Source organism: Vulpes vulpes, chromosome 9 (assembly GCF_048418805.1).
Source record: "Vulpes vulpes isolate BD-2025 chromosome 9, VulVul3, whole genome shotgun sequence".
NCBI classification, from domain to species: domain Eukaryota; kingdom Metazoa; phylum Chordata; class Mammalia; order Carnivora; family Canidae; genus Vulpes; species Vulpes vulpes.
Window position 1 is genome coordinate 17,077,138 of NC_132788.1, and position 526,650 is coordinate 17,603,787.

Here is a 526,650-nt window from a genome sequence, read left to right on the forward strand (position 1 = left end):
CACAGTAGCTTGATGAGGCAGCTGCTCTGATGATCCTTTTTATAGATGAGGAAACCAAGGCTGAACCAATTGCCCAAAGTCATAGAGTTGGCCAAGTGACAATGACAGGTGTTTAAAACCAGGTTATCTAAATTGCCTTGGAGTAGAAAAGAAAGTAGCAAAAGAGGAGGGAGCTAGCATTTGTAGGATTCTCACTCATTTGCCATCTCAATAACCCTTGCCACCTTCCCAAAGGAGGGTGATGAGGCTTGGTTGGCTTGGCCACAGGAGATCCTGGGATGGTCCAACAAGTCATTCTGGCTGCAAAGCCCATGCTCCAGCGGTGGCAGTGCCCAGAGGTCAGCTTGCAGACAGGAGGGGTACCCACTGATATCAGATGGCAGTGCAGGGAGGTGATTGTGGGTGATAGAGTGGCCTCAGGACTTTTGTCCCTTGGCTGGGAGAACCCTTTGCTCTCCACAGAAGCCGCAGGGTATCCCAGGTGAGCACAGCCCCCAGGAGTGCATGGCTTTTCTTGGGAATCCTTGCAGGTCCCACACACGATGAGAGGGGATCCAGGGAGTGGGGAGGACTGCCCTAGCCTGACCTCACTTCGGGCCTGGCTGCCCAGTGTCCGCCCCCTGCTGTTGTGGCCGAGACAGCCCCCAGACACCGGCAGGGCAGGTGGCAATTATCCTGAGGCACTGATTACACTGCAAGGCCGGCCAAAGCCCCAAATAGCCCAGCAGCTCAGCCTGGCACAGGGAGTGGGGGTGGAGAAGGGTCCTGCTGGAGAAGATGGGGCAGGACCATAGGGGTGCATGGTATGGATGTGTTTGGAAGGCCTGTGGGGTCAGGGAGGGCACCATGTCAGGCTTTCTATCTTTTGGGCAGTCAAGGACCCTGAAAGAAAGGGAGGAGGTCTCCACTATAGCAGGCCGACTTAGAGAAGGGTGTCAGTGGTTGGGGTAGACGCCACTACTCCAGGCTTCTTGAGGGTAAATCTGCGCACTGAGGAGGTGGTGACCAGCATGGAGCAGCATGTAGGAAGGGTCTCATTGCTCCATAGGAGGAACCAGTGGTGCCACTGAGGCCAGGCCAGTGTGCCTCCAGTCCTAGCCTGTCGTACCTCTGGCCTGATCGGGAACGAATTCCCAGAGAAGACACGCAGTGCAGGGCAGAGAGGCTAAGGGAAGGTGTGGAGGGTGCTGGGCACAAACTCTCCCTGCCCCAGAGGCCAGGCCAAGGTATGGGTGCTGCTCAGGCATTAGCCCCTCTTCACCTTGGGCATCCCTTGCCTTGGATGGCATCGTCACTTCCTGGACCCCAGGGGCCCTCCCTCCCAACCAGACACAAAGACAAGCAGCTGTGGACTTTGGAGACTGGAATCCTGTATAGCTGGGGCCCCGAGCCTTTGGTATGGGGTGCCTTGTGAAAGTCGTCAGGGCAAGGAGTGCTGGCTTCTCACCCCCTCATTTCTGACTGCTCTCCTCACCGCCTGAGGTGTTGGAGGGCTTGAGACCCGTGGAACCAGTGCCTCCACAGCATGGGCTGGTGGAGGTAGTGAGAACCCAGTTTCTCAAGCAAGTTATGGGAAGTGGGCTGGACCTGGAGGTACTTGGGAGGAGTGTGCGGCAGGTTCCATTGGGGGCCTCTCTGGTCCACCACCCCAACCTGGATCTGGTATCCTTAGAGGGTTGCTTCTTGGAGGACCAGCATGAATGCCTAGAATGGCCGAATGGGAGGAGGCACTGGACAGGAAACACAATAATATACCCCCCAGCATGCACCCCATTTTCCTTCTTATATAAGGACAGACTCTCCTGTGTGGATCCCCCCCACTTCACTAAGAGAGTCTGCAACCATCGTGGCTTCCCCTCCAGCCAGCCAAGAATGGGGGTGAACAGCTGGCCCCTCCCCCATGTCCAGAAGCTACGCCTGAGGGGAAACCAGGGCACAGTCGGTCCTAGGATTTGCCAACTTGGGGACAAGGCGGGGCAGAAACCTGGTTTGCCTGAGGTCTGTGATGGAGGGAGTCACGGGACTCCACGGTGTCCAGTGTCTGTGCCCCTCTCCTCCCCACTGTGGGACCTGGTGCCCCTCTGGCAGCACCTGCTCAAAAGCCACCTGTGAGCTCTCTGGACCCAGGTCAGAGAAGGAGGCTGCCAGTGGCTCCAAACCACCTCTCCCAGCAACTCTGCTAATCCAAATAAGATAGGGAAAAGGCAGTGGGAGGAAATGATAGTTTCATGGTTATTTTCAGAAAGGAAACAAAAAAAAAATGCAAACAGGAGCACACCCTGCATTTTGGTGCAAAATCTAGGAGTCTCAGGGAAAAGAACCGACCATGCTTCCTTCTCCTGCTCCCTTCACCAGAGGCTGGGGAGGGGCTGCCTGGGCCCCTGGGGGCCTGGGGCTGCTTTTCCTCCCTGGGAGAGGGGCTCAGGGCTCAGGGAGTAGACCGCAGAGACCCTTCCCACAAAGGCAGCCTGGGAGACTGTGAAGCCGTGAGGCTTGTAAGGCACAGTGGCTTGTGTAGGATTGGTGGGCCGGGAGGGTGTGTTCTAGGAGCGCAGCACAGAAAGAGAACGAGAGGGGGAGGGCAAGTAAGGGAGCCTGGGCTGTGGGAGAACAGAGTGGGGTGCTGCGGGCACGCACGGAGATGGGGGTCATGTGAGCAGGCCGTACACAGTGAGATGGCCCAGGCCCCCATCCCCCTACCCCCACCCCCGAGTGCTGCAAGACCAGCCAGGGAGAGGACAGAGCCCATCCTCCTGTCCCAGGGTGGGGGAAACTGGGCTGTGCTCCATAGCCTGTAGGTTTCCTGGATAATGTGGGGAGATCGCAGAGGGAAGCAGTGACCTGAACCTCTGGGAGATTTGTCTGGGGAGGCCTGTTGTCAGGTGTTTGGAGACTCTCCTAGGACAGCCCTCGGAGGCCGGAGGGTGAGAGGATGTGGATGGGAGAGAGGTAGGAGTCAAGGACCGCTGGCACATGAGGAAGAGGGGCATGGTGAACCAAGAATCCCACATGGTGGCAGAGGAGGTGTTCTGGGGCAAGGGCGAGAGAGAGCAGAGGGCAAGCAGACCTAAGGGACCTGGCAAGGCAGCTGGGCTGGTGTCCTGCCTGAGGCAGGCACAGTGCTATTACCACCACCTTATGGAAGTGTCAGCCGGGGCCCAGAGAGGCTAGTTGCTGTGTCCAAGTTTCCATGACTAGCCAGAGAAGGAGCTGGGGTGGAGAGATGGGCAGGAAGCAAACTCAGGCCATCTGTTGGGTGGTCTCGTTGGTGATGGGGGGGGGGGGGTGTCTATAGTGCTGAGGACATAGGAGTGCCCATGAGGCACTGTTCCAGGGAAGACAAAGTCAGGCCAAATACCAGGAAAATCCTGGTCCCAAGAGGCCTGTGGAGCCTTGGAGCCTACCCACATGGAAGGGATGGAGCCTTCCCTCCCAGCTTGCTAAACCAGACCAAGCCCTGGGACCTTGGGAGGGTTGGGGAGGAGATGGAGGTAATGACTCAACCCATCCGACACAGGCTTGACCTAGGGGTGGTTGGGTAACCCAGCAGACGCTCCAGTGTGGGGAGGGATGGAAGAAATGGGTGATGCTCAAGATAAGGGAGAAAAGGCGGGCCGGTAGGGAGGGGCCAATGGTTCTGGGCAGCCTGTTTGGGAGGAGGATGGGGGAGAAGCACACTTGGTCTTTGGGGTTGGGAAGAAGAAATGAGGTTCCAGGACCTCTGGGGTAGCCTCTCCTGAGATTAGGCCCCCTTAGGAGAGGCAGAGGCTCTTTGGGGCTAATATCCCCAAACAGAGGATTCTGAGTGGTAGGAATTCACAGGCAGAGCTCTGAGCCCTCCACAGTTCTGCTACTCCCTCCTGTTCAGGAGCCAGCCACCCTCTGGCACCTTCCAGTCCATGGCCTGGGGCTGATCCATGTATCACAGGCCACTGCCGAGACCCCAAACCAGAGGATCTCACTAAATGTCATCTTAAATACCTTTGGCTTGGCTCAGAGAATGAGAGGCCCCAGGAAGTCAATGGGGATGGAAAGAGGCCAGCAGCAAGTAGGATCAGGTTCGGGCCTACGAGGACAAAAGCAGAGGCTTTTTCCTTTTCCTGCCCCTGCCGGGCCCTGGCTCAGTCCTCCAGCTCTAAGGTGGAGGGGTGGGTCCTGTATGCACAGGGTGATGGTCCTGGCACCTCTGCACATCCAAGCTTGAAGTGCCATATGGACCCACCACTAGCACCACTCACTTTTCTGATGGGGACTTGAAGACACAGAGGGGGGGGCTATGGCTTTGCAAACATCATGCAGCTTTGTCCTCATATCAAAGTCAAGATCAGGAGCCAGGTGTCCTAACTCTCTGGGTGCGGTACAGGAGTGACATAAAGGAGTCCCAGAGGTATACAGCGGTTTGATGATATATATCCTCATTGGATTTGGATTTCAGTACACTTAGACCCAGGAGATAGTTTATAACAATGAAACAAGGACCATTCCCGGATTTGCCACCTCTGAACCATCTGAACTCTGTGTGGTTTTCTCATCTGACCTAGTAGGAAGAGTCACTGAGTTCAGACGCCGCTCCTAGCTCTGCCTAGAATGTCTGCCTGGAATATTCACTGTAGAAAGAGAAAAGTGTTCCCCAACAGTCTTCTTCAGGCTTCTGGGATGGGATAGCAGTCCTTCATAATTTTACATTGCAGTCGACCTCTCAGCAGCCATGTGGAGTAGGGGTTAATAACCCCCTACCGATGGAAGATGGGAGAACAGATGCTTGACCAAGTTATGAGGTTGACTTGGTCTATCTCTTATCTTTTGATCTGACATGGTTCAACACAGAGAGAAGAATAATAATACTAAGGCCAAAGCTACAGTTTGAGTCTTTTGGTTGAGAGGCCTGAGCTCTTTAACCGGTAGGAACAGAGAAGTAGGTGATGAGGAGGCCAAGGGGAGGAAGGCAGAGGTTTGTCTATGCTTGGAATTGTGGAAGCAGAACTCTTAAGTGCCCAAAGAGAAGAGAATGGAGGACAGTGTTCCCTTCCAGCTCACTATTTCAGGCTGTGGACTGAGGAGTGGGCTGGGAAGTCAGCCAGAGGGATGCTCTGTGTGGACCAAGGAGAACCAGAAGATGGATCCCCCAACATAACCCTTCCCCCAGCTCTGAAAAAGTCTGGCCTGTAGCAAGAAGAAGCAACCAGAATGTAACACAGAGAAGTGTCATCTGGGTTGGACAACCTCCACCAAGCCAGCTGGGCATGCTCCAGGGATGCCAAGCTGGTATGTTGTTTCCTGGGGCCTGTGGGCCACTGAGACTTTCTTTTTCCTCCTTGAGGAAAGGGACAAGAGAGTGAGCAGCCCCCCAGGGTGCCAGGTGAACATTCTGGGGTAGATCCATTCTACCTGGAGTCTAATAGGATAATTTACAAAGAGACACTTAGCCCAACACTTGTCAGGTAGTGAGTTCTCAGTGCCTTGGTTTCATTATTATGAGAGACGTGGAAGAGGACCTTCTGAGATCCTCCAAGAAGTTCCCTTTCTTGCCTCCCCCACCTCCCACCAGACTCTGATTTAGGTAGGTGTCTTTCTATCAGGGACCACCATTACATGACACCAGGCCCAGTGTATTGAAATCATCTGTTTAGGTGTCTGCCTCTTCTCCAACAGAATGAAAGACCCTTGAGGGCAGGGAGAGTGTCCTGTCATGTTCATCTTCGTGCTGCCTGCCACTCCCCCCAACCCCACAGACAGGCACTATACCTGGCTTCATACATTTTCATAAAATTAATGGATGAACAAATGAAATGTGAAGGAGTTCTGGATGATGCCAAGTTGCCAAGGAAAGACAGACTGAGAGGGGCATTTGGAAAGACATGACATGGAAGACCAAAGAAAGGGCAGAGGGAAGCAATTTCTCTTGTCCAGATGAAATAAATGGTTTAGACAAGTCTATAGAGATAATGCCAGAGCACCAAGATTTGCAACAATCCTGGGACACAGAGATCATGGCTCATGGTATACTGGATCAAGTGATTTTAGGAATGTCCCATCTTGCACATTAAGGGCTCAGGGTAGGGGTGAGAATATGACCATATTGGAGGAACTTGGCCATTCGTCAGCTCTTTGCCAAGGCAGGAAACATGGCCCACCCAGCTAAGATGAAGGAGGAAGCTGGCTTTGTAAGAACGATTTCTGTGAGAGGAGGCCAAGGGAGATTCCCATTTTGAGACTGGGCAGCAGGAAGAGTCATCCATCTTATTAGACACTTGGTACCAAGGCAAATGTCAGCAGGAAAAGAAAGGATTCTCAGGCTGTGGTTCTCGAAGGAGGGAGTTCTTTTTCTCCTTGGGCAAGCAAACTGGGGTTTAGGAATCAGCAGGGGCCTCTGAAAGGACATGAAATAAAGTTTAAGAAGACTGCAGTTGGGGGGATTAAAAAGCCAAGCGGAGGAAGGGTGATCATTGAGGGCAGAGAGGAGGAGGCCTGGTAGCCCAGCATAGGTCCTACCCTCTCCCCTTCTTCCTGTGGTTGACCCCCTTCCTCACTTCTCAGCAGCCACTCTGGCTTCATTGGCTCCTTAAATAGTTCAAGAACACCACCACCAGGGCCTTAGACTTGCTACCCCTTTTTGCCCAGATGTCCACAGGACTGCCTCCAGCACTTCTTGCATCTGTACAAAGGCCCCTCCCCACTGAGGCCGGCTCCAGCTGCCCCCTATCTAATTGTTATTCCTACTTCAGCATTTTTCATTCCAATTGTTCTGCTGTATTTTTCTCTGACACAAATCACAATCCAACATACATGTTTTTTTACCTGCTTCTGGCCCGAAGAAGGGAAGCTTTGTGAATGGAAGGATGCTTTGTTCACTGCTATATCCCCCAACAAATAGTACTGAATAAATGAAGCAATCAACATTTTCCATGGGGCCCTCCACTGAGCATCTGGGTCTGAAGTCCTGGCTCTTCCCTTATTGGATGTGATCTTGGAAAAGTCATGGAAGCTCTGGAGGCATTTATTTATTTATTTATTTCCTGAAAAAAATGGGTATTGGACTCTTAATGTCCCTTATGACTCCACAAATGTGGGGGAACCCACCCAAGGGGATGGGATGAGATAAGTGCCCTGCTCTACATGATTCTCTCCTACAACATCACTGCCACGAAAGCCCTGGGTGGTGCTTCTGCTCCCGAACTAGGGTTGGGCAGGGGCAGTCCCTCAGCCCTGAGGCTGGAAGCTGAGAACTGGCCAGAAGGCTGAGGTCAAGGATGGATGACTAAGAACAAGCCTCAGATCCAGAGAGAGGGACAGACTGGGAGGAACTGGGGCTGCTGCGTTTTATTTAAATCCCTGATAAGGATCAGGAAGCAGGCAACAGCCCAATGACACATTAATTAACTTTGCAGATGATACTGCATCAGGAAGGTGTTCCATCCACCCATCTAAGTGAGAGAGACAAGAGGACCTGGGATGGGGTCAAGAGTCAGCCAGGAAATGACAACAATGACCAGCAGCTGCGGCTGGGAATGGACAGGACTTGTGTCCTCTGGGTGGACTGGAGGGAGGAGGTGGGGTTTTGAAAGGATCCATTTTCAGAATACAGATGTCCCATAGAGGGCTGGAGCTGGGAGCGAGTGCTGAGGACCGGAGACTGCCTTGGCTCTATTTGAATGGGTGTGCAGATCCCTGGTGGAGACAGAGCCTTCTTACTTGCATCTGTTTCTGAAGGATGGGGAAAGGGGACAGGACACAGGACAAGGGAAATAAGCAATATGTATGGAGCACCCATCATGAGCCAGGCACCGTATACACTGCATCATTTGAACCCTACAATGCCATGTTAAGACCAGAGGGAACCCAGGTGTGGAGAGGCTAAGAAACCTGCCAGTGGTCACACCATAAGTGGCAGAGTGGAGATTCAGATGGAGATGGAGATGGTGATTCCAAAGCTGGCTCAGGGCCCCATGGGAAAAGCCAAGTTGCTGCTGGGTTATCAAACTGCCCCCAATTTTCAGGACAGAAGCTTGAGGGAGGAATAAGTGCTCCAAAGGAGACTTTCTTTAGTGCCCTGGGGTCACACAGGCACTAGAACTTTTCTGCCTTTCTGCTCACATAGCTTGACCTTCCTAAGTGGGGAGGTTCTAGAAGGGGACAAGGTGGAATGGAAGACCATCAGGCACCTAGACAACCCAGAGGAGCAAAACACTAAGGAGTAGAAAGTGCTAGAGCTCTTGTAGCCCATGCTTGAGAAGAAGCCAAGGTTCCAGGGGGTCCAGTTCTGTTCTGGTCACTAATCTCTAGCCCTTTGATGGAGACAGGGACCTGATGCATGGGGGAGGGGTGTGTGTGTGGGAAGCCACCCCCTGGAAAGAGCCACCGCAGAGAATACAGATCCTCAGACAAAGGTGACTTCCCTTCTGGAAGGTTGGGGTGTCCCCAGCCTTAGTGGTGTCAGCCATCTCTTTCCCCCCAGGAAGCCAAGAGGTGGAAGCATTCCTAAGACCATAACTAGGAACTCAGTGGGGAACTCAAACAGGAATTCAAGTCAGCTATTAGCTGGGAGAAAAGAGCAGTCTGTTTCTGGGTGGGTTATGATACCACTGAGAAGGCCCGAGGTGAAGGGCTGCAGACCCTGGGCAGACCTCACCAGGAAAGCCAGCCTGAAGGACTTGTGATCATGCTCCTCGCAAAATGATCAGGGCCCAGAGAACAATGGTGGGTAGTGATTGGATGGGACAGGTGGTGGAGTTGCAGAGGCCCCCAGGAACAGACGGAAGAGGAGATTATACGCTAAGGGTGGGTTGCCTGAGGTCCAGGAGAGGCATTCTGAGGACCAGAGAGTGACTTCTTTGTCCCTTGTCCAGGGACCTTGAGAGGAGGGTATCAATAAACCAGGGAGGCCCCATGTCTTTGTCCTCAGAGAATGCGTTAGGGCCTTCCTGGGGATGAGGTCAAGAAGCGGCCTAGACAAGACTAAAGAAATCAGATGGTGGTCAAACTCCCACCCAACCTAGACATTAGAGCCTTTCTGTTGAGTAGCCAGCACCATCTAGAATCTTGGATTCTCTCATTCTTCTCGTTTGCAGCTCTGGGCCATGTTTGTGTCAGCTCCTTAGTAAGATTGCTCAGAAACCTTTCTTCTAGCCATCTGCGCATTTTGTCGGGACGGAGGAAATACTGTTTTCACACCCAGGTCAGTGGGCCAGAGGAGCGCTGTGCCCCTGGTGGCCAGCAGAGGTAGGGACTGTCCCAGTTCCCCATGCCCGAGGAAGCAGCCGTAATGAGGATGGGGGATGAGGATCCTAGGCAAGTGAGTCAGGGTCTGGTCCCTTCCTGCCTGGGCATAGAGATAGGTCAGTGACTTTAGGGCAAGTTGGGAAAGCCTCATCACACTGCCCCCAACCCTGGCCTACCTCTGTTCTTGCAGAGACTGAAAATGATCAGCTGTTGAAAATATGAGAGATGGGGTAGAAAGGAACCTTCAGGCAGAAAGAGTGGTGAAGTTTCAAGAGTTGGGATGCTGGGAGAAGCTGACAAGGCCAGACATGTCCCTGGCCACTGTGGATGACTGATGGGGGTATGACTGCTCCCAGCTTTGTCTCGGGGACTAGTGTGTCCGAAGGGCTCCAAGAGTCACTTGATCTCTCCTCTTCCTCTGGGGGCCTCATTCCTCTCCATGCAGAGAGTGGTTTTCCAAAAAGAACCACTTGGGATAGAATTAGGATCACGACCTATATTGAAAACCCCATGGTACCTTTTAGAAAGTCATTTTCCCCTAGTCATTAAGATTTTGTTGGTATGACTTCTAGTCTTTGGGACACTCACGGAGACCTTCTACTTTCCCTAGGCTTATTTATCCATGGCACCAGGGGAGCTGATCAAGGGCAAGAAAAGGCAGTTCACACCCCCTCACCCATGGCAGGCATATTCTGGATTAGTAAAAGGAGATCAGTAGCGACTGGCCATAAGCCATTACCTTGCTATCATCAGAATCCACCTTAATATTCCTTTTTATATCCTTGAGAAGAATACATAGATACACACACATCACTACTGCCACCACCATTTAAAAACATATGCCACTCCTTGCCTCTGCTTCTCATGAAGTATCTCATTTGTATCCAGCCCTAGTTCACAGAGTACAATTTTGCAAAGACTCATCACCTTCCGCAAGCTACTCCCATGGTGTGTGTGTGTGTGTGTGTGTGTGTGAGAGAGAGAGAGAGAGAGAGAGAGAGAGAGAGAGAGGGAGAGAGAGAGAGAAATCCTTTCAGTTACTCCTAAACACCAGAGAAGTTGCTTTGTATGTAGCTGTGCCTCTACTTCTTCCATACTTCTATGCCTGATTTTGCTCCCAGCAAAGCTTCCATTTATTCCTTCTCATGATAGCTCCACCAACCCTTTCCTCTACCCATCTCCCTACTTCATCCCTAAGTTTGAGGGTTGAGTTTCTTCTCCCCATATTTACAAAACCCAGGCAGGTTGGGTTGCTGGTGTGATGCTATCTGGGACAACCTTATCTAGCTACAAAGCATGAATCAGAGATTACACCATACAAGGGCTGGTGCCAGCCAGGCGGGCTGCCATATTGTCACCCAGTGGTTGAACCAGGTTGAGTTGAGTAATATGCACCAATGGGAAGTGAGTTTATTAATCATGAAGCATAGTACACTGTTGACGAAAGTGTAACTCTGAAGGCCTGATCTGATTGGGGAAGGTGCAGGTGGGGCTGGATGCTAACTATGAAGACACCCAGTGACACTATCCTTCTCTGATAATATGCACTTGAAAAACACATAGAAATCTGGAAGCAAATACCTAGTTTAGCAAAGAGGTGGATTATATACTCAATCATTAGGACTTTTCAGTCATCTTGGATTCGCTTTGTTAAAAAAGGACACTTCCTTGTGGCTATAGTTGCAGTCTGGAATTTCGAAAGTTTCATGAGGTGAGAGAAGGGAATTCAAGATGGCAGCCACTGACCTAGAATTGCGTGGGTGAGAAAATGTAAGATTCCATACCGCATTCTCTTTATTGGTCTTGAACTTCAAAAACATTCTTTTCTAAGGCCACAACCCACCACCTCCACCCAGGTCTGCCCTCAACTTTTTGGTAACTATAGCCAGCCAGAAATACCACCCACATTTTTCAAGGTGATGGGCCTGATTGGGGCAGCAAGAGTAGTTTCTGAGCAGGGACGCTATACTACGTTTCTGTCACTGGATGGTTGCTTCAGGTGTCAAGACACTGTCCCCTGAGTTGCAGTATGGTGCTACATTTACACAGTGCAGTATCAGACATGGAGCTCCTGCCCCTAAGCTTCACTGAGGCAGATGGTACGCAAAATACATGACAGAGAAGCCCAACTGAGTGTTTTAAAGGGCAATCAGGAAGAAAGGGAGAGAAAGGATAGATCTGCCCAAAGACCATTCTAGAACAAGCCTCATGAGGATAAAGGATTGTAAAGACTCACGGGAAATAAGGTGAGGGGAGCAGGGTGTAGATGGGGGACACTCGAAGAAAGTGGTGGATACATATCTCTCTAAGAGAACCAGGAGAAAGCTCTAGGGTTGGCATAGGAACTCAGTTAAGAAAGGGTAAGATTCTGGGGAAGAAAGCTCGTAGAGTAGGGGAAGCATCACATCTATGGGAGATAGAAGTCATAAAATGTGAGCAGTTAATGCTATATAAAATATTCCTTGTAAGTTCTCCAAATCCCAAATGTTCTTTCTCCTCTCAGGAGCATGGGGTCCCTGGGGAGTTCATAAGAGCTGTAATTTCAGCCAAGACCCTCTTTCCCAGGCAGCTACAAATAGTGAGGCCTGGACAGTCCCATCCAAGTAGGACTGAAGTTGCAGAATTTTAAAATCTGATTTTTTCCCAATTATCTGACCACAATAGAGCCTCCAATCTTTCTGGTTATCTTGCCAACCTTGAAGAACCCTCTCTCAAGTCTCCACCTGTTTTTCAGGCTTCAAAAGCTTTAGCAAGAGCACTACTCAGTGTTACTGTACAGACTTTACAGGGTCCTGCTCTGGAGCGCCCTGTTACCTCCAGAGGCATAGTTTATCAACTAGAAGACCCCCACTTCTCTACCCTCAAAACCCATTAGAAACCAGGGAGAAGGGTTCTAGAAGGTTTTGGTCAGTAGTCCTGATTCCCATGAGTTTATTTCATCTGTTAGCCTCATCTCTCTGGCAGTTTGAGAGTCTCAGCAGTATGGAGGAAGAATCCTATTCTGTTAGAACCACCGTAAACACTCGACACTGGATTTGAAACACCAGAACCCGCGCAAAATTCTGACCAACTTCTAATAAGGCCAAATTCCATGTTTCACCTTGAGTTTTCAGAGCAAGAACAGCAAAACCTGGCATAAGAACCTATCAAACCAACAAGCAGCCAAAAACAAAACAAGACAAAAAACAGGCCAAACCAAAACTTTATACTATGAAAACAAGAAATAAAATAAGGAGATTTATAGGCCGGCTGATTGTCAGCAAACACAATATATTTACTGTATTAGCATTTGCTCACAGTGCAAATGGTACAACATTACACCATTTCAATATTTCGGTTTTTAAAAATGCTGTTTTCATTAACTATATTATATTGGCATAACAATGTGACAAAGGAGCAAATGAAATGTTGGTGAAGAATTTCACCTTTTCACAATATCAAGCATATTTTTTTAACCTTAGTATAAGGTACTATAAATCCAAGAAATAAAAACATCCACAAAATATATTACATCTGGTTTGTCTTTTTCTAAGTACTCAACTTTATACAAAAGTCTTTCAAAAAATATCATTCCCCATAGGTTTTCCTGTTTAAAACCTGATTTTTTTCTCTCAGTTCACATAAGTTAGAGTGCATTTTCTTTTGTTGTTTTTTTTTTTAAACATGCAGACATATAAAAAATCTGGATAGCACAACCTTTTGGCAACAAAGTTATTTTTCTCTTAGTTTAAGCTTAAATGTCTGAGAACAGTTTTATTAAAACAAAGGAAAACTCAGATTATCATGCAGTGACATGCATAAACCAGAAGGAGCAAGGAAAAAATATTAAAGGATATTTGATTCCTCCTTCCAGCTTTGAAGTGACCAAAATTTTTGTTTTTAATAATCATCACATTATAAAAAGTATTCAGCAAAATACTGTCTCTGCAAAGAAAGATTTTACCCTTCAGCTGAAAAAATATGGGCCCTCCTGGCAAACTTCACCCTCTTCTCTCTCCTACAAAAAGTCCAAGTACCTGGAAATTCACAATCCCCCTGCTCTTTGATTTTTTTCCCTTTCACTAGACTCCTTTTAGTATTATTTATCCACCACCAAAGGAAACAAAAAACAAAAAACAAACCCAAAAAACAAAAAAACAAAACAAAACAAAAACCCCCGATGCTTTTTTTCTTAAAAAAAAAAAAAAAAAAAAAAGTGGGAAACGCATAAAGTGACTTTAAAAACAGACATTCTGTAAACTCCAGACCTTTGTTCCTTCTCTCTGGGCAGCTTAGTGACCACAGGAGAAATAACGCTAATAGGGAACAGTACATTCAGTCAAGACTGTGCTGGAAGCTGTGTCAGAGCAACCTTCCCTACTACTCCACTTCAAAAGAGTCACCCCTGTGTGGGGGAAGCGCTAGGGAGGAGGGGGTGCCTGAGAAGAGGTGAGGTAGGGCGGGGAGAAGGTGAGACTGGCTAAGGGGGAAAAGATATGCCTCATTCAGAAACATGGATTAATGCAAAAATACCCATATCTTTAAGGAAAATTTGGACAGAGATGTGTGTATATGCAGGTATACCTACATACATACATATGTGTATATATACATACACATACCTATGTAGATATAATCTCATCAGTTAAATTTTTCATAAAAAATAAATCATTTAAAGCTTATATACCTACAAATTCTCTTTATCCCGGTGCACTGCACTGGATAGCCAAGTACCTTAGAAATTTTATTTTACTAGGAGTACATATTGTGTGTGTGTGTTATATATACATATGCATGTATGCGTGTATATACACATACGTGCATACACACACACACACACACACACACACACACCACATAGATTTTAATTCTACCTGTTGTGTTGGCCATGACAAAGGCTGAAAAATGAGCCTGTTTTCCCATCAATGGCGGGGAAGGAGAAATGGGTATGTGCGAGCAAAAACAGAAAGATGGTGAAATGAGGTGGCTGGTTGAGGCCTGCCTTTCTGGAAGAAGAAGATTTTGAAAGAGATGGGAAAAGGCTTAGAGCGAAGGGAGAGGAGGGGGGAGAAAGGGCCGAGGGTGAACTCAGGAACAGAGATTTTGAAAAGTGGGGCTGAGGAAATAGGTCTGTTGCAAGGCAGGTTTAGTGATGGCTGCTCCTTCTCCCCGCAGATCAAACTGCCCTGAGGCCTAAGAGGGAAGCGCTCGGAAAAGGAGGGGTGCTGAGGGGCCGAACCCTACACGGCGGTAGCAGCCCCGCGGCGGCGGCATCCGAGGCATTTCTGTAAGAAACACTATTTCCGAGCAGATGGAAGACCGTCTCATCCGGCCACGTGCAGGCCCCCAACCTGGGACATTCCCCCAGCGGCCTGGGGACCCGATGTGGGGAAGAGTTTGGGGTGGACACAGCCCAGTTCAGCTCAAGAGTCTCACACACCCACACACACGCGTGCGCGCGCGCGCACCCACACCCACACCCACACACACCCACACACATAACACTCACGCGAGCACGCACACTCGCGCGCATCCCCGCACGCAGGCGCGCGTGCGTGCGGCGGGCAGCAAGCTCTGCGCTTTGGTGCGCTCCTTACCCCCTCCCCCTCTCGGGTCTTCGAGGGGGAACCGAGGGAGACGTGGGGGGAGCCGTGAGGTGCTTGGGTCGGGCGAGGCTTGGGCGGGCCCCGCCTTCAGTCCCCCGCAGGTCCTTGGCGCGGCCCAGCGGCCCCTGGATCAAGACGATCCGAACTGAACAAAGCGGGCTAGACGCCACCTTTCCGCCCCCACGCCTTGGTTAAGGGGGGGCAGCGAAGGGAGGGCGCCTCCTGCCCTGGCCCCCGACCGTTGGCCGGTGTGAAAGGGTGGAAACGGGGGACATCGAAGGGGAACAAGGGACCTTACGTCCATGGAGAGGCCAGGGCGCGGCCCCTGCGCCTCCGTAGCTAGCTTTCCCGCTGCTTTCAGGCGAGCAGCTGGGAGACACTGGAGGGGAAAAGTGGGGATCTGGGGGCCCGAGCCTCAGGCGCAGGTGGTGACCACAGGGGCCAGGGATACGGGGGGCGCCGAGGACGCAGAGGGCGCACCCCCCTTCTCCGCCTTCTTCTCCTTTTGCTTGAGGTGGATCTTGGCGTGGCGCTTGCGCTCGTCGCTGCGCGCAAACTTGCGCCCGCAGAACTCGCAGGCAAAGGGCTTCTCGCCCGTGTGCGTGCGGATGTGAGTGGTAAGGTGGTCGCTGCGACTGAAGCTCCGCATGCAGATCCGGCACTGGAAGGGCTTGTGGCCCGTGTGGATGCGCAGGTGCCGGGTCAGCTCGTCCGAGCGACTGAAACGGCGGTCGCAGCCCTCCGCCGGGCACGCGTGGGGCCGCTCGTGGAGCGGGGTCTTGCTGGGCCGGTTGGGATACTTGCGGGGCCGGATGGGCTTGAGCGTGAGCGGCGGCTGGGGCAGGCTGCCAAAGCCCGGGTGGATCTGCTTGTCTTTGAACGCCTTGATGGTCTCCAGAGGGGTAATAGGGGGCGGGTTGACCCGGATGGGGTCCATGCCCTGGAAGGGCTTGTGCTCCGGAATGGAGCCCATGTCGTTGGGGTGGTGATAGAGGTTGTAGTCAGGAATCATGGGGAAGAGATTGCTGTCCAAGGCCGGCTTGGCCGATTGGTAATCCTGGGGGGAATAGGCGAGCCCGGGGTTGCCCTGGGGGTCGTGGAAAGACACAGGCTCCGAGTAGAGATCACTGCAGTTAGAATAGGGGGGCAGCGCCGGGTACATGGCCTCCACGTCGCCCTGCGGCGGCTGCACCATGCTGGCGGTGGAGGTCTGCGTGCTGAGTGCCCCTGAGGCCGGGGGCACCCCCAAGATGCCGGCGCTCATGAGGCTAATGATGTTGTCCTGACACCAGTTGGAAGGGGAGTCGAAGGCGAACTTTCCCAAGTAGGTCACGGTCTTGTTGCCGGGGGCTGGCTGGAAGGAGCCCGAATAAGAGAGTTCCGGGTTGGGCTTCTCGTTGGTCAGACCGATGTCCATCACATTCTCTGCGGAGAGCGGGGAAGAGAGGGGAGGGGTGAGTGAAGCCGAGCCGGCTCCCGGGCCGGGGCGCCCAGGTCCTTGCCCAGGTGCGGAGGGTGCGGCCGGGTGGAGTGAGCAGCGCACCGGGTAGGAGGAAAGCTGCGCCCCGGCGCAAAGCGGGCGGTGCCGCGCTCCCGGGCGCAACCTGGATACAGCAAAATACTACGGATCGGGGTGTGGAGTGGCTGCTGCACACACACCGCACACGCCGCGCACACACTCACGTATCACACGCACACACACGCGCGCGCGCGAGAAGCATTGTTGTTGTTTCCGAGGTGGGGCGGGCAGGTAGCAGCAGCTACAGGTAGTTTCAGACCCGGAGCGCGCCGGGCTCTCGCTCTCCAGCGCACACAACTCGGCCTCTTCCCCTAGCCCTGTCCGCGCCGGGACGCCGCGCCTTTCCTGCCCCGACGAAGCCCCCCGTGCGCACCGCGCCCGGGTCGCTGACCCGGAGCGCTCCGACGCTTTGTCCTCTGCGCGTGGAGGGGTTCTGACCGCCAAGGGAGCTCTCCCGCCGCCTTCTCGGGCCCCAGCCTTCTCCAGGCCTGAAGGAGCTTTCGGCTCTTGCTGGAGGGGGAAAGCCCAGCCTCAGCTAGCGAGGGTGGAGGGCGGCGGAAAACCGGCCCGTGTCTCCATGGCGGGAGTGGCTCCTCTCCTCCAGCTCCACGGCTGGGGGATCGCCCCCCGAGGCGGCCCCCGCGCCGGTGGACCCCCTCCCTCTCCCCGCCGTCCCCACACCCCCACGGCTTTGCTGAACGCCCCGGAAAGGCAGCGTCGCAGTACCTCTCCCACCGCGGGGACTCCACGCCGCACATGGCTCCATCCCGGGTGGGAGGCTGAGGGAGTAAGGGGGGGAGAGCGCGGGTGAAAGGGACGCTGGGCTCCTCCCGGGAAAGGGGGCGACAGCACCACGCCTTGCGCGCAGCCTGGCGATCGCGCCCCCTAAGTGGAGAACCCCAGAGCCGCTCGCTCGTACCTACCTCCCTCTGGTCGGCGGCTGCCCCCACCCGGGAGAACCGAAGCCTCTACCGTGGCGTCGCCAACCGAGCCTTCCCGATCGGGGAGGGCGGGAGGAGTGGGTGGGAAAAGCAACTCGCCCCCCGGAAAATTTCCAGCGCGCCCCCCATCTCTCCATCCATCCATCCATCTCTCCATCCATCCATCTCTCCATCCATCCATCCAGCCAGCCATCTATCCATCCATCGCTAGCTCGTTCCCTCCTCCTCTTCCTCTCTCTCCCTTTCCTTCCTCGCAGGCTCGCCGCCTCCCCGCCGCCCTTACCTGTAGCCATCTGATTGTAATGGGCTACCGAGTCGCTGCTGCCGGAGAAGAGGTTGAGCGCGCTGGGGATCTCCTCGGGGTACAGATTGTCAGGCAGTTGGTTTAGCAAACTGCTCATGGTCACCGGCAGCTTCTCGGCGAGTTTGCCGGTCATAGCACTCCCGAGCTGCCGCCGCCGCCACCGCCGCCACCGCCGCCGCTCGCTCCTAACGCAGCTTCCAGGCAAGCGGCATCCGAGAGGCGATCCGTGGTGCAGGGGAAAAGCATGCGAGAGGGAAAGTTCGGGGGGAGGGGGAGGGAAGAGGGGAAGGGGTGGGCCAGGGGAGGGGATCTTCTCTTTTTTGGGGTGGGTGGGAGAGAGGGCAAAGGGGGGGTAATCCTCTTGGGTGCCTCAGCTGGTGCCGTAAGAGGCTGGGGGGGGGGCGTGTGCGGGGGGGTGGTGGGGGGCCTGGGCTGGGGGAACCTCGGTCCGAGGGGGTTGGACGCGGCCTCAGTATTGATCTCACAAACAGATGCGCGCCGGCGGCCCCCCCGCCCCCCGATCCGCCACCGCCACCGCCGCCACTGCCGCCGCCGCCGCCTCTGCCGCTGCCGCTGCCGCTGCTACCACCACCACCAGCCCCGCCGCTTCCTAGCAAGCTCACTGCTGCCCAAAAGCTCCCAGCCAGGGAACTCCACCAGCCTATTTATCTGAGCCCCGGGAAAGCTCCGTGACGTAGCTGCCCATATATGGACAGACAAAGCCCAGCCGAAGGGGCGCGACGTCACAATGGAAGCTCCTCACAATGGAACATTAGAAAGCAGGAAGCGGGCCGCAGCCAACATGCGGCGCCCGCAAAGCTCGCAGATCTTAAAAAAATGAGAGAAAGAGAGAAATGAAAGAGACGAAAGAAGGAAAATTCGAGAGGAGAGAGGAAAGAGGGAAGCAACTGAACGCAACGCGTAAAGCGCGCAGCGCGGAGTTGAAAAAGCAATAACCTCCTGTGTGTTTATTTTTGGTCCGCACAACCAGAGCGCGCTTGTGTGGCCGGGGGCAGGGGGCCGGAGTCCTCTGCGAGTGGCCGCCAGCACCCCAAGCAGGGAGAAAGGGAATTGGAAACCCTCGGCGAGGTCCCTTTGCAACCTGGGAACTTCTGGGGAACCCGGAAGGCGTGCGCTCCGACCCCGCTCCCGCCGCTGCCCTCGCGTCTAAGACCCTGCCTGAGCCTGGGGAGAAAGGGAGCGCGTCCCTTCGAGGAGGAGCCCTGCGTGTCAGGGACCGCGGGTCCAGGATCCCCACCCCTCCCTCTGACTCTCCGCCCACACCCCCGCTGCTCCCCCGGCCGCTGACCCGGCGCTGACTCCCTGCTGAGCGCAGTGGCCCGGAGCCTCGTAGCTGCAGCGCGGCTGCGCGGGAGGCGAGCACCCCGCACTTTTGGGGGTCGAGGATGTGCGGTCTGGGTGGTAAGGAAGTAGGAATAAAGTTGAGGGGATAGGGGACGCGTGCACCAAAGCCCTGAGAATTCCCTAACGGTTCCAAAGCACCCCCTTTGGCCACGGGATGGCAGGAGGGCCCAGCAGGCCCAGGCGCAGTCGCTGTCTGTGGCTGCCTGCGAAGGGCCCGCCACGGAGTTGCAGCAGGAGTGTGCCGAACCCACAGTCTCCGAGCCACCTCCTCTAGTCCCTCCCCTCCCCCTCGCTTCCACAGGGCTGTCCCCATCGCTGCCTGCCGGCGCCCTGCAGTCAGGGGCCTCCCGGTTGCCGACCGGGACGCTGTCACCTCCCGGAGCCTCAGCAGATCCCGGGGGCGGCTGCTGCGTTCCCCGAGGCCTGCTCCGGGAGCGCGCGTGGCCGGGCCGCGGGAGAGCGGGAGCAGAGAAAGGGAGCGTGGGGGAGCGACCCCGAATCACACCGGCACCGGCACCGGCTTGGCGTGGGAGGATTCCCTCCTCGGTGGCCGCGTGGGCGCGGTGAATCCCGCGTCCCCCCCTTCCCCACGCTGGGGAGTCGGGGTTGGGGGAACGTGCATTTCTCAGGGGGAGTGGGAGTGTTGACAAGGAGGAAGAGAGGATCCCCGGGCCTCACTCCGTGGGAGGGCCACGCGGGCCGGGGACGTGTGGGAGGAACTCCCGAGCTGCACATCGTGGTGGGGGTGGATGACAACCTCGCTCCCCTCCCCTCCGCGCGGCGGAGAACTGGGGGTGGGAGGGTCCGGCCTCCCCCGGATCTTCTCTGGTTCTTGGTAAAGGAGGGATTCCCGCCGCCCGCGAGCCCCCTCACCCCACCCCTGCTGCCGCTCCCGCCAGGCTCCCCACACCTATCCAGGGGAGGCGCTGCGCCCCCGGGCTCTCCTCCGCCCGCGCGGCGCGGGGAGGGAGCGCTCTGCAGCGGTCCCCGGCTCCGGCCGGAATCAGGGCATGCAGCGCCTCCCGCCCCCGGCTCCCTCCCTAGGGGGGCGAGCGGCCGGCCCGGGGGCGTGGGCGGCAGTGTGAGCCCGGCTGGGCGCGGGAGGGGCCCCGGCGGCTGCAGGGAGGGTCGCGGGGCGGCGGGCCAAGCCGGGAAGAGCCATACAAGGAGCGGATCCGGTGACGCGCCGGCCGCGCCCCTTCTCCTCGATTTGGCTGCTGATTCCGGTCCCCGGATTTGCATATTTTGGCATCCAGTGGAAAAGGAAAGAAGAACGGAACCCGCAGCCTTTAAAGGAACCGCACAGACTCTAGCGTCACCTAGGGAGGCGGTCTGGGGGGCGTGAAAAATTAGCCAGCGGCTCTGGCCTCTGGCCGCGGAGCGCGGCAGCCTGGGAGCAGCGGCGAGCGGCGGTGGCTAGCGAGGCCCGCCCGCACCTGGCCCCTCCGCGGCGCTTCCTGCCGCGCGGGCACCCGGAGGCCGCGGGGGTCTCGGCGGGTTCCCGCCCGGGGCCAGGGGACGCCGCCGGGGCGGCGCGGCCTTGCGCGAGCGGCAGGCCACGGTAGTGACTGCAGTGGCCTTGTTTCCCCGCGCGAGGCACAGCTCAGCCTTCGGGGGTAGGGGGAAGGAAGCGGGAGACCTCCGGGCGGCCCAGCTCCAGTCCGGAGGACCCTGCCGTGATGCACCCCCTCCCCATCGGCCCAGACCTCTCCCCAGAAGGGGAGAGTGAGGAGCTGGAAACCCCAGTCCTGTTATATAGGGGCCCGCGTTAGGAAAGGCAGAGGCAGTGGGAGGATTTGGGATCCTTGAAGGCTTCCAGGACCCCAGAGACTGTGGAGGAGTGTAGCCCCTCCCGAGAGGGGCCCCCAAACACTTTTAGGCTAGCTGCACTTGTTGCATCGAAGAGAGGAGCAAGTAGCAGACCTCCGAGGCCTGCTCCACCGCCTGCTTACTTGTTGGTGAGACTGGATAAGAGGCTTTGGGGGCAAATTGCCTGCCACCTGCTTCCTCCTAGTTCTTGACAAAGAATGGGAGCCTTCAGTTCAATTAAATAAGCATTCATTAAAACTTCAGTGTGACCTGGGGCAAATTTCTGAATTTCTTTCTTAGCCTCAGTTTCCTTATTTGTAAATTGGGATAATAATAGTACTTATGCCTTAGGAAGCTTTAAATGAGATAATCCTCATAGAGTACTTATGCCAGCCCCCTTGAAGGTACCCTGTAAAGGGCAGTTAATACTGGTCAACTATACTCTCCCCTACTCTACCAGGTATCTTAAGGGCGCGGATAAGTGATGCAGGGAGTACTGAGGGCCAGATATCCCCTATCCATGTGATCATATATACAAGAAGCATTGGGGTTTATTTTTTAGGGGAGAAAGAATGTCCTGTTCGTGCGCCAGGTACCTGCTGGGCACTGCCAAGGTTAAAGAAATGTCCTCACTCTGCAGGAGCACCAGCCCTCAGCGCTGGGGGTGACATAAGACAGGGTACAGAGAAGTTACTCGGTTGCACTTCAAGACTCTGGCACATCCTTCTAGACTTTTTGGAGGGTGGCTCTGGCTCCTGGGGTGAGGTGGGGGGACTCATGCCTTTCTGTCCCTCCTCTGCCAGGGAAGGAGTCCTGCCGTGGAAAGGCTGCCTCTGTAAGCAGGGGTCGTTCTTGCCTGACTCCTCTTCAGGTAGGAGCCCCCACAGGTGTCCCCTGTTAGCCTGGATGATGGTGGCAGATGGAGGCCAGGGTTCTGTGGCAGGTGGGGACAAGCCTGGGTATGAAGTGGGTGTGGGGTGTTTGGAGTGGCTGCTTATAGACTAATAGCTTTCTCCCTTCTGGTCGCCAAGCCTTGCATCCAGCAGAGAAAAAAATTTTTCCTCCTTTCCTTCCCCCTTCTCTCCTCTCTCTCTCCTGAGCAGGGGCCGAGGGCAATTGTCTCAGGTTTATTGGCGGGCTCAGGTGAGAATGCCAAGGGCCTAATTACCTGAACTCCAAGCCCCGGACTTGTTGGGGAGCGAGTAGGCACTGGTTCAGGGCGTCCTGGGCCTGGAGATGGTGAAAGGCAGGCCCGGCCCCTCTGCACTAGGGCCAAGGCCTCCCAGCCCCTGGTTGCTCTCTCCCACCAAGCCCAGCTCCATTGCCAGCTGCGTTTGTGGGGACAGCTGCTACGTATGGGGGCAATAGGTACGTTTGTCTTGATGGAAGGCTGAAAGAAGGTGTCCATGTGGCCCTAGGAATTTAGCCCCAAGAGAAGCCAGGTGGTTGCTCTGTCTTGCTCCTTAGTTCTGCAGTCACCTCTAAACTTTAGCTCCCCTTCTGCTAAACATATCCAGTCTTTCTCTGCAATCTTACAAGAGCCCCCTCCCCCCAATTAATTCAATCTGGGGTGTTAGCAATTATAGCACTGTTCTTCTCAGAGGCAATCTGCATTTTCAAAGAAAATGCTTAGAGAGTGTAGGAAATCACCCAAAGGAATGAAGCCCTGTGCTTAGCATGATCCCTGGAAAAGGTAGGTGCTCATTAATACTGGTGGAATGAGGAGACTGTGGGTAGCAGGCCCAGGGACAAGCAGCCGGAGGGCTGGCCTGCAGAGAGTGGGCTCCTCACATCATTCCAGGCACCAATGTGGGTACAGGGCCCACCCTAGCAGTATTGCTCTGGATTGACACTTGTCTCAATGCAGTTGCTTTCCATCTTGGGGTGCCCCACAGGATGTGCACAGGGGACAGACAGGTCACTGAGGGAATCTCCCTGGCCATCTCTCCCTGGTATTCTAGAGGTCATTGCTATTTGTTCAATGACAACAGCCAGCTGAGGCCAGGTGGGTTTGGCCTAGAAGCTTTTGGAGGGGAAATAGTGTTGGTACCCATGAAGACTTTTGAAGGGGGTGCTCCTCCCGAAGCCACAGAAGACGCGGCCATGGGAGCTCTGTGGCCATACTTCATTGCTTCATTGTCCTCATTCTTCACAACAATCCAGTGAAAAAGTTTTTAGGGCTGCCCCCTTAACATTTTGCTTTTTCAAAAAATGGAAAGTGTCCGAATTGTTCATTGGAGGATACCCAGCCAGGAGGCAGCTGAGCTGCCATTTGAACTCAAGGCCTTGTGACTCCAAGCTACTGCTCTTCGTCCCCACCTTTGTCTCCTCATGGCTGCCAGAGAAAGAAATAAGCGGCAGAGCTGGGTAATAGGACAGATAGGTATAGCACTTGTGGAGAAGGTGGTGGGTAGAAGATACGTTCATTGGAATGTTGCCTCCCAGCAGCTACTTGGACCCAGTGTGTGGTGCGGGAGGAGCCCCTGCCCAGGGGACAGTTGGAGGCTACCCACTCAGGGGGGGTGGGGGTGGGTGGGCAGCGTTTTAGCAGGGCTCTCAGTAGGTGGAATGGTCACTGTGCCTCTGAGCTCAGGTCCCATGACCATGTCACATCAGCCATGTACTTTTATTTTATTTTATTTTATTTTTATTTTATTTTTAAAAAAAGATTTTATTTATTTATTCATGAGAGACACAGAGAGAAAGGCAGAGACATAGGCAGAGCGAGAAGCAGACTCCCCACAAGGAGCCCGATGTGGGATTTGATCCTGGATCCTGGGATCACGCCCTGAATGAAGACAGATGCTCAACCGCTGAGCCACCCAAGGGTCCCCCTTCTTCCATTTTAAACACCTGCTTGTGCCCCAATTCAAAGTAACTCTTTATAATCATGTTGAATCGGGATCGTTTCTGATCACACTTCCAGCAATTTGGGGACAGGTCTGGTGACCAAAAGGGAGAAAGTCTTGTTAAAAAGTGACATTGGCTGGGGAAGAGCCCCCAAGTGGTCCTGGAGCCCCCTCCTTAGACACAAGTCCAAGGCTGTGAGTAACTGCCATAGGGACAGAGAAGCTGAGAGTTTAGGGCCCGGCCAGGCTGGGGCGGGGAAGGAAGGCAGGTCTCAGGTTAGAAGGTGAGACTTGGAAAGAGGTTGCTGGTTGGGTAAGTGGAGAGTAGAATCAGGAGTTCTGGGTTCTACCATGAATTATCTATAGGGCTTTGAACCAGGCTCTCTTGTTCCTGGGCTTCTGGTAGGAACCAGACCAGACAATCCACCTCTAAGTTCTTCCCAGGCCTGTTAATCCACTGTTTCAGGATTCTACTGTAGAAAGGGTTAGGAGGAGACACATTAGTGTTCCCAATAGAGGTGGGTGTTCTGTAAAGCTTGGTCTGGGATCCTCGTGGAGAAGGAGGCATGGGTCAGGGGATGAGGCCTTACAATAGGAACTTTGCTGTGCTAGCTTAGGCGTTCATGGAAGGTAAGTAGAGTCATGTGCTCAGAAGGCCCGTCATTGCCCCTGGGGGCCACTGTGGGACAGCCCCCTTCTCAACTGGGAGGGATAGTATATCTGCAGAAAGGACTCTTGGGGGATGGGGCTTTTTGAAAAGAGGAAATTTGTCATCTGAAATGAACCAGAAAATGTGTGTGAGGGGACAGTGGGGGAGGCACTCAGCAGGAACAAAAAGAGTGAGAGAGTGAGAAATGGAGAGAGAGATTGGAACTGGTTTTCCCTTGCTGCTCTCTGCACAGCCAGCCTCTTGCAGGGGTACAGGCTTCACCCATGGGATCTGAGGGGCTGGCAGATTCCTCTTCTCCCAGCCGTGTAAGAGACACCTGTGAGAAACCAGAGAGCTGTGGTTGAGATCCTTGTCCCTTACCAGTTCCTTGGCTCAGGACCCTCGTCAGCCTCAAACAAGGGGGCCCTTTGCCTCATTCATCAAGGTGAGGAGTTGGAGACAGACTTTTGTGTTCTTTTTGGCTGTTCTGTGTGGTCAAAAATCTGGGATCTGGGGAAAAGCAGTTAATGACTCTTTGGGGCCTAAGACATGTCAGGATCCTCTTTCCCCAAGATGGCTTAGGTAGGGCTTCCTGACCTTTGTCATGCCTTAGCTCTCCTAGAAAATGAAACTCTTTTTACAGCTCCTGAGGTAAAGGACGGACGCTGCCCCAGGACCTGTCCCATCACCCTGAGGGCTGGGGGAACTAGCTGGCTGGAACCCACTGGAAGTCTGCCCATCAGTTTTACTGCTGGCATGAGCCTCCCTGATAGGTCTTGGGGCACAATGTACAAAGGATAAGGGGCATGATATCTCTCTCTCAGTTACTGCAGAATTATTTGAGCTGTTCAGAATTGTTTACCCTAAGATCACCCAGAAAGTTACTGGAAGACAAGAGAATGGTGTCCAAGCTCCTGGAGGGGAGGCACTGAGTCTTACTCCTCTTTGTCTCCCAAGCACTAGCCCTGGGCCGGTCCCATTGGGTGCTCTCCTTGTTGGCTCGATTCAAGGGCCCACCTTGGTGATTCTGACCCGTGGTCTATTTGAGGAACAGCCTGACCCACTTGGATTTTTCTACCTGGTCCCTTCATTTCTACCTCCCAGCCATCCCACTGCAGGATGGGGGTACCCCTTGTCTACCAAAATTCAATTTTGTCAGGGGTACTTCTAGGTCTGGGACTTAGCCTCTCTTGCTTCAATATGGCAAACATCTAGGAAGCCCTTCCTGTGTACTCTGTGGAGGGAAGTGAACTTGAGACTGGGCTCCTGCTCTCTGTCAGGGAGCAGCCAGCTTACGGGGAATGTGGAATGAGGCTGTGTTAGGAGCAACCCTGCACAAGACATGCTATAGGTTTCGAGGGGGCACAGTTCAGAGGTGGAAGGACTGCCATAGGCTTGCAGGAGACACCTGTCCAGGAAGACGGGAAGACCCCATTGGGAGGGAGGGCTTGATTAAGGCCCTGAGGAGGGCTGAGACCCATGGGGGGGGGGGCACAGACAGGAGGGGAGGGAGAGGGGAAGGGGATTCTGTGCCAAGAGCTATGATTTTCCCCCCTTATATTTAAAATTTTTGTTTATTTGAGAGAGAGAGAGAGAGAGAGCACTAGCAGGATGAGGGACAGAGGAGAGGGAGAAGCAGACTCCCCACTGAGCAGGAAGCCTGAAGTGGGATTTGATCCCAGGACCTCGAGATCATGACCTGAGCTGAAGGTAGACCCCTAACTGACTGAGCCACCCAGGTTCATTTTCATGTCAACTTTCTTTTTTTCATCTTTGGAATGGAACCCATTAGCATTGTCTTTCTGGGACTTCTCTCTCAGAATGCCCACTAGGCCTGATCATGGTTTGTTGTGTAGATGAATGAGGAACCCTAGAGGGGAGAGGAGGGAACCAGTACTGAGCCTGGACATGCTGGATCCCATCAGACATGTGACACTGACTAGGATGTAAGCTCCAGAAAGGCAAAGGCTTGGGTCTGTGACACTATATCCCTAGCAAGAACCTGGTTTATGGAGGTGCTCCATACCTATTCATTGGAGAATGATGTGCCAGGATTCTTTTGGGCCATTCCTGATGTTATTAGCAGAAACAGAAAATGGGACTAACTCCAGGCATGAAATCCAGGAGAAAGAAGGAGCTTGAGGAGTCCAAGGCAACATGGATCCCAGGTTGGGGGCGGGGTAGGATTAATCATACATAAACTCAAGTGGTAATAGCCCCGTTAATTGAGTCGTAATGATCCTTGGCATTTTTCATCTTCAAAGTCAGGAACAAACTGTAATTAATACTCCAGCCACCCGGGGGCAGGGTGGGGGGTGGCGTGGAGAATCTTGAACTGCTGCTGCTACTCAGTCCAGGAAACTGAGGCACTGGTGGTGAAATGGGTTAGCAGAGTGGATACAAAGCCCATAATAAGGGCCCAGAATCTTCAGGGTGCCTTGAGCATATCGCAGGGTGGCCCTTCCCAAATGCAGGCAGCCGGGGAGCTGAGATCACAAATGAGGAGGGGGCATTGGAGACACCGGGGACAGAGAAAGGAGGCTCGGCCACTGGCCTGGCTAAGGGTGGCAGTATGGGGGAGTCAGGAGTGCTGGTGGCCTGGCCCACGAGAGTGGGCCTGGGCCCAGGATGAGCCCAGAGGCGGCGCTGGAGTGGCGGGCAGAGCAGGAAGGGGACCCGGGAGTCTTCGGTGCCCAATGGCAGGCAGGCTCAGGGCGTACTCAGCGTGAGTCACCAGCAGCTTCGAAATGCCTCCCAGTTTCCTCATCGCAGTCTGGCCGCCCCGAGCCCGGAGGGAGTTTTTCATTAAGGTGATTACCCTGCTGTCATTAAAGGCCGGTAAATATCACCCAGGGACGGAGTTGCAGGCCGTCTCTGAACTGCAGCCCGGGTTCACAGCCCCCCTCCCTCCCCAGCCGGGAGCCGCACCACTGGCCCTCTGCGGCCACCAGTTCGAATCCTCCTCCATATCCAGGGGCCAGGGGCCCGCGGCCTGCGAGTCCCCAAATGCCAAACGGCCATCCTGTTGGCCCAGCACCTTGCACCCACTGTGTTGTGGCATTTTCTCTTGGATTGTGATGTCTTTGAGGGACATCAGGTCAGTTCATCCTTTGGTTCAGCCCCCACTTACTCAGGAAAGCCTCTCCTATGATAGCCCCCTCCCAGGGGACCAGGGGATAAGCAGACACCACTTCTAGGTTGCCATCATCCCTCTTACCTTTTTACATTTATTTGTGGAATCCTTGGATACATGTCACCTCCCACCTTTCACATGTTTCAGAAGGGGCAGGAACCACTACTGATTTTGTATTGTTTACCTTTTGTGTCCTCCTCCCAGCCCACGTTCTTGCCACCTGTCCCCAGGGTCTGGTGTCTAGCAGGCCTCTTCTGAATTAACAAGTCCCCATGAGGCAACAGAACTGTTTGATGGCTACGCCTCTGCCCAATTGTTGTCAACATAGGACAGTGATCTCTTGTGCACCTACTGTGTCAGGTACTGGGATTGGGGCAGGGATGAAAACTTGGAAGTCCTTGCTGTGGGGAGACGCAATGCCTCGTGAGTGTTCAGGGTGGGGATGGGCAATCCGTAAATCTATAGGAAGTGGTGATGTGAAGAAAAATAAAGAGAAGGGGAGAGTGTTGGAGAGTGCATGTTGAGATCCTGTTTTATGTAGTAATTCTTCCCCTTCTTTGCATTTTGGAGCCAGTGCCACTGACATTAAAGTACGGAATCAGAATATGTGGGTCTGTGCTGTAGTCCAGCTCATTTATTGTCTGCTCTTTGAAAAGTTCTGTTTAGGCTCGATCTTAGTTTAAAGCAAATTACATCAGGGGTGCCTGGCTGGCTCAGTCGGAGGAGCACGTGACTCTTGATCTCAGGGTCGTGAATTTGAGCCCCATGCTGGGTGTAGAGATGACTTAAATAAATAAATAAAGTTAAAAAAATTACATCAAAGTCCACTAAGGAAGATGACGTCTCTGAAGGCAAAGTCACCTGTGACTGGTGTCAGCCCCTCTCCCCTGGGTCAGCTTTGCTGCCTGCCACCAGGTGGCCTGAGATAAAATTCTGATGGCTCAGGAGGACGCAGGTGGTTCAGAAACCTCAAGGGGGAGGGATGGCAGCGGGCCAAGGGTGACTGTGGCTGTGGTACCCTGGCCCTGAATCTCAGAGCTCCACTCCCCTCTCGCAGAGCCATCTCTCAGATTGGCGAGAGAGCTTCTTCTAGACCCCAAACGAAAGAAAAAGTCGCCGCAATGGAAACTCGAACTAACCCTCCCTTCTTGCCCCACTTCCCTCCCGCGGTCACACTTCCGGCAGTCACCACAAGGTATTTTAGGTTCGAAAACAAAGCGTCAGATCTATTTGAGCAACTTTTTTTCCATTGGAGTAGAAGCCCAGGGGCCTGTGGCCACCCTGGGCTCGGCCACTTCCCCAGGGAACTGACGCGTTTCCCCTTCTCTGCTGGGGACCAATTTAGCAGTTCAGGCTGGCCACTTTTAGCTTCTCCTTTCCTTGGCCTGGCGGCCAGCTAAGGGCCCAGAGGCAGGGCCACTGGGAGGATGGGTGTGTGTCTGGGTCCTTCTTTCTGGACTCCAGGGGAAGGCCTGTTCCCCTCCTCTGCCAGAACCTCCCTTTTACTCCCATCTGACCTCCCTAAGTATGCGTGGGCACATGTGCATGCATGTACACACACACACACACACACACACACAGACAATGCTGATAGCTACTGCCCCAAATCTATTTGCTGCATCAGGAGACTGCAAAGTGAGATCAGGGCTAGGCCCTGTCTGGTTCTCACTCTATTCCAAGGGATGTTGTGTGTGTCTGTGTCACCGATGGGTTCGTGTGTGTGTAGGTTGTGAGCAAAGTGGGCATGCATATATGGAGATTGCATGTGCATGCAAATCCTATGTTCACAACTGCCCAGGCTGAACAATGCATGTACACACAGCTTGTATGGATGTCTAGAAAGAGCTTGGCAGAGTTGAAACCCTGGAGTGTCTAGCGGGTGCGTACACCATGTGATTTTGTGTGGGCTGGTGTATTTACAGTATGTGTGTGCAGGATGCGTATAGTAGAGGTGTGTGTAAGTGTGCGCACGCACGTTTGTATATGTGTGGATGGGCTGGCCTGGTTCTAAGGGTGTAGGGGGAGGAAGACAGGAGAGCTCTGGACAATGGTGACCCGTATCCTCATGGGCAAATGCACACAAGGTCCATCTATGGACTGGGGTTTGAGGGTAGGTTAGTGACCTACAGGTGTGAGCATGTACCAGGGGGACAATGGCTAGGGACTGGCCGGTTTGTCTTCATGTGTGCCTTTCTGCTTTACTTCAGGACCCTCACAGGTCTATTGGGCCTCTCCATAGGCCGCCTCATCTTCCCCTGGCTGCAGTGCCCCCTCTACCCCCCTCTTCTCCTACTTGTTAGCCTATCTTCCTGCCACCAGTGCTGAGAGCCTTAGGTCTCCCAGTCACATGGCTCCTGAGGGACACCTTCCGGAGGGCAGGGACCTGTTAGGTTTCTTTTGTAGTTTCTTCCATTCTTTGCATACAACAGAGACTCCATCAATGCTGGCTTCAGCCACAGTGTGTCCGTAAAGGATGCGCTTTTTTTTTTTTTTTTTAAATTTTTATTTATTTATGATAGTCACACACAGAGAAAGAGAGAGAGGCAGAGACACAGGCAGAGGGAGAAGCAGGCTCCATGCACCGGGAGCCTGACGTGGGATTCGATCCCAGGTCTCCAGGATCGCGCCCTGGGCCAAAGACAGGCGCCAAACCGCTGCGCCACCCAGGGATCCCAGGATGCGCTTTTTTATGGTGACTTTAAATTGCATGCTTAGCTTCCTTATGGACTTCAGGGCAAATTTCTCTCTCTCTCTCTCTGTGTGTGTGTGTGTGTGTGTGTGTGAGAGAGAGAGAGAGAGAGAGAGAGAGTGTGTGCAAGCATGTGAATATGTTCATGTGTATGCATGAAGATAAGTATCGTGAGTATATATGTGAGTGTGAGTGTGTGAGCTTGTGTGGGGGAGTGAAGGTGAGTAGTGTGAGTGAAGGTGTGGGAGCACGTGAGAGGGTGAATGTGTAGGGGTATGGGTGTGGGTAGATGCTGTCTGGACTCCTGGATGCTTACCCTTGGGTCCAGGCCCTGGAGGAAGCCCACTCAGCCTGCCTTTCTGACAAGCTCAACCCCTTTCCAGGTGACTTCTGGCAGTGGGCTGAACTCCAGCTCAAGAGGAATCAAGGGGATGCTTTCAGGTCCTGCTCTCATTTGGGGCATGTCGAAAGGCTCTGCACTTCTACCCCCCCATCCCTGGGTGCAGACCCAGATGCTCCTCCACTAGGCTCCCTGAATGGCTTTCCTTTAGCCTGGATCTGGGGAGGATGAGCTCTGTTGCTGGTTGTTGCTTCAGGGAACAGGTTCTCCTGAAACCCCAAGGTCTGCTGTTCCCCACATCTGCAAAACTCTTGGTTTGGCTCTCCTGGTAGGGTTTTCTGCAGCCAAATGCACTTGGCTCCTTTTGATTCTCAATCCCAAGGTTTTACCCTGTTCTGGGGGCTTTTCCTCCCCTATTCCCATCCCTACCCAGTCAAATGGACAGTGGTAGAGGCTTTCTCTACCATTCCCCAAAATAAGCACATAAAGTTGGAGAATATTCAAGTAGAGGGGTCCTCGGAGAACACCCATCTAGAGCTATTTTATAGAGGCTCAGAGAGGGCAGCTGACTCGTCGAGGCTCACACAGCAGTGAATGGCACTAGACTCAGTCCTCCCCTCCCGGCCAAGCAGTCCTCCTACTTACGTCAGACCAGATGGCCATCCCTTTTTTCCCTCTATTTCCTTCTTTTTCTGCCTCTTTCTCTTCCTTTCCTTTTTTGTTGAACTATTTCCTTTTTTCCCTTTGAAATGTTCTCTCTGTGCTAAGCAGGACGGCTGGCATTTGGTGGCACCAAAGTGGCACTCGGAGCCAAGACCTCTGTCCTGGCACAGTTCTCCTTAGTCTTTTCCAAAGGCTTTTCTCTTTCCTGGTTCCTCTTCCCCCAGGATGCTCAGGGGGACCCTGTCTTCCCCTCTCCCTGAGCCAGCCTATTCAGCTCCTGTTTCTCCTTCCAAGTACTGAGGAGGCAGATGGGAACCCGCAAGGAACTGGCTCCTCTCTGTAACCTTATTTTCCTGGTCTCGAAAATGGAGCGAGGGTCTCTGAGGGGGAAACATGGGCATCTGTGTATGTGTGTGTGCATGCGGGCATGTGGTGTGTGTGTGTGTGTGTGTGTGTGTGTGTGTGCATGCCTCATGTGTTCCCCGGCAGCTGGGGGGGGGGGGAGGCGGGGGAGAATGGGAAAGTTAATTAGCACCAGGATGAAAGGTGCTGTGGGATAATTACAGGTAATATCAAGATGGTTGGGAGGGTGGGGCAAAAGGCCCCTAGACCTCTGGTGGGGGTGGAGGGGATGGGGGGCAGCCCCTAGCCCCACTCCTGCAAAGTACATCAGACACCTGGAGAGGCGGGGTGGGAAGGGTGGGAAGGAGCATTCTGAGTGAAGGGTCTTTGTCTTTACAGGGAAATGCTTGTTAGTTGCTAAGGAACTGGGCTCTCTTCCCTGATCCAAGCCTCCCAATGTTTTGCTGAGCTTGGGAGGGGGATGCCGGGCTGGGGCTTGAGGATCCCTTGGCTGCCAGACCTTTTCCTGGGGCCTCTGAGACTCTGATGGGGTTTTTGGGGAGGACTCTCATCTGGGGAGGGTGGTTCTTTTCTACTACCCGTAGCCACACTGTTTGCTCCAGCCCAGGGCCCAGGTGGGGAGCAAAGCAGGTGAGGTGGAGGCAGGGAAGGAGAGGAAAACATGCATTTACTGAACAGCCTGCATGCCAAGCACTGCGCCTGGGTGCCTTGCTTGCTCTCTCATCTAACTGGAGCAAGAGATCTTCAGGGAAGGCATTTATTTCCACGCTTTTCTTGTTATACTGTTTTTTGGGTTTTTTTTTTTTTTTTTTTGCATTTGAAACACAGGTCCAGTACATTTGAGGAAGTTGCCTGAGGTCACAGGACTATCTATGGTAGAGATTCTATGTGAATTTGGCTCTGCTCAGTAAGAAAAGTTGTGCTTTTTAAAACTACACCACTTAATGCACCCACCAGGCTCGCTATCTAGCCCCTGGCTGTTCAGCTGGAACCTGAACCCACTACCACCACCCCCACCATCATCATCGTCACCGTCATCAGGAAGTCTTCCCATATGGCTTTCTTTTCCTTCTCCTCCACTTCTCTTCCTTCCCTGAGAACAGCTGTCACACAGGTGAGGTTCCTGGGGAAAGGGGTGATTCCACACATTGAGGGTGGTAAAGCGTTGGGCAAGCGGGGTAGGGGGATGGGCCAGGCTGTTGCCGCGTGTGTCCAGGTGTTGGCCCTTCCCACAAATCACACTTGATCTAGAATAGCTGAAGCTAGGGGAAGGGCAGATGCTGGGTGAGACTCCCCTTAAATTCTTCTGGAACTTCCAGCCTTCCTTCTCAGCCCACCTGGCTTCTGAATAAATAGAAGTTCTGGCCTTTATTTTATGTAGCCCACAGGGAGGAAAATAAGAGTACTGTTTTCTCTCTGCATAGGGAGAGTGACAGGCCCAGGTTCACAGCAGACACCATCATTACTAGTTCTGGAGCAGGGAGTAGGTCCCTTAACTTCTTGGGAATGACAGTTTCCTCATCTATACATACAGTGAGAATAGCAACACCGACATTATCAGGTTGTTGGGAGGGTGGAATGAGAGGATCTGCGTGGAGGCCGGGAAGCTGGGCAGGAGTGGGTTACATGAGATACCACTTGTTAGGCGTCTGGCACGGCGCCTGGTGTGCAGAAAGTGCTCAACAAATACTATCTGATAACGATGATGATGATGATAGTGTCAGCTCTCCGATCCCTGCAAAGGGCTTGCTACATGTTTCCTATCTGCTTTGTTAGAGATTTCTCAGCGATCTACATGCTCATTTTGTTTCTCCCTGGAGGAGACAGTCCAAAGAAAAGGGGCAAGAGGCCTAAAGTCCTGTGCGGGCAGAGAGCAGAGTACAGGGTGGGTTTCCCCAGGAGTCCCTGGCCCTTTTGGTTCCCTTTCCTGGTGCTGGACCTCCTTCTCTGTGGCTTTCAGGACCGTCTGGCAGGGCTGGCTTCAGCCTCAAGCCTGGGCCAGCTTTGTTCTTTTTTCACATTTTGGGGCCAGAAGGGTGGGGGTCTCTCCCGCAGCTGAACTCAAAGCCCAAAACACCAGGAGAAAAGAAAGGGGGGGGGGAGGAAGGAAAGCAAGCCGATAATTTCCTCGAAGGATAAACATCCGATTTTTTTTCCTCACCCAAAATAAACATGCTAGCCACAAGGAATTAAAAACAGAAGAGGGGAGGATGTGTCTCGATTTGGGGCTGCTCTAGTAAGCTGACCTGCTATTTATCCCGGCCTTGGGCACCAACCGGAGCTGCCAATTACACTCTAGGCCTGGTGGAGTGGGGGCTGCAGGGAGAAGAGCCTGGGAGTGTGAGGTTCGCACACACCCAGAATGCCCCTTCCAAGGCTGCCTTCCATGACACTGCAAATGGACACTTCCTTTTGGTTCTTCTTTTAGCCCTGCTGACAAGCTTGCCTGCTAGGATACGAGAGGGTGAGGGAGTTCCTACTGCCTGGGCTGGCACCAAAGGCCCTTCTGCAGAACCAGAATTTAGTGCCCATCACTTAGGTGGGGAGCTCAGTCTATCAATGTTGGGGGGGAAGTGTTGTCCAATTCCCTTCCCAGACTCAGGCTCCCACCTCATGGCCTTCTTCAGATGGCTGGCACTCAAATCTTCCAACCAGTTAAGATATGTTCAGCTGGGCTGAGTGGTTGGCCAGGGCACCTCTGCCTTCCAGCTAGTGCAGGGCATGGCTCTGAGAAGGTAATAACCCTGTGCCCAGCTGCAGCCTGCCTCTTTCATCTGGGGATCTCAAGGCACTCTGTACACGTGAGTCACTGACATTGCTGTATTCTGGCCAAGTAGAGGGGGGTTATTAACTCTTGGAGGGAAACTGAGCTGGGGGGGGGCGTGGTGAAGTGTTGGGGGGTGCTAAGAGGACTGGAGCTGGGCATAGGGGAGTCAAGGAATCAGAGTTCAGCCTGTGAGTGAGACTATGGCAAAAGAGGTACCCCCAAGGGGGCCTTGGGTAGAAGAGCCAAGCAAACTTCAGAGGGCATCCAGGGGAGTGAGGCACCGAAAATCCTTGCCTCGAAGACACCAAGGAGTTTCTTCATAGTTTTGTAAAAGCGTAAATCAGATTGCACCCCTACTTCCCCTCCAATCTAGTTATTATCCAGTGGTTTCCCATTGCTTTCAAGGTACAACCCAAAACTTCAGCATGGCTGCAAGACCAGGCATGTTCTGGTCTTTGCCCATCTGTCCAGGTGGCCATACTATTGGCCTGGAAGATGCCATGCAAGCCCTTCTGGAAGATGCTGGAGCTAAGAGGTGATGTTCCCTCTCTTTGGCATGGTCTCCCACCTCCATCCCCATTCACAGTTAACTCCTTCCACATTTTTCAGTCCTGAGTTAGACACCACTTCCTCTGAGAGGCCTTGCCTGGGCCTTTACTGTGCACCCTGGCACGCAGAGCAGGTCCCCTTACACCCTCATAGCACGTACCACATTTGTTGCAATTTGCTTGTGGCCATCTGATGAACCTTTCCCTCCCAGCCTGGACTGTAAACTCCTGAAGCAAGCCCTAGGTTTTGTCTTGCACTGTTCACATATGGATCCCTAGCACCTAGCAGGTCAGGCACATGCGTACGAGGTGCCAACAACATCTGTTGGATGTCAGAGTTGGAAAGGACTGTGGTGATAAACCAACTACTCCAACTCTCCATCTTACCTTGGTTTCACAATCGAGGAAGCAGAACTTTAGGGAGGACATGTGATTTGCTCAAGGCCACACAGTGCCTCAGTGACAGTTGAGGCCTAGGAACCCCCACTTCCTGCCTCTCCATCTACCCCAGCACCCTGCCCCCGCCAACTCGCATTTATAGGAAAACCCCAGGGCTGGACATTGATTAATCTCTTCTCAGTTTTTGAAAGACGACAGGTTAGGAAAGAACACAACCAACCAGTCTGCCCTGGATGACTTTTTTTTTTTTTTTTAATTTGGAAGAGAAGGGGTTCCGTACCCAGAGAGTGTTCTACACTCAGACCAACTGGCGGGGCACAGTGGACACACACATCTGCAGCGCGAAGCCTGACGTCTGGCAGGCAGTTGTCTCTATTTGGGTTTGTCCCTGGGCTCCGAGCTTCCTGTTCCGGGCGTCTGGTAATTTGGCGAGTCCTGGTAATTTTGGGTCATGAATTGGGTGCTTGCTTCTGGTTCGCTCAGGTGGAAGCGGTTCAGGAATTTGTCCATTTTCCAAGAGGCTGGAAGGACAAACAGACCAGAGGAAGGCAGTGAGAGACAACCATGGACAGGGAGCTGGCAGGGTCTGAGAGGAAGGCCACCTCTGGGGAAGTGGAGGCAGCAGGTGAGGATGTTGGCCCTAGGGCCCAGGGTGTCAGAGCGCCTGGGGGTGCCTTCTGGGTCCTAGCTGGATGTTAGCAGAGTGCCTGGGAAGCAGTGGGAACTGAGTCTGGACTAGGTCAAGCACTGCCTTTGGTTGCCATAACCCTGCCTCCTCACTCACATGTAGAAAGGAAGTGCCCGGTCGGGTGGGCTGCGCACTTCCTCTACCCACCCTTCTTTTTCCGCAGGCTCTCCTGACCCCATGATTGAGGCCTACATGCTTCTTTCCTTCACCCCAGCTGCTGGCGCTGAGACTGGCCCAAGCATCCGTGTCCTTCTTCCATTCTCTTCCCAGAAGCCCAGCTGTGGCAGAGGTGGAGGGGAAGGGCTCTCCTCACTCCTGAGCACCTGCATCCCGCGGGAGCAGAGCATGCGTGAGAAGTCCCCAGCTGGTGCCCAGGTGCTCCGCAAGGGGAGAAAGCACAGGGGTGCAGGGGGAGGTGCCTCTCCTGGGGCGAGTGTGGACAGGCCCAGCAGCAGGGCAAGGAGGGCATAGCCCCGGGCACTGGGGAGAAGCTGCGGGAAGTGGTCAAAAGCGTATTCCCACGGTCCTGTTTCCCAAACCCTGGGCCTCAGGCACCCTCTGGGCACGATTGCCAACTACAATACAGGATGTCCAGCTTAACCTGAATCTGAGATAAACAACAAATAATTCATAAGCACGTCCCACATGTTGCATGAAGCATACTTAAAAACTCATTCCTTGTTTATCTGAAATTCACGTTTAACTGGGCATCCTGTTTTCTTTTTCTTTTTGGCTAAATCTACGAACCTTCTTTGGGTGGAGGGAGCTCAGGGAAGACCCTGCCTGGAGCAGAGCGAGACAGTGACTGATATGCCCTGGTCCTCCTGGTGGGGGGGGGGGGGAGGGGGGGGGAGAAGAGTAATCTCGAATATGCACAGAGAAAGCAGGGCAAGGGTGGCAGCTGAGCATTCCTCTCGGAGCTGCCATTTATCTGCCTGTGGTCCTCTGTCTGCACCCGCTACCCTTTTTAACAAGGAAGACAGCAAGTCCCTTGAAGTGCTGTTTTTCCACTTAACATCCTTCCTCCCCTACCCTGGGGCTATTTGTACTTCAAAAGTGTTTTCAAGGAAAACAAAAAAAATTTTTTTAATCCAAAGAAACAAGACAATAATAATGATAATGCAAATAATAATAATAGTAATAACACATCTATATCGTGCTTCCTATGCGCCAGGAACTCCATGCATATTCATACACTTAATCCTCACAAGGGGGGACTATTTTTATCTCCAGTGCACAGATGGGAGGATGGGGCACAAGATGGGGTTCCGGTGAAGATGCTTCTTAGGGGCAGGGATGCAGGGAAGGGCCTCTTCAGGTCCCCACAGGTCCCATCTGGTGACTGCATGCTCAGATTAGGGAGAGAGTCCCTGGGTCCTGGGAGACCCTCTCCTGGGGTAAGGCTGCTGCTAGGTGACGACAGGTGGGTGTTTCAGTGCTGTGGGGTCTTCCACTGGGAAGGGAGGCAGTGAGGACCTGGCCTGGCATGGTCTTCAAACCCAGAGAGCCTGGCTGGTTGGAAAAGAACTGGTGGTACCGTGATCCTGGGAAAGTGTGTGCATGTGTGTATTCGTGTGTGTGTGTGTGTGCAATTGCAAGCCAGGAAAAGTGCTCATGGGTGAACTGGTGTGTGACTGGCATGTGGACAAGGGGGCCTTCCCCACCGAGTAGGGCAGGAAGAAACCTTGGTGGGCAGGAAGGAATTGAAACTCTCATCACGAGATCAGGGTGAGCGGTGGAAAGAAATCCCCTGTACCCTGAGGGAGACCTGGCTTCCCTCCCTTGGACCTTGCCCTTCTCTAGCTCAGAGGACTTCTCCTGATTGAGCTTGGATTGCCCTAAGGGCCTCACAGCTCCTTCCTGGTCACAGTTCCGACAAGGCTGTGGTTCTTGGGCAGTTCCTCAAACCAGCCCATGTCCCTCAGGAGAGCGAGGACAGCTTGCTAGCCTCCTACTGCCTCCTCCCCTGGCTGGGCCCTGACTCCTTACACCCCCATTTCCTGCCACAAAGGGCAAGAGGAACTGACCCTGTGCAAGTTCTAGAAGGAAGAGGGGTGAGTCAGGCCCTTAGGGGTGTGTGTGGGGAGAGATGGGGAGCTCAGAGGCTGTGGCTTCGTGGTCACCATGTGGAGGAAAGTCCCATCCTGTATGGCACTGCTCCATCTTGGAGCTGCAGAGGCTGCTACCCTGCAGGAAGAGGGTGGTGCTGCTGTCTTGGCGCAGGCCACTCCCCTCGTACCCTCGGGCCCACCCAGGATGGGCTCTTCCTAGGCTCAGGGCAGGCGTAGTGAGTGAGGGAGAAAGGAGGAGGATGTCTGCTGCTGGAACACTGGGGCCTGGTCTCCTCAGGGTGGGGCTGCTGTGTAGGATGTGCCAGATGTTCTCTGCACAACCCTGGGGGCACCATTCTCATCCCGGGAAGCCTTATGCCTTGGCTGTGCCCAGGGGCCAGTCTCTCCCCTACTGGTTGGTGCTGATAGGGGAGACGTTGGCGATGAAGGAAGCTGGATGTGAGAGATGTTCCAGAAATGGGCCAAGAGGAGAGCTGGGTGAGCTTACCTAAAGCCATCAGGGGTTTCTGAGCCACCACTGGGTGCCCAATCTCTCCTAGACAGTGACTTCAACAATTGGGAGAGGGCTCCAAGATTTCAGCTACTCATCCTCCCAGCTTGAGTCTCAGGAGCTGCGATGGCTAGAAAGTTCTGGAATCGCCCTGGGGCAGGTCTGATAGTCATTCTCTGCCCCCAGCTTCCCCAGGCTGTGGGGTTGGCTTAGCACTGTTTGGGAGTGGTTCATCACATGGGATTGGACAGCCCTCTTGGGCCTATCAGGGTTAAATAGGCATCCCAGGGCTGAGAAATATTCTTCTGGCCTGGTTCCTCCCCCTTAGAGGACTTGTGGGAATGGGGTGGACAGCTCTTCTGCTAGAATGAGCAACCTCTGGGCTGAGGGCAATCTGACAGCCCAACTGATAGCTGCTTCCCGGTGTCTGCTGGGCATATAGCGGGTTTGCTTGCGTTGAGGTCCTACTCCTTCCCTCAACAGGTTTATAATACAAAACAACGAACACTGGACTAGTAACAAGCTAGGCCTTGGCCAGGAGCACAACTTTGCAGCTCCTGGCAGATGGGGTCCCATTCTTAGCATCACACCTGGTCTCTTTAGCAGGCTCACTCTTAAGACTTCCCAGGGGCACAGGGCAGTGTTCCCTGTGTGTCCTCACTCTAGCCAAGGGACATCTCCCACCTGACTTGCCATTTGGTCCTCAGGGGGCCCTCAAGTGTCTCCCTCTCAGCCCAGAAAGTAGGGGTTGGGAAGCCCCCACTGGGATGGAGGCCTCTACTCAGGTGGGCTGCAGAACAAGTGGGCAGGGTCCTGAGACTTGGGGTCTCCCTCCCCTGAGCTGTTTTGTGAGCTGAGCTGCTTGGGCCTCTATTGTGAGGAGCAGCTGCCCTGTCCTGCAAGGCAGGCGAGTCGTGTCTAACCAAGGCGGCCACCTCTTCCCTGTCTCCCCGCCACCTCACCCACCCCTTTCCCTAGGGACACCATTGCTTCTTGTCAGGGGATAGTGGCCCTGAAGAAAGAACAAAAATTGAACACGAGCCTAATAACCGCCCCATCGAGCGCCCGGCTCAGGTCTGTAATTTGTCTGGTTCTTCGCGGGGCTGGCTGCGTGATAGAAGCACTGATGCCTTTCTGCTGAGATTAATGATGTCCTGGCGGTGGTAGGCGGGAGGCCTGGGCCTCTTATTTTTTGTGCCATTAAATGACATCCGGAGACTTCCACTCAGGAGCTGAAAAGCCCTCGTTCCATCACATCCAATTACTCCTGGAGAATATTTGCTGAGTGGCTGATCCTGCTGGCTTGAGAGGCTTGGGGTAGAGGGGACCACTTTGACTTTGGTAGAAGTGAGGATAGGGATGCTGGGGGAGGGGGAGGGGGGGAGGGTCCGGAGGTGGGCAGGGGTTACCCGGCTCTTCTGGAGCACTTGGAGGGCTGGAGAGTAGAAGTGCAATTCCTATTTACCCAGTAAATGGATCACCCATGCCTCCCTCTCCGGGGGCGGGGGGGGGGGGGGGTCAGGTGGGGAAGGGGGTGGGAGAGAAGGCTCCGAGCTGTCAATTTCAGCTTCCGGTGATCAATTCCAGGATTTGCTGGTGGTAGCCGGCTGGAGTTCTGGCTGAAATTTGGGGATAGTCTGTGGTTTCCCGATGATCTGTTCAATACTGCCTTGGACGGGTGATGTTTAGCTTGACCGGGGCGTGCCTCCTGAAGAGGGCTGCCTGCGGCCCGTGGAGGGTGCAGGCAGTTCCCAGCCAGGGTGCCTGTCTGAGAGTTGCCCAGGATGGCCCCATCTGGGTTGCTGCCAGGCCCCCAGTCCTACCCGCTCTGCCAGGTGGGTGGGGCCCTTGGGAGGCAGAAGAGGGCTGCCTGACACAAGCCCACACAGTGACTCAGGGGCTGGGCCCCGGGGGGTTCTGGGGCCTGGCCAGGTGAACCACCATGGGAGGTCATGGCAGGGGGGAGGGGCTGTTTTGCAGTGGGCTGTGTGTGTTTGTGTGTGTCTCTGTGTGTGTTTGGGGCTGGTCTGCAGGCGGGGGCCCCCTTCCTTCCATCTTTGCCCACACCATGTACTTTTTCCTCGCTGCCACCAGGCCTGGCAAGATTTTCTCCCAGCCTCTGTCCCTCCCCATCAATGCCTCCTATGTTGACACTGCTTGGAGTTCTGCTGCCTTCCTGCCCTTGGCCTGTGCTTTCAAACATTTCCCCTGCAAAGCCCATTGTCTCAGTCACCCATGGTGCTACCTCAGGCCTTTAAAGGCCACAGGCAAGACTTAAACCCTGCTGTGTGGCAAGTCTCAGCCCAGGAGTTGCTCAATTCAGGTGTGGGTGGTGCTGGGGAGTGGGTTATGGCACCTGGTCCAGAACCCAGGAAACCTCCTCTACCCCTCCCGTCCCGTTTTGCAAGGAACAGTCTCTCTGCAGGTCTCCGAGGCTGCCCCAGCAAGGCGGTGACGGAGGCTGGTGTGGCCCGTTAGCTCCCCTGGCACTGTGGCACCATCCTGGGCTCGCTGCCTCGGAGAGGCACATCATCTTGTGGGGCACGGAGGGGATTTCCCCAGATCCCTTGTGAGAGGAGCTTGAGGCCGTGAGGCTGGCTCGTGACACCTCCGGGCCAGGTGGCTGAGATGTGGCATGACACAGACCACAGTTCCCCGGGAGTTCTAGTCTCCACACAGTGCTATAGCCTTCTCCGGGAGAGGGGCCCGGGAGCCCACAGCCTCAGGTGGCTGCTGCTGCTAGCCAAGGGCACCCAGGGCTTTAGGATGGACTTGCTCACTCTTTATCCCCACACTAGAGCTCAGATGTCTGGTGGTCTGGGTGAGGGGAGAGGGAATGTGGGTAAGTGGGCAGTAGGAGCAAAAAGTCTTGCCCCAGAAGTCAGAGATCTTTGCTATTAACTGTGGATCCCTAAGACATCAGGGTTCTGGGCTTCAGTCTCCTCATTCACCCAGTGGGAGCAGTGGCTGTGGTCCTAGCACCCCACAGGGTCTGGCAGCTGAGTGAAGGGACAGCCAGGGAGAGGCAGGGCAGGCTGGTGGAGAGGCTAGGCACAAGGGGTCCTTCCTGCCTGCTTGTCGTTGGGACAGGGAGCATGTGGAGGCCAAAATTGTCAGTTGTGGTCATGGTGCTCACAGGGGTGGCAGTCTTTTCAGGTGTTAAAGGAAGTTGATGATGAATTGAATATGGGGGTGTGAGAATGTACAGCTGTGTGTGTGTGTGTGTGTGTGTGTGTGTGGCTTGTACATGTGCATACGTGGGTGTGTCCCCTACACAAACATCCTCATTGACTGCAAGTTCACAGTGGGCAGAGCACAGGGCCAGGTGGTTAAGAGGAAATATCCGGCAGAGGTGAGCTTTTCCCTCAAGGAATTTAGAGCCTCATGGTGGAAGTGGGACCCGTGCAAGTGAAAAATGATTGAGTAATACAAAAAAGATGAAAGTGGGTGAGCAAGGAGGCACAACACAGTGTCACTGAGCACGTGGAAGGAACACCAGTAGTGGAGGGCAGGGTCAAGTTGAGATAAGACCGCCCTGTGGAGGGGCAGCCCTGGTGGCACAGTGGTTTAGTGCTGCCTACAGCTCAGGGTGTGATCCTGGAGACCTGGGATCCGGTCCCACGTTGGGCTACGTGCATGGAGCCTGCTTCTCCCTCTGCCTGTATCTGCCTCTCTGTGTGTGTCTCTCATGAATAAATAAATAAAATATTAAAAAAAAAAAAAGACCGCCCTGTGGAAAAGCATCATGGGGGGGAGGGCAGGGCTGGTGTTCTGCAGGTAGACAGGGCCATCCGGCTCGGGGAATGGGAGAAATGGGGGAATGGGAGAAATGGGGGAATGGGAGAAATGGGGGAACAGGAGAAATGGGGGAATGGGCGAAATGGGGGAACGGGAGATATGGTCTGCCCGGATCAGTGGGCCGAGGGGGAGCGTGGTGGGCTCCACCATGGACTTAGACAGCAGGAGTCGGTGGGTGTCTGGCAGCACGTGGTATAGATTGGGGCCCAGGATGGGGTGTGAACCAGCACTGTGTGTGCGGGCACTTGTTGCACACGTCCCTTCAACTCATTCAGCTGGTTCCCCTACAAAGTAGTAGGAGCCTAGGTGCCGAATCCAAGGTGGCTGTGCGGAAGAAGATGCAGGGGTGAACCGTCGCGAGCCACAGATGAGCCCCGAGGCCAGATTTTGGGCTTTGGACGTAGAAGGTGCAGGGGGGTGGGTATGAGAGCTGGGAGAGGTTGGAGGCAGAGGTGCAAGTCCAATGTGTTGCAGGCCCAAGTTTGGGAGGGTGAGGTGTTGCCTTTGGGACAAATGTCAGTGGAACTGGGCCAGCTCTGGTCAGAGGGCTCTCTTAGCTTCACTGTTGTTCACTGTTTGGGATGTGGTCATGCTCCAACTATCTGAGTCTCTCCCTCCACTGGTTCCGTGAGCTCTAATTATCCACAGAGCTACACCAGGGGAGATCATACATCCATGGGAGCGGGCACCTGGTCCACATGGCTCACTTCTCTGCCCACAGCACCTACAATGCTGCCTTACACACGCTCGACAGCTCGACATCATCCCAACGAATGCAGAGGGCATTTGTGAATCATGCCCAGCATGCTGTGGGGAGACCAGCAGGGAGAGGAGGGAGCTGTGTAAAGGCAGGAGGGGTGGGAAGGCAGGGCTTCATAAACTTGAAGCAAGGTGTCTCCAAATCCCCTTCTAGGGCCCTCGCTATGGTCCTGGCAGATCAGCGTCTGAGGGAGGGCTTCCACCCAGAAGTGTGTGGAGTTGGCTGGGCTAGGCAAGTCTGATCACTTGCTTGCTGCACTTGTCTCACAGGACTTGGGGGTAGGTGGGGGGACTTGGGAAGCCGGGAGCAAGTTTGTTAAGTGTCAATCAATGGTAGACCAGCTAGTCCAATCCCTTATCTTGATGATGTAGAAATTGAGGCCTAGAGATGTGAAGTGGCTTGTCCAAGGCCACACAATGGATATATCAAGGTATCCCATCTGCTGACCCCATATCTGTTGTCTTGAGGTCACAGAATAGCGAAAAACCTTGGAGAGGGTTTCAGTCCCTGGCACTGAGCAATGTTCCCCAGCCCCCATGGTCATACAAGTTCAACTAGAATAATGTCACACTTGCTTCTCATCCTAAACTGTCATTCATACCTAAGTCCTAGGGAGGAAAGGACCCAATAGGATGGGCTCAAGTCAACTGTCCTTCAGGGGTGCCTTTCTACCTGGCTCTTGCATACTGGCTTTCCCCTTCAATCTTTAAATCTGTCCCTGCCTTCCTTGTCCAGGAAACACAAGTGGCTGGTTCTACCATATGTAGCCTAGGACTCCCCTGTCTTTCCAAGGATACCTTCCCATGGGGAGAAAACTAGACCAAAGTAAGGCCCAGGGCCTGTGTTCCTTGGCTCCAGGTCTTGGGCTCCTGAGGGCTGGCCCAGCCTGGGGCTCCCTGCATCCACAAGCACGGTGCAGGTGCTTCAGAGAGCGCCAGACCTTTGGAGTTCTAACGAAGTGCAAGGGCGGCTTCTGTTACTGCCATGGCCCCCCAGGTTCATCCAGGCACACATCTCATGCTTCTGGCGGCCTCCTGTGCTGTTGCTCCCCTGAGTCCAGCCCACCACTCCAGCTTAGTCAGTTCTAAAGGGTGGCTTTTGTGTGTCGCCTCTCCCATGGGCTATGTCTAATGACACTTCACGGTACCTGCCCAGATCATGCCTCTGCTGGGCTTTCATGAAACTGCGCAAGCTTCCCCCTTTCTCCTTTCACGGCCTCAGTGCCTCTCACGAGGGGTGCCCCTTCTCACTTTTAAAAAATTATCTTTGCATCTGTGGTTTCTCCAGCCCAGGGCTTCCTCTCTCTTTCACTGAAGAATTCAAATGTCCTGCTTCTCTGAGGCCCAGCCCAGGCCGCGCCTTTTCCATGTAGCCTCAGGGCCATCCAGACTTGTAGATCATCTAGGTCCAACCCCTCATTTTCTAGACGGGGAAACTGAAGCTCAGAGAGGATAGCTGATTTGCCCACACATCACATCACTAGCTGGAGACTGGCAGTACAGATCTCCTCACCCTGCAGTAAAATACCTTTGCACCCTTCCTGGCTAAGGAGGGTGTGTCTTCTTGGAGGGAAGGGGATCCTAGGAAGGTAGAGACAATCCCTAAATCTACTTAATCTCCAGTTGTCTTTAAAGCCAGAAACATGCAATTAAGTGCTTAATTATAAGCTGCTTTGCATTGTTATTTAAGTGTTTTCAAAGTAGACTGTAAGCCCCCTGAGGGCAGGGAACATTCCCTGTGCAGTGGAATCAGTGTCCTATCCTAAGCACTGGAAGGTGTCATATGGTGGAATTGGAACCCTGGCCGGCCAGAGAGCTCACCTGGGAGGATAATTTTTCCACCTCCATTTCTGGCAGCAAGCAAAATGGCACAGAAGTCAAGAGACTGCCCAGATGCAAGCCCAGGTCCTAAGTTTTCACATAGATCAGAGGGGGTATGTGTGTGTGTGTGCGCACACATGCATGTGTGTACGTGTGTGTGTTGAGGGGTGTGCATAACAAACTGTGGTTTGGGCAGAGACTGGGGGGACAATAAATGGGTGTCAGTCTAGGTAGGTTTTGAGCCTCTTTGCTGCTGCCAGTGTCATGGGAGGGGCACACAAGCCACCGTGTTTTCTGGAGGACCAGCTAGGATCAAACCCGAGGACCAGGACCGCAGCCATGGCAGGGCCAAGTGTCTGCGACATGCCCCTCCCTTCTTCCTTTGCTCCTTTCATGCTCTTCCTGGCTTCACAACCTACTGTCTCTCCTTCCCCTGCCACCCCACCCTTCAGAAAACACTTGATTCTGCAGGGGTGGGGGTGGGGGGGCTCTTTCAGGGGACAGCCTGAGCATTACCTCCCCTCCCCCAGGGTGTGGGCTTTGTGACCTTGATGTCTAACGTGGGTCTCAGAGGCACTGCCTTACTCTGTGGGGGAACATGGTGGGCTGAGGTGCTAGTTCTCAGCTCCCAGAAAGTGCAGTGCCTGGATCGGTGGAAGAGAGGAGCCGGATCCAGGGAACAGGAGAAATTCATCTTGGCTTGGGCAAGATACATTTTTCTTGTCTTTCTTTGTTTCCAGATTTGCAAGTGTGTCTCTGGGAAAGCAGTTTAAGCAGATTTACAGATTGGCAAGGTGCTGAGGGCACCTGGGGAGGGTTCACCAGTGGAAAGGTTGCACCAACTCTGCTTTCAGGGCAGCCCAGAGCCTTCTGTGATTGGTGGCTCCTGCTTAGCACACCTGAAGGCCTCCTTCGTTCAACCTCTGGGGCCTTGGGCAACAGCCTTGTAACAATACCTTCCCTGGCTTCCCAGTAGGTAGAAGTTGGTTAGGGTCACTGGGTGAGAGCAAATGGCTGATGACACTCACCCACCCACTCACCCTCCTGCCAGCCTGGGGGATGTGCTGTTTGTACTCTCGAGATGGCATCTGCACGTTCCACGTTATCTTCCCTTCCCCCCAAATGGGGAGATGATAGAGTGCAGAGAGCATATTTTATTTCCCATTTTCCTGGAGAGAAATCCAAGGCTCAGAGGAGGGGCATGGCTCACACAGGGTCAGGTGAGTTGCCTGAGGCATTGCAGTGGCCAGATGTCCACAGGTCTTCCCGCTCCCCAGCTCTGGTGGCTACAGGGAGTGGATCCTCTCCAGGATACAGAAGGGCTGCTCAGAGAAGCTAGTGGAAGGCGCATGGCTAGGGAAGTTTTTGCTGCGCCATTGAGGTAGTACTGGGCAGACAGAGCAATTAACGACCAATGAAGACAGACTGGCAGGGTGGCATTCCAGGGCCTTCTTGCCCAGATCAGACTCAATTATAGGGTACAATTACCTGCAGAAGTGCTGCGGGGTAGCTGCCTGCACATGCCATTCAAGGCTGAGTTGGGGAAATGCTTCTTTCACTGGCTCCAGTTATTTCCTTTGGGACCGGGCCTTATAGACCTACCCACCCAACTAAAGCCACCATCTTGGTCTGTGGGACTTACGTCTTGGGGGAGATTCCATCCAATGCCAACACCTTCTTTAGAACACTCATTCCAGTCTACTGCCCAGAAAGGCCACCCTTTGACTCTGGCCTCCAAGGCTCATGGGTAGGGGTCAAGGTCCCAACTTCCCCATTCATGCACAAGCATCCACTTCCACCCCAGAATTCACACTGGCTTTGGCAGACGGGAAGGCCTTACCTCGAGTTTTGTTCTCTTTGGAGTGGAGAGAGATGTTCTTTCCTTCCTGAAGATAGATGAAGAACTGGTAGCGGTGGAAGCCAGTTTTTGCTGGAGGGGAGGGAGGCTGGTAGGCTAGGGGCAGAAGAAGGACAGAGGGTAGGCCCCCAGTGCACAGTACCCAGGGGCTCCTGGCTGCCCTGGGCCAGAGGAAAAGAGAGTTCTCTGTGCCTTTCTTGGTCCCCCTCAACTCTCCTGGGGTCCCAGCTGGGAGCTTACCCATTGCTAACCTTTAGGATTTCTCTTTGGCAGGATCTCAGCCTCGGTAGCTTCTTTTAGGAAGCACTTTATCTTGGGCAGTGCAGGGAGAACGAGGTGTGGGCTGGTTGAGGATTTTGGGTGCTGGTGGGACTCCCGGGCCTTTCTTGGCCAGTGGGTGTTGGTGTTATCCCTTTGCTGCTTTAGTGTATCCTGATGGATTTCCTGCCTCAAGAGAAACCCATCTTCCTCTGTGCGAGTGTTTGGCAGTGGATTTTTATTTATTTTTTCAGCATTTCCTTATGAACTCAATTCCCAAAGAAGCCAATTTCTTGGCTGGATCCGGAGGATCTGGAAGTGGTTACGGGGGTGGGTGGGACTCGGTTCAAAGGTTTGATCATGGAAGTGTAGGATCTGGGTGCTTGGGGCACTGGAGCCCACTCAGGCTCTTCCGGAGGAGAAGGCCTATCAACCCTCCCTTTTGCCCTCAGTGCAGGAGATAGGTCTTTTTCTAGGGTAGAGGAGAGGTGGGCTGGGGGCACCTCTCCTTCTTTCCCAAATCTATGCAGGGGTTTTGTGGGCCAGACTTTTGTGGTTGGTTCCAGTTGGGCCTCCTTCCAATCTGTGTGCCTCTGCCTCCTCCCCTTCACTCTTCTCATCTCCCCTTTTAAAGAGCCAGGAATCTTCCTGGGGGTGGGTGGGGATGGAGTGTTCACAGTAAGGATGCTGGTGGGAGGAAGTGTCGGTGCTTTATGGCCACCTCCCTCTCCCGGTCATTAGACAAGAACCACTCGCTATTTGGAGCCTTTGGAAGTGTTCCTCATGGTGCACTTCCGGCCACAGGGGCCTCCAGCATGTTCACGGCCAGGGGAATTCCTGCCTAGTCATCTCTCCCTGAGTTTCTGATTGCAGACTGATACAGGCGCACGTGTGTGCTCCGAGTCAGAACAGCACAAGGGGTGCCAGGAGCTATGTGAATTTGTATGACTTGGGGTCTATACTGGTGCAGGTGCAGGTGTTGCTAGAACTGGTGTGATGGTGTGTGGAGAAACAGAAGTGGCTGGGTCAGCTTTTGGCAAGGCTGGTGAATGCGTGGATTGCCAAGTGCACTTGAGGGTGGGCACACTCCACGCTGCCAAAGAGCTGGTGTCCGTGATTCTGTGTGCATGAGGCTGCAGTTGGAACTCACTGCTTCTATGCAGCTGGGAATTTGTCCTCAGGGGAGTGGAGACTGTACCCCTCTCACCAGGGCTTTCCTGAAGAATCATCCTCCCCGGAAGTAGAGATGAGGAGTCATGAGGAGGAAGGAAAGGGATACACACATGTTGAGCCACTTCTAGATGCCAGGCCCTGGCTACGTACCTTCCTCTGTGACATCTCCTTAATCCTCGCCACAACCTGGTAAGATGAGTGTTATCCCCATTTTCTGGATGAGGACGTGAGGCTCTGAGAGGTGAAATCAGGCCCATAGAAGTGGTGAAGCTGGGATTTGAACCCAGGCCTATCTGATGTCTGACCTCACATTGTGTTGTGAGACTATGGGGCTCATCTGTCTTTTTTGCTGGGTCCTTTTCAGAGGCCAGGTCCGCACCTGAGCATCCCCTTTAAGTTGAGTAGAGGGCATGGTCTTGCAGGGGGAGTCCGAGGGCGAATGGAACTGGGGATGCATAGGGATGGGAAGGGCGGGCATCCGAGAAAAGGGAGGTCTCTGGAGCCTCATGCCAGCGCATTGTGGCACTGGGTGCAGGGGAACGCAGGGAGGCAGGCTAGGGAAGGGAGTGACCCTGCCAATCCCTCCAGGAGAACAGTTACGGGGCTCTCCCCGCAGACCCCTGCATTGAACGCTGGCCCCACCCCTTACTCCTTGTGAGCCGTGGGTCAGGTGGGTTTGTTCCTGGGTTTCGTTCTCTTTAAAATGGAGATATTGGGATGCCTGGGTGGCTCAGTGGTTGAGGGTCTGCCTTTGGCTCAGGGTGTGATCCTGGGGTCCTGGGATTGAGTCCCATGTCGGGTTCCCGCAGGGAGCATGCTTCTCCCTCTGCCTATGTCTCTGCCTCTTTGTCTCTGTATCTCTCGTGAATAAATAAATCTTTAAAAAATAAAATAAAATAAAATATAAAATAAAATATAAAAAATAAAATAAAATAAAATAAAATAAAATAAAATAAAATAAAATGGAGATGCTGGTGGAAGCAGCCTCCAAAGACCAATGTGACCATTAAATTAGCAGTTAGTATGAGTAAACTCCTAGGTTGTGTGCATTTTTGCACCGCCAAGTCTCAACATTAAGTTGCATTATTATGGTTCTTGTGGTCATCACCGCTGCCCTGGCTGGGGCAAGGGATGTGGGAGGATAGTACTCACGTGACAACTCCTGGCCCTGGAGCTTCCCTTTCTTTATATCAATGCCCTGAAATGAGAGACAGGCATAGGTGTTGGTTCCCCCTGGGGCAGCAGAAGGCCACACCACCACCACATTTCAGTCCAAGTGGGTTTTGCTAACTTCTTTCTCTCCCCAAGGGAGTAAGATAGGAGAGTAGGAACATGTATGGCTGCTCCTGGGACATGTTGCCAGAACAGACTATGGGGTTTGAAATGGTGCCTCAGGGGGTCCAGGGAGAGAGGATAGACACGGGCATTGCTGAGGGTGGCCTGGGAGGAAGAGATGGATGCCATGACCACTGGAGAGAGCGAGAGGACATTTCTGGAAGGGCTGCTCCATTCCTATCACCTGTGCCCCTAGACTGGGCATGAAATACAGGTCTCTGCCCATGGGGTCCGGTCAGATCTAAGGCAGGGGTTGACAATCCTCCCAGCCTTGCTAAGCCAACCCAGCCTCTCAGACTCTCTTTGGGGCCTTCAGAACATTAGGCTGATGGCTGCCTGAGTCCAGAAGGGCAGAGGCCACTGATTCTGAGGCAGCTTCTTCCCCAGCCTTGACTGGACTCAGCCCATAACCCCTGGGCAGATTGTTTGGCCTCAGTTTCCCTCTTCTTCCTTCCCTTCCCCTCTCCCCTCTGCTCCGCGTCTGTGGGATAATGAGGCGATCCCGGGGGCGGGTGCTAATTATTGTTTGTGCAGGACTGGGAGATGCTTAGATGAAAGGGACTGGAGCCGGGCCCCTGGGTCCGTGCCACAGCTCGGGGGCCCCTAGGTGTGGGGTTTTATGGCCTTAATGATGGTGATTAGCATGGCTTTTCATTGGTTCTGCCAACACCTAACAGTGCTCTGGCCACCTTTCCACTAAGCCCTCCTGGTGTAGCCTCTGCTACTTCCCCTCTCAGAGGTGCTCAGGATGAGGGTTTGGGAGTGGGGAGCTGTGAGATTTCCTCCTATTTCTCTGCAGAGACTCTCAGGGTCAGCTGGGGGACCCAACTCCTAGTTGGGTTTACCTGCTACACAGTCAAAGCCGCGCCCCCCACCCCCTTCTTGAAGCCTCCTGATGTCTTCCCCTTTGTGTTGTAGCTTGTCTACCAACTGTTCTTACTTTGGGCCTCCTTGGCTAGAACATCTCCTCCCCCAGGCTTGTCTCTGTCTAGGCTAGGAGACAGTTGGTTGGGACAATGGGTGGGAGACTGCAGAATGGGGCCCTCCACCCTGGGCCGCTTTCCCACTTGGTTTTCCTCACCCTGAGCAGGTGAGATCTCTGTCCTCCGGCACCCTTCCAGCAAGCCGCAACAACTCCCCCCCTTCCAGTCTTGTCTGCTTAGGAGCATCCAGGCCGACTTTAAATTTGGTCCCTGGAACAGCAGGGCTCATGCCAGCTCTGCCTTGGCCCACTTTCAGCAGTGTCAGGCCCTGTCTTACCCAGGGCTGGCATGGGGCCCAGTTGTGGCCAGCGGTTGAGAAGCCAGTGGGTACCAGGGCAGGGGAAAGGGGTTGGGGAATGGAGGCCTCTCTCCTTGATACCCATCTGGCTCAGGAGAGGATGTGAGGGCCCAGGCCCTAGCAGCCACTCTCCCAAAATAGCTGTCTGGCTCTCTGGCGGCTCTAGCATGATTGAGAGATGGGGGCTAAGCCCAGGGCGGCCCAGCCCAGCCTGCTCTGCGCTCCCAGCCACCCCCTCACTCCTCTCCAAGTCAGCCCAGCCAGCGGTTTGTTTAAACAAAACAATAGCAACCTAAGCTGGCTGTTTCTTTTTAATTCCCCACAGGCTTGGGTCCCACCCAGAGTGATAAACAGGCCTCTCTCCTCTGAGTGAGGGCAGGGAGGGCTGAGGGTGGGGGCTGGGGCCCGTAAGGTCAGGGAGTTTGTGCAGAGCAATGTGGAAAGTCTGATCTGTAGCCTTGATCAGTGTGGAAAGGCTGTCCTTCCCCTCTTTCACTCTGGGGAGTCTTTTCTCATCAACTGGGGCCAGCTTGGCAAAGACGTACTCACACCCGCACACTTGTGGATTCATTGAGTAAAGCCAGCGGCCCTTCCTGCCCACCTTCTCTGAGGGAGCTGCCCTTGAGCTCAGCTGAGGCAGCTGTTGGGGTAGCTGAGAGCAGAGGGCATTGATGGCTTTAGAGTTCTTAGGGTCTCTCTGGAGCTTGCCCTATGGACAGGTGCTGGTCCTTGGAAGGATGAGCAGGGAAGGAAGGCTCTAAGGAAGGATCAGGCTGTAGAGACTGCACCCCGCCCGCCCCCACCCCCAACCCTTTGCAGAGCCTGTGGTCTGTGTGGCTGGTATTTACTCAAGCTGGGTTGAGGATTGGCTAAGTTTCCTTTGGCCATGAACCTCACTGGTCTCTCCTGCAGGGGGTTGGTGTGTGCTAAGCTTTCTACCATACAATTAATATGTGGTAGGGGTCTTAGGAAGCCATAGTCAAAGGGTGAGAATGTTGACTCTCCAAGGAGCTCAAACTGCTTGTCCAGAGCCACAGAGCTGTGAGTGGGAGAATCCCAGAACATTCCAGGAAGAAAGAGCCTTAGACCCTTTGACTTTTGAGACCCACTAGCTCAAGATTTCATGTCTTTTACCCATAGTGCCATCCTATGCTTTTTCTACAATGTCATGACAGTCCCGTCACTCCTCCAGGCAGCATGGTTTTTAGGAAGACTATTATTAAAACACAGATATTACTTGGGAGGCCTGGGGCCGCAGTGGAAGTGGTTACATGGTTCCCTACCCCCCACTCCCCAGCCCCCATATGAAATCATGAGCTCTCCTCAAGTGTCTCCATGGACTGGAGTACCTCATTTAACCTGAGATGACCTTAGAAAGCTGGAAATCTCTGGGAAAGGATGAAATTCTGGAACCTTTCTGGCAAGGTGGGGGTACGGTGGGGCAAATCTTTGATTCTGAGCACTTCCTAGAAAGGGCCCTGAGGGTGGGCACTGAACCCAGCATTTGGGGGACAGATCCCACACCTATCAAGTCTGAGACAGTTTTGGAAAGAGAGTGTGCAGCAGGGAAGGGGCTGCTGAAAGTTCCCCTACACCTTGGCCTCTTCACCTGGCGCCCACCTTCCTGGCCTTCCCCCCTCCCCTAGGTATCCTGCTCTTCTTTCAGATGGGCCCAGCCTAGACAAAACCGCCTTTCCCGTACTATAGCTAAGACAGATTGACATTTTCAAAATGAGCTTGTTGAAATGCTAAGGTTAAAAAAAGGAAATAATTATAGAAATTATAAACAGTGTAGAAATTGGCAGGTTTCTGATCCCTAAGAACGCTGGAAAGCCCAGAATGGCTTTTTCAGGGTATCAGTGCAGGAACACCCGAGGTGTTAGGGCAGCGTGCTTGGGAGGATGTCCGCAGCCCTTCTAAGGTGTCAGAGACTAGATGACCTCTTTTCCTTATCAGCATCCTCTGTCAAGGGGAGGGCAGGAGGAAGGGGTTGGAAGATTGTTCAGTAGGACCCTGAAACGCTTAGGATATGAGTGGTCTCCTCTTTGAAAAAAAAATAGTCTCATCTTTCTCATAGAAGTTGGCCCTCAGTGTGTGTGGGCACGCATGTGTGTATGGGTGCGTGTGCATGGAGGCTCTGTGCATGACTGTCTGTCATTGGAAGAGGCACATGTTATTCTAGTTGCAAAGAAGAAGCTTGACTCTGTGGACACTCTGGAGGAATTTCTGGGTTTATAGACGTGAGATTTCCTTTCCAACTCTCTCATGCCTCAGAACCCATGGCTTCTCTGTCATGTTAGTTTGGAAATGGCATGTGAGATGCTTCAGAGAAAAACTCGACTGAGAGTCACAGCGACCCTGTTCTTGGACCAGGGCAGATACAGACTATCTTCCCAGACTTGCTCTGACCAAGTGGTCTCTGGTCAAGTAGAGAGCAAGGTGCTAGAAGCTGGGGTCTGCTCCCCCTACTGTTATCTGACATTCGTAATGAGCTTCCAGCATGTCTTCTCTAGGGCTCTAACCGATGGATCCATCTCACAGCAGCCCTTGCTTGGGAAGGGTAGAGATCAGTCTCCCATTTCACTGGAAGCAACCCAGAGAAGCTATAGCCTCTCAAGGGCAGGGACAGCATCCTTCCCATCTTTGTAGCCCTTGAGATGCTTTGCATAGAGCAGGGGCAGGGGACGTTGCCAGTGCTCTGGCTCATTCCCTGGCCCTTGCTATCTTGTTGCTCTCCAACTCTACTTCCAATCTGCTTCCCCTGGTCCCAGAGTCACCTCTGGCCTCCAGAGCCTGCTTCACCACATGCACAGTAGAGCAGACATGTTGGGGTATTAACATCCTCTGGCAACAGTTCCTAACCAATGGCTGATGGGAAATGATGCACAAATACTCCAGCTTCTTGCCTCTTAGGGGGAATGATGGAGTAGCATATTTCATACTGCCTCCGGGTACCCACTGTGGAACTTGTCGGCTCCTAGCCTCCTGTCTTACCCAGTCATTTACTGGTGCTTCCTCACGTCCCTTTGAAAGTACACTACTTGCTTTAGACTCCTTGTCTCGGGCTCTGCTTTGGGGGAACCCAAGCTTAAATAGACATTTGTGGAAGGAGTAGAGAGATGAATGAAGCCTTTGTCTGCGGTGTCATAGGTAGCTGGCCTCAGTGCCAAGACTAGAAGCCTCTACTCCTGACTCCCGGTCCCTGTGTCTTTTGATGGGACCACACTGCTACTGTCTGGACCTGGATCCTTCTGCCCTCCCAGGCAGGGTCCCAGAGATCCCCGACACATTAAGCCTTTACAGTACCACAAAGAGGAGAGCCAATTAGATGAAAGACATCTCCATTCTTCGTTTCTTGTCCATGGGGACAGCCAGAGAGCTACATTTCCTGAGGCTCCAGAGTCCTGGGACACCCCTTCCCCAGCCCAGAGAAGCCTCAGGTGAAGGCTTCTTGAAGCACGGGGGCCAGATTCGGGTTGTGCAGCCTGATGAGTAGGGAAAGGCTCAGCGCTGGGCCCAGCAGGGAAGCCAGCACAGTGTCCTCATTCCCCTTCAATTACCTACAGGCAACTGTCCGCCCACCTGGGCCTTCGTGGAGGCCCCAGGTACTCGGGCTCGCTGACCCCCGGAGCAGAGGGTCAGCAGCACATTTCCTAGAGTCTGCGGGAGATGATTTAATCTCTTCCCCCACTTCTTCCCATCTAGATGGGAGGATTCAATCACTTCTCCTGCCTGGCTGCAAACCTCGGGCAGAGTGGGAAGTTTCACTTTTTGATCTCGGGGTGTGTGTGTGTGTGTGTGTGTGTGTGTGTGTGTGTGTGTGTGTGTAGACAGGGCAGGGTTGGGGCGGGCTGTCAGAAGAGTCCTTAACTTGAAAGGTGAGGTGCAGAAAGATGTGGGGATGAGGAAGAGCGAATGGAGACATAAAGGAAACAGATCTTGGTGGGGAAGGGGGGGGGCGGGAAGGGGAAAAAAAAAAAGGGAAACGGAAACAGAGTTCCAGGCTCTCTGACGCTGGCACCAAATGAAAAAGCTCCTTGCTGTTTTGCACAGCTGCCTGCAAGCTGCCAAGTGGCAAAGGATCCAGGAAAAGGCACAAGATTGGAAAGTGCTACCCAGCAATCTGTGTATTCTGCAATTAAGAAGGGGTAAGTGAGTGGAAGGCACTGACAGCTCCCGGGCTCCGAGGTCTCCAGGGGCTGCGGCTGCCAGGCCACCTCACACCAGCTTGGAGAGGACCCAGCTCTGGAGACTGGTGCCTGCTTCAAGGGAGAGGCTGTGATCAATTAATCCTGTGGCCTGCTTTTTTTTTGCCCTGAGGCCAGGGAAAGAAGGGCCGGCCACCGAGGTAGGTGAAATGGAGTCTGTGGGAAGCGGTGAGGAGGAGTCATGCACCTGAGCCCTCCTGGGAGCTGAGTGCTTCTAGACCCCGGGGTGTAGGATGGCCAATTATTTTGTGCACCAGTCTCCCTCAAGAAGTATTAACATCGAGGGGCTGATAGGCCTCTTCCTGGCACCTTCATGGGCAGTGGGGCTGGGTGGTGACAGTCTTTAGAACGTGCCAGTGGGTGGCCTGAAGATCTGGTATCTTGGCACTGACTGGCAATGGACCCCTGGGTTTTGACTCCTAGTCTGTCTTCGGATCTGGAGTCAGTTACCTCCCTGGGACTCCAGATGCCAAAATGGGGAGAGGAGGGCTATAGCTGAGGGAGGGGGGTGGAGATTATCTGCCTCTTATAACTAAGTAATTACCCAGATAAGAGAGAGGAGCTTCACTCAGGGCTTCACCATTCTTCACGACACTGGGTTAAGGGGCAAGATTTCCCAAGGCCAAGGTCAAGATTGTCTGTGGCTTATAAAGTACAGGCTGTCCAGGCCCTTTGTTCCGGGCAGTGTGGAAGTACATGTGGTTTCCAAATAAGTCACGCTGTCTTGCACCTGTGTGTATGTGATAACATCTAGTGTAGAGCTGGCCCTTAGGGATGATGGCTGGGGAGATGGGTAGATAAATGAGTCAATGAATGAGAAGCGCTGGGATGGAGGCAGAAATATGAATGAGGCACACTTTATGTTGTTGAGGAACTCATGGTCTAGGGTGGTAGACAGATCAACGAAGAAAAAACAAACTATTATCAGCCTACATAATTGAAGTCTACAAGTAAGGGCTGGAGGAGTTCAGAGAATAGAAGCTGTAGCTGCCTGGGGGAAGTGATCAGGAAAAGCTATTGAAAGGAGGTAGGGGGCACCTGGGTGGCTCAGTGGTTGAAGCACCTGCCTTTGGCTCAGGCCATGATCCTGGGGTCCCTGGATGGAGTCCCGCATCGGGCTCCCTGCAAGGAGCCTGCTTCTCCCTCTGCCTATGTCTCTGCCTCTCTCTGAGTCTCTCATGAATAAATAAATAAAATCTAAAAAAAAAAAAAAAAAAAGAAAGAAAGAAAGGAGGCTATCCTATCTGGGCCTAAAGGATATGTAGGAGTTTTTCAGTTTTTTAGGAGACCAGATAGGGAAGGGGCATCTGAATTAATTAATTGATTAATTAATTAATTAAGGGGAACTGCATTAATAATGGATAATTATGCAAACAAGATGTGAGGAGAGCAGGTGGGTCTGGAAGAAAGCTCAAGACAAAGGTGGAAATGTAACCTAGGGCTAGTTTTGAATGGCAGGCAATGCTTCTGAGAATCAAAACTTTGGGTCAACCTAAACTTTGGATCCATAGACCCAAGGCAAGACTTTTTCCATGTGCTCAGCCGCTGTGTGCCCAGGAGAGTTATGGGGGGGGGGGGGGCGGGCAGTGGAGCTGCCTCTGGTCAAGAAAGTACCTGGACAGGGCCAGGCCTTGGGGCACTGCCTATACAGCAGGTCAGAGCTGCATGGAGCTGTACTCCATCGCCATGGCTTCATTCAGTGTGGGTGACTCTGGGGCCCCCATACTCAAACACCTCCCTGTACAAATGATAACTTTGTTTCAGATCATGAAAGTACTATACCTCATTGCAGAAAAGCTTGAAAACACACACACACAAAACAACTAGAAAGAAAAAGAATCCCCTGATCATTCTTTGTAGAGATAACTGCTCTGAGAACACCATGGCTCCCTTCCCTGCATTTGTCCCAAAGCTTCTTGACCCACAGGTGCCAGCTTTGAGCCTCCAGTCCTCTCTGGGGCCTGCATTAGCTGGACTCCCCTCTGACCTCCTGCTCCGATAATCCGCCTGAGCCGCTTTCAGTGTCTGAAGCTCACAGACTGGTTTGGACCTCAGGAGGTGGAGCCGCTACTCTTTGACCCTTGCCTGTCACAGGTCACCTATTCCCCGGATGCAGCTCCAGGGCAGGGTTAGAGAGTGGGAGTGGGAAGGAAAACAGGATCAAGAACACAACGTATAGTTTTCCTGAATCTGCTCCACTTAGAAATAGACAAGATCTATTAAGATAGCTCGAGAGCAAGTATCCTGAGTTGATAGCTAAGTATAATTATTATGCGTCGATGTTAGTTGAGACTAGAGACTGCCATTTCTAGATGCCTAGAACCAAAGCCGAGGCTTTCAGAATCAAAAGCGGGTCTCTGGAATGCCTCAATTATCTGGAATCATGTAGAGAACTGGCTATTCTTCGTAAGCACACGTCCCTGATCACTTGAATCTTAGACTTCCAGTGCCCGAACTCCTTTGATCTTAACTACTTTGGTTAGTGATCTTATTAAACACTAGTTCTTATCTTCTTACACACACACACACACACACACACACACACACAATGGAACTACCTTACGTAATTTTAAATACCGCTGCGGTTGTCACAGTGAATAACCAATTCTGCACCCTGCTACAGCACCAGACTGTGATGCTGAAAAACAAATAAAAGGAATGGGCCATTTGGCCTTGTGCCTGCTCAAACCTCCTTAGGAGCCAATAATCTAATATTTGTGTGGTCGTGGTCACCACACGAAGAAAGGGAAACACCTCTTGCCGGGTGCCTCCAATGCCCAGGCATTCCGCCAGCGTCTTCATACAAGTTCGCTCCCTCTGGTCCCCGCCTTCCGGGACCTTTCCTGCTCAGGGGCAGTGACCCTCACAAGAGGCACCCCTGGGAGGCCAGAGGTCGCCTGCCCTGCTGAAGGAGTCATGCTTCGTGGTCTCCTTCTCGGCTGCCACAGAACTAGGGAAGGGGTGCCATCCAGTTAGAGGCAGCCCTGCTGCATGAGCGACTGAGCTGTTTGCGTGCCCATCCGAAAGGGCAAACTGGGCTTCAGTCCAATGTCATTACCAATCAGCTACATGACTGTGAGCAAGACACTTACTTTCTCGGTGTCTCTGCTGCTCTACCTACGGAGCGGCAATGACGATGATGCCTGCCCCCCTGCTTTCCCCATGGGGCTGTCATCAAGATGAAATTAGGAAGAGAAATATTCTCCAGCCCCCCAGTGCCATCCTAGTGTAAGGGTCATCGTGGTTCCCCTTCCCCGGGCCACCCACTGGGGGAAGGGTGGGGAGGAGACGGGGAACCCATCCTGCCAGCCCCCTCGTGCTGCGGCAGACCCGAGAAGTCTCCTGGCAGGGTCAACCTCATGAGGCTAATGGCTGTGCCGTGGGCTTGGAGGTTACTCGGCTGTGAACGTGGGCCCGTCCTGCTGGGTCTGCACTCACCCGGGGTGCGCAGAGCGTGTGGCACATGATGTTTATTAATATGCCTTGATGAGGGGCATTAATATCTCTTAATGACACCATCTGAGCCCGGCCTCCTTCTTTCTCTCGCTCCTCGCTCCTCGTTCCTGTCTCCCCCCCACCTCCCAAGAGATACACAGTCACAGAGCAAGTGAAGGACAGGAGAACGAGCTGTCAAGCTGTCGGGGAGGAAGGGCTCCGATCGGGGTCCAGCCACAGGGACAGACAGAAGATCCTGGGTGCGGGAGGCAGGAGGATGCCTGGGCTCTGCTGTTGGGTGGAAACTGGGCCAGAAACTGCTTGGCCATGGGAGCAAGGGAAACAAAACTGTGGCGAGACCTTTCCAAAACTGGTGGGGAGGAAGGGGAGTGGCAGAGGCTGAGCCAGGAGCCCGGGAGCCTCAGGAGCTGGGGAGGGGCTGGGTTCCTTCATGGGAGCGGGAAGGGGGAAAACAGTGAGTCACACACACTCACACATCTTCACACACTCATGTCCATTTGTGCACACCCATCACTCACATACATGCATGCTCAACATGCTCACATATACATGTCCACACACGACCTCCACATTCACATACTTAGGCACACATGCCACACATACCCCCTCACATCCACATATATACATGTCCACAGCCACACACACATGCTCATATACAAACACAACGTGCTTACATGCACACATAGGTAGCTGTCATGCATACTTATGCATGCACCCATACACATGCACATACGCATACACATGTCTACACAGTCACAGGCACATGCTCACACACATGCACACTCACATGTTTACACACATCTTGATACACAGCTCTCTGCACTTGTGCGCTTAAGCACACACATTCACATATACATATGTTCACACATACAATGTGCTTACATGCACACTCACATGCATCTCACATATGCACACTCACACACAGACACAATATGCTCATACAATATGTACTCACACATACATACGCATGCTTATATATAGTCACATATTTACACATGATACACTCATCAATGCAAACTCACAGTCCTACAGATGCACACACATGCACACACACGTACTCACATTATACATAGTTGTACACAGTCACACATACATACTCACAAGGCACACATACACACATGCATACACGCTCTCACAAACACATGCTCACTACACTATCTCTCCCAGGCCGTTTTGCACTGGTGGGCATGTCAGGCGCTGAGTGTGATAGGAAGGCCAGGATGATGGGGCATTTGGAAGGGGCTGGTGTTGAGGCTAAAGCTTGGACTGTGGGATGAGGACCAGGGGGTGTGGGAATCTGCAGGCCCCTGGCAGGAGCCCAGGACAAAGAGATGACTGATTAGGACTGTTGTTTGTGAGTAAGAACTGAGCTGCTCTGCTCCCCTGTGAGGGCCTATGGGGTGGGGATGGAGGAGGGGAGGGGATCCCTGGTGGGAGAGGTGGCCCATGGAGTGGGGGCACCGGCCTTGCCCTCCTGCCACTAGAGTGTGGAGCTGCGGGTTGACACGCTCCCCTGTCCATGCAGCACAGAGGCAGAACAAATGGGAAACGGGTGTAGCAGGGAATAAAGGGCTTGGGAAACTGCAACCTTCAGAGGGAGGGAGCTGCAGGGCTACCTCTGCAGGCCTGGCGCTTATCTATGGCTCCCATCTCTCATCTCTAGCATCCAGTCTTTCTGGCTGGGTGGCTGCAACCCCAGGAAGGGAGACCACGGGGCACTGGGGAGGGCCAGTAAGCTGAGAGGTGCAAACCCAACCTGGGCCAGACCTTTGCTTCCCAGCTCCCGCTGGACAGAGGGGGCCCAGAAGCCCCCTAGCACCCACCTGGCCTGGGAAGGATACCCCAGGGCTTGTGGATGATGGGTGGCACTGGTGTCTGGACTGCTCCAGGCTGTGAGAGCTTCTTGCCCACCCTCCCCCCACCCCAGGTTCTGGGGAGTGGGGATCACCTTCACCAACTGCTGGGAGGCTTTTTTACAGCACCTGCTCCTGATTCTACTAGTCCCTCTGTCTCCCCTCTTTTTGTCACCCCTGACCTGTCCTGTCCTGTTCTCCACAGTCAACCAGGAAATGGTCAGCTGCCTCTGGGCCACACGGCCCTCCCCACCTTCCACCTAAGAGATGCTGGTAGTTCTAGCGAAGTGGGCCACAAGACTGGGGGGCTGGGGGCATGAGTGTGGTCGGGGGGAGGCCTCCAGGGGGAAGGCGGGTGGCAGTGGTGGGAGTCAGGCTCCTGAGCTCTGTTCTCTGTTTTCTCTTCCTCCTCTGCCCTGCTTTAGGCTTCCATACTCAGCTCTAGTGGGAAGATGAAGCATAATCTGTACTTTGGGCCTTCTCTCTCCTTCCTTACCAGAGGGCCCAGGCCTGGGGCTACCTCGTGAGGAAGAAGGAAGGAGTAAAGGAAGGATGGAAGGAAGGAAGGTGGGTGGGAAGGAAGAGAGGGATAGACAGATAGGACTTCCTGGAAGAAAGATTGAGGATCAGGATTTTGTGATGAAAGAAGAAACGAAAAGATGCTGGTGAGACCTGGCGGTTCTGTGAAACCCTGTAGTCATTAGCAGATGTGACAATAAGTAGAAGCGGTTAAAGCTCATTCAGATCACATCTTGCTCTTTTCACAGAAGCTGACAGTGAACTTGGCCCTGGTCCCCTAGCCCCTTGCTATTCGGAGCAGCAGCAGCAGCACCTGGGAGCTTGTCAGAAATGCAGACTCTCGGGCTCCTCCCCAGACCTGTGAATCAGAATCTCCCTTTTAATAAGAACTGGTGGTGATTCGGTGATTCGTCTACACACGAAAGTCTGAGAAGCCCTGGCCCAGAGTCCTGCCCTGAGACCTGCCTGCTCACCACTTTCCCTGGGCCCTCTAGCCTGGGCAGGGGACTCCCGGGTGGGAGCAGCAATGAGGAGGGAACCATCCAAGGTCTTATCCCTGGCCGGTCTCTTTCAGGCTTCAGAGCCCTGGGAATCCCCCTTCCTGGGGAGGACTGACTGGTCCTGAAGTGGCCCCAGCTGTCAAGTCAGGTTATTTGGACTGGTCAGGCTCCTGGGCAGTCAGAGGAGAAGGGTGGGCTGGAGGGGCAGGGGCTCGGCCAGGACTGGGAGACTCCAGGCCCATCTCCTCCCCTGCACACTTGCCTGGAGCCACAGAAGCAGCCCCAGATCAGTGACTCCCGGTGTCACTTGCTGTTCTGAGCTTTTGGGTTTTGGGGATTGGGCAGGGCAGGCTCTCCCACTGGTGGGACACCTGCGTGGCCACACCTGGGTACAGTCTGATGGGTACTATGGGGGGGTGCTGGATCCGCCCACTGGTGTTCCCTCCTGCCTGACCATACTCCTCACTCCTGGCCCTATTTTGGAGAGTTCATTCATTCATTTATTTGTTTATTCCCCAGGGGCCTGTGGGGAGGAAGAAGCGAGAGAGCACTGCTCTTCCTTGTAGCCTGTAGACCAGAGAGGGGCATGCGTGGGGCTGCCCAGGCTTGTGGGTCAGGGTCTGCTCTAGGGTGGGCTGTGGTCCTAGCAGGAGGCCTGCTGCTAGGCTTTCATCCCCAGAGATGCCCAAGTAAAGCTGTCATCCCTGGAAAGCTCCCAGTCTATCCTCCACGGCCTGTGGTGGGCCTTTGCGCCCCTGCCCACCTGGGTCAGGCCAGGCTCACTTGTCTCAGCCAAGAGAACAGTGACTGTGGCCCACCGGGGGCCTGCCAGGCCCAGGGTCTGCTCTCATTCTGTTGTGTCACCTTTGACGGTGCCCGGCAGGCAAATGCCAATCTGGGGAGCTTGGCAATTACCATGCAAAAACAACCGAGACTGAGCTCGGTAAACACCCTGACCTCACAGTTGGTCTGTCTCTGGAAAGCGTGGGGACTGACATGACTCCAGGGAGTGGAAGGGAGTCCGTGGCCCTCTCTGGCGAGGTCCCACGGAACCTGGGCCACCGTGTCACCCCCCCCCCCCAGGGGTGCTCATCTGCAGCTGGCCCCTCCGGAAGAGGGGTGGCCTGCTGAGCTTGGGGCCGATGCCGTGCTTGGCTTCCCGCCCTGTGGGGATCATCACCAGTCTCCAGGTGTGTCGAAATGAATTTTTGCACAACTCTGAGGAGGGCCCAGCAGTTCCAGGTGACAGTGCCCAGGGCCGTGAGGAGATGGGAGGAAAGGGGACGGGGTGACAGCAGAGAAGAACCTCAAAGAGGGTCAAGGGGCTTCCGCAGATGCTGACTCCCTAAGCTGCTGGATCTAGGGCTCAGGGTGCCTCCTTCCAATCCCCCACCCATGTGGCTGGACCTCAGAGGCCTTCCACTCGAGGAGTCTGGGATTCCGGGCTGCCAGGCCAGTCCCCAGGCTGGGCCACAGGGTGCCGAGACCAACTTCTCCCCAGAACTTTTTTGTTGTGAGCAGTCAATTGCCCTGGCATCCGAGGCTGCTGCGCACAAGGAAGGGGTCGTTAATGAACGCAAATGACAGCTGATTAATCTGCCTCTTCTCTGTGGGGTCTGGCCACGCTCCATTCCGCCTCCGTGGCCTGCGCCAGCAGGGTGGGCTCCAACCTATTACCACTGCGCTTCCAGCCATAATGGGGAAGAGGGCAAGCCCCATCCCTCCCCTGCGCCAGTCCCCAGCCCGGGGTCCTGCCATGCATGAAGGGCTGGCCCTGCAGGAGCAGGAGAGGCCTCGGCCCTGCCGGACTCTCTCACTAGGTGCTCCCCTCTAGGAAGGGGGCAGACTGCAAGGAAAGATGCGAGCAGGTGCTCAGTGGGATTTGTGGAGAGGGGTTACACTTAGGAGGTAAGTGGGGGCACTGTCTAGACAATGGCAGATGGTTCGTTTTTCAGTTCCTCGCTGTGTCCTTAAGAAAGCAGCAGGTTCCTCAGATCTTTTGCACTGTGGGAAAAGGCAGAGGGAGAAGGATGGGGCTACAGAGAATCCTTCCTCCTCAGCCAGGTCACCTGCCCCGGCTCCTGGCTGATGTCAACGCAGCGCACATTTACTGAGCTCCTGCGAGGTGCCAAGTGCAGTGCAGGTGTGAGGGTGATTTAGAGTCTGGCAGGAATGCAGAGTGAAGGGGTAATTACAGATGGGATGCATGCGAAGAAGAGGACTTACAGAGGGCAGGGAGGGCTTCCTGGAAGAAGCAGATAGATTCTCCACCTGATAGTGGTGCTTGACAGGGAGAGGGGAGGGAGAACTATGTGCTGGGATGGAAAGGCCCCTATTTCCTGCACCCAGGCCTGGGATCTCTTAGGGCCTCCCCAGGTTAAGGGGATTGGTTGCTAGACCCTTCCTTTGAGGGATGGAGGAGCAGGAGAGGGAGTGAGTCAGGCCTGGAATGGAGGCTACTGACCTTCTCCCAGCAGGACCCCTTGGCTGAGAAGCAGAAGTAGAGTTCCCTTTGGGGGAGAAACCCCTCAGTTTTCACTGCAACAAAGAAGGGGCCCCAAGCTCTCTCCTGCCACGGCCTCTAATGATGGGGTTGGGGTGTAATGAATATCTGTGTACTCATAAAACAGGCTAATGACCGTCCTCATTTCATGGACCCCTTTCATCCTCACTCATTCCCAAACCAGAAGGGACCATCCTGAGGACCGAGGCCCAGAGCCTGGTGGCAGCCACAGACCCCAGCTGTTTGGGGTGGGGGCCAGCTGTCCTAAAGCTGAGGCCCCTCGGAGGCTGCCTTCTCCTCTTCCATCCTTTATCTGTTTGAAACAGCTTCAGGAATTTAGGTCGATGGCTGACCAACCATAGGAAGTGGGCAGGGGTTGGGGAGGGAGGAAGCATGAATGCCCTGATTCTTAAGAACAGTGTCGACACCTGTAGCACATGGCTGCAGAGAAAGAGCATTTAGCACCCGTTGCCTGCACCACACCCCCTTCTGCCCAGGTACTGATAGGAGTTCTCAGAATCACCCAACACCTGAGAAGAGCTAGACCCGAGGAGGGAGGGGCTGGGCCTGCTGAATCACCAGCAACACCTGTGTTTTGCTTGGGAGGTCTCCCGCTCAGGGACTAGCCAAGCCTGACCCTGTTTGGCTTCCTGGAGCTTGGTGAGATCACAGCCCCGGGTGTTGTGGCTGCAGGCCAGTGTGACCTGCTATGCAGGGAGTATTTTTAAAGAGATACTTGCTCCTGTGTTCCCAGGATCAGCTCCACGAGAGACTCAAGTTGTTCTGAGTCCCCCACCTCTCCCAAATTTGCTTGTAGAAATGGGTCAGGGGAACATGAAATCCACAAGCCAATCCCCTTGCCGTGGACAAGCCCCCGGGGCGGGGTGGGGCGGTCCTCAGGGGCTCCTGGTGACTGGCAGCATTGGAGGGAGGTGGGATGCGCAAGTCCCCTAGGACAGAGACAGCCCAATTTGCTTTCCCCAGAGCTGGGGGACTGTCTCACCATGGTCTTCTGAGCCTGCACAGAAGCCACAAGGCCACCATGACAGGGTCTGCCCGTGGCAAGACACTCATGGATGAGTCAGCCTGCAGCCTCAGTGTTCCCATCTGGGCGCTGGCCCAGCCCTGCCTCCAGGCCATCTGCAGATAATTGGGGTCAGTGGAGGGCAGAGGATCCCAAGAATGTAGATTCCTGTGCCCCTCGCCAGGATCCCATTTGCATGTTCCCTTCTATTGGAGACAATTGCCCCTTTACAGCCTAGGGCAGAAAGAGCACTGCCCCCAGGTCGCACTTAGCCTCTCAGCTAGGGGCACCGCGGTAGAGAGGGGGCACACGGAGCCACAATCTCAAGTCCTTGCTCTCGGTCTGGGAGAGTAGGGAGCTAACAGCTAAGGCGAGTCACCGGGAGCTGGTGGTAGAGTAACCACCACCATCCTGGACTTGTGTCAGGCGCTCTCCTCTCTCGAGGCGTTTCAGGCATTTCTTTTTTTTTTTTTTTTTTAATTTATCCACAAGACACACACACACACACACACACAGAGGCAGAGAGAGAGAGAAGTAGGCTCCATGCAGGGAGCCCGAAGTGGGACTCGATCCCGAGGTCTCCAGGATCAAGCCCTGGGCCAAAGGCAGGCGCTGAACCGCTGAGCCACCCAGAACAACTGGGCTGCCCAGTTTCAGGCATTTCTGAGCCACTGCACTGTCTCATCTCCCTTTCCAAGGAGGCGGAAGGGACAGTGGGGATCACCCCGGATTTGCAGGGGGGAGGGGAACGCAAGCCCTTGAGAGGTTAGGTGGCCTGCCTGAGCTTACAGTCCCTACAGGCAGACCTGGGAACGCGGTTCAGGTGTCCTGGCCCCTGCTCTAACCCTCCTGACTCACAGTCCACTGTTTTTTTGCCGACACCTCCCAACAAGGGGGGCTGTGTTAAGGACATGGGCTGTGAAGAGAAGAGATGACTTCTTTCCCTTTTGCTGGAATTTCTCAGGTGACCCCGGTTTCTCAGTCTCAGACGCCCTCCTCAGATTCTTTCTCTTTCCAGCCCAGTTCATACCTCGCCTTCCTCAACTGCATTTACCCCAGTGCTTCCTCTGTCACACTGGGCTTGGCTCTGTCAGGTACATTCCCCCAGCCTAGAGGTGCACCTGCTGGCTCTCCTGCCTCTCCTCTGGGCTGGGGCTCTGCCAGCGGATCTTGTCCTGTCCACCCTCTCCTGCTCTGGTGGCAGCGGGGAAGCACGGGCCCTAAGTCCCTGGGGCCACAGGGGCAGGATTGACACACAAGTGCCTGCCTTGTCCATGGGTTCCAGGCCCGTCAGATCACCGGCTGATCCCCAATGGCCCTGCTAAGCAGGAAACTGGGTCTGGGGGATCGCAGCCACTTGTCCTGGTCATTAGGTGGCAGAATGGGAATTAAACCGAGGTATTTCTGAGTTCGGACACGGACCCGGGCCCTGGCTTATGCAACACTTAGACTCTTAGCTTGAATGACTCGGACACTTGTGCACACGCGTGCGCGCACACACACACACGCACACACACATGCATAGACTGCGTAGGGAGGTGTGTGGAAGGAAGATAAATTAGCCTGATTTCAAAGCTCTTTGCCTGGCTCACTATTGTCTCTCAAATGTCCGCTTAGAGGAGGGTGTGAGAAAGTGACAAAATGGATCATCGATGGAACTGAATCAAGTTGTCGTCTCCGGGTTTGAAAATGCGCTCGACTTGTGGCAGGAGAAGCATTTTTATCTCACTAGGTTCCCCTTCCTTCTTTCTTTCCTTCTTTCTTTTTTCCAAGAAACATTTCTGCTGCAGTGAACTGTTAAAGGGCCTCGGGGTGTGCCCTCCCAGCACTAGGGGCAGGGGCATCTGTCTCTCTGCCAGGCCAGGTGCTCAGGTGCAGAAGGCACCCTAGGGGGTGGAGAGAGTCCTGGGCACAAGGACTGATTGGTTTGGGGACAGGTTGGGCTCTTTAGGTCTGTCTGGAGAAACGGTCAGATGCCATATCTGTGCCCCTGGCTGTGGGGTCTGTGACTCTGTTCTCTGGTCCTTCTGGAGTAGGATCAGAGGAGTGTGTCTGCCCCCCGGGCTAGGACAGTTGCTCAGATCTCAGCCATAGGGGCAGCCACAGGATTACCCTTCCCTTCTTGCCCCTCCTCCCTATGCCAGCCTCTTCCTCCTCTTTTCTCTCTCCTCTCCATCATCTTTCTCTTGAGTCCTCTCTTCTGCCCTCTTCTCCTCCCTCCTCCTCTCCCTTCTCCTCTCCTTCTTTCCAAGGGGACCTCAGCCCTCCACCAGGAAACAGATTTCTTCAGACCATCTGGTTCCACAGTCTGCCTCCTCCTCCTCAGCACTGTCCATCCATTACAATTACAAATGTTCTAGATCTGCCCTGTCCTATGGAGTAGCTCTAGCCACGTGTGGCTCTTGGACACTTCCAATGTAGCTAGTACCGTGCAGAAGTTGTCTTTATAAGCGTTTTATTGACTTTTAATTAATTATAATTTAAATAAGCACATGTGGCTGGTGGCTAGTGACCTGGACATCAGAGCTGTCAGTGATACCAAGTGCTTGACTCTCCAGAGGTCCCTGGGGGCACCGTCCACCCTTGTCCAGGCCCAGCCCCACCCCTAAGTGCCTCTGTGTGGACCCTGCTTCCCTCTCATGTTCAATTTCCTGACCTGTGAGAGACCCTGGAGGCCTGGGTCCTGGGCTTGGAGGTGGGTCAACACGGGTACTGGATCTGTGAGCCTCAGTGGCCTCTTCTGTAAAACGATGAGGATAATTTCTTGAGGAAGGTGCCCAAGGCTCAAGGTTCCCTTCCAGCTCTAAGTTCCATTCTGCTTTTGGGCAGGAGCCTCCTGTCGCCAGATCTGGGTGAATCAGTGTGAGTAGCAGGGCAGGTGGTGTGTATGTGTCTGGTGTATGTGCAGGCATGCATGTGTGCATGCTGTGAGGGGCGGCAGTGAGACCCTGGGGAGCCTGCTTCTCAGGCTGACCCAGCCTGTCTAAAGGCCTGGGACTAGGAAAAGAGCTAAAGGTTCTATTATTAGGGGAAGTTTGCAGCCTGACTCCACTCCTGGCAGGCGTTTGCCCGAGCTGTTCCAGTGATGCCCCAGACTTCCTCTTCTGCCATAAAAGTCTCCCGGAAAGTCTTCCCACAGAGGCCCCAAGGGCTTTCTCAGGGAATGTGTGAGTGTGTGTGCACACAGGCACTGAGGAGCAGAAGCCCCAGGCCGCATGCACGCTCGCCCACAGTGCTGTTGGCCCTGGCCATGGAGGGGATGTCTGTCCTGGCTTGGGTGGAGGGAGGAGGAGGGGCTTCGCCTGGACCGGGCCCTGGCTTATGCAACACTTAGGCTCTCAGTCAGCTTGAACTACTTGGACACTTGTGCACACGCGTGCGCACGCGCACACACACACACACATGCATAGACTGCATAGGGAGGTGTGTGGAAGGAAGATAAATTACCCTTTGCTGCTTTGCCCTCCCTCCAAGCTTCTGCTGCAGGAGTTCTTACCACATCTGGAGAGAAGGGGGGTGGGAATCCCTCAAGACAGGGCTGTTCTCAGGCTCCCTGGGTGTGAGGGAGGCTCTAGGCCTATGGCTGAGGTTGGAGGGACCACTGAGAGGAGCCCTCTGAGGGCAGAGGAGAGAAGCCCTCCAGCCAGTATGTGATGGGACGTGGCCACAGTGTAAAGAGAAGACGATGCCTTCTCTTTTGCTCCAGAAGGTACCCAAGTGATGGGGATCCTGGGTCACAGAACCCGCCTGGTGGAGAGTTGCATCAGAGTGAAACTTCGTGCTGGATGCCTTGGGGGAGAGGGCACTGAGGGCTTGTGATTCAATTTCCAACCTTTAGGTGCCTGGGGTCAAGTCCTTGGCCTCCACCAGCTCACCCCTCTCTGACCACTCGTCTGCACTAGATGGCACACGGATGGAGGTGGTCGCTGGGGGTGAGTGAAGAAACGGGGGGTTGAATCAGAGGTCATCAGGCTTTAATCAGCCCTGAGTCAGAGAGGTGGGTGGAAACAACTTCAGGTAGTCTTGGGGTTCCCCAGGAGCAGGAGCTTCCTGGGAAAAAGAGCCCTCCCTGCTGGGGCAGCTGTGAGGCTCTGACTGCAGACCAGGCTTTTCTCTGACATTGCTGTACACTCTAGAACAGAGAGGCCACTACAAGTGAATGATTTAGAAGCAGACCTGCCTGGAGCCAGGGAACTGACCGGATGACCCACTGAGTCCCTTCCAACTCTGTAATTCCACACAGAGAACTCACCACATCAGTGCCTCTTGGCTCTGTGGTCCTACACTGGCCCCTGGAGAGTTGGGGGGATGCCATCGTGGGGACTGGGGAGATGTCAGTCTGTGGTCAGGGAATTGAGAAAGGTATAGTGCAAGAGGGATGGGCACAGAGTCCTGCTAGAATTTCTGAATTTGCTGCAGGGTTTTTACTGCTTGGAAATGGGAAAGAGAGTGAGGATGGTTGGAAAGATCTGCAAGTTGCTTTTTGGTTAATGCATGGTTTTGGCAAGAAAGCTGTGAGGTGTGTTCCTCCTTTATCATAGATGGCAGCCCAGATTTCCCACAATACGATGAGGTCTGGCTGGTTGGCACCACCACCACCCCTATATCTCTGTGGGCCTCTGTGTGGGTCTTCTTGCTTTAGGTCTGTGGACAAGAGGGCCCCTCTATGTAACGTCAGCCCTTTGGTGCATAGCTACCTTCCTCGTGCTCATGACCTCCACCTGTCCTGCTGGAGCTGGAAGCCATGCCCACCACAGCCACTGCTTTTATCCATCTCGTCCCTCCCTGGAGCGGGAATCACCATCCAGGGCATGGCCACCGAACATAGAATATGGATCAACTCTCAAACATAGAATATGGATCAACTCTCTGAGACGGTCCCCATTTGCCCCTGTCTGAACATTGCCATTTCCTTTCCTTTGAGCAGATACCCCATACAGGTGGGTAGCTGCAGTAGCTGTGGAAGCACAGATGAGCCATGGGTGAGTTCTAAAGGGGATCCTTCTAAAGGGAAATCCTTCAGTGAGGTCCCCCACTCTGCATTTTACTAAGTGATTGATTCAGGCTCCTTAGAGGCAGTGTGGGTCTGGAACCTAGTCCTCCAGATTCCCAGTGTGAGACGATTTATAACAAATTAATTCTTTCATTTTCCCAGGGGCCTGGATGTGTATGGGGCTAGAATTTGGAAAATTTTATCTGGGCAAAATATTCTCTTCTAAAATCTACTAGATGATTCTGGGCACATGGCTGGTGTTTAAAAAATGCTTGTTGATTGACCTGTGTCTCTGGGTGACTCCTCCCTCCCCTTCTGTAGGAAGGAGGGGCATTCCTTGTAGGGGCTTGGTTTACCCTTCACTGCTGTCACCCTTTAGATTTCCACTCCCCTTGGGCAGCCAGAAAAGAGGGTGCCGGATGGCCCAGCCTCCCCTCCCTGCCATCCCTTGCCGGGGTGCGCCTTGAGCTCTCTTAGCTTCCCTCAGTGCTAAGACCTGAGTAAAGGAGTCAGGGGCAGCCACCCTGACTAACTGTTAGAGAAATAAACAAGACGGTATTGTGCCAAGGGGGGAGAAGTTACATCAAAAATATCTCAGAAAGGAAGAAAGCCAAACTTTTATATGAGATGCATGGATAGAGGGAGAGAGGCGAAAAAAAAGAGCCTGGGTAATTAAGTTAATAGGTTTCTTAAAGAATGCCCTTGTGAGTGATGTTCAACACATTCAAGTGTTGACAAGAAGGTATTGAACCTGACACCCACGCAGCGGGCAGAAGCATGCTCTCAACTCCGACACACCTTCTTTGTCTGAAACTTGTAGTAAAACTCAGTGCTGGGTTGTGAAATCTGTCCCAGGGAATCTGTGCTGTAGGGGCTCCAGGGTCAAGCTGCTTGCTTATCTTCATAGGCTTCAGGTGGGCCAGGGTGATCACCCTGAACTAAGATCCCAAGATTAGGGGGGCAAAGGCTGGGGTTCCCAAGTCAGAAGCCTAGGGATGCTATTATGCCACGTGAGGCCTAGAGATCTCTGAGGACCCAGAGACAACTGCAACTCCTGTGGGGTCGTCAGCCTGAAGCCCTCCCCTCCCTCTGAGCCCCAGCTGCCTTGGGGAACTTGGGTCTGAGACCCAGGAACATCTGTGCAATCCTAGGGCTTCCCTATCATGATGAACTAATGGAAGGATCCAGGTGAATATGGATTTCCTCTTTCTCTGAAATCTGTTTAGGGAGAGAGGCCCTAAATCATTGGCGGGCTGGTGGAAAGCAGGCTTGCCTTGGAAGAGAAGTGGTGTGTGTGTGTGTGTGTGCGCATATGTGTGTGTATAGTTGTGCTTAAAGAAAACTTGGAGTTTCTCTTGTTTGAAACCACAGGAGCACAAATCACCATTCTTAAAACAAAGGAATGCCTCCTTTGACAGAGAGCTCACCTCAAAGGCCCTGGATAAGCATGGGGTTTCTGGCCTCTTTGCCTACCCTGGCTCTGCTGTCACCCATCCCTCCCATCATCAGCCATTTACTCGTTCCTCTTTTCTTTCTGTTACGTTAGGTTCAGACTTCTTGAGTGATCAGAATTTTCAGGCTGGGATCTGAAACTCGGGAACTCCATCACAGTTATGGTGGCCAGATTTGTAAAGTGGAAAAAGGGTGACGTGGATTTCCTTGTGAGAGAAATGTTCTCTTTTCGGTATTTAGTAAAACACTCTGAAAATTGAGTAACCCATGTCTATGGCTGTCTGGTCACCCTGAGGCAGTGCATCTTAGGGGAACAATTAAAAAGAACCCAGAATCAACACCTATGGCTCAGAAGTTTCCAGCCTGGCAGAAAGACCAGCACTGCCCCTCACCTAAAGTCATATACATTGTCTGAGGATGTGGTGGGAAGAGTGGGTGAATTGGAATCTCCCCTTACTTAAAAATGGCTGTCAAGGAAGGTAATCGCCTCTTGTAACTGGGAAAGCTGGGTTAGCTCTGTGCTCTTGTTCTTGGCACCAGCTCTTGTTCTGGGGCTCATTTCTGCCTGGAGAAGCCAGTTGCCACTCAGGGCAATCCCATTGTTCAGGAGATGTAGAATTCTGGAGTTTGCACACAGCCCTAAGACATTTCTGTTTCCAGAAGAAGGGAGCAACTTATCAGGTTTCTGCCTAAATCCCAGAGCCGGGACCCAGTATTATGAAGGGAAGGCTCTGGGTTGTATAGGGGATACCTGTTAATTTACACTGAAACTTCTCATTCTTCCAGCATTCCCCATCCCCATTCTCCATCATTGAGACATATCACTGCTATGTCTCTCCTTTCCCGGTTGCCCAAATTGAGTTTCCTAAGAGCAAACTGAAGAGGGTGAATCAGATTCCTTGTTGCCTGTTTGACACAGGCATGTGGTCAGGGAGTAGCCTGGCGGCCCACGTCAGCGCACTCTTACTGAGTGACTCCATGCACAGAGCCAGGCTAGGGGCCACAGGGGCCCACGGACACCCGGAGCTGCCTGCACCATCACTGTAGTCCCAGAGAAAGACACGTCCTGCCCAGGAGGCAGGAGGGAGCTGTGAGCCTCCCGGAAACATGCAGGTTTCCAGAGAAGTCGCTTCCTCTAGCCATTTCCCACTTCCTTCCACCTCCTGGCGTTGATACTAGGGGCACCCCAAAGACTTCAATGAAGAGTCAATGATTCAAGGACATTGGGATGGACTTTTAGCTGGGACATCTTTTTGCATCAAACTCTTTTGAAAATAATGTTTTCTTCCTTTGGAGACACCTGGCTAGAGCAAAGCAGACTTCTTAGTTTGAATGAAGTAATGATATGAGATCAGTGACAATGTTGGTGTGTTTAATGTGGACAAATGGTGCTACGAGAACTCAAGAGCCGGACAATTCCTGCAGCTGCCCAGAAGCTGAGGTTAAACTCCAAGGCAGAGCCCACCAGAGTGGCCACCTCGCTGTAGTCCCTCCCAGGCTGCCATTCCTTGCAGGGAAGGGCAGAGGGTAGAAGCCAGTGTCCTGGGCTACGGGCTCTGCTGTGCTGGCAGGTGGCCTGGCTTCAACATTGGCTTTTGGACCAGACTTCCCCGCCCCAGCGTGGGAGGTGTGAGGGGCTGGATCTGGGAGGCAGGAAGTGAGCACAGATGGGCTGCCCAGACAGCTGTGTGGGGAACAGAGCACATCTGTCCAGGGTGAGTCTGGTGGGGCCCTGCCCCACAACCTCTATGCCATATTTACCTATTCACAGATAGGGTGTAAGCTGGGTTTGGGTCCCAAGTGGAGAGAATGATGGGAAAGGAAAATTGGGAGAAAGAGGCTGAGCTATCTAACGGTGGCTGATGGGGTATGTTCACATACAAAACAGAATGTCTCTGAACTCTGGGGAAGAAGAGGGACAAAGGACAAAGTGAAAAATGAAAGCAAATGGATCAATTTGCATCTGCTCAGGATGGGCTTCTTTCTGGCTTTGCAGTGGCTCCTGAGTGCCCAGGGTCTGGTGCTTTCCTCCTCTGTAGAGCTGCCCCCAGCCCTTGCCTCCCCACTCCAGATGGTCTTCCCTCCTTGGGGCTCCCCAAGTGTCTTGCATTATATCGACTAAAGTCCCTGAAGTAGTTGCTCTTTTTTCTCACCTACCAGGCTGTGGGTGTATAAGAGCAGAGACCCTATCTCTTTCATCATGGAATCCTCATGGAGTAGACCCTGTAGAAGTTTGTTAAATGGGTGAATGGTTTTGTAGCCTAAACTGCACTTGATCTTAGCCAAAAGGCCGAGAAGCGATCGTTGTAGCCTAAACTGACACGAGGTTTCCTATTTAATCCCTTAATTTTCTCTAATTGGCTTCAAATATTGCTGGGAAAGCTTATCCCAAGTAGACACCCAGAGAGATCCTTGGGAGATAGAAGCTGGATCAGACTTCTCGTCAGGAATTTGCCTGTAGGCCTCAGGGTGGTTTACCCTTTTAGCGCTTTTTTAGGGAGCTGAGCAGAGAGGAAGGGCTCCTTGTTCTAGAAACTGTACAGACTGACTTAGCATCATGGCCGTTTGCATGTCCTCCCTGGAGTAGCTGCTTCTCCCACTGTGCAAAGCTGTGAGCTGCCTGGTTTCGAGCCAGAGAGGCAGGAGTCATGGGTCACGTGGACTCTGCAGTAGTTTCTCCATATCCACTCCCTCCATCACCTCTTTCTGTCTGGTTTTTACAGGGTAATGAAGGAGATGGGTATTTGAGTCCCAGCTCTGCAGTGTGGCCGTGGGTGAGTCATTTCTCCTCTCTGGGCCTCAGTGTTCTCATCTGTACAATGGGAAGGCTGGACTAGATGATCTCTGGGATCTCTTCCGGCTCTTACTTGTCACAAATCTGGTAGGGTGATGAGGAGGGAACATGGCCCTTGGTGTTATCACTGTTCCCCAAGAGCCAGGGCTGGGGACCATCCCCTAACTTTGGCAGAAGGAAGAGAGGCCCCAACGTCCCTGTTGCACTCACTGGCTCCTGTGTTCACCCCTTTGCTGCCATGGTGGATCAATCAGTTGAGTCCTTTTTGAAGTCAGAAGGTCTGTATGAATGATCTTAAATGTTTCTCAGCCTTCGACTCCTGCTTTCTGTTACTAGTGAGTGGGACAGAAGTGCCCATGGCGAGGAAGGCAGGGCTTGGGCCCCAAAGAGGACATGCATATCCTACCAGTAGTCTCATCCTCCGCCTCTTCCTCGTCACTACCACCTATCACTGATACTGTTAAACATCTATTGTTCTTCACTCAGCCATGTGCCGTGGATGAGCAGAGCCGCAAGGAAATCGGGCTGCCCCAGCCTGCACTGGTCTCAGGCGTCGCTCCGGTTAAGGCAGGTTCCTCCCACCCTCACCTAGAGACTAAATGTGACCCTCAGCCCAGGAAAGGGGGCCGGCTGCTTGGTGTTTCTCTTTGTGAGAGTGCCCCCCTTCCCGGAGGAGACGCATTCTAATCCCGAGCTGCGTCTGCTGCTGTACACGTGTGTCCTATTCATCTCTGTAGCCCCGACAGTGCCTTGAATGGGGCCGCAACAAAAGGTGCCCCCTAAATGCTTGCTGATCATCATTAGTATAATGATGCCCTATAATACATTCAGTAGGGGAAGCGGGCCTTAGTGCTCAGAGGGCCTCCGAGCTGCCAGGAGCTGAGACACGCTTCACTCCTCGTCTGGGGCATTTTCTCTGCTACCGCCGGGAGTCCTAGGGTTGCAAGACTAGTGTGGGATTGTTTTGGAGGCAGGGTGGCCGAGGCTCGCCCGGGAGGTGAACAGCTGGCGCCTCCTTCTGGCCCTGCAGGGCTGGAGCAGGCCCGGGGAGGGCTCGTGAGGGAACCTTCGCCCCTGGGCTCCCCGAAACGGGACCCTCCCGGGCCCAGACCCTTCAGCCCACGGGGAGCCCAGCTCAGGAGAGCCAATGGAGGGCGAGGGAGCCTGTTATGTAACCGATTTAACTCCTTGTCAAAACTGGTGACTAATTCAGACTGTCTCGGCCAGATTGGCTCGGCAGCTTTGCTGTTAGCCGCATGAGGCCTGGGCCAGTTTGTGGCTGGTTCTCACACCCTCTGCTGGATGGATCTCCACTCCCCGGCTGGCCTTGGCCTCGCCAACCTCGACCACGGCCCCATCACCACTGCCCTCGGTTTAGACCTTCTCCATGTTTAGCCACTCTCCCCGCCTTTGTGTCCCTTCCTGCTCTGTGGAAACAGGCTAGGAAGGCTGTCCCCAAGAATCATTTCCATGGGGACTCACTGCTTTCCTTTACTTTGTACCAGGGGAGAGAGAAGGGAGTTGGGGCCTGCTGCCCTTGGACAAGTTGGCCAGGCTGGGAGTTGTGGCTTTCATAGGTTGGGACCATCATGCGTTAAGAACTCCAGGGCCTCTCTGAGCCACTTCCCAAGGGGAGAGGGCTCCAGGGCACATCTGGCCTTACCCAGTCCCCTGGCCCTGTGGGTCATAGGCAGCTGGGGGATGCTGGGAAAGGCCTGTGCTCACGACCTGGGCTCTCCTTTTCCTTTCTCAAAGGAGGTGCTTGGTAAACTCAGCCCATCCCTGCCACAGAAGGCTGTCACGAGGGCACCTAGGTGGAGGGCCTCTGCACTGATTGGGAGGGAGCTGTGGGGACACAGAGAGGTGTCCTGATAAGGTCCAGAGCATTCAGAATAAAGAGCGCCAGAGATTATTTCATTTACTTCTCAACCCAACAATCCTCTGTGGTTGGGATTATTCCCATTTTATAGGTGAGGAGACTGAGGCCCAAAGGGACAAGGATGTTGGCCAAAGCTGGTAAGTGGCTGAGTTGGGCTTTGAACTCACACCCCGGTGACTCGGAAGCCCAAGCTGGTTCTGACACACTGACTTGCTATGGTGTTCCTGGGACTCGTTCCCGAGACCTTGAAATGCTTACACATCTTAGCAACTTCATGGCAACTGCCCAAGCAGACCCAGAAAATAATACTACCTTGTACTCCTGCTGCTTCCTTCCACCAAGCAGTACACAGACATGATCTCATTCACTCTCTCAGAGTCCCATGTGGGCTCAGGAGGGGGTGGGGATTATTGACTCCACTTCCTGGGAAGGAAGGGGAGGCACAGAGAGGGATGTTGGCCTGTCCTAGATCACACAGCCAGCTGGCGGGACAGCTTGGGATGGGAAACCAGGCACTCTTGCCCTGTAGGGCACTTATTTGGCTTGATAGATGTGGGCTAGAATCACCCCCGAAATACAGCAGATTAGGGTGCTCTACTGATGGGTGACTCAGTGGCTGAAACAGCTCCAAGATAGCTGGGCTTGTGTTGAGAGAGGAAATCTGAGATGCATGTGAATCTGATCTGTGCGAGGGAGGGAGGTGGCTGGAACCGACGGCCACTACAGTTGCTCTCCTTGTGGCCAGGCTCCTGCAGTCCTGCATGGTCTCTCTGCACCTCAGCACCCCTTCCCGGATGCCCTGGGACTTGGGCGCGGCCATGGCATAATGGAAAGTAGACTGGCTTCGAGGTCATCGGGCCAGGGGAGAGTATTCACGAGGGGCCCCCTAAATTTAGTCATTTCACCGCTCAGCTTTCCCATTTTTCACACAAAAGGTGGGGATACTAACTATACGAAATAGACATCGTGTGTGAAATATTTCATCATAAATTACAAAGCCTGCCCTGAGAGGAACGACTGGTGTTCCCTTTAGCTCCATTTCACTTCTAGTAAGCACCTTTAAAAAAATGATTTTGAAGTGGTGGCTCACCCACACGGTCCTGGTCAAATGTCTCACTTAACCACTGTGGCCTTTATTCACTTGGTATCTCTAGCTCCCTGTGTCTGGGACTGAATCGAAAGTCGCCTGAGTGGCCCTGTGGGCTCTGGTGTGGGGTCAGCAAACTCTGCAAAGGCTCACGGAGTAGGGATTTGAAGGCACCACGGGGTTTTGGTCAAATGATCTTTGCATTCCAACTCTTTAAAAATATAAGAGCCACCCTTGGCTCACAGGTCCTGCAGAAACAGGCCAATTTGGCCTGGAGAAGAAATTTGCTGCCCCTAGTCTAGTATAAAGGTAGGTGGAGGGGAGTTTGGAAATAGAAAAGCCTAGAACCCTTTTAGCTGTGTGCCTTCGGACCACTCATTCAGCCTCCTCAGACTTCGTTTATCGCCTGCCTGTGGCTATACTGACACTAGGGCGCTGTCTACACAGTGCCTACCGTGTGGCGGGCACCCGCTAGATGGAAGCTGACAGCATCCTTATTGTTCGGTGAGAGAGGGAAGGAACACACAACCCGAGCTGGCCTGCCCTGTCCTTGGTGTGGTCGGGGGCCAGGACTCTCCTGGTGCCTGGAATATTTTACAGGGCAGTAGAGGCCTTGCTCAGAAGAAGTGGCCCTGGGTTCCTTCCAGGGGCAGGAGCGGATCCGGGAGCCTGCCAGGCTTGGGCAAGGGACTCCACAAAGACCGAGCTAGGGCCAGGGAGACCCAGGACTTCATTGAGAGAACTCTGGGGACGACTACCTGGTCCTCTTGAGTCCAGGCTTCTTGTCAAGTAAAACACTAGGGGACAGCAGCTCTGAAACAAGTGTGGGGCAGAGCAAGGTCTTTCCATTAATGGTAAGAGCCACCATGGGCTGAGTGCCTTCTGCGTTACAGGCGCGCTGCTGGCAGCTGCATGTCCACCCTCCCAGCCTGGACCCTGCAGAAGGCTGTGGCTCTTGGCTGCAAGGACAGGAGTGGGGTGAGAACAGACTGGAGCCAGTGCTCCTGTTTCCTCTGATGTGATGTCCTAATTCTGTCTATGCATTCAGGCTTGGATTGGATACCAGGCCATGGGTGTTTGAGATCTTGGCTCTTTGTGAGAACTACAGGGAAAAGGGACAGGCTTCTCAGCTGTTGGAAGAACCCCACTGTCACCCAGCTATGGAACCCGGAGCACATGGGAGCCTGTGCCATCCCATGGCTGGTTCTGAAAGCCTCACCTGGGACAGGCCTCCCGGGCCGTCACTCAGCAGTATGACACGGAGTACAAGGTCTTGTCTTCCTATCCCCAATAGTCTGTGCTCCTTCTGCCTGTGATGCACATTCCTCTATCTAGAAAAAGCCCATTTATCACTTCTTTACCTGGTAAACCTCTACTGAGTCCTTTATTTTATTATTTTACATTTTTTTTTTCAGGGGAGAGGGGCAGAGAGAGAATCTTTAGCAGGCTTAAGCCCAGCGCCCAACACAGAGCCCAGTGGGGGGCTCCATCTCACGACCCCGAGATCACGATCTGAGCTGAAATCAAGAATCAGATGCTTAACAGACTGAGCCGCCCAGGTGCCCCTCTACTGAGTCCTTTAAAACAGCTCAAATGTCACCTTCTCTAGGAAGCCTTCCAAGACTACCTAGGCACAGGTAGTACCTCCTTTTTCTACCTTTAGGCATTTTGTTTGTGTTTCTGTTGTGCTATTTTGAGGGGCAAACATTAGTTGAACACTTCTTACAGCCTATGCCTTCCACTAGGTGCTTTATTGCAATATCTCATTTAATATTCACAAACTCATGAGGGGGCTGGTCTTATCCCCATCTTGCAAACAAGGAAACTGAGGCTCAGAGCAGCTCAATAACCTGCCCCAGGTCACCTAGCTGTTAAGTGGTAAAGTTGGGATGTGGATCCAGGCACTTGGACTCCAGTGCCCTCCCTCCTAACCACTAAATTATATTGTCTCCCTTACGTTACTTATAATTACCCCCAAACTGTAATGATAGGCTTCCGGGTCTGTAAATGCCTCCTGTGCCAAGACCTCATCTTTGTTGCCCTAGAATATAACACAGTGCAATGCACATTGTAGGTGCTCAGGGGGATGCTCCTGGAAGGAATGTTGAATAAAGAGTCTGTGGCAGGGCCTGGACTACATGCCCTGTAGGTTTGCAACCTTGGTGGCATTCTGGGAGTCCTGGCTGATTGAGGACTTGCGTGTGCACGAGTTTCCGTGTGTTTGAGTCCCCTCCCGCACCACACAGCTCTGTTTACAGCCCACTGGCTTCCCAGAGGAGGAGAGCCTTCAGGTGAGTGGGGATGTATGCATGAGGATGCCTGTCTCCTCTGTCTCCTCCTAGCCCTCTGCACCCACGGGAGGCAGGACCCAGCCTGGCCCCAAAGCCTGGAGGCTCCCAGCAAGCCCAAGTGGGTCTGTGAGGTCATGCTTCCTGCCACACCTCGCAGGTGGCCCTGTCCCCGGGAGCCGCAGGACCTCACGGGCAGGGGTGGCTGGGTGGTGCGTGGGGGAACCCCTTTAGCATTCGCAGTCCCCTCTGGGGGCCAGCTGTGCCCTGTGAAGCCAACTGGAAAGCTCTTTTCTCGCCCGGAAGAGGTCCAAAGCCGATGTGGCTGCTGACACACGGGGAGGCGGGGGTGTGGGGAGAGGCGGGGAGAGCCAGAAGACCCCCCTGCAAGCCGTGTTCATACAAAATGCATTTCCCAACGTATCCCTCTGGCCTGTCGGAGCCCCTTCTGCTCACTGCTCTGTTTATACATGATAGACAACTAATTAACATCCAAACCTCTTGAAAGGTCTTTTCAGAGGTAATGTTCTGACAGATTATGTCAGCAAGGAGCACTGATTTGTCTAAGCATGGATCACATTGTTTCAGATTGAATGAGGTGAATATTAAACTGCTTTAAATGTACTCTTCATAAAGTACTAATTACACACTCCCAAGGGAGAACAGCCAAGGAATACTAAACAGTAGAGAAGTCAACAGAAGGTTCTTTTTATAGTATGTTGCTGGGCTCTGTGTTTTTCTGTCTCCTTTCTCGCTCTCTCTCTTGCTCTCTCTCTCTCTCTCTCTTTTTTTACAGTAAAATCACAGCACGCTAAAGAATACACATTTATAGCACAATGCTTCTCATCTAATTATATGGCAATCATTAGTTTTAAGCTGGATGCATTATATTTTCTTTGATATATTATGCCTGAGGCATAACTCTGCATTTATTGCTGCTACTGGCAGATTCTAGTTCCCCCAACCCCCTTCCCAAATCCCAACTCCACTCTAGTCCCCACCCTTTAACAAATTATTTAACTCCTACTGTTAGTTCGCTTATTGTCTCAAAAAAATAGCAAATTAAATAGGCAAAAATGGAGGAAACAACACACCCTTCATTACATTAATTTAAAGGAGAAAAAAAAAAAAAAAGAAAGGAAATCGCATGTGTTCTTGGGAGCTGTGCAATTTTTTATTAGGCAGGTGATGCCCTGAATATACAACTTCTGCTCCCCACCCCAGTGAAATTCCTTTGTAACAAATTCTACTGGATCACACTGAATTCCCACTTGGCTGAGCCTCATTGTCCCTCAGGGAAAGAGATATTTATATGTATATAAATATACATCTATAAAAGCAACACAGGGGTGGAAAACCATGTGGCAGGGATCATTCCAGCAAAAATGCAGGGTGGCCCTTCAAAATGCCTATCTCCAGATGAAGCCAGAATTCTCCTCCATCGGCTTTTCTGGGTATTTCTGACATCAGCCCTTGTCCATGGTTGAGAAAAAGCAAGATCAATTTTGAGATGCCCTAGATTGTCAGATTCTCAGTCCTAAAGGAAGGAAAAGGCTCGGTTCCATGGGGACACTTGGCCTGATATTGACCCAACTGGTGTCTTCTCGGTGGGGCCTCTAGTTATCGGGTCTTTAAAGAGAAAAGGGACTGCAGGGTCCCAGAGAGGTAGAGTTACTTCCGTGTAAGTAGCAAAGTGGGGGCCACCTCTCTACTTTCTTCCTTTTCTTCCCCACACCAAATCAAGGAATGGTGGGATCTTGGGGTTGAAAGGATAGACATTTCCTATCCTCTTTGTTTTATAACTGAGGGGGCTTTGTAATTTATCTAATATCACTGAGCTGCCTGCATTTGAGGCTGGACCCTATAGTCCTGACTCCCAAGTCAGCATTACCTCCCCTGCTGCCTACCCCCTCCTGCCCAACCCTTCACACAGATTAACTCCAGGCAACACTTCCCTCCCAAGAATGACAAAGGGCAGAGAGTCAAGTGACTGAGTGCTAAGGGCTGAATGCATCCCTCTCAAATTTGCATGCTGAAATCCTACCCCCAGTGTAATGTTATTTGGAGGTTTGGGAGTTGATTAGGTCATAACGGTAGAGCCCTCACAATAGGATCAGTGTCCTTTTAAGAAGTGACATTCGAGCTTGTTTACTCTCTACTGTCTTGGTCCTGTGGACACAAGAAGAAAGTGGCTGTCACCAGACACTGGACCTGCCAACACCTTGACCTTGGACTTCCAACCTCCAGGACTTTGAGGAATAAATGTTTAGGGATTTTGTTTTGTTTTTAAGCCAGTAAGTCTATGCACTTGGTATAGCAGCTGGGACAGCCCGAGACACAGAGTTATCTTCTCCGAGACCTCCTAGAAGTCTGGAGAGTCATCCAGTTCCCTACCTTCAGGTACTGCTTGAATCCCCTTCCCAATGTCCCCACCCCACCAAGGCTTATTCATTCTTGGCTCTGGCTCCTCCAGGGGTGAATGGGTAGGTGACCCCCTCTGGATCATCATCGTGCCTCTCTCGTGGTTAGAAGCAAGTGTTCAAGAGCAGTGCCCGCTGGAACAGGATTCAAATCCCATGCTGCTGCGCCCCAGCTATGGGACCGTGGGCAAGCCACTTAGCATTTCTTTGCTTCTGTTTCCTCCTCATCTGTAAAATGGGAATGAGTGCCCACCTTACGGGGTTTTGCGAGGAGGAGATGAGGCCGTGTCCAGCCTCCTAGGGCAACTAAGGTTAACCTCCTAATAAGTATAACCTCCTGAGTTACTTTTATTATTGCTAGGAAGTTCATCTATTTCCCCCTGGGGCCCCATGAGACAAGATTAATTTTTCTCCTACATGACTGCTATCAGCTATTTCATTCATTCATCGAGCTGTGTTCACTACGTGTCCGTCCCCTTCCCACCCCCCCCCCCGCCCCCCCACCAGGTACACGGTGGTTGCCAGGAGAGGAGAGACACTCAGGGAGAGACCTGCTCCCTGGTCTCACAGAGTTCACATTCCAGAAGAACTAACAATTTGTTTTCTCAGTGTTCCCCTTTCCAGGGGAAATGCTCATCAGTGTCTCTGTGCGTTCCCTGCTTGACTTTTTTTTTTCCGGCCTATTTTCCTTATGTGAAATCATTCAAAGAAATATACCAGGAATGAATTAAACATGGCAGCGAAGCTGAGCTTCAGTCCAGGGCACACGTGTGTCCAGCCCCCAGACACACCCTGTGCTTGTTGCATGAGATGGGGATTCCACTGGGTGCAGGGGACCCAGGTATGAATTTTTTTTAAAGCTCCCCATTCTTTTTTTTTTTTTTTAAGATTTTATTTATTTATTCATGAGAGACAGAGAGAGAGAGAGAGAGAGAGAGAGAGAGGCAGAGACACAGGCAGAGGGAGAAGCAGGCTCTATGCAGGGAGCCTGACGTGGGACTCGATCCCGGGACCCCAGGATCCCACCCTGGGCCAGAGGCAGGCGCTAAACCGCTGTGCCACCGGGCTGCCCAAGCTCTTCATTCTTGAATCCAATTTATGTGTGTGCACACTTGCACATCTCTGCATGTGTATGCGTGTGCACGTGTACCCCACCCTCCAAAATAGCTACACACCCACGGCCCCTCCACCTGGGCAAATTGAGAAGGCTGCCTTTGTATCTATCTGTCCGCTTCTCTGGGACACACTTTTTCCTCTCGAGCCGACCCCACCTTCTACAGTGGTCTCTCTTCAAGTCCAGGTGACTCCCTGCTGAGATATGCTAGGGTGCTAGCTGATGATCTGCGAATCTTCCAGAATGCACTAAGTTAGTTGCCAGGCCTACTGTCCCTCCATATGTCCACCCCTCCCATCACTGATGCTGAAGTTAGCACAATAGAGCATGACTTCGACGTTGTCACTCTCCTGCAGAGACCTCTTCCGCAAGATCCCCCATCATCTTAGGATCCTGTACAAGCTCCCTAGGGTGTGTGCATATAAGTATGTAAATATCTCACCAATGCCCCATGCCAGGCACCGTTCTAAGTGCCTCCTCAATGTTAGCCCCACCCAGGGTGGGCTCTCTCCATGGCCCGAGGCAATTATGGGCTTTGCACTTCTTTTCTGGACCCCAAGGACAACACTGCATTACATCCATGCCTGACACAGAGTGGGTTTGGTGAACTGTGCAGCCAGGCCCCTCAACATGTAAGACCCAAAGGAGTAAACATATAATGGTGGAATTATGACTGGTGAGGGTCTATTTTTGAGAAAGAGCTCTTGCCTCACACTAATACATATAATAGGCAACTAGCTCCTTGGCCTAACTGAAACACACCCCCTTCCTTCTAAAGCCTCTGTCTCCTTCCCCAGAGTGCCTTCCCCAGAGTATAGGCCCTGTCTTGTTGCAATGAGGCCACCTGTGATGAGGACATACTCTTCAGGGGCATGCAGACCTGGTCATACACCTCCGAGTGACCGACAGGTAGTAGTACACCCAGTGTGTGCCACGTTCGTAGTAGACACTTGGCAATAGGTGACATCGAGTAGGGATATGACCTCTGCCCTCACAGAGCTTGCAGACTCATGGCGATTTGCTGAACTCCCGAGCACTGGCCTTCTCATTTACAAAAGAGGCCTTGGAATACCCATTCCACAGAGTTGCTACAGAGATTGAACGAATGCATTTAGGGTGGTTAGCGTGGAGGGAACGCTCTATAAAGTAAACAGGCATTCTTCTGCACCTCAAGAGTGCAAGACGAAACTGACCCTTTAGAGATAGGAACACCTGTGCACATGTCTGTGGGGATGTGACCTGGTGCCTGTGACATATACCCGCTCCTGGCCTTGGTCACCAAGAACAGAGGAAGTGTTGCTATCGATGGTGGGCAGACTGCCCTGATGGTTACACGTGCTCCTGGCTCTAGGGTGGCAGTGCCTGGGGGAATTTGGAATCCAATACCAGGTACTCTGTTTTTCTTTAACACTCGATTTATGGCCAGGGTGTCACTTTTCTCCTTAGCACAGAGACTTGCCCTTCTCCTTTCTATGCCTTTCTCTCTCCTTGCTCACAAATGCCCAATATTCTGGCTGGATCTCAACAGGGGCTCCAGAGGAGATGCAACTGGGTCTGAATGATTGCCAATGCAGCCTAATAGCTGTGTGGCCTTAGGCAAGTTCTTTAATCTCTTCATGCCTCAGTTTCCTTATTTGCAAAATGAGGATGATAATACCATCCTCCTGACCTCACTGTGGGGATGAAGTGTAGGAAAAGTGTCCCACACAGTGCAAGGCATGCAGTCAGCCCTCAGCACATGTGAGTTTCCAGTTCCCCTGCAAGTCACACTGAGATTTTGTGGGTTTAATGGATTCTCTCCCCTCAGGAGTTCTTGCATTTTAAAAGAGGACACTGGGGATGCTTGATAAAGCACAATAAATTGACTGGGGCGAAGACTTCTGGGGAAGCAGTGGGGTTGAGGAAAGAGATATTTTGGGGGCAGGAAATGGCCTTCCTTTACTTCTGAAATCACACCACTAAGACTAGCAGTTCTCAGCCTAAAAGCTGTGACACGCTGGTGTGGTACCAGCAGTTGTGAGATGTATCACAAACAAATATGTTACTAATAATAAAGTGCTGCAGTTTTCGAATAATCCCCCCAGCTTGTTTTGTAAAGTAGAGGGAATTCAAGGTTATCCCCATAACACCATCATACCCATTCACATTGCTATGTGATTTCTTGAATAGGATAGAAAAGAGTGCCTCCTGGAATCGACGGCCTGAGTGTGCCTGGCCGTGGGTGTCCACAGTGGCGTGTGGCCTGGTGGTTGTCACAGCAGCCAGCCACTGACCGGGAGAAGAACATAAATGTGGAAGGCTTTGAGAAATTTGGAAACACCAGGCACACTGCATAGTGGAAGGAAAGAGTGAACCACTGCCTTCTACGCTGATAGGGTTGCCTCTCACGATAGAATATTGCACAAGCAGCCAGATACAAAGAAGTGCTCGCTCTGTGGTTCCATTTACGTGAAGTTCAACAACTGGCTTAATTGATGGGGGCAGCAGTCAGAATAATGTTGGCTTAGGACTGGGGAGAAGCTCGTAGGAACCTTTGGGGGTACTGGAAATATTCCATATCTTGGTAGTGGTTACATGGTGTTGTGGAGCGAATGTCTGTGTCCCTCAGAATGCATATGTTGAGGTGTCTGGGTGGCTCAGTCGGCTAAGTGTCTGCCTTCAGCTCAGGTTATGATCCCTGCTCCGTGGAGAGTCTGCTTCTCCCTCTGCCCCCGCCTCTGCTCATGCTCTCTCTCTCTCTCTCAAAAAAAAATAAGTAAAATTTTCTAAAAAATGTGTATATTGAAACCCTACTCTCCAATGTATGAGGAGGTGGGGCCTTGGGAGGTAATTAGGATTAGATGAGGTCATGAGGATGTGACCCCTGTGAGTGGGATTAGTGCCCTTAGAGAAGGCACGAGAGAGCTTGCTTCCCTCCCAACTTGCTCTCTTCCTTGTGAGTACAGTTCGAGATGTTGGTTGTTCACAACCCGGAGGGCCCGTACCAGAACCTGGCCACGCTGTACCTGTATATCAGACTTCCAGCCTCCAGGACAGTGAGAAATAAGTGTCTGTTGTTTACAAGCCACCCATCTCTGGTATTTTGTTAGAGCAGCCCAGGTGGACTAAGACAATGGGTTTTTAAAAAAACCCACTGAAGTTTTATACCTAAGATCTGTGTATTTGATATATGTATTTATAACTTAATAAAAAATTTTTTGAGAAGCACTTTGGAATCTAAGGCGCACACCTGTCAGGGTTTTCCTAGCAGCGCCTGCTGGAAGTCTCCCAAATGTTCCAGGTCTCTGGGTACAGACGGTTAGTGTAGGAGCCCCGGGAGTGTGGGGGTCACATCAGGTCAGTTCCAGTCGGCAATGACTGGCCACAGGCTCTCCTCGGTGGCTCTGTGCCCTTCAGAGCTAGCACCTGGCTGATGACTTTTTGGGGCTGACATCTCAGCTTCATTAGCGCCCAGTGCATGCAGAGGCAGGACCCTTCCCAGATAATCTCGTTCTCCTGGCAAGACAGCTCGGTGCAGAGTGAGAGCGTGCATGCCGCTGCTGAGTGCTGTCAGGTGCTCCCGGCCTGGGCTTTGGTGTGAGCCCCTCAGAGCAACCTCAGTGGAAGGGGCTGGGCACTCCACCCCGATCTGTGGCCCCATGATGCTGAGGTGACTCTCCTGGCCACCCATGTGGAGCTCATTTTGTTTGCTTTGTGTGTTACTTTTCACCCACCCCTTCGGTTGCCAAGGAAACAGTGACGCAGCCTCGGGTGGGGCCTCAGGCTCAGTCAATGCAGAGTCTTTTAAGGCAATGGTGGTTCAGTGCATCGCTGGTGCTGGAGGGCTGGGAGACTGGCAAAGGGGGGCAGGGGACAGGGCCGCATGGGGAGAGGGAGATGAGTGACTTGAATGGAAGAGGTGGTGGCGTTGCTGCTAGCCCATTGGATGAAGGTAGTCAAGAGGCAACTTTTCACTCAGAGCCTGTAGGAGACCCACCCTTGGCCGTGTCACCAGCAGATACAAGGCAGATGGTCCTGGAGGCCAAAGGGGAACAGCCTTTCCCCGTGCTGGGTGTGTGTGTGGCCTGGGACAGTTGGTCTCTGAGGCTCCAGCAGGTCCAGGACTTGCAGACCAGTAAAGTCAGGAGCAAGCAGAATGGGTTTCTGGGAACTGATAATGCTTGGATGTGGATAGCTGGCTGGGGACTATGACTCATTGTGGACCCCTCTCATTGTGAGAAATGGCTTCTGTTCCTCCAGAGAGGACTTTCCTCACTCTCCATCCCTACATAACTATCACCAATGACACTCTGACCCTTGGGACTTTGCAGCCAGTGAGTTCTGTCTTCTGCTGCCTCAGCCTGCAGGGCCTCAGGCCCAACAGCCTCCATTCCTGGCCAGGCTCTCTGTCATGCGTTAAGCCCATCCTGGCCTCTCCCAGGCTCAGGTTCCTCATAGGACCAAGTGGCCCAGTTCCAAGGCCAAGAAGGCGGGCTGATGGGCAGGGCGGGCTACCCATGGTCTCATCTGGGGGGCCTCTCTCTTCTCAAGGCCCTGCCTACAGGCGGGCCTGCCACTCTGGACTGAGCGTCTGGTGAGGCTCTGCTGAGTTCTGTTCCTGCCCCCAGGGCTGCCCTGCGGCCTGGTGAGTACGGCCCCTCCCCTCTGTGCCTCAGTTCTCCTTCCTGTGCGGGTGGCTCTGGCTCTCCTGCTGCAGATACCTCCCATGTCTCCTTGGAAGCTGGGGCGTCAACCGCCTGAAACTGAGCCGGTCATTTCCCTGCTTCGTAACTCCCCCACCTAGCTCCCTTTTCTCTGCCAGCTTCCCCGCCACCCAGTCTCAAAGCCTCCAAGTTATTTCTGGTTCATCTTTCTCCTTTATCACCTTTATCTAGTCACTTATCAAATGCTGTCAGTTTTTCCTTCAAAATGTCTCTAGCATATGTCCCTTCCTTCTTTAAAAATAAGTTTCATTGTTTTTTGGTATAAAAGAGAAATATGCTTGGTGTAGAAAATTTAGAAAATACGGATAACCAAGAAGAAGAACACTAGAATTACCCATAACTCCTCCAGCCAAGGCAGCCGATCATTATTTTGATACGGACACAGCGGGTCTCTTGCCCACTCCCACATATCTACAACCCTTCTCTCTCTCTCTCCCCGGGACTCCCACTCCCACCATCCCTCGGTGTCTCTGACTCCCCTCTCCTCCACCCAGCCTCCTTGGGTGAGACTAACCTTCTCAGATGCTGCCTCTGAAACACGTCAAATCCAGGGCAGCCTCTAGTCCACAGGAAACACAGTCCCTCTGGGTAGAAGCCCACAGCTTGGCAAGCATATGGTGGACGCCTTTGTGTGATTAGAAGGAAGGCTCCCCTTTCGTCAGGGTGGAGGAAGCTCCCAGACTGGGCAAGTGGCTGGTGGGCAGAGTGCAGGCCGCGTGGCAGCCCCTGCCTGTCCCTTCTGCTGGAGCAGTCAGTGACTGCAGGAGGTGGCCCTGGGCAAAGCTGCCCTTGGCTGTGTGTGGCCAGCCTTCCTGGCCTGCTGAACCGCAGCCCCTCCCTTCCCCAGCACTTCTCTCCAGAGCAGCCACACGAATCTATTCCCTGCTTCTAGAACACTGTATGTTCCGCCCCTCCTCGGGTCTTTGCCGAAGCTACACCCTCTCTACAACCGCTACAACCCTCCTCCCCTTCCCTGCACTCATGCTCCTGCTCATCCTTGCAGCCCGGCCCAGGGGTCACCCCTGTTGTGCTCACAGGGTCCCGGGAGGTCCCCTGTGTGTGTGAGGGGGTGGGGTCTTTTGAGGGTGGGATGTGACCTGGGTTGTCAGATCTTCACCCAGATTATTAAAGGCAATTCTCCAAGTTTTCAATGTCAGTACTTAATGTAATGTGTTAAGATGCCTTGCCTGGGTGGGGCAAAGTCATCCAGCTCTGCCACTGGCCGTCTCTCTTCTGAGATTACTGTCTCTGCCCCACCTCGCCTTGATCAGCCTTGCTCCTCATGTAGGAGTATGAGATACCTGTTGGCACTTCGGGCTTCTAAGGTTTCGTTGGAAGCGCACTTATTCATCCAATCAACAGGCATTTAGCAAGTGCCTATGCAGGCTTTGTAGTAAAGAGCTCAGGCTTGGGTTCTCTTGCTCTTTTGAGTAAGTCACTTAAATTCTCTAGGCCTCATTGTCCACCTGTAAAATGGGGACTTCGGTAATTCTCAACCCACTCAATTGTGACAAGGCATTGAAATCACATGTAAAAGGCCTTTAGTAAACTGTGAAGCTCCATGAAATGCCGTTATTATCCTATCTCCTGCCGTTCAGGGTGTGCTGGACTTCAACCTCTCTAAGTGGTATGAGCGGGGCTCTCTATAGGAGTGAGTACTGATCGGCCATTCGATAAATCCTTGTGGGTGAGTTAGTGAAACGTATCACATCTACCTCTTTTGGTAGAGGATTTGGATAGATGACGACAAAACCATATACGGAACAGTAATATTACAATACTGGGAACGATATCGGAGCCCCTGCTCCCTGCCTGCTGCTGGGATAAGAGGTTTCATGATGCTCATCTCCTGATCTCTATCAGGAAGGTACTATATCACCCCCATTACACAGAAGAGAAAACTGAGGCCCTAGTGAAATTGATAATGTCTCCTGAGTCATACAGCTGGCGAGAGGTACGGGCAGAAGAGGAAACGTGGACATAAAACTGGCACAGTGAGTCAGCCCATGGCTTTGGAGGGTTGGCAATTATGACATACGAGGTCATCTAGAAGAGCTCCAGGTGGACTGTAAGCACACAACAGCTCACACCTATTATTATTGGGTTCTAGGCCCGTTGTGTACGTTATTTTATTTGATTCAGTCCTTACAAACAATCCTGTGAAGTATCATCCTATCCATTTTGCAAATGGGGAAACTGGCATCCGGAAAGGTTTGGAGTCTCTACCCAGACCAGACAGCTGGAGACTGAGAAGCTGGCCTGGGACCCAGAGCCCCCTGCCCCCTTTACCCTGAGGTCAGTTGTTTGGGGCTCCCAAATTCTTTCCTGAGCAAACAGGAAATGCTGTGCTTCCTCTAACACTGCTGGTGGTGTTCTGCGAGCCTGCTGGCTGGAGGGTCCTTATGGAGGCCTTCAAAGTGGCCTCCACCAGAGCCCACCTGTCTCTCGGAAATACCTGTACAGTCGGGATGCTGAGGCCTGGGATCCAGAGCTAATGTGGGCCCTCCCTTTAAACTTCAGGGAACAAAGACTTACAGAACCTATGTTGGCCTTCCCCACCCCCTACCCAATTTTTTTCCCAAAGAAAAATGAAAGAATCTGATAATTACTTCTATCTACCACCCAACTGTACTAATTACCAACCTATTTCTTCACAGTGTGACAGACACCAGCTCTGGAAAACACATAGAGATAAATTAGCACTAATTGGTTTTCCTCTGGCTGTTTGAATTAGTATTTAAAGCTCCAATTACAAAGCAGAATAATTGCTATTAATGTCCTATCGCAGTACAAAAGGCAGTTCTCTCGAGAACCAGCCCAGGTGTATTATTACTTTGATTACAGCATATTTAACCTGGCTCGTTAAGAGGGAGACACGGGGGACAGTTTCAAGATGGCGGACGGACCGCTTCCTGCAGGGTGGAAAGCTTGAAGACAGAGCTGTGACTCGAGGGAAGAAAAAGGCGGGAACAGAAGAAGGGACAGGATGGACGCAGGAACAGCTGGGCCCCAAAGTCTGTAGGGTTTCTTGGCAGGGCTCTTGGGAGCGCTGCTTCCTAGTCTGTCTCCCTGGGGACCTTCCTGGGTGCAGCCTACCCTACTCCATCCAGAACCAGCTCTGCCTCACGTTCCCCCAAGGCCAGCAAAGCCCTCTGCAGGCTTTCCTGGCTCCTGTGTGGATGCCTGGGGAGCGAGGCTGCCAACAGAAGGACCTACGGGATGTTCCGGATGTGGGCCTCAGGCTTTTACTAGTGAGTGAGTTGGGGCTCTGCCCTCCACATTCACATCTCTCCACGCCAAGTCCCAGCCGGGGGTTTTAGGACACAAGGTGGGGTGTGCTTATGGCTCGCACTGTGGGGCGCCCTGCGTCATACCCTCTGTCCCCCTCCTAGCACTGTTTTCATTCTTGTTCCTCCAGTGGGACCTTTCTTATTGAGGCCAGAGAACCGTGGGTGAGCCAGAGAGACGGTGAGCATGGTGGAGACCTCAACAGGCTTCTGTACAGAGGTCACACCGAGTCCTGGCTCTCCAGCTCACTGGCTAGATGGCAAGTCCTCCTGACTCCCAAGAGCTTCAATCTCTTCAGTTGTACAATGGGCACAACATCCTTGCTCTTTCTGGCTTCACAGAGCGAGGAGGATCAGAGGATGTGATCATGCTTTTGTAACCCAGAGTGCAGGACCTTAAAAAGGGGTTCTTTGGTTTGCTGTGGACCAGCGATGGCTTGTGGAAGGCGGCCCTCAGGGCAGCTTCCTGCTGCTCCCTTCTTTGCTCTCTTCCTTTTCAGTAGCTTCCTTCCTCTTGGCTGCTTCTCCACCTCACTCCTTCTCTCCTCTCAGCCCCCTAGATCCCATCTACATTCCCATTCACACTTGGGTGTTAAGAACTCAATGAGTTACCCTTTCCTAGAGCAGCTGCGTTTCAAAAGGGAGGGCTATGTTTAACCCAAAGAAATGAGTCACTAATGGTGAACTTTCAGGCAAACTGAGATGATATTTTGTGGGGGAGAATGAGGATGTCACAGTGCTCCTCAGAGCCCCATAGGCAGCTGTCTACTCACTGACACACAGGTTTGGTGTGGCCCTGTGCCAGGCTCAATGCGACGGGAAGCATTTTGCCAGAGAGGCAAGAGGCAAGAGAAAAATCACTGAGGGGGGACCGAGGCCCCGGAAACCCAGCCGAGGCTGCTGATCCTGAACGCTGAGGTCACAACATGAGGAGCGTGTGTGTGTGTGGGTTCCTATTCTGGACATGCTAGCAGTGAGCTTCTCTGGCCTGTCTGTCCCCAGGAGGACGGCCGCCTGTGGTTCCTGGGCAGAGCTCGAATTGGGCGTCCCCGAGGCTGTCCTAAGGAATGCAGCCTCCCCAGGCTGGCCACCACGTTTCACTTTTGTTGTCCTGTCTCGTCCCCCCAGACCTCTTTCTCTTTTGCCCTATGGGAAATAAGCCCAGCTGACTTCCCCCAGTAAGGACACCTTGACGTGTCTAACCCCTTCTTGGCCCTCTGCTTTCTGTGGTGCGAGTCTCTCCCAGGAGCCCATCTCCCTCTGTCCTGGCAGCCTCTGCGCCCCCACCCCCGGCCCCAGCCTTGGGGACAGATGCTGCAGGGTAAGGGGCAAAGTGGGTCCTTGGAACCAGGAACCAGGTTCTGCCCAGCACTGCCATAAGCTAGCTGTGTGATGGGTTTTCCCACCTGTACCATGAGAAGGGGCTCCCAGGTCTCTTCCGGGGAAATGTTCTAGGGTTTCATGGCTCCCCTCTCCTTCCTTCTCCATCTCACGCGATCTCTGATATCCAAGCAGCCGGCGCCTCTCGGTCCCTTTCAAGGACCCTGGGGGCGCCAAGAGCTTTGGCCACGGGGTGGGACACGAGAAGGCAGTCAGGGCCCATCTGCCAGGGAGAAGGCTCTGGGTGGTCTCTGCGGGGTGGGCCCAGCTGTTACAGCCCAGGAAAGGAGCGTCACTGCCAACGAATCCCTCCTTTACAACCACACTGGGAGGGACGTGCAAGGGCCCGTGGGTGGGTGTTCACGTATGGGGGGGGGATTTCTTTTTAAGAGACAAGGTGGGTGGAATGGGGGAAGCCAGCTGGCTGTGGGCTCTATTTCTACTGACAAGGCTTTACCCTGTAGGTGTGAGGAATTCCAATTAAATATGCAGCCTATTTGTCTGTGTGTGGGAGACGGTTTGCTGGGAAGGAGGGGAACGGAGGCAGCGTCTCTGCGGCATACCAGCAAACCAGAAATTAGCTCCGTTCATCACAGGCACACGGGGCTTCCCTCAGCCCTCCTGTGCACTCACAGGAGTCGCGAGGAGACAGACAGAGGAAGTGAGAGAGAGGTTGGGGAGGCGGGTTCTCCAGACTTGAAGGGCTTCCGGAATCTCTGAGTGGGCAGGAAGGATTGCCCGACTCCTTGGCTCTTGGGGGGTTTCCCGTTCTGGAGGCGCTGGCAGGGAGCTTCTCTGGCCCATCTGGCCCTCCCGGGCCGGCCGGGGTCGTCTGGGCTCACCTCTGAGACAGCAGGGTTCCGTGTGCACACGCGGGGGCATCTCCACCTGGGGAGGTAGGTGGGTCTGTGTGCAGGGCTGCCCAGGGGCAGGCACCCCGACCTCTGCGGGGGCCCCCGGGGCCACTCAGACCCTCTCCTTCTTCACCTTCCTGCCAGATCAGCACTTGGAAAGCCTCAGTGTGGGGCAGCAGTCTCTCTGAAGGACAGGATACGGCCATGCTGATGCTGGGGCTCCTGTGGTGGGTGGAGGAGTGACGGCAAGGCGATTTGGGGATCCGTGGGCTTCCAGAAGCCACTGCAGGCCTTTGGCCATCCCTTCATCCCTTTTTTTACTCATAGATGGGGTTTGGTAGAAAAACATGAAGGTTCCCCAAGGTATAAGGAAGAATCCATTTTGGAGCTGGCTGATGCAGTCTTTCAGCAGCACATTGTGTGGTTTGGGGGGCTCTCTATGGGCACCCAGCCCGGGAGACCCCGTGAACAGCAGCCAGGCTCCTGCAGGGTGCACTGGCCTTCCTGGTGGGCCAGCTGCCTCATCCTTAGCCTTCAGACCACTGGGCTTTCATCAAGGTGGCCCCTCCACCCTCTCCTACCGTGGTCTACCCCCGCTTTCCCCCCTCGGGCCAGTCCTCCCTGTGTTTTCACTGGTCTCTTCTTGGTGCTCTTTCCCTTCCTATCTGCAAACTCTAACTCCTTCCTGACCCTGGTTCCCCCATCTGCCTCCCGACTGCTTAAAACACAATCACTTGTTGATGTAAGAAGCTTAGTAACAGTTATGAACAGGAGCCCGAGAAGGGCTTGCAGGGCATTTTTCTGATCCAGACACCCAAGGTGGCTGAGTAGCTCTAGCCAGCGAACTCCTCCCATCACCGGGACTGCAGGGCCGGGAGGTGACTGGCCCATGGCCTCTGGCCTGCAGCCAGGCCTATCCGAAGGGTGGGACGCAGGCAAGGGTTGGGTGGTAGGGGGAAGCCTGGATGGCTGTGATGGGTCCCAGGGAGGGCATGCTTGGGTGGAGAGACAAGGAAGGAGGCTGGGGGAGCAGGCCAGGGGCGGCACCAGCTGAGGTCTGGAGGGAGGGGGCTGCATGGAAGGCGATCTTGCAGACAAGCAGCATGGGCCAGAAAACACACAAGAAAGGCTGGGAGAGAGGTTCACTAGGGCAGGCGCGCCCCCTTCTTCATGCTCACTCATTTTCTTCATTCCTCTGGCTTCCCCTCTGGCCACCTGTCCTTCCTTTCCCACCCTCCCTACTTCCCCCAGCTATATTAGCTCACTTCCAGAATGGAGGGAGGATGTGGCCACTCTGGAAGAGCTTCCTGGCAGGTTTGAGGAGACAAGGCCTGTTGCCCTAGCCCTGAAGAAGCTCTTTCAGAATTCCACATGTGACATCAGAACAACAAGGGTTGTAGAGGAAGCAACGTGGTCTTCCTCACTAGCTGCAGCATCCCCTTTGCCCTCTCTCCTGCGTCCCTCCCTCTACAGAGACTGGAACAGACACAGAGTGGCTCAGCAGAAAGGGCTAGAGGTAGCAGGAGGGAGGCAGGGAGGTGAGAGGGTCAGGGGAAGAGGGAAAGGGGAGAGACTGGGGGGCAGAGAGAGGGATTATCTGTGTTGGGAATGTTGCGGTGGTAAAGTCAGGCATATGTAAGTGTTCATTTATTTGTTTGTTTTATACAATATCTCCTTAAAATAGGTATAGGGCAAGGAGAGTGAAGACCAGGGTGTGTGGCAAACCTGGTCCAGAGGGCAACTTGAGTGATCATGGGATAAAGCAAATCTTTTGATGCTGGATGGAACCCTGGAAGCACTTAAGGTGAGCACCTTGCCAGAGTCATGCAGCCCACTGGTGGCAGTGCTGGGACAGAGGAGTGCAGTATGGCTTTGGCAGTAGCCAGCACCTTCACCGGACCCTTTACTCAGGCCTGCGAGCCTTTTCTCTGGGACCGCAGATGATGTTTTCAGAAAACATTTGTGTCTGCTCCCTGATAGGTCCAAAAGGCCATCTGGGATTGGTGGAGAGATAGCACCAGGCCATATTCGGGGACAGGCAGGTGTGGCCAGAGGCTCGGCTGAGGCTGGCTGTCCTTCGTGGATGCCAGCAACACTGTGCAGACCAGGAAGGGCAGTGCCATAGTGCCGTCTTGTCACCCCACTTCCCTTTTTGAGCACCTGTGATGTGTGATGCCCAGGTGTGTGGATGCCCTCCAGGAACTCAGAGACCAGAGAAAACGCCTCTTGGGAAGAAGTTCTTCATATTTATCGTCTCCCTGAATAATGGGTTAGGCTGGCCCTTTGGTCAGAAGTTTGGCCTTTGGTCTAGAACCAATCACTAAAGTGTTTCCCTGAGCCCAGCCCCATGAGGGATCTGAGAGAGGTCCAGGGCATGGCCCTGTCCTCAGGGGAACTCTGGCTGCAGAGCCACCCGCAGCAGCTGGGGAACCATAGGTGCTGAGGACAGCTGTGGTCATGCCTTGCGGGTTCTGGGAGGAGGGAGCCCTAAGAGACAGGTGTGGGGTTCCTTCTGGGTTGGGGAAGATGAGACAATGGCATCTGTGAGAGCTGTCTGAGCCAGGGCCCAGCTGGGCTTGGCCTGGAATGTAAGAGAGCTGGGAGGAGGATCAGGGCATAGCCCCAGGACCCACAGGGGACAGGCAGGGCCCTGAAGGAGATAGGCAGGCTTCAGCAGAGACTATGTCCAGCAGGGTCTCCAGGTAACAGCCAGAAGAGGGCTGGGAAGCTCACTCTCTGGCTCCCAGCCTGCCTCTCCCTGCTCTGTGGTTGTCAGACTCCTCTCCTCACTCACCCTGTGTGGCACTCCTGTCACCCCCAGAGCTGGGGGCGGTGACTGGGGCGCCGGGAAATGTTGTGAATGGCAGAGCTGCTCCACGTCCCAGCCTTCCTCCTAAGGGGGGAGAGCATCCAACCATGAGGCATTTTCCCGGCGCTAAGGATAACCTCGTAGGAGGCAGAGGGAATCCAATTAGGTGGGCAAGACTGGGAAGGCTGAGGGCATATGTGGGAGGTTTCTTTTCACTTTCTGGCTTCCCCAGGCCCTAGAAGAGAAATTATAGCCAGTTTCCTCATTCCAACCCCCAGTTCCCCTTCCTGGGGCCACTATCACACCCTGATTCCTCTTGTCATTCATCCCCTTCTCACTCAAGGGTGACAGAGTCCCACCAAGGTGGACCTTTTAGACAGGGCTTACTCAGGGCAGTGGCCACCACTATTTCCTTCCTCTTGCTCATTGCCTCCTGCCTCTGGAATGGGGCGGGGGGAGGGGGTACAACCTCTTGCATCCCTGGAGCTGGATCCCCTTCTGCACCTGGGCTCTTCTGAGCTCCATAGTGATTGTCCTCCTTCCCCAACTCTGCTCTAGTTCAGCACTGATAAAGTGACCAGTGACCTCACTCCCTTGACCCACCAACCCCAATGGCCTGGGGGCAGCCAAATCCATGAGCCTGGGTCCTCCTGCCTCGAAGATGCCTCTCTCAGTCTTTTTTTAGAGGTAGTTATGGGGGCACATAAAAGTGTGTGTGTAGGAGGGTGGATGTGGCATGGATGTGGGCAGATCCCTTGGCCTCCTCTGGCCTTTTCCCAGTGTCCCACACATAGTAGGAGTGGCTCTACCCAAGGGACTTCTCCCTGCCTCCTGTTATCCCCATTTCCCTCGCCTGTGATTCTGGGAGGGTAAAGGGGCCACTCTTTCTATGAGATGAAGAGGCCTTCCCAGCAAGCCTCCTAGGAGAAGGTTCTGGAAGTTCTGTCCTGTCGGGTGCTAGGCACGGAGACAAATTCTGAGCCTTTTCTCTCTCTCTGCTGGGTGCCATCTGAAGGGTGCCTTTTTGGGTAAAGCACAGTCCTCAGCCCGTTGTTAGTACCCTCCCTCAGTTGGGGCCTGCCAAGGGGCTCTGAGTCTTGTCATCTTGTCAGAAGCTGTCCTCGGAGGTGTGAGGAACTCCAATTAAGCATTCAGCCAGTCTGCCTGTGTGGGGGGCCTGGGCTGTGGGGGAGGCAGCCTTGTGCTGGCACGGTGACTAATCTTTGCAATACCAATTATGAGCCTCTGAGGAGGTGGTGGGAAGGTGGGAGAGGGAGGTGGGGGAGGCGGGGGAGGCAGGGGAGGTGGAGGCCGGGGATTCCTCATCCCGTCAACTGCCTGGCTCTCCGTGCAGGCCATGTGGGCCAGAGGAGAGTCAGAGATCCTGAGAGAGAGGAAACCCTCGAGGACCCAGACTACCCCCAAGAGAACCCTGCATCCCTGTAGGGTCCCAGGTGCCTTGTATTTGGGCTCATCTAACATGTTCAGAGGACCCTGGCTATCCCAGGCTTTCTCCCTATACCTCTGAGGTCACTGGGATAGGCCTCAAGGTACAGAGAGAGAATCTGAGGCATAGAGAAGTGACTGGTCAGAGGTCAGCCAGCTAGAGGTGACCAAGTTAGATGCATAGATGGCTCTGACTCAGGACCAATAAGGTTTTTATGGTGTTGCATATGAGCTCTTACATCATCTAGGGCACAGGCCACAAGTACCCCCATCCCCCATTATAGAGGGGCACTGAAAAGCCCAGGGGGCAAGGGCTGGGGCTGGCCCCCCGGCCCTCCGACCACCTCTTCACAGAATAAGTCTTCCTTCAGGAAGCTGAGCAGCGTCTCCACTGGGCATGTTCATTCCCCTGGCAGATGCCTATCCATTACCTACTGCAGGCCTGGCATGGTGCTTAGAATGGAGACTGGGAAAGGCCAGTCTCCAAGATGAGAGAGTCTGCCGGAAATCAGTAGCGAAAAGAAGAGGCACTGAGGATCCCAGGAAAAAAAACCCTATAGTCTGCCTCGCAGGAGGCCTGGGTGGGACAGAGATGGATTTTCACCTGAGTCTAGGGTGTGAGCTCAGCGTGGGGGAGAGTGGAACAGGATCTGCCAGTGGGCAGCGGAGAGGCAGGGCAGTAACAGGGCCGAGAACAGAGGCTCTTCTCCTTGGGCCTCTGCAGCACAGTCAGCCCAGCTGCTCCAGAGGCATGGCAGGTCTGTCCCCTTGACCCAGGGGACACTTTTCAGGGCCCAGCCAAGAGAAGTGTGGGAACAGCACTTAAATAGGAATGAAGGCTTTTCCCAATCCCTCAGACTTCCAGGAAAATGTTAGGTTTCAGGCCTTAATCTATAAATGTAGTTCTTTGTATTTGGAGCTTATGAAGTATCAGCATACAGAAGATGACTAGCTATTTCTATTGTTCAAGGAGCACAAATGCGAGGAAATGGGGCTTCAACTCCAACCTGGGGGGTTTGGACTGGCCTCGCAAACCCTCCTGAGAGCGAGGATGGCACAGTGGTCTGGTGGGTGTAGTTAAAAGTGGGGTTGCTTCCCAGGCATCTTGTAGTAGGTGACAGATGAGAGATTCCTTTCTCACCAAGGCCTGGTCACCTTCCCTGGTGACAGAGGTCTTTGTTCCCCAGACCCTTTCTACAGTTTTTTGAGGCTCAGAGTAGCTAATGCCTTGAAATCTGTTTCTCCAGAGCAACCAGTTCCTCTTCCTCCCTGGAGGATGATACAGGGCAGGGAGGAATTGAGAAGCCAGAGGCCCGCAGACAGGGGTTATGGGGGTGACAACATCTCGTTGATGCTTTGAGGTTCCCCTGTTCTCCTGGGCCACTCTCAAGAAGATGCCCTTCAGATCCTGACAATTACCTGGGGTGGGAATTATGAGGCCCGGAGGCAGATACAAGGTCAGCAGCCCTTCATCCACTGGACAAATGTGGACAAGGCACCAAAGTGATGGTTAGATGGACTCCTTGGATCCCAAGTGAGCCTAATGATCAGCCTCAGATTCTCCTTTCCAGAAAAGGACCAGAGGGCCTCTCTGGTTCCTGGCTAAGGGGAAACAAAACGGACACATGATGAGTGCCTACATGCATCTGCCCCGTGCCTGGAACTGTACAGCCCTGTGGCGTAGACGGCATCTTCCATCTACAGCTGTGCAAATGGCCTCAAAGAGGCTCCGTACTTGCCTAAGCTAACTATTAGCAGCCAGCCCTGCTGGGGGGCAAGTCTAGAACTCTTGTCTTTGGAGTGGAACAAGGCCCTGATTGGGGATGACAGATGACCCTTTGCCTCCTGTTGGGCTGATCCTGGGTGCCCTGTACTGAGCAGAGGTCTCCGAGCTGACACAACAGGTCCCCTTTGGGACTGTGAAGGCATCCCCTCTTCGGTGCCCTGCCCACCACGTTGGTTGCATTTGGCAGTGAGAGCCTTGTGGAGGAGTAGGGAGTCCGGGGGAAGGGGGAGGGGAAGGGGCTGCTGGAAACTCCCCGAGGCAGAGGGAACCGGGCTGGGAGTGGGGAGGAGGGACACGGGGGTGGGTTCCAGGCTTTTCCCCACACTTCCTCAGGGATCGCTTTACATAACCAGGGCTGCTTAGTCACCGCTTTTTACTTTTTTTTTGGAAACAATTTTCTCAGCATCACAGCTCCCGTCTCCATCCCTTACTAGTCACCGGTGCTAGGGAAGTCCCTTTTCTTCCGTTCCCTAGGCAACCCAGCACATTTGCCTTTCAAATGATCCAAGGCCTGGGCGGGGGTAGGAGTTCCCTCCCCCTGTACCCGGCCTCCCACACAGCCACTCCCCACCTCAGTTGGCGATGTCATGTGGCCCAGTCACCAGGAGAAATCTGGAAGACCAAGCGCCCGGCCTGGCATCAGCCCCTATTCTAGACCCTCACATTTTTAGGCCTGAAGTTTGGCTCAGACTCAGAGCTCCCAGCTCCTGTCTGGAGGCACCCATGTTGGACTTCAGACATGGCAGGCTCTCCTCACTCCTCTCTTGGTGGGGGAAATGGCAGAGCTGGGCCTGTGTTCAGCAAGGCCCAGGAAACCTGGAACGGGAGCCACCCACCCTGCCACCCCAGCTTGTGAACAGGGCCTGCGGGCCTTGGTCCCCTCCTCGCTCCCAATATCTTCCCATGGGGCTAGGATTTGGAGGTCTTCTCAGTCCCTGTCTGGCTCCCTTTGCTATGGCCTGTGTCAGCCTTGACGGGATGGAGATGCCCAATTGCTTGGGAAACAGGCTTGATGTAGGGTTGGGGGTGAGTGCAGGAGTTCTCACGGTGGATGCCAGAGTCATTGAGTAGCGGGCCCAGAAATCCAGACCTGGCATGCCGTCCCACACTCCCCACTTCAGAGGCCCTGATGGCTGTCCTGATATGACTGACACAAGGTGCCTGACCAGGGGGTTCAATACAACAAATTAAAGGTGACTGGATGAGCTATAAAAATGGCATGGCACAAAATCACAGCGCATGCAGGAACCCTCCACTCATTCATTCAAAACAAATCTGCACAGAATCTACTACATGAATTGCACAAGTCCTCGAAAACCCACTGGATCCAGACCCCTGCCTTCAGGGCTCGAAAGTGCCCAAACCATCCATCAGAGTTTTACAGCACTTCACTTTTTGCACAGGGTCCATATATAGAAAATTTCATAGGGGCACACGGGGTTCTCCTTAGGAGAAGAGTCTCTTAGAATGCCTTCTGCTGGCAGAGGTTCTTAACCTAAGATCCGTGAGCAGGCTTCAAGGGGTTTATGAGTGGCCAGAAATTGCCCGATTGTATACATCCGTGTGTGCCTGTGCAACAGACCCATCTCCTTCCTCAGATTGGGGTCAGTGACCTTCATGGGTTAAGGACCCTTCCAGATATTAAAGGCTGGCCCAGCTTTGGAAGTAGCAGGTCTTCAGATACTCCTGGGAGAAAGCCCACATGTGCAACACGCCTCAGGGGGTGGCTTTGAGTGCCCATAACCTAGTGATCAACTTCCCAGAGTCACAGGGAAGACCCTCTGGGCCCCCAGCTCTCCTGCTTAGACCCCAGGCTTCATCTCAGCCAGAGGATATGGGACGGGAGTGACAGGCAGACCGGGCCTCTCCACTGAGCTAGGCTCACCGAGGCTTGGGTCCAGAGGCACAGGCTGGGGCTCCTCAGGGTTCTGTCTCCCCTATTCCAACCTCATTTTGACTTCCTTTCTATATTTAGGTCTTTTCTCAGTCCTTTCTTGAGCATAAGGAATGATGCCTAGCCATTCTCTCAGTGCTTTCAATGCTCTTTCCCTCTGAGGAGAGGTGTGGACGCCATCCAAACAGGAAGGGTGAGAGTCTGCAAAAGCCTGCCTCCTGGGATTTTGGCATGGCCCACTCCCTCTGCCCCACCTTGGCTTCTTCAGTATCCTGTGGTGCTGGGGCTGCTCTGGAGAGACTCACAAGGGGCCAGGCTCTCCAAGAGTAGCTGACTTGGTGCTCCCAGGGGGCTCTCGGCTGCTTTTTTGAGGTTGCTGGTCAGGTGCTCAGGCTCTGGTGGAATCAGGGTCCCGGATTCAACCAGCATTTAACTAGGGTCATTGTGCTCCATGAGATCTCAGAGACGAGATCATGACCATGGCAGGAAAGAGCAGAACTCACTTAACACGCCTGGTGATCAGGTGCTTCTTGCACACCGAGAGTGGAGACTGCACAGGCCCCAGAGCCAGGCCAGAGGGTGAGGCCCAGAGTCACTGTCACTGCCAATGAACTTGGGAAGGCTATGTAACCTCTCCGGGCCCAGGAGGCCAAGGGCATCTCTGTGATAGCCGGTGGTGGAGATTACAGAGATAGATCATGTCCAGTGCCCGCCTGGACCCCGGCATACAGCAGGCACTCCATCTCTGTTAGTTTTCTTCTGTCCCCATCGTCAGCACCCACACTGCCAAAACTGAGTGCCTAGTGCTATGAAAGGGAAGACGGGTGCCAGAAAGGGCTGAAGGAACAGATGAAGGAAGGCTCAGGGGAAGAGGTGGGACCAAGGAGAATAGCAACAAGAATAAACATAAACAACACATTTGGAGGGGAGGATGGGCTCAGGACTCCAAGGCAGGAAAGAGGACCAGGCTAGGCAGGAAGAGACGGACTGCGGCTATCTTGCAGTTCTTAAGACTTGTCACTGATACTTTGTTTTTAAGGAAACTGAGGCATTGGGGTGACCAGGATGAGCCTCCTGGCCTTGAATTCTGGCCCTTTTGCCAGCCACTGGACGTGACCCTACAGCCAACCTCCTATCCTGGGAGATGTGCCAGGCTTGGGTGCTGCCAGCCGGGTGCCTGATTTAGCGCACGCCTTGTTAAGAGAAGCTAATTAACAAACCTGCATTTAAATAAGCAGCCGCCCGGGTGTTTGTAACCACCGCCTTATTGAATTGTGACAAGTTATTAGCCCTTGCATGTTAAATGAAACAGAAGCATCCAGGAAAAACCCCTAAATCCAGTCTGCATAAAGCAGATTCCTGCTGAGAAAGTGACAGCAAAAACGGATTCAGGATTCACTCGCAGCTTTGGGGAGAACTCCAGGCCTCCCTTCCTTGAAGGTTACATAATCCTCCGTCAACAGTGATGACACCAGGAGAAAGGCAAGAGCAGGAAGGGAGGGCCATCCGAGATGCTCTGAGCTCCATCTGGGTCTCTGCCACCTTTTGGAGGTGCCGGAGACACAGTGGGAACCAGGGGGTTGAGGGGGGCCACACAGCACCAACCCACGGCCACAACCACGCGCTGCGGGCTGTGAGCTCCAGCTGCCTGCTTCCTCGGGGCCCCAGTGTGCCTAGACACTATGTCACCCCGTTCGGCTCTGCTTTTGGACAACAGAACAGCCTAGCACAGACCCATGGGGGTCCGACCTCTCCATGGCATTGACTTTACTCAGGGAATGTCTCTCTGAGCGCCTACCAACAAGGACACCAGGCCTTATGCGGTGGAGTTGGAAGCGGTCACTCCCTCAAGTTATATTCCCTGACCATCTGGGGCACCTGCGGGAACCTGGCCCAGACATCGCCTCAGTGCCTCCTACCCAGAAACCCAGAGCAGAGCTATGGCCGTATCGAGATCCTCCAATGTGGATCCTGAGCAATCTTCAATGTGGAGGAGACCACATCTCCGGGATGGGGTAAGATGATAAAGGCAAGGACACGGGTTGCCTTGAAGAATGTCAAGGTAAGTCTGGTTTGGGACAAGCCTGGTGTGATGCCCCACCACTGGCGCTGCTCCTATTATCAGGGAGAGGCGCTGGAAAGGGAAGCCTAGCTAGGGAGGCAGGGCTGGTCTGGGTTGCTGGGACTCTGATGGGGTCACGCCACTGATTAGTGGTGTGACCTGGAAAGCTACAAAACCTCTCTGAGACTGCTTCTTGATTTAAAATGGGAACAACTGGGACGTCTGGGTGGCTCAGCAGTTGAGTGTCTGCCTTTGGCCCAGGGCGTGATCCTGGGGTCTTGGGATCGAGTCCCATGTCGGGTTCCCTGCATGGAGCCTGCTTCTACCCCTCATGAATAAATAAATAAAATCTTAAAAAAAAAAAAAAAAAGAAATGCTAAGAGAAACCAAATTAAAAAAAAAAAAAAAAGGAAACAATTGGAGTGCCTGGGTGGTTCAGTCAGTTGAGCATCTGACTCTTGGTTTCAGCTCAGGTCGTGGTCTCAGGGTCATGGGATCAAGTTCCGAGTTGGGCTCCATGCTAAGCATGGAGTCTGCTTGGGTTTCTCCCTTTCCCTCTGCCCCAGGCTTGTTCTCTCTCTCTCTCATAAATAAGTAAATCTTAAAAAAAAAAATATATATATATATATATATATACACACACACACATGAACAATAGCTATCACACAGAGTCCTCTGAGGAGTCAATGAGAGAATGTCTACAAATGGTGTCTGGCATCCAGTAAGCCCTTAATGAACGCTAATTAAGGAGGCAGTGACAAGACCGGCCGGCAAATGGAGTGCAGTTCCCTGGAATCACTGCCGCTCAAAGTTGAGCCTGGAGCTGAGTTTAAATTTTGGCTCTGCTCCTTACTAGCTACATGACCCTGGATAAGGTCCTGAATCCCCTGCACCTGGTCTCCTTCTCTATCAGAGAGCATTTGTGTTATCTCACAGCACCATGGTGAGAATAGAATGATTTAATGCAAGTGTGGGAAGTGCCCAGCACAGAGCAGAGATGGACAACATGCTGGCTTTCCTTTCCCCTCTCCCCGTTACCCACTTCATCCACCCTCCTTTTGTCTCTCAGCAAAAGAATTGCTAAGCTGTCCATCATGAACAGTTCTGGGCTAGTGACACCAGGGGAAGAGTACTCCAATACATCATGGCATTCTGGAGTGTGTTTTCTTTAGAATTAGGATGGGACCAATGGAAAGAAGTTGGACATACTTCCGGACTTTGAAAACCCATCTCTTGGTGGCTTTTAAAAAGTTGCCATGGCAGTTTGAGGGTGCACAGAAGAAACAATCTCTTTCTGTTCAGTTCCTCCAACAGTCTGCTTTCAACCAACTGATCAAAGGATATTTATCCTTTGATAAAGCACACACTTCCTACAAAGCTCTATGTCTGTGGGCAAGGGAGCTCATAGGCAAAGCAGATGATCAGTGCCTGGGAATCACACCAAGGGAAGAGGGCTGGCCCCCTCGAATTCAGGGGCGGGTTCCTCCAGGATGCCTATCTTGGAATGAGGGTAGGGTGTGCACAGGTGGGCAGAGGGGCAGTATTCTAGAAGAATGAAACACAGTGAGTGAAGTTAAAGAGTTGCTGTCTGTTTTGAGACATGTCAGTTAAGCTAGGGTGAAGAGTTTGTACAGGGGACATGGTCAGAAAGGCAAGAATTACACAGGGTCTTAAAATCTCAAACTGATCTTGCCTGGCAGACATTCTCCAGGTCTGGGAATTGACCAAAGTGGAAGAAGGGGGGACACCAGCCTTTTGTCAGGTCAGTTTTATTTCCATAGTACTCCTTTCCTCTCCTTGTGGTCAAAGGTTGTTCTTTGTACAGATTCCCAGTTGGCTGATGATGGCAAAGAGAAAAGAGGCATTAACTAGTAATGGTAACCTTCACTCTTCTCTACCACTGCCCTTCAATGAACAAACATGCAGGATAAGAAGGATTAAACGTGGTTTCTACTCTCAAGTATTTGAGTCTAGTTGGGGAGTCAGAGAAATAAACTACTACTAGCACTACTACTACCAGTACTGTTGCTAGTACCTGCACTTCTGTGCTCAGTTCCCTACTGAAGGAGTGTATGAGCCACGGTGGTGGTTTCCTAGGGGAGAGGTGGCTTAATGCTGCCTAAAGGAGGGGAGGCCAGAGAAAACCTTGTGAAGGGTGAGAGGTCTAAGCTTAGTCTTAAAAGATGATGGAGGCAGACAAGCAGGGTAGGGAAGAGCTTAACTAACCACATGCCAAGAAGGAGCCCAGGAAGTTACTGTTGGGGTGGGAATGGGGGGCCATGTGGGGGGCTGGTGAGGAGGCCATGGAGACATGAGGCCAGTGAGGAGGCCCAGCCGGTCAGGGAGGGCCCTATGTGCCACATCAAGGTGTGCAGCTTTAACCCTATGTGAGAAGCAGTCAGGGGGTTAAGTATGGGAGCAATCTGTTGAGGGCAGCCACTCTCAGGGAGATTCTCCAGGGATGGGCTGGAGGACAGGCTGAGGAACACAGAGACTAGAAGCAGGTGACCAGTTGGGGAGTGACTGCCTTGCTCCAGACTGGAGCTGGGGGAGGGCCTGCAAAAGACAGTGTGGGCTTCAGACTCAGGAGGCACAAGGCAGTGACTGGATGGGAGAATGGGAGAAGCAGGGAGAAGGGAGGTTCCAGGGTGAGCCACAGGTTTTCTGCCTGGGGTGGTGGTGATGCTGTGGAGGAGGAGGGGTCAGAGTCAGGGCTGTGGAGTAGAGGGGGAGGAGATAACCCATTTCACTTTCAGTGCGTTGAGAATGGGCTTGCAGAGCAACTGGAGAGACAGATGGGCAATGGGCACCCAGGTCTGGAGCTCAGGAAGAGGCAAGATGGGGCGTGCTGCGAGATGTGGGAATGCATGAGCCCATCCTGGGTAAGTCTGATGGGAAAAGGATACCAGGAGAACCTGGGAGCAAAAGGCACGGAAATCAGGTAGAGGGAAGCTGGGGGGAAAAACATGGTCGCCTGGGAGAAGCACGTTTCAAAATAGGAGCTGTTGCCTACTGGTCACAGAGATACCACTGGACGAGGATGACAAGTCTCCATCAAATGTGGTAGGGAGCGGGCCAAAGAAGGAATGGTGTCAGTGTGGGAGAGATGGACCGGAAGTGAAGAGGGAGACACTGCTCCTGCCACCTGCTCTGGGAAGCAGCCTGGCTGGGAAAGACAGCTAAGGGAGGGGTGGTGGCTGTGGCTAGACAGGGTGGAGAGTTGAGGTAGGGGCGTGGGGGTGGGGAGTGTGCCCTGAGGCTGGCAGGGTCTGGTGGCGGTACCAACAGTGGCTGGCACTTCCCAGCTCTGTTCAAAGTCTCACACACACACTTGTGGCAAGTGCTCAGGGTCCCTACATCATCCCACCCCGTCCTGGGCCTCAGTGTCCTCACCTAGGAGAGGAAGGGGGCTGCCCCACCGCACGGGGATGTCTTCTTTCCACTCTAAAGTTAGATTGTCCTGATGCTTACTCACATGCTACTGATAGGAATTTCTAAATTCTGGAGGGCATTTTAGGAATACCTACCAAAAAGCCTTCGAATGTGTGACACCTTGGACCTCTGGGAACTTATCCTAAGAAAGTCACTACAGAGGTGAATGAAGAGCGTGTATTCAGAACTTTGTTCATTGTAGCATTGGTAATAATATAAAAAAAATAGATACAACCTAATGTCCAATAGTAAGGGATTGGCTGAGTAAATTATAGTACATCCATATGGTAAACTACTTCTGCACTAAAAATCATGGTTTAGAAGAATATGTGTTGACATGGGAAAATGTTAATGATATATTGCTAAGTAAAAAAGCAGGCTACATTACAGAATGTACAGTATGATACATTCATTTTTAAAATTTTTGATTAGGACACAGACCAAATCTTTAATTAATGTCATTTTTTTTCCTTCTCTTGGCAAGCAAGTAGAGTATTATCTGGAATAATGTAACTAAAAACTAAACAGACAGAGCTATACACTAAGTGTGTTCATGTAAATTTTTAAGTCATTAGAAAAATCGAAAGTAGGCCGTCATTGAGTCAAGGAAGTAGAGAAATTCTGAGATTTAGAAGTGGGATTTGCCCTAGAGAACGTGAGGCCCGTCCTCCTCACTTTTTCTGATGAAGAAATCCCAGCTTGGCAGGAAGTCTAGCAGAGTTACAGGCCGAGGACCATGCTGGGGAGCCAGGCCTGGAACCGGGACCTCCAGTTTGTGCCAGTAGGCTGCACCCCCCCACCCACCCCAGCAGAGAGCACCTGCTGATACTTATAAGGTGACTGCATTTCCGAGTGCTGTGAGGTGGGTCATTGGGCTCCTCCTCTCCTTTCAAGCCCAGGAGGCCTGTGTAGCTTAAGGCTGCTCCAGGGCTGCCAGACTGTTCCTGGGCTGACTGCCTCACTTCATTTTTGCTAAGTTGAACTTTGGGGAGATGGCTGCAAGTGTCCTGTTGTGCATGCTCATGCACTATTGCTGCAGCCCTCCTCTGAATGCAGGAGAGAGGGTGCTGGGCCTGGCCCCTTCTGTGGCCCTATGGCCATCTGACCACTATGGCCATGTTATCCTCTCTTGCCTGGAGGACTGTAATGGTCTTCTGACAGGTATCCCTGCTATCCGAAGCAGCCAGGGCGGTCCTCTTAAAACCCAAGGAAAACATGCCCCTCTTCTGCTCACATGCCCTGACAGGGCCTCCTCATACACACACACAGCCAGCCTGAGCCTTCACCAGGCTCTGCTTCATCTGTCCCCTCATCTCCTGGACCTCCTCTTGCACAAGGCCTCACTTGTCCCCTACACCCCCTGCAGCCACATGGGCCTCCCAGCAATTCCTGAGACATGGCAGCACCTGCCCTGCATCCTTTGCACTGGCTGGTTCCTCTCCGGGGGTGGGGTGGGGGTCTCTCCCCCCAGATCCCTGCTGGCCTTGCTCCCTGACCTCTCCCAAGTCTTCACTTCAATCTCATGCTCTCAATGAGCCCCTCCCTGAGCACTCTGGCTCTAGAGTCCCTCTGCATTTCCCCCAAGTAGCTAATAAGCCTTCTAACAGCTCCAGGTTCCCTATTTGTTATGCTTATTGTTGTGTGTTTGTCTCCCTCTTCTAGGAAGTAAGCTCCTTGAGGGGAGGGAAGTTTGTTTTGTGCACTGAGGCATCCAAAGTACCTAGAATAGAGGGGTGGGGGGCACAGGGCAGCCACTCAAAACATAGTTGTTGAATGAAAGGAAAACACAAGGAAAAGTTCCGAGCTTGGAAAGCACACAGGGGAAACCTGAGACAGTGCTCCAGGGAGAGGCTCCTCGGTGTGTAGGAGCAAGAACGATGGTTTAAGTCTAACTGGAAGTCTACCTGCCTCTCACCCCCATCTCTAACCCTGAGCCCCCAGCCGCAGTCTTCCTTACACTGAAGCCCCCTTGCGTTAACCTCCGACCCAGCTTTCAGCTGTGCAGGCTGTTTGATGCTTCATTCAAGTGTTCACTCATTCTCTCATTCATTTATTCACCTGCGCAGGAGGACAGAGCAGATGCACTTCTCCTAGGGAGGTCACAGTGCAGGCGGGGAGCAGACCCCACAGGTCGGACTGGCCTAGGAAGCACCAGGAAGCACCTCCTCTGGGGCAGTATGCTAGGGAGCCTCACAGGAGGAGGGGGTGCATATGAGGGTGCCTTGAAGTATGAATGGGGTAAGAGAGGGAAGAGGAAGGAAGACATCCTGGCAGGCGTACATGGCAAAGGCTTAGCGGTGGGAAAAACACCAGGAGTATTTTGGGGCTGCTGCAGCTTGGCTGGAATGATGGGCTCGTGTGGGGTGGAGAGGGGCCTAGAAAAGCTGGGCTACGGCCTGACCTTGAAGGGTCTGGAGGCTTCCTTTTCTAGTTCTGAATTTGTACATTTTACAGGCTTCTGGAGAATCGGAGAGTTGGCTCCTTTCTCAGCAAACAGACGGGGTTTAATTGCTGTTACTGTCAGTGTAGTTGCAAATATCATATAAAAAGGGCTTTTTGGCTAATTGTTTTTAGAATAAAAATTCAAGAACTATGTATAGATATTATGCATCCAGGGTACTTTAAAGATCAAACTGTTTATATTACCCTTAAATACAGTCTTTAGCATGAGGCACTGGGATCTGTGAGTGGCTGGGACAAGCAAAGTCCCCCAGGGCTTAAGATGTTGGAACAATATGACAGCAGTAACTTTTTTACTGGGGGGACCTGTGGGGGAGGCTGCAGCCAGCGCCCTTTGATTGGCCAGTGTCCCAGGAGAATAAATAGCTAAACTGAGTAACTTCACAGGCACCATTAATCTAAATGCTGCCTTCATGCAGACCGCCCCCCCCAAGAGAAAACTGAATTCCATGGGCTTTCTGGGGTGGGCTGGGGGTGGAAGAGGAAGGAGGGGAGGCTGTACAGGTGATCCTCAGCATTTCCCTTCTTGTCCTCTTGCCTCAACCAAATGGTACTGGGAGGATTTCTGAGCCACACAAATAAAGCAAATTCATATCTAGTCATTGCCATCCTGTCTTCATGCTCAAGCCTTTTTCAAATTTTAACTTGGGAGCTTTTAGAAAGGCAAATTTATCTGTGACACCATCCAAATTCTATTTTATTGGAATCCTATTCTCAAAGGATGCAACTGACTCCTCAGAAAGCTGTGGGCTCATCCTTTTGATATTTTCCCAAACTGCGTGTGTGTGTGTGTGTGTGTGCATGCTCATGCACGCACACGCATGCACATTTGTTTTAGGGTTCTCTACTTATGTACAAACACATAATGCATATTCACAAGGCAGTCACAGAAGTATATATATATATATATATATATATATATATATATTCATCACATATATGTGTAATACAGCACAGACTCCTGTAAGCCAATATTTAAGTTATCATATTTAATTTATTCAACAAACATTTAATTAGCACTTCCTATTCATTAAACACTGTCCTGGGTCTTGGCAGTAAAGCAAGGAACAAGTCAGATAAAGCTCCTGCCTTAGGGGGGCTAACACTGAAATCCACTGGAGTCCTAGCACAAGGTTTCCAACAAATGTGCAGAAATCTTTATTGACAGCCATCAAGTGAGCTAGTAGGATATGTCGACAGATCAGTGTTTCCTTAATACAGGAGAGACAGCCCATTTGGGTGAAAGAGTGGCGAGTTTGGGGTTCCCTGCATAGGCCTCCTCTCAGTGCTCAGGGCAGAGTCCTTCTGGGTGCTTTTAAGATGGAAATGAAAGAGCTGGGGGGCAGGGATGGGTGGGACCACATATCCTAGTCAGGCTTCCAGGAGATTTTCAACACCTCCCTTCTCCATGAAGCCTTCCCTGTCCACCCCAATCACAAACAATGTCTCCCCCTGTGTTTATCCTACTGCCTGGGCAACTTCTGCGGGCACTTAACCTTATGTTGGGAGCTATTATTTTTGTTTTAGGCTTAGTTTGCTCTGATAACCAACACTCAGGGAATTTCTGCTCGGTGCCTGGCCCTGCATTCTGGGGGACACAGATAAGGGGCATTGGCTTCTGCTCCTAAGGAACTCGCAGCCCAGTAGGGGGGAAGGCAAGCAAACCTGTACTGACTAGTGCCAGAGGTACCACAGAGGTGTGCATGGGTGGTGTGGGGGGTAAGGCAGCGGGCGCAAGGGGTGTGGGGTCCGGTGGTTCTCAGGGCTCTGCAGCAGAATGATGCTTAAATGCTCCCAAAAGAAACCAGACTCCTGGGAATAGTGACCTTGCCTGATTCTCTTTATATTCCCCATAGTTGTGATAATCATATTTTCTTTCTCTACAATTTAATTTTTAGAATAGCATTTTAAATGTAAAATTCTGGTTATAAAACAATACAGATTATAAGAAATTTGGAAAAATAGCTAAGGCCCCCAAAGAATATAATCCTAATCCTGCAACTCAGACCTAACTACTAGGATTGTTTCGGTGCATATACTCCCCAGTTTCTTTTCCCCATGCCTATTTTCCCATGCAACAAAAATGGGTCACACTCTATATAATTATTTTTAATTTGCTTTTTCTTTTCTCATAACAATTTGGCACAAGTATTTTATTGCTGGCCTCACCTATTCATCTTCCGTCATTTTAATGGCTGCATAATATTCTGCAGGCCATAATTTATTTGCTAATCGTCTCTTATTGGGCAGATAGGCTGTTTCTGGTTTTTCATTATTATAAGCAACACTGTGATGAATAGCATCGTAGATGAACTGCTGCTCATGTTCACTATGATTCCCTTACTATAAATTTCTAGGAGTTTGTTGGGTCAAAGGCTATATGCATTTTAAAGGCATTTGAAGTTTGATACATACCACCAAATAACCCTGCATCAGTGTTTTCCACAATTTACATGCCCATCAGCATTATATGAGGGGACACTGGATGCTGTTATTATTACTTTTTAAAGACACAAACCCCAAACATTGCCAATTTCATGGTAATAGTTGGTGTGGGGGATGGAGAGGTAGCAATGATGTCTTGTGTTCATTTGGACTTTTGTACCACTGGACCTTTTCATTTTTCATGTGTTTATACTATGTTTCTTTTTAAAGGACTCCCTATTACTGTCTTTTGCTCATTTTTCTATTTATTAAAAAATAAAGTAACAACTAACATTTATTGAGTGCCTTCTGTATATTAGACATTGCCCTAAGCACTTTATATACTGCTTTATTTCCTTTACTCCTCCCAATAACCTTATATATGGAGGGTAGTAACTCTTTGTCCTATATTTCACATTTCTTTAAATGTGTTGATTGACTTTTGATTTTGTCTATGGTGGTTTTGACCTGCAGAAGTTTGAAGGTTTTAAAGGTCAAATCGATCAATCATTTCACTTCTGCCTTTGCAAATACAGGTTATAAAGGATCTTTTCCTATCTTTAGATTAGAGGAATATTAAGCTATATTTTCTTTTGGGTCTTTTATGGTCTAATTTTTAACATTTAAATATTTAATCCAGTTAGAATTTATTTTGTTCATGGTATGAGAAAGAGCGCCAACATTATTTTTCCCCCCAAATGATTAGCCAATCATCCCCAAACCATTTATGAAATAATCAACCCTTTCTCTTTGATTTTGAGATGACTCCTTTATCAGATGCTGTTTTAATTTGTTTCCTATCCTTTTCTTCAATCTCAGTGATGTCTGTGTATTCACTCACCAGTATGTTTTAATAATTGTTTTAATAATTATAGTTTTAATAATTATAGTTTTATAGCCTGTATTAATATCTTAAAGTAACCTTAAGTTCCAATAAAAGTCATTTTGTCAAGTTCTAGTAAAAATCCCTTGCTTATCAACGAAGAGCACATATAAAAATTAATTTGGAAAATATTGATTTGTGAACTTATCTTTCCACATATTAGAGTCTTTCATATTCTCCATGGAAGTTTTTTTATTGAAATTCTTTACATTTATTGGGTAGTTTATTTGTCAATATTTTAGACTGTTTATTCATATAAAATATAAATGGATTTATCATGTTTTCTGAACCCCAAATCAACACATATGTTGAAAATATTTCAGCCAGGGGAATTTTAAAAAAGAAAACCATATCTGGGGGCATCACAATGCCAGATTTCAGGTTGTACTACAAAGCTGTGGTCATCAAGACAGTGTGGTACTGGCACAAAAACAGACACATAGATCAATGGAACAGAATAGAGAACCCAGAAGTGGACCCTGAAATGTATGGTCATCTAATATTCGATAAAGGAGGAAAGACTATCCATTGGAAGAAAGACAGTCTCTTCAATAAATGGTGCTGGGAAAATTGGATATCCACATGCAGAAGAATGAAACTGGACCACTCTCTTTCACCATACACAAAGATAAACTCAAAATGGATGAGAGATCTAAATGTGAGACAAGAGTCCATCAAAATCCTAGAGGAGAACACAGGCAACACCCTTTTTGAACTCGGCCACATTAACTTCTTGCAAGATATATCCACAAAGGCAAAAGAAACAAAAGCAAAAATGAACTATTGGGACTTCATCAAGATAAGAAGCTTTTGCACAGCAAAGGATACAGTCAACAAAACTAAAAGACAACCTACAGAATGGGAGAAGATATTTGCAAATGACATATCAGATAAAGGGCTAGTTTCCAAAATCTATAAAGAACTTATTAAACTCAACACCAAAGAAACAAACAATCCAATCATGAAATGGGCAAAAGACATGAAGAGAAATCTCACAGAGGAAGACATAGACATGGCCAACATGCACATGAGAAAATGCTCTGCATCACTTGCCATCAGGGAAATACAAATCAAAACCACAATGAGATACCACCTCACACCAGTGAGAATGGGGAAAATTAACAAGGCAGGAAACCACAAATGTTGGAGAGGATGCGGAGAAAAGGGAACCCTCTTACACTGTTGGTGGGAATGTGAACTGGTGCAGCCACTCTGGAAAACTGTGTGGAGGTTCCTCAAAGAGTTAAAAATAGACCTGCCCTACGACCCAGCAATTGCACTGTTGGGGATTTACCCCAAAGATTCAGATGCAATGAAACGTCGGGACACCTGCACCCCGATGTTTCTATCAGCAATGGCCACAATAGCCAAACTGTGGAAGGAGCCTCGGTGTCCATCGAAAGATGAATGGATAAAGAAGATGTGGTTTATGTATACAATGGAATATTACTCAGCAATTAGAAACGACAAATACCCACCATTTGCTTCAACGTGGATGGAACTGGAGGGTATTATGCTGAGTGAAATAAGTCAATCGGAGAAGGACAAACAGTGTATGTTCTCATTCATTTGGGGAATATAAATAATAGTGAAAGGGAATATAAAGGAAGGGAAAAGAAATGTTGGGAAATATCAGGAAGGGAGACAGAACATAAAGACTCCTAACTCTGGGAAACGAACTAGGGGTGGTGGAAGGGGAGGAGGGCGGGTGTTGGAGGGGAATGGGTGACGGGCACTGAGGTGGACACTTGACGGGATGAGCACTGGGTGTTTTTCTGTATGTTGGTAAATTGAACACCAATAAAAATTAATTAAAAAAAAAAAGAAAATATTTCTGTGGTCCTTCCAAGTATCAAAGGCACTTTAAGAGGTAGAGTTTGTATGCTGAAATGTGGACTTTCTGAGCATTTCTATGGTTAAGAGGACAGGGTAGCGATATTTAAAATTGGAAGGATATTGGCTAAATTCCAAAGGTGGGATTGGTCTCCAGAGACAACGTGCCTGGGGTAGTTTAGTGCGTGCACCATGGTGGACACTCCATCTTTATGGATCGCTTCACACTGGCATATTGTCAGATACTTTGAGTTGAGTGCTGGCAAACCCAAAGTAAAGATTAAAAGCAGTGACTCAAGTTGGCTCTTTAACCTATAGATTCACCCGATTCCCCTGGCACTTTTCACATGGTATATGTGTGTGTGTGTGTGTGTGTGTGTGTGTGTGTGTGTGTGTATAACTCATTTCCCTACTGAGTTTGAGTTCCTTGAGGGCAGGAATTTAATTCTACCCTTTTAGAGCCCCCACAATGCCCAGCAGAGCGCTGAATCAGAAGGGGTGCTCGGTAAATTGTATTTGAGTTGAAAGCCATTGTCTCTTGCTATCATAACTAGGCTATATGGTCAATAATAAGCAGCTGTGGAGGCTTCCTCTGGGCAGCACGCTGCATTGGCTCTGTGGAGAGGCTCTTTTTACGCCAAGCATAAAAGCCCTATTCTTTCCTTATATGCTGCCTAAGAAGAAATACTTGCCACATACCAAGGAATCGTTCTATAGAGAACGTCGGCAGATGGTTAGAACTGAAAGGGGATGAGGGGACCATGCAGGCCAGCTCTTCATTTCCCCTGGGAGAGCATCCAGAAGGATGAACGATCCCACTCCAAGTCAGTGAACGGCTCAACAGGAGTTCAGTGTGATTTGGAAGGGCATGTGGTGGGCTTTAAGCAGAGTTTGGAAATGCAGTGGACATGGATTTGGGCGGGAAGAGAGGTGTGGACATTTTAGGTAAGGGAATGGCAGAAGGAGAGGTTTGTAGGTGGGAGTAAGTCACCAGTGGGGAGCAGAAGTGGCGGCCAGTGGTAGGTGCTCAATTGATGGAGGGTGTCTGTTTGCTGGAAGAGGCTGCTGGCAGACTGTCGCAGAGTTCATGTGGTCAGAGGAGTGGGAAAAAAGAGCCTTGCTGTTATCTGTGGGTGGGACGATGCAGTGTATTGTGACAGCCTGGCCAGGAGATGCATGAAAGGGGAGGTGGCCAGGGTGAGTACCCAGGCTGGGATGGTGGCCGGGAAGGGCTAATGGCAACGAGGATGGCTCTGTTCCGGATAGAGGGCCAGATGTGTACCAGAGCAGGAGGAGGGGAGCAGAGTCTTCCCACGGGGCTGGGAAACTAGGGCAAGTGCCCTGGGACAACTAGGAAACAAGACAGCGTGGAATCCAGTGCTAAATTGTGCGGCACAGACTAAGTGCTAAGTAGGAGGCCAGACGAGGGGAGGGGTCTTGGAGTCTTAAGGAGGGTGGAGTTTTGAGCAAAACTTTTAAAAAGAGCTTCTCTCCAGAAGTGGGCTCTGGGTGTATTAATCAGGTTTTTTCACTTTCTGTATTTAATGATGCTCTGGTATCCCAAGGGTTTGCTAATCCTGGAGAGACTGTCCTTCTCGGGGCTAGCTAATTCCTAGAAAACAAACAACTCACCATGCAGATCAACCAATGCAAAGCCCACAATGCCAACCACATCCTACATCTAACACACCAAGCCAATATTCCCCTGTCCTAAGCACCCGGGGGCCAGGTACCAGGTGACTAGAGACCCCGTCATAGCCCAGAGCCCATCGAGATGATTCAAACTCTCAGTCCTAAAACTGCTCAAACTTGCCTCCCCTGCCTCGCCCATGCCAAATCCTTCCAGTAGAAATCACAGATAAAAGACTTTGGGCCACGCTTGCCTCTTGCTCCTTCTGCATCTTGACTGGACGTTTGCCCACACGGCCCTCTGGCGTGGCATGTATGGTGTGTCCCGTCCACTTTTGAGGAATGAGGAATGAGGATTATAAGGAATAAAACTCCTTCCAATGGCATTGATTATTGCATCATCTCCCATGGGAGGGGGAGCAGCCATCATATTTTCGGGCAGCTGGTATAGGAGAAACTTCTTGGGAGACAGACGTAGGTTCAGATCCTCCTCCTTTACCTCGACTCTTCCCCACTGCTCCTCCTCCCCCGTGTCTGACTTTGCTTCACTGCCCAGTGGCCTTCTGCTCTGGTTTGCTCTGAGTGGTCCAGCCAAGACTCCGGCATTGTTTATGGCCTCTTCGGGTTTGGGGCCTAAACCCATCCATGACCTCTCCCCTAGTAAGCAGCCTTTCCAGCCTTGTCTTCAGTTGTGGCCCAGTGCTCTCCCTGCCATTAAGGAATTGTAAGCATCTCTAAAGCCAGTGGGGAGAGAGTTTGGGAGACAGGGGTAGGTGGACTGGGAAGAACTTTCCCAGTACCTGTATAATCCCAGTCCTTGGCTGGCGCCAGGTGAAGCTCATGACAGGCCACATTTTGATTTGGAGATGGGGAGGAGGTGGAGGAGGTAAGACCCGAACAGCCCAGGGAAGAGGTCCCTTTCTCTGGGGACCCAGTCAGTTACCCAGCAGGTGCCCCGGGCCCCCAGGGCATGGGCCTATCAGTGGCCTCTCTCGTTCAGCAAGCTTGGGGCAGTGAAAGGAAAGAGCCAGAGGACTAATTTCTGGTCCACGCCCTGCACCATGAGCTCAGATGACCTTGGGACTCAAGTTTCTTCGTCTGTAAAATGGAGGATTAGGACCTTATACATCCGAGGGCCCTTCCAACTCTAGAGATCTAGAATCTACGAGGGAGGGACTAGTCTGTCAGCCACGATGCTAAGGCCGTCCCAGCTCCAGGCACGTTTTGGGACCCTTTACGCCTCATGGCAAAGGAGAATAAAGGTGCCCCAGCGCTGTGCCCTCCCAGGCCAGGCTGGTCCCATCTTTTCTCCTGGGGCAAACAGCACCTCAGGCTGTAGGGATTCATAGCAGGGCCTCATAGGACTAGTCCTCAGGGCCCCTGGGATGGCAGTTCAGGTTTATTTCCCAGAATTGGAGCCAGACTGGGAGGGTTGACTGTCCTGCCCAAGGCGGGGCTGCAGAGGGCAGCAGACTTACTTCTTGGAGCCAAGATGCAAGACTCCCAGAGTCTGTGGGAGAGCGCCAGCTCATTGTTTACCCTTCACAATGTGGGAGCAGCCCAGAATTTGGCTGACTTTGCCTCAAGAGATGAATATATGCCCCCCTTTCTTGGCCATCTCCTCCTGCCCACCCCAGCCCCACCTGGCTGTCAGAGCCCTGGCCACCTACCTTCCCTGCCCTCTCCCTGCCCACTCCCTTTGAGCTGCAGTCTACCTGATTCCATACTTCCTGGTGGTGGCCCTTAGTTTTTAAGTCTTTCTCCTGCCCCCAAATGGTGATAACCCCTTGGGGGCAGGCTCTTCGTCCTCCCCCATGACCTAGCACAGCAACTACGAGTGGAGACCTGTAAGATGGAATAATGCTGGGGAAAGACACCTTGGTTTGGAAAATCTATGTGAGGTCACAGCTGTGCTTGAGAGAAAACCCCCCCCCACACACACACTGCCTTCCTCACAGGGGGAGGGCTATGGGACACTCCACCCACGTATCCATCGTCTCATCTGAGCCTCACCTAAGCCCTGTGTTTCTGCCTTTTACAGATTGGGGCTCACGGAGGCAGGTGACTGGTTCAGAATCACAGAGCAGCCATAGGGACCCAGGTCCTCCTGATGTCAATATTTTTGCTTCTACCCTCATGCCACACAGCCTCCTGGAGCAGAGGTCCCTGCTAACTGGTGGCCAGGTCCTCAGGGAAGGCACCTGTTTCCGACATGCAGGAGATGCAGAGACTAGAAACAGCATTGGGAGAAAGCATTAGGGGTGGAGGCTGGGTTCTTGACCTCTGCTACCTGGAGGCCAGTTCCCAAGCAGATCAAAGTTTCTTTGGGGGATGTGTGTATTTCTTAGGGAAAAGGCAGCAGCATGAGCTCACTCCCTGCCAAATGGTTTTACAAAAGCACATGCAGACATGCATCTACACACATGCATGCACATGTACACACACACGCACACACATCCACACCCAGAGCCATCGCAGCACGGCTCCCCAGCACCGTGGCCCTCCCCCAACCAAACCCAGCTCTCCTCCTACCCTATATGTGCAATCTTGTGAAAACTCCACCACTCTTAAGGTTAATAAGGCTCATTTGCTTAAGATAGCACCTGTTTCTATGGTGACTCCTGCCACCCAGAATCTGTTCATCAACTGAGACAAGAAAACAGTGACTTCCACCCTCTTTGAAAGGAAAAAGCTAATTCTTAGCCAAGGGCTTGACAGGGCAGAAGCCCAAGAAGCTCTGGGGTCTGTCCTTTCACCCTATTTAAGTCCTTCCCTGCAGCCTCCCCCCCCCCCCCCACAGCAATCCCCAATTCTTCCAGAGTGTTCTGGACTGTGGTTTCCTCCTCCTCATTTTTCTGGGAAGCAACACAGCCCACTGCTTGGGGGGAGTAAGTGGCGGGGGGTGGGGGGTAGATGGTGGTAGGGGTGATGGTAGTGGTGGCGCGGGGGTGGGGGGTGGGAGCAGTGGTGGGTTGCCCTCTCCTGCCCCTCGGTCTCTGATCTCCCCAAGCTGACTCCACCACGTCTTTCTGGGCTGAGGCTGGCAGGAGAGCACGAGGAACTCCAGGACCTCCCCCTGCCCCATCCCCATCCTATTGATCACTACTCAAGGCCTATTGCTCACCATGCCATGACTGGATCCCTAGAGCCGCCCCCAGCAGGCCTCCTGCCACAGACTTGTCTTCCTCCAGTTGATGTGGCAGGCTGCACCTACCTTCCTCCCAAACCAGAGCTGTGCAGGCCTCACCCTGCTCGCTGGCCCACTCTGGTCCTCTAAGGTCTGCAAGCTGAGGTTTGCAGCACTGTCTTGACACTGGTTCCAGCTGGGGGTTGAAAATTACTAGGGAAGTATGTTCCAAGGCAGGCGTTGCTAATAATAAAGCTGCAGCAAATGATTTACCTTTAACAATAAATTGGAGCACCTTCCATGACCTCCCCTCAATGCCACTCTCTCTGGCACACTGAAGCACTGTTGACTGGGAGGGCAAGCACCCAGGGAGCTACAAGGAACTTGGAGCTTGCTTTACATGTTCAGAGACCCAGGGGGTGTGTGTTGTGCACACGAGCAACGTTTGGCAGAAAAGTTGAAGTCTGCTGATTAGAGGATCAAGGATGGAACTAGACTCTTCAGAGCTGGATGTGATGACCCAAATCTACCTAACCTGCTCATTTGTAGGCAAGATAACAGAAATCCACGGAGGGGCAGACCTGGAGCAGTGTCATCCAGGTAGCAAGTGGCCCAGCACACGGGGCTCCCTATCCCAAGCTTCTTTCAAAGAGTCACACTACTTCCTGCTAAATAGAACCAACTTCTCATGGCCTCCAAGGCCCCTCCACAGCTCTGGCCTCGCTGCCTCTCTGCACTCGCCTCCTAACATGGTGCTCTGCAGGCTGGTGTCAGGCTCTGTTATAAAATCCCAGCAGCTCAGAGCTGGAAGAAGCAGCCTAGAGCCAATTTGCCCAACCTTTTGCCCAATCCCTGGCCTATGGCTTCTTGAACATCTCCAAAGACGACTTACTCATCCCCCTCCTCAAGAGACAGCTTCAAAAGGCCCTATGGTTATAAGCAGCCCCGATGTCTCCCAAAGTTGAGCCTCCTCTCCCAGGGTCTCCCCTGACTTCCAGCCTCATTTCAGTCTCCTACTTGAAATCTCCAGTGGAGATCTAAAGAGCATTTTGGAATTAAGTGTCTGAGACAGAACTTCAGATCCTACTCGCCGCCCCCCCCAACCTTGCCCTCTAAACTGCTCACCTTCTAGTGTTTCCCATCTCAGTAAATGGCATTGCTGTTTGCTCAGACTCCAAATCTAGGTGCCATCCTTGGACCATCCTTCACCCACCATGTCTAATCCACTGACAAGTCCAATAGGCTCATAACCTCAGATAGACCCCAGAGCTATCCTCTCCATGCCCACTGCTGTCAACTTGGTGCAAACCACTCTCATCCCTCCCAAAGGAGTGAAATGGCCTCTTATGGCACCCTGCTGCCACCTGACACAGCAGTCAGACCTATCTTTTAAAGACACAAAGCAGGAATGCCTGGCTGGCTCAGTTGGAGGAGTATGCAACTCTTGATCTCGGGGTTATGGGTTTGAATCCCATGTTGGGTGTAGAGATTACTTAAATAAGTAAGAATTAAAAAGAAAAAAAAGCTGTTTTCATCCTCTTTTTAAAGCCCACCAGTAGTCATGTGCCAAACTCCCTGCCCATGCCTGGGCAATAATTCTCAATCCCATTGTTTTTCCTTCAATTTTCTTTTCTTTTCTTTCTTTCTTTCTTTCTTTTTTCTCTCTTTCTTTCTTTCTTTCTTTCTTTCTTTCTTCCTTTTGTTTTAAATTGTGTTTGGAAAACTCAACATGAGATTTACCCTCTTTTTTATTTTTATTTTTATTTATTTATTTTTTTATAATCTGAATTTTATTTTTTTAATTTTTTATGACAGTCACACACAGAGAGAGAGAAAGGCAGAGACACAGGCAGAGGGAGAAGCAGGCTCCATGCACCGGGAGCCCAACGTGGGATTCGATCCTGGGTCTCCAGGATCGCGCCCCGGGCCAAAGGCAGGCGCCAAACCGCTGGGCCACCCAGGGATCCCTATTTTTATTTTTTAGATTTACCCTCTTAACAAATTTTTCAGTGTACAGTATTAATCTCTAGAACTTACTCATTTTGTGTAACTGAAACTTTATACTCCTTGACTAGCGACTCACATTCCCCACCCCCCCCATGCACATCTGTATCACCTGGGAAATGACAGAAATGGTGCCTAGGCTCTGCTTCCAGGGGTTCTGATTTAGCTGGTCTAGAGCACAGCCTCCCCGGTGATTCTAGCCAGGGACTGGTCAAGGTTAAGACTGGCGGTCCTTCATAGCCTCCCTCCCTGCTCATCTCCTGTACACGTCTCTGATCGTTCTGCTCCTGCTGCACTGGCCTTCTTTCTGTTTGGAACCCACCTAGCCTGTTCCTGTCCAGGACCTTTGCTCTTGCTACTGCCTCTGTCTATGTGCCCTTTTCTCACTGTGCACCTGCCGAATTTCTACTCTGCTAGAAGGTCACCTCCTCTGTGGAGCCCACCCCCTCTCCTCCCAGGTTTCTGGCACTTAACTCCTCCCTGACACTCCCACTCTGTACTGTGTGCAGTCATTGATTTACTCCTCTGCTCCTTTCACCAGGCAGGTTGCTCTCCCCCGGAAGGGATTTGACTTTATAAGCTTTTGATCTGCAGCACCTGAATGAAAACTATTGCCTAACTCGTGCTGAACACATGCTGATGGATGAATGAGTGAATGAATGAATGAGTGAACAGAGGTGGTCTAACTGCTGCAGAAAAAGGGAAATTATAATCTTCAATCATCTAAAAGCCTTTACTTCCATCGATGTGATCTAAGATTATATTCACTTTCTTAATTCCTGCATTATGGTTTGACATTCTATTATTAGCTTAAGATTAGCTTAAAAATTAACTAACACTCCTTTGATCTCTTTTCCTCATGAACTCCTGCTATGCCTGATCTTCCACATTTTGTACTTGTGTAGTTGATTTAGAACCTAAATATAGAACTTTAGATTAACCCCTATTGAACTTAAATCTTTCAACACAGGCCCATCCTTCCAATTTGCTAAAATTAACTGTCTTGTGTCAGTCATCATACCAGCAATTAGTTGAAACTTTGTGTGATCTACAAATCTGGGGAGCATGCTCTCTATAAAGATATCAAACAAGGTGGGGCCCATGTAAGTGTTCCGTGGTGTGTCACCAGGGACCACCCTGGCGATTGACATTAATTAGTCAACACTCTTCAGGTACTCTTAATAAGCCACAAACCCACCTAACACTATAGTCATTGAAGCCCTATTTCTCTTCCTTGCCAACAGGGTTACCAAGATTGACTTGGTCTAATACCTTGGTCACTCAAACTGTACAGTGGACCTCCTCCTGGTCCACTAGATCAGTGCTTTTTATCAACAAAGAACTCTGAGTGAGGAGGTGTGACTTGTTTTTAGTGAACCTATGCTGACTCCCAATGTTCACTGTTTTCTATGTTGCCTCACACCATCTGTTTATCAAATTCTTATTGAATTTTGATGTGGATTGATAGCACACCAGCCTAAATTCAGGAATTTACATTTTCCTATCCTGTTTCTGGAAATGACTTTGTGATCTTAAATCTAAGTTCTTTCTGGACTTTGAAGGTCTTTACTCATGAGATATCAACTCATGCAGGACAAATGTTTGCAGATTGCAGCAAGGCTTCCTAGGGAGAGAGGACAGAGCAAGCATGGTCCCTAGAGGCTGGAGACACCGAGAAGGTGTGAGATTCCACAATCAGGTCAGCAGGAACACCATGCGGTGAGGGGTGGGGTGGGGGTGGGTAAGGCAGGCAGGGGCCAGAGCCTCAGAGGCCTTGAATAACACACCGACCAGATAAGACTCTCCTGAGATACTGAAGAGTTCACTAAACACTTCAACTAGGGAAGTAACATGATCATATTTTGATTTTAGAAAAATAGATACTTTTGGAGGGGTTGGTGTTGTAGGAGGGGGATCAGTTAGTAGACTTTTGCAATAATAATCTAGGGAGGAGTGATAAGGGCTTTAATTAACTCAGCCATCTTAGCTTTTATGTTTATGTTTATAATTTTTCTTTATTCCTACCCCAATTCAAATGTCTGAGCATTTAGTTATCCTGCTGCATTCCCAGAATGCAGCCTCTGGTATCCTCTGACTTTTCCAGGCCTGCTCATAATTCAAAGCCCAGCTCAACTTCTGTCTCCACTGTGAAATTATCATATCCATCCTCCTCCTACCCAACCACTATCCATCCACCCATCCATCCAGTCTTCCTTCCTTCATTCTCTTATTCATTCCTTCATGCCTCCATTAATTGATTGAACCAACATTTACTAAGGGTCTGCTATGTTCAGGGCACCATGCTAAGTGCTGGGGATATAATAAGATACAATTCTATTCTCTAGGAACTCATGGTCTAGTCAGGAAAAGAGACCCATAAATAATAACAAAGCAAAGAAGGACAAAGCTGAAGGGAACACGAGCTGAGCTTTGAAGGAGTGGCTGCCTCACTGCAAGGGGGAAAGTCTGCACTTTCATAGCCACCTGAGTCTCAAGAGCCCAGTTAAAGTTGACACTATACCCCTCGAGTACTCCTATTTCCTATATGTTAGCCTTGTCCTTCCAACTAAGTAACTGAAAAAAAATCACATTTTAAATTCTTCCAACACTTATTTATCAAAAACCTATGTGTCTCTCTGTCAATCAACTATTAATATTATTTAACAGCCACAGTGCTGAGTACAGTGCAGGTTAAGTAGCTGGTTCCAACACTTCACTGTTAAATCCTATGCCTGCATTGCCATTTACCCTTAAGTTCTTTTTAAACTGGTAACCATGCAGATAGCTCATTCTTGCCCTACCTCTTGGGAGCGACGTCCACCTCTGACTTTCTGAGCTTCCTGCGGAGGACTTAGGGTGCTAGTATGTGTAAGCAGGAGAGAGCCAGCCCATAAACAGCACCTACTAAGTGGCCGATGCTGTGTTGCCAGTGTGCTACATATTTTATCTCACTGAGTCTTCACAGTGTACCTGCAAGGTTGACATGAGTGTCCTCTTTTACAGATGAGGGGACAGACTCAGGCATGTAAATAATTTGCTTCATGGTAAGTGAGAAGATCTACCTCCTAGGCGTGTGCTGCACTCCAAGGCCAGGGCTGTGCTCAGGCTGAGATAGGTGTGGCCAAGGGTAGAGGGCCAGGAACCTCAAACTGTACCACTCACACCGGGGCCCTTAGCAGCCACACCTGGCACTCATGTAAGCTGTCGCATGGGCCAGGCCTGATAGTGGGTGTAGCGCCTACCTCAACTCTGGAGAGGCAATCTGGTATCATGATCACATGTCTAGGCTCTGGATTCAAATCCCAATCAGCCACTTGGTATCTGTGAGGCCTTCTTTTTCTTGTCTTTGTTACCTTCCTCTTAGGACTTCTGTGAAGACTTAATGAGATATTTATGTAAAGCACAATGCCCAAAACCACATGCTAAGTGAGCAAGTGTTGTTTCTTATTTTCTTTTCTTTTCTCCTCTTCTCTTTTCTTTTTTCTTTCTATTCTTCTTTCTTTATGTTTTTTTGTTGAGTGAGAGAAAGCGTGAGCTGCAGGGGTGCAGGTGGAGGGTGGGGGCAGAGGGAGAAGGTGAGCGAGAATCTTAAGCAGGCTCCATACCCAGCACAAAGCCCGACACAGGGCTCAATCTCACGACCCTAAGATCATGACCTGAGCAGAAACCCAGAGCTGGAGGCTTAAACTGCCTGAGCCACCCAGGCACCCCCCTTCCTTATTTAATTATTACTGCTATTGTTAATATGTTACATGAATGTGAGCCATAAGAAGAGTGTTTCTAGCCAGGAGAGGACATACGCAAGTGGCAACACCTAACAAGTCACCTGCTCCTTCTGGCCTTCCATGCCTGGGGGGGGAGGGGAGCGGATTCCCTGGGTCACCCATGAATAGGTACTTCCAGTGATGAGAAACTCCCTCCTCTGTGGAGTATACGCTTAGTTCTTAGGCAGTTCAAATTCTTAGAAAATTCTTTCCTCTAATGCAGCCAAAATTTACTTCTATGTAAATGTCACCCATTGGTTCTAACTCTGCCCAGCGGAGCCCAGCAGGATTACCCTTGTTTTCCAATTAGATTTCTTCAAAAAAATTTTTAAAGATTTTATTATTTATTTATTCATGAGAGACACAGATAGAGAAAAAGAGAGAGGCAGAGACACAGGCAGAGGGAGAAGCAGGCTCCACGCAGAGAGCCCAATGCGGGACTCGATCCCAGGTCTCTAGGATCATACCCTGGATTGTAGGTGGCACTAAACCGCTGAGCCACTGGGGCTGCCCAATTTCTTCAAATCTTTAATAAAATCGTCAAGGAATGTTTAAAGGCCGTCTTATGTCTCCCTTTCCTCCCAGCAGGCTAACCATCCCTACCTCTCTCAGTCCCTGTCCACCTGATGTCGCTTCTGCACAGCCTCGCCCTTCTGGTGGCTCTCCTCATGCTGCTCACTGGCTTTCTTAAAATACCGCAGCCAGAGCAGAAGACACTCTTCGAGGTGTGGTATGAACAGTGCGCACTAATAGAACCTTCCCGAAATCGAGGAGGGGTCCCTCGAATATGCCGCTACCCGTCCCTCTTTGTCTCTTCCTAAGGGCTTGCGCTCAGGACCAAGGCCCGTGGACAGTGGCAAGTGCAGGGTCCTCACGCCGGGCCAGGGTGTCTGTCTCAGTGCGACCCATGTTACAGCGTGGCTGTGAAGGGGAGTCATCCTGTGTCCCCATCAGAGCCCGGTTCAGAATTGGGTGGGCAAGACGATGCTGTTCCTTTGGGGGGGGGGCATCCACGGGTGTGTGTAAGGGAAGTGTATGTGTGAGTGCATGCGTGCGTGAGTGTGTGTGTGACAGGGTTGAGGGGAGGCGGGGGGGGGGGAGAAAGAGAGAGAGAGAGAGAGAGAATTTTCTTTCTGATCCAGGAATTCTCCTGGATGGCAGAAATGGTTTCCATAACGACTTTCTGATATAAACATATTTGATAAAAATAAGTTAACAGTGGAGCTGTGGTGGAGCACAGACTCTCGGAGTGCTGAGAGAGAGGGAGAGAGAGAGGGAGAGAGAGAGAGCGCGCACGAGCTCTTCGAAGAACAGCACTTTCCTTTTTTTCCCCACCCTCCCGGTCAGCCTCCCTATACATAGTTTCCATAAACCAAGTAAAAGGCTTTGTTGACCATATTCCCATAGAGACTGGGCCCTTTCCTGCTTGTACACATTATATTCATTCTCTCTCTCTCTCTCTCTCTCTCTCTCTCTCTCCTTAGTTACCTGAAGCACTACAGCATGTATGGGATAATATGATAAATTCATTTCCAATTCACTGCATTATCCCTTGAATATTTTAATGACTCATTGAATGGAGTAAAAAAAGCTATTTCAAATGAACAATTATGCTGCATTAGTCTGAGGGCTGATTATATTTAAACACTGCTCACATGGATAACAGGACACAGCGACCTCAGCATACGAGAGCTAATTTGGCTCTTATCTCCAAATAATTTTACACCGCAAATTACCATGAAAACCTAAAGGGCTTTAAAAACATTCATCAAAAGATAATATTCCACTTTGTAGCAACATTTTATTTAAATTATTTTGAATGGGAACGAAGGCATCTCTGGGGTAGGACAATGACAGCAAGGTGGGGACTGTGAATGATAAGGAAATGGCGAGCGGGTGCTGGCTTGTGTTAAAAATACAGATGGAAAGTGTCTGGGAAGATGTGCAGTCCTGGATGGGGGTGGGGGGGAAGCACACTGCAGGCCTGATGGGCGCTGGCAGCCCTGGCTGCGGTCTGCTTCAAGCGTGCACAGGGCAATTCCCAAAGGCTCAATGAGGGGGACCCCCCCGACCACCCCACCCCAACTACTACTACCTCCAGGAAAGCAGGTTCTGGTCAGGTCAGGTCCTCCAGGCTAGGCCTCAACCCACCTGGACTTGAAAGGCAAAAGGATGAGCTCTTTTTACTGCAAGGTTTGTGTCATTGTCTAGGATTCTTACTTTGCAAAGCATGAGTCCAAGAGCTAATTGAAGTTGCTCAATTCTAAGTGGCTGCTCCAAGTTGGGGGTTGTATGGGAGAGAATCACATTTACCAAGTCCCTACTATTCTGTTCAATGTCAGGCACCTTAATGTCCTTGAATGCTGGGAAAGAGATATTCTTTTTTTTTTTTTTTTTGGAAAGAGATATTCTTATCATGCCCATTTTCATGATGAAGAAACAGAGGCTCAGGAATTCCCATCTGGAAGAGCCAGAGCCTGGAGCCATCCCCGGTTCACCTGACCCGAAAGTACAGGCCTGGTCCCTGCCCTTTCAGGGTGTCTTTGTACAAGTCTGCTTTATAACCAGAGCCCCCCTGCATTGTCCCCATCACCAGATGTTCTTTATGGTTTGTAGATATTTAGGGAGCATAAGCCAGGCCTTGCTGGTGTTCACTACTTAAATTAATGGACCCTCACAGTACAGGGCAAAGCATGCAAGGACAAGTGGACAAATAGCAGAAAAACTAAAAATACAGGTCTAGGGGATCCCTGGGTGGCGCAGCGGTTTAGCGCCTGCCTTTGACTCAGGGCGTGATCCTGGATACCCGGGATCGAATCCCACGTCGGGCTCCCGGTGCATGGAGCCTGCTTCTCCCTCTGCCTATGTCTCTGCCTCTCTCTCTATCATAAATAAATAAAAATTAAAAAAAAATACAGGTCTAAATAAAGAAATTAATTAATCCCATTTCCTTGGTTTGATCTCTTCTTCTGAACTTAAGGTCCTGATAAAGACTGTTAATTCTTCCGTTTATTATCATTAGCATGCTACTGAGCATAGATGTTGGAATTGGAATATATATATATATGTTGCATAATATATGCAATATCAGGATATATATAATATTCCAGTACTGCACACACACACATATACACACACACAGTGTATTTAAATTTCTACAGGATCTGCTGCTCAATTGGTTAGGAACACGATAAATTTGCCAGTTTTCTAAAGAGCCTCTCTCTAGAAAGGTTTTCCCTCTTTGCATATGTAATTTCCTTTTCCTGTCACAACCCTGAAGTGGAAGGATTTGTGTCAGTTTTACAGACAAGAAGCCACAGTCTCAGAGAGGTCAAGTAACTTTCCTGAGATCGCTCAGCAGTGGGACCACCTACTCAAGTAGAAGTGTCCTGACGTGTGCTAATTGCGTAATTGAAAAGTAAAGAGCTAAAATCCTTGCCCGTTTATTTGGTTTCCCATTTATTTACCTAACACACTTAGGGGTCCTTTAAAAAAAACAGCCTCTCGTTATGGAAAAATTCAATCCTTATAGAAAAGTCAGCAGAATAATGGACTCTTAGAGGTCCTTTTAATTCCACCCAGAATCGGTTGCGCTTACAGCTGCCAAAGGTTGAGGGCACTGAATGAAAGGGAAACATGAACTTGCCGTTTCGCTTTTCTTTCTTAAAACAAAAAAGATATTCAGGGCAAATTTTAGAATCATTGACGGTTTCTAGGAAGATTTTCTTTTTTGGAAGAAAAAAGGTACTCTTGTCTCCTTAATTGTTCTCAGTGTTCTTTGTCACCAGTCATGATATTCTTTGTGGAAGGTATTAATATACCATCTTCCTGTGTTCAATATTCCCATTAACAATAAAAAGTCTAATGAAAATATCTGCATGAAAAGCTCTGAGCACTAATTTCAGAGACAAATAGAGGATGAACCAATAAGCTTTTCTTCTGAAATGAATGATGCAGATTAATTGATAGCTTAATTAGGCTTTAGCACAAAGATTATTAGTTAGATTGAATCAGAACTGAAAAACATCTTCAAGAAAAAGCTGGGGACATGGCCCTGAGAGGAGAGAGATGTTAGGTGTCAACGCTCTGTTCAAAATCTCTTTTGTTCAGTGAGAGAGTTCTCAAAGAGGGGGTGGAGGACAGCATGCTTTCTAGCAGCCCCTGCCTGTGGTGGTCTGGCCAGCCTTGGGGACCCACACCTGGTGCTGCCTCTGAGCTGATGGGAACCCATCGCTGTGGGAAGTTCTATCCTGCAAGAGCCCCTGGTGCCCCTGTAACCTCCTCCCTGTGCTGTAGCCTCCTTCCTCTGCTTCACTAGAGCAGAAGCCCATGGAAGGCAAAGACTTGCCCTGCTATGCACGCATCTGTAACCGCAGGGCCAGGGTCACGCCTGACTTCGTAACAAAAAAGATAATGTTACGGCAAAATAATGTTATACAAGCTTCCTATGTGCTCTGGGTACTGTCCTAAGCACTTTACTTAAAAGAGCTCATTTGAACTTGATGACAACGGTGTGAGGCAGGGACTACAGATAGGCCCACTTTTCAAGTGAGCATATCGGGACGTGGGGTGTTTCTTGCCCCTCAAGATCACATAGCGATACTGGTGGATTTAGATTTGAACCCAGTAGGTTGGCTCCAGAGTTCTTGTGTTTATGTTTGCAAACAATGATCAATCCATATAGGTTGAATTCAGTGAACAAAAGTAGCATGAATGCCCGGTTCCTACTGAGGGACTTCTCTCCTGTTTTTGTACAAGTGGCCCAGAGATCTAGAGCTTTATCCCACTCTACAGTAGACTCTTGTCAGCCTCTCTTTGGGGTCAGGGGGATGCAGATGTTCCCTGTATTCCTAAGAACTGATTGCTGTTTCAACCTGAGCAGATGGCCCCCAGATTGTCCTTACTGAGGGGCTCCCACGGCCGCAGCCCCACCCACCACCCAATTAGGCCTGGGTCCCTAACATCAAGACCAGTCTGGCTTCCACCTGGTCATTGTGAATCACAGGGAATCCTTACTCTACATTTGCTGTACCTTACTGCTGAGGCCATTTACTGCTGAGGGTAATGATACTATGTAGGGTTTACTTTTAACCTAACGTATTAAGTGTTAAAATTACTGGAGGGTTCAAAATGCCTACCAGGTGTATTTGACTTCCCAAGGTAGCATTCCCTGAGCAGGTTCCCTGGAAGCATCTATCCATAGGAGGGAATCAGAAAGAGAGCCCTGGAATGGCAGGGGAACCACAGAGATTTTTTTCCATCTTACAGAGAGGGCACAGTGGGATGCCTCTTGCCACCCTGGAGTTGCTGGGAGAAATGTGGTGTGAACCAGACCACGTGGCATGGCAGGAAGGGTGTGTGGTTTGGAGCTGGGGGGCTGGAAATGAAGCCCCAACCTCTAGGACCCACTAGATGAGAGATTGCATCACCCAATCTCTCCAGACTTGCTTTCCCACCTACAAAATGGGGATAATGTCTAGTTCACTAAGCGATTGCAGGGATCCAAAGGAAGTGTCAGAAGTGACTGTCACTTGAAAACTGCTCCACAGATGCGTGATGACAGTAGCAACCAAGGTATTCTGACTCTGAGCTCCATGGTCTTCCTTCAATTGGCTCACCTCCCTTCTCTCGGAAGTGGTGCCTGGGAATCTGCATTTTAACACGTTTACCAGCAGATTGGAACGTGCTCTACTGTCTGAGACCCGCTCAGCCACGGCTAACGCCAACACAAAGGAAGTGCTTCTGGTTTGATGAAAGCCTCCCCTTTTTTGGCCTGAGACCTAAACGAGCCTGGTTTTTATACTGGTCATGCAGCTGGAGGGATCTGGGGGCTGGAGGGCAGGCTGAGTGGATATAGCTGAGGAGAGCTGCTGCTTCCTGCTGGACCCTGGATCAGAGAAAGTGGGTGAAAATGTGTCTGAAACCCAAGCTTCCTCCGGTCTGAGCGGGAAGGCTGAGGGCCACAGCCGGGCAGGTGGCCCTGGTAAGCTCTGCGGCTTAGCAGTCTTGCCGGACAGCTGCCACCTGCCACCTGCTCTGTCCAGCTGGGCTGCTGAGAACCCATGACTGTGTCACCATGCGTCTGTAACAGAACTGTCCTGAGTGCATCCTGGGGTGAGGGGAGTGCGGCGGGGCGGGAGGGGAGAGGGGGCTTCAGGCTTGGAAGAGAGGCAGCCTCATTGCCCCCAAGGTGCCCTCGATGCTGAAATTACTCCATCCACCACAGGTCCTGAAATCTGCCTCAGAACTGCCCAGTAGAACCCTCTTCTGGACAGCCTGGTGTGTGAGGCTGTGCACTATCCCTGCACTATCCCTGCACTATTCACTACACAGGTGCACTACACAGGGAGCGATACTCCTTTCTTGAGAGCTTCTCCCCCTTGTAACTGCCAGGGAATGCCAAGCACAGGAAACGGCAAGGCTCTAGACTGGGGCAGGAGCCAGTATCTTTCCTTTTCATGCCCTCGGCAACTCTCCCTTCCCTAATGGCATGAAAATCCCCCAGCTCTGCCCCTCTGCATGTTGCTGGTATTTTCAAGGCTCTTTACCAGGCTGAGGGCTGCTTGGTCAGGAGAGTGTGTTGAAGCAACACTCTTGCTCTCCCTCAGGCACTGTCCAAGAAGCCACTGCTGGAAGTCTCCCTGGAAGAGTCCCCTTCCAAGCTCAGCACTGCCTCTGAGGATGGGGTGTCTACCTGAGCATCCTGTGAAGGGCCTGTGGTCACAGGGCAAGGGCTGGATGACAGGATAGCTTCCTCTCCAAAACCTCCACTCTAGGAGCTGTGAGAGCCCCTGCCTTGCTCAGGAGAATCAATGGCTAGTTCACACTATATCTTTTCCTCTGGCCCATAGTAGTAGAAGGAAAAACACAAACCCCTTACATTTGCAGCACTATGTTTTCCAAAGTCCTCTCAGGATGCTCTCTCATCCTTGGATTATCATGATAACTACATAGAGGAGGTGACACGGTTCCTATCTTATAGATAAACATGAAACGCCCAGAGGGACTCCAAGGGACTTAATGGTGATCATTGATTTGGGAACCAGCCAAACCTAGATCCAGATTTAATCTTTCTAGTTCTGGATTCCCACTGTCTCACGGCTTGAGGCCTTTGCACACTATGAGAAGGCCATCCGTGAGCTCTCTAGGCACAGATGCGTGGATGGCTGAAGCTAGCAAGCATGGATTTTCCCAAAGTGTGCTGCCAGGCACTCGTGAACAAAAGATTAAAGAGTCACATGAGGTTGGAAAATAAATGCGTATTATATAGTGCACATTAGAATATTAAAAGCTCTAAAACACACCTCGTTGAGGAATGGGATTGATACGGTGCAACCTGAAGTCTCCAAAACTTGTTTGGGAATAGAACCTTTTTCCTTCCCCTACATAATGCCTGTTAACACGGCACACCAGATTTCTGTTCCTCAGACCTGCTCCAGAAGGAATGAGCCAGGCTCCTTCACAGTTATGCAATGGTAAAGGAACACAGATGAGGGGAGGCCACTCGTTTCTGTACAAAGCAAAGGAAATTTCCATGCCTCCCAATGCCCCTTGGCCCATCAGGAAGAGGAGCTCCTGCAGGACTCCTTCTGGCCAGGTCTGTGACCTGGACTGCAGAGAATCACCCTCATGCTTCCAAATCTAAGCCTCTAATTATGGAATGCTGGAGCCAATTGTTAAATTTCCAGAAAATTTGTGAGTTAATTGTTAAAATATCAGGAACTCGAAACTGGCCATGGTGGAAGTATTTACACTACAGAAATCAGCAAACATGACAAATTGGGGATCTCCCCATCTGGTTAATCCTGAGAGCCCGTTTACCTGTGCACAACTGATCTGGATGTTTTTCGAAATTGTTAGAAAACTTGGAAAGGGCTGTGACACCTGGCGGGGGGTTGGGGGGTGCGCCGCAACCTGACATAGAAGTCCTTGCTCTTCAGAATCCCCAGCCCTCCTGCCTGGGAGCCGAGAACTGCACGGAACGGTAATCTCCCAGCTATAACCCCAAATGAATCAGAAAGTGCCTTCTGGCCTTTTTACCTTGATATCAGTTACCAGCCAGTGTCTCCAGAATTGAGCTTTGGGAGAAGATCTGCTTGGGGCATCTGGATCCACCATCACCAGGATGTAGGTTGCGCCCTGTAACACATTCACCAAAAAGAAATGTAGCATTGGAGTTCGAATTCTGACAGGAAAACTGCAAGGTGCTGGGTCTCCTTTTTTCTCTATTGCAGCTGAGAGTGGCTGACCAACCTTTATGGCTTTCTACCCAAGTCCATCTTTGTTCTGGTGACATTCCTCTTGTGTCATGTGTTTACTCTCAGAGAAATGAAGTTTATTAAGTAGACAGCTGAAAAGCTTGGCTTTCCCTTTATGAAGAAGAATAAATTAGGGGCACCTGGGTGACTTAGTTGTTGAGCACCTGCCTTCGGCTCAGGTCATTATCCCGGGGTCCTAAGATCAAGTCCTGCAACAGGCTCCTCACAGGGGGCCTGTTTCTCCCTCTATGTCTCTGCCTATATCTCTGTATCTCTTATGAATAAATAAATAAAATCTTAAAAAAAGAATAAATCAAACAAGTATATTTACTAAGCATCATGCTAGGTGCTCTGATGGAAACAAAGAAATTTAAAACAGGGCTTCTGCTCACAAGAAGTTCACACTACAGTTGGAGCAACTTATCTGTCAGTTTGGTAGACACAGGAGAACTTAGTCTGTGTCAGGAACTCTACCAGTTGCAAGGCATACCAGGATTCATTCATCCCTTCTGCAAGCATTTACTGAACACCTACTATGTGCCAGAAATCGTTCTATAGGCTAGGCATCCAACAGAGAACAAGACAGTGTGAGCCTTACTTTCAGGAAGTTTTTTATTCAAGGGAGGAGACAGAGTTAAAAAAAACTCAACAGGGATCCCTGGGTGGCGCAGCGGTTTGGCGCCTGCCTTTGGCCCAGGGCGCGATCCTGGAGACCCGGGATCGAATCCCATGTCGGGCTCCCGGTGCATGGAGCCTGCTTCTCCCTCTGCCTGTGTCTCTGCCTCTCTCTCTCTCTCTCTGTGACTATCATAAAAAATTAAAAAAAAAAAAAACTCAACAAACAACCCAAACCATAAGGAAATGTCCAATTGAGACTAGCACTGTGATTAAAACAAAACAGGGTTGTGCAGGCGGGAGCAAACAATATGAGAGGAGGAAACAGCCAGTACAGAGGCCTTCAGGTGGGAAGGAGTGAGGGCTGGGAACAGAAAGAATATCATGTGACTAGGGATGAGCAAGGGGGAGGATGGACAAGGCAGGGTCAGAGATCTGGGTGGGAGCCAGGCCACAGAAGGCTTTGTGGTGGGCCTTGGTAGGGTCAGGAGGAGGGTTTTATTTTTTCTGTTCCTCCAACCCTCACTCCTTCCCACCTGAAGGCCTCTGTACTGGCTGTTTCCTCCTCTCATATTGTTTGCTGCCTCCTGAGCAAGGAGGTGAGGGGAACACCTAAAGAACAGGTATCATGAAAGCCAAGCCAGAAAGTGTTTTGAAAAGGAGGAGGTGGGTCAACTATGTTGAATTCTGGTGAACGGTAGAGTGAGAGGAGGACACAGATGTGACAGTGTGATTGGACAACTTGAGGACACTGTTAACTTGGCAAGACCAGTTTTAGTGGAGTAGAAAGGACTGAGGTTTGTTTGGAATAGGTGGAGGTAAGACAGGAGATGAGGAATTGGATATTTTGTAAAGATGATAAAAGAAATTTTAGTGTGGCGGTCAGCTGAGACATGGAGTGGCTGTTACTAGATGGGAAGGAAGAGTCAAGAGATCTTTAAACAATTTTTTTTATTATACTTTTAAGAGATAGATGACAGTCCTATCTGCAGGCCAGTGGAAATGATCCAGTAGAAAGGGAGATATAAGTGACAGAGAGGAGAAAGGGGACCGTGGCAAGAGCCAAGACTGAAAAAAGGATGGAGACAGGATCCAGACCAAAAGTGGAGGGACCAGCCTCTGGTGGAGGCAGAGGATACAGGTTCAGATGCACGGAATTGGAGAATGTGATGATGAGGAATGAGGAAACTCCTATTTTCTCAGCGAATTAGAGGCAAGGTCATTAAGGGAAGATGGGTTATAGGAAGTTTGGGGACCAAGAAGAAGATGTGAAATAGTCATTTTGGAAAGTGAGAAATTGAATATACCATAGGTTTGTAGTAAGGTTCCTAGGTAATACTACATTCCACATTTGTGTGCTTTTAACTCTTCAGGCGCAATCGTGAAATAAATGGTAGCTGGGTTTCACTCGGATAGGGACTCAAGCTGGTCAGTATGCTGGATGAGAAAGAGTGGGAGAGTATGATATTAATAAGGTAAGTAGAGAAGAGACTGGGCTCCCCTTCATCTGAAGGGGATGTAGCTGTGGAACAATGTGCGAGGGTCTGCATGTTTACCAAGTGCTATAGGGACACAGAGAATGGAGCCTATACCTCTCTATCTTGGAATCCAGGCAGCCTTCACAGCGTTGTCTTTTGAACTTGATCTTGAAGAATGAGCGGGGTCAGGAAAACAACTCTGTAGGCAAAGGGAAGGGTCTGTGCAAAGGAATGGGGCTCTTTGGGGAATGGCAAGAATCTTGGTGTGCTGGGACAAGGGACGTCTGTCTAGATGAAGCTGAAAGGGACTTGATAATAGAGAGCATTTCATGCTCTCTAATTCTAAACAAATTTGTTTTGCCACAGGACCCACTGAGATTGTTTCAATAGACAACTGACATGATTAAGTCTGTGCTTTGGGAAGGCATACAATAACATTGAGTAAAAAAACTAAAAGAAGAGCAAAAAAGAAAAAAAAAAAGACAACTGGAGATATCCTGAAGAGACATCACAGAGCTTGAAAGCGCAAGTAGTAATAATGAAGACAGAAATAGGCATTTGTACTGTGTAATGCACAGCATGAAGTGACTGGATAGGGCCGCTGCAGGAGAGGGAGATGTCTCGGATGCCCCTGATAGTCTATCTTGGGCAAGTAGGTGGACGACGGTGCCAGGAATACTACGAGTAACAAATTTGGGAGACTGTGAGTTTGGTGTTAAAATATGTAGGAAGGGGTGCCTGGGTGGCTCAGTTAAGTGTCTAACTCTTAATTCTGACTCAGGTCATGAACTCTGAGATCGAACCCTGAGTTGGGCTCCATGCTCTACGGGGAGTCTGCTTGGGATTCTCTCTCCCTCTGTCCCCCTCCACTTGTGCTCTCTCTCAAATAAATAAATAAAATCTTAACAAACAAACAAACAAACGTGCAGGCAGAGATATCCCTTAAATGGAGCTATGAGGCTGGAGCTCTCTCAAGACTTACTATGTGAGTAGTGGGCATGAGGATGGCTGAGACTCGGGGAGAAGCGGTACAGTGAGAACAGAGTGGCTAGGCTGGAAGTGGGGAACTCCAAGGGGTAGGGTGAGTTGGGAGGAGAACCAGGGGTAATAGTGTCATGGATGCCAAGACCATGACCGCCAAAAGAGCAGTCAAAGGAGGGGTGGGGTGGGGTCAGTATACCAGAGCCATCAAGGGAGAGGACCACATGCAGCATTTGCTCTGGCAATTGAGGAATCACTGGCAACTTGCCAAAGAGTAGTTAGAGATAAAAATACTGTTGAATGTTAAAAATCCCCAAAAGTCACTGAACCACATAATGCTATAGGAAATTAAATAGAGAATCTGAAGATAAAGTCAAAGGAAATTTCTAAGAACTCTGAAGAAAAGGATAATCAGATGAAATACTAAGGGGAGAGGCGCCTGGGTGGCTCAGTTGGTTAAGCATCTGACTTCAGCTCAGGTCATGATCTTGGGGTCCTGGAATCCAGCCCTGTATCAGAATCGCTGCTGAGTGGGGAATTGGCTTGTCTCTCACTCTGCCCCTCCCCTGACTTATGAGCATGCATCAACTCTGTTAAATAAATAAAATATTTAAAAAAGAAAGTATTAGGGGGAAGGAAGGATCATATCCCAAAGAGCCCGTGTGCACGTGTGTGTGTAATTCCCACATGTTATGTTATTCCCACATGTTATTCCTTACATGTTATGTAAGATATGATCTCATTGTCTTTGTTAACCAGCAGAGTAGAAGACCAAAAACATCTATCATACACATGTATGTCGCCTATCCATGGAAAGAGAACCAAGAAAACTGAAACTGAAATGTTGACTACCTCTAAGTGATAGGATCATGAATAAAATCCCAGAAGCAAAAACTGTACAATTGATGCTCCCAAGAATAGGTTCTAGCCAAAGTAATAAGCAAACAAAAAGAAACAAAGTGTAAATACTGTAAAAGAAATAAAACCATCTATCTCTTTCTTTGAGTTAAACTTTTTTTTTAAGATTTTATTTATTTATTCATGAGAGACACACAGAGAGAGAGAGAGAGAGAGAGGCAGAGACACAGGCAGAGGGAGAAGCAGGCTCCATGCAGGGAGCCTGACATGGGATCCCGGGTCTCCAGGATCAGGCCCAGGGCTGAAGGCGGCACTAAACCGCTGAGCCACCCGGGCTGCCCTAAACTTTTTTTTTTTGCAAGTGACATGACTGCCTACATGAGAAATCCAAAAGACTCAGTTGGAAACATCTAAACTTAATATTCAGTACAACGAGTTGTTATGTAATGCACACAAAATCAGTACTTATTCATAATGGTCAGAAAATACATTTTTAAAATCCCATTTACAATTGTAATAAAAAACATAAAATATCTAGAAATAAACCTGATGAAAAATCCAAGACTCAGACAAAGAAGCCAAAACACTACTGATGTGCATAAAAAGAAAACTTGAATTAGATGTGGAGACACGCTATGCTTTTAAATTGAAAGAATCATTTACAAATGTGTAATATCCTTTAATTAATTAACTAATTTAACATAAATCCTAAACAGATGTTTTGGGAACTTCATGGAATAATTCTAAAGCTCAGAATAGAAGACAAAAATAATTAACCAAAGCAATATTGGAAAACAGGGAAATGGTATTGATTTTGTAGATATTAAAATATATCATAAAGCTATAGTAATTCAAACAACATGGTATTGATTAAAGAACAAGTAACTAGAGGGAACAAAGTAGAAAATCTAGAGATAAACCCATGTCCTTAATATATGTGTGCCTAATAAATGATCAAGTTCTCCTTGAATATATGGTATTTCATATATGACAACATTATTTCAAACAAGTAGGGAAAGGATAGATTATTTTTTAAGTGCTACTGAGACAACTGGCTCACCATGTGGAATAAACTTTAGTCTCTATTTCTTTCATATGCCAAAACATTTCCAGATTTAAATGTGAAAATGAAAAAAATCTTTAAAAAGTGATTTAATGCAATTTAGTAAATTCATATAACGGAATACTCTGTTAGAATTAGATCTTTATATTTTAATATGGAAAAATATCTAAAATATACTAGTGAGTGAAATAAGCTGCTGAATAGTGTGAATGGTATCATTTAAAATGTGCAGGAAAACTTCATATATCTAACTATATATATATTTATAGATATATTTGCATATGCATAGAAAATGTCTGGAAAAGTACACACCAAACTGTTAACAGTAAATGGCATGAAGGAAAAGATTGATATATTTAACTAGATATAATTTTGAAACTTTTATATGACACACAAAAAAGCCAAAATAAAATTCGAAGATAATGCTGGGAGAAAATATTTACAAGACCTATGATAAAGGGTTAATAATATCCTTAATATATAAAGTACCTTTTAAATCAATAAGACAAAGAGTAATAACCCAATAGAAAAATAGATAAGCAACATGAATAGGCATAAATTCATTAAATAAGAAGTACAAGTGATCAACAAGCATATGAACAAATGTTCAATTTCATTAGTAATAAATATATGCAAATTTTATAAAATAAAAACCCATTTTGCCCAAGAAATTGACATATATATATTTTTTATGTTTATTCCCAGAGTTTTTAGGTTATGTTGAAATAAGGGGTAGGTTATAAAATGTTATATAAGATATGATCTCATCGTCTTTGTTAACCAGCAGAGCAGAAGACCATAGATGTCTATCATACACATGTATGCCCTTCTGTGGAAAGACGACCAAGAAAACTGGAATTGAAATGTTGACTACCTCTAAGTGATAGGATCATGATGTACTATATTCTTCTTCGTGCTTTTCTGCATTTTCCAAAGTTTGTGCAAAAAAATGCACTGCTTTTACACATAGAAAAAAAAGATTTGTACTTAAAAAAAGCTACTGTAAGAAGTCCCCAAACCCTCATTTTTCTCCTGGTCAGACAACGCCTAGAGGAATTCTTCTCTATGGCAGGCTTCTCTTTCTTCTCAATCCCACTTGCCACGGCCCCTCCTGGCCCCCACCTGCAGCTCTCCCACACTGGTGTCTGCTTCTTTAGGTGTTTGTGGGTGAATCCCTGTTGCATAGTGCTCTCTGAGGTGGCTACATCCTGAGGTTTACCCTAGATCCTCTCCCTGCTAAGTAACCCCACAGCAGACCTCTTCTAACAGCAGCAAAGGCTTCTGTGGTGACGGTTTTTTGCCTTCTCTCTCAATGCAATCAGGGAGCTGGTTTTTAGCCCTTTCAAAGACCCCAATTGCCAACAGAAGTTCTCTAGCAAATATTTAGCAGAAGTGGGTTAATGTTCAGCATGTGAACTGGGAAACAGGCTAATTCAAGAGCCGGGCTCATAGCTAAACTCCTTGAAATCTGACCCAAGCACCCAATTTTTTCTCTGCTGGTCCTTGGAGCAGATAGGCTGGCATAAAGTGGGGTGAAGGAGATGAGCCAGTCTCCTGGCACATGACACTAATGTCTGACCATGGTGAGCCATCCTCTAGGTACAGCCTAAGGAGAACGTGCAACAGTTCAAGGTACTTTCAACAATGACTTTATCTCCAGAGATTTTTGTACTTGCCACATGTCTTCTTGCCTGAAACTGTTCTGTACTTCTTTGGTGGGGGAGGGAGAGCGGGTATTGCATAGACCTAGTAAATGCCAGGCATGCAGGAGGTACTCATGAATTTTTTAAAATTTTTATTTATTTATTCATAGAAACAGAGAGAGAGAGAGAGAGAGAGAGAGAGGCAGAAACACAGGCAGAGGGAGAAGCAGGCTCCATGCAGGGAGCCTGACGTGGGACTCGATCCCGGGTCTCCAGGATCACGTCCTGGACTGAAGGTGGTGCTAAACCCCTGAGCCACCCGGGCTGCCCGGGTACTCATGAATTATTGTTGCACTGTGGGCTGGAGATCTTGGCCAAGTCTTTCTCCTCTCTGGTTTATTCCTAGAAAATGAGGGGACGGATAGATGGTCTACTTACCTTCAGATTCTAACATTTATTCAGTGGCTTCTGAGGTGTCTAGATATCAGGTGAAACTGATCCTGCTTAAATGAGTCAACAGTTTCTCTTCAGGGTATTTATCCAAAAGAATTGAAATCGGGACCTCAAAGAGATGTCTGCACTTCCATGTTCATCACAGCATTATTATAGCCAAGATGTGAAAAAAAAAAAACCTCCATGTCCATCAGTGGATGAATGGCTAGAGACACAACATAATCTATATCTATCTATCTATCATCTATCTATCTATCTATCTATCTATCTATCTATCTATCTATCTATCATCTATCTATCTATCTATCTATCATCTATCTATCTATCTTCTTTCTATAGTGGAGTATTATTTAGCCTTAAAAAAGCCTCTGTAACAAAGGGGATGAACCAGGAGGACGTTGTGCTAACTGAAATAAGACAGTCACGTGAAGATCAGTACTGTATGATTCAATTTATATGCGGTACCTAAAATTGCCAAACTCATAAAAGGAGAGAACAGTGATTGCCAGGGTTGTGGGGAAGGGGAAGTGGGGAGCAGCTGCTTAATGGGTAAGAGCTTGCATTATGCAAGATGAATACGTTCTAAAGATCGGAACAACATTGTGCCTGTACTTAATAATATCATATTGTACACTTCAAAATCTGGTAAAGGGTAGATCTCACAACCTTACCACAATAGAATAGAGTTTAAAAATGAAAAAAAGAAAAAGTAAGTAATTCTACTTGAAGAAAGCAGGATGGAATCAATGTGCTTGTCAAACATTCTGCAAATCTCAGCATCTGATAGTATGCTTTGCCGGTGAGGCTGTGGAGAAGCTTCCTGCATGACTGTTGGGAAGCGAAGTGGGGGCAATTTTACCTATAGGCTCAGTGATCCCACTTCTGTGATTTTTTTCCCTCTAAAGATATCTGCACATTTATGAGACAGTTTGTATGTAAGGTATTCACTTCAGTTCTAGACAAAGCTGAATAATAATAACAAAAGTCGGAAATAACTCAAGTGTCCATCAGTTGGGGATTGGTTGATAAACACTGGTACGTACTCGCAATGGAATACTTTATAGGTGTTAAAAACCATGAAGCTCTCTAAGATTGGATATGAAAAGCCCTCCAAGATAAATTAAGTGAAAAAAGCAAAATGCAGAACAGTGTAGATTATCTAGGAGCTCACTTTTACAGAAGAAAGAGAAAATAAGATATTTCTTTACAGTGGCTTGTATTTACATAAACAAACTCTGGGAGGATACTTAAACAAAAAAACTAATAGACAATGCCAGTGGTAGTAGTAGTGGGGGTAAATGGGATGGACCTCTCTTATCTACGCCTGTTCTACCATCTTGTTTTTTGAGCCATGTGAACATACAGTTGACTTTTGAAAAAAACCTGGGGTGGGCTGGTGACCCCTTGAGCAGTTGAAAATCCACGTGTAACTTTTGATTCCCCCAAAACTTAGCAGCCTCCTGTTGAACAGAAACCTTACCGCTAACATAAACAGCCAATGGACATGTATTTTATATGTCATACGTGTTACATACTATATTCTTACAATAATGTAAGCTAGAAGGAAGAAAATGGAATACAGAAGATCACGAAAGAAAATATATTTGCAGTAGTGTAGAGTATTGATCGAAAAAAATCTGTGGATCGGCGGACCTGCACAGTTCAAACTCCTATGGTTCAAGAGTCAACTGGATAACCTGCTAAAAATAAACTGAAGTTGTAAACTAAAGAGAAATGTATAGTAATCACATGGTATTATCTTGGAGATGTCAGCCTCTAATCTCTCTCTCACCAGCTGAGAGGTAAAGAGGGATGACCTTGTCCCTTTGCTGCAAGCAGAGCTCCGAGAATCCTCATGCTATTTGTGGAGGGCACCGAGGTGAAGGGCAACCCATGGACGAGGGCCATGGACTCCATGGTGCAGGGCCTGAGCGAGGTGCGGGAACTCACATCAACAAATCACGATGCTTCCAGACGATGGAGACGGCACAGAAGCAGAGTTAAAGTTAGATCTGGATTTGTCCAGGTACATTTTTTAAAGCAGCTACATCGAAGTATAATTTCCATACTACAAACTTCACTCCTTTTAAACATACATTTCAACAATTTCTAGTAAATTAACAGAGCTGTGCAGCCATCACCACAATTTAAATTTAGAACATTTTTATCACCCCAAAAAGAAACCCTTTGCCATTTACAGTTACTCCCTGTTCTCTCCAACCAGCTCCAGGCAACCACTAATCTACTTTCTGCCTTTTCTGAACATTTCATGTAAATGGAGTCATGTAATATGTGGTCTTTCGTGCCTGGCTTCTTTCAGTCGGCAAAATGTTTTTGAGGTTCAACTATGTTGTTGGCGTGTGTCAGTGCTTTATCCCTTTTTATTGCCAAATAGTATTCCACTGTATGGGTCTCGGTATGCTTTGCATTTATCCAGTTGATGGACATCTGGGTTGCTTCTACTTTTTGGCTATTGTGAAGTGTGCAGCTATGGACAAGTGTGGATATATGTTTCCAATTCTCTTGGGAAAATATGTGAAGTGGAATTGCAAGGTCGTACAGGAAACTTATGTTTACTGCTTTTTAAAACTACCAAACTGTTTTCTAAACTTGTCGCACCATTTTGCAACCCCACCGGCAGTGCATGAGGGTTCCAATTTCTCCACATCTTCACCAACACTTGGTACCATCTGATTTTTGGATTGAGGTCATTTTAGCAAGTATCAAGCGGCATCTCACCATGTTTTTAATTTACATTTCCCTAATGACCAGTGATATTGAGCATCTTTACAGGTTCTTATTGACTATTCATGTATCTTTGGTGAGGTGTCTGTATGAATCTTTGTCTCTTTTAAATTTTTCTTTTTATTGTTCCAGAAGGAATTTCAATAGGTGTGTCCCATCTGGAGGTTAGGGGAAATGGGAACAGTAGAGTGGAAATCAAGGAGGGAAAGTGGGAAGAAGAGGCCATTGACTTTGAACTCTGATCTGAACAGTTGTCAGAGTCAGATATGTCTCATCCTTGAATATCTGGCTTCCGTCCTCAACCACCATCTGTACGTGGGGTTGTCTACTTACTGCAGCTCACCACGACACTGATTCTTCCTGCAGGGAAACGTCAGCCTCACAGGTAGCCACCACAGTCCAGGTGAGCAGAAAGCACCCAATGACACTGACTCCTCCCATGCCTAGTGAGCTAAGTCTTCTGTCCTCTGTCCCACTGGCCACTCTCAGAGACACCGTTGAGCCCCAATCTCCCCTGCCTCCCATCCTGGTTTTTTTCAGCCAGAGCCTCTTCCGCTGACCTCTTGTTCAGCCATTGGTCCTCCACCACACCATCATTCCCCAAATACTCTTTTCTTCTTTGCCTCAGAGCCAGTCCTCATTTGTCCTCCACCTCCAGACTCGGCCACTCTGCCCTACAGAAATGCCACTGAGGAATACACGTCTCCCCTCTGTCCTTTGTCTCTCCATGAATTGCTCTACTTCCTTGCTTTTGCCTGGATCTCCCCTAAAGGGCCCCTTCCCCTGGGCACTCTCAAGGGCTGGTGTATGTTCTCTCATGCCCCACAAACCCTGGGGTCAGGAGGCCATTGTTCCCTGTCGCCACGTCCTTCTTTGTGGCTTAGGCCGTTCAACCATACATCTTCTTTCTGTCCTGTTGGCTGTTACTATGATCTCATGGTTGCTCCTGCTCATTCATTGAAGACACTGGCACCTGCTTAGTCTTCTTTTCTTCCCTTCATCCTGCTGTCATCCCAATGACTTCACACACATGTGGATTACCTGTCTGTCCAGCCCCATGGATGCTCTGGGTCCTGCACCTCCACATCTCAGGCAATCTTCTCTTTCTCTATCTCAACCATCAACAGTCATTCCCTGAAACTCGTCATCCCAAACTGTTCCATCTTCAAAATTCACTAATTCTGGCCTCAACTTCCTCTCTGTTCAGCTTGCTTCTTCAACTCTGCTTACCAGAATTAGTCTTTGACTTCAAGGGGCCTCCTGACCACTGGCAACTGTCCCTCCTCCCTGTCCATCAGCTATCCCTCTGCGTTTGCCTGCTCTCCACTTCGTAGGCAAACCAAACAGAAGAACTCTCAACACATACCGTCTCCTTTCCTTACTTCCTGTTTACTTTTTTTAAAAAAATTATTGCAGTATAGTTGACAGACAGCACTGTATAAGTTTCAGGTGTACAACATTGTGATTCAACAGTTCTAATGGGGAGCTGGATGGATGTGCAAGTAATCCAGGGTCCCTTGTGCTCTAACCAGGGGCACACTGCTAGCGCTGCAGGAGCCAACCTGAGGAGGTAACTAACTCTGCCTGGGATGACCAAATAAAGCCTCCCAAGAGGATGCTGCCTCTGAGCAGGGTTCTGGTGAATGGAAGTTTGCCCAGGAGGGAAGCCAGGCTGGGCAAAGCAGCAGCATACACAGAGCCACAGAGATGTGAAAGGGAGCCACGAGTTGTTCTGTGTCTGGAGCCCAGAGTCCCCAAGGCCCAGGGGCTGAGGCCTGGAAGGGCAGCAGAGGCAGCCAGCATAGGTGATGAGGAAGATGGCAAGGGGTTGTACATGCCAAGGAGGTTTGTAAATGGGGGTGCATGGGATCATACAGCCAGACACAAGTGTTAGACATGGAATTCCTACAGGTGGTGGAGGGGTGGATCTGAGTAGGCACAGTGACAGCTGATCATGTAAGGGATGGGTCACGTGGCTCAAGAGTAGTCATTCCCAGAGTAGACCAGTGAGCCACACTCTCTGTAGCTCAGAGGTTCCACGCAGGGTAAGGGACTGATGTGGGGGTGCACCCTTGAGTCTCGAGGCCCTCTCCCTCCACCTTGCCCTTCAAGGAGTATGTGTGCCTGCCTTTCTCAGACAGGAGAAACAAAAAGTATTTGGACAGAATATGACAAGATTTTGGTAGACAGTCCCGAGTCCTAGCAGTACTGAGAAGATGGGGCTTGTGTTAGTCCTGTCTTTTATTTTCTCATGCTTTAACGTCTGAAGCTTTGCTGATCCTGGAGGGGCTGCCAATTCCTAGACAGCAAACACTCACCTGAGAGCACACTCTTCAAATGCAAGCCTATGAGTCCACAGCTTATACCCTTCACCACCATCTCCTTTATTGAGCTGAGCCACTACTCATCCCATGACCAGGGACCAGACAACCAGGGGCAGCTCCTATGCCCCAGAGCCCACTGGAATTATTCCACTTAGCCAATCCTAACCCTGTCTACCCTGATTATCCTCCCTTGCCCATTTCCCTGCCCCTATCATGAAAATCACAGTAAAGACTCTTCCCCATGCTTTCTCCTCACTCCTGCCTCCTGGCAGACCCTGGTGCTTCCCCATGTGGCCCTGAGGGGTGTGTCCTGACTCCTGTCTAGAGATCTGTGAGTACGAATGCTTTCCTCCATGACCATCATTTCCATCTGCATGTCTTACCTTACCTGATTAAAACAAATCCCAGGCACATTTTAGGACAGGGCCCTTGACTCCTTGACTCAGATATCCAGCAAGCCCACTGGAGACTACTGCAAACTGGGGGGTCCAGCATTGCATCTCTCTTGTTTTCAGATAGGCCTAGGGATGTGGCTTGCTGCCTACAGTGCTCACTTGTCCTTGAATGGGAGATTGACTGGATATGATTAAGTTTCACAGTCAAGTTGAGTGGAGAGCCATGTTCTCCAAGGCAGTAGTTCTTACCGGAGTGAATATTAGAATCATGAGGGGAGATTTTCAAAGCTACCAAGGCTGGACCCTTGACTTAAGGGGTCTGGAGTGGGGCCAAGGCACTGGTGTCCATTTGGAGACCAATCCTAAAGTCTGGTTTCCCAGATCCCTGACCCAATCTGCACTAAAATCCTGGCTTCTTTCCTCTTACTTAGGGCACTCTCAGAGAAGAGTGTGTGCCCTCTACCTAAAGAGGACAGGCCTCCCCTGACCTGCTGGAGTCCCTTGTGCCTGGGGCCCTGCAGATTAAGGGGCTCAAGCACCAAATCGAGAAGCTGAAGTCACAAACACCAGTCACCCTCCGCTCCCACTAGTCATTATGATGTTGGTTGGAATACAAATTTAGCCCCTGGTGGGTTGATTGTGTTTGAACCTCCCCCACAAAGTTCTGTATGGGAAATCTAGTTAAGAGCCTTCTTCCTGGGGGAGGTTGAGTGTAACAGCTGTTCCTCCCCAGGGCTGATGGTCCCGCCAGGATGCAGTCTGGGTGTTGCCCCTTGAGCCCAAAGCCTTTCATCCCCAGGGACCGCCTCACATTTCACGCTGGCATCCAGAGGGACAGCTGACATCACTGCTGACAAAGACATTTCCTGAGCTATGTGCATAGACGCACCTCGGCCTGGGAATTGGGGCTCCTTTCATGCTTTGACACCATGTGGAAAAGAAGTTGTGCAGTCACTATGGCTTAGCTATTCCTCCTTGCCTTCCTCTGCTGTAGATGCTGGAAAGCTGCATGACTTGACTTCCCAGTGTTTCTTTCACCAAGAGGGGGCCATATTCTGACCCGGATGATGTAGGAGAAAGTCCCTGGGAAGGGATATCTTCCTGAATAAAAGGTACAGGCTCACTAGGAGAAAACCCTTGTCACCTTTTGTCTTCAGCCATTCCCCTTCTTCCCTGCCTAGAATGTGGATGTGACTTTGGATGTGTAGCAGCCACCCGAGTGACAGAGAGGGGGACAAGCATGAGGTCGAAGGCCTATGTGGTAAGGGTGGTGAAACAGAAAGATGGAAAGAATCTGGGTCCTTGAACTCTTGAAGCTGCCTGGGATTGCCAGCCCCTCAACGTGTTGCATGCAACAAACAAACCTACTAAGTTCCCGTGGTAAGGAATCTTCTTCCTTGGACCCCAAACACATCCCTAACCTCACACACGCATCAGTTTTTGGTGCTGGTTTTCAAAGTGAGTGTCAGAGGCTGATCTTCGGAAAGGAATCCTGATGTTGTGCAAGATGATTCTAGGAAATGACGGAGGACCTGGATGCTAGCTGTTCCAAGGATGTGTTTGGGAATAAGCTATTTACTCAGGTGTAATCTATCGACCCTTAAAACGACAATAATGTGTGTCTCACACAATGGGGGCATTCTAAAAATAAAGGGAGTTAAAAGTGTGAAAGTATTTCTAAGACTGGGAAGCAAGGTCCCTGGGTCAAGTTTTGTTATTGTGAACAAATGGCCTCTGAGTTCCTTCCCCACGGTCCCTGGAGCAGCAGTTACCTCGGGAGGCAGAAGACTTCCTCCAAACAGCCCACCTCTGGCTGCCTGGAACCAGAGCTCCTTGGCATGTCTAGTCCAGTCTGGGGATACTGGGACACACACAGGCACAGACCTCCTTCTCTCTAAATCTCACTCGTCCATGGCCCCGGAGAGACTGAGTTTGCCTGGAAATGGGACTGATTACAGAACCCCAATATATTGGGAGGATTTAAATAGGGGCAGAGGTTCCTTTGCAGCAACCCTGGCCAGCAAACATCCAGCATGTCCCTGGTGCTATGAGTGATGGGTGTCCCTTACTCCATAAGGACATGACTCATTAAAGTACGGCCCACACTGTTAGAGAGGGCTATGTCTCGTGGAGCCCCAAAACTGCCCCATAAAACTCCCGCTTGATCGTGTTCTTTCTTCAAGAACAGCATAGAACAGCGAGAACAGCAAGTCCTGTCCTTACACATGGCAGCATTTCAGACATTCGAAGGCAGTTATCACAGCTCCACAAATACCTTTTGTTCAGGCTAAAGGTCCTTTCCTTCAACTGGTTCGGCTACCTGGGACAACATCCTACACTGTCTGTACAAACACGCCCTTGAATGGTTCACAAACTGAAAAGGAGACAGCCATGTAAACAACTACAGTGCAACGTGACACGCTGGCGATGGGAACATAGGTGAAGGACCAAATGCTTCCATGCAGAATGGGGCCAGGGTGGCGGTAAGGCTTCCTGCTGGGGGTAGGAGTCAAGGAGGAGGAATAGAGGCTGATTTGACAAGGGCTGAGTGCTGGAGTCGGAGTCTCAGGGGACTTGGGTCGCAGTCAGCGAAGGCCATAATTTGGTGTGACCGGAGTCACATCACTGGAAACAGGGGGCCACTGCAGGTGAAACGCCTCTAGACAGAGATTATCATGCTGAGTGCACCACTGGAAAAAAAACCCTAAGGCTCAGAAGGATTCAGGGATCTGTCTGAGGCAACGCACGTAAGCGATGTGAATCCTACTCAGTCACTGTGTGACCTTGGGCGTGCATTGCCTAAACTCTCTGGGTCTCAGGTTCATTATCTATAAAATAGAAATAATAAATAATCGTGGGATGCCTGGGTGGCTCAGTGGTTGAGTGTTTGCCTTCGGCCCAGGGCGTGATCCCGGGGTCCTGGGATCGAGTCCTACATTGGGCTCTTTGCAGGGATCCTGCTCCTCCCTCTGCCTCTGTCTCTGCCTCTCTCTGTGTGTGTCCTCTCGTCAATAAATAAATAAAATTTATTTAAAAAAATAATAATCGTGCTTTTTTCTTGGATTGTCACACACATTGAATGAGCTAATAAATGGCTCAGGAGAGTGCCCTGCACATGTTAAGTGATCAGCAAATGCCAGTCATTGTGAACAAGCAAATGGCTTCTCTGGGATTGAAAACCACGTCCCTGGTCCCCCAAACCCACCCTCTCCTCCCTTCACAGAAGGGCAGGCACAGGTCAGAAGGTGGAGGGACAGATTTTGGGTTGACATCTATTTGCTACAATACGGTATTTATTTGCGTGTTGCAGAGTCCTCCACACCTAGGTCTCTGGACACTTGTGCAATCTAAAACATACATACGACAAAGATGGACTTGTTGGCAACATGTTCCAGCGTCTCTGAATCAAGTGCCTTCTGCCACTGCGCTGCCCAGTCCTCGGGGGATGACGGTCCCCCCACAGCATCTGTGCTCAAGATGGCTGGGGGAGGGAGGTTGGCCTGGCTCGCAGGATCCTGGCCGAGTGCCAAGGGGGCGCAGGTGGCCGAGCGGTGAGTTCGAGTCCTGGTGAGTTCACTGTACTCTCCACACTCCCCCAAGCCCGAGCTCTGACCTACTGCAACTTCTCTATCTTAATAAAGCCGAGGGACTTATTTAAATCTCAAAGCCACGTACGCAGCCAAGCAGGCACAGAAATCACAGCATCATCGAGTGATGAATTGAGATTTGATCCGCACGGCATGGGAGGGAGGAGAGGGGACTGAGGAAGGGAATGGGAAAGGAGAACTCAAAAAGCAAAGCCGAGTGTGGAGTGTGGATCATATCTTCCAGATCATATCTTCCATCTAATTAGATATCCGGTGGATAAGCTCCACCTCCAAAGCTACATTCTCATCTACTCCGCTCACCAGCTCCTCCTCTGACATAACCTATTTCTGTGAATGGCCTGGCCATTTTGGCAGCCACCAAATTCAAAACATGAATCATCTTTAGGCTCTTCCCACTCCGACCTGTGCCCAGTTCTTCTTGATTTCCAAGTTTAGGGTCTCTCTAGACCACACTCTCCCCCTCTCCTCATTCTCTCCGGCACCTGTGGGTGAGTCTGGACTAGCTCTTGCCTCTAATATTTTACTAGTCCCCTCGCTGGCCTTCTGACCTCTCTACTTATTTGCGGCTGACTTGGTAAACCAGTCGTCTGGAAAACAAACCAACAAAAACAAAGGCTGATTGGCAATGCTTCCACATTTCCGTGGGTAGCTATTCACACCACAGTTCATCCAAGTTACCAACGTGAGGTCACAGAATGTGAAGTTGGAAACAGCAGCACGGAATTGGGCCTTGCAAGCACACAACTGCCCGATAATCTAAGAAACAGCCTGCCACAGATTTGTGACTGAAATATAAAGTGTGTAATCTGGCCTTTGAGGCCTCCTATAGTTTGCTCTGGCCAATCCCACCATGGCACTACACGTGCCCATGAAGGCTGGGGATGCTTCTGATTGAAGGTGTCGTTCTTGCTTCCCAGCTTTGGTGGCTTTATTTATACTGGTCTCTCTGCCCATCAGAAAATCCTGAGCTTTCTTCAAGACACTTCTCAAGTGCTACCCATCTCCTCTATGAGGATTTCTTCTGAGCCACTGAACCATACAAGATGTCCTTGGCATCTGAACTCTGATAACGTTGTTTATACCTCTGTGTGTGTGTGTGTGGGGGGGGTACTTATCTTGGTCTGCTCTGTATCTGACTACATGTGGGCTTCTCTTGGTCCCCCTTATTGGATTATGATTTTTTTCAAAGGTAGGGACACTCGTGTGCTTTGCGTATTTTCTTGCACAGAGTAGGTAGTTAAGAAAGATTTGTTGAAATAAATGTGCCCATGTCCTATGCCAGGATGGGACACTGTTTATTTTTCATGTTGTAGAAGAATGAAAAGATTTCTGATCTAAGGGCTACACAAGCCCTTGGTACTGCTGGCCTTGACACTGTGTTGTTTCCTGTGGAGGCTTTGCTTTCTTTGTCTCCGGGCCTCAGCCTGGGGAAGCCGAAGCCTCTTGTTCCTGAGCTGGGCCTCTCACTCACCTGTGCCTCCAGGGCCTAAAATTAGCTCAGCCAGACCTAACACTTCTTTCCAAGAGCTGGTTCGACTGACCCCTGGCTAGGGTCAGCAAATGCAACCTGCCTAAACGCCAGGCCTCGGCCTTAGCTGACCTAGGAAGCCTTGGCAGTGAAACAGAGCTGGGGCCATTCTACTAGGCCTGGTCCCGAGCTGTGGCTTGGCCTCCTCTGCTCTGGGCCTAAGCAGTCGCCAAGGCCCCTAGTGTGAAGGAATTTGAGTTCTAACTTTAGGTGGCTACGTGGCTGATGGCTGTGTTTGTGAATATCTCATTCCTACTTTGGTTGCCCAGCTGGTGGGAACAGAACGGGTAGTCATGGGACTGTCATCATGTGCTGTCCAGGTTAACATGTAGCATTTCTATTACTATTAACAGACTTTCTGCTCCTCACTCCATCTGTTCTCTGAAATAATTGCAGTTGTACAGACCATGCCTTCGCTACAGGCAAGCTCTGGGGAAGAGGATAGTGCTTTTATGAGAAAAAAAAAAAGTGTTAAAAAATAACAGCAAACATGAGAAGAGAGTGGGAATGAAGCTAACAGCAGGTTTCCAATTTCTTTCGGATTCCGGCCTGCAAAGGTGGCGTTTTCACACTTGTTTGGGGTGACCAAGCCCAGCCAGATGGGGGTGAGTGGCTGGGCTGGTGGCTCAGCCTTTTGGAGGTAGTGTTGGTCACCAGGGCAATCCCCTGGTCGGGCTACCGAATGAGGAGGTGTTGGGAAGGGGTAGGGTCCTGGGGAAGAGACAGGGGCATTGTTGATGGCCTGGCACATCCTGTTCCAGGGAGTGAGATGGGGTCCAGGCCTGGAAAAAAATGCTGGAGAATCACGAAGGGCTAGTGGGAAGTGAAGGTTGTGAGGAGAGCCACTGGGTTTGTCTGGGCCTCTCTCCACACGCAGAACAGGAGATCATCTCAATGACCTCTGCTTCATAGGGTGGTTAGGAGAATGAAGGGGTCCTACAAAATACTAGGAATTCTTCTAGCGGAGGGTTAGGAGAAGTGTCAAGGGTGATTAAGATGTGGTGTGTGAAACGCAGGCACCATTCAAAGCCCCCAAACAAATACTTGTGGATTCTAAGAACTCTGATTTGTAAGCATAGTGTGTGGGGGTTCCATCTCTTTGTGGGGGTGCTAAACAAGGCATAACTATGAGTACAATAGCCTGATGAGTCTTTGTTCTAGTGCCTGCCTTCCCACCACCCGGCTTGTCGTCTATATGAGGTTTAGCACCAAGTGTCCAATTTCATCCTCTTAAGCTAAGAATAGTGGTCTTACCCCCCTTGCCTGAGCCCCCCATTGGAATGGCCAAGGAGGAAGGTACTGTTGAGTTTTTAGAAGCAAATTTGATGGAGAAACAAGGAAATGAATTAAGGGAACACAGCCATGTGATTTCTAGGGCTTCTTCCAATTTCAAGGAAGTGTTTTGATTTGAAAGAAACCCACAGAAGGGGACTGGTCAGCTGCAAAGAAGACATTTGTTGGGGGAAAACTCTGTGTGTGTGTGTGTGTGTGTGTGTGTGAGTGTGTGTGTGTGTGTGTGCTCTATCCTTTTCTTGAAATCCATAACACGATTTTTAAAAGATCCTAGAAAAGCTCAGGTGGAGAATCAGGGAACCATCATCTGCTGATCATGATCACAGTGCAGAACAATTCTCAGGTACTGAGTAGATTTTCCCTGCCTTTCCCACATCAAATTACCCTCTAAACTGATCAGGAAATTCTAGATCTACTTTAAAACCAGATTCAGTGAATCATAGAAACTGACAGGCCTTTATCTAAGAAATTTTGAAATACACAAGTGTGAATGAAAACATGGCACTGTTGATTGGCAGGGGAGGTCCCCCCAAAACCTGGGTTCTCCTATTAAGAAATTGGAAAGGGGAGGCTTGTGAACTATTCCTGACTATTCAGAAAATTCCAGATTTATCTTGGGAAAATCCACATTTTCTCCTTTGGCTAAAGACTTGATGGGAGAGAATATGAATCAGTTCCTTGAGAGAATGTGTTAAAGATGAATGAAATTATATTGATTTTTGGTACGTTCGCTTCCACTACCTTCTCGGGAGCTCCTCCAGGTCAGGGGCTGATGGAGGGCTCTTAGTGTCCTCTAGATACATGGAGTGTACAATAACTATGTCTCCTGAATGCATGAGTGAAATACATAAATAGTGTTGCTAATATAATAGCCAAGGACTTGAGTAAAATACCTGACCATAAAAAGTGAACCCTAGATGCAATTAGTAATCAAAGATTTACAAGCAAATAACAGCGACCATTAATTGAGCCTTATTATATGCCAACCATTTCAAATCCCTTGCCTCGTTTAATTCCAGAGTGAACATGAAAGGTCAGCATTATTATTTCCATTTTAAAGATGAAAACACTGAGACTGAGGGTAATTGACTAATTTGCCCCAGGGCATGCTATTAATAAATGGTGACAGCAAAAATCAAACCCAGTTCTGATTCCAAAACCCAGGCTCTTATCTTCAGTGCTTTGTTAATTTGTTTTAGTTTTTTGAAGAGCTAAAAAAAAAAAAAAAAAAAGAAAGAAAGAAAAATGGCGGGAAAGGAAATTATATTTAGTCTTTCAAAAGCTTTTGGCAAGTTAACTTTCAAATTTAAGAACCTTTGGTGCCAAATATTTTGTCATTGATAGGAAACAGCTTAGAGACAGCAACAAACAAACAACAAAAGGATCTCTTTCTCCATTCACTTACAGATTAAATTCTTTTGGGGCTCAATTCTAGAACTTCTATTCTACACCTTTATGAAAATTGAGTGGGAGAGGAAGTTTACAATGAACCCAGGTGAATCCTTTGGCAGGTGAAAATACCACTGGACGTGGATAAATCCAGGCTGGCCCTGAGAGGCTGCGGGAGGGCAGAGGTGTGGGCAGATGAGCTCCTGGGCAGGCTCGAGCTAGGCTGGGCCCTGGCAGAAAGAATCCTGGCTACTTCTGGGAGGACAACTCAGAAAAGGGTATCACAGTCACTACAGATGCATTTCCTAAAGACACTAAGGGGCTGCTGTGACCTGGAAAGACAACAAAAGGTCAGACTCAACTGGAAAGAAACACGCATAAATTTACGCATACATTTGCTTAGAGCCCTCCTGTTTGCTTGGAGGCCACGTCCTCACCTTCCCAGTGCTGCAGAAAGGCGCCACTAAAATAGTCAAATATAAGGGATGGGATGAAGGCAGGAGAAGGAGATAAGGAATGATCAAAGTATTTCACATCACTAAGAGTACAAATGTTCAAACAGGTCTTGGTCATCAAATCCTGGAAGGCAGAATTAGAGGGAACTTGTGTGTGTGTGTGTGTGTGTGTGTGTGTGTGTGTGTGTGAGAGAGAGAGAGAGACAGAGACAGAGAGAGAGAGACAGAGAGAGAGCACACATGGGGAAGAGTGGGGGAAGGACACAGGGAGAGGGAGAGGGAGAACCTTAAGCAGGCCCCTCACCCAATGCAATGTGGGAGCTCTTTCAAAAGCTTGATCACTACGATCCTGCTATCTTGACCTGAGCTGAAATCAAGAGTTGGACACTTAACCAACTGAGCCACTCAGGTGCTCCAAGAGGGAACTCTTGATACTTGAAAGAGCAACAGTTAGTATAGATAAGAGGAAGTGCTAACCTATGCAGTGAGGGGTAAACTCATCTACTTCATTACCCAAGAGGTGGAACAGGTTGAAAATATGAATTGCCCTTTAAAAGTTTTGGGCAAACCAGTGGGCTTTTGATTTAAAATAGCTTCTTGGGTAGACAGTGACTTTTAGGAAGAGATCCTTAAGGCTTGATAGCAGAGAGGAGAACAGGGCCATTAACTGTCTTTAGATGCAGTGGCCAGAGTGGCTGGCATTTACATCTGGGCAGACACTGGTTCATTTTGACCCAAGCTGCCAATTCTGATGTTCTTTTTGGGCTGAAGGAGGTAAGAAATACTATGCATATATTGTGAGAAGAGTGAAAATGGTTAACAAAAAGTAATTTCCTGCGCCTGGGTGGCTCAGCGGTTGAGCGTCTGCCTTTGGCTCAGGGCGTGATCTCAGGATCAAATCCCACGTCGGGCTCCCTGTGTGGAGCCTGCTTCTCTCTCTGTCTATGTCTCTGCCTCTCTCTGTGTCTCTCATGAATAAATAAATAAAATCTTTAAAAAAAAAAGTAATTTCCTGGTTCCTACAATTATGAGCCCTGCCCTTTGGGGGCCCACAGGGGGAACCTTAAAAATCTCAGGGTGGAGCAAATGCAGCTTTGGAAAGCTCTGATGATTGAGTAGAAAGAGCTTGTCTCTGTCACTGGCTAGGATCCCAACAGCACTCAGAGCCACAGCAAGTGGATGCAGAGCCTAGAATTTGTGCAGCCCTTAGAAGGGCAGTGCTTGGTTTAATGCTCTATGGTTGCCATCTTGAAATTCTCAGTGACTTTTCATCTAGAGGTCTTGCAATTTCTTTCTGCACTGGGCCCCACAAATTACATAGCCAGTCCTTGTTAGGATCTACTCAGTTGGCATAATAATAGTGGGGGAGTGGGTCAGAGGAGGACCAAGGGAGAAGGCCAATCGAGGCAGCTGGATCCAAATGATGCCAGAAAGGGGAACATGTGTAGAATGGACAGTTTCCTAGGCAACTAGTGGCCCCATCTAAGTGTCATGCACATGCTTTGCTAAAAACGTTTCTTAATGGCAGGGAATAAAACAAGAGAAATAAGGCGTAGGGGAGCCTGGGGCACACCTGAGTTGCTCAGTGACCTGCTGTATGGCCAATCCATGAAAAGAACCATCTGGAAAAGAGAGAAAAAAAAAATAGGCCTTGATGGGCCTGAACTCAAGCGAATGTTTTGTGCCTGAATGGCAGTCTTCCTCTTTCTCTAGCTTCACCTTCAGACATATGTGTTTATCGGAAACATTCTTAAGTAATGACCTGAGCTTATGACAAGGGCCACTCCTGGGTTGGCTGGGTAGTCTGAAGAGCCTGGATGCTGAATCAAAGATGAGGATGATATTGTGAGGGAAAAAGAAAAGACACTCATAGGAGCCCTAGCCTGGGCTGTGCCTCTGTTCCTCTCATCTTTCCCAGGGCCGCTTTGAAGTAACATTTCTGGCAACCACTTCATTCTCAGGCCTCGGCCTCTCCATCTTCACAACAAGTTATCTTAAATCCTCCACAGAAATCAGCACAAAGGTGCTGATTCTTGGCAGAGTTCTTACAGAGGTGGGTAGGAAAGGACAAACAATACTACAGAAATCATTAATTCTAGTGCTCGTATCATCCGAGAAATGATAGAAGGAAAACCAAGATGAGGCCCCAGAAACACTCCACAGATACTTACACTGTATAAATTGGCATTTTTCAGATTAGAAAAAGGATGTTACTGTAAACTATGATGAGGCCATGCCACAAGGAAATCTCAAATCACAAGGCTCTGTCTAGTCAGGGAATTTCAAGTATCCCCCTAAAGTTCCACATGCTTTTTTCTCCTTTTTCACTTAACCGCATTCTATCTTCTTTACTCTTTTCAATTTAGAGAATTAGCTCTGATGGGGGATGATGCTTGCTCTGAGTGTTCAGAGAGGGAGAAGTCCTTTCTGGTTAAGGGGGTTCATGGGTGTGCCCTAACCCACTGGCAAATCTGCTGTCTTGCCCACAGCAGGAGGCTGGCATATCTGAAACCTGACCTTGATTCCTTCTCTGCTCTCCACCCTTGTCCTTGACTGGGGCATGGTGGACACTTGGCCTGGGCAAACAGTTCATAAACCAGCTAGTGTCTGCCCAGCACAAGAAAAGCTAGGCTGGGCCAATCCTATCTGACCTCACTGCTCTGAACCAGGATCTTTAGAAGGGACAGTAGAAGTCTGGAATGACCAGTGTCCAGGGATGAGGACAGCAGTGGAGGGTGGGGTGAGGTGCAGATTCCAATCCTGGGACTACCTGGGGCCTGCCTGTCACCCATCCCTTGTCCGGTCCTCACCAATTCTGTATATAAGCCTTCTCTTTCTTGAAGGGTAGAAGCAGGCTTCTTGGTGGAAGGGTTGGAGGGACAGATTTCAACTGGGCTCGAATGTGGACATTTTAAGAGTGAGAGCAGAGCAGACACAGAATGGGTTGCTTGGGAGTAAGGGTAGGGTGGAGAGAAGAGTAAGTTCATCATCATATGGTGGGGGTGCTGTAGGGGAAACTGTAGGACTTCTTCCGATGCTGCCATTCTATGAGTCTACATGTGTTAGAGGGCTGGGCCCTTCTGTATCTAGCTCTGCACCCTGCTGGGGGGAAATGTTTTGCTAAACTTAAGGTTGAGAATCCATCTTAAATATTATTCCACCCAGATTTATTCTGCCCTTGTGCCCCATAAGGCACTACTCACTGCCCCCACCCTACTCTAGACATCATTTCTTTAGGAATCTGTCTTCTGACCAAACCATGTGCTCCTCTGGGCAAGATGCTCGGTTATCCCCAGGACCTGGCACAATGTCTGGCCGGGCATGGAATGAATATACAAATCAACACATGAATGAATGACGTGGTAGGTAAGATCTGGAACACACTGGCTTGGATTATAGAGGCTGGGATAGAACATATCCAAAAGGCCTAGAAACACCAGGAGGAATGCCCTTTATGTTGGACTCAATGCCCTTCTCCTATGCAGACCTCCATCCTTGGGTGCATACAAGAGGCCCACTTCTCTCCATGTCTTCAGAATGTCACCCTTCCATGGTTGTCAGGGACAGAGACAGAGGAAGAGGCCACATACACAGAAGGCGGATTGGTTTAGCAAGAGGACAACAGCTTGGGAGGTGCTGGGACCTAGAATTCTGATGCCACGTGACGTAGGCCAATCCCTCCTCCGTGTGCCTCTTTTTCCAGGGTGGATAAGATGAAATGGGGCTCTGAGAATTTAGGGGCCCCTGCTTTTAAAAACGTGGAACTCTAGATTAGAAGAAGACCTGGTAACCTTAGTTAATTAAGCCAACATGGGCATCCTTGTCACCCCATCCTGAGAGATCTTGTTCTGCTCCCCCACCCCACACCAGACCCCCTCATTTGGCTGTAACCCAGAGGTAATAGAAGTTACCTCACTGTGATTCTCAGCCCTCTTTCTTGAAGAGGAAGAGGCTAGAGTGGCGGAGAGCCTAGGTCTACACCCACCAAAGCCAGATATGAGACGTGGCACCAATTCCAGAATATCCCAACTCTACTCCTTCCTGAGAGGGAGCACGCCAGGCCTGGGTGCTCCTCTTCCCTGTCTGTATCTACCATGACCCACGAGTGGCCAACACTGGGTAGCTGCAGAAAGGGGATTTGAGGGCACCTGGGTGGCTCAGCAGTTGAGCGGCTGCCTTTGGCTCAGGTCGTGATCCCGGCCAGGGTCCTGGGATCGAGTCCTCCATCATGCTCCCCACAGGGAGCCTGCTTCTCCCTCTGCCTGTGTCTCTGCCTCTCTGTGTCTCTCATGAAGAAGTAAAGTCTTTTTTAAAAAAAAAAAAAGAAAGAAAGAAAGAAAAGGGATTTGATACAAACAACACATAGGACAGATAATGTTTGCTAAGTCCTTGCCTTGGGCTCAGACCGAGTACAGACTGCATGTGCCGGTGATAAGATAGTTGCAAAAGACACGTAAAGAAGGGAATCTTGGGGAACCAGTCCCCAAGATACGAAGAAGTGCATTGCTTCTATCCCTGTGAGTGGTGTTCATCCCTGCCCTATCCCCCAAACCACTTATTTTCCCTTATGATGTTCTGTGACTACAGGGATGGCATGTTGACCCACCCCTCTGGGGCAGCGAGAAGGGAAGTGGGGATATGACGAAGTCTGTTCTATGCTCAGTCAACAGGCAGGACTCAGAGCCAGAAGATGGGTTGTGTAGTCCTATACTCTCATGCTCTGACACACAAGACTTTAAGGGGTTCTTTTACTTTGGGGCTTGATCTTAAAAGTATGTCCTTGACAGAACATAAAGACTCCTAACTCTGGGAAACGAAATAGGGGTGGTGGAAGGGGAGGAGGGCGGGGGGTGGAGAGGAATGGGTGACGGGCACTGAGGCGGACACTTGACGGGATGAGCACTGGGTGTTTCTCTGTATGTTGGTAAATTGAACACCAATAAAAATTAATTAAAAAAAAAAGTATGTCCTTGAGAAAGAGCCCCCCACTCCATCTCTCTGGTCCCTTTAAATGCTATCTTCAAAGTTTTATAGAGTCTGCCTGGTAGGAGCAAAAAGCAGTGCTGTGTGGTGAGAGGGAGACCTGGGCTTGGTTCAGGTTTGGTCATGAACTAGCTGGATAACTTTGGGTCTCCTCATTGGTGAAAGGAAGGGTGGGATGGGGTGATAGGCTAGGTCCTATGCTTATCTCAGGCTTTATTTCAAGTAAATGCAAAAGCAGAGGCACCAGCCCCAGACAGCATGTCTGTGGGTGGAAGCAACCCCAGCCCTGTCCCCTTCCCTATGGGGGGCAGCGGCCACCCACCCCACCTCTATTCTTCCTAACATGTGGTGCCCCAGAACAGCATCAAGGAACACTGTAAGTGCGGGAAACCAGGGGAAGGCCTGCGTTCCATGTGGAGAAAGTTGGGGCCCCCCAGAGCAGCCGGCTCGGCACCACCCCCCAGACCCTGCAATATGCCAGGAGGGATGCCTGGGTCTGAGGTGGCTGCCGGAGAACACTTGGGTTCTGAGCCTTCTACTCTCAGCGGGGGTAATTGCTGAACACTGTGAGCCAAACACCTCGAAAGAGCTAAAATGACTTTAAATGCCTAAACATTTTAAAACAAACCTTACAACACAAGGCTTTTAATTTTTTTTTTATCCCAGTGCTAAAGCTCTTTCTCTCTCTCTCTGTGTCGCTTTCTCTTTTGGGGGGAATTCAAAAGCCGTTTTATGCCTCATTACCTGCACACTGTGAGTGATGTCTGTCGGTCCATGTGCTGTAAATACCTTAAATCATGCTTCATTAAGAATATCTATGGTGCTATTAAAGAGCTATAATAGACAACGAGTTAACAGATGATTAAAGATGAATTCCATTTGTGTCAGTCACCAGCCAGAGAGAGACGAGGGGCTGTAAGTTCTCAACTCATTATCCAAGGGAGTGCAGCTCTCCGTCCTGGATTTGTGAGGAGTGGGAAGGCGAGGGAGGGCTGTCTGCTTGCCAGGAGTGCAGAAGGGCCGCGTGATGGCGAGGTAGGCTGGACCAGGGGAGGAAAAGCAGGTGGGACCAGCCAGAGGGAATGTAAAGGGGGAATCCTGTGGGGGCTCAGAGAAAGAGGGGTGTGCGTGTGTGTGCATGCGTGTGTGTGTGTGTGCGCTCGCATGCACTCATTCCCAGGCACGTATGTCAGGGGCTGTGCTCACTGTCTGACAGCACTGTCAGCTCTGCCTGGCTGTTTCCATGCACATAGTCAAATTCCACTTGGAGCCATAAGAAACAGATCAATCTTGAATGCCTGGTAGCCAGAGGAAAAATAGGCAAGAAGGGAGGAGAGAGAGTCCCAAAGGTGGAGACACTGGATTTTTGGTGGTAGCAATGGCAGGTAGGAAGGAAGGAGAAGATTCCTCTCCTCAGTTGTGTTTTGGAGAAGATGAGTATCACCAAGAAAACAAGGATTTGGCAAAAAAAAGATGGGACTGCCGGCGGCGTGGTGTATAGAATAATTTCCCATAGAAGAACTGTCCCTTGAAGACAGAAGTACACTGTCTCGCTCGTCTCTGATCTCTTCGTAGAAGCACTGTCACTGCCACTCCAGAGTCAGAGTATCTCACTCCCCTTCGCCCTGTTGCAGTCCACCAGCAGAGATCTGGAGAGCACGGGGTAGTTTAATTCCCAGCCAGTGCTTGGGACAACACTGACTTCGGGCAGGGATGGATGGGCAAGCTCCTACTCATAAAGGAAGATGAAGGCAGTTCTAACAGATGGCTTCAACATTCTCCATGGATATTGCATATCTCGTTGTCCATCCTTTTAGAAGAAGATTGGAATTATCTTCCCATTTGATAAGTGGAGAAGTTGAGGCACTGAGTAAAAACAGATTAGGGCTGTTGATTGAGTAATAGATATTCTGCGCCTCCTATCTGGCAAGATGTATTTCTGGCCTGGTGGAGACCATAGGCATTGAGGACACGGTTCTTGCTCCCAAGAGGCTTTACAGTGTAGGTGTGAAGGTGGGAATCCCACTACATGCACAGGGGAAAGAGAAGCTTCCAACCTGAGGTCAATTAAAGCCATGAGATGGGATGAGAAGATGCACAAGTCGGTATTAGCAGGCTTGGTTGAATCTTGTGCTGCCTGAGTTAATGATAACGCACTAGCTCCTCTTGATGTCTTCTGACCCAGACGGTCTTTCCATGCCCACTGCCAAGTTATACTGGCTTTGCCAGCAACGCTGATGTGTGGCATTATGCTGTTCACGTTCCCAGTGCTGCTGTCATGCTCTCTGACATCCTGTGTGTCACCTGCCATGCTGTCTTGAACATGTACTTGGCCCGGGGTGTTACTACAACTCTTCACTCTTCGTATCTACTTTTTATGCAAAAAAAAAAAAAAAGATGTCAAAATCCAGTGCTTCTGATTTCTTTCCCATGGAGCCATGCTGAAACATTCATGTGTCCATGGCTTAGGCTGTCTTCTGTTGAGGTGGAATGCGACCAGCTTGCAGGTGGGGCTGGGCCCAAAGGTTCTGAGCATGTTCTGAGAAGCAGATGGCATGTGCGGCCATTTGATAAACACTGGGAGGAAGGTAACAGAGAGTGGATTTGGGGGAGTGGGTACCACTATCCAGAGGGACTTGGGTGCTTTAGGGTTCACCAAGGGACACCTACACATATTGACTCACAGGGTTCCCAGAAACCCTGTGAGAGAATAAGGCATTGTTATTATCATCCCCCTATTAAGACAAAGAGGTCTGTGGCTCAGCAAGGAGAAGTGGTGGGCATAGGACATGGGCCAGTGCGGGACAGAGCCTCCCCTGCTTTAGAGTCGGGGTAGACGGGGTGATCATAGACGGGAAGGAGAAGAGAGGCTGGTACCCAGTGGCCAGCATTTCAAACTAGAGGAGCAAGACAGGAGGAATGGCCTGGAGGTAGGAAGGGACAAAAGTGGATCTGGGGGAGAATAAAGCCATGGCCTCCTCATGGCAGCGCACCAGTCTGCTGGGAGAGCTGGGAAGCCAGAGAAGAAAGTCGTGTACAAATAGCCAGGAAGATAAGTGTACAAATAGCCAGGAAGATAAGCAATGGTGAATCCAAAGCTATGATCTGGTCCAGGGGTTGGGGCTGCCTTTTTAACAAACTGACTCAACACTGTGCCACCTAGGAGGGATTCTCCTTGGTGTGAAAAAGAGCATATCTTCAGAGTGTGTGCACATGCATGTGTGTGTGTGTGATGTTAGAAAGAATAAGGTCTGTGGGCCTCTATCTGACTGTGGAGTCTGCCATTTACTACGTTTTGTCTTGTTCTTCATTTGAATGATAGAGGTACTGACACCTTTGTGGTTTGAAAATGACACGAAGCACTGATACATGGAGCCATGTGTAGCTCATGCAACACGAAGGCTGCGGCATGCCCATGGTGCTTACTAAGAGCCACAGCCTCCGGGACCCTTGGGCAGGGGTAGGAGGAAGGGGCCTCTGCTGGGTTCCCAAACCCTCTCATTGCAGTGGGATCCAAGTTTAGAAAGGAGTTGGAATAGACTTGGGTTCAGATTCCACCGGCTCCATGCCATGTCCCACTTCCAGGAAAAGAAACGGGCTTGTTGGAAAAAGAAAACAGACTCAGAAGGCATCTTGGGCATCCAACAGTTCTTAGGAAACAGCATTTGGGCAAACATCACTGAATCAGCAACACTTGGATCCGGTTTCCATTGACAGCTTCACAAACTGAAGATCGAGAGGCTGGGGACCTGGGAAGGCAACTTTCTGGGGACAATGCCAAGCACATCTTGCCCTGGGTGATAGTCTCTACTTCCTCCCTCCCAGCCACGTCTGGATGCAAGGTGCTCTAGTAAGTTCTAACATGGAGAGCTCTATGGAGTCCTCTGGGCTTCCTGAGAAAGGGGATGCAGAAGATCCTGGGCTGGAAGCTCAAACATCTGGCTTGAGTTCCAGCCACACCAATTACTGGGTTACCCCATGCCCATTATTCATGACTTTGTATTCCAGTTTCTTCTGAATTAGTTGTTGAGACTGTACACGTTCCTATCAAGGAAGCACTTTCGGATCCTCAGTGAAGTGTAGTAAGATAAACCCCTTGGGATTTTATAACTCGAGATCATCTGGTATACCTTTATTATTGTACAAAGGAGGAAACTGAGGCTCAGGAAGGTTTGGTGACTTGTCCAAGGCCACAAAGCTAGAACACTCCAGTGCTCTTCCACGGCGCCACCTACTGCACATCAGAGTTAGTTCTCAAGCTGACCGTGAGCAGAGAAACCCTTTCTTGCTTGCTTGCTGGAATCCCATCACCCATAGCTACCAGGAAAGAGGAGGCGACACAGCTCCCCAGAAAGCGCAGGCGAAGACTAGGGGGAAGGGGAACGCACGTCGGCCCTGATAATTGAATCTTGGTGCGCAGAGACAGCCAGGTGCACAGCAATTGAGTTAAGGGGAAAATGCCATTTCCGTATTGTTAGAGGCCTTCTCAGCCCAAGGCCCCGATCATTTACTCCAAGCACCTGGTGGTCTCGTGCATCTGACCCCAGCTCCCAGCTGAGCCACGGGCCAGCTGGGATCAGCCGTGTGGGGCAGGGAAAGAAATTAATTTTCAATCCCCAGGGACCGCAGTTGGTAGCTCAACAGCCAAGGACTATACAGACCTGTAGAGAATAGAGCACGGTCCCTCTGGGGGAGTTATTGAACTCCCAAATGCCACTGGTGGGATGATGTGAGGGAATGGGGGGGGGGGGGTGGCGGGTGGCGGTGCTGCTGAAACAGACTTTATTGGCAATCCTATCACTGTGACTTAATGGACATCTCTTGACTGGAGATCTTGCCTCTTGCTGATTTCTCTTCCGAATATTTAATTTCAAACTCCTGCCCTCCACCTCCAAAGCATCAACCCTTAGAAAGTAGAAGAGCTGAGTTTCTCTCTTCTTTTCCCCCCTACCTGTTGTTTTGAGGCAAGAAATTGCTTTTGTGAAATGAATGGCCTTGCTCTGATTACACGAACGAATCTTGTGGGCTCCTACTCCTCACTTTCAACCACTTTCAAAGGAGCACAGACCTCCCAGTTTCTTTCTGAACCCACGTAAAAAGGAACAAGCCTTGGTCTACTTTCCCTCTGAGCCCACCTTTTCTAGTAGTTAGTAAATGAACAGCAGTTAAAAACACACCACAACAACGCCCAACCAGAAAGAGCCTGGAAAAATCTGTTTCCCAACACAAACTTGGTTCCAGCAGAGTCTTTTGTGAGTGTGAAGAAAATATGAATTATGGTTCCTGGCCGTGCAAAGTCCTCACTGAAAAGAAAAAAATATAAGAAAGAAAGAAAATGCTACATCTGTTTCCATTTCACTTACTCACATGTTGAAATACATGGATGAGGCATCCCTCTAAATTTACCAGGTCCTAAGAAATTAACAATTAAAAAAAAAAAGACTAAAACATGATGGCAATGTTTTTGAAAAATGCAAAATGCTAAGAAGCACGTGTTAATGTGTTCATTTCCACCGTGCTGCATTCCTTTGCAATCTTGGTGCTACAGGAAAAGTGGAGTGAGGCCTCAAAAAAGGAACAGGGCATCATTAGCACAGTGAGATCCCTATCTCAGCCCGCAGCAATTACCATCCCGAAAAGCCTGCAGGCTGCCAGGCGCTTTCATTACCAGGGGAGTAGCGGGTCACTCACCTCTAGCCCCCATCTGGGGCTAAAACAAGCATTTTCCGCACTAACGATTCCAGCTTCATTTGAATCTGTAATTGCTTTGATTTCACAATGCATGGAATATGGAGACTTCATGACTAAGAATTATATTAGTCAATAAGTTTGCGACTTTTATGAATCATTAGTCCTCCATTCAGTCCTTTCCCACACTGGTCTGAACCAGTGTAACAGATTTCTTTTTTCCACCTGTGGGGATCAGTGCAATTTCCCTTCAAGACCACCTGTTCCAGGGATAATTAGTTTCTCCGGGTCACAGAGGTGGGATGAAGTCGGTGAACGCAAACAAGAGTGTTATTCTTGCTTCCATACTAAAGGCAGTCAGTGCTGGGCACCAGAAGGAGTTTCCCGAAAATTCCTTACATTTATTGAAAGCTTTTAACTTCTCAAACTCTTTAACATCTATTAGCTCAAGGCCCCTGAAGTAGGTAGGCAGGTGCCCTTCTCCCAAGAGAGAGGGTCACAAACCTCTAGTCCTGTGTTCTTTCAATTCTATAACATGCCCCACCGTAAGTTTCTTCCACTGAGGTGAGTCATTGTTATGTCACTTTGGGGATTTGGAGCCCAAGTCCTGGAGACCCAACACTCCTTCTCTGGGCTAACTACATGATGGTCTGAATCCATGGATGGTTCTTATCGTGTCAGGGCAAAAGTAAAGAAACACTTCCTCCAGACCTTAGGAAGGGACTGGACAGATTGCAGGAGATACATCTTCTTTTTTTTTTTTTTAAGATTTTATTTATTTATTCATGAGAGAGAGAGGGGCAGAGACATAGAGAAGAAGCAGGATCCATGCAGGGAGCCTGATGTGGGACTCGATCCCGGGACTCCAGGATCAAGCCCCTGGCTGAAGGCAGGCGCTAAACCGCTGAGCCACCTAGGGATCCCGCAGGAGATACATCTTGATAGGGACAACAATTATGCCAATTGCTGGCGGTTTCTGATAAACTGGTCCTACTTAGCAAGAACAATAATCCCCTACCCTCACCCCCTCTCCAACACTAGAATCCAGAGATGATGAGACAATGAAAAATATTCATATGAGAAGAAAACTATCCATCCAGCATAATTAACGCATGCAATGCTATATACAGATAGGTGACATTAGAGCCTCACCATGAAAAACTCAACGCTTGATTCCAGGTGCTAGGGAGTAGGACATGGTCCCTCCCTTTAGGAGTTTACGGAATTAAAGGAGTTAAAAAAGTGGCTTAGAGATTAAGGATAGGCTATGGGGAAAGGGCACCGCTTCTGTGATATTCATCCTCACTGCTGTTTCTGTCCATAAGGCTCCAATTTCCACAGGAGATAAATCCTGACCAGCACTTTCTCTGGATTTTCCCCATGTCTGCCAGGACAATTCCCTTCGCTTAGGGTACCAAACACACCTTCACTCCCTACCTGCTTCTGAGGCTCTATCAGGACCTGGCACCCACTCCTCCTACACAATCAGCATACACAGCAGTGCTGTAGAGGAAACTATAATAAAAATAAGCGGTGTTGTTGTAGGGACCAGCCTCGGGAACATCGCTAGTGGAAATGAATGTAATTGTCCCTTGATGACACCTAGGGACATAAAGAACCTCCAAAACTGCCAGGAAGAGACAGAGGAATAATCAGGAGCTGGGGCAATCAGGAAGCGGAAGAGTTAATGTCTTTTCTCCCTGTCTTCACTTGGGGAATTTGAATTCTTGATCAAGCGATTTGTCAGGATTGTTGTGTATTTACTGTAATTATAGAACATCAAATGTGCATTGACGTAATTACCATAAATATGTGTAAAGACATTATAACATGTAATTATGTCATATAATTCTTTAATAAAGCATGCAGAAGAAAAATTACTCTGCACATGCTCAGTGCACGTCTTTTTCTTACTATTTCTCCTGAAGGTTTTATTTGCTCCACCCTTCCTCCCCCTCTTCAAAATTACAGGGGCACTTTTTCCCACTTCGGATTAACTAGCAGAAAATGTGTGTGCAGGCGTGTGCAAGTGAGCATATACATGTGTGCTTACATACATGTACACACGTTTGGGGGAAAAAAGGCATTTTCACACCCCCGCAGAGGTGTCATGGCCCTGGTGTGAACAGCACATGGCCCTGCAGTGTTCTCATTGCTGATGTGGAGCACCAAGGTCATCACGGCGGGGAGGCCAGCCCATTTCCCCTCCCTCTCCCCATGCACAGGGTGGGCATGTCAGGGCACAGTCCACATGGTTTGGTGGCACAGACAGCCCCGAAGAGAGAGATGCATGGGAAGATGTTGACACTATCCTGAACCCAGGAAACTTTTCTTAAAGATGTGAGCAGGAAGCAAAATCCCAGGGTGAAATGTTCAAGCAAAATCTGGACTTGTCAGATTGTCACTGGAAGACTAGAACACGTTTAAATTCCTTTCCCAGCTCTCAGAGAGTCGATGAGATGTGGAGTTTGTGTTCAGATCTACACCCTCCATATTTCTCCCTTCTACCCTGTGGGTCTTTTGGAGGCAGTGCCTCCCTAAAGTGCAGGGTTCTGGAGATAAAATAGTTTGAAGTATTATGTTTCTAGAATTCAGAGTCAAATTAAATGGGAAGACAATGCTTTAATAGATGGAGAAGGTCTTCCCAACAATGATTTCAAAATAGAAATCATAAAGGAAAAAGACTGATAGATTTGACTCTGCCAAAATGTACAATCCCTCTACATCAACCACCCAAAACAACAATAACAAAAGCACCGCAAATATAGCAAAAAGCAGACAAAAGACCAAGGAAGTATTTGCAACATATTTGACGGAGGGGATAATATCATTAATGTACTGGGCACCTGGGTGGTTCAGTCAGTTAAGCATCTGCCTTCAGCTCAGGTCATGATCCCAGGGTTCTGGGACGGAACCCCGAGGCAGGCTCCCTGCTCAGCTGAGTCCACTTCTCCCCTTCCCTCTGCCCCTCCCCCTGCTCATGCTCTCTCTCCTTCAAATAAATAAATAAAATCTAAGAAAAAAAAGAAAAGAAAAACATCTGAGTAGGAAAAAAATGGGCAACAATGGACAAAAAAAATCACAAAATAAATATAAATGACCAAAAAGCATATGAAAAAAAAAGTGACCTAACTTGTAATCAAAGAGGGAGAGACTATTTTTCACTTATCAACTGGTAATTATTTTAACAAATTATGATATTCAGTGTTAGTAAGGGTTGAAGGTATGGAAACAGAAATTGGTTTAACTTTCTTGGGGCCGATTTGGCACTGAGTATCAAAAACCTTGAAAAGGAGCACACCCTTTGGCCTATTAATTCTTCTTGTAGGATTTTACCCTAAGGACTTAAAAAATATAGTCAAAAATTTAGGTCAAAGTTTCCTGACACCAAATTGTTTAAAATGTGAGGGGGAAAAATCCGTGGAAATAACTCAAGGTCCAACAAAGGGGAACTAGTGAAATGAAGTCTGATAGAGTCATAATAATCCCCTGTAACACCATTCAGTCATTAAAAATGAAAGATGAGCGTGGGATGACATGGGTACAAAATTATGTGAAAGATTAAGTTATAAACCAGTATAGAAAAATACAATTTATAGATATATAAGTTTTGGAGGAATTTACACAAGATATTATTACTACCAATCATCTTTTAGTGTTATAGTAAGTGTATTTAATTATTTCCTTCCTTCCTTCTTTCTCTCCTTCCTTTTAAGAAAATCAGAATAGGGGTGCCTGGGTGGCTTAGTTGGTTAAGCATCTGCCTTCAGCTCAGATCATGATCCCAGGGTCCTGGGATGGAGCCCCTCCTCAGGCTTCCTGCTCAGAGGGGGAGCCTGCTCCTCCCTCCTGCTTGCACTCCCACTATCTATCTCAGATAAATAAATAAAATCTTTTAAAAATAAACAAAAAACAAATAAATAAATAATCAGAATAGTCCAAAATCTTAAACATTTGGGTTACTTTTTTTAAAAATTTTTATTTATTTATGATAGTCACAGAGAGACAGAGAGAGGCAGAGACACAGGCAGAGGGAGAAACAGGCTCCATGCAGCGGGAGCCTGATGTGGGATTCGATCCCGGGTCTCCAGGATCGTGCCCTGGGCCAAAGGCAAGCGCCAAACCACTGCACCACCCAGGGATCCCCCATTTGGGTTACTTTTAAAGGACACTAAGTGGTGTAAGCCCATGTGCAAGCTAGGGTGCATGAGTGTGCGCGCACACACACACACACACACACTAGTTTAATGCCCCAATATGGCCATTTATATCACATGGAGCTGCCACTACTTAACAAAAGCTACACTCTTTTCTCTGCCTCTGGCTCCCAATTACTCATCTCAGAAACATTCATGGCCAGGGCCAAGTTCTCAAAGAACCACCAGGAATGGAAGGGTAGATGCCCAGTGTATTTTGGCTTATGTGCAGTGAGAAAGATTCGGACCAAGTAAATACCAGAACCAGAATTAAAAGCCAAGATGGTAGATCAGGAGTGAGCCTGCTTGGTAGGATCTTTGAACTCACATCTCACGTGATAAATCTTTCATCTGAAGCCACAAGAGAACCCTAAATTGGGGGAACTTAGGCTAGATTCTCATGAGATACAGAGTCCAGAACCAAAGAGGGAGGTGGAAGTGAGTCACTAAACTGAAAAGCTAACTGAGGTCAAATGCTGAAGTATTCCCAGTAAGCCTCTCTCTCAGTCTGCTTCATTTTGTACACATGTAGGACAGTTTATTGAGTTGGGGGGCAGGGAGCCATGCTGATGATCAGGAAACACTATTCAAGAGGAGGGTTCTCTGTGAGAACTTCCTGAGATAGGGGTTGTCCATGGCTTGACTTTGAGATGCCTCATGGTACCTGGTCCCTGCGGCACAGTTCACATTTAATGGACTAAGGATGGGGCCAGCTCTTTGTTGTTATCCCAACCATCTCTGGCACCATTTTCTAGAGTCTGGGGCCCATGTGGGAGAATCCTTTGAGATGACCAGGGTTGAGGCATTTTTGTTCTTGCTGCCGTTATAAGTAAGGAGAGGTCCTCTCCAGTGAGAAGGTGTACCAACAATGCAGTTGGTCGAAGCAGGATGGTGTGAGTGTAGAAATGGTAAAAGGAACAGTCAAGATTCCCACATGTCTTCTTGTCAAGTTCCTTTCTCAGAGGTTGGGCAGCAAAATAGCTAAGACATCAAGAGTCTGTTTTTAGCGCTGTTGGCCAAGAAGAGAATGAGCTAGGCTGTAATGAATGATCACTCAGTTTAAGACCAATCATCAATCTCAGAACAAGAATTTTCTTCTTCTGTTCTCATTTTGGTAAATGTAGTGATAAAGGGTACAAAACATACCCGCACAGACAAATGTTTACATCTAGCATCCTTGGAGAATGCACAGTATTAAGTTAACATTCAATAACATCCATCCTGTTATTCAGATTTCAAAGTTTGTCACCAACTCTACTCCATTCATCATCTTGATATCCTTAGAAAGCAAGAAAGAAACTATTACACTCATTTTAGATGTGAAAAATGGAGACATAGAGAAGATAACTGGAGCCTTAAAATTTCCTATTAAATAAATAACAGAGCTATGCGAAGAGGTCTGTCTTTGGCCATCTGGTTCACAACTCCATCTAGAAGTCAGCATTGCATGGGTGTCTGCATGACACCCAAACACTTAAAAATGTCATAGGCCAACTCATTTCTACTTTCAACAAATAATCCTTTTGTCTTACACTGAGAAAAGCCCAGCCTATGAAGCAAAATAAGGCAGCACCTACCAAGGAACCCTATCACTGGGCCATCACACACCCTCCTGGAGACTGCACCCTAACATGAAGTCAGAGGCAGGAAATCCGAGTAGTTTCTGATGTGGAGCCAGTAATTTGCCAAGCATTGAGTTTGGAGCACTGAGGTTGCCTACGAATATTCAATTTGAAAGGAGTCAGGCTAATTAGGCTGAGATCTCATTAGTTTTCATTAGTGCAGCTGGAGCTGAAACACTCCGTGGGGGATCTGATCAAACCAAAGGCAGCTGAGGAAGCACCCAGAGGTGCCCAGGTGCAATGGGCCCTCACCATCCCAGGTGAGGTGAACCTTGGGGTCTGCTTTGCAGAAGAGGTTGGGTTAGAAGAGAACTGGAATAAACAGCTTGGCTCACTGGCCCAGAGAATATGTATGACAATTGTATAGTAGCCAAGGTTGAAGAGACTATTAGAAGACCCACCTCACCCATATATGAAACCAAAGACAAAATGTTAAATTCCACTCTTTTTTGGCATGGCATTCAAGGCCCATTTGGCCTCCATTTGGTCTTAGCTCCTACCATGTCCCTCCCTCCCTGTACTTTAAGTTCTGACTCTATTGGTTAAGCATCCTTTCCTTGAACACATCCTACACTCTGCGTCTTTACCTTCCTTAACTCCTTTGTTCTTGCAGCTTCCTTCCCCATCTTTTTTTAAAAATTGTGCTAGAATACTCATTACATAAAAATGTGCTATCTTAACCATTTTTGAGTACAGTTCTGTATGAAGTACATTCACATCGACATGCAACCGATCTCTAGAACTTTTTTCATCTTGTGGAAGCTTAAACTCTATACGTACTAACCAACTCTCTATTCCTCCCAGGCCCTGGCAACCACCTTTCTACTACCTGTCTCTAAGGATCTGACTACTTCAGGTGCCTTGTATCAGTGGAATCACACATTATTTGTCATTTTGTGACTGGCATAATGTCCCTAAGGTTCATCCATGTTGAAATATGGGTAAAAATCCCTCCCTTTCCATGCTGAACAATATTCCATCGTATGTATATACGGCATTTTGTTTATCCATTTCTCTCTTTTTGCCCTCTCAAAATCTGACTGTCTACAAAGCTTAAAACCCAGGGTACCATAAATAAAATATTTTTTAAAAGGGGGCACTAGAGTGGCTCAGTGGTAGAGCATCTGCCTTTGGCTTGGGTCGTGATCCCGGGGTCCTGGGATCAAGTCCCACATTGGGCTCCCCGCAGGGAGCCTGCTTCTCCCTCTGCCCATGTTTCTGCCTCTCTCTGTGTCTCTCATGAATAAATAAATAAAATCTTAAAAAAAAAAAAACAACCCAGAATACCTACTTGATGAAACTTGATCTTCAAGACCCTCAGTTATAGCTAGCTAGTCATTCACACAAATCTTTTGAGCATCTGCTCTGCACCAGGCACTGTAGTGGCAATAAGAACACAGGGGCGTCTCCCCTCTTAGTCTGTTAAAGTCCAGCTTCCTGGCATATTGTTCAAGAAGGACTCCAAGACAGCCCTCACTGGCCGTGTTCACGACACACCATGCTGCCTTGAGGACTACTGGATGGTTTTCACACAAGCCATCTGCCTCAGAACCTCCTGAGGACCTGGGCCACCTCTTCTCTCAGCATCCCCAGTACTCAGCACCACAGATCCAACATGAGAAGTAATCCATAAATATTTGTTCTCATAGAGTTAAATTTGGAATGCAAGGCTTCTTGACTTCTAAGTGCCCAATGAGTGACACAACTAGTTAGAAGGCAGTGCTTGCCTCATTGCCAGAGCCGTTTCCTGATCTGAGTGTCCAGCCACCGGCTGAGATTCCAAGCCCCTGATGGTGGAGTGGAGGGCTTTATAAAAGTATCTTGCCTTAGCCTGCTGATGTCAGCATGTGCAGAAGGAGACATTTGATTAGCCCTGTAACAGCTAATAATTGCAGGAGCTAAGGTGTGTTGAGCTCTTTCCATGTACCAGACTTTCTAAGTGCTTTCTACAGACTAACTGAATCCTCACAACAAACCCAAGAGCGAGGTTTTATCTGGGATAAATATCTATTATTATCCCCACTTTACAAATGATGAAACCGAAGCACAGAGAGGCTAAACACCTTATCCCCACGTCCATAAAATAAATTAAGTGATAGCAGATTTGCCAGAAACTGGCCTGCAAACCCAGGCTGGCCAACTCTTCATGCTCTGCTATTCTGGTAACAAACATCTTGTTTTGGCAAGATTTGATGTAGATCACATTTAGCAGAACCCAAGGGAAAATCTCATTAAAATATTGAAAGAGGGCCCCTCCGACATCAGGGACCCATTTTATGTTCAGACTCCTTCAGGGCTGTGCAGCCCACCTGGATTCGGAATTTCCTTAGGTCCAAGGGATGCCAACCTGATTAAAAAGAGATGGCAGGAACTAGGAACTTCTCTCGCCAGAAAGGTGTGGGGTAGAGATGGTGGGCAGAGGCAATGGAAAGAGATGGAGAGAAGATTGTTTCAGTTGTCATTTATAATGACCTAAACCTAAACCCAATCTTTCAGTTCGGTAAGAAGGTCTTAGGACCAATGTGTTAGGATTTGACCAGCATACTGGCTGGTTTGGAGAAGGAGGGGCACTAACAGTGATTCTCTCCCCTTCTCCTACCCATCCTGAGCTCATCTCTGGTTTGGCTAAGCAGCAAGTGAGCGAGACAGAGAAAGGGTGCCTGGGGCTCAAGAGGGATAGAATTCAAGGTGTGCAGGAACCAAACGGATCAGCCTTGGAGGGAGGGGTGAGGCTTGGGCAGGGAAGTGACTGCAGGCGGGAAAGCCACAGAGGTGGTTATTGTTCAGAGACCAAGGAGACTGGTTTGACTAGAACGGAGAGTTTAAGTGGGAGATACAGTTGGCAAGCTAGGCCTCCTCTTATAACCATGGACCACTGCGGAAAACTGAAATGGAGGGCAAAGCAGAGTTTTTGGAAGGTGAATACAGCAGGTGTCTGTCAGGCTGGAGGGAGGACAGAGAGGGAGACCACAAGGGGACAGCAGTGGTTGGTTTTGTGTCTCTGGTAAGGCTTGGCTCCAGAATCCAGTTATTCCCTCAAACACTGGTGTGGCCCCGAAGGTGTTCTGTAGCTGGAATGAATGTCCACAGTTGCTTGACTTTGAGAAAAGGAGATCACCGCAGATGATCTGAGTGGGTATGATTCAAACAGTTGGATTTTCCTGGAAGAAAAAGTGCCACCTATGGACTGCAGGATCAGTCCCTGCCCAAAAGTTTCTGGCCTGCCCTTCCCGAGGGCCTGTCCTTCTCGACAGCCTGCGGTTCCTGACAGCCTGCACTGTGGATTGTGGGTTTCCCTAGCTGGCCACTGCAATTTCGTGATAAATGCCCTACCATGTATCTCCTACTGCGTCTGTCTCTCCCGTCGAACCCTGGCACAGCGACAGACCACTAGTATGGTTTTGGACTAGCCAGGGGAGACTTGCCCCGACTTGAGATGGGGAACAGGACTTGGAGTGGCCCACAGGTATGGGGTGAGCAAAGGGCCTGGGGAGGTCCAACAGTGGTGACCAAGGGACACAGAGAGTAGATCCGGGTTCCTCCCCTCTCTCTTCTGCTAGTCACGCAAGAAATCCAATCACTCTGGGTCTCTGAAAAATGCCAGCTTGAAATCGTACCTCCAAGACCTCTAGCTTTAACATTCTAGCTCTAACTGTATCAATTCTCTACAAGAAGATCTCATCTTTGATCAAAAATGGACTTTCTTCTAAATGAAGTGTATTTTCTTGCCCCCAGAAGAACATTTCAGAGGATTATAGGGCTTGTCATGGTTGTCTTCCTAAGTATCCAAGACTTCATTGGAACCCCAAACAGCAACGTCGGTTGATCAGCTGGTAGTGGCACTGGAAATGCAGCCTTACCAAATATAGGATAGAGGACTCTGTCAATACTCATAACAATATTTATTGAGGGCTTACCATGTACCAGATGCTGTTCTAATTGCCTAAATAGGCATTGACTCTTCTAAATTTCATAACTCTGGTATATACCCAATCTACAGATGAGAAACTGAGGTTTCAAAAGGCAGAATGAGTCACTAAACTTCTCTGAGGTCCCACAGCCAGTAGGAGTGGAGGAGATGGGAATCTGAACCTAGACCAGAGCCCACCCTCTTCACTAGCATGCTGACCTTCTAGTGCCCTGGCAGATCTACTGGGATTTAGTATTGGGAGGATGACCAGAGGAAGCTATTTTGCAGCAGTGGGGGATCTCCTGACATGACACAGACAACATGGAGAATTAAATAAGCAAAGGCCTATCCTCAAATCCCTGCCACCCTAATATATAAAACTGCCAGATGGGGGTCCCTCCCTCCATGCCACCCTCCTCTCTATGCACCCCCAAGGGCCATCACACACACCCATCTTCTGCACAGTCTGCTCCGACTGGAACACATTTCAGGTGTTCCAAAAATGGCTCCATGATTTTTTGGTTGGAAAGTAGGGCCCTGAAACTGGTAAGGAGGCTTCCTACAGCTTCTGAAGCTGCATTTGCCGCAGTTGGCAGCAATTTCTGACTCACAGTGAAAGCCGCACAGGGAGGGTTGGCTTCCCCTTGAAGTGCTCATGGGGCTTTAACTTGAGGAGGATGAGCCGTGGTAAGGGTCCCACATGCCTACATCTGCCTACCTGAGTATATCCCATCCTTTTTTATGACCTTTAGGTGATCAGAGCACCGTTCATTCTGCCAACATTCAGAAACAACGACTGTGGGCTTTGCTGCAGGTTGCCAAAGCAGAGATAGAGGGTAGGCCCTGTCCCCTAGGAGTTCTGGGCCTCCAGCTCAAAAGGGAAGAGGGCCACCAGCATAATGATATCTAGTTGAAGTCCTAGGGAGATGTTTGCCCTGCGAGTCCAACAGTGGGCCACAGGGGGGAGAAAAAGATTGTGTCGCCTTGGATTTCCAGTTAAGTAACTGTCATACGTTGTTCCAATACACCCCGTCCTCCTCCTCGTGGCACCTCTCCCTGGCACCTGATCCAGGCCTTTATCATCTCTAATTGGTCTCCCGGCTTCAACTCTTATCCCATCAACCTCTCCCTCCTGGCCACCAGAAGGATGCATTTAAGACCCCCACCTGACTAGGTCCTCTCCCTGCTTGCACAAAGATCCTCTCCAGCCTCACCTCCCACCTCGGCACATCTAGCAACTCCAAACTGCTTCTTTCTCCATCCTGCGTTTTGGTCACAGAATGCCCCCTGCCTTTTGCTTGATTAACTTGAAATCTCAATGATAGTCTCAGCTCAGGTGTCATCTCCTCCAGGAAGCCTTACCTGATTATAAAATAGGACACTAACAGCACTAACCCCTCTCCTCCCCTCCCTCTCTGGCTGGGTGAGACTTCTGTGCTCCTGTAACCTTCTCTGCAGAAACAGCCCTGTGGGGCCACCTGTTTGTATCCTGTAATGATCCGACTGCTACTGCTCCCCTCTCTCACCAGACCTCAGCTCGATGAGGACCCTGACCCTCTGACCTCTGAACTCAGTCCCTGGAGCTAGCACTTTGAGGCAAGGGGAGGCAGATGCAGGCACTGGCAAAGCAGCATCACCCACAGGCACGGGAAGCTTGGGGTTCTGACACTGCCTCAGTCACCTTTCCATGCCTTGATCCCGTGCCTCAGTTTCCCCACCGGGAAAGTGTGTCGGGGGCCCGGGGAGAGGGAGCAAGATGAATCCGAGTTACTCTGGAGGCAGCAGCTTCCATTCATTAGCATTTGTAAAGGGCTCTGAGTGCTGCAGATGGAGCTGCTCAGGCAGGCAGCTTGTTAGAACTAAAAATAGAGTTGTGTAGCACCTTCTCGGCAGAGAGCTCAGGAAAGGGTGGAAGGGGTGAGAAAATAGGTAGCCAGAGGTGGGCGAGGCTGGCCAGGCCCCTGAGGGAAGTCCACTTCGCAGCCGGCGGCCGTGGGAGACACGGCGGCCACCCCCCGCGCCCCTCCCCACCTGAGCCCCGGCGCGCACCATCTGCTGGCGAAGGTCAGGGGCAGGTGGCCCGCGGTGCCTGGAGGCCGCGGACAGACTGGCCTTCGCGCGGTCTGAGGACGGGGCCACTGTCCCCAGACGAGCTGTCGTCGGGGCCGGGGCGGGCGGGCCGGTACCGTGGTGCCCCAGGCAGGCCGGCAGGGGACCCCCCCGCCCCGCCGCGCGCGGTGGCCGAGGCCCCGCAGGGACCCACGGCGGGGCTGGGGGTGCGACCGGGAAGAACCGCGGGGGGACGGGGAGGGGGCCCACGTCCTCCGGTGACTCAGATCTGACTCAATGCCATTTCTGAAACAGCCTGGGGGGCGGGGGGAAGGTGGTTTTTTTTTTTTTTCTTTTTTTTTCCAAAATGACAAAACAGCTCCTTGCTCAGGGCGGCCCTGGAAGAGCTGCGGGCGGACGGGAATCACCCCGGGTCTCCCTCCAGCGAGGCTCCCGGCTGCCCACCCACGGGCGGCGGCGGCGGCGGCGGCGGGGGACCCTGGCCCCGCGCCCCGTCCACCTGCCGCAGCCCGGGCGCCCGGCGGGGCGCGGGGGACCGTCTCCCCAGCGCGAGGTGGAGCGCGCGCCACCCCCGGCCGCGCCGGCAAGGAGCCTCGGGGAAGAGCTAAAAAAAGGGAAGGCGCTGCTGCGGGTGCCGCCGCCCGCCGGGGAAGGAATTCCCTCCGCCCGGGCGCACACGCGGCCCCCCGCCCCCGCCCCATCCTGCTCAGAAAAGATCGGATTTTGCCGGAGAGTAGGAGGCAAAGGAAGCCTCGATTCTAGCCACCGCCACCTTCCCCTCCCCGCCCGGATCCCCGAGAAAAGGGGATCGGATTCCCCCACCCCACCCCAACACCGGATCTGGTGGGCGCAGCATCGGCCCGGGGGGAGGAGGGGGCGGAGGAGGAGGAGGAGGAGGAGGAGGAGGAGGAGGAGGAGGAGGCTGATAACCGGGACACGCGCGGTGCCGGCGCCCAAGGGGCCTCCGGGGCTCGGAGCCCGGCGGGGACCCGGGGCAGGGGGGCGCACCCCACCCCTGACTCCCCCCGCGCGCCCCGCGGAGCCCCGAGCCGCCGCCGCCAGCCGCTGCCCTCAGGCTAGATTCCCTCCGGATCGGAGGGCGGAGGCTGGGCACCTGCCGCGGCTGAGCGCCGGGGAGGCGCCCCGGGAAATCAGGAAATAGTAACTTCACTCGCAAAGTTCTGCGGTCTGCAGAGCAGGGCCGCGAGCCGCCGTCGTCTTGCTTGTCTCACACTCACGCTGGTGAGTCTCCATTTGACAAACGCTGAAAACGTAATTTATGGTCCAGCTCTAGCTAATCCGGGTAAGAAACCAGGCCTCTGGCACAGGACTTTTGATCTTGTGTGGGGAGCTTTCCACTGATTCCTGGGGCCACTCACCAGGCCTCAGTCCTTGGGGCCTTCTGTGCATTTAACATGTTGGGGATGCTTATCACCAATGACCAGCAAGGTGTGGAGGACAAAATGGTGAACAAGAGTCACTCCATGACCTCAAGGAACTCACAGTTGAGGGAGAAAAAGGAGAAAACAAAATTATAGATTAAAATTCGGTGTAAACCACACTGTTCTAAACACGGAAACAATTTCCGGTAACTTGTTCAGGTGTCAGGACTGCGGTGGCCCCGCCAGGATTTGAATCCAGACAGTCTGACTCCAGAGCCCACCTACACAAACCACTATGCTGGACTGCCCCCTTTTTCCTTAACTATATAGCATTAAGTGGGGGGAGAAAAGCAGATCACAAAGCAGTGTTATGGTATGCTCCCAATTATAATACAAATAAATGCACAGGGGAAAAAAAAGAGAGAGAGAGAGAGAGACCAGGAGAATACTTGTCAAAATGATGGGTGATTTTTGTTTTCTTCATTTTTTTATATATATAAGCTCCAAATTTCCTGCACTGAACATGAATTTTATAATAAGAAGAAAAGCAATACATATTATTAAAGTACAGCTTGAATGCAAAGCTTCTAAAAGATCATGTGGCTTGAGTTTTCCCTAATGGAAGAGGAGTTGTTAATCAAGTGGAAGGCTGGGCAGGGCACCCCGGGGTGGGGGGTGGGGGAGAAGCTGGGCACCCCAAGGCTGCAAAGGCGTGGCAGGAGGCCAGAGGCCAGCAGAAGAAACTGCAAGGAAGTCTGTGACAGGAGCGAGGAGGGGAAAGAGTAGGAGATGAGGCCTCAATCACATTTCTTGGGAAGCCCCTTGAATAGAGAATTACAAACCCTGAATATTGTCCTAGAACCTCCCTGAGGAGTCAGTTTCCTTGGGGATCTAAGGCAGCAGTCCAGGAGTGGGCTGAAATTCCTGAAGGTTATTATTGTGTTATAAATCTTTTTCTGTCTTTGCCTGTGAAAAGGCTGGATGTAGGACATTAGACTCTGTCAACATATTTGGGTCAGAAAGTGCCCAAGTGCTGGGTGGAAATCGTTGAGGATGGGCTGTTCCCATGCACATTTTCATTAATCTGACCTTCATGTCATAACTCAGTTTTACTTTTGCTCACATCTTAGCTTGCAAAGACATTGCATCAATAACCCCCCACTTGCGCCATGCTGCCCATCTCTCTGAGGTCCCTGGGTGCACCAGTTCCAATATCAGCCTCAGCTTATTAAAGCACTAGATTTTCAGGTTGTATGGCAGGTCTTGTCCTCCATATCCAGCCCAGGCCTCCCAAAGTGCCCTGGTCCCCCTTTCTCTGCTGGACGACCCCAGACAAAGGCCAGTTCACTGCTCTTCGCCCACCTGGCCCCAGCTCTCAGACACATCCTGACCCCAAGAGCCACAGCACACAGTGCACAGTATGCAGAGATGCAGCTTTTCCACAGATTCCAAGTTCCAGGCTGGAAATAGAGGGGCCTCTGCTCACGTCATTGCATGAAATTCACCATCTGCCACTTGAACAAGAGAGACTCAGGGATGTTTAATGTGAAAACACAGCTCTTCCTTGGGCAACTGACTGTACTTCAGAGCGAGGACCACAGCTGGCAATGCTAATCCTGGGACGTGGGTTACCGATATGAAGGATTCCACCCAATATTGGTCTCGAATGTGGTGGATTGATAGTAATAGCTCTCCTCTCTTTAAGCAGCTAGCTTTGTGCACACAGGGACCAGAGAGCAGGACCCAGCCCCGCCTGGCCCCACCTGGGGTTGATCTGGCTGCTTGACAGGTGGCTGGGGGCACAGCCAATGGAGCAGGGAGAGCTGGAGTGACTCTCCCTGCAGCCAGGGGGCCCTGTCACCTTCCCGCTCTTCCTTGACCTGCCTCACAGGTGATGGGGAGGCAAATGGACTGTGAGGAGCCCTTGCGAGAGTCTTCAAAACTCTGAAGTGTCTATCTGACTGTTGCTGGGGAAAGGAAAACTACTCTGGTTTCCCTTTCTTGCTGACTTCTTATTAACGAGCAGTCAAGGTTTTCGGGGGTGGTCTTTCATCTGGTTGTCTCCTTAGTGAAATCCTTGGTAGCTTGCATTTCTTCACCTGCCTTCAGGCCTCAAGGGAGGCTGGAAGGAGCTGCCTTCTGGTGGGGGAGCCTGTTTTATGTGCTGTCCTCCTGGGGCCCCTGGGCAGAGGTATGGGTGGAGGGATGGTTTTATTCTCCCCCCTATATCCTACAGCACTCAGCCCAGAGTCATACACAAACTCCCCTGAACTCCAAACCCCTCTGTCCTACAGCCTACCTGACATCACCACCAAGGTGTCTAATAGTGCTAACTCTACGTGGCCAAAAAACACCTCCCCTCTGCCTTCACCCACCCCCACCTGGAAACCTGCTCTTCCCTGTCTCAATTAATGACATCCTTCCAGTGGCTCAGGTAAAAAATCCTGGTGTCATTTATGATGCTCCCTTCTCTCACCCCCACATCGAATCCATCAGGAAATCTTCTCCCAAAGCTCCCTCTACTCCACTCCAGCCACTTCGGCCTCCTTGCAGATCCTTGAACACACCATGCACACTCCTGCCTCATTGCCTTTGCACTGACCGGTTCCTCTGCCTGGTTTCTGTGCCCTTTTAGCATCCTCTTTGCTTAAACCTCCCTTTCTCAATGAAGCCCACCCTGCTACTTTATTTAGATGGCAAACCTCTCCCATGCCAGCACCTCCAATCTCCCTTGTTCTGCTCAATTTTTTTCATGTTGGACTTCCTTCTAGAAAGCTATATGAGATGCTTATGTAGATTTTTCAGTATATGTCTCTATGTTTATTTTTTAGTATATGTCTTCTCTACCAGAAAGTAAGCTCTACAAGATTCAGAGTTTTGTCTGTTTTGTTCACTGATGCATCCCTAGGACTTAAAAAAATGTAAGTGTTTAAGGAATAAAGAAACATGTATTGGTTTGAAGTGAAGTGTGGCCACAGGCCTACCCATTTCCTTAGGAAGCCATGCCCCTCCACAGCTAGTCTGGCTTCTTTGCAGCTCTTGCAGGGAGATAAGGAGCCATGGGTTTGCTGGATATACAGGAAGAGGACATGGAATTGAATGGGGTCAAGAGAATGAGAAGACAAGTCACAGGCTGGGAGAAAATCTTTGCAAAAGATGTAGCTGATAAAGGATACAAAGAACTCTTAAAATTCAACTGTAAGAAAACAAACAACCCAATTTAAAAATGTGCGATAGACCTGAACAGACACCTCACCAAAAAAGATATACATGTGGCAAAAAAAAAAAAAAGTATATGAAAAAATGCTCAACATTATATCATTATAAAATTGCTAGATACCACCACACACTTATTACAATGGCCAAAATATAGAAACACCAACAACATCAAATGCTAGTAAGAAGGTGGAGCAACACGAACTCAACAGTTCACTGCTGGTGGGAATTACAGCCACTTGGGAAGACAGTTTGATGGTTTCTTATAAAACTAAACATACCTTTTCCATACACTCCAATAAAATAATCATGCTCATTGATATTTACCCAAAGAAGTTGAAAATTTATGTCCACACAGAAACCTGTACACAGATACTTACAGCAGCAGTATTCATGACTGCCAAAACTTGGAAGCAGCCAAGATGTCCTTCAGTAGGTGAATATGTAAATAAACTGTGGTACATCCAGACAATGGGATATTGTTCAGGGCTAAAAAGAAACAAGCTATCATGTCACGAAAAGACACAGAGGAGCCTCAAGTGCCTATTACTGAGTGAAAGAAGCCAATATGAAAAGGCTACACATATTGTATGAATCCCAACAGTATGACATTCTGGAAAAGGCCAAAAAAAAAAACCCAGAGATGGCTAAAAAGATGAGTGGTTGCCAAGGACTGGGGGAGGGAGAAATGAATAGGTGGAGCTTGGAGGATATTTAGGGCAGTCAAACTTCTGTACGATATTGTAATGATGGGTATGTGTCATTATAAATCTGCCCAAACCCAGATTGTACAATACCAAAAATGAATCCAAATGTAAACAATGGACTCTGGGTGGTCATTATGATTCAGCATAGATTCACTGATTGTACTAAATGTAACACCCTGGTCCAGGATGTTGATAGTGGGGGACCGAGTATAGGGGAACTTTCTCTCCACTCATTTTTGCTGTGAATCTAGAACTTTCTAAAAAAAAAAAAGTCAGGGGAAAAAAACTGAATGGGCCACAGGTCTTTCCAACCAGTAGATTATCAGGTTCTGAAGAGTGACTTCTCACCTATCCAAAGAAGCCCCTGGTCACTGCCAAAGAAGGAGCTTTGTTCCGGAACAACCCACATCTCAAAATCTCAGCATCAAGGATGGCCCTAGATGTGGGGTTGTTGAGGAGGGAGGGGTGGATACCCGGAAAGATGCTCTGTAGATGCCCTGCACTGGTTCCTTTCCTGCTTCACTGGAGAATGAGGACAGGGACATAAAAGGAAGATTTTCTGCTGCTGATTGCACACCCCCAGTCACAAAGTCCCAGGAGAAGCAAGTCCCTTTAATCCCCAGAAATGCTGCTGGTCCCTGCAGGTAAGGAGTAGAGAACTGGAGAAGCCTGAATAGCCAGGACAGATGCCCCCAGATGCAGGAATGGGAGTCCAGCCTTTGTCTGGAAGCTGAGGTCACACAAGCCATTGAATTTCCCTCTTTTCTTGACCCTCCCAGTAGTTAGCAGATCAGATCTCATAGCCCCGTACTTCTGTCCAGAGGACGATTCACATCCAGGCTTGGGCCCATGTGCTGTCACCCCCATCCCAGTTACAGGAAATGTATTTTCACTCCTGCCTCTCACGGATACTGAAGGAGCAAAAAAGGCCTCTCCGGAGTAATAATAGGCACCACGGATTTAGCTCTAAGAGATTTGCATATATTATCTCATTTAGTCTTTGCAAGGTTCTTATAATATAGGTACTATTGTGTATAAAATCAAACTACTTGCCAAAGGTAACACAGCTAGAAGGTGGTGGGGTCAGGATTTGAACCTGAGTCTTTCTAACTCAAACACTACCATCTCTGGGGCTCCAGAGTGGCCCAGTTGGTTAAGCATCTGCTTCTGGCTTGGGTCATGATCTTGGGCTCCCTGCTCAGGGGGGAATGTGCTTTTCCCTCTCCCTCTGCCCTTCCCTCTGCTCCTGTTCTTTCTCTCAAATAAATAAATAAAATCTTAAAGATAAGAAAAGAAAAAAAGCTACTATCTCCTGCCAGTAGAGCTAAGCCATGCATGCACTGCACAAAGCCCCGTCCCAGGCAAGGAACTGACTGGGGACTGACATCCAGACCCTGCTCACCTTGCCAAACCACACGCCTCCTGGACTAGGGAGGAATCAGGTCAGAAGATAGGTGTCCTTTCTGTAGTTCACACAAAGATGCTGAGTATGCGGGCCACAGCCTGCATACTCCCTAGCAAGGAGCAGGTGAAGCATACTCCCTCTGGACAGGCCAGGGTCACGCGTGAGTTTTCCATTAGGACAGGGTAAAGGGAAAGAAGTCAAAAGCCCTTTTCTAAGTACCTTGGAAAACAAAAAGGAAGGCATTGCCTCCGAATACTTTCAGTCTGACCATTTACCCGATAGCTCCTTTAATTTTCTGATCCAGACCAGTTCCAAATCCTGATTCCTGGCTTCCATATTCTTTTTACTAGATTAGGAAAGATTAGACACAGAAAGGGTAAAATTTCTACAGCCAAAGTTAAACTGTAGCTTAAACTGAGCAAGTTTTTGCCAAAATCATCCTTCCTTGGGTGGGTATGAAGAGAAAGGGCCAGGACAATCTTCCAAAGCTGGTATTGTCCTCAGAGAGGCCGTACTTTGATTGTTCTTCTTAAACCTTTTACATTCCTATAGTTTTTTTTTAATTTCTCGTCACTGTCAGCCATGGAGGAAAGGATGAAGAGGAAAGAATGTCCCATATGAATTTTCCCATACGAATTCATTTCACCTATATAGCATTTAAAGTAACCCTGCATACAGAGTTGCAAATTTAAGTACATTATACCCAATGCAACATCATCCCTGTCCACGTTACCCCCTCCCAAATTTTATTCTTGAGAAAGTAATGCTGTCCTTACCACACTGATACTCATTTTACTTCTAGGGATGAGTTCACTGGCAGCCTGAGGGATGCACGTGGAATGGAGAGGGGGCAGTCCCATATCTTGACCTTGGGGATGTTGGGTGAGATTTAGGGGTCTGACTAGGTGTGTGATTCAGGATTTGTAGGGTTGGGACCCTGCCTTTGCACCTCTTTGTGCTCCTCCCAGCTTCCTGGTTATCACATTTGTCCCTCCCTAGGGACAGCTCAGTTTGCTAAGCAAATGGAGGTGAAAAGCCAAACCCAACCATGAATTCTAGGTCTTGATGTCTCAGGCCCCCTAATTAACCCTGTGGTCTGATGGGGAGGTTCCATCCTGTGGCTGCGACTAGTAAGGTGGGTGGGCAGGAGGGAAGCATGTGGCCACGGGAACACAGATGCCAGAAAGACGGGCTCTATCTCAACAGCTGAAGGCATTTCAGTTAAAAGAAAATAAGGTCAGGACAGGTGAAAGGGAAAGAAGTCAAAAGCCCCTTTTTTAAGTACCTGGGAAAATGAAGAGGCAAAAAATTATTATTTCAATTACTATGAAAATGTATTTTATTAGAAGATGGGGATTCATCATTGACACTCAAAAGCCCGAAAAGCAATATCCAGCACTATAATACCCCTGTCTCCATGCAGGGAGAATGAGTTATTAAATCGGAAGATGAATGTTTTGCAGTTCAGTTAACTGCCTCTGTTAAAAAAGAAATAGTTATAAACTTGCTCTGGGTCTCCAACCCCTCCCCATGAAAGCTGCCTCTTGCCAGCCCCAACCCTCTGTATCTGCAAGGATCTTGACCCCTCCCCCTTTCCCATTTCTGTGGCATATGAAAATTCAAGAGTTAGAAAGGGGAAAAAAATCAGCAAATTAAATGCAAACCAGAGTTTTTTTTATTATTAAAAAAAAAAAAACCAGTTGCATATAGTTCAATTGTTGCAAAGTGCGACAATGTAAATGCGGTGCATTCTTATGTATAACAGCTTTTCCTTCCGCTCCCATGGCAGCCTCAATAACGCTGCGCTTCTGTTCTGCATGAATAAATATGTATAAAATGTAACGCGGCAAAGAAATAAAATCCGATAACTGAAAGATACCATTTCTTAGGTTCTGGGAGCAACATGAGGCACCAGCTTTTCTGATTCTTTGGTATTTATGTGAGGAACTATTGAAATGATAATGTGGAATTTATTATTTTTTTTCCAGGGGCAAGTAATTTTCACTTGTTCATCAGGGCTTTGAGAAATGGAGGGTTTGGTGGTCCACCTCCTCATTTTGTTTTCTAGGTGGGGGTCTCTGGCTGCTTCCCTGCTTCCCCCGCCGGGCCATATACCCACAGCCTCTAAATCTTTACCCTTCAACACGTTGGGAGGCAATCTTGTTAGTGAAATAATGAATTTATCCCTTGGAGCCAGCTGTGCGCAGCCTTTTCACCAGTGAGACTCACGAGCAAGATGATTCTCCAGCTCTCTCGAGCTGGGAGCCAGGGCACTGGCTGTTAGGCATCACTCCCTGCCCGCAAAAGATACCTCCACCTGTCTCTCTCCCCCTAGTCCAGAGATCATATAGGATATTATTTTAGTATAATCTTAAATATAAGCCCTTTTTAAACAAGGAAATTGTTCAAAAACTCCAGCTGTTTCTTGACTATAGCACAAGGCTTAGAACCTTGCTCATGGTCAGAGTTGACTTGCTGCTCTGAGAGCCCAGAGGCTGGCCATGGTGAGGGGCCAGGGTGTCCGGTGCCAGCTGCCAGGGCCTGCGCAGGCTGGCCGCAGCCTGTCTCCATTCACCCTGTCCTGAACCCGGCCACAGCTGCATGCTGTGCTTCAAAACACACCCCAGCCTTTCCAGATCTTCTTGTTCCACTCACTCTTCCCTCCACCTGACATGCTCTTTCCAATCTCTCTGGATGTGATCTTCCTGGCTTTCAATACTCAGCTCAGGGACACCTGGGTGGCTCAGTGGTTGAGTGTCTGCCTTTGGCTCAGGGCATGATCCTGGAGTCCAGGGATCGAGTCCCACACTGGGCTCCCTGCATGGAGCCTGCTTCTCCCTCTGCCTGTGTCTCTGCCTCTCTCTCTCTATGCGTTCTATAGTAATGTGTCTACTGACTCTACCAAGTTCGTCCAGGGCAGAGACAGTGTCTTAATGACTTTCTGCATCATCGGTACGTAGTGTCCATACTGAAGTTCAGCCAGTGTTTGTTGAAGGAGTGAATGAATGAATTACTCAGAACAGACGGTATCCAGCTCATTCCTCAGCTTCTCAGGATTTGTCTTTAGGCCCCCTTCCAGGAAAGGATTTACATGAGATTACTTGGGAGCACTTGAGAAGCCAGAAACTCAGGAGGGAGGTCACTTTCCAAGGATGCAGTGGTGACGCGTCTCGTCTCTACCTTATCTCAAGGGGCATCAACAAACATGCTTCACTAATGCGAGTGTATGCTTACAATACTTAGACTGGGTGAGTAAGCAGTGCATAAAGTATATCCATTAGAAGGTAGAGAATGAGCTAGGAATTCCTCCACTACTTAAACATGATGTCTCAGGTGAGGCATCAGCTCCCAAGGAGCAAAGCCAACACCTGGTTTGGTTGGCAAAAAAGAGGTAAGCAAATTGCTGCGATGTTAAGGTAGAAAGGAAGGCTTCAAGTTTCGGTGGATCCTCTCTTTCAGTTACTGTGGGACCCTGGGCCAGTTACTTCATCTCTCTTATCTTTTTTTTTTTTTTCTCTCTTATCTTTAAAATGGAGAGACTAGTGGCACCTCCTTCATACTGTCTTTGTGAGGATCTAAATGTAAATTACTTGGCATGTGTCTGGATAGAGAAGCCCCTCCCATCCCATGAACATCACCTATTTTAATTATGGCTTGGGTTTCGGGGATTCTATTCTGACCTCATACATATGCTAAATGCCAAATGGACATCATGTTTTGGACCCCCCCCCCCTTCCTCCCAAGGCAGGATCTTCTAACAGAAAAGGGCTGAGAAGTGATACGCTTCAGTAATACCTCCTCTCTGCTGGTTGGGAATCCTTAAACGGAGCCTCTCAGCCCCAGGGATAAGTTCGTGAGCTATTTCAACTGTGGCTCAAAGACTTTTTTGCTGCCTTCCTACCCTTCGATGTACACACTGATGAGATCAGAGGACTCTGGAATAAAGGGACCATTAGTGTATAACAAGCATATAATTAAAGAGTCCCTTTCCTGACTAAGATTCAAACCTGAGGGACAATATGTAATTCATCTGAGCCTGCTGGGTTGGATGGTAATCCTTGCAAGATTTGTGCCTTCAAGATTTGTGCCTTCAAGAGGTTGGGTTTCTCTGCCTTTAAATAACCCACCACCACTCAGGTACTGCGATCCTGTGCAGGGCCAGCCAGAGCTGGGAGGCGCTTACTACAGTCTCCACAGCCAAACCACCAGGAAGCCAGATGGGAAGAGAGAAGAGGGCTGCAGATTCCAGACGCAGTGCCTGGGAAGCCTGAGACTCCCCAGCCCAGTCCAGCCCAGGGTGCTCAAGTTCAGGGAGCCCACCAACCCCACCTCGCTGTCCTGTTAGGAAACCTGCTGGGGACAACCACGCATATGGGCAGCCGGGGGCTTTCCTCAGATTGACAACAGCTTCTTGATGTAACTCGTAGAACAGGAGCTGCTTACATAAACACTGTCTCAGAGACACCTGCAGTGTGGGATGCTCAGTGAGGGAGAGGCAGAAAGACACAGGGTGAGAGGACAGCTCCCCACCCCCCTACAGAGGGGGACATTTACCCATCTGTCCATCCATCCATCTGTCCAGCCAGCCAGCCACTGTACATGGCTCAGTAGTAACAGGGAGGAGGGGAAGAAGGCAGTGCAATCAATCAAAGGGCGTTTGCTCAACCTTTGTCCCCAGCACCCCATCTCCTCCTAAATTCTCCTCTAATTGAGACTTGGCCAGGAAGGAGACTCTCGGGGTCTCCACTGCACCTGCAGGCTGGGTGAGGCCATCACAGGCACAGGAAGCTGACAGCACCAGCAAGTCCAGGAGGGGTGGAGCAGGGGTGAGTGCGGCAAGGGACAAAGGGACTCAAGTCCCCAGAATGGAAAGTTAGAGAATACAGTAGTAGGGGGGCTGATCTGATCTGGGGGCCTCTGCTTAAAACCTACACGGCAGGTGAAATGTGTCTGGAAACCGTTTGGGAGGGGCTGGAGGCCAGTGGATGTTCAGAGGGCCCTGAGAAGGGATGAAACTGGGTGGTACCGTGGGAGGCACCCATCTCTGGGGCACACTTGCTCACTTTTCTGCTCAATTTACCTGACACACCACGTTAGTGAGATCACTACCAGTGAGGCCCTAAGTCCTCTGGTTGCTCTATTCTGATCATGAAATAGACAGGAGGGCACTTGGTGCTCCCAGAGGCAGAGCCAGCTGGGAAGAGGGTCTCCTGCCTCCCTCCTCTGGGCTGCTCCTGAGTGAAGGGCAAGAACTAACAGGGGTGTTAGTCCCTGGCTTCACTATAGGAAACTCAGAGTTTCTGGAACAGAGCAGCAAAGTGATTGCCCAGGCTGTGCTGGAAGCCCGGAAAATATCTCTCCTTCTCGGAGTATTCTTGCTCTTTTGCTAGAGTCATCATGGTCAAGCCACCATGGGCAGACCCTAGAGGCTGTCAGAGGCCATTTAGAATGATACTGGTCTGACTTCTTAACAGAGAACAATGGGTAAGAGAAAATGCGACAAATGATGGCTCTTGTTCCCAACACAGTGTGCCTATGGGCCCATCCATGGTATCTCCTCTGTGCACCTGATTTCCTGGGCAGAAGGAGAGGATGGGCCCTTCCCCATGGGAGAGGAGTTGCAGCTAATGCTCCCTCGTGGTCTCATTACGGCTGATCCTGCGGAAAGACAGCCCACACAACGAGAGTTTATATCTCTGGAAAGGCACTCAACACATTTTCTTCTGATATGTCCCCTCCTGGACTGTCTGGCCACCAGACTGGAAGCTCCCCAGATGTAGGACTTGACCTTAGACATCTCTGTGCTTCCAAGCCTCACCCTCACCTCACCTGGCCCACACATAAAACGCATGAGTCCTTGACACATGAATCAGAGACGACCAGCTCTCAAAGAGGAATGTCAACAACATGAAGCATCAAAAGACGTGGAGAAAACTGAGATGATCAAGGTCCAACACTTCAGTTTAGGAAGGAAAAACTGAGGTCCAGACAGGTTAAGCCACATACTCAATCCCACACAGCTAATTTGGGGTCAGGCCCAGGACCACCGACCACGGGTCCTTGTACAGCCCTATGCAGGACGGTGAGGGCAGTGCAGGCGGTGCGGGGGTGCTTTGTGCTGGGGGGGGAGATGTGATTCTGGGCCCTGGGGTACACACACACTTAAAAACAAAACCGCATGATTCAACGCACATCTGCAGCAGCAATGCAATTATCTCCGAGATCTAAGCATTGATCGATGGAAGTTTTAATTACCAAAATCTCTTCATCCTCCCCCACAGAAGAAAAGAAAAAAATATCTTCTGGTATGTTTATTTCATAAAATATGGTAACATTCTACATCACACGGAGAGGCATGCTGCATTTGCATAAAAGGGGGTGCTAAACACCATTTTTTGTCTCTGCAGCTGAAAATATTGTTCAGATTGCTGCATGCACTTAAGTTTGGCTGCAAAATGGGACTGCTGCACCCACACTTGGGCCTGAGAAAGGCGCTGAGGAGGAGAGCGTGGCCGGCTGGTTGCAGGGCTGCATTCCACCCTCTGGAGCTCTGGGGCATGGGGCCAGAAGACAACAGATAATGGGGCAGGGGGGGTGTGCAAATGATGGAGCAAGGAGCGAGGCACGGAGGGCCTGCAGGAAGACTCAGTTAAGGAGACAGAAGTCCCAGCCTAGCTCCACCTGTCAGTGAGCACCAATGTCGCCTTGGCCACTTGTTCATGGTCCCTGTCCATCTACTCTGCAGGGTTTTTGTGACAGTCAAATGACACATGAGCTTATTTTGAGAGGCTCAAATGGCCACATCAATGTGAGGTGTTATTATTCTGTAAGAAACATGCTGATAGGAGCTATGTATAGCCACCTTGGAATTTAAAAGGAAAAACTGTTCAAACTGCTCCTAAGTCTGCTGTATTCTGTTTTACACTTGGACCAACCTGCTTTCACCAGCTATGGGAGCATTGCTTTGTTCCTGATACTACCTGAGGCCCCTTAGGAGCGGAGTCTGTGCCCCTTCACCGAGCAGGTGCCTGCCAATTCTAGGGGACATCTCAGGATGTGATGAGCTGTGACCTTGCCCCCACCTCCAGGGGGCTCTCCTCATGTCTCAGGTTGACGCGGGCTGGGGGAGAGGCCTTTTCCTCCATTCTGCAGTCTTCGGTGGGCATCACAGAGTTGGGGTGCAGGGTGCCCGAGGTGGAGCTGTGAGAGAGGGCATAAGCTCAATGGGACTCCAGTGGAAAGGAGTCCCAGCCCCATGCTCTGCTTAGAGCAAGTGGTTCCCCTGACCCACCAAATGATTTTGTAGGACCAGCTATGTCCCACAGAAAAGGGAGAGAGGGAAAGCATGGGGCCTGGGGCTGTTTGGTCCCGCTGGGTCACTGAGAGTCACTGGCAGATTATAAGGCAAGAGGAAGGAGAAGCCAGGATACTGCTACCCCTCCTTTTGGCTCCGGACAGTGTCTCTGGCCTTGGCTGTGTCTGCTAAGCCCTATGGGGCTCTGGCTTCCTCAGAGACACCCCTAACCCTGGTCTGGTAAGGCGCAGCCTCCATTGTCCCTCATCTTGGGTCGCTGGGGGATTCCTAGTGTGGTTTCCCAGACCCCCATCACCTGCATAATCAATTCCCTGCATTACATCCCCTCTGTTTTCATGAAGAGTGGTTTCCTGCAGACCTGATGGTGGAACACAATGGGTGGCTCCCTGAGTCCTGAGGGCCTGGCCTGGCATGGAAGGCAGTGGCAGGATGGAGGATTTGAGGTTTCTCTGGTGTCCAGCATTTTCCAACTTCCCGGGAAGGCCAGAGCCTATCAGACTGGTGCTCTCTACAGTGATTGTGTATTTGCTCACTTTGCTCCTGTCTGTTCCCTTCCACCAGGCTGAGAGGGCCCCGAGGGCTGGGGCATTCATGTCTGGGTGTTCTTACTGCCTAGAGCCATGCTAGACAGCTGAAGGACACAAAATACTTGCGGAAAGAAAGAATACGGGGAAACCTCTTTAGTTCCAAATAGAGTCCTCCCCAGGGGGCAGTGCCTTTCCTTTGGGATTCATTCTTCCTCTTTGGGGTCACCCCTCCCAGAAGTATGATTTATTGCTGCTTGGGACACACTCCATCAAATCCTCATGGGATAATCCTGCCCATGGGAGAGGGAGGCAGCAAACAGTAATTAGGAATGTGACTTTGGGCTTGAGACCTGGCTCTGTCACTTATTGCCTGTGTGGCCAAGGGCAAGTGACTTCAGCTGTCTGAATCCAGAGCTGCTGGCTTCCCCCATCCTAGGGTGGTAACAGCCAAACAAGGTAATACTTTGGAAGGCTGGTCACCCCGCAGGTGCTGAATTCCTGTCATCACCACCACCACCATCACCATCATCACCATCACTGGGAGAGTCTCAGCCCCAAAGGATGGATGGAGGAAGGAGGATCCGGAGACTTGGCCAGCTGCTCTGGTTTTGTGGATGTCACTAGTTTTATGGGAGGATTAGGCTCCCTCCCCCCCATCTCCTGAGCTTTTCTGCTGCTTCTATCTTTTCCCTCAATTTTTTACGGAAATGAAGCATTTAAAACTATGATCAAGCCTGCTTCTTTGAAGGGCAGGAGACTGAAGCCCAGAAATGTGAAGCAGCCTCGCCAACACCACACAGCCTGTTACTGGTGGAATCAAGAGGACTTCTGAGTCAGCCCCTGCGACGTGGCTGGTGCCATCCACACCCAGGCAGCCCCCGAGTGACGAGAGACCAGGAGAAACCTGGCAAGAGCTCACTGGTTGAAGCATAATGGAGTCTCTTCTTCCTGGCCTCGCAGATCCAGGGTTGGGGTGGTGTTGGGGAATGTACCATGGTTTTTCTTCGGTGCGAATGGCGATGTCACCATGCCCTGCTTTTCCTCAGGTGTCTGGGGCAAGGGACAGGACGAGGAAATGGCAGCTGATGGTGTAGGGCTATGAAAGTGTAACAGTCATATCCTTTTACTCTATATTATGATGCTTTGACATCTCGAGGTCTCAGCGACCCTGGGGGGCCTTCCCTCTCAGGGCTAGTTCATTCCTGAGAGCATCTCTTTCATATGCTAACCAACCAAACTAGAATCCTTACCCCTAAACTGCTTCTTTATCACACCCTGGGCCACTATCCCCTACCCTATCTCCCCAGGGCCAGGGCCAGATGGCTGAGGTTGGCCCCTCTGCCCCAGAGTCTGCTAAAATTATTCAAACTAGTCAGTCTAAAACCTGTTTACTCCTCCAAGCCCTACCTTCCCGTGGAAGCCTCAGTAATAGCTTCTTGTCCACACATCCCCCTCCCTCCCCTTTGCCTCCTGACCGACTCTGGTGCTTTCCTGTGTGGCCCTGTGTGGCCTGCCATGCCTTCTGTCTCTAGGGATTTGTAAGTATAAAAACTTCTTCCTTCATGACAGTCATTTCTATGTCTGTGTCCTACTACACCTGCTAAAATCAAATCCCAGGGCAGACCGGGTGGCTCAGAGGTTTAGCACCACCTTCAGCCCAGAGCATGATCCTGGAGACCCAGAATCGAGTCCCGTGTCGGGTTCCCTGCATGGAGCCTGCTTCTCCCTCTGCCTGTGTCTCTGCCTCTCTCTATCTCTCTCTGTGTGTATCTCATGAATAAATAAATAAAATCTTTAAAAAAATAAAAATTAAAAAAATCAAATCAAATCCCGGGCACCCTTAAGACAATGAGAACATCCATACAAAGCAGGGATTAAATGCTTATTTAATGGTTCAGAAATTCAAGATGTGGAAAGATCCTTATCACACCTAAATGATACCCTTGATCCAAATCTTTTCTGGTGTGGTATCAGCCCCTGAGAGTCCCTTCACTCTTTCATGTTGAAATCCCTCCGAATAATGTGTGTCCTCCTCACCGCTGTCTGCTCCAGGCACACACCCCCGAACACACCCAGATTACTCATCCAATACTGGCCACTCAAAAGCTGACACCAGCAACCTCACTGTGCCCTATGAGCTACGACCAGATCTCACATTCCCACCCCTGCATTTCTCTCCAGGGAAGGTTGTATCTGCAGACTTTAAAAAAAAAAAAAAGTTGAGCCGAAGATGGCACAAAATTAGTTCCTTCGACAGACAAATTTGCTCCTGAAACACTCTGCCAACCTGCTAATGAGTCGTCTTGAACCTTGCGCGGTGTTACCTCTAATTTTGCAGCCTGCTAGGATTTGAGTTCTGTGGACAGCCTCACATTTGGTTTGGAATTATAGGCTGAATTGCTGCTCACTCCTATTATTGTGCTGTCAATCTTGTATTAGCACATTATAATATGGTACACTGCATGCATCTGTTCTGTATATCACGGGCCCTCGTTGTCATTTGTTGAATCATTTTGTCTTATATGATTGTTAAGCAATTATTTCATCTCGGGTGGCTTAAATTTTGATTCCCGTATACTATTTACGGGGAACACAGAAAGAGGGGGAACACTCCACCATCAGCCGATTTCACCAGTTCTCAGCTCTGGTGTTCATGCCTATTTGTGTTGGAGTGCAAAGGCTCCCTGACACCTGGACATGTGCCCTTGAATCTGAGAAGGGAGCTGGGGAAGGGGATTGAGTAGACGTATCTTGGCTCAAGGGCTGAAGAGACAGCAAGTTGCAGGCAACGGAAGAGGCCTGTGGAAAACGTCCCTGTTTCCCATCAATGGCAGTCCTTCTTGCTCCCGCACTGCAGGAGAGCTCACACACAGATCTTAAGCGCAAGGGCCTCTCTAAAATGCATATGGAATGCACCTGGTTCTACCGCTTAGTTAAGAGCGCTTATGAAGGTTGAAGAGCTGCGGAGATTCATAGCCCAAATCTGTGAGATAGGCCCTCCTAATTAACAAGACAAGGAAGACTAGAAAGTCGCTAAAGCTACCTGGCAGGGCTTGGAGCCCGCTGTCACCACCACGGATGATAGCATTTCCTTCTCTGCAAAGCCTATTATAATGTCAGGACGTGCATTCCAGTGGGATGGGCGAGTGCACTGGCTATTAAGGGGAAGCAAGTGCAAATCATGGCCAAGGCTCCAGCAGGGAGGTTAATCAAGGAAGAGCCAACTGATGACGTTCACTCAGTTGACAACTCTTGACGACATTAGGAGAAGGAAGAGGGAGAGGTCAACAATCCATTCCAAGGGTAGCAATCTGTCCCCTTGACTTGGACATCCCCCCCAAATCCCCAAGTGCTTTCTGACTTCCTTTTTACTCTTCTGAGCATGTTTCCCAGTGTCCCCAGCCTTCACATAACCAGTTCAAATCCACACCACTCCCATATTCTCCAGATGCCCTCTCCTTAATTTTGCTGCATCTTCCAATGTGGATTTTTGCCTCCATGTCTTGCCTCATCTTTTCCTTCCCCCACCCCATGCTTGAAAATCCTTCCCCTTTCCTCTCTGCTCATGCAAATTCTACTCATCCTTCAAAGCATAGCTAGGTTTACCTATTCCAGAAAGCCCTGTCCCACAGTGCTAAGTCTATCCTGAGTCACAGCAACATTTACTGTTAGATAATTTTCAGGTTGTATCAGAGTTCACTATACTCTTCCAAATAAAGCAGACACTTCTTCCCTTCTCACTTCTTGCCAGTGAGAATGGAATATTATATGCCTTTGCACGTGGTGTGCATTGGGCAATGCGAGTAAAGATTGAGATAACAGTGAAACCAGATACTACCTGCCCCTGGGTTATCTGTGTCATCTTGTTTGATGCTAATCAGTAAGACAGCCCTCGAGGATTGAGACCTTGTGAAAGTGGAATACTTCACTTGAATCATATCATTTAACTTCCCAAAAATCCCATAAAGCAATTTCTCTTATTTATTTCTCCCCTCTACAGACAAGGGAATCGAGGCTTAGTGAGTTTATGTGACTTGCTCAGGGTCCACAGAGGTACAGGATTGAACTAGAATTCAAACTTGGGTCTGGCTGACTCCAGCACCCTCCCTTTTCCTTTGAGATCAAGCACAGAAATCAGACTGTGACTGGTCTTGTCCACCAGAGGAGCACTGAGCTCAGTTACTCTAGCTGCCAGTCCCTGGTGGCCCACCTCCCCACCTCTAGGCACAGGACACAACTGTGACTCCTCTCTACTCTTCTAGGAAGCTGATACTTGACTTTTTCACTGAAACAAACTCTTCACTGAAGCCAAAGTCTTTAAGTCTTGTGGTTAAACAAACAAACAAACAAATAACAACTCTAAAGATGCCTCTCCTGGAAGGCCACGGGGGCAGGCCATGGGATTACCAGCACTCGCTGGCTTCTGCAGTCTGCTGCTTTCAGAGCTGTTCTGGCAAAGCTTACTGGGACTTTCTGAATGAAGTCAGGACTCACACAGTCGAATGAATACTCCTGGGTGGTGTTCATCTGGGGGTCCTCAGGAGAAGCCAGCCCTGTGTCCCAGGTACATGACCGGGACACAAGAGTGTGGGAACACCTGTGTTTGGGAATTGCTTTTTGTGCCAGTTTATGGGTCACTCCAAGAATCTACCTCATTACTTCCTAGTCATGAATTACGTAAGGACCTGATTTATTGTCCCTTCATAAGAGTCAGACTTGCTTCTCTTCTGTGATCTTTAAGCATCATTAACATGGAATTACAGGATAAGAAGGGAAGTTATGTTTATTTGTGGATCCACTCACTCATCCACTCATCTGTCAATCGTTTCTTCAGTAACAAAGCCCTTACTAGATAAATACAGACTGTGTTGTAAATGGACTCTGGGTCAGGTGCCAGCACTGTGTACTCCTGCACTTTACAGATAGACACGTAGACCTGATCAGAAACAGCACCACCCCCACCCCACCCCCAACATGGGCTTCGACACAGCACCTGGCCACTTGGGTGTGAGGCATCAAGGGTTCTTGATCACTGATCTGGCTACATTTCCCCCTTCTCTGACTGCAAGTTGCCACATTTCTGGAATAGGCAAAAGACAACTCCTATATCCAGGCTGGTTATCAAGAGGCCACTTAATGTAGCCCATAGCTATTTGAATTTGGCCCTCAATTTCATAGCATCTGATCACTCTATTGGTTGGTAGCTGGGGATCTTGAGGGACTCTTAAAATTTCCTGACCCCAGACTTTCCCATCATGGAATTGTAAGGGTTAAATGGAAATCACATGTACAAATTCAGCCCATCTAAAGTCTGGGGTCTCAGGTCAAGGCCAAGATACAGGGACAGGAAGAATGTGACCCCTTTCCATTCTGAGCCATATAGGACCCTAATGGTTGGCAGGTCTTGGGCAAGGCTGCAGCCCCCAAACAGCGCGCCTGGCCCAGAACCATGGCCATGTAGAGCACTGACCAGTCTGCTCTAGTGGTCCAACACCCCCACCCATCCCCCCTCACCCGACAGCAACAGGAACAGTGGCAGCGATCTGAGATGGGAGCAGTGGGTGGTGTACCTGTCTAAGAACTTGGGGAAAAGGGAGGCTCATCTTCCAGCTTCAAAAGTGATTTGATTTGACTTAGAAGTCCCCCACGATCTGAGTTTGACTTCTTTGGGTGAGTTTGCATACTATGTAGTGGGAATGATATTCATTCCTACCTCTCAGAAGGATTGCAATTAGGGCTTTAGGGGAGAGTAGTGCCTTTTTCAGAGGGAGGAGGGAGAGCAAAGAAGGATCCATCCGAGTAAGAAACAGAAGGAGGAAGAGGCTGGACCATCAGAACCCACGGAAGCCCCCTCAAACTCCAGAATAATCGTAAAGAAGCTAAGGGTAGAAGGGTGGGCTTTGGGGAGAGACTCCAGCCTCCACCAAGAGAAGATGCTGTTCCTTTCTCCCTCCTGCTCTAAGGCCCTGGGGAGCTTGGAGTTTAGGGAGATGATAAGTGGGAGAGAAAATTAAAGGCAAGAAAAGTCTAAGAAAGTCGTCAAAGCACAGCCAGGCGAATAGAACCCTGCAAAAAGGAGGTAAAAGGTAATGCCGTAAATTATAGCTTAAAAGCCTCGTTTTGGGCAAATTGCTTTTTAACAAGCAGACAAGCTCTATCAATAGCATCTACCGTATGTTTTTATAAAGTGCAGAAATATGTTTTTAAAAGGCCAGTAAATAAAGTTCCTATCGATTTGAACTCAAGTGTAATCTGTTTTTCTGTCTGCCACCAACACTGGTAATAAAGCAGAATCATGTAATACGGTATTTCAGGTAATGTGACTATACATCACTGCAGGGACGCTCTGCTCTGCAGCGATCTATCATTTTCTATTGGTATTGCTTAGCTGCAGAATTTATAAACTTGCTTCAAATTGATGCAATGTTCAATTTTCTTTTCCAATTTATTTTTGGTTGAGCCAAGCAATATTGAGGTCTCTGAGCAAGCCACTGAGCACTACCAGATGTTACCTGGAAGACCTCACGCTCCTTGGGAGGAGTGAGGAGATGTAAGCCAGCACTCATCACCCATCCCAGACAGGGAGATAGAATGCCATGAACTTGATGCACATGGAGAAGAGGCCTCCTGCCCTTGGGGACCAAGCAATAGCTGTGCTCTAGAGTATCCAGGGGCTGAAGGGCAGAGGGCAAGGGGACATTTAGCAGAGAAGCTGTAGCATTGAGTGCTCTCGAGTCTGAGAATTTTGCTAAGATGTAGATGCTGATTTAGTAGGTCTGGATGAGGCCTGAGACTGCATTTCTAACCAGTCATTGGAGGTTGCCAGTGTGGCTAGTCATGGCCACACTTTGGGTAGCAATACTCTAGACTAGGAGCATCCTTGAGACATAGAGTCATAAATCTCAGAACTGGGAAAGATCCCCAGACAAAGATCCAAGAAGTAGTTTTGATAATGATATTGGGGACAATATCATTAACTCTATCTTTCCAACTTCCTGCTTCCCTCCTCTGCACTTTGATCCACTGTAGCACCCTTGTATTTCCACTCACCACCTCACATTGAATGCCTAGTGAGTGAGAGTGCCTAGAGACCTCACGTTTGAAGACTACTGGGCAGATGCCAGGAAGTGGTGCAGTATGGTGGAAAGGGCAAGTATGGCATTAGATAAGATGGGTTTGAATTCCAATTCCACCATTTGCTGGAATGTATGAAGCAAGCTTCATCTTAGGCCAGTGACTTTATCCCCTGGATAAAGAGCCCCAGCCTCTTTATCAGTGACTTGGAACTAACGTTCTTTCCTCAAAGTCCACCCACTTATTAAATGCGATAATATATACAGAGAGCTTGATATAATCAGATGTTTAAGAAAGACCAGCTCCCTTTGTATTTATTCAGGATGCACTTGTCAGATAGATGAGTGAATGACTACTTCTGAGGCAGCTGAGACAAACAAAGTATAAGTGGCTCATACTAGATCATATAGTAGAAAGAAGCCAGGGCAAAAGGCTGAGTAGGAGGGATGCAGCCTGGCTCCTCTTGCTTTCTAGGATACCCCACCTGTTGGCTCCCATATCCTCACCTCCCTCCAATGAAACTCAAGTCATAAATGCATGAAATACTCATGTTGGCCTCTTGGTCTGGTATAAATTGTTGACCACCCAGAGGGTAATGTTGTTTGGGGAATGAGGAGTCAGGGTGTGGGGGCAACAATATGGATAGGTGTGGTACTGCCTCTAGCACACCACACCAGATGTTCCTTATGCAGAGTTCAGGGTTATGGAGGCAAGTGTTGGAATTATTTTGAGAGTAGTCTTAGATAACTAAGGCCCTAATAAAGTCCAGTTCAGTGGACCTGCCTCACAGGGCTGAGAAGAGATGAGGCTGGGATTACAATTAGGTCTTTTGCCCCCGATCCACCATCTTTCTATCATACATCATAGGATCTTTCATATCTTAAGAAACCAAGAAAGGAGAAAGTAGAGGGACTAAGGGTCATACTTAATTAAACCAATGAGAAATGAAAATTTAGTAGTTAGCTTATTTAGTGCTAAAATATATGAAATAACTTTCTAAGTAACATCTCTTACTTGGTTATGTTTTTTTTAATTATGGTAAATGCGTCTAACATAAAATTTATCATCTTAATGGGTTTTTTTTAGAAAGAGAGAGAGAGCACCTGAGAACACTTGTGAGGGGTGGGGCACGGGGGAGGAGCAGAGGGAGACGGAGAGAGAAAATCTCAAGCAGGATCCATACTCAGCACAGAGCCCCATATGAGGCTTGATCTCATGAGCCTGAGATCATGACCTGAGCAGAAATCAAGAGTTGGACTCTTAACCGACTGAGCCACCCAGGCATCCTTATCATCTTAACTCTTTTTAAGTATACAGTTCAGTAGTGCTAGTACATATACATTGTTGTCCAACCAATCTCCAGAACTCTTCATTTTGCTAAATGGGAACTCCATACTCATTAAGTAACCACTGCCTGTTCTTCCCTCACCCAGTCTCTGGCAACTACCATTCTACTTCCTGTCTCTATGAATTGGACTACTCCAAGTACCTCATATAAGTGGACTCACAAGGTATTTGTCTTTTTTATCTGGCTTATTTCACTTAGTATAATGTACCTTGAGGTTCATCTATGTTGTAGCATGTGTCAGACTTTCCTTCCTTTTTAGGGCTGAATAAGACCCCATTGTATGTATATACCACATTTTCTTCATCCATTCAGCTATCAATGGACACGAGTCTTTTCTATCTCTTGGCTGTCATAAATATTACTGTTCACATTGGGTATACAAATATCCCTTCAAGGGCAGCCTGGGTGGCGCAGCGGTTTAGTGCCTGCCTTCGGCCCAGGTTGTGATCCTGGAGACCCAGGATCGAATCCCACGTCGGGCTCCCGGTGCATGGAGCCTGCTTCTCCCTCTAAGAATAAATACATAAAATCTTTAAAAATATATCCCTTCAGGGGATCCCTGGGTGGCGCAGCAGTTTGGCGCCTGCCTTTGGCCCAGGGCGCGATCCTGGAGACCCGGGATCGAATCACATGTCAGGCTCCTGATGCATGGAGCCTGCTTCTCCCTCTGCCTGTGTCTCTGCCTCTCTCTCTCTCTGTGTGTGACTATCATAAATAAATAAAAATAAAAAAATATATCCCTTCAATATCTTGCTTTCAATTCTTTTGGATACATATTCAGAAGTGGAATTGCTGGGGCAAATAGTAATTTTATTTTCAAGTTTTTGAGGAACTCACCATACTGTTTTCCATAGCAGCAGTACCATTACCATTACATTACCACCAACAATGTACAAGAGTTCCTATTTTTCCACATCTTTGTCAACACTTGTTCTTTTCTTTCCTTTTTTATAGTAGTCATTCTAGTGGGTTTGTGGTGGCATCACATTATGGGCTTTTTAAAATTATTTTTTTATTGGAGTTCAATTTGCCAACATACAGCATATCACCCAGTGCTCATCCCATCAAGTGCCCTCCTCAGTGCCTGTCACCCAGTCACTCCCTCCCCCCTCCCCCCAACCTCCCCTTCCACTACCCCTTGTTTGTTTACATTATGGTTTTGATTTGCATTTACCTAATGATTAGTAATGTTGAGTATCTTTTCATGTGCTTATTGGTCATTTGCATACCTTTGAGAAAATGTTTATTTAAGTCCTTTTTCCATATTTTTTTTTTTTACGATTTTATTTATTTATTCAGGAGAGATGCAGAGAGAGAGGAAGAGATACAGGCAGAGGGAGAAGCAGGCTCCTTGCAGGGCGCCTGATGTGGGATAATACCTGGAACCAAGATCACGCCCTGAGCCAAAGGCAGATGCTCAACCACTGAGCCACCCAGACATCCTCCTTTTTTCCATTTTTAAAATTGGATTATTTTTTTTGCTCTTGAGCTATAAGAGTTCTTTATATATTCTGGATATTAATCCCTTATCAGATATACAATTTGCAAATATTTACTCATTCTGTAGGTTCCCTTCCTTCTCTGCTGAATGTGATACTTTGACATAATTAGATTTTTTTGATAAAGTTGAATTTGTGCATTTTTTCTTTTGTTGCCTGTGCTATTTGTGTCATATCCAAGAAATCATCACCAAATCCAAAAATCTAATGTCATGAAATTTCACATGTTTATTTCTATGAGTTTTGTAGGTTTAGCTCTAATGTTTAGGTCTTTGGTCCATTTTGAGTTAATTTTTATATATGGTTTGAGGACAGGGTCCTAGGTTACATTTTAATGCAGATTTTTTTCTTATTACCATGACTATAGTAACAAAATAGCAACCTTAAATTCCAAAATTTAGGAGGTAACATTTTGCCAGAGCAGCAGGAACATTAACGAGAACAAAATAGGTACATGAAGCTAGGTCTACATTTCCTAGATTAAATTTCCAAAGTTTTAGATGTTTTTTTTCCCTCCATTACAGGCAGGTTTTTTGTTTATTTTTATTATGACTCACGAGTATAACCACCTTGGATCAGCCACTTACTTCTCAGCATCAGTTTCCTAAGAAATAAACTGTAGATAATAATATCTCAGCCTCCTAGAACTGTGGTGACTAGATGAGATTCAGGTATAGAGTATGTGCTCAAATAATGCTGGTTTCTGATAACTCTTCAACACCTGAGCTTTGCTCAGCTTGGAACATTCTGCCCTTTCTAATTCATGACAATACCAAGTAAACATCAAGTGGCTTAAGGCTCTTCTCTTTCACAAATGCTTCAGACTTTTCATTGAGTTAGGCTATTCATTCTAGGCTTCCCTTCCTTTGTGGGTCTTTGGCACATAGGGTGACCCTTTTGTATTCCCTGACTTAAGATAAACCAGACCAAAAGAGGAAGCCTGTATTCTGCTTCTAAAACTTGATAAGTAGTGGGTGATCAAACTAGAGTATGCTGGCAGGCACCTCAATGGGCTAAGTGAAGGCTGAGGAGCCCAGAAGATTCCAGGCTGAGTGATGGCTAGTCAGTTTAATTTGGAATTAAAGCAAATTCAAATTTCTTGGGCTTCTATTTTCATAGCTTGAAAATGAGCATGATAATAATACACCATTGTGACATTAATGAAAGGATAGTCTCAAAAACTACTGGGACCATTTGCTTTGCAGAGGCTAATAATAATAATAATTAATTTAAAATGGTGATCACCTCAGGAATTCTTAACTTTTTAGAATCATAGAGCCCTAAAGAGAATGAAAAAAAGAAGAATGGACTTCAGAAAATACTTTGCAGAAGTAAGTTTGTAAATAATTTAGGGGGTTTATGGCTTCCCTAAAGCCTAGGGTCTCCAGACTGTAGACAAACACTCGGGTAAGGGCTCTGCTCTGTACAACTGAGCATAACAGCAATAAAATGCTCGCTATGTGTTCCTCCTGCTTTAAGGTTTGCTTTTTTTCCTTCCCAACCCCTATTTAGTCAAGCTTGGTACTTACATCAGGTTGCTGATTCCCATTGTCACTGTTTGAAGATGGGACTAGGAAATTATCAATTAAATTGTCACCCTGATGGATATGGCTGTATATGATGGTCTCTGCTGTGCTGTCGCCAGCTCAGGACATGGGGATCACCCATGGTGATCCTCCGGGGCACACAGACCTCCTCTGTCTCTGGGACACCTCCTCCATAGCATTACTCTCTAGTCATCCAGGGAGCTCCATTCCCCAAAAGGAGACTATTAACAGGACACAAAGTAAAAAAAAAAAAAAAGGAATCCAGCTTTGTTCTGATAAATCATGGTTGATAAATTATTTTGATCCAACTTCCGACATCCATCCCATTCTTGAATCAGGGTCTTCTTTACCAAATGTTGATTACTGCTTGGCATTCTCTTCAGCCTCCTGTAAGTGTACCATCCTGACCTGCAAGGCAGGAAGCTAAAAATTGCATTTCTCAGACTCCATCATGGTTTGGGTTCTGGATGGAAATTCGAATTCACCAATAAGATGCACTCCATATGACAAGGGAGGCAGAAGCTTATGTCCTGGAGCCCAGGCCTACTTCCTGGGCTGATGCAATTGTGGAGACTTTGGGGCTTCTTGGCAGCAAAATTCCAGCGTTTGGGGGGCAGCTTCATAAGTCTTGGGAGAGAGATGTAGTGACAGAGACAGTCAGACTCACCATTCTCAAGTCTAGTCACTGATTCCTGGGAGCTGAGAGACTTCGGAGAGGTGATGGCAGCTTTCTGATCACTGGGGGTAGTAGCTGTGGTATGCTTTTGAAGCCATCAGCTAAGTCTAGGGGCGGCTTCCTGATTACCCAGCTTCCTCAGTGGGGCAGAAAAAGCAACTCCTCTGGTAGACCAGTTGGGTGGTTTTATTCCCGGAAGAGTCATTCCTGGAGGCCCAAACTAGAGCCTACTCCTCTAGCCCAGCTAATAATTTTGTAAGTAGTGAATTCTCTGTATTAAGTACTTTTCTGCTTAAAATAGCTAGAGTGTAGTTCTGATTTTTCTTCAACTAAACTCTGACCAACTGTTTTGGAATGGAAGAGGTTGCAGGCAGTAGACCCTCATAGTTGGGGTTGGTTACTGTCTTGTCCAGTTTGAAGACAGGTAAAAGTTACCTGCTTCCAGCCAAGATAGAGTAACAGGAGCAGATTTACCTTACCACCGGAGACAATTAAACAACTGAACAAAGCATGTGACTAAGTGGTTTTCAGACTTTGGACATTGGGCAGTACAAGGCAGTGATCAGTGAGAGAGAGGAAACAAATGAGGGGAATCTACAGTTTACCGCCATTACTGCCTAGACTGAGTTTCCAGGCTGCAGTGCAGGGAGAGGACCAGGTGGAGCCTGACAGTCACTCTGAGCTGAGAGCCTGAGCTGGAGGTCCAAGGAGATCAAGTTGTCTGGAATTTAGAGGGAAAAGAGAGAGAGAGAGAGCTGTGCAGAGAGAAACCTCTAGAAATTGCAGAGCATCCTCCTTGATCAATTGAGTACTGATCAGCACATGCATGTGAAGAAATGACTTGAGACCACAGAGGGAACTCCCAAGAGGAACAGAGGGAAACATTTTCGAGGATCACATAGAGCTAAGAACAGTTCGTATTTCTTCCAGCTACAGTAAACAACACCTCCCCCCTTCAAAAATAATCTTGTAATTCATAAGACAGCAGGTAGGACACTTAGGAGTGGGGCAAATTAGCTCTAGGAAAACGCTCCTCTGGTTCCACCTAACAAAGCTTAAAAACAAGCCTTAGAAGGATCAGACTGTTTTCAATGACTCTAACTATATCCCAGAACAAAGCTCAAGAATGTTTATAAGAATATGAAATATCTCACGTGCAACAAAGTAAAAATTCACAATGTCTGGCAACTAAAAAAAAGTTACCAGGTATGCAAAGAAGCAAAAAATAGAAACCGTAATGAGGACAAGAATCAATCAATAGAAACAGATCCAGAAATGACACAGATGATAGAAGTAGTAGACAAAGACATTAAAGCAGTTAATTCTAACTATATTCCATATGTTCAAGAAGGTAGGAATGCTTAAATATCCCAAGAGAGATAGAATCTATTTTCTTAAAAAATTCCAATTGAATTTGAAGAGCTAAAAATGTGTAATGTCTGAGGCGAAAAATACATTTGATGAGGTCAACAGTAGATTATTGCACAGAATAACATATTAGTGAACTGGAAGATATAATAACAGAAACCATCTAAAATGAGACACAGAGAAGGAGACTGGGGAAAACCCCAGAATGGCACATCAGTGAGTGTGGGATATCTTTAAGTAGCTAAATATATGGGGGTAACTAGAGTCCTTTGAAGGGAGCGGAGGAGGCAGAAAAAATATTAGAAGAAATCATGGTTGAAAATATCCAAATTTGGGATGCCTGGGTGGCTCAGCGGTTGAGCATCTGCCTTTGGCTCAAGGTGTGATCCCGGGGTCTGGGATCGGGTCCCACATCGAAGCTCCGCCATGCTTCTCCCTCTGCCCATGTCTCTGCCTCTCTCTGTGTGTCTGTCATGAATAAATAAATAAAATCTTTAGAAAAAAGAAAATGTCCAAATTTGATGTGAACTACAAACCCACAGATCCAGTAGGCCCAACAGAAGAAATGCCAAGCAGAAGAAAAATGAGAGAAACTACACCAAAGCACATCATGTCAAATTGCTTAAAATCAGTGATAGAGATGGGGAACAGGCTACACTATCAAATGTGACACTGGTGATCCATGACCTTAAGTAGCAGAAGATTCTTAATGATCAAACGTGGTTGCCTAGAATGAAGTTACTATTAAAGATAAGAGTCTGGGGCAGTCAGGCTCAGCGGTTTAGCGCTGCCTTCAGCCCAGGGCGTGATCCTGGAGACCCGGGATTGAGTCCCACGTCGGGCTCCCTGCATGGAGCCTGCTTCTCCCTCTGCCTGTGTCTCTGCCTCTCTTTCTCTCCTCTCTGTGTTTCTCATGAATAAATAAATAAAATCTTTAAAAAAATAAAAATAAAACCTAAAGATAAGAGTCTGATTGGCAGAGTTGAATGATAGCTGATTATGTTGGGAAGAATGAACACAAAGAGTGGAATAAGATGGCTTCTTCTGCCTGAAGTGGAAAGATTAAAAAACAGCAAACAAATTTAGGGCTTAAATTCTTGACTCAAGGCAGAATCAGAAGACCAGGGTACATTTATGACTTCCTAGAAAGAACCTGTTATACCAAAACAGAATGGTATAACAGAGAGCTGTGGGAAATGTTTAGGCAGCCTGTAGCTTCAGTGCCCACAAAACAAATCAGACATGAACTCTGATTCTGAAGGTTGCTGAGTTACAACCTAAATTAAGTTCATAGGCCCATCAGGTCTCTTCAGGGATAGACCCTTGTTGAGGAAAATTTGGGACCCCATGATTTGGGATGCATGATTCAGATGGCTGAAGCTTAGATCCAACTGAGCCTCGGTTTCCAGAAGCTGCCCCTTCTTTTGTGTCTGATAAGGCTGATCTTACCTTGCAAGAGAAGACCTGATCTTGATGCCCGCACTGAGCCCCCCTCATTACTCCAGACCTGTCCTTGAGTCAGATTTCAGCGTACCCTACAGAGACAAGTATAAAGTCTGATCCCCAAACAGCAGACTTGCACATCAAAATAATTGACATTTGTTTTCATATATTTATTGGCAGAGATCTGAAAATGTATGTTATCTCAGAAATCTGAGAAATATACTGTATATACTAAGGTAAGGTACTAGATCAGAGGAAAGAAGATAATCTGAGATTGGACCAGCTTGATCAATATGGATTCTAGATCCAAAGTGCTAGCTAGATCATCTGGGTGTGGGTCTGTTGGCTCAGGGCACTCCCTGATGACAGCTGAATTCAGTGGTGTCCTATACTAACTAAAATTGAGGTGATGAAAATTCCCTGGTACAGGGAAGAACTCAAATACCTAAAGAACTATAGAAATGTTGGGGTAGGCTAACACACTGGCCCCGTCTGTGTTCTCTGGCCCCCTCTATGTCCTGAGAACATATTTCCTTCATTAGTATTTAGGAGTACTTTGGTGAGGGGATGCCAGCATTATTCTTTGGTTTGGTCATCTTCAGAGTTTCTCTTTACTCTTGGTTTTCGACAGTTTCATCGTGATACCTCTAGGCGTTGCCTTGTTGTTGTTGTTTTAGGTCCTGATTATAGCTCTCTGAGCTTCTTGGATCTACTAGTTTTAAAAAAATTCTTGGCCATCATCTCTTAAAATATTTCTTCTGCTCTGTTCTTTCTGTATTTTATTTCTGGGACTCCAAGTTATGTAGTTGAAACCATTTTCTATTGCCCCACACTTCTTGGATGCTCTGTTGTGTCCATTGCCCTTTTCTCTCTTTATTGTGCTCAGATAATTTCTATCTATCCATCTTCAAGTTCACTTAATCTTTTACCAATTATGTCCAATTTGTGGATAAACTCATCCTAAGTGCAATTTTATAAACCTACCTAGTTTTCCTTGACAGAGGTTCTGCTTTTTTTGTGAGATTGCCTCCTAGGGCATAAGACCTAGCCCTGAGCCCAACCTAGGAGGCACAAGCCCTGCTCCCCAAGAATAGAGTTCCTCATGCCAGTCTGCTTGCCTGAGCACCCCCATTGCTGCTGATTGAGTACTCCCTCTGCCCTGGGTAGGTCTGATGTGTGATATGAGACAGCTGCCTTAGAATTGCTGGTAATGTAGTTGGGGAGATAAACATGTTTGCAAAACACCACACCCTGCCATAGACTGAGATCAATACCTTCAGAATGCAGAGTAATGAGGGAACTTAGAGGGGAAGATGTGTTAATCTGGGGGAAAAGACATGGAGTTGAGTTTTAGAAAACCATGGTCATAGCCCAAGTGTGGTGTAAAGAAGGTCTGAATTAGTGCAGAGCACAGGTCAGAGCTGACATGCATTAACAGAAGTTTGCCCCAGCTTGCCTGTCGATTCTTACCCAATGGCTTAATTACCTGATGGCTGCAATGTCAGTGGGCATGTTATCAGGGTTCCATCCTGCCTGCTGAGAGTACCTTCAGTCTAAGTTGAATCTTCTCTGATCTCCCTCCATCATCCAAATGATCAGTTTCCTTCCACCCCTCCCACCAGGGGTTTCTTGGGGCTGACTTAGGTGCACTCCTCCACTAACTTCCCTGACGTTTTGTCCAGTGAGATTTTTCTAGCTCTGGATACTGAAGAACTACATCATACATTTCACGCCTGTCCTTGGCCTCTATTCTTGTTCAAGCTGAGGCTCAGAAATTAATAAGACCCTCCCAACCTACTGTGTTCTTTGGTAGGACCACCGTTACACAGAGGCTAGGAAGTGACAATTTATGATGGGGCAGTATTTCAGAGACGCAAAATGCCTCAACCGTCTTGCCATCAGATATATGAAGTCCCCAAATTCACAATTAGTGTCCCTTTTCTTTAGCATAGTAGCATAGTAGCTCTGAACTTAAATTGATGCATAGTATATGATTATATGATGGTTCTTTCTCTTGTCTCTCTACATACATACACATATATACATGTATGTGTGTAAACACATGTATACACACATATACATGTATACTTGTACATATATGGGTACAAATATGTGTACATGATGTGTATGTATATATGTACATATAGTATATGATGGTTTCTCTTTTTCTCTATATACACACATATACATGTATGTATATGTGTGTACATGCATGTATGCTTACACACGTGTGTACATACATGTATACATTCTGTGCATGTATATGTGTGCATAGTTTCATGTATATGTAAAATTATATTTAGAGGTATCTGTATAGACAGAAATATATACATAATTAATCAAATATCCCAATGTCCTAATGTACTAAATATACTAATATATATTTATATATAAGTACACATATTAAATACACTAAAGCTTAAAGTAGACATTGATATAGAAAGGAAATGATTTAAGAAAGATTTAAAGAAAATATGGGAAAAAATTTAAAACTGAGTAAATCCTACAATTTTTCTGCAAATTGAAAAAATATAGCTTTCTTTCCTTCTTCCTCTTCCTTCTTCTTCCCTTTTCTTTCTCCTTCTTTTAATTTAAGACTGTTCAGTCTCTTAGCATGCAAAGTCCCTTGGGGCAGATAACATTTTAAGCTGCTATCAGTCACCACACTGGGATGTGATGTGTTTGAGAAGAACAGACATAGCTGGGAGTAGGAGTGGGGGTGGGGGTGGGGACAGAGAAGGAAGAGGAAGCTGCATGTTCAAGGAGAAAAAGAACATGGGAAAGGACATGGTATGTGGCGGGTTGGCAAAGACAAGCTGTCAATGCCATCATTTTAGACAGGCATATCTTGGCCACTTAACTGTCAAGAATTAGCTCTCTAGTTTTAATATGCAAAAAAAATCACCAAGTATTTTGTTTTTCTTGTTCAAACCTCCCAACAACCCTACGAGATGGGTGTTATTCTTGTTGTATAGTTGAGAAGACTGTGGCTTGAGAGGTAGACTTTCAGATTCACTTCCATCTCCAGCCTAGGTCTCTGCCTTGAACATCAAACTCTTATATATGAACATTCACTCAACACCTCTCCCTGGATGTCTGATAACACCTCAAACTCAGCATGCCCAGCTCAGATTGCCTGAGTTCTTGCATGCACCCCTCAAACTGACTCTTCCCTCAGTCTTTGCCATCTGCTTGGGACCGAATGCTTGTATTCCCCACCCCTCATTCATGTGTTGAAGCTGTGACCCCTAATGTGGTAGTATTTGGAGACAGGGCCTTTAGGAATTAATACAGTTTAGGTAAGGATAGAATTAGTGCCCTTATGAGAAGAGACACCAGGGAGCCCTCTCTCTCTGTCTCTCTCTTCCACATGAAAATACAGAGAAAAGGCAGCTGTCTGCAAGAGAAGACAAGAGAACCCTCAATTGAAACTGACTTGACCAGCACCTTGACCCTGGATTTCTACTCTCCAGAACTGTGAGAATAAATTTCTGTTGGTAAAGTCACCCAGTCTATGGTATTTTGTTATGGCGGCCTGAATAGAAAATGGCAACTCTATCCTTTCAGCTATCAAATAGCTCAATCTACTATGAAGGTTCTCAAACAAAGCACTCTAACCTTTGGTTTAGGGTAAGTGAAAGACAACCATGGATTTTATTTTTTCCCAAAGGAATGAAGTGTTTCCCTCATGCTCTGCTTTCCCAGGAGGATGCTAGAATTGGCTCCTGGGATGTCCGCTAGTTCCTACTGTCCTCTTTCTTCCTGTTCTGCAGTTACTAAATGTTTCTCGAGGTCTGGTATACATGAGACCCTTCTCATCAGAGAAAATTTGTGGTTGAAATATGCCAGCCAAAATGCAGGGCAGGACAGGCCTAGGTAGCTCTGTGGAGGTAACAAAGAGGTGACTTTTGAGGGGCTGGGCACTGAGGAGGCTCCCTTACTCCCCAGAGGGGAAGAGCTCAGGAAGGCAAGAAGGGATGGGCCTCAAACTAGACTAGACAGGGAAATTGACCCCAAGATGCCTTTTGCTAGTCCCTACTATGGATGTTTCCAAGGAAATGTGGCTTGATGAATTAAAGTCCATTGTCCTGGACAAGCAACATAGCGTGGCGGTCAATATCTGGCCACCAGAGCCAGATCACCTGGGTTGAAGGCTAGCTCCAAAGCTCACTAGCTGGGGCAAGCCACACACCTGTTTCCTCATCTGGAAAATGGGGATAATAATAGCACCTACTACATAGCACTGTTGTGCAGATGGAAGGTTGACAGTACATAAAGAGCTGAAGACAGCGCCTGACCCATAGAGTGAACTTTTACCATGCTATGCTCTCTGGAGGTGGGAAAGCTGCCCTAAGCAGGCTGGACCCTGACCCAGGGAGCCTAGGGCTGCTGGGTATTTGGCCCTCATTCCCCCTTCCTTGTTGTTCCCCAACCTGAGACTGCTTTGGAAGCCCTGGCACTGGAGTGGCAGGGAGACTGGGAAGCCTGTTTCTCTGTCTGAGCAGCCTCAAGTGCTTACAGGAGGCAACTGAGGGCCTTCCAAATTATTCACTCTGAAAAGCCAGAGCATGGATGAGGAAGTGGTAAATATATATATATATATATATATATATATATATATATTTATATTTATATTTATATATTTATATAACATATAAATAACATATTATATATATATATATATATATATATATATATATATATATATATATTTGTTAGCTTTCCATTCTGGAAGGTTCTTTGTACCCACCCTGCAGGTCAGGGCCTGATGGGGAGCTCCTGGCACCTGCGACTCCCCCTGTTACTATGGTGTCTGCTGAACAGCCTCTGGGAAAAGCAGCTCTGGTCCTGGTTCCTTTTTACCTAGGAAGGCTGGGGATGGAGGCAGGAGGAGTGTCAGACATCTCATCTACCTAGTATTACTAGAAAGGGATTAAAACATTGCAGAAAAATGGCAAAATTCGTATCTGTACCGCTCTTCATTTTTCCAATAGCTCTCATGGGTTTTATGTTTCTTGAACTATCTAACAACCCTGGGACAGCCAGGATGGCACATAAGGGAATCCAGAACGTGAGGAGAGGTTAGCCTTCTCACCTATAGTTACCAGGTGAGTGGCAACAGAAGTGTGGCACAAGGAAAGCAGGAAACCTGGTGGGCTCTATCGCCACCTGCCTGTGTGACCTTGGACAAGATCCCTAACTTCTCTTGGCTTTAGCTTTCTCATCTGCAGAGTGAGGGTCACGATCCCAACTGAGACAAGGATGAGGGATCTGAAACATATAACAGGCCCTCTGACTGTGAGAGCCAATAGACATGACTGATCTGGAGGTCACTTGCCCTAGCCCCAGTGTCCAGGACACAGCTGAGCATCAGAGAGGGTAGGAGGGAAGATGAGAACTGACATTTAGTGAGCACCTACTGTGGCAAAAGCTCTCTTGCACCCAGGCTGGTTGCTTTGAGTACACTTTCTCCTTTAAGCCTCTCAATGCAGATATTGTTACCCACATTCAAGAGGAGGGAAGGGAGGCTAAGAAGGCTGAGAAACCTGCTAGTCAGATACAGAACTGGAATCTGAACACAAATCTGTCTTTTTAGCCCTCCACGGCTCATGCTATGACTCTTCTATGCTGCTTTTCAGATCCCCACATCCGAAAACTACACACAAGGGCATCTTATACACCACAGGGCTCATAGGCTAAAACACAGGCACTTGACTCACATCCCCCTTTTCAGCCTATTTACTCTTAGTTTAGAAATAATTCTGACATACTTGATTATCAGTTTTCCCATATTACCACAGATCAGAAGGGACATATGGATACTAATCATCTTTAACAGTAGCAAAAAATAACAGATAACAAGAGTGAAATAAATTTTTAAAATAATTTTAGCAGTGTTGGACGGCTTTGTGCAGAAGCAAATAACCCTATAAATTTCTCTGATCCCTCAGATATCACTTGTGAGGGATCCAAAAAAAAAAAAAAAAAATTCTGCCTTCCCTGTGAAAATAAAACGTGTATTCCCAAGGTGGACATGGCTCCAGAAAAAGAATCTCCACACTAGATGTGGCATGGCATTTGGACCTCCAGCAGCTCTGACTCCTGTTCCCCAAGATCTGTTCACCCCTTTCTGAGACCTGTCGGGGGCACTGTTCCACCTTTCTAGCCAGGGCAGAGCACAGACATAGATAAACCCAGGTGCTCATCCTTAGCACCACTGTGAAATGAGAGACGCATCACGTATTCACGGAAGACTCCAAGACAAGCTGATGAAGAGAATAACACGAAACCAGGTGCAAAATAGCCATTTGCTCATCATTTGCATAATCAATAAATATTGATCTGGCACCTGCCATGTGGCAGCACAGTTCCAGGGCCAGGGCTTTCAGTTGTGAGGTGTCCAGCCTGCCTTCATGTGGCTGAAGTCATCTGCAATAGCACCCACCCGCTCTCTGCACTGTCCAACAGGACTGTGGTGTAGTGAGAGATGAGTATTTGATCTTTGTCCTTAGTTCCTGGCACACAGCTCCTCGAACTCTTGGAATCCAGAGTGTTATGTGTCTTTTGTGTGCTAATGAGATGACTGGTAGTGGGGGACCCTCTAGAGAGCTTTAAGATGGGAGCTGGTCCTAGAAAGACCAAGGCCTGATTAGGAGGTTGGAAATTTCAGCCCCACCCGCAGACCTTCAGTGGGGCTGGAGATTGAATTAATCACCAGAGGCCAATGATTTTAATCAATCATGCCTTTGTTAATGAAACCTTTGTGAAAACCCCCAAATGATGGGTCTGGAAAGCTTCCCTGGTGGTGAACATGTCTAGGTGTTACTAAGAGGGTGGTGCTCCCAGAAAGGGCACGGAAGCTCCGTGCAACCCTCCTCATGACTTGCCCTGTGCATCTCTTCCATTTGGCTGGTCTTTGAGTTGTATCCTTTATAATAAACTGGTCATTGTAAGTCAACTGTTTTCCTGAGTTCTGTGAGCTGTCCTAGCAAATCATGGAAATTGAAAGTGGGGGGTGGCGGTGTAGTGGACACCCAATTACGCAGCTAAAGCAGAGAGAAGCATGAGCACTCTGGGCACCCAATACTTGTGAACTGTGTCTGAAGTGGGGGATGGTCTTTGAGACTGAGCCCTTCGCTGGTGGAGTCTGATACTAAGTCTAGGGAGTCAGTGTGAGAATTGAATTGAAATGCAGGGTGCCACGTTGGCGGATGGAGAGCTGAAGAACTGGCTGTTGGTGTGGAAAAAACCCACACGTTTGGTGTCAGAAGTATTGTGGGGAGAAAACACTGCGGAGTGACTGACAGAGCCGCCGGACTTCTAATTCCCTATCCTAGATGATTGATAACGCGGGTGTAGGGGGGGACCTCCCCTGCAGGGCTAGGCCCCACCTGCCCACCTGGCCTTCACCATGTAGGAGCGCCCTGATAGGCCCCCCGCTAGAACACTCAACAGCTCCTGCTGCCACGGAGAGGAAATGCTTGTGCATAGCAAGGGCACTCTCTGTGACAGGTGTTTGCGACGATGACATGGAGTCACTTAACAGAGGTTAAATTATGTTCACTAGACTGTTTAGAAAGGCAGGGTCATATGTAACCAATTTTAGAAAGACTGCCATACAAAACATGATTAAAATAAGCAGTCTGAGTATGTAAAGGAGCAAGGTGTGATTGTCTGGAAGACGAGCTTAGAAAGAACAGCTCCCTCTCACGGGTGCTATTATTGTTTGCCATTTTTATCAAAAACCTACTTCCAGACTCCAAGCCCTACGTCCTTCCTTAATAGACCATTACAAGTTCCCTGCCCACTCCCCCCACCCCCGAAACCGCACGGCAGGAGGCAGTGTCCCCTGTGCACTTGTGATTCTGGTGAGGATGACCAACCCCATGCAGTTTTCTTTAGGGTCTGATGCCTTATTAGCTTCTCCTGAGGCTACAGCCTCTCCCCACATGCCCTGGGCACATTGGATACCCCACTGTGTCTGCAGCTCTGGTCCCTAGCCCCAAGCCCTGGTGAGTGCCGGGCTCGGGCCTCTGTCCAGATCCTGCCTCTGTAGCAAGGGGCCGGAGAACCATGCTGATTTCCCTGGGGGTAAGGAACAGCTTCTGCCTGGGAAGCGTTAGGGTTCCAATGTTCCCAAAGGTTCAAAGAACCTTGTGGGATCTGCTCCATAAAGGGGAAAGAGGGTTTGCTAAAGGCTGACCCCAGGGCCCCTGCTGGAGAGAAGCTGCATGTGACACAAAGCTTTTCCTGTAGAAGACTGGATTCACACTCAGGGCCCCCCCAGCTTCCAGCCGGTAGTAGATAGCGCTGGGTTTGCACATGCCATAGGTGGAGTGGAGATAGCCCTTGAACCCTGAACTTTCCTGCTTACATTGCGCAGACCTTATAAATAGAGGTCTTGCAGCCTGACATGCCTGAAGGAATAGGCATGGTAGCAGGTCAGACAAACCCAGGACGGCAGTGATATTTCAGGCACAAACCCCTGGGACTTGTATTCCATCTCACTCTGGTCCCTTATGCTCCCATAGCTTAAGTGGGGAGAATCACCCCAGGACCTCTGAACGGTTAAGAACAGGATTCCTTTACCTGCTGTCTGAGAGGCAGCCATGAGTTTGTCATTAAACACACAAATTTGAGAACCAAACAGCTGGTCAAATCCTGCCCCCATCACCAACCGACTGTGTGACTCTTGGGCAAGTTGCTTAACCGATCTGTGCCTCAGTTTACCTATCTGTAAGACAGGGATAATCGTGGTTGTGAAGAGTAAATGGGTTAATATTTCTAAAGTGCTTAAAACAGTGCCTGGCACTCGCCAGTGAATGCTAAATAAAACAAAATGGTCCGGCAGAGACAGGGGATTGAAGAGATGAGGCATTTTCAATAAATATCACTGAGGCTCACGTACACGGATTCTCCCTCTGTGGCTGACTCCTGGCCTCAAAGGCAGTGCCTCCCAAAAGGGGCTGTAGGGGAGGGAGTGCATGAAGGGTTAAACCCCCAAGTGAACAGAAAAACAAGTTCCATCTGGTCCCTGGGACAAAGCGACAGCCTGCAAAGCCCCCAGCCCGGGCTCCTGCTCAAAGGACACATTGCTTTTTAAAATTCCAACTTGTGGCTGCCTCGATCTATAAATCAACCAGTTCTCCACACCCTAGAGCTCGGAACAGGATTCACAAATGGCAGCGAGACATTCATTCCGAGAATAGGCATATGAAAGTGACTTTGCACTCAGGGTACCCAGCCTCTCAGCTTCCTGAAAGGCCCTGGGGGTACTGCTTCTTCCCCGTCCCCCCTTCAGTACAGGAAGTGCTCTCCAGGTGGCAAAGAGAAGGAAGGCAAGATAGCAAGTGGTCAAGGCTCAAGCTGGGATTTGGGGTTTTCTTTAGAAGCTCCGCTTAGGGCAAATGTCCCTGGGACTTGGTTGCACCCCCATCTTTACCATCGACACAAAAAGCCACTTGCCCTATCTCCTCACATCTAAAGATGCTGGGACCCCATCCTTAGATACCAAGCTGGGAGTGGGGCAAGGCTGATTCACGAGAACCACCAAATACTCCACAGAGGCACTGGGGAACCCGATGTGGAGAAGCACATGGGTTTCTGCTGCCTCCCCAGACCGTGTGCACACAGGGCAGCTTGTGCCCCAGCATCCCCTCCAGGTACCTCGAAGGGAAGAGGGATCTAGAACGAAACCCAGGACTCTCCTTGAGGACCTTTGCCTGAGGCAGGGCCCTTCCATTTTTACCATCCCCCTGGACACATGCCCACACCCGGGAACGCTGAATCCAGCCCTAGCACTAACCCTGCAGAGCAGGGAAGTAATTCACAAAAAGTTGGGCAATTCAAAGTTACGGTTTCCACAGCAACCAGCACTCAGACCATTTGGGTAGCTGAAGCTTTTCCTCTTAGCATTCACTCTTTTTCTCCCCAAATAGCATTTTTTTTCTTATTATTAAAGTAATACATGTTCATTGGAGAACATATGGAAATTGCAGACAAGTGTAAAGGAGAAAATAAAAATCACCCTTAATCCCACCACTTGAGGTGATCCAATGTCAACATTTTGATGTATTCTCCATTCGTCTAGGGTTTTTTTTTCCATGCATAAAAAGATATAATTTTTGAAAATTGAGACTGTACTGAAATTACTGTTTTATCATTTGGTTTTTTCCACTTAAAAATATATTGTAAGACTTCCCAATAGCCTTAAATATTCTTCGAGAACATGATTTTTAATGGATACATGGTACTTTTTCATATGGATAGAACATATTCTATTTAACCAATCTATTGTTGAACATTTATGTGCTTTTCCTTTTTTCTTTTGCTATTTTAAATAATACTACAATGAACAGCCTTTTACATAAATTTGTGTGTATGTATCTGATTAAGTAATCAGATTAGAATAAATTCGTAGAACTAAAATTACTGTTCAAACACAATGAACATGCTAATGATTTTAACACACATTATCAAATCACCCTCTGGAAAGGTTGAAGATTTGTACTTTTACCTGTAATGTATACTCTTCTTTCAAAAAGAAAAAAAAAAAAAAAACCACCCCAAACTGAAATTTGGTTGGTTTTAAATGAAGTCCATACTACTTATAAAAATTACATCTCCTTTAATTGAAGCATTCCCCTGCCATATTTTTTAATAAATTTTCTTATTTACATAATCACCTACTAACATCCTTTCCCCTCTGTTTCTATGGGGTATTCATCTTTTCCTTATTGATTTATAAGAGCTCCTTATGCATAAAGATAATAATCCTTTGCCATATTTGTGGCACATATGTTCTCTCAGTTTGTCATTGGATTTTTATTTTGTTTACGGCATTTTTAAAGTGTAGAAGTTTCAAATATTGTTGTAACTCACATCCATCCTTCTTTTCGTTTCTGATTTTGTCCTCTGATTTTTATGGTTAGACCTTCTCCACCCTGAGATCAGAGAAATAGTCACCTGCATGTTGCTTTTCCAGTTATTTTGTGGCTGTGTGGTTTGGGATTTACATCGACTGCTCTAAACTCCCTATGGATTCCACGTAGAGGTGGGGTTCTGAATTTGCTTGTCTAGTGGTCCTAAGGCTGAGGTCGGGTCAGAGATGGTTGCCAGGAGATGCAGGAATTGACCTGTTGCTTCTGCCTTCCAGGAGCGCTCAGCCTGGCAGGCAGCTTTCCAAGGGGCCCCAGGTTTTTGCGAGTGAATGGAAGCAATGAATAACTGCTCTGCGATTACACACTGGAAAAGGTGCACCTCATGTGGCTCTGTTTCCCATCTGAGATGGGAGAGGTGGAGGACGGGGATCACCAGACGTAGGGGGAGAGCTGGTGAGCCTCTCCAGTCTTACCATGTTAAAAATCCAGGGACTGGGTATCCCTGGGTGGCTCAGCGGTTTACAGCCTGCCTTTGTTTGGCCCAGGGCGTGATCCTGAAGACTCAGGATCAAGTCCCATGTCGGGCGCCCTGCGTGGAGCCTGCTTCTTCCTCTGCCTGTGTCTCTGCCTCTCTCTCTGTGTGTGTCTCTTGTGAATAAATAAATAAAATCTTATCTTAAAATAAAATAAAAAATCCAGGGACTGGATTCCAGACCTGAACTTAACCATCACTCTATTTGCAGGATGAAGAGCTAGAGGCAGTTCTGCTGGCATTGGGCCTCATCAGGTACCAAGTTCTCATGAAGAGGCACTGAGGGAAGGAGGAGCCTGGAATATCAGCTCCCCAAAGATGTGGACTGTCTCTTTCATCCAGCCTCCCTCCAAGGGCCTGAGAGGCAGTAGGTACCAGACGGGAGGGTGGCATCCTGAGCACAGGGTGGTTAGCTCTGTCCAGCATCCAGGAAGATGCCACTGCAGGTGCCCCCTCTGTCCAGCCTCAGGGGCCTAGTGCCTCTGTCATCCCTATTTCAACCCAGCCCCCAAAACTTTTCACTGAGGGGTTTTGCTCAGTTTCCAAAGTCAACTCTGCAGGTACTAACAAGGCAAGGGGGTTGCTCATTCACTCCACATGTTTACTGAGTGCCCACTCTCTGCATAGCCCTGTGTCCAGCCTTGTAGATCTATTCTTTTTCAACCAGGCATAAAATATTTCCCTTTTATCTGCCCCTCTCCATTTTCTCTCCTTAAACCCTTAAAGCACACACACACACACACACACACACACACACACCACACACATACACACACACACTTACTTACAACCCTCTATCTTGAATACCCTGTCCTCCAGCCATTGCCCTACCTCAGCTGTTGTGTTACAGGCTGCACTAGTCAGCTGGGCATCAGAGAAGATTATAACCACCACCACCATTTGTCCAATGCTCCCCGTGTTGGCACTGAAGTCTCTAAATACATGATCTCTCATAATCTTTATCCAATAACTTTTGCTCAGCAAATATGATGTGCCTACCATGTGACAGAGACTCTTCTAGTGTGTGGAATACACCCATAAATAAACCAAAGATTCCTGCCTTCATGAAACTTACATCTCAGCTATGGAGTAGGGGTGGGAATAGATGAAGCAAATGAACAAACATAGTAAATGAAGGAATTATATGTGCTTTAGAAGGTGTAAATATGATAGAAGTGGGGAGGGACTAGGGGGCTCCGGAGGAGCAGGGCTGGGAGATGGGAAGGCCTCCCTGAGAAGATGACCTTGAAGCAGAGATCTGAAGGAGGTAAGGATGTGCACCATGGAGATATGAGGGGAAAGAGCCTAAGGCATGCCTAGTGTGGTCGACACAAAAAGGAGGCCAAGTGAACAAGGCAAAAAATGGTAGAAACTGAGGTCAGAGAAGTGACAGTGGCCCAGGTTCTAGGGTTCTGTAAGCCATTGTGAGTTGACCACTGTGGCTCTTACTCAGGTGAATTGGGGGGAAATGGAAGGATTTTGAGCAGAGAATGAAACTGATATGACCTGCAGATTTAAAAGCTCATCTTGGCCACTGTATTGAGCATTTGGAGCAGGTTTGGGGGGAGGGTAGAGAACGGGCACCTCGGGCTGGACATGTTGCATTTGAGGGGTCTGTGAGATACCCTAGTGGCCATGTGACTAGGGCATCATAGAGATGACATTTGAAGTCATGACCTTGGATGAGACTACAAGGGAGAAAGTATAGAAAAAGATAAGAAGATCAAACACTGATGCCTGGGATATCCTACAGCAAGAGGCTGGGGAGAGACGACCAGCAGCCAGCAAAGGAGATTGGGAAGTGAAGAACCGTAAAGGGTGAAGGCAAATCCAGAGAGTGTGGGTCCCAGCAGCAGGGTCGCAGGGATATCTAGGAGGAGGAAGTGACCAACTGGGTCAAATGCTACTGGGGAGACCAGAGGATTAGGATAGAGATTGGTCACTGGGTCTTACCCAGAAATGGATGTTATACCCATTTTAGGGCAAGGAAAAGGAGTAAAGAGAAGAGCAAAGGTCAGAGTTATGAGCAACAGAGCTAAGATACAAGACAAGGTCTGGGCAAAACGCAGTCTGGCTGCGTCTCCTACTAACCCCCCAGCTCTGGGTGCACTCAAAACCCAGGGAGTAGCTCTGACACCCAGCGATTCTCATTCCCACCGGACTATTCATGCTCAGGAAGTGGAACAGTCTCTGCAAGTCAGGGAAGACTGGGGATGAGCAGAGGCACGACTGTAAACATTTTTTAATGCCAGGTGGGATGTGGGGGGATTCTCAGAGCAAGCGGGTCTCCCTGGCCCTGCTTTCCGTCCAACTGTTCATTTCTTCCCCCTAATTAGGGCCTGGGCCCTGAGGGCATTTTCAGTTGGTGGCCCCTGGCTCAACGAATTCCAGTCCAGGGATATTTGTATTTGAGTAGAAGGGCATTTCCACAACCAATCGGCAAAGGGAGAGACGGGATGAGGGGTCTGGCAGAGAGGCGTGCACGCCCAGCCCAAATCCAGAACCCTCCTTAGCTCCATTGCGGGCTCCAGTCTCCACTGTCTGGGGGCCCTGGGCAGCGCCTTCCCTGCTGGCGTGCGGGCTCGCCTCGCCCGGGGCAGGATGACAGTCGCCTGTCTCCCTCTGGTGTTGGCTCTTGGAATTGCAACCCCAGGGGACCGCAGGAGGCTCTCTATGCCTTCCCACACCCCGGGCCTGGAGAGCCACGCCTAGGAGCCAGGCCCGGCCCTCTTCCCTTCTCGGCCCCTCTAGGCCTTGTCTGCCTCTGCCCAGGACAGGTCTAGCCCTCCAGGCCATGGGCATGGGCCCTCTGCATTCCTAACTGCGACAGAAAGAACTCAGACACGGAAATTAGGATGTCTGATGGCTTACCCTGCCTCTCCCTTAGGTTAGCAGTGCAGACCTATAGATGGGGAAGAAACCAAGGGTCTCTGACTTGTGCATTCCTGCACGCCCCCATGTCCCACCCCTAAGTTATTTGATATTGTGAGACCCATCTGAAAAGGGAGGGGCTGGCTTCTTCCCTGGACCTGGAGCTGGGTGGCTGAGGTGGCTGTTGGGAAATAGCTCAGGCCATTTGGGGGCACACTACAGGTTGCCTTCTACTCTCAGGAGGAGGAGACCGTACAGACCTGGGTTCAAATCCTAACTTTGTCACTCATGAGCTCTGGAATCTTTCTGTGCCTCGGTTTCCTGGCTTGGAAAATGAAGGTGATCATACCTCACGGGGCACTTAGCACAGAGCCTGACCGTGTGGAAAACAGTCAGTAGATGTGGTCATGTGGTAAATGCTTAGAGAGGACAGGGATGCAAGGAAAGAAGAGCACAGTACAGGAGCCAAGGGTTCGAGCCCGAGCTTCATCATTCCACTTAACACATCTGGGCGTTAGGGCACGCTAATGTCCACAAGGCTGTGAGGAGGCCCAAATGGTGTGTGAGGCAACAAGTAGATGAGTGCTGGGCTCTGAAGCTGCACATCTACCTTCTCCAGCCATCCCTGGACCAAGGATCCTTGGTGTAGACAGAGACACCTGCCTGGCCCACCTCTTGGGACTGATTGGAGATAAGAACTGTCATGACAAAGGAAAGTGCTTTGAAAACCCAAACGCTTATCCTCTTGTCACCAAGAGATACCCGCCCCTCCCCTGCCAGCATCCTGCACTTAGCTCCATATCACAGCACAGATTTCACTACACAAAAGCTTTCTATCTCCTGCTGTCTTCAAACATATAAAGGTCTCTGCCCTCAGGGGGTTTACATTCTAGTTGCCGAGATAGATGGGAAACCATATGGTGGCAACACCCAAGTTGACAGCAGGTGCAGGAGTGAGTAGATCCTGCCCCCTCCAAGGTCTCAGTAGAAACATCCAGTTGAGGGAAGCCCAATTCCCAAAAAGGGAAGCTAAGCCACAGGACGACTGGTCACTGGTTTGGGCAAAGATGGGCAGTGTTACCTAACCTCCGTGTGGTAAAGAGGGTGCCGGCACTGGAGTCAGGAGGCCCGGGTGGTAGTCTTGGCGCTCTGTTAATCCAAAAAGGCTATATACAGTAGGATTCCAACTATAACATTCCAGAAAAGGCAAAAACTATGTAGAGAGCAGAAACTCTGTAGTTGCCAGGGGTCGGGGGATGCGTAGGCGGGGCACAGAGGATTTTTAGAACAGTGGAACTACTCTGATACTATAATGATGGATACGTGTCATGTCCATCTGTCCAAACCTCTACAATGTAGAGCAGCAAGAGGGAACCCGCATGGAAACTATGCACTTTGGGTGAGAACAACGTGCCAGTGTAGGATCATCAGTTGCAACAAATGCACCACTCTGGTGGGGGGTGTTAATAGTGGGGGATGCCTGGGGGGAGGGATGTCAAGGGGTATCTAGGAAATCTCTGTACTTGCCACTCAAGTTTTTTGTAAACCTAAAACTTCTCTAAAACATGAAGTCTGTTAAAAAACTAAATAGATGATTTCCCATGAGCTGCTGTTTCCTCATCTGTTAAACAGAGTCTCTGCCCTGCCTGGCCCACATAGTTGTGGTTAGGGCCACATGGGCCAAAACCACATGCTGTCCAGCATCGAGGATGCACTGGTAAGAGAATGAGATACCTCAAAGTCCAGATGGGGTGGCGACCGGCCCTGCCGGCCCCCGGCCCCAGCCTCAGGTCTGTGCCCACTGGGAGGGGACCTTGTCCAGGCAGCTGCTCCCCACAGGGGAGGATTTTCCATCTCCCCCACACCCCCACCCCAAGACTGCAAGTGTTAACAAATAACATCCTCCCTCATTCAAAAATCCTCAAAACCCTTCTCTGAACTCCTCTTTAGGCCACCGTCTTTTCTCTCCAATGAGAACAGACAACAAGCCACTGTACATTCAAAATTTGACTATTCATCTCTCCAAATGGCTCCCACAAGGGCCCGGCAGCTATTTTAAAATCCAAGAAGCCTCTGCTCACACCCCCAACGGTCAGCTCTGAACAGATCCCACACACGCAAAGTGCCCCACACAGACACTTGCTGAATGACCTTTTTTTTAAAACCAGGATGCAAACCCAGTGAACTCTCCTTTCAGATCCCACATGCCCCCTTCAAGGAGCGGCGGCCCACACAGTTTTTTTTTTTTTTTTCAAAGAAACATTATTTGATCTGAGAAACATCTGGAACCCGTTTCCCCACACTTGACTGGAAGCTTTCAGCCGACATCAGCTGCCCAACCACCGAGCAAACACCCTGTTTGCCTGAGCTTGGAGGAGCACTACTGGGACTGGGGGAGGGTTGGGGCGGGGGACAGGCGGCTTGATTAAAAAGCTCCGGGAAGGTCAGGCTCAGGTCTGGCCAGAAGTTTTGCAAACCCTGGAGCAGTGAGCATAACGACAGGAAAGGTGGTGGGGGATAAAGAGGACTGGAAATAACGATCAAGGCCAAGAAGCTTCCTATTGAAGCCGCCCAGGAGCAAAACAGCCACACAAGCACTCCCGTGTTCCTTTTTTTTCTTTTTCTTTCTTCTTTCTTTCTTTCTTTCTTTCTTTCTTTCTTTCCTTCTTTTTTTTTGTTTTTTGCAATGATAATCATTCACATGCTTACCTCCCCCAGGTGCTGCTGGTCCTGGGCCGGGCTGGGGTTCATTTTTGCTCGAGTCTCTGGCTCCCGCTGCGGTGTCCAGTGGAGGAGCAGACAGGAGGCCTCCACCAGGACCTACCCCAGCCAGCAGATGCACCAGTGGCACCCCGAGTCCAGCGCAGACACGAGGGAGCATCCCTACTGCAAACACCTTTGCATAAGTAATTGGCCCTAAGGCAATCGTGCTATAAAAGTTGAAAAGTAACCAACTGAAAGTTTGGTTTCACTGCTCCATCTTATTATCCCATATAGTCTAAACCCTCCTAGGGCATCCCTACAGTGACGCAGGGTTTTTCAAACCACCTTTATCGTAGAACTTGGGAATGTCGACCAGCAGACACGGGACCAGGTGCCATAAACAAACAACGGTCTAGAAGGCTGTCACCACACCATACAGAGCTCGGCTGCCTGTGTGCATCCTCATATTTGGCAACTAATAACCTCTCTCAATGAAGGAAGAAATTTTAGTGGAAAAAAAAAAGAGGAAAAGAAAAGAGAAAAAGTGTGGTGCTAAAGAAGGAGACGAGTCAACAAGGGAAAAAAATGTATGATGCCATGAAGGGAAGGCTTTGAAAACAAGTACCTAGGTACGATCTGCAAAATCAATTATTTGTGTAGAGATGCCACGAAGCTGCACTACATATTCTTAATATGCTCAAATATTTTGTATTTCACAATAAAGTCTTTTTAATTTTGTTATTAGTTTTTAATGGATGTCCCTCTTTTATTTTTCATGACTTTACTTCTGCAGCAAAGCTGCCTTGTAATTAATTGTGCAGTAAAAACGTTGGCGGCAAAAATGCCTATGCATGAAACAACCTGGAACCTCATATGTTTTAAAGTAACGAGGAAAAAAAAAAATAAAGTAACGAGGATGGAATCAAGAGGCAAAATGATGTAGCTGAAAGGCAGTGGACTGGAAGGGATCTAAGGCTGAATTTTTCTACTTTCCAGCTTTGGGAAGTGTGATCTTGGGAGGGCCCTTTATCTGCAATTACAGGGGCTAATCTCTACTCCGTCCAGCTCCCAACCTTGTTGGGAGGATCCTGTGACAAGTTTCTCAGCAACTGCAAATTCTGCAAGGGTTAGAAGTGGCGGTAAGCGTTGCCCTTCTTTCACTGGGCCCTGTCGTGGCCAGAGATAACACCTCAGCAGAGGGCTGAGCGGCCTCAGGGATTTCAGCAGACTGTGGCCAGGGACAAAGGATGAAGTGACAAATGAGCAGGTTCTCCTTGCACATCCTCGCTGGGGCACTGGGCGCTCTCCTCACCTGTCTTCCCAGGCCTGGCTCCACCCGTCAGGCCCCCTCCCTGACTCTGAGCCTCAAACTCCCACAGGCCTCCCAGAGCCTCCAGAAGCCCAAACCCTTCTTCGCCTTGTACTCTCCAGACTACAGGCCTGTCTCTCACAATGACAACTGACCCAAGTTACTAAGCTTGTGTCACACATCAGGCCCTGGGTTAGGGTTGCAGGTCATGCGTTCTCTCTACCACTTGGTGAATCGGTGAACCCCTCACCCCCACCCTGTCCTGGATTTGCCATCTGCTCCCAGGTCCCAGCTCTGGAACTCCTCTGTCCATCCTCAAGAGCAGTGCCGGGGAATTTGCCAAATCTGAGCATCTGCCTCTGGGTGCCTCTGGCCGTGCAGCTGCTTCCCCCAGAATCTGAGCCGGGCGGCCACCTTCTTCCATTCCTGCCCCTCTGGCCCTGCACCTTCCTGAGCTGTGTCTGGAATGCCCACAAAGTGTACTTTCTCACGTTCACGCCCAAAGCCCTTCCAGCCTCCAGATGGCATCTCATCCCTGTGTGAGGGGCTCTGCTGCCTGTGCTCCAACTGGGAGACCCCTCACCCCTCCTGGGGCTGCCGCTGGCATGATAAGCACACCGGCCTCCCCTCCTCTCATGTCTGCTCACCCCCGTGCCCGGGCCTGGGGCCTCTGAAGCGTCTTCTGTGGTTCCCACCCTTGACCTGTGAGGAACTCGGAAATCTGCTCTTTGTTGACCTCCACCATCCCGTGGTTCTTCTCAGATGCAAACCTCTCCAGTGGGCCCATTATCTCCGATTTCTGCTGTATGCAGCCTTGTCCTTTCCACTGGCTCTTTCCTGCCAGCATTTAAATAGCTCAGGTGGCCCTGGTCTCCTTGCAAACTTCTGGTGTGTGGGGCCCACCCCGCCATGGCCTCTTCTAGCTCACTCCTCCATCCTTGGGCTTGCCAATAGCTGGCTGGGTTAGGCCAGATACACTTTTTCCCTTACCTGTCTGATCTCTGCAGGCCGGCTGCAGGTGACCACTCCGTATGCTCCCCCCAGTCAGTCCCGCCACCTCAAAGCTTCCACTTTCCACACCCTGACACTGGGGACTCCAAATCTAGACCTCCAGCCTTCTCTTCTCAGCGAACACATCGGGCACCTGCCTCTGGAGGCACACAGGGTTCCCAAATTCAGCGTCTGCAGAGTTGCTGCCACTGGCCTCTGTCCCTGTAGATCTAGTTCTCTTGTGTCCCTTGCTGGAAGCCATAATCATGGCACAGTGCCCTATCACCCCTGTCATTCTGATAACTATCGACCACACGTCCCTTCATTCTCTGAAGAGTCTTATTTTGGAGGACAAGTCGTATGCTCAGCCTCACCCTTACTCACCTGCCAGACTGTCGCAGAGACCCCAAGGTCATACCAGCCCTGCTTCCACCACTACCCCCCTTCCTGCACAGTCGCCAAGCCCTATGGATTTGACTTCTTTATACCTCTCCAATCCATGCCACGGTCCACGCTCTCACCTACACTGAGTGCTTCAGCGGGGTGCTCTTTCTGCTTTCAACCTCATCTTTCTTCCATTCTTCCACCTGCACAGCCACAGTCACCCTCCCCAATTGCCAATCCTATCAGGTTCCCCAGCCCCTCCCCAGCCTGGCTTCAAGATCAAATCTGGGGCAGCCTGGGTGGCTCAGCAGTTTAGCGCTGACTTCAGCCCAGGGCGTGATCCTGGAGACCTGGGATCGAGTCGGGCTCCCTGCATGGAGCCTGCTTCTCCCTCTGCCTGTGTCTCTGCCTCTCTCTCTCTCTCTCTCTGTGTCTCTCATGAATAAATAAATAAATAATTTTTTTAAAAAATCAAATCCGGCTCCACGCCAGGGCAAGCAGCTTGTGTGGCCTGTTCCACAGTGGCCCTTTCCTCTCCTGAGCCTCATCCCTCACCAGCCAGCTGGGGGCCCCTCTTTGTGCCTTCCCTATTCGCTGTCCTCAGGTCACCCCTGTCACCTCCTCCTGGAGGCCTCCCCTGACTCCCATGCAGCTTGGCTCCCCTGCCTGGTCCTGGAGGTACCTGCAGCTCCTCTATCACAGCACTGACCACACACGGGACCCTGCACGTGCCAGCCACCCACCCATCTGTCTCCCCACCTAGACTGGGAGCTACATGGTGGCGCCTTTTGTTTTTGACTTCGAGGCACCAACATGGTGTCTGTGTGTTCAATAAGTATTTGTTAAGTGAATCACTTCCTACCCCTAACACTAAATTGTGCCCGGCTGCCACCCCAGGAGCAAATGCGCCTGGCTGCCCCCTGCATGTAGGCACCTTCCTCCTCTGCCCCTTCTTTCCCCAAATGAGGGAATGTGCCCCATCCATCAGGGGTTGCTCTAACCAGCACTACTGTGGGCATCAGGAGCCCTGTGTCCCGCCTCTGCTAATCATTTTGTGGCCACAGCAGCTCCTATTTTCCTGCTTTGTGTGTAAAGAGAAAAAGAGAAGGATGGGAGGCAGGCTAGTTAGCTCTGAGGTCTCTTTCAGCAGAGAGAGTCTGTGACTCTCCCACATGTGTCCAGCATTGTGGCTCTACTTCGGGCCCATTAGGGCAAGGAGGTGGCCCCCAGGAGGCAGCAACACAGACACCGCAGGCCGGGGTAACTGGGGATATGCCTGCCCCACCCAGTGGGAGGACACTCAGAGTCACCTGTTTTCTGGGAAGGAGAAAGGCGCTGAGCCTGCCTGGAAACCTGAGGGACAGCAGGACTCCTTGTTCCTTCTCTCTAATGTAATGCACATTCCCCACTTAAAGGCAATTTCTTCACTTCAAAAGGATTCCAGCTGGTTAAATTCAAGGTGAAGAATGAGTCTCAGTCAAGAAGCTTCTCAGGGGCCTTTCAGTTTGCATCGTCTTGAAAAGGGATGCATTTTAAGACATTTGCCTCTTAATGTTTGTCAAAGCACCAGGGGAGAAAGCTTCTTCTTATTTCGACACCTCTCTCAGCTCTCGGGGCTGTTGGCACAAGGACGATCCACATTTCCCTGCACCACTTTATCTTTTGGGAAACCCACTGGACTTGTGTCCTGGCTTCTCCCTTCCCAGCCCTGAGCCCACACCCACCCTGGACAGAGGAGAGACCAGCTCTGGCCCCAGGGTCCACCAGACTCGCCAAGGCACCCAGCAGTTTAAAGGCAGGCAGGCCATGGGACTCACACATCACATGGTTCACACTCCAGGAGGTGTCCTTCCACCTGCCATTAGTTCATTCTCTCACTCACTCACCTAGTCGGCTGACCTGCAGTCTGCCGTGCTGGTAGGGTCTGTGGGTGGTCTTACTTTCCTACAGCTTATAAACTGGCCAAGGCTATGCGTGATAGAAATAAGCAACCATAATACAAGACAGAAGGAAGTAAATGCCAGGTCTGGTGGGTAGGGGACATTTAAAAACCTCAGAGAAAGAAGAGACCAGCCAGGGAATGAGGAGAGGACCAAGAGGGAGGCAGTCAGGGAAGGCTTCTTAGAAGAAGAAGCATTTTGGTGCTGGCAGGGTATCCTCAAGAATGGCAAGTGGCCTGAGCAAAGGTGTGCAGGCAGGAAGAGCTCTGGTAGGCACAGAGGCACTGTCCCAGGCCAATGCACACCTCCTTCCAGGGCTTCACCCCTTGCTTAGTGGCCGTGGTGGTTGGGGGGGCTCCCAAGGCATGGCATGCCTGCTGGCAGCTGCTGCTTTGGTGGTGTTGCTTTAATCACCTTTGAAACAAAGCACTATGGGCACCTGGGTGGCTCAGTGGTGGAGCATCTGCCTTTGGCTCAGGTTGTGATCCTGGGGTCCTGGGATCGAGTCTCACACTGGGCTCCCTGCAGGGAGCCTACCTTTCCTTCTGCCTGTGTCTCTCTCTCTGTGTCTCTCACGAATAAATAAATAAAATCTTTTTTTAAAAAAAGAAAGGAACAAGGCACTGTCCCTATATAGCCAGTCACTACCTACTTGCCCTTTCTCATTAGTCCCTGGGCTCAAAGGAAATGCTTTCGATCCTCTTCTCTGTCACTAAGGACTCAGGCTCCCCTGCCCACACTTCTGAGATTCCCAGATAACATTCACTTGCTCCCCAACTTTTTCAGTCACTCTCTAGAGGTGTTTGCTCCCTCTACCCCTTCAGGGAGGCTTTGCCCATCATCTCCTTTCTCATTGTCCCTGGCCTGTCTTCCCTTTCACCAACTACCCCCCCCCCCCCGCCCCACCCTTAGCAACCACTGCTGTCTATCCCAGGAAACCCATTCAGCAAGCCAGTCCCCAACGGTACCAGCACTCTGATGTCTCCCCTGGGAGCTATTGCCAGTAGTCCGGTTGGTGGTCAAGCATTTGGAGTTGGGCAAACCCGGGTTTAAACCCTGGCTCTGCCACTTTCCAGCTCTGCACTTGCTCTGATGAATTTCTTCCATAGGATCTTCTCTTGTTTTTCTGACTCAATATTCTCCTTTGGAGGAACCATTCTCTTCTGCTCTCAGCCTCTGAGATTTAATGGGGCTACCCAGGGTCATTGGCTCAGGGATAGGCATATGATCTAAGCAGGACAAATCCTGGGATTTTTAATGGTTGATAGTATCAATCTATTCCTACTGTGATTGATAAACAAGGAACACAAATCTGAAGCTGATGGGATTGTCTTTGCCACCACAAGGAAAGAGTCTATTTACACACAGAACCAGCATAAGAAAAAGTAGAGAAAAGGGAAAAATCGATTTCTGGTGACATTGTTTGAGCACCTGGATCCAGCCATGCCTGATGCTATCCCTGGAGTTTTCAGTTTGTGAACCAACAATTTCTTCCCTCTTTGGCAAAAGCCAGTTAGAGTTGGCTTTTGTCACTTGCCGCTAACAGTCTCAACTGAAGAAATACTTCACTTGCAGACTTTGATGAAAAGTTAAGTGAAATGATACATGAATAGTATCCAGCAATCCAGCATAAAGTGGGTACCACTCAATTAACGGTGTTTTTTTTTTTTTTTCAGAAACTCTAACTGAATCTGCCTTGTCAAACACCAGTTACATTTCTGAGAAGACACTCGAGTTCTGTGGTAGTAGAATATTACTTTTTCTTCCTTTGTTTCCACGACTTTGACCAATCTTTTCCTTGCGAAATCTCTCCTTGGCTTTCTTAACCACAGCTCTGTGTCCTTCATAATTTTCCAGGTTTTCTCCCCCAACCCCGCCTCTGGACTGAGACAGGGTGGGAGATTTCATGACCTGGAAGGGGTGAGGTCTTCTCTGCATTCTATGCCTACACCGGGAGGGACAATCAGCGAAGACCAAGCTGAATCTAATGCAGACTTCTGAGCTTGCATCGAACCAAGCACACCAGGCAGTCAGCAAAGTCTGCACTGCCATCTAGTGGACATCTGCTCTAAGATCACGCAGCATAGAGCCCTTGGAGAATCCCCCCCACCCCCCACCCCCCACCCAGGGGGGACAGTCACTGGGCTGCCAGAAAGTATTCCATTCGACCATATTACTCTTTCAGTGGCAAAGCCAAGGACAAGCGAATCAACGGCCAAGTCAAGCATCTTATCCCAGGAGCAGCATTATACTCTTCCCTACAGGACTGGGTTTCTGCTCGGCTTCTGCAGCTCTCCCCCGTCCTGATCCAACTTAGAATCATAGTGGCCTATGTTTTCTCGGCTTCTCCCACAAGTCCACCTATGTGACCCAGGCCGAAGGCCTCCAGGGAGGAGAGCTGACAGGTGCACGTGTGCTCGTGCGTGTGCATGCATCTTCACTTGCGCGAGGCCTGGAGGGGTTGAGGGAGAGGAGACTGGGAAGGCCTCCTCATTACCTGCGTGCTTAGCCTCCTGGAGGAAAGGATGTTTGCAAACACAATAGCGGGTCAAAGCTTCATGTTTTCAAGCTCATAAGTTGTGGGACACATCACAGTCTATTGGTTCCCTGCTAGTGAAAACAGTTCAAGAAAGCGAGAAAAATCTACCCTCTACATCTGAGTAACCTGTGCTCCCCTCACCCTAGAACTTGCTATTTTGTTGTGTTTGTCATGACCACTGTCAGACCTGATGAACAGCAGCATTGATTGTCCCCAGGCTGGCTCGGCAGAGGGGAAGAGCCAGCAGTGGCCTCTCCCTCCCGCAGTGCACAGAGGGGACCAGAGGGCTGGTGATGTGCATGTGGTCGCATCCCTGGGGCCCTTCTGTCTCCACCCATTTGTGACCTGATTCCTGGACACATCATAGGCCTCGTGTGTAGGTTGGCATTGGTACCTCCTACTAAAACACAGCAGATGAAGCGAGAGTCACCCTCCAGTACTGACACTTTGGGGACTCGGTGTGACCCAGGAATCAAGGAAGAAACAAACAGTGGCCTTAACACCAGAGCAGCGCCACCAGGACATGGCCTGGCCACTGGAAGCCCCAGCCACAGTCCCACTTCCCTGGGCTTACTACACCCCCTAACTAAGGGAAGCATCCGGAACAAGACAGTACTGGTCATTTCCTAGTAGAAAGAATAGCTATTTCCAATTCCTAAAAATGTTAGGTGTGTTTCATGTCACAAAGACGGAGTCAAGATGCACAGCTCTGCTTGCTTAGCCTCCGTGAGGAGCACTGCCCATTACCAACTAGCTCCTCCCCATTTAAAGATCATTCTGAAAGCCCCACCACCTCGCACCTTGGGAAAGGACGCTCTCTCTTCCTTGTCTCTGCTGACTTCAAAGCACACACCAGCTGGTCTGTACCTATGCTCCAGGAACCGGGAAAGGCCTCGACGGAGCAGTCCCAGAGTTCCACTCACACTCCCCGTCTGCAGCCCTCCTACCCACCCCAACCTCCTCCAAGGCCATGGGAATGCTCTAAGGAAGGCATGTGCTTATGACATCAGCCATCTGGGAACATGAGACCCAACCCAGACAGCCCTGCACAAGGCTTCAAGTCACCCAGAAGAGCGGGCTCAGATGGAAACCAAGACCCATGGTCCTCCTCCTCCTCTTCCTCCTTCCTCCTCACTCACCTCCAAAGCCCCGGGGAACTTGACTATGGGCTCAGCCCAGTGGGTGATCTTCTGTCGGTAGTTGTTGCAGTCAGGAACAAACATGCAGCCAATGTTCCCCAGCTCTGGGTAGAAAACTTCAAGGCCCCTACCGAGAGAGGGAGATGGTCAGCACATGTAGTTCTGGGGGAGCCTGCAGGGTTCACAGGCTTCAGGACAGCACCATTGGGAATGGAGGGTCAAGTAGGATCGAATCCCAGGCCTGCTACTAATTAGCATGACCGGTGTGGTTTAGGATCTACTTGACCTCTTGGTGGCTCAGTTTGTTCACCTGTAAAATGTGGACACTGACAGTACCTACTTAGAGCGTTGACATGAGGAGTAAAGTAGGTGACCAATGTTTACAACGGAGCCAGCGTGTCATCAGTGGTCAGACGTGTTACTTATCATCTGTATTTACTTCCCAAAAAGGATGCACATCTTTAGGCAAACTGGGTCATTGTCTTTAAAGTAAGATTGGGTTTATAAGAGCAATATTTCAACATTGCTTTCCAGGAATGTTCTCTTTATGTGAAGAAAGGTTCAGCAAGTGAGCACAGCCTTCTTCACGGGTACAGGCATCTGTCAACCCTTAACAATCCAGTTCCTCTTCATGTCTGCTGTCCTCACCAGTACTTCCATAATCCACATCTCTGGGTCAAGTATCACCCAGTAACCTAGGTTCTCCACCTACCATTCCCTGTGCTTTTTTTTTTTTTTTAAGGTTTTATTTATTTATTTATTCATGAGAGATACACAGAGAGAGAGAGAGGCCGAAACATGGGCAGAGGGAGAAGCAAGCTCCATGCAGGGAGCCCGATGTGGGACTCGATCCCAGGTCTCCAGGATCAGGCCCTGGGCTGAAGGCAGCACTAAACCGCTGAGCCACCTGGGCTGCCCTCCCTGTGCTTTTGAAGTGCAAATGTCTCCTGGGGGGTAAACCATCTGATCACTAAGACAGTAGTATGAATCCATTTGTCTGCTTTTTCCCTGTGAAGGCCTGAACAGCACGGATGCTCTGAGAATCCGGTTCACTGGGAGGGCTCTTGCCATAACTCCACCAAGGTTAGCCTGAAGGACTCACCTATAACCCAAACTCAGGGATAGAAGCCAGGCTGTCAAATAGATACTTAAAAAAAAAAAAATCTTTGTGCCAACTTTTTTTTTTTTTTTTGACTTGCCCTTCCTCTCTGTCCCCCTGTCATTTCTTATCACCAAGATCCAGGGTCTCTATAGGGTGCATTTGGTTAAGCTGATTCCCCTGGCAGAGAAGGGGGGCGGGGTTTCAGCTTTGCTGAAAAGCTGAGGCAGCTCCACAGCCTGCCAGCAGTCACCCAGAGCTGGCCATGATTCTCTTGCTGGGGGTAATGCCTGGAGGAGACCCAGCAAGGATATAATGAGGGAATCCATCTGGAAGGGGAGCTCCTGAGTTCTGGATCTGGGGGAAAGGCAAGGACAGCCTCCTGGTGGGGAACCCCACATTCCCCGCCCATCCCCATCCTTCCTGAGGTCCCATCTTGGGCCTTGGCTGCTGGAGGCTGCAACACCCAGCAGACACAGGATGTTTCCGTGGGCCAGCACCCCTGAGGAGCTTCTGGCCAGTTAGCTGAACTTCTGGTTTGCTCAGCTCATTTGTTTCTTTTACCTCTTGGCAAAGTTAAAGTAATACCTTCTGGATCGTTTTGATCACTTTTGAACAAGTCATAGGGACGGGTTTTCGTTTTTCTTCACAGCAGCATTGCAATTGGTTTTTGTTTGTTTTTTGTTTTTTTTGAGAGACAGAGAGAGCACCTGAGTGGTGGGAGAGGTAGAGAGAGAGGGAGACAGAGAATCCTAAACTGGCTCCTCCCTCAGCGTGGAGCCCAGCATGGGGCTCCATCTCACAGCCCTGAGATAATGACCTGAGCTGAAACCAAGAACCTGACACTTAACTGCCTGAGCCACCCAGGCGCCCCAACGCAACATTTTAAAGACTGTTCTATTTGTTTCTGCCACGACTCCCTGCCGCTGCAGCTAGCAAGGTCCGAGGCAGATAGAGGGGCCCCTTCCCTGGCAGAGAGATGGAGGGTCAGCAGCACATAGGCCAGCACCAGGAAAGGCCAAGGGGCAGGGAGGAGGGGAATGGAGACCCAGAGGGGCCTCCCCCAGGAAACAAATGGGTCTCCTCTTTGTATCCTGGTGGAATTGCTGCAAATCTTAAAACAGTTAAGCAAAATCAGCAAGTTGATGTTGGGTGAGTGGGCCTCGAGCCACAGAGTGGGCCCTGGGAGGGTGGGTGCTGGGAGGCCAGGGATAAGGTCCGTGCCCCCCCGCCCTGGTCACACCTTGGGGTCCTGCCAGCCCAGCGTCTGGAAGCCACAAGCTGCCCCACACAGCAGGCTGCACCAAGGGGGGCCCATGCAGGCCTCTGTCCTGTTCGGGGGTTTTGCCAAAGCCTTGCATCAGGACACAGAAGGCAAATTTATTCGATTTGTGAGCGGCACAAAGCTGATTAATAGCAATGATCAAATTGGTCATTGATTAAAACTAACAGATGAGGGGATCCCTGGGTGGCGCAGCGACTTGGCGCCTGCCTTTGGCCCAGGGCACGATCCTGGAGACCCGGGATCAAATCCCACATCGGGCTCCCAGTGCATGGAGCCTGCTTCTCCCTCTGCCTAAGTCTCTGCCTCTCTCTCTCTGTGTGACTATCATAAATAAATAAAAATTTAAAAAAAAAAAACAAAAAACTAACAGATGACCAAATCAGCCTAGAAAAGGATCTGGACAAGCCTGAGATAAATAAATCAAAAATTGATTTTAGTAAGAACACACTTTAGAACTGTGCCCTCTTCTTGCAGTGCCCTTCCTGTTCATGGGGTGCCTCCCCTGGGGCACGTTCTGTCTCCATCCTCAGGGTTGGGGCATTTCCCAGTCAACCTCGCAAGACCTGAGGGCACAGAGCGGAGGGGCAGGCGGCTCTGCACAGAGTAGGGAGCCCGATGTGGGGCTCAATCCCCTGACCCTGAGATCATGACCTGAACTGAAATTGAGAGTCATACACTTAACTGACTGAGCCATCCAGGCACCACCAAAACCTAGGTTCTGATCTCTGTTTCTGTCAATCTACTCAGGCTTATCTCAGGGGTAGGTAAGGTATTACTCTGGAAGAGCTTTTCTCTTACCTGTGTTTTCCTACTGCTTGTCCCTAGACATAGAATTCCTCTTTTCTAGATGAATATTGCCAGGTATTAAAGCCCGACTTTAAAAATTCCCTTTCAAGGGAATCCCTGGGTGGCTCAGTGGTTTAGCACCTGCCTTCGGCCCATGGCATGATCCTGGAGTTCTGGGATCGAGTCCTGCATTGGAGTCCCTGCATGGAGCCTGTTTCTCCCTCTGTGTCTCTCATGAATAAATAAAATCTTTTTTAAAAATTAAAATTAAAGGGATCCCTGGGTGGCGCAGCGGTTTGGCGCCTGCCTTTGGCCCAGGGCACGATCCTGGAGACCCGGGATCGAATCCCACATCAGGCTCCCGGTGCATGGAGCCTGCTTCTCCCTCCGCCTGTGTCTCTGCCTCTCTCTCTCTCTGTGACTATCATAAAAAAAAAAAAAAAAAAAAAAAAATTTAAAAAAAAAAAAGAAAAAAATTAAAATTAAAAAATAAATAAATAAAAATTCCCTTTTAGACTCTATACACCCATGAGACGAATGGCTTGTCTAGGGGCACTCGAACTCTTGGTGAAGTGAAAAGCCTGAGCTAAACAGCATTTTTGGGGAGGGGGGCCCTAGCACAAGAGGTACTGACCCCTTCTCGGGGCTCTGGTGTGTCCATAATGTGTTCTCAGTTGGTAATGATCTTTTACCAATGGCAATCTTCAGCAGTAATAAAGATAAATCTCCTCTTTTTTTGCGGTGATGGTTTACAATCAGACATTTCCTATCAAATAACCTTAGTGTGGTGAGTTCGTGTTTCTCATACTGGGGGTCTGCTGGTGTATTCTAGGAAGTCCCGAGAATGGCTCGGCCAAAGACCAAATTGCAGCTGCCCCTCCCCGCAAGTTCATAGGCTGACTCCCAGCCCCCAGAGTGATGGCATTATGAAGTGGGGCCTCCAGGAGGTGCCTTCCACTATGCCCGAGCTAGCAAGAAGACGGCCATCTATGAATCAGGAAGTAGGTTCTTACCAGACATGGAAGTGGTGGACACCTCCAGAAGGATGACCTGTAAATTTCTGCTGCTTATGAGGTACCCTGCGCTGGCATTTTGTTAGAGCAGCCCAAGTGGACTAAGACAGCCCCCTCTTTGCTGGAGTTTGAGAGGCTTCTAGCCCCTGGAGGAAGGTCAGCAGTCAGAGGTGGGTGGGGAAAGAGTGTTGGGTGTAGAGTCAGATAAGGGGGTGCTGAACCCTGGCTTTGCCACTCGTAAGATGTGTAAGCACAGTGGACAGGTTGTTTAACCTCTGGGGACTCCTCATAGGCAATATGAGGATGATAGTACACACCTCAGAGCTCTCTCCCAGAGCTCGCCATGGTACACAGGCCACCAGGCCACCAGCGTGCAGAGGTCGGCAGGGCAGAGCCTAGGGCAGCTGGGGCCCAGGCTGGTCCCACCGCCAGTGACCGTACACATATGTCACTAAGCGTCCCTCAGTGAACGGTGGGAAGCACAGAGAGCCTCTGTAATGGGGCCTTATCATGGCCTGGCCCAGCTGGCCTCCCCACCTCCCAGGGACTTGATCTTTTGCCAACCAGAGTAAAATGGCAGCCCACCCTCCGGAAGGTTCCACTCAGCCCAGCGCCTAGAGGATTGGAGCCCACATGTGAGTAGCAGCCACGTTCCCTCCTTCTCGCACACAAAACTTCACCTCGAATTATTCACCGGAGTTTCAAAAATGTACCAATAGGAACAAAATGTGTATTATCTTTTTTGGTGGGAAAGGGCTTCAACTACCTAACTTTTCAAGGGAAAACATGTATTTATCTTTCTAAAAGAACATTGGTAAGAATTCATATGTACACAGGGAGACAGAGTGAGAGAGATCTTCCCTCCTCTCTCACTTCTGATGGCTTCAGCAGGATGCCAGCCTCCGTGGCCACCAAACAGGCAGAGGGGGTTGGCAGCCACGTGGCCCCGGCGGCCCTCGGGAGGAGCCCTGAGTCCAGGACAGTCAGGCCTGGCTTTTCTAACTGACAGTTGCTGAGGAGAGAGCTGAACTCTGAGGCAGGCAGGGAGAAGCTCATGTCCTCGGAGGGGAAAAAAGCCCGCCCCTGCTGCCCAGCCTCTTCGCTAGACAACACCCAGTGGCCACACTCCCTAAAAGGCCCACCTGCCCCACACTCCTGGGGCCTCGTTGCCGGAAAGCAAACAACCGCCTCTCACACAGGGGGTGTCCAGTCCCACATCCCCTGTCAACTGCCGCTGGTTTTTAAAATCCCACTTTGCTGATAGGGAGCAGTCGGGGCTGTGGGGAGGGATGGTCCCTCAGAGGCCTGGCAGGGTACAAGCGGGAGCTGACCACGTCCGTATACCGTCTGGGCCTGGGAAAGCACCATCTGGAAGGCAGGAGCCCGTCTCAGGGTCTTTGCTTAGCGCCCTAGACCACCTTTCCATCTAGGGGGTCTCCAAAGCTCGCTCCCTTTCCACCTGTCCACAGAGGCTCCCTGGCTCTGCAGACACCCCAACCTGAGACCTCAACGCCTTTTGGGCCTTACTTGCAGAGGACAGCATCGGTGTCAGACAGGGCCTCGTACAAACACATGTCGCCTTCGTCCTCGTCTCTGGTGACCACCATCGTGAGACCCAGAAACAGGGCTGCCGTGGCCAGCTTCATTGTCCAGTCCATGGACACCTGCAACAGAAGGACGGTTAGAGCTGCCGCCCCCTCTGCAGGGGGCGCCCTCCTCGCCCTGCGCGTGCCCACCCCAGGGCCCCACCAGGAGGAACGGACACCTCTGGTAAGCAGAAGGAGGAGGGCGGGCAGCTGCCTGGGCCCCAGCAGCCAATCTGCCACCCGGACACAGATACCTTGGGAGGATCTGGGCCTGCTCCAAGCCGGACTCAGTTTGCAGTCCTGGCCGAGGCCCCTCCTCCGTCGGAGCAGGGCTTTGCTGGCCACTAATCCCCGTTGAGAAGCAGGAGGACTTATATAAGCCTCCCGCCCTGGCTCTTCATCCTGTCCCTGCCACTTGCCCCGTGTGTGGCCAGCTGGCCATGGGCCAACCTGCTCTTTGGCTTCAAGGCAAGCCCTGGGAAGTTGGTGACCCCAGGCTTTGGGCTGGGTGGGGGTGGGGGGGCGGGTTCTGGGGTGCTTGCAAGAGCAAGACCTTGGTCGCCTTCCTAGGAGCAGAGGTTTGGCTGGGCTGTGCCCCTCAGACAGCTCTGCATCTCCTGCCCACAATTCCTGAGCCACCTGCCTTGACAGCCTTGGGGCTGACGGATGGTAGGTAGGTGGTTGGACGCAGTGACCCTGTGGAGGAGAGGCTGCTGCACTTAGGGCGCCCCAGCCCCGAGGCCAGCTCCAAAGGGCCAGCTGAGGACAGAAGGGCTCCTCTGACTGCACCTTGCCGCAGTGCTGAACTCAGCACTCTCCCAAAATAATAGTCTCGGGAGAAGACACCAGCAGGGCTGCTGGGGAACGGGGCAGCTTGTGCGGTGCTGGGTGCCGGGTGCAGGTGCTGGCTGGGAGGAAGGGGGGTAGCAGCCTGCAGGAAGTTGTGTGTGGGACTCTGACTGGAACAGGAGAGGGCAGGAGAAGATCAGAGGCACTTCTCCCACGGCCTTTCCACTTGATCTGCGCTCCGTCTTCTCTGAGATGGGGTGTGGGGGTGTGCTGGGGGACGTTCCACCAGCCAGGAACCGAGGACTCCTGGCTTCTGCTCTGAGCCACTCCAGGCTGCTGGGGTGGGGGTTGGTTGGTGGAGGGGGGTGGTGATGCCCCACCAAGACGCACCACTTCTTGCCTTCAAAAACAAGTAAAATGCCCCCGTCACTCTTGTGCCTTGCTGAGGAAGATGAGATCATAGCCATAAAGTATATGCAGCTCGAGCTTTAGAGAAACTATTTCCAGCATAGCTTGCTTTTCAGCTGAATTCCTGCTTCCAGGATCCCGACTTCAAGCAAAAAGCCCTTCTTTGGGGCTACAAATTAAACATACTTCTCAATAATTAGAGTCCCTGATGTATGATGAGCCCCCCCCCCACACACACACACAGAGGACTCATTCCTAAGATTATTCCCCTTCTGGAATAGCCTCCTCACAAGAAGGCTGTGAGAACAGAACCAAACTATATAAGGTCTTCAGTGCACAAATGGCCCTCCTCTAGGGATTGCTCAGTCATTCATGTGGAGTACTCTTCCACAGGTCCATCCATTTTTTCATTCATTCATTCATTCATTCATTCATTTGCAGTCCATCTTGCCACTGGGTACTGAGTACCTCCCATGTGCCAGGCCCTGGGCCCGCTCCATCATATAGGGTCAGCATGGTCCCTGTTCTTGCAGAGCTCACTGGATAGCCAGAGCCACAAAGACAACGCTGCCAGCATTGGTATTGGCGTTGGTATTCCAAGGCCAAGAGACTCTTGTTTTCAAACTGGCAGCCGCTAGAGAACCAAAACTTTCTGAATGCCAACAGCTCTTAGCACCGAAAAATGGCTGTCTAGATGTGGGGAACAGTCTCCGGCATAGGGTGGCTCTTGCTGAGCCCACTCGTTCAGCAATTCTTCTTTACTCAGGATGAGCCAAGCTTTATTATTGAATCCTCTTGCTATGATCCTCTGAAGTAAGTAAGTACTATTATGATCCCATTTTACAGAGGAGGAAACTGAGGTACACAGAGGTTTGCTAACCTGGACCTTGGTCACATGGATTGTAAGTGGCCAACCTGGGATTTGAACCCATGCCATCTGCCTCCAGACTCTGTTCCTTGACCACTCTCCTCTATTGCCCCCTCTTGGAGCTTTGCTGCACCCTGTCTTTCCCCCTCTATTCCCTTTGTTCTTGGAAGGAAGCCCAGAATCTCCCACTTGGCCCATAATGTCTGCATGATCTGGCTCTTCCTGCTTCTCGAGCTGTGACTCTCTACTCTTCGCTGCTGCTGCTCAAGGTTGAACTCCAGCTCAAGCCTCAAGCTCCTTCCTGCCGCAGGGCCTTTGCCTTCCTATGCACCGCCCTCACTTCCCACCCCTTTTTGGTGGGTAGCTGCAATGTCATTTCTTCAGAGAAACGTCCTGACCCCCAGGTTCCATTAGATTCCTGTTAGACAGAATCATAGCTCCTTGGTCCTTTCCTTGTTCTTATATGCTTGTAATGCATTATTTTGTAACTATTTGCTCAGACATTAGCTATAGTTCCCCCACCCCCATTCTACAAGTTCCTTGTCCTGTGGGCTGTACGGCACCTGTGTCCAGCATCCCAAGCACAGTTCCTGGCGTGTCTAGATGCTTAATAATTACCCTGTGAATGCCTGACAAACCTGCCACCTCTGTTTCTGATAGTCCTGTTTTCACGTAATAGCTCCTAACTCCATAAACATCAGCAGGAAGTAACCACTCAGGTTGGCCCCTGGCCCTGGGTCCCTTTTGCTTATTTATCTAACCTTCTCTGGCTTGTTTTCGTACAGAGAGATCTGACACAGAGTGCAGTGGTTCTTGGCATTTTCGAATCTGATCTTTCTCTTGGGGATTCACAGGACTTCACTTCATATGCAGAGTCCAAGATCTGGGAACCACATTCAAGCCCAGGAGGGCACAGCATCCCCTTCCCATTACCAGCCTCTTTTACTCAATTGCCTTATTTCTGGAAACTCCCATCTCTAGATCCTGAGGTAGCCACCCTGGGAGCCCCCTTCTTTTCCTCCGGTCATCTGGGCTGTGACCACATCCCGGTACGATCAGGTAGGCTGTTGGTTTCCTGAGATGCTTCAGTCCCTCCAAAACCCAGGATCTGTTGGGCCAGGGCTCCTGGAACTCTTGACTTCTCTTCTATCCCTCCAGACCTCTGTGCCTGACACCTGCCCCATCACTACTGAGGTGTCACCTTTCTTTATCCAGACAGATGCTCATGCTTTCCCTCCCTCCTAAACCTTTTCACCACGTATGCCTCTGGAATCTCTGAATTTATGGCGACCACGTTCCCCCTCACTCTTTTCCTTTACTCTACATTTAAAAAATTGAGACTTACACACCATAAAAGTCACCCTTTTAACATGTACAATTCAGTAATTTTTTAGTATTGAAATCACTAAAGGTTATGCAACCCTCACAAAGTTATGCAACCATCATCACTGACTAATTCCAGAACATTTTAATCACCCCCAAAGAAGCCCCAGAGCAGAACTCATTAACAGTTACTCCCCATTCCTACCTCTCCCAGTCCTTAGGAGCCACTAATCTACTCTCTATCTTTGTAGATTTGGCTATTCTGGGTGTTTCATATAAATGGAATCATACTGCAGTTGACCCTTGAACAACATGGAGGTTAAGGATGTCAATTCCCTGTGCAGTTGAAAATCTGTGCGTAACTTTTAAATCCTCCCAGATTTAACTACTAATAACCTACTGTTGCCTGGTATCATGACCTGAGCCCAAGGCAGGGGCTTAATTGACTGAGCCACCCAGGCACCCCAGTCTTTTTATTTTCTTGATGGTGTGGTTTGATGCACAAAAGGTTAACTTCAATGGACTCCATAGAACTTCAATGAAGTCCAATTTATCTATTTCTTCTTTTGTTGTCTATGTTTTTGGTGTCATATTCAAGAAATTATTGCCAAATCCAATGACATGAAGCTTTCCCTCTATGTTTCCTTCTAAGAGTCTTCCAATCTTATATTTATATCATTGATGCATTGTGGGTTAACTTTCTTGAAGATTTATTTATTTATTTTAGAGAAGGAGAGAAAGAGAGAGAAAGAGATCACAGGCAGGGGGAGGGGCAGGGGGAGAGAATCTCCAAGCAGACTCGCCAGAGTAGAGACCCTGACACGGGGCTCAATCTCACAACCCATGAGATCATGACCTGAGCAGAAACCAAAAGTCAGAGGCTTAATCAACTCAGCTACCCAGGCGCCCCCATTGTGAGTTAATTTTTATAAGTTGTGTTAGGCAAGGGTCCATTTTTATTCTTTTTCATGTAACTATCCAGTTGTTCCAACATCATTTGGTGAAAAGATTGCTTTCCCCATTGATACCACTTCACCTCTACCTCTTGCCATAACCAGAATCTCCCTGACTCTTGAGAAGCTGCTTCTCCTGAAGTTCTTCAAAGTGTGAATGCTCAGTCTCCCACCCCCAACATGATTCAGGGTTGGGAGGTAAGGTTGACTAGCACCCCATTCCCCATTGATGCTTCTCTACCATGACTCCTCAGCCAAAAATCTTGTCAAAATCTACATTTCATGAGGCTTACTCCATCTATCACTCCTTGCTCACTGAAGACATTGGTACTTGGCATGGAAACTTTCCCTTGTTCTAAGTCTTGACATCAACCCAGGGGTAAATCCATATGCATGGAGACGCTGCTTCCAACACTTCTCCTCCCTCCTCTCTAACCTCTTTTCTTTTATTTTTTTTAAAAGATTTTATTTATTTATTCATGAGAGACACACACAGAGAGAGGCAGAGACATAGATGGGGGAGAAGCAGTCTCTCCATGGGGAGCCTGATACAGGACTAGATCCCAAGACCCTATGATCACGACCTGAGCCAAAGGCAGAGGCTCAAGCAGTGAGCCAGGTGCCCCTCTAGCCTCTTTTCTGATGGCAACTTCTTGGACACTGTCATCACTAAAAACCATTCCATCCCTGAAATTTTAAATTTAAATCTTAAAGCAGCTATTCTCTTAACCTCTCCTTCCTTTGCTCTCACTTCATTACTCCCACTGCATCTCATTCTGAACTCCAATCCCGTGACCACTGTCTTTTCTCCTTACCTATTCTGATTTCCTTCTCTCTGATGTCTAGTTTCCTATGGATCTTTACTTCTACTCTTCACTTGCCACCATCCTCAATTCCTTCCTCCTTATCCTCATGTTGTGGCTGTTGGGCATAACTCCAATTTTGAAACACTGTCCCTGCTCCACTGTGTACCCATGCTGCTCTCCCCTCCCACTTATCTTCCCCTGAGAAGCAAGGGATGGGGAAAGTTATTGTGCTAAGTCAAAGAAGCCTGTCACAAAAGACCATATAGTATGATTCCTTTTATATTAAATGTCCAGAATAGGAAAATATATAGGGAGAGAAAATTGATTCATGGTCGCTGAGGGCTGGGGGGTGGGGTAGATGAGTGAATAGGGCAGACGGGGGTGATCACTAAAGAGTATGGGGTTTTTTTTGGTGGTGATAAAAATGTTTCAACATTGTGGTGATGGTTGTACATATCTGTAAATATACTTAAAAACATTGAATTTTATACTTTAAAAGCCATTAAATTGTGCATATTTAAATTATGCCATCCAATGTGGTGAACTGTGTGATATGTGAAACATATCTCAAAGCTGTTTAAAAAAAAAAACAGTCTAGGTAACATCAGGAAAATGATGGACTGGGAGGCTCATGCACTCTAAACCCAAACCAAACCAACCAACCAACAAAACAAACAAACAAAAATCCTCCACAGCTGGCTGAGTTAGGAGCTCTGGATAATAGTGAAGGATTGAGCTCAACCAAGTGAATGCTAACTCAAGAAAAAGTTGCCTTCAAATTGGTAAGAAATTTCATGGCATTTTCACCCCACACCCTCCCAAGCATAATTAAGTCTTGGTTTAGAGGAGACTGAAGCCCAGTTACTGACTTCCTTTCTCAAATCAGAGGGAGCCAAGTAGACCATATTACAGTATTCCAATCTGTCTAGGAGTTGTCTAAAGGACTGGTCTCTATTTTGTCTAACTCAGGTCTCAGGGAGGATAAGGAGTGGGTTGCTTATGAGAGCTGCAGGGAGACTACAGACCTGCAGATACTTGGGGCAAGAGTTTATGGATAGAGACAGATAAAAGATAATATAGGATCCAAAGAGAAGCTAGGGTGAGATTCTTGGGGAAATTAAGACATCTAAAAGAAATTGTGTAAATGAGGGAATTGAGAAAACTACATTCAGGTCCAGGAAAGACATGCTTAGAAAAGACCAGAGAAGATCTTAAGTTCTCATCTTGTGCTGATCTTTGGGCCCAGAGCATGCTCAGCTAATTAGTAAATGTTTTCTTTGGCATACAGCCAGTCTGCAAAAACTAGGAAAGGTGGTTGTTTCTTTCAAATACTCAATTTTCAGCAACAAAAAAAAATCACAAAGAATAAAAAAAACATAGCCATTCAAAGGAATAAAACAAGTGGACATAAACTGTCCCTGAGGATGTTCACACATCAGATTTGTTAGTTAAAGACCTTAAGATAACTGTCTTCAATATACTCAAAGAGCTAAAGGAAAACATGAGTGAAGAGCTAAAGAAAATCTTGGGGCATCTGGGTGGCTCAGTTGGTTAAGTGTCTGCCTTTAGCTTAGGTCATGATCCCAAGGTCCTGGGATTGAGCCCTGAATGGGGCTTCCTGCTCAGCAGGGAACCTGCTTCTCTCTCTCTCTCTCTCTCTCTCTCTCTCCAATAAATAAATAAATAATCTAAAAAAAATAACTAAGGAAAACACTATATGAACAAAATCAGAATATCAACAAAGTATAAAAATTATGAAAAGGAACAAAATAAATTCTAGAGCTCAAAAATGAAATAACTGCAATGATAAATTTACTAAAGGGATTCAATAGCACATTTGAGCAAGGAGAAAAAAAAGAATTGATGAATTTGAAGATAGGAACATTGAGATTATTGAATCTAGGAGCAGAAGCAAAAAGAAAAAAGATGAAAAAAAGTGAACAGAGCTTAAGAGATCCATAGGATACCATCAGGTAGGCCAATACATGCATTATGAGAGTTCAAGAAGGAAAAACAGAGCCGGGGGCAGAAAGAACATTTGAAAAAATAATGGCCAAAAACGTCCCAAATTCGATGAAATACATGGGTCTGCAAATGCAAAAAGCTCAAGAAATGCCAAGTAGAATAAACTTAAAGACACTTATACCAGGATTCCTGGGTGGCTCAGCGGTTTGGCACCTGCCTTCAGCCCAGGGCCTGATCCTGGAGACCTGGGATCGAGTCCCACATTGGGTTCCCTGCACGGAGCCTGCTTCTCCCTCTGCCTGTGTTTCTGCCTCTCTCTCTCTGTGTCTCTCATGAATAAATAAATAAAATCTTTAAAAAAAAAAAGGCACTCATATGAAGACACATAATGGAACTGTTGAAAGACAAAAAAAAATGAATCTTGAAAGCAGCAAGAGAAAAGGGACTTGACATATACAAGGTATCCTCTGTAAGACAGCTGATTTTTTAAAATGATATTTTAGTGTTTTTTAAAAAAGATTTTATTTATTTATTTGAGAGAAAGAGAGAGAGAGAGAGAGAATGAGCTGGGGGGGAAGGGCAGAGGGAGAGGGAGAAGCAGACTACTCGCTGATTGCAAAGCCGGATGTAGGCCTGGGTCCTAGGACTCTGAGATCATGACCTGAGCCAAAGGCAGCCACTTAACCAACTGAGCCACCCAGTCGCCCCCTGACAGTTGAGTTACAGAAGAAACTTTGGAGCCTGGTGCATTGGGAAAATATACGGTTGACCTTCAAACAGCAGGGAGGTTAGGTGCAGTGACCCCCATGCAGTAAAAAATTTGCATATAAATACTTTGACTTCCCCAAAACTTATGTACTAATAACCTACTGTCGACTGGAACCCTTACTGATAACATAAACAATTGGTTAATGAATATTTTGTACATTATCTATATTACATATTGTATTCTTACAATAAAGTAAGCTAGAGAAAAGAAAATATTATTTTTATTTTTTTTAAAGATTTTATTTATTTCTTCATAGAGACAGACAGAGAGAGGCAGAGACATGGGGAGAGGAAGAAGCAGGGACCCTAATGCAGGACTCTATCCCAAGACCTGGGATCACAACCTGAGCCAAAGGCAGACGCTCAACCGCTGAGCCACCCAGGTGCCCCCCCGCAAAAAAATCATAAAGAAGAGAAAAAAATCAACAAATAAGTAGGCCCATGTAGATCAAATCTATGTTGTTCAAGGGTTAACTGTATTTAAAAATTTTAAAGAAAAAACTGTCTATATCCAGCAAAACTGTCCTTCAAAAATGAGGAAGATATTAAGACATTCCCAGACAAACAAAAACTGAGTGAGAGCTCATTGCCATTAGAGATTTCCTGCAAGAAAGTCTTTCAGGTTGAAATTAAAGGACAGCAGATAGTAACTTGATGTTAGATGAAGATATAAAGATCTCAGGTAGAGGTAGATATATGGGCAAACATAAAAACCAGTATTATTACAATTTTTCTTTGAAACTCCACTTTTTTTTTTAAAAGTAGGATTTAAAAGTAATTCCAAATCTTTGCTAGTATACAGATATATAAAGATATAATTTGTGACATCAATTACATAAAGTAGGGGAGTGTAGCTATATAGGAGTAGAGTTCTTACATGCAATTGAAATTAAGTTGGTATCAATTCAAATTAGATCATAGTACTTTTAGGATGTTTTATGTGATGCTCATGATACCCACAAAATATACCTACATAACATACACAAAAAGAAGTTAGAAGGGAGTAAAAACATGTTGCTACAAACTCTTTCAAAAGGTTAAAGTGGAGGGAACACTTCCTAAGTCATTTTGCGAGGCTAACATTACCCTGATACCAAAACTAGAGAAAGGCACTATAAAAAAAGGAAGATTAAAGACCAATACTCTTCATGAATATTGATGTAAAAATCCTGGCAAACCACATCCAGAAGCATATTAACAGGATTATATAACATGACCAAGTAAGATTTATTCCTAGAACATAAGAGTGGTTCAACATATGAACATCAACAAATATAATACACCACATTGACAGAATGAAAGGAAAAAACCCACATGATTATCTCCCTCGATGCAGAAAAAGCATTTGACAAAACTCAACAACTTTCTTGATGAAAAAACACTCAACAAACTAGGAAGAGAAGGAAACATCCTCAATATGATAAAGGCCATGTATGAAATACTCATAGCTAATATCATACTCAAAAACTTTCCTCAAAAACCAAGAACAAGACAAATGTATTAGTTTGCCAGGGCTGTCATAGAAAACACCACAGACTGGTGGCTTAAGCAACAGAAACTTGCTTTTTTCACAATGAGGAGTTATTACTTAATGGTTACAGACTTTATGTTGGGGTAATAAATGTCTTGAAATACATAGAATGATAAATGCTCAACATTGTGACTGTAATGCCACTGAATTGTACTCTTAAAAGAGTTAAAATGGTAAATTTTATGCATATTTTAGCACACACACATACCCCATGCCCATCCAAGGAACTAGTGGTCTATAGAGCCCACTTTGGAAACACTGACCTCATCCATTCTCCTCACTGTATAGACCACTTGATCAGCCTGTGTAGACTACTTTCCATACTCTCAGCTGGCTCTGTTTTCTCCTACCCTACGGCCTTTGTACAAGCTGTTCTCTCTGCAAAGAGAGCCATTCTCTCTTGTCTCATGACACATATGGTTAACTTTTGCTTGTCCTTCAGATGTTGCTTAAATCACTGATTTTCCTTCAGTGAACCTTATCCTCTCCTATCCACATACAGTTTCTGCAATGCTACCACCATGTTAGTATGTATCGGGCCATTTTTATTTGCCATTTACTTGTGCTTATCTAACACTAGACTGTTTCCTTTATGGGAGAAAAACCACATGTGTCCTGTGAATTGCTGTGTCTGGCACCTAACACAGTGGCTGAGAAACAGCAGATGCTCAATTACCACTTAAAGAAGGAAGGAAATAAGGGAGGGAAGGGTGGACATTGACTGCCTAAAGATCACATCTCCACCTCCACTTTAATCTGTGCCTCACTTGAGTTCCAGGGACAGTGTTTGCTCCTCCCTCAATAGCATTTGCCAGTTTCTTTCTTCTGTTTTAGGTTTCTGTGCACATATTTCATCCTGTGAGGGTCCCAGTTGTTTCTGCATCCCCCACAGTACTTTGAATATAGTAGACACTTAACTAAATAAGCACATACATTAAAAATAGCATGTTGTAAATGGAATATTCTGACTTTATGTTTTCTTTCATATGTAAAGAGTAGGGAAGAACCACAAAGTCTCCCAAAATGCACTTGAGCCATCCTTTAGTTCTCAACTAAAAGATGTTGCTTTTATCCTCCTTTCATTTCAGATAACCAATTTGGAAATTGTCTTGGAATGTAAAAGTATCAGAATATAATTTCTTTTGTTATTTTAGGAAATTCTTCCTTTCCTTCTGTCACGTTTTGAATTGTAGATGTTTAACTTATCAAACAGAAGATGCCAGAACTGGTGGTGTTGACAGGGGGTGGGGCATGCAGGCAGTGGCAGAGAGAGCTCCAGAGCTGAATTTTCTAGCAGTTACATTTCCTAAGAGTCAGAGACTGGAAGACTGGCCCCTAAGCCAACCACTCATTTTACCCAAAGGTTCTGCTAGACCTCCAGCCAGAAGCTGGGGGCTTGGTCCACTTTACTCCAAGGACAACAAAGTCTTCTCTCTGGGAGCCCCAGCTTGTTGGTCTCAACAACCAACTGTTGACCTAATAAGCCCACTGCTTCAGCCATATGTTGTATGTATTGACTCACTTCATCCACAGTATGGAAAGGTCCAGATAAGCTATGAAATAGTGGCATTTGCCAGGTTCATTTGGTGCCATGTCGTCCTCAGAAGGTTGATCATTCTGTCTGTCATCATGGAAGTGAGCACTGTATGTAGAGCCCATGAGAGCTGCACTACCCATGCACTGCCCATGAGAGCTGCTACTGCTACTGGTTCTGCCCACGTATCTACACATGGGAGGAAATAGGAATTCTTCTGCAGAGGGGGAAATCAGGACCCCACAAAAGAAAGAAACTTCCTAAGTTTGTTAGATGGCCTGTCTGAACTGAAATCAGTAATGCTAATCCCAGTCCAGGACTCTAGTAGTGAGAAATGTGCCAAGGAGCCCTTTCTGGGGAAGTTAGAGAAATGTTTGATGCTCAGACACAAGCACGTAGAAATGCCACGAGTCATGGCCTCAAATCATATGAAGGTAAAGAAATCAGAAATATGTCCTCCACACCAATTCTCTTAAATTCTCCAGGGCCCAGTTCTTATCCCTGAGAACTTCTCATTCTCTCTGTCTCTCTGTCTGTCTGTCTGTCTGGTCCTTATGGAAAGTCCCTGCCTCCCATCAACCAGGGAGAAGAGCCCCTATCACTTACCCAGAGCAGTGTGGGAGCCATTGGGTGGTGGCTGTAGGGAGGTGAGAAATCTTGGCAGGTTTCTGGGGGCTGGACAAGGTGAGGAGCAAGTTGCCTCCAGGATGCCCCACAGTTTGGGCCCTTAAGGCAACCAGGGTCTGCCAGTATTGAGAGTATGGGAGTTTTAGGGGAGGTTCCTGGAGTGCCAGGAGAGGAGGCAGCAGTTGGCCGTTGGGGAGGCAGTTAGGGAAGTTCCAACAAGTTCCAGGGAGGAGCTAACATGCAGGGTGGATAAGAATAGGAAAAAGAAGAATGGATGGGTTTTCTGGCATTCCCTCTTCCAAGGATTCTAAGGTAAAAGCAGAAATCAGAGATGGTTCTCTTACCATTTCCATTTCTCTCCTACCTTTTAAGATATGCTGTAAGACAGGGAGAAGAGACACCAGGGATGCACAGAGAAAGTTGTGGAAGAATAAAGAGAGAAACCATTGGGCCTAGAGTCCCAGAAAGAGACAAAGTAGCAAGCAAAACTCACATAGATGCTGAGAGGAGAGAGGTGGGATTGGGAACTTTGCTTGGGGTGAAGGAAGAGCCCCTTCTCTAATGAGGGTGGCCTGGAGCCTCAGAAGAATGCAGAGGAACAACAACACTTGTTCAAGCCCAGGATCTGCCAAGACTGCAGAGACCACTTTCAGCAGGTAATGTTCTACCAATATGGCCAGTGTATCGGATGCTCCTGTAACAGGTGATCAAGCCCAGGGCAAGTCCCTGGCTTTCAGGACTTGGGTTTCCTGCTGTTTTAAATGACCACATCTGGGACCAGAACCTTGATTTCCTTCTGGAAAATTCTTCCCAGGAAATTCAAGGAGTCAGTGGAAATCCAAACATCCTAGATGAATTAAGTCAGAATCACTGAAGTTAAGCTCTAGGCATCAGTACTTTTTTAATGAATTAATTGGTCAGTTAATTAATTTGAAGTAGACTCCATGTCCAGTGTTGTGCCCAATGTGGAGCCTGAACTTACGATCCTGAGATCAGACCTGAGCTGAGATCAAGAGTCTGATACCCAACTGACTGAGCCACTTAGGGGCCCTGACATCAGTATTTTAAAAGTGCTTCTCATAGGATTCTAATAAGCAGCCAGGCCTGAGAAACTCTGATTTATTTTTTTTCTTAAATATTTGATTTATTTATTCATGAGAGACGCAGAGAGAGGCAGAGACATAGGCAGAGGGAGAAAAAGGCTCCCTGCGGGGAACTCAAAGAGAGACTCAATCCCAGAACCATGACCTAAGCTGAAGGCAAACACTCAGCCACTGAGCCACCCAGGGGCCCTGAAATTCTCTGCTTTAAACATAGATTGGTGACAGACATTTGCCAGATGCTGAAGGTACAATCATGAACAAGATTCAGACCCTGATTCTGATGAGCTCTCAGCTGAGCAATAAACATACATCAAAACAAACCACAATGACAAAATCACCAACAGTGTGTGCTGAGCTCAGCCATGGAACCATCCCTTAGGCAAAGAGGAAGGTGTATTAATTATGTGTTTTATTTTATGCATTTTATGATGGTTTGACATCTTGAGGGCCTTGCTGGTTGAGGAGAGATGGTCCCTTGCTTCCTGGGCACAGGAATTCTTTTTTTTTTTTTTTTTTTAAGATTGATTGATTGATTGATTTATGATAGACAGAGAGAGAGAGAAGCAGAGACACAGGAGGAGGGAGAAGCAGGATCCACGCTGGGAGCCCGACGTGGGACTCGATCCCGGGACTCCAGGATCGTGCCCTGGCCCAAAGGCTGGCACTAAACCGCTGAGCCACCCAGGGATCCCTGGGCTAGGTGATTCTTAGAGATAGTGAATTCACCTTGGAACATATCTTTCTTATGCAAAGCAACAATCTTGGGTCCATACCCCAAAACAACCTCTTTTATCCAGCTGTCACCCACTGAGCCTATATCCCCCTGCCCAACACCATCCCAAGGCCAGGCACCAGGCACTGGACACCACCCACCTACCTCAGAGCACACTGGCATTATTCAAACTAGCTGATCCTAAGCTGTTTTCCCTGCTTCATCCCTTCCTTCCCATGGAAAACATCATAAAGGCGCTGTGGCAGGCATTTCCCTCATCCCTCTGCCTCTTAATTGACCCTGGCACTTTCCCAGGTGGCATGATATGCCCCTTTTCTCTTGGAAATGGTAAGTAACAAATTCTTTCAATGGCATTGACCTTTCTGTGTCATCACTTGGTCACCTATAAAGTAAAACCTCATGGTGCAATCAAGACAGAGGCTATCTCACAGGAGTGACAACCAGGAAAGGCTTCAAGAGAGTAACAGAAGAGTATCCCACAAGCAAAGGCACTGAGGCATAGAAGGGCCCAGTGGACAGTGAACTAGAGCAGGATGGAATCACTGAGCACAAGTGACCAAATCGGGTGGGGGTGGAGAAAGCATGCTGGGAAACCAGGGGAAATTTCAAGGGAAACCAGGGCATGCTGGGAAGTTTATACTTGCTTAAATAACAGGTGATTTGTGCACTTATCTGCTCTCCAGCAGGCCCCACTAACCCATTTCTCAGTTTGGGCTTCTGTGAGATTAACAAAGTCATGGTAGAGATCTGTCACACTGGCACCAACATTTCTGGCCCAAGGAGACTATGGAAGGAGAGAATGGATTGTAGAGCCAGATAGAGAGGGCTCCTCTTCCTGAGGTAGAGCATGGGCTTTGAGCCTGAATTGTGAATTTACCACCTTGGTCAAGCTTCTTAATCTCTCAGTTTCATTAAAGTGGACACACTAATATGTGTGTCATGGTTGTCATGCAGATGAAGAGGGAAGGCGGAGCCCAGTTCTTGACTCTTAGTATATTTGTGTGCCTCGTTTCTTCATTCAACCCGAAAACGTTCTAAATCTGATAAGAACCAAAAGAAACACATTCCATCGGAACTGCAAGATAGCAGCTCATGAGATGCTAATCAGTAACAGTTCAGTAAGAGTGTCTCTTCCAGACAGTCTCCATAAGCCGGTCCTTAAAGGTCTACAGATGGGCCATGAGATCTGTTGGCTTAGCCAGTGTTAGCCTCCATCATCTTGCTATTCTAAATTGAAGCTTTGGAGCTTTCTGGGTTCTATGTCCCAGGAAAACCTTAAGAGGAAGCTGCAGGGCAAACAGATGTTGTAAAATGCCACATGAGTTCAGATGGCCCTGCTATCTCCTGCACCTCTCTGCAGAAAGGAAGGACTGAAGATCGATGGTCTTTTCCACCTCTGCTCTCTGCTTCTAGGTGCCTTGTACCTTTGGATGCCTTGGGCCACTGCGCCTATTCTGATGACATTGACTAAGCACTGACCATGCATCAAGCAGTGTATGAGCATGTAACCAGAACTATCTCATTTAATCCTCCCCATGGCCCTATGATGTGGGCACTACTAGGCCCACTTTACAGCTGAAGCTTGGTATCACATAGTAAGTGGAAAAGCCAGATCCCAACCCAAATCCATCTGAATCCAAATCCTGTGTTCTTGTTATCCTCACTAGGATATCCTGGGCCATTTACATCTCCCAATTTCAGTCCAAAGGCCTGTTGATGCAAACACCCTGTGCTACAATAAGCTCTATCTCTGATTCTCGGTTCACACAAACTGTAGCAGCCACAGGACATTTTGAGTCCTCCTTCTTCAACACTTTTCTCCATATGTCATCCCATTCACTAAGCCCTTCAGTTGTTAGACCTTCACTAGGTCCTTTCTGTGTCAGGTACCACATACCTCTGAGGATACATCATCCTTGCCGCTCTACTAGTGTGCAATTAGAGGAGATAAAGTGGTATACATTGGGTTTGGAGGCAACTTTAGTTGGTCCTTTGTGGGAAAGGTGACTGGAATAGCTGCCAATTCAATGTCAACATTCACTCGGCCCAGCCATGTTCAAAAAGTGTTCAAGCTTTGGGGATTTCCTCTAGGATAGATACAACACAATGTTTACCTCCACAGTTTAATGAGAAAGATAGGTATTTACTTAATCAACAGTGAAACCAGGCAGTGATAAGAGCTATAAGAAAATAATCCAGGGGATCCCTGGGTGGCTCAGCAGTTTTGTGCCTGCCTTTGGCCCAGGGTGTGATTCTAGAGTCCCGGGATCAAGTCCCGCATGAGGGACCCTGCATGGAGCCTGCTTCTCCCTCTGTCTGTGTCACTGCCTCTCTCTCTCTCATGAATAAATAAAATCTTAAAAAAAAAGAAAAGAAAAGAATCCAAATAGTAGGGACACTGGAAGGAAATAAGACCAGAATTAAGGCAGACCTCACAGTGGAGAGGGTAATTGCAATGAGTCTCAAGGGCTGCTTCCTCAGCTCATCATTTTTTTCCCTTGAGGGGGACTGGAGTTCATGCATCATGTCCTTCCAGCCTGCCTGAGCCCCAAGCTCTGACACCTGATTGTTTCCCTGTAGAGTCTCGTTAGATCAGCCTCCCTACGTGCCTTACACCTGCCCCTGGCTCAGTGTTCATGGCTGGGGCCTGCAAAGCATCTCTCCAGTAAACCCTTGCACCAATCAATCACTTCTGAGCATCAGATTGGTTGGAGGGTTGAATGCTATAGTACTGCCCTGTGGAGAAGTGAAGGCAGCCAAGTCATTAAGCCCAAAATTTCTGATAGCTAGTGAGTACAGAGAGCTGCCAGAGGCCTGGTCTGCATGTCAGTGTTCATAGACATCAGCCAAGGAATAAAGAGCGGGCCTGGAACAAGGCCAGGCTCTAGCTTTTCACTGGGAAAGTCATTTGAGACCTCAAAGATAAAATCCTGGTAGCCTTCCTGGGCCTTACCTTCCTCTTCTCCTGGGTCTTGTCCGGGATGCTTATCTGAGGAAGAGGCTTTGTAAGGAAAGTGCATGCTAAGATTAAGGTGGATCTTTTAGGAACTCAGGTGGACAGCTTTATTTTATATGTGGCACTTATGGGTGTAATTATTTCCCAAAGCAACCCCAAATGGATTCAGGTAGAAGGGTTAGGGGAAGCCTTATCATCTGTGGCCCTGGAGGGGAGATGGGTCAAGCCACCCAGACACAGGTCTCTAGCCTATGGCTCCCAAAGATGGGATGACCGGGCCCCTACTGGGCCACCTGGAAAACCATAGGGACCCCATCAGCAAAATGCTTAGTCCCCACGATGTCCTTACAGGGCCTTCTCAGGACAAGGATGGATTTGGATCAGCAGTTTTTAACCTGTGCTCTTTGGAGGTCCTCAGGGACTTTCAGGGGCGGGGGGCAGGGGTGGTGGGGTAGGGGTGGCAGGGAGCTCCAACCAGGAGCATTGATCTATTTTCTACATTAGGACTCTGCTTAGGATACATAAAAATCACAGGAACATATGAGCATGTCTCTATCTATCTATTTATCTATCTATCTATCTATCTATCTATCTATCTATCTATCATCTATCTATCTATCTATCTATCTATCATCTTTTAACTGATTCTGCTAGTAAATATTCAATATCTCATTGGGTTAATTGATGCTAACTTACTTCGGCTGAGCCTTCACTGTCTGTTCTTCTACCTTCTCTACACGTTACCCCTTTTTAGCCTCACAGGTATTTCATGAGTTATGGAGTGATAGCCCCATTTTTCAGAGAAGGAAACTGAGGCACAGAGAATATCAGACCCTTGCCCAAGGTACACAGCTAGTAAATGGTGAGTGGGATTTGAAACCAGCCATGTTGATGTTAGACCTCTGCTCTTACCCTCCACATTTTCCTCATCCATCCTCTCCAACTCTGAGGACTAGATTTGGTGTTGCTGTATGTCTGTCAGAACCCTTGACAGCATTGTGAATATGGCTGACTTCCCTCTGCCAAGCCTTGTGTGCCACTTTCAATGTTCCCTCCAGGCCTCCAGGGACCTCCCCAGTCCACCCTGTGGGAGAGTAGTCTGATGGGAGGAAATGGACCTTCTTGAAAGGCCACTTGTGGTCCACCCCATTTGCACATACAGCCTGGGTATTTTTTGATAGGTGTGAGAAGGAAAGTCTCCCCAGATTAGGAGTTTTAGGGGGGATATCCTGGTTGGCCAACGAAGGGGCATTGCTCACAGGGGGGCCCAATTCTGACTACCCCTTCTAGGAAGAGAGCACCACTGTGGGGAGCTTCTTTTCAGATCTTAATCATGCTTGAGAAATAACACTCCCTTACAATCAGGCTCTCCCTACTGCCTGCCTCTGGGACTCCTATAGCTTACTCTCCATGCTGTTCTAGCTCTCCAATCTGCCCTGCTTTGGGAATTCCAACTTACTTTGCCCTGCTTCCAAATCTGACCTTTCTTCAATGCCCACCTCATTCTCATTTCCTTCTTCAAGTTTTCCATAAGTGATCCTTTGGACCTACAACGCTTGCCCTAACATACCATTATTTGACTTTCTAGCTATACAAGTCTTTTCTTCTCAGTTAGGCTACAAATTTCTTGATAGCAGCTGCTATGTCTTTGTATTGGCAGAGGTCCCTGGGAGAACCTCCTTTTGAGTGGCTTGGGGTCCCCAGGTAAATGCCACTTGGTAATGATAGTCTTGGTTACCGGGTTGCCTACTCGATAAATAGAGCCTGTAGTCCTTGGATTATAAACAGATGGCACTATGCCCTCCTCCAATGGCCCTTGAAGGAGGTTCTTCTCTGGAGGACAACCAGTCAGCAACATTCACCAGAGTCCTCACAATGACTGCCTCAAGAGTGAGAGCATAGGGTGGCTTCTGGGCCAAGACAGGAGGCAGCATCAAACCTATGTTTTGACCTGTTCATTTCTAATGAAAATACCACATCTTTCATATCGTATCATTTCACAGTGTTTTATCATATCATATATCTCATGGAGATCCCATGGAGGGCCCATAGGGTTAGTTCCATCTCTGGAGTTAGGTGATTAGTTTCAACTACACCAAAGAGACTTTTATTTCTTTATTTATTGCATTTTAGCACTGAGTGCTACACTTCGTAAACATTTGTTGAAGAATCAACGGAGATGTGGGAGCTTCTGGAGAGCTCATGTCTCTTGCTTTGCTGAGTCAGGGGCCTTTATTCCAGATGCTCAGTGTTGATTATACCATCATTATAGTATTGGAAAGTTTCCTTGCACTACTGAGGATACATATCCAATTATGTGTTCTGTTTGGTTTTTCCCTGGCCAGCCAGAACACTGTCACGTGCCCTAGTGTACCTCTGTACTCAGGGCTATGTTCCTGGAAAAAAGGTCTAAACACCTGTGAATTGGAGCCCACTGTAACTGTTCATGCTCGTGTGGGAGGAGCTTATATAAGTGGATAATTGCTAGCCAGTAATCACTTTCCTTTAGGTTTGCTTAAAGCTGCATGTCCTTGGTATGTGGCTGCTAAGGGATAAATTTCAAATAAGGTAAAATAATCACTCTCATCAGATGTAAAGTAAGCACATTTTAAAATTTTTATTGAACTCATCATTAATGAGGGAACTGGTAAGACCTTATGACCAGTTCAAAGGGCAATCCAAAGAATTGATCAGATATAGATCAGGAATACTGACATGAACATACAAATGGCAGCAAAACTTGCTTCTTCCACAGAGGGAGAAGGTAGTCAGTTGAACCTTCACCACACCGACCTTATTCACATGTCGGTAGACAGGAATTATTCTGCATCGTTTGTAGTTATCTACAATTTATGGAGTTGTAAAATAGTTCAGGTCAGTGAAAGAGGCAGAATCTTGGAAAACCTGGAAGAGTATGCTCTAAGCAAGTTTCCATCACAGCCGCTCAGTAATCTCATTTGTTTACACAAAGTTCTTTACAAGACAGAAGTGACATTTGATGTCAATGAAGAAAGGACAGGCTATCTAATAAATGATGCCAGGGGCATTGAATTTCTATGTGTAAAAATAAAATGAGATATGACACCCTACTTTACAGGGAACAAATTTCAGGAGAATTAAAAAATGAAATAAATGAGATATTAAAGTAGAGATTTTTAAACCTTTGGAAGAAAATATAAGAGAGTAACTTCACGACCTTAAGGTAGGGAAGGAAGTATAACAGAAGAGACACAAAGTATATGAAAAAAGTGATAGATTGACTACGTTTTAAACAAAAAATCTTTTTTTCATCAAAAGACCCCAGATACATAAAATCTTGCATTCCAATAGCCAATAAAGGCTCAGCATGCAAAATTCATAGAGTTCCTACAAATCAAATCAGAAAAAGACCAACAAGCCAGTAAAAGCCGGGGGGTGGTGGCGGATACCTATCACAGGAAGAAACTGGGAGTACAAATTTCTCGGGAGTTGCACTTCGGTTACCCTTCCAATGTTCCAATGCCCTTCAGATGATCACAAGCACCTCAAACCATTTAAAGGAGCTCGGAGAGAGAGAGAGCACAACCTGGAGATTTACTGCAAACCAGCTGTATGCTCATCTAGCTCCTTGCCCTGATTCCTCAGGATGCTGGACTGGCTAGAGATGTTAACAATCGCAGTTACTCTAAAGATTCTCATAGTGGAGGCCAATTCTGTTTCCATTATGGAAGCCAGGATCTCGTTCATTCATACTCAACAAACCTTTGAGTACCTACTTTGTGTCAGGAACTGAAAATATGGGAGAATGCTGCCTTCTGGAGCTTTGTCCTCCAGGGCTAATGGAGGAGTCAAACCCTAATCGCCAATGACGGTGCTCTCCCAGATGGAGACAAACACCAAGGAAAAGCTCTGGATCCTGCTGCTCAGCCCACTCCTGTGAATCTGTAGATTTTTGTTTGTTTGTTTCTAGTTAATTTTATACTTACAGAGAAGTCACAAAAATAGCACAGAGAATATCCTGTATACCAGCTTCACCTAATGTAGACTAATGTCTAGCCTGGCCAAAGAACAATTATCAAAACTAGGAAATCAGCCTTCGTACTGTACTATTAATTAAACTATAGAGTTTATGCGGATCTCATGAATTTTCTTTTTCTCTTCTTGGATCCAATCCAGAATCCCACACTGTATTTAGCTGTCATGTCTCCTTAGCACCAGTCTGTTAGAGTTCTTTGGTGCTGCTGCTATAAACTGAATATTTGTCCCTTCCCAAATTCATGTGTTGAAGCCTAATCTACAATGTATTTGGAGCTGGGGCTTTGGGGAGATGTTTAGGTCATAGCGGTGGAACCCTCACAAATGAAATTAGTGTTCTTATGAGAGGCCCCGGAGAGCTTTGTCACCCCTTCCACCATGTGAACACACAGAGAGATGGGGTCCATTATGAACCAGAAAGCGGTTCTCACCAGACACCTAATCTGCTGGTAACTTGATTTCAGACTTCCTAGCCTCCAGGACTGTGAGAAACCCATGTCTGTTGTTTATAAGCCACCCAGTCGTATCATTCCATTATAGCAGACACTCACTCTTTGACATTTTTGAAACAGATTCATCAGATATTTGGAGAATGCTTTCTCATGATTTGATCAAGGTCACACATTATCAGGAAGGAGACCGCAGAGGTGGCCTGCTCTTCTCAGGGCATCAGATCAGAGGGTACATGATGCTGATCTATTACTACTGGTGATAATGACCTTGGTCACTTGGTTAAGGTGGTATCTTCCAGGATTCTCCACCGTAGACTCACTATTTTCCTCTTTGTAATTACAAAGTGTTTGGGAGGAAATACTTTGAGATTTTGCAAATACACTGCTCATGCTTAAGTTTCACTGTGGTTGTTTTTTAAACTTATCCTTGCATTGGGCTTCATGAGACTGATTACCCCTGACAGTCAGCCCCAGCCCTGCTGGGATGCTCAGCTGAGAAAGTACACTCAATGCTCTTTCCTTTTGTCCACTGCCCATACACACAAACAAGCCATGCTGTTCCCACCTGGGGCATTGTGTGGGGGTTTGCTACTCACCAAAGACATGAAGGCCTAGAAAAAAAGGCAGCTGGAAATATAATATACGAACTGTAATAAGGACCTGGAAAAAACTTTAAATATGAAGACAGACTGGAGGCATCTGGCTGGCTCAGTTGCTGGAGCATATGACTCTTGATCTCAGGCTTGTGAGTTTGAGCCCCACATTAGGTGTACAGATTACTTTTAAAAATGCATTAAAATAGGGATCCCTGGGTGGCGCAGCGGTTTGGCGCCTGCCTTTGGCCCAGGGCGCGATCCTGGAGACCCGGGATCGAATCCCATATCAGGCTCCCGGTGCATGGAGCCTGCCTCTCCCTCTGCCTGTGTCTCTGCCTCTCTCTCTGTGAGTATCATAAATAAATAAAAATAAAAAAAATGCATTAAAATAGATAAATAAATAAATAAATAAGCCTAGTAGAGTACTGTATTTTAAAAAAATGAGGGTACCTGGGTGGCTTAGTCAGTTAAGCATCTGACTTTTGATTTTGGCTCAGGTCATGATCTCAGGGTCATGGGATTAAGACCCAAGTCAGGTTCTATGTTCAGCAAGGTGTCTGAGATTCTCTCTCTCCATCTCCTTTTGCCCCTCCCCCTGTTTGAGCTCACTCTCACTGTCTCTTTTTCTCTCTCAAATAAATAAATAAATCTTTTGAAAAAAATGAAGACAGGAGGAAGAAATTAACTTTCTTTCACAGCCCGGACAGGTGTAGGCTGGGAGGAAGAGAGCATGATAGGGTAAACATGAACTTATTTGTTTCCTTAAAAATCTGGGGAACTGAGGCACAATGTGGAGTAAGGGCAGCTTGAAGCACGAGAAGTTCATTTTAAGAATGAAAGCAAGGAAGCTTGACTCTATACCATGGAATCTTTTTTTTTAAATAAATTTATTTTTTATTGGTGTTCAATTTGCCAACATATAGAATAACACCCAGTGCTCATCCCATCAAGTGCCCCCCTCAGTGCCCGTCACCCAGTCACCCCCACCCCCTGCCCACCTCCCTTTCTACCACCCCTAGTTCATTTCCCAGAGTTAGGAGTCTCTCATGTTCTGTCTCCCTTTCTGATATTATACCATGGAATTTTACAGAAGAGGCTACAAGTTTGAAATGCGTAAATGCTGAGGCTAAGGATGCATTTCTGGATAAGCCCCAGAGCAAAGGGAGGCAAGCATCACACACACCTCATAGCCACATTGTCCACCAGCTAGAGGGACATGGTAACCTGTGTGTGTGGCTTGAATGAATGGTCCAAGCCAAGCCTGCAGTCCTCAGGTTTCCATATGAAGATGATTAGGATCCTGCCAGTCTTCCAGGCTTAGGAACTCACTGTTCACTCTCTTTGAACTACTTGGGGTGGAGGGGTGGAGGTGGGAGAGAGGGTATCCAGACCACTAACACATGCTTCCATTTTCTTCTGTTTGCATCCTGCCTTAACAAATTCTCCCTCCACCTCCCACTCTAGGCAGAGCTTCATCCAATTGTATCCTGGGACCGTACATCATCTTTCTAGAGCAGAATTTAATCAAGGATCTCCTACTAAGAAAATAATTTGATCTCAGGATCAGATTAGTCCAGAATTCTGGTTATTAGATACTGACTGCCCTTGACTCTTCAGGTCTTAAGTACTTGCCTGCAGTGGCCACCAAGTGTGGGTGACACATCCCAACTCTGTTCTGACCCATGTAACCTCACACCTGGAAGATGATGTTAGGTCTTGGTCCTCTGCCTTTTGGCCTGTTTGTGGCTATGGAGACCATGGACTCAACGATTTTATTTTTGTCCTTCCTCATGGGGTTTTGTGAGATGTCATTGAGATGATTCTTACAAACTGCTAAAAGCTGGCATGTAGGAGAATGGGGGACATGGTAGGGATTCCCTAAGTTGCACATGTCGCCTTTGAGAGTTCAACCTTAAGTCTGCTTCTTCAGTCTCCCCAGTGATTCTTTAAGTTATTTTCCACATTGACACAGTTTTCTTTTGGGTTACCCCTGTGAGAAGGACTGTATTTCTGCAACTGAATGGTGACAGATGCAGGTCAAAGAGAGAAAGGACCAAAAATGGAAGGAAAAGTAGGTCTCCGCACTGGGCATGGAGTCTGCTTAAGATTCTCTCTCTCCCTCTCCCTCTGCCCCCTACCCACCCCACATGCACATTCTCTTTTTTTCTCCCTCCCTCTCTAAAAAAAAAATGTAAGGAAAGGGACATAATCATAGATATTAAGGTATTTTAATCATGAGACCATGTATAACACTATGCTAATCAATTTGAAAACACTGATAAAACTGATAGCTTTTCAGAATACATAAAGGTATTCAAATTTACAAAAGAAAAAAAACACAAAGAAACAAATAATAATGGAAAACTGAAAATGTTATTAAAGAATTACCTTCTGGACACACACTAGACCCAGCTGATTTTATGAGAAAATGATTTCTAAAACAGCAAGATATTTTATTTAACATCAATTGAGGAATTTTTTTTTTATTGAAAGTAACTCCTGTTTCTCCTACTTTCTCAGAGCTCATCATCCATCCTTATTCAAAGGCATTCACTGCTTTATGGATAAGGCAAGGAGGATGGAACAAGAAAGTGGTTGCTCAGCTTTGAGTTTCAAGGCACGTATAGCCTTATTGGAGAGACAGAGCCTGAATGCCAAAAATACTTGATTTTCAAGAGCCAGATTTTTTAGAAAGTAGTTATTTTTATTTTGTTTTTTATTTTAAAAAACTTGACTTTACAAGTCAATGGCTATAGACGAAATCACCGAGGGCACAGAGTTTAGGATCACAAGAGGACAGATATCTTACTGGAGATTTGAAGGTGGTATTCACAGACACCAAATAAAGAGTCTCTGAAGAGTGCTTAGCACCCTGGCTTTTTCCTGGTTGAAACTGGGGGGGGGGGCAGAGTAAGAGAAATCCTGAATAGTTTGAAAGGAGTACAAGAGCAAAGAGGTCCACAGGCTGGCTTTCCATGGCCCAACAAGCTCTGGAGGACACAGAATAAACATGGTAAGATCAAAATTGTTGAGAGAGTCATCTGGCTGATTGGCAGGTGGGGATTTGTGCCCTAGACCCTGGACAGTTAAGGGAAAGCAGACAAGCCCTAGGGACCCATGGAAGTAGTGAATGAGCAGTTGAAAAAGACTGAAGAGTTATGTCAGGACAAGGGAGATGCAGCGTTGGTGGGCTCACTGCCAAGCAGATGCTAGACCTGAGCTGAGTACCTATGGCAGCAGGAACCAAAGATAGAAGGTGGCACCAGCACCAAATATCTCATACTAGAAAGATAAGTAAGCCTCCTAGAATTCAGATCACGATGGGGAAGGGAAATGACGGGGGTGGGGATTAGATTTCAATTTATACTCTAAATTGACATGTTTCAATACAAGAGTGGCTAAAAATGGGGCACCTGGGTGGTTGGTTAAGCACCAACTCTTGGTTTCCACTCTAGTTGTGATCTCAGGGTGCTGAGATCAAGCACTGAGTCAGACCCTGTGCTCAGTGCAGAGTCTGCTTGAGATTCTCTCTCCCGACTCCTAACTCTGGGAAACAAACAAGGGATAGTGGAAGGGGAGGTGGGCAGGGGGATGGGGTGACTGGGTGACAGGCACTGAGGGGGACACTTAACGGGATGAGCACTGGGTATTATACTCTATGTTGGCAAATCGAACTTCAATAAAAAATATTAAAAAGAGAGAGAGGGAGAGATTCTCTCTCCCTTTCGATAGAGATTCTCTCTCCCTTTCCCGCTGCCTCCCCCTATGCTCCTCCCACTTGTGCCCTCTCTCTCTCTCAAATAAATTAATAAATATTTTTAAAAAACCAAAAACTAAGTAGCTAAAATTTATGAGTAAGTTTTCTCTCATCAGCAAAAATGGAGTGTCTTCAACTAAGTATCTATATTGAGAAATGACAGTTATATATCTGTATCTTGGAACCTGTGTGAAATTTGTAACTGCTATAAAAATTTAATGACTACAGCTATTTCCCTAGTCAAAAAAAGTGTTCACCATTATAGAAATATATAGGAAGTCTCCCAATACATTTTATAAAACTAGCATAAGTGTGACAGTAAAATCCAACAAAGTCCAAAAGAGAGTAATTACCAATCTTTTTTGTGAATAGAAAAACAAAAATGCCAAACATACTAGCAAGTTAAATCCAGTACTACAAAGACTAGTTGACATAACCAGGTTGGCTTCATACTGGAAATGCAGAATGATTGAATATTAGTACATCTATTAATGGAATGATCCCTTTAAAAATTATCATCTCAATTCCAAAAAAAATTTTGAAAATTTCCACTGTCCATTCTTAATATTGAAAACATATCTTAATGGAATGATACCCCTTGTTCATGGATTGGAAGACTTAATATTGCTAAGATGACTTCTTAGAAATTAAAAAACTTTTGTGCAGTGTGGCTCAGTGGTTGAGCGTCTGTCTGCCTTTGGCTCAGGGCGTGATCCTGAGTCCGGGGATCGGGTCCCGCATCAGGCTCCCTGTGAGGAGCCTGCTTCTCTCTCTGCCTGTGTCCCTGCCTCTCTCTCTCTCTCATGAATAAATAAATCTTAAAAAATAAATAAAAACTTTTGTGCATCCAAGGAACTATCAACAGAATAAAAAACACTCATAAAATGGGATAAACTCTTTGCAAATCACATATCTGGTAAGGGATTAGTATCCAGAACTCCTAAGACTCAACAACAAAAACCAAACAGCCCAATGGAAAAAATGGGCAAAGGATTTGAATAGACATTTCTGTAGATATATAAATGAAAAGATGCTCAACATCACTATTTCGTTAGAGACATGCAGATCAAAACCACGGTGAGATACTATCCCACATCCGTTAGGAGGATTCTTCCAAAAAAGCAGGAAGTAACAAGGTGGTGAGGATGTGGAGGGATTGGAACCCCTGTGCACTGCTGGTTGGAGTGTAAAATAGTGTAGCCACTATGGGAGACAGTGTGGAGAGTCTTCAAAAAATTAAAAATAAAACTATCATACGAGCCAACAATTCCACTTCTGGATATGTATCTGTCTTAGGAGGGTATCAAGAAGACATGACCGGGTGTGGGATGGGTTAAATAGGGGATGAGGATTAAGGACTGTACTTGTCATGATGAGCAACAGGTAATGTATGGAATTATTGAATCACTGTACTGTACACCTGAAACTAATATAATACTGTATGTTTTTAAAAAGAGAGACTGAGGGACGCCCGGGTGGCTCAGTGGTTGAGTGTCTGCCTTTGGCTTAGGTCGTGATCCCGGAGTCCTGGGATCAAGTCCTGTATCAGGCTCCCTGCAGGGAGCCTGCTTCTCCCTCTGCTTGTGTCTCTGCCTCTGTGTGTGTGTGTCTCATGAATAAATAAATAAAATCTTTTTTAAAAATATAAAAATAAAAAGAGAGAGAGAGAGAGAAGACGTGATTGCCGATTGATCTGTAAGCTGGATCCAGGCAATTGGAGGCTCTCATCCTCCTCTCCTGTCCTTGGAATGTGTGTTCCACTTGCCTTCTCTGCTGCCAGAAACTGCCCCAAGGATACAACCCCAAGATAGAAATGTGGTGTTTAGACTATCTGGACTGGGTACATGACTAAACCCAGTTAAATCCTCTATATAAACATTTAAAATTCTAGCAGGCAGGTGTAGAGATCTGTTCATTTTGCAACAGCCCAAGACAAGCCTCATACCTAAGTTTCTTTGCTTATCAAACCTGCCACCTACCAAACTAGAGTGCTCTGCCTCTTTCTTCAGACCCCCTTTGCCCTCCCTGTACTAGAGCTAGTTTCAGATTATACCCAGAAAGCTCCTGAGGATGTTGTAAACCAACAATACTCAAAAGAGTTGAAAGCAGGACCTTGAAGAGATGTTTGCACACCCATGTTCAACAGTAGCATTATTCACAACGGCCCCAAAGTAGAAGCAACCCAAGTGCCCATCAAGAGGAATGGATGGACAAAATATGATACATATGATATATTATATATCTATGGTAGAATATTATTCAACCTTTAAAAAGGAAGGAAATTCTGACACATGCTATAAAATGAATGAACTGTGAAGACATTATGTTAAGTGAAAGAAGCCAGTCACCAAAGGATAAATACTTTATGATTCCACTCATATGAGGCACTTAGAATAAGTACTCAAATTCATTGAGACAGAAAGTAGAACAGTGGTTGCCAGGGGCTGAGGCAATGGATGGACAGTTAGTGCTTAATGGGTATGGAGTTGTGTTTTACAAGAAGAAAAATGTTCTGAAGTGGATGGTGGTGATGGTTGCACAACAATGTGAATGTACTTAATGCCACAGGGCTATCTATTTCAAAGTGATTTAAGTGGTAAACTTTATGATATGTATATTTTACCATAATTTAAATACATATTTTTTTTAAAAATTACAAACCAGCAATATCTATATAAACTGCAACTATATCTAGGTCAATCTTCAATCGAAGTTCTTCCTAAACACAGTAAAATAACCAACACCACATAAATATAAACAATTAAAAGAGAATATTGTAAAAAATTATATGCCAACAAACTGGGCAATCTGGAAGAAATGGATAAATTCTTAGAAACATACAAACTATCAAAGCTGAAACAGGAAGAAATAGAAAATGTGAACAGACCTATAAGCAGTAAAGACTTACCAAACTCAACAGCCAAAAAACAAATACTACAGTTAATAAATGGGCAGAAGGCATGAATAGACATTTTTCCAAAGAAGACATCCAGATGGCTAACAGACACATGAAAAGATGCTCAACATCACTCATCATCAGGGAAATACAAATAAAAACCATGATGAGATACCAGCTCGTACCTGTCAGAATGGCTAAAACTAACAATACAAGAAACAACAGGCATTGGCAAGGGTAAGGAGAAAGGGGAACCCTTGTGCACTATTGGTGGGAATGCAAGCTGGTGCAGGCACCGTGGAAAATAGTGTGGAGTTTCCTCAATAAAGTTATAAATAGAACTACCCCATGATCCAGTAATTGCACTACTAGATATTTACCCAAAGGATACAAAAATACAGATTCGAAAGGGTACATACACCCAGATGTGTATAGCAGCATTATTAACAATAGCCAAACTATGTGGAGCACCCAAATGTCCATCAACTGAAGAATGGATAAAAAAGTGGTATACATAAAAATATATACATTATATATTTTATATGTTTATTTACTTATTATATATTAAATATTAATTTAAATAATATAAAATATATTTATAATATATATGATGGTATATTACTCAGCCATCAAAAAGAATGAAATCTTGCCAATTACAATGATGTGGTTGGAGCTAAGTATGTATTATGTGGTATGTAATATGTCAAAATGTATTATGCTAAGCTAAATAAGTCAGAGAAAGACACGTACCATATGATTTCACTCATATGTGGAATTTTAGAGACAAAACAGGTGAACAAATAGGGTGGAGAGGAAGAGAGCTCAAAACAAACCATAAGAGACTCTTAATGATAGAGAACAAACTGAGGGTTGATGGAGGAAGGTGGGTGGGGGAAGGGCTGGATGGGTGATGGGTATCAAGGAGCGCTCTTGTTGTGATGAGCACTGAGTGTTGTATGTAAGTGATGAATCACTAATTCTATCCCTGAAACCAATTTGTACTGTATGTTAATTAACTAGAATTTAAATAAGATCTACATTAAATCAATGCATATTTGAAGAAAATTATAAAAATTTAATATAAAAGAAGTTTAGATTTTTTAAAGTAAATTGAATCAACGGAGAGGTAGCTATATATCTCATTGAAATAGTTTAATATTTAAAAAATTTCAATAATCTTTAAATGAATTTATAGATATAAAGTAATTTCAATAAAAATTTGTGTTTTTAGTGCAAGTTTAGAAAATAAGTTAAATTTCTTTTGGAAAAAATCAGTATAGCAGAATTGTCAAAAATTATTTGAAAAAGAAAGTTAAGGGAGTATGAAGGGAAGAAGATCATGTCTTATTTATTTTTTTCCTATAAAGCTATAACAATTAAAACATTATGGTTCTTCACAAGAATAAATAGCTCCATGAGACAGCACTGAAAGTCTAGGAGCAAGCCTAAGTATGAGTGGTTATTTAATATATGATAAAAATGAGATTTAAATTAGGGAAGTACAGAAGCTAAGACAATCGACTATTCAGAAAAACATTAATTTCAGTTGAAATAGTTTAACATGAAATACAAAACTATAAAAATGTGAGAAAAATAATACAAAACATTTATATAATATTGGGAGGGAAGTCTTTCTAAGATTAGACGCAAAGAAAAAAAAAACAAAAGCAAGAAGTGGATATCTCTTAAGAAAGAAAATTGAAATTTTTGTATGCCCGTACACAAGCATTAAATTATGAGATGCCAATAAACAAGATGGAAGTCAAGCAACAAACTGGGAAATAATATTTATAACAAATGACAAAAGATTAATATTCTTAATACATAAAGAGCCATTATAAACCAATAGGAAGAATGTATCATTGCCCTGAAAAATAAGTAAAGCTCACAAACAATTCAAAAAGGATGAACATATGACTGAAACCATGTTCCTGCCTATTCACAACAAAGAACGCAAGTTGAAACCAGGTACATCTTAATACATAATAAATGTAAAAAAAAAAAAACAAAGCCAAAAATACATAATAAATATCAAAAGCCATAAACATTTTTATACAGTTTAACCCAGGAATTCTAGTAGGAATTAACCCAAGGAAATCTCCATGTATTTGCAGCATTATTTGTAATAGCAGTAGTTTGGAAACCATAGAATTCTAACAAGAGGGAATGAGATTTTTTTTTTAACTGATTGTATTTCAGGTAGAAAATAAAGCATTAGAAATAATGTAAAAAAATTAGTAAGTGTGGGGCACCTGGGTGGCTCAGGAGGTTAAGCGTCTGCCTTCAGCTCAGGTCATGATCTCAGAGTCCTGGGATTGAGCCCTGCATCGGGTTTCCTGCTAATTAGGGAGCCTGCTTCTCCCTCTCCCTGTCCCCACCCCTCCCCCCACCCCACTCTGTTCCTATGCGTGGGCTCTCTCTCAAATAAATAAATAAAAATCCTTTTTTAAAAAAAATTACTAAGTGCTATGGAAAGATGCACACAGCTATAGCAGGGTTCCAAGAGGAACTTGATGCACACTCAAATTGGGATAAATCAAGGAGCAATTAATAAAAGGGCTACTTACAAAGATGAGGCCAGAAAATAGGGGGACACCTGAAGGTGTCGAAGTAACTGAGAACTAGTAACAACAAACTGTCACTAGACCTCGAGGGCTTTGGGGAGGGAGTGTGGGGACCACAGCAAGCTCAGTGAGGCACTTAGGATGCAGGATTTGAGGACACATTCACCCTCAGGTTGTGCAAGTCACAGTGAGTGCCTCCTTACATGTTTGCGCCAGAGGCACCTGCCTCACCCCATGCTAGTCCTGGCCCTGGGGGACGGAGCTATTAAAGGCACCTAGAAGGAAGATCCTGCAGAAATGTCTGTGAGGAGAGGAATGGTAACCTTTCACAGGGGGCCAGAGGCAGCAGACTCACCCGGAAGCCAGAGGACAAGGCTGCTTTATAGTCAGCCTCTGGGACAGACCACAGGACAGACCACAGGACAGAGAAAAAGTGGATCCAAGGGTCACAGAGACTTCCCTAGAATGACACAAACTTAAGCAAAACAGGCAGTTTCCAAAGCACTATCTAAAATCCGATGCTTATTTTTACATCAATTTTATTTAGTCCTATACCTGGGGTGTAACATTACATTATGGTTGATTTTTAAATAGTTTTCGCTTTTATATGTATTCGCTAAATCTAGTGTAATGAATGTCATACAAAGAAAAAGAGAGAAACAATTCCAAAAATCATATGTAGGTTATGGCCTGAAGAAGATGAAGTAAAAAGCGTGGATGAAAAAAGTCAAAATATTTATAGGGGTTGCTTTTGGGCCATGAGCGTTTACAGAGTTATGAGTGCTTATTTCTTGGGGGGCAAGCGTTGTAGTTTTGTTTTTGTGTGTGCATCTTAGCCATTTTCTTTCTTCAAAGTGTCCTAAAGTGAAGGTGTATCTTGCTAGCATAAGTCCAGAAGCTATTCAATAAGTAGATTGGAGAGAGGCCAAGAGAGGGGTGCAAGAAGGAGAGGAGAGAGGAAAGAATCTCTGTAAATGGCCCCCTGTCCTTCCTGTGAGCTGACACCCCGAGCTCAATTATATTTATCTAATGTGTACAATTATATGATTTCTTGGGCTCCTTTTGCTCCAAAACTCCTTTTATTTTATTTTATTTTTCCAAAATTCCTTTTAAAGAAGAAACACAACTCTTATTTGGCAGTCCTGGTAACCTGCGGTGATGGTCATGAGACAAGGCTGACCAAGACACGGCCTAAGTAAAGTAGAGTACGGACACGGAGCAGGAGCTGGGAGCGCCACCTCCCTGCAGGCCTGAGCATTGCAGCTGAGCGCTAAGAGCCCATTTCCAGGCTCCAGGACATGCTGCCCTCTGCATGCCTCCTTGCAGGCGCCAGGTGCTGACCCCCTCTTCCTTCCCTGGCCAAATTCCAGTTCACTGTGTTTCTAAAGTCTCTTGTCTTCACAACGCTTGCCCCGCCAGAAATAACTGCTCATGACTCTGTAAGCACTCATCACCTAAAAGCAACCCTGTAAATTTTTTGGACTTTTTTCCTCCAGGCTTTTTACTTCATCTTCTTCAGGCCGTAACCTACATATGATTTTTTGAACGTTTCTCTCTTTTTTACTCTCTCTCTCTCTTTTTATGACACCCATTCTATTAAATTTAACGAATATGTAAAAGCAAAAACTTGGGTCTTGACCTCCTCGAGGTGAATTCAGCATTCACAAGTGTGAGCCATCCAACACTATGGCTTCCTGGGTCCCGGACTGCCTCACTTTCTAGAGCTTAGTTTCTATTCTATCTCCACCACCCACTCCCCAGGGCACACTTGGAAGCTCCTTTGTGCCTAGAACCATTGCACTTCTGCAGCTTGCACCCTCACATCCCTGTTCAGCCCATCCTTGCAGCTCTCCCACTCAGCCACTGCTTCCCACTGCAGCTGTCTCCTTGCCTCATCCAATCCATCTGTCTTGTGCATTGCTTGTTTTCTGCTATCATCGTGTCCCTCTTTCCAGCCCAGCCTCCTCAAACTGCAACCATCAGCTCAGTGCCATCTTTTTTTAAGATTTATTTATTTATTGGAGACAGAGAGAGAGAGAGGGCAAGCAGGGGGAGAGAAACCTAAGCAGACTCCTGCTGAGCACAGAGCCCACCACGGGGCTTGATCTCCCCACCCTGAGATCACAACCTGGGCCAAAACCAAGATTCAGTGGCTTAACTGACTGCGCCACCCAGCACCCCTCAGCACCATCTTTTACCTTCTCCTGGATGTCTAACCTAGGAAGTTCCAGACAGAACTCCAGCCTTGGAGGAATCTGACTTCTTGCCTTGTCTCTCTGTAACCCAGGCTGTTGATGAGAAAGCACACAACTCAACAGATGGTTGCCACTAAAATGGGGTGGTCCGTTGGGTCCTCAATGTTGCACTGTTTGTGATTTTCTAGTCCCTTCTTTCCCTCCCATTCGCCCTGGTAATAATTTCAAACCTTTCAACCCTCAGCAAATATCCCTACCTCTCTTTCTTAGTTCTTTTTTACTGGGAAAAAATAGGATTTATGAAACAAGAACTACCTTCTCTACCTTCCTCCCAAAATAATGGGAAGGTATCCCTCCCTAGGTCCAATGCTTATCCCTCTTCCTGTACTTCAGTCCTGGCCCTGACATGCTAAGTTGGCCCCTCCATTGTTTCTCTCCTTTCCTGTATCTAATCCCTCCCTTTCAACTTGCCAGCACGTAAACATTTTTTAAATTATATATATAGAGATAAAGCGAGCAGGGGGAGGGGCAGAGGGAGAGAGAGAGAATCTCTGGCAGACTCCACAATGAGCACAGAGCCTGACACAGGGGCAGGATCCCAGGACCCTGAGATCATGACTTGAGCCAAAACCAAGAATTGGGCACTTAACCAACTGAGCCACCCAGACGCCCTAGCTTTAAACATTCTCGAGTCTCCTCCAACTATAAAAGATCTCTCTGCAGTGGATGCCCCAGATGCCCCCTCTGGACTGAGGCATTCAATCTCCCAGCTGCTGGAAGTGTAGCCACTGGCTGCTCACACCTGAGGCCCCCCCTGAGGATCGTCAAGGAGAGTTGCCTGGTCTCAGGTAACCCCTGTTCCCTGGGGTGGGTAGCTAACTGACTGGTGCTAGAGTATTTGAAGGGTACTCTGGATTTGTTTTAAGCAGATAAGGAAAGACATACAGGCATGCAGATGACTGTCATGAAGGAAAAGTTTATACACACAGATCCCTAGAAATAGAAGGCAAGGCACACCATGCAGGGCCATGTGGAGAAGTGCACATTTCTATCAGGAGACAGAGGAGCAAGGAGAAAGAGAGGAAAATGTGGGCAATAACTTTTATTATGTCTTCCATGGGAAAAGTGATGCAAGGCAGCATAAGTAGGTTTAAGATTGGCTAGTTTGAATAATTTTATGGACTCTAGGATATAAGAGCTGTCCCTCGTCATCTAGCGTCTGACCTGAAGTAACTAGTGTGGGGGTTAGTGGCCCTGAGTGTAAGAATCCTTTAAGAGTCCCATAAAGAAAAATAATAATAATAATAAAAAGAGTCCCATAAAGGTGGCGGTTTGAGGGTCTGAACTCTTGATTGGTTGTGAAAGTCATGCTCACAGGGGAGTCATTTGCTACCTCTAAGAATTAGCTAGCCGTGCCAGGAGCAGTCTCTCTGGGAACAGCAAGATATTAAAATGTGAGAAAAATACAGGAAATAAAAAGGCATGATTAATAAAGGGGGTGAAGTCTCAATCCTGCTTGCCCTGATTCTGGGTCAACTCTGAAGGCCACCCTAGCTCCACAGCTCCCAGAGCGCTCTGCTCAGGCCTGTGTCACCACGGGCCACACTCCAGTTCCACCTCTGCTCCTCGTGCTGCACCACCCCATTGACTGCCACCAGCAAACCTGCATCTCAGCACCTGCCTCCCAGGGAACCCACCCAAGACGGTCTCTCTCACTGCCAGACCCCCAACCTCCCCCCATCTTTCCTTCCCAGCCAAACTTGGGGGCACCACCTCTGCTCACTGTCTCCACCTCTACAAATCCACAGCCACACTTTCTTCTCAGTGGTTCTCAAACTTCGGTGTGAATCGGAGTCACAGGGAGGGCTTGTTAATGCAAGGGTTGCACAACAGGACCTCCAGAGTGTCTTGACGGAGTAGACCTGAGGTGCGGCCCACAGTCTGCCCTTCTAACAGGCTGCCACATTGGAGAAGCCCCTGCCCCACCAGTTCCCCACGTCTGTCAAGAGGAAGTCCACACTTCTGAGGCTCTTCAGGTGGCTGACAGGTGGTCAGCCTCACCTCTTGCCAGGCCTCTCTGTTATCCAGTCATTGCCATACTTGTGCTTTCTCCTAGAGAGATGCTTGCCCTTGTGCCTCTGGGCCTTTGCACGTGTCTTGTTTGCTCTGGCAGGTGCTTCCTCAACACCCCTGAATTCTTTCCCCTGCCTGGCTCCCTCCTTGTCAGCTTTTTGTCTCTTTTCCAGTCACTTCTTCAGGGAAGTCTGGATCCTCTAAAGAGAGGCAGCCCTCACTAAATTATCACCAAGTGAGTGGAAAACGAATAATGGTGGAGGTGCTGCTCTTTCATTATAGAAACCCCCTCCTCTGGGCTGAGGCAAAGATGGAAAAGACAAAGGAAGAATAGGGTGGGGGGTGCTGGGCCACACTGGAGGCTCCCCGGGGGACAGCAGGGAAGAGGCGGCACCTGCAGGAGGAGGGGCACATAGCAGGTGTTCTCTTGCTTAAAGCTCCTCTAGCCTTAAACAAAGACATGCCTATCCTGCTCTGCTGGGGGGGGGGGGGGGCCCTCAGCCCACAACCTGGGGCAGATGAAACCCATCCCCTTGGGACACCTGGGTGGCTCAGTGGTTGGGTGTCTGCCTTCAGCCCAGGGCGTGATCCTCGAGTCCAGGGATCAAGTCCCACATCGGGCTCCCTGCATGGAGCCTGCTTCTCCCTCTGCCTATGTCTCCTATGTCTCTGCCTCTCTCTGTGTGTCTCTCATGAATAAATAAATAAAATCTTTAAAAAAAAAAAAAAGAAGGAAGGAAGGAAGGAAGGAAGGAAGAAAGAAAGAAAGAAAGAAAGAAAGAAAGAAAGAAAGAAAGAAGAAACGAAACTCATCCCCTGCACCAGCTCTCCTGGGGGAGCCACCCCCTCCCCCAATCTGGGGCCTCCAGCCAATTCTGGTGAGAGTCATGTGATCACTTGGGCGTGCATGACAAGCTCCCCAGAGTGATGCTTTGAGGGGTGACCTTGTTGTCTGGGACAGAGCCCTCTCCTTGCACGCTTGCCACTGTCTGTAAGGGCTGGGCTGCTGCCTGGGGTGGGGGTGGGCAGGGGCGGGGGCAGGACCCCACTCGCTCTTCCTCCCCAGATATTTGGCCCCAATTTCCAGGTCCAGGTTACGTAACACCTGAGGAGAACTACACTCCCCTGTCACCCACACCTCTTCCCTTTCGTGGAGCATTTCACAGACGCAGCTGCTTCTCAGAGAAGGTCTATTTTGGGAGCTGTTTTCATTTGACCTATATTAAGCACAGTCACAAGGCAGAGGCAAGTTGCAGGGTGCAGGGTGGCCTGCTTGCTCTTTGTGCTTTTTTAGTGTGACGGGTGAGAAAACCAGCCAAGCTGGTGCCCACAGCTCTGGAGCTGAGAAGGGAGTGGCCCAGGGAGCTCGCCGTGGCATCAGGCTACAGAAAGCTCTAGGTGCAGGCGGTCCACCTGTAATGGTGTAGGCCCGGGCTGCCTCCCCTTCCACAAGTCTGGTTTGTGTCCCCCGAGGCCCCACCAGAAGGTAATACTTTGTTCACTGCAGCACAGGTCAGGGAGAAATGTAGGTTCCCTGCAGGCCCAGAATATACCAGGCCAGGAAGAGTCTGGGCCTGTGAAGTGCAGCTCGTGGAGTTTTAATGGGCCGTGGAGCCCCCTCCATGGGGAATTGCCTTTCCTGGGTTAATAATTAAATCACATGACCAGCAGGGGGAGAGAACGGGCTGCTGGGAGCCATCTGGCCCAGGTACTGTGCACAAACAGGTACTGCTTAGAGTCCACATCACTTTGAGGGCCTGTGGGGAAAATGAGAACAGAAAGGATTCATCCACTAAGTGTCCTGCTTGCCCCTGCACCACTGTTTTCTTTTCTTTTTTTTTTTTTTTTTTAAGATTTTATTTGTTTATTCATGAGAGACACAGAGGCAGAGACATAGGCAGGGGGAGAAGCAGGCTCCCCACAAGGAGCCTGATGTGGGACTCGATCCCAGGACCCTGGGATCCTACTCCTGAGTCAAAGGCAGATGCTCAACCACTGAGCCACCCAGGTGCCCCTCTCCATTGTTTTCTCCCTTGGCCTCTTCTTGTCTCCCTAGAAACAGAGGCCCAACCCCAGAATCTCAAGCTCTGCTCCACACTGCTGACCCCAAGAGCTATACCTCTGGCACCTCCTCTCCCCTGAGGGTCAGGCCCACATCTCCAAACAGTTGTTCCACTGATGCATCACATTCAAAAATTCAACTGCATGCCTCCTCCATACTCAGATCAGCCCCGACTGAGGACGCTGCTGTCGGCCTGGTCTCCCATGTGCCCCTGCTCTGTCTGCCCTTGAAGAGCTGGAGTGGACACTGATGAGGACTTCCCAGGCCAGCTGGGGAGGTGCTTATGTCGCATCCCCTCAGAAGTGCTGGAAAAGAATCCTAGCTATGTCCTGTGCAGCAGACAGGGGGGCTTCTGCTCTCACCCATTGCAATCTGGTTAGTGAATGGCTCTCCTGGAGATGCTTGAGTGGGTCATGCACACCAAAGTGACCCACATGATTCCCACCAGAGTGGCTGGGAGCAGCTAAAGAAGTGGGGATGCCACTGTCCTGGGAGAATTGGTGGATGGCACTCCCTTAAGAGGGGGAGAGACAAGAGAGGCCACAGCAGCTGAGCTTAGCAGGGTGTGAACTAAGGGCAGAAAGGAAAGGAAATTTTTAAACTTGAGTCTTTGGCCTGGAGGGACTGAGGCTGACAGAGAGAATGGGTAGCACATTTTAGGCAGGGACACAGGCCTGAGAAGGAACAGAGATAGGGTAAGGCAAAGCACATCCCACACACGGGGCACATGGGATGCTCTGAGAACACAGCAAAGGGGATAGGAGAAGAGGGGAACCAGCTTGAGGAGGGTTGAGTTCAAAGGTATCTTTCCAGCTGGGTGGCTGGCTCCTTTCCTTCCTCCGATATCTCTTCCTATTCCCCAGGGCATGACAAGTCCTGGTCACCCCATCACCCCAGGGGGCTCCTGGGTGCGAGTGTGGAAGCAGTAGGACCCTTTCTGCAGCCTGAGGCAGAGACAGTGGCAGACAGAGGACTGCAGACCACCCAGTGGTCTCCCAGGGCAAGGCCTCCTCTCACCAAGGGCAGGAAAGCTTGGCGCTGGAGGAGGGCAAGCGGGGGGCCAAAGGACCAAAGGAAAGGACCCTGAAAGCATTGCCAAATAGAAGCAATGGAGGGATTTGAGAAGAAATATCCATTTTGCTTCATTAAGGAATAAAGAAAAGGCAATATTATTCTCTACTCGAAGAAATACCAAAAAGAAGACTAATGGGGTAGGAGGGGAGGGAAAAACCCCAAGAGGGGATATTGGCATTTTCAGTTGGGGTAGATGCCGGAAGCATTGTTTCTGTTGATACAGCATCATCGGTAAAATACATCTTTTTCCAAAGATAAAATACACATCAAGATGCAAGCTCTCATGATTTGACTGCGTTTCCCCTCCTTCTGCTAATTTGGAAATGTCCCAGTGAAGACAGAAAAGCTTCTTGTGCGCTGAGCACATGCTACTCAAAGGCAGGAAAATGACTTTCACCCCGATATTCCAGTGCTCAGCACTTCACTCAATAAATACTTGGTGAAAGACCAAATTTGTGAAGAAAGAGGCTCCCTGACAATTACAGCTCACCTCTAGAGGAGCTGGCTAATTCCAGCATGGTATCATCCATTGATGGTAACATTAGGCAGCTGTTAAAAAGGTACAGGAAAGGAATGCTTGGGTGGCTCAGTGGTTGAGCATCCGCCTTCGGCTCCGGTAATGATCCCGGGGTCCTGGGATCAAGTCCCGCATCGGGCTCCCTGCATGGAGCCTGCTTCTCCCTCCACCTATGTCTCTGCCTCTCTCTCTGTGTCTGTAATGAATGAATAAATTAAACTTAAAAAAAAAAAAAAGGTACAGACAAACAAGTAGCTGTAAATATATTTGGGGACAATTCAGGGAACTGTGAGTACCAACTGGGTAGAAGATGATATCAGAGAATTTCATGTCAGTTTACTTCAGGATGATGATGGTTCTGTGGTTACTTATGCTGGACAATGTCCTTTTGGAGGGCACGCGTGTTGAAGTATTTCGGAGTAAGTGTCATAATATCTGTGTAGGGGTCAGAGACAGCCACTCCAAGATGGGGTGCTTCAGCATGAAGATTATTTTGAGTTAAAAGCAATCAAAAAGCAGCAGATTCAAGAAAAGCTCTTCACCTCCCCCTCAACTGCCTAAAAAGAGTGTAGGTAGAGGACTTGCTCCGGGAACAGAGCTGTCACCCCAGATCACTACGTTATGATCTGAACTAGGTGTGGCAGACAGGGAGGAACCTAGCCAGGCCTGATCCAACTCCTGTATGTCCCATTGTTTCTGGGGGGGCCCAGCAGACACTTGTTTGCCTGACTCTTTTTCACCTTCCTGTGAATTCCATGCCTTCCCTTTGAAGTCCCAGACCCCGACCCCTTCTTCTAAGGTGACATCTGTTCCTCATTTTATCTACCTATCTTTGGAATTCATGTCCGTGTGGATTAATATGTATATGAAATCAAATTTGATTTTTCTCTTGTTAGCGTGTCTCAAATCAATTTGATTTTTTTTTTTTTTTGAGAGAGAGAGAGCATGCCCTCAGGTGAGGTGAGAGAGAGGCTGAGGGAGAGGGAGAATCTTAAGTAGATTCCACACCCAACACAGAGCCTGAGGGGAGGCAGGCCTCCCTGCGGGGCTTGATCTCAAGACCTTGAGATCATGACCCTGAGATCCTGACCTGAGCTGAAATCGAGAAGGACGCTTAACTGACTGAGCCACCCAGGCACTGCATCAAGTTGATTCTCAGTCCAGCTAGAAGGACCTTGAAGATGTTGCTCCTCAACATCTACAAATTGTTTTGAAAAAAATTTGGCCAAAAAAGAGCATGAAAAATGTTAACAAATTGTTAAGTCTAGGTAATGGGAATGAGTATTTATTGGATTATTTCTTTTCAATTGTTTGATATGTTTGGGAATACATATGGTAAAAAATGTTTAAATATGATTTTAAAATATAAAATGTGTCTACTACACAACATGAGGCTAGAATCAAGAAAAAAAATCTAAGATCGATAAACAAAAAATGTATAAAAAGCATATAACACGGAGATAATAGAACTGAAAGGAATTGCCACTCTGCTGTTGAAATTATGGAAGATATCTTTTACTTACCTACCTGTTATGTTTTGTTATCCTTGAAAAGCATGTTTGCTTATTTGCAATAAGCAAATCACTGCCTAACTTCCTATATCCTTTATATACTGTCATGATATTTTTGCATGTATATATACCTACTTTATTAATCTTTTATGCACCAAGTTATTTAACATACCAAGTTGCAACTCTATGTTTGCTTTTATCACTGACCTATGGGATGCAATAAAGCAATTAAAACAGTTTGTACCTTAAGAAAAAAAAACCTACCCACATTTATTGCTTTAGTGACATTTTACAATTGAAGGAAAAGCTAGCAAAATGTTTCCTTCTTTCTGTACTATCTTTCTTCCCTCAACATTAATTAATTTGTTTATTATTTTGGTCAATAATAATTTTTTTTGTAGCGCATCTAGGTGGTTCAGTCAGTTAGATCCCAGCTACTGAAGTGTTTCTGGGCTGCTTTGTAGCACGTGAGAGAGATCTCAGTACCCAGCATCACTGGACCGTCGCATCAAAATATCTGCTTATGAAACAAAAGGAATTGAAATAGCTTTATTCCAAAGGGCCCCAGTCTTATTGTGCCTGGGATCCTTTTCATTGAACATCACATTAAGAAGCACTAAGATCAATGAGTGCCTAGGTGGCTCAGTTGGTTAAATTTTTGCCTTCAGCTCAGGTTGTGATCCCAGGGTCCTGGAATTGGGTCCCATATCAGGCTTCCCCCAGGGAGCCTGCTTCTCCCTCTGCCTATGTCTCTGTCTCACTCCCTGTGTCTCTCATGAATAAATCAATAAAATCTTAAAATAAAATAAAATAAATACTCTTTATACCAACTCTGGGGCTCTGAGTGGGTCCTCACATATACCATCTGATTGTCAGAAATGTACTAATTTATACTTCCATCAAGCAGAAGGAGTTGAGTATCATCATTTCAAAAAATTCTTACTGATTCAACAGATTAAAAATTGATCTAATTTTCACTTTTTAAAAATAACCGAGGTTAAGCCTCTTTAAAAAGTTTCCATATTTATTGCCTTTTAAAAAATGAATTATATTTGCATGTTCTTTGCCTATTTTATTTGCTAATGCAACTTACTGGTAAATTAAAATCCTTCAGGTTTTATATGTTTAATTGTTACATTAGAATATTTATGAGGGGGATCCCTGGGTGGCTAGTGGTTTAGCACCTGCCTTCAGCCCACGGTGTGATCCTGGAGTCCCGGAATTGAGTCCTGATCGGACTCCTTGCATGGAACCTGCTTCTCCCTCTGCCTGTGTTTCTGCCTCTCTCTCTCTCTCTCTGTGTGTCTCTCATGAATAAATAAATAAATAAAATCTTTTAAAAAAAAGTTTATGAGGACAGTGAAAAAAATGTGTATTTATCTTACCAGGAAGAGAAATGAGAATTCATTTAATCGTCAAATTCCTTAATAATTCTGAAAAACAGAAGGGTCAGTTCATTTCATCGGGACAATTTTGATTGTTATCCTAGCTATCTTCAAAGTGAAAGTCTGAACTAATGTCCGATACCAAGTTTTTTTAAAAAACAAACTCTGTGGATATTTAAAATTAGAGCTCCAAATTCCAAGGAATCCAATCTTCTAACAGCTTCGTGTGACATCCCAAATACCTTCAAAATCCCAAATTACGACTTTGTGTTTCTGCTTGATTGCACGAAATGCATCTCATCCCGTAGCTATGACCCCAAAACAACACCTAACATTCGTTCAAGTCTCCCTTTTTGAACTTTCCCTTTTAGCCATAGGTAATACAAAGAAAACACTAAATTGCTCTAAGCTGCTCCTTCTTTCATGTCATACTTTATCTACAGAGATTTAAGCAAAAAAAAATTTGTCCACAACTTTTTCAATTTTATTTTTTTTTTAACTTTTTCAATTTTAAACTGCCTACTGGTTTTTCCTCTGAGATTTACAAATGCATTTATTCAGAACTCAACTGCAGTATATATAAAAGGACTGCTTGTGAGAATGTATTTTTTCCTTCCGATCTCATTTCCTATTGTAAAAGCCAGTTGTCAGTGCCTGGCACGGTGCCTGCCATAACTAGTTCAATAAATGATGACTGAAGCTGATTTGAGCACTGATAAAAGCGAACCATTTTTTAAACTCTGCTTGTGCTGACAGAAAGAAAGAAAGAAAGAAAGAGAAAGAAAGAAAGAAAGAAAGAAAGAAAGAAAGAAAGAAAGAAAGAGATCTCATTCCCCAGGGGGAGCCTCCGGAGCTGCAGTGACCTCCCCACCCCCACCCTCTTTGCTTCCAAGCAGCCTGGAGATGCTCTCCTCACTAGGGCAGGCCCTTCGAGATTGAGATTGTTCTGAGTAGGCTGGTTTTGAGAGCTGAGTCTTTTGCCAACCAAATTTCATTTGAATTAGCCGCTGACCCTGCCAGGAATTCACTGCTGGAACTGGTGCAGGCTACTCCTGGGGGAAGGGTCAGGGAGGGGGGAAGGGGACAGAGGGTCAATAGGGACAAAAGTTAGGTACCATCTGTGTAGCCCTGGTCTCCTCCTACCTGCCTCTGAAGCAGCTCTCCTCTGCTCTCCAGGGGTTGCAGAATGAGCAGAGGCATACTCTGGCTGGCATGCTCTTACAGGAAAGTGCCAGGTTCTCCAGAGGAGTTTATGGCCCAAGCTTGGCCCTGAGCCCTGTCAGCTGAGCTCCAGCTGCAGCAGCACCACGCTGCTCGTTGGTCCCCCCAGGCAGCCCAAGATCTGGACCATGTCGGGCTCAGGTACAGCTGGCCCTGCTGCCCACTCTCCCCACATGAGTCCTGTCCCCTGGGCTCTCAAAGGCCCCAGTCTCTACATGGTGATGTCTGTCATTGGAGAGGCTAAGCATTTGTGCAGCAGAACCAGAAGAGAGAAGACTTTCATTACTCTCAAGGTTCTCAGCCTCTGTCCTCTCATCATTTCACCTAACTCAGGTGCAGGAAAACTTAGAGGCTACTGGTCTGGGGCTCTTACCTCTGCTTCCATCATGCAGGCCAAGGGAGGCCATGGGCAAGATGGCAATGCCTGTTTTGGAACCTCTCCCCAGCCTCCTGGCCTTTCTACCTGTTGGTGGAAAGCTCTGCTCCAGTATCTCCTTTCCAGCTGCCCACTGCCCCTTCCCGCCACTCCCTCATTCTCAAGTTTTTTTGATGTACCAACGTGAAACTACCTCACAAATAAGACTTTAGATTTTATGAAAACTCCAATCCATTGGTACAGGCACCATATTTCTTATGGATAGTGAGGCATCTTCTGGTCTTGGTTTAGAAATAATGAGTACCATGATTAGCTCTTTGGATTAGCTGGGTTGATTAGCTCTCCTTGTGGTATGTAGACACCACATAGACATGTTTGTACCAATGTGCAGACCACTTTTATACCAAGCCAGTGAAATAGAGTTCAGACAGTTTCTCTAGAAAGGGCTGAAACTCTGAGATTGATAATTTTGCCATAATAAGGCATAAGTAAAATGTGGGGGGAAAATACTTGGTTTTGGCAATACTGATCATAACCTATATTTTTATTTTCTACCTTAAGGAAAAAAAAGTAGTATCTTAGTAAATATTGGTAGAGACATGACTTACATATCATTTAAATAATTCATTTTCAAGACGCTTGAGTGTCTCAGTGGTTGAGCCTTCGGCTCAGGGCATGATCCCAGAGTGCTTAGATCAAGTCCCACATCCAGCTCCCTGCATGGATCCCGCTTCTCCCTCTGCCTGTCTCTGCCTCTCTCTTTCAGTGTCTCTCATGAATAAATAAATAAAATCTTTAAAAAATAATAAATAACTCATCTCACAATTTTTTTTCCTGGAATTTGAGTGGGCCCATTTGGAATTTTGTTGGGTTGTTAAGGCCCCCCTCATGATATGCTTATTCGGGGGGTATACATGAGTCTCTTCCTGACCAAAGATACACCTGAAGAATTTGCATGGGCAGGGTGATGGCCATGATCTTCAGTAGAGAACTCTGCTCCTGAACAACCAGTTTGGGTGTTTGAGAGGCACATGGAACAATTTCAGAGTAGTGTGAAACACACACTTGTTTTTCTTCCTTTTCTACTTCTAAACATTCTACTATGAACCTATAAAATCAGAGAAAAAGACATAAAAAAGAATATAGTGCTATGATATTATATGCATGATATATGCATGATATTATATAGCAGTTATGTATTTCAGACATCTATATTGATTTGGTGGTAAAAATTTTAGTGGTTCTTAATTTCCCATATTTTCTGTAATTATCAGTATTTATTAATGAACTTTTCTTCATTATAGAACCAAAGAAATAGTTTTAAAATAAAGTACTAGGGCTTTTTTCTTAGCCAGAACCCCAATTAATAAATATCAATTACAGACAAAGACATAAACAGGAAAGGCAAGTTTCACATTTTGGAGAAAAAATATAGAAAACTATATTTATCTCCTCAGAATAAGAAGGGTTTCTTAAACCACAAAATATACTATCTGTGAAAGAAAACTTGATAAATCAAACTGCAATATAATTAAGAATGCATGTTCATCGAAAGCCACCATAAAGAAAGTCATATAACAAGCCACTTTCCTGAGCTGAAAAGTTAGAAATTCTTTTGTATATTAAAATACATTAATATTTTAAGATATATAATATTATATAATATATACATTTAATATTAATTAAATATTGTAATATTTATAACATCTATTATATGTAATATTTTTCACATAACTGAAAAATATTCATTCCAGAATATATAAATAATTCATACAAATCGCTGATGATAAGAAAATGATGGTGTCCAGAAAATGGGCAAAGGACATGAACAGGCACTTTGAAGAAAAAGAAAAACAAATGTACCAAAACGTATGAAGATACCCACTTGACCTTGTTAGTAATCAGAGAAACACAGAATGTTGCTGCTGAGATGCCATTATGCACCCAGCAGAGAAGTGGATGTTTAAATCTGAAAAATCAGGTGGAGATGAGAATCAAGAGCAATTGGAACCCTTCTACGCTGTGGGTGTTCTAGCCACTTCAGAAAACACTTCAGTACAATCTTGTCAACTTGAGAGCAAGCACTCACCCCATAACCCAACAATTCCATTTACCCAATGACAAATGTTTGAGCATGTGCACTTGGACAAGCACAAGAATATTCAAAGGAGCAATTTTCATAATAGCCAAAGACTGGACAGCAGATAATATGTTGTTGCCCTGGGAATTACACTGCCCTGCAAAAGAAGGCAATGCGGCTACACACAACAGGTTGCCAGATCTTAGTAACATAAAGCCTAGAAAAGACAAATCCAACAAGATGATGCACATACAGTATAACATCATTTCTCAAAGCTTAAAAATGAGCAAACCTGAACAGTATGTGATTCAGAGATGCCCACACCGTAGGATAGAAAATATTCCAAATCTTCAGGGAAATGACGAACGCCAGATGCAGAGTAGGGGTCCCTGTGTTGAGAGGTGAGGGGTGGGAATGAAGAGTCACACACCCGTGGCCTCAACGTTGCAGTGTGCTGGTTGTGTTACACTTTTTACATCGAGTAAGGGGTTCACACTTGTATGGGTCTTTTTGTGTGTGTGTGTGGGGGGGGTCTTTATTATGTTTTATGACTTGGATGTGTGTCATATTTTAATGTACCATATATTGTATCACTTAAAAATATTGAAGACTACAGAAGGAAATATATAGGATATCCTAAACCTTTAAGTGGAATTCCTTTGATTTGAGCTCAGTTTGACTCGGGATTCCAAACTCTTTATTTTATTTTACTTTTAAAGATTTTATTCATTTATTCATGAGAGACACAGACAGAAGCAGAAACATTGGCAGAGGGAGAATCAGGCTCCTCGTGGGGACCCCGATGCAGGGCTCAATCCCAGGACCCTGGGATCACCACCTGAGCTGAAGGCAGACACTCAACCACTGAGTTACCCAGGTGCCCCGGATTCCAAACTCTTAAACCTATCTGATCATGATGTATTATCTTATTAACAGTGCTTTTAACTTGAAAAAAAAATCCTGATTGTAATCATTGGTATGAGTATCAAGGCACAGATTCATTTCTTAACTCTACCTACCCTTTACTTCTCTACATCTTCCCAAATGATCATGGTCCCCCCAGGGTGGCTAAGAAGGAGAAGGTGAGGAGTGCCCAAAGTGTGCTTCTCTAGCGCCCCCTACAGGCCAGACTTACCCTAGCAGTGATTAGGGCGACCACCAGATCCCAGGTGAGGGGCAATATCTTCACTGACAGGCCAACTCCCCCAAAACTGGCTCATGGTTCTGTTCACTGCAGCCACTCTTTGGGGCTAGACAATGGGGTGAGGACTTTGTTTCCTGAATACACTGAGGGTGTTCCCCAACCCTCCTCCCATGCATGTACCTACAGGGGTCAGCTAATCAGTCTGGCATAGAGCTCTCTACTTAGCAGAGGAACTGGAAGGGGCAGGGTGGGACTGTGAATCCTTGGGCCTTGGGCAGCTGGGGAAGATAAGAGGTGAACAGTCTGGGGAGAAAATGGGAAAAGCAACCAGCTTCTGGAGGAGTGAAGACAGCACATGGAACGCAGGGCTCCACTGTGTGCTACCAAAGTATGCACCAGGGTCCCAGGGAAGGTAAGTGCTTCGAAGGCCATGGGGAGCCTCTGCCTTCTCAGCTGAGGCATCTGATGGGGACAAGTCGGTGTGATGGCAGGATGAATTCCAGCCCAGTGCAGGGTCATGTCAACTCCCCCTTCCCCTCTCCACAATCCCAGGCAACACCAGTCCCTCACAGCATATTCAAAATGCAGAAATAACAGAGCCCAGGCCATTGTGAGGGATATGTAAGCTCCATCAACTGAGTACAAGGCCATTGTTCTTAGCATTCAAAATGAGGTACTAGCAAACCTTTAACATTCACAAAAGGGTAAACTGAGGTCCAGAAATCCATTCCAAGAAGCACAATATATGTAGGTTTTGAACTCAGTTGCTCAACCTTCTTGAGTATCCTGGCTGGCCAGGACTACAGGCTAATAGCTTTCGGCATTGTTTTCTACCTGAGTGCAAATGAGCAGAAGCAGGAAGAAAGGCTGCCTGTCCAGCAACACCCCCCCAACTCCCATCTTGCTTCTCCAGCCTTGCTTCCCTCTATATAGCCTCCAGCTCGGGTTGCCAAAATTAATCACCGGTGGGGTTGAAGCAACAGCCCTGTTCCCTGGCTCCAGGCCAGGCTCCCAGGATGTGCGTCAGAAAGAGCCAGTGAGTGAAATTCCAAAGCAATGTGAGTCACCAGGGAGGAGGAGAGGCCAGGACAGAAGTCAGAATGAGAGCCTCAAGGCAGACCAAAAAAAGGCCCTGAGGGGGTCAGGGGCTGGGCCCAGATAACATGAATGCTCACCTGTCCGAAGTTGGGAGGGGGGCCTCCTGGCCAAGTGGCTTATCTCTGGGCTCTGCACAGACCTGGATTGGGAGGGAAGTGACCAAGAGGCCAGCCTACTAGTCCCACCCCTGGATACAGTAACCATGACCCTTACCTGGCTCCCCATAGGCTGGGCTTTGGATCCCAGCCCTTAAAATCCGAGTATTGTTTCCACAAGCATTCCCTCCCCCCTGGCCCAGCCCAGGACATTGCTTCCGGACAGGGAACGGTGATAGGCCAGCTGGGCCCCAGAGGAAAGGCAGCAGGTAAGTCCACAATCTGTGCCCTGCCATCCCAAGACCACCCCTGGACCCTTCTTCTGTGCCCGGGGAAAAGAGAGGAGCTCCAGCTCTGGCTGCTTCACCTGTCCTCACCAGGTTCCTTCCAGAACTCAGTACAACGAGCAGGTCTCAGAATGTGATCTCCTCCGAAAGAGAGAGATGTGAAGGCAGGGGGAAGGTGGGCTAAAAAAATCAATCAGGTGTCTTACCCATCAGGGTGCAGCAGCCTGTTGACTCTGGACCAGTGACCCTTGGGCTCTGCCCAAGGCAGAGCCCAAGGCAGAAAGTGTGTGTGTGTGTGTGTGTGTGTGTGTGTGTGTGTGTGTGTGAAGGGGTTACAGTTCCACATACAGTGGGAGTCTCCAGGGGCAGTGTCTACAGGAGCCAGGGCAGGCCTCCATTCCACTCTCCTTGGAACCGAGCCAGGAGGGAAGGGGAAGCAGGGGTCTCTCCTCCTCCAACAGCCCTTCTCATCCTACTCAATCAAAGTGGCCTGTGGCCAGGATGGGGCACTGCAACTGCCTGTGTTTCTGGGGCCCCCTCAGCCCTTACGCCCTCTCCAAGCCTGGGCGGCTCCTGCCAGTACCAGGGATGCCTCTGCTCTGCTGGGTTTCTTGCACCTGGCTTTTCCTCACCGCTCACCTCGAGACCCTGTGCAGCTTCTGGATATCCTTCCCCAGTCCTGGAGCTGCTGGATCGTAGGATCCATTTCTCCGAAAAGAAATTGAACAGCATCCCTAACTCTAATCCTCACCCTCTCTTGGGCCCCTCACCCCACCCCACTCAATCTGGCTCCTCTCTCTAGGCACACCTGGCCCAGAACGCAGGGCAGCCAAGAACCCCCACCCCCACCCCACCGCTCCAGCCGGCCTCCTGGCAAAGCAGTCGCTGAGTGAGAGAACTCCTTTTGCTTTAGGAAGGGACGAGACTTAGACTTGAGGCTTCCTGGGGCCTGAGGATGCCCTGCTAGGTAACTCAGACAGGGAGCCGATGCAGAGAGCTGGGTGGCCATGGGCCCTAGCCAAGGTGAAGGCCACTGCGCAGGAAGTCAGACCCACTGAGGGGCTGTGTGAAGTGACCGTTTAAGGCTCCAGCTGCCCCTGTTTATAGGTGATGTTGGCTCCGGGCTCTAAATTCTGTGCCCTCCTTGTGTCTCCACTTCTAGGGCATATTTATCTCCAGCAGTTAAGACCTGTCAGCTTCTCTGATATATATATATATATATTAAAAAAAATATATATTGGAATATATTGAATATATATATATGTGTATATATATATATTGCATCAACTGAGTTAAAAGCCCATGCCTGGAGGCATGAAAACATTTCCACATTCTTGACTTCCTCTGGGGCTGGGGTTGCGGGGTGAGTGGGGGCCCGGGAGGGCTCTGAGGCAAGCTGATCCATTCTCAGCGACCCTCCCTGATGGCAGAAAACATGTCACACGATAACCTCGCGCAGTCAGGATTTCAAAACCGGTGGGGATCATCCACCAGAACCACCCGGTCTCACGCAAGAGTAAACTGAAGACCACAGAGATCAAGTCTGGGGAAAGGACCCCAGCACCAGGCCCCACATGGCCACAAACTCCCTGTGTGACTTGGCACATGCTGTGTTCAGCTCTGGCTCAGTTTGCTCAGATAAAGATAGTCATTTTCATATGAATTAAGAACACGTTAATGCTCTAAAATGAGGGCACGAGGTTGGAGGGGGCTCCGGGGCTGTGCCATCTCCCCTGAGAGGCTCTGGGCCTGCCTGCATTGTGACAGTAGCGAGTTGCGTGGCTTCCTGAAGTTTCGGCTTCCCCATCTACCAAGTAGGGATAATCGTACCTCCTCAGAGGATTGTTTTGAAGCGTAAATGAAGGAGTACAGTTAGCCCAGTACTGGGCATAGAACAGACTTGTGATAAATGATGATGATTATGATTAAGCTTAAGCTTCTTGGTGATCAGATGGCATCATCATTTTATAATCATCGCCATCTCTAGCAGTGTCTGGCACTGGTAGGAGTTTAGCATGCATGTGATATGCAAAACAAGATAAATGAATAAATGAGCAAACAAGCCTCATTTTTCTCAGTCTTAGGGTAAGTAAGTGATGTGACTGGGGTTGCAAGGACAGGTCACATACCTTTGGCCTGGCTTGGTTATTAGGGGCCCAGGCCACATCTGCCTGCAGCAGGGCCACGGGACAGGTCCCAGAGAGGTGCAGCGTGGTCAGCACTTCGAGTCCCCTAGCACAAGGGCTCCGCAGTCTCAGCTCCGCATGGATAAGATAGTGGTGGGAGATGCCAAAAGCCAAGGTCTGCTGAAGCCATATTGCCTCCCCAAGGCTTTCCTCTTGGGGTGTGGAGATGGGTCTCCTCTTGGGGCTACTTCCAGCCCCAGGATTCCACCCCCAGCTCAAGCTTCCAGACAGCTCTCAGCATGGGGCCCCTAGGAGAAAGATGAGGATGGGTTGGAGGAAAGGTAGGGTGAGCAGGAGTGAGCCCCAAGCTACCAGACAAAGCTGAGGCATGCATTCAATGGCCTTTGAGGTGCCCAGACTGTGTTTCCAAGGGGCAGCATAACAGCACCCTGCCACCCCTGCCACTCTGTCCGGGGACCAAGGCCACAAGCTATGTGTCTAAAGGACCCACATGGGCAGCCCAGGTGGCTCAGTGGTTTAGCGCCGCCTTCAGCCCAGGGCGTGATCCTGGAGACCTGGGATCGAGTCGGGCTCCCTGCATGGAGCCTGCTTCTCCCTCTGCCTGTGTCTCTGCTTCTCTCTCTCTCTCTCTCTCTCTTTCTCATAAATAAATAAATAATTTTTAAAAATCTTAAAAAAATAAATAAAATAAAGGACCTACATGTTCTGGATGAAGCTTCCAAACCTGAGCACCTGCTCCTACTCTCTGTCTCTGTGTCAGTCCCTACACCCCACCTCACTTTGTGCCTTGCCCTGGGGGTCCAAAACTCTGGGAATGGCCACACCCTGCAGAGCAATGCTTTGGCTGAGACCCGGGGCCCTGGACTCTGCACGCTGCACCCTGACCCCGAGAGCAGCTGCAGTTTCCCAGGGTAGCTGGCTACTCACTCTGGCTGCTTGGAGCCTGAGAGAGGACTTCCAGGTCCAGAGAGGTCCAGAGACAATGCAGTTGCCCTGTTGGTCCCTCACCACTCCAGGAAAGTTCTGCCCAGCATTCCCCAGCTGTCTGCTCTGGAGGACCATCCAGGGTTGAATAATGCCCACGACGGTCCCTGGTTGTCCTGCTTGTTCGCCAACCAGCCATCCTCCTCTCTTTGACCAAACCAGAGCCAGGTGCAGATGTTTTTTTCTAGAAATTTCTGCCCAGGAGGTGGGGAAAGGGAGAGGGAAGAATAGGGGTGGGGCAGAGGAAAGGAGAACAAGAGGGAAGAAGGAAAGAAGAGAAGAAAAAGGGGCCTTCATGGGGGCTGGAGCAGATCCTTGATGGATCCCAGACTTTGTGGAGGATGTGGAGCTTTAGAAGTTGGGGGATTCTCTTCCTCTGGTTATAAAAAGTCAAGGCTAGAAGCTCCTTAGATGTCTTCCAGGTCAACTCCCTAATTTTGCTGAGAAGCCTGAGGGGATGGGAACCCCGTTCCAGAGTCCACTCCAGCAACTTTTACACCCTTCGTTCCTCGTGTTGTTGGAGCCCAAGTACCAAGATGGATCCAGGGCTCAGGCAAAGGGTGCAGGGGGCGGTGCTCTGCAGGCTCTGGCCTGGAGCCCTGCAAGGGGACCCAGAGTGCAGGTGAGGGCCAGCTCCCTTCCTGGGAAGCCGCACACAATCCTTTCATCTGCGTCAAAAGCAGCTACAGCCCCAGATTCAGGTCTGGTTACTGACAGGCAGCAATGCCCAAGGCAGGGTCCAGATTCAGGCTAAGCTGACCTTGACAGGAACACCGAGCCCTCCAAGGGTTTACTAAACAAACTCTGTCTTCTTCTCAGTAAGATTTTCTGTTCCATGCCATGCATTCCTTTATCTGGAAGCGGTAAACAATAACACACACTCACAGTGGACCATCTCTGAGGGCCAACAAAAATCTTTCCCATCCCTAATGTGGATTATTATCCTTGTGAGCTCCAGCAATACCAGCGCCCAAGGGAGAGGTGGGTCAGAAGTAAGGAGACTGGGGGGCCCCTGGACACACATCTCCACTGGCCTCCCCCTTCAGCCCCCCTCCCTGCCCCCCTCTAGAACACCGCAGCCACATGGAAACCCATGGGGAACAGTTGGGGCTTTTTATAATCTTTATTTGTTAACAGTTCAGGCTATTTTTTTTCCATGCTTGCAAGAGATGCCAATGCCTCATGAAAAAGTTGTGAAAAAAAACAAGTCTATTTTGGGGTGATCAGCCTCCTCAGAGCTTCTCACTTGCAGCTCTGCAGGGCTCCAGGAATGAGCCTGTCCTCTCTCAGAAGGTCTGGAGCCTGCTTGAAGTGAAGGATCTTGGTCCTTGAATGCGCCGGCTAGAGGGGTGCATTTTTGCCCACTCCCCTTTGTAACTTTTCTGTCTACGAAGTGCAGCAGAAGTAACACCATGACGCTTCTTTCTGCTGGAGGCCTGCCTAGTGGTTTCTAGCGTAGTGTCCTGAGAAATAACATCCCAGGAGCCTTGGGGGTGGATCTTGCATTTCCCCTGTGGTATTAGTGGTGGTGGTGCTTGCAGCTCTTAAAGAGAGAAGCCAACCGGTGCCCCAGTCTCTCCTCTAAGCAAAGAGCTGCTTCAGAGCTGCAGATCCACTGCTTGGAGGCTTCAGCCAGCTGAGGCTCCCTAGGAGGCAGGGCCAGGGTGGAGGGGCACGGGTGAGTGGGCAGAGGGGTCTGCATGCTCAGATCTCTGCCAGCTGGGGCCGGCTGCAGCCTGGCCAGGCCAGACTGGGAGTGGATTCTTCAGCTCCTGCTTTGAGCAACGCCTCCAGTCCCACAGTGCGGTGGAGGGGAGGCTGCAAGGGGCCAGTTGGGCTTTGAAAATCCCAGGCAGAAATTTTGTTTGTGTTCCTTTCACTGCCTCACCTGCTGGTTCATTTTCTCCAGGGAGCCCCTGGGCACCAGGGCCAAGGTGGGCATGGGATTTTCCAACCCTAGTAGGTGAGACTGCCAGACTTCTACACCCTCTGTGTTGCCTGCTGGCCACAGGCAGTGTAGGCAGCCGAGGCACAAATGGGAGATACTTCGCACAGGGATACTGAGCACAAATCCATGAGGGGGGAGAGGGCAGAAATGAAGGAGGAGTTAGAGGGAACACACAGTCTCTGATCTCAGCCCTGGAAGGGGCCAAGAGAGGATCATCTAGGCCCGCCCCCCCCCCCCCATCTTCAGGCAAGTAATATTATTATCCCAACAGAAGACCAGAGAGGTTAGGTTCCTTGCCCAAAGTCACACAGCCAGTTCCTGGCGGAGGGGAAACTAGAGCCGAAGCTGGCACCAGTTACTGCAGTGGTTGCTCTTCTGCTTTAGTTTCTTTTTACTCAGGGCTCTTGGGGCTCCTACTGTCCACAACCCTACCCACATCGGGCTTGGGGGACTTCTTTTTTTTAAATATTTTATTTATTTATGATAGTCACACAGAGAGAGAGAGAGGGGCAGAGACACAGGCAGAGGAAGAAGCAGGCTCCATGCACCAGGAGCCTGATGTGGGATTCAATCCCGGGTCTCCAGGATTGCACCCTGGGCCAAAGGCAGGCGCCAAACCGCTGCGCCACCCAGGGATCCCGGGGGACTTCTTACCTTAGCTTTCTTCTGCTTTGTGGTCCCCTGTCCCTGGAGGGTTGTCACAGAGATGCCCCTCTATTACCCTTTAACGACACAGTACCAGCTACTTCCAGAGGTATCCAGCTGGCTTCTCTGAGCCCTTCCTTAATCATTCCCTATCTCTCCTCAAATTCCAGAATTTTCTTTTTTTATTATTTTATTTTTTTAAAGATTATTTATTTATTCATGAGAGAAACAGAGAGAGGCAGAGACATAGGCAAAGGGAGAAGCAGGCTCCCTGTGGAGAACCCGATGTGGGACTTGATTCCAGAACCCTGGGATCACAACCTGAGCCAAAGCCAGATACTCAACCACTGAGCCACCCAGATATCCCCCAGAATTTTCTTTGGCTGAACCAGTTGCAAGATTGTGACTGACCATTTAAGGAAGCTGAAGGTGGAGGTCTCTGCCTCTTACTATGTTTCTGATCCCTCCCCACTTTGTCCCCCAAATACTTCCGTCTTCCATTCTCAGCCTTGGTGGCCATCAGCTGATATTCTACTGAGCCTAATTTGGGTCAGGAGCTTCTTCAGTGAAAAGGATGGCTGATAAAATATAGGCCTTCCATGCTAGGAGCCCATAATAATTATCAGTGTTGGATAAACTGACCTGACCCTTACACATGAGAAAACAGGCCCAGGGAGAAGAGAGACTTGCCCACCATCACCCAGCTGCATGACGATGGAATCCAGGCCTCCTGATGGACAACAGACTGTCCTTTCCAAATTGCCAAACCAGTTCGGAGGGTGCAAGTGCCTGCAGCATGGGATGGACCCTCAGCCCTGTTCATGGCCCTCAAGGAGCTCCTTGATTTCCCAGGTGACCTCTGGGTCAGCCCAATGGGCCTGGACAGCAAGAGCCATGCTCTTGCCCTGAGTAGACCCTCTCTATGGGCTGACCAACCTGGTGGTGCCTCTGCAGGTAGCTCACAGTGTGTTTATTTCTTCTCTCACTGTCTTCCCCTGCCCTGCCCCATTCATTTCTGTCCAGCATAGCCAGGAGCCTGGAGGGTACCCAGAGCAATGGCGACCCAAAGACAAGGCCGGTACAGCCTGTGGAAGACCTCCCTGGACAGCATGTGAGTAACCACTGGTGGGGTTGACTCCTGCGTTTTCACATTCCCCACCCAGACATTCATTCACCCATCAAGCATTTATTGAGCTCCTGTTGAGTACTGGTAGCCATACCAGCAAGAAGGAAACTCTCGAATAAACATGGTCCCTTCCCTGAACAGTTATCAGTACAGGGAGGAAGAGAGAGACCCAATGACAGAGCAGTGGGATTGGTATTATTCGGGGAGCACAGAAGAAGGGCAGGGAACTTTGTCAGCTTTGTAGAGGGTATTCATGGTGGGCTTCCTGGAAGAAGTGATATCTAAGCTGAGACTTGAAGGATGAGTGAGCATTATCTAGGTGAAGTGATGAGAAGAAGTATTCAGGCTGAGAGAACTGTTTGAGCAAAGGCCCAGGAGGGTTCTGTCTCTTATGACAACCTGGTGGGGCCCCCTGAGTCCTGGACAAGGAGGCTGAGAGACTCTGGACTTTCCAGATTTGGCTGTCCTTCCCCCTGACAAGGCTCTGCATATTGAGATGCCAATGCCATGTGCCCCAGACTGCACGCTGCTGGGGAGAGGGGCAGGCTTTCATGTCAGACCTGTGGGGTGGGCTTTGTTCAAGTGTTCCAGGAGAGGGCCGAAAGAAGAGAGATCAGTAGCCTGCCAACGGTAGAAAGGCTGGAACTGTGTGAGACACAAATGGAACGTGCAGGTTGGAGGAGGCCACACGGAGAGAGGAGTCTGCAAAGCTTGGGCAGGCACTGGGGGGGAGCCTCTGGAGCCTCAGGCAGAGGAGGACTTGTGGCACTGGCTGAGAGCCTGCCGAGAAGGTGCCCTCCTGAGAACCACGATGGAGAGTTTTCTCCCCAGACGGGGCTTCTCGCTCACAGGCTTCCAGAAAATGGCAGCTCATGATGTCCTTGAGGAGAGTGGCTGTGGGCGTAGCTGGATGGGATGCCTGTTGGGGACAGGCTCAAGGGGCCTATATCATGGGACAGAGGAGTCACCAGAGGGCTTTGTTCAGGGCAGAGATGTTGGAGGAGGCTCTGATTGGGAATGCCTGAGAGGTGCTGCAATCAGAAAGAACTCTGATTTGAAGAAAAGCTGAAAAAGAGGATTGTGCGCCAAAAGCAGAACTAGAAATTAAGATCGTGTCCCCCAACGGACCACCTGTCTCCACCTGCAACAGTTTACCCAATGTGAGCAGGGTGGGGGGTGCAATTTCCTTTGGCCAACCTTACACCTTTGAACCCCAACAGCTCAACCTGTTGGGCAGTGAGGTCTCCAGGCTGAGCTGGCTCTTTCTCCGAAGGAGGAGAGGGCATTGGCCCCATAGAGGCAGACCCGGGAGCCCCTCCATTTGGGGCAGAGGGCAATTCTGTTTTTCTGCTCTGTACTACCCTGGGGCCGTCTCTGCTGCTTGGATGTGTGAAAGGTGAAGCCAACAGGCTGGCGCTCTGGAGCTGGGTGGGGGCAACAGGGTATCAGCAGGGGAGGCCTTGGCCCCCTGGAGCTCCCGTGCAGAGATGTCATGCTATGCTTTTCTTTGAGGCAGGGACATCTAGCACACAGAGGATGGGCTGAGGCTCTTCATCGCCAAACATGTGGGAAGAACACGCCTGCGCATGGCTTTCTTTCCTATGCATGTATTCAAACCAATACGTTCTGTTCTTATGGAGACAGCATCCTAACCAGAAGGGTGAAGCGGCACACCTAGTCATCGCTAACTTCTTCTTCAGCTCTGGGGAGGTTCAGAAGAAGGTGGGGGAAGCATCCTCCACCAATCAGGCACTAACTGAACATGGACCGGGCCAGAAAGCACATTTATCACAAACTCCTTAACGAGCAACTTCCAATTATATGCATTCATAGATGGAAAGCATACTTCAGAGAATACAAAATTCATTTTCATTTGGCTTTTTATTTTTTTGGCAATGGATTTCTCTTCCTAATCATATTTTTGCATAAACTAATATTAAACTGGATTTGCATTCTCAGAGCACAAGCTGGAGCCGGTGAGGTGGGAGGCATGTCAGTCTGGACTTAAAAAATTGCCCACAGGTAATTGACAAAACAGATAAAATCAGACTGAGCTGGGTACTGTGATTACCAGTAGTCAGGATCATCAGAATCCAACTGGCCTTGGACATGGAAACTTCCTTTGAGGACTGCCTAGTATTTACAGAAGTCATCCCTTATAACCTCTTTGTTTTACAGAGACAGAGAGTCCAAACTGAGACAGAGAGTCCAAAGGTGTCTTAGGCTAGTATCCTCATGGCATTTCTTTTAAGGGGTCAGAAGATAGTAAACTATATAGTTTACTATCTAGTGAACTCCAGGTGGCTATAGGATGGAGGTGGGCTGGAAGCACAGACTGCTGACAAGGGAGGGAGGAGGAGAAGGCCTAGATGGGAAAAGGTGCAGGTGATAGTGACTAAAAGTCCTGGGGCCCTGCAGGAGTCGGAGGCACAGGCTGTAGCTGCGCGGCTAGTGATCAAGGAAGGAAGGCCCCCAGGTGCCAGGAAGACGCTCAAGCCAAAGGAGGGCCTGTATGGAAACGCTGTGTTCCTCTCCCCCTGGGCCGGGGGCGGAGGCCTGGGCTTAAGGGGCAATGAAAATATGCCCAGTTCCCCTCCCCTAACTCGCATCCCTTCCAGGGCTAAGATGCGTCTCCCAGTTCTTCCTCAGCCTCCCGGAGGAGAGGGGGAAACCCCGTGGGCGTCCGGCGAGATCTTGCACCTCGCCAGGTGGAGGGAAGCGCCCCGCCCCCAGTGGTGGGCCGAGACCCTCCCAGGCTCGTCCCTCCAGGCGGGGCAGGGAGGGAGGGCGGAGGGGTGGGCGGGGCCTGGGGCGGGGGCGGGGCCGCCGGCCGCCCAATCCCCTTCTTGCCCCGCCCCGCCCCGCCCCCAGCTCCCGTTCCACCAATGGCGCTCCGCGGTGGGCGGAGCCTGTCCCGGCCGCCGACCTGGGTGCGCTGTTTCCCCCCCGTTCTTCCTCCCTTTCTTTCTTTCTTTTTTTTTTTTTTTTCCCCTTCTCCTTTTTTTGTGAATGAAAAAAGGAGGTCGCGAGCGGGCCGCGGGACTGCAGCGCCCGGCGTCTTGGCGGCCGCGCCCCTGCCCTCCTGCGCTGCGCGTCGCCTGCAGCCTCCGCAGCCCGAGGACCCGCGGCGGCGGCGCGGCCCAGGCGCCCGAGGTCGGGGCGGCCGCGCGCAGCCCCCTCCAGCGCGCCTCCATGACCCCGGGCGCCCGGGGCGCGGGGAGATGCTGATCCGGAAGAGGCGGTGGCTGCAGTGGCGCGCGCGCGGCCGCCCCCGGCCCGCCGTCCGGCCTGGGCGGCTCTGCCTGAGTTTCCGATCCCGCGCGACCCGGGCCCGGAGCCTGTAGCGGCGGCGGCGGCGGCGGCGGCGGCGGCAGCGCGGCGGCCCCGCATCGTCCTAACTTGCACGCGCGGAGTGACCCCAGACATTTCACTAAAATGAGCGTGCTTAGCAGGAAGAGATGTGTTCCTTACACTAGAAATTACCCCGTCACATGTAGTGGTGTAAGTAAATGATTAATTTCTATTATGGCCGGGTTGCAAGCTGCCTGGAAACGCGCCGCCTCGCCCTCCCGTGCCCTCCCCGGCCCTACCTGCGCCCCTTCTGCAGACTCCCCTCCCTTTACCCCCACCCCCACCCCTCACCCCTGCGGGTCCCTCTCCCCTTGGCTAGAGCTTTGGCTGCTGGGGTCTCAGGGGGCGGGGGACTAACCTTTTCCGGGTTTTTCTAGGGAAAGGAAGATGACTTGATTGCCTCGGCGTGTGGTGGCCTTCCCCTCTACCTGTTTTTAAACATTTTATTTCTGTTTCGTGTGTGTGTGTATGTGCAGAGCAGCGTGTCAGGAATCAAGGTCCAGAGTGGCGGAAATGTTTCTGTTTAAAAACCAATGGCATTTGGATGTTTTGCTCGCCGATCCGGAGACCTTTCTTTCAACCCAACTCCATTGCAGTCTGTGCATCAGAGTTCTGGCAAACTATGGGAGAGACGCTTAGCGTTGCTTGTTGGTGTTAGAGAAGGTTTGTGTGTGTGTGTTCAGGTTTGCAGTTTTTGTTAATACCATCATTCAAGATCCCTTTGAGCCTTGCTGTCCATTGAATCTGCAGGAGGGACTCCTCTCATCTCTCCGCCTTCCCCAATGCTACAGTGTCAGCAACCCCGGTGAAAAGCCGCCCTCTCTGGTCTTCTCTTCCCAATTTTCCCTTCCTCCCCATCCTCCTCGATTTTTACCTTCATTTTGAGGATATTCCTCCCTTTTGCATTTTGTAAGATGCAGGATGTGGGATATTGGTTGCTAGGAGACAAACCAGGCTCCCAGGGAGATTCTGTTGTTTCCTTGACAACCAGACTAGGACAGCCACAGATGAACAAGCCTCCGATCAGCTGTGGGAGGGAAAGGGGGGCTTTTCTGGGCTCTGCAAAGAGTGTGTGTAGGGGTGTGGGGGTGGGACTGAGCCGGTGAGGGTTGTAGCTAATCTGAGCACACCCTGCTTTTTGGCCTGGCCTGAGTACAAGGAGCTCAGAGAGCAGTGGGCAGGAGGCCGATTGTGGAGAGGGGGACAGGGATCTTGGGACAGGGTGGGGAGGGAGCATCTATGTGACTCTGTGATCACTGAGGGAGAGGAATGAATTGGAGGTGGTGGTACCCCGGGTAGGATGGCAAGGAAGCCATAGTTTATGGAGGTTTGTCTAGAGGCTCAGAAGGAATGACAATGAGGCAATTGTGCGGAAAAGTCTAGAGTCATTGAAGGAGAGCGTGCCAGAAGGGAAGGGGAACTTGAGAAGCTCATTGAGTGGGTTGTATCATCATACATCACCAATGATACAGTAAAGTAGCAATATTCTAGAGCAAAAATTATATTACTGGTGGTTTTGGCACGCTGTCTCCAGTACAGAATCCCTGTTTAAGACAGGCCTGATTCGACTAAAGAGTTTTGCCTGCTGGCTTAATTGGGCCAGTCTGTATCTTAAAGAGAGATAGAATTATATATATAGATATGTAATCTAGCATTATATAATACCAGATTACATAAGAAGACAAATACCTCCTTTCCGCCCAGGCTCTCTTGGCGTGAATTCACCAAGATTTGGGAAACTTTCTTCCAGAGCCCTCATACCCATTTTCCAGAAGGGCAGACTGATGCCCAGAGAAGCCAAGTGATTTGCCCTTTCCTAGATCAGAAGCTTCCTAGATTTGAAGTCAGGCAGTTGGGACAGGGGTGGAGTGGGTGAGAATGATAAAAATAGGGAGGAAGTCCAAGGACAAGCAGGGGAAGGCTGCAGGAGCAGCTGAAGAGTAGATGGGGAGGGGCTGTTCAGCCGAGCAGCACCCAGCAGGTCTGCTGTCAAAGCTCGGCAGTGTTTGTTGCCATCCTACTTGTTGGTTGGCTGTCCCTTACTTAACCCTAGAGGTGTTTGAGGTGTGCAGGGGTATTTTAATCATAAATTCTCTGATTTTGAACCAGCATTGCTCTACTGGTGTTCTGGCATCCTCCTCACCATCCAGGTGCTCCTGGATTTAAGAACTGCTGCCCCTCCTCTGTGCCTCCTCATTCCTCCTCCTGCTTCCACACCCACAAGGCCATTAGAATCTAAATTTGAGAAAGAAGTTCTGTTGGTGAGTGGGTTATAGTCTTTCTCCTCCAGCCATACATATTTGTGTTTGGGAGTCTGTCTCTTTTGTCTTTAAATATATAGAACAGAAACTACAGCCCAGGTCATTCCTTCCCAGTTGCCTGACTTGAGATCAGGAACCATCAAAGTGGGGTTCCTGGTCTTGAGCTCGGGAGAGAGCAGGGAGGAGGCAAGATGGTGGTTAGAATAAGGGCTGCCCACTAGGGAGGGTGAGGAGGGTGGAGGAGGCAGGAGGAATCATGCAGCCAATTGCTCTGGAGATTGAGGAGGGGCTGCGTGGAGACCCCTTGTTTGGAGTTCAGATCCTGTAAAATTCCGAGAAGGAGGAGGCGCTTGTCTCATTGAAAAGTCCTTGCTGCACTTTCTGCTTAGGTTGCTGAGATGTATCTACTCACGCAAATCCCAGTTGCCATCGTTACTTGGATATTTCAGTTCTGCATTCCTGCATGCTGGCATCCAGTTACAGCCCGGCAGGAATGGAGCTGCTCTGTTGCTGCTGGTGGCCTGGCTCTCTGGCCGGATGGCTCAGCGGTGAGGGTGCCTGGATTGCCTCCAGGACTCCTAGGAGTTCAGCCTTCCTTGGCCTAGGAAGGAATTCTCCAGGTGGCTCCAGCCCCCAGCTGACTTCTTGCACACAGGGAATGTGAGCAGGAGCAGGCCAGTGACCTAGGTGAAAAACCAAGTTCCCTAACAACGTCTGCCTTACACCTACCTCTGCCTTCTCCCCTCAACCCCTTCAGGAGAGTAGATGCCACTGGGAGCCTGCCATCCGAAGTCCCTTCACCCCCAAGCTGAGGGTCCCTTTCGGGTGACAGCGTTTTAAACACTCACATGACATTTTGACTACAGAAGGCCTTTCTGCTTGTTAATTTGAGCCATCCCCCTCTGTGGGTGCACAAGGCACTTCCCCTCTGCTCAGCACAGAAGGAAACGGAGGCAAACATTTGCCCAGAAATTCAAGCCCAAGTTTCTGACCCCCCTGCTTTCCCCAGCAACCCCATTACCCATGCAGCCAATTGAGTGAGTGTCCTTCCAGCAGTGCCAGGTATCTGGGTGCTTCCAGCCTGAGAATCCTTCTCCCTAGGAATGGAAAATAAGGAAGGGGGCCCATCTCATTCTCCCTCAGGCTGCATGCAGGATGCTTAGAGGGCATGCCTGAGTAGGGGTGGGGAGGCCCGCTGGACACAGACTGAATGGTCACAGGCCCATGTTTACTCCACTGCCATCTCAAAACTGGGCCTGCAGCTGAATGAGCCAACATGACAGGCTCAGAGGAGAGGAGGGGAGGCCCATGGGCTGCTCAGGCATCTCCCTGAAGGAGGCTGGGGGCTAGCATTGGAGGGTAGCCATAGGCAAGCCAGGGAGGCTTGAAATCCACCACCAGGGAGGGAGGCAAACAAAGGTGGAGGACAGGAGAGCTGCCACCCAGCTCTGACAAGTCCATTAAATTTTAAAGTGGCCCTGCCCTCAGGCATGCTGGGAAGGGGTGGGGACCTGGCCTGGACTCTGCTTTTCTCAGCTGTTTGTTGTTCTGCCCAAAGGAGGAGAGTGTGGATGATGAGTGAGCTTCCCAGGTAGACTCTCCTCTTCCTGGGAGTGTGGGGATGGGCCCCAGGGCAGGGTCTGCCTGGGGATCTCTCACCGGCCTCCCCCAGCCAGAAGCCCAGTGGGAGGATGATGGCAACAGGAGGCAGACGAGTAGATCGTGCGGTAGAACTGCTCCTCTCAGCCTGAATGGGCCCCCCCGCTTCCCAGGCCCCGCAGAACTATCGCCCAGAAAGCTACCCACTCCCTTCGCCCCCTCTCCACTCAAAAGCTGGCAGACGGGCCAGCCTGACAGAGGAGAGCCGCTGGCCCTGGCCCTCGGGCCTCTGGGGCGCGGAGCCGTCTTGACCGCTGCGTTCTTCTCCCTCAGGTCCCAATTAATGGATTCTGACATGGATTATGAAAGGCCAAACGTAGAGACCATCAAGTGCGTTGTGGTGGGAGACAACGCGGTGGGCAAGACCAGGCTCATCTGTGCCCGGGCCTGCAATGCCACCCTCACCCAGTACCAGCTGCTCGCCACCCATGTGCCCACGGTTTGGGCCATCGACCAGTACCGGGTGTGCCAGGAGGTAAGTCTACAAGGCCGCTCGGCTGGGGGTCCGCCCTGTGTATCTGGGCTTCTTTCCAAGCCATAGCTCAGTGTCTCCAAACAGGACCCAGCCCACGGAGGCCCCTGGGGATGGAGGGAGGGCAGCAGCTGAAGAGGAAGGAGCCCCTGGAGAGAGGGCTGAAATGAGCCCACCCCCGGGGGAGGGATCTTTAACCATTTGTGTTTTGCATGGCTGGGCTGGTGCCGGAGACCCAAACTTTGCCGGGAGCACAGCGTCTTGTACAGTCACAGCCCCCAGTAATAGGGAGCACTGTGGGGAAGAGGGTGGTGTGTTGGAGAGCAGAGAGGAAGGAAAAAACTGTTGGCTAATACCAAAATCAGAAGCTTGTGATTTGCAGATGAAGCTGGGAACAGGGCAGGCTCCCTGACCGTCTGCCCGCTTAGAGGCTCTTCCCTTCTGACCAGCTTAGAGGCCACTCTTGCTGTTGAGTCTGCAGAGATGGCACCTGGCTAAAGTGCTATGCACGGCACGTGGACACAGAGGGGGTGGCTAGCTCTGTCCCTCCACCCCCATGCTGTCCAAGACCCTCAGGGATGAGTTGGCGTCACCCTGAGCTAACATGTGGAAACCCCTAGAACCATTGCTCATGATTCCCACTCCTCTCCCTCACCGCTGCCACATCCCACAGGTGCTGGAACGCTCCAGAGATGTGGTAGATGATGTCAGCGTCTCCCTCCGCCTCTGGGACACCTTTGGAGACCACCACAAAGACCGTCGCTTTGCTTATGGGAGGTAGGTAAGGCCTCTGGTTGCCTGCAGGGAGCCAGGTGGGGCAGGCTTTCCCTGCTTTCAAAGCGAGCAGCACTGTGACATTTCAGCTGGGACGTGGGAGCAGGGCACACAGCATTGGCAGACCCTCACGGGGGAGGCAGCCTGGGACACTGGAAGGAGCCGGGTTTGGCCTCAGGAAGTCAGGTTGGACTCTCAGCCCTGCTACCTATCAGCTCTGTGACTATGTGCAAATAGAACCTGTTCTGAAATGATTTTCCTAACCTGTGAATTGTAAAATGGTAATTTCTAACCCATAAGACAGCTGTGAGGTCAAAACGAGGGTTTTCGAAGGCTCTGAAATGCTAAATTAGAGGCTCATAAGTTAGAAGTCCTCTTATGATCCATCTGTGTAAGGTCACGTGAATGAATGCATGACAGATGTGGGATGTAGTGTAGGGTGGGGTGGGTATGTGTGTTCTCCCTTGTTCCAGGGGCCGATCACCTCCCGCTAGCTTTCCCGGCCTGTAACCTCATTCTCCCACCCCCAGATCCGATGTGGTGGTTCTCTGCTTCTCCATTGCCAACCCCAATTCCCTGCACCATGTCAAGACCATGTGGTACCCAGAAATCAAGCACTTCTGCCCCCGAGCACCTGTCATCTTGGTGGGCTGCCAGCTGGACCTGCGCTATGCTGACCTGGAGGCTGTCAATAGGGCCAGGCGACCCTTGGCTAGGTAGGGGGTGCTGGTGCCTAAGGAGGGGCAAGGTGGCAGACAGAGGGAGGGGGTGCATCTCCATGGATCCTGTTCAGCCCTGAGGGAATCCACTTGGCCTCATGTCTTACCTTCCATTTGAAGCAAGCCATGCGGGGCAGTGGGAGAGGGGGCGAAGAGAGTGCCCATTATGGTTCATTTGTTCATCCATCCCTGTATCCATCCATCCATGCATGTATTATAGTCTGTGAGGGCAATCCTGGGGTGAGCACCATGGGACAGGATAAAAGGAGGTGGTCTTTGCGTGAAAGGGGCTTATGATCACGGTGGGAGGTGAACTCCATATATGGCCATGTTAAAAACCAGCAAGGAATATTGCATGCTAAGTGCCAGAGAGGTAGTGCTACCTCGCTTGGAGCTGGGGAGGGTGGGGAGCTGGCATAAATACGGAAGGCTTCCTGTAAGAAGAGGGGATTGGAAGCGGGCTTGAAGGACTGGTAAGATTTGACTAGACAGAGGAGAAAGAGCAGGAGTGAGGCAGAGACAGATCCTGAACAGAACCCTCCACCCCCACCCCACCCTTCAGTCCCCTGAAGAACAGGCAGGCTCTGGAGAGCTGCCTCTGCCCTCCTCTCCCTTTCCCTCTTCCCCCACCAACATCTTTGGTTTTCCTTCTTGAACCTACCAGGCCCATCAAGCCCAATGAGATCCTTCCCCCAGAGAAAGGTCGGGAGGTGGCGAAGGAGCTGGGCATCCCCTACTACGAGACCAGTGTGGTGGCCCAGTTTGGCATCAAGGACGTCTTTGACAATGCCATCCGCGCTGCGCTCATCTCCCGGCGGCACCTGCAGTTCTGGAAATCCCACCTCCGCAATGTGCAGCGGCCTCTGCTGCAGGCACCCTTCTTGCCTCCCAAGCCGCCCCCCCCCATCATTGTGGTGCCCGATCCCCCGTCCAGCAGCGAGGAGTGCCCCGCCCACCTCCTGGAGGACCCGCTGTGTGCGGATGTCATACTGGTGCTGCAGGAGCGGGTGCGCATCTTTGCCCACAAGATCTACCTCTCCACCTCGTCCTCCAAGTTCTACGACCTGTTCCTCATGGACCTGAGTGAGGGGGAGCTGGGGGGTCCCTCGGGGCCAGGGGGCCCTCGCCCAGAGGACCACCGGGGTCACCCTGATCACCACCACCACCATCACCACCACCACCACCACGGCCGGGACTTCCTGCTGCGCGCGGCCAGCTTTGACGTTTGCGAGAGCGTGGAGGAGGGTGGGGGCTCTGGTCCTGCTGGGCTCCGTGCCTCCACCAGCGACGGGATCTTACGGGGCAATGGAACAGGGTATCTGCCTGGGAGGGGTCGAGTACTGTCTTCCTGGAGCCGAGCTTTTGTGAGCATCCAGGAAGAAATGGCAGAGGATCCTCTCACCTACAAATCCCGGCTGATGGTGGTGGTAAAAATGGACAACTCCATCCAGCCGGGGCCCTTCCGGGCTGTTCTCAAGTACCTGTACACTGGAGAGCTGGACGAGAACGAGCGGGACCTCATGCACATCGCTCACATTGCTGAACTGCTGGAGGTCTTTGATCTGCGCATGATGGTGGCCAACATTCTCAACAACGAGGCCTTCATGAACCAAGAGATCACTAAGGCCTTCCATGTCCGCCGGACCAACCGGGTTAAAGAGTGCTTGGCAAAAGGCACTTTCTCAGGTATGGATTGTGCTTAGGAGGGTAGGGGAAACTAACCTCCTGTTAGTCTTCTGAAGAGTCGGGGTTGGTCCGATTAGCCTTTTGAGTCATCTCAGCTGCTGGTGTCCTGGAGGTATGATGACTCTGCCCCTGAAGCCTAGCACCCAAGCCCGAGAGCTTGGTCACGTAGCACTCTACGGCTGTGGCTTCAGAAGGAAGTGGGTTGTCTCGGCACAAGGTCGAGCTTTGGGGTCGGTGGTCCCACATTCTTTTACCACATCCTCACGAGATACCTCTTCTCCTCCCGGACAGATGTGACCTTCATCCTGGACGACGGCACCATCAGTGCCCATAAGCCCCTGTTGATTTCTAGCTGTGACTGGATGGCCGCCATGTTTGGGGGACCATTTGTAGAGAGTTCTACCCGAGAGGTAAGGCTGGGAGGGGAATGGTTGGGAAGGAGAGAGAGACCTACACGCTTCGCACCTGAAGCCTCTGCCATTTACTGGTACTTCCCTCAGCACTGCCTAGGTGCTTGCTCACCACCAAGTGACAGGCTCATGACAAGTTGATGAGATGGGTCCCATAGCCAAGGATCTTACAATATATCAAGACAGGATCATAGTGACATCTTCACTTTATGGTGTAGAAAGCACTTCTGATGCATTATCTCATATCAGCTCACACACAACTCCTATACGTGGTGTCCTGTTCCCACTTTACAAGCAGAGTGAGGCCCCAGGAAGTTAAGTGTCTGGTGCAAAGTTATGAAAGTAGAAAGGAGAGGTTCGGACTTGAACTCAAGACTTCCCATGCCTTGGCTCTATATGTTGTACCCTGCTTTCTCCCTAACACAAGTGAGCCAACTGGAAAAAATTTGGTGTGTGCCAACATGAATCCATCGCTGTTTTAAATGTCAGTCTTACTGAGGTACAATGAAGCCCACAGATCAGGAGAAGATTGGCCTTGAACAAAGAGATATTTATACTCACAGGTGTCAGTAGGCAGGGGCACGCACGGCATAGGAGACCATACAGGGAAGCAGCAGGGTCAGCCTGGAGGCAGAGGGAGCAAGCGAGGGGTGACAGGACACGAGCCTTCACTGTAGTTCCTATGGGAAGGAACGAGGTGTGGCAGGGGGAGCAGGCTCAGGATTGGCTAGTCTGAATGATTTCAGCAGGTTTTGGGGCTGTCCCAAGTCATCTGGTACCTGGCCTTGGGGTGACGAGGGCAGGGGACAGTGGCAGGGAGAGTGAGCCTGATAAAGGAGGTGGTTGGGGTGTGGACTCTGGGTTGGTTAGTTTGCATGTAAGAGGCAGGCCGACTGCCTCCTTTACTAACTTGAGGATTAACTAGCATTGGGAGGGGCAGCCCTGTCTAGGGTCAGCAAGGCCCCAGAGGTCAGGGCAGCAGAGCATAGACAATAAAAAAGTGCTTCGTATAATCCCCTCTCCCTCTAATCAGGCTGCTCCGACCCGACCATTCCGTCACCTATATGGCCACTTTCTCAGGCACTGAGACGGTAAAGGGGCCTGTCAGTGCGTCCTTAAGAAGTATTCTCTTAGGTCTGTCCTCTCTTCTCCCTTCTCGCAGCCAAGCAAAGCGGCCAGGGCGAGGAGCTGCATGTTCTCTATTTTCCGTGACCCCCTGTACCCTTACTTGTCCATCGCCCAGCCTCATGGGTAACGAGGCCCAGCTTGGTGCACCTGCTTCAGGTTCTCAGGGTCCACACACTGTTTTCTCGACTGGTCTGGGATTTCTTTCGAGTGTGGGGACTAGGGGACTAGGTCTTTTACTTCTGCTGAGTCGTCCCCGCCCCCCTTAGCTCATGCTGGTCCCTTAGTAAGAGCTTGAGGGAAAGACAGGATAGCATTCTGTGACACAGAAGAGCAGTTTCTTAAGATTTCTGGGAAGGAAGTTCTTCCAGAAGGCTAAGTGGAAGGTCTGAGACATGATTTGGGCTCTGATCCTTGAAGCATGAGCGGCCTTGGCTTCTGTAAGTGTGAGACTCAGCACTCCCCAGCGCCCCAGGGGCTGGCCAGCCCTAGGTACTTCTTAGTACCATAGAAGCAGCTTTAAAGCTCTAGACAATTCCCAGGCAGCCTAGAGAGACTTGTGTCTGATGAGAAAGCAGTTTTTGTTGCAGCACTGCTCAGAAGAGATCCCAGGGGCCTGGAGCAGCAGCTTCAAGCAGCCAGAGAGAAGGCAGCTGGTGTCGGTTTTGTCCCTTGTACCCCACTTGCACTACCCTCTGTAAGGCCAGGAGGGGCCAGGGTGTAGATTCAGGTGGCAGGAAGGACTCCCTCAAACATCTTGCGAGCCAGCATGGCTTTGGAAGCATGCCACTGAGAATCCAGGTCCATTCATTCATTCATTTATGATTTACTTAGTTATTTTAGAGAGGTGGGGGGGAGTACACACCTATGCAAACGTGGAGAAGGGCAGAGGGAAAGGGGGGGAGAGAATCTCCAGTGGACTCCCTACTGAGCGTAGGGCCCAACGTGGGGCTTGATCTCAAGACTGAGATCGGAGTCTGACGGCTCAACCGACTGAGCCACCCAGGCGCCCTGAACCCAGGTCCATTTAAGAGTCTTTTGAGTTTCCCCAAACTGAGCTCCTTCTTCCCTGAGGCCTTCCGTCTTCCTTCCCCCCTCACAGGTGGTGTTTCCTTACACGAGCAAGAGCTGCATGAGGGCAGTGCTAGAGTACCTCTACACGGGCATGTTCACCTCCAGTCCCGACCTGGACGACATGAAGCTTATCATCCTGGCCAACCGCCTCTGCCTGCCACACCTGGTTGCCCTCACAGGTACACAGGGACCACCATAGGGATAGGGAGAAGCTAGGAAAAGGCCGAGAAGTCCTGTTGTCTTCTCTCACCTGTCTCCCCCCAGGGGACCGGCTGTGAGCACTAAGGAAAGCGGTTATATAAAGTGAAGTATATTGATGCGTATTAGGGTTTGGGTGAGGACATAGATGTAAAGAAGTGCATGTGACAGGCATGCTCGATGGTGTCACATTCTAGGCTCTCTGCAAAGGGTTTGGGGTTCAACCAAGCTACCTCCAATAGATGACAGTACCTGGTGTTCCATCAGCTTCGCCTCAGTAGGACAAGCTTAAGTCAAAAGATGTAGAACACAATTCCTTACTGCTCCCCTTTGGTTCTTCTCTCTCCTCCTTCTTTCATTCTTTCTTCTCTTCCTTCTTGTCTTCCTCCTCCTTCTCTCCCACGTTCACTTTCCCTTTTCTTCCAGAAGCAGGCAATAAACATTGACCTGCCACCCCTAGTTCCCTGAAAAGACCAGAAGAACTGGAACTCGGCTTTTAGAATGGGCCAACCGCTGAGGCCCTCGGGGTGGAGCAGGGCTACTTAGATATTGTGTTCAGATTCAGGGAAGGACCTAACATCAGAGCTGCTGGGGCACTGGACAGATGACCAAGACAGGGACTCACATAGGAGGAAAAGAGCAATACCGTGATGAGAAATCAGTTATAAGGTGGGCCTCTGTTGTAGGAAGAAGGAAGAAATCGTTGATCAGAATTTGAATGTTAGGAGCTGAGCCTACAGAGAGAGTCCAGGGTCCCCAGTTGGAGACACAGAGGGCTTTAGGGTGGGGAGCAAGAGAGAGGCTTCCAAAGATCATAACTGGAGCCGTATGATGCCATAGCCACCTGGGAAAAGTGGTGTGGTCTTCACAGAGCACAGACAGCATCCAAATAATTTAACTGTTGAAAACTGTTGAAAGACTATCTCCAAAGAAATGACCCAAAGGCAAAATATGTATAAATATGCTTCTTTTAAATTTGCTTCATCATGGCGGGCGATCAGAAACAAGTCAGCCACTACAAATGTTAAACTGCTGCTGCGTGGAGAGGCTTATAGAAAATGCCACCGAGTGACTTTTCCTGGGGAACGGCCCATACGTACTACCAAGCATACAGATGTGTGTTGTACATGTGCCTTGTCAAGGGTCAGCAGAAAATGCCAAGCAGGGTACAATTGGTGATGCTCTATGTTTAGGGAGATATGCTTTCTATGAAGGTATTAACTCAAGCCTAAAACTTTTTCATTGTTCAGTAGAGCACAAATGCATGAAATATGTGTTCAGCTTCATGAATTATCATAGAGTCAAATGACCCATATTGGGAGCTAGCACCTTGCTGTCCATAGTAGAAGCCCTCTACCTGTACCCCCCACCCCCCACCCCAGTCATGAGCACTTCCCCATCCTCAGAAGTAATGCTTTGCCTATTACTCTTTTATAGGGTATTTTCTATGGCCTCACTTCCTTACTCTTCATGGTTTTATCTTCTAAGTGTACATCCTTAAACACTGTAGCACAGTCTTATTTTTTATATGCCTTTTAAATTTCTTCTAATCTAAAGGTTCCTTGTCCATTAAAAAAATTTTTTCCCTTGCAGTTTATCTACTAGGAAAAAGAAAAACCCACTGATGTAGAAAATCTAGAGTTTTCAGATTGGCCATTGGATCTGGAGCTAGATCAGATTCATACTTAATTTTTTTTTTTTTTTTTGCTGAACTAATCCATAGATTATTCCTGTTTTGTTTTAAGATTTTATTTTTAAGTCATCTCTCCACCCAATGTGGGGCTCAAACTCTCAACCCTAAGATCAAGGGTCGCATGCTCCACTGAGTCGGCCAGGTGGCCCATTGCTGTTTTTTTGTCAAGAAGCTTTGTTTCTTTTTGTGATCTTTTTGTGATGTTAGCAGCCACTGAGTATCATTGCCTGGATTGATTGGTTTATTAGGTGTTGTGAAATGGTAATATTCCAATTCAGTCATTCCTTCTTTATCGGTTGGAATATTTCTCAAAAGAGAGTAACTTCCCCCTCACCTATCCTCGGTTATCCAGGAGAGCATCTGTATGGGGAAGGCAAATGAATGCTTGACTGAACCCTTTTATTTACCTGTTTTCAAGAAAAATCTGTTTCCCATCACCCTTTGAGAGTGCCTGATTAGTTTTTATTTTTAAGTATTATTCCGAACATTGAGATTTGCACATACTCAATAGGTTTCAAATAAGTACAGTTATCCTTATGGAAGCTGAAATACTGCACTGCATCTTTTGCCAGCAGGAGCCTCTTCAGGTTGGCACCAGAGTGAGCTTTCTGGTTATATGCAGTGACAAGATGTTCCAGGTGAATCTCCTGCCCCAGACCTGGCATCAGCCGTTTCCCTAAGAAATCTGTTTCTTATAGTTGGACATGGTATTTCAAGGCTATAATCTGTGCACTAGTGATGCACGTTACTACTGTATTGTTTCTAGCTGTTGTTTTTAGGTCTCTTCCATGGACTGAGCTGGGAAATATATTTTAAAGTGTATTTATTTATTTATTAGAGAGAGGGAGAGAGAGCGCACCCACATGTGAGTGGGGTTGGGGGAGAAGCAGAGGGAGAGAGGGGGAGAGAGAGAATCTCAAGCAGGCTCCATGCCTAGTGTGGAGCCTGACACAGAGCTCTATCTCCGGACCTTGAGATCATGACCTGAGCCAAAACCAAGACGTTTAACCAACTGAGCCACCCAGGTGCCCCCATAAAGATGAAATACCTCATGAGTTTATACTGGTACAGTTAAACCTTAGGATCAAGAATGTTCTTCAGGGGATCCCTGGGTGGCTCAGTGGTTTAGCACCTGCCTTTGGCCCAGGGCACAATCCTGGAGTCCCGGGATCAAGTCCCACGTCAGGCTCCTGGCATGGAGCCTGCTTCTCCCTCCTCCTGTGTCTCTGCCTCTCTCTCTCTATGTATCATAAATAAATAAATAAATCTTAAAAAAAAAAAAAAGAATGTTCTTCAGTATAAATTTTCTAACATAGAATGTAAGGTTTGTTCATAATTTGTTGTAAAATTTCAATTAATACAAACAACTAGGTCCAGTCCATAGTTGTGATTCGTAGTCCGCAGCAAACCTGAGATTTCTCACCGTCTCCCATCAGTATCAATGGCTGGTTCTGGGGGCTTGCACCCTCCCTACATATACCAGACCACTGGGTGCTACAAAGGCAGTTTGACCAGTTCTCCTACGTGATTGTAACTAATATCCGCCTTCACTTCCCACCCCCACTCCACTGAGAAAGTCTTGCTGTAATCTCAATTTCCTCCCTGGTAGGAGCAGACTTCAATCACCTGTGGCCTTTCCTGGCCTGTTGGGACTTGCCTCTGGCCCTCATCTCTCTCTGCCCTGCAGTGGGCCCCTGCCAGGGGTAAAAGTAAGTGCGTGTCCCTTCATGTGGTTCTTCTGCTGATTCCTGACTATGTGTGTCACAGAGCAGTACACAGTGACCGGGCTAATGGAAGCAACTCAGATGATGGTGGACATTGATGGGGACGTCCTCGTGTTCCTAGAACTGGCTCAGGTATGATGGCAGGGGAAATCAGCTCTCTAAGTCTGGTCGTCTCCGCGGCAGTGCAGGCTTTGGCCCCTGGCGGGAGGAAGAGGGCATCCTGGGGTGGGATCTAAGGAGAACAGTAGGAAGGCCCCACACACAGCTGTGGATTTCTGTGGATGCTGGAGGCCAGGCAGAGGTGACATGCTGGTGGCAGCAGTGGTGCCAAGGAGCAAATTTAATGTTTTCTCACAGTTTTGTGTGGGTTTGCCTCTCGAGATGGGCTCTTTACAACTGTAGGGCCTTTGCCCATCTGCACCAAAGCTTTGGCTCTGGGTGTCTGTGCAGACCAGCCCTAGGCTCCAACACTGATGCTCTTCTGTTTGTCTCCAGTTCCACTGCGCGTACCAGTTGGCTGACTGGTGTCTTCACCACATTTGCACCAACTACAACAATGTGTGCCGCAAGTTCCCTCGAGACATGAAGGCCATGTCCCCAGGTGAGCATCTCCTGCAGGCCCCATGCCCCTCCCACGTGCTCAAGGGGCTCAGCTCGGGTCCAGATCTCTGCCTCAGGCGCCCAGAAGCTGCTGGAGATCCTTGGGCTGAGCTTGAGTTTGTGAGTGGGGAGCAGCTTGCAGAGACGTATATCCAGCCAAACAGAGGGGAGCCCAAGAAAAGGACAGGGCCGCTGGAGACCTCAGGCAGTTTGCTTTATATCTCTGGGCTTTATTTCCAAAGTGTTGGACTTTTGGTATTTAAGATTTGGTATTTTTCAGACAGGATTCCACAATAAGAAATCTATTTTATGTTGTGAGCCAGCGCACATATAAAAAACTATGTAAATTGTTTTTAATGCTGCTCATGACCCACCACATTGATTTTACAACCTAGAAATGGGCACAGCTTGGGCCACATGGGTCCAGATATCCTCCGAGGTCCTCCCAGTTCCACTTCTGCTTAATTAAGCTCTCAAGTCCTAGGAACTGGCATGGGCTCCAGGGAGAGGTGTTGTGGCCACTCTGAGTTCTTAAGGCCTTCGCTGGGCACCCTGCACTCTGTGGTGCCCCTCCTCCCTGCTGCCAGGTGATCCTCCCTGCTGCTGGGTGGACCTCCTGCTGATCGGTCATCCTCCCTGCTGCCGGGTGGTCCTCCCTGCCACCAGGTCATCCTCCCTGCTGACCTGTCATCCTCTGTGCCGCCAGGTGGCCCTCCCTGCTGACCTGTCATCCTCCCTGCTGCTGGGTGGCCCTCCCTGCTGTCCTGTCATCCTCCCTGCCGCCATGTGGTCCTCCCTGCTGTCCTGTCATCCTCCCTGCTGCTGGGTGGCCCTCCCTGCTGTTCTGTCATCCTCCCTGCCATTGGGTGGCCCTCCCTGCTGTCCTCTCATCCTCCCTGCTGCTGGGTGGCCCTCCCTGCTGTCCTGTCATCCTCCCTGCCACCGGGTGGTCCTCCCTGCTGCCGGGTGGCCCTCCCTGCTGTCCTGTCATCCTCCCTGCTACCAGGTAGGTGGTCTTCCCTGCTGCTGGGTGGCCCTCCCTGTTGTCCTGTCATCCTCCCTGCCGCTGGGTGGCCCTCCCTGCCGTCCTGTCATCCTCCCTGCCGCCGGGTGGCCCTCCCTGCTGTCCTGTCACCCTCCCTGCCGCTGGGTGGCCCTCCCTGCTGTCCTCTCATCCTCCCTGCTGCTGAGTAGTCCTCCCTGCTGCCCTGTCATCCTCCCTGCTGTCCTGTCATCCTCCCTGCTGCTGTTTGGCCCTCCCTACTGTCCTGTCATCCTCCCTGCTGCTGGATAGCCCTCCCTGCTGTCCTGTCATCCTCCCTGCCGCCGGGTCGTCCTCCCTGCTGTCCCGTCATCCTCCCTGCCTCCGGGTGGTCCCCCCTGCTGTCCTGCCATCCTCCCTGCTGCCCAGTTGTCCTCCCTGCTGGCCACACACCCTGCCATTCTCCCACGGAGCTTTCTCCTTTGCACCCTTGGGGCATTTTCTTTCAAAACCACATCCCTGCCCTCCGAACCTTCCAGCCTGCCCGCCTTCAGGATCAGTCTAGCCCCTGAGCCTCGCCTCCCTCCAGGCTGCCGGCCTCTGTCCTCCTGCGGCGCCCCCCCCCCACCCCGCCCCAGCTACCTGTGCAGTCACCCGGCCACGCACCTCGCTGCCCTCCCTCCCAGCCTGGCCCATCTGGCGTGCACGGGAGGCCATGAGGCTGTCTGTCCCTCTGTCCCTCCATCGTGGAGGCGCCTCTGCCCAGCGCTGGCACCACCCTTTAGGAGGCTCTGCAGCTATGCCGAGGGCAGTGGAGGCAGGGCTGAACCCCGGCCCCGGGACTGGGGGCGCCCCTCCGGCCACTTCTGCTGCCCACTCGCTAACTGAGCCCCACTGCGTTCTGCTCCAGAAAACCAGGAGTATTTTGAGAAGCACCGGTGGCCGCCTGTCTGGTACCTGAAGGAAGAAGATCACTACCAGCGGGCGCGGAAGGAGCGCGAGAAGGAGGACTACCTGCACCTGAAGCGGCAGCCCAAGCGGCGGTGGCTGTTCTGGAACAGCCCCTCCTCACCGTCCTCTTCTGCGGCCTCGTCATCATCCCCATCTTCCTCCTCGGCTGTGGTCTGAGACGCCACCGCCCTCTTGTGACCCTGCTGCTGATCTGTCCACTCGCCTTTGCCCCTCTGCTCTTCTGCATCGCCCCCTCCACCCTCCAGGGACAAGGGAACCCCCGGAACCAGGACCCTGAGGGCAGAGCTGTTCTCACCAGCCCACATAGCTCAACAAGGAGGGGGGGGCTTGTGGATCAGAACGGGGACCTCCCCTGCAGGGGATCCCAGTTCCAAAGCAGGGCAGGAGGCAGATGACTGCTGGGAGGTGGGCGGCGAGGGAGGGTTGAGAGCTCTGGCATCTGACTCTGGGGTGGAGAGCGCTGGCGTCCAAGGGAAACCCTCCCAACCATGAGGCTGCGCAGAGGCAGCCCCCTCCCGGGAGCCGCTGTGCACAGGGAGGGTCCTGTGTCTCGTGGCCATGTTTTTCCATCAATGGACCTGAGGGCTGCAGATGTTTTGTGGGCATTTCCACACAGCGCCTACTCAGATCCCCACTGGAGAAGTCAGGGTAATTAAGCCTTCAGACCCAACTTGAGGCTTCCGCATCCTGGGGTGCAGCTGCCAAGGCCAAGGGGGGGAAGGCTTGCACTTGGCAGGCATCCCTCCCTCCCGAGGCGGTAGGTGTCCAGGCCTAATAAAGGGTGGCGGAGCCTGTTTAGAGCTTCGGGCCTAGGAGCAGTGGCTCTTGGTACAGTGAGAGACTCCTCCCTCCCCGTCCTTCACCTCTCAGATCCAGAGACGGGAACCAAAGGAGACCGCTGGAACAGGGGAGAGGAGAGAGTGAGTGGTGGGGTCTGGGCGCAGCAACCCCTGGCTCTTCTGGGCTCCTCCCCCTGCCTCTGGTCAGCACGGCTTCTTAGCACTGTGGGGCAAAATTAGCAAAAAAATCAAAAACAAAAAAGATCCCAAACAACAGCAAAATCACCACCAACAAAGACACTTTAGCCACTATCCCCTCAAAGAAAAAAAAAAAAACGGAAAAAGACCCTGTATAGCTTACAAACAGGGGCCTTCCTGTTGATGAGACAAAAGCTTAAGTTTGTAGGACTGATTCCAGTGCCTGTCAGGAAAGGACCTGTCACCTGCTGGCTCTGAGGACAGCATGCTGGGATTGAGGCTTCGGGGGCAGGGGCAGGGTGGTCTCAGGGCTTGGACATGGCATTGGACCCCTGCTTTGCCCACTGCGATGCATTATCCTCCTTGACTTCAGAGAGTGACTTCACAGGATGTGAATGTGCTGGGGGTAAAAGGTCAGGGAAAGGGTACCTGGAGAATAGGAGTCCCTGTAAATGACAGGTCAGAAGACGTGACCTCCATTAGTGCTGGTTCGGGCAGGAAAAGGGGAGAAGTGAGCAGGAGCAAAGCAAAGTCAGTCCCATGTAGAGGGGGACCAGGCTGGAGGATTGTGGTGGCTAAGGCAGCAGTTGGCAGCCCCACAGGGAAAAGCTGGGCCACATTTAACCCTTCCCCCATTTTGTGATCCTGACCCATATTTCACCCCCCCACACCGTATGTAGACGTAAAGGTCCCACTGATGACCTGTGGAACCCTGGAGTGGGCTCCACCAGCAAGACCCTGGCTTTAGATCCGGGGTCAAGCAAACCAGAAACCGAGGGAAAGTCTGCAACAGTTTTGTGGTACTGGGACCTAGGGATCTGATGGTAAGTCCTCGGTAAAAGCAGGAGCAGGAGGTGGCAGGTCTAGGGTGGCTGCACTCCCTGCTGTCTGAGCCACACACTTCTCCGAGCCTGCAGCTGCCTCTTTTCCAGGGTGGCTGGCTGGCCATGCTCCTGCCTGCTGAGTCCTCGTCCTTGGCTTTGTGGCCAGGCTGGGGCAGGAGGCAGCTCGCAAGGGGGAGTGCAGCCCTGCACCCAGCACTTTTGCTCTGGGTTGTTCTGGAAACTTGGTGAGGAGGAGAGAATGCTAAAGTCTAGTGGGAGAGGGAGTGGGTGTCTGAGCTTGTGGGGCTAAGTGGTGTGGCCCGCTGAGGATGCAGACAGATCATGGAGAAAGAAAGGGTGGCCCATGGGAGAGGGAGCCACAGGACCACCCCAACCACCAGGGTGGGCTCGGGCCCACTGCTCCTTCCGAGCTGTACTAAGGGGGCCCGGTGGGCCTAGGTGTGAGCCAGAGACCACCTGAGGGAGCCAATCCAGGGCTAGTGTTCCACATAGGAGAGGGAGGGAAGAGGGAATGAATTCCAGGCCCCCAAGAACATGGCATTTGGAAATCCAGGTAGACAGGAAGGACAAGCCCCAAGAACACACACCCCTGTACTCGTGTCACTCAAAGCTGCTTCCGAGGAGAGTGGGAGGGTGGGGGAGAAAAAACACACACACCTCTTTTTATATAAGGTTTCATATTTAATTTGGTCATGAATTCATAAATACATGAGTATTTTGTACCTAATGGCCTTCCTTGTATTGTTTGATATGTCCAACAACCTCCTCAAAGGTGGCCCCTCCCACTGGAGAGAAGCATGAAAGGACACCGATCGCCAATGAAACACTTAAGTGCCTGTTGAGGGCCAAGTGCCATTTGGACTGGATCCGCCCCGTGCCCTGATGCAGCTTACCTTAAATGAGTAAGCGTGACAAACACTGATAAGGCTAATACCGTGGCTGGGCACTCGAGTCCTCTGACAAAGGGACTGCAGGTGAGCTGAACACTGACTGGCAAAAATTCACGGCCACTTCTGCAGATGCAAGCGCCCTGCATAGAAGGGACAGCAGAGGCAGGAAACCCCGAGTCTCCCAGGAAAGAGAAGGGGCAGGCGGGCACCTCTGGAAGGAAGCAGGAGGGAGGTGAGCAGCAAGGCCATGAGGGTTGTGCCCCCACTTGAGCACCAGTACCCTGACTGCCTGAGTGTTCAGGCAACTTCATTTGGGCCCAGCCAATGGATCCAGTCTGGGCACTCCCAGACCTTTGAGATGAGAAAGCTGGAGAACCCTGAGAATAACTTCTATAACATCATCCCGCCATGACTGGAATACAGGTAGGGTGGAAAGGGGGCTGAAGATGAAGATGGGGCTGAAGGTCCACTCATGTGATCTGCAATGACACGGGACATAGAACCTATTTGCCACCTCAGAGCTAACCCGTCTCCCAACCCGCCCACATCTATAGGCAAGGAGGAGGCCCTCACGTGCCTGCCCAGGGCACCCAGACACAGGGCTGCATGAGGACACCGCTTCTCCTCACTCTCCTTACTTGGAAACATCAGCTTATGAGTAATATACGTATTCATACACCCACGTAATTATCATGTTGAAAAGAGTGGGCACTTCAGGAGTTTCTGGTCATCTGATTCTGGAAAACGGCATATGAGGGAGAATTGGAACCCGCCATCCCCATCCCCAGAGGTGGGCTGTTTCACCTTCTCCCTTTGTATGCGAACTCATTTTATGATTGGCTGCTCCCATTAAGGTAATCCATGTAATCAAACTAATAAGTACATTTCAAAAAGTTCTGTGCACTCATATAAACATATACAAAAATAGGAAGATGCACATCCTCTATTAATAGTTAGATATAAGTAAATGCACACATGCCAACATGATTGCATCTTACAATATAACAAATACAAGTAGCAAGTGCAATTCTATTAGGATGAATAAGGCCCATGAATCAAAAAGAAAGACACACTAAAACAACTTGCAGGCCACACATGAGCATATACAGGCACACCCCGGAGACACTGCAAGTTTGCTTCCAGAGAAACCCAGTAAGGCAAATATCACAATAAAGTGGGTCAAATGAATTCTTTGGTTTCCAAGTGCATACAAAAGTTATGTCTGCACTATACTGTAGTCTATTAAATGTGCAATAGCCTTATGTTTTAAAAAAAGCCATGTATTAAATTAAAAAATACTTTATTGCTAAAAAAATGCTAACCATCATCTGAGCTCTCAGCGAGTTGTAATCTTTTTGCTGGCAGAGGCGCTTGCCTCGATGTTGGTGGCTGCTGACTGATCAGGGTGGTGGCTGCTGAAGGTGGGAATGGCTGTGGCAATTTCTTAAAATAAGACACCAATGGAGTTGGCTGTGTTGATTGACTCTTCCAATTTCTCTGTAGCACGCGATGCTGTCTGATAGCATTTTACTCATAATAGAACTTCTAACAAAATTGGAGTCGGTCCTGTCCAACCTGCTGCTGTTCTATCGACTGAGTTTACTCAACGCTCTAAATCTTTCGTTGTCATCTCAACAATCTTCCCAAAGTCTTCTCAGGAGTAGATTCCATCTCAAGAAACCACTTTCTTTACTCATCCACAAGCAGCAACTCCTCATCTGATCATGAGATGGCAGCCATTCGGTTCTATCTTCAGGCTCTACTTCCAGTTCTACTCCTCTTGCTCTTTCCCCCACACTTCCTCTTCTGAAGTCTTGAACCCATCAAAGTCATCCATGAAGGTTGTAATCAAATTCTTCCAAATATCATGTTGATATTTTGACTTCTTCCCATGAATCACAAATATTCTTAATGGCACCCACTTAGAATGGTGAATCCTTGTCAGAAGGTTTTCAATTGACTTTGCCCAAATCCCTCAGAAGAATCGCTATGTATGGCAGCAAAAGCCTTACAGAATGTATTTCTTAAATAATAAGACTTGAAAGTCTAATGACTCCTTGATCTCTAAGCTGCAGAATGGATGCTATGTGAGCAGAAAACAACATTCATCTCATTATACGTCTCCATCAGAGTTCACGTGTGACCAGGTGCATTGTCAATAAGCAGTCGTATTTTGAAAATAATATTTTTTTCTGAGTGGTAGGTCTCAACAATGGACTTAAAATATTCAATAAACCATGTTGTGATCTGAAGTGCCATCATCCGGGGTTTGTTGCTCCGTTCACAGAGCACGGGGCAGAGTGGACTTAGCATAATTCTTCAGGACCCTGGGATTTTCAGAATGATCAATGAGCCCTGGCTTCAACGTCAAGGCACCTGCAGCATTAGTCCCTAGGGAGGGGTTCGGGCTGTTCCTTGAGGCTTTGAAGCCAGGCACTGACTTCTCCTCTCTCTAGCTATGAAAGTCCTAGCTGGCATCTTCTCCCGATAGAGACCATTTTCTCTACATTGGAAATGTGTTGTTCAGTGTAGCCTCCTTCATCACTTATCCTGGCTGGATCTCCTGGAGAACGTGCTGCAGTGTCTACACCAGCACTGGCTGCTTCACCTTGCACTGGGTTGTGGTAGAGACGGCTTCTGGCTTTAAACCTCACGAATCCATCTTTGGCAGCTTCCACCTGTTCTCCTGCAGCTTCCTCACTGCTCTCAGCCTTCACAGAACTGAGGAGAGTCAGGGCCTTGCTCAGGATAGGCTTTGGCTTAACAGAATGTCCTGGCTGGTTTCATCTATGCAGACCACTCAGACTTTCTCCACATCAGCAATAAGGCTGTTTGGCTTTCTTATCATGTCTTATCATGTGTTCACTGGAAGGCACTTTTAATTTCCTTAAACAACTTTTCCTTTGCATTCACACGCTGGCTAACTATTTGTTGTGTGGCCTAGCTTTTGTCCTATCTCAGCTTTCAACGTGCCTTCCTCACTAAGCTTAAGCATTTCTAGCTGAATTGATTTAGAGTGAGAGACATGTGACTCTTCCTTTCACTTGAACACTTAGAGGCTATTTGGGGTTAGCTGGTAGACCAGTCAGAAAACACATATGATTTATCAATTAAATTCACAATCTTATATGGGCACAATTCATGGCACCTTGAAACAATTACAATCAAACATCACTGATCAAACAATAACATAATATAATAATAATAAATAGGTTTGAAACATTGCAAGAATTATCAAAATATGCTTCAGAGATTCAAAGTCAGCAAATGTTGGAAAAATGACACCAACAGACTTGCTCAACTCAGGGTTTCCACAAACCTTTAATTTGTAAAAAGTACAATATCTTTGATGTGCAATAAAATGAAACACAATAAAATAACTGTAACTATAATCCACATAGGATTTTTCCACAATTCACTTATCATACCCAACATTTCATAAAAATTATGCCAAGTGCATTAAAAAAAGTTCTAGAACATTCCAAGAGCTGTATGTTTTTAATTACAATTTCTCCAAGTATTCGTCAAGTATCTACTCTTTCTTCCAGGCTGGTGTCTACTCATGCTTCCCCTTCAAGAAGAAAGGTAAACTAGGGAAGCTCAGATTCCTAAAAAGATTCTTTCCACTCAGGATATAGCAGAGCTGTCCCATCTTCTTCATAGATACCCTTTCCAGAGCCCACCAGGTGCTCCTGAATTCTCTCCTTCACATATCTTTTCCCTAGCATTTCCAAGGCATCCAAGTGGGATGTTGACTGAGGCACCTTGCCCCATTTTGTTGAGCCACATCATCAGCATTTCATACACGGCATCCTGTATGCCCAAAGCACAAGCTCTGGCCACAGGGATACCTCATTGTCCATGAGGCCCATCTGACACATAAGTAGGTTCTAGGAATGAAAGAACACAATGTTTGGAAAATAATCAAAGACCAGCCTCAGCCCAGGTTGGGAGAAAGCCACAGAAACAGTGAGTTGGGACACACTTCAGAAAGGGCATAGAGTGCTGATTCAGGGCTAGACCTAAGAGTAGAACTTGATGAGCTCCCCCTGCTGGTGAACATGCTGTTCTGCATCCTTATCAGCTTCCCATCAGCTGAAAATCAGGCCACACTGCGGGGGCTTCCCCTGAAGCGAAGGCATTCTGGGGAGTCAAGGTCAGCCTAAGGCTGGGCTGATAGCCCATCTGGGAGGATAGAGGAATCATGGAAGGAGAAGGCATTATGAGGTATGAGACACAGGGTGGGACAGACTGTGGGAGCAACAGATCCTCCAAGAGGGAAAACTGCACCAATCATGAGAGGGAAGTCCTAGGGCTGCCATACCTGCACCTGTGCACAGAGCAGGGGCCTGGAGGTAGCAGGGCCTCACTTAACTCCCAGTTCAGCCTCCCTCACCCACACTCTGGCAGTGCCAGATGGGAGCAATTGGACTCTGAGCAAGAATTTAACCTGTAAGAGCAAATCATCATCAAATTCCTGGCACCATACTGAGATTAAATAAGATGTGTGAGAAATGCACTGCACACTGCCATTCACAGATATATAAGGTGAGCATTGAATAAAAGTATATATTTTCTGGTAGTTTCTTGAAAAAAAAACAGGTGATAGTAACTTTTTTTTTGAGAGAGAGAGAGCTTGTGTGAGTAGGAGGAGCTGCTAGAGGATGGGCAGAGGGAGCGAGAGAGAGAATCTTAAGCAGGCTCCACACCCAGTGCAAAGCCCAATGTGGAGGGGGCAGGGCTCGATCTCACAACCCTGAGATCATGACCCAAGCCAAAGTCAGATGTTTAACTGACTGAGTCACCCAGACCCTCCCCTCTTCCCTGATATTAATTCTAATAATATGTGGTGGACAACCTAGAAGAAATGGATAAATTCTTAGAACACATAAACTACCAAGACTGAAACAGGAAAAAAAGAAAAGAAAAGAAAAGAAAAGAAAAGAAAAGAAAAGAAAAAAGAAAAGAAAAGAAAAGAAAAGAAAACCTGAACAGACCAATAAATAGCAAAGAAATTGATCAAAAACCCAAAAACAAAAGCCCGGGGCTAGATGGCCTCACAGGCAAATTCTAACAAATGTTGAAAGAAGAGTTAATACCTGTTATTTTCAAACTATTCCAAAAAATAGAAAGGGAAGGAAAACTTCTAAATTCATACCAAGAAGTCAGCATTACCCTGATCCCAAAACCAGATAAAGACACTAAAAAGAGAGAGAAACAGTCTAATATCTCTGATGAACATAGATGCAAAAATCCTTAACAAAATACTAGCAAACTGAATCCAACAATATATTTTAAAAATCATTCACTATGATCAAGAGGGATTTATTCCTGGGTTGCAAGCATGGTTCAATATTCACAAATCAATGTGATATATCAGTAAGAGAAAGGATAAGAACTATATGATCATTTCAATAGACACAGAAAAATTATTTGACAAGGTACAACATGCATTCATAGAAAAACCCTCAACAACATATATTTACAGGGAACATACCTCAATATAATAAAGGCTGTATTTGAAAAACTCACAGCTAACATCAGCCTCAATGGAGAAAAACTAAAAGCTTTTCCTCTATAGTCAGGAAGACAAAGATGTCCACTCTCACCACTTCTATTCGACATAGTACTGGACTGTACTAGCCACAGTACTCAGACAACAAAAAGAAACAAAATACAACCAAATCAGTAAGGAAGAAGTAAAACTCTCACTATTTGCAGATGACATACTATATATAGTATAGTATATATAGAGTTATACGGCTTTGGTCAGAGAAGAACCCAACAGAGATTTGATGTGTTTATTTTTACTTCATTTCTCCCCCTTCTGTACCCCCTCCCTAAGGGTTCCCCAAAGTTGGAATGGCCCTCTCCCTTTCGCCAGGCCCTGGGGCATTTTGTTCAGTGTCTGAGCCCCCAGCCCATGGCCTGCTCCCACATCGTCTTGCATTTCTATACACTAATAATGAAGCAGCAGAAAGAGAAACTAAGAAAACAATTCCATTTACAATTGCACCAAAAAAAAAAAAAAAAAAAAGAAGGTATCTAGGAGTAAACCTAACCAAAGAGGTAAAAGACCTGTACTCTGTAAACTATAAAACACTGATGAAAGAAATTGAAGATGACAAAGAAATGGAAAGACACTCCATGCTCATGGATTGGAAGAACAAATATTGTTAACATGTCTATACTACCCAAAGCAGTGTACACATTTAATGCAATCCCTATCAAAATACCAACAACACTTTTCACAAAGCTAGAACAAATAATCCCAAAATTTTTATGGAACCGCAAAATACCCCAAATAGTTAAAGCAATCTTGAAAAAGAAAAGCAAAGCTGGAGGAAGCACAGGTCTGGACTTCAAGTTATATTACAAAGTTGTAGTCATTGAAAGAGTAAGGTACTAGCACAAAAATAGATACATAGATGAATAGAACAGAAAAGAAAACCCAGAAACAAACTCACAATTACATGGCCAACTGATCTTTGACAAAACAGGAAAGAATATGCCATGGGAATAAGACAATCTTTTGAACAAATGGTGTTGGAAAAACTGGACAGCAACATGCAGAAAAATGAAACTGGACCACTTTCTTACACCACCCACAAAAATAAATTCAAAATGGATGAAAGAAAAAAAATAAATTAAAAAAATGTATGAAAGACCTCAATGTGAGACCTGAAATCATGAAAATTCTAGAAGAGAGCATAAGCTGTAATTTCTGACATTGGCCATAATAACTTCTTGCAAAATAGGACTTCTGGGTCAAGGGAAACAATAGCAAAAATAAACTAGTGGGACTATATAAAAATAAAAAACTTCTGCACAGCAAAGGAAACAAAACTAAAAGAAAACCTATGGAATAGGAAAACATAGTTACCAATGACATATCTTATAAAGGGATGGTATCAAAATATACAAAGAATTTATATAACTCAACACCCAAAAGCAAATAATCCAATTAAAAATGAACTTACATTTCTCCAAAGAAGACATCCAGATGGCTAACAGATACACGAAAAGATGCCCAATATCACTCATCATCAGGGAAACACAAGTCAAAACTACAATGTAATATCACCTCATACCTGTCAGAATGGCTAAAATCAAGAACACAAGAAACAACAGATGTTGGTGAAAATGTGGAGAAAAAAGGAACTGTGCACTGTTGGTGGGAATGCAAACTGGTGCAGGCACTGTGGAAAACAGTATGGTGGTTCCTTAAAAAGTTAAAAATAGACCTACCCTATGATCCAGGAATCACCCTCCTGGGGTATTTACCCAAAGAATATAAAAACATTAATTCAAAGGAATACATGCACCCCTATGCTTATAATAGCATTATTTATAACAGCCAAGATATGGATGCAGCCCAAGTGTCCATAAAGAAGATGTGATATATATATATCACATACACACATATATATATAATGGAATATTACTCAGCCATAGAAAGGAATGAAATCTTGCCATTTGCAATAACATTGATGGAACCCTCTCTGCCTCACCTCCCTCCATAAGGACGATGTGGGAGCAGGCCATGGGCTGGGGGCTCAGACACTGAACAAAATGCCCCAGGGCCTGGCAAAAGGGAGAGGGTCATTCCAACTTTGGGGAACCCTTAGGGAGGGGGTACAGAAGGGGGAGAAATGAAGTAAAAATAAACACATCAAATCTCTGTTGGGTTCTTCTCTGACCAAAGCCGTATAACTCCCTTACCCTCTCCTCCTGACTCTTGTCACTCATTTGAGATGGCCATTGCCTCTCTGTCCCAGCTGGGGGCTCTGAAGCCCTGAAGAACTGGCCTGCTATCCTGGATGTGGTCAGGGAGGTAAGGTGACTTACCTTATATAACTTATATAATTTATATAACCTATGGGATCCCTGGGTGGCACAGCAGTTTAGCGCCTGCCTTTGGCCCAGGGCGTGATCCTGGAGGCCCGGGATCGAGTCTCATGTCGGGCTCCCGGTGCATGGAGCCTGCTTCTCCCTCTGCCTGTGTCTCTGCTTCTCTCTCTCTCTCTCTGTGACTATCATAATTAATTAATTAATTAATTAATTAAGCCTTATAATTTATATAACCTATATAACTCACAACACCCAAAAACAAATAATCCAATTAAAAATGGGAAGAATGGCAACCATAGAAGTGGTCTACTGTGCCCAGTGGAAAACTCAACGTGGTCAGGAGGGAAAGGTGCCCAGGTGTGGGGAGGGGCCACCGTGGGGGGGCAGTGGGGGACATGCGGACAGAAGAAGAGGGGCCACTGTGGGCTCAGAAGACCCCACGGGCCCAGGGAAGTGCTAACAGAATGACAGGGCTGTGTGAAAGCAGGATGGAGAAAGGAGTATAAGGAAACTTGGGTCTTCTGTAGGTTAGGAGCCCCCCCTGACTCCAATGTCTTAGTAGGGTACTTCTGGCAGAACTCAGGAGAATCTTTTCTGAGGACAGTACCAGGTTTGCATCCTGACACTCCCTGTCTCTGATCCTAATGCATGGACTTACCTCCTCATTTGGAGACAAAGGATAAAGATTTGGTGATGTTTCCTTCATGACCCTCAATCCTTCTTCACCATTCAAACACCTTTCCACTAGCTGAACTCAGTTGGCCAAGGAATTTGGGAGCCACTTTCTGCTGCAACATACATGGGGCACACACAAGGACAGCCACCATTCACTTGTCACTAACAGTTGGATGAAAAGGATGACTATTCATTATTTACTACATCAGGATTGAAAGGAAGTATCCATTAGATCACAGGGTCAGTAGCAAGAGGTGGGGTTTAACCGGGGAGACCCAGATGGAGAGGAGCCCTTAAGTGCCTTCCCCAAACCCAGCACTGCTACTGACACTGGGCTCTGGGCTGTGAAGGCTGAGAGAGCCCGGCACCTGCCAAGATCACAGGGCCCAGTGCTAAGGTGGGGCCTGGCCCAGGCCTAGACCTACCTCACAGCTCAAACCTAGCACTTTTCTACTCAGCCAGGCTTCTTCCATGCTGTACCTATAAAGGTCCCCACAATGATAGACCGATTTTTTACCCTTCTTCTAATGGATATTATAGAAGATTTCCTTACCAGATGACATGCATTATAAAAGCAATTCCTGTTTTTGTTTTATTTTATTGACTTAATACATAAGGGTGTAAGAAAGACCAAGCTGGTCTGAAATGCAGGTTTCAGATTGTACATTGGCCATGACCACCATGTAATTATCACCTTGAACCCACCTCTGAGCAGGGCCTTCACAGGTTCTGTACGTGAGTGACATATTGTGTAGAGTATGCAGAAAAGGGGGTGTTCGAATGATTGGTGAAATCCATTCCTTATGTGCATGGCTTGTAACCTCTCTTCAATTCTGATGCACAGGTTCCTGGGAAGAGGGTAGAAAGCTGATGAGTGAATGCTCACAGGACTCCCAGAGGCTGGCAGTGGTGGCCAGACACTCAGCTTTAAGCTGCCAGTGGAATCTAAACAGAATCTAAATCTAATCCTCTATCCAACCTTGATCTTTTCAATCCTGCAACTGCCAGGTACATTAGGCTGCAGCACTGCCAATGGAAATTATATTACAAGCCACACATGGGGGTGCCTGGATGGTTCAGTTTGTTAAGTGTCCGCCTTTGGCTCAAATCATGAATCCATAGTCTTCGGATCAAGTCCTGCATTGGGCTCCCTGCCTAGTGGAGAGTCTGCTTCTCCCTCTCCCTCTGACCCTCCCCCAGCTCATGCTCTCTCTCTCTCTCTCTCTAAATAAATAAGTAAAATCTTAAAAAAAAAAAAAGCCACACATGAAATTTGAATTCATGGTTACCACCTTAAAAGATAACAAAGAGGTCAAATTAATTTGAACAATATATATATATATATATTTTAAAGATTTTATTTATTTATGAGAGACACACACAGAGAGAAAGAGAGAGAGAGAGAGAGAGAGGCAGAGATACAGGCAGAGGGAGAAGCAGGCTCCATGCAGGGAGCCTGACAGGGGACTCCATCCCGGTCTCCAGGACCACACCCTGGGTTGAAGGTGGTGCTAAACCTCTGAGCTACCCGGGCTGCCCTGAACAATATCTTTTTTAACCTAAAATAATCAAACACATCATTTTCATGTATAATCACTAAAAGACAGTGAGATATTTCACTTTCTGTAACACTTCACTCAAAAGATAAAACCCATGTTCCCTCCACAGTGTCCTGGGTGTGTGATTTGCCCCCACTTATCCCCTTGACTTCTTCACCCTCCAGTCCACTCCAGCTGTACCCTAGCTTTGCTCAGAGAAGCCCAGTCCCTGCCCCTCCCTGGAGCAACAGTGTCTCAGGGATGGGGTGGGGGGGGGTGCTCCCAGAACTTCTGCTTGGCCCCTTGCACCAGAGATAGTGGCTCTTTGTGTCAGTCACCATTCCCAGAAGACCTCAGCAATCTGTTTCTGTCCCACTTGTCACTCAATTGTCCTTGAGGCTCTTATTATGTGTCTCTGACTGACTGACATGTTCGTCTGTCTGTCTGGATGCCATTCCAGAAGGAGAGCTTCAGGAGGCAGGGGCCCCATGCTGTCTACTAATACCATGCCTGGCACACAGAAGACATTCAATAAACACATGTGAAATAAGGGACCAGGAACCGTAGAAAGCAGAAGACTGGAAGGACATGCAGACACCGGTGGGGTAAGGGCTGGAGATCAGTCTTTCAAATGTACCTGCTGGACACAACCCATCCCAGGCACTGGGCTCTCAGCTAACTTCTGCTGAACACTGTCTTGCCTGGAGGCCTGTTGTGGCTGAGGAAGTTAGGACCTGTAGGGACAAAGGGAGGGCAGGCATGAGTGGCAGCCAGATCCTCCTCCCTCACCAGGCTGCCTCTCACTTTGTCTCCAGTCCAGCCTAAAAAAAGCAAACAGGCTGAGACCTTCCCTCTAGCTCCATACTCTCTTTTGCATTCATGTTTGTCTGTTGTCCTTTGGTACTAGCAAGTGACTTACACCAGAAAAACCTCAGTATTCTTTTCTCTTGTAATACAATAAAACGTATTTGTCCTACAAAATATGGGCGAGGAAAGTTTTTTTCTTTCTTTTTAAGATTTTATTTATTTTGGGCAGCCTGGGTGGCTCAGCAGTTTAGCACTGCCTTTGGCCCAGGGTGTGATCCTGGAGACCCGGGATCGAGTCCTGCGTCGGGCTCCCTGCATGGAGCCTGCTTCTCCCTCTGCCTGTGTCTCTGCCTCTCTCTCTCTCTCTCTCTCTCTCTGTGTGTCTCTCAAAAAAGATTTTATTTATTTTATTCATGAGAGACAAGAGAGAGAGAGAGAGAGAGAGAGAGAGAGAGAAGCAGAGACTTAGGCAGAACAAGAAGCAGGCTCCCCATAGGGAGCCCAAATGCGGGACTCAATCCCAGGACCCCAGGATCACAACCTGAGCCAAAGGCAGATGCTCAAACCAAACCACTGAGCCACCCTGGTGCCCAAGGAAAGCTTTTATAAGAATATAAAACCACACGTGAAGTCCTCAATTAGAGACAGCATTCATTATTTTCTTCCTTTTAGTTGTTTTATTTGACCGTATGTGTGAACTCATTTTCTCTCTCTTGCACATGCACACATACACACACACTTTTTAACAAATGAAGGTTATATTATGAGCACACTTTTTAAAAAGCAGGATATGGAGGGGCACTTGGCTGGCTCAGTTGGTAAAGTACGTGACTCTTGACCTCAGGGTCATGAGTTCAAGCCCTACATTGGGCATGGAGCCTACCTAAAAAAATTAAGTTAAAAAATAATGAAAACCAATTTTTGGAAAGCTGTAACTGGAAATCTAATTTTTTTCAATAAAGTGCTCATCTCTGAGAATGAATGAATGAATAAATGAATGAATAAATAAAAACCAGGATATGGGATGACATGTTAAGTAATGAACTTCTAACTTTAACCTAACCACCTCATCCCAAAATGAGCTTGCCAATATCTCACAAAATACCAAAAGGAGGAAATAGCAATACAGAAATTGGGCCAGTGTCTCTATGCTCAAAATGACATGAGGACAGCCAAAGAAATGTGATAGGATTAGCTAGTAGTACTGCATCACTGTTCATGGTCTCATTTTGAAAGTTGTGTTGTGGTTACAGGAGAGAATGTCTTCATTTGTTGAAAACATACACTAAAGCATTCAGGTATCCATCAGCTCTTTTTCAAACGGTTCAGAAAAAGGGGTTTTGAAGAGTTTTTGCAACTTTTCTTTAACATGGGAGTATTTCACATTAGAAAGTTAAATTAAGAAAGAAACAAAGAAAAAGAAAGAAGAAGGAAAAGTTAAAATAAAAACAGCTTATTTGGAGCCCAGTTCAATTGACTATATCTAAACAAGATAAAATGTAGCCCTCTCCCACAGAAAACCTGCCAAGCATCTGGTGACAGCTAAGCTTCCGCATGTTCCAGGCTGGGCCTCCCTGAGTCCAGGCAATGCGGGGTCTCCTTTCTCTTCTCCCATATGCTCTTCCCTCCTGTCTTCCTTGCTTCTCTTCCTCAGATTCTTTCCCTCAATATTTTATTATGAACATTTTCAAGCATTCAGTAATATATATATATATATATATATATATATATATATATATATATATTCGCCGCCTGGATTCTATATATAACTAAGAGTTTGCTATATCTGTTCTATTCCAGGTTTCTTTCTATATCCATCCCTCTGTGATGAAATTCAGGTGTAGGTATCAGTACATTTCTCTTAATACTTTAGCATGTATTTCAATAACTAGAGTTCAATATTTGTTGACAGTTTTAAATTTCACCTTATTTTTTAAATTATTTTTTTAGGTTTAAATTCAATTAACATAATGTGTTATTGGTTTCAGAGGTAGAGATCAGTGTGATTCATTGGTCTTTTTATTTTTATTTATTTTTATTTTTATTTATGATAGTCACACACACACACAGAGAGAGGCAGAGACATAGGCAGAGGGAGAAGCAGGCTCCATGCACCGGGAGCCCGATATGGGACTCGATCCCAGGTCTCCAGGATCGCGCCCTGGGCCAAAGGCAGGCGCTAACCCGCTGTGCCACCCAGGGATCCCTCATTGGTCTTTTTAAAAAAGATTTTATTTATTCATTTTTTAAAAAGATTTAATTTTTTTATTTATTCATGGGAGACACAGAAAGTGACAGAGACATAGGCAGAGGGAGAAGCAGGCTCCCTGCAGGGAACCCGATGCAGAACTCGATCCCAAGACCCTGGGATCACTACCTGAGCCGAAGACAGATGCTCAACCACTGAGCCACCCAGGTGCCCCAATTTTATTTATTTGAGAGAGAGAGCACAAGAGAAAGCACAAGTGGGTGAGCAGGGGGTGGGGAACAGAGGGAGAAGCAGGCTCTCCGCTGAGCAGGGAGCTTGATCCCAGGACCCCGAGACCATGACCTGAGCCGAAGGCAGACACTTAACTGACTGAGCCACCCAGGCGCCCCTCATCAGTCTTATATAATACCCAATGTTCATTATATCACATGCCCTCCTTAATGTCCATCACCTAGCTACCTCATCCCCTCATCCCTTTCCCCTCCAGCAACCCTCAGTTTGTTTTCTATGATTAAGAGTTTCATATGGCTTCTCTCCCTCTCTGATTTCATCTTATTTTTTCCTCTTTCCCTATGAATCTTAAATTCATGTTTCTTAAATTCCACGTATATGAGTGAGATCATATAATTGTCTTTCTCTGATTGACTTTTGTTTAGCATTATTACCCTCTAGCTGCATCCACGTCATTGCAAATGGCAATGTTCCTGAAACAGAGCTCCTGGAACTCTTTTAATTTCCTCAGTGATGAGGGTGATAGGTCTTTTGTTCTAATAGGCCACATTAGATTAGGTGGGCTGCAGGGCAGCTTCTGGGTGAGGGCTGGTCACTGAAAGACCAAGCCATGAGAGAAGTTTGAAATTTTCAACCTTACCCCCTATCCTCTGGGGAAAGTGAACAATGTAGAGATTGAGATAATAATTGACCATGCATCATGTGGGGAAACCTCCATAAAATCCCTAAATGGGGTTTCAGAGAGCTTCCGGGTTGATGAACACATTCACCTGTTGAGAGGGTTGTATACACCAACTCCACAGGGACAGAAGCTCCCGCTCTCTGGATTTTTCTGGACCTCACCCAACATACTTCTTCATCTGGCTATTCATTTGCATCTTTATAATAAATCAATAAACATGTTTCCCTGAGTTCTGTGAGCTGTTGTAGGGAATTATTGAACCTGAGGAGAGGATCATGGGAACCAAGTCAGACAAAAGTGTGGGTCACGTGGGAGCCTATTTGTAATTGACATCTGAAGTTGGGGTGATTATGTGGGACTGAGCCCTCAAAGGTGGAGTCTGCACCAACTCCTAGTAATCAGTGTCAGAGTACTTTGTTTCTCTCATTTCTATGTTTCCTTGTTACTTCATTTGGTTTAATTTTTTTTTGAGAGAGAGAAAGAAAGTGTGTCCTCTAGAGAAGGATTGGGGGTGGTGAGGGGCAGAGGGACAGGGAGACAGAACATCTTAAGCAGGCTTCACACCCAGCAGGGAGCCCGAGGTGGAGCTCTATCTCACAACCTTGAGATCATGACCTGAGCCAAAATCAAGAATTGGTCATTTAACCGACTGCACCATCCAGATGCCCCAAATTTATACTTATTTCTATGGCTGATTAATGTTGATCTTCAGGTCACAGATTTTATATATTCCTCCTTCTCAACAGCTTAAGTGAGACATAATTCACAAGATTAATAATTACACAGCTTTATATAAATCATTCATTTAAAGTATACATTTCAGGATGCCTGGGTGGCTCATTGGTTGAGTGTCTGCTTTTGGCTCAGGATGTGATCCCAGAGTCCTGAAATCAAGTCCCACATCAAGTTTCCTGCAGGGAGTCTGCTTCTCCCTCTGCCTGTCTCTGTGTCTCTCATGAATAAATAAATAATATCTTTTTTTTTAAAAGTACATGCATATTGAGTGTTATGTTATCCTGATGAATCAACAATTCTATCATTATATAAATGATATATAATTTCTTTGCTAATAAGCCCTAATTGAAGCTTACTTTGACATTAAGAGAGCTACACCAAGCTTTCTTATGCTTACCAGTTGCATTGTATATCTTTTCCCATCTTTTGCTTTTAGTCTATCTAGGACTTTGTATTTAAAGTGTATGTTTTATACAGCTTATAATTTCAGCTTGCTTTTTCCCCCCCAGAAAAATCTCAGCCTTGTATTTAGAGTGTTTATTCTAGTTACATTTATTGTTGTGGCCATATGTGGAAAACACAATCTGCCACAATTTCATTTTGCCTTTTCCTTAAAGGATATTTTTCCTGTACATGAATGAATAATGGGGCAATAGGTTTTTTTCACCACTTCGAAGATTCTGGGCTTAATTTTTTTTTTTAGTCCGTTTTCACTCACTGTTCTTTTGAGTGCAAAAATTTTTTCACTCACAAATTTTTTCTTCATCATTAACTATGACGTGCACAGGTGGTATTTTTTTATGTTTATCTTTCTTTGGAGTTTACTGAGATTTCTGAATATGTAAGTTGATGTTTTGCACTGCATTTGATAAAATTTTTTCTCATTTCCTCAGCCATTTCTTCTGAGTCTCCAACTTCACATATATTGCATGATATTACTCCACAGGTCACTGATACTCTGATCCTTATTTTTTTTTAAAGATTTTATTTATTTATTCATGAGACACACACACACACACACACACAGATGCATAGACACAGGCAGAGGGAGAAGCAGGCTCCATGCAGGGAGCCCGATGCGGGACTCGATCCCAGGTCTCCAGGATCACACTCCAGGCTGCAGGTGGCGCCAAACCAGTGTGCCACCAGGACTGCCTGACTCTGATCCTTATTATTTTTCAATTCTTTTTGCCTCCGTTGTTCGGAATGAATGGTTTCTATTGATCTCTTCAAGTTCAGTCATTCTTTCTTCTGCAATGTTCAAAATGTTAATAATATTCAAGAGAATTTTTTATTTCAGATAATGGAATTTTCAGTTCTAAAATTTCCTTTTGATTGTTTTATAGTTATCATTCCTATATTGAGATATTCTATTTTCTAATCATTTTGACAATCTTCTCTACAGACCTAATGCATATTTTAAAATCTCTCCTTAAAAGAGATTCTCTTATGAATCAGAGTTAAGAACCACTGAATTCAAACTTGAAGGAAGAGATATATAATGGGGAGTATCAGCAGGCAATGTTAAAATAGTTATTGAATGCATTAAAATGCATATAATTTTATAAATACTTATTGAGCATTGATTATGTAACAGGCATAATACATGCAAAGATGAAAATATTCAGTTCCTGTTCCAAGTGACTTGCAACCTAGTAGGAGATAGTAAAACAACTATAATAAAATGTGGTATTAATGTGACATATTAAAAATGCTCATACCACCAAGGACTTTTACTTTCTTTGGAGGAAAAAACAGTAGGATAATCAGGAAAAAGAATGTAGGAAAGGAGAAGGGAAGAAAAATGAACAGAGGAACGTCTCGTACTTTATAAAGAAGTCTTAAGGGAAACCCAAAGACAACAGAGGATAGGAAGATAAGGACAAGAGAGGAAATTTTAGCCTCTGACACCAAAATCGATAGCAAACAGGAAACACATTCTAACTCCAAGCCAGATAAAAATAAAATTTCACACTAATGGCCTATTTATCTCAGTTCCTTTTACCAGTACATCGTGTCCAGTTTTCAACAAAAAAAACAAGATGGCATACTAAAAGACAAAAAATACCCACATGTTTGAAGAGAGGGCTAGCACCACAGTAAGAGACCAATATGGCAGAGATGTTGGAATTACCACAACAGGAATTTAAAACAACTATGGATAATATACTAATGATTCTAGGAGAAAAAGGACAAACTGAAAGAACAGATGGGAAATGTAAGCAGGGAAATGGAAACTTTAAGAAAAAAAATCAAAAGGAAATGCTAGAAATAAAAAATGCTATTACAGAAATGAAAAATGTCTTTCATAGGCTCATTAATAGCTCGAACACAACCAAGGGAAAAATCAGTAAGCTTGAAGAAATGTCAATGGAAACTTATAAAACCAAAGCAAAAAGGGGGGGGGGGGAGGAATGAAAAGGGTAGAACAGAATATTCAAGAATTGTGAGACAATTAGAGTAACATACACATAATGGAAATAACAGAAGTAGAAGAAAAAGAGAAGGAACAGAAGAAATATTTGAAACAATAATAACTGCAAATTTCCCCAAATCAATGACAGACAACAAACCACATATCTAGGAAAGTCAGAGAACACCAAGCAGGATTTTTTAAAAAAAATCCGTGCTTAGGCATATCATACTCAAGCTGCAGAATATGAAAGAAAAACTATTTAAAGAAGCCTGAGGGGGAAATTGCCTAACCTATAGAGGAGGAAGGATAAAAATTAAAATGAGCTTTTCTTCAGTAACCATGCAAGCAAAAGAAAGTGGAGTATAATATTTAAAGTGTGAAAGAAAAAAACCCCACCAACCTCGAATTCTGTGGCCAGCAAATTTATCCTTTAAAAGAAAAGAGAAATGAAGACTTTTTCAGGTAAACAAAAACAGAGAACTTGTTGCCAGTAGCCTTGGCTTGCAAGATATGTTTTAAAAAATTCTTCAGAAAGAAGGAAAATGATTTAGGTCAGAAATTCAGATCTGTATAAAGAAAGGAAGAGTATTAAAGAAGGAATAAATGAAGCTAAATTAAAATGTTTTATTTTACTTATTCTTACTTGATCAAAAAGATAGTTTGTTTAAAATAACAATAGCGGGTGGCCTGGGTGGCTCAGCAGTTTAACACCGCCTTCAGCCCAGGGCCTGATCCTGGGGACCCGGGATGGAGTCCCAGGTTGGGCTCCCTGCATGGAGCCTGCTTCTCCCTCTGCCTGTGTCTCTGCCTCTCTCTCTCTCTTTCTCTGTCTCTCAAGAATAAATAAATAAAATCTTAAAAAAATAAAAATAAAATAACAATAGCAACAAAGTATTCAGTGATGATAACTTTTTGAAGAGTGAAATAAATGAAGGCAATGTTATATGGGATAGAAGGGAGGAAATACAGTACAGTACTGTACACTACTGTACACAGTAGTGTACAGTACTACACTACTGTAATGTAGTTACACGACCTGTGAAGTGACAGTACTATTAGAAAAAGGACACGGGGCTGGTTTTAAGTGAATATTATAAACTCAAGTGCAACTACTAAAGAAAGTTAAAAAAATAAAGCATATGCTACCAGAGAATAAAAAGTGGAATCACATAAAATGCCCAGTTAAATTCATAGAAGCCAGAAAAAGAGAAGTCAAAAACAAGAAACAAAGGCAATGAATAGAGACAATAATAAATATGGTAAGTATTAAATCCAACTATATGAATAGTTGGATTAAAATAATTTAAAACATCAATGGTCTGAATACACCAAATAAAAGAGACTGTTATAGTGGGTAAACACAAACAACATCCACTATACGATGTCTTCGGGAGAGAGATAGAGAGGCAATGTAGACACAGGTAGAAAAAAATAAAGACATAGAGGAAAACACACCATGCTAATACTAACACTAGAAATGTGGAATATTTATATTAATTTCAGATAAAACAGAATCCAGGGTAAGGAAAACTATGAGTTACAAAGGGGCAATATATGATAAAAAAAAAAAACAGTCAATTCTCCAAGAAGACATAACAATCCTTAATGTACATGCACCTAACAACAGTATCATAATACATGTGAGGAAATTCTAGGAGAAAGAGATGAATCCACAATTACAACTGAATTCTTCATTGGGACTTCTCTCAATAAGGGATAGATCCATCAGGCAAAAATCAGTAAGGACATAATTGAACTCAACAACTTCATCAATAAACTGCATCTAACTGATATCTATAGATTACTTGATCCAAACAGCAGAATACACATTTTTTCAAGCTCTCATGGAACATTCACTATGATAGACCACATTCTGAGCAATAAAACATCCCTTAGCAAATTTGTTTTTAAAGATTTTATTTGTTTATTCATGAGAGACACAGAGGAGAGGCAGAGACACAGGCAGAGGGAGAAGCAGGCTCCCTGAAGGGAGCCCAATGGGGGGGGGTACTCAATCTCACACCCCACCCCCTCACGACCTGAGCCAAAGGCAGACACTCAACCACTGAGCCACCCAGGTGTCCCAGGATTGCTATTATTTAAACAAATGAACAGACAAAATGAAATAGCAACATGGGCAAACGTAGAGAAACTGGAACACCTGTGCAGTGCTAGTGTGAATGTAAAATGGTTGCACCATTATAGAAAATCATGTGGCAGTTCCTGAAAAAAAATTTAAAATAGAACTATCATAGGACACAGCAATTCCATTTATGAATATATACCTGGAAGAAATAAGAGCAGGGACTTGAACAGGTATTAGTAAACCCATGTCCATAGTATTACTCACATAAGCAAAAATTTGAAAGTTTTTCAAATGTCCACAAACAAAAGAATGTATAAACAAAATTTGGCATATATAGACATAGGATGTTATTTAGCTTTAAAAGGGAATAAATTCTGACACATACTACAACATGGAAGAAGCTTGAAGACATTACGCTAAATTAATAAACCTCTCACAGAAAGACAAATACTGTAGGGACTCCACTTATATAACTAGGACAGTCAAATTCATAGAGATAGATAGTAGAACATAGGGATGCCTGGGTGGCTCAGTCAGTTGAATGTCTGCCTTTGGCTCAGGTCATGATCCAGGGGTCATGGGATCGGGTCCCACATTAGGCTCTCTGCTCAGTGGGGAGCCTGCTTCTCCCTCTTCCTCTGCCTGCCATTCCACCTGCTTTTGCTCTCTCTGTCAAATAAATAAAATATTTCAAAAAAGAAAGTAGAACATTGGTCATCCAGGATAAGGAGGGAAAAATAGGTAGTCACTGTTAAACACATATAAAGCTTCAGTATGTGAGAGTGAAAAAAATTCTAAAGAACAATGATAGTGCTGGTTGCACAATAATGTAAATGTACTTATACCACTGAAATGTATGTTTTGAAATGGTTAAAATGTTAAACTTTATGTACATTTTACCACAATTTTTAAAAAGATGAGCTCATAGTAGAATAGGGTGGGCTTCTAATCCAATATGACCACTGTTCTTATAAGAAGCCATCCTTATGAAGATACAGAATATAGGGAGAATGTCAAGTATTGCAAGCCTAGAACACCTGGGGCCACCAGAAGCTGGACAAGGCAAGGAAGGATCATCTCCTAGAGGCTTCAGAGGGAGCCTTGCCCTACCAACACCCCAACTTCAGACTTCTAGCCCCCTAAACTGTGAAAGAATAAAATTCTGTTGTCTTAAGGAAAAATAATGTATTTCCACAAAAGTCAGTAAATACTGTATATAAATATGTAAGGCTTCTTATCTTGCCAGTAAAGTTATGGACTGGATGTTTATGTCCCTCCCAAATTTATTTGTTGAACCTCCTAACCCACAATTAGGAGGTGGGGCCTTTTGGAGGTGATTAGGTTTAGATAAGGTCATGAGGGTAGAGCCCCCATAATGTTATTAGCGTCCTTATACAAAGTGGAAGGGACACCAGAGCTCCCTCTCTATTTGCACACACCAAGGAAAAGCCATGTGAGCACAGAGTGAGATGGCAGCTGTCCATAAGCCGGAAAGAGGGCCCTCCCCAAGAACCAAATCTGTCAGTACTTTGATCTTGGAATTCCTAACCTCCAGCAGAGTTAAGAAATAAATGTTTGCTGCTGAAGCCACACACCCACCCAGTGATATTTTGTTATAGCAGACTAAGGCAATGTCTTCTTGTTAGAGTAGACTAAGACAATGTCCACTTTAGAAAAAGCCACATCATGAATCAAGCAAATTGCTGGCATTGCACCATGTGTATTTGTTTTAGTTTGCCAAAATTAAAAAATAGAATACAAAAAATAAATAGTACATATATACTGTGTCTAAAAGATAAACGCAAAGTAAAGTATGAAGATAAGCTGCAGGATTGTAAGGAGTCACACCTGGACCTGGACCCATTCCTTAGAGGACTGATGTACAAACTATTAGTGATTTAGACTGAGACACAAGGACCCAACTTTTCAAAATATGGAAAAATGTTCCCAGTCATGAAACATATGATGATAACGAGGACTTCAGTTTTTATGTTGGAGAATACTTCTCTTTTCTCTCCCCCACCCCATTCCATTCCTTGCTTCTTAAAGGTTAATTTTCTCACTTCTCAAGGGATTAATGTGGTTCAAATGGAGAGAACTCATAAGCAATTTCAGGTTTGAGGCATACAAATGCATCAGTGTTAATGTGTTGGGTGGGTGTCTGTTGCTGGGTGATTGTTTTTGGTAATGTTGCCTAAATGTGGTTCAAGACTTCTTCAGAAATATTTACTTTTCCTGTTTATATTCTAACTAGTCTGTGTCCTGCATAAGGAGGTGATTTTAATGTTTGTAATTCCACATAGCAATGAATCATACTGAATGTTTTTAGCCAAGAAAATTATTGCAGGAAACTTCTGTTCATTTTCCTGAGCATTGAATTACAAGAAATAAATGATTTCTCCTGGAACAGAGCAGTTTTAAGTACACAACAAAATTGAGTAAAGGAACAGAGTTCCCATATACCTCCTGACCTCCTATACACATAGCTATCAACATCCTACATCAGAGTAGTACAACTTGTTACACTCAATGACCCTACATTAACACATTGTTATCAACCAAAGTTTATAATTTACATTAAGGTTCACTCTTGGTGTTGTACCTTCTATGCGTTCTGGCACGTGTATAATGACATGTATTCACCGTTAACAGTACCAAACAGAATAATTGCACTGCCCTAAAATTCCTGTTTCCTATTCATTCCTCCTTCCTTCCCAACTATTGGCAACTACTGATCTTTTTACTATCTCCCTAGCATTGCCTTTTCCAAAATGTCACATAGTTGGACTCATACATTATGCAGCCTTTTCAGATTGGCTTCTTTCACTTAGTAACATGCCATTTAAATTTATTTCATGTTGGGGTGCCTGGCTGGGTCAATCAGTAAAGCATGCAACTCTTGATCTCAGGGTTGTGATTTTAAGCCCTATGTTGGGTGTAAGCTTACTTAAAATTTTTTTCTCCATGTCTTTTTTTTTTTTTTTTTAAGATTTTATCTACTTGAGAGAGAGCACAAGCAAGGGAAGAGGCAGATGCAGAGGGAGAACAGACTCCCCATTGAGTAGTGATCAATGACACAGGGTTTGATCTCAGGACCTGAGATCATGACCTGAGCCGAAGGCAGATGCTTAACCTACTGCTTAACCGACTGAGCTCAAGCTATCAGTCAGTGCCCCTCTTCTTGTTTTTCATGGCTTGATAGCTCATTTTTTTCATATTGCTGAATGATCTTCCATTGTCTGGGTGTACCACAGTTTATCTGTTCACCTACTGAAGGACATTTTGGTTGCTTGCAAGCTTTGGCTATTATGTACAAGGCTGCCATAAACAACCATGTGCAGGTTACATTTTCAACTCATTTGGGTGAATGCCAAGAAGTGCAATTACTGGATTGTGTGGTAAGAGAATGTTTAGTTTTGTATGAAACTGTCAAACTGTCTTCCAAAGTGGCTCTACTATTTTTGTGTTCCCATCACCAATGAATGATAGTTCCTGTGGTTGCACATCCTCACCAGCATTTGGTGTTGCTGGTGTTTTGGACATTCACCATTTTAACAGATGTGTAGTGAAATCTCATTGTTATTTTAATGTGAAATTTTAGTGACATGATATTGAATATCTTTCCATACACTTATCATCTATATATCTCCTTTGGTAAGGTGTCTGTTCAGATATATTACCCATGTTTTAGCTGTATTGTTTATGTTCTTATTGTTGAGTTTAAGAATTTTTTGTAGATCTTAAGAGTCCTTTATCAGATGTGTCTTTTAAAAATACTTTCTCCTAGTCTGTGGCCTATCATCTAATTTTTTTGATAATGTCTTTTATCGATCAACAATTTTTATTTTAATGATATCCAGCTTAGTATTGTTTTTTCATGGATTGGTGTTATATCTAAAAAGTCATCACATTCCTAAGGTTAGCTAGGTGCTGGATCCCATCAAATGCTTTTTCTGGATCATTTGATAGAATCCTATGTTTTTTTTCTTTAGCATGTTGGTATGGTGGATTATGTTGAGTAATTTTCAAATATTGAACTGGCCTTCTGTTCCTGGGATAAATCCCACTTGGTCATGGTATATGATATTTTTTAATGTATTATTTGATTATATTTGCTAATGTTGTGGGGGGAGTGCATCTTCCGAGAGATGTTGGCCTGTAGTTGTCCTTTCTTATAATATCTTTGTTTGGTCTTGATATTAGAATAATGCTGACCTCATAGACTGAGTTAGGAAGTATTCGTTCTGTTTCTATCTTTTGCAAGAGATTGTAGAGAATTGGTAGAGATTTTTCCTTAAATGTTTGATAGAATTTACCAGCGAACCCATCTGGGGCTGGTGCTTTATGTTTTTCAAAGTAATCAATTATTGATTCAATTTTAAAAATGGATCTAGGTCTATTTAGATTGTCTATTTCTTCTCCTGTGAGTTTTGGTGGGTTGTTTCTTTCAAGAAATTGGACCATTTTATCTAAATTATCCAATTTATGGACATACTGTTTTTCATAGCAGTCACTTGTGACATCCATGGGATCTGTAGTTTTGTCTTTTATTTCTGATATTACTAGTTCATGTCTTCCATTTTTCTCAATTTGGCTTGAGGCTTATTGATTGCATTTATCTTTTCAAAGAACAAGCTTTTGGTTTTATTGATGTTCTCCATTGATATCTTGTTTTCAAATTCATTGATTTCCACTCTAATTTTTTTTTTTTTTTACTTCTGCTTACTTTGGATTGAATTTGCTCTTTTTTAGTTTCTAAGATAAAATCTCAGAAAATTAATTTTAGATTTTTATTCTTTTCTAATACATGAATTTCATAGTATAAATTTCCCTCCATGCTTGGCTTTTACTCCATCCCACAAACTTTGTTGTTTTTTCATTTTCTTTTTTTGATATTTTATTCACTTGTGTGAGAGAGAGAGCACAAGAGAGCGAGCAAGCACAAGTAGGGAGAAAAGCAGAGGGAGAGGGAGAAGCAGGCTGTTTATGTCTGTCCATTACAGATATCCAGTTCAGTGATGGTGTTGTTGACTTCAACTATGTCCTTACTTATTTTCTGCCTAATGTATCAGCCCATTACTGATATAGAGGGCTGTTGATGTGTTCAGCTATAATAGTGCATTTCTATTTTCTTGCATTTCTATCAGTCTTTACTTCACATATGTTGACACTCTGTTGTTAGGTGCAAACACATTACATATTGTTATTTTCAAGAATAGACCCCTTTGTCATTATCTGATGCCCCTTATTCCTGATAAATTTTCTTGCTCTGAAGTCTGCTGTCTGAAATATTGCCGCTCCCATTTTCATATTAATGTTAACATTAATATTTTTTAAATCTATATGTGTTCTTATATTTAAAGTTGGCTTCCTGTAGACAACAAATAGTTGGGTCTTGCACTTGCCAACTTTAAATATAAGATGTCAACTTGACAGTCTCTATCTTTTAATTAGTGTATTTAGACTATCAATGTTTATTGATACAGTTAGATTAATACCAATCATATTTGTTACTGTTTTCTATTTGTTGCCAGTGTTGTTTCTATTTTTTTGTCTTTCATTCTTTTTCTGCAATTTATGATTTTAATTATTTTTAAATTATTCCATTTATTCTCTTTTCTTAGTAAATACACTTTCAATTAACACTATATCATTTTGGAGGTACTGAAAGTAACTTAAAATAACAGTATTTATAATTCCTTAATCCTGTCCCTTGTGTTATTTCTATCATTCACTTATACCTAGATGGTAATCACTGAATTTGTTATTTTGAACAAACTGTTATCTGCTGAATAGTTAAGAATAAGAAAAATAAAGGGCCCCTGGGTGGCCCAGTCAGTTAAGCACCCAACTCTTCATTCCTATTCAGGCTATAATCTCAGAGTTGTGAGACTGACCCCTGCATTAGGCTCCATGCTTAGCTTGCCCTCCTCCTCACCCTCCCTCTAAAAAATTTTAGAAAAATAATATTTTTTATTTTATGTTCACTTATTCCTTCTCTAATGCTCTTCCTTTTTAAATGCAGGTCTAAGTTTTTGACCTATATCATTTTCCTCTTTTCTGAATAACTTCTTTTAACATTTTAAAAAAGATTTTATTTATTTATTCATGAGAGACACAGAGGCAGAGACACAGGCAGAGGGAGAAGAAGCAGGCTCCTCACAGGGACTCAATCCCAGGACCCTGGGATCATGCCCTGAACCGAAGGCATATACTCAACCACTGAACCACCCAGGTGTCCCATCTTTTAACATTTTTCACAAGGCAGGACCACTGCCAACAAATTCTTTCAGTTTCTGTTTGCCTGAGAAAGATTTATTTTCCTTCACTTTTGAAAGATAATTTTCCTGGATATAAAATTCTAGGTTGGTAGTTTTTCTCTTAAAATGTACAATATTTTATTCTACTTTCTTTTTCCTTGAATGCTTTCTGAGGAGAAATCAGATGTAATTCTTATCTTTGTTCCTCTAGAGGCAAGATTTTTTTTCTTCATCTTTGTCTTTCCACAGTTTGAATATGATATTCCTAGGTGTAGTCTTACTTTGGCATTTATCCTGCTTAGTGTTCTCTCAGACTCTCTGATCTGTGGTTTGCTATCTAACATTAATTTTGGGAAACTCAGTCACTATTACTTTATTTTTATTTTTTTAAGATTTTATTTTTTATAAAGATTTTATTCATTTTTAAATATTTTATTTATTTATTTTAAATATTTTATTTATTTTTTGTTTTATTTATTTATTTTATCTTTATATAAAGATCACACCCTCGGCCAAAGGCAGGCCTAAATCACTGAGCCACCCAGGGATCCCCAGTCATTATTACTTTAAATATTTCTATTGCATTCTCCCTTTCTTCCACTTCTGATATTCCCATTGTATGTATATTATACCTTTTGTAGTTGTCTCATAGTTCTTGGATCTTTCTTTTCTCTTTGCTTTTCAGTTTTGGAAGTCTACTGACATATCCTCAAACTCTTGTTCTTTCTTCAGCCATATCTGGTTATCAAGACATTCTTCATTTATGTTAACAGTATTTTTGGTCTCTAAGATTTCTTTTTTATTCTTTCTTTTAATTTCCATTTCTTTCTTATATTATCTACATGTTTTTGTATGTTGTCTGTTTTTTTCTACTAAAATTCTTAGTTATCTTAAATTGCTGGCTTGATAATTCCAACATCACTTCTATACCTGACTCTGATACTTGCACTGTCTCTTTAAACTGTGCTTTTTGTATTGGGATTTTGTACTGTTGCCTTCTAGTATGCCTTATAATTTTTTGTTTAGGGATCCCTGGGTGGCACAGCGGTTTAGCGCTTGCCTTTGGCCCAGGGCGCGATCCTGGAGACCCGGAATCGAACCCCACGTCGGGCTCCCGGTGCATGGAGCCTGCTTCTCCCTCTGCCTGTGTCTCTGCCTCTCTCTCTCTCTGTGTATGACTATCATAAATAATAATAAAAAAATTTAAAAAAAACAAAACCAAAACCAAACCAAAACAAAACAAAAACAAATTCAAAATCAAAGTCATATCATACATCTTCTCTGACCACAATGCTTTGAAACTAAGAGTCAGCCATAAAAAAAAATCTGGAAAGACCACAAATACACGGAGGTTAAATAGCATGCTGCTAAACAATGAATGGGTCAACCAGGAAATAAAAGAAGAAATTTAAAAAGTATATGGAAACAAATGAAAATGAAAACACAATGGCCCAAAACCTTTGGGGTGCAGCAAAGATGGTTCTAAGAGAGAAGCTTATAGCAATACAGGCCTACCTCAAGAAGCAAGAAAAATCGCAAGTAAACAACCTAACCTAACCTAAAAGAGGTACAAAAAAAGAAAAACAAACAAAACCTAAAACCAGTAGAAAGACAGAAATAATAAAGCTCAGAGCATAAATAAATGATATACAAACTAAAAAAACAAAACAAAACAAAACAATTGAACAGATCAATGAAACCAGGAGCAGATTCTTTGAAAAAAATCAATAAATGCAAAAGACCTCTAGCCAGACTTACCAAGGAAAAAAAAAAGAAAGTACTCAAAATAAATAAAGTCACAAATGACAGAAGAAAAAAATTAAAAGAAAAACATAAATACAAGCAATTATCAGAGAATATTATGAAAAACTATATGCAACAAATTGGACAGCCTAGACGTGAATAGATTCCTAGAAACATAAACTACCAAAACCGAAACGGGAAGGAACAGAAAATTTGAACAGACCAACAAACAGCAAGGAAACTGAATCAGTAATAAAAAAACTGCCAACAAACAAAAGTCCAGGACCAGATGGATTCACAGGTAAATTCTAGCATTGATAGAAGAGTTAATACCTATTCTTCCAAACTATTCCAAAAAATAGAAAAGTAAGGAAAACTCCCAAATTCATTCAATGAGACTAGCATTACCCTGATACCAAAACCAGATGAAAACCCTACAAAAAGGGGATCCCGGGTGGCTCAGCAGTTGAGCATCTGCCTTCAGCTCAGGGCGTGATCCCAGAGTCCCAGGATCAAGTCCCACATCGGGATCCCTGCAGGGAGCCTGCTTCTCCCTCTGCCTGCGTCTCTGCCTCTCTCTCTCTCTCTCTCTCTCTGTGTGTGTCTCTCATGAGTAAATAACATCTTAAAAAAGAAAAAAGAAAAGAAAACCCTACAAAAAAAAAGAGAGAACTACAGGCCAATATCTCTGATGAATATAGATGCAAAAATTCTCAACAAAATACTAGCAAACTGAATCCAACAATTCATTAAAAAAAAAATTATTCACCACGATCAGGTGGGATTTATTCATGGATGGCAAGGATGGTTCAATATTCATAAATCAATCATCATGATTTATCACAACAATAAGAGAAAGGATAAAAACCTTATGATCACTTCAACAGACACAGAAAAAGCATTTGACAAGGTACAACATCCATTCATGATAAAAAACCCTCAACAAAGTGGGTTTAGAGAGAACATACCTCATCATAATAAAGGCCATATATGAAAAATCCACAGCTAACATCCTCCTCCATGAGGAAAAACTGAGAGCTTTTCCTTTACAGTCAGGAACAAGACAAAGATGTCCACTTTTACCACTGGTATTCAACGTAGTACTGGAAGTCCTAGCTACAACGATCAGATAATAAAAAGAAACAAAAGGCATCCAAATCAGTAAGAAAGGAGTAAAACCCTTACTATTGGCAGATGACATGATATTATATACAGAAAACCTGAATGACTTTACCAAAAAACTGCTAGAACTGATAAATTCAGAAAAGTTGCAAGATACAAAATCAATGCACAGAAATCTTTTTTGCATTTCTATACACCAATAATGAAGCAGCAGAAAGAGAAACTACAAAAAAAATTCCATTTACAATTGCACCAAAAATAAGATACCTAGGAATAAACATAATCAAAAAGATTAAAGACCTATACTCTGAAAAGTATAAAACACTGATGAAATAAATTGAAGATGACACAAAGAAATGGAAAGACAGTCCATGCTCATGGATTGGAAGAACAAATATTGTTAAAATGTCTATACTACCCAAAGCAGTCTACACATTTAATGGAATCCCTATCAAAATGTCAACAACATTTTTCACAGAACCAGAACGAAAAAATCCCCAAATTTGTATGGAACCACAAAAGATACCAAATAGTCAAAGCAATCTTTAAAAATAAGAGCAAAGCTGGAGGCATCACAGTTCTAAACTTCAATTTATATTACAAACTGTAGTAATCAAAAGAGTAAGGTACTAGCACAAAGACAGATTAATATAATAGAATCAAAAACTGAAAAATAGAGGCACCTGGATGGCTCACTCAGTTAAAAGTCCAACTCTTAGTTTCAGCTCATGTCATGATCCCATGGGTCATTGGATCGAGCCCTGCGACTGGCTCCATGCTCAACAGAGAATCTGCTTGAAGATTGTCTCCCTCTGCCTGATGCCCTCAAATAAATAAATGAATCTTAAAAAAAAGAAAGCAAGCCCTAAAATAAACCTATAATTATATGATTAATTTATTTTTGACAAAGCAGGAAAGAAGATGCAATGGGAAAAAGTCTCTTCCAGCAAATGGCACTGGGAAAACTGGACAGCAACATGCAGAAGAATGAAACCTTCTTACATAACACACAAAAATAATTTCAAAATGGATTAAAGACCTCAATATGAGACCTGAAACCATGAAATTCCTAGAAGAGAGCACAAATAGTAACTTCTATGACATTGGCCATACCAACTTTTTCTAGATGGGTCTCCTGAGGCAAGGAAAACAGAAGCTCGAACAAACTACTGGAACTACATCAAAATAAAAAGCTTCTGCAAGGCAAAGGAAACGATGAACAAAACCAAAAGGTAATCTAAGGAACAGGAAAACATAGTTACCAATGACATATCTTATAAAGGGATAGTATCAAAATACACAAAGAACTTATATAACTCAACATCCAAAAACAAATAATCCAATTAAAAAGGGTCAGAAGACATGAACAAACATCTCTCTGAGGAAGATATACAGATGGCCAACAGACATGTGAAAAGATGCCCAATATCACTCATCATCAGGGAAATACAAATCAAAACTACAATGAGATATCATCTCACACCTGTCAGAATGGTTAAAATCAAAACACAAGAAACAACAAATGCTGCCAAGGATGTGGAAAAAAAGGAACTCTCATGCACTGTTGGTGGGAATGCAAACTGGTGTAGTGACAATGGAAAACAGTACGGAGTTTTCTCAAAAAGTTAAAAATAGAATTACCCTATGATCAATACTAATGAGTATTGATCCAAAGAATACAGAAACATTAATTCAAAGTAATACATGCATGCCTATTTTTATAACAGCATTATTTATGATAGCCAAGATACGGAAGCAGACCAGGTGTCATCAGCTGATGAATAGATAGACGTGTTGAATATGGATAACAAAGTATTACTCAGCCATAAAAAAGAACGAAATCTTGCTATTTGCAATGACATGAATGGAACTAGACAGTTTAATGCTAAGCAAAATAAGTCAGTCAGAGAAAAATACCATATGATTTCACTCGTGTAATTTAAGAAACAAAACAAGTGTGCAAAGGGAAAAAGGACAGAGAGAAAGAGACAAACCAAGAAACAGACTCTTAACTATAGAGAACTGATAGTTACCAGAAGGGAGAGGGGGGAGGGGTGGGTGAACTAGGTGGTGGGGATTAAGGAGTGTGCTTATAATGAGCACTGGGTATTGTATGAAGTGTTGAATCACTATATTGTACACCTGAAGCTAATATAACAGTGTATGTTAATTGGAATTAAAATGAAAAACTTTAAATTTTTAAAAATTTAAATAAATAAATAAATAAAAGGGAAGAGTAGAAGACAATGAGCTTATAAAGGGATAAATTATTTGGAGTGAAATTGAACAGCTTCGTAAATGGTCACTGAGGCATTCTAGATCATTATGAATGGGTAGATAGCAACAACCTCCTGTGATTTGCATTCTTTGAAGAGAGACGCTAGGGGAGTTCCCACAGCTGTAATTGCTTTAACTGCTCTGAGTATGTAAATTTAGTATTATAAATTTAGAAGCATTTCAGCTCAAACCAGGTAAGAAACATTAAGTCATTCAAATAAATAAAAGATTTAATTATTCAACTTATATGTTATATTTGGGTAAATGTTTTTATGATATAAAGGATAGGCCTTGATGACTTTGTTTCTTCAAACTCATGGTTTGATTAAATTCATTCATTTATTCATTCAACAAACCAAATCCTTATAGATGTGCACACACTGTGCTAAAAACAAACAAAATTAAGAACATCACCCTTGCCAGCAGGGCACGTAACCTAGTTAGAGAGATAGGCACATAAATGGAAACTCAGAAAACAATGTGGGACATGAAATGATAGAGAGGTATACAGATATAGAAAGAGAAGAAAAGACACCCAATCCAGCGTGGAGCAGGAAGGAAGGAAGGAAGGAAGAGAAAAGAAAGAGATCAAGAAAGGCTTCTAGAACATAGTGGTACCTGAACAGAATATTAACAAGCCTGGCTTCTCCTCCTATAAACCTCATAGATAATAAATAATGTATTCTTTTATTTCTCCTTTAGCCAAGTCCTAAAGGCTGTGAATTCAAGAGATAAGAACTAGAAATAACTGGAAAATGTAAGAGGGCATGCACATTTCTACAAAAATAATAAGGCATCCCCAAAGCAGGAGAGGTGACATGGAGCACCGTGCAGTTTAATAGAGGTGATGCAGTGTTTGAAGCCTCTGTGATCTGTGCACATTATCGCAGGAGTGAGGCTGCTTAAGCGTCTGATCAAAAACATATTGGGGCATCAGTAAATAAATATCATTGCCATAAAATGATATGGTGATAGGTAGCATTTTATTCTTCAGACTCCCCAGGACTAAAGAGCTTCTGCAATCACTCACACATCTACAGCAGATAATACCTTCAGAATCAGGAAATGGACACTAGGATAAAAACCATAAGACCATAGCGTAAAATGTTTAATTGACAGAGAAGGAAATCTCAGAGGGAAACCTGTTTGCCTGAGGTCATGCTATTTACTGAAATGAAACCAGGATGCAGATCTCCATCATTTATTTATTCATTTAAAAATCAGGGATCCCTGGGTGGCTCAGCAGTTTAGCACTTGCCTTCAGCCCAGGGCATGATCCTGGAGACCTGGGATCGAGTCCTACATCAGGCTCCCTGGATGGAGCCTGCTTCTCCCTCTGACTGTGTCTCTGCCTCTCTGTCTCTCTCTGTGTGTGTCTCTCATGAATGAATAAATAAATAAAATCTTTAAAAAAAATTAAATGATATCTAAGTCCCTGGCTATGTGCTGGTTACAGAGTATGAAATTTAGACTCAGTGATGTCCCTACTCACTCAACCTCCTGCCACATATTTCATATGGTTTCACTCATAAATACTTTAGATATATCTTCAAAATATAAATACTTTCAATAAATCACAACCCCTGTATTATTTCATTCAAAATAATTTGCTGAATATCTCAAATATCCAGTTAATATTGAAAGTATCTAGTTACCACTGATGAGTTTGTATGATTTTTCATGCAAATTGGATCCATATTAGATCAATAACAATGTACAATAAAAGCATCTCTGTACCTTTATTTGTTGAAGAAACAAGGTCCTTAACTAGAATTCCCCAGTCTGGATTTTGCTGATTGCAACCTCAGTTTTCATTTAATATGTACCTCCACCTTCTGAATTTTTTAAGTTCCACAAACTAGTTTCTAGATCTAGTAACTTGATCACATTCAGGTTCCGTTTTTTGGATAAAAATACTTCATGGTGGCTCTGTGTACTTGCTATCACATTACTTCAGGAGATATGCAATGTCTGGTTATCTTTCTGTGACGTTCAGGTGAATCAGCAGATGTCGTCAAACTGATCCATCCGTTCTAAACAGAGTGCTATGTTACACAGGATGTCTAGACAAGGCCTTTAGCTGTGACCTAAAAGATGAAAAGAAGCCAGTGGTGCAGGGTAGAGGAAGAGTGTAGCAGATGGAGGCCCTGGGATGAGAAAGAGCCTATGATAAACCCAGCTGTCCCTCTCAGGATCAGTGGAGCTTTTATTTCTATTCTCCACTACTCCCAGTAGCTCCCCCAATTTCCAAAAGCTACAAGTGGAGAACCCTCTGCTTAGATGTGTCAGGAACCTAGTGGCACTTCCAGGTGCAAGTGGCCGCAAGTACATAACTTTGCTCTCCTGAAAATGCTTAGGAGCAAGACTACTTTGACTTAGACTTAGAGACCTAGCTGAGAAGACAACCTGGTCTCTCTCATGACACAAAGCAACCAGCCATTTTATTGAGTATGATTGCATGGCAGAAACGTGCTTCTTAAGGTACAACTGGGTGCTCGTTAAAGTGGTAAGGATAGATTCTAATCAGTAATATACTATTCCAATAGGGAAAGCTGCCAGTGCAAATTTAACTCCACTTCTTTATACAGAGGTGACTAGGCTTTTCAAAGAAATAAGGGAATAGGCAGGAGAGTGAGGGGGGTCTCAGTAGAATCAGGGCAGTGATAAATTACAAAAAGTTGGAAGGAGATATGGTTCCTGTGAAACCCATCTGAGTTTGCAAACTGACTTGTAGAAATTAGTCTCCCTCTTCCACGGAGGCTGGAAGACAGGAGCCCCATCTTCAGGTGTTGGCTGGAACAGACAGTAAAATTTTTTGACAACCTTGAGTTTTCTGGGGCAGCTCTTTGACAGAGACTAGGGTCATCCTAGGGATGTGATCCTGAGCGGTTAAAAACTATGGTAGTGGGATCCCTGGGTGGCTCAGCAGTTTGGCACGTACCTTCGGCCCAGGGCATGATCCTAGAGTCCCGGGATCGAGTCCCATATCAGGCTTCCTTCATGGAGCCTGCTTCTCCCTCTGCCTGTGTCTCTGCCTCTCTCTGTCTCTCATGAATAAATAAATAAATCTTAAAAAAAACTAGTAGTGTTTGTTCAGGTCTTTATAGGTCAAGGTTGACAGGCCTAGTCAAGAAGAGGGTTCAGAGAAACTTTAGAGTGTGGTCAAGGAGAGATTTTTTTTTTTTTTTTGTCAGTTGCTTTGCTGTAAGTTATCAAACGGGATATTGACCTGAAAATGCTTGAAGGAATGTAAGACAACAGTATCAGATGACAGTTCATTCATATAACCAATCATATCCCTTCCCCTCCTTCAAAATGCTTATTAAGATTCTTCATTGCAACTGAGTTCCAACTACTAAACATTCTGCCATTCAGGGATAACGATGTGGGAAGCAAAGGCAGAAGAAGAACAATTATTAAATTTCCTCACTACTTACAGCCCATTGACAAGTCCTTGAAGCAGGCAGAGTGACATTCCTCTAGGGACTCAACTGCCTCGATGCTGACACTTTGCTAAGGGCAAAAGGCAATCGTAGCCCGACCCCCAAGACCCTGTAGGTCTTCTGTAACCTATAAAAATTCCTTTGGAAGTTCCCTTTATCTCTAACCCTCCCCCCAAGATATAGGTTAGGAATCATCCTCCAAGCATATGACCCAATGATAGACATCAGAAGGGTCTCATGACTGAGGGTTTACTGAACAATAATAAGCGACCTTTCCTAACAAAAGCTAGACCCCTCAGGGTCCTAGAAACCTTGTTTCCAAAATATCTTAGAGGTTCCTTCTGTTCCTAACTCCCTTAGAACTTGCAAGCATATAATGGGTCACTCTTCATGACCCCAGTGCAGTTCTTTCTGCCCATGGGTCCTGTCCCCTTGCTTTAATAAAACCACTTTTTTGCACCAAAGATGCCTCAAGAATTCTTTCGTGGCCCTCGGCTTCAAACCCTATCTTTCCTATATCATTAACACTATACTAGTGCCCGGAATTTTACATACATAACATTTCCTTTAAGGAAATTAGGGGACGCGCGGGTGGCTCAGCTGTTGAGCATCTGCCTTTGGCTCAGGCTGTGATCCCAGGTCCTGGGATCGAAGTCCCACATTGGCCTCCCCTCATGGAGCCTGCTTCTCCCTCTACCTGTATCTCTGCCTCTCTCTCTGTGTCTCTCTCATGAATAAGTAAATAAAAATCTTAAAAAAAATAAAAAATAAACAGAAGATTAGATACTTGACCAAGGTCATACAGCCAGTGGGCGGAAGAGGCCAGATTCATACCCAACTCTGGTTGAGCTGGTGACCCAGTTCCATTAAACAGGAAACGCCTTTCATCTTTTAAAACATTCAACTAAAAAAGAAAAAAAAAACAAATTTATTCTTCACACACTGGACAGGTTCATGGCTCGGAAGATTTTCCGTAACAATCTTACATATGTGAGCTCTCAGTCATCCTAACAAGATTCTAAGTTACTGGAGGGGCAAGGGTCAAGCTGTGCACCTTTCAGTTGACAAACTATTTCTTCGGCATCAAATTTAAGCCGCTGCACCTGCCCTGAGGGCACCAGGGAACAGGATGCCGACTAGCAAACGCTAACTGTGCAGCCCAGGGAAGGGGTCAACGGTGAGTCACGGTAACTGGAGAAGGTTTCAACGGAGATTAGAAGGGAATTCCGGGCAGCCCGGGTGGCCCAGCGGTTTAGCGCCACCTGCAGTCCAGGGCGTGACCCTGGAGACCCGGGGGCGAGTCCACGTCGGGCTCCCCGCACGGAGTCGGCTTCTCCCTCTGCCTGTGTGTCGGCCTCTCTCTCTGTGTCTCTCGTGAATAAATAAAATCTTAAAAAAAAAAAATCAGTGTGCACACTGTCACTCAGAACTTGAGTGACCCACACTTGTTTATCCGCTGACATTACCTTAAAAGGAAGCTACCTTGAAGTTTAAGTGTCTGAAGTCGAGGCCGGTGCAGGAGCGGCACAGCGATTCCGTGCGACCCCGTTGCCTCTGGCGCCCCTCAGCGGGACGCTATGGTCCCACTCCCTGCAGCCTCCACAGTTTAGGAGCCGAAGCGTCAGCCTCTCTATGACGCGTCGTCACACTCTATGATCCGCGAGGGGGCGGGACGCTTACCTACCCGCCGCGCACGCGCGAAGCCCTTCTCGCCGCACAAAGACGGCGGGAGGAGGGGCCGACGCATGCGCCTTGAGCCCGTCCGAAAATAGGGTCATCGCCCCGCCTCCCGGCGCAGGGAGGGCAGAGAGAAGCATGCGCTTAAGGAGGCGCGGGACTTATTTCGCGCTGGGGGTGGCGATGACGTAATGACAGAGGAGGAGGCGGTCAGGGAACGGAAGCCGGGAGGGAACTAGGGCGGAAGGGGGGACCAGGGCCGGGGTTGTGTTCGGAGCCTTGGCGGGGCTGGGGTTCCGATGTGGTCCCCGGAGCGGGAGGCCGAGGCCCCGGCCGGGGGAGACTCGGCGGGCCTACTGCCCCCCGAGTGGGAGGAGGACGAGGAACGCATGTCTTTCCTGTTCTCCGCCTTCAAAAGGAGTCGCGAGGTGAACAGCACCGACTGGGACAGCAAGATGGGCTTCTGGGCACCGTTGGTGCTGAGCCACAGCCGCCGCCAGGGGGTGGTGCGCCTGCGTCTGCGGGACTTGCAGGAGGCCTTCCAGCGCAAGGGCAGTGTCCCGCTGGGGCTGGCCACCGTGCTGCAGGACCTACTACGGTGAGGGCGGGCCGGGTCGGGGGCCGGGGGCCGGCGGCCGGGGGCGGGGGAGGCTCCCGGAGGGGACCGCGCCCAGCCCCGGGTCTGGCCCGCAGGAGCGCATCTGTGTGTGCTCGGCAGGCAGAGGAGGACAAGGAGGAGGCTGGGTTAGGGGTGTGGAGGGGGCAGGAGACGGGGCAGCGGGCAAATTATGGGGCCGCCATAGGCCGATGAATTCCATTGAGACGGTAGGAGGAGAAACCCGCCTGGCACAGGTGACAATGACTTGTCTTGCCTGCAATCCCGTTGTGTAGTTGTTTCGTGGGGCTTCCAAATTTGAATTACCCTGGAACGGCAGATCTGTGACATAGGATGTATTGAACCGAGGGAGGTCAGAACTAAGAAGAGAGCAGTCGTGGGGAAGAGGCCCCTGGGGACCCTGCCAACAGCCCCGGGCTCATGTGTCTGGTTTGGCTTGTCCTTGGCACAGGCTGTTTGAAGCAGAGGACGTGAAGCCGGTTAGGGGCTTTACTGGGTACCTTGGTGCTCTGAAAAGGTTCTGTAGGTGTTACCTGCGCTACGTGTGCAGGGTTTTGGAGGCACCTGAGGCCACAGCATGGATATCTAAGAGATGTACCGCACTTAATAGAATGCGAATACTTTGCATGCACCATTCCCTTGACCTCAGCAATCCTGTGGGCGAGATGATAGAATTATCCTCAGCAGACAGAAGAAGGGACGGAGGCAGAGAGAAGCAACTTACTCGAGGTCACACAGCGAGTGATAAGTAATGCCAGGACAGGACCCCTAGTCTCCTGATTCTAAATCGTTTGCACATCGCATTGTAGACAGACTGAGAGCGGCCTAGCTGGCATACCACCTCCTTCAGTGAAGGAAGAAAGTCAACTTTGATATGTTGCTTGGAGTTTGCTGCTTGTCCTGATTAAGAGGCCTTCTTTCTCCCCAGTACCTTTGCATTGGCTGACATTGATGGGACAACCCATTTCTGAAACTTATTGTTTCTGAGAAAGCGTACTGTGCCAAGTTTTAGTTCCTGCCTGAGGTGGGGTACAGAGGAAACCATAGTTCAAGTCGAGGAGGAACAAGAAAAGTCTGGGTTTCCTATTGCAGTAGGACCGTTCTCTACCTCTTCCAATCCAGAGACCTTTAAGACCTTGGTTTCTTCTCCCCTGACTGCTGGCACTCTACTGATGCTTCCTGGTGCTTGATGGGGTCTGACACCCAGAGAATTTTTCAGGGAGATAATCCTCCATGGAAGCAGCATAGGATAGTAGTTAACAGCTTTGCTTGAGGGCCAAATGGTCTGGGCTCAAATCCTGGCTCTGCCACTCGCTACGTTATGTGCCCCTCTTTAAGCTTCAGTTTGACCAAGTATACAATGATGATGATGAGAATTGTAGTTAGGTTTGTTGTGAGGATTTGAAAACACATTCCTAACGTAGCTCTTAGCAGAGGGAGTGGTCTGTGATAAGCATTCAGTAAATAGAGCTGCTTATTACCAGTACCGTACTTATGTCCTATCTCCACCCTAGCTCAGGAATAGCAGGAAACCTTTTCTCTGAACATCTTTGTATATTTCTTTAGGTTTTGCATTAACAGTAACCCATTTTTTTGTGATTCTCATTTTATCACATTGAGCTTCATTCGTTAAAAGAAGTCTCAAAGTAGGCTCTGCAGCCTTGTGGAGAGCTTGCATTTTGAAGCCAAGTTATAATTTAGATTTGGCCCCTCTCGCCTCATTCCCTCAATTTTCTCAGTAACTAAAATGCCAACAACATCCATCTCACAGAATGAGGCTTTCAGCTGGAGCTGAAACACTGCTGCTCATAATAGCTGGCACAGAGTAGGTACCTAATAAATGGTGTTTATGGTGATGATGATCAAATTTGTCTCTGGGGGAGAAGGTGGGGACTGGAATGGGACATTGCACTAAGCCACCGTATGCCCTTTTCTTTCTTTGCCTGCAGTCGAGGGGAGCTGCAGCGGGAGTCAGACTTCATGGCCAGTGTAGACAGCAGCTGGATCTCCTGGGGGGTTGGAGTCTTCCTGCTGAAGCCCCTCAAGTGGACTCTTTCCAACATGCTGGGGGATAATAAAGTTCCTGCTGAGGAGGTGCTGGTAGCCGTGGAGCTGCTTAAGGTGGGTGCTCAGAAGGGAGAGGTGTGGATGTCATCCATGGCAATGACAGGATCCTCCACACTCCTATGTGTGTCCTTAGAAAAAGAACATCTTTTTACACAGTGACAGTTGATAGCTGGGTTTATCTGACCTTTTGTAGCATTATTTAGTTGTTAGTTGCCCTGTACATTGCAAAGGTGTTCCTCTGTCTAGGAACTGTCTGTTACATATAGTTGATTGCTTTCTGTGTTTGTAGAAATTAGTTATAAGCTAAAGTTAAGAAAACTCTTTGCCTTCTGTAGTTTACTGGTAAGGATTTACCAGGATTTCTGAGGACCCTGTGACTTCAGCTTTGCCTTCCCTTAAATCAGCAAAACAGGTTCAGATTTCCTCCTCTGTGACTGTGATCCTTCCCTTCCCAGCTTACTGATGGTCTTAGTTCCACTGAAGAGGCCACCAGGCCCTTGGTCCCTCCATGCTCTTCTGGTCGGTCAGCTTCCTCCAGGCTGGCTTTCCCCACCTAGCTTAGAGCATGCGCGCAACTTCTTCGCAGCTCTCTTGGGCCACTCGAGACACCAGCACATCCACTGCCCTAGGCCAACCCCACAGTCTGCCATCCCTGTAGAGAAAACCACCCTGTCACCAAGACCAGGGTCCCTTTCACAGAGGAGAGCCCCCACAGCCATCCCTCAGCCCAGTTTTTTGCCTTTTCCCAGCCCCCTCACACTTGCCTTTTGTATGTCACCCCAAGACTCTGCTGACATTTCACTGAGAAGATGGAATCTCCTAAGCCAGGCCTTCAGTTTTCTGTCCTTCTACATCCAGTTGAACATATTTTGAGCCTTAATTTCTCCCCAGGCTCAGAGGATGAAGCATCCATGTGCTCTTGAGTCTGTCTCTACCCTGCTATCCTCCTTGTCCCATCAATTAGCTTCTTTTTTTTTTTTTTAATTTTTTTTTTAGTTTTTTTATTTATTTATGATAGTCACACAGAGAGAGAGAGAGAGGCAGAGACAGAGGCAGAGGGAGAAGCAGGCTCCATGCACCGGGAGCCTGACATGGGATTCGATCCCGGGTCTCCAGGATCGCGCCCTGGGCCAAAGGCAGGCACCAAACCGCTGCGCCACCCAGGGATCCCTCAATTAGCTTCTTGATCTGTATATTCTATCTCCCTCTCTTGGTGCTTTCCTTCCTCAGCCTCTAAACCCACTCAAGTTTTTCCCATCACAGCATGACTCCTTTGTGGGACCCAGCCACTGTCTCATTAGTGATCTGTTTCTCTCCTTCTTGACCAAGCTTTATCTCCACCACTTCTTCACCTTTCACACACTCTTTAAGCCAGCACATACCCGCTTCAGCCCCACACTCCACCAAAACTGCTCTGTGTGTACGTGTTTATAGAATTGACTGAACACCTGGTAGCAAAAGTATACCGTAGACAGTACTTATTTTTGAAACTCACAGACCAAGCCCAACCCCAACCCCAGAACCCCAGGACCTTTGCATAGTCCCAGAGGCTTCACACAGTTGGAGCTAGCTCAGCATCTTTATCCCTTACTCCAAAAGAAACTCCAGTTTCTCTTCACCTTGACAGACGCCAACCCTCTCAACCCTCAGCTTGAGGTGGAGGTCTCCAAAACCTACCACCTCTCCTTGCAGACCCTCAAAGTTTGACTGAACAGCATGCATTTGCTTCAAGGGAAGGGCTCTTTCCCTTTCCCTATCCACATGGGTATCTTCCCACATAGCGCCCTGAGCTCCAGGACTTAGCCAAGGCCGTCCAAAAACTACAGGATGGTTTACATGGTTCTGTGCCAAACCCATTCTTCTTTGCAGTCTCTTAGCTCAGGTGTTTTCCAACCTGGAGCAAAGGGAGGTAGACTCCTTTATCCCGACAGATGTGGTTTTGGATTTATAGTCTTTTGAGAGCAATGGCAGAGATGGAGGTGGGAGTGGAATTAATAACATAGATCTTCCAAGAACCAACAGTAGTTTTTAACCACAGTGTAGTTTAATCTTATTTAAGTAGAAAAATAAATCTCACTCTGCAGCGCCTTGGTACTGTTAAATCTATACCCAGTTTACATCACTAAACAGAGCTCCCAACACTTAAGCTCATCCCATGACATCTGCTTTCAAATATATGGTGACTGCACTGTGTTCTCCTGGAATGGAACTTTGTTTCTCTGTGTAAAACTGAAAAGTCTTACATGGATATTTTTTAAAACAAAACCTACTTCTGAGGTAAATTGATTTTCCCAAGTCTAGACACTGAAAGCCAGTAACTTTTTATTTTATTTGAAAAAATACAAAAAAAAGTAAAAATTGGCCATACATCTTGCTATTTGAAATAATTATACAAAGAAATGAACATTTCCTTTCTATTCATCCCATTTCCATCTCTTTGGGTACATTCCTCTCTGCTCAGGTGTGTGCACACACGTATGCTTGTGTGTTCACATGTTTTCTTACTGGTGTTGTGCGACACCATTGCATTACTTTCTGTTTTATTTTGTTGTTAGCACTTAATGCTTCTTGAAAATATTATTTACTTGTTTACTTACTTGTAATCTGTCTCTCCTACCAGAAGGGAGAAGTTCCATTGGCACCAGGGCTCTGGGAACAGTGCCTGCTATATAATAGAGTCAATAAACATTTGTTGAATAAATACATGAATATACACATGCATACAAAAATATGCATGCACACACATTCCTTTTTTTCCAGAAATAGAATCTTATTTTATTTACTGGTCTGCAACCTGCCTTTTTTTCTTTACACTTTAATATCTTATGAGCGTCTTTTCAGGTCCCTACATAATGTAGATCTATTTCATTCTTTCAGATGGCTACATAATAATCTATAGATATGCCACAATTTAAGCAATAGTTACCACCCAGTTGGACATTTAAGTCATTCCAAATCTCTCTTGTTACAAAAAAATAGTTCTTTGACAGCCTTGTGTATTTATCTTATGCACTTGTATTTCTATTTTTATGGAGTAGATTTCTAGAAATGTATCTGTACAGAAATTGCCAAATTACTTTTTAAAAGTTTGTACTAATTTACACTTTCATTAAAGTGTTCAGGATCCTCACATCCTTGCTAGCCCTGGATAACATGAGTCTTTTAAACTTGCAAATATGACAAACAAAAAATAATGCTTCCTATTTGGGATTTGAGCAACTTTTCCACTATCTGCTGGCCATTTACAGATCCTTTTCTTTGCATTTCCTGTTTATATATTTTGCTTGTTTTTTTTTTTAATTTTTTTTTTTTAAATTTTTTAATTTTTACTTATTTATGATAGTCACAGAGACAGAGAGAGGCAGAGACACAGGCGGAGGGAGAAGCAGGCTCCATGCACCAGGAGCCTGATATGGGATTCGATCCCGGGTCTCCAGGATCGCGCCCTGGGCCAAAGGCAGGCGCCAAACCGCTGCGCCACCCAGGGATCCCCTATTTTGCTTGTTTTTATATTGGATTATTTGTTCTTTATAATTTTTTTTTAAATTTTTTTTTTATTTATTTATGATAGTCACAGAGAGAGAGAGAGAGAGAGAGGCAGAGACACAGGCAGAGGGAGAAGCAGGCTCCATGCACCGGGAGCCCGATGTGGGATTCGATCCCGGGTCTCCAGGATCGCGCCCTGGGCCAAAGACAGGCGCCAAACCGCTGCGCCACCCAGGGATCCCTGTTCTTTATAATTATGAGGGTTTTTTTGTATGTATTACGGGTAGATATATATAATATATTTTTAGTGTTAGGGATATAAATATTGTGTTCTGGTCTCTTTTGCTTTTCATTTTTATTTATGATATCTTTTACCATATAGAAGTTCCCATGTTTCTATAGTCAGATCTCTAACATTTTCCTTTATGGCTACTGAATTTCCGGTCTTACCTACAAAAGCATCCTCTACTTCAAAGTTAATTCAATTTTTAAAATGTTTTCTCAGAAGTGCCTCTGATGTTGACTCAAGTCATCATCTCAGAGTCATGACATCCAGCCCTGTGTCAGGCTCTGCACGCAGTGGGGAATCTGCTTGAGATTCTCTCTTTCCCTCTGCCTCTCCCCCCACTTTCTCTTTTTTATCCCTCAAATAAATAAATAAAATCTTTTTTAAAAAACATGTTAACAAATATTTTCTCAATTTAGATTTCAGTAATTTGGCATTTGTTTTTGTATATCTGGTAAGGAAAAGAATTTTTTTTCCTAACAGATAGCCAGAAGTCTTAACGTCATTTTTTTTTTTAAGATTTATTTATTTATTTGAGAGAGAGAGCATGCACGAGCGGCCGGAGGGGCAGAGGGAGAGAAGCTCAGACAGATTGCTTGCTGAGCACAGAGCCTGATGTGCTGGACCTCAGAATCCTGAGATCATGACCTGAGCAGAAATCAAGAATTGGACACTCAACCGACTGAGCCACCAAAGTGCCCCAACATCAATTGTTAATGTTGTTCACCATTCATCTGTTGGTGTGGACACCATACTATTTTTACTACAGTAGCTTTATAGTAAGTATTATTATCTGACAAGGCAGGTAAATCAAATGAAAACTTTAGTCTCTATCTTATTAGGCTCTTCTGCTTTTGACACTGTTAAATACTCACTTATTAAAATTTTCCATTTCTTTAATTTTGTTGTTATAACACTCTGGATTCTTCTTGGCTCTCCCTAAGTGGTGCTCTGGATTTCTTTTGTGAGTTCCTTCGTCTCTTAGACATTGGTCTTCCTTCAGTTTATTACTTTGTTCTCTTAATTTCCTTGGGTAACTCATTTACACTTGGGATTTGAATTACCTTCTATATGCTTAAGGATTTTCAGAGTTATATAAATTGCCCTGGTATCTCCTTTGAGCATCAGATTTGGATATCCAGTTATCTGCTGTATGGATCTTCTTGGATGTAGTTAGGCATCCCAGACAACATGTACAAAATGGTATGTTTTGTCTTTCCTATAGAATATGCTTTTCCTTCTGTGTTCTTGCTATTAATTAATAGCATCACATCCTCCTGGTCACTCAAGCCAGAACCCAAGATCATCCTGGACTCCTCTTTCTCCTTCAACCCTATGCCCAATTACTATGGACTGCCTGTTTTATCTTCTGAATTTTTCTTGAACCCATCCCTTCTCTGTCCCTCTTACCACTACCCTGTTCAGTTGCTCTTAGTCTCTTGCATAAATGGTCTCTGTTCCTCTAAGCCTAGCTCCTACAATCCATCCTTTCCCTCTTGTCAGCTAGTTGTCTGTTAATCCAGCCTTGTCATTTCCCTTCCACAACTACCTACCATCTGCAGAGAAAGGACAGCAAAGAAAATATTGTAGCTTGTATAAGAGAGAAGTGCTGGACACCTGGGTGGCTCAATGGTTGAGCATCTGCCTTTGGCTTTGTTTGTGATCTTGGGGTCCTGTGGGGAGCCTGCTTCTCCCTCTTCCTATGTCTCTGCCTCTCTGTGTCTCCCTCATGAAAAAATAAATAAAATATTTTTTTTAAAAATAGAGAGAAGTGCTTCTGCTCACTCTCTCTCCTTCTTGTCTACATCCATAAACACCAAATTGATTCATACTCCATGCCGTTGCTCATGACCATCCATCTTCCTGAAATACCCTTCCCACCACTTTACCTAGGAACTTACCGTTTGTAATTCGGCTCAGCAACCATTTTCCCCCTAAGCAATCTCTGAACTCCTGGGTATTCCTTCCTTAGATTTTCATAGCATTCTGTGCATACCTCAATAAGTATTTCTTATTAAAATTTATGGAAGACTAAGAGGATAATTTCCATGTGGGAGGAACACAGTGTCATTGTTTCTTGAAACTTCTATTTCTTAGGCTCCTCAAAAAAAAAAAAAAAAAAAAAAAAAACCCTCTCACCTCATTGTCACACACTTCACTCTTGAGACTCTTTATAGATTCAGTGATGCTCTTGTTTGCATTATTGCCAGTTGGCATAAAAATGGAGAGACCTGGGACACCTGGTTGGCTCAGTGATTGAGCGTCTGCTTTGGCTCAGGGTGTGATCCTGGAGTCCCAGGGTCGAGTCCCACATTGGGCTCCCTGCATGGAGCCTGCTTCTCCCTCTGCCTGTGTCTCTGCCCCTTTCTCTGTGTCTGTCATGAATAAATAAATAAAATATTTAAAAAAATAATGGAGAGACCGACATTGGAAGGGAATTTGGATGTCATCTCCTCTACCTTCTTCAATTTGTGAGAGGGATGCTGAGGACCAGTGAGAGGACTGGTCTGGGGCCACATAAGCAGGGCTCAGCTCTCAGTCATGGCTATGCCACACCACCTCAGACTCCTCCTCCTTCCCTCAGTGCTGGGAGACACAGAAACATAAAGTCCCAAATGGATATGCAAGCACAGAGCTGGCTCCCAGTACATACCATGTACCTCATTTCATCTGCATACATCAGACTTCCCTCCAAGGTTTAAAGAAACTGAAACTCTTTTTCCTATTCCAAAGCTACTACTTTAGGGAAGGCAGGGCCAGTGCTCCCTGCTCTCGTCTTGCAGATCATGGTTTGGAGACACAGGGTCAGGGCTCACTGGGCGCCATGGGCGGTGGCCAGGCATGTAAGCACACTTGCCTTTCTGCAGGAGAAGGCTGAGGAGGTGTATCGTCTGTATCAGAACTCCCCTCTCTCCTCCCACCCCGTGGTGGCCCTGTCAGAGCTGAGCACCCTCTGTGTGGGCTCCTGTCCGGATGAGAGGACCTTCTACTTGGTGTTGCTGCAGCTGCAGAAAGAGAAGAGAGTCACAGTCCTCGAGCAGAATGGGGAAAAGGTACGAAAGTCGAACTGTTCATGCACTGACTCACCAATGGCTTATTAAGTACATACTGACATGCCCGCCAGCATTCCCGCCTGGGGATTTCTCAGCATTTGTGGTAGGGGCCCCAGTAATTTGTCCCTGTCCCTCAGATTGTGAAGTTTGCCCGAGGGCCACATGCCAAGGTCTCTCCTGTCAACGACGTAGATGTTGGGGTATACCAGCTGATGCAGAGTGAACAGCTGCTCTCGCGCAAAGTGGAGTCCTTATCCCAGGAAGCAGAGAGGTAACTACCCCTGAGCTGAGCACCCTTCTACCCCCACCCTGGCTGGCCCTCAGAGCCAGCAAAGCATTAGTGTCTTTAAAAAAAAAAAAAATTTTTTTTCGTTTTACTAATTACAAAGTACTGACTGCTCAGTGCAGCAATCATGCAGAACACAGACTATCACAAAGGAGAAAAAATGAATTTTAATTCTTCCCCCCAAGATTACATCTGTTAGCATTATGTTTATGCTCTTCCATGCCAGTATCCTTTTAACCAGTGTTTGTCACACCAGACCTTGTCTTAGGGACTTAGGAATTACAGTAGTGAACAAGGCTAGTCTCTGCCTTCCAGGATCTTTCTGAGGGGTTCCTGCTTTTCTGCCTAGATGGGGAAGGCAGCCCTGCTAAAGGCACATGGACACTTCTCTAAAACATTGCTATGTAGACATTGAATTAAAATGCTCACTTCTAAAAATAATAATAATAATAATAATAATGCTCACTCCTTCTTCCAGTGGGAGAAACCCAATACTGTGGGAAAGCCAGGGAATATGTCCAAGGTCATTGTCAGTGTTAAGAATTGATCCCTTATCTCCTGGCTCCCAAAATGGGAATCTGTTGTTAAGGTGCCCTGTTGGCACGTTCTCCTTCCCTGGGGGCTGAAACAGCTTATCCTTAGTGGCTTTGCCTTTCTCGCATGCCTGTGTTCAAGCTCATGTCTCAGCCTGCTGCGGGAGTTTGCCAATGGGCTCTTGGGTATTGTTCTTCTGGCCATTGGGTGGAATCAGTTTGATTTTCAGATTGGAAAGCACCTTAATTGAGTGGGATGCTTGGGGACTATTAAGACACTGCCACCCCCATCCTATACCATAGTCATCTCAATCTGTCCCCTGTGTTTCATAGGTGTAAAGAAGAAGCCCGCCGGGCATGCCGAGCAGGAAAGAAGCAACTGGTGAGTTTTCTTATTTCCCTCCAGTTGTGTACCTGTGCTTTGGGCTGGCAGTGTGTGGTGGGCGTCCCAGCAGTTCCAAGAGGACCGTGGGGCTGGAGGGGAAAAATCTGAAGATGGTCCAGGTACCACAACTTGTTTTACAAATGAGAGAAGAGGAGGTCTGAGATGGTCTTATCATCTGAGAAAGCCTTGCTTCCTCTTTGGCCTGCCTCGCTTACCCTAACCAAGTCTCCATGCCCCCCAGGCACTGAGGTCTCTCAAGGCCAAGCAACGGACAGAGAAGCGTATCGAGGCCCTGCATGCCAAGCTGGACACTGTTCAAGGCATCCTGGACCGGATCTATGCCTCCCAGACAGATCAGATGGTAGTTACCGCCCCTCTGCTCCATCCAGTGTCTGGCTGGTCTCTTGAGCATACTCCTCGTTCCCTCCACCATTCCTGTGCTGTTTGGAGAAGGCCTGGGTTTTTTCAGGATATGGTTGGGATTGTGCTTCTCCTATTGGGAAGTTTTGGCCTTCGTGAACATGGGATGAATCAAGTGTGGGTGGCTAAAACAAACCAAACTAAAGAAACCACAAAGCTGTCATTTGGAGATGTAGGTATTTTGCCCAGTGTTCTTCATTCACAGTGATAACTTTGCTTTCTCTTTAGGTTTTCAATGCCTATCAGGCTGGGGTAGGAGCACTAAAACTCTCCATGAAGGATGTCACAGTAGAGAAGGCAGAGAGCCTTGTGGATCAGATCCAAGAGGTACAGGAAGGGCCCGGGAGGAACACCCACAGGAGGAGGTTCTGAGGGCAGGTGTGACTTTGCTGCCCTTCCTCTTTTCCCAAACTGGACTCTTTACCTTGTGGACTTGAGGAAGATTTTCTCAGATGGGGCCACATTACTTTGTAACCCTGAACATGGAGCCCGAAACACTAAGACCCCTAGAGATGCCACTCTGCATTCAAGGCCTGTGCTTTTCTCTTACAGCTGTGTGACACCCAGGATGAAGTTTCTCAGACTCTGGCTGGTGGGGTGACCAATGGCTTAGGTAAGTTGACAAGGCAGTTCTGTTCTTCCTGCTTTCTAAGAGGCCTTCACTTCCTTGTGCTGGGATGGGTTGGGTCATAGATCTACTTTTCCTGGTGCAGGCAGGGCTCTCCTCGCTGGGGCTCACCTGCAGCAGCAGTTAGAAGGAACTGTCATTTCCCCGTTGGTAGACACTACTGTTACTCTCTGGGCCACAGGGATCTTAACTCACTAGAGTTCCGACTGGAAGATCCTCCTTCGAGGGCAGAGAGAAGCAGGGTCAGTTCTGTGGTGTTAGTAAAATATATCCCCTTGATGACTTAACTCTGAGTAGGAAAAGAGTATTTGCTTGGAGGTGCCCTCTGCCTCCAGACTTACATGATCCTTCTAACCTACAAGAAGGCCTGGACATCTTTTGTAAAGCTGAGCTGAGTTTTGCCATCCTCAGTCCTTGCTCCCTAGACTTTATGTGTCCTCAAGTCCTCTTTTCTTTCCAGATTTTGACAGTGAGGAACTAGAGAAAGAATTGGACATCCTTCTTCAGGATACCACCAAAGAACCTTTGGATCTGCCTGACAACCCCCCTGAGACATTTTATACCAACAGTGTGCCTAACCCTAGGATCTCGGACGCTGAACTTGAAGCTGAACTTGAGAAACTGTCCTTATCAGAAGGAGGTATGGAGCTGTATTCGCAGGGTTGCTGGTGGACCTGGGGCCCTCTAGGCGATAGTAGCCAGGCACAGGGGTGGTGAGTCCCAGCCTTGTTACTCAATTTGCCAGATACCAAACCCCGTGAGGGAATTACAAGCTCATTATTTATATTAAGATTCAATCCCGTAAACACTGGGATGCTTTCATCCTAAAGGCTGCCCGGTGTAGAATTCAGTCTTTCTTCTCATTACAGGTTTGGTCCCAAGCAGTAAATCTCCAAAAAGGCAATTGGAACCGACTCTCTAAAGCCATTCTAGGACCCTCAAGTGAAGGACCCTCGTATAAAAGAGAGACCAAGCTTGTGTGTGTGTACATAGTTATTTAAATGAGAAACTCTCAGAATTTGTTGGGAAGAGGAGGAAGGAGAACTACTCTGATTTATCTGGATGCTACCACTTACTACAGGACAGATGTAATTTCTGGAAGCGTGCTCGCGAGGCGTGCTCCCAGCTGGTGTCATGGACCTGCCTTCTCATCTTTCTAGTGCCACAATTTATACAGTTCTGTGTGTGACCTGTCGTCTCTCATAGCCTGCAGTTCTTGCCATTGGCTCCGTTAGGTTTGTCTTCACCCGCCAGCTTCGTTCCAGCCAATGAAGGCGAAAGAGTTGCAGCTTTGCCAAATCAAAATCAATCCCTTCTCCCCACCCACCCCACTGTTGTTTCCAGGACTTTATTCTGTCCGTAAGGTCAGCTAAACAACTTGTTCCGGGCCTGCTCTGTTTTCATTGGTAATGAGAGGAAGCAAAATCAAACAGCTGCCACTTTATGGAGAAACATACAGTGTGAAAGGTTGTTCTATGGGGTCACTGGCCAAATTTTCCAAGTGTTCAGAGAAAGAGGTCACCCCTGAGTGTCAGAGCCACAACAACTGGTGAGGGGGCTTGTGTAGTTGGGGGATGCTACTGCCTCTTCCATCTTACGCAGAAGATCTGCGGACTGGAGAGTTATTTTTAGTCTTTTGAACTTGAAGGGGAGAAGCCCAGGTGACTACAGGGCCCCAGGTGTCCAAACTCCATATATTTTTTTAATGAGGCAGAATTTTTGCCTTGCCCCCATCCTGGACTAACTTAAGTATAACTTAAATATGTGTATCAGAACAAGCCACACAACCACACAACCTCCCCTTCTTGAGCCTGGCACATGACAAAGATCCGTGGTTTGAACTTCAGAAGCATTTCACTTTGTAGCCCATTGCTCAGGGCAGGGGATCTCAGCCAGGATGTGCAATAGAAGCAGAAGACTGTGGCCTTCCGCCATGTGTGCTGTGTGATCCCCCGGTCCTGCGCTACACCTGTCCTGAAGTCCTGTCTTCCTCCTTGCTTTGATGGACTGGGGAGGATGGTACGGGGTGGGGCAAACAGGAGGGTGTGAATGTTCTGGCAACAGGGAGAAGCAAGGAGGACAGCCGCACTGCCACTCTGCTGCCACACTACAAGTATTTCTGCCTGGAGCCCTTTGCCCTGTCCCTCCTCCTCCGGGAGGTGCTGTAGAGCCGAGGGAAAGAATTTGCTCCAGGCCAGGAGCATGAATTACTACTTGTTCAATTTCTCTCCTACTTGACCTTGGTAAACTGAAATGTTGGGGGTGAAGAGAAACAATCACTATTTTTTCTTTTTTATCTGGTAAATAATTAAAAAAAAAAAAACCTGAGTGCTTGTCCTTGTCTTTTCTTAGGTTGGATAAAGTTTCTTGTGCCATCATGCCTCCCTGCCTGCACCTGCAGTGTAGACACCCTCCGGGTCTTTGGCTGAAGGCCACAGGAGAAGGGAGTAGCTGTGGAGTGTGAGGGCTGAGCTGGGCCGTGACGTCTGCTTGCTCTCACACTGACCCCATTGCTGTTCTGGGAGAGGAGGCATTCTTTGAAAGGCCTCAGTTCACAGAATGTACCATCATCTTTATTATTTTCTGTGGCCTGTTCTCTTTCCAAGACCCAATCATTCTGCCTGTGTGATTGTACCATGTTTTAATCTGGCCCAGTATCATCCAGCACCTGCTACGTGCCTGGTGTTTGCCTCGGCTCGGGGTGGGGGGAGATGGGCTTTGAGGCTGAGTGCGGAGCTAGGAACAGGCTTGAAGGTCTACTGCAGCAGTGGGTTCACAGCTCTAGGGGAGTCAGCAAGCCCAGAGCAGAAACAGTTTAGAGAACACCATGAAACAGGCCAAGTTCTCTGAGGGAGGCATGTCATAGTCCCCAGACTGACCTGGACTTTGTGCGTCTCTTCTTACCTGGTCTCATATTACTCTCTTTGTCTCTCACTGACCTGACCTGCTGAGGAGTCCTTGTTTAAATGTTTTAGCCTTTAGCTCCCTTGCTGTGCTGGAAGAAACAAGATGTTGAGTCTGGGTGGGCTGAGAGAGAACGAGGAGCCACTGGCTGGCAGTGGGCTGTGTTTTCTGCACGTGACCCCCACAGGGGCCTGAGTCTTGCATCAGGATTCTCTCCCCTTGAAGAACTGGACTTGATTTATTAAGGCAACTAAAGAATTTTCTTATATGTGGAGCTGTACTGGGCCCAGATGAATCAGGCTCACATAGTGCCCTGTAGAAAGTGCTCAGGGTACAGATAAAGAGCTAAGGAAGTGATCAGAATAAATACTTCAAGTTAGTGGACTCAGGGAGGGCTTCACTGAAGATATAACAAACCAGCTTTCCTTTCTGTGGAGTATTTTCTTGGGTGTTCAAAATCTTGTAAAGCAATCTAAGTGTTAAAACCTCTATCTGTTGAGATCAAGTAGGGAGTGAAAATATAAATCAGGTAGTGACTGGTCCCGACTGAGAATCAGGAAACCTCACTCCAGTTCTTGCCTCAGCTACTATTTGTATGGCTTTGGGCACACAAGCCTCTCATTTCTCACCCATAAAGTGAAGCAGACAGATGACTCTTGAAATTTTGACTTAGTCTCCCTGCATATGGTCTGCTGCTCCTTTCTGATCACCTGCTGCCTTGTGATGAGTCAGAGCAGGGCCACAGCGATGCCAAGCCCGAAAAAGTGGCCGGAACCTCTGCAGTCACTGCCTGCTGGGGGCCAGTGTTGCAGTGCACAGGGGGAGAGCAGGTGTGGGGAGACGAAAGAGAGTACCTATTTGGGGAGGTGGAGGAAGGGGGGCAGACATGGCCTCAGTGTCTCCTGGGCCTCCCTGAAAGGGGCTTTTAGCCTGCGCCCCAGGTTAGACACCACTCCCAGGTCAGACACCCACTGTGAGAGGGATGGCTTCTCACTGCCCACCCGAAGGGCTGAGAGCCCGAGGTTGAGCAACTACCCCCATCCCATGCCCCCAGAAGACGTCATGATATTCTGCTGGAAATGTCATCAAGGCCATCTGAAAAGAGAAAGAGCAACATAGTTGTAAGAAAGATGAGGCAACTGGGAAAGCTGTTGACTCAAGATGAATCCAACCAAAGCTTGGCTTTGAGGTTTGTGGTGAGTGCAATAACCTTCTTTCTTCTTGAGGGATTTCGTGTTCCCCACCAACGCCTCATTTTCCCCACCAACATCTCATTTTTATTCAAGTTACAGCCACTCTTTGGGGAGTATGGTTCCTTTCCTCCTCGTGCAGAGAAACAATACATAGTCACAGACATCTGGAACAGGAGAGCCGGAGGAGCCTCAGCAAGTGGAGGCAAGTGAGTGCTTGGGTGGTTCAGTCAAGGTTAAGTGGTTAAGCGTCTGCCTTTGGCTCAGGTCATGATCTCAGGGTCCTGGGATGAGCCTCATGTTGAGCCCCACGCCATAAGTCTCCTAGCTCAGCACAGAGTCTGCTTCTCCCTCTTCCTCTGCCCCTCCCCACTGCTTGTGTGCTTGTGTGCTCTCTCTCAAATAAATAAATAAAATATCAAAAAACCAAACAGGCTACTCTTAAAGCAGAGTTTGAAAAACGATGTAACCCACAAATATTTCCTGTGGTTGGTGGGTGGTGCATGTTAGTGCATTGGGTTGGCAGATGAGCTCCCACCAGTTCTGAGTACTACAATTACACGGACTTTTATGGATCGAAAATCCCCTTTTAAGAGATACCAGCTGGCCAGTGTCCAATTTTTAGGGAAATCTAGTGCAGTCTTCACATTGTTCTTTTGCTGATATCAGTTATGAAGGTAAACTCTTTTGACTTATATTTTGTATCAAGCACATCAACTGTACAGAAAAATCCCAGCCATGGGCTGCATAGCCCTTTCTAAAGGAACCAGACTTAGAATCCTTGCAAGATAACCAATGGTGTGTAGATGACTTGGTCCCCCAAAAGCACACTGTGAGCTGTAGTGTGGATCAAACCTCAGCTAGTGGATGTCTAGCTAGCCCTATGAACAGCATAATGAATGTAGGCTGGCTGCCTGGGTTATCATGTAATGAGGTAGCCTAGAAACTTCTTTATACATGTTGGAAGAGTAAAATTTAGCTATTCAAAAATATCACGCTGAAGTCCTTAACTCAGGAAAGTTAAGAATTCATCACCAGATTCATACAGTGTGCCTATGAGGTGTGAGCTAACAAATCAGTGGAGGGAAAGAAGGAAGTTTTAAATAGGTTCTATGTCCTGCAGGTACTTATAGAAGAGTATCTTAGTACAGGTACAGAGAAAGACTGTCTTAGTTCAGAGTGCTAAAACAACATACCACAGACCCATGGCTTAGAAACAACAAAAATTATCTTGCAGTTCCAGAAGCTAGAAGACCAAGATCAGAGAGTGCCAGAGTGGTCTGGTTCTGCAGATGGCTGCAGATGGTCACCTTCTTATATCCTCACTTGGTGGAAAGAGGGCAAGGGAGCTGTCTGGTGTCTCTTTTATAAGGGCACTAATCCCGTTCATGAGAGCTCTACTTTTACGACCTGACTACCTGCCAAAGGCACCACCTTGTAGTACCAGTATATGAGGGGTTAGGACTCCAACATATGAATTTTGGGAAGGACACAAACATTCAGTCCATAACAAAGGCTAATTCCACAATATTAGTATAATGAAGGATGATTCCTACAGCACTAGGCTGTGCTGTGCAGGGGTTGGATGACTTAGGAATAGAATGTCTAATGTTAGACTTTAGCTCCTATCTTAATGCAACAACAATAACAAAAACCAACGGTAACATTTATTGGGTACTTACTCTCTTCCAAACACTGTGTTGCAGACTGGGTTCTCCAGAAGCAGACCTAGAGACAAAGCTTGGGGTATCAGGGCTCACCACCTTTGAAGGAAAAAGGGAAGAAGAAGATTGGAGAGAGGAAGAAGTCAATCCATGATGCAGGCCCCTAAAGCCTTGGATACTCTGGCAGGAAATTCTAGAATGAGTTTAACCATTACTGTCCCGCGTCAGGCAGAAATGGCCAGGTCTCTATCCATGGCCACCTCTCACCCTCAGTTACCAGATTCCCCTGGAAAGGGGGTGACCCCAGCTGCGGTAACTTTCTGCAGCTGGGGCAGGCCCTGAAGGAGCCAAAAGCTGGCTGGCTGGTGGCTGACCACAATCCCTGCAGATGGGCAGCAAATCCTTGAAGACAGGCTGGGACAGTGCATCTCCATGACTACCATGCTATGTTAAGCTCTTAATCTTCCAATGAGATGGGACCCATCATTTCACAAATGAGTTATTTTTTTTTAAGATTTTATTTATTTATGAGAGACACAGAGAGGGAGGCAAAGACACAGGCAGAGGGAGAGGTAGGCTGCATACAGGGAGCCCTATGCAGGACTCCAACCTGGTTCTCCAGGATCATGCCCTGGGCTGAAGGCAGACGCTTAACCGCTGAGCCACCGAGGCATCCCTTCACAAATGAGCTAAATGGAGGCTTAGAAATGGTAAATAATTTGTCCAACATTACCAGTGGATGATTGTGATACTGTGATTTATAAGAAGACATATATAGTTGGTCTTCATCCTGTTTTTGGTACAGAGATCTAAAACACTTGAAATGTTCCTAAGTGATGCGAGTAGCCAAAGAGTGTTGATATCCTTAACCAGCCCCTTTCAACCACACCTGAGTTTATGTTAATGGGATGACTTTTGGAAAACACCTAAGGATAGGGACTGGATGCCAGAGGAACCAAACCTTGTGATTAGAGGGTTGAAACTTTCTGTTCCTACACCTTCACCTCCCAGCCTCTAGAGAAGGGAACAGACCTGAAGACTGAGTGCAGTCACCAATGCCTAATGATTCAATCAATCATGCCTAAGTAATAAAGTCACCATAAAAGCCCAAAGGGATAGGGTTTAGAGAGCTTGAAGGCTAGGGAGCCAGAATGCTTCCACATGTCACCCTGCTGGGTCATAACACCACGAGGCTAGAAGCTCCTTTGTTCAGGATCTTGCCCTACATATCTCTTCATCTGACTGTTGATTTGTATCCTTTAATATCCTTTGGAATAAACTAATAATGTAGTGAGCAAAAGGGTTTTCTGGGTTCTGTGAGCTGCCCTAGCAAAGTAATCAAATCCAAGATGGGTATCATGGAAACCTCTGATTTAGAAGCACAGGTGCCAACCTGGGACTTGTGATTGCATCTGGAGCAGGGGGGTGCATGGGAAGGGAGGTCACACTTGATGGATTGAGCTTTTAACCTATGTAATTTGATGTTGCCTCCAGTTAGGTAGAGTCAGAATTGAGGTGAAATGTAAGACACCCAGCTGGTGGCCAAGAATGGCTTGATGGTGTGAGGAACCCTCTCCCAACCACCACGTAGTGGAATTGGGTGTAGAACCCTTTTTATTTATTTTTAGAAGATTTTATTTATGTATTCATGAGAGACACAGAAAGGCAGAGACATAGATAGGCAGAGGGAGATGCAGGCTTCCTGTGGGGCGCCTGATGCAGAACTGGATCCCAGGACCCGGGGATCATGTCCTGAGCCAAAGGCAGATGCTCAACCACCGAGCCACCCAAGTGCCCCTGTAGAACCCCTTTTAATGATGGAAAGAGGTTTCAGCTAGGTAAATCCATTTTTGCCTTTCTCTTTCACTTGTCTTCTCTTTTTCTGTTCTTATCCCAACCTGTGTATAAAGGTCGGCTCTCACCCTGACCATCTTACTGATAAGTGAAACTCAAATACATACAGTTTTGATTCTTGAAAACTGATTGCAGCTTTCCCTCAGGTTGGAATAAGTCCCTTTGATTATGAGAGCACTGGAAGAGAAACTTCCAGACCAGAACTTAATTTGTCTTTGTTTTTTTTTCTTTCTTTCTCTTTTTCTTTTCTTTGTTTTCTATTTACCATAAGCACTTACTAGATGTTGGAGTGTGTGTGGAGGGGGGAGGGGGCGCCTTTTTAAGATGCATCCAAATCTAGACAGTCTTTGCCAGTTTCCGGGATCGAAGCGAGGGCCAGGCATCATCCTGGCCACTAATGAGAAGACCATAAGGAGCTGAGGTGAGAGTTTTTCTTGCCACTAACACTCCAGACAGGGCTCTCTCATCAGACCCCGCAGATGCCCCCCTCATCTCAAAAATACCACTATAGCAAGAGTGCATTTCTTCTGATCCTTCCGAGTCCAACGAGGGGCTGCCGAGGGAAAGGAAACCCTTCCAAGAAGGAAAGGCTCCAGAGATAGATGCAGTTCGGAGACCTTGTTGATCTTCGCGGCTGCGGGGCCCAGCTGGCTCTGTAGCACGTGGGGCTCGGAAGGGGCGTGGCCCGAGGGACAGGAGGCGGGGCTAGGGCGGGTCTCGGGGTCGGGGCCTGAAGGGCGGGGGCGGGTCTCGGGGCGGGGCCGGGGAGGGGCGGATCTCGGGGGCGGGGACGGAGGGGCGGGGCCTGAGGTGCGGGAGGCGGGGCCAGGGCATGTCTCGGGGGCGGGGCCTGAGGGGCGGGGGCGGGGCCGGGGGCGGGGCGCGAGAACCAGTCGGTTCAAGCCCTTACTGGGGCTTTTCCTAGAAGTGTCTCGACGCAGGCAGGAAGCGGAGCTCGGGACTCTAGGAGCAAAGGGTCGGCGCCCCCGGGGGCGGAGGTGAGAGGGGCCGCGGCGCTCCGGGAAAGCCGGCGGCTGGACTTTGGAGCCGGGAGCGCGGAGAGCCGTCGGGCGGCAGAGTCCCGGGAGAACGCCAGGTCAGCCCGCTCTGGGCTCTCGGCGCCTCCTGGCTCGGTGCCTGCCTCGGTGCGTCCCAGACAACGCTCCCCTCTCCAGACGGCTCCTTGCGCCCGCATCCTCGTCGGTTCACCAGCACAGACGCTGGGCCACCCTTAGTCACTCTCTGTGGCCTGTCGCCCTCTTCCGACGCTGGGAGGAGCCCGGGAGCCACTGACCGAAACCTACCCGCTCCCTTCACCGGATAAAATCCGGGACATCCAATCTTCGCCCTCTGCGCGGACCCGGCCCCTCTTCCAATGGTGGGATCCTGCCCTGGGCGCCTCTTCCGTGCAGGGAGAAAGACCCCCCACCCCCACCCCCCGCAGGAAGCCAGTGTATTTGGCTGATTTTAGGTAGAAGCCTGGCGCGGCTGTCCTGGCCTCACCACTTGACCCTCATCTCAGTCCTGTTCCAAAGTCTGTAGAACTCCCCGCAATTAAGTCTTCTGGTGGTGTCAGAGGTAACTGAGGTCCCGGCCCAGCAGAGGACAGGGGCAGGGGTGAGGCAGGGGGCTGAGGAGGACGCCCATGGGCCCTCATTGTTTGCATTTTGTTGAGGAATATTCCTTATGTGTGCTGCCACCCTGAACTTGTGCCACCCCTGTTCCGAGATCACCAGAGTTCTCATTTTTTTTTCTGGTCATCTTGGACCATCTGGTGGCATTGCTGGTGATGCCTGGGAAAGTGGCAGCCCAGGCAGTATAGCTCTTTCGGGGGCTTCCGTGGCGTCTGGGTGGTCTTTGACATCATGTGTTTCACTGCCTCCATCCTGCATCAGCCTGAAGCACTATCTGGCCACGGCTGGTGCCTTCTACCACCAGCAGCATCAGACCCCCAGGGCTTCTCTAGTGGCCACTGCATTAGCCTGGCTTTGGTCAGTTCTTATCTCCTTCATCCCTATCCAGCTGTACTATAGCATCAGCAGATGGGGCATGTACCATGTGGGCCTCTCCCATCTGTGCAGAGCCCCCTATGGGCATTGAAAGATGCAGCCCCAGCCTCAGATGCATCTATGTGGTGGCCTCCTCGCTGGCCAGCTTCTGTATCCCTGTGCTAGTTATACAGGTCACCTATAATCACATTTACTACCTCACTGGTTGCTCTGTACTACAGCTGTCGAATGCACCTGCTCTCACCAATGGGTCTCAATGGGGACTTTATCCGCAGCTGTCCTGTCTATCCCAGAACATTTACTGTAAGGAGACCAGGGTGCTAAAGACCTTGGTTATCACCTTGGAGTCTTTTTTTTTTTTTTTAAGATCTTTATTCATTTATTCATGAGAGACACAGAGAGAGAGAGAGAGAGAGGCAGAGACACAGGTAGAAGGAGAAGCAGGCTCCATGCAGGGAGCCCAATGGGGGACTCAATCCCAGGACCCCAGGATCACACCCTGAGCCAAAGGCAGATGCTCAACCACTGAGCCACCCAGGCGTCCCTCACCTTGGGGTCTTTGTGTGCTACTGGCTTGCCTTCTTCATTCTCAGCTGCCTGATGTCCTGCCTGCTTGTTGGGGAGACTCCTTCAGCATCTTTGGGTAGTGTGGCTGGGCTAACTCAGCCCTCTCCTGTGGTGTATGTGTTTAACAGGGAGTTCTGCTAGCCTTTTGTCTCACCCCTGGGCTGCTGCTGCTGCGCCAGGTCCTCTCAGCTGTGGTGGAGATGGTCATCTTCAGCAATGAGCCGGTGTCCCACTGCAGAGACATACCCTACCTGAAGGAGAGGGCTGCTGCTCCCCCAGTGGAGGCCCCCATTCTGTAACCAGCTCCCCTGGTCCTAGGGGATGAAATGGCAGTGAGCCTGGTCTTCAGTTAAGAGAACATTGATGCTGGCGAAATTCACCTCCTGCTCTCCCGTATGCTCTGAACAAATGGCTGAAGCAGGATCTCATAAGGTGAGCATGGGAGTAACATGTGGAGTCTGGGAGGCCAGAAGCTGAAGAACCGAGAGTCTCAATTATGGTCACAGTGTCTGTCACTGTGAGATCTGTCACTTGTGAGATCTACAGGGGATTTTGATACCATCTTTCTGGACTCTAAATCATCAGACTATCTCTGGGTTTTCCCTTTCATTGCTGTAACTAATTTTCATTACATGGCATCAAGGCAGTCCTCATCCCAAAGTCTTGCTGCACAAGGCATATAGCCCTTGATCAAAAATCTTTTCTAATTCCTCAGATCCCTGAAGTGAGTCAAAATCTTTTATGCCACAGCTAAAGTGTAAACTTTATATGCAAATATTTTTTTGGAGAGACAACACACTGTTATATTTACACTACAGGGTAAATGACTGAAGACAGAGAAGGTGGACAGGATGACCTGAAGTGGGGAGGGTCTGAGTGTGTAAGGGGAATGGGTGGAGAAGCAGGTGACTTGAAGCATTGATAGAAAACTCTATCCTTTGGCCAGGAGCTGGCTCTGCCTAACAGCCTCTTTCCTTCATTGCTGCTGGAATGTAATCTGCAAACTAAGTTTACCACTGGGGATGCGTGGTGGTGATAGAGTTGGTAGTGGGTGATGGTGATAGTGATGGTGCTGATAGTATTGGTGGTGATTAGTAGTAGTTGTAGTGGTGTTGGTGGTGACTGGTGATGGTAATAATGATGGTGATAGTGGTAGTTGTGGTAGGGGTGGTGATAATGGTGGTTGTAGTGTAGCGGTGGTGATGGTGGTGGTTTTAGTAATAGTGGTGGTGGTTGTGATAGCAGTGTGCTTGTAATGATGGTGGTGGTGATAGTGGTGATGGTGATAATGATGGCAGTGGTGATTGGGTGGACACAGGGGTAAAACCACCAGAAGGTGGGCTTGGGAGTCAGAACTTTAAAGCCAGTTGATTTTATAGTCCAAGAGTTCCAAGATGAGGCTCAGAAGAGGAGTCACTTTACTGAGGTCACCCTGTGAGTGAGAGATCAAGAATAAACCAGGAAGCTGGTGCTGTGACTCATCCTCATATTGGGGGCATCTGGACTAAAGACAGCCTCAATGCCCTAAGGTCTATCCCGGGCCATGGGCATGGTTCCCATGTGACTGCTGGCATCTGCCCCTATAGGCATGGAGCTGCAGAAGCTAGTCTTGAAGCATAGTTGGCTAAACCATAATTCCTGATTTGCTCATTGCATACAGTTTAGTTGGGCAGCTAGTCCCTGGGGGAATTTGAGTAAATGAATCAATAAGCAGTTAGATTTTGAGGTGAGAGAAGAGGACCATGGTACATGGAGATGCTAGGCAGGAGGTCTTAGAGTGCTGGTAGGCTAAGATGACTTGAGAGTTGGGTGGAAGTCACATTTCTTTTTTTTTTTTTAATTTATTTATTCATGAGAGACATACACAGAGAAAGACAGAGGGAGAAGCAGTCTCCCTGTGGGGAGCCCTGTGTGGGACTGGATCCTGACGCCGGGATCACGACCTGAGCCAAAGGCAGAGGCTCAACCACTGAGCCACCCAGGTGTCTTGGAAGTCACATTTCTGAGGCAGCTCTGAATGTGGATGAACTTTTCCCAATGCTGAGTGGGGAGCAAGCTGAGGGCCCCAGAGCCAGGTTCTGTGGGGACAGCTCATTCCCATGTTTAGCTAGTACCCATGGCTACTAAGTTAACATTGTGACATCCTTCCCTCATAGGGTAGAGATTGGGCAGGCAGGTTGGAATCCCTGGCCCATTCTACTTTTGTCTAGAAACTGTTTTATATGGTGGAGAAAAGATGGCTAGATGGCAAGACCTGGGGATGGCAGCCAGACCTATGACTTTGTGGCTTTGGACCCTGGGTCCATAGCCAGAAGAGGTCAGGAAAACCTTTGATCTGGCATTTTTGGAGCTGGAGCACTAGAGTGCCTCACCTGCACATCCGAGAGCTACATTGGGCCGGGGGTGGGGGTGGGGTGGGTGGCACTGAGGGAGGGGTGTCTCATCTTGACTAGTCTTTATGTGCCACAAACTGTGCTAGATGCTTTATGTGGGTTACCTCATTATTCAGTGTGAGTTATTCACTGAGGTCCAAAGTATTATTATCCCCATTTCACAGATACAGAAACTATAAAATAGAGAGTTGGCTAAGCCATTTGCCCAAGATCACACAGCTGACAAGTAAGTAGCTGTACCAGTATAATGTGATCCCAATTTATGCCCTTGTAACTACTCTGCTGGGATAATGGGATAAAGGGGAGTTTGGGGATAGAATGTCTATTTTTAAAAATATTTTATTTATTTATTCATGAGAGGCACAGAGAGAGAGAGAGAGAGAGAAGCAGAGACACAGGCAGAGGTAGAAGCAGGCTCCAAGGAGGGAGCCGGACGTGGGACTTGAACCCGGGTCTCCAGGATCACACCCCGGGCTGAAGGTGGCGCTAAACCGCTGAGTCACTGGAGCTGCCCTAGAATGTCTATATATATTTTTTGCTATTATAATAAATTACTTAGGACCTGGTTCCTTCTTATGTTTATCTAGGGATTTCCACTTTCTGTGCAGAATACAAACCTGTGTGTCTTCATCCTGGCTCTTCTGTTGTTCTACGGGCAGAGATGCATGTTTGTTGCCACTGGGATGGATGGGTGCTTGGAACTACTCTCATTCTCACTTGGGGGCGGCCGTGAGCTGTCTTCCCATGTGTACAGGGATGGGCCACTATGGCCCAATGCAGTCAGGAGACAAGGCACCTGAGCTCTGTCTCCATCATTACCTATGCCTTTGCAGAATCCTTCTCTTTGTGAAGAAAAGACCCACGGGAATAATTATTTCTGCTTAGCCTACCTTAAAAGGAAGGCACTGATGACAATAAAGAAATGGGAAGTGTCTTAAAGCTATTTGAAAGTACCAAGTGCTGCACACAGGAAAAATATTTCCTGTGTGTATTTCCTCTGGAAATCAGGTGTATTTTCCCCGAGTGGTCATGTCATTGTTGTGAACCACACATCAGGCCTCCTGGCCCTGAGCGGGCGTCTGCTCTGTTGTGTGGCCTGCCCCCTTCCCTACTTGGGTCTCTGAACTATAGGGGATGGGGACCGGTTGACCCAGGGACTGGGGGAAGCAGCTCATAGTGAGAATAGGTAAAGGTTGCTCGTGGAAATACTCCAACCACTTGAGTTTCTGGGGCTTCTTGAGCGTGCTTTATCCTTCTCTTATCCTAAGCTTGTTGCTTCTATTCAGAAAGCACTAGAAAGATTGGTTTGAAAGCATGGTGGGGGCCAGGTTAGGTGCCAGAAACTAGAAAGATGGCTGTAGAGCTGCTGGCATAGGCTTGACAGAGTTCCGGAAGCCCCTGAGCCCTTGGAGGAGCCACAGGTATCTTTTGTTCCCACTCTCTTGCCTCCTGTCCTTTCCAGGGGAGTTAATCTGGGGCTTCTGGGGCAAGAGACCATGGGGTCTGAGTGCTGGCTCTGCCATTTATTAGCTGTGTGACCTTGGGCAAATCATTTAACTTCTCTGCATTTTAATGTTTACATCTATAAAATGGGAATGGTGATAGTACTACCATCTAACATTGTTGTTAGGATTGAGTGAGTTGAATTATGTGAAGGTCATCGAGAGTGCTGGGCACAGAGTCAGCCGGTTTCACATGTGTAAGCAAGCTTTCAGACTTTTGTGAAAGCCTTGTTGCCTCCAGGTCTGTCCTGGGACCTTGTGTTTTCTTTGTTCATTTGTGGAATTCTTTCCTGCTGGTAGGTGATTATGGTGGATGTCCTAACAGTTATGTAGAGTTTGCATTTTGCTTTTTTTTTTTTTTTTTTTTTTTTAGGATTTATTTAAGAGAGAGATTGAGAGAGAGAGCAGGGGGAAGAACAGAGCCAGAGGGAGAGGAAAAGAATCTCAAGCAGACTGCACTGAGTGGATCCCAATACAGGGCCAGCATGGGGCCCACCTGGGGCTGATGTAGGGCCTGATCCCACAATCCTGAGATCATGACCTGAGCTGAAACCAGGGGTCAAATGCTTAACTAACTAAGCCACCCAGGCGCCCCATGGTTTGTTTTAAATAGTGCTTGTATGGGCTTGAACTGTCACATATTTTTCTTGACTTCTTTGTCTCTGTGTCCCACTTCAGTGTTTTGCTGATAGACTTCAGATTAAAAATAAATATTAAGTTCTTCATAGTCAAATATTGACTAACAAAGAACATAAAGACATTTTAAAGAATTAAGTAAATGAGAGTCTAGATTTTCATTAAAAATTCATAATTTTCGAGTAGTTCTTAGACAAACATCTGTAGTCTGTTGCAAATTCACTTCCAAGGTTGGGCTGGGCTGGATCATGTGATCATCTTTATTTTTTAATTATTATACATTTTTTTTCTGCCTTTTCTTTTTCCTTTCTGTTTTGCTTCATATCTGGAATAAAACCAATGAGATGCAATTTTCAATTTGCCTTCCTTTACTGATTTTTTTTCATTTGTGCTCTATGTCAGATAAAGTTCTTATATCATTTTTATTTTTCTGTGATGATTCGGAAACTATTGATTATATTTCTGTCCTTTCAATGGGTACCCTCAAATTTTTAGCATATTGACTTAACTATATACTTTTTTCCTAAAAAATTATAAAATTCTTTCTTATTTCTGTCTTTTTCCATTCAAGAACTTAAAGATGGTCTAGCTACAAAGTGAATGCCACCCTTGTCCATCTTTGCCTTGTTTTCAATAACTTTCATTTGGCTTAGAGAAATCAACTTCTTTTTTTTTTTTTTTTTTTTGAGAAATCAACTTATTATTGTGGAAAGTTTCAACTATATGTAATATTAGGGAAAATAATGTACCCATCACCCAGTTTCAGTAATGACTGGCACTTTGTCAGTCTTGTTTCATCTATAATTTCTTACTTATCTTCTTCCCAACATATTTAAAGACCCTAAGGCATCATACCATTTTCTCCACATACACTTTAGTGTGGATCATTACCAGATGAAAAAGCATAAACACTGGGTTAAAAAAGAAAATTCAACCGAGTACATTCGAAGGTCTAATTGGCTTTATTAAATGATTCATGAATCAGACTTCATCCCATCTAGCAAGTAGGGAGGAATTCTGTTGAGCAAAACAAAGGAAAGGTTTTTAAAGGCTGAAAGAGGGGCGTCTGGCTGGCTCAGTCAGTAGAGCATGTGACTCTTGATCTTGGGGTCCTAAGTTTGAGCTCCACGTTGTGCACAGAGTTTATTTATAAAATAAATAAATAAATAAATAAAGGCAGAAAGAGGGCATAAAAAAAGAAGAAGAAAGGAATTTATTAGCAAGGAATGCATTGGATAGGCAGAGTTGCCCTCCTTAAGGGGAAGTGGACGGGATCTGGCAATAAATTCCCTAATATTGACCAGGAAATTCCATGTTAACTGTTTAAAGGTTACATTCCTGGGGGGGTTAAAACTACAGTTAGGTTAGGTATTAAGTCTTGGTTTACTGACCTGGACCTTAACCTAAACCGTGCCACTTTGGGTATATGGTTTTTTATTTGTTTTTTTTTCTTTTTAATTTTTATTTATTTTTGTATTTTTTTATTTTTAAGATTTTATTTATTTATTCATGAGAGACACAGAGAGAGAGAGGGAGACACACAAGCAGAACGAGAAGCAGGCCCCATGCAGGGAGCCTGACATGGGACTCCATCCCGGGTCTCTGAGATCATACCCTGGGCTGAAGGCAGCGCTAAACCTCTGAGCCAGCCAGGCTGCCCTTGTTTTTTTGTTTTTTTGTTTTTTTAATATTTTATGTATTTATTCATGAGAGACATGGGGGGCAGGGTGGATGGAGGGGGGGAGAGGCAGAGACAGAGGCAGAGGGAGAAACAGGCTTCCTAAGGAGCCAGGCGTGGGACTGGATCCCGGATCCCAAGATCACACCCTGAGCCGAAGGCAGATACCCAACCGCTGAGCCACCCAGGTGTCCCTATATGGTTTTCTTTTCAACAGTTCCTCCCTTTTGATTAGACTTTCAGCTTAACTGAGAGATAGGATCAAAATTTAAGGCATTGGCACCACTCTCAGCTACTGCTTTAAAGTTCTCATAGCTTTTGTTGTTCCTTTGTGTGGTGCCCACAGGTCATGATGCATTTGTTTTATCTCTGTGATATCTATAGGCTATGACTTGAGGTATACGTTCTTCAGGTCAGCCATTGCTTTGTTCCTTTTCTGACTTAGGGAGTCCCATTCTTAGGGGGATCATTTGCTTGGTGGTTAGTGACTATGAACATGCATATAAAGCTTTTGAGAGAATACAACACACCAGGGAGATTATTGTGATTACCATAAGCAGGCTAATTACCAATATTTGGAGTGCACTTTGAAGCCATGGTCCCCAAGACCCAAAAGCAATCAAAGTCAAATAAGTCAAGAAAGACCCCAAGGAAGGAGTCATCTTTTAAGCCAAGTGGCTTGTTTTGTGATCTTATGTAATTGAGTTTCAATTTCCCCAGAAGTATTTTTTAAAAATATTTTATTTATTTATTCATGAGAGACACACACACAGAGAGGCAGAGACACAGGCAGAGGGAGAAGCAGGCTCCATGCAGGGAGCCCGACGTGGGACTCAATCCCAGGACCCCAGGACCAGGCCCTGGGCCGAAGGCAGGCACCAAACCACTGAGCCACCCAGGGATCCCTCCCCAGAAGTATTAATTCAGGTCCAGCAAATGGTATTGGCCACAGCATAGACACCTCCCTGCTCAGCTAAAAGGTAGCCAAGGGCTTAGCCTATCATCCAGAGCAACTTAGGCCAGAGAATCTAAGGATCTTTGCTGGGTAGCTATTGCTTTAGCAGCAGATTCTACAGTGATGTTTAAGAATTAAGAAGTTAGCCTCCTTCATATGTATCCTTAACCAGGGAAGTAAGGACCTGCCAAAAAGAGTGAATCCTGAATCATGAAGGCCTCCTGCTAGTCCTTTCTAAATTCCAAGGTGTTGACCAATGAGACGTCTTATTTTGCTGGTAAGAAGTTGAGACAGTTAGATTTTCTTTTAGCCTGAAATAAAAGATTATTTTAAATCCCTTAGTAGTGGTCTGGGAGCTAGAGATGAGGGTGTGACCTTTCTAGGCCAATGCCAAAGAAAAGGAAAGCAAAAATAAGGGTTTCATGTTTAAAGTATGAAGTGTGATCCCTCATGTTGAGTGGAAGCCGTATTCCTTGACGTCAGCTACGCCAACTTGATTTAGAGGTCTTCCAGCATCTGTACAAGCCTAGGTGTAGAGTGTAACTTCTTTAGCTGTGTGATGTATACGGAAGGCTTAATACTTTTAGCTTTATGGCAGTGTTGAGGAGAAAAAAGGCAAGAGAAATGTAGCTAAAATTGTATCTCCTTACAACTTGCAAATAAATCCCTGAGACAGACAGATTGTAACACTCCTACAGCTCGCTCAAGGACTTCCTGTAATGTTTTACCACTGTAGCTTTGCTCTTGTTAGTGTTGGTTTTCTCTGATAATCATAACACCTCTCCCAACCAAGATAGACGTTAGCAATCATCTTTCAAACATATGGCCCACTGACCTATATCTGAAGGGTCCCGTGACTGTTTTACTAGACAGTAGTAAATAATCTTATCTGAACAAAACTGGCCCCTCAAGATCCTGAGGACCTTGCTTCCAAATTCCTTAGAGACTTACGCCATCCCTAACCCCCACTAACTGAAAAGTATATAATAGTTGAACCTCACAATGCCAGGGCAGCTCTTTTTGCCCACCAGTGCTGTCCCCGTGCTATAATAAAAGCACCTTTTTGCACTCAAAACATCTCAATAATAATTATTATTATTTGAGATTGTATTTATTTAGGAGTACCTAGGTGGCTCAGTGGTTGAGCATCTGCCTTTGGCTCAGGTCATGATTCCGAGGTCCTGGGATCGAGTCCCACATTGAGCTCCCCTCAGGGAACCTGCTTCTCCCTCTGCCTGTGTCTCTCCTCTTTCTGTGACTCTCATGAATAAATAGATAAAATCTTAAAAAAAAAAAAGATTTTATTTATTTATTTATTTATTTGAGAGAGAGAGGGAGAAAGAGAACACAAGCAGGAGAAAGGGACAGATGGAGAGAAGCAGACTCCTCACTGAACAGGGAGCCCCATGTGGGGTTTGATCCCAGGGTCTTGAAATCATGACCTGAGCTGAAGGCAGATGCTTAACTGACTGAACCACCCAGGCACTCTAGTAATTCTTTCTTGACCATTCACTTTGGCCCCACATCAGCAGTGTTAGTGGTCAGGAATCCTTGCTTGGTAAAGTCATTTCCAATAGGGCCCAAGGGCAGTTTTCTTCTGATGACATTTTCAGAACGCCCACACACCAGGCTCTAAAGTATGGCCAGAAGTATCCTTGGAACTTGTTGATGGGCTTGATCATAAAACATTAGAGACTTTCAGTAGCAGGTCATACTAGCATGAAACAACAGGCGATTCAGAGGGTTGAATGCTGATAGAATTTCAAGAAGTTTGCAGAGGCTTTTTGTTGGTTTGGTTTGTTTTTTTTTAAAGGTTTTGTTTATTTATTCATGAGAGACACACAGAGAGGGGCAGAGACATAGGCAGAGGGAGAAGCAGGCTCCCTGTAGGGAGCCTAATGTGAGACTCGATCCCAGCACTCCAGGATCATGACCTGAGCCGAAGGCAGACACTCAGCCACTGAGCCACCCTTGCACCCCGAAGTTTGCAAAATTTTTGTTGAAGTTCATACGATTTGTCCAGTGAAATGGGTGCCTTAGTCACTGGAAATCATGGGGGTATACCCCAGATGGGAAATACACATTTCAATGGTTTTTTGCTATTGTGGGGGCATTGGCCTTATAGCAGGGGAAAGCTTTAACCCATCTAGAAAACACACAGTAGTAACAAGAACATACTAATAATGTAGCTGGGTTGCAAGGGTACAGGAACACCAAGCTCTGGGGTCCCAGAGCCCACACAGGCTAGGTTTGGCCGCTCATATTGACAAAGTCCAAAGGCAAGGAGATGAATGGTGACAAAATAAGGAAGTGATTTATCTCAGTGAGGCCAACACTGAGAAGACGGGGGACTAGCACCCCAAAGGCTGCCTCCGAAGTGCTGAAAATACTTCTAGGTTTCTATTAGGGAAGTGTGGGAGAAAGGTTGGAGGATACATGTAGGTGGGCTGTGGATCAAGTCAGTGGTTCTCTTGGGGTCAGTTGCACGGGGTCTTCTTGGCCCAGGGCAGCCCTTATTGCTTGAGGGGGTAGTTTTAGTTTGTTTTTTTTTTTAACATTATTTTATTTATTTATTTATTTATTTATTTATGATAGGCACACAGTGAGAGAGAGAGGCAGAGACATAGGCAGAGGGAGAAGCAGGCTCCATGCACCAGGAGCCCGACGTGGGATTCGATCCCGGGTCTCCAGGATCGCACCCTGGGCCAAAGGCAGGCGCTAAACCGCTGCGCCACCCAGGGATCCCCGGGGTAGTTTTAGTTTCTATCAGAGGATCCTTTGCCTTCAAACTCTTTCACCTGAATTAAGAGATAAGCTGGACAGAAGAGCTTAATCAATTAGAAAGTTCGAGGTGAATATAGAGATATTCAGAGTCCTCTTTGAATAATCTATACCCAGGGTGCCTGAGTGGCTCAGTCAGTTGATTTCTGACTCTTTATTTCTGCTCAGGTCATGATCTCAGGGTCATGAGATGGAGCCCTGTGTAGGGCTCTGGGTGTGGAATCTGCTTAGGATTCTCTCTCTCCCTCTACTCATCTGCCCCACCCACCCCTCTGCCAAGTTAAATGTGTGTACTCTCTCTCGATTAAAAAAAGGAAAATAGTAATCTATACCAAGTGGCTGTTGAGTGAAATCCAGCTGTAGGTGTTTAAAGGGTTCAGAGGGAGGAGGTCTGAGGCCTCTGGGAATAAAAACAGTTTTTTCCAGGAATATGTACCTGATTAGTGCCTATTTTATAGAAGTCTCCTCACAAATATTGACTCATAATTTGGATCATCTTAAATGCCCTATGGAAAGTGAAGGAATGCAAAAACCGAAAAATGGAGATTGTCAGGGAGGCAGGAAGAACCAAGTGGCTTTCTTGGATTCTCATACACCGGACTGTCTGTTTAATTTATAGCCACTGTATACTCACCTCAATTTCTCTGACTCGGGAGCAGACAGTTCCCATGTTACAAGGACATCAGGATGGCAAAGGTCTGGCTATGGAGGACTATTTTTGCAGAAGCAGAATGGACTTTTCTTTATATGCCATAATCTTCATAGATCCTGCTGCTGCCTTTGCATAAAAGCCAATGACATGCTGGTTTCTTTCCAAAGACTCTTTTTTTCTACAAACCTTCTTTTTTTTTTTTTTTTTTAAAGATTTTATTTATTCATGTGAGAGACACACAGAGACAGGCAGAGACATAGGCAGAGGAAGAAGCTGGCTCTTTATGGGGAACCTGATGTGGGTGGGACTCGATCCCAGGACCCCAGGATCACGACTTGAGCCCAAAGCAGACACTCAACCACTGAAGCTACCCAGGCATCCCTCCACAAACCTACAACTTTTTTTTTTTTTTAACATTTAGATTTTGTCTTAAGTTTTTCCTCTTTAAATAATTAGCCTCACTCACTTTAGGATCAGATTACTTTCTTTTCCCTCCACAAGAACGTGTTTTTATTCCTCATGTTTCTTCTTATCAAAAACACATGTCCTACTTTCCTTGCATAAACAGTTGTTTCCTTTATTATTTCCAGTAGTCTTAAGTATACTTACTGGAATGCTTAACTCTTAGAAATCTTAATTTTTAGTGATAATTAAGTAGTAACTAATTATGAACTGTTATACCAGCATTTTTTAGATTTGTAAATTTGTAAATATATTCTATAATTTCTAGAAGCATATGCCTTTTTAAATTTTCCAATAGAGCATTAACATTCAGATATTAAAAAAAAACATTCAGATATTTTTTAGTTTTCTTTCTTTTTTTAAAAAAGATTTTATTTATTTACTTGTGAGACACAAAGAGAGAGGCAGAGACATAGGCAGAGGGAAAAGCAAGACTCAATCCCAGGAACCCAGGATCATGACCTGAGCCAAAGGCAGATGCTCAACCACTGAGCCACCCAGGCACCCATTTTTTAGTTTTCTATAATGAGAAGCGAAAGATAGATAAACCTTAATGTGGGAAACAAAGGCGAAAGAAAAATTAAATTTCCATAGTTCTTACAGTTATTCACAAGTTCTTGGAAACAGGTGGAGTCACATTCCCCTAGGAACTCAGCTGCCTCGATATTAATATTTTGCTAAGGGCAAAAGGCAATCTTAACATTATCCTGACACCCCCCTGTAAGTCTACTTTAACGTTTAAAAATTCCATTGGAAACTTCTTTTATCTTTACTCCCTAAGATATATATTGGCCATCTTACCGCTAGCATATGATCCACCAATATACATCTGAAGGTCTTATGATGAAGGTTTTATTAGACAAAAGTAAATGACCTTATCCTAACAATAGCTAGCCCCCTCAGGATCCTGGAAATCTTTCTCCTAAAATTCCACAGAGACTTATACTATCCCTAACCCCCTCTCAACTTGAAAGTATATAATAGGCCACTCCTCACAACCCAGTGTAGCTCTTTCTGTCCATGAGTCCTGTCCCTGTGCTTTAAGAAAACCACCTTTTTTGTACCAAAGACATCTCAAGAATTCTTGGCCATTGGCTTAGAACCCCAGCATCTTTCTTACATCAAACCTACGTTCACTATTTAATGCTTTAGTATTTGGTCTTATTTGGAAATGATCTAGATATGTAATGAATTTAACTTAACTCATCATTTAACTTCACTTAACAAAACCCCAAGGCTTTAGGTTACCAAAAAAGATTTGGGAAAACAATTTAAGTAAATCTAAATATTGCTGAAAAGCTTAAATAAACTTTTATCTTGTTTACATCTATTTAATTTTCTTGTTCTTAATAACTCTTTCAGATTACTTCCATGGACTTCATTAAACATTAGCCAAAGTCAGCCATTATACTAAGCTCTTATTTTTTTGTTGTTAGATCTTATAAGAGATAACATGAATTTATTTGGCTGGTAGAATTAAAGTCTTATATTTGATGTTGATAACTCTAAAGATGTCTATTTTAATTAAACCATCAACCTTAAAATAGTTTTTATATGAACTATTTTCCCAGATCCTGTAAACTGGAAAGCCATTTGGCTTAGTTTCTTTCTTTCTGAGAGTTTCAGAATGCCCAATCTTACAAGTGATTGCCTTCAAACCAACTAAACAGAGCTCTGTTACAAATTAATTTTAGCAATACCATCTGGAGGTAGAAAAATATCTCACATTTACAACATATATATGGACATACAAACACACAGATGCAAAGGATCTCATAGTTTCTAATATTTGTGGAGAAGATTTTTAAGATTTGTATTTTGTTCCTGGACTTAAAGGAGGTTGTGCTAGACTTTGGACACAGGAGCCCTTTTAGTAGTTTGTATTTTAACTGTTTGTACCTTCCCTTCCCCCTAAGTCTCAGGTGATTATTGGCTGTGTTTACATTTCAAAAGAATGGGAAGATGTACAACTTTTAAGGGACAGAGAAATAATGTAACTAAGGTCAATAATTTACAAGTCCTTTGAGATAAACAAGGGAACTTTGGGGATTGGTAAAGAATAGGTGAATTTTGCATTGCCTTTAAAACTCATCCCCCCCCCACCTCCCCTCTTCACATCTCTCCCCCTAAAAAGATTTGTAAGATCAGGGTAATTGTTCTCAATTCCTCAGAGAATTGGGTTGTAGCTTGAATGACATCATAGGTTGATCCAACATATCCAACTACATTATGCTCAATTTGTTTCTTTTCTTCTAGGTACATAATTTTGATTTTAAATATTTCTGGCAGTATTGAATACCGCCCCTCTCCTTGGGTGTGAGATGGGTCCCCAAAGAGGGTGCAAAGGATATTACTTTCCCTGAATCCAGAGTCACTCCCAAAGATAGCCAAAAGAAAGAGCCAACAACCTGCTTGTCTCAGGTAGGCAGAAAACCAGGCTTTCAGTTATCCAAAATGAGACAGCAAGAAGGCATAGCTAGCCCTGGGAGAGAAGGGATCAGTAAACAATGGGTTTGGATCTGGAAAGGAGACAAAGAGAAACTGGTTTTCTCTCTCACCTGGGCACTACAGACAGATTCCGAACTGAATCTGGGGGACTTTTCACCCTTCACTAGCTCTACCAGCTGTTCCAGGATCCTCTCTGCAGGCTCTGGAATCTATCAGAGGTTCCCCTTGGCTGATAAAGGGAATGATGTAGCAGGTTATCAGAAAATGCCTCAGTTTTATCAACTCTGGCAGGGGCCCATATGAGGGCCCTCTTTGCAAGGTAGGTATGGGAGTCTCTGTAAGGCCATTAACTTGGCAGATTTTGTTTATGGATATGAGTCTTTTTAGAGTGGAAAACGAATCAGGATGAGTAGAATGAGTTCCCAAAGGAGGAAAGAGGGGAACAGTAAGAATTATGTCATTGTATAGTCTTGTTTTAGGCACCACTCAAATTGATTTTCTTTAGGCTTTTGCAGTGCATCTTTCAATGAAACTATTTTGGAATTTTGAAAATTTTTTGGAAGTTTCTGCTTGCCAGCTAAAACAGCTTACTTTGGGAACCCTTGCTTTCATCAAGTCCACTTTTTAAAATTAAAAAAAAAAAGATTTTATTTATTTATGAGAAACACAGAGAGAGGCAGAGACATAGGCAGAGGGAGAAGCAGGCTCCTCACAGGGAGCCCAAGCCCAATGTGGGACTCCATCCTGGAACTCCAGGATCATGCCCTGAGCTGAAGGCAGACGCTCAACTGCTTCTACTGCTGAGCAACCCCAGGCATTCCTTAAGTGCACTTCTTTTTTTTTTTTCCTTTTTTAAAAGATTTTATTTATTTATCAGAGAGAGAGAGAGAGAGAGAGAGAGAGAGAGGCAGAGACACAGGCAAAAGGAGAAGCAGGCTCCATGCAGGGAGCCTGACGTGAGACTCGATCCCGAGTCTGCAGGATCACGCCCCGGGCGGAAGGCGGCACCAAACCGCTAAGCTACCGGGGCTGCCCCTAAGTGCACTTCTTAAATGGTCTTATCTAAGTGGAATATTCCCCATGATGGCCATATTTCTAGGTTGTTTTTAGTAAAATCTTGCCATTTCTGTAGATAGTCACAGCTCCTGACACCAGTTTTTAGGCATAAAATAAGCAAGTGTGCTGGAAGGTGCTGCACTTGAATTCTTTGGATTTTAAGGATCCCAGTAGCTAAGGCTTTATTTACATCAAACAAGACAAACAAATGTGTACTTTAACACACCAGCAATAACCAAAAGATGTCCTTATGGCCTGGTGGAGAGAAGCCATGGGTACCACCAGTAATGCCCCACATGGACTAAGCCAGCAGAAGGACTGGAAATGGAGAAAGGACTAAACCAGCAAACTGCAGGTAGGAACTGGGGATTTCAGTGTGGAATTGGGGGCTGAACCAAAGGCTAAGTGATGGGATTTGATGTGAGGTAAGGCCTGTGAGGAAACGGTCAAGAAAGAATTCTTGTGAGACATTTTTGGTGCAAAAAAGGTGGAGTTATTAAAGCATGGGAAACTGTGGACAGAAAGAGCCACCCTAAGATTGTGAGGAACAATTGATTATATGCTTTTAAGTAGGGAAGGGTAGAGATAAAGGAAGTCTCCAAAAGGACTTTCATTTCATTTCTTCTTCTTCTTCTTTTATTTTTAAGATTTATTTATTTATTTGGAAGAAAGAATGTGCATGCATGTGCTTGTACAAGTGGGGGAAGGGGCAGAGGAGAGAGAATCTCAAGCAAATTCCCCGCTGAGCTTGGAACCCAACACAGGGCTCAGGGCTTAGATCCCATGTCCCTGAGATCATACCTGAGCTGAAATCAAGAGTTGAGCTGAAATCAAGAGTCAGACACTTAATCGACTGAACTACCTGGGCCTCCTCCAAAAGGATTTTCATATATTAAAGAAGACTTACAGGATCTTGGAGGCCTGGCTATTGTCAAGCTAAGGTTGTTTTTGCCTCTAGCAAAGCATTAACATTAAGACAGTTGGGAGTTCCTGGAGGAATGTCATACTCTGTCTCAAATATTTATTGATGGGCTGCAAGTTGTAAGGAAATTTAATTTTATCTACATTTCCTTTTGCCTTTGTTCTCCACATCATAAGGTCTGGTGCTTGGTTAGATCTTGTCAGTCTATACTAACCTGTTAATCCTGGAATGGAAAACCAATTATGTTGGTAGGATTCAAGAAGGGCACTGAGACCAAGAACTCAGAAGAGCTGCAGGGCACCACACCGGTTACTCATTGTCCCTGAATGCCATCGGATGTACACTTTGGATCCTGACAGTGCCACCAAATCTGTTAAAAAATAAAATTCATCCGAGTAAATTTGAAGATCTAATTTGGCTATATTAAATGATTCATGAATTGGGCAACATCCCATCTAGCAAGTAAAGGGGAGCTGTGCCGAGCTAAACAAAAAGGTTTTCAAAGGCAGAGGGAGAGTAGGGCACCTGCATGGCTCAGTTGGTTAGCGTCTGCCTTGGGCTCAGGTCCTGATTCCCCACATCAGGCTCCCTGCTCCTCAACAGGGAGTCTGCTTCTCCCTCTCCCTCTGCCCATTCCCCTGCTTGTACTCTCTCTCTCTCTCAAATAAATAAAATCTTTTTTTAAAAAAGTAAAGGCAGAGGGAAAGCATTAAAAAAGAAGAAAAGAATCTATGAGCAAGGAATGTATTGTTTAGGCAATTTTGCCCTCCTAAGGGAAACTGAAGGGAAGTATAAACCCTGGATATTGGCTCATATAATTATGGAGGTTGAGATGTCCCCAGATTGCCATCTGCAAGCTGGAGACTCAGGAAGACCTGAGGGTTGGAGAGCCAATGATGTAGATGCCAGTCTGAGTCTGAAAGCCTGAGAAATAGGAGCACTGAGGTCAAGAAAAGACTGATGTGCCAGGACTAAGCAAACAAAGCAAATTCCACTTTTTTGTTCTATGCAGGCTCTCAATGGATTGGATGATGCCCACCCACATTGGAAAGGGCAATCTGCATAACTTAGTTCACTGATTCAAATATTCACTAATTTCTTTCAGAAACACTTTCACAGACACAGCCAGAAATATTGTTTAACCAGATATCTGGGGATTCCATGACCCAGTCAAGTTGACACATAAAATTAATCATCAAGAGCCTACAAGCAATGGCATCCCAGGAGCAATGAACACATTTAAAGTCTGATCTTAATTTTAAAGTATCATTTCCCAGTGGAAGAACCAGGGATCTTTGGATAAATGAGTCTGAGGGCAGGATCAGGGAAAGTTTAAGGTGAACCTAGACTATCTTGTTAGTCCAGAAAGTAAGTGTTCAAAAAACAGTGGGAACACATGAGCCAGCCTGAAGGAACTCAATCAGAGAATCAAAATAAATAATGAGAGGAATGGTTTTTAACACACCATATTTAAAAATTAATGAGTTTATTTTGATACTAACTTCAATGATAATGACTGAGCCAGTGGAGGGGTGAAGTAGGGAAAAAAGGCTGTCCTTGGGATAGGGAGATAATAAGGAAGTGTATCTATCTCAGCTTGGACTTAGAAGGAAAAAAGCATCACCTGAGAAATTAGACCTACAGGTCTGCTCACACTGGTTGGGGTTTAATTTTTTCACTTCTAATGTGATATAACAACTATCAAGATGAGATATAAAAAGTGTATATGTATTTTAGCACAATTAAAAAATATGGTCCTAGACCACTGACTCCCTGAACACTTAAAAGAGGCAAAGGCAAGACAACTTTTAAGGCTGTATAGAATCTGCACAGATAAAACTGCTGAAGATAGGCTCATAGCTCTCAGTTATAGAATACACAAGGAAACAATCCAGCATGAATGAGAGCTAACCCAGAGGATAGCAGGGTTAGATCCCAAAATTCAGCTAAAGTGATTCACAGCTTATGAATATAAAAATGAAAATATACTAAATAATTTAAAGCATAAAAAGGAATCAAATTATGAAAATGACTAGGCAGATATTTAAAAAAGAAAATATAATTTCTAAACATAAAAGTATATTTGTTCATTTATTCACCAAATCTCAATGAATGGGTTAAATAGCAGATTGATATATCTTAAAAAAGAATAAGTAAACTATAAATGGAACTGAGAAAATTACCCAAATGCAAGATAGAAGGGTGAAAAGCTGAGGGAAACAGTAGGTGAAGGGTGGAAGGAGGAGGAGGAGAGAGAAACCACAGTGAAAAGGTCTATCATGGGACGCCTGGGTGGCTCAGCGGTTGAGCATCTGCCTTCAGCTCAGGACGTGATCCTGGGGTTCTGGGATCGAGTTCTGCATTGGGCTTCTGCATGGAGCCTGCTTCTCCTCCCTCTGCCTGTGTCTCTCATGAATAAATACATAAAATCTTAAAAAAAAAAAAAAAGAAAAAGAAAAGGTCGAAAATATCTACCATGTATGTAACTAGATGTCCAGAAGGAAAGTTTAAAAATAGAAGAAACACAATATTCAAAGAGAAATATGAGTGTTTTCCAGAATTGATGAGATATATGGGTTCTCAAACTCAGGAAATATATTCCAAACAGATTAAATAAAATATAATTCATACCTAGATCTGGATCCTATAGACATCACAAAGTTAGTACAAGTATTATGAACAATACAATATACTAAAGTTGTGGGGTACCACCACAGCAGTACTTAGCCTTAAATGCATATACCAGAAACAAAGGAAAATTGGAAAACCAGCAGTCTAAGCTTCCATCTCAAGAATCTAGGCAAAAATAACAAACTTAAGAAATTAGAAGAAGGAAATAAACATAACAGATATTAATGAAATAGAAAACAAATGTACAATGAAGAAATTTATCAAACCCCAAATTTGGTTCTTTAGCAAAATGAATAATGTTGTGAAATCTCTAGCAAAACTGATCAAGAAAAAAAGAAAAGGAGACAATGTTACTGAACCCAGGTTTGGCTTGCCTGTCACTTGAAAGGCCATTACTCAAGAGACAAGTATTTGATTGGAAAGAAATTTGAGCTTTATTCAGGAATCCAGCAACCCAGGAAGAAGGCAGACTCTTGACCAAAAGCCAACCTAGGTTTCTGCCTGGCTCCTGGGTTTTTTAAGGAGTTTATGGTAGTTAATCAGCAAAAGGAGTGCAATGGCCTACAACATTTCTTGATTTCATGCAGACTTGGTGATGTGAGCTACAAATGTTATCTCAGTGCTTCAAGGTTGTGCAAGGGGGTCTAGTTCTTGTTTCATGATATGCAGGAATACTCTGTTCTTTCTGCAGAGGAGGGCAAAGTCTATATAGATTCAGAAAGGGAGGTCAGTAAAATCATTTTTGTGACCTAGAAAAAAAAAGAATATCTTGCTAAGAAATTGCTGGGCTAGTCTGAAAGCTAAGGCATCTTCAGACCAGCTGGCCTCTGTGGCCTGGGGAAGTTTGGTCCTTCACTCCTCAAGGCAGATCTCAAAGAATAAATTAGTTCTGTTACTGATCAAAGGCCTTAGGTCAGCAAGTAAGGAGTCTGTTAACTTGAAGCAAGTCAACCTTTAAGACTGGTTGGAGTGCTGTTAAAAGTACATCATTACAGATCATACAGTTATGCTCCAGATGTTAGGAATAACTGTACACTTTTAAAACACAGCTTACCCTACTGACAGGACAAGAAAAAGAAAAGCTGAATAGTTTGATATCTATTGAAAAGATGATTCTATTGTTAAAAGCCTCACAAAGAAAACCCCAGGCCAAAATAGCTTCACTGGCAAAATTTTCCAACCATTTAAATAAATAGCAGTTTTGCACAAACTCTTACTGAGGAATAGAAAAATAGGGAATACTCACCAACTCATTTTATAAGGTCAGCACATTCTAGTCACAAAAGTCCAACAAGTATATTACAAAAAAGAAAAATTACTGCATCAAGATTAAGGGCAGTTTATTCCAAAAATACAAGAGAAGTTTAATAATTGAAAATCAACCAGTTCACCACAAAAAAGGGGGAAACAAGAAGAAAAAAACATAATTATCTTGACAAATGGAGACACTTGATAAAATTCAACACTGGGGCACCTGGGTGGCTCAATCACTTCAGCATCTGCCTTCGGCTAGGTCATGATCTCAGGGTCCTGGGATTGAGCCTCATGTTGGGCTCCCTGCCCAGTGGTGAGCCTGCTTCTCCTTCTGCCTCTGCCTGCTACTCTTCCTGCTTGTGCTCTCTCTGTGTCAAATAAATAAATAAAATCTTTTTAAAAAATTCAAACCTATTCATGATTAAAGGGAGAAAAAATTCTTTAGCAAGCTAAGAATGGAGGATAATTTTGAAAAATATGATAATTATCAACTATAATATCTGCCAAGAACATCATATGTAGTGGTGAAAAATGCTGAAAGCTTTTCACTTATTTCACTTATTCAACATAGTACTGGAACTTCTAGCCAGTTTGGGAGGGCAAAGAAAAAGAAAAAGTATAAGACTGGGAAAAATGAAATAAAGCTGTATTTATTTACAGGTGGTACAATTGTGTATACAGCAAATCCAAGGAATCTATAGGTAAATTACCTGAAAGGTTAATTTTAGCAAAATCACTGGACACGAGTTCAATATTTCAAAAGTCAATTGTATTTGTGTGTATTAGCAACAAATTTAAATAAAAGAACATGAAGATATTATATGCAAAAGCCTGAAAAATATCAAATTACTGGAGACAAAAATCTAGCAAGAGAAGTATAATACCATTTCAGAGTGCTATTGACACTTTGGAATGGATAAATATTTGTTGTAGAGGTCAATTAGTTTGGACTGCTATTTTAAAAAGTGTGCAAAACTATCTCTAGTTAAGAATGACTGTTTTACAGTGAAAACTATGATATAGAGAAAAAAATTTAAAACCCTTAATAAATGAAAAATATGCACGTTCTTTGATTAGAAGATTTAATAGAGTAAAAATGTCCATTCTTCTAAGTTCAGTGAAAACCCAATCAAAATCTAAACAAAATGTGTGCGTGTGTGTGTATGCACATGCATGTGTAGGTGCATACATGTGAAAATTATAAAGCAAAATCCAAACTTGATACAGAAATACAAAAGTTCAAGAGTAGCGAAGGCGATCTTGGAGATGAATAAACTTGAAGAATACGTATTTCTATGTAAGTGTTGTAACTCAGTATTTTAAAAGTAGATGACTACTAAAAAATAGATATTGAATGACTAACTTTTTTTTTAAAGATTTTATTTTTAAGTAATCTCTACACCCAGTGTGAGGTTTGAACTCACAGCACCAAGATTAAGAGTCTCAAGCCACCTACTGAGCCAGCCTGGTGCTCTGAATGAATAACTTTTAAACCACTAGAATATAAAAGGGTAATAGGAAAAACCCAGCAGAAGATAGGAAAAAAATAAAAACAGAAGCACAAAAAGTCTTGGTTAATAGAGAGTATGAAATTAGATGATAAAAAAAAAAACAACGAAAAGATGTCAGTAATCATAACTGAATTGAACCTGTCAGATAAAAGACACTGTTCAATTTTTTCAAATAATAAGAGCTATTTCTGAGCTGTTTGCAAGAGATGACTTAAAAAATGATACACAAAAATTTTATATTAATGGAACACCTGGGTGGCTCTGTGGTTGGGCAGCTGCCTTCAGCTCAGGTTGTGATCCTGGAATCCGGGATCGAGTCTTGTATCAGGCTCCTACAAGGAGCCTGCTTCTCCCTCTGCCTATGTCTCTGTCTCTCTCTCTGTGTCTCTCACGAATAAATAAATAAATACATATTTTAAAAAAATTGTATTAAAAGAGAAGTTGGGGCACCTGGGTGGCTCAGTCAGTTAAGCATCTGTCTTCAGCTCTGGTCATGGTCCCACTGGGGTCCAGGGATGGAGTTCCAAGGCAGGCTCCCTGCTCGGCGGGGAGTCTGCTTCTCCCTCCCCTCCTGCTCATACTCTTTCTCTCTCAGATAGATAGATAATAAAATATTTTTTAAAAAGAAAAAGAAAATATAGAGAAGTTGGTATTATCTACTCTAATACCAAACAAAATAGACTTTAGGGAAAAAAACATTTTAGGGTTCAAATGTGGAGGATAGTCATAATTCAATAATAATAATAACAATTTACCAGGAAGATATATATTTTCTACAATTATATACACCCAATAATATAGTTTCAGAGCATGTAAGTTAAAGATGAAATTAAAAAGAGAAATTGCCAAATCAAATTTCGTTGGTCAATTTTAATGCATTGCATTCTGATAGAGTGAGGTCAGCTCATATATCAAGTAGACCAAAAATTAAGAGGATGTGGAAGATTTGAAACACACAGCATGCTTGATCTAAAGGAGTATCTTCAACTCTGCATACAATGATTAGAATCTATTCATTTTTTTAAAGTTTTATTTATTTAAGTAATCTGTACACCTTGTGGGGGACTTGGACTCAAATCCTGAGATCAGGAGTCATGCATTCCTCTGACAGAGCCAGTCAGGCACCGTGAAACGATTCATTTCTTAAAAAGATTTTATTTATTTATTCATGAGAGAGAGAGAGGCAGAGACACAGGCAGAGGGAGAAGTAGGCTCTATGCAAGGAGCCCGAGGTGGGACTCGATTCCGGGACTCTAGGATCACACCCTGGGCTGAAGGCAGGCGCTAAACCACTGAGCCACCCAGGGATCCCCCTAGACGATTCATTTTTTAAGTTTACATAGAATATTTACAAAAGTTGGCCATCCACTAGGACATGAAACAAGTCACAAAAAAGACCCAAAAGATCAGAATCATATTTATATTCTCTGATCATAATACCATTAAGCTAGATACCTATTTCTGTAGGTCTAAATGGTCATTATTTAAACAAAACATACATTTGGGCATTATGAAATATTCCTAAATAACTCATGTCTCAGACAGTAAATTATATTCGAAAATAGAAAATGGGTAGCCACATAGGCCTCCTCACTGACCCTGAACCTGCTAGAAATGCACCCACATCAATGTCTTTGTCCATGCTGTTTTTCTACATATTAAGAGTCACATAATGGGGCTAAAGAGATACTTAGGGGAAAATTTTTTTTTAACTTTTTTATTTTATTTTATTTATTTATGATAGGCACACAGTGAGAGAGAGAGAGAGAGAGGGGCAGAGTCACAGGCAGAGGGAGAAGCAGGCTCCATGCACCAGGAGCCCGACGTGGGATTCGATCCTGGGTCTCCAGGATCGCGCCCTGGGCCAAAGGCAGGCGCCAAACCACTGCGCCACCCAGGGATCCCTTAGGGGAAGATTTATACCTGTACATGCTAGTATTGAAAAATGAAGAGAAAAAAAAAATCAAGCCATTAAAAATCATAGCAAACCTACTAGCAAAATATCTTTAAAAAATTTCCTGCATTACCAATTTGGCTTTATCCTCTTTTTCTTTTCTTTTTTTTTTTTAATTTTTATTTATTTATGATAGTCATACAGAGAGAGAGAGAGAGAGAGGCAGAGACACAGGCAGAGGGAGAAGCAGGCTCCATGCACCGGGAGCCCGACGTGGGATTCGATCCAGGGTCTCCAGGATCGCACCCTGGGCCAAAGGCAGGCGCCAAACCGCTACGCCACCCAGGGATCCCCTATCCTCATTTTTCAAGGGTGATTTAATATTAGAAAATCTAACATCATTTACCACCAGGTCACCAGACATGGTCATGTACATTGTCACAGAGCTGCCAGATGTCAATTAAGACTAGGAGCCAAACTAGAAGTAACAGGGAGGCCTTTATTTACTTAGCGTAAGCAAGAGGCTACATAAGAAAGGACATTGGCTTCCCAACGTTCTCTTTTCTCTCCAAGAAACAGCACTGAGTGAAAGGTTAGCTGAATCAGTGAAGTGGGGAAGACCTGTCCAGGGAGCCCAGGGAAAAAACACTCTTGCTGTTTGATGGAATGGGAACGGGGGGGGGGGGGGGGTGGAGTGGGAAGGGCTAGATGCAGAGGTATCTAAGCAGTGTCTCAGCTGACCCCCTTCCTCCTCCAGTGAAGACTCTTAGGCTAGGAATGTAGATATTGCAGGTATATGTAAGAGCATGGCTGGGAGGAGACTAGGGAGCTGAGTCCCTGGCTGGCACTGCACAGGTTGTGCATCAAGTTTCTTGGGAAGGCAGCTTCTCTACTCCCACCCCCATCCCATGAGGGCTGCCAGGCAAAGCCTTTATAGTTGCCTGCAGTCAGACCTGAACCATTATACATAGGGTTTGGCCTGGAGCCAGACTTCTTACAGTTATAAGCTATATGTGGGCATCTTGCTGAAGAGTTGAAGGTGGCTGAAATTCAGCTGAAGCTTTGCCTCCAAGCTCTGGGGCCTGGCATGAGGCTGTGTCCCCCTGGAGGAAGGAGCACCTTCTCATTCACCATACAGGCTATTGACAGCCCTGCCCACACAAACAGATTAAAGTATATCTTACAAAGTCTTCAGTAGATGGAAAAGGCATATGATAAAATTCAATACATTTTTTTAAAAGATTTTATTATTTATTCATGAAAGACAGAGAGAGAGGCAGAGACAGGCAGAGGGAGAAGCAGGCTCCATGCAGGGAGCCCAATGTAGGACTCAATCCCGGGACTTCAGGATCACTCCTTGGGCCGAAGGCAGGTGCTCAACCACTGAGCCACCCAGGCCTTCCAAAATTCAACACATTTATAACTTAATAAATGAATAAACCAGGGACTAGGAAGGGAAGGAAATAAACCAGGGAAGGAAATTTCCTTAACCTAGTAAAATGTGTGTCTGTGTCCAACTTTCCTCTTCTGAGGGCACCAGCATGTTGGATTAGGGTCTACCCTACTGATGTTAATAATCGCATTTTTAAAAGCCCTGTCTCCAAATGCAGTCACAGACTTCAACATGGTATTTGGAGGGATACAGCACAAGAGAGTAGATGCTGCTCTATTTACTGAGATGGTGAAACCAGGGGAGGAATAAACTTGAAGCTTGACCCACGGCAGAGCCCTGAGGCATTCTAGCTTCTAGAGACTGACTAGAAGTAGAGCCCAGAAGAGTGGCCAGTGGGAAGGAGGAAGCCAGAAACCTATAGTATATTGGAAAGTGAAAGAGAAGAGCCAGCGAATTGTGTTGATTCTATCCTTCCATGTCTCTTAAACTCCTGGTTTATGCTCTCAACTTGACCTCCACCCTGATTCCACCAGCAGAATCTGAGCCCTCTCTTCCAAGTATGGGCCCAAGGGGATGCATTTTCTACAAATACTATCAAACCAATAAAACCCAGTCTGCTTTTTCTTATCACCATGTGCTGACAATTCTAAACCATGTGGGAAATAAATGCTTTTCTGAAAAAACAATTTATCGGTCTTAGTTCGAAATAATGGCCATGGTCATGTAAGCTTCAAATGGAACATATTTATTACCATCTTTAGTAAACCTTATACTTGGAAGCTAATTCAGGGAATTCACAGTGATACAGTAAGCTGCCACACATGTGTTTTGAAAGTAAGTTCTTGGGGTGCCTGGGTAGCTCAGTCAGTTGAGTGCTGGACTCTTGATTTTGGCTTTGGTCATGACCTTGGGGTCTGAAATTGAGCCCAGAGTCGGCCTCTATCACTCAGCAGAGAGTCTGCTTGGAATTTTCTCCCTCTGCCCCTCCCCCTGTGGGTGCACAATCTCTCTCTAGAATAAATCTTTTTTTAAAAAAGAAAATAAGTTCTTAATAGTTTGGAATCTTTAAAGCTCATTTTAGGCACAGTTCGTGTCTGCAACCATTATGATCATACATATTCCTGTATTTATTTTTTAATTTTATTTTAAGATTTTATTAATTTATTCATGAAAGATACAGAGAGAGGGGCAGAGATATAGGCAGAGGGAGAAGCAGGCTCCCTGTGGGGAGGGATGTAGGGCTCAATCCCAGGACCCTGGAATCACTACCTGAGCCAAAGGCAGACTTTCAACTACTGTGCCACCCAGGTGCCCCTATTCTTGTGTTTAAACAGTAGATTCATTTCCCAGAGTTAGGAGTCTCTCATGTTCTGTCTCCCTTGGTGGAAAGGGAAGTGGGCGGGGGGTGGGGGTGACTGGGTGATGGGCACTGAGGGGGCACTTGATGGGATGAGCACTGGGTGTTATGCTATATGTTGGCAAATTGAACTCCAATAAAAAAAGAAAGAAAGAAAGAAAGAAAGAAAGAAAGAAAGAAAGAAAGAAAGAAAGAAATATTAAGCTTACCATAGGGAAAAGATAAATAAATAAACAGTAGATTCAAAATCTACCAGGATAGCATAGCAATTGTAAATACAAAAGAAATAGCATGAGTTACAGTAATCATGTCATTGTAATTATGACCACTTGGAGTTTTACTTGTGTTTAAAATTTAAAATACTGGGGATCCCTGGGTGGCGCAGCGGTGTGGCGCCTGCCTTTGGCCCAGGGCGCGATCCTGGAGACCGGGGATCGAGTCCCGCGTCGGGGTCCAGGTGCATGGAGCCTGCTTCTACCTCTGCCTGTGTCTCTGCCTCTCTCTCTCTCTCTCTCTCTCTGACTATCATAAATTAAAAAAAAAATTAAAATACTGAAAGAATACAAGGTATTTGATATATTTTTGTTTGGTAAGTGCATATTTTAGTTCATGCATGAAATATTTTACTGAATTTGAAGATCCTTAAATTGAAATTTATTCTTTTTTTAAATGTTAATCCTTGCTAAAGAACAAATTAAGACAATAATGCTTATTACTGATTACCATGTTATTGTTAACAAAAATAATTTTGTTTTCTAGAGGAGGAAGATGTCTAAAAATGATCCATTCCCTGAGTATCCAATATGCTTACTATCCAAAATACTTAATATTTCATCTTTGAATATACATATATAAGGACAAAGCTTACTACCTCCTGGAGTGCTTTCTTTTTTTTTTTTTTTTTTTTTTTTTTTTTTTTTTTCTGGAGTGCTTTCTATCCTTGAAATTTGAGAACTGGATGAGGAAAAAATAATCCGGTTTTTCTGGCCAGTGTGGAAGGACACTGAGGAATATCAGATGAAATGTGGTAGTCTTCATAGGAAATCAGCTGATGGAGCCATTTATATTTTCACAGAAATGCCTCACATGTGGAGTTTTAATTTACTGAGTTTCTTTGAATATTTTCTTTTTTTTAAAGATCATAAATAGTAGTGATTTCCTAATTATTCTTCCTTGAACCCATAAAGCGATATTAAGGAGTGAATGCAGAGTTGGGATCCCAGCCTCCCAGCCCCGCTTGAGCCCAAACAGGTCACATCTATGTGTTAGAGTCCAGATGTTACCTGCTGAATTGTGTTCATTCAAAATTCATATGTTGAAGGCCTAAGTAACCATTAGTACCTCAGATTGTGACTATATTTGGATATAGGACCTTTAAAGTAGTGATTAGGGGCATCTGAGTGGCTCAGTCAAGAAACACTGGACTCGTGATTTTAGCTCAGAGCATGATCTCATGGGTCATGGGACTGAGCTCTGCATCAGGCTCCACACTCAGCACAGAGTCTGCTTGTTCCTTTCTCTCTGCTCCTTCCCCCTCCATTCAAATAAATAAAATCTTAAAAAAAAATAAAGTGATGATTAAATGAAAATGATGTTCTTAGGGGAAGCCTTAATCCAGTATGGGTGACGTCCTTATAAGACAAGATCTGGACACACAAAGAGACACCAAGGGCCCACATGCACAAAGGGACAACCACATGAAGAAGCAAGTGGCCAGCCATCTGCCAGCCAAAGAGAAACATCTCAGAGGACACCAACCCTGCTAGTACCTTGATCTTAACTTCTGGACTTTGGGGGTAAAAAGTTGTATGTTATATATAGCCACTCAGTCTGAAGTATTTTATGAAGGCAGCCCTAGCAAACTAATAGATCAGGTGGCATTTGTTTGAACTGAGGGTTCCACAGCTAGAAAGTATTAGGAAATTACTAGAATAGGGGACAGAGTACAGACTTTGAGACCATTCCCCTGGGTTTGAATCCCAGCTTTGCTTTCTAGTAGCAAATCAATGGTGGGCCATTTATTGAATGCAGGGAGTCCAATTTTATGTCTGCCAATTGGGGGATTTCATTGGGGGTGACATGGGGTAATGTATGGAAAATGCCAGGCCCACAGTAGGAGCCCAATAAATGAGGATGCTAAACGAAAGCATTCCCCACTGCCTCAGCTCATGTAAGTTAGATCCTGTCCAAGCTGGCTACACTGGGGAGAACTGGAAATCTGTGGGTTTTGCAATTAAGGGAGGGTCATTTAAAAACTGTTTGGTTGGTTAAGTTTTAAAAATTTTGCTAAATTTGCAGGTAGTGTTACCCGAGTGGTTGAGAAGATTGAAAAACAAGTGTCTTTTTTATGCTTATAAAAATAGCATATGTTTATCCATATATTATGGAAATACACATATTCTATAGATGTATTTTAGAAAATTTGCATGAAAGGTGCAGGAGTCTAGAAAAGAAAACAACTCTTAATAAAATCATTCACAGGCAACCACTGCCCACATTTTAGTATGTTTTCTTTCAATTTTTTTTTGTTGTCTTTTTTTAAATCAAGGACATCAATTTTGTGCCATGTTTTCTCATTGAATTTTTATCCAGTCTGGTACCCGTCTTTTGGTGGGATCATCTAGCCCGTTCACATTCAGGGTAACTATTGAAAGATACGAATTTAGTGTCATCGTATTACCTATACAGTCCCTGTTTTTGTGCCATTACAATGTCTTAACATTCATTTCTCCCTTCTGTCCTGTAAGTCCCACTGTGGCCATAGGATCTGATGTGACTTGGCACTTGAATTGGGGAAAACAGATCTGGGTTTGGGTGGGTGTGAAAACACCAGCAGTCACTCCTCATCAAGAGTCCCTGGCAGGAGCTTGGAGGCTGAGATGTGACTTGCCTGTGCCCCTCAACCTACCAGTGAGACACCCCCACCCCCACCCCATTCCCCATCTGGGTTCCTGATACTCTGGCCCTTTAAGAACAGAGCTAGAACTCGGGCAAGCCGGACAAGTGGTCTCCAAGGAGCTGAAGGACAACACAGAGCTTCAGAGATTAGGTCTGAGGTGGGGACCCAACAGGGAATGGCCACGCAGAGGCCAATCAGGTAGAGCAGGGTCTGGGAGTGGATTTCTCCTTCCTTTCTTCCTCTGGCCCCTTCACCTTTAGCCAGTCCTCTCTTCTCTACACTTTCCTTTCTAGCCCAGCCCTTTCCAGCTTCCCCACCCCTGCCTTTCTCTGTCCTTCTGTTAGCATTCCCACTTTCTCAGCTACAGATGGTCTTCATTTCTGGAGACAGTTCTTGCTTATTAAGAGTTTCTTGGTTGATCTTGAAATTTTATGTGAAAAAAAAAAAGATTCTGCAGACAATGACAATTTGATCTCATCGAATTTCCAACCTTTCCTGTCCTTTCTGGTTTTCTTTCTTTTGTCGAATTGCTTTTACTAGTACCTCTAGGAAAAAAAAAAAAAAGACAAAAAAGTGAAGGGTGCCTGACTGGCTCAGTGTGTAGAGCATGGAACTCTTGATCTGGGAGTTGTGAGTTTGATGCCATGTTGGGTGTAGAGATTACTTAAATAATGAATAAAATCTTAAAAAAAAAAAAAACCAAAAAGGCATTGATGAATATCCCTGGCTTGCTCTGAAATTAATGTGGTATCTCTACTGTTTGCCCATTAAGCTCCATGTGGTGTTTTGACTATTTTATTGAGATCCATAAATGAATTTCATAGTGTTGTCCTACGTGTGAGTTTGGTAAAGAATATAGAATGATATGTTGCTCTTTGAATCAATTTTAATGTGTATAATATAATTGAATATATATATATATATATATATATATATATATATATATATATATATCCCATATATGGTTTTGCTACAAAGGCTTTATTTAATGTTATTTCCATCACCTCTTTTTAATCCACTTTTAAACTCTCTGCCCCTCCTTGTATTATATTTTTGACCATATTTTGCTATAAAGTTAAGTTTTCTTATTAACTAATATAACTAGCAGAGCTAGTTACTTGGGAAAAATATTACTTATTGACTACCTCAGTTATATGCCCTTCTTCCTTCCTCCACACTCTAGAATGCATTTTGGGGTTCCTGTCCTAATCTATTGTGATAAAAAATGCTTTTTTTTTCTGCTTATATTCTGTAGCTCTTCTTTCAAGAATTATAATATTTGTATACCATTTTCTTGCTGTTATTTTTTTAAAGATTTTATTTATTTATTCATGAGAGACAGAGAGGGAGAGGCAGAGACAGAGGAAGAAGCAGGTGCCCCACAGAGCATGGAGCCCGATGTGGGATTTGATCTCAGGACCCTGGGATCACAACCTGAGCCAAAGGCAGATGCTTAACCAACTGAGTCACCCAGGCAAACTTGCTGTGATTATTTCATTGAACTAAGTATTTAAGCAAATTAAATGTTCATCATGAAGTGTTTTCTCTCATGACATTCCAGTTTGTAAATCATTTATTTTTATTCATCCCTTGGTGGTCTGGATTATGTCTTTTAGTAGCTTCCTAGGAAGGATAATGAATGTCCAAGCAAAGAAACATTTAGTGAGTTGTTAACTAACTCACAAGTACACCAAGAACAGCATTAGATTCTTATCAGTTAACAAAGACAGGAAAAAAAAAAAGAAGAAGAAATGAAAACAAAAAAAGGACTTATGTAAGAAAAGGGGAAGAAGGCAAGGATGTGGGGGGAAGGTGCTAGTTCATAAAGAATGAATTTTGTTTTTCTAATTAAGGTCATTAGTTGGCAGCTATCAAAGAGATTGGGCAAGCAGTTCTGGAATAGACTGACTAGGTCATTAGAGAAAACAATTTCAGTTGTTTGTGGATTTTCCAAAATTCTTGAGACTTAAACTATGCAGGACAAGGACCGGCTGTCTATAAACGGTGTCTGCCAATGTCCTGGCATCTCCACCTTAGGCCAGGACCACTCCATTTCCTCAGCAGAATTTCTATGAGAGACAGGCTAATAAGTCATTGCAAGTTTGAAAACATCTTCCAGTTGCCATCACGGTTTATAGATTTTTCTGGTCTTAACATTTTCCCTAAATATTGTTCCATTTTCTTCTGGTTATAAGTTGCTAGGGAAATCTTTAGCCACTTGATTTTTACCCTTTGTATTCTGTCTAAATAATGATATCTGTCTTTTTTTTTAATGCCCAGAGAAAAGAGTTTTGCCATGATCTCTATCAGCCATTAGTTGGTCTATCTATCTACTTATCTATCATCTATCTATCTATCTATCTATCTATCTATCTATCTATCATTATCTATCTTTTTATTTCTGGAACATGGTAAGGCCACTTTAATCTATACCTTTATGTTTTCCTTTGTTACAAAATATTGCAATTTTAGTTTTTTTTTTTTTTCTGTTCCAGTACTTTTGTTTTCTTCCTCAGGTATACTAATTATCCATATGTTGGATCTACAATGCAGGCCTCTATATTCATATTTTCCCCAATTGCTTTAATCTTCTTTTGCTTTTTCTTTGAAGTCCATGTAGTTTTAGGTAGTTTCTCATGAGACTGGCTTTTTATTCACAAAATATTCCTTATAGTTATTTAGCTTTTAAGTTATACTAGCTTATGAAAGTAACACATTTAAATATCTAGTTTTCATTGTTTTAAATTTCAAGTTATAACTATTATAATTTTATTTATATTTCTAATATATTTTACAGAAAATGAGAACAACTTTGGTAAATTTGAAATGACTAAACAAATTTATTCCTCTTGAACATTTGGTCCTGGGATCTTCGGTGGCTCAGCAGTTGAGCGTCTACCTTTGGCCCAGGGCATGATCCCCGGATCTGGGATCGGGTCCCACATTGGGCTCCTTGCAGGGAGCCTGCTTCTCCCTCAGTCTGTGTCTCTGCCTCTCTCTCTCTGTGTCTCTCATGAATAAATAAAGTCTTTTTTTATAAAGCATTTGGTCCTGGGTTTACTCATATTTATGAAGTTATTAAACACAACTTGCATTTATAAATTTAATATACTTAAATCTTTCTTTTAAATCTTTCTTTAAATCTTTCTTTTTTATTAATTGGAAATTTTTATTAAGGAATTAGTAGAGTTACATACAGTTGTATGAAATAATACACAGAGATCCTGTGTATTTGTATTTGTGTACCCTTTATCCAGTTTTCCCCAGTGGCAACATCTTGGGAGCTATAGTACAATATCACAACCAGGAAGTTAACCTTCATACAATCCACTAGTCTTATTCAGATTTTCTCAGTTTTGCTTGTGGTTATTTGTGTTTGTGAGCATGTGTATTTTGTTCTACATAACTTTATTACATGTGTAGGTTCTTGTACCCACCACCACAGTTAAGATATAGAACACAAGTATTCTTCCTTTTGTTTTTTAAAGATTTTATTTATTCATGAGAGACAGACAGAGAGAGAGGCAGAGACATAGGCAGTGGGAGAAGCAGGCTCCATACAAGAAGCCTGATATGAGACTTGATCCTGGATCCCAGGATCACACCCTGAGCCGAAGGCAGAGGCTCAACTACTGAGCCATTCAGGGGTCCCACAAGGATTCTTCCTGTAGCTCTTTTAGTTACACCCACTTCCTCTCCCCTCCATCAGCTATCCCCCATATCTCCTGTTTCTAACCCCTTCAACTACAAATCTATTCTCCATTTAAAAATTTGTCTTTCCAGGCAGCCCAGTGGCGCAGCAGTTTAGCGCCGCCTGCAGCCCAGGGCGTGATTCTGGAGACCCAGAATCGAGTCCTGCATGCGGCCTGCTTCTCCCTCTGCCTGTGTCTCTGACTGCCTCTCTCTCTCTCTCTCTCTGAATGAATAAATAAATAAATCTTTAAAAAAAATTGTCTTTCCAAAAAGGTTATATAAATGGAATACACTAAGTGACCTTTTAGGAGTAGGTCTTTTCACTAAATTGTTAAATGTATGTGTGTAAAGTTGTTTATTATAGTTCCTTATACTTTTGATGTCTGTAGTGATATCTCCTGTTTCATTCCTGATATTGGTAATTTGTGTGTTCTTTCATGTCATTTTCTTGATTTTTTTCCAAAGAACTAGCTCTTTGGGTTATTGATTTTTTCTATTGTTTTCCTATTTTTAATTTCATTGATTTCTACTCATTTTATATTTTCTTCCTTTCTACTTTCTTTTTTCTTTGGTTTATATTTTCTTCTCCCCCCGCTTTTAAAATTTTCATTTTTAAGCAATCTCTATACCCAGATTGGGGCTCAGCCTTACAACCCTGGGATCCAGAGTTGCATGCTCTATCAACTCAGCCAGCCATGTTGATTAGGTCCTGTTTATTAATGGTATTGTTGAATTATTCTATATTTTTGTTGATTTTCTGTCTCATTATCGATTGTTGAAAGAGAGATGTCAAAATCTCTAACTATCATTGTGGACTTTGTCATTTCTTCTTTCATTTCTGAGTCTTTGCTTTTTATATTTTGCGGTTCTTTTATTTTGCACTTACACATTTAGGATCCCCACATGTCCTTGGTAAATTGACCCTTTTATCATTATGTAATGTCCCTCTCTGTCTCAAGTAATTTTCTTTGCTCTGAAGTCTACCTTAGCTGAAATTAGTATACACACCTGTGTTCTTTTGATTAATGTTTGCATGATAGATCTTTTTCCATCCCTTTACTTTCAACCTGCTTATATTTTTATATTTCAAGTAAGCTTCTTGCAGATAGTAGATAGTTGAATCATGGTTTTAAATTGATTTTGACAATCTGTCTTAATTGGAGTATTTAGAATATTTACATTTAGCGTAATTAGTGATATTTTCCCGTCTAAGTCTGCTACTTTATTATGCTTCCTTTTTTTAAAATAAAGATTTTATTTATTTATTCACGTCTGACACAGAGAAGCAGAGATCTAAGCAGTGGGAGAAGCAGGCTCCCTGGAGGGAGCCCAATGTGGGACATGATCCCAGGACCCCAGGATCATGACCTGAGCCAAAGGTAGACATTCAACTGCTGAGCCACCCAAGCATCCCTTACTATGCTTTCTAGGTGTATGTGTGTGTGTGTGTGTGTGTGTGTGTATGTGTGTGTGTGTGTGTGTGTGTTGGGGTTGGGGGGCAGAGGAAAAGGGAGAGAATGAATATTAAGCAGGCTTCATGCCCAGTGTGGAGCTCAATGTGGGGCTCAATCTCAGAACCCTGAGATCATGACCTGTGCCAAAATCAAGAGTCAGATGCTTAACTGAATGAGCCACTTGGGCATCCTGTTTTCTTTGTTTTCCATTTCTGCATTCTTTTTCCTGCCTTTCTGTGGGTTACTTGAACATTTTTTAGAATTCCATTTTGACCTACCTATAGTATTTTTAAAATGTTTCTTAATATAGCTTATGTCACATAACTTACCACAATCTTCTGGTGTTCTTAGTTTACCAATTTGAGTATAGAAACTTTACTCCCTTTATGTCCTTTTAACCTCCTCCATTTATAATACATTGTCTTAAATATTTCTTCTACATACATTTAGAACCACTACATATAATTTTTGCTTTAACCATCAAGCACAATTTGGAAGATTCAAGAAGAAAAAGCAAGTCTATTGTATTACTTATATTTTTGCTTACTGTGTTCTTTTCTCCATTCTAATGTTTTAAAATTCTTTTATTGTTTCCTTTTTGTTTAGAGTACTTCTTTTAGCTATTCTTTTTAGGCTAGATCTTCTGGCAACAAATTCTCTTACTCTTCCATTATCTGAGATTGTCTTGATTTCTTCAGATTTAATTGCTATGTGTTCTTGGAAAATTGACCCTTTGCAAATTTCCAAGTAGATTTTTCCCCCAAATTTCAGAAGTCTTCAGCCATTGTTTTGTTCACTTTTTCCACCTCACCCTCTTTCTCCTCCCTAGGACTCTAATAACATCTATGTAAAATCATTTTGTTAAAGTCTCACAGATCCCTTAGTCTCTGTTCATTTTTGTTTTCAGTCTGTTTACTCTTTGTTGTTCAGATTGGGTAATTTCTATTTTATCTTCTAGTTCATAGGTTCTTTCCTTTTCTTCTTCCATTCTGCTACTGAGTTTTTTTTTTTTTTTGAGCTTTTTATTTTCATTATACTTTTCAGTTCCAAAATTTCCTTTTGGTTCTTCTTTTTACATGTTCTATGCCTTAGCTGAGACTTTTTTCTTTTTAATTTATTTGAAGTGTGTTCACAATTGCTTGTAGAAGCATTTACTTTAAAATCTTTGTCAGATAATGTGAAATTTCTGGCATCTCAGTGTTTGTATCAATTGCCTTTTCTTCATGGAATCTGAGTTCTTTCTAGTATTTGTTATCCCCAGTTATTTCTGATTGAATTCTGGATATCTTGGGTGTTATGAGATTCTGGATCTTAATTATATCTCTGTTAGCTATCTCTTTCTGACACCATTCTGACAGGGGAATGGGAGGCATTGCCATGTTGCTGCAGGTGGAGTCTAAAATTCAGGTTTCCCACTGATATGCCATTGACAACTTAGGTGGAGTCATTACTGATGGGTAGGAGTGGGAGTTCTGGCTTCCCAGCAGGCCTCCAGAGATACTTTCCTGGCTGGGAGAGGTAGAATTGCCTTGCTGCTCCCCACACGGCTTCCAGTGACACCATGGGGATGACATGGTCTCTTGATTTCTGGGTGGTATGAAAGTCCTCCTGTCCACTAGGCCTCCTATGCCAGCACTCCAGTGGGGAGAGTGGGGAGGAGGGTGCTATTTTACTCCTGAGTAGGGGGCGGAAATTAGGTTCTCTAGTGGTCTCTACTGACACTGTAGGCAGGGGCCAGGGCTCATTACTGCCTGGAGAGGATGAAAGTCCTGATTCCCTACTGGGCCTTCTCTGACATTGTCTTTGTGGTACTTTATTACAAGGTGATGAAGGTGACAGTCTAGTACTCCTATATTATGTTTTGCGGGTTTGAGTGAGGACAACGTCTGGCTGGGGTAGTAGAACAGTTATTGTCTAAAAGTTTTCTTTCTTGCTAGCCTGCCTCTTTGGCAAGAGAGAAAAAAAAGTCATTTGTTAGGTTTTTGTTTTGATTTGTTTGTCTGTGTCTTTCCATGTTTCTGGGTTGTTGGCTTCATGCTCCAAGTCTGGGAATTTGAGGCATAAAGAAAACCCAAGAAATATACCACTTCATTTTCCCTTGAATCGTGAGTTTCCTAGCTCGTCAGCCTTCTTCTCTCTACCTTTCAGCCTCCTTCTGTTTGTTTTATATATAATGTCCAGGGTTTTTAGTTGTATTTAGTGGGAGGAATAGGGAAAAGTATGTTTATATTTCAGAAGTCCTCACTTTTTAAATGCATATCAAATGGATGACCTTGTGAGCTATAAAGCAAAAACATTTCTCTGTGCTGTTAAACAACTCTTGTTGATCTTAAAATACTGTAAATCCAGCTCTCTTTAATATTATAATACTTTTTACCAACTTAGTCAAGTACTCTTAACTGATGTGATATGGGCCAGGAGTAAATGGTCAAGAAAGAATTCTCAAGATGTTTTTGTTGCAAAAAAATGTCTTGATTAAAGCACCAGGTCCGGACTGGTGGGGAGAAAGAGCTGTACTGGGGTTGTGAGGAGCTATTGATGATTACATACTTAAAGTTTTAAAACAAAGGAAGTTTCTAAAATGATTTTATATGCTAAAGAAAACTTAGAGGATCCAGGAGGCCCAAGCTATTGTCAAGCTAGGTTGATTTTTGCCTCTAGCAAAACATTAACACTAAGACAGTTGTGAGCTACCAGAGGAATTTCTTATTCAGCCTCTCTCAAGTATTTGTCGACTTGCTGCAAGTTGTAAAGAAATTTAATTTTATCTACAATTCTTTTGCCTTTCTTTTGCCACATCATTACATCTGCCCATTTAAAATTGTAAGCCTGAGATCTATTTCACATTTTAAATTGGGATCACTGCCTAATGTGTTAGATTATCTGATATGCCAAACTATGCAAACATTACAAGAACTTTCAATAACAATCATAAACTGGATATTCTTAAACTTCACCTTAAACACGAAGAAGACACTCTGGCAGCAGGGAACTAAGTCTTGGTCCATGTCATCAGATGGGACTATTTGTAACCCCATGTCCCCTGCATTCAATTCTTTCATAATCATACCTCCTCTTTTGAGTAAAAATCTATAGCACATACCAGTGTGCTTCTCCAGCTGATTGGATTCATCGAACTTATTTCATTCCTGATTTCTGAATCTGGCTCCTGGCCACCAAGACAATTCTAATGACTTTCTAAAGATGGAGAATCTCAATCCTGTGGGGTTTCCGAGCATGGGTGTGGTAGTCAGGCTAAAGCTAGATTTGAGTGAGTTCCAACTCTGCACTTAGTAGTTGGGTGTCCTTGGCTAAACCTCAGTTTACTCTTGTACAGTAGGCTAACAATCTCCATCTGAAAGGGCTGCTGTGAGGATTTAAGGAGTGCAGTGTAGATGGCAAGCTTTATGTAAATAGTCATCTTCTTTCCCACAAGCATTTACTCAGCAGTCCCTGCTTTGTTGGCTCTAGTTTTTGCTGCTTCTGTGATGAACATGATTGCCTCTTTTACATCTTCCCATGGTTCTGACAGTTCTCTTTCATCTCAATCTGTTGGTTTATCCGCTGTGACATGGAAATCAGGATTTCTTTGATTTCCTTGGGAATGTGAAGCAGTTATTAACTGAAATCTTATTCTCTTTTCTCAAGAGAATCTTCCAATATACTGTTACCCTCTATTCTCTGCTCTGCTCATTTTCCTGCTATGTGCTTTTCCTTTCTTCTTCTCCTGTAGAAATTGTACATACCCTTTGTGCTGCTTTTTGTTCTGTTTACTCACCTCTGGTTAATAGGGCCCATTTTATCCTCACCTAATATTGTCCCGAAATAGTGTGGGTAGAAACACTCTGACTCCCTCCCACATTTATCTAAGCATCCCTTCACTACGTCCACCCATCTGGAGGCCTGCCTGCTGACGCCTTTTTTTTCTATTTAGTCTCTGAGCCACCTGAAGAAGGTGTGGTAAAAGCGGTTCAGGGGCAGCCTTCCTCTATGAGCTTTATTTCTACCCTCTCTGAATGTGCTGTACATCTGTACTGCAGACCAGCTCTGAAGAGGTGAGGGCATGGTTTGTTTTCTGTGTTTTTGACTTGTCCCTCTGTTTGGGGGTGAGCAACCACTTTGTTGAGAAAGTTGGGCCTTTATTTTCCTGAGTCACCGGGCATATTTCTCCCAGGTCAGATCTGGTCCATAGCTGTGGCTAAGTGGGCTTGCCTCCCAGCCAGGTACCTCCCAGGCAAGGAAGCCTGGTCAGAGAAACAGTGCCATCATGTGGCCACTCAGCATTCTCTCCAGGCCTGCTCTCACTTCACTGAAGCCTCTAAGGCGGTGGGTGGGGCTGGTGGGGTCAGAAACCCAAAGGGTGTCTTTTGTTGTTCCTGTCACCCTCCCATCCTCTGCTCCCTCAGGGACTGCAAGCCCCTCCAGGATGAGGGCAGAAATCTGTCAGGCCTTCAGAAGCTCCTCACAACCATGCCCAGAAAAGAGACTCGTGACTTGGCTCCCTTGAGTTCTCCCTGTACTGGGTTTTGTCTTTATTCTAGGTCCTTTTTACTCTTCAAACTACCTAGAAAGATAGTCTTCGTAAATGTGATATAACACCACCATCTTCTTAAGAAATACTCTGGAAAAAATTGTGAGAAAGCAAAAATGCATCTTAATTTTTCTGTTTTCCTATTCCCAGGCCTCTTCTCCTAGTCCACCTTTTGAGGTATGCTGTGCCTGTAACCTTTGCCAGTATCCTACTGCAGGGCACATTCACACTGTCCCATCTCTCTTTTATTCTTCTTAAGATTTATTTTATTCATGAGAGACACACAGAGAGAGGCAGAGAGACATAAGCAGAGGGAGAAGTAAGCTCCCTGTGGGGACCCGATGCAGAACTTGATCCCAGGACCCCAGGATCATGACCTGAGCCGAAGGCAGACACTCAACCCCAGAGCAGGTGCCTCCAGACTGTCCCATCTCTTAAATGTTGTTAGTTTGGGGCCTTGCTTTGCTCTGAGCTTCTGGATTCAGGACGATCAGCACCTCGTAGGATGCCTGAGGATTTCTACTCTGGTCTTCTAGATATTAATAGCCAGGAGCTGTTTGATGGCAAGAATTTCAAGCTCCAATTAAGGTGGGTGCTGGAGTTACTTGTGGATGTAGCAGAGTAGTATCATTTGATGGCCTGCAGGTGGCTACCTCCCCCAGTTACCCACAAGGCTAGTGCATCTTGTCAGCGACCCCTTGGTGTCAAGCAGGACTTCTTTGCAGATTCCATCAATGAGGGCAGCAGAAGGGCAGTGATGGGCAAGAGGTGCTGAAATATTTGGTGCCCACAAGCCTCCTTGCTCCTTATTCCTCTGTTAGGTCCTTCGGGAGGGGTGCATTGGACCAGAAAATCTGGTACCCCACCACCTAGGACATAGGAGCCACTCAAAAGCGCTGAACTTGGTTAATCCTAGGAGATGGGGGAATCCCGGGGTGGCTCAGCGGTTTGGTGCCGGCCTTTGGCCTAGGGTGTGATCCTGGAGACCCAGGATCGAGTCCCGCGTCGGGCTCTCTGCATGGAGCCTGCTTCTCCCTCTGCCTGTATCTCTGCTTCTCTCTATCATGAATAAATAAATAAAATATTAAAAAAAAATCCTAGGAGATGGTGTGCTCTCAAGCGCGGGGGGGCGGGGGGAATTCGGAACACGCCCCTCTGCCGTTTCGGCGATGCCTCCCCCGGGCCGCGCGGTGGCGCTGTGGCCCCGCGGAGGCCGGGTGGCGCCGGGGCGCGCCGGGGCGAGCGGGCTTCCGGGGACCCTCCGAGCGGCGGCGGCGGCGGCGGGGCGGCCGCGGTGAGTGCGGCGGGCGGCCCGGGGGCGGGACGCCACCCTCGGGGCTCTCGCTGGGGGCCAGCCCCGAGCAGGCGCCCTCGGCTGCCCCGCGGCTTCCCCGGGGAGGGCGAGGCGGCGCGGGGCTGGCCGTGCAGGCCCGGGAGACGCCCCCCCATCCCCCCCCGGAGCCCTGGGCGCATCCCTTCGCCGCCCCCGAGCCTGCTCCTCACTTGCGCGGGGTGGGGGTGGGGCGCCGGGTCTGTGCTCTGATCCCGCGGGGTCCGTCTGCCCCACAGGCTCTCCCACCCGTCACCCTGGCCCTTCTCTGCCTGGACGGCGTCTTCCTCTCCTCCGCCGAGAATGACTTTGTGCACCGCATCCAGGAGGAGCTGGACCGCTTTCTGCTGCAGAAGCAGCTGTCAAAGTGAGCTGGGGCGGGGCGGGGGGGGGGGGGGGGACGGTGCCCGTGCGGGAGGACAGGCTCGTGCCGAGCCCCCTGTGCCCCCTTCCCAAGCGGCTGGTTACTCCCTGGCTCTGATCCTGGCCTCTGGGTTTAGCGCCCTACTCGCTGGCTTCTCCCAGCCACATCTTTGCTGTGCGGTTCTGGGCATCACCCGGAGGCTGCAGGGGCCCAGCCCAGGAAGGGAATGGCACGGTACCTGCACCAGGACCTCCGCGTGGAACCTCTATGCCCGAGTCCTTTGCAGCCGGCCAGGGACGCAGGGGGGCAGAGGGAGCAAACCGGGCATGGACCTGGTGGGGGTCAGGCCCTAGGCCCCTGCTCAGCGCTCATTCCCGTCCCTTCCCAGGGTACTTCTTTTCCCCCCACTCTCCAGTCGTCTCCGGTACCTGATCCACAGGACAGCAGAGAATTTTGATCTTCTGAGCAGCTTCTCTGTTGGGGAGGGCTGGAAGAGAAGGACAGTCATCTGCCACTTGGATATCAGGTGTGTATCTTGGTGCTCTGGGGGCCCTCATACCTCCTTGTGGGTTGGCAGGTGCGCTGGTCGGGAACCAGGACCGGCAGCCTCCAGGCTGCTTCCCAGGTCCCCACCGCAGCTGCCTAAAGTCGTCGCCTTCTGTTTCGGCAGTGCAGTCGGTGTGTACTGTATGTGGGACTCGCTCAGCAAACTCAGGTATGTGCTTGGGCCGAAAGACAGAAAGATAGAGCAGGTTAGGCAGTGAGAGTGTTTGCCCCGAGAGCCCATGGAATGTGGGAAGCACACTTGAACCTCACGCATCTCTGTTCCCGTGTGCATCTCATAAGATCTTACAGCGACTATGATCCTGGTGTTTAAAGTTACTTATTTTTCTTTTTTTAAAAGATGTTTAAAATTTATTTACTCATGAGAGACACAGAGAGAGAGAGAGAGAGAGGCAGAGACACAGGCAGAGGGAGAAGCAGGCTTCATGCAGGGAGCCCAATGTGGGACTCGATCTCAGGTCTCCAGGATCATGCCCTGGGCTGAAGGTGGTGCTAAACTGCTGAGCCACCCGGGGTGCCTTTTCTTTCTTTTCTTTTCTTTTCTTTTCTTTTCTTTTCTTTTCTTTTCTTTTCTTTTCTTTTCTTTTCCTTTCCTTTTTCCTTTCCTTTCCTTTTTTTCTTTCTTGCTTTCTTTCTTTCTTCTTTCTTTTTCTTCTTTCTCTCTTTCTTTTCTTTTTTTTAAATTAGAGAGTAGGGGCAGAGGGAGAGAGAAAAATCTTAAGCAGTCTCCATGCTCAACACAGAGCCTGATGTGGGGCTTGATCCCAAAACCTTGAGGTCATGACCTGAGCAGAAATCAAGAGTTGCATGCTTAACCGACTGAGCCACCGGGCACCCCCAAAGTTACATATTTATCTAACAAAGTTACCGAGATGCAATTACTTCACTTCGTGTATAACTGAAGATTCAGCTGTCTCTAATTTATGACACCAGAGGGAGAGCTGGTTGCATTGTGCTTCTTCAGAGTTGGCATTCAGCCTCCTTTATATTGCCTTCCTATTGTATTTTCAGGGGTCATCTTGGCTTTGGTTTTGGCCTAATGCTGACTTGAGAGCCTCATGCCTGAATGGCAGGTAGCTCCAGTAAACCATTGTCCTTGGGGCCCATGCACTGCTCTGATCACACCTCCTGTTCCTGCTCCAGGTCACCCAGTTCAGATGGACTCTCTGGCTCCTGCCACCCTCCTGCCTCTCAGCCTGGCAAGTACCGAGGTCCTCGGCCCACCTCAAACCAAGCACCTGCTGGTCCTCGAGGGACGCGGGCTGGCCGGGGTCATCGTGGACGCAGACCGGACCAGGCTTTGTATGTGCCCCGAGTACTGCGCCGGCAAGAAGACGGGGTACCATGCTCTACCCCAGGGCTCAAAGAAGACGCTCCAGCTGGTGAGCTTCTGGAGGAGCCTGGGAATGTTGGTGCTGGGGACCTCAACTCTGTTCCGGACCCCCCTGTGTTGATGACTCAGGCACCTGTGGACCCAGAGGGCCCAGACCAACACTGTGACAGTGAGCAGCTACTGGACCCGCTTGGCATTGAGTCCCCACGGCCTGAGAGCCACTCAGGGATGGGAGATGGGTTGGAGATGGCCACACGGCTTGGGTCCAGTCTGCGGCTGGACTTGGAAGAGGAGAGTGGGAATGAGGTGGAGAAGAGCCTGGCGGCAGAGGAGGAAGACGAAGAGTTGGAAGAGGAGGGGCCTGGCAGCTGCTCCAAGGTCGATTACAGTGAGCTGCTACAGGAGGTGATGAGGCTCTTAAGCCCAGAAAAGGGAGGGCGGAAGTGAGGTGGGTGTGCTCCTGGGTGGATGGGGGCACCAAGGGTCCTGGCAAGGAGGGGTGGGGGCTATGCTGGCTGAGCAGGGCTGGGTGTTGGGTGATAGGGGGCCCTTTGGAGACGGAGGGGCAGTGGGACTTGCCCGAAGGAGCAGGGACTGACAGTGGAGGGGACAAGGCTCAGGATGTGTGGATTTGGGTCCCTGTGCAGCCATGCAGGAGCTGTTTGACAAGCTCCTCTCTGGGCATATCATTTGTTTTTCTGAATTGCTCTTTCCCCATCTGAGAAGCAGATAATAATACATTGTTTCACGAAGTAACAGATGGGGGGCATATGTGGAATTGCTTCCTAAGGACTACAGGCCTTGGTCATGAGAATGATTCTTCTGCCTGAAGTTTTGTGTTACAAATCTCATTTCCTTGGAACTGTGTATCTGCCTCTCAGAGTGGCTAGGGTGTTGGGTTGGGAGGGTGGGCATCTTTTATTACTATGTTGTACATGAGGAGTAGAGGCCAGATAGACTTGCTTAACATCCCATTGTTAGTAAAGGGAGGAAAGATCCTGGACTTGCCCAGTTCTGTCTCTTACTATGTATCTTTGGGGGAGTTACTTAGCTCTTTGATTTATAGTGCTCCTCTCTGCAGAGAGGGTGTATGGAGTATGGTTTTCAGGGTTCTATAAAACATAGTGCATGTAAATGCCAGTTACCCAGTGAGGACTCCATAAAAGTAAGTTACCTTCCCTAAAACTCCTGCCTCTCCACCTTCAAGCCCATCCTGCCATCACGCTGCCTTTCCCAGACTCCTGCCAGGTGTGGCTCCTGTGGAAAGCCATGTGTGGTGCTCTCCTCTCTGCCGTGTGAGCCCTGCTTCTGCCTGCAGGCCTCTGGTTTTGAAGCAGATGTTTGGAGCCCTGTGTGTCAGAGCTCCCCTTGCTAAAGGGTGTGATCTCTCTCAGATAATAGACAACCTGACCAAGAAGGAGATTCAGGTAGAGAAGATCCATGTGGACACGTCCTCCTTCATGGAGGAGCTGCCTGGAGAGAAGGATTTTGCCCATGTGGTGGAGATCTATGACTTTGCGCCCACACTTAAGACTGAGGATCTGCTGGCAGCATTTTCCGAGTTCCAGTGAGTGCTCATGAGGCTTCTGGGAGGCAGGGGAGGTGGGTGCTCGCCCCTGGAGAGGAGCGAGGCCATCACTTTGTGGTTGGGGACACTTGCCTGCCCGTCCCACAGTATCAAGCTATCTGGAAAGAAGGGCAGAAAGTGGATGTGGTTGCTCTGGGCTACATATTCCTGCTGGCCACTACTGTACAGAAGAAAAGAGCTGGGTTTTTAGTGGTGGGCATGTGCAGCAGCCCTGGATCTGGTCCTCTGGCACTCAGCAGCAGCTCTCCATCCTGCCCCCTGCGTACCCACATGTCTGCCAGGAGCCAGGCCCCCTGCTGGGATGCATGACCCAGGAACCCCACTGCCTCCTGCCTTGCTCTATGTCCTGGCCACCCAGTCAGTCAGTCAGTCTACAGACTGAGGCCTCTTTCTGTGCAAGAACTGTTTGTGCAGTGAGCTAGAGCAGAGTCAGTGTGGAGATGGGCACCAGGAGAGTATGTTGCAAGCAAAGACTTCTGCTTCCCCAAATTTCTTGGATCTAACTCCAGTCTTTTCTCTGATTTTCTCTCTTTTTTTCTTTTCTTTCTGTTTTTCTTTTTTCTCTCATGCTCATTTTCCTTTCTCCAGCTTCCTTTCTCTTTTCCTGTTTAGTCTCTCTCTCTCTCTCTCTTTTTTTTTTTTTTTAAGTTTTAAGTTTCTACATCCAACATGGGGCTCAAACCCACAATCCTGAAAGCAAGATCACATGCTCCACTGACAGGTGCCCCTCCTGCTAACTCTTTTAAAAATCCCTTTCTCAGGGTGTCTGCATGGTGTAGTTGATTAGGTGCCTGACTCTTGGTTTCAGCACAAGTCATGATCTCGGAGTGTTGAGATCAAGCCCCAAGTCAGGCTCTGCACTCAGTGTGGGGTCTGCTTGGGACTCTGTCTCCCTCTCCCTCTGCCCCTCCCCGCTACTCACTCGTTCTCAAATAAGTAAAATAAAAATCCTTGGGGGAAAAAAATAGAAATCCTTTTTTTCTTGGCCTTGTTTTCTGACTGCTTCCCAAACTGCCCTCCCTTGCCTCTCTGAGCCTGAGGAAGGCTGAAGGGGTAGCTTGGTGCAGCACACTCATCTGCTCTCACTCCCTAAAGGCATGGCCAAAGTGGGGCACCTGTGACTTCTTCAGCTGGCGTGAGCAGTGCCCATAGAGAAACTGCTTCTGGCCTCTTATCAGCCCCAGACTCAGTGTGGCCTTCTTGAGCAGTAGAAGAAAGCTGATCAGAAGCAGTAGCACTGACCTCCTTCTTTTAGGTTCTGCTCCCCTATCCCCAGTACATAAACCCTTTTATAGCCACCTTGGATGCCCTTGTCCTCACTGTGGTGGTAGCTGTGTGCATTCTCCTTCACCCTTGGCACCGTGTTCTTCGAGCTCTTTTGAGTCCTGTCTTCCTCAGTTCTAGGAATCTGGTACCCACCCGATTAACAGGGGTGATACTTGCCTTTCTGAAGCTAACCGTCTTTGAGAAAGTTTGCTGCAAGGGGCTGTCTCTTTCCCAGGGGAGATAGGAGCTTGTCTTGGGCCCATAGTGTTGGAGGATTGAAGGTGGGAGGGGACGCCTTTTGCAGAAAGGGTTTCGCCCCTTGCTATTGTACTCACTCTGTCTCCTCTTCCCTGGCACAGAGAGAAGGGTCTCAAGATTCAATGGGTTGATGACACACACGCGCTCGGTGTCTTTCCCTGCCTGGCCTCAGGTATGCAGTTCATGGTGGGCTCGGCCCTTTCTCTGACTGCCATTGACAAGGGAAGGATCACCCATGTCTAGGGTGCAGGCTCACCTGTGCAGGTGGACTGGTAGCCACGCCCAGCCGGCCCAGTCCAGAAATCAGAGGCAGCAGAGTAGGCGCTGGCCAGGCCAGCTCACACTCTTTCCTGTTCAGGTCAGAGGTTTCAGATTCAGGTGATGTTTACTGAGAACATGTTACAGGCTGAGCTCTGGGTGCTTCCACGTGTTAAATGAAATCATATGAATGTGCTCTTTTTATAGGTAAAAAGCCTTTAAATACTGGCAATTTCATATGGTTTGTTTTTTTTTTTAAAAAAAAGATGCGTTTTTACCCAGCTTTCATAGCAGCCTCAGGAAGTAGGTCAGATGGTCAGATAACTTCTATTTTACAGGTGGGGAGACTGAGGTTCCAAGAATGTAAGTGGTCTGTTCAAGGTGACGGAGGGTCTCAGTATCGAGTCTGGGGACGTCAGCCAGGCGGGTGGCAGTAACTGCAGTGCACCTTCCCCCTCTCGGCCACTTTCCCAAGCTGCCCTGCCTCCCCCTGCTGCTCACTTTGGTGTGTTTTTCAAGACTCCTGACCCCTTTAGCTGGGCTTTTCACAACCACAAGCTTCTGAACACCAGAGCAGGGAGAGGCTGTAGCTGCTGTTAGCCCAGTTCTCAGGAGAGCCCGAGGTGTTGAGGGAGCAGGACTGGGGCCTGGGGGCTGCTGCTGCCCCAAAGAAGTAACTGACTGTGGGCGGGCAGGGTGATGGCCACAGGGTGCATCGAAACAATGAGCACTGGGTGCAGCGTGGCCGCGGCTGCCTCCTGGGCGTTCCCAAGCGATGTGTGAGGAGCAGGTCCCGTCCGGCCTCAGCTTCCTTGTGTGTAAAGGGGTGGCTTGCACTGCCGCTCTGGCGTGCCATGTCTGACGTGCTGTAGCCCAAGTATTCTGTGGGCAGAGTGCAGCAGAACTCTGGGCAGTGAGGGCATCCACCGGGAGGGTCTTGAGTAGGGGAAGGGATAGAGTTTATCTGGAGCTCCTGGGCTTTTGAAGGTGGCAGCCTGCTTTCACTGACACAGCCTCGCTGCTATGGCTCCTAATGGGCCCGGGGTGGAGCACGGATGCCAGGCTCTGCACAGGCTTCTCATCTGAGAGCACAGGGGCCCTGTGCAGCTTGCGGGGGCTCTGGGGGTGGGTGAGGCCAACTGATGGCAGTGTTGTCAGGGCAGCCATGTCCCTGAGCTTTAAATGGGTACAAAAAGGGGCTCTATCAGTTTGGGGTGATACATGCATTCCTTGGCCCTGACGGGACGCTTCACCAGGAGAGAAAGGGATGGCTCCAGATCTGTTTTCTTTTCGTAGCTGCTGAAGCCCTGACCAAGGAGTTTCCTATGCTCAAGATCCGGCCCCTCACGCAAGGAACCAAGCAGTCAAAGCTGAAAGCCTTGCAGAGGCCAAGTAAGGAAGCCACTTGTGTCCTGATGGGAAGGCTGTGAGTGGGCAAGTGTTTGGTTGGGCAAGGTGGGGCCTTCCCTCCAATTCATTCCTTGTCCTTTAGCTCTCTGTCTGAGGCCCACTGGGCACACCCCAGGAGCCGGGGGTGCCCAGGAAGAGGGGCCCCCTCAGGGAGAGCTGTTAGCCAGCTGCTCTGTTCTGGGCTTGCCCTCCTGTGCTTCCCTCTTATGGCTGTTGCTCAGGGAAAAGCATGGTCTTTCCTGTAGGACCATGGAAACCATATTTTACAGTGGGGCAAGAAGAGCTTGGATCTTGGGGTCAGCCCTGATTGTGAGCCTGCTTCTGTCACTTATTTAAGTTCACCTTAAGGAAAAGGTCTGTCAGCCAGTTCCTTTCTCTGTAAAATAAACAGATTATACAGGGTAAACTGGAGGGGTGACTAAAACAGCCCGGCAGACCTGCCTGGAGCAATGGGGGGGCGTGTAGAAGATGCCAGATAAATGAGAGCTCCTCCTTTTTCCTCTTCTCCCTCCTGAAATCATGATGAGGGATTTTAGAGGCCAGTTTCTGTGGTGGCAAAGTGGCTGGCAAGACTGGCCCAGTAGAGGCCCACTGGGGCCATCCACTGCTCCTGTGGCCCATGTAGCCTTTGCCCAGGCTTGAGGACAGTATCTGGTCAGTCCAGAAGCTCCAGGTGTCCCATCTTGACTTGATTTTCTCCCAGGTGGCCCAGACAGGGAAGATGCAGGGGTGGCAGGATTAAGCGAGGACCCCATGGGCATGTGGCCATGCTGTGGGCACAGCTGGGCCTTAGAGGTTGGCTCACATGGCCTCTAGGCTGCTGTCGCCGGGAAGAGTGGTGGCCATAGCCTTGAACTCAGGTCCTCATCCATGGGGCTTTCTTTTAGAGCTCCTGCGTCTGGCGAAGGTGAGACCGCAGACCAATACAGCGGTGGCCAGGAGGCTGGTGGCCCGGGCCCTGGGGCTCCAACACAAGAAGAAAGAGCGACCTGCGGTTGAGTCTCCTACCTCCCTGAGGCCCTGAGGGGCCCAGCAAGCCTGGATTGGCACCCCCAAGGACTAGACTGGTGCCCCAACACCACTAGCCTTTCCTGACACTAGAATAGCCCTGTACTGTTTGTTAGGGTGTCCCTGTGGGCCGTGGTGGGCTTTAGTTTGATCTAGTTCCAGAAGTTGAGAAAAAATAAAAATTTGAAAGTTGGTTCAAAATGAGATGGTCTGCGAAGGAACACTAGGGGGTGCTGTTGGTTTCCCATTTTAGACCTGGGGCTGCTGAAGAAAGGGGGGTCTAGATTGGCCTGGAGGATCCCAGCAGGGCCTCAAAGGCATTTTTGCCCAGTGTTTACCCAGCTGGGGCGGGGGCGGGGGGATTGCACCTGTTGTGTGACACCTGCTCAGTCTCCTCTAACAAGTCGGGCATCCTAACCTGTTGCCATGTGCCCAGTGTGGATGGCACCGACCCTTTGAACTGGTCCTAGCCTTCCTTGCTGGTGTGGGTCACAGAGGGTTTGTTGCACAGTTCTGTAACCATGAACAAAGCCATAGAGGCAAAACCTGAAGGGGCCGCTGAATTTGGCTCCCACACAGGACAAGGGCATCTGTGGGGACAGGGTCTAGGTCACTCCTGTTTGTGGTGTGGGAGGAACTGGTGCCAAGCCAGCCCTCTCTGGTGCTCTGGATCCTTCCAGTTTGCTGGGGGCAGTATGCTCTTGATACGAGCTGGAGCTCCTGTGCCGGGGTGAGAGTGGCTAGCCCTGGCTGCCTACCCTGACTGCGCTGGGAAGATCTGCCCCTGTGCTGCCTGGCTCAGGCACCGGCCTCATGGGACCCTCCTAAGATGGGTTAACTCTAGATGCCTCCACACAGCTGCTGTGCCCCCCCCCCCCGAAAACTCACTAAAAACAAGAGTTCAAGAAAGGTCAGGACTTGAATTTTTGTGATCTTAGACCGCTGCTGCCAGAGGGCAGGAGTTGGGGCTTTGTGGTGGGTCCTGAAGGCGGCCCGGAACCCCTCTCTGTGGCCGGAAGCTGAGAGTGGATGCCAAGGCTCCCTCCCGGCCAACCGTCCCTGGGAGCTCTGCTGCTCAGGGTTGGGGGGGCCAAGGCCCAAATGAACGACAGATGCGTATCATAAACCTTTTATTTAAAGTTTCAAGTATGTGTAAGTGTCTGTGATGACACATGGCGCTCAGTGGGTGTCCTCATCACCCAGGACCCAGGTTTATAGCACCGTTACATCAGTTACCCACAGAATTGGAACAACAGAAAGATGAGTCACTTACACAGGTGGGTTGGTTTTTCTTCTGAGCTATACTTTCAAAGGCCCAGATGCCCAATATTAAATGCCACTAAGTTACTTTGTGTTTCAAAGTCTGTGAAAATATAATAATGGTATCTTGTAAGAGAATTTCGGAGTGGGGGTGGGGGAAGAAGCACCAACTCTGAGCTCGCTCACCTAATTAGAAAACATGTGGCAGCATTATTTGTATATGTGAATATAACAGAGGAGAGGCAGTCTTTAATTGGAAGAAGGGTCTAGATATTCAGGTTGGCTGGAAATGACCGAAGAGGAGGAAGATGGAATTCAGCCCAAACCCCTTGGGTGGACAGCTCACAACACCGATGGGGCCCCGTGTTACCTGGCGTGAGCTGGGTGGGGCGTGTCCTACAAGGGGCAGACTGCGGGGTAGGTGGGACAGGCCGCTGCTAACCCGTGCTCCTGGGGTCCCAGGCTGGATGGCTCTTGGTAGCCACAACTCCTGGTAGTCGTCCCAGGCTCCCGAGGTCAGGCGGCAGCCCCCAGCAAGTGACAGGCACACGCCTTCCTCCTGAGCCTCGGAGGAGGCTGCAGGGGGTCGAGACGGCAGGCACGGGGCTGGACGAGGAGAGAGTGTGGCCCTCAGACTGCAGCTGTTGGGGAAGGTGCGCCGGGGCCCCGAGACGGGCGGTGGTGACCTGGTGCTTTACCGTGCAGAGAGCTGGTTATTTATGAGTCCACTGAAGTGTTCAAACTTTTTTTCCGTCTCTTCACTGAAGGAACCGCCTGCAGGGTGGGCATTGGGGAGACAGAGTTTGGCAAACCAGAGGTGCTGCCTGGCCCCACACTGGAGCTGTTGGCCTGGGGGGAAGGGGGGGTGCCCTGGAGCCACTGCCCTCCACCAGGTTGCCTGCTGAGGCCACCTCTCTGACGCCACCAGGGCAGCGGCAATGGCAACCAGGTGCCGGCCGTCCCTAGGGCCAGGCACAGGTCAGGGCCTCCGCCCAGGCTGAGCGAAGGAGTAACTCAATGAGCTTAGCTTTCGCCACCACGAGAGCAGGGCCAGCGCTTTTCTTACAGAAGAGGAAGCTCTGCTTCCCCTTTGGTTCCCCCTGTGTGTATAATGCAAGGAAAAGTTTCTCTATTGGCGACCAGAAGCCACAGTGGTTGACTAGCCTCTAGTCCTCAACAGAGGAAAACGATACACAGAACCCACAAATTGCTGACGCCCACATATTTGAGGTCACGTGCGTAATGAGGAGATGGCCTCAGTTCCAGCCGGGGTCTGTGCCGCCCTCCTTCCTTGGCCAGAGCTGGCTGCGAAAACCCAGCCTCCGTCCAGGCCTTGTGTGTCTACAGCTTCCTTCCTGTGCGTGGAAATGGGAGGCTGGCTCCATTCCCCACGCTCTTTGCCCAAATTAGGAAGCTGCTCGGATTCCTCGACAAAGCAGGGCAGTCCTTGCCGGGCTCCCGGAGGGTGGGCCGCGGGGTGCAGGGCATGCTGTGCTCCCCCACAGGTGCCCAGGGCGCTTACCTATGTGGCAGTTGTACATCCAGATGCGGTGGCCGTCGTAGCGGGTCCTGCACTTCATGATGTTGTTGGTGTAGTCCGACTCTGCTACCTCGTAGTTGGGGTTAATGACGACCTGGGGGCGAGGCACACCAGAGTGGGCTGCTGAGTCCCGCCTCGGCCACCCTCCACCCCAGGCCCAGACCCTGCCGAGACCAGGCCTGCCTCTAGAGCCAGGGTGACCTCATGGAAGGGAGCGGCCCGGGGCAGGATCGGCCAGTGATGAGGGGGCAAGGCCCGGATGAGGCAGAGTGTGCGCCCCTGGCTGCCTGCTTGTGTGTGACTCTTACACCTACTCCCTCCCACAAGTAGGCCTTCACAAAGGGGTAACCGTCTCCTGGGTGCCCGGGAGGCTTGAGGTTAGTAGAGGCACGAATTGGGGTGCACAGAATAGGCTGTTGATAGGGGAGTGGGATGTGCTGAGATGGGGTGGGGACAAGGACCCATATGCTCCTGGCGGTGTGACTTCACACAAGTCCCTGCCTCTGAGCCTCTGCCTTGGGCCCCTCTGTCCAGAAGGCCACATCCTCCTCGTCCGACTCCCTCCCACCCTCCCTCCCAGCATTACTGATGTCTGTATTTAGGTCCGTGTGGGAATGGAGAGGGTCCATGAATCCCAGGCTCGGAATCTAATGCTCATTGTCCGAAGGGAAATTCTTTTCCATGAATCTGACCCACTAACATGCTCCTATTGAGTTAATTTGCTAATTGTGTAGTTCAGGGGTCAAGAACACAAATGTGATTTGGGTTTGCCTGGCTGTAAAACGAGAGTAGTAGTAAAGCCCTTTATTGGAGGATTACATGCGTTCACAGGGTCTAGGCATAGCCAGGCCTGGCCTCAGTCTTCAGTGAGCGTCGTTATTAAATAGATGGCACTTGTCAGACTACATGATGATACACATTCACCTGGCAAAGTGATAGCAAACCTCAAACATCTACCCCTCCCTGCACAGTGTACGTGCACAGAGACATGGATGTTCGTTTTTAATATAAAGAGCACTCTGCTCTTTGGTTGGGACTCTCCAAGTCTGCGGTTTTGGGTTTGTGGGTGGAAAAGTGCTTGGCTGTCTGATTTCCAGTCTCTGAAATTGCCCAGGAAGACTTTCAAAGCCCTTCTGTGGTCACCTCTGTGCAGGTGTTGATTCTTCCCAGGGCCGCCTACAGGGTGGGGACCACAGGCAGTCAGCCAGGCTCGGGGCTGGCTCAATGTCCCCTTGGGAAAGTTTTCAAGGAAAATGACACATTTCTGGTCACCCACTTGGCCACCCAGCGGGGCCAGCTCGAAAGCAAGACGGGTGGCTGTGTAGGAACGTGACAGGGCACGGGGGGCTCCGCAGGCCAGGGCGCACCTGTGTTCCAGACACGGTGAGGTTGGGAACGCAGTGTCCCTGCTTCCATGCCAGTCAGGGCCCTGGCTGCAGCATGCCGCTCGTCTGCAGGGAGGCAGACAGTTGTCCCCTCTGCAGACCCTTTATGAAGGCAACTTTCCTGGGAGATGCAAGTCACAAAACCTTGCTAGCAAATGCCTCTTTATGAGATTGCCTCAGCCTCTCCAGCGCGGACAAGGCAGGGTGAGGGTGCTGGGAGAGGTGGGGTGGAGGGCGGAGTCTGTGTCAAAGGACAGCACAGGTGTGGGGTGTCTGTGAGTCCGTGGGACAAACTCTTGACCTGAGGACCAGGTTTGGCTGCACATGTATTTTGATTTCCAAGTGCCAGGTGTTAACTGCATGCGGATGTCTCGGGTGGTTGGCAGTTCCCCACAGGCGTGCATGCCTCGCATACTTAGGTCACCCGGTGGATTGTGATGTGCTGGCCCCCGAGGGTAGGACTCCTGCACTTTGGACAGCCTCTTGCACATGTTTTGTGTTTGGACCCCAGCAGGAAGGGGGCTGCCTCCCCCATCACCAAAGGCCCCTCCCCCCATCAGCAGGGGCTGGAACCCCCTCCTGCACCCCTCACCTGGAACAGGTAGTCTCCAGGGGGTACGTCAGTGATGTCGACCCACTGGCAGTCGATGTCATGGCGATACATGTCCCAGCAGCCCATGGTGATGCCCTGCTCACCGAAGTTGGCACACTCATAACTCTTCTGGATGTCTACAGGCAGGGGCGGAGAGGAGCCCAGTCACCATGCACCCTGGCTGCACTGCCTGAAGTGCCTGTCCTCTGTGCCACCCTTCCCCCCAAAGTGCCCCAAGAGCCCTGCTGGGTGAGTGATATTCCCAGAGCCCACTCAGCAAATCTCTTCCTTCCCCCAAGCCCTCAAATCTCTGCTTCATCTGGGCTGGGCATCCCATCCCCACAGCAGGGGTTTTCAATCCATTCTTATGTCACTGGAAACCCTTTGATTCTCTCCCCACATCTCATCCATCCTTTTAGGGCCAGCCGAGTGCCCCCTCTGCCACAGAGCCCTCCCTGGCCACTCTGGCATTTCTATTAGCTTGGGAATGCAGGGAATGCTTATCTGGGAAAGCTCTGGTGTTTATTATTTAGCTTAACGTGGGGATCATCTTGCCATACCCTGGAGAATTCAGCACTTGGATGTGGGCTCAGGTCTGGTTTGCATTATCTGACCCTTACTGGGTCAGTTGGTCGTCTGGCACATAGTAGGTGCTCAAAACCCATTTGTTGGTGTGATTTCTTGGCATGGCATGTCCATGACTGACTAACGAACACACATTTATTGAGAGGCTACCATGTCTGGGCACTCTTCAGGGCACTGGGCCTGCAGAGAAGCAGCAATGGGTCTCCCTTGAGCTCCAGGCAGGTGGGGACACAGGTATGCCCACCGGTGATCACAGTGCAGCTGGGCGGCATCCTGGCAGTGTGAGCAGAATGCTGCCTCTGTCTGGGGGAGTCAAGAGTCTGGAACCTCAGAGCAGCTCTTTTGGGCTTGGGCTTCAATGGCATGAGGCTGTGGGCAGGGGCTTGGTGCTGGGACACAGGAGGGCTGTGGCAGCCAGAGGGGGAGGGGACCACATGCCAGTTTTGGGCCTTACCCCGGGGACCATGCAGACCAACCGGTGCCCATTAGCATAACTCTGGAGGACCCCACACCTTCACAGCCAGGCCTTGCGCACGTGCCCCAGCTCCAAGCTGTAGCTGTGGAAGTCCCCGAGTGGAGAAACGTCACGGGGAGAGCCAGCTGTGGCCAGGGTGACAGAGTCCAGCATCAGGCCTGGGCTCCAGAACAGGTGGGAGCATTCGAGTCCCCCAGAAGCCACCCACACAAAGATACCTCCTTCACATTCTGTGTCCTCCAAGCAGAAGCTGGCTTTGTGGCCCTCTGCCACCTTGGTACCATTGAGGTTCAAGAGGTCATAGTGGGTGAACACTTCCATGCTGTGGTAGTGCCTGGAGCGAGAGAGAGGGCGCACAGGTCAGTTTCTGCAGCCCCTGCCACCTGCAAGCAGCTGCCTGGAGCAGAGTGGTCCAAAGGGGTGGCCTGTGGAAGAGGAGCAGGTGACAGGGCCTGAGGAGAGGGAGGGCCCCGGGCACCAACCGTGGGGCTCACCCGCAGGGGGCCTCTGGCCTGCCCAGGCCTCGCCTCTCTCACCAGCTTAATGGTAATAACAGCCCAAGGAGTGCAGGAGGCCTCGTGGGGATGGGGGGGCACACGCGTGAGCAGAGGGCCTGGCAGGCTGACCCTCAGGAAGTGGAGATCTGCAGTAACCCCTTCTTATAGCCCTCCTGGGTGCCACAGTGGCTCTCCCAGCCCATTCCTGTTCGGTACAGGTACTGCAGACAGATAAAGGTGACTTTGTGATCTCTCTGGAAAACCTGAAATGGGGATGTGGGGGAGGGAGAGAACAGAAGGGGGGCACTTGGAGTAAGGGGAAGGTGGGAAGAGACGGCAAGGAACCAGACCCTCACACAGCCCAGGCAGGCAAGGGATGGGATTCGGAGGCAGGGAGGCCCCAGCCCTCAGCCCAGCTGGGACGGGAGCGGTGGGGGTCTGTGCTCCTTGCCCGGGATACACAAAAAGGGGCAAAGTGGGCCCCGGGGCCCTTGGGAAGGCACAGGGCCTGGCAGTCACGTCCCTGTGGGCCCTGGAGGGCAGAGGACGGAGAGCTTGCTCTCGCCTCCTCACGGTGTTTACATAAGTGTCCCATCCCTCTGCTTGGGGGGAATTGAGAACAGATGCAGATTCTTGGAAAGTGGTGCATTGGGCTCAGAATAAACAAGGGGGCGGTGGCTGCCCAGTGCAGGGCCTCCCCGGTGCTGAGCGGGACCTCCCGGTGCTGGGCGGGGCTTCCCGGTGCTGGGCGGGACCTCCCGGTGCTGGGCGGGGCTTCCCGGTGCTGGGCGGGGCCTCCCGGGCGCTGGGCGGGGCCTCCCGGTGCTGGGCGGGCGCTCCCGGGCGCTGGGCGGGGCCAGCCCAGCCTGAGCTGCACCTGGCACAGCGCAGGTGCCTGCAACTAACTATTGGCACATGCTTGTCTCTGGCATCACAGGGACATCAGGCAGAGGGGGAAACCCAGACAAGGCACCCAAGGCACGGGGAGCAAAACTGCTGGGTGTGTGTACACGCAACCTGAGCTGCTTCCTCAGGAAAGAGGGCATGGCCACAGGACCCACTCTCAGGGGTCCCGGGAGGACTGAATCTGAGAAACCACGTAAGGACCTCACAGGGGGCTTGTAGCAGAGGGGTCCTCAGCACCTGTCAACCCTCTCACTGTTACTCCCGCTCCCAGTAGTACCAGGAGTGGTATTTCCGTTACCACCACCATCACGACTGTTCCCTCGACCATTCCCAGCCTTCCTCACCCCCAGGCCTCACAGGGATGGCCCGGGGCACCCTCTGCGGGACTCTGGGCAGTCAGGACAGAGGCCAAGCGGGGAATTCAAAGGACAGGTTTTCCGACAGGAAATTAGAGGCTCTTTCCCCTTCCTCCTGTGTTTGCCTGTGCTAAAAATAATGTCAGGAGTTCCTAAATTGGGCTTTTCCCAGGTCGCTGGTGGGAGCGTTTCTGGGTAAAGCAATGCTGAGCCAGGGGCCCCCTGAGAACATTCACAAGGACACATTTTGTGCAAGTTGAAGTGATGACTGAACGAGTCTATTTTGGCTTCTCTGAGGAGCGGGATGAGACATGAGGTCTGACTCATTGCCTAAAACATGTCTGCATCTTTCAGAGAGGGGTTTATGTTACCATGTTTACTGGCTGGAAAGACTGAAGAGAAATGGGTTTATGTTCCGTTGTCTAAACAAAATTCAGACGGAGTCCACAGATGGACTGTTGTAAGGCTGACCTTCTCCCGCTCCTCCTGCTTCCTGCAGACTTGATTTAAGTCTTCCCTAGCTCTTCAATTTTTCCTCTGTGAACATGAGGAGGGAAATAGCTGGTTTGGAGCCTCTCGATTCTAGCTCCCTGCAGTCCTGGGGCTCCTGTGCTTTACAGCTGGGACAGGTGTGGACATCACTCCCAGGGCATCCTCCCTGGGAGGAAGTCTCCCTCCCTGCTGGCTCGCTGTAGAGCCCAGGGCCCCCCTCCACCATGCACCCTAGGAAATACAGATGGTGCCACCAGGAAGGCAGGAGGCCATGTACTGTTGATGAGGGTATACCTCCTCATTCCAGGCTGAGGTGTCCTCTGGAAGTTTAAGAGGGGGCCAGACCTAAGGAAATTTCCAACTTGGAAAGAAATTCCAGAACCTAAAGAGAGAGAGAGAATAACCTGACACTCTGTGGAAGTCATTGTAATCTGGATAAAAGGAAGGATGGCGGTTTACCATAAGACTCCAGAGCTCAGTATTGCTAAGACGTGGTACTAGCAGAAGAAGGACATGATGAATACGTGGAAGAAAGAACAAGCCAGTCCAGAGGAAGACAGCAGGTTTGGGTATATCCTTTGTTATCCTAGGTTGTTGGAGGCCCAAATTAAACTAGTCAGAGAGTCAGTGCACACTGTAGAGATGTTGTCGCTCTTCATCCTGTCCCACCACCAGCCATGTGTCCTCTGGTACCTCCAGAATGGACAGTCCTGGCTGGTACTTAGCTGAAGCTAAGACAGTGCTTCCCCACTGCAGAGAATACTGGGGGTGTTCCAGTCTCAGGAGGTGCTATCATGAAGGGTGAGGGCCTTCCACTTGCCTCATCCTACCTTCCCCATGTGCTAGGAGCCCTCTGGCCAGAACAAAGCCCTACGGATGTGACAAGGGCCTTCCACTTGCCTCATCCTACCTTCCCCATGTGCTAGGAGCCCTCTGGCCAGAACAAAGCCCTACGGATGTGACAAGGGCCTAAAATCAGCTCACAGAGGCCACATAGCCTCTGTGTAGCTTTGATCCAACATGGGACCTACTCTGCACATGGTGGAAGCAGGGCAGAGTAAATGAAAGTCTCCCTTTGTAGCAGGGTTGTTCCTGACTCGCTGAGCTGGCACTGGTGCTGGGCATCCACCTCCCGGCTCACCAGCTCTCAACACCCCTCCTGGGGCTGCCTGAGGTGCGAGGGCTAGTCTCCAGGACACAGCAGGGGCAGAGCTGCTCTGGGGCCAGCTTTGTCTGGACCTCGTTGAACCTGTGACATGATGTGCCGGTTAAACAGGTGTGGCCCCGCTCCCTGGGGCACAGGCAGCAGCAGGAGGGCACCTCATCCAAGATCATCCACCAAGGGCATGATGCATATGAGAGTGAAAGACTCAGGGTATTTTTTTCTATGTCCAGTTGGCAAAAAAGGTGCTAAGGGGTCAGTCTTTATGTTTCATTTCAAGATTTTCAAAGAATATCGTTCTATTCTTCACTGTAGCAGTAATGGCATCAGGGGTGATAATTCTCCCCATTCGCACTAATTTGAGCCAGGGTTCTCAACTTTGGCTCCAGTCTGTAAATCTGCTGACATAGGATGTTAAATCTTCTAGAAATTTTTTTTTTTTTTTTTTTGAGTGGAGGAAGGGCTTGCTTTCTTCAGATTCCCAAAGGGATCCAAGAGAGGTTTGGGGCCAGAAGCCCTATTCAAAGGTCCTCCTACACAGCCTGGAGAGGTCCCCTGGATCTCTGGAGGCGGGAGGGAAAGGGGAGGGTAGAGCAGGGGTGTCCTCTTATGCTCCCTGAGATCTCATGGTCATAGGTTCTCAGTTATGGACCAGGAAGGGGTAGCCTGAAGGGACATATGCTTGGCCAGCATGTTTTTTCCATTCATTCCTCCCAACCACCAAGTGGAACATCTGTAAGCAAAGAAATGAAATAGGATGACAGGAAAAGCAGGGGGTGGGGTGGGGTAGAGATCAGAATGCCTGGTGCTCCAGATCAGAAGGGACACTTCCATGGTGTCGCCATGTGTATTCTTGGAGGACAGCTCATTGCTTGGAGAGCAAGCAGATGCCCCACAGGACTCCCACCATGTAATGTCTGGGTGGACCGCCATGTGTGGGAGACAGAGATGCAATTATGTCCAACTTACAGTGGGCAGCGCCAGCCTCTGCAGGCCCAGAGCTCCTACCCATATGTTCTCTAAAGAAATCAGGCACCAATCTGGTCACGACTTTAATTTCACTCTGTGACTTCCACCCTGCAGAGGGCTGACATGCTTCTCTATAAAGACCAAAAGCTCTTTGGGTAATTAGGGCATTCAAAACATATGGACAATACTCATGAAGGGAAATCAGCACCCTAAGTTAGGATAGCCTAGTCTTTTCTTTTGAAACAGATTGAACAATTCTATCCCCAAACCAATGGAATGTGATTGGACCATGTGACATGGAAAAGCAGATGAGGACAGATTTCTGATGAAGATCTTTGGAGTCACACAGACACACAGACACGAGTTGGGGATCCCCACCAGGCAACTTCTTATCCTAGACAAGTTGAGCCTCCATTTCCTTACCCTAGAAGACGAGTATCTCATGTGCCTGGGCACTTAGAAGGGAGTCAATAAATGTCAGTTCTTGTGCCCCTAACAGTGGTCACTACATTTTCCAGCTCGAAGGATGCCTAACTAGCTGTCAGCTGGGCTGGAGCTTCTCACACTTAGATGTGACATGCACCCAATCACCTGGTGATCCTGTGAAGATGCAGATTCTGATGCCAAGGTCTGCAGTGGGCAGACTCTGCCTGCAGAGGTGGAGGGCATACAGGAGGGCACTCACTGCAGACCCCTCAGGGGTGGCTCCCTTATTGCATGGCACGGCCTCCCCCCTTCATTTTCAAAAGCGTGCTCTCTTTTGCTCCCTCTACCTGTGCAATTCAGGTCCTGGCAGGACAATGTGAACAAGCTAGGGAAGCGGGTTCTGGAGTCGGGTAAGAAGGCAAAAGATAAATAACAGACAATGCAAGGAGATGAATGGGGTGGCTTCTGTTGGCTCCAGCTAGGGCTGGCTCTAGGATTTCACTCTGTTCTTGTGCAGGATTTATAGCACTGGGGCCAAGTCCACAGACTGAAGGCTGGCCGGGACTTTGGAGGTCCTGGGTGATGTGGCCCAGATGGCCTGACATCACGCAGCTGGTTAGAGGCACGGCTGGATTGAGAGGTCTCGTGACTACTGGGCCTAGAGCTCTTGTCTCCACACCCAGTGGCCTCCTTGAGATACTTAAGGTATATTTATAAATGAACTCAAGAATCTAAAAATTGCAGAACCCTTAACCCCTGCAGACCATGAACTTGCTGGAGATGCACTTGAAAACTGTTGACTAAATGCATCGATGGAGAGGCATCAGCTACTCAAAACAAAGTTTGTTTCCTAACATTAGACATTGGAGGTTAAGAAAGAGACCAGGCTCGGGGAAGGTGAGGCGGGCCAGTGAATGTGGAAGGCCTCTATGGCCACCCAACGCCCTCTAATATAGGAAGACCCTGCCTCCTGGACGTGTGGCCTCTCAGCTCTCTCAGAGGGACCCTGTGATTCTGAACCCTGTGCAGGCCATGCAGCGTGCCGGGGCAGCGTCGCTTGACAGCGATGAACAGGAGGGCTCACCTGTGGCAATCATGCCAGATCCACGCGTGGCGGCCATTCTTGGGTCGGAAGTCAGACTGTCCATTGTTGTGGATCTGGGAGGAGAAGCGCAGGAGCCGTCGGTAGCCAGTGGTGGGGTTGGTCTGGGCAGCCGAGGCCGAGAGGCAGTTCTCCTCCATGGCGCACTGGAGCATGAACATGGGACGGTCCTCCAGGTAGGTGCTCTGCTGGACAATCTCCGCATTGAGGACCAGGTCAGGGGCCGCTGGGGAGGGCAGACATGGTGTTCAAACGAGACAAGAGACCCCTGCCCCTCTAAAGTCTTTTGCTTCTGATTCCTAAGCTGGGACAAACCCCCATCCCTGCCTAGCACCACATCTGGGACTGGCTCATGCTCTCCCAAGGTCACTTTCCTCAAGGTCACCTTCCTTGAGGTACACTACCCCCAAGTTCCTCTTCCCCATTCCTGAGAGTCCTCTTGAGCACCTCTGCAGCTATAAGAGCAAAATGTTGGCAGTTGTTTAATCTGGGTGATGGTACATGAGGGTTCATTATGTTCTCTCTACTTTTGGGTGGCTGGAGATTTTCCATAATAAAAACAAACAATATCAATGTGCCTCCCTGAGAGACAGCACCATTAATCAATACCTTGGTCTGATCCTTCTGGGAAGGATACACAAACAGCTGACAGCCTATGTAATACTGTATGTAGACTTACAGTCTGCTACTACTGTTTCCCTTAAAATATATCCTGACATAATTCCTTGTTAATAAATATCCATTACGGGCAGCCCAGGTAGCTCAGCGGTTTAGGGCCTGCCTTCAGCCCAGGGCATGATCCTGGAGACCCGGGATGGAGTCCCGCGTCGGGCTCCCTGCATGGAGCCTGCTTCTCCCTCCGCCTGTGTCTCTGCCTCTCTCTCCCTGTGTCTCATGAGTAAACAAATAAAATCTTTAAAACTAACTAACTAAATATCCGTTACAGCATGCACTTCATGGCTACATAATATTTAACTTATAACCTTATCTCATATTTTTAGATACACTGGTTGCTTGAAATTTCTCACCATTAAAGATAAGGCTATGATAAACATCCTGCAGTAAATCTGTGTATATAACTTACTTCTTTAGCATATTATTTTTATTAGTGAAATTTCTGAGAAGAAGGGCTGCATGTTTTCAAGGCTCTGATGCATGTTGCTAAATTACCTTCTTGACAGATTCTTCTAGTTTCTACTCACACTGTTGCTCTACATCACAGTGTCCCCCAGGTGTATCTTTTTTTTTTTTTTTAAGATTTATGTTTTTTTTTAAACTTTATTTACTTATTCCCAAGAGAACAGAGAGAGAGGCAGAGACATAGGCAGAGGGAGAAGCAGTCTCCCTACAGGGGACCCTGATGTGGGATTCAATCCAAGGACCCCGGGATCATGACCTGAGCCAAAGGCAGATGCTCAAGGTGTCCCAGACTTATGTATTTATTTTAGAGAGAGACTGCTAGCTCGGGGATGGGCAGAGAGAGAGAAGAGAGAAGCAGACTCCCCGCTGAGCACAGAGCCCAACACCTCGGAGCTCAATCCCAGGACCTTGAGATCATGACCTGAGCCGAAACAGAGTCCAATGCCTGACTGTGCCATCCAGCCACCCCCAGGAGCATCTTTTAAAACAAAGCTTGATTTACTCAGTGAGCACACAGCAGGTGTGTTAAAAAAAATTACCAATAATTACCTATAGTAATTACCAAAAATTACCTATAGTGATTACCAAAAATTACCTATAGTCTATGTTTACTAAACAATCCTATTAGAAGGTTTAGCTTCTTTACAAAAGGATTAACTTTTTCCCTTTATTTTTTTTTTAAAGATTTTATTTATTCATGAGATACACACACACACACACAGAGGCAGAGACATAGGCAGGCAGAGGGAGAAGCAGGCTTTATGCAGGCAACCCAATGTGGGACTCGATCTTGGGTCTCCAGGGTCACGCCCTGGGCTAAAGGCGGTGCTGAACCACTGAGCCACCCAGGCTGCCCAACTGTTTCCCTTTAAAACTCATATTCCATTTACTATTTGTAGTACATTTTAATTCACAAAATTATTGTATATGAATTATTTGCAATAAGATCCATCCTTAATTTTCTGACAAGTTGCTTATAAATTTCTGAAGTGCGTGTATTTCTGAGTTTTGCTTCCCTCAAGTTCACCAGAGCCTGGAGCACTCCCCGTGGCCCCCAGGCTGCATGTGGAGCACAGCACATATTCTCACAGCACATGCTTGTACCCCATGGGGCTGGCAGTGTCTGAAGGGCAAATCCACCCACAAGGTTTGGATGTGTATGTGAAGGGTATGCGATGAGATGTAGGGTAGGGAGTAGAAGACATAAATTGGGGGCCTCTCATTTGGTGAGAAATATTTCCTCTTGGAGGACACACACCAGGATGCAGCATTGCTGGTGCTGAGTGCTCTGGGCACACTTTTATTTGTAGGGTGTCATGAGTCTCTTATTCGTTGTTTGTACCCTAGTGGTGCTTGATGGACAGCGCTCACCTCTGAGCTGAGCAAATGGGTCTTCATTGCTCTCTCCTCTTTCTGAGAGGAGACCAGCTCTAGCTCCAGCTCTGGAGTCTGAACACAACATGGTCTGCAGTTAGCTGGTAGCCTGGGAGCTGGACTCTTAGCACCTGCCATGGAATTAGGCCTTAACCTCTCCAATATTCAAGATGTCCACCAGAAGCTCATCCAAAGCCTGCACTCATCCACCCATCAGCCAAGTATTACAGTGAATCCTGCACTAGGCTCTCTGGGCAGTGCTGAAATTGTCACAGGAGAGAAGGATGGAAGCCCATATTAATTACATTACAGATGTGACCAGAGCTAGAAGGAGAAATATGAGGTGTGTTGGAAATTATAGGTGGGGGACCCAGTCGGGGGGAGGACGTCAGTAAGGACTTCCTCAGAGGCAGGTATGTTTTAGTTGCTCCCTGGAGGATGAGCAGGGATTATAGGAAGTATCTCTACAAGGCTTAGTAGCATGTGCCAAGCCCCTGAGGCGTGAAGGAGCACCAAAGCCTGTGTGCTTGGGACACTGAGGAGGGGTGCGAGGTGGTAAGTAGCCCGAAGTGAGGCTGGACGTGTGCCTTGTGCAAGTCCCTGCATTCACCTAAGTGCTGTGGGAAAGACTGGATGGGTTTGAACAGGATGGAGGCATGAGAGGGAGACCAGCATTGATTCTGGCTTTGGGGAGGGGGAGCAATCGGAGGGGTGCGTGTCACTGTGGGGATCCCACTCAGGAGCCTCTGCAGTAGTAATACAGTCTGGAAGAATGTCATCTGGGGATCCCTGGGTGGCTCAGCGGTTTGGCGCCTGCCTTTGGCCCAGGGCGCGATCCTGGAGTCCCAGGATCGAGTCCCATGTCGGGTTCCGGCATGGAGCCTGCTTCTCCCTCTGCCTGTGTCTCTGCCTCTCTATGTCTATCATAAATAGATAAATAAATCTTAAAAAAAAAATGTCATCTGGATGAGGGCTGAGACAGCCAGATGGAAGGAGGTAGAGGAAGTCGAGAAAACATGGAAAGGATGACTAAGATGGAGTGTACGTGGGCAGGGGTGGGGGTGCGGTGGTCAAGAGGAAAATAGAGAGAGAGGAAAAGAAAGACTTGCAGATACAGGGTGTAACTGACTGGATGAGAAAAAGTAATTACAAAGGGTGGCCTGAGGAATACACTTCATCTCTCTGGATACGCTAACACGCATTAAACCAGATCCGCCAAGGGCTGTGTTCCTGGCCCAAATGGCCACTGCTCCCCTGTGGTCACTCTGAGTGATGCCTTCAGCCTAACTTGAGGGGATCTGGGAGCCCCACGAAACTCATTTTTCAGCTGCCACGAGGGTGTCAAGGACACTATTTATCTCATAACTGCCCGTCTTCATGAGAAACGCCTTTCCACCTCAGAACCTAGAACAGTGGGCTTCTCTAATCTCAGGGTATGTTTCTACCTCATGGACGCTGTGAATGACATTCATGTCCAGGTTTCCTTCTTTTCTTTGGCTCTTAGGAAGCTCATGGTGAATTTTATGACCTCCCAATAGTAAATGTATAGGACTCTATACCACATATTTTTTTAACCTCTCTCTCGGCTCCATTTTGAGTCACTACCTTTCCACCAAGCCCTACTATTTCACATCTGCTTTTATCTTCTGCTACCTTGAGTTTTATTTAGGTTTATATTGTGCTAATTTCCTTTGAGAAATGGTGGTATATGACAAATATAAATAAAGAAGTGAAGTAAAGACCCCTGACTGCTTCTCTCTGCTTGGGTGTTCCTTCCTGGGGAGGCTGGTAGAGGGTGATGATCAACTCCTCAGACAGGATGAAGAGCCTGTGCTGTCTACCCAAAGAAGCTCATGCCAGGGTGGCCAGTCCTGCCTCACAAGGCTTAGGAAATGCTGGGTGAGTCTAAAGGGCTCCATGGGCGCGTGAAGCTCCCTGGTTTAACTTTCCTAGCTCTCCACGATGGCTTAAGACAGAGCAGCATCGGTTATTGTGCTTGTGTGCGTATTCACCGTCACATTTAATTTCCAGTGTCTAGGGAAAACAACTATAGATCATGGTGGCTAACCGACTTGGACTGCCCAGATCAGCCACTAAATGGCAGGTGGGGTCTGGTCTCCAGTTGTCTGGCCAGATCCTGGGCCTCTTTCACCTCCCAGATTCATGAGGGAAGGGGCTAAGCGTGGTTTAGTAAGGCCAGGGGTGGGAGAGCCTGCGTGGGCCTCAGGAGAGCAGCATGCCCACCAGGCTGCACAGCAAGTCCTCTCTCTCTCAGCACAGAAGGGAGGCTTCACGAGCTGGGCCATTCTGAATACTGGCCGGGGTTCCCCTTCTATGTTTTCAAGCTCTCTAGGACTCCCAGGGAATCACCGGGAAGCTATATTATCTCCAAGGTATGCAAACAGGAAACGCTCTCTGGAGCAGGGTGGGAGGAAGGAAGCTGACACATGCACTGAGCACCAAGTTTGTGCTTCGTCTGCTTTCCCGACCTCAGAAACACCCCCCACCCCAGAAGGAAGGTGTCTTCCTCATTAACTGGTAAGAACAAGGGAGTTCTAGACCTCAGAAACACTCCCCCCCCCCGCCCCCAAGGAAGGTGTCTTCCTCATTAAGAGGAAGAACAAGGGAGTTCTAGACAGAAAAACTGCAGGTCACTTGGTCAACCGTGGTCCTGCATTTGAACCCATGGCTCCCAGACTCCCAAGGCCCTCGCTGCTCCCCCTCCTGTCTTTCCACCATCAGAAGGCAAGGTGGGGGCACTGGGGGGTGGAGGTGGGCAGTTCCTCTGGCCCCCAGGTCTTCTCACTTAAAATTAATCTCTGCTTTCCTCTTTGGTTCCACTCTTGGCAGAGGCCTCAGAGCCCTGCAAGGAATAACCAGTGAGAGAGACTCTGGTCCCCTCTTGGAGGCTAGTGGGGAGGGTGGGATGCGACAGGGATTCCCAGGGATTCTCACTTTCTGAGCAGGCCACTCCAGCGCCATACTGCACCGCGCCCTGGGGGCAGGCCACATCCTCCCCGTCGTGTCGGCAGTGCGCCAGGGACAGCTCCGTTCCCGAGCACTTCACTCCACTCATGACCACTTTGTTAGCGTACATATTTCCGTGCCAGTACCAGGTCTCCTGGATGAATCAAAAGAAATGGGAAGCGTGTCACCTTGTACTGTCACTTCTTGCATTCTGTCCATTTGTAGCCTCCACAAAAATCCCAACGCTAAAGCTAGATAAGCCCATTTTTTTTTTTCAGGGGGAGACATCAGAGGCACAGTCATGTCCCCAAGTCATGCAGCTTATTGTTGGTGGAGTGGGTGAGACCCTCACAGTGGTCCCCGTGGGGAAAGCACAGCTGAGGTTCTGGTTGTTGTGTGTCAGGAACATGAGGCACCTGTAACTCACGAGCCCAGGGCAGGCACGACTAGTGAATCACAGCACTCTCTCCTCTAAACCTGAATGTGCTCTCAGAATCCTCAACACTGTGCTCCCAATTGATGAGAATTGGCAGGAGAGAAGAAATCTATTCACAGGTGATAGCTCAACATTCAAACATCCTATTGGTTCCACTTGCCTAGAGAGCCCCTGGAGAGCCCCCTCCTCATCCTCTGGAGAAAAAGCTGGGGCCTAGAGAAGGGACAGGGTGTGTCATCAGCAGCAGAGCCAGGCCTCGTGGAGAAGCCAGGACCCCAGAGGGCACGATGGGCAGAGGGGTATCAGAGGCCTGTGCCTTCTGGGTGCCGGAATGAGGAGTCACGGGGGAGCCTCTGCTCAGGACTCAGCTCCCACCCTGGACCCAGCCAGCCTGTGGCGGGCGGTCAGGCTCAGCAAAGGCTTTGGAGTTGACCCGGGTCCCTCCCTAAGAACTGTTCCGAGCGAGGGACAGGGCCACCCGGGCACAGGAGCTGAGTCAGGGTTAGCAAAATGAGACTGGGGCTCCAGCCAGTTTCCTCTTCTATGAGAAAGTGTTTGGAGCCAAGAGAGTGAGGACTTTTCACTCCAGGTCACAGGGAGGAGAACTGCCGAGTGGAAGGGTGGTTGCTTTGCCCCAGATCATTATTAGCGGTTTTCCAGCCCATCCAGGAGAGAATGTGTGAGTACAGACGCCAGTTGGGAAACATGGTCTGGCTGGAGGGGCCTCCGAGGAACGGGTGGTCTCCACTGCCCCGAGGGACTGAGTTTCTTCCCTCTGCACAGGCCTCTCAGGACATCCCAGGATCAGCCCTCAGCCCAGGGCAAATCCCAGTGCTCTAAGTGGAGTGGGCCCAGGAAACGAGAATCCAGCCCCATATTCTGTAGAGGGAAACAGAGGCCAGAGAGGAACATGACTCCCACCCCCCAAGGACTCAGGACTGTGAAGGGAGAGCTGAAGGCCAGGATGAGGTTCCTGCCCCCGACCCCCCAGTCCAGGGCACTTTGCTGTCCCCCTCCCGGGTAGCTGGGGAAGGTTGATGGCAGGCTTCTCACCTGGAAGGCGTTGCTGGCAAACCCCAGGCCCAGCTGCCGGCAGACCACCATGGCCTCCACAATGCCCCAGTTCTCGCCACACACCGTCCCCCATACGAGGGACCCGTTCCTCTCCACCAGCACCTCCACCCGGCCCTCGTAGGGGTTCCGGCCCCCGTTCAGGCGCAGCTGTGGACAGAAAGAAAGGCATGGTCACCAGGTGGGGACAGAGGAGAGCTGCCCCCCGTATTGCCATTCATCTCAGTTTCCCCAAGTCAGGGGGTCCTGCCTGGGGCACAGATTCAATTCAGGCATCCCTGAGAGATCCCACATCGTACCCAGTATGGTCTTACGTGTTAGGTCCCCCCACAGGCATCCTGAGGCCTTAGCAGCCTGTGTGGCAGGAGAGGAGGCACTGCCCCCCCCGCCCCCACCTCTACTCCCTGCGGCCCTCCGTGAGACTGTTGCTGCCCCGAGAATCAGATGCTGGGGACGATGCATCAAGGGGCCTTAAAATGTTAGAATTCCCCGAGACTCCTTCCTTTTGTCATAATCACAGCTTCTGCTGGGCTGGTTCCAGCTCCCGCTCTCATGTGGCCTGCCTCCACTGTCCTCTCCACCAGGCCCCCCTTCTGAGACCCTGTAACCAACTGCCTCTTTGACAGTTCCACTTGGCACTGTGGAGACCCCAAATCTGAACTTGGCATCTCTTCTGTCTCCACCTAAACCTGGGCTCTATCTTCCCCTTGTTCCCGATTTCAGCCAAAGGCACAACTGTCTACTCCAGAGGCAGCAAACTTTCTAGAAAGGGCCAGGTGGAATTTTAGGCTTCGTGGACCGTATGCTCCGTGTTGTAACCACTCGGCTCTGCTGCCACGGCTGATGTGTGAACGGCTGAGCGTGACTGTGTTCCAGGAAAACCGTAATTACAAAAACAGTCAGAGGGATAGGTTTGGCCTGCAAGTTGTCCTTTGCTGACTCCCAATCTACTCTGTTACACAAGCCAGAAATCCAGGAGCCATTCTGGACCCCATCCTCTCCCTTCCCCCACCTCCTGTCAAAATCTCCTCCATGGATTTTATCTCCAAAGTCTCTTTCCAATCCATTGCTTCCCTTGGCTCCGGTGCAGACCCCCATGTCCCAGGCACCATCCCCTCCTGCCTCAGCCAGACCTCTCCTCTCTCCCTGCCTCTACTCAGGATTTCATCAACTGATTGGTCAGAAGCCAGAGTCATCTTTGAAAAAAGCACCTGCTTGTGTCGCTTCTCTGCTTAGAACATGGTAGCGGCTTCCGCTTGCTCCACGACTTCCTCTTGCATCCTGTTCTCCCACTTCAGTTTCCGTGGCTACCTGACTCTATCGACCGAGTCACACAGTAAGTCATACATGTCACGCTGAAGCCCTACATGCAGGTGCCCTTCTGACTCGATCGCCCTTCCAATTCCATACCCTACGACACTTCCCTCTCCCTGGGGTCAGTGCCCACACACACACTCCATTGCTCCCTACACATCTCTTTCTTAGCGTCTACAACAGTTAGAAAGAGGCTGACTTACAGTCCGTTTAACGCCTGTCTCCTCTGCTAGAATATAAGCTCCCAAGGGCAGAGCTGTATTTGTGTCGTTTCCTGTGTGATCGATAACTAAGACAGTACTTCACAAACGTTAGGCTCTCTAACACTACTTTTGGAATGAATGGACGATCAGCCTTACGGACTGAAAGCGTGGACCAATTTACGTGAGCTCAAGCAGAGAGATCTGGAGATTAGGGAGGGGTTCTAAAAACGCTACCCTTAGGACACCTGGTAAGCTCAGTAGGTTAAGCATCTGCCTTCAGCTCAGGGCATTATCCTGGGGTCCTGGGATTGAGCCCCACATCCAGCTCCCTGCTCAGTGGGGGAGCCTGCTTCTCCCTCTCCCTCTGCCACTGCTTATGCTCTCTCACTCTCAAATAAATAAATAAAATCTTAAAAAAAAAAAATACTACCCTTAATCCAAACACCTTACCCTGTTTCTTTTATATGCCTAGCAATTCTTTGCTTTGGGACAAGGAACCCTCAGCACGCTGGGCTATTGGCTTGCCAGTCTTTAGCAACAGCGTAACTCCTAGGGCACGGGCCTCAATTCTTATTATGGACTTAGGGGCTGCAAAGGTCAATGAGGTCAGCTGGCAAACAGACAAGCCAAGGGCAGTCATGATGCTAGGTCTGCCTCCCAGGATTGTTGAGTGGAAGAATTGAATGAGACAGTTCATGTAAAGTGCTCAGACAGGGCCTGACACACAGTAAGTGCTCAAGAAATATTAGCATCATAGCAACGATCTTTATTAGGCTGGGAGTCTCAACAGAATCAAAACTCTGTGCAGAAGAGACAGATGGGATCAGAGCAGGCAAGAAGAGGGCTGGCCTTCGGGAAGTCAGCATGTATCTTTCTGAGTGTTTCTGGGCCGAGAGCCCAGGGTGAAGGCAGGCACTGGACACGGTCTTAGATATGGATCGTACTTTACCTACAACTAACATATCTTTGGGTCTCTGCAAAAACACAGACAAAATAGGACACATGGGTGGCTCAGCGGTTGAGTATCTGCCTTTGGCTCAGGGAATGATCCCAGAGTTCTGGGATCGAGTCCCACATCAGGCTTCCTGCAAGAAGCCTGCTTCTCCCTCTGCCTGTGTCTCTCCCTCACTCTCTCTCTCTCTCTGTATGTGTCTCTCATGAATAAATAAAAATTTTAAAAAATCATAGACAAATAAGATGAGCAGAGCCATTGAGAAAATCCCAGAACGGCAGAAGGCAGGCTACCCAGCTTCAATATCCCAAGGAAGGGTCGGCACCCTGGGCAGATGTGTGTTGAAACCCAGCAGGACCATTTCTAGGCAACCACAGGCCATCCCCTCTGCTTACCTGTGACCTAATAAAGGCCTAATAAAGGCCTTCACCATAAAGTTCCTTCACATGCTTACTAAACTCTGCCAATAATGCCAGCCTCTCCCCAGGGGTGAAATCGGTGATGCAAGGTTTGACCACATCCATTCGTCCATCCAATATTTACTGAGCATGTGCTCTGTGGCAGGCGCTGTGCTCGGTGCGGGGAAGTTTACAGGCCGACTCTGGAGCGCTTCTGGTCTCCGTGGGCCACGCGAGTCTTTTTTATGAGTGTCAGTTCACTTCAGCTCTCACAACTACCCTACGAGGTCATCCCCATTCTACAAATGAGAAGGGATAGTCTCAGATAAGGGAGGCATCTCTTAGCATCTGTGTGAAGCTTCCTTCTCCAGGGATGCTTTTGTTTCCAAGGTGGAAGGCCAGAGGTGAAGGCCCAGGGTATTGAGGGCCGGGTTGGCACTGAGGCTCCCAACGCCAGCAGGCAGCAAAGTTAAAGAACAGAATGACTTGTAATCGATTTGTTACTATTTTTGCATCCCCTGTGGGCTGTGCCCGGCCTTGTTGACGGTACCCGGGACAGACGGCTCCTCCTGCTGCCCTCTTCACAGGCTACCGCCTCCTGAAAACTGACTTCCTATTGTCATCTCGAGGTCAGTGAGCTATGAGGATGGGGGAGCCAAAAGAACCCCTGTTCAGGGATCCCTGGGTGGCGCAGCGGTTTGGCGCCTGCCTTTGGCCCAGGGCGCGATCCTGGAGACTCGGGATCGAATCCCACATCAGGCTCCCGGTGCATGGAGCCTGCTTCTCCCTCTGCCTATGTCTCTGCCTCTCTCTCTCTCACTGTGTGCCTATCATAAATAAATAAATAAAAAAAAAAAAAAAAAAAAAAACCCCTGTTCACACTTTGCTCTGCTATCAGAGAGCAGTGGGGCTCCCAAGTTGAGGTCTCGGTGTGAAGGCCCCTGTTTCCAGGGCTCTCTTTAGGAAGGTTCCAGAGGATTCTCTCCCTTGTCCATCTCTGCCCGTGCAGCCCTCCCAAAGTTGGTTGGCCATGTGGCAACATCCCTGTCCTGCATCCTAAAGCCAAGGGAAGTCTCAGATGTTCTGGCTGAGGACCGCGGCTACATGTTGATTCTGGGACAAGGAAAGCACATGGCCCCAGTGGTGAGCTGGGGCGTCTCCTTGAAGCTGTTGCTGTGGTTCTCCAAGGCTGACTGGGCCTGGAGCAGCTTCTGTGACAGGGACCAGGGTTCCACTTCAAGATGCACTGGAGGCCTTTTCTCATTTTCTGGAGAAGACTAGAGGGAGCAAGAGGCCGGATGTGAAGTTCTCACATGGCCCAGGACATAGCTCTTTATGCTTAGGGCTCTACCCTTGGGCGTCAGCATTCTGGAAAGAGTCTGGTGAGCTAGCTATAGGTGCTCTGACAGCACCAGCATTGGTAGGACCCCACGGGGCTTGGGGTCAGCCAGCAGCTTCTGGCCCTCACTCTTCCACCTCGTCACCCAGTGAGGATGCCAGGGAAGGCCAATCCTCCTCAAAATTTCTGAAAAGAACCCTGGTATTTCCCTTGTTTTATTCCTCTGGTTCTCGATGGCAGCAGTCTGGGGTTTGAAGGAAGGCGTGAAGTGCAGGCAACTGCACTTTCCTGAGCGTGAATAAGGAAAGCAAAATGCTTCCAGCCAGCGGAATATGGCAAAACCGCATCATGTTTTGATAAGGTTGTGGTTAACCAGTCCCATACCTATTTTGGGAGGTGAGGGGGTAAGAGGCGAGGTAACATGACCCAGATGTCAGCATGAAAGGAAGCATGGGCATTTTCCAACTCGCATTCCACACATGGGCTTGGTCCTGCTACCAGGCCTGGCCCGGCCTGCAGTTCAGAGGTGAACTAGAGGTCAGTAAGGGTGGTTGCCTGGTAAACCCACCTGCCATTCCCAGAGCCTCCTGGGCTTGGCTCCTCCCTTCCAGCAGTGGGAGGGGTGAGGCTTTGCTGTGGCCACATGACCAAAGCCAGGCAGTTCCAAGTCTGTGGTCTTGAGTAGCCATTCAAGAGAAAAGTCAATTTCCTAATGAACGGGGGTTGGAAGGGAAGCCGGGGAAATCCTTTCTCTCACCTCCTTATTTTCAGAGAAGTAAACTCAAGCCTCAAGAAATTAAATAAGGACTCAGCCAGTGAGTGATGGTTATGAACTGACTTGTGTCCCTAGGAAATTCATGTGCTGAAGCCCTAACCCTTAATATGGCCATATGTGGAGAAAGGGTGTTTCAAGAGGTAATTAAGGTTAAATGAGGTCATAAGGGTGGGCCCTAGTCCAACACAACTGGTGTCCTTATAAGAAGAGGAAGAGACACCAGGGATGCATATGCAGAGGTCGTGTGAGGACACACGAGAAGGCGGCCATCCCCAAGCCAAGGAGAGAGAGACCTCAGGAGAAACCAATCCTGCCAGCACTTTGATCTTGGATTTCTAGCCCCTAGAACTATGAGGACATATATTTCTACAATTGAAGCCACCCAGCCTGTGGTGTTTTGTTATGGTGGCCCCGGCAAACTAACACAGTGAGGTCAGTAAGGGTGAAGGCTGACCTCCCAACTAACAGTTGGGAGTCTTGACGGTCCTGCCTGGTGTTGTTGCCCCAGCCAGGCCACGTGACAGTCTGGCCCACTGCAGTGGTGAGGCAACCCATACAGCCTGTGGGACTTTCTTTCACAGATGACCTTGCCCATTTCCTTCCTGGAGGGTGGCAAGCAGGTGGAAAACTCCCCCATGCTTCACGCCTGAACTTAGGGAGCACCTGCTGTAGCCTAGAGGGCTTGTGTGAGGGGGAGGCCATTGGTGCTGGGATTGTGGTGCCTCCACTAGCATCACCAAGCACATGGCCTGGCTCAGCTGTACCAAACACAAAACGCATCTGGAAAACATCACTTTTTTGGCTTATGTCTTTCATTTGGGTTGAAAACCCCACTCCACCCAACTCCAATCAGCCTACAGTGAAGGCTGCCAGAACATTCCAGGACTCGTGGCACCTTTCATAGCTCTGCATGGCTCTCTCGCCATGCTGCCAGACAATCAGAGATGGCAAGCCTCTCCGCAGCTCTGGGCTTGTGGCCCATGCTCCTACTCACCCACGGGCAAATGCACAGCTTGGCTGAGTACTGCTGGGGTCCATCTTTGGCCCCATTGGGCAGTGAACTGCACAACACATATTGAGGCTGACCAATTTGGCATGCTGGTGCCAAGGTCAAGAATCATTGTCAAAGCAAGTATCCAACTGGGGAGCCATCCTGCATGCTGATGTGTCCGCATTTGATCATTTTTTAAATAAGCACTTAAGAAACTCTTCCAATGTGCCAGCCCTGTAGCAGATGGCTCATAGGACCCAACCCAGTTCATGGTATAATGAAGAGCAAGAAATAGGATGTACTGGGCCTTTCTGAGGACTGGATAGACCAAGAGAGATCATCTTGTTGGCTACCCCTATGGGACAGATCACAAAGCCAGGAGACACAATATAGGATTTTAGAGACTCCATCTCAAGAGAGGAAGGGTGCGTCTCTGGTATAATGCTGCTAAGGTTCCCCTTTATTTCCCTCTGGTTACTAAAATACAATCTTCCGTCCCAAACTATGGTCTATATTGTGTTTACACTTGTGTCATTTGTAGACCTGCTGTGATATAGTTCCTCTGGGTCCTTGGTAGGGACCATGCTAAGGGTGTAACAGGTGCTACAGATCTTGAATCCTTTATAGTAAAGGATTGGATTGTGATCATGCCAAATGCCCAGTCCCTGCATAGGGTGTGGCATGCAGTGGATGCCCGACATCTGCCACTAAGGATGGGGTGCTTATACATATGCTTTCTCACTTGGCATACTTAATGAATGCTAGGTGACAATGTTGTTAATAGTGACAGCAGCGGAGCCTGGGCCCTTTCTGAGTTCATCATCGAAGCACTTGAATACCAGTTGGTAGAAACTCTGAGCGTGAGGCCACCTGGCCCATACTTTCTGGGGCTCAGTGACCAAAATAGAACATAGTCCCCTCACCTTCTTCTGGAAGCCCATGGCGGGGATGTTACATCTCACACCAGCATCTTCCTCGTGGTTGCAGCCCTGGGACTCAGCATTGAATTTACAGTCTATAATGGACTTCTCATTCCCAGTGCACTCGATTTCATTGAGGTGGATGGGTCCTATCCCTGGGAGAGGAAAACAAACATGTGCTATTGAGAACTCCCAAAGGCAAGTTTCCGGAATGCACAAGAAAGTCCTAGACAGTAAGAACATGTTTCTCCCATCCTCAAAACTCTTCCAGCTGCATTGCATCATCAGCTCAAGGATCCAGGCCTCCTCTTGTTGGAGAGAATTGCTACTTGTCTCGAGATTGACTTCTCCCATAAAAGCAAATCAAATGTGCTACTAACTTCCTGTGTGACCTTGGGCAAACCACTCAGCCTCTCTGAATATTGGGTTTTTTTTCCTTGAATAAAGGAGTTGGATGATAAGATACCTAAGTTCCCTCTTCAACTTTAATACTCCATGCATTTGTGAACCTGAAAGGGTTGACTATCGCTATAGAATCAGAGTCCCTGGAGGAAAATGATGGCACAATCAAAATAGATGACTTGAACAGAGGTGGAGGGACTCCTGGGTGGCTCAGCGGTTGAGTTTCTGTCTTTGGCTCAGGGCAGGATCCCAGGTCCGGGGATCGAGTCTCACATTGGACTCCCTGTGAGGAGTCTGCTTCTCCCTCTGCAGAGGTCTCTGCCTCTCTCTCTGTGTCTCTCATGAATAAATAAGAAAAATCTTAAAAAGATCATCGCAAGTCAATACAATGAGGAAACTGGGGGGGGGGGGGGGGCGCTCAAAGATGAGGTAACTGGCCTGATGGAGGAGCCATACGTAAACCAGGAAGTGTGCCCCCGCAGCGTGATCCTGTTGGGCTTCCAGAACTATCAGCACAGAAAATCCCATGTGCTGGTCAGGAGGAAAAGGCTACTCTGGGAAAGAGCTGAGTGTTTGGAAGCGCCCATGTTCTCTCTCTTACCTCCTGGAACACCTTCTCCTTGTACTGACCTAGATAGAAGCCTGCCTCCAAGGGCCATCTCAAGGCCTTCCTCCTGCACGGCTCCGTTTGACACCATCTCACCCCCTCCTGCAGCATTTTCTGTTTACAACTCTCCTTGGGAGTTGAGGAGCGGGCAGCCAGCCTCAGACGGGAGTTGGCCTGCGTCTCCTTGGGAAGTGACGGGCATTTTCTGAGCAATAGTAAAAGGCAATAGTAACATCTATCTGGCAGGGTGGGGATGATGAGGAATGAGTGACATGGAGGATGGCTAGTTACCAGGGGCTCAGGAAATGATAAATACTATCAGTATCATGTCTTATATCTCATCAGCCCTCTGAGTGCAGGTTATCTTTGATGGAGGTTATTTCTAATTCTGCCCCCCGCCCCCCCCCCCCCCCCCCCGGCCCTTAACACAGCTCCTGTGGAGCAGAAACCATTACTATAAATGTTTATGGAATAAATGAATTCTCCCCGGGACCCAGCCCAAGCAGTCCTCAATGAACACTTATGAATCACTGGCCTTATAGACCTGGCCAGGGGAGGAAAGGTTTATGCAAGAGCCTAACACGCTTTAGACTCCAACTAACAACTGGTTGTCTCCTTCCAGCCTTACTTAATGTGAATGTCCATGGCTCTCCGAGACATCTGGGGAAGAGGCTGGCGATGAGGCCCTCCAAACGACGGGGCCCACGTTCCTGAAGCATAGACATTCGTGGCATACCAGAGGCAGAGTGCAGAGATGAGATCCAGTGTTTCTCACCCTCTTCCCTGTACCAACCAGTTCTGCAAGGTGCACGGTGTCCCTGAAGAACCCTGGCCTGGGGGTACAGTTGAGCCTGCCTGGCAGTGTCTGTGGGCTCTTGGCTCCTTTTGTTGACCTGGGCTTGACCTGCATCCTGATTCCTAGCATTCACGTGCTCACCCCTGAATTACTCTTCCTCACGATGCCTTCCTTGTCTGCACTTTGGCCCTGTTTTTCCCCCCACATACAAGCCCTGGCACGGGGGACTTGGGAGAACCCTAACCTCTTGGAGCAGTGTCATGGACTCCAGACCCACAATCAACTCTTCCCGTTACGATCACATTTTTAAGAGCAGAGCAGAATACAGAATACAACAGGACATATCATAGTGTTTTCCATGTCATAGAGGTTAGCTTTGTTTCCAGAAAGTTGTTTTAGCTTTATGTGCATGGCATGTTCCGGCACATGGATTTCTGTTTGGGGATTTCAGGCAGACGCATTTTAAAGCCACTGCACTAATGCAGCCACTGGACACACTGAGCACTTGGAATGTGGCCAGTCCAGGCTCACATGTGCTCTAAGTATAAAACACACCCGAGATTTTCAGAGACTTGGTGCACAAAACGTACATCATCTCCTTAACAGCATTTATATCAATTACATGTTGTGTTCATAATATTTGGGATATGTTGGATTAAGGAAAATATATTATTAAAATTATTTTCACCTATTTCTTTTTGTTGTTTCTACATGGCTACCAGGCAGTTTAAAATTACTTATTACGTGGCTCATGTTGTATTTCTATTGGACAGCTAAGGTGCAGAGTGCTGAAGTACCAAGTGTTCACTCTGCTGATCCTACTTTGGCAACTGGAACTCATTCATTCATTCTTCAGAAGATGAACATCCTGAAGCACTAGGAGCCGGGTCAGACTCAGCACTCAGGACACAGAGGCATAGGACACAGGCCTTCCTCTCAGGCAGCATGTGGAAACCAACAGCTGGAGTCCAGATGTGTGCAGGAGGTCCTGGGACACAAAGCATGGTGCCTGACTCTGACCTAGCATTCATCCTGGTGATAAGAGCAGGTCTCAGAGAACCACAGGAGTTCTGAGGGAGCCAGACAAACCCTCAAATGGGACTCCAGTGTAGAATCTGAGGCTCAAAGTCATGGAGCAAATAGGTGGCAGGGCCAGGACTAGGACTCAGACTGCTGGCCGCTTCATCCTTGCCTTTCACACCCAAACTATGGGTGTGGTCACTTGGTCCCTCAGCCAGGGCTGGGACAGAACCGATCTTGTCTGCTCTGTGACTTGACGCTGCCTATAGACCTTGCCCCTTCTGCCTACTAGGGCTGACCTGCCCAGAGTGGCGGAAGATAATAAATCATCCAGTGGTTCTTTCAAGGACAACACTGAAAATGCCAGCTGTCTCTTTTTTTCCAGAATTCTGCAGGTCCTGGGAAACCTTCTGCTGCTCTGGGCAATGAAATAACTAGGTCAAATAGCACACGCCCATGATAAATGGAATGCTTATGTCATCCAGCGCTTATTTGTGCCTCAGAATGAGTGGGCTTTGTCCTGTAGGCCTTGGGAAAGCATAGACCAACATATCAGCCAATCAGTAAAACGGACTGTGGGAATATTCGAGATCCAAGGGAACTCCAGAGAGTTCACCATGACCGGGGAGGAAGAGGAGAGTCCTATTGCATAACCAAGGCTTCCAGGTGGCACGATGCCAAACTAGAGTCCAGCCTAGACTCCTAACCTTCAGGGCATGCCCAGGAAGCCTGCAGGATTGCAGGTTGGGGGTAGACAGATATTCTGAATGTGAGCAGGACTGGGCCATGCTGGGCATACCGGAAGAAGCCCAAATCTGAGAGCTAAAGACTTGGGTTTCATATTTTCTCCACCACTAACTATGGAGGCAACCAGAAGCTTGTTCTCTTGAGCCTCCAGGCCTTAGCTGTCGGATCTGATGAACTCGGGTCCTCTCCAGCAAGACTATGATTCCAGGACTCTCTCTCTAGTCCACTGGGCTGTTACTTCCTTCAGGCTGTGGCCAATGACCTCACCGCATTCCTTTCTGGAGGGTGATGGCTCTATGTCTGGTGGTATGGAAACATCTTCTCCTCACAGGACACTCCAACCTCCTTGTCAGAAAGGGAAGCTATTGGCATTGTTCTCATGTCATGTTTGCATCCATGCTCTCAATGGAATGACCCACTTAAAAGCCTCTTATACTTTTGTGCTCTGCTTAGATGAAAGATTTGTTCAGGACACTTAATAAAAACCAGGCCCCTTCTCAAGAGCATCACATGACATCCAGAGAAGGGCATCCTGTTCCCAGTGTCTGGTGGCAGGCAGAGAATGTTTGTGGTGCTACACCAGAGCAAAAAAGTAAGATGACATCTGAGATTCTTAGGTGCCTGGGGTGGGCTATAGCCTGAGGAATTCTGAGATCCTGTCCTAGAGGAAGGGCTTGAGAATTCCAGCTCCAGTGGGACAGTGGGGAGCACTGACTTACAAGCTGGGAGCCTCTGTTAGAGTATGCACTGGCTGCTAATATGCTATCCCATCTTGGTTATTCACTTCTTTCTCTGGGCCTCAGCTTCAAAATTCATAAGATGGGGACTCAGTGTTCCCTGAGGCCCTTCCAGCTCTGACTGTTGCTGGTGAGGCTGGGGATTCTCTACCAGGATAGCAGCCTGGGAGGGAGGAGAAAATGCAAGAAGACCCTAAAAAGTCCAAAGCCAGCCCATCCTGGTAGGGCTCCCCATGCCATGCTCTCTGTGAAGATGCCACAGAACACTTCCTCATTGCTTACCTTGCCCCAGCTGGGAGCCAGCGATGGCCTCTTTGGCACTCCCAAAGCCCAGCTCTCTGCAGACCACACTGGCAGACACCAGGTCCCACTTGTCGTCACAGATGGTCCCCCATTCTCCATTCTTGAGAACCTCCACTCGGCCCTCCCCGATGTTGGCACCGCCTCTCAACCGCACCAGGGGTTGCTGAAGAGACACGGGGTCCTGCTGAGTGCAAAAGCTGATGCACATTTGGCAGTCACTGACGCCCCACTCCCTTCCTGGTCACCCCCCTCCACACTGGTGCCTAGGCTAGGAGCCAAACCTGTGCTGGATTTTGTGTGCTGGCGAGGCAGGGGGTTGCACACAGGCTCACGCTATGCTGCGGGATCTGCTGCAAGCTTCCTCTGCAGCCCTCCCCAGGAGCTGCTGTCCTGGGCTACTGAGGAGCCCATTGGGACCCTCATTAATTTGTCACTCCAACCCAGGCTTGTCTCAGGGGCCTTACCACCAGCATTTGCCTCTACCCCCTCACTCCAGAACCTCAAGCTTTAGAGCTACAGAAAGCAGCTCCTACCCTCAAACTTAGCAGATTTCAGGACCATGATTCTACCTTGCTTAGAACAGAGAGCTATAGCCTAGCCCTGCAGGAGGCTTCAGGGCACTGAACAACCACACACCAGCGATTCTGCTCTGCAGCAGGTGAGAAGCAGGAGGGGGGACACAGGGAGCTGAAGCGTGGGTCCAACTGAAAGGCTGCGACTCAGACAATGGACACTGCTCAGAGGTGGGGGGCCTCATGCTGGTCAAACCTACCATGTGTCCCAGAACTGGGCTCCCGTGGGGCCACTACTCCTGTTACCGCTACCCCTGATTCCTGGCCCAAATCATCCTGACTCCTCGGAAGAGGCAGGCCCACCAGGTGTGCAGAGAGGGTGGGTGCTTCCCCTTATGAGGTTTATTTCATGCACAGGTGTTAGGAGCCACCCTCCACCAGTGTTTTGACCCTACTGGATCCCATTTTACCAGGTGAGAGCTGGATCACATGACTCCATCTGCCCACACCCTGGTCTGCATCAACTTCCATATGTGTGTGTACGTGTGTGCATGCATGTATGTGTGTGTGTATGTGGGTGTGTGCGTGTGTGCATGCACCTGAGCATGTGTGTGTTGGGGTCGGGGCTGAGGAGGCTTCGAGGCTCTGAGTTACTATTGATGCCCATCAGATTCAACACACAGGGAACGGAGTGACTATGCAGCCGTTCTGTGTGTTGGAGCTGACCAGAGTCATTGGTCCACTCTGGCCTACTCGGTCCTCAGAAGGCCACACCTGCTGATGGCCTAGCCACGGTGGCCTGGCTGCAGGTGGTGTTTATCAACATTCAGGTCCACCAGCCACCTTGAGGGCCAAGGTGTCAGACCAGAACCTGTGTCTCCATCCTCCAGCAGAGGTTCCCACTAGGCCACATCACTCTCCCCCACTGACGGTGCCTCGTGGCTGCTGAGGCAGGGCAGGGCACAGCAACAGCACCCAGGCTTACAGACCTTGGGGAGTCTCTGGACCGGGGACTAGGGAGAGAAGAAAAGAGGGACAGGAGTGTGTGCAAAACACTGGTTGGCTTGAGGACCCATCTAGCTTTAGAAAACAAACCAAAGACACCTGCTGGTTGCAGCCCGTTTGCAGCAAAGCTCTGCCCTTTCCCTTCTTCCCCCACCACCCTGCCCAAGCAGTCTGGTACCAGCAGCTGTGGCTTCCAGGTTCTGGAAACTGCTCACATGGGCTGGTGGCTGGGAAGAGCTCATGGGAAGAGGAGAGAGAGGGGTAGGAAAGGTAGCTGCTCATTTATTAGGGGGCAGACCATCCATGACCCAAGCTTAATGGAGACAGAGTGACAAATAACCTCACCCCCTCCTGGCAGTGGCCAAGCTTAGTCAGCTGGCCCTGGAGGAAAGAAAGAAACCAAGGGAAAATGTGATGTAAGCCTCACTCCCTTTTTAAAAATTTTATTTTATTTTATTTTATTTAAATTCCTTTGGTGTGAATTCAATTCCTTTGCTTTAAACCACACAGCAAGAGGAATTCCAAAACAGTAGGTCTGGTATTCTGGATGACACACGAGAAAAGCTCGGAGGCTGGGGTTGAGGCTGTAGGAAGGATGTGGCCATCAAATCATATGGCAGGAGGGACAAGTGAGGCTGTGCGGGGGCTGTGGGAGGGCCAGCCCCGTCTGGGGACGCCTGTGTCTCCTGGCTGCACACATGCGCTGTGTGGTGGGCCTGGTGGAGGCCCCTCGGGGCGGAAGAGTCATGAAAGTGCTCCAAATAGTTTCCGTACCCCTCGTGGATGGATGGGCTCACAGCATTCATTTCACTCCTTTTATTGAAGATTTTTTTCATTTGCCCAAATGCACCACCCCCAGTTTGGGAAGGGGCACCCAATCTGGCTCCTGCCTGGGTTTCCCTTTTCCTTTGGATGAGTGCTATTACGCAGGTCCTTAGATGTTCACAGGGAGGGGAGGCTGCAGAGGGCAGAGGGGAAAGATGGGAGACAGGGAGACCCAGATGAGGTTGCTTGAGCCTGGGGAGGGGCTGCTCCTCCTGCCCCAAGGCCTGGACCCGGGGGACACACCATCTGTCCCCATCACGACCTTTCTTCCTCTTCTTACCCTGACGTAGTCAGAGCTGACATGGAACTCACCCCTGCCCAGGTGAGTGTCGAGGTTTTATCTGGCACAGGGAATCATTCCCTATAAATGAGCAGCTCCCTTTCCTACCCCTCCTTCTCCTCCTCCTGTGTGCCATTCCCACCCCCCAGCCCTGTGTAAGTAGTTTCCAGAACATGCAAACCACAGAGAGCCTTTGGGGAATATAGGAAAAAGGAAGGGTAGGAAAAAGAAAAATGAATCTCCTCCTAATGATTTTCAAGGGAAGATAGAAAACCGCAGTTTCTGTTTCAGAGGCCGCATGAAGCCTGCCACGGTCGGGAGAGTTCCCTCGTTCTAAGAAGTCAGACACTGGAAATGGGGATGTTATTTATGTGAGCAGATGTACACCAACATGTTTTGAGTGCCCTGACATGCACACACACGCACAGGCGCTGCTGACATACATGGAAGGGGACTGACGGGTACAGGTGACACAGACGTGGGAATGACAGGTTTCCATTCTCTGTGTCTTGGTGAAAGCTTTTGCAGTTTTATCCTTTTGGTTGTAGAACAAACCAAAATATGTTTGGAAACATTTGTAGCTGAGTTCATATGCTTTTGGGAATTTTACTGAATTTCCGACAGTTCCAGAACATTCTCCTCTGGGAATTAAGCAGGACTCCCTCCCCTGGCCTTTTGTGCCAGGCCAGCAGCCAGCACACAGAACGAGTGATGGTGGATAGTGAGGTGCTGTCCTCTCCTCGGTATGTGTCCTCCACAGAGGGGACTCTGGCCTCGGAGTGGAGCAGCAATGGGGGAAGGCCAGGTGGGGGTGCTGATGATTTCGTGCTCCGGCCCAGCTGCTTGTCACACTCTAGAGGTGGCATGTATGGGCGGGGCCGGCCCTACATTCCTTCCCTGTAGAAAAGTGGTCTGGGTTGGGGCCAGCTCTCCTTCTCTCCTGGGGGGATCCACGCCCACTCCCCGAAATGCCATCCTCCCCTCTCCCCAACGTGCCAAGGGGCCAGACCTCCGGCTGCGTCCTCACCTCTGGCTTGTAGGCTTTCCGGAATCTTGAGGGCCCGTCGGGGCTGAAGACCTGGCCAGGCACACAACTCACCACAGCCGGCAGCCCATTCTCACAGGTGACATTCTTCACGGGGTCCAGCGACACCTGAGTGCCAAGCTTGCAGCTGGAGATGTGAGCCTCCGTGCCTGTGCAGTCCATGGAGTACGGCCAGTAGCGCTGTTTCTTCCGGGCGGCGAACATCCTGCAAAGGGTGAGAGGGGGCAGGTGACCAGGGCGTCGTGGCACCCATCCACCTCATTCCTTCCACAGCTGGGCATGGGGCACTGGGCCAGGAGCTGTGCTGGCTTCCGGGGATCTGGTGGTGGAAGGAAACGGGTATGGTCTATGCATCTGGAGCTCAGCCCAGCTGAGTTGGCAGGTCCTCGCTGAGCACCTCGGTCATGCGGGGCGCCACGCTGGGCTCTGGGGAGCAGGACCTCCTTTCCTCAGGCAGCTTGTATGCCAGGAGGGGAGGGGTTTAGGAGTGAGATTAACACTAAGGCCTATAAATGCAAAATGTAAAAAGGGATCTAAGACAGGTAAGACTCCTGGTCCCAGGAAACCCTCAGTTCCAAGCAAACCAGAATGGTTGCTCACCCCACCTCTTCAGATAATTTCAACATAACGGGTTGTTTCTTGCTGGTGTCAATGAGCAGAACAAGCCAAACATTAAACTCTCTCTCAATGATATCCAAGGTCAAAGGTGTAAATCCAATGAGAAGCAACAAGAAGTCTTAAATCACCCCATGGGCTGAATCAAAGTATAATTTGCCCGGAAATTAAAATGCTCATGAAATTCGGCCACAGACAGTATCAGATCTTCCCCTGGGAGCCAATGAGGCTGATGGTGTCCCCAGAGCATAGCCTAGGGAAGCTCTCAGCCTGTATTACATGTAAAGTATTCCTGTTTATATGTTTTTGGAAGGCGGAATAAAGATCCAGGTGAGTCAAAGTGTTTTCTTGAACTGGTTAACAGAACTGGTTAACAGAAAAGTTGCTGTGCCTCAGTTTCCCCATCTCCAAATTAGAAGTGCCAATGGTAACTCCTTTATAAGACAGGAAAGTGAAATGAGTTAACACTCGTGAAGCGATTAAAACTGCACACGGGAAGGGCTTTGTATGTGTTTGTACAAGAAATGACGATTATCTTAGTTACAGGAGAAACAAAGGGGCTGAGAGAAAGTGGGGCTCCCCAGGGTTGCCGCCACCTGATATGACCTGAGGAGGGGTGGGGCTGGAGCTAGGCTCGGAATGATGGTGGGATTTGCAAAGGACGAGGGCAGGGAGGATACCCTGTCCTCTCAGGCTGTCCCAGCTCTGTAAGGTCTGTGTGCTTGTCCCTACTTGGCAGGACCAGTGAGATGCCACAGAGAGCCAGACAGCCAGACAGCACCGCTGCCAGCTGCCCAGTGGAGGGGCCTCCTGGGGCAGGCTGGCCCAGGATGAGGCAGCAGCAGGGTCCTGTTTCTGCTGGTAGGGCGGGCCTGGAAGTTTCTGTTTTGTCTCAGGGTGAACAGGATGTGAACACAGAGGAAGGTAAAACCCTACAGACACCGCCTATATCTTTCCTCAACCAAAATTTTCTACTGGTAAGAATTCTACTGTACCTGTGCGCACAATACACAGAATCTTCAGCAAAAGGACTATCCTGGGAAATTCAGGATGTGTGCTCAACATCCCTGTAGCCTACAGTGAAGAACTCTACAGGAGGGCTGTTAATAATTCCAAGAACCACTGCTCCTCCCCACTTCCTGGATACAAGGCCCCTGTACTTGGAAACACAACCTCCGCTAGTTCCCCAGGACTCCCCCACCTCAGACTGGAGAACACATTTGGCGGGGGGTAGGGTGGGGGGGTGCTTATAGCTTGTTCCTCATGACTCCTCCATGTTAGGCGAGAGAACACACTCGAAGGCTATCAGCTACATGAGGATTGGCCAGGCCTCGCTGGCTTGAAACATCCTCTTGCTTCCAGCATTCACTGAACACCACTCTCGCTCAGCAACAGATGTCCTGAGCTCTTAATATAGACTGATGCAGCCACAGCAAACACAGAACTGCTCCCGCCTTTCCCAGAACAGCCCTGCTTGCCTCTTACATCAGCTCACAGGAATGCACCGTGGCCCTCCACAGGCCTCCTTCGGCCTGCCCTGCCCCCCACCCAGTGACTCACTAGGGCCAGGCTGGGGGTGCAGATACCAGGCCAGGCGCTGGGGAGGATGCATGGACAGCCCAAGTGAGGCCTGGTGTTTGGAGAGCAATGGGAAGGAGGAGCAGCTTTGGGCCAAGGGGGAAGCCTGCTTGAGAAAGAGGTGCCTGGGCATAGCTGCGGCAGGGTAACAGGAAGAAGGTTCGGCGGGGCTGATGCATCTGAAAATGGAAAGGCCTCCTGGTTCTTCCCCAGCCAGGGCAAAAGCCAGACTTCGCTAGGGGTTCTGCTAGCTACTGTGTACGTCTACTCCAATTATGAATTCCAGCATCAAGGAAAGATCCACAAGATTGGCTCAGGGACCCACTGGGCCTACTGTGAGATGGACCCACGCTCAAACTCCATCAATCACCTGGCCTCTGTGCACCCCAACTCTGACTGGAGAACCGTAGTGACCCTTGAAGTCTCCTGGAATCAGGGTCGCTCAGAGCCTGTGTCCAGTCGTGCATGCACGAAAGTTCTCATTATTTCCTCTTCCCCGATGGACAACTTTTGTAAAAGGCCTTCCTTTGGGGAAGGCTGGGAAACTGATTAACGGTGTAAATTTTTGGCGGTGTGTTGGGGTCTTTCTTCAAGGGGACCCAGTCTCCCTTTCATTCAAAAGGTCATGGGTCTGTAAGCTGGCCCAGGTCCAGGAATTGGTGGAAGGGTGTCACTCTCTGTGTTGGTGATTTTGGTTAGATGTTTGTTCTCTCCACCTAGACTTTCTGTTCACCTAGAAGGAGTAGGAATTCAGTAGGCTTCCAGTTCACTTCTAGGATGATCAAGCAGCCCACGTCATGGGTCTGCAGGAGTCAAGCTGTTCTGATCACTGCTCTGACTCTGCTGTCATCTGGGAACCATGCCCGCCTGGCCTTGGGAGGCTGAGTGCTATCACCTGGGGCCCCCTCACCAGGGTCCAGTCACCCACACTGCAGTTAGGGTGACATATGGCCTGCAGAGAAGAGCTACTAGGGAGCTCTTAAGAATGCCCCAGTTCCCCTTACAAATGTATTCTTCGGTCACAAGGGAAGTGGACCCTCTCAGGGTGGGTGAGGTCTCAGATGACAAATCCACTCCAACATTCCAGTCTCCTCAAGCCTTTGAATTGCTTCCTCTGCATGAAACCAAGGAGATCAGACAATTCCATTGCGCTCACGGTGGGCCACATTCTGGTCCATGTTTCAGCCAACCCACCAACTCTTGGTAACTCTTCCTAACTCCAACATTCGATGCAGAATCTCAGCTTAGTGAGCTCATATCAATTAATCAGTGTCAACACTGGGGTCCTGATTTAAGGTAAAAATGGCCACAAAATGCTCCTGACCCCAAGAATGGGGCCCTGAAATTTGGGCTTCATTAGCTCCAAGGGGCATTTAGGGTTCCCTGGGCCAGAGTAGAAGTCAGCTCGTGGCAAAGCAGCCCTTGGTGGGGAAAATGACTCCACTCTCGGCGACCCTGTTGGTGTGTGGAGTCCAAGGGACATGCAGGAACCACCTGGCGCAGGGAGGGTGGTGAGCAGAGAGGCTCTGATGAAGAGCTGTGGTCAAGGCCCCCCTGAGATAACCGAAGCCCCTGAGCGTGCCAGTTAGCAGACAGAGCAAGAGGGGAGAGGCCTCAGGTGCTGCCCAGGTGAACATCTAAGGTTGCGAAGCTCCTTTGGACCTGGTAGCTACTCGGAGATGGCTAACCCCGCCAGAGAGAGAATCACTTTGAAAACAATCTCCTTCTTAGGGTGAAGGGTCTCCCTGGGAGTGAGGGTTGTCAGCAACAGCAGGATCAGGCTGCAGGAAGGGTCGAAGGGAGCGAGGGAAAGATGCCACTAGAAGGTGCAGATTCAGGAATCGTGCAGGGTGGCCCTCGCTAGGCTCCCACACCTCTGCTGTCCGGTGCCACTAAGCACTAAGCACGGCTGTCTGACCCCCGGTTCCCAGCCCAGCCCTTCCCCAGCTCCCAGACTTAACAGCCAGCCTGTGGTGGGGGCCACCCCATGCAGCCAGGCCCTGCCTCTGGGGCAGAGCAGAGCAGGAGCTAGGGCTGAACATGGCAGTAGCAGAGTGGAGAACACACCTGGGCTCCCCTGCGGGCCCCAGTAGGTGGGCCCTGTGACCCCCGAGCCCCCTGCCCTGCAGGCCTGCATCTCCTTCTATGCAGACCAAGGGCTTGGACCAGGTGATGTCTGAGGCCGCCACATGCCCTGGAAGTCCCAGCTCATCACTAACGGCTTCGTCCAGCCGGCTGCCATCACAGCCCCCAACAGCACCATGGAGGCGGAAATGTCCCCCAGCATGCCTTTCTCTTTTGGGACCTAATTGTCAGCTGAATCTCAGTGGCTAAGATAAAACCAGCCTACAAGGTTTGCTGCCCGCCTTCCTGCCCCTCCATACCCTCTCCAGCTAGAGGTCAGGCCTCAGAGCTGGTTTGCAGCAGCAGCAGTTAATCATCTCCCAACTTGGCTGAGAACACCATCCACCGCCGCAGCCTTGGATGCCTCCCAGCCCTTGGGGCCCTTTCCTGTCCCAGTTTGAAAAGGGAAGCCAGACACAGGGGCAGGGATGGAAGGAGCTTAGAGAGGATTGCCCGGGGAACAGCTGCCAAAACAGAGCTGAGACCCCTCCTTGAAAGCAGGATGAGGACTCAGGGCTGTCCTCAGTTGGGGAGATAGTTTTCAAATGCCATCTGAACAAGCCACACGCTGCCTGGCCTTGGTCCGATGGCAGCCTTCCCACCTTTAGGACTCGGCTCAGATCTGTCACCAGGCTGGGGGCTGTGGTAGGGCCAGCCAGGGGTGGGGTTTGCTTTTCTTGGCTCCAATGGGTCTGAAAAGCTGAGAAGGTGTCCCCAGGGATGGAGCTGACCAGCTGGCGGGAGTTGTCCAAAGACTCAGAGGCCTGAGACCACTCCACCTCCCAGCTGCCCTGTGTAACCAGGAAGGTTTGGGCTGTGTCTGGGGTGGTGGAGGATGAGGGTGGGAATCGACACTGTGATTACCCTTAGGGGTGTTGTGAACCTGCCCTGCTGCCAGTGCTCACCCCTGCAGTGGATTGGGAGCTCTAACCAAAAGTGGCCAGGACAAGCCCATGGAGGATCTGGAAGGAGAACTAGGCTTGGTCCCCACTCCTCTCAAAGCTAGAGACCTGCGTTTGGATTCTAGTTCTAGCATGGCTCTCTGACTTTCTTTCTTTGACTCTGAAGCAGATCCCCTAGTTCTGGTGCCATGAGGGTTCAATGACTAGGAGCAGAGCCTTCCACACAGTGAGCACTCAGAAACAGACGTCACTGCCATGAATAGGAGGAGAGAAGAAGAGGGGCCCCTGGGTGGCTCAGTGATTGAGCATCTACCTTTCGCTCAGGTCATGATCCCGGAGTCCTGGGATTGAGTCCTGCATCAGGTTCCCTGCAGGGAGCCTGCTTCTCCCTCTGCCTATGTCTCTGCCTCTCTCACTGTGTCTCTCGTGAATAAATAAAATCTTTTAAAATTTTTTTTTTAAACATTAAAAAGAAGAGAGAAGAAGACCCCGGACATACAGGCACATGGACCAACCAGAGTACACCAGCAGCCAGCCTGGCACAGGCCCGAATCCCTTCACTGGACACCCCTTGGGGCAGGTCACTCCAAGTCCCATTAGTATCTCCCTCCTTCCCCCCTGGGAGACACTAACTTTGGAAACCATAACGGGAACTGTAAGGTTTAACTGGGATGGGTGTGAGTCAAATCGAACCATTTTTCAATTTCCTGACAGTTGCTGAAAGGTTTCTCCGAATAATCATTTAGTGAGGAAAAGCAGACACGTCTTCTTAAATCGGGCCTGCCCTTGCCCTGCCTGGCCCGGCTATTACTATCCTTGTCCAGCCCCCGTGGTCATGAGCCTCTGCACTGGGACGGTGGGATTTTTCCAGGCTGGAGCACCTTGCACTTCATCTCTGCCCTAATAGTCTCCTCACCCTCCCTTTGTCATGCTCTTGGTGTCTGTCTCCCACAGGAGCAGGAGTTTCTCAAGGGCAGGCTTGCTGGAGGGGGACACTGGTGGGCCTGCCATGACGTGGGACAGGAAGGACTCTGCTTTGCATGGGGCATAGGCACTCCAGGAGGTGATGCTTAGCAAGGCAGGGCAAGAGCCCAGGAAGCCGGGGCTTGAGCAGTCCCCTTACTTGTACACTTTGGTGTTGTACGTCTTCTCCCCGGGGAAGCCAAACATGCCACAGACCACGCGGGAATTCTTGGCTGTCCAATGCTTGTCACAGATCTGCTTCCAGGTCTTGCCATCCTTCACCTCTACATAGCCCTCTGTCACGGGAGTGCGCTTGCGGTAGGCGGACAGGATGGCTCGGATCCGGATGTCCTCCACCTGGATGTTCAAGTTCTGGGAAGCAGGAGGCACAGAAGGAGAGGGGTTACTTGCCTGGTCTGGCCATGGAGGGGCGCCCCACAGGCCAGGCACTCTGCCCTCAGAGCCCGCAGAGCAGGGGTGCAGGGGGAGCAGGAGAGGCCAGGAGCCATCCGAGAGGAACCCGAGGACCTCAGCAGCTTCACCGACATCCTACAAAGAGCCCGGAGAGCACAGTGCAGCAGCCTCCTTCTGTGGGTTTTCAAAATAAGTGCAGAAGAGAGAACACGTTCTTTAAATTTTCAAGTTCTATCTTAAAAATAATTTGGATTTCGAATTTTACTCCAAAGCATGTCTGTGTGCACACGTGTGCCTGTATGTGCGTGTCTCCCCCCGAAGCTTTCAGGAAAATTGAAGTGTCAGGCGGATGAGCCTTGGCCATCCTAAGGCTGGTGGTGCCATCTTGGATGCTGCTTCATCCCCTGGCATTGGTGTTGGTGCTCGGCAGTGAGAAAATCCCAGGAGAGAAGAGGTAGGGCTTGGAGAGGGTTTGTGTAGGGACTCAGGGGGTAGGGATGGCCATGGTCACTGGGCTGTAGCAAGGAAAGGAAAGATTCCAAATGACTTGAGGCACTTGGAAAGCCCTCTCCTCACCCCCACTCCCACCTCCACCCCCATCCATCCTTCCAAGGCAGTGATGAAAGAGTTAGGACCCCAACAGGTGGAAGTGGCTGGGCATGGGGGGGCTCTTGCCGCAATGCATCATGGGCTCTCCTCCCCATACCTCTGACACTGAGTGGCAATGTCCTTGCCCCAGAGGCCCAGGGATTTGGCAGGAAGACAAGGGGCCTTGAGAGGCCAAGCTGGATGGGAGGAATGGGGGGGGGGCACCTGGCATTAGTCATATCTGTGCCCCCAGACACTATGGAAGCTCCCTCTGGAATCTCTCCTCCTCTATCTGCACCTGCCCTATGGGACCACCACGGGCTCTTGCAAGGCTCCCTGGGTCCCTGTCTCCATCCCCTCTTCATCTATGAGCTACAGGGCCAGCCACTAGAGCTCTTCCTAAAACAGAGTGATCTTATCCCTTGACCATAAAATAATGCCCAAATTACTTAGTGAGGTGCCCATAGCCAGTCATAACTCATCATCCACAGCCCAAAATCTACACTCAGATATGGTTAACTGCAATATAACAGTAACAGCCTCCATATGTGAGCCCCACAGGAGTGTTTTATGTGGATTCTCTTACTTAATCTTCAAATAACAGAGTGAGGTGGTTCAGAGCTATTGTCCTCCCATTTTTCCAGATAAGAAAACTGGCTATTGACTCTGTTATAATCTCCCACGAACCACCTAGAAGCAGGGAGTGCAGTGTGAGCTCTCTGAGCTGGGCCAAGGGGGAGGAAGGTGGGGCCGGGCAGGGGTGCCTGCAGAGAGGATCCTGGCAATCGAATGCCTAAGCCCCTGTCCAGCCAGGATGCAAATGAACCACGAGGTTGAACAGAACCATTATTTGGGTGCCCGGGGATTCATGCCTCCTTATCCTGGCTTTAGGGTGCAAAGGCAGGCCCTGTTTCAGCAGCCTGGCAAGGCAGTGGAAAGTATGTGGGCCGGAGTGATGGCATTTGGCCCTGGTTCCTTTCCACGCAGAGAGGAATGAAAGCGCCAGGGGCAAGACTGCGTTTGCCAGCAATCCGGGATTGCTTGACAGCCTCCATTCAGGCCACAGGACCTGTGCCATCAAGACACGTGGACAGGGGCAAGCCAAGAGAGGGCCTGAGCTCTGGACCAGCCTGTGGACCAGCCCCCTCCTGCCTCTTCCCACCTCGGGAGGCGGGGCTGGAATTCCAGCATGCAATGCACGAAGCCCAGAAGGAAAGTTACCCCAGAGGCACCAGCCCTGTGACTCCACAGGGCAGGCAGCCCAGGTGGACTTTGTTAAATTCACAGATCCTTCCCTACCCCACTCCCCTGGCCCCCGATCCCCCACCCCGGGTCAGCAGCACAGGCTCACTATGTGGAGATGTAAAATGTGACCCTCAGCACCCCAGCTACCACAGTGGGAGAGGGGACACAGTGGACTCCTATACCTTTATCTTGATGCAAGGTGGCATCTCTTCTGCAGAAGTATGACAGTGAGGGGGAGCCAGGTGGGCTCAAGGATGTGGGAAATGAGGCTTGGAGAAGAGAAAGTGCTAGAGTGAGGCGTCCTTGTCCTTATTCTCCCACCAAATCACTGTGTGTGTGTGTGTGTGTGTGTGTGTGTGTGTGTGTGGTGTATCTCTGTGTGTGTCTGTATGTGTCCAGAGCGTGAGTCTATTGGTGCACCTATGCGGTGCAGGAGAAGTCCAGAGGGCCTTGTTCTCTCCAAAGCCTTAGAAAAGTGGTCAGGGCTGTTCCCTCAAAATGGAATGTCTTCTTTTCTCCCTTCATGCAACCAACCCTTTCTCATTCCATCAGGCTCAAATTCACTTCATTCATTCACTCAACAAAATACAGTCTCTGCCCTCGATGGACCAGGCTTCCTCTCTATGCCCCAACCACAGGACCCTGTCTCTTCTCGGAATAACAAAAACTTCAAGGGCTCTCACTTACCAAACACCAACCAACTCATGACCACATCAGGCTCTGTGGTCCCTCAATTCCCATGACAATCTAGGAGCAGGGCAATGGTACATTCATGTTCCAGGTGAAAAATGAGAGAACTTGGCAAGACTTCACAATTCTCCAAGTTCATACAGCCAATAAGTAGGCAAACAAGGGTGAAGACCGAGTTTGGACTCTGGACTGGTGACCACTGGTCTCTGCCCTCCTACCCATGCCCTGTCCAGCACAAGGTACAGAGTAGACCCACACGAGGCAGAGCCAGGAGCTCAGCTTTCTGGGTGGTCCCTTTGGGGCCTACACGTCTAAAGTCCATCCTGTGCTCCAGTGGGGAGGAGCCATGAGTCAGACCCGAGCCTACGTGAGAGAGGGGCTGCCTCCCAGCTGCGCCTGGACTCCGGCCAGAGGGCAGCAGGGAAACCCTTCGTGGCGCACATTCAAGGCTCACTGCTAGCTAACTAGCTCACATAGGCCACTCAGAGACTTCTGTGCAGGAAAACACACACATACACACAGAACTTCCCTCCTTACTTCACCGCTGTGGAATCTCTTCCATCACCACAAGAGTTAGATTTTTTTTTCCTCAGAAGTTCAACTCCAAAAGAGAAGAGAAGATGTGAACCACTAAAACATAGACATGTTTTTCTTTCCTAACAAAGGGCTCTCTTGACTTACTGGTTATATATTAAACCCTTTTGGGCCAGAAGCTTGTAATGCATCTGGCACATTTTCAAATTAAAATGAAAGTCTGAATGCTGTCTCTTGCCAGAGCTAAGAGTTTACCCAGGTCTCCGAAAAGGCCTCCCTCCAAGGAATTCAGAGAACCTTCTAAACTTGTGCTACTGAGAACTCATCTCATACTCAGCAGGGCCCGAGCCCTGGGAGTGATGATCACCCACGTCCAAAAGGGAAAGTCAAGGTGCAGGGAGGTCAGGAGCTGCCTTGCTTCAGCCAGTGAGCTGGTGGAAAGAAAGGCTGGTCAAGGAGCACCAGGGCAGGATTCCCAGTCTTGTGCCTGCAGGACATTTCACTTTTGCAGCATCTGTGAATGACTTGCAAAAATTCCACAATGTGACCATCTGGGGCTGTCGCCAAGGAGGAAAAATCACCGATTTTGAAAGTCGGGTTGAAGATTGCATCAGGTAAAGCTACAGTAGGGGGAGGCAAGGCAAGCCAGCCGACAAGGATGTCCCTTCACAATTTGAAAGCTCGGTACTAGGTGCAAAGTCTGTCAGCTGGGAGGTGTGTTTGTAAGGGCCCCATCTTAGCCCAATTATCCTCCTTCCCTCTGCTCTAGAAGCTGTTGTTGAATATCAGCCCAGGGCTCCCCACCTGAGAAGGCGTCCCAGGAGAGGCGTCGAGGAGGAAGGACCGTGGTGGCGGGATACGCGAGTACAGTCCTCCCAACCAGAGTGCATGGCTGGTCAGTTCCACACAATTTCTGCTTGCTAAGCAAGCCTCATCCCTCTACTGTGAACACTTCCTGCATCTTGCTTTCTAGCTCTGAGCTGTCTTTATTCAGCTATTTCAAAAACTGGCCCTCCAGAACAGAGATCCATTTTCCCAACTACTAGCTTGGCACCTTCCTTAGCACCTCAAACCAAATACATCCAAGATACCCTCAACCTTTCCTCCGCTCACCAAGTCAGGCTTCCGCCATTCCAGCTTGCAGACCACAAGCCTCACCTGCCTTCTGCACCTGCCCCTCCTCACACCTACCGTCCAGCCACTCAGCAACACCTCGTCTAGCCTTCCACCACTGTCTCCTTCCCACCTCCATTTGCCAGTCAGATGGCAATGAGAACCGTGGACGTGAAATGACTAGCTGGCATCTCACACGGGCTGAGTGTCTCCCCACTGGGGAGGAATTGCTGACCCGGTCCACCTCACACACCAGCGGCACAGTCATCCACCTTGCCCACTGCGTAGTCATGTCTTGCACCAAGCTTTCCCATGGATCCCAGGCCTTAGGCATCCTTCTCTAATCCATAACACCCCTTCCCTTCCCTTTTTCCAGTCAGCGACCTTCTCTCACTGCCATGGATATCACTCTTGAAAGCCCAGCATTGAACCTCCCAGCAATTCTCTCTTCCTTCTCTCTGAGTCCCATTGACCTCAGGGACAATATCTCATTCATACATTTGAAAAATGTTTGTTGAGTGGTACTACAACCCAGGCACCGTGTGAGGCCCTGGGACACACGGGCCAACCAGACAGGCAAGTCTCTCTGTCACTCATGACAGAGGAGGAAAGACCCAATACCATCTCTTTCACAAAGTCCCCTTCCCCAAATATCCGGTCCCCAGAGATCTGATCTCTTTATTCCCCTCGCATTTGCTTTCTGAGTCACTCGGTTAGTTAGTCCTTGACTTATCCTGACTATCTTGTATTATTATTATTTTTCTTTCCCTGCGTTTTTGCCACCTCATTGATTCGTGAGTTCCTAAAGGCAGGATTGGGCCTTATTCATTTCTGTATTGCCCATGGCTCCCAGTGCCAGACATGACACATAGTGGGTCCTCAAATATTTTTGGAGTGAACCAATAGTAATTTTTAAAAATCCAATTACAGGAATTCGTCTTAGCTGAACATCGAGCTCCCAAGCCAAAAATGTAATAAAGACTCCCTTTATTCTTTGTTTAATGCAAAATAAACGAGGCAGCACTTGCCTCTCTCTTCATAGCATAAGCACTACTTGTGTGACTTATGGATGGACGAGCAGAAGTCTACACTTTCTCCATGCACTCCCTTGTCATCTAGGCTATTAACACCCTACCTTTCCTCTCAAAATCTGATGCTAAGGAAGTTATTGAGCTGAACCAAAAGCTGATCTGACCCTCAGCACACATCTAGATGGTTGAGTTAAGTGGGTATCATCTGTCAACAGCATGAAGCGAATTGTAGTAGAAGAATCTGGCCACACTGTAATTATCTCCTTTTGATGATCAAATCAGGAATTCACAGAGTAAAGAGCTAAGTCAGAAGTAACATTCTCTATCCAGTGACTTCTACTGGGTCAGATGGATGAAGTAGAAGAGAAAAGGCATTGCAGTGATTTCTGCTCCTCAGCTCCATGTGATGGACACCACTCGGGTGGGGGTGGTGTGGGGAGCTGAGATCATTCTGAGCCACCAGAGGAAAAAAACAGCAGTCTGTCTGGGCCCTCCTCCTATAAATCAAGAGCCTTACAAGGCTGCTGGAAAATCGAACGCTCTGTATTTCATTTTCCAACCAGAAAGCACTGGGGTAGGTAACAGAGACTGCTTCTTTGGAGAACAAGCAAGCTCTGCCGTCTGCAGGAAGCTGGCAGGACACCTGTTCCAGCAGGGGGGCTGAGGCCACAGACCAGCCAAGTCCTGGGCCAGCCTCCCAGCTGGGGTCCCTACTGCTTCTCAGGGTAAATTGTCACCATGGTAACAAAGTAACAATTTGTGGAACTGTCCTTTACTACTAGACTGGAATCTCCAGGAAGGCAAGGCTGTCCACCCCATCAATCTCTTTATTCCCACTGCCTGGCAGTGTCTGGTGCTCTATTAAAATGTATCAAATGAACACATGGCCAGATACAGTCCAGCTACCTTAGCAACAGACTCCTGGGGATCCAGTGGGAGGGAGTCCTTGGCACTGACCCCTCCCGCAGGGTTGAAGTGACTCATTTGAACTCCGGTGCACTGCAGCCCCACCCTACTCACACCACTGGGCCACTCTACAGAATGGATCCCCCAACCAGGGCAATGAGTCTTTCTCCTGCCCGCTTCTCCCATCTTGCATCCTTTCCATATAGAATTTCCCATATTCTCTGTTCTCTCCCTCTCCAAACTGCCACAAATGTCCCATCCGATTCATATGTTCGAACTCTGAGTACATGCTGTTCATCCATTTATTTCATCCAAGATAAATTATAATGCTACTTATTTATTTCTTCTAACAGGTAAGTATGATGTTGTTTTCTTACTTATTTCACCTCTCACACAATTATAATAATATTGATGCTTTTCAAAAAGTTGTGTGAGCCACACCCCAGCCAGGAATCAGGTTCCCAGATTTGTCAGGATGCACACAATTTCAAATATTTTGTTCTGTTACCCGCATAAATGCCCTTTTGCTTTTCAGATGCTCTGACCTATTTTTAGTCAGGAAAATAGGTCACCCTAGAACTACATTTATTTTTAATCTTCTTTTATTTTTTTTTTAAAAAAGATCTTATTTATTTGACAGAGAGAGAGTGAGCGCTCACCAGAGAGCACGGGGTGGGGGAGCGGGGGGGGCAGGAGAAGCAGGCTCCCTGTGGAGCCTGATGAGAAGCCCAATGTGGGGCTCAATGTGGGAGTCGATCCCAGGACCCTGAGACTATGACCTGAGCCAAAGACAGATGCTCAGTCGACTGAGCCACCCAGGTGCCCCCTTAGAACTTTTGTGTCCTTGTGGTGGCTGGCAAGCCCTGACCACATAGAGATTCAATAAATAGAATCATGGAATGTTAACACCAGACAGGACCTTATACATACATCCTTTTGCCCAAACTCCCTGTGAGCTACAAGACAAACCCAGGACAGCTATATGTGATGGCCCAGCTCAACAGGTCAGCAAGACGGGGGATTCAGAGGCTCTGGGCTTCCACCACAGCTCCTTACTCCCTGTGGGAGAGTCTGGCACAAACTGCCTACTTGCTACCATTTCTCCTCCTACCACAGAGGGAGCCCGTCTAGGCATCCTGCAGCCATCAGGGAAGAAGCAGGACTACATTTAGGTTTAGAGGGACTCCCACCTTCAAAATTGCACCAAGATGAGAACAGACCCCTTTTCTTTCTGAAACTACCCAGTACAACCTGTTGCACCCGCTCTCTGGTGGCCGGGGCGGTGTGGAATGGGCAAGGGGTCAGACTTTTGGCTGGAAAGCTCTCAGACCTTCCTAGAGGCCCCAGATGCTGGTGAGATAAGACTGCTGCCGAGAGGGAAACCTTGAAGCATTCTGGCAGCTGACAAACCAGGACTCCTGGAATTTTAAGAATTCCCACCAGCCTCAGTTCCTGCGGTTAAGAGAAGAAAGAGCTTTCTTCAGGTCTCAGGGTCCTTCCAGAAGGATGTGAAAGTGTGGAGGGGAGGGGTACCAGATTCTCCCAGCAATGTCCTCTATGGCCCTCTGTTGGCCTCTGCAGATCCCGGGGCTGCCTGCTGTCACAAAGAGGAACTGAGGCTTGGAGGCCACTTAAGGGATGGGCCACACCTAAATCTCATGGCCTGGGGGTTTCCAATCAGTTCTGGTAACCAAACCACCTCTGCAAAAGAGCCTTTTAAAAATGGGTACGTAAGAAGGTGGTGTGAGAAGGTGAAGAAAAGGAAAAGATCTGTATGTTCCCTGATCTCACAGCACACGGCTCCAGCCTTGAGCCCTTCTATGAGCACATGACTTAGCAATGTGCAAAACAGCCTGAGTAGAGAAGTTGACTCAGGAGGGCATCTGGATTTGTAATCTCTTCTTATCTAATGCTTTTTCCAACTTGTCCAGTGCCACAGACAGGAAACAAAGCCTCTCAAGTTAAGAGCCTCTGAAATCCTGGGAGGTTTAGTTGGGGCTCTGTTTCCTAGGTTTAAAAAAAAAGATCCATTTGCTTGGAAGCACGAGTATTTTGCATTTCAGAATTTGCTCCTGCTTGCCTCTTTTTGAGAAGGTTTTGAGGACTGGCCTCTGACTCATTGGCCTTATGAGAATGCTGTTTGACGGTGAGGTGTCCAGAGACCCAGGAAGGGTCAGGCACCCCGGACACCCAGCTGCAAGTCTCAGACTCCACCAGACTGGAACTCAGGGGTCCTGCCTTCAACTCTGGGGGTCTGAAACGGGCTACACAGCTAGATGGGACAGTACAGTCTGTGTCACAGAGACTGGATCTGTAAGAGAGTTCTGGAGAACTGAGACTGCCTGAATTTTCTGGATGCCATGAACCAAGGCTGGTGAATCTGCAGGGCTAACCTACTGTAGCACTTTATAGTCTGCTAAGCACTTTCACAGAAATCATCTGAATTTTTTCCTCTGCAGAATATTTAAAACTACCTAGTAAATGATGAGCACATGCTGTGTCATTTTGATGGAGAAAACCACTGCCACTCTGGTTTACAGACTACCATAGTTGGAAGGGAGAGAAATCAACCAGCTTATCTTAATAAAGAAAATGGACTTGGGCAGCCCGGGGGGGCTCAGTGGTTTAGCGCCGCCTTCGGCCCAGGGTGTGATCCTAGAGACCCGGGATCGAGCCCCACGTCGGGCTCCCTGCATGGAGCCTGCTTCTCCCTCTGCCTGCATCTCTGCCTCCTTCTCTCTCTGTGTCTCTCATGAATAAATAAAAGTTAAATCTTAAAAAAAAGAAAAGAAAAGAAAATGGACTTGCCCCGTGTTTTGGCTGCTTGCCAACAGGTAGCCCAGGACCTAAACCTATGAACTTTCCCTTGGTGGGGTGGGTCATTCATATGCAGGAGATGTGCTTCCTCCCTTCTTTAGAAGGGAACTCATGAAGTGTCAAAGAGCCCCTGAGGATGCCCCAAGCAGATGCAGGAGTCCACTGGAAGCACAGTTAGCTCATTGAGTGAAATTCATCAGCCAGTCTCCAGGGCTTAGTGATTCATGCCTCGGGCATTCCAAAGTGGGATGAACTTGGTCTAGACTGATGCTCAGTTTTCTTCCACTCTCTGCTTGGAGAATTCCAATGTACTGTGGAGAAGGCACAAGCCTGTGAGAGTCATCTCTAATAGTCTGTGATCTGCCCCCAGTCTCCAGGAGTCAATGAGGACGGATGTAAGAGATCCAGGCCATACCCTTCAGAGTAGGGGTGGGAGGAAATGGGACGGGGGTGTGTGGGGGAGATGTCCTCACCAAGTTCATTAGGTCAGTCATTTGCTCCTGGGATCATAAGACACAGAGAAAGCATTAGTTGGCATCTCCTTTTGACCAATACTCCACTCTTGGCCACTTTTGAATTTATGAACCCTGAACTGGGGAAGTCGAGGGAGGGCCTTAGTGCTCACACTTTGATGTGGAAGAGTGAGGGTAGAAAGTCTGCTACTGCTTTCAAGGCCAAGGTTGTGTTGGCCCAGAGAAGAGGCAGGGAGACAGCCAGAGCACACACACCAGCAGGCATCCCTTCCGTGCATGTGTGCGTGTGTGCGTGCATGTGAGAGAATGAGACAGAGAGAAAGAGAGAGACGCCAATTCGCACAATGGTGTACACTGCCAAGAGCCAGCTATGGGCACCCCCCTATGTGGGCTGGGTGTGTTTTCATAAATGAAGAGTAACAAGGGATCTTAGAACTTGGCAATCACCTCATCCTGCTTCCTTCGCAGTGCAGGAATCTGGCTGCAACATTCCTGGCAGGAGGCCATCCCCTTCCTGCTTGAATTACTCTAGTGACAGGGAGCTTGCTACTTACTAACAGGCTAGCCCCATCCACCATGGGGCAGCCCTAAGCGTTACAGAGTTTTCATGCTGAGCTGAAATCTATGTCCCTTTACCTTCTTACCCATCTTGGTTCTTGGTTAGAATAAATCACGGATCCTCTCCACGGTAACATTTCAGATATTTAAAGAGATGTCTCCTCTCCTCTCTATTTTGTCACCGTATCTTCATTTCCTTATACGATATGACTTCTAGATCTATCTCCACCTTGCTGGTCTGTCCTCTAGCTTAGAGATGGCCCCTGAACTGAACTCTGTACTCAGTTCTTGATCCAAAAAAGCAAAGAGTTTAGAGGATGAATTCTTCCATTTGTGCACATTCACTTTTTTTTTTTTTTTTTTTTTTACCCACCATATCATAGCTTTGGCTTATACAGGGCTTTAGGTCAATCTCCTTCAGGGATTGATTGATTGATTGATTGATTGATTATTTATTTATTTATATTTATTTATTTATTTAATTTTATTCACTCATCCATGAGAGACATAGAGAGGCAGAGACACAGGCAGAGGGAGAAGCAGGCTCCACGCAGGGAGTCTGATGTGGGACTTGATTCCGGGACCGCGGGATCACACCCTGAGCCAAAGGCAGATGCTCAACCGCTGAGCCACATAGGCGTCCCCCCCTTCAGGGATTTTAAAGATATAATCAATGTTTTTCAGTCACTCTCCCTGGCTTTCATTCTGTAGCTGATTTTTTTTTTCCTGAACCTTTAATAGGACCTTCTATTCATCCCTAATATATTATAGTTTGGGCCTATTTATCTCAACTTACTGAGGTTTTTCTGAATCTCATTCAGTAATGTTATATCCCAGCAATCCCTTCTAGTTTTGTGTCCTCTACAACTTTTATCAGTGCACATTTTCACCTCCATGTAAATGTCTGCTGTTAAAGAGGCAAGAGCGGGACCCCAGGAACTACTGTTAGAGACCATCCACTGTGCTTATATTGATTAACTTGCAGTTTTTCTAGGTACTATTAGTCACCGCACTGTGACCCCACCTAACTCCATGTCCACCAGCCTACATCTCTTCCTCTCATCCACAAACATTTAATAGGGGACATTTCTTTAGCCAAGAGGAATGATTCCATGATTTCAGCCACTGACACAGGCTATTACATGAGGTATTTTGGAGAAACTTCTCAACATCCCACAAATATCCCTTGTAGTTGGTCTGGGCAGCTCCCTATCCATCAGGCGAGCTCTGACAGTAAGCATGAGCTTTAGCCACAAAGTCCTAGATGGAGTGGCAATTCTCGAAGTTTCTCCTTAGACATCTTGAGATGTGGGCCCTTTCCCGACTTCCATTGAGCTGACACCAAAGGGAAGAGGTTACAGGGGATTACTGCTCATCAGTTCAAAGTTTCCACAGTGTCTGGAGTTCCTTTTCCAGTCGGATGAGAAAGCTCCCAGTGTGGCTCATGGTAACCAGCCTGACTGTACAATAGCAAGAGGGAAGCCTTCTAGGAAGATGCAAAGCGTGGAAGGCTGTGGGAGTCATCCCACTCTTCAAACCAGTTATCCTCACCATAGCCTTCTCTGGGTTACTGTAAATTCACTTAGAGTCTAGGCTCTTTGCCTTGGAATGATCCTCCAGCTTTGCCAAGGCAAGCATCTTGTCTTCTCAGGTTATAAGGGCCATGTTTTCTTTCCCTAATGGTATTCCAGACCACGCTGTGTGTACAGCAGGTACCCAACAAAGGTCCAGAATAAAGACAGGTGCTAGGCTTTTGTGGGGGACTCTTAGAACTTCCAGAATATAAAAGTACTTCTTACTCTATTTTTGGGTGTTGTTTCTCCACCTAGTCTACCCAGTCAAGGTTCTGTTTTTTTCTAGGAGCCACATTCAATAAACACTTCCCTGTTGAAGTGTCATATCCAGAATCCTTTTTCCAGAATAATTTTTTTTCTTTTTTTTAAAAAATTTTTAATTTTTTAATGATAGTCACACAGAGAGAGAGAGAGAGAGAGGCAGAGACATACGCAGAGGGAGAAGCAGGCTCCATGCACTGGGAGCCCGACGTGGGATTCGATCCCGGGTCCCCAGGATCGCGCCCTGGGCCAAAGGCAGGCGCCAAACCGCTGCGCCACCCAGGGATCCCAAGAATAATTTTTTTTCTAATGGCACTTGAGTCTTTTCATTCTCCCACTGACATTTTGGCCCACCTTTTTATTCAAACTACTAGTTACTTTTTTATGATCAGAAGACTGGATCGTCACTCGATAATCCAACTGTATTATCCTGAGGTTCTAGGCTGAATAGAGGCCCATTGAAGATCTTACAAATAAGCTCATTTTTCTATTAAGCAGGGCAATGCAATGAAAGAATGATTTGCTTCTATGTGCTTCTTATCATTGTTTAATTTAATATTTGATCCTGGAAGGTTCTTCACCTATGGGGATAAGGATCTCTGGTATGTGTTTTTTTTTTTTTTTTAAGATTGTATTTATTTATTCTTCACTGACACACACACACACACACACACACAGAGAGAGAGGGAGAGAGAGAGAGAGAGAGAGAGAGGCAGAGGGAGAAGCAGGCTCCATGCAGGGAGCCCGATATGGGATTCGATCCTGGAACTCCAGGATCACACCCTGAGCTGAAGGCAGACACTCAACCGCTGAGCCACCCAGGCGTCCCTCTGGTATGTACTCTTAAGAAGAAAATTTAGGGGTCATCCATGGGTGCCTCTGCCTGTGTCCCTGCCTCTCTCTATATATATCTCTCTATCTCTCATGAATAAATGAATAAAATCTTTAAAAAAATAAATAAAAATAATCTTTTAAAAAAAGAAGAAAATTTACGGCTTGGAAACACCATTCCTATCAGGTACCTAATGCTGTTTCTATTGGATCTAATGGTGAATTAGGTATACCCCTATTCCCCAGGAGCTTCCAATCTCATGGGTGCTAATTATCCCATGTGAAGTCATAAGCAGTAGAGATGGGAAGTGTGAAACTGGGCTGGGCAAGCCCACCTTCCAAATCACAGACTTTACAGTAAAGCAAACTTACTGTCGATAACTGGAACACTAAAGTATATTAGCTCTTTAACAATCTTGTCTACTTTTCCCAGCTAAAATAGCAGCATTTGAAGAGTGTCAGCTAGAAGTGGTCTGACCTTGCCATTTGAGAGAAAGGTGGAAATCCTTTTCCATGCTATAATGCAGGTTTACACAAGTTCCTGGGCGTATGCAGTGTGCTCTAGGAACATATGAAAAAAAGAGTGGGATGGCTGTGAGTCATGAAAGGAAAATGTAAAGACCACAGTCTGGGTAGAACTTCCTTTGGAGCTCAAATAGGGCAATTTTAAGTTGGCTTTCTTCAGCTTTGGTTTTTAAATCACTCACTCTGGAGAAGGACAACTGTCATGTCTTAAGGACACTCAGGCAGCCTATAGAGAGGTCGCGTGCAGAGGATCAGAGGGTTCCAGCTGACAGCCAGGAACCAAACCTGGCCAACGGCCATGCGAGTCAGCTTGGGACAGGACCCTCAGCCCCAGGTGACCTACTGAGAGAATTTGATCAGAGTCAGTCAGCTAAGCCACTCCTGGATTCCCGACCCTCAGAAACTAAGTGAGATAATAAAGTATATTGTTTGAAGCTGCAAACTTTGGGGGATAATTTGTTACACAGCAATTAATAACCAGTACAGGGCAGCCCAGGTGGCTCAGCAGTTTGGTGCTGCCTTCAGCCTAGGGCCTGATCCTGGAGACCGAGGATCGAGTCCTGCATCAGGTTCCATGCATGGAGCCTGCTTCTCCTTCTGCCTGTGTCTCTGCCTCTCTCTCTATCTCTGTGTCTCTCATCAATGAATAAATTTAAAAATCTTAAAAAAATAATAACCACTACATTTTCTCAACCGAAATGGCAAACTCCTAGGCAGAGCACAGAGGGGCTTTCATGTCTGTCTTTATAGCTTTATTTCATACTACTCCCACATTCACATTTTAGTCTTGGGCAGTACTGACCTACTTATCATCCCCCTTCATGCCTCAGGGCCTCGGGGCCTTCACCCAAGCCATTCTTTGTGTCTGGATGCCCTTTCCCCACTGGTGGTCTCCCTTTCTCCAGAAACCCTCCCCTCCGATACCCAGCATCAAGTCAGGCTGCCTTGGGTCCCTTCCTTAGCACTCACACGCTATTCTTGGAATGGGCAGGTGAGAAGTGAGTTACACGTAAGAAGGGAAATAGTCATGTGTGGGAATCATTAAGAACACAAGACTTGCCTCTATATGGTTGACCAATGAGTTGTCAAATTTGAAACCAGGAATCCTTTTGTCACTGCACACCACGCCCACGTCTTCTGTGTGCTTACAGTCGGTGACACCCCAGCCATTGGAGGAGCAGGCGGCGAGGGTGGCCTCTCTGCCTGTGCAGTAGATATTGTCCAACCAGATGGGTCCTAAAGGAAGCAGAGAAGGGGGAGACCAAGAGCCGTTGAGTCTTTGGAGGGCACCAGTGTCATAGAGGATTTTTCCCTAATTTTGATAATTACTGTGGTCATCAATTGATGTGTAGTATGTTTGAGATACCGGATATAGTTCTAGGGCATCTGGATTCCCTTTCCACAGTAGGCACGGACATGGTAGATTGAGTGTGATTTGGACAGAAACCAGATTTGAGCCCAGATGTCACATAATAGAGTAGGCAGAGCCGAGATTTTGGATACTAGGCTGGGTTTCATTCTGGCAGAGTCACTGAGCTATACGACCTTGGTCAAGTCAGATGCCTTGTCAGATGCCTCAACTGCAGGGCTGTGTATGGACCAGAGATAATACATGGCACATGCCTAGTTTGTTTTTGGCTCACAGTTACTCAAACAAGGCAACAAGGATGACGATAGTTACTGTAGTTAGACTGGTCGTGGCACCAGTCAGACTCACCTTCCATCTACAGCAGAGGCTGAACTCTGACCTCTCAGTAAAAAGGTAAGCTAACCTGCACCTGAGGGTTTAGAGTTTTTAAGGAATTTCCGTATGTATCACCTCCTCTGACTTCCCCATGCCTCAGGGATAGTCAGCCCACCTGACACACAGAGCTCTGGCTCAGAGGGTGGCTCATCCTGCAGGGCCACCCCCTGAGCCCAGAGCCTGGTCCATTCAGTGCTCTTCTCTCTCCCTGACATTTCCCCTGCTACACTAAAGCCACAGAGCTGCCCCATCACCTTCCAGAAGTCAGGTGAAGGCAGGGCTGGGGGGCCCTGTGCAATTTCTGCTCACCTCACATGTCTATACCTGATTTGCACCAAGTAGAGATGTGCACTTCAGCGGGCCAAGTGCTAGAGGGTTTGTCACAACGAGATGCCACCTCACACCCATTAGAATGGCTACTGTCAAAAGGAGAGAAAATATCAAGGGTTGGCAAAGTTGTGGAGAAACTGGAACCCTTGTGCATGGGTGGTTGGCAGGAATACAAAATGGTGCAGCCACGCTGGAAAACAGTATGGCAGTTCCTCAAGAAATGAAAAATGGGAGATACAGGCTTCTAGTCATGGAGTGAGGAAATCACAGGGATGAAAGGCACAGCCCAGGGAATAGAGTCGATAGTACTACTGTCATAGCATTGTGTGGTGGCAGACGGGAGCTATACTTGTGGGGAGCACGCACAGACTTTTCGAATCACTAGGTTGTGCGCCCGAAACTAATGTAATGCATGTTGACTATATTTCAATAAATAAATAAATACCTGAAAAATAAAAATGGGATTACCCTGAGCCCCAGCAATCCCCACTTCTGGGTCTATAGGCCAAAGAACTGAGAGCAGGGTGTCAAAGGGATATTTGCACACCCATGAGCATTACAGCATTATTCATAATAGCCAAAGGCTGGAAGCAACCCACGTGTCCACTGACAAACTGCAGTATACACACACCCTGGACTTACTCAGCCTCAAAAAAGGAAGAGAATTCTAACACAGTGTCCAACGCGGATGAACCCTCAGGGCCTTATACTCAGTGACATAACCGATCACAACATGACAAAAACTGTACGATTCCACCTAGATGAGGTACTTGGGGTAGTCTAGCTCCCAAAGACAAAGTAGAATGGATGCTGCCAGGGGCTGGGGGAGGGGAGCATGAGAAGTGTTTGTTTAATGGGGATTGAGCTTCAGGTCTGCAAGATAACATGTGTTCTACAGATCGGTTGTGCAACAATATGAAGGTCCTAACACTCCCTAGTTGCACATTGAAAAATGGTGAAGACAGCATATTTTATGTTACGTGTCTTTCACCCCAACTCAAAATAATTTTTTCTCAAAGTGCTAAAGGGTGATGTTTGTAAGTGCTGCTACAAATTGAAAGGAAACAAAATCGAATGTCTTTTTCTCAGGGCTCCAGGCAGGACTTGACAGGTTAATGGAGCTAGATAACCAGGGATCAGACTCTCTCTGCCTCGGGCCTGGGCACCACATAACTTGGCCAGCTGCTTGACCAAGCCTGTTTCCCATTTCTAAAGTGAAAACAAAGATCCCCAACAAGCAGGTCACCATGGAGATTTGGTGAGATAATGTATGTGCCTAGTACATGTTCAAGCCCCTTTCCCTTCCTCCTTCCAGTAAATCAGAAAAACAGGGAATCCCATTGTTTCCGTGATGCAGGGAAAATGCAGATACGAATACTCCCATTGTAGAGATGAGAAAACCAAGGAGATTCTGAGATTCTTCGAGGACACGGGGCTAATCCCTGACTCCCTGGCCCTGCTGAGACGTGTGTGCTGTGACCGATGGTTGGTCAGGGCTCAAACCAGAGTGCCTCAGATGCATTGTGGGGAACAACAAGCTTATTGAAAACATCTGGGCTGAGGTTTTCCAACTGGTTTCTCAATTTGGCCTCGCTTCCCAGCTGTCAAGCTCCTTGGAAACATATGCTCCCTAATCAATTGCTGCTTGGACAACAAACCAATGTTTGTCTTGCTAAGTACTAGCAACGGAAAAGACCCTTTGCATTTGAAGGGGGGCCTCTTCTTTGGAACATTCTGTGGCAGAGCTGCTGAAGGAACAGAGATGATGAAAAGAATTAGGGCCCTTATTCCATCTGCAATGAGAAAAACCACCCTAGCTAAGGGGATGGGAAGCAGGGCAGCGTGCAGCTAATGGAACCGTCAGGAGCTGCAAAACAGACATGCTATGGCCTGCTTCACACTTTGATAAGGAACATTTGATTTTTATTTCTTTAACAATTTTTATTTATTTATTTGAGAGAGAGAGAGAGAGAGCACATGAGAGAGAGAGGAGGAGCAAGGGTAGAGGGAGAGGCAGGGCTTGATGCCAGGACCCCGGGATCACAACCTGAGCCAAAGGCAAATGCTTAACCAACTGAGCCACCCAGGCACCCCCTCACCAGGTATTTTTCTGTAGACGGTGGAAGTGTACTTTTCTACATAGCCCAGGATAGCAGCACCAGGCACCATGTACTAATTTGACCTGATTCCATAACAATATTTTTCCCTGTATGCTTAATGCCTATCAGCTAGACTGTTCTGATAACAAAGCAGCCAGCTCTGGTTCCACCTGCTGGGACGCAGGGTGGTCTGGGCACAGTTCGGTAGACACTATCTCAGAGCTGCTAGGAAAGTGGCACTTGGAGCGCAGATGGGGCTCTACCTTTGGACACAAAAAGCCCTTCAATTAGAAGCCAAACTTCATTCTACTCTCTGTCCATTCATTCACTCGAAGAAATACTTCTCCTGGTGAAAGGAGAAGAGATATATAAACCAATCAACAAACCATTTGAAAGAGATCACAAATCAAACCATTTGAATGCCAGAGTGTTCGCTGCCGTTGTCAGGACAAATGTTCAAGTTAGGACCTCTGGGGCCCCACTGTGGTCATCTGCTGGTTTTGTCGCTCTGATCTGAACAATGGGGGGATGGGGTGGTGTGGGGGCTTGAGGAGGTATCAGATCTGAGCTCAGGAAAACCACCACCGGAGGCTGCTGTGAGACCCATCCAGAGGGTGAGAAATAGAACATCTGTCCCCCTTTAGAACCCTCTGAAAGGATCCATGAATTCCTTGAGCTCAGATACACTTTAGGGGAAAAGACCTCTTGACAATCCAGGCTGGAAAACCTGGGAGTACCTGGGTGCTCTCCTGGGGCTTCATTCCTACTGCCTGAGGGGCAGAGGAGCAGGTGATAGTGAGCACTCCCAGAACACTGGTCTGGTTAAGTGCTCAGCTGTGGGGTTCCCAGCGTGCACACAGAGCCCGATTGCAGGTTAAACTCTTCCCATGGAGCACACCCCTGGCCACTGGTCACATTCACTGGTCCCTATGTCAAGGACTGCTGGTCAACTGTTTTTAGTATTCTCCTAAATCAAAATGAATTAATAAGCTAATATGTATTGAGTGCCCAACTTGTACCCAGTTAAGGATCCTACCCTGATGCTGAAGAAATTCAGCATCATAAATACTTTTATATCTAAAAGACCTCTCAAGATGCAAAAGCCAAGTACCACTTTTATATAGACAACATAATCCTCAAAGTCCATGACAGTTTACAATTTTTTTAGCATCTGTTTCTTTCCTTCCTCCTTGAGATTTCTCCTTTCCTAAGTCTTACTGGTTTCTTTCAATATCCACACAGATGACCCTTCCAGGATGCTTTGGCCTCTTGTTACTATAGCTTTTCTCTGCAGTGCCTTTCCCCCGCCCTCATCAGCCACTCTCCTGTGGTCATAGCTTAGACCTCAACATTACCAACAATGGCACCCCGCCCCAATGTCCATTTCAGCCCTTCTGCTGTGCATCTCCATCTACATCCATCCCAAAGATGTTTCTAGCTCACTCCTTCTTGTATTGCAATCTCCACCCTGAGCCATGACCCCAGCAGCCTTCCAAACAAGTCTGCTATGTAGTACAGTCCTACTTACCCAGCCTGGACTCTAGGGACCATGGTTTCTTTTAAAGATTGTTATTTGTTTATTTTAGAGAGAGAGAGAGAGAGAGAGAGAGAACAGGAGCAGGGGGTAGGGGCAGAGGGAAAGGAAGAAAAGCAGACTCCTCACTGAGCAGGGAGCCCAATGCAGGGCTCCATCCCAGGACCCTGGGATCATGACCTGAGCCAAAGGCAGATGCTTAACAAACTGGGCCACCCAGGCGCCCCAGGGACCATGGTTTCAATTGCTCCCTCACACCCCCCTCCCCTGCTCCCTTGAACCCTTCTCCCTTCATCTTCCTTGGGTGGCAAAGTCTGAGCCAGGTTACCCCACCTCCCCAGCCACCACATGCCCACACTTGGCCAGGTGAACCTGGATGGGGAAAACCACACCCATCTAATCTGATGACAGGTAAACTTTAAGTCTGAGTAGAAATAAAATAAAGTTGTCCCTGGAAAAACCCCACAGTCATTGGGAAGTATTTGTTACAAAATACCTAGGCTTTGAGAGCCTGGAATTAAAAACACAAACCTGATGTTACCCCTGGGTCACTCAGCCAGCAGAATATATGGAGACGTAGAAGTATGGAGACACGTCTGGAGGTTTCTGTTTTTCATTTTTAAGTCGGCTCCCTGCTGGGCGTGGAGCTCAGTGCAGGGTTTGAACTCACAACCTGAGATCAAGACCTGAGCTGAGATCAAGAGTCAGATGCTTAACTGATTAAGCCACCCTGACATTCTGACATGGCCCAAGCTCTATAAAGAAGACAGGAAGTGGGCTTAAAAAGCCCAGCATTTGCAGGGCGCCTGGGTGGCTCAGTTGGTTGAGCATCTGACTCTTGATTTCAGCTCAGGTTGTGATCTCGGTGTTGTGGGACAGAGACCCACGTTGGGCACCACACAGGGCTAGAACCTGCTTGGGGTTCTCCCTCTTCTCCTTCTCTCTCTTAAAACAAACAAACCCCCCCAAACCCACCATTTGCTAACTCATCTTTGCTGCTTTCATCTCATCCCTGCTAGGGAATCCCAAGTCAGCTTCAGAGGACATTTTACTCTCAGTGTGGTCTCTTGGTCTGGTTATTCCAATAGAACATATTCAACTGCATAGAGGTAAGATACATATGAGGTGGGTACCCTTTTTCCTATAATTTCTAGAATAACAGAAAGCAAGGGTTGGAAGGGACCATAATAATGATCTATTTCAATGACCCCTAAACCTGGCTACATATACAATCACTAGAGAGGCTCCCAAACATTAGTGTCCCAGACTCTAAGACCCTTAGCCCAGAATATCACAGGTTAGTACTGCGCCCCACCATCCCCCACAAGGACTGAGCTCGGGGTTCTCAGCTCCGACACCTGCCGTTCCCTCAAAGCTTTTACCAAAACATTTTTTCCCCAAAATATATTGATTTGAACTTCACAAGGGAAGAAAGAGTAGGCCAACCAAAGTGAAAATCCCAAAGCAACTCTGTTCCTATCATAGATGAGCCCAGAACAGCATATTAGTGTGAACACTGTGAATGCTACATGAGCAGCCCAGTGGAGAGAGTCTTTGTGGGAAAGAGCAACCGGCACCCCTTTGAGGAGGCGACTGTAAGAAAGGCACCACGTCCCCTGGCTCACGCGGCCCCCAGGCGGGGCACATGAAGTCATGGGCACTGACTGACCCTAGCCCTTAGTGAGGGTCACCAACGGCTCTGCTTTGGCCGGGAGGAGGCATTTTCCAGGATGCCACACTTCCTGAGCTAAAACTAGGAAAGTCCCAGGCAGAGCAGGACAGTCACCGTAGCCCTTCCTGGCACCTGTCTGTCTGTTCCCACCTTCCTGCAGATGCAGGAGGCTGTCCGGGTGAAGTATTACGGGGAATTCACACTTAACAGCAACCACAGCTTCCTTTGGCAGGTTGACTGCACATGGGCCTGTTCCTGGGGTTTCCAGGGACACCAGCACTCAGCTCCCAGGCACAGAACACCTACCTTCCCCTTTGCCATAGGAGGAGCTGGCGGTCCAGGCCTTGGCCTCCACGTATCCCAGCTCCCGGCAGACGACGTGGGCCGCGTGGATGGAGAAGTCATCGTCGCACACGGTGCCCCACTGGCCGTCGTAGTACACCTCCACCCGCCCCTCGCTGTGCTTCCTCTTCTGGCCCGCCAGGCGCAGCTGGATCTTGGCGACATCCGAGGGCACCTGAGGCCGGTGGTACTCGGGGGCCGGCTGCTGGAAGTATTCAGGGTAGTAGGGCCAGGCCTCGTACTGCGCCAGGCTCAGGGATGGGAGCAGCGAGAGCAAGGCCAGGCAGCCGCCCAGGCGCGGGCCTCCACGCCTCGCCATCCCCGTCTTTGTCCTCACCCTCGGGCCGGAGGGCCTGACCCGGCCACAGGCAGGACTGTCCTGGAAGACAGGGAGGCAGGCAGGTTACAGGGGGCGACAAAACATCCGGGGAGTTCACACTCTTGCTTAGTAGTTAAAGCTCTTCACCTTCTGGACCCCCACCTCCTCTCTCTTCCCCTCTCCTCCCCCCTGACCCCCAGGCCCACGGGTCTGTGAATTCCTACCTCTGCCCACCGGCCTTCCCTGGTCTCTGATATGGTTTTTTAGGTCCCCCCCCCCCCCAATGGGGCTCCTAGCAGGGCCAAGAGCACATCCACACTTCACTTGTGTTCTTAAAAAGACCATCTACAGAGATGTGAGCAGGGTTCAGGGGAACTGGCAGCGGAGGAAAGCTGTTCCCACTGCAGTCTGAGGGGCCAGGGAGGGAGTAGTTGCCAGAACCGGAGACAATGGCCAAGCTGAGAGGGTTTCCTATTTGGAGCTGTGGCTTCAGTGAAGGGTCTTAAAGCCAAACCGCAGCAACAGGTGCAGGAATGAATACCCGACCTCGCTCTCTTCTGGTCTCCTGCTCTCTCCAGTATCTCCTATTGGGCAAGCCCACCCTGCAGCCCCATGCCAAGCACATTGGTGCAGTCTGTATGGGTGGGACTCTTGGGGCCCAGGGGTTGGTGGGGAGAGAAGGCAGATGTGGAAAGGGCAAGCATCCAGCACATTCTTCCCCTTCCTCCCCACCTCTGCACAGCTGGTTCCCCAGGGCCCAGACCAGGTCCTGCCTCCTTCATGCAATATCCCTACTGAAGGGGCCTCCAGGGTCCTCTCCTTCCGAGGTGGGCTCATTATCTAGACATTCTCCTCAACCTTTCCAGACACTTCCTTATCCCCAGGTAGGTTACAAAATTTCTCAAGGGTGAGACTTATAGCTCATTCTTTGGCTCCTCCAGAATAAACATTACAGGTTTGTGGACATGTTTATTGAAGGAGAAGGTGATTTGGTGTCAGGGACTGAGCTGCTGGTGGAGTGGGGAGCTTAAGGGTACCACACCGAAGGGGTCCTGTGTGCCCTCTCTGGGTGTCCCTGTGTGAGGGACCCTCCTTTTTTTGGGATGCTAGCTGACGTGGACAGAAAGGGCCTCTTCCAGGTGCAGAGAATAACACTGGGAGAAGCACCAGAATAACATGGGCTGTTGTTCCCTTTGCACACACCTGTGAACCCTCCTATGGTTCTGCTTCCTGGCTCCAGGGCTTCAGACACAGCAGCATGCTGCCCACCCACACCCCCAATCTCATTACACCTTACACTCTGGACCACAACACAGACGAGGCTGCTGAATGAGGAGGTCAGTAGCAAAGTCTCCTTTAAAAGCCCTCATGCAGGGTCTGTCCTTAGCTGAGCTGCGGTCTCTGCAAACAGCAGCCTCAGACAGTGGTCCTGATGCCAGTGATGTGCTGGTGACAGCTCCATCCCTTTTCATAGCTTCTGTCCCTGAGGGGTGCATGGGGCTAAGCACCAGTCCACTCTTAGCATAGAGGGAAAGCATAAAGCTCTTTGTGCAGGGCGCCTGGGTGGCTCAGTCAGGTAAGCATCTGCCTTTGGCTCAGGTCATGATCCTAGGACCCTGGGATTGACACCCCCATTGGGTTCCCTGCTCAGTGGGGAGTCTGCTTCTCTCTCACTCTGTGCTCCCGCCTTGTGCTATCTTGCTCAAGCTCTCTCTCTCCCCCTCTAATCAATCAATAAAATAAATAAATAAATAGAATCTTTAAAAAAATAAAGCTCTTTGTGGCAAGCAGGAGAGGGGCTGAGTGGCCAGTCATCAGACAAGGGAGGACTGGACAGCAGAGCACAGACTTCAGAGCCAGACAGTTTGGGTCTGAATCCTCATTCTGATACTTACTAGCTGTGCAACCTCAGGCAAATACTTCTCTTTGCTTCTCTGTGTCTCCTACCTATAAAATGGGGATAATACTATCTAGCTCACAGAAGTGTCAGAAGATTGAATGAACAGCACATAGCAAGCACTACAAGAGCATTCGCTAAATAAAAAATTTAAATTCTCAAGACTGTGGTCACCATACCCAGATGGAGACTACCTCTAATAATTTCACAGTGAGGATTATAGCAAGAGATAAATACCTAGGTCATGTGTCCTGGTCGTTCCATAATCCAGAGAGAGGGAATACTAGCTTAAAGGGACTGCAGCTGTTTCACAGGAGAGGAAGTAGGCTTGGGATGTGGGGCCCTAGGACCTACTGGTAGATGGAAGCTAAAACTATAATACTTTCTATTTTAACCAGGTACAAAGGATCAGGCTAATCTTAATCAGTTCACAGCACTTCACCATCAAGAAGGACTAGATAACAGGCCAGAGCTGTCCAGGAGGAATGATCTACCACGGAGAGAGGCAGGCCCATGTCTGTCCCAATGGTCCAGCAGTGCCCAGTCCCTTGTAATGGGTGTGGGGGCAAAGATGCCAGTGCTTGGAGGATGATCAGGATCAAGGACTGTGGAAGGCCCCCCATTGTCATCCTGTGACTCGCAAACAAGCTCAGAAAGTCATGGGGGCTCCTGCAATAGCTCCCTTCAGACCATAGCCTGCACAATGAGCAGTGTGGCTCTGAAGGGAAGCATCCTCACCTGCCCTGCCTTGGCCCTGCTCCATCCCCATCAGAGCACCTTTGCATCCACAGGCTCCCTGAGGCGTGGTCAGGGAGGCAAGGGTTCTGATTCTTCTACAAGGGAGAAACTCCAGAACTAGAGAGGATTTTTTTTTTTTTAAGATTTTATTGATTTGTGAGAAACACAGAGAGAGGCAAAGACATAGGCAGAGGGAGAAGCAAGTTCCCTGTGGGAAGCCCAATACAGGACTCGATCCCAGGACCCTGGGATCATGCCTTGAGCCAAAGGCAGACTCTTAACCACGGAGCCACCCAGGTCTCCCAGAGAACCAGAGAGGATTAAGGACTTCACCGGAGTTGCCCATTAGTGCAGGCACAGCCAGAACTAGAAATCCCAAGGTACCAAGGCATCAGCAGTCCACCAGCACGTAGAAGAAATGCCCAAATTCTGGGGCAGAGACACCTCTACAGTTGGGCATGCAGCTACCTTCTTGGCTCCAGTCCCAGCTCCCCCCTTCTCTGCTCTTACTCTGGACCTTCATGTGTCACCTGTCCAATCACATCAGCCTCTACCTGGGTGAAGCTACACCTGGGGCAGGGTGTCCGTATCCCTTTCCTCTCCTGTCTCCTCCAAATGGCACATGTCCCAGGCCTTCCCATTCTTCAAGGAAACCTCCCCACATGTGCTCCTCTAGGGGCCAGAGACAGCCACTCCAAGACCGGCTGCTTTGGCATGAGGATTAGTTTGAGTTAAAAGCAATCAAAACCCAGCAGATTCAGGAAAAGCTCTTCACCTCCCCCTCAACTGCCTAAAAAGACTGTAGATAGAGGACCTGCTCTGGGAACAGAGCTGTCACCACAGATCACTACGTTAGGATCTGAGCACTGGGTGTTATTCTGTATGTTGGCAAATTGAACACCAATAAAAAATAAATTTATTATTAAAAAAAAAAAAAAAAAAAGATCTGAACTAGGTGTGGCGGACAGGGAGGAACCATGCCAGGCCCGTCTGATCCAAGTCCTGTGTGTCCCATTGTTTCTGCGTCCCTCCCGCCACTGCCCCCCCACTGCCCCCCCCCACCGCCTGTTTACCAAACATTTGGTCTTTATCATCTTCCTGTGAATTGTATTCCCTCCTTTGAAGTCCCAGACCTCTACCCCCTTTCTTTGTACCTCATTCTGCCTGCCGGTCTTTGGAATTTCCATGTCTGTGTAGATTCCCTGTACATATGAAATGACATTTTTCTTCTGTTAATCCGTCTTGTGTCAATAAGGCTTTTAGCCCAGCTGGAAAGGGCCTGGAAGGGCAGAGGAAATTCTTCCTCTAATCAGAATGTCTTCTCTGATTTCCTTTAAAATAGCATTTTGTTTGTGCTTTACACAATTAACCTTCCCAGGGCTAGTTAATTCCTCAAGATGATAAAGAACACACAAGTGTACTCTTCAAATGCAAACCAAACGGTCCAGAGCCATGTCCTCTCAACTACCTCCTTAGGAAATCTCATACTCTGGGCCACTATCCCTCTGCCCTCGTCACTCCAGGGCCAGGTACCAGACAACTAGAGAGCCCCTCCGGCCCAGAGTGAGCCAAAAAGATTTGACCAACCAATCCAGAACCAGATTCGCAGGGGACAGTCACGATAAAGGCTCTTGCCAGTGGTGTGACCAGCCCTGGATGCTTCCCCATGTGACCCCCCATCATGTGCCTTGCCTCCTGTTTCTAGGATTTGGGGAGTATAAACTTCTTCAAAATGGTCATTTCCACGTTTGTGTGTCTTCCCCCCGCCCTTTTTACTAACTAAAAGTTAGTATATAACTTTTTATACTAAGTGACTTTATTTTTTTTCTTCCAATTTTTATTTAAATTCTAGTTGGTTAACATCCATGTCTGTGTGTCTTACCATACCAGATTCAGACAAACATTTTATGTAAAATGTACCCATTTCTGGGTACATTTTAAACACACTATACTCAACATTCTACTGCTAACTCACTCGATGAGATAAACACCACTATGACCCACAGGAGGAAAAGGAAGCACAGAGAGGTTGGGCAAGTTGCCCAAGGTTGCACAGATGCAAAAGATTCAAGCCAGGCCCTGCATCTGGGCGGCAGGCTGACCCGGGCTTTGTCCTCTGCCAGCAGGCTTTACTGCCCCTAGTAGCTCACCCCAGTCCAGGATTTGCCTGTCCTCCCTAGCCACCCCCCCCCGCCCCCGCCAGCTCCCCCTGACACAAGAGCTACAGATGCCTCCCTATCATCTCTTCATGTCTGAGAAAGAAAAAAAATACTGGAATTTTTATATTTTTTAAAATTTTTATTTGTTTATGATAGTCACACACACACACACAGAGAGAGAGAGAGAGAGAGAGGCAGAGACATAGGCAGAGGGAGAAGCAGGCTCCATGCACCGGGAGCCCAACGTGGGATTCGATCCCGGGTCTCCAGGATCGCGCCCTGAGCCAAAGGCAGGCGCCAAACAGCTGCGCCACCCAGGGATCCCAAATACTGGAATTTTTAAAAAGAAATCTGACTCTCTGGATGTGGATATCTACAAACTGTTCCACCCGTCTTCTTGGATTCTCCAATCTGTGGGAATGGCCAGTGTTCAACTCCTAAAGCTTTCCTAGAAAAGTGCTCCTGAATTTTTTGCTTCTTTTGTGGGGCCTTCTGTTTTCTTCTCTGGGGGATTGTAAAGTATTAGACCCAGATGCTTCCCTCTTATTTCAAAAATAACTTTTTATCTTTGTTCTTCTGCAAACTAGTAATAAAAATCTGGATAATGCAAACAAGTAAAAGGAAGAAAATAATTCACAATATCACTGTCAGAGGTAACCATTACCAACACTGTGCTATGCACCCCTCCAGCCTTCTGTTCTTTTGGTACATACATATATCCATTAAAAAGCTGGAATAATTTTCTACTCATTTGCTTTGTAAACTGCTTTTCACCTTCATCAGTATACTGCCAATATTATGCCACCTTGACTATTCTCTTATGAGATTGTTATTTATCAACATACCATAAAATTGGATGATCTTATCATGATTTCTTTTTTTTTTTTACTGCTATAAACATTGTTGAAATGAATAATCTTGCAGCTAAAACTTTGCACAGTCTTGGGATAAATTCCAAAAAGTAAAAATCGCTGGGTCAAAGAGCCTGGCCAAAAGTCAACATTTTGCAAAACTGTATTAACTGCCCTCCAGAAAGACTGTCAGCTTACACATCAGCCAGGAGCGGGTGTCGCGGTTCCCTCGCCAATTCCGAATTCTAGCTAGGACCATGTCTTCAATCCTTTCTCCATCCGATAAGCAGAAAAGCTTAACTAGCATTTTTCCTGCTACTGGTGAAGTTGAGCATCCTCCACACCCACCCATTCTCATCAGCCACCTGCATTTCTTTCTTTCTTTCTCTTCCCTCTCCCTTCCCTTCCCTCTCCCTTCCCTTCCCTCTCCCTTCCCTCTCCCTTCCCTCTCCCTTCCCTCTCCCTTCCCTTCCCTTCCTCTTATTCTTTCTTTCTTCTTGGGACATTCTCTCTCCATGCCTTTTCCCTGATAGCTTTGTAAAATCTATTTTTCTCTTTGGCATCCGATCAACCCTCTGGAGGGATAAACTGCCAGGTGAAAACCATCATCCAAGCCGAGCTTGGGCGGGTGCAGAGCCCCGCGGTTCTCCCCACGCTGCCCCTCGTCGAGGGCGAGGCCTCGCCTGCTCCTCCCGGGCGCCCTGCACAGGAGTTGGGGCTCAGTCCCTCGTGGGCCTGCGGCGACCCCCGCTGCCCGAGCAAGGCGGCCGGCGGGGAACCCGTCCAGGTGGTCCCCCTGCTTCTGGCCACCCCCGGGAGCCTGCGGAGCCCCGCGACCCCGAGGCCCGCGAGGAACGGAGCCGGAGCGGGGCAGAGGGGCCGGCGGCGGGGGGTGCAGGGCCCAGGGCGGAGGGCGGCCCCGGCCTGCAGCGCCCCGCAATCGTGCCCGGGGGGGGGGGGCGGGCGGGTCACTCGGGCGGGCCGCCCCCCAGCCCCCCAGCCCTCCTCCTACCACCCCCGCCCCCCCCCCCGGGGCCCGGGCCTCCCAGGTCCTCCCGGGCAGGCGGGGGCGCGGGGTGGGGGGGGGAAAGGAGGGGGCCGCGGCCTGACCCTGCGCCCTGGACTCCCCGCGGCACCTGGCGCGGCCCCACCGACCCGTCCTCGGCCGCCCTGGCTCCCCGAGAGGCCCGCGGGCGCGGCTCCAGCCGGGGAGCCCAGGGCGCCGGGTCCCCAGGCTTAGCACGGAGCCCGACACATGTCAGGCCCTTATTTTAGAAGGTCTGGATAATGACAGGGTGCAGCTGGCTCAGAGGGCGACATCCCCATTCCTGGAAGAGGGGAGGGGAGGGAAGAGGAGACCAGGCGCCGGCAGGCCTCCCAGATGGGGGTGACAGTCACAGTTTTCCTTATAAACGACAGACCTCACCAAGGGCCTGGAGCAGAGCAGCAGGCGCAAGTTCTGAGAGCACAGTTGGGTTGGCACAGCTCTGTTACCCCTAGAAAACCATTTCCCCTTCTTCAATGTTTCTCTCTGTGAAATACAGACATCGCCCTGACCTGTGATCAAACGCATTCAGCCAATGACAGCAGGGGCAAAAGCAGAGGAAAAACTCCATTACCTTTATCCTCCCCTTTCCCTGGGGAGGTAGGAGCCCCATGGTGGCCCAAGCAGCCTTCCCCAATCTCAGCTCTGTCATACAAAGAGGTTACTTTCATCTGCTTTAGGTGCCTCCTAGGAATTCCCAGTTGTGAGAACTCAGAGGAGAGGGGTGAGATAGCAGTCAAACCTCAAACAAAAAGGACCTCCTCTGCTTTCTGCCATTACCTTTTTTTTTTTTAAAGATTTTATTTATTTATTCATGAGAGACACAGAAAGAGAGGCAGAGACATAGGCAGAGGGAGAAGCAGGCTCCCTGTGGGGAGCCTGATGGGGGACTCGATTCCAGGACCCAGGGATCATACCCTGAGCCAAAGGCAGATGCTCAGCCCCTGAGCCAACCAGGTGCCCCTTTCTGCCATTACCTTAAATAAGGTCTCCTATTGCACACATGCTTCTTCCAGAAAGGATCATTAGAGCGGGTGAAAAAGGCCTTTTTTTTTTTTTTTAATTGAACAACTGCAGGGCTTGGGACTGAATTTTGTTAGGGCCTGGGTATAACTCCCTCTGTGGACTTTTCCTCTCAGAAGAGGCGACAAAAAAAAAAAAAAAAAAAAAGAGTCAGGGTGCAAAAAAACAGGCCCTCCCTTCTTTTCCTGCAAGAATGGAGGGACAGCCTGTGTGACCTCCTAACTTCTGTGCTCCATCTCCTTATTCAGCTTCTTTCAGTTCAGAGAATCTTTATAAATTGTGCTAGGTAAATGAAAAGTAATATCCTTACACTTAATGAGTATTTAACTGAGCACCTATTATGTGCCCAGTATGGAGCCAGCTGCTGCTGTGGGAGAGATATAAGAAATGCCAAGCGCTCACATCCTCATGGGGCTGGTCCTACCTCCCCATCTAGAATATAAATTTTATCCTCATTTTTCTCCCATTGTCTCTTGGGCTGGTCCTATCTCTCTGGAACGGGGGAATTATAAGAAGAGAATTTATTCAAGTTTTGAATAGGTAGGCCCAGACTATGGGGGCGTTAAGAGTAATGGGTGTAAGAGGTGAGTTAGAAGAAAATGAGAGAAGGTTTTTGCCAGAAAGGAACATGCAGAGCCATTTGAAAGGGGAAGACCCAAAATAATGAATGAATGAATGAATGAATGAATGAAATTATTTTTAAAGAGGTGGGGGGATCCCTGGGTGGCTCAGCGGTTTAGGCCTAGCCCCGCCTTCAGCCCAGGGCATGATTCTGGAGACCAGAGATCGAGTCCCACGTCGGGCTCCTGCATGGAGCCTGCTTCTCCCCTCTGCCTGTGTCTCTACCTCTCTCTCTCTCTGTGTCTCTCATGAATGAATAAATAAAATCTTAAAAAAAAGAGAGAGAGAGAGAAAGGGTAAGGCCATGTCTGGGATCACTTGGCTAAGGAGCAAGAGCAGGGAACAATTTGTAGCTCCTGCTTCCCAAATCCAGGACTCCTCCTACTTCAGTACAAAGGTCAGGAGAGGCTATGGGAAGATTAGGAAAAGAAAACGGGGAGTAGTTAGCACTAGAGCAAACTAGGTGATTAAAGCAACAGGTGTGAAAATCAGCAATCCGTGCAGGAATAGAGCAAGGTGGTGTTTAGAGCATAGTTTAGAAGGTGCTGGAAAAGAAGGATGGATGGGAATTCAGAGCAAGTCCATCAAGTCAGCAAGTTCATCACATTTCACTTTATAGATAAAAGAAATGAGGACCAACGGTTTACTGGATTGGCCCATGGTCAATGGTTAATAATTGGCAGAGCCTCTTCTTGACCTTGGGTATCTTGCCTTCCAGTTCTATCTCCTATACTAGGATGCCTTTGTCTGTCCCTGTCTGTCATCATTTTGTTTCTCAGCTAGGCTCTAAGTTTGGGCTAAGGCCAGCTTGCAGAGGACCTGGAAGCATCCTGCTGGATGCCAAAATGCAGCCAGGGACCATGACAAGAGCTCAGGCTCTTAGTGTCTTGTAGTCTGAGTCCCTGCCACCCCCAGCCTACAGTCCCTCATCTGTGCCATGAAGAGGGTGCGCTAGCACAGAGAAGGCAAGCAGCTATCCATGTGACCTGCATGTCACATTCACCCAGCTAGTGGTGGCTATCTAGGGTGCTGAGTGGTATCAAGACCTAAGAGGCAAGAGGGCTGGCATGGGTTTGTGATAACTGCCACAAAGCATGCCTGCTGGGCATTTGCCATCCTAGGCACTGGACGAACCATTGTGTCCCCTGCCTTGCTCTGGTCAGTCTTTCTAGGGGCTGATCCCCTCTCTCTCCGAACCTTGGTCGTGATTCTGCTGACCCCCTGGATCTCTCACTCTTGCCTGCTGATGCTCTGGTGCTGAGCCCACCCCAAACACATGCTTCACTAGCTCTCTGTGTGTGCACCTACCCTGTTCCACGGCTCCATCCTCATCTGCTGATTTCATCAGCTGACGGGCTGATACTTGATATGCCTCTCCATGGCTTGTTTTAAAATCAAGCTGTCTTCTATGATCATAGGTCAAAGCGCTATTCAAGTAAAGTGGATGAGAGGGACCTTTGGCTCCCTTTTCTTTCAAAGGGTCCTCTTGCCTCTCGGCAACCCTTACTCTGGTTTCTGTTGGCACCACTGGTTCCCTGGAGAAGTCTGTTGGGCATCTTGGAATCAGAACACAAATGTCTGAAATCTGCCTTCACCACCACCAAGCTCTATTGATTTGGGGACAATTTACTTTCAGAGCCTGAATTTCCTCTTTGGATTATGGGAATAACCTCCCGTGTGTGTGTGTGTGTGTGTGTGTGTGTGTGTGTGTGTGTGTGTGTAGATTAAATAATGTAAAAATTCCTAGCACACAGCATAGACTCATTCACATTAGTTTTCTTTCAGTCCTGCCAACACAGAACCCCTGACTGTGGGTGCTCAGTAGAAACTCAGCAAATATTTATTGAGTGAATAAATAAAATTCCTATTTTCAGGAACTGAATAAAAAAATTTATTTTTCTTATTCCTAAAAATTAGGAATAAAAAAGATTCCTTTTTCTTCTGATCTAATTGCACTGGAAAGCAAGAAGATAAATTCATTCCATAAGAAAGTATTGTATTTAGGAATTTAATACATTAAAGAATAATTACTCTTCTAAGGACAGGATACTTTTACATTGTAACAGGAACTCCTAGATATGAATTCCAATAGTTGAATTTCACATCTTGTACAATGTTGGAAGCAAGCCAATGAGGTTTTTCATGAGTCGGTGGACCTTCCCCATGCCCTTCAGATCAGCCACCATAGGTACCTGCCTACTGCTGAAATTCACTGTGTAGTGAAGATGGTAGGCAGATGCTGCGGTGATTTATGGGAGATGAAGATCCCCTGGAACCATAAAATCTCACCCCACCAGATAATCCGTGCTGGATGGGCTGAAAGATGGGATCAGGGGAGGCAGAGTAAGGTAAAATCCCAACTCATCACAGCTGATTTCCTGGGAAATGTGCCAACTCACTGTACATACCTGTTAGGCCTCAAAGGATGAGCCCCTGACCGCATGCTGGACTTGACACCCTAAGGGTCTGCAAAAGACCTGAGGCAGTGACACTCAGAGGGGAGAACAGAGCAGACCCACAGGGAGCATGACTCAACACACACCTGCTCTAAGATGCCTGTTCCAGTTACTTCTGCCTTCCTGGCTCACCTCCAACAACACCTTTAGCTATATGCTCAGGGAGCTAGAAGGGGCTGGTATCATCTCTTGCTTTGAGTGTTCCAGGTAGGCCAAGCATGGTCCTTTCCCTCTCTGAAGGCCATTTCCAAATAGATGCCAGCCTCAGGAAGGAAGGCAGAAGGAAAGCTTCCAGGGCAGCCCAGCAGCCCTCCATCTTTCAGCATAATATTATATTAGAAGGTGCAGAGAGGTAGATCGGCTTCCTGTTAGGAGGTCTGCTCTGCTCCTCTGGCTGTGCAAAGACTGTGATGAAGAGTTCCACACTAGTGCCCCCACTCAGCGACAGATAACATTTTATTTTATTTTTATTTATTTTTTTAAGGATTTTTTTTTTTAAGATTTCATTTATTGATTCATGAGACGCACACACACACACAGAGAGAGAGAGAGAGAGAGAGAGGCACGGAGACACAGGCAGAGGGAGAAGCAGGCTCCATGCAGGGAGCCTGACGTGGGTTCGATCCTGGGTCTCCAGGATCAGGACCTGGCTGAAGGCAGCGCTAAACTGCTGAGCCACCCAGACTGCCCCAGATAACATTTTATTAGTCTCTGCCCGCTTTATGTATTCATTTGCTCTCCTCCCCACCACCTTCTTCTAAAAGTATGAGCTCTGCTTTTATACAGAAACCTGGACACTATGTGGGTTGGTGTTGAAGGTGGGATTCTGTTAAAGAAAAAGCTGGATTTTTTTAAAAAAAATAAGCAAACCCTGCATTTATTGATCACTCATTCTGTATCAATTACGGTGTGAAAAGTGCTTTACGGGTACGAACCAACTTAATTCTCTAGACCAGAGCTTCCCAAAAGAAACATAATATGAGCCACATATGTTATTTAAATTTTTATGGTAGGCACATTAAAAAGTAAAATCATATAAGTGAAATTAATGTTAATGGTATATTTTATTTAATATATCCCAAATAGTATGATTCCTGTATGTAATCAATATAAAATTGTTAATGAGATACTTCATATTCTTTTCTTATACTAAGTCTTTGAAAGCTGGTGTGTACTTTAGATTCACAGCACATCTCAGTTCAATTGAGCAGATTTCAGATGCTCGGTGGCCACCAACAATTGGATGGCACAGCTCCAGGAAGCCCTCTCAGAGAGTATTAGTAGCATCCCTACTTCCCCAAGGAAAACCCAAGGGACAGAGAGGCTACATGATTCTTCTTAAGGTCACATAGCTAAAAGGTGCTCAAACTGGGATTTCCATTCAGGCAGCCAGATACCAGAGCTGATTCGTTTATTCGTTAAACATTCTTATCTCTGTGGCTGAGACAAGCACACTCTGGTATACACAGCCTTGCCCAGGGACCAATTTGCTTAAGACTGTTATGGGTTACAGGGCTGGAGCTTCACTAAGAAACATGCTAGGCTTCAAATGATGAAAAACAAAAGCAAAGGAAAACTTCAATTTTAATTTGCAGAAAACACACCGAAGAGCGCTAGGTTTCTTACCTTTTCTGGTGCCTAATCATAAACAAATATGGTAAATTCTCCCTTTACCATTTTGGACATTTGATGACATTTGGATTGATGGAAGACATGTTCCCCTTCTTCACACCTGCTCTATCAGTCCTGGTCAGAAATTTTATTCTGCTAAAGACATCCGATAAAAGAAAAAACGGTGGAGACATCTGACCAATTATGGTATCTGCTACCATAATGATCTACTCGCAGCATTCACCTTTGAAGACTTCCCAGCTCATTGACAGGCAGACGCACCACCACCCAACATGGAAATTCCAGGAGCATCTTCTACCCTGAACACAAGCCAAGTGGGTCAGTGGAACATTTCTGTAGCTTGCTCACACATACCAAAAAGTAAGCTCAAGATGGTTTCGGGAACCCTCTCCAGGCGTGCTGAGCAGAGTTCACAAGGCGGAAGCTCACCTTAGAGAGTATTCTGTTAAAACCTCATCCGACTCAAGTCTAGGAACTACTGCAGCAGATGGTCTTAATTATTCACACAGTTTGGCTCGGGAGTGGGCCAGCATCAGAGGGTTCAAGGCAAGATGCCCATGGACTGCAGTATGTGATTAACATGAATGAGAGCCAGTGTGTGCCAGAGAAAAGTTGGCTGTGGCCGTGGCTTATCGGAAAGTTGGTAAATTATATCTCCTAATATTTTCTCACTTGGCTCTTGGCTAGGCAGTTGAGGACATTCTTACATCCAATTCAATCCACTGGAGGATGCAATTTTCACACAATGGATACTAGTATCAGCTTGGCCAACAAGAGGCTCTATGCCCCCTGGGTAGGGGGATCCGGTGGAGATAGGGAAAGCATTCCTTCACATCACTGGGATTGAAGGTCCCAGGCACTCCCGAAACACATCAGCTAGAATCAGCTCACCCTTACCAAGGGCCCTGAGCACCCCCTGCATGCAATGCCTACTCAGCCTGCATGTTCTTCCCCCATGCAGAACGGGCTGGACATGCTGCTGCCTCTCTGTTGTCAGTGAGCAGCATGGAGTACTAGTTTAGAGGTGTGCAGAACAGGGTTCAAATGTCATTTCCACTTCCTAGCTCTGTGACCTCAGGGACGCTTAGATTTTCCAAGCCTCTGTATTTCATCTGTAAAATGGAAGCGATGTGTACCTAAAAGCAACTTTTTAAAGGGGAAACAAGAAACACTGACTTTTCAGGATTGTTATAAAAATCAGAGATCGTGTATCTTAAGTTCCTGATCTATGGTATGTGGTCAAAAATACCAGGTAAAGTATTTTGGTTCAAACAGGTGCAGCCTGCTAGATTCGGGCCAGGCAATTTAAGTGCCAACTACAAGCTGCTAGGCTGCATGAGGGAAATGGGTTGTATTTAGTTTTGATCTTCAGATTTTGGGGAACTGGTGACCCCCAAGGATGAGCTTAGGTAGGTCCTCCTGGATCCAGCTCTTGGGACAACTCAATTGAAAACCAGAAATATACATTTGCTCCAAAGAACATATAATATTGGAGAAAAGCCTAATGACCTAAATCAACAGGCATCTTCATACGTGCTGTATAAGCTAGGTAGGTGCTACACTGTGTCAAGTTCAAGGGGAGAGTGGGCTCCAGGGAGTCTGCAGTGTCTGCAAATAAGACTTTTAAGTGGAGTCTAAGTCATCCAGTGCTTCTTGGTCTTGCTGGGGCTGAGGGCACAGTCAGAGGGAGAGAATTTCTAAGCCTGGATCTCATTCAAGTTTTTCATCTCATCATGAACAGAACTTCTTCAATTGTCTGATAAACATCATTCTTTGAGGACATCTTTAGGAGCTTTCTAGTACATTCTAGAAACACTGATTTCAAGGATTCCAAGAGTGGCATTGCCCTCATAAAGGATAAATATTTGAAAATCATTTACTTAATTTTAACCCAACAGGGCTCCAAAAGGCAAAGGAGAAAACGTAAAAGTGGAATTTCCAGGGTCCTTTTCTTAGGCTACTATTTTGACATCTGAATCATTCTGCCTAGCAAAGAATATGAAAGGCCTACTCCAAGGAAATCTCCAGTCTCAAGTAGCCTTGGAGCTACTCAAATGTTTTTCTTCCCCCGGAAGCAACCCGTTTGAGTCCCTCCATCATCTACCTGAAAAGAGGAGTCTGTGCTATAGAACTTGCTTGCTTCAAAATATTTTCTTAAAAGTCAAGTGGCTGTTGACTTCCCGGGAGCAGCCTTGAAGAATATGACAAACCATGGCCTCTTACCACTGACACCTCGCTTTGTGGCACCCAGTCAAAAAATGCCCCATGTGACCAACTGACTCCCAGTCAGTAATGAAGGCATGCCCAGATAAGGGTGGAGGGTGGGGGTGGGGGGAACCTACTGGAAGCACCATCCACTATTTATATGTAATGCATATAAATCCACTATGCAATATATGTAGTGCATATATTTATATCCACTATTTATATGTAGTGCATTTAGCAAAAAGCATTGCTGTCACACAAGCTGATCCTCTTCACCGTGACCCCTCTCTGCCTGCCCACCAGCAGGATGGGCTGGGGCCCACTGAAAGCAGGCCTTGCTCCAGTTTTGCGTGACTGGCCCTGTTGCTTCTAGACCCTTCGGAGGCAGGGCAATGAATCATTCCTCCCAGCCCCTTGCTCCACATCTTGTGCTGTGCAGCAGCCAGGAATGGACCCTCCTGCTCCAAATGGGAAGCGTCACATAAACAAGGGACCCCCCTCCCGCCCCAGCCAGGCGCAGGGGCCCGCCATGCAAAGGCCGCTTGCTTAATGTTCGCTAAACAGTGGGGCACAGAACTCAGCAGAATTCTTTCACTGAGACAGAATGCTCCGCTTAACATCTCTGCCAGATGTCAGCATTCAGATATGGGGTCGAGGGGTGGGGTGGGGGGCTGTCTCCTTCATCAGACCCTCACTGCTAGGGATTCCTGCTGGATCAGCAGGAGGGATGAATGGTCCTCATTCACAGCCCAGAGCTCACGGCGGGAGGCTACCCCAGCTGTGGTCCTGGTGCTGCCTCTGGCCCCACATGGAACACATTCCTTTGTGGAAGAAGGCTGCCTCTAGTGAATGGGGTGTGCTCAGAGAATGAGGGAAGCGGTGGGGGACGATGGGGCCTTTCTGAACCACCTCAGACAAGAATGCAGACTTTGACACCAGGCTTGGCCAGGGCTGGTCCATTTGGCCCCTGGCCAAAGATTCCACCTCAGTCCTGTCTATTTCTGGCCACGGAGCAGGAATGTTCAGGGCACAGGGAAATGGTGAGAAGGTAAGCATATAAATTATAGCCGAATTATTTTCATCCTCCAGAAAGAGGCCTTTGTCAGGCGTAATTTGTTGTGATCATCTGGGGTTCCCCACAGTCCACTTCTGGCTCTGGGTGGAATCTCATTTTAACCAGGTTCTTTCTTGGGGAGGCTGAAGGTACAATTTTAAACTCTTAAAAGTATACCTAATGGAGACTCTTGGACTGGATCAGAAAAGGAAAGTCAAACATATATAGCGTCTGTAAGAGATGTGTTTTATCTTTAGAGCACATAGCCCATAAAGAGAGGCAAAGAAAATCCTAAGTCAGTGCTGCTGCTTGAAGGCAGTACTATTATAATGGCACTGGGAGCAGTGTGAGGCCAAGATGCTCCTCAGGTTCAAATTAGCCAGCCCCTGGCTCCTAATAAAATGAAGACTTAGTTTGAGTACAAGAGGACATCCTGTAATTGAAAGAACATGGTGTTGGTATCAGAGAGTGGTCTCAGATTCAGATCTGGCTTCTGCCAAGAAGGGCCTTACCATCTTAGTGAGTTGGATAGGAAGTATCATGGGCTTAGTACAGTGACTGGCCCCTGGCAATGCTCAGTGAGTGGTAACTATTATAATTATAAAATTAGTAAGAACCTGGAAAAAAAATCCCAGAAAGGGTGTCGCTTCACCCATCAACCACTCTTTTTTTTTTTTTTTTAAGATTTATTTATTTATTTATTCATGATAGACATAGAGAAAGAGAGAGAGAGAGAGGCAGAGACACAGGCAGAGGGAGAAGCAGGCTCCATTCCAGGAGCCCAACACCGGACTCAATCCCAGGACTCCAGGATCGCGCCCCAGGCCAAAGGCAGGCGCTAAACCGCTGAGCCACCCAGGGATCCCCTCATCAACCACTCTTAACATACCACTTGGATAACAGGTTTTAAACATCCTCCCACCTCCTCCCCTCTACACACACACTTTCCCAGGGCCAACAATCAGTCACCAAACTGGTCTGAGTTTCTGTCCCACTTTAGAAGGGGAGAAGAACAGAAGCCAGACCCAGGATAGTGTGCAGACTTGGTCAGCAATCGAATCACTGCAAACACTTGATGTCTCTGTGTTTTAGGGCAGGAAGTGATACTTGGGGATGGGACCCACCGCATGCAAATTTCTGGAGGGTTGATCCAAGCCCAGACAGGTAGGGAGGGGCTCGGTAGGGCCTGTAAGAGGAGTACACTGGGCAGGGGGTGGAGGGAGTTCTGGGCTGGAGGGAGGACACAAACCAGTTTTTCAAAGAGATGGCCCCTCAAAAATGGTCAAGGAGGACCCTCCTGCTTAGTTAGCTTTCCCTGTGCCTCCTGCAGGGTAGTCCCAGCAGGACTCACTCCTGGCTTTGTCCACTTTCTGTGTCTCCACTAGCTTCCAGGCCAAGCTCTCATCCAAGTGATGTAACCTTGGCCAACAGTCAATTGTTCAGGCCTGAGCCCCTCAGATGAGAATTAGACCCAGTGGGCCCAGCAAAGGAAGAAGCAACTAGTACAGAGACCACAGCCACATCTTTGGCTTGTCTGGAAATGTCTGGCTATAAAGAGAAGGGGGTAGGAGTGCTGTTCTCAAGTTTGTTAAGAGCCTGTGATCATGGGGATCCCTGGGTGGCTCAGCGGTTTAGTGCCTACCTTCAGCCCAGGGAATGATCCTGGAGTCCTGGGATCAAGTACCACATCGGGCTCCCTGCAAGGAGCTTGCTTCTCCCTCTGTCTGTGTCTCTGCCTCTCTCTCTCTCTCTCTCTCTCTCTCTCTCTGTGTGTGTCTCTCATGAATAAATAAATAAGATCTTTAAAAAAAAAAAAAAACAGCCTGTGATCTGGGATTCTACTGTCCATCGAAGCACTGGCTCCCTTCCAGAAGCCCAGGGAGTAATAGCAACAGGCACTGACTGCCACATCACCAAAGCTGGCCAGGCTCAGCTCCACACTGCCAGCTGGTATTGTGACACTGACGATCATTTCTGGAGATAATGGCATCTGCAGAGCAGTGGCATATACACACAGACCTGCAAGTTTTTGCCCTTACTAAGGAAGGCAGACTTTCTCAGCTACCTTTGAATCTGATAAGTGTCAGTGGTACTGATCACAAATCTTTTCTGGTCCTCTTTCTAGGAATGATTATAATATTCTCACTGTATTTCCAAGCATGGCATGGCTCCCACTGGCAGCTACAAGATGCCTCCACTCTCTTTAGGGGGACATGCACCACAACACTGAGCTCTTGCCACAATGACCTGAGGGCATGTGGTTACCAGAGACACCTGCTTCCACAATTCCCCGCCTTTGGACTTGCTATTCCCTGTTCTAGGACACTACATATATACCTCCTAAATACCTATGACCATTTGTTTAGGAATCAACCCACATGTATATATAAAAAAATCTTAAGGAATCTACTAAAAGAGTATAAGAACTGGTAAGATTTCAACAAGGTTACAGGATACAAGGTCAATATATAAAAGTTAACTGTTTCTATTCGCTTTCAAAGAATACTGCAAAAATGAAATCACAAAACTAATTCTATTTACAATAGCACCAAAAAGAATATTTAGAAATAAATTTAACAAAAGACATGCAAAACTTATCCTCAGAAAACTACAAAACGTTGTTGAAAGAAATTCGATCCAAATAAATGTAAAAACATACCATGTTCATGGATTAGAAGACTTAATGTCTATCACTAAGATGAGAAAACAAATTAAGCTACAGATTCATCAAAATCCATATTAGTATCCCAAATGGCTTTTTCATGGAATTTGAAAGGCTGATTCTAAAATGTATATGGAATTTTAAGGGACCCAGAAAGGCTGAGACAATTCTGAGAGGGGAGAATAAAGTGGGAAGTCTCATACTTCCCAATTTCAAAAGGTAATACAAAGCAACAGTTATCAAGACAGTGTGGCACTAGCACAAGGACAGTGGATCAATGGAATAGATCAATGGAATAGAACTGAGAGTCTAATAATAAATTTATTTATTTATTTATTTATTTATTTATTTATGATTTTTATTTATTTATTCACGAGAGAGAGAGAGAGGCAGAGACACAGGCAGAGACAGAAGCAGGCTCCATGCAGGGAGCCTCACGTGGGACATGATCCCAGGTCCCCAGGATCACACCCTGGGCTGAAGGCAGCATTAAACCACTGAGTCACTCGGGCTGCCCATAAACTCACATATTTATGATTAATTCACTTAGACAAGGGTACCAAGCCCATTCAATGGGAGAAAGGATAGTCTTTGTAAAAACAATGGTGCTGGAATAACTGCCACATGGAAGAGAAAAAAAGTTGGGGGGGGGGCACCTGGGTGATTCAGTCAGTTAAGGATCTGCCTTAGGCTCAGGTCATGATCCCAAGGTCCTGGAATCAAGTTGCATATCAGGTTCCCACAGGAAGCCTACTTCTCCCTCTACCTGTGTCTCTGCCTCTCTCTGTCTGTCTCTCATGAACAAATAAATAAAATCTTAAAAAAAATAAAAGAGAAACAAGTTAGATTCCTCCTTCACACTATTTATAAAAATTAATTCAAAATGGATCAAATACCTACATACAAAAGCTAAACTATAAGACTAGTAGAAGAAAACATAGGGGTAAATCTTCATGACTTTGGATTAAGCAATGTTTTTTTAAATAGGACACCAAAAGCACAGGCAACAAAGTAAAAATGTATATATTGTACTTCATCAAAATTTAAAACTTTTGTGCATAAAAAGGTACTATTAAAATGTTTTATGAACCAGGATAGCAATAGCAGAACATACTGATCAAGGATTTGCTATACGGTCTGCATATCTGTCTCCCTTTCAAGACTGTGAACCTCCTAGGGGCACATAATTTCTGTATCTCCTGGGTTCATTATAGAATAAATGCTAAGTAAAAGTGATGTGAACTGAGAAAGAGACACTACCAAGAAAGTGAAAAAAACCACTCACAGAATGGGAGAAAATATTTATATTTTTAATATTTATAAATCATGTATCTGAAAGGGCTCTAGGATCCTTATATGAGAACTCCTACAATTCAGGATGTCTGGGTGGCTCAGCGGTTGAATTGTCTGCCCCCGGCTCGGGGCGTGAATCTAGAGTCCTGGGATTGAGTCCCACATCGGGCTCCCTGCATGGAGCCTGCTTCTCCCTCTGCCTATGTCTCTGCCTCTCTCTCTCTCTCTCTCTCTCTGTGTCTCTGAAGAATAAATAAATAACATCTTTAAGAAAAAAAGATAAAAAATAAAAACTCCTACAATTCAATGAGAATAAGATAAGCAGACCAATTTAAAAAGGGCACAGGACTTGAACAGACATTTCCCCAAAGAAGATATACAAATTCCCAAGGACACCTGAAAAGATATTCAACATCATTAGTCACCAGGGAAAATGCAAATCAAAACCTGAATGAAATACCACTTCACACACACTAGGATGGCTATGATTTTTTTGTTTTGATGGGAAAAAATAAGTGTTGGTGAAGATGTGGGGAAATTGGAACCTCCATACATTGCTGAAATGTAAAATGATGCAGCCATTGTGGAGAACAGGTTGGCAATTCCTCAAAAAGATAAACATAGAATTGCCACATGACCCAGAGATTGCATTCCTATTTATATAGCCAAGAGAACTGGAAACAGATGTCCAAACAAAAACTTGCATACACATGTTCATAGCAGCACTATTCATAATAGCCAAAAGGTGGAAACAACCCAAACGTCCATCAACAGTGAATAAACAAAACGTGGTATATCCATATGATGGTATATTATTTGGCTGTAAAAAAAGGTATGAAGAAGTATGTGTACATGCCACAACATAATTAAGGCTTGGTGGGGATCCCTGGGTGGCTCAGCAGTTTGGCACCTGCCTTTGGCCCAGGGCGCGATCCTGGAGTTCTGGGATCGAGTCCCGTGTCAGGCTCCCTGCATGGAGCCTGCTTTTCCCTCTGCCTGTGTCCCTGCCTCTCTCTCTCTCTCTCTCTCTCTCTCTCTATGTCTATCATGAATAAATAAATAAAACCTTTAAAAAATAAAATAATTAAGGCTTGGAAACATTATGCGAAGTAAAAAGAAGCCATATCTATGATTCCATTTATATGAAATATCCAGAATTGGCACATAAAGGCCGAAAGCAGATTAGCAGGAGTGGAGGTGCGGAGTGATAGGAGAAGCGAGTGATAGGTAAAGGGCACAGGTTTCTCTTTCTGGTAATGAAATGCTCTAAAATTGACTGCGGTGACCTTTGCACCTATCTGTGAATACACTAACATTCATTGGCTCGAACACTTTGAATGAGTGAAGTGTATGGTACGTAAATTACATCTCGATTATGCTGTTAAAAAAATGGACTTAAATGACACTTCAGGTTAGCAGTATATATTTACGAAGCATCTGCTGCACGACACACACTGTTAGGCACTTGGAATTCAAAGATGCATTTGACATGGGTGCTGCCTGCAAGGAGTTCACACTATACGTACAGTAACAGTGCAGCAATAGATACAGAAATGAAACGGGGACACCTGGGTGGCTCAGTGGTTGAACGTCTTCCTTCGGCTCAGGGTGTGATGCCAGGGTCCTGGGATCAAGTCCCACATTGGGCTCCCTGCATGGAGCCTGCTTCTCCCTCTGCCTATGTCTCTGCCCCTCTCTCCGTCTCTCTCATGAATAGATAAATAAAATATTTTTTAAAAAAATGAAACAGGGAGGCACTGATCACACCTGTGGATGAGGAACAAGGAAAGCCTTAGACAGTTGACACTGAGCAGGTTTTGGAGGAAAATTTGAGTTTGACAAGGTTGGGGTGTGTGTGTGTGGGGGGGGGGTCATTCAAAGCAGCAGGGAGGGCAGGTCTGAAATAATGCAGGCTGTCTGGGGAGCTGCATGTGGTTCCACTTGCAGGATGAAAAGGAGAAGCGCTGCGGGGGGTGGATGTGGTGAGAGGTGGAAGAGGTGAGGGTGGAGGAGCAAGCAGAGGGCTGGCCCAGAGGAAACTTGAAAGTCATGCTAAGAAATGCCCAAGTTTTCTTTTTGGGGATAAGGAGCCAATGAACAGTAAGCGAGAGGGTGATGGGAGCGGATTTGTGACCTAAGGCAGGAGTTGGCAAACAGCAGGCCCTGGGCCAAATCTATAAATACAGTTTTTGGAAATAAAATGTTATTGGAACCTGGCCATAATGATTTCTTGTGATCTGTGGCTGCTTTCCCATTCAAACAGCAGAGTTGACCAACAGCAACACAGCGCCTAAGGACTACAAAGTCTAAAATAGCTGCTATCTGTCCCTAGAGAAAAAGTTTACCACCTCCTGCTATAGAAGGGCCACTGTGGCTATTGCATAAAAGGATGGTTTCTCATGGGTTAAGACCAAGGGAGAGGAGGCCCATGAGGAGACCAGCAACTCTCCTGGCGCTGGGTAATGTTATGATGTTGGTGTAACAGATGGTATAGGGGATGGGATGGAGTGGGGAGAGATACACGTGGCTTCGTGAGCTGCGCCGAAGGAAAAACATCTGGAGAGAATCAATTCAAGAAAATCAAGAGTGCCTGGTTTCCGGAAAAGGGTGTGAGACCCCACAGGTTTTCACCAATGTGTAAATTTTAGGGTCGTTTTCTTCATCATTAAAATATTCTCTAAACATCATTTAAAAAAAATATTTTAGTTATTTATTCATGAGAGACACAGAGAGAAAGGCAGAGACATAGGCAGTAGCAGAAGCAGGCTCCCTGCAGGGAGCACGATGCATGACTCCATCCCGGGACCCTGGGATCACGCCCTGAGCCAAAGGCAGATGCCCAACCACTGCAACCACCCAGGTGTCCCTCTAAACATCATTTTTAGCAAGAATGCTCTCAAACAAGAGTACCTGAATTCAAGGCAGCTTAAAAATATTTGATTTTTTTAAAGTAATCTCTATGCCCAACATGGGGCTTGAACTCATGACCCTGATATCAAGTAAAAGCTCTACTGATTGAGCCAGCCAGGACCCCCAGCTTAAAAGTACTTTAGAAAATTATTCTAGGACGCCTGGGTGGCTCAGCAGCTGAGCATCTGCCTTCAGCTGAGGGTGTGATCCTGGAGACCCGGGATGGAGTCCCACATTGGGCTCCCTGCAGGGAGCCTACTTCTCCCTTTGCCTGTGTCTCTGCCTCTCTCCCTCTCTCTCTCTCTCTGCATCTCTCATGTATAGATAAATAAAATCTTTTATTTTATTTTTGTTTTGATAAATAAAACCTTAAAAAAAACTATTCTTACCCTTTGGTTATGGGCATGCTAGAGCAATTCTAGGTAACCCGATGGACAGTCGTCCTCTGTTTATGTGCTGCAACAAGCCCCAACTCCACAAATTCTTTGGCAGTGCTCTAGGCTGCTGTTGGCACTAGTGGGTACCAAGGGGCTGGCCGCCAGCCATCAGAATATTATTCTTGACCGATGATTTCATTTTAAATACACATGTCAAATATCATGCCTTATTCATTTCTGTGTCTCCTACAGTGACTGGCAGAGTGTCGGGTACCTAGAAGGCCACTAATAAATCATTTCAGTTAAGAAGAGAGAGAGGAAGGAGGAAGGAAGAAAAGGAAGAAAGGAAGGCAGGACATGGCCATACAATTTTCCCTTAAAGCTTAAAACTCATGTTCCAGCAGAAGCTGATAAAAGGGGAGTTCTCCAGGTGGATGTGAGCCCCCGCCCCCACTTCCAGGGAGAGCCTGGGTGGACTATACTTAGTGATCATGTGTTAACACAGCTGCAACTGCAAATCCCAAATATGTGGGAATATCTTCCCCTAAGGACAGACATTGCTTGAAATCTCACAGCTCATCTTGTGGCCTTTCACATTATAAACTGTGTTTTTCAAACATCTCTTCCAAACTGCCTCATGGTAGAGAAAATGAGCATCCAATCCCCAGCCCCTGGGGTGTGGCTGAAGGAGCCACATGCAGGCATGGCATGTCATTGACATCTCCTGCTTTCCCTGTAAATCTCTACACTCTGGGTGACATTCTGTTCTTGATCTAGGTGGGAGTTTTATTTTTTTAAATTTTTTAAAATTTTTTATTTTTTTAGGTGGGAGTTTTAAAGGCATGTTCGTTTTGTAAAACTTCATGCAGAACAGGTATTTATATGCCCAGTTCACAGCAGCATTATTCCCCATAACCAAAAGGTGGAAGCAGCTCAAGTGTCCATTGATGGATGAATGGATAAAAGAAAATGGGGTCTATCCATATCCAATGGAACAGTCCCTTAAAAAGGAAGGAAACTCTGACACATGCTACAACATGGATGAATCTTGAGGATACATAGGTCAAGTGAAATAAGCCAGTCACCAAAACACAGAGTACCATAGGATTCCACTTACATGAGGTACCTAGAGTCATCAAAAGGTAGCCACAGAAAGTAGAACGGTGGTCTCCAGGGCCTGGGAGGTGTTTACTAGGGACAGAGACTTTCAGTTTGGAAAGATGAGAAAGTTGAATGTACTTAATGCAAATATACTTAATGCCACTGAACCCAAAAGTGATGCCACTCAAAAGTGATTAAAATGGTGAGTTTTTGGGGATTCCTGGGTGGCTTAGTGGTTTAGCGCCTGCCTTTGGCCCAGGGCATGACCCTGGAGTCCCAGGATCAAGTCCCACATTGGGCTCCCTGCACGGAGCCTGCTTCTCCCTCTGCCTCTCTCTCTCTCTCTCTCTGTTTCTCTCATGAATCAATAAATAAAATCTTAAAATAAATAAATAAATAAAATGGTAAGTTTTAAGTTATATATATTTTACCACAATAAAAGCAAAACCAAAAGTTTATACATGTGTATGCTTAGGATTGAGGCCATTTTATCTATATATGTTATTCTTGGTGGGGAGGGAGTTGACTTTGAAAATGTACTCGATTTTATATTTGTATTTGATTTAGAAAGATACTTAGGAAAATATATTTGCATTTGATTTAGAAAGATATTTAGGAAAAGATCTTGCTAGATCTTTGGGTCATGCTGGCATTCTGGAAAGCTGTGCTATATTTACCCCACGACTGTAATGGTACAAGGCTGGTGGTGGGAGAGTTCATGGATCCAAGTTCGAGGACAGTGTAAAGAAACTGAGCAAAGTGAGCTGTTCACAAGTCATCGACGTAAGTTATGTTCCCATAAATTGTGCACTTCATAGGCAAGCAGCATTATTTTCCCAGAAAATACTTTAAGCTCCGTGTTGGGGATACATCAAGGAAGACATATGGTAGTTTGCACAAAACATCCATGGGGCCAGCTGTGTCTGCTTATGTTAACAGAGATTCTGACAATGAAAAAACTAAAAAAATATGTCATCATTCGCACATGATATTACAATACAAAGTTAAAGATACTCTCAATAAAGGGATCAAAAGCCTTGGGCAAGAAGAAACGGACTGTGATCCTAATTACATCCTCATTATCTGCTGAGTTCATTCTCACTCTACACCCCTCCTTGCCACGTGAAACTTGCCTGGGTGTGCTGTTTTTGCCAAGAGAAATACGAATTTTTTTTTTTTTTTTTTGAACTCTGGACAGAAATCTCATCTGTCGCCCTCATGCTTTATCATCCTTGAAAGGATGGTCCTGGTGCTTGAAGACTTCTCAGATACAGGCGGTTAGGGGAAGACCCGCCAGCACACCTGGCCAGGTGGTGTTCCCTGCCAAGCACACGCCATGCTGGACAGCAGGAGCACAGCTGGAATTACTCAACTAAGAAGGTGTGAAGACTCACTTCAAACCTGGACACGGCTGCAGAACAAGCTCAACAGTGCATTGCTGCGGATGCATGTCCCACTGGTTCTGTGGGCCTGGAGGAGGGCAGGCTGCGGCCACTTCATCTGAGGCCTCAAGGCACATGCAGGGTCCGCAGTACAGGTGGGTCTGGGTGACACAGCCAGGCTGACTGGCCACGAAGACCCTTGCACGGAGGTAAATGAACAAAGGTAATTACAAGCCATCCTGAATCCAGGCAGCCCTGGGAGTGGGGGAACTATACCTCCTAATGCTCCCAAAGCTTAAAAGGAAGGAAGCAACTGGGGTATGTGGGTGGCTGAGTGGTTGAGCGTCTGTCTTCAGCTCAGGGTGTGATCCCGGGGTCCTGGGATCGAGTCCCGCATCAGGCTCCCTGCATGGAGCCTGCTTCTCCCTCTGCCTATGTCTCTGCCTCTCTGTGTGTGTCTTATGAATAAGTAAATAAAATCTTTAAAAAAAATGTTAGGAATGAAGCAACTGCCACTGCTGACATGGAATCACCTAGAAATTCTACCCCCATGGAGACCACCTATTAGCTAAGGGGGAAGAGAACTGGTGGCTGCCAGAAGACAGTGTGACCCTAGGTTAGCGCTGTGCCCTCTGGGTTCGTCCAGCTGAATGATGGGATTGGAAGCAGCCCGTTTCTCTGTCCCTGGCTGCCTGTTTTAAGGAAGGTCTGTTCATTCAATGTATATTTCAGGGCAATGAACGTGAGAACAGAATGAACATGAGAACAGAGAATCTAGGAGTGAAGAAATAAGATTCCATTTTCCCACACAGCCTGCCAAGGAAGGAGAATTCCAATTCACGAGTCCTACTAATAAGATGTAAAAATGATTTATCACCCCACTTCAGAGCAAATAAACACAAAGTGATGAAAATGCTAAAAGTACAAAATTCTGGTGTTCTGTATCCTCATCAGACAGAAGCAGAGAAAACAAAGTTGTCCGTGTGTGAAGGATTTCAGAGGGAAGCCTCTTCTCTGTCATCAGATGTAGGAATCTCTGACTAGAGATCCCAGCTGCCAGGCACACCTGGGTGGCTCAGTGGTTGAAGGTCTGCCTTCCACTCAGGTCGTGATCCTGGGGTCCTGGGATCGAGTCCCACATCGGGCTCCACACAGGGAGCCTGCTTCTCCCTCTGCCTATGGCTCTGCCTCTCTCTGTGACTCTCATGAATAAATAAATAAAATCTTAAAAAAAAAAAAAAATCCAGCTGCCAGAACAGTCAGGCGATGATCCAAGAAGGGCAATTGTTCTCAATGAGATTTCTTTCTGAGGCCTTGATCTTGTCCAGGAATTCCAGCTACAGTTATCTCACTCACCCCACTCCCAGACCCAGGAGCCTGAGAATGGGGGGAAGAATTCTTCCTAGTTTAGAGAGGGCCACCCGGAGAGGGAAGCTGCTTTCATACAGTTTCACAATAAGCTGGGAAATAAATCCAGGCTTCCCGACTTTGCAGCTGATCTACCTCAAGTGCCAAATGACCAATTACTAAATATTTACACAGGGATTTCTGATAGCAGGTGTATAGGAAGTGATAAGCTCAGGATGAAGCCAGAGCCAAGATGAATGCTTTAGAGAACAGCTGATACAGCGCAGAGAAACAGGACCACCGTGGCCCAGGGACGAGGGGGCCTACGTCAGGTCCTGGTTCTGCCCTCTACCTGCTGTGCTGTCTGGACAGCTTATCTGTCTGCTGGTTTACCCAGCTGCAAAATAAATTCAGAACCTGTCTTACTCTCTAACAGGGCATTGTAACAACCAAATGACACAGTGGGTAGAACAGTAGTTTGAAAGGAATAACATACTACATGAACATAGATTATAAAAGCCAACAGAACGCAGATCAGGTTCACAGAGGCATTTTGGGGAAAACTGGGAGATGTTTGAATATGGGCTGAGTATCAGATGATAGTAAAGAATCATTGTTTGTTTTCTTAGATGGAATAATGGCATAATGATTATTTAATACTTTTCAAGATCACACTGAAATCTGAAATATACAGGGATGGAATGATTATGAAATCTGAAATTTGCTTTAAAATACTTCAATGAGAAAAGAAAAAGGCAAAGGGACAGTTAGAACCAAGTGAGGCGAAATACTGATTACTTGAAGCTGGGTGAGTAGATATGGGGGCCTTCTCTCTACTACTGTGCATTTTGAAATTTTTCAGAATATAAAATAAGTTTTAAATACACACTGCAGAATTGGGGGGGGGCTCACAAAGTTTTACTGATGGTCATCCCCAGAGCATAGAAAATCTGTTTCTATCCCAAGAAAGACCCTTCCACACTGGTCATCCAGAGGTCAGAGAGCAAGGACTTGGCAAAAGGCCAGGAACCCAGCTGGAAAGGAGACAGGTGGAAGTCTCTTTGCAGAATTTTCCAGTCTGCCATGGATCAAAATGTCAGCCAACCTATAATGTCAAGTGCATACTTCGTCTTTGGACCTGAGTTTCATATTCACCTTAGACCAAGTCGACAAAGTAGCAGAGAGACAGACTGGTGCACACACATGTGCACACACACATGTGCACAGGCACATACACCAGAGCCTGGATCTTCTTGGGCCCCAAGAGCCCCAGGGGCCTGCAGGAGCATGCACTTATTTTACCACAGGTTTGCTGCTCTTTCCGGGCAGATACTAGGGACCAGGAAGGAGAACAGGACAAAAGGGAGGGGGTGATGACTGATTTAGCCGAGTTCGGGTCCATCGAGTCAGTCGTTCATCTGGGCACTGACCAGGGAAATGAACACTTGGCCTTCTCTTAAGCCCCATCTCGGAACTTTTAAGTACAGAAAACATCATAAATAACGAAATAATTCCAGCCAAGGGGACAAATGGGCTCTGGGGGTTCCCAGAGAGACAGGGTCAAGGTGGCATAAAGTGGGGTTTGAGGCCCCACATTCACCAATTCAGGGCCCTTGCTTGAGCTTCAGCGTTTTTCCTTCTCTTCAAAAAGAAACGATCGGACTGATTTTAAAGAACTCCACAGTTCAAAGATTTTAGGGGGAGAAATGTGGGCCATGTTTCTGGTTTTCATGCATGTCGTTCTTCTCACCTGGGCCTGAGGTCTAGCATACCGAGTAGTCCGCGGCCCCCCGCCCCCCCCCCCCCCCAGCCGAGATCCGCCGCGTCCCCTCGTCCCGCCCGCGCTGGGGGTTTTCTGGTGGTCTTCCTTGGTTTCTTCCAATCATTTCTATTCCGGCGCGGATGGACGGCCACACCTCCAGCAGGCCGCTACATTAGAAGGCTCCCAAATTTGGAGTTGGGGGGAGGGGGTGCAGAGCGCAGCGGCCAAAGCGCCTGCGTAAAAACCGCAGGCAGCAAAGACCGGAGAGCCTCCGTGCCAGGGTGAGACCCGCACTACCCCCGCGCCGACCCGGCTCGCACGATCCGCGGGGTAGCTGGTGCTGGTTCTTTCCTCCTCCGGGGCCTCTCGGGAGAGGTTCCCTGGTCCCCGGACCAGCCAGGGCGACGTGGGAGGGAATACCTGGCGTGCGGATCGCGCCTGCCCTCGCGCACGTCTCACGGCGCCCGGGCGCCCAGCAGAGCCTTTCCAGCTCGCTGGGGAGAAACCCAACTCCGAGGCCGTGGGCACTAGGGCACCCAGGCGCAGCCTCGGTGGCCCCCACCCACTCTGCCCCAGCCCCGTGCGCTCCGGATCCCCGGAGCCGCAGCAGCGGGGACGCTCCAGGGCGCCCCCTGTCCCCTGCGCGCGCTCCACACCCTCCAGCAGCCACAACTCCGAGTGTCCCCGGCCCCCACGGCGCACCCTCCTAGGCGCCCGGCGCGCAACAGCCTCGACTAGCTCGGGCCGGCCGGGTCGCGGGCGCCCCCAGCCAGCAAGGCACCGAGCGCCCCGCGCTCCCGCAACGCCTGCTCGGCTCAGGAGAGGTGGGGCTGGGCCGGGCCGCCCGCGTCGGGAAGGGCACCCCGTTAGGCTGCGGTCCCAGCATCTCTCCGAGCAAGTAGCCTTCGCTCCGAGGGCGCCCCGCGCGGGGCCCGGGAACCCGGAGCGCGGCCGAGAGGCGGCTCCGCGGGGAGCGGAGCCTGGAGACCCCAGCGGGAGCTCCCGCTTCCCTGCCTCCCGCGGTGGGGACGGGGGGCGCAGGGGGCGCAGGGGGCGCAAGGGGCGCTCTTACTTGGCAGCAGGGGCCCGCAGCGGCCAGGCTGGGGCCAGCTCTCCACGGTGGCCTCTCTGCGCGCCCGTCGCCGCTGAGCCCCTCGCCCGAGCCGCCGTCTCAGGCCGTTGGAGAAAGGAAGCTCCGAGTCCAGGACGCCACGGGCCGGAGTGGACGCTTTACGCTTTCCCGGTACTTTTAACTCCAGTCGGGAGGTAAACCCCTCCCCGGCCCCACCCCCTTCCCGGGAGGCGGCTACCGCGGCAGGCCCGGCCTCCAGCCCCTTTTGTGGAAATAGGAGAGCGGGCGTGCGGGGGAGGTCGGGGGGAGGTGGGGGCCTTCCCAGGCTCCCCGCGCCCAGGTTTCCGGAGCGGGGGAAGCCAGGGACCGGGCCCTGCCTCTGGGAGATTCCTCTCCCCACCCCCCCACCCGCCCTCACACCCCTGGAATTTAACCCTTCCATGCCCTTACCCACCAGCATTAGGCGCCGTCCCTAACCCATCTCGGTCTCTCCGCCGCATAATAGACGCTCAATAAAAACCGATCCGTGAAGATTCAGAAACTTTCATCCAGCCCGCCCGGGTTTCTCCAGGAGGAAAGCAGACTCTGAACATGAAAACAAATAGCCCCCTTTCTTCCAGCAGGTCACATCTATGGCCTTTGACAAGCGTCCCTCTCCCAGGATTGGTTGTCTCCTTTGTCATGAAGAGCTTCGGATTCAGTGACCTCGAAGGTCCTCCCCTGCGCGCCGGGGCCGGGATTAACACAAGCCCTGCGCGCTGGGAACCGGCCGGGACACGGCTAAGGGGTGCGCCTTGTGCAGAGGGACATTCCGTTGCTGGCTCTGAGGCTCGCACTGGGGGCAAAGTGAAAGGCGTCTGACACGTTGGGGGAGCCCTCTGTGCCGATTCCCAGGGCCCCTTAAGCAACAGCAAGGCTTGACCAGACAGGAGGCAGCCGGCTGTGAAACAAGGCACCAAGTCTGTGGGCCTCTGGGCAGGCGGCAGCCAGAAGGGGACTGTCAGTAGATGTCTGGTACATTAAGGGCTGCGATCCTCCTCCTGCACCCCTCCCACCCGACTCCCCTTCCCTAGCAAATCCACAGGCCAGCAGTGACAGGTGGTGAGTCCCAAACTCACCGCCAGCTCAGACCTCTCCTCACTGTGGATCTCTAAGTCACTGGCCTCCAGGACATCCTCCCTTGGCCCTCTGGACTTTTCCCATGGCCACAGCTAACTTAGCATGCTACCCTAAGCCTGGTCCCTAACTCACCGCCCACCGCCACCCCTGTGAGCTCTGCTAGGCAGAAGAGGGGGCTCCCCTGGTCCCTCTTCCTTAGCCTCCCCCAGAATTAATTCTCAGGTCTGGTAGGTGGTGGAGGGAGGGGGAAGAAGGGGGACGGGTGTGGTTATGGGAGGGTAGCAGGAGTCCCAGTTCCAGTTCCTGTGGTACTGGAATTGTTCGGTATCTTGACTGTGGTGGTGGATACAAGAACCCACACAGGTGGTAAAATTGCAGAGAACTTGATAAGCACCCCCGGACAAGCAAAACTGGGAGAATCTGAGTAAATCAGTGGATTGTATCAATGTCAATATCCTGTCTGTGATATCACCCTATGGTTTTGCAAAACGTCACTGTTGGGGGAAATGGGGTAAAATGTACCAGGCAGGGCAGCCCCAGTGGTGCAGCGGTTTGGCGCCGCCTGCAGCCTGGGGTGTGATCCTGGAGACCCGGATCGAGTCCCACATCCGGCTCCCTGCACGGAGCCTGCTTCTTCCTCTGTCTGTGTCTCTGCCTCTCTCTCTCTCTCTGTCTATGAAGAAATAAAAAAAAATCTTTTAAAAAAATGTACCAGGCATCTCTCTGTATTATTTCTTACAACTGCTGGTGAATTTACAATTATCTCAATAAAAATTTTAACTGACAAAAAATAAAAAAATAAAAAAATATCCACAGGAGCCCCAGGGCTCTCAGGATGCAGTCTGATCCCCTTGACAGCTATTGGGGCCCCCAGAGGCATTTCCAGCCTGCTTATCTCTTAGCCACATTCTTTCCTCTCTTCCACGGGCTCTACTTGCTGTTCAGCCTGCCTGCTGTTTCATACCCCAGGGCCTTTGCACGAGCCATTCCCTTGCCTTGTCTGCCTGGCAATGACTAGTTCTTTGAGATCTCACTCAGTCAGTACAATTAACACTCTATACAGTGCCTGCACATACCAGGTGCTCAATAAGTGCCAGTGAAACTGAGCTTTCTCCTCGCCTTTTTCTCTAATCCCTCCACTTCTGGTCCTGCTCTTTGTGCTCAAGCATTAGCCCACATGGTATAGGGATGCCTGGGTGGCTCAGCAGTTGAGCATTTGTCTGCCTTTGGCTCAGGGTGTGATCCCAGAGTCCCGGAATTGAGTCCCACATCGGGCTCCCTGCATGGAGCCTGCTTCTCCCTTTGTCTGTGTCTCTGCCTTGCTCTCTGTGTGTGTGTCTCATGAATAAATAAATAAAATCTTTTTAAAAAATAAATAACCCATATTGTATAAAATGAAAGGAAGCTAACTTTGTAAACAATGTGTTGTCCAATTGTGAAAAAAGGCAAACTCCTTGTGGAACATTTAGAAAATATGAAAAAGTATACTGAAGAAACTTGTCACCCTCATGTCCTATCACCCATAGAGAAATACCTAACATTGGAGAGTGTTTCCTTCAGGATATTTTAAAAATCAAATGTAAAGGGGCATCTGGATGGCTCAGTCAGTTAAGTGTCTGCCTTTGGCTCAGGTCATGATCTCAGGGTCCTGGGATGGAGCCCCACATCAGGCTCCCTGCTCAGCCGGGAGTCTGCTTCTCTCTCTGCCTCCCTTCCCCTGCTTGTGCTCTGTCTCTGTCTCTCTCTCAAATAAATAAAATAAAATAAAAATGAAATCAAACATAGATACAATTTTTGTACCCAGCATTTTTCTTTTTTACTGTATTATTTTTTGTGCATTTTCAATGTACTTTTTCATGGTTTTAGACTCTTCCAGTGTCTAAAACTACCATGTTTGGTAGCATCATTTCTCTATTGTTAGACATCAAGTTATTTATGACTTTTTACTAGTTTAAATTATACCAGGACAGTTACCCTTGGGAAAGGAATATTTATTGAGCAGCTACTATGTGGTTCCTGCTAATTATTATAGATGAGAAAGTAGAGGCTCAGAGAGGCTGTGTAATTTCCCCAGACTCAGAACTGGTAAGTGGTCAAGCTGTATAACTAAAGTGTACTTAACCCTCCTATAAGTAGTCGGTGGCCTCACACTGGAGGCTTCTACAAGGCTCCCTGTGCCTCCCCGTCCGTGCCCCTACACCCAAGAGAAGATGAGTATTTGAAGCTTGCACAGAATAGTTCATTGATGCACTTCTGTGAACTGAACCAAATGCCTGGGCAATCAGGAAGGCAGTAGGCCTCTGTTCTAGATGAAACAAAATGCTTTTTGTCCACGTGTCACCTATACAGTCCACATGTGCCACCACTCACGCTGCCCTCCATCTCCCAGGTCCCGTGTGCCGCAGAGCCAGAGCCTTGCAGTGGATTCAGAGCATGCATCTGTAGTCAGAACACCTGCGTTCACATGCTCTCTCCACCACTTCCTGCCTGAACAGTGATTCTCTTTGCCTGACTTGCCTACTCCCTCCTCTCTAAGAAGCACCTCGCTCAAAAGGCTTCTAGAAGAGGGAAAGGGGCCCAATGCTCCTGGCGTCGTAGAATAGTCCCTGCCACGTGGGATTGCGCATAAGTTGCAGTTTGGCATCTGCTCCTGCAGGGCTGCAGGGTGGGGGGCATGGTGCCCCTGTGGACTCTGCATGAGCCAGAGCTGCAGACCCCTGGCAGCGGCAGAGAGAAGAGGGAAGGAAGCACCTGCCTGCCACCTGCAGCGGCCACTGGAATTGCGTCCCTAGGACACACTCCTGGGACACGATGACTGGCTGAGTCTATGGGTGTGGACCATTCTCTCTCCTTATTTCCTAGCCCTTGAGCTCGGTGACCAAATCACCTTGCTAAGTCTGGGTAAGTCCCAGAAAGTACAACCGGGGTCTCAGTGGAGACCCAGCTAATATCCTCAGCAATCTTTGCTCTCATAGGACTGACGCAACAGTGTGGGGAGACAGACAAGACACAAACCAACAAATAGGAACAAGGGAATGGTGAAATGGGAGAGAAGCTGTTGGCAAGTGCTATGGAATAAAGTGAAGCAGAGCGAGGAGAACAGAAGTGAGGGAAGTATGGGGTGCTCTTTCATCCAGGGGGCCCCCCTGGGAAGACCCCATCTGATGAGGTGGCATTTTGGGGTGGGCCGTGTATCCCTGCCTACTTGAATTATGTGTGGTTATGTATTCTATTTCTGTCTTACACAAGCTCGCTGGGCACAGAAACCATGAGCCACCTGGGGAGCCAGCCCCACACCTTGCACATAGGACCAGCATCCATGTGTCTTGAAATGAATCAGATTGAACTGAAAACATTTGAACGCCTACGTGACTAAGCAATCATTGTGGTCAGTATTATTAACGATTGCTCAGAGTAACAAGAACAAAAAAACCCCAGTAGTTTAAATCTATACAATCAAAGAAGAGGCTCCAGCTTGCCTACTTGTTAAATTAAAAGGGGAGCCTAGCAACCAAACAAACATTGGTCCCTTTGGGAAAGCGATTTGGAAAGGCACCGTCTCTGCCAGGGTATTGGCCAGGTCTGGTGCTGGCGGAGGGGATGGCAGTTAAAGGAGTCAAGTTGGTCAAATATTTCACATGTGGTGGCCAGATATCTATCAGACCCAACTGGCTGGCTTTCTCAGATTCAGAAATCTGTGGTGTTATCACAACCACTTTTTTTTTTTTTAATTAATTTTTATTGGTGTTCAATTTACCAACATACAGAAAAACACCCAGTGCTCATCCCGTCAAGTGTCCACCTCAGTGCCCGTCACCCATTCCCCTCCAACACCCGCCCTCCTCCCCCCTTCCACCACCCCTAGTTCGTTTCCCCGAGTTAGGAGTCTTTATGTTCTGTCTCCCTTCCTGATACACAACCACTTTTAAAGGGTGTGGATGCTTTGTAGGAAGAGCTTGGCTGGGAATTCTCGGTTCCTCCTGGCCGGCAGCGCCCCCTCGTGTCCACATCTCCCACGGCAGTGAGCGCGTGGGCTCCTCAGGCCAAGTTACAAACCCAGGGGATGCTGAGGGGATACAAACCCAGGATGCTGTAACGGGGGTCCTAGGCTCCCCGTTACAGCCCAGCTCTCCGAAACCTAGAGAGCCAGTTTTTAAAAATTATTTTTTATTTTTTTATTTTTTATTGGTGTTCCATTTGCCAACATATAGAATAAATACCCAGTGCTCATCCCATCAAGTGCCCCCCTCAGTGTCCGTCACCCAGTCACCCCCCCACCCGCCCACCTCCCTTTCTACCACCCCTAGTTCCTTTCCCAGAGTTAGGAGTCTCTCATGTTCTGTCTCCCTCTCTGATACTTTCCACTCATTTTTTTCTCCTTTTCCCTTTATTCCATTTCACTATTTTTTATATTCCCCAAATGAATGAGACCATATAATGTTTGTCCTTCTCCGATTGACTTATTTCACTCAGCATAATGCCCTCCAGTTCCATCCACGTCAAAGCAAATGGTGGGTATTTGTCGTTTCTAATGGCTAATATTCCAGTGTATACATAGACCACAGCTTCTTTATCCATTCATCTTTCGATGGACACCAAAGCTCCTCCCAGTTTGGCTATTGTGGACATTGCTGCTATAAACATTGGGGTGCGGGTGTCCCGGCATTTCACTGTATCTGTATCTTGGGGGTAAATCCCCAACAGTGCAATTGCTGGGTCATAGGACAGGTCTATTTTTAACTCTTTGAGGAACCTCCACACAGGTTTAGAGAGCCAGTTTAAACTGCACCTGTGTGTAGGTCGGGGGGTGCTTAGGATGCCTCTGCCTTTTCTCCACAGAGAACACATGTTTTTATATCTTCAAAGTATAATTTCATCCACATAATCTATTTTCTAGGATGTGTGGTCTTTCTTGGTCACACACCTGAGGCTAAGCTCCTCTCCTCTCCCGCCTTTTCCTTTTCTTTATTATTAGTCACCACACCCACACATTTGAAGGTGTTCGGGACCTCAAAGTTTTTCAAAGCCTTCTCTAGTGAAGAAAGCAGAGCAAGGCAATCCTTTCCCTTCTTCAAAGAAGAAAGTTAGGTCTAGAAGGGGGAAAAAATCCATTTTCCATGATTTCCTTGCCATTTCCTTGCCATTTCTGCCCAGAACTTAATCTGGCAGCTCCTTGGCTCCCTGGATAACTTCTGGAGCTTGCAGCCCATTTGGGGTGGCCCAGTGACCCCCTCCCTTGCAGACTGACCAGAGTAGGTATAGTTTAAGGGGCCTAAATAGAAGCATGCATTCCTCTCCTGGGGGTTGCTGTGTCTGAAATCCCGTCATTAGAAAGTAGTTACCCGTGAATAAAGTACTGGCACATGCAACAGTACGGTTGAATCGCAAAAAATATCACGCTGAGCCCCCCCCCCCCCCCCCCCCCGCAAAGAAGCCAACCACAAAAGAGTAAGACACAATGTGATCCCATTCATATAAAACTCTAGAAAAGTCGACACTAAACTATTGTGGTAGAAAGGAGATCAGTGGTGTCCTGAGACTGGAAGTGGGCGCGGGGTTTCCCTGGGAACGAGCATGAGATGGTGATGGAAATGATCTATACTCCTTGATTGTGGCGGATACATTGGTATACGCATTCTTCCAAAATTCGTGAACCTGAGCACTTAAAATGGGCAAATTTTATTTTACAGAAGTCATTCCAGAATAAGTGTTATTTAAAACTTAGTCCTCTCTTTTGGGGCCCCTCCCCATTATGAAATCCTCTTTTAAAATGAAAGTAGCTTGGAGAGAGCAACACAGGGTGATGTGTGGGTAGGGGCTCAGCAGCGGGAGTAACGCCATGTGGGCTTGAATTCTAACTCCAGTACTTAGGAGTCGTGTGAACTGAGCTTGTCACTTAACCTCTCTGGGCCTCGGTTTCTTCGCTTGTAAAATTCTACTGCATAGAATTCTTGTAAGGCTGAAATGAGCCCATAAAGGTGAAGTGCCTGGAGTGAAGTGTGTGGCACATGGCCACCACCAGCTAGTTTTATTTATTTATTTAAAGATGTGTTTTCTTTCTTTCTCTCTCTCTCTCTCTCTTTTTTAGATTTTATTTGTTTATTCATGAGAGAGACACACAGAGAGGCAGAGCCACAGGCAGAGGGAGAAACAGGCTCTCTGTGGGGAGGCCAATATGGGACTCGATCCCAGGACTCTGGTATCACACCCTAAGACAAAGGCAGACGCTCAACCACTGAGCCATCCAGGTGCCCACTCCAGCTAATTTTAAACCAATTTACATGGAGATGTAAATGTCACCTCAAGTTGTTTACGTTTTTCTAGTTACTATGTTTTTTTAAGAGTGGCATTAGGTTTGCAGAAAAATTAAGCAGGAAATAGGGAGAGCTCCCATATATCCCCCTTCACACAATGCATTTCCCCTCTTATTAACAACTTGCCTTAGGATGGTACATTTGTTACAATTGGTGAACCGTGTTGATACATTATTATTAACTGAGGTCCATGGTTTACAGCAAGATTCAATCTTTGTGCTGTATGATCTGTGGATTCTGACACATGTACAATGACGTGTATCCACCATTACAATATCATACAGGAGGGTTTCCTTGCCCTAAAAATCCTCAGTGCTTCGCCTGTTCATCCCCGCTCCCCACAACCCCAGCAACCATTAATCCTTGTACTGTCTCCATAGTTTTGCCTTCTTCAGAATGTCATATAGTTGGAATCCTAAGGTTGTAAACTTTTCAGGTTGGCCTATTTCATGTGGTAATCTGCATTTAAGCTTCTCCCAAGTGTTTTCATGGCTTGATAGCTTTTTAATTTAATTTAATTTAATTTAATTTAAATTCATTTTTCCAACATAAAGCGTAACACCCAGTGCTCACCACATGGTGTGCCCTCCATAATGCCCATCACCCTCTCAGCAACCCTCTGTCTGTTTCCGAGTCAAGAGTCTCTAATGGTTTGTCTTCCTCTCTATTTTTTCCCCATTCAGTTTCCTCTCCTTCTCTTATGGTTACTTTCAGGTCATTTCTTTTTTAATGTTGAATAATATTCCTTTTTCTGGACATACCACCTTTTTTTTAAAATCCATTTATCTACTGAAGAACATCTTGGTTGCTTCCAAGTTTTGGCAATTATGTAAAGCTGCTATTCATGTGTGGTCATAAGTTTTCCACTCATTTGGGTAAATACTAAGGAGTGCAACAGCTGGATCATATGGTAAAACTATGTTTAATTAAATGGTATAGCCATGCAATGGAATATTATACAGCCCTAAAAAGGAAGGAAATTCTGACACATGCAAAAATGTAGATGAACTCTGAGGACATCATGCTAACTGAAATAAGCCAGACACAAAAGGACAAGTATTGTGTGCTTCCACTTGTAGGAGGTATTTTTAGAGTAGTTGAAATCATAAAGACAGAATGTAGAATGGTGGTTGCCAGGACCTGAGGAGAAGGAGTATGGGAAGGTGTTTTTCAGCAGATCCAGAGTTTCAGTTTTACAAGATGAAGGAGAAGGAGTTATGAGATGATATAGAGAGTTCTAGAGATGGATGGTGGCTATGGTAGCACAACATTATGAATGTATTTAATACCACTGAACTGTATGTACACTTAAAATGGTTAAGATAGTAAAGTTTATATTACGTGTATTTTGCCGTAATAAAAACCATTGGGGGGATCCCTGGGTGGCGCAGCGGTTTGGCGCCTGCCTTTGGCCCAGGGCGCAATCCTGGAGACCCGGGATCGAATCCCACGTCGGGCTCCCGGTGCATGGAGCCTGCTTCTCCCTCTGCCTATGTCTCTGCCTCTCTCTCTCTCTCTCTCTCTCTCTCTCTGTGTGACTATCATAAAAAAACAAAAACAAAAACAAAAAAACAAAAAAAACTATTGGGGAAAAAAGCCACATAAAATAGAGAAGCTGTGGGGAAAGAAGAGGATTTTTTGTTTTCTAAGAAACTGCCAAAGGCATCTCCACCAGTAATGAATGGGAGGTCCTGTGGCTTCACCCCTCACCAGCACTTGATCTTGGCCATTCCAATGTGTCTGTAGTGGTGTCTCACTATTGTTTTTTTTTTTCCACTGTTGTTTTAATTTGCATTTTCCTGATGATGCATGTTGTGGAGAATCTTTTCATATGCTTACTTGCCATCTGCTAACCTTTTTTGGTGAGGCATCTTTTCAGATATTTTCTCCATATTTTTGTTTTTTAAAGACTTTATTTATTCATGAGAGACACAGAGAGAGAGGCAGAGACATAGGCAGAGGGAGAAGCAGGCTACCCTTGGGGAGCCCTAGTCAGGACTCAGTCCCAGGACCCTGGGATCTTGACCTGAGCCAAAGGGAGATGCTCAACCACTGAGCCACCTAGGTGCCCTTTCATGTTTTGATTGGGTTGTTTGTTTCCTTATTGTTGAATTTTGAATTCTTTGTATATTTTGAACACAGTCTTTTATGTGTTTTGCAAAGATTTTCTCCCAGGCTGAGGCTGGATGTTCTCATCAAGCACCCAGAATATCATATCTTCTTCTCTCCGTGTGTGTGTGTGTGTGTGTGTGTGTGTGTGTGTGTAGCAGATAGGATTTGGAAGAGGGTGAGTACTAGGATTAAATAAAACTTGATGCAGTCCCCAAGAGGTTTATATTATGATTTAGGAGAAAAGATCACATAGAAATTAAATAACAAGACAAAGCAGCAGCAGATTCAGTACGAAGTGGCTACACCATGCAGTGAGCAACAATCAGAGGGGCTGGAGAGTCGGAGAGGCTGCATGTGTCTGGGGGGTGCGCGTGGGTGAGGGTGGGGGATCAGAAGAGGGTAGGTACCAGATAGGCAGGGAAGAAGGGGCAATGCCTGCCAGGCTAGGCCCGGTGGGAGTGGCAAGAGGGACACACATACCCGGGAAAACAGCTTGATCCTTGCTTAGGAAGAGCTCTGGGACATTGGGAACAGGTGGGACATGGTTGGGCATAGAGTGGACCCTGGAAATTTGGCAAAGGCACAGAACATGGGGTGACAGGTTCTGAAGACAAGCTTCACCCACATTATAATTTTGCTGCTCTCCCCACTTCCCAGTTGAACCGCTCCACCAGGAAAGTCTCCAGCTGGGAGAAGAGGGAGGCTCTTACCTAGCGGTTATTTAGAGGGGGGAAGAAAGCTTCCAAATCTCATTCCCAGACACCTGGCTTCTGCCAGTTCTGACCACCTTGTCTCAAAGATGCAGCTAAAACAGGGAGTGGGGGGGGTGCCAGACAAAAATGGGAGCTTTTCTGCCGAGTGATGGGCTGGCACCTGGCAGGGCCCCCACTCCGGGCCACAGCCCAGCAAAGCCTTGCCACCTCCCAGAAAGCATTTGAGCGGCCTGGCCAGGTCACTCAGGGTTGGCTGAGGACACAGCCTGACTCCAATCCGTTCCAGCCATTGGCACTGATGAGGGTTCTGCATGCCCAGACCCAGTCCAGCCCCCTAGGGGAGGGAGAGGAGGACCAGGCCTGCTCTGCCCACCAGTACCTTGCCCCAGGGGAGAGCTGTCTTATTTTAAACATCTGGAGAGGATGGGAGGTTCAGAGGGAGGTGTGGTTCAGGAAAAGGTCTCCCAACCCCAACAGGGCCGGTCACCCAAATGGCAGGAACACTGCTGCGGACTGAACTGCATCCCCCCAAATTGTGGTGCTAAAGCGCTCCCCCCCTCCCCCGCCCCCGTGTGATGGCATTTGGACGCGGCTTTGGGAGGGAATGAGGTGAGGTGAGGTCATGGGGTGGGGTCCTCACGATGGGGTTTGTGGCTTTGTAAAAAGAGGGAGACAGATCAAAGTTCTCTCTCTCTCTTCCCACCAGCAAAAAGGCAGCTGTCCGCAGGCGGGAGGGAAGTGGGCTCTTGCCAAGAACTGTAACCGCGGGCACCCTTGATCTTGGCTTCCAGGCTCCCGACCTGGGAGAGATAAATGCCTGCTGTTGGAGCTGCCCAGGTGTGGTATTTTGTTTCAGTAGCCTGAGCAGACTCAGACAGACACACAGATGGCGCCCCTTCCCAGGCCTCTGCCACCGCTGAGCCCTGGCAACATTGTGCCCTGGGACTGTGGCTTCCCGGTCCTCTGGCTCCCCTGTTGCTCACCTCCTACACGCAGGCTCACTCACTGCACCCCCATCGCCTACCCTCCAAGGCGCAGCATAAATGAAGATGCCCTAGACATGTGGACAATATCCTGTCTCTCTACACCCCCTTCCCTCGGCTGCTGCCCTAACTCCCCTCCAGGTGACCGGCCAGGTGATGCAACCCTTAATGCTCTAGGCCACCCGTGGGGTCCAGGGATCCCCAGGGTTATCAAGACCCCTACAAGGAGTCTATGACTTCAAACGATTTTTATAAAACAAAGATCTTTTTAAAAAAAAATATTTTAAAAATGTATTCATGAGAGACACACACACACAGAGAGGCAGTGACACAGGCAGAGGGAGAAGCAGGCTCCATGCAGGGATCCCGATGCAGAACTCAATCCTGGGACTCCGGGATCACTCTCTAAGCCAAACGCAGGGTGCTCAACTGCTGAGGCACCCAGGCGTCCCTAAAATGAAGATCTTATTTTCCTTTTTATTCCCATTTTCTGGAGCTGGCAACCAGCCCAGAGCCGCAGGCACTACTTCCTCCAGGCCGATGAACCAGTGTTCTGGAGCGCTCCAGGAATGTCAGGCAAGGTGGATCCCAGTTTCAGGTCTCTTCTTCAGGAAACAAGGGGTTGAGTTAGATAGTGAAGGCCCTTCCTAGCTATAGAATCATCATTGCTCTCTCTCTCTCTCTCTCTCTCTCTCTCTTTTGAATCTTGGTGTTCTTTTTTGTAGATTGAGATACAGTTGTATCTTCCTCCACCTATGTCATAGAGCTATTGAGAAGGTGAAAGAGATTAAATATGCCTGTGCTCTAGACAGGGAAAGTAGCTCGGGATTTATTGGGTGTGATCATGAAGCGGAGGGTAACCCAAGACCCATCAGTATAGTCAGAGACCCATGCCTAGCTACCAGCGTCCTTGGTTGCTAGGAGATGTTTGCAAGGAGGCTCAAGCCAATGCAGCCCATCTTTCCAACAGCTTCTACTTTAGGAATTGGAATCATTTTTCCTTAAAGGATCCCTGGAGCCCTTGAGCTGTAGTAGAAAACAAAACCAAACCCCATTCTCTGTAGTTCAACATAAATAAGTTCTGGCCATTCAGTCCCATGCTCCTGGGTTTCCCTGTGAGCCCATTATCTATCTGTCTATCATCTCAAAACTTTTTTTAAAAAGATTTATTTATTTATTTATTTATTTATTTTAGACAGAGAGAGAGAGAGAGAGAGAGAGAGAGAGAGAGAGTGAGACAGGAGGAGGGAGAAGCAGGCTCCATGCCAGGAGCCCGACGTGGGACTTGATCCCCGGACTCCAGGATCGCGCCCTAAGCCAAAGGCAGGCGCTAAACTGCTGAGCCACCCGGGGATCCCCATCTCAAGACTTAATAAAACTATGGAATATAACCTACATACCCCAAAGTGCATAAAATATCAATATGAGCCTAGTGAACTAACATAAAGCAAACATCCATATACTTACTTTCTAGCTCAAGAACCAGAATATTACTGGCATCCCAGAAACACCCCCACAACACACATGCTCCTTCCCAAAACTGCCTCCCTGCCCTGAAGGTAAACACATTCTCTGTCTCTTTTCTGAAATGGTAATGACTTTCCAGCAGGTCTCTCCCTGGTCTCTCATTGTCAACAGCTCCAGGGCGCAGTGTGGGTTATCCCCCCCCAGGTCCCTGGTTTTAACTACTTCTAGATGCTGCCAATTCCCGGATGTGTACCTTTAGCCTGCTTCTCTCCAAAAGTCTTCAGCCTCCTGGTGTCTCTATGCATCACGTCTCCCCGGGGTATCTAAGTGACACCTCAAGTGTGTTATGTCCCAAACTCCACTCCTGATCCTCTCCCCTGAATCTCCCCACATCAGAAAGGGTAAAGCTATCCTACCTGCTGACCTGCTCACTTTAAACCCCCTAGATTTGCTCCACATCCTTCACTGGATCTCCAGAATCCTGACCACTCTTCACCTCCCGTACTCATCACCTCTCATTCAGATGACTGACATCCCACCTGCTCACTTTGCTTTGATCTTTGCTTCAACAGTTGATTTCAAACCCACAGGCCAAGGGATGCTTTTAAAGCATCAAATTCAGTCTCCGCCCTGTCATCACCTTGTGACAGTCTTCCGTCACACTGAGAGTGAAAGCCAAAGTTCTTACATCTAGCCCATGAACTCCTATATGCTCTGACCCTCAAATGCTTGCCTCACCGACCTCATCACCCCTTTGATGTCTCTGCTCCAGTTCCACTGCCCTCTCTGCTGTTCTTCAAATGCCCCGGGTCTGTGCCTACCCGAGGGACTTTGCACAGGTTCCATCATGCTGGAACTCTCTTTCCCTGGGCCTCCTTAGGCTTCTTCCCTTGCCTCCTTCAGGATTTTGCTCTAGTGCCATGTTCTCTGGAAGAACATTCTTGACCATAATATTTTAACTTCCAACTCCCACCCTTTTTGCATTTCCTATTCATCATCTCAGCTTTATATATTTCCATATAGCCCTCAAACCTTCTAGCATACCATATACATTATTCATTCATTTTCTTCTCCACTGGCATGTAAGCTCTATAGGGGCAGAGCTTGCTTTTTTCTTTTTCTTAATCTGTTTTTTTTTCTCACTGCTATTTTGAGTACCTGGAACAGTATTTGTGGAATGAATGGACAGGTTTCTCTGAGGCCAGGGGAGCCGGAGGAGCTGATGCTAAGCTGGTCATGCCATCCTGCTTGGTGCCTCAGCTCCACACTCTCAATCACAATTACCTCCTGATGTCTCTCAGAAAATCAGAAGTTCACACCTCTCTAGGTTTTCATGATGATTTTACAGACATATCTGCTTCTTCCCTACAAAGTCAGGGAAGTTATATCATTTGGCTGAGGGAAAACTGATGTATAGAGAGAGTCTATTCAGAACACGGCTGCACTAAAGTAACCAAGGATTTCTTGAGAGTGTGTGTCCTGGGGTTGGGAGTTGCTGTATAAGGAAGAATTTGTCTGGTCTTTCTTTGTCCTTGGTTCTGGAGGGAAAGCCTCCAAATCTTTGGAATTTTCCCCAGTGATGGGAGCATTTTGGTTATTCATGGTGGGTCCCAGGCCATGCCTGAGTATGCTAGGTGAGCCATGGTGCCCCCCATGGGCACCATAGGGTGGGGGAGTAGTTTCAGGATGGAGGCTGGCCACACCATGAGATTAGAGACCTGAGGATTGGGGTTGATATTGTGGTCAGGCAGGGCTGCGTCTGCACAGTGTAGGGGGCGCTATCCACACGGAATACATCATGGTGTGTTTTCAGAGGTATCTTTTCTCTTTATCAGCCCTGCTCCCTCTGTGTTGGTTTCATTTCTCCCATGGCAAAATATTCTTTGTCAGCCTAGGGAAGACGGTGAATTTTTTATTTCAGTTATTGTAATTTTTGGCTCCAGAATTTTCTTTTCTTTTTGTTTTTAGTTTTTCTCTCTCTTTATTAATATTTCCATTTTGTTCATACGTTGTTTTCTTGGCTTTCTCCACATCTTCCTTTAGTTCTTTTTTTTTTAATTTTTTTTTCTTATTTTAATTAAATTTTAAAACAGAGAGCTGTTTTAAAGTCTTTGTCTAGTAGGTCTGATGTCAGACCAGGGAAAGGGAAAAGGGAAAGTTTCTACTGATGTATTTTTTTCTTTCGAGTGGGCCTTATTTTCCTGTTTCTTTGTTTCTTTGTATGCCTTCTGATTTATTTGTTGCAAACTGGACATTTAAATCCAATAATATCTGGAACTCAGGAAACTCTGGGAATCAGATTTTTACCTTTCTGTTATGTTTGCTGAGGATTTTTATTATTGTTATCGTCTACTGGTTTTTTGATTGTTGTAGGTTGCCTCTGTGCCAAGGATGCTCCTGAGGTACACCATGAAGATCTTTTCAGGTCTTTTCTGGGTGGGCCCTTTCCCTGCGCCCATGGAGTCACTTCCCATTTTGCTCAGGGATACACTGTATTTTATTCTTATTTTTTTAATAGACAGCTTTTATGCCACTGAAGATACAAACTCATTCAGATCTTGATTGGAAAGGACTGAACCTCAGATTTGTTCTTGCTTCTTCTTGGAGACATACAGCCAATTACCTCATGAGGTCAATTAGATCTTCATAATAAGCCCATGAGGTGTGTAGAACAAGTCTCATTATTCCCATTTTACAAACAAAATATAATAAGGTGGAGAAATTTTTATTTATCCAAATTTCAGGTTGAGGGAGGTATAGTTTGGAAATACCAAAACTGCTTTGTGGGTTCCTCTACATCAGAGAAACAGTGGGTGGGAGACAGGGTCACAGTTCCACAGGGGGCAAGGTGTGGATTGTTTCTAGTTTAATACAATGAAAAAATAGTGCTATAGGGAACATTCTTATGCCTATCTCTAGAGTGTATAGAGACCTAGATTGCCATTTTGGGGTCCTAGATTGTGTAAATATCAACTTTACATGATAATATCAGGATGTTTACCCATTTCCCTCCCACCAACAAGTTAGAAATGATGCACTTACTTCTTCACCAAAATCTATCAGGCATCTTATTTTTTAAAAAAATATTTACCCTTCATTTATTTATTTATTTTTAAGATTTTTATTTATTTATTCATGAGAGACACACAGAGAGAGAGGCAGAGATACAGGCAGAGGGAGAAGCAGGCTCCATGCAGGAGCCTGATGTGGGACTCAATCCTGGGACCCCAGGACCACACCCTGAGCCGAAGGCAGGCTCTAAACCACTGAGCCACCCAGGAATCCCCTATCAGGCATCTTAAATTTTGCCATTTGAATGAGTAGAATGGTATTTCATTTTGATCTTGATTTGCATTTCCCTGATTGCTAGTGAGGCTGAGTATTTCTTCATATGTTTATTGGCCAGATGGGTTTTTCTCCTGTGCCTATTCATTTTTCCCTTGGGCCTGTTGGGCCTATATTTTTTCTGAGCTGTTTGTCATTTTTGAGATGTCCCATGTTCATATATTAAGAAGATAATCTCACAAAGATGCTAATTCTCCCCAAGTTGCTCTGTAAGTTTATTTCAACGTGGGTAAAAAATTCTGCAAGGAATTATACAAGATGACACAGAAAAGCAACAGATCAAGAATAGTGCAGACACCTCTGGACAGAAATACTGAAAGGGGAAGAACTGTCTCACCAGATTTAAAGATATACTGTAAAGTATATTTATTAAGGAATTGTGGTATTGGCATGGGGTAGACAAGTTGACAATGAAACAGAACAAAGAGCCTGCCAACAATCCCACTCGTCAATAGATT

At 48.1% G+C, this 526,650-nt stretch overlaps 6 protein-coding genes and 2 long non-coding RNA genes across 18 annotated transcripts; 4 read left to right on the forward strand and 4 right to left on the reverse strand.

Annotated features, from left to right (window-relative positions):
• Nucleotides 1-12,469: 12,469 nt before the first annotated feature.
• On the reverse strand, nt 12,470-18,073 carry EGR3 (early growth response 3). 3 transcript variants are annotated; one of them, XM_026007931.2, is made up of 2 exons: nt 17,548-18,073; nt 12,470-16,229 (listed from the first exon to the last, which is right to left on the reverse strand). In XM_026007931.2, the coding sequence occupies exons 1-2, from the start codon at nt 17,699-17,701 to the stop codon at nt 15,220-15,222; spliced, it is 1,164 nt and encodes a 387-aa protein (XP_025863716.1). In that variant the 5' UTR covers nt 17,702-18,073; the 3' UTR covers nt 12,470-15,219. The 3 variants fall into 3 exon arrangements, with proteins under 3 accessions (XP_025863716.1, XP_025863715.2, XP_025863717.1); XM_026007930.2 differs by having other exon boundaries at nt 17,247-17,551; XM_026007932.2 differs by lacking the exon at nt 17,548-18,073 and adding an exon at nt 17,050-17,258.
• LOC140593834 (uncharacterized) lies at nt 17,618-19,024 on the forward strand. Its single transcript, XR_011994158.1, has 2 exons — nt 17,618-17,769; nt 18,060-19,024. It is a non-coding gene; the product is annotated as an uncharacterized lncRNA (long non-coding RNA).
• A 16,348-nt stretch (nt 19,025-35,372) lies between these two features.
• On the reverse strand, nt 35,373-284,215 carry PEBP4 (phosphatidylethanolamine binding protein 4). 6 transcript variants are annotated; one of them, XM_026007924.2, is made up of 7 exons: nt 284,117-284,215; nt 236,602-236,738; nt 230,892-231,018; nt 132,583-132,681; nt 49,212-49,257; nt 46,611-46,724; nt 35,373-35,663 (listed from the first exon to the last, which is right to left on the reverse strand). In XM_026007924.2, the coding sequence occupies exons 2-7, from the start codon at nt 236,730-236,732 to the stop codon at nt 35,515-35,517; spliced, it is 666 nt and encodes a 221-aa protein (XP_025863709.1). In that variant the 5' UTR covers nt 236,733-236,738; nt 284,117-284,215; the 3' UTR covers nt 35,373-35,514. The 6 variants fall into 6 exon arrangements, with proteins under 6 accessions (XP_025863709.1, XP_072575595.1, XP_025863711.1 ...); XM_072719494.1 differs by lacking the exon at nt 284,117-284,215 and adding an exon at nt 282,090-282,186; XM_026007926.2 differs by lacking the exon at nt 284,117-284,215 and adding an exon at nt 236,915-237,036.
• Nucleotides 284,216-284,315: 100 nt separating this feature from the next.
• RHOBTB2 (Rho related BTB domain containing 2) lies at nt 284,316-313,520 on the forward strand. Of its 3 annotated transcripts, none has more exons than XM_026007920.2 (11): nt 284,316-284,403; nt 291,169-291,256; nt 298,816-299,017; nt 299,688-299,791; nt 300,319-300,504; nt 301,172-302,193; nt 302,485-302,603; nt 304,831-304,981; nt 308,461-308,549; nt 308,913-309,018; nt 310,910-313,520. In XM_026007920.2, the coding sequence occupies exons 2-11, from the start codon at nt 291,201-291,203 to the stop codon at nt 311,125-311,127; spliced, it is 2,253 nt and encodes a 750-aa protein (XP_025863705.1). In that variant the 5' UTR covers nt 284,316-284,403; nt 291,169-291,200; the 3' UTR covers nt 311,128-313,520. The 3 variants fall into 3 exon arrangements, with proteins under 3 accessions (XP_025863705.1, XP_025863708.1, XP_025863707.1); XM_026007923.2 differs by lacking the exons at nt 284,316-284,403; nt 291,169-291,256 and adding exons at nt 294,216-294,772; nt 295,099-295,285; XM_026007922.2 differs by lacking the exons at nt 284,316-284,403; nt 291,169-291,256 and adding an exon at nt 294,216-294,772.
• Nucleotides 313,454-349,409, reverse strand: LOC112926812 (uncharacterized). Of its 2 annotated transcripts, XR_011994159.1 has the most exons (6): nt 349,225-349,409; nt 348,551-348,662; nt 324,385-324,481; nt 322,915-323,057; nt 318,008-318,133; nt 313,454-317,573 (listed from the first exon to the last, which is right to left on the reverse strand). It is a non-coding gene; the product is annotated as an uncharacterized lncRNA (long non-coding RNA). The 2 variants fall into 2 exon arrangements; XR_003236411.2 differs by lacking the exon at nt 348,551-348,662 and having other exon boundaries at nt 349,225-349,394.
• A 130-nt stretch (nt 349,410-349,539) lies between these two features.
• Nucleotides 349,540-363,336, forward strand: CHMP7 (charged multivesicular body protein 7). The gene is made up of 10 exons (XM_026007919.2): nt 349,540-350,033; nt 352,001-352,172; nt 358,758-358,943; nt 359,081-359,214; nt 360,096-360,144; nt 360,389-360,508; nt 360,796-360,894; nt 361,120-361,180; nt 361,656-361,835; nt 362,065-363,336. The coding sequence occupies exons 1-10, from the start codon at nt 349,735-349,737 to the stop codon at nt 362,115-362,117; spliced, it is 1,353 nt and encodes a 450-aa protein (XP_025863704.1). The 5' UTR covers nt 349,540-349,734; the 3' UTR covers nt 362,118-363,336.
• A 46,654-nt stretch (nt 363,337-409,990) lies between these two features.
• R3HCC1 (R3H domain and coiled-coil containing 1) lies at nt 409,991-419,065 on the forward strand. Its single transcript, XM_072722101.1, has 9 exons — nt 409,991-410,073; nt 410,698-410,779; nt 411,055-411,182; nt 411,568-411,705; nt 412,887-413,481; nt 414,471-414,643; nt 416,290-416,360; nt 417,743-417,838; nt 418,744-419,065. The coding sequence occupies exons 1-9, from the start codon at nt 409,991-409,993 to the stop codon at nt 418,878-418,880; spliced, it is 1,503 nt and encodes a 500-aa protein (XP_072578202.1). The 3' UTR covers nt 418,881-419,065.
• A 916-nt stretch (nt 419,066-419,981) lies between these two features.
• On the reverse strand, nt 419,982-510,530 carry LOXL2 (lysyl oxidase like 2). The gene is made up of 14 exons (XM_072719497.1): nt 510,140-510,530; nt 480,198-480,612; nt 473,573-473,748; nt 459,113-459,324; nt 452,753-452,975; nt 449,083-449,266; nt 444,495-444,646; nt 437,582-437,749; nt 436,081-436,246; nt 430,594-430,837; nt 424,920-425,035; nt 423,642-423,778; nt 421,647-421,758; nt 419,982-420,898 (listed from the first exon to the last, which is right to left on the reverse strand). The coding sequence occupies exons 2-14, from the start codon at nt 480,550-480,552 to the stop codon at nt 420,819-420,821; spliced, it is 2,325 nt and encodes a 774-aa protein (XP_072575598.1). The 5' UTR covers nt 480,553-480,612; nt 510,140-510,530; the 3' UTR covers nt 419,982-420,818.
• Between the last annotated feature and the right edge of the window lie 16,120 nt (nt 510,531-526,650).

Bases quoted from the DNA above. Each gene is read 5' to 3' on its own strand.
- EGR3 (XM_026007930.2), bottom strand. From the start codon at position 17,457: ATGGCTGGCTGGATGGATGGATGGAGAGATGGATGGATGGAGAGATGG. The intron at 16,230-17,246 runs GTAGGTACGAGC...CGCTCTCCGCAG, and splicing joins CAGCCGCCGACCAGAGGGAG to AGAATGTGATGGACATCGGT.
- PEBP4 (XM_026007924.2), bottom strand. From the start codon at position 236,732: ATGGACTGGACAATGAAGCTGGCCACGGCAGCCCTGTTTCTGGGTCTC. The intron at 49,258-132,582 runs GTAAAAAGGCCA...CTCTCATTTCAG, and splicing joins GGCTGGTAACTGATATCAAG to GGCATTGATATAAAGAAAGG. The intron at 46,725-49,211 runs GTGAGTACTATC...TTCTGCCCCTAG, and splicing joins CCAGGGCCAGGAGTTGTCAC to CCTACCAGCCTCCCTCCCCT.
- RHOBTB2 (XM_026007920.2), top strand. From the start codon at position 291,201: ATGGCGACCCAAAGACAAGGCCGGTACAGCCTGTGGAAGACCTCCCTG. The intron at 299,792-300,318 runs GTAGGTAAGGCC...TCCCACCCCCAG, and splicing joins CGTCGCTTTGCTTATGGGAG to ATCCGATGTGGTGGTTCTCT. The intron at 308,550-308,912 runs GTATGATGGCAG...GTTTGTCTCCAG, and splicing joins TGTTCCTAGAACTGGCTCAG to TTCCACTGCGCGTACCAGTT.
- CHMP7 (XM_026007919.2), top strand. From the start codon at position 349,735: ATGTGGTCCCCGGAGCGGGAGGCCGAGGCCCCGGCCGGGGGAGACTCG. The intron at 350,034-352,000 runs GTGAGGGCGGGC...CTTTGCCTGCAG, and splicing joins GTGCTGCAGGACCTACTACG to TCGAGGGGAGCTGCAGCGGG. The intron at 359,215-360,095 runs GTAACTACCCCT...TGTGTTTCATAG, and splicing joins TTATCCCAGGAAGCAGAGAG to GTGTAAAGAAGAAGCCCGCC.
- R3HCC1 (XM_072722101.1), top strand. From the start codon at position 409,991: ATGCCTGAGGATTTCTACTCTGGTCTTCTAGATATTAATAGCCAGGAG. The intron at 411,183-411,567 runs GTGAGCTGGGGC...GTCCCTTCCCAG, and splicing joins CTGCAGAAGCAGCTGTCAAA to GGTACTTCTTTTCCCCCCAC. The intron at 413,482-414,470 runs GTGATGAGGCTC...GATCTCTCTCAG, and splicing joins ACAGTGAGCTGCTACAGGAG to ATAATAGACAACCTGACCAA.
- LOXL2 (XM_072719497.1), bottom strand. From the start codon at position 480,552: ATGGCGAGGCGTGGAGGCCCGCGCCTGGGCGGCTGCCTGGCCTTGCTC. The intron at 459,325-473,572 runs GCAAGTCTTGTG...CCTGCTTCCCAG, and splicing joins CATTGGTCAACCATATAGAG to AACTTGAACATCCAGGTGGA. The intron at 452,976-459,112 runs GTAAGGGGACTG...CACCCTTTGCAG, and splicing joins TACAACACCAAAGTGTACAA to GATGTTCGCCGCCCGGAAGA.